General features: G+C 39.0%; 45 protein-coding genes, 2 long non-coding RNA genes and 1 other non-coding gene across 95 annotated transcripts; 23 read left to right on the top strand and 25 right to left on the bottom strand.

Moving 5' to 3' along the window:
• The first annotated feature begins 818 nt into the window (after positions 1 to 818).
• Positions 819 to 49,900, top strand: LOC141908155 (uncharacterized). The gene is made up of 30 exons (XM_074798036.1): positions 819 to 1,033; positions 2,471 to 2,552; positions 10,387 to 10,526; positions 12,610 to 12,744; positions 14,746 to 14,950; positions 16,922 to 17,055; positions 20,166 to 20,288; positions 20,457 to 20,687; positions 21,152 to 21,310; positions 23,451 to 23,639; positions 37,523 to 37,636; positions 38,115 to 38,228; positions 38,313 to 38,546; positions 38,987 to 39,296; positions 39,828 to 39,973; positions 40,070 to 40,300; positions 41,209 to 41,364; positions 41,481 to 41,709; positions 42,102 to 42,303; positions 42,442 to 43,260; positions 43,480 to 43,684; positions 43,839 to 44,026; positions 44,111 to 44,661; positions 44,747 to 44,892; positions 44,983 to 45,208; positions 45,457 to 45,583; positions 45,673 to 45,838; positions 45,920 to 46,384; positions 46,467 to 46,564; positions 46,805 to 49,900. The coding sequence occupies exons 1-30, from the start codon at positions 958 to 960 to the stop codon at positions 47,921 to 47,923; spliced, it is 7,320 nt and encodes a 2,439-aa protein (XP_074654137.1). The 5' UTR covers positions 819 to 957; the 3' UTR covers positions 47,924 to 49,900.
• Positions 49,901 to 50,600: 700 nt separating this feature from the next.
• On the bottom strand, positions 50,601 to 76,602 carry LOC141908156 (uncharacterized). 13 transcript variants are annotated; one of them, XM_074798041.1, is made up of 28 exons: positions 75,388 to 76,602; positions 74,231 to 74,346; positions 73,916 to 74,029; positions 73,431 to 73,584; positions 72,497 to 72,634; positions 71,938 to 72,161; positions 71,351 to 71,549; positions 71,117 to 71,255; positions 70,484 to 70,756; positions 69,816 to 69,913; positions 69,525 to 69,730; positions 68,959 to 69,176; positions 68,542 to 68,682; positions 68,355 to 68,459; positions 68,130 to 68,274; positions 67,507 to 67,620; positions 67,199 to 67,362; positions 66,964 to 67,122; positions 66,290 to 66,481; positions 63,628 to 63,693; positions 62,821 to 62,934; positions 62,658 to 62,741; positions 61,964 to 62,039; positions 61,451 to 61,579; positions 54,949 to 55,082; positions 54,773 to 54,808; positions 54,071 to 54,139; positions 50,601 to 52,027 (listed from the first exon to the last, which is right to left on the bottom strand). In XM_074798041.1, exons 1-28 carry the CDS (start codon positions 76,587 to 76,589, stop codon positions 51,767 to 51,769), a joined length of 5,070 nt encoding a protein of 1,689 aa, XP_074654142.1. In that variant the 5' UTR covers positions 76,590 to 76,602; the 3' UTR covers positions 50,601 to 51,766. The 13 variants fall into 13 exon arrangements, 8 of the variants coding, with proteins under 8 accessions (XP_074654142.1, XP_074654138.1, XP_074654139.1 ...); XM_074798037.1 differs by lacking the exon at positions 61,964 to 62,039 and adding an exon at positions 61,707 to 61,920; XM_074798038.1 differs by lacking the exons at positions 54,773 to 54,808; positions 61,964 to 62,039 and adding an exon at positions 61,707 to 61,920.
• Positions 76,603 to 76,909: 307 nt separating this feature from the next.
• On the bottom strand, positions 76,910 to 79,381 carry LOC141909209 (uncharacterized). Its single transcript, XM_074799595.1, has 3 exons — positions 79,261 to 79,381; positions 76,993 to 78,965; positions 76,910 to 76,922 (listed from the first exon to the last, which is right to left on the bottom strand). The coding sequence occupies exons 2-3, from the start codon at positions 78,957 to 78,959 to the stop codon at positions 76,910 to 76,912; spliced, it is 1,980 nt and encodes a 659-aa protein (XP_074655696.1). The 5' UTR covers positions 78,960 to 78,965; positions 79,261 to 79,381.
• Positions 79,382 to 79,813: 432 nt separating this feature from the next.
• Positions 79,814 to 83,548, bottom strand: LOC141908169 (splicing factor 3B subunit 4-like). The gene is made up of 10 exons (XM_074798059.1): positions 83,455 to 83,548; positions 83,132 to 83,215; positions 82,904 to 83,049; positions 82,694 to 82,822; positions 82,137 to 82,317; positions 81,705 to 81,854; positions 81,017 to 81,154; positions 80,865 to 80,924; positions 80,669 to 80,770; positions 79,814 to 80,115 (listed from the first exon to the last, which is right to left on the bottom strand). The coding sequence occupies exons 1-10, from the start codon at positions 83,486 to 83,488 to the stop codon at positions 79,916 to 79,918; spliced, it is 1,224 nt and encodes a 407-aa protein (XP_074654160.1). The 5' UTR covers positions 83,489 to 83,548; the 3' UTR covers positions 79,814 to 79,915.
• Positions 83,549 to 83,957: 409 nt separating this feature from the next.
• Positions 83,958 to 85,928, bottom strand: LOC141908166 (trafficking protein particle complex subunit 13-like). The gene is made up of 2 exons (XM_074798057.1): positions 85,563 to 85,928; positions 83,958 to 84,958 (listed from the first exon to the last, which is right to left on the bottom strand). Exons 1-2 carry the CDS (start codon positions 85,897 to 85,899, stop codon positions 84,045 to 84,047), a joined length of 1,251 nt encoding a protein of 416 aa, XP_074654158.1. The 5' UTR covers positions 85,900 to 85,928; the 3' UTR covers positions 83,958 to 84,044.
• Positions 85,929 to 86,010: 82 nt separating this feature from the next.
• LOC141908172 (prohibitin-2-like) lies at positions 86,011 to 88,297 on the top strand. The gene is made up of 7 exons (XM_074798066.1): positions 86,011 to 86,209; positions 86,307 to 86,388; positions 86,736 to 86,815; positions 86,912 to 87,036; positions 87,133 to 87,318; positions 87,642 to 87,827; positions 87,913 to 88,297. The coding sequence occupies exons 1-7, from the start codon at positions 86,077 to 86,079 to the stop codon at positions 88,021 to 88,023; spliced, it is 903 nt and encodes a 300-aa protein (XP_074654167.1). The 5' UTR covers positions 86,011 to 86,076; the 3' UTR covers positions 88,024 to 88,297.
• Positions 88,298 to 89,013: 716 nt separating this feature from the next.
• Positions 89,014 to 101,508, top strand: LOC141908159 (neuralized-like protein 4). The gene is made up of 22 exons (XM_074798047.1): positions 89,014 to 89,229; positions 89,337 to 89,703; positions 90,198 to 90,403; positions 90,848 to 90,959; positions 91,084 to 91,175; positions 91,567 to 91,822; positions 91,908 to 92,001; positions 92,532 to 92,799; positions 93,428 to 93,611; positions 94,150 to 94,477; positions 95,155 to 95,324; positions 95,412 to 95,555; positions 95,780 to 95,928; positions 96,311 to 96,523; positions 96,951 to 97,184; positions 97,270 to 97,437; positions 97,525 to 97,683; positions 98,185 to 98,554; positions 98,941 to 99,082; positions 99,595 to 99,710; positions 100,036 to 100,180; positions 100,686 to 101,508. The coding sequence occupies exons 1-22, from the start codon at positions 89,071 to 89,073 to the stop codon at positions 100,888 to 100,890; spliced, it is 4,281 nt and encodes a 1,426-aa protein (XP_074654148.1). The 5' UTR covers positions 89,014 to 89,070; the 3' UTR covers positions 100,891 to 101,508.
• Positions 101,509 to 101,883: 375 nt separating this feature from the next.
• LOC141908164 (E3 ubiquitin-protein ligase Midline-1-like) lies at positions 101,884 to 111,619 on the bottom strand. Its single transcript, XM_074798055.1, has 9 exons — positions 110,819 to 111,619; positions 110,042 to 110,137; positions 108,681 to 108,848; positions 104,672 to 104,760; positions 104,451 to 104,578; positions 104,070 to 104,224; positions 103,366 to 103,573; positions 102,681 to 102,894; positions 101,884 to 102,339 (listed from the first exon to the last, which is right to left on the bottom strand). Exons 1-9 carry the CDS (start codon positions 111,446 to 111,448, stop codon positions 102,252 to 102,254), a joined length of 1,776 nt encoding a protein of 591 aa, XP_074654156.1. The 5' UTR covers positions 111,449 to 111,619; the 3' UTR covers positions 101,884 to 102,251.
• Positions 102,715 to 106,838, top strand: LOC141908176 (uncharacterized). Of its 2 annotated transcripts, XR_012619588.1 has the most exons (4): positions 102,715 to 102,828; positions 105,570 to 105,637; positions 106,192 to 106,655; positions 106,750 to 106,838. It is a non-coding gene; the product is annotated as an uncharacterized LOC141908176 (long non-coding RNA). The 2 variants fall into 2 exon arrangements; XR_012619587.1 differs by having other exon boundaries at positions 106,192 to 106,832.
• Positions 111,620 to 112,582: 963 nt separating the features above from the next.
• On the bottom strand, positions 112,583 to 120,150 carry LOC141908165 (protein RCC2-like). The gene is made up of 11 exons (XM_074798056.1): positions 119,869 to 120,150; positions 118,992 to 119,082; positions 118,245 to 118,388; positions 117,564 to 117,695; positions 117,327 to 117,418; positions 116,985 to 117,099; positions 116,740 to 116,906; positions 115,753 to 115,933; positions 115,484 to 115,589; positions 115,076 to 115,148; positions 112,583 to 114,155 (listed from the first exon to the last, which is right to left on the bottom strand). The coding sequence occupies exons 1-11, from the start codon at positions 120,049 to 120,051 to the stop codon at positions 113,979 to 113,981; spliced, it is 1,461 nt and encodes a 486-aa protein (XP_074654157.1). The 5' UTR covers positions 120,052 to 120,150; the 3' UTR covers positions 112,583 to 113,978.
• A 367-nt stretch (positions 120,151 to 120,517) lies between these two features.
• On the top strand, positions 120,518 to 123,557 carry LOC141908167 (caspase-3-like). The gene is made up of 9 exons (XM_074798058.1): positions 120,518 to 120,718; positions 120,885 to 121,036; positions 121,186 to 121,247; positions 121,586 to 121,674; positions 121,773 to 121,943; positions 122,273 to 122,486; positions 122,576 to 122,764; positions 122,851 to 122,960; positions 123,314 to 123,557. The coding sequence occupies exons 1-9, from the start codon at positions 120,587 to 120,589 to the stop codon at positions 123,431 to 123,433; spliced, it is 1,239 nt and encodes a 412-aa protein (XP_074654159.1). The 5' UTR covers positions 120,518 to 120,586; the 3' UTR covers positions 123,434 to 123,557.
• Positions 123,558 to 123,868: 311 nt separating this feature from the next.
• LOC141908161 (protein dispatched homolog 3-like) lies at positions 123,869 to 134,510 on the bottom strand. Of its 3 annotated transcripts, none has more exons than XM_074798049.1 (17): positions 134,412 to 134,510; positions 133,527 to 134,209; positions 132,729 to 133,159; positions 132,239 to 132,335; positions 131,648 to 131,919; positions 130,898 to 131,058; positions 130,547 to 130,686; positions 129,886 to 130,070; positions 129,290 to 129,448; positions 128,170 to 128,342; positions 127,255 to 127,677; positions 127,018 to 127,177; positions 126,322 to 126,473; positions 126,095 to 126,238; positions 125,883 to 126,015; positions 125,494 to 125,660; positions 123,869 to 124,885 (listed from the first exon to the last, which is right to left on the bottom strand). In XM_074798049.1, the coding sequence occupies exons 2-17, from the start codon at positions 134,141 to 134,143 to the stop codon at positions 124,517 to 124,519; spliced, it is 3,783 nt and encodes a 1,260-aa protein (XP_074654150.1). In that variant the 5' UTR covers positions 134,144 to 134,209; positions 134,412 to 134,510; the 3' UTR covers positions 123,869 to 124,516. The 3 variants fall into 3 exon arrangements, with proteins under 3 accessions (XP_074654150.1, XP_074654151.1, XP_074654153.1); XM_074798050.1 differs by having other exon boundaries at positions 134,395 to 134,485; XM_074798052.1 differs by having other exon boundaries at positions 134,343 to 134,472.
• A 340-nt stretch (positions 134,511 to 134,850) lies between these two features.
• LOC141908173 (F-actin-capping protein subunit beta-like) lies at positions 134,851 to 140,150 on the bottom strand. The gene is made up of 8 exons (XM_074798067.1): positions 140,102 to 140,150; positions 139,747 to 139,836; positions 139,399 to 139,520; positions 138,653 to 138,766; positions 138,217 to 138,358; positions 137,709 to 137,819; positions 137,552 to 137,617; positions 134,851 to 137,179 (listed from the first exon to the last, which is right to left on the bottom strand). Exons 1-8 carry the CDS (start codon positions 140,102 to 140,104, stop codon positions 137,012 to 137,014), a joined length of 816 nt encoding a protein of 271 aa, XP_074654168.1. The 5' UTR covers positions 140,105 to 140,150; the 3' UTR covers positions 134,851 to 137,011.
• A 291-nt stretch (positions 140,151 to 140,441) lies between these two features.
• On the top strand, positions 140,442 to 143,401 carry LOC141909208 (integrin-linked kinase-associated serine/threonine phosphatase 2C-like). The gene is made up of 10 exons (XM_074799594.1): positions 140,442 to 140,558; positions 140,767 to 140,988; positions 141,099 to 141,216; positions 141,989 to 142,095; positions 142,189 to 142,282; positions 142,365 to 142,452; positions 142,538 to 142,656; positions 142,749 to 142,868; positions 142,963 to 143,047; positions 143,267 to 143,401. Exons 1-10 carry the CDS (start codon positions 140,525 to 140,527, stop codon positions 143,399 to 143,401), a joined length of 1,122 nt encoding a protein of 373 aa, XP_074655695.1. The 5' UTR covers positions 140,442 to 140,524.
• A 764-nt stretch (positions 143,402 to 144,165) lies between these two features.
• Positions 144,166 to 144,765, bottom strand: LOC141908174 (transmembrane protein 234 homolog). The gene has a single exon (XM_074798068.1). The coding sequence runs from the start codon at positions 144,674 to 144,676 to the stop codon at positions 144,227 to 144,229; it is 450 nt and encodes a 149-aa protein (XP_074654169.1). The 5' UTR covers positions 144,677 to 144,765; the 3' UTR covers positions 144,166 to 144,226.
• Positions 144,766 to 145,084: 319 nt separating this feature from the next.
• Positions 145,085 to 148,395, top strand: LOC141908162 (uncharacterized). The gene is made up of 3 exons (XM_074798053.1): positions 145,085 to 145,357; positions 145,846 to 146,514; positions 146,784 to 148,395. The coding sequence occupies exons 2-3, from the start codon at positions 145,848 to 145,850 to the stop codon at positions 148,331 to 148,333; spliced, it is 2,217 nt and encodes a 738-aa protein (XP_074654154.1). The 5' UTR covers positions 145,085 to 145,357; positions 145,846 to 145,847; the 3' UTR covers positions 148,334 to 148,395.
• Positions 148,396 to 150,103: 1,708 nt separating this feature from the next.
• Positions 150,104 to 150,622, top strand: LOC141908177 (uncharacterized). The gene is made up of 3 exons (XR_012619589.1): positions 150,104 to 150,185; positions 150,277 to 150,337; positions 150,484 to 150,622. It is a non-coding gene; the product is annotated as an uncharacterized LOC141908177 (long non-coding RNA).
• Positions 150,623 to 151,773: 1,151 nt separating this feature from the next.
• LOC141908175 (uncharacterized) lies at positions 151,774 to 156,995 on the bottom strand. Its single transcript, XM_074798069.1, has 3 exons — positions 156,809 to 156,995; positions 155,573 to 155,757; positions 151,774 to 155,073 (listed from the first exon to the last, which is right to left on the bottom strand). Exons 2-3 carry the CDS (start codon positions 155,747 to 155,749, stop codon positions 154,834 to 154,836), a joined length of 417 nt encoding a protein of 138 aa, XP_074654170.1. The 5' UTR covers positions 155,750 to 155,757; positions 156,809 to 156,995; the 3' UTR covers positions 151,774 to 154,833.
• Positions 156,996 to 157,114: 119 nt separating this feature from the next.
• On the top strand, positions 157,115 to 185,249 carry LOC141908154 (multiple epidermal growth factor-like domains protein 8). 3 transcript variants are annotated; one of them, XM_074798034.1, is made up of 38 exons: positions 157,115 to 157,189; positions 157,301 to 157,398; positions 161,753 to 161,849; positions 162,408 to 162,624; positions 163,187 to 163,350; positions 164,080 to 165,232; positions 165,619 to 165,767; positions 166,045 to 166,200; positions 166,819 to 167,002; positions 167,491 to 167,675; positions 168,059 to 168,268; positions 168,609 to 168,818; positions 169,534 to 169,779; positions 170,066 to 170,169; positions 170,598 to 170,863; positions 171,303 to 171,507; positions 171,863 to 172,089; positions 172,458 to 172,599; positions 172,937 to 173,135; positions 173,472 to 173,637; positions 174,219 to 174,403; positions 174,734 to 175,020; positions 175,366 to 175,498; positions 175,813 to 175,987; positions 176,507 to 176,694; positions 176,999 to 177,167; positions 177,247 to 177,511; positions 177,591 to 177,720; positions 177,887 to 178,082; positions 178,493 to 178,716; positions 179,179 to 179,446; positions 179,869 to 180,046; positions 180,190 to 180,382; positions 180,791 to 180,952; positions 181,040 to 181,185; positions 181,463 to 181,589; positions 182,158 to 182,377; positions 182,858 to 185,249. In XM_074798034.1, the coding sequence occupies exons 4-38, from the start codon at positions 162,468 to 162,470 to the stop codon at positions 183,868 to 183,870; spliced, it is 8,382 nt and encodes a 2,793-aa protein (XP_074654135.1). In that variant the 5' UTR covers positions 157,115 to 157,189; positions 157,301 to 157,398; positions 161,753 to 161,849; positions 162,408 to 162,467; the 3' UTR covers positions 183,871 to 185,249. The 3 variants fall into 3 exon arrangements, with proteins under 3 accessions (XP_074654135.1, XP_074654136.1, XP_074654134.1); XM_074798035.1 differs by having other exon boundaries at positions 157,136 to 157,174; XM_074798033.1 differs by lacking the exons at positions 157,115 to 157,189; positions 157,301 to 157,398 and having other exon boundaries at positions 161,702 to 161,849.
• Trnat-agu (transfer RNA threonine (anticodon AGU)) lies at positions 161,330 to 161,402 on the bottom strand. The gene has a single exon. It is a non-coding gene; the product is annotated as a tRNA-Thr (tRNA).
• Positions 185,250 to 185,759: 510 nt separating the features above from the next.
• On the bottom strand, positions 185,760 to 198,425 carry LOC141908158 (contactin-6-like). The gene is made up of 31 exons (XM_074798046.1): positions 198,311 to 198,425; positions 197,544 to 197,636; positions 196,800 to 197,081; positions 196,135 to 196,446; positions 195,544 to 195,834; positions 195,170 to 195,466; positions 194,689 to 194,842; positions 194,483 to 194,604; positions 194,281 to 194,394; positions 194,054 to 194,206; positions 193,846 to 193,961; positions 193,609 to 193,762; positions 193,166 to 193,378; positions 193,010 to 193,078; positions 192,773 to 192,902; positions 192,529 to 192,692; positions 192,144 to 192,278; positions 191,881 to 192,054; positions 191,725 to 191,795; positions 191,421 to 191,649; positions 191,049 to 191,116; positions 190,370 to 190,494; positions 189,963 to 190,075; positions 189,608 to 189,850; positions 189,123 to 189,311; positions 188,914 to 188,991; positions 188,525 to 188,722; positions 188,253 to 188,437; positions 188,082 to 188,175; positions 187,691 to 187,815; positions 185,760 to 186,463 (listed from the first exon to the last, which is right to left on the bottom strand). Exons 2-31 carry the CDS (start codon positions 197,623 to 197,625, stop codon positions 186,302 to 186,304), a joined length of 4,842 nt encoding a protein of 1,613 aa, XP_074654147.1. The 5' UTR covers positions 197,626 to 197,636; positions 198,311 to 198,425; the 3' UTR covers positions 185,760 to 186,301.
• Positions 198,426 to 198,521: 96 nt separating this feature from the next.
• Positions 198,522 to 207,249, top strand: LOC141908160 (uncharacterized). The gene is made up of 9 exons (XM_074798048.1): positions 198,522 to 199,015; positions 199,615 to 200,508; positions 200,972 to 201,164; positions 201,550 to 201,676; positions 202,041 to 202,160; positions 202,252 to 202,339; positions 202,743 to 202,851; positions 203,044 to 203,115; positions 203,597 to 207,249. Exons 1-9 carry the CDS (start codon positions 198,575 to 198,577, stop codon positions 205,495 to 205,497), a joined length of 3,945 nt encoding a protein of 1,314 aa, XP_074654149.1. The 5' UTR covers positions 198,522 to 198,574; the 3' UTR covers positions 205,498 to 207,249.
• A 2,024-nt stretch (positions 207,250 to 209,273) lies between these two features.
• Positions 209,274 to 229,136, bottom strand: LOC141908170 (neutrophil cytosol factor 2-like). 5 transcript variants are annotated; one of them, XM_074798060.1, is made up of 7 exons: positions 229,054 to 229,136; positions 211,957 to 212,139; positions 211,749 to 211,831; positions 211,419 to 211,533; positions 211,191 to 211,331; positions 210,997 to 211,110; positions 209,274 to 210,598 (listed from the first exon to the last, which is right to left on the bottom strand). In XM_074798060.1, the coding sequence occupies exons 2-7, from the start codon at positions 212,131 to 212,133 to the stop codon at positions 210,068 to 210,070; spliced, it is 1,161 nt and encodes a 386-aa protein (XP_074654161.1). In that variant the 5' UTR covers positions 212,134 to 212,139; positions 229,054 to 229,136; the 3' UTR covers positions 209,274 to 210,067. The 5 variants fall into 5 exon arrangements, with proteins under 5 accessions (XP_074654161.1, XP_074654166.1, XP_074654165.1 ...); XM_074798065.1 differs by having other exon boundaries at positions 229,060 to 229,089; XM_074798064.1 differs by lacking the exon at positions 229,054 to 229,136 and adding an exon at positions 218,127 to 218,285.
• On the top strand, positions 212,696 to 215,752 carry LOC141908163 (uncharacterized). The gene is made up of 2 exons (XM_074798054.1): positions 212,696 to 212,739; positions 213,508 to 215,752. Exon 2 carries the CDS (start codon positions 213,511 to 213,513, stop codon positions 215,698 to 215,700), a length of 2,190 nt encoding a protein of 729 aa, XP_074654155.1. The 5' UTR covers positions 212,696 to 212,739; positions 213,508 to 213,510; the 3' UTR covers positions 215,701 to 215,752.
• LOC141909207 (uncharacterized) lies at positions 225,333 to 226,070 on the top strand. The gene has a single exon (XM_074799592.1). It carries the CDS (start codon positions 225,333 to 225,335, stop codon positions 226,068 to 226,070), a length of 738 nt encoding a protein of 245 aa, XP_074655693.1.
• An 83-nt stretch (positions 229,137 to 229,219) lies between the features above and the next one.
• Positions 229,220 to 240,096, top strand: LOC141908293 (uncharacterized). Its single transcript, XM_074798277.1, has 18 exons — positions 229,220 to 229,381; positions 232,549 to 232,658; positions 232,760 to 232,865; positions 233,027 to 233,094; positions 233,325 to 233,345; positions 233,638 to 233,729; positions 233,816 to 233,869; positions 234,230 to 234,308; positions 234,389 to 234,470; positions 235,075 to 235,195; positions 235,680 to 235,762; positions 235,838 to 235,901; positions 235,984 to 236,115; positions 236,481 to 236,538; positions 237,256 to 237,370; positions 237,998 to 238,142; positions 238,531 to 238,614; positions 238,951 to 240,096. Exons 1-18 carry the CDS (start codon positions 229,224 to 229,226, stop codon positions 239,104 to 239,106), a joined length of 1,728 nt encoding a protein of 575 aa, XP_074654378.1. The 5' UTR covers positions 229,220 to 229,223; the 3' UTR covers positions 239,107 to 240,096.
• Positions 240,097 to 240,270: 174 nt separating this feature from the next.
• Positions 240,271 to 254,116, bottom strand: LOC141908088 (EEIG family member 2-like). Of its 8 annotated transcripts, none has more exons than XM_074797910.1 (9): positions 253,285 to 254,116; positions 250,953 to 251,073; positions 250,325 to 250,530; positions 248,815 to 248,972; positions 247,367 to 247,556; positions 246,782 to 246,841; positions 245,449 to 245,518; positions 244,021 to 244,126; positions 240,271 to 243,931 (listed from the first exon to the last, which is right to left on the bottom strand). In XM_074797910.1, the coding sequence occupies exons 1-9, from the start codon at positions 253,434 to 253,436 to the stop codon at positions 243,813 to 243,815; spliced, it is 1,182 nt and encodes a 393-aa protein (XP_074654011.1). In that variant the 5' UTR covers positions 253,437 to 254,116; the 3' UTR covers positions 240,271 to 243,812. The 8 variants fall into 8 exon arrangements, with proteins under 8 accessions (XP_074654011.1, XP_074654013.1, XP_074654014.1 ...); XM_074797912.1 differs by having other exon boundaries at positions 245,473 to 245,518; XM_074797913.1 differs by lacking the exon at positions 246,782 to 246,841.
• A 537-nt stretch (positions 254,117 to 254,653) lies between these two features.
• On the top strand, positions 254,654 to 268,929 carry LOC141907980 (calcium-binding mitochondrial carrier protein SCaMC-2-like). Of its 4 annotated transcripts, none has more exons than XM_074797722.1 (9): positions 254,654 to 254,874; positions 255,035 to 255,161; positions 255,264 to 255,351; positions 262,346 to 262,460; positions 263,829 to 263,987; positions 264,343 to 264,495; positions 265,165 to 265,443; positions 265,932 to 266,079; positions 266,441 to 268,929. In XM_074797722.1, the coding sequence occupies exons 1-9, from the start codon at positions 254,686 to 254,688 to the stop codon at positions 266,611 to 266,613; spliced, it is 1,431 nt and encodes a 476-aa protein (XP_074653823.1). In that variant the 5' UTR covers positions 254,654 to 254,685; the 3' UTR covers positions 266,614 to 268,929. The 4 variants fall into 4 exon arrangements, with proteins under 4 accessions (XP_074653823.1, XP_074653824.1, XP_074653822.1 ...); XM_074797723.1 differs by lacking the exon at positions 262,346 to 262,460 and adding an exon at positions 256,281 to 256,389; XM_074797725.1 differs by lacking the exons at positions 254,654 to 254,874; positions 255,035 to 255,161; positions 255,264 to 255,351 and adding an exon at positions 259,854 to 260,098.
• Positions 268,930 to 269,426: 497 nt separating this feature from the next.
• Positions 269,427 to 272,285, bottom strand: LOC141908823 (uncharacterized). The gene is made up of 3 exons (XM_074799040.1): positions 271,591 to 272,285; positions 271,000 to 271,209; positions 269,427 to 270,140 (listed from the first exon to the last, which is right to left on the bottom strand). The coding sequence occupies exons 1-3, from the start codon at positions 272,084 to 272,086 to the stop codon at positions 269,977 to 269,979; spliced, it is 870 nt and encodes a 289-aa protein (XP_074655141.1). The 5' UTR covers positions 272,087 to 272,285; the 3' UTR covers positions 269,427 to 269,976.
• A 460-nt stretch (positions 272,286 to 272,745) lies between these two features.
• LOC141908821 (steroidogenic factor 1-like) lies at positions 272,746 to 279,802 on the top strand. Of its 2 annotated transcripts, none has more exons than XM_074799038.1 (7): positions 272,746 to 272,858; positions 273,664 to 274,511; positions 275,241 to 275,420; positions 275,939 to 276,459; positions 276,807 to 276,913; positions 277,011 to 277,156; positions 277,765 to 279,802. In XM_074799038.1, the coding sequence occupies exons 2-7, from the start codon at positions 273,686 to 273,688 to the stop codon at positions 278,016 to 278,018; spliced, it is 2,034 nt and encodes a 677-aa protein (XP_074655139.1). In that variant the 5' UTR covers positions 272,746 to 272,858; positions 273,664 to 273,685; the 3' UTR covers positions 278,019 to 279,802. The 2 variants fall into 2 exon arrangements, with proteins under 2 accessions (XP_074655139.1, XP_074655140.1); XM_074799039.1 differs by lacking the exon at positions 272,746 to 272,858 and adding an exon at positions 273,535 to 273,553.
• A 1,890-nt stretch (positions 279,803 to 281,692) lies between these two features.
• LOC141908103 (nuclear receptor subfamily 5 group A member 2-like) lies at positions 281,693 to 301,428 on the top strand. Its single transcript, XM_074797941.1, has 8 exons — positions 281,693 to 282,563; positions 282,975 to 283,063; positions 293,064 to 293,156; positions 294,317 to 294,457; positions 294,761 to 295,404; positions 296,197 to 296,295; positions 296,696 to 296,849; positions 299,824 to 301,428. The coding sequence occupies exons 1-8, from the start codon at positions 281,929 to 281,931 to the stop codon at positions 300,069 to 300,071; spliced, it is 2,103 nt and encodes a 700-aa protein (XP_074654042.1). The 5' UTR covers positions 281,693 to 281,928; the 3' UTR covers positions 300,072 to 301,428.
• Positions 301,429 to 305,591: 4,163 nt separating this feature from the next.
• LOC141908111 (uncharacterized) lies at positions 305,592 to 311,068 on the bottom strand. Of its 2 annotated transcripts, none has more exons than XM_074797956.1 (2): positions 311,017 to 311,068; positions 305,592 to 306,838 (listed from the first exon to the last, which is right to left on the bottom strand). In XM_074797956.1, exon 2 carries the CDS (start codon positions 306,796 to 306,798, stop codon positions 306,256 to 306,258), a length of 543 nt encoding a protein of 180 aa, XP_074654057.1. In that variant the 5' UTR covers positions 306,799 to 306,838; positions 311,017 to 311,068; the 3' UTR covers positions 305,592 to 306,255. The 2 variants fall into 2 exon arrangements, with proteins under 2 accessions (XP_074654057.1, XP_074654055.1); XM_074797954.1 differs by lacking the exon at positions 311,017 to 311,068 and adding an exon at positions 306,931 to 307,212.
• On the top strand, positions 307,424 to 310,921 carry LOC141908105 (uncharacterized). The gene is made up of 6 exons (XM_074797942.1): positions 307,424 to 308,408; positions 309,016 to 309,127; positions 309,561 to 309,656; positions 309,740 to 309,904; positions 310,000 to 310,109; positions 310,779 to 310,921. Exons 1-6 carry the CDS (start codon positions 307,435 to 307,437, stop codon positions 310,864 to 310,866), a joined length of 1,545 nt encoding a protein of 514 aa, XP_074654043.1. The 5' UTR covers positions 307,424 to 307,434; the 3' UTR covers positions 310,867 to 310,921.
• A 38-nt stretch (positions 311,069 to 311,106) lies between the features above and the next one.
• LOC141908109 (estradiol 17-beta-dehydrogenase 8-like) lies at positions 311,107 to 313,961 on the bottom strand. Its single transcript, XM_074797952.1, has 8 exons — positions 313,859 to 313,961; positions 313,008 to 313,127; positions 312,730 to 312,917; positions 312,545 to 312,640; positions 312,390 to 312,475; positions 311,590 to 311,717; positions 311,422 to 311,496; positions 311,107 to 311,244 (listed from the first exon to the last, which is right to left on the bottom strand). The coding sequence occupies exons 1-8, from the start codon at positions 313,887 to 313,889 to the stop codon at positions 311,228 to 311,230; spliced, it is 741 nt and encodes a 246-aa protein (XP_074654053.1). The 5' UTR covers positions 313,890 to 313,961; the 3' UTR covers positions 311,107 to 311,227.
• LOC141908108 (haloacid dehalogenase-like hydrolase domain-containing protein 3) lies at positions 313,899 to 317,121 on the top strand. Its single transcript, XM_074797951.1, has 2 exons — positions 313,899 to 314,085; positions 315,380 to 317,121. The coding sequence occupies exon 2, from the start codon at positions 315,388 to 315,390 to the stop codon at positions 316,141 to 316,143; it is 756 nt and encodes a 251-aa protein (XP_074654052.1). The 5' UTR covers positions 313,899 to 314,085; positions 315,380 to 315,387; the 3' UTR covers positions 316,144 to 317,121.
• Positions 317,122 to 318,718: 1,597 nt separating this feature from the next.
• LOC141908106 (cholesterol 7-desaturase nvd-like) lies at positions 318,719 to 328,268 on the top strand. The gene is made up of 6 exons (XM_074797943.1): positions 318,719 to 319,342; positions 324,083 to 324,274; positions 325,731 to 325,909; positions 326,004 to 326,249; positions 326,406 to 326,579; positions 327,455 to 328,268. The coding sequence occupies exons 1-6, from the start codon at positions 318,880 to 318,882 to the stop codon at positions 327,620 to 327,622; spliced, it is 1,422 nt and encodes a 473-aa protein (XP_074654044.1). The 5' UTR covers positions 318,719 to 318,879; the 3' UTR covers positions 327,623 to 328,268.
• A 200-nt stretch (positions 328,269 to 328,468) lies between these two features.
• On the bottom strand, positions 328,469 to 334,203 carry LOC141908107 (divergent protein kinase domain 1A-like). Of its 6 annotated transcripts, none has more exons than XM_074797949.1 (6): positions 333,769 to 333,878; positions 333,203 to 333,413; positions 332,452 to 332,580; positions 331,941 to 332,048; positions 331,634 to 331,858; positions 328,469 to 331,181 (listed from the first exon to the last, which is right to left on the bottom strand). In XM_074797949.1, the coding sequence occupies exons 3-6, from the start codon at positions 332,563 to 332,565 to the stop codon at positions 330,480 to 330,482; spliced, it is 1,149 nt and encodes a 382-aa protein (XP_074654050.1). In that variant the 5' UTR covers positions 332,566 to 332,580; positions 333,203 to 333,413; positions 333,769 to 333,878; the 3' UTR covers positions 328,469 to 330,479. The 6 variants fall into 6 exon arrangements, with proteins under 6 accessions (XP_074654050.1, XP_074654049.1, XP_074654051.1 ...); XM_074797948.1 differs by having other exon boundaries at positions 333,203 to 333,425; positions 333,769 to 333,814; XM_074797950.1 differs by lacking the exon at positions 333,203 to 333,413 and adding an exon at positions 333,111 to 333,158 and having other exon boundaries at positions 332,452 to 332,577; positions 333,769 to 333,797.
• A 129-nt stretch (positions 334,204 to 334,332) lies between these two features.
• LOC141908110 (small ribosomal subunit protein uS7) lies at positions 334,333 to 337,469 on the top strand. Its single transcript, XM_074797953.1, has 5 exons — positions 334,333 to 334,370; positions 334,992 to 335,109; positions 335,870 to 336,079; positions 336,714 to 336,941; positions 337,330 to 337,469. The coding sequence occupies exons 2-5, from the start codon at positions 335,005 to 335,007 to the stop codon at positions 337,396 to 337,398; spliced, it is 612 nt and encodes a 203-aa protein (XP_074654054.1). The 5' UTR covers positions 334,333 to 334,370; positions 334,992 to 335,004; the 3' UTR covers positions 337,399 to 337,469.
• Positions 337,470 to 340,299: 2,830 nt separating this feature from the next.
• LOC141908853 (uncharacterized) lies at positions 340,300 to 345,057 on the bottom strand. Of its 4 annotated transcripts, none has more exons than XM_074799084.1 (9): positions 344,716 to 345,055; positions 344,186 to 344,342; positions 343,840 to 343,988; positions 343,540 to 343,725; positions 343,070 to 343,186; positions 342,856 to 342,942; positions 342,031 to 342,178; positions 341,595 to 341,670; positions 340,300 to 340,598 (listed from the first exon to the last, which is right to left on the bottom strand). In XM_074799084.1, exons 1-8 carry the CDS (start codon positions 344,851 to 344,853, stop codon positions 341,627 to 341,629), a joined length of 1,026 nt encoding a protein of 341 aa, XP_074655185.1. In that variant the 5' UTR covers positions 344,854 to 345,055; the 3' UTR covers positions 340,300 to 340,598; positions 341,595 to 341,626. The 4 variants fall into 4 exon arrangements, 3 of the variants coding, with proteins under 3 accessions (XP_074655185.1, XP_074655184.1, XP_074655183.1); XR_012619642.1 differs by having other exon boundaries at positions 340,526 to 340,598; positions 341,595 to 341,862; positions 344,716 to 345,057; XM_074799082.1 differs by lacking the exon at positions 340,300 to 340,598 and adding an exon at positions 341,773 to 341,862 and having other exon boundaries at positions 341,626 to 341,670; positions 344,716 to 345,057.
• Positions 345,058 to 345,456: 399 nt separating this feature from the next.
• LOC141909206 (plancitoxin-1-like) lies at positions 345,457 to 348,080 on the bottom strand. Its single transcript, XM_074799591.1, has 8 exons — positions 347,959 to 348,080; positions 347,636 to 347,825; positions 347,469 to 347,541; positions 347,224 to 347,388; positions 346,792 to 346,986; positions 346,580 to 346,692; positions 346,201 to 346,323; positions 345,457 to 345,615 (listed from the first exon to the last, which is right to left on the bottom strand). Exons 1-8 carry the CDS (start codon positions 348,078 to 348,080, stop codon positions 345,505 to 345,507), a joined length of 1,092 nt encoding a protein of 363 aa, XP_074655692.1. The 3' UTR covers positions 345,457 to 345,504.
• Positions 348,081 to 348,881: 801 nt separating this feature from the next.
• On the bottom strand, positions 348,882 to 351,464 carry LOC141908458 (plancitoxin-1-like). Its single transcript, XM_074798520.1, has 8 exons — positions 351,297 to 351,464; positions 350,740 to 350,932; positions 350,580 to 350,652; positions 350,341 to 350,502; positions 350,053 to 350,253; positions 349,864 to 349,970; positions 349,653 to 349,775; positions 348,882 to 349,425 (listed from the first exon to the last, which is right to left on the bottom strand). The coding sequence occupies exons 1-8, from the start codon at positions 351,422 to 351,424 to the stop codon at positions 349,249 to 349,251; spliced, it is 1,164 nt and encodes a 387-aa protein (XP_074654621.1). The 5' UTR covers positions 351,425 to 351,464; the 3' UTR covers positions 348,882 to 349,248.
• Positions 351,465 to 351,716: 252 nt separating this feature from the next.
• Positions 351,717 to 374,534, bottom strand: LOC141909120 (tumor protein 63-like). Its single transcript, XM_074799501.1, has 13 exons — positions 374,394 to 374,534; positions 367,696 to 367,817; positions 363,781 to 363,919; positions 362,406 to 362,501; positions 362,123 to 362,184; positions 361,938 to 362,016; positions 361,290 to 361,696; positions 361,091 to 361,194; positions 360,527 to 360,740; positions 356,049 to 356,289; positions 355,482 to 355,621; positions 355,292 to 355,385; positions 351,717 to 355,203 (listed from the first exon to the last, which is right to left on the bottom strand). The coding sequence occupies exons 2-13, from the start codon at positions 367,779 to 367,781 to the stop codon at positions 354,907 to 354,909; spliced, it is 1,959 nt and encodes a 652-aa protein (XP_074655602.1). The 5' UTR covers positions 367,782 to 367,817; positions 374,394 to 374,534; the 3' UTR covers positions 351,717 to 354,906.
• A 377-nt stretch (positions 374,535 to 374,911) lies between these two features.
• Positions 374,912 to 381,230, top strand: LOC141908127 (WD repeat-containing protein WRAP73-like). Its single transcript, XM_074797988.1, has 14 exons — positions 374,912 to 375,060; positions 375,355 to 375,450; positions 375,540 to 375,596; positions 376,047 to 376,163; positions 376,253 to 376,325; positions 376,402 to 376,505; positions 377,029 to 377,115; positions 377,196 to 377,330; positions 377,421 to 377,495; positions 377,759 to 377,846; positions 377,927 to 378,052; positions 378,136 to 378,219; positions 378,311 to 378,418; positions 378,761 to 381,230. Exons 1-14 carry the CDS (start codon positions 374,992 to 374,994, stop codon positions 378,877 to 378,879), a joined length of 1,338 nt encoding a protein of 445 aa, XP_074654089.1. The 5' UTR covers positions 374,912 to 374,991; the 3' UTR covers positions 378,880 to 381,230.
• Positions 381,231 to 385,169: 3,939 nt separating this feature from the next.
• LOC141908239 (tumor protein p63-regulated gene 1 protein-like) lies at positions 385,170 to 388,887 on the bottom strand. Its single transcript, XM_074798178.1, has 4 exons — positions 388,600 to 388,887; positions 388,308 to 388,399; positions 388,049 to 388,225; positions 385,170 to 386,969 (listed from the first exon to the last, which is right to left on the bottom strand). The coding sequence occupies exons 1-4, from the start codon at positions 388,846 to 388,848 to the stop codon at positions 386,624 to 386,626; spliced, it is 864 nt and encodes a 287-aa protein (XP_074654279.1). The 5' UTR covers positions 388,849 to 388,887; the 3' UTR covers positions 385,170 to 386,623.
• A 343-nt stretch (positions 388,888 to 389,230) lies between these two features.
• Positions 389,231 to 399,681, bottom strand: LOC141908197 (lisH domain-containing protein ARMC9-like). Of its 6 annotated transcripts, none has more exons than XM_074798106.1 (24): positions 398,799 to 398,973; positions 398,304 to 398,365; positions 398,073 to 398,196; positions 397,508 to 397,633; positions 397,133 to 397,297; positions 396,775 to 396,921; positions 396,597 to 396,689; positions 396,506 to 396,521; positions 396,325 to 396,416; positions 396,159 to 396,233; positions 395,806 to 395,939; positions 394,422 to 394,539; positions 394,239 to 394,337; positions 394,065 to 394,155; positions 393,856 to 393,979; positions 393,493 to 393,632; positions 393,139 to 393,290; positions 392,962 to 393,052; positions 392,341 to 392,614; positions 392,173 to 392,252; positions 391,932 to 391,994; positions 391,345 to 391,405; positions 390,002 to 390,194; positions 389,231 to 389,815 (listed from the first exon to the last, which is right to left on the bottom strand). In XM_074798106.1, exons 2-23 carry the CDS (start codon positions 398,354 to 398,356, stop codon positions 390,017 to 390,019), a joined length of 2,496 nt encoding a protein of 831 aa, XP_074654207.1. In that variant the 5' UTR covers positions 398,357 to 398,365; positions 398,799 to 398,973; the 3' UTR covers positions 389,231 to 389,815; positions 390,002 to 390,016. The 6 variants fall into 6 exon arrangements, with proteins under 6 accessions (XP_074654207.1, XP_074654208.1, XP_074654206.1 ...); XM_074798105.1 differs by lacking the exon at positions 398,799 to 398,973 and adding an exon at positions 398,689 to 398,759 and having other exon boundaries at positions 389,250 to 389,815; positions 390,022 to 390,194; XM_074798102.1 differs by lacking the exon at positions 398,799 to 398,973 and adding an exon at positions 399,645 to 399,681 and having other exon boundaries at positions 389,251 to 389,815; positions 390,022 to 390,194.
• On the top strand, positions 399,414 to 401,714 carry LOC141908198 (peptidyl-prolyl cis-trans isomerase H-like). Of its 2 annotated transcripts, XM_074798109.1 has the most exons (8): positions 399,414 to 399,459; positions 399,791 to 399,950; positions 400,145 to 400,209; positions 400,311 to 400,379; positions 400,669 to 400,711; positions 400,791 to 400,883; positions 401,326 to 401,413; positions 401,513 to 401,714. In XM_074798109.1, the coding sequence occupies exons 2-8, from the start codon at positions 399,885 to 399,887 to the stop codon at positions 401,620 to 401,622; spliced, it is 534 nt and encodes a 177-aa protein (XP_074654210.1). In that variant the 5' UTR covers positions 399,414 to 399,459; positions 399,791 to 399,884; the 3' UTR covers positions 401,623 to 401,714. The 2 variants fall into 2 exon arrangements, with proteins under 2 accessions (XP_074654210.1, XP_074654211.1); XM_074798110.1 differs by lacking the exon at positions 399,414 to 399,459 and having other exon boundaries at positions 399,611 to 399,950.
• A 499-nt stretch (positions 401,715 to 402,213) lies between these two features.
• LOC141908591 (peroxisomal targeting signal 1 receptor-like) lies at positions 402,214 to 407,721 on the bottom strand. The gene is made up of 16 exons (XM_074798688.1): positions 407,477 to 407,721; positions 406,836 to 406,931; positions 406,710 to 406,748; positions 406,300 to 406,456; positions 405,683 to 405,986; positions 405,419 to 405,566; positions 405,223 to 405,336; positions 405,026 to 405,129; positions 404,876 to 404,942; positions 404,643 to 404,786; positions 404,496 to 404,566; positions 404,226 to 404,414; positions 404,072 to 404,150; positions 403,909 to 403,995; positions 403,662 to 403,819; positions 402,214 to 403,063 (listed from the first exon to the last, which is right to left on the bottom strand). The coding sequence occupies exons 2-16, from the start codon at positions 406,929 to 406,931 to the stop codon at positions 402,853 to 402,855; spliced, it is 1,968 nt and encodes a 655-aa protein (XP_074654789.1). The 5' UTR covers positions 407,477 to 407,721; the 3' UTR covers positions 402,214 to 402,852.
• Positions 407,722 to 407,946: 225 nt separating this feature from the next.
• LOC141908199 (retinal rod rhodopsin-sensitive cGMP 3',5'-cyclic phosphodiesterase subunit delta-like) lies at positions 407,947 to 412,811 on the top strand. The gene is made up of 6 exons (XM_074798111.1): positions 407,947 to 408,077; positions 408,434 to 408,496; positions 408,566 to 408,591; positions 408,824 to 408,949; positions 409,109 to 409,214; positions 409,592 to 412,811. Exons 1-6 carry the CDS (start codon positions 408,037 to 408,039, stop codon positions 409,671 to 409,673), a joined length of 444 nt encoding a protein of 147 aa, XP_074654212.1. The 5' UTR covers positions 407,947 to 408,036; the 3' UTR covers positions 409,674 to 412,811.
• Positions 412,812 to 416,518: the final 3,707 nt, after the last annotated feature.

Below are 416,518 nucleotides of genomic sequence, written 5' to 3'. Positions count from 1 at the left end.
GCCAAATGGTCGTGTGAAATTTATTCACCAATTAAACGCCTGTCAACAGAAATGTCGTCGCTGTACTCGCATCCGTAGAACACGTGCTGTCTAATTGATGCCGTAACGATTCATGTCAACATTAACACTCAAAAGCTATGAGACCCTATACTTAAAGTCGGCTGTCTGTAAATCGGGTTCGCAAAATGCAGACCGGCGATAGATCGTTTAAGGTTCTCGAAAAACATCGATATATATTCATTATTTCTTCTGATTAAAGTGTTTGTTTCGCAATTTCAGTTTTGGTCTCAAATCATCTATTTGACATCAATATTTTGCGGCTGGTCTTGACATGGGTGCTATCAAAAAATATTATGCCCAATCCTGGATCCTATCAAATCTTTGTGATTTTTGCATGGGTTTGAATAAGACATTTCTGTTGTGTATTCCAAAATGTTTAGCCATGTTTGCGAGAATTTTTTAGGTAATGTACCATGAAAGTGCGACATACTGAAGTACCATACCGTAACTATTCTAATAAATTTTAAGTTTGGGTAACGTAGGTGGTGCGGTTGTCCGCGTGCGCTGATTGTGTAGTCCAGAATCAATGAGGATTTAAATTTTTGAACCATAAACCGGCTTATTCCGATTAAGACATTTATAAAAAGCACGAATATAATTTCAAAGCCTTAGAATATGCTATAAATCCCATTCATATTAATAGCGGGTAGATTTATCTGAACGCGCTCTGGACAGACCGCACCACACATTCAAGTTGGCGAATGAATATCAATGGGAGCAATTGCGCGCACTACTTTGACAGTAGTTAATAACTTTGTTCAGTGAGAGGAGGTGAATAGTAAACACGTCTCTTAAAACTCGGATAACTCGTCGCCTGCACGTCGACAGCGCATGTCGGCTCGGTTTAAAGTTTCCTTATGTTCGGATTAAAATTGTCGTAGTGTTTTTACCGCAGGAATGAAGCGGCATCGGTGGAATATTAGGGTATTTTGGCTGGCGTGCCTGCTATTCAGCTTGATAGCCAGTGTACGAGGTAAGATACTATACTAAAAGAGTGTATACTGTTTTCATTGATTAACAATTAAATCGACTTTAATATCAAGGAATTTGAGAATCTAATACAGTATTTATATACTCCATTAAGATGAATTAATTGTCTGTCGCCCTTGATATTTGATTTGGAGCTTTTTGGCCCCTTGGCCAATATTCAGATTTTCTCTGAAGTATACCTTCTTCTCTTCTTCACTACACATGCATACAAACTGGTTAAAATTTGACCCCGTTCTCACGGTTTCTAATAAATGACTCAAACTGCGCGCTTGCTTTTACACTGTGTAGCTTTTCAAAACAACTTTATGAAAAAAAAAATACACATTTTATGTCTTCCTACTAGAATTTGACAAACAAAATTAAGATCTTGTAAGAATTGTAACAGTTGTCAGAGAAATAGATTGCTCTAAGTGATCTTTACAATAAACACCTGCATTGAATTTCCTCATTAATTGAGTACTTAATAGCGCTCTTGTTAATTAGTGGTGATTGTTTACCCACATGCTCATACCTTTAATTAACTAATTGCGAAGATTAATTCACCAAAGGCGTTAGATCACCTATAAGCCGTGAAAATGAACTTGCTGTTAAAACCGTTTATTAATTTTAATCACTAGCGAAATGTGATAATTATGAGATCGATCCTTTTGTGATAGTGAAAAATCAGAACAGATTTATTACATGCGAATTATAGTAGCTTACAGATGAGTTGCACACTTTCCCACGCTCTTATACCGAAGAAATGAACTGAGCATGTAAAACACACATAGTTTGCTAACTCATTTCAGGTCTTTAACTTCGAGCTAACTTCGTGAAGCATTATAGATATGATAGTAAGAATGGTATCCTCTTTGCGCGTAGTCTTATCGAATTTGCGTTATATCGCTTGACTAGTCAAAAACATAGGCGTACTATAAGATATATGTTGAAAATAGACGAGTTGAGATTCATGGCACCGCTCAATTCAGACACATCATCATTCAAATTTGTAGCCATTTTAAGACAGAGCTGTGCACTTTTTGAGCGCATTGGTTAAGAATATGCATTTTCATGTCAAATCTACCAGGCCTATACAGACCATCTCCTTTAAATTACATCGGTAAGATTTATTGCTATTGCGCCGCTGAACCCACTCGCAACAAAACTATATTACTAGGTATGCTGTTACCTGTTAGATATATAGTTTACTATACTATACTATTGCGTATACAAACACTCATTACATCACCCCTGACTCATTCCTCTATATTTCTTTCCTATTTCATAAAAACAAATAATTTTTTTCTTGCGCTAGTACTCTCTCTCCTGGTAAATTACAGTTTAGCTAGCCTAACCTGCTTTCTTCAAGAAAAAAAAAAGTTCTCTATAAATCTGATCGCTGAAATTTAAAGTAGCGTTGATTGGTTTTTTCTCATTTCAGGAGTATTTCGGTCATGTAGTCCGAACCCGTGTAAGAATAATCAACAATGTGTCACCCCTGTTACCGGCAACCCTTACTGCAAGTAAGTTATTTTACAGGTTATCCAAATAAATGAATCTCGGTTAGATAAAAACAAGAAAATGGCTGTAGTGGTACGCTGAAAACCCTGCACACCCACGTGGAGAAAAGATTATAAGTTTAAAAGCCACAAATACAGAATTTAAGAAATTGAAATGAATTCTATTTATCAAGAATTAAAAGCAAAATAGACCAGGTTTTGAACTCTCGCCAGAGATGATGATGATCTGGAGAGTTCGAAATTTTGGTGTCATTTTGGTTATAGATAAATAAGATTTGCTTTTAATCTTTTAAATCCTATATAGATATATATTTAGTGGGTTTGAAAAGAGCTGTCATAAGCCAGTCCCGGCCGGGCCTTCATCGAGTTGGTTGAACCATGCCAATCTATTCCAGTATAGCGGTTGATATGATTTTTTGTTTGAAAATATTCTAAATAAGCGTTCTATAGACACAGCTTCATCGTGGCCTATATGATGATTGCTTGTTACAGCTATGCGAACGTGTACATTAATTCGTGGTGTGTGTTTAAGCATTATTGTCACACCTAAAAGTCTTTTGGGTTAATAACCCCGGCTAATTTCGTATTGTGGCTCGGTGGCTGCGTAATTGGTTTCAGACTCATGGCAATTCGGTAATCACGATTTTGTGGCGAACAAAAAAATGTATGATTATATTACAATCATATCAGGCAGCTAGCTTGTAGATGAAGAGAGTAATGTATATACATATATGTGTGTGATACGTCTGACAGCAAAAAATATTTCATTGACTAGGTCAAACGGAAATGATGATGACTTCAGGTCTTTGTCACGGATTGAATTTTCGCGATCTGCTTCAGAATAAGAAGGTAGTTTATTAAAGTTATGGAAAAAATGAAATAGACGTAATTCTCGTGACCACCCGAGTCGTTTATATAAGAATTCAAAACTCCTTCACCCCGGTAGGTAGATTCGGGTGTATTTAGTTTTGAGTGAGTTGACCTAAAAGTTTTTCATTTTGAAAATCAGGTCAATGGCGTGCTTTGAGAGAACACTTGCAGTTCGACCGCGGAGAGAGTGCCTTGCGTCTATTATACGTGTATTTTGCGCCGAATCAAAAGAATTTTCATTTTTTCGTGAAGTTTCTCTGAAAAAGAAAATCAGCGATAGTGAAAAAGCCTCCGCTGACCTAGAATGCTACACTACATATTTGTATACCTGGTATTATAGGCCTCTTCATCATATGTATAACATTGTGTAGACACTTCGGAATTCTGGCACGCAACCGACGAAGAGAAAAAATGTTCTTTAACCCGTGCCGTTTTTAGCAATAGATGTCCTGGGAATAGATCCGTTTTAACCGTTTAGTACCACAACCAGCACGAGTATTATTTCATGAAAAAAAATGCAATATTGGCACAGTGCCGGTCAGGGGGTAAGGTCTCTCGCGTGCGCAGATTACGCGCAAGTTCCCGTTGAGTTTTCGGGTTCGATTATACCGTTTCGTCTGGTTCGCTTGAAGCTTATATATTTTTTTTTTCGCGATTAAGGCAGCGCGCGTTTCCGAAAGTTTTATTCGAAAGATAACCGCAGCAGCGCGAGTATTGTTTTCTCGGCGAGCGGAAAAATATGTTCGAAAAAGATGTTCGTATTGTTGCGCGCGCGTGTTGAGTTGTCTCGCTCGTGGCGAGGCGAACTGATATATCGGTAATGGAAGAATTTTGTTCGGCATTTTTTCTGTTTTTCGAACTGCAGGTGTTACGTTTCATTCGCTTTGTGTTAATACCCCTCCCGGAATACAGATCCTGGTATATGCGTTTCACCTTCTGGTCTGCATCCACCTCTTATCATTTTTGGGTTAGAAACCGATCGGTTTTGTCGGCTATAGGTCATCTAAATGGAAACTGTAGAAGGTGCATATGTTTTGCATCTGTATATCGGAGTGAGTGTGAGTGTGTGTGTGTGTGTGTGGTGTGCGCGTGACTGATTTTTACTACTCCTAGTCATTCATGCTAATGATTCCTTTGTTTCATTGTGCGGCGCTGAAGATTTCTAGTACTTGCTCGGGCGATTTTTTCCCACCAGAAATTCGTTCCCTCGAAGAACAGATGGAGGACGACGAGCTATCAGTTTCAAATCCCGTCACCTGCGTCTTCGCTCTTAAATACATGTTCCTCTTCATCTTTTTGATTTAATCCCATTGCGGATTTAAAAAGCTCGGGTCATCGAGCCCTCCGGTCTGAAATTGGCTGTAATCCATCGGATGAATCTTCCACACGTTTTAACTACTTCAATTGAAATCTTCAAGTATGAATTTTAAAACCCTCCTGCCGTTGTTTTCTTAAGCCGGTCGTCTGTTCGGCCATATTGTCTGCACTGACCACGTAATTACCGCGATTAATCTTCAATCGGCGTCAGCTATTCATCGGCGCCCTCGACGATTTTTTAATTGCCGCTACTTGAAGCTACGGACAAAAACTCGCATCGATAATCTCGCGTTCAGGACATACGTCAGTTGAAATCGAGTCGAACAGTCGGAACCTGCGCCGATTTCGTTCTCCTCGTTGATTTCGATCAAAAGACTCGTCGTTTCGAAATCGCGTCGAAGTTTCTCATTTCACTTTATAAATACGGGCTTATTCTGGTCAGTGAACACTAGTGCGTGTGAAATGAATGAAATGAAATTTTCGCTTGTTTTTCATCGTGGTCGGTTGACGTGTGCGATAAAGCGTGTACGTCGGGTCGCGCGTCGGTTGACTGAGGCCAGTGCGGGGTCAGGTGCTCGTGTCTCCGCGGTTCATGGGAAACTTCCAATCGGGCAGGTGGTGATTTATCGTCGAACAGCTCCCGAAGTCCTGGTCGGCATTTTTAATGTCACACGCTAGAAGCTTTTCACCTGGTCTCGGGGTATCAAAATTAAAAGTCCAACGCATTAAATAGCTTTAGGTGATGGCACACGCTTTGTTGGCCCTTTTTCGATTGTGCCCGCATCGTGTGCCGTGAATAGGGCCCCGGTGGTATTTGTTTTCGATAGTCGTGGGAGAACATAGTTCATAAGGTCGTCGTACGTATAAATATATCGAAAGCTTTTCGGAGATTTAAAAAGTCAACAATAAGAGGAACCGATATATCGTATACAGGTTGAAACCGCGGTCCGGTCTCACGGTCGCGAGGACTCAGCGTGGGCCTTTCGGTTTGTCAGCGGCGCGTGCGCTCCGCATTCTTATTGAAATGATTGTCGTGGTACGACAAGATTAATGCTACATCGAGTCGAGCGGCTTTTATTTTTTTTCATAACGGCGACAATTTTGATTTTAAGTATGTTCACACGCTCGTACGCCCGCCCCGCGAGTCAATACGTTAAGACGTCGTCGTCGGCCGGCGTTCGTTCGGCTGTTCGTATCGGTGACATCTTCACAACATGTCTCTGTTATTGTAGCGTAGTACGTGTTCAGTACCGTAACGATTTCAATAATCACTGCGCACGTGGCCATCATCAGCACTTAATACATGTCAGCTTACTTACATTGTTCAGACATTGCGCGTTCTTAGAATTCTGATCAGTTACATTCGATTGAATGAGAAGAAGAGAACTAACTTGGAAGTTTTTTGACGCCTTGAAAACTAACGCATATACTGCTTAATACTGGCAATAAACGATATGATATAAACCATCATAAGGATCATTAAAAGTTATTTTGGATTTGATAATTGAATTGTTGACCGGCGACCAGTGTAGTATTGATGGCGTATACTCACGCTGAACCCCTTGAATAACACGAACTAGGTATCAATGTATGTAAATGTTATTCTAACTGTTTTTATGGTGTCAAACAAGGTGAACCTGCGTCTGACCGACGAAAGCTTCGTTAAAGAAATAGAAATAAAATTTTTTTTTCTTCAAGAGTTTATTCCCACAACTTTGATCGAACGGAAAGTATGTTCTCGCTTTTATCGTAAGTAAATCGCGCGTATACATGCGCCGCATTGTGGTGTCGTTGATATGCCAGCGGGGACGCGACGTTCGTTTAATATATTCGCGCGATTAAGACTGTAATGAAATGTCAGAAGAATTAAGCAATCACTCGAAAGCTCCGATGACAACGATTCACTATTAAACGCCGTGTTATTCTACTTTGAAATATTTGTAAAGACTTCGGTAGATTTCTTTGACCTCGTTCCTTTTGACGGCCCTGAAGAGAGCGCATTTAATTCCGTTCGAAACGTATCAATTCAGTTAGAAAAATATAATGAATCGATTCATATAGAGATAGCTAAGCTAAATGGATAATCTTCCGCGTGGATGAACCATGCCGTAATGAATACCGTTTCGTACCTGTAAATATATTTGGCGGGATGATTATGAATGGTCGCGTCGTTAGATAATTCATATTGAATATTCGTTTATGCATAGATTCAGTGTGCTTCACTCGATTGCACTTGAATTAAGAACGAAAGATGAAATCCAATACTTTCCACTTGGATTATCCTGTATGTAGATTATCGTATGAAATAGTCTCGAGATGTTTTTCGATATATATCGATGAGAATAATTGCTTTCGGTTTATCATTTACCTGGCTGGCCATTGATACAGCATTTGATGCCATAAAACTGCCATCCCAAGTACAATGGAGTGACCCTGCCAGGGATCCGTTACTCAACAATTGGAGCAATCATCTCAACCCGATTGCTCCTAGGTTAACTGGAGGATAAATACCATAGTTTTCAATGAACTTTTAATTGTCACTATGTACTGGTTACAGCTATCTACTGGTTAACTCTAGCCAACTTTTCAGCAACTGAAAGATTAGCCACTTAGCGGAAATGTGCATTGGTCAAGTTTGAAGTTGTAGATGCCGATAGATCTTCCATTGCAGAATACAATATATGACAGCAGTTGACGATTGTGGTGACCTGAGCAGATTGATCACTAATCTTCAGCCTATCACTCCCAGTTCCGTTGTCGCTTTGTATGGTGACCCGAGTCCTGCTTTACGATATCTTTCCGACTTGTCACTTCTTTACTCTCTTGGAAGTAGTAGGACGGAGACGATGCGCGCGGGCACTCAGGTTCTCCGGTGATCAACCCATGTCGCGCTAATTGAAAACATCATTTTGTGGCAGCCGTTGTTTGACGTGTTAATTACGTGTGCTTTTTAGCGGTGGTCGCGTATAGATTTATAACCGTGTCGTGGTCACGCCGGGTCCCGGTTATCTTTTATTCATCACCTCGTGTTCTATTGTTACGGAGAGATCGGTGTTTTATTTTGTTGCCGCATCAATGCGGCTTATTACCGCACTCGGCTATTATTGCGACACTTCATCGGATGCCCGCGCTTATGATATTCGGGCTACAGATGGTCGTAATTGCGTTTTAATAAGGTTTGCGCCGTTTTAATGCTTATTTTATTCATGGATTTTTCCGCGTGTTATTTTTTTGGGCATTTCTCTTCTTGTTGAAAAGTTACAGGTGCCCCCCTCGCGGTTGGTCGAACCTTCTGTTGATTCGACAAATTCTAACCACATTGCGTGTACTTCGCTCCAGTTTCTGAAGAAAACAATGAAAAATGAATAGAAGTTTTTTCTTGGAAAACGAGTATTTGTGGTTTCGACTGGAATTGTTTATATAGAAAAGTAACATAGTATGGAAATAGTAATATGCTGGAGTATTGTTGGAAACCGCAATAGTTACGCATATGAGATATGATATATACTGAAGTTGGGTTGTTAGTCATTATCACCTTCTACTCTACCGTGTATAAAAATGATGGCATCCAGCTCCACACTCTCTCTCTCTCTCTCATTCAGACCCGGAAAAAATTCGAACAACATTCCTGATCTTGATTGCGCTAATTTTCCATACTCCGCGACTACCAACTACGTTGATACAAAGTTCACCATTTGCATATAATTTGATAGTAATTTACTTTCTTCCCTTCTTGGCAATGTTTCGGAATGGCGTGTTTACGTATGGAAACAATGGCGAATGCGGTAGAACCAGCGGGGACTGAAATATATAGATAATTCGAAAGATTATTCCCAATGATGATGATACCAATGCCGATACAACCGAGGTCCAAATCAATTGCACTGTATACGAAATATAAATATTAGATGTTAAAGATAATGGATACATGATACATGATTATGAAGCATCTGACCTAGTTTGGACGATCGGTACATCCAATCAGGAGTGTCCTTAAACCTTTCTCTGTTTAGTCGTTTAGGTGTCTATTGCTAGCTATTTATGCAGGTGGGCTCTTCACGATGAAGTGGCTCTCCAGAAGTCAGACTCGTGAAATTAATCAGAAATTTCCATATTTTTAAGTGGCTAATGTATGAACGCAAAAGTTTCGATATAGTTTTCTGGTTTTTCCGTGAGGAAAATCAAATATTTCCAATACCTTGATATTAGTAGTAATGCGCATGAAACTTATATGGCCTCGCCATTTCATCCTGTTTATTGCCTTTCTTCGCAATGACGCTAATTTCGTCGACTTCCTCGAAGCTTGTTGAAGTATTTTAAAGTGCTTTATCCAAATTTGCTTAAAAAACAATCAGCTAGATGATAACGCACACATGCGTGTGTGACATGGGACGAAGTTAGCGAAGTGAAGAGCTGCTTAACTCATATATGTCGCGCTAAAGATGTCCACAGCAGATGGTAAGCGTGAGGTGGCAGAATGAAGGGTGTATCTATTGTGTATGGTGAAATTTGTCACGATAGAAAAAATTGTTTTGATAGCACTTGACTTTCTTGCGTCATAAGTGACTTAACAGACTGATTAGATTCATAAACAGGTACTGGAATTTTCTGCTCCTTTGGTCTGAATGAGGCTGACAGATATTAGTTTGCTTCCATTTGCTTCGGAGTTTCAAAAACAGTTTACGGTCATCTGATACAATTGACGATTTGGCCCGGGCCAAACTTGGTTAACTAGAGAATGTGTACACACGCAAACCACTCACTCAATATTGTCCATTGTGATATTATCTCACTCGAATCACTTATCCCGTGCTAAAGTTTGGCCTGGGCCTGGTCCGACGTTTTTGGTCGGGCCAATAAGACTCGGGCCAAAAATGCTCGCGTGTTAGCGGCTTTAGTTGTATACTTCGGATCGGTCATAAGATTTAAGATCACTTTTGGACTGTCATGATTGTGCAACAACCCGGCCCGGAGACGTGGCTCATGAAATGTCGATTGAAAGCCAGATTTCATATGCGAATCGAAACCAGAATGAAAACAGTCATGAAACTGAATCGAATAGAACTAAACAGCGATTTCATCGATGGACAGTGGTCCTAACGACATCGCTTGTTGTCACTGATGTCAATAGTTATGTTAGTAGCCGTATATTTCTCAATGAAACTGTCATGTGTTTCTAGATTATTAGTACTCATCATGCGCAATCTTCAGAATTGATAAACTATGTATCACCGATGACATCAATGGCCATCGCACATAGTTTTTAGCTGCCCACACTTTCTCTTCGACAATATTTTTCCATTCAGTTATTCGGTCAATTTAATAGTTTTTTTCTACACATCACACGCCGAGGGTAAGTGTAGTGAACAGTCATTGTCGTGACAAGCTATGATAAACGGTCATTGAGATTTTGTAATAAGCGAGTCATTTGATGACCATGAAATCATATACGACGAACTTACAAGTTCAGCTCGATGGTCATCGATCACTTAATCACTGTAAGATTAATATTTGCATTGGGCGACTACTTTTTCGTAGTATTGGCATGTCGGAATTTTCAGACGCAATTTCTGTATATTTGAAATTCGCCGTTATCGAAATCGGTGAAATATATTAAAGTTTCGATGTTCGTTTTTTGTAATTTTTTCAGTTGCGGAGAACGATTTAAAGGAGAATATTGCGAATACAACAACCCGTGCTATCAGAATCCGAGTCGGTGCATGAATGGAGGAACGTGCATCGTAGCCGTCAGTACTCAAGGTGTTCGGCCAAAGTGTACATGTCCACTCGGTAAGTGTTCAAAAAAAGTGTTTTAAGTGAAAGTGTACATGTCCATTCGATAAGTGTTCAAAAAAAGTGTTTTAAGTGAAAGTGTACATGTCCACTCAGTAAGTGTTCAAAAAGTGTTTTAAGTGAAAGTGTACATGTCCATTCGGCAAGTGTTCAAAAAAAGTTTTTTAAGTGAAAATGTACATGGCCACTCGGTAAATGTTCAAAAAAGAGTTTTAAGTTTCTGGAAATTTTTTTAAAACCAATCTTCTTTATTAGAAAAAATCAAAAGCGAATACAAACAACAGATCAACCTCGCAAAGCACCTAAGTGGCATCGTATGTGAGGGAATATCACCGGGGCATGAGGCCTGATTCACTTTGAAAAACGCAAAATAGTGGGGCAGGATAGACGCATGAAATTTGGTACACTGCTAGGATATCGCAATAGCAATCACACAATGCGGAATCCTTCCAATGTTTGTCACTAAACTGCTCCACTATGAAAACATTGAAAAATTCCGTAAAAACCTACGAAAGTTCGTGAACAACCTGTTCGCTGATTCTTGGCGCGTCGCGAGGGTGAAATTATAATCTAATTTAAAAGTACCCCTTCATGAATATAAGCATCGCCTTCAGGAAATCGTGTCATCTCGAGACGGGTTCGTAGAATATGAGGGATGTTGAAACGCCGTCGGCTTCTAATCTTTAATTCATTAATTAATGAGTAACGAATGTTTTCGTTACGCGCGGAAGTTTTGTTGCGTCTTTTTTTTTCTATTGTCGATAAAAGGATTTGATCGATAAATTGAACTATTATCCAGTGTCACGTATGATGAGGGAATTCACGTGCGCGATGCTTTGTTTGTAAAACCCCTAATTACGCGACGATCGTAAAAAACCTGTTTCTGTTTCGGGCGCCGTCTCTTAATATATCATAACACTGAAACAATCCTCTATTGATATCGTTTTCGCGATAATCGCGAAGTTTTATTCTGCTGCCCTCCATTTACGAGGTATCGTTTTAATGAAACGCGACCCCGTGTGGAGTTGACAAAATCTGTTGAATCAAACTGTATAAAGAAAAAAAGTTTTTAAAAAATCTTTCTTCCTACGCTAGCTCAACACTTTTGCTAAGTCACTTTTCGATTTCAAAATCGACCCCCCAATCACCCTACCGTTCCCCCAGCAGGTAAAGTGCGTTTGTAGGGGCCACAAATCAAAACAAATCGAGCTAGATCTACAAATTAAATAAGTAAAGTAGGGACAACCATCCCTATTCTCAAGATCTAAAGCCCAACGCACACAATGCAGGGAAACGCAGAAACATGGAATCAAACATGTTTCTTGGAAACGTTGTTCCCGAAACCATGTTTCTCATTTCTCTGAACGCAGGTGACAGGGAAACACTTGGAAACATTCTTCTGTTTCCATGCTTCCCTGCATCGTGTGCGTTGGGCTTCGGACGCGGCAAGTCACAGAAATATAACCCTACCCATACAGTTTCATCCTAACCGCCTTGAGATAGACGTATTCTCGACATCGAAATAAATGACCAGTCATATATATGTAATTTACATTAAATTTACGGGGATATTCATCACGTCCCATTTTACTGCTGTACTCGGCGAAGAAGTTGAAACGTTCGTTCGTTCGCTCGCGTGGAACATATACCGAACTTGTACAAGAATGATCTTACAATACGAAACGATCGCTTTAAAACAGCAATCGTTCTGATAAGATAATGCGCGTTTAATGCTCAGTTCCTGGTTTAACTTCGTCGGCTCGAACATGTTCTGTTTTTTGTCGACGACGACTGCAACGGGAGGAAATATGTTTAAATTTAGCGGCCGACGGCTGCCGCCGCACGGAGGAGACTCGCTCCTCGTACTAAACCTGCTAAATATATATAAACTTATATATACGAAGAAAGCGAATATTGTTAATCAACGAAATGAAAGCCGAACTTCTGTTTTGTTTTAGAAATAACAATTTTTTGTTTGCACAGTTTCGAGAAATATTTTCGTACTCAAATTCGTACTTGTTTTCGTATCATCTGAAATGTGTTTGAATTCATTTTTTTCTCTCGTTGTTTTCTTCTCAAGGTTATTACGGAGTTTTGTGCGAAAGCCAGAACGTAGCCAGCGCGTGCTTCCATAACCCTTGCAAACATGGTGGCCAGTGCAAACTGATCGGGAATCTGACGACCTACGAATGCGAGTGCATTTCCGGATATAGAGGTCAGTACCGTAGCGAAAACCGGGTGAACACGGTGAATCCAGAAAAAATCGGGGAATTTCTATTCCAGTGAAAAAGTCAGGGAATAGTCTGGGTATTTTGTTAAAAAAAAGCTATAAATCAGGGAAAAGTTGGGGAAAATCTTTTTTTAGATTGCTAGATCATGCAGAAAATCAAACAGTTTCCATCTATGTCTTACGAAATTTGATTGTGTTGATTGATCAGATTCTACGCAGATCGAGTCAGGGAAAAACAAGGTGCATGCCAGGGAATAGTCAGGGGTAATAAAAGTAGCCGCCCTGTTAAACCGATGTAGAAATTTTGAAGGGTTTCGTTCGATCAACAACTGTTGATACGTATAGCGAGACTAACGATATTACGTTTCGTTGTCGCGATTAACAATCGAAAAGTCATTACTGAAAATTGATTTACAATCGAGAGACTAAGGCTTGAATAGTTGTAGCACGTATTGTATTGTATCCGCGCTGTCCTGTTGTTTCATTACTGTATCCAGTCGCCCATTTATACTCCACAACCCGCTCTGACGCAGCCCAGTAATGGCCTAGCGTCGACTTCCTGCCGGTGCTGGGTGACATGGTTTTTACCAATCATCGTACGACAGTTTTCCATTTTATACCGGAAGCGCGCTAATTGAAGAATTGAAGTATGCAGGCGCGTGCACGCCGGCAGCAGCGCGATGCTGAGTGTATTTAGTATTTGGAGTATGATATATTGAAGAATCTATCAAGTTGGTATCGATATCAGCGTGTTGAACATCGTCAAGTCTATCTCTGTGTTCGACCATCTCTTCATGTATTGTGGGTTCCATTGCATGAACTAATCATTCTCTAGAGGCCTATGACTTTCGGTTGCAAGGGCCCACGATTCCTGTGGAGCTTCTGATCAAGGGGAGTTAGACCGGTACACCCCCTTCAAAATTTGAATATTATGTCTCCCAAAAAGTCTTGAAAAAATACTTTTGCAAATAAAATTTTAGAAAGACTAAAAATAGAAATAAATGGGCTCTAGTAAGGGCAAGAAAAATGCCTGTTCGTCCTAAATGTTCTGTTGGAGGGCCACCAAGGTTTCGCGCTTAACACTACCAAATGCTTCCTTTTCAAATCGAGTGCCCATTTGAATTTCAAGGTCCTAGATCAGCCCCTGCTGATGACAGATATTTAAGGTGTATTTTCTACAGGCGTTATTAACAGCTAAGCTGGGATTGTTTGCTCCGTTGGTCTAAACACCGAGTGAAATATTTACATTGAAAAGCGAGGTCATTAATCCCGATGATTTCCTACATATATACAGCGAAAAGCTTGAGAAATTACAGATTCCATCTTATCGTATTACTTACATGTACACCGTCGAAGCTATTGATGATATATACTTGTTTCATACTGATAAAATGTTGTTGGAAAACAATTTTTTTTTCAAAATGCTCTTTAACTATTTTACCAGAATTGTCTCGGGAAGTTTCGGATTTCTTCTCGTCTATTTATATGTCATTCCAAGACCCTTTATTAACAGCCAAAATTTGATAAGTTGCCTCGGCAGTCTAGGTACAGTCTAGGTACAGTCTAGATACAGTCTAGGCATGCTAAGGCAGAGGTGGGCTTGCCGCTTTTATGAAATAAGCTAGGTTCCGGTTGCTCAAAAGTTGGTTAGAGTTAACCAAAGGATAGTTGACATTTTCAGATTTACTATGTTACTATGGTGTTTATCTGCTGGTTATCTTTAACCAACTTTTGAGCAACTGCATCCAGATCCAGGACCCAGTTCCACAGACGTGAGTTTAGATTTGACTCAGATTTAACTCATTGAAAATGAACTGATTTTAACTCCTAGTTAACTCTAACTGTGGAACTGGATCCTGGTTTATGAGGGTTTTTCTATAAGAATCGAAGGGCTACCCGATTAACAAAATTTACATAAGTTTTTACGCCTGAGCCCTTCAAAGCTGGACCATCGCTAAAAATGTTCGTTATTCGTTTCAATTTCAGGCAAGAATTGTCAGTTGGACGATTATTGCGCGGCTAAGCCGTGTCGTAACGGTGGACGGTGTACGCCGCTGTTGAATGCGTTTCAGTGCACATGTCGCGATGGATTTACCGGCGATGATTGCACCGGCGACATTGACGAGTGCGCCGCGACTCCGGCTATTTGTCAACACGGCGGAACTTGTCACAATCAGTTCGGAAGTTACAGGTAAGCTACCCCTCCGAGTCGAGATGATCCGCTGGCCTTCCCTATGTTTTGCGGTTTGCGATGATGATATCATTTGTGGACGTGATATGAAATTTGTAGCTTTTGTACTGCCGAAGCTCGTTACAACCAACGAACTGCGGAGGGGAGGGGGGCCAGAAAATCTCTTTGTTGCAACGAATAGTTCGTTAAATCCAGTGCGATAATGTCCAGTTTGGGATGAAATTACGTTTGTAAAAGGGGATGAATTTTGTCTGAGGTCGTTATAATGAGGTACCATTATATTACACCCCCCCCCCCCCTAGACCGTGACCCAGGGCTACTTAAATCAATGTTTGACGAACTGAGGTTATGGGGTAGACGAACAAATATCTGGATTGATGTCGCGCAATAAAGTGTGCACCAAGTTCTATGAGACAAACCTCAACCCCTTAGAAATAGATTTGATAAAATTTCGGGAGACATCAATGAAATGAGTGCCAATTTCATTTCCATATGGCCATGCATCATCAAGTTGCAGCAACAATTCTTCAAAGTGTGTCTCAGCCTTGGTTTTTTTTGGGGGGGTCACTTGTTACTTAAAATCAAGGAATTCCCTTCATCGATCACTGAAGACGGTAATTATTTATCAACATATAATACATGTTTCTGTATAAATCATCGATAAGCGAATCTGTTTTAGACTGATAGTATATCGAGTCCCGTACAAACAAAAAGCATTCTTACGAGATTATCAGTTATTGGAATAATGGATGAATATAAACAGTTTGAACAGTTATTAAACCGACGGCCCTTTTGTAAATGACATATTTGTCGACTGAATTAGCCTCGTTTCTCGTGCACCGCGTCTTGTCGAATATTTGAATGTATTATCGAATCAGACCATCTGCCAGTTCGTACGATTAGATGACTTGTTGCGCGCGTGCGCGCGCCGGTGCCCTTTTTCAGCCCAGATACCCAGTGCAAAAACTACCGTTCAGTCCGAACCTGGATGTCGAATGCCGATAACTTTTTTGCGCTGAATACTTTATTAGGTCATAAGAAAAATGTAGCAGACAGTTATAAATCAGTGTTGATCACGGGCTGCGTGTGCTACAGCACGAAGGTGGCTCCAGTTAACTTCAGCTTTTGACTTTTTGACGCTGTAAAAACCATGACAATAACGTCATTAGACATTGATACCTAATCTGCATTATTTAAGGGTTTCTGCGTGCCTCGACGTGCACTACATTAACAATATTGTTGTTTCAATAACAATTAAAAATTGTGAATTTTGCTGTTTATTTTGTAATTAAATCTATGTCATAACTCTTAGTTCATTTTAATGATTATTTTTGAGAGGATGTGCACTACTATCATCAATATTTCTGGGCTAGTCAGTCAATTCAATTATCAAAATATTTTATATTCAAATCTTAATTGATCCTCAATATTATATGATTTTGCGTTATATCATTTACTGTGGACAGTATTAAGCAATATATGTGTTATTATTCGAGGGTCAGTAAACTTTCAAGTTAGTGTTCTTTTTCGTTTTTATATCTCGCTTCCTCATTTAAAAAAAATTTCGACCCACGCGAAATGGACCAATAAAGCGCATATGTGTGGCCCATTTTTGCGTTTGTTTATACAAAAACGCTATTAGGTTTTTTTTCCTGATTTTCAAAGTAATCGAGTACAAGGTTATCTACGGATAACTGCAGTTCGGTTACGCCGCTCTAAAAATTCCCATTGTCTATCATTTCGTTATCGTTATACAATTTAGCGGGTGGCTTAACAACATAAACTTGTCACGCAAATCATTATTCATTGGCGTTCCTGGTAACTGATAAAAATGATTTTTACCCGTGATAGCCTACATATCGCGCTGCTTGATCTTCGAGAATACCCATCCTTATAGGAAGATGTTATAGGCCTATTGTAAGTTCTTGAAGCTCGGGAGATGATGTTTTTTTTTGGTATGATATTTTGTAGATGCGCCTGTTTGCCAGAATACGCAGGAGATAACTGCGAACGAGAATATAAGCCCTGCGATCCTTCGCCTTGCCAGAATCGCGGAACGTGTCGCAAGACTAGTCGACTTACGTACGAATGTACCTGTCCTAGTGGTGAGTATGAGCCCATTTTGAAAATGGAAGTTTTTCCCGAAGGAATATCAGTTTTAAACAAATTTCAAAGGCTTTAACCCAAAATATTAACGAAATGATATCTATGGAATCTGTTTACCTGGGGCCAGTTGCTCAAAAGTTGGTTAAAGATAACCGGCAGATAAATACTATAGTAAATGAACTTTCAATTATCACTATATCAACTATCCACTGGTTAACTCTAACAAAACTGTTGAGCAACTGCCTCCTGACATTTTGAAAAGGTTTCTTTTTAACATCTTCGGAGATTTGAACTTCGTTCGGTTGTAAAAATTTTATCAAAGGCTTTGGTTGATGTTTGTCAAAGATAATGAGTGGATAAATACCGTAATAACGACATCAACTATCCACTCATTGACCCTAAAAAACATTTGAGCAACTGCCTCCTGACGTTATGAAAAGGTTTCTTTTTAACGTCTTCGAAGATTTGAAATTCGTTCGGTCGAAAAAAATCTCATCGAAGGCTTTGGTTGATGTTCTCGCATTATCTATCGTAAAGAGGAAATATTTCGGGGATGGGCTCCTCGTTTGTGCTCGTCGTGATGGATGTTAGACGTATTATTGATAAATTACAAGGATGAAAAAAAAACACGTCTCTTTTAGTAAAGAGAATAATAAGATGTATGTAAAGAAACATCACAAAGCTGAGCAGATGCAGCACAATTATCCATCGGGTGACGTTATTGTGCGCGACTCGTGTACGCGACTTCGCCGCCGCGAACCGCGCAGATGTAATCTGAAGTAAATTCTTGCGTCATTGCCGGCCGTCGTTTGTGAATAGATGGACATAAAAAATAACGAGCGACTTTTGTGGTCGTCGTGGCGGCTGAACGGATATTGGGTATCCGGTTCTATACAGCTGTGGTCTCCGCCTCGTAACGACGACGAGACGTGGTCTTCATCTCGCTCGCCGTAAATAGAGCAAGACGACGGTCACCCCTGCTGCTTTCCGTGTCTTCCCCAACCTCATTTCTATTCTCTTCGACTATAGCTTACCCCGGACATTTTGTGGAGCGCGAGCGAGAATAGTTATAGTTTTTTTTCGGGGAGGCTCTCTTTTCTTCGTCCACGAGATGAGATATCTATCTCTGAAATGTAGATATAAATGTTGTCTAGATCTCTATCGCGCGTCTGCACAGAAATGTTTTCATGAAGTTTTCTATTACTGCGTAGTAAGTTGTAAAAATTTTCTCCGCCTTTGTGTCGAGAGAGAACGAGAGAGAGAGAGAATGTGGTGCGTATGCGGCCCTTTCTATAATTCATGTGTTTACTCTTGACCTAAATAGAAAAGCCTCCAGTAATCTCGCCGCGCAGTTCGTACTCGTGATAGGTGAAAAAGTGAATAGAAAAAATCAACAGCGATTTTAAGTATCTCCTGGGGTTGGAATTTACCGGAAGTTTAGGTTTTTATCTGCTGCTGCTGCTGCTGCTGCGTTGCCGTTTAGATTATATGAATATCATCAAATAGACTACTAGCACTAATATATACTCTACGGGTGGCTTCCGGAAGGTGTATTAGCGTTATAAAGTACGTTTGAGGACTTATGACGGAAATTCCCAGCCCCCACCCCCAAATAATGACTTTTTTGTCCAAATTGATTCAACTACACAGGGGCGGATATAGGGGGTGGTCCCAGGGGTCCGGACCCCTGCCTTCCCGTTGAGGTTGCCTTTTTGCTAAGACAGAGGTCTTTAAAGCCTATAAATTTGACACTAATCCGCTCGGTGGACTTGTTGAAAAATTTATATAACCCTAGATGCCGGGACCTCACTACAGCCTATGATATAACTGCCGTATCTGAAAATGCCTTTTCTTCTGGACCTCGGACTTCCAATTTTCCTAGATCCGCCCCTGTTCGGTCAATAATCTATAAATTGGAACTTGGAAATGTTCATTCCTTACGTGAATAATTTACGCTGAAGTATTGCGCAAGTATTCATCAATAGGTCTTGACACACTCGTCGTCGTATATAAAATCGCTTAGTCGTTATTAGCTGAGTTATTTATTTCGCCTATAGCCACCGGTCGTCGTCGAGGCGAAAAACCGGAATTTTTACCACCGGGCCGACGACAATCGAAATAAAAGCTGTTTTCGCGAAATTACCATCAGTCACGACACGGAACGATTTCAGTTTTAGACGCGAACAATTACAGCGCCGCGACTTGTATTTGCGTCGAATGACAGTTAATATACACGTATACGTCTGAAGAAAATTACCCGTAATTATAGCCTGTTAAAGCTTTCAAATCGAGTCGAGACTCCGGATTCTTCCGAAAACCTTTTCATGTCTTTTCCGTCGTAGATAATATTTTTGCTCCTATTTGTGTCGAGACGCGAATTATTATTCGAAATCTTATTTTCGTTTTTCGAAGCCCTTTTTTCTAGTCGCGATCGAAGTTTTTTCTCGTGATCGCCGACGCGTTTGACAGACGCGGAGACTTAACCAGAGAAACAATTCGTATTTATACTAACGCGATGTGTTGTTTTTTCGGATGAGGAAAAGCCGGCGAGGAATTCTCCGCCCAGTAACTTTTCCGGTTATCTGATAAAACCCGATTCGATCTTATTGATACCGCGAAAAAGGCCTCGTTTTTATTGTTGTTGTCCTCGTTGTTACGCAATAACGAACGAAAACAATAGGATACGATCTCTCTTACTTCTCTTACCTGTTTCTCTTCTCAACACGGCGAGCGAGCCCCGAGTTCAACGGGTGCATTTTCGTCCCGGTTGGTTGTAAAACGACAGCGAAATATGAGTAATAGAACAAGAGACGTATGAAGACATTTTGATAGTATGTTTGTTATGTGTTTGTTTTGACAGTTGTAGTAGATGTATAGATATAATCCTGTAAACAGTCTCTGCAAAACTTCCACTGATAAATATGATCGGTGTAGCGTAGTCATTCGGTTGATACTTTTTCGCCCACGCACGTATGCTAACAGTTATCAACAAAATGGCGGTGTTTTGAACTGCCGTAAATTAGGGTCTATGGTCCATATTGTGAGCATTTGTGATGAGACTAGAACTTCATGATTTTAATCAATCGTCATCTCTGAATTTGTTTTGCAGGCTTCCTCGGAAATAACTGCGAGACTAACATCAATGACTGCGTGAACCATCAATGCGCCAATGGTGGCACTTGCATCGACGGCGTTCAATCTTACACCTGTAAATGTCCGCGCGCTTATACAGGTGATTATCATCGAGACTTCGTCTTAAATTGATCAGGATCCAGTTCCGCAGTTGCGAGTTATTAGTTCATTCGCCGAGTCAAGTCTGAACTTAAAACTGCGAATCCCGGTCCGGAAGTGTTAGTTTTTACTTTCGAGCTTAGCACGAGTTGATTTCTTTTTTTCGTAGGTAAATACTGTACCGTCGACGTCGATGAATGCGCGTCAACGAATCCGTGTAGAAACGGCGCCACCTGCAAGAACAAGGACGGCAGTTTCATGTGTATTTGCGTGAACGGTTGGGAAGGGCCGTTATGCGACCGTAATATCAACGACTGCTTGATGCGTCCGTGCTACAACGGCGGCACGTGTGAAGATCGAGTCGGCTATTACGTATGCCAATGCCCGACTGGTAAAACAGGTAAGATCCTAACTACCGAAACTTCGGAAGATTCTTCGGAATGTATAGACAGGGTCCCTATAGTATGAAAAAAAGGAACATGTTTTAAAAGGTGATTGAAACTGCTTTGATTTGAGAAAAACTCCTTTAAAACTTAAATAAGTACAGTCTTGTCTAGTTTATAGTTGTACAGTAAACTATGCTTTAATCAGGACAGTTGGGATTTTTTTTTGGTCAATTAAGTGGTTGCCAAATTCGAAACCAAGTTTAGGTAGTGTAAAGGATAAAAATTTTCTGACAAACCACAAAATCAATGGTTTACCAAGTTAAACAGTACCGGTTTACGAGGGGTTTACAGTGATCGGTATATGAAAGTGATATAGACGCTTCCTCGGAATTTGAAATTTTCTCCTCTAAAACATCGTTAAAACTCCTCTGAAAACTCCTTATAGAATGACATGCGTTGATCTTTTGAAACATTATAGGATTACGTTGTCATCTGAACGATACGTGTATCAGCAAACCGTGTACCCACGAGTCAGCGACCTGTAACACCTCTCCGATCACCGGTGAGCCGATATGTACGTGTCCTGATGGATATAAGGGTGTTACCTGCGAGGAAGACATCGACGAATGCCATGAAAGTAAGTACGCAATTGTATTGGGTCGCCGCTGACCTGGAAAACCGCGAAAACTTGGGGAATCAGTATAAATCCGGGAAGACGAGGAATTTGAAAAATTTTACCAAAAACCAGGAAAACGGATAATGTTGTTTACTGCGTATTTCTTTATAAATACGTGAATTTTGTGTGATCACATGGAAAGATCAGGGACAACTTAGGAGATTTGTAAATGGGCGAAAGTGCCACCCTGTTATGTAGAGGACATAAACCATGAACACATGAATGTTTTTGTCATATTAAGCACGGGCCAACTGTTCACACACTAGTGGTTAATGGGTCAGTGCCTGTTTGACACTGGCCGAATTTGGCCTGACGAAAAACATTGGACGGGCCTCTGTCAAAACAGGTTAGCATGCTAACTGGTGTTGGAAGTGACACCTCACTTGCCACAGCATCATTTTGATAGCATTTTAGTATTGATATTGATTTATATGCGAACGCGTTCTGTAATTAAGACCGGGTCGCGATTCAGGCCAGTTTGGAGCAACTCGTTCTCATAATCCCGACTATTGATATAATGGATGAACTAGATGTGGCTGCGGAACCTCGACGCAACGAGTTCCAGGGTAACGAATATTTGATCGATGAGAAATAAATACGATGTTTCTCATATTTGATCGATGAGAAATAAATACGATGTTTCTCATCGAGGTCGTAAATCGTTTCAACCGTCATTACGTAATTTCGGGTGTCGGGAGTTTTTATTCGGCGAACACCTTGCTCCCACACCTCGTTTGTGCGCTGGGAGACGACCGCGAATGTGGCTTGGAGGTTAACAGTCGTATTAACGGCGCGGATTTATTACAACCAATTAGTATATCCATCACAATTCCCAGGAAAGTGCCCGCTAATGTGCCTGGTGCCGTTATGTAACTAAATGCGCGCCATTACGTAGAATAATCGGCCGGCGTAATCACGGGGCATTTATCATAAATAGAATCCATTCTTGATATTTGTGAATCTGTTTAAACAACATTAAGCGTACAGTGGTCCCCGTACGCGATAGGGCACAATACCGACGATACCCCATTATATTGTACACGAAAAAAATTTAAGTGGACGCGACTGATTTAATTGATTAAGCGGATCGCTCGGCGGCGGCCATTGAAACGTTTAACAGTATCGCGCGCGGCCGATTGATCGGCTACAAATTGCGCGCAGGATGCGAATATTGAATTTAGTCGTCGGTTCAATAGAATAGTTAACCGAGCGAATTGTGACTGAACGACGAGTGTTTCCTGTTTGCTGTTCAGGTGCCTAAACCGCCCTGACGGTACACGACAGTACGCGCTCGGTGCATACGTATATATCGCTGCGTCGTCGTTCTATTGTGCTCTCGAGAGAGAGATCGCGCCGGAAATGTATTTCGAAACGCATTTATTTGAACTATTTTCGAGAATTTACGGCTCGATATCCGCACTTCCACAATGCATGAATTCAATTGTCGAGCTGAATAATCGTTGAAAATAGGGCCCGACATGATATAGAATCACGCGATATAAATAAAATCCGAAATGTTTCCTAAAAACCCACAGTTGATGATTAAACCATTTTTTTCTGATAGTTTCGAATTTTTGACTAAACTACATCATCGGAGGAACGAAAATAACATAATAACATAATGATGATTATTATGTGAATACTGAGATTAATAATCAGTCTACCAGTCATGTTTCCTAGTAGTTTACTGACTTAACTGCAACTACTATTTGAGACTAGTTTCTACTCTTTCTAAAAGCTCAATTATTCCCAAAAATGTCAAAATAGTCTCGAGATCTAAATTGTCTCCAGTTTCAATTAAGCTGCTATTTTAATATCAAATTACTCTCATTTTAGTGCAAACTATAAATGAGTTAGTCCGGTCTGCGTTATTTTTAATGTTTTGACTGTATGTTAATAGTCATATTCGGGAATACTGAAGTTGCTACAAAATTATGTATATACAATTCAGAAAAAAGAGACTTTTTAAAATAAAAATGAGTGTTCTAAAAAATATTTTAAGGGCTAAGAAATTGAAATATTTACATAAGATGTGTCCTTTTCACGATTATTCGCGTGTTCGTCCAGTTTTCTGATTCAATTTTTTGCCGATTGATTGCAGGTTTCCGGTCACCGTGCGAACACAGCGGTACGTGCGTCAACACGCAGGGCTCGTTCCGGTGCGATTGCCAGCGCGGGTTCACGGGACCGCGCTGCGACGTCAACATCAACGAATGCGAATCGAATCCGTGCATGAACGACGGCACTTGTCTCGACGAACGCGGACAGTTCCGCTGCGTGTGTATGCCCGGTAAGATACTACTACTCTTAAATTCCATCTATCGCAGATTCGTGAACGCACCTTTGACCCTGGCCAAATTTTAACGACAAGCTCCAGGGTCCAGTTCCACAGTTCTGAGATAAGATTTCACCCTGAGTTAACTCAAATGAACTAATTTTAACTCAGAGTTAACTCTAACTCACAACTGTGGAACTGGGTCCTGGGTAATAGTTGCTGTTGATACTGAATGTGTCCGTACTTGTTTGGCGTGGGCCAAATTTAGCTCACAGTTAGCACTGGTGCCAAATGCATCTGTACCAATTTGGCACATTGTTTCATAGCTTCATAGTAATAAGTTAGTGGCACTGTCCGATCAAGCACGGGCCAAATTTGTCTCGGGTCTGGTCCGGGCCAAAACGTCTGTGTGTGATCGTGGCTATGGTGATTGTGCAATCACAATATGTTGGCATCCATGGAGCCTGCGTACTCACCAAAAAGCATTAAAATGCATGTTTGATATTTGGGCATATATATTCAAACTCAAAACTTGGATGTTGGAATATTACAGATATTAGACGTAAAATTTACCCGCGAAGATGAATAGAATAGTTTTAAGTTTACATGTCGTCTCATGTTGACCATTCAAACAATACTCACTAAACTCACATACGCATTGATAAACAAACTGCCAATTTAGCGTTGTTTGAATACATCTCGTGATTTCCCCTCTATACAGCTGGAAACATAAAGCACCGAGTCAATAAAACGACAATCACTTCCTTCGCGCTTTTATTCGGAATAACATTCAAATTATAAACGATGAGGTAAACTTCGGAGAGTTTACATTGCGGGATACGGTATCAAACGTACAACACGTGTGTGTGTGTGGGGGGGACGTGGGTATCGCCTGCTAAGTCACAGATTCTGTCGACTTTTTTCTCGTTCAACGAATTCGAAATATCTCGGCACGAACTGAAAAAATTTAAGATCCGATCCGATAATGTGGGATTCGGTCTCTTGAACTGTGTGGCCACTGACCTGGAAAACCTGGCTTACTCGGGGAATGGGAAAAAACCTAGATTAAGATCGTTGGAAACTTGGGGAATTTGTTAAATTTTGTAGAAAAAAACCTGCCAAACTCAGGAATAATTCTATTAACCTTGAGTCTCTTGACCCCGCATTTCTTGATCACACATTTCTTCATCGGTACGTGATTGAAAAATGAGTAGAGGAATTGCAAAAATTTGTTGGAATTACTCGGGGTATTTTGTCTGGGTGTTTTACGTGGAAAAATCAGGGATAATTTGGGGATTTGTAGAATTGTGGTAAGCGATGCCACCCTGTTTAAAACACTCGTATGAAAATATTTTCGACATTGTATCACAATAAATGTGGAACGCGTAGGAGTCAGCGCTGGTAGACACAGGCGTCGTCGTCGTGACTAAAGAATCAGTTCTCGCCGTTTTAAATTTGACTTTTACCCGAAACAAATTCATTGTGTTATCTGTGCAAAAAAATTTGTGTAGGTGGCGGCTCGTATTATTGTTTATTCCCCTGATAAATCAATTTCCGATATGATATATTTCGTTCTGTTATTATTTTCGTCTGAGTCCTAATCGAATTATACTCTTTTGTACGACGCGTATAATCAGTGATTCAGAGCTTCCATCCTGCGCGAACTGTGGGAAATTTACGGACATCTTAAAAAAGAAAAAAATTTTTTTTTGTTCGTTTCGGGTACTACGAACGTTAATCGAATCTGCGCCGCGAAACAGGCCCTCGAAAACCTGTCACCATAATGTGCGGATTGCGGGATTTCTCCGTAAAAAAAACAAAATATGCGAAAAAGAATTTTAATTTTGTCGGGTGACGACTGGAAAATGATTTATTCAAAATTGTGTCGCGGCTTCGTGAATTCGGTCATTCATAAATCTGGCTCAGCGACCGACGTTAAAACCGTCAATTAGGCTTTCGCTTATACCGAAGAATCTGAACTTTTAATCGGAAATCTATCAATAGAAAAGACAATGCACGAAGTTTTAGTCACGAGAGATTTTTAAAACGCCTGCAGGAGGCATTGAACTATATAGGCAGCGTGAACCGGGGTAACCCTATAAGGTGAATGGTTGCTATCGGTAGCCGAGTGTGCCGAACTGCGCGCCCGACACAATACCCTTCTCAACATTCAACAATACAGTTACTTAAACTGCTCTACTTAAGAATTTCAAATTTATTCGAGATTAAGACGAATATTCTTATCCATAGACGTAGACGTCGCGGTTTGAAATGCATAACGTATATATGTCTATAGTCAGCTTGAGCGTCCGATGAACAAGATGAATGATAATCAATGATAAACGATGACAAAATTTATCTTTTCATGATAATGATAACCATTTCTCCGGTTTCGCTTTTCATGAAAAACTTTTGAGGTGTAAAACGGTTAAGTTTGAAAATACGAACTAACCAATATCAATTTCAACAACAAATTGAGTTAAACTTTTTCGCGAAGCTGCATCGTGACGATGAGATTTAGTTTGATATTGAAGTGTTTGAGATTCAGTTTAGAAGAATAGATTTAATAGATTCATCAATTATGGGATTTAGTGACTTCTAAAACTGAGAGGCACACATGTGAATGGACTTATTTTTCATTGTATCAATGATGATATGAATTTATGCAATATTCTATCAATCTGCTACACAATTAAGGAACTGCGCAAGCCATCGCCTGTTATACCAAATCAAATCTAGGATTTGGAAATATTTTCACCGCGAGGTCAATGTGTACATGTCTAATTATAAAATGAACTGGTGGTCAGCGAATGGTAATTGAAAGGCTGCTATCATGCGTACATATGTGATTATAATGTGGACATGTTGAGTTGAGTTGAGTTGTGTGTGTATATTATTTATGACTGTTTGTTACACGTTTGTATTCGGTATTCAGTCCAATTAACGATGAAAGTGTAATTACACGACATATCTTGTATTCATATTCTATTGAAGACATTGTCCCGTCGCAGGCCATATATTTCCGTGGTCACCGGAGCGGTAGTAATTCGCACGCAGGTGTGGCCTGTGGGGGCAGCGCATTTATGCACTTTTACCTTCAGTAAAATCAGGAAAATCGTCGCGGTTGACGAGGACTAGAATACGAAATTGAAAACATTATTCAGTATTTTGTGGGCTTTGGATTTGGCGACTTCGACGTATTGGGGGCAGTTATCTCCGCGAATGAGTGCTCTCAGATTTTTCCATTCTAGTCAGGATGTCCTCATCGGTCTGCTCGTTCGGAAGAAGAGCTAAGCCATTATGAATTGACCGGTGGACAATGGCGTCTTGTTCCGGCTTATTTACGTATTTTATCTCTTATGTAAATGAGAGACGTTGACCACCTTACGGCGTATACCGAGGGGTGTGCACCCAAAAAAGTCAAGTTGCGCCGAAATCTTATAGGATAGAAAAAAAAATATTTAACCAATACCTAAAAAAGTTTAAATTCATAAGCTTGTTTTCTATTTCCTAAAAGGAGTGGATGTTCTTTCGGGATGGCCTTTCAAATTATATGATATGCCCGTTTTTGGGGTTGCACCCCTTCCTGATCGTATAGATGCGCCCCTGAAGAATCTTCACCGCACTCTTGTTGAGTGTCTGTGTTGAAATTCGCTGCGTCGTCGTCAATGTGTTGATGAGATGACGATCATTAAGAGATAACAAAGCCGTCATCGTCGTCGCAGCGGCGCGGCTATCACCTTCATCGTTCATCATCGATGCTTCATTTACCGATTAAGCTAATTATACGAATAAAATCATTTCGCCGCCCGCGACTCGTTCATTATGAAGCGCGACGTCGAGACCGAGCGCTGCTTTAATCTCTAGAAAACTGATCGTTCCTCTCGTTTATTGTGTTATTTTCGATATATACTGATGAAACACGATCTTTTTCTAAGGCGATTAAAGGCGGGCGAAAATTTTGACAGTGATTGAAATGAGTGCGAATACGCGACGCGAACGTTGGGAACGTTGGCCACATGTGATCTCTCCGACCGAATTATTGTCGTCTCGTCAAATGGTTCATCGATGCAAACTTTAGACATCAACGTCTTCGCGCCACATGTTACGCCTGATGCAAATCAGAATTCGGTCTCTCAGGTTTCAGTTCATCTTTTTTTTCAAAAGAGATCTATCTCGCTGTCTTTTGGAGTCGGAGAGAGAAGAAAAATAACTTTTTTACCAAAGCATCGTTTAAACATTTACATGCGAACAAATGAACATTTACGAAGTCACCTTTTTAGTGATTAGCCAAATTTGACTCTGCACTGGTCCCGGCCTGTTCGAAATCGGGCAAAATCGTCTCCATGTGATCGTGGATAACTCCACTGAAAGTTGTTTAGCAATAGTTTCGCTGAAAATATTGACTATAGTCTTAAAATTTGATCGAAGAAATATAGCTGCAAAGCAGCGATAACGGGTTTTCTGCACAGCCTTGTTCTTATTCTTGTTCTTGTTCTTAGATATTGTGTCGACCAGGATCGCGAAAAATTAGAAAATTGTTGAATTAAGCGGACAGATAGTGCTCTGCAGTTCAGTTCATTGTATGATTGAATGAAAAATTACTGTACAGCTTAGTAAGGGAGGTGTTTGAGAGAGAGTGTGTCATTGCATGACGTAAGATCGGTATTTAATGGAACGATGTTTTATGTAATTGATGATGTTTAAGACTGATTGATCCGATAACGCGGCGTAGCCCGGTAATTCGATACGCGCGGCGCTCCGGCGTATCTGTCACTGTGACGTTCCGCGTCGGCCGAACAAGAAAAGTCAACGTTCGACTTTGTTTCCGTAATCGACATCAGGAAATTGTATTTTGCCGTCGCGGTGGTCGGTCGCGGCGGGACGCGCGCGTTCCGTGCAATGAAAGAGCGCATCCAATTGAGAGCCGAGCGTGAACGACGCTTTGATTCTTCGTCAGCGGTTAACAGAGTGATAGCTCAATAAACATCCATCAGCGTCGCGTCGTACGTGCTAAACGGAGTCACCTTTGGAGAGGAATGTTTTTTTTTTTCAAAAATTCTCACTACTTTCGAAAGAACAGTAATTTCATTGTCGATGTTTTCGACTGAAACTGTAAAAATCTTGTTTTTTATGCGTGTTCTGAGTCGTCCTCATTTTCCTGCATATTTAAACCTTTGAAATTTTTACTGATCATCCTGGAGCCAGTTCTACTTTAATGCATCTTTTAGGAGTTCTTTCCAGTGTATTTGATACAGAGGAAAATCCTCAGGTGAACATTTATAGTTACAAGGTATAGGTACTGAACTAATGATTATTAATGGGGTTTTCCTCTGTATCATATTTCCTTCAAGTATACTGTACCCTTTCCTATTTTCTCTGAATTTGCAGTTTATTTCCATTGTTTCAACTGCGGAGTCAAATCTTGGTCAAAGCTGTGGAACAGGAACTGTTCGATTCATAGGTTTCAGCTACGTTCTCGTTCGGGTGCATATCAGTCAGGTTTTGCCCGTGGAAATAAAAATCACAACATCCCCGGGCAGAATTCAATTCATATCAAACCTAGAATTATCGACGTTAATCTACGAGAAACCCCGAAGATATTCTACTCTTTGAACATAGCGTGTATTTGAGCTTTTATTCACTTGCCATTAAACGTCCAAACAATCGGGCGAATTTTTTCTGGCCGTTGAAACGCGGCGCTAATTGGCCGACAGCTTTATTGCTTCGTCCCCCCTTTCCCCCTCCCCGGTACAAACGGCAATTACGTAATCCTCAAAATCTCTTAACTATTGTCGTCCGGGTTCAGGTTCTCCCCCCCCCACGTAAATCTCTCTTGCTCGCCTCGGGGCTGCAAAAAAAAGATGACCAACAATTGTCGTCGTTGCAGACTCCGGCGACAAAGAATTTCCACAGTCACCTGCCACGAGCGGGTATGTTCATATACGGTCGGCCGTGCAGCGGTTCACCGGACTTACAACGATCGAAAAAAAACGTAAATTAAAAACGAAATGAAATACGACCATAATATTGATAGTTAGAAAAAAGGTTTTCGCTGCGATTTCACTGAATCATTATCTATTGTTTAAAACTGAGAGCGTACGTCACGGGGGGGGGGGGGGGGGAAAGGTAAATACAGTTGTCTAGACCGGGTGTATTCGGTAAGAATTATGCTCGGTTTTCATTTCATTATGTTTAATATGAACATCCACCGGCGCGACCGACAACAATAGAAGTTCATCAAATCTATATATTAATTATTAACACTCGGGAACATTAGGCATAACGCACAAACCAACTCGGCTTCCTTTGTTATTATATACGTCTATTGTACGCGCGCATTGTCTTGGTGAATTTCGGTTTCGGCGCGGAACCTTGCATCGATCTCTCGCGCGGGTTAGGAATCGATTCAGATGCGATGATGCTGCGTCATCCGACGGACGAGTGACATTATCTGACCTGTCAATTATCTAGCCAGTAAGTTGTGCTGGTTAAATACCTTCGGGGGGTCATTCCGTTATGATCGCATTCAGTTTGAGTAAAGATGAAAGTTTGAATCCTGTATGAATCTGTGTCCGAATGATTCTAGTTAGTTTGACAATAGGTCGGATGAGTAATGATAACTGATTGTAAGATTACCCAGTAGTACTGCTGTCAAGCTTCAATTAAATCTTAGTCGAATTAGAATTCATGACATCTTAACTTATGGCTGCTGTGTTTCACAAATACTATTTCATGATATTTTGTTTCCATAATTTGATCAGGGGCGCTGGAGCGAGGCAATATTGGGCTGACCGTAGATAGATATCCAAGCTGGGGGCCTCCCGGTTCATTCCAATCACTAAAATCCTTTCAAATGCACATTACTTAACAAGGGGTACAGGGACGGTAAATCCGAAAATAACACACACATCAATTAGCCTACTCAATATATTGTGTAGTAGAAGCCAGCCTGAGATCCGAAAAATATGGTCTTCTTAATTTATTTCGATGACCTAGAACGGGTTCAGGCAGTTCCGGCGGCCCTGAGAAAGTGCACGGTTTCGGGTCAAGTCGGCCGAGTAAGAGCTGCTTGAGGTGTTCGATGAAGTGGAGAATAACTGTCTTAATTGGATCGCGATAATAGTTTAGTTAAATATGTGTAATTGGTTTATTGGATTAGTTACTAGGTCATATAATTGTACTATGAGCTAGATGTCAGCCCTCAGGGGTCATCGGAGGTTTAACAGTTGAGGGTATGAAATCGGTAATTCCCAGGGTACCAACGATGACAGTACCCCGACGAAAGCGAATTCGAGATTTGAATATGTAAATAGATAATTTATTAGACGAAATGTAGTTTAAGTTCTCATGGCGCGGTTCGAGAAAGCGTGAGAAAATATCGGCTCACAATGACTCGAGCGCGGTGCGGTGACTTCCCTGTTTTCGCGCCCTATTGTCAATTCGTAAGCTGTCAGGACACGGGCTACAAAAATTGAATACGCCGCCGTGATTATTGAGAAAGAACCGCGATTTCTTGATTTGAACAATGATTTACTTCTTAGGGCGGATTTTTTTTTTTGAGACCCTCTCGAATAAATAAAAGTGACCTGGTCAGAATGACCAGTTCTAGAAAAAAAAGACGAATTTCCCCTTTTCATGCTCGGTTCATTTGCCTCTGAGGCATCGCTCAGAATTTTTCGTCGAATGTAAATCAATTGTGAACGCGTCGGTCTTGAACTGGTTTTTTAGCTCTTTATATTCGATCTATTGCTTTCATTGCGCGCGCGGGCGAGGGCTTTAGAAATATGTAATGAAACCTCTTTCTTGTACGCGGAGCGGAGCGGTTGTGTCTTCGTCGTCGTCTTTGTTTGTCCCGCGACTTCATCGACGAAGGTCATGTGAACCACTCGTAAAAATCGGAACGAATTCCAGGTTGTTATGAGTGAAATATGAGCCGCGGAGCTTTGAGTCGTAATTTCAATCCTTTCACTCCTTTCACCCCCCTGCCTTGATGACTTCTGTCTTCGTTTACGTTACAGATCGCCACATCGACCCCCCTGCTTAACCCCCATCCTCCCCCTGCTTAACCCCCATCCTCGTGTCAGGAGAAATCTCGACCTGAATTCAACAGATCTTAATTGGCGGAACTTGTTTATGTCGAGGAAGCTCATAGGTGAAAATGTACTGGCGAATTAGCGTCTTAGACATAGAGTCAAACCTGCTTAATCCGGATCGGCTTATTAGGATTTTGGTCTAACCAGGACATTAGTCCATTAGTTCATTAATATACAAGAAAATGACTTTTAATCTGGATTTCCCTTGACCCTTTCAGTGCGTCTACACCGCAGTGCAGTGTGTAAATCAGTGATGAATTTTGTTAGTACACTGCACTGCGGTGTAGTGATGTAATCAGTAATTAGTTTTTATCTCTATTAAAGATGGCAGCACCTGTTAAACATAGTGAAATATTAGTAAGTAACGATACATCGCGCCAGGGTGTAGACGCATTATAGTGGCATTCTTTTTATTCAAGACACTAGGGTGGAATTTTTCAAAATTTTCAAAATATGTCTAGCACTATAGGGTATTGATTAGTCAGCACTGAAAGGGTTAAATTAAATGAATATTTTTTGGTTCTAAAAGATCCGTATTATGTGGGTTCTACTGTGATTTAATCTTATTGAGTACGCTATGCGTGATCTTTATTATAGTCATTGACTATCAGTACATTTAAATAATGGAATTAAATATTGACCAGAGAAATTAAGTCTTACACGTCGTGGACCGATGCACATCGTAGATTTTGTTTTCACGCCTTTCACCTGGGGGAGACTTGTTTCGTCAAATTCCAGCTATGACTAATCGAAAATCTCGAAAGGTCTTCGGGTACCTCCACGCGCAAACTGGTTGTAGTAATAAAGTCGTATACGCCGGACATAGGGAGATCATTTAGTATAGTATGATAATAGACAAGACGAGCTTGTTGTCAGGCAATGAAACCAGGCTTTCATTATATCTGAGCTCTTTTCATACGTTTCCATATGAATATTATCAAAAATCATTGTTGAGAGATGTTTGAATACAAACAGATCCCGTTTGATTTATTCATAACTCAAACTCCGCTCTTATAGATAAAGCTATAGGTCCAGTTTCTAGGCCTATTATCTCGGCTTCCCTTCGGAGATTGTATACTTCGTTATCGACGTTTCCTTGTCCGGCTTTGAATTCGACAAATCTCGACGATTCCGAATATTTTACCGCCGTAATTAATCTAACCATCGAAGAAATGACCGATCTGGCGGTCCGGTTGTCGTCGAACTGAAATTTAGTCGCGACGACTGAAAAGAACAATGCTATCGATTTTAAAGCTAAAAGGTTCCGCCGTTGTGTCGCTAAAGAAAATCGTTTTTTTTTTCTTTTTCGCCGAAAAAGTTCCCAGCAGATCTGACAATCTTTTTTGCGGTCTCCCGGGGCTGTGTACACAAGTTGTGTAAAAATTCCGTATACAAAGCCGAAGATCAGCCATATGCCCCGCATTTCTCTACCTACGTCTTTTGGCGCGTGTTCGTTCGTCTCAGTCAGATTTTTATTGCTCGCGTTTGAAATTCGGGTGCGCGTAATTTAGTGAAATTACGTTTAATTGACCCGTGTAGTTATTGTAATTTCGTGTTAGGCTTTGTTAGATGATGTTTGATGAGATTGCGAACGTCTTCAGGGTTCATCGCTTTCAATGGATAGAGTTTCACTTTCCGTTCAGATCGACCTGACAGACCTCGGCACCGGGTTAAATTGCGGCTCGATAAGATTTAAATAACCTGAGGCAATCAGTGAAAATATATTTATAAATTTTTTTTGGTTCACAGCATTGTTTATCTATTTGAAGCCCATTTGATTTTGATACTTGCAAGAAGTGTAGGGCGTAAACTACTTAAATTTATAACGAGTAGAAAAGTCAGTGGATCCAGTTCCGCAATTGTGAGTTAAAGTGAACTCTGAGTTGAAATTAGTTTATTCTCAATGAGTTAACTCTTCAGTAAAATCTGATCTCAGGGCCCAGTTTCACAGAAAGGTTTAACTCTTAAATCAATCTAATTTCTTCATTAATTCAGTTCAACTTAATTCGATTTAGGCGTTAATCCTTTTCGTGAAACTGGGCCCAGGACTGTGCAATTGGATCCAGATTTATAACTAAATTCCTAGATAATCCAACGCGCCCGAATTGGTTCCTGTATCGATGTACTACTACGTTCAGATCCGATAGATTTGATCTGTACCGCATATAGGCGCGAATGGGCATACGATCTTTACCATTGGAAAAAAAAAATATGCGCCGATCTTCACGGTTGAAAAATTGCGCGTCATGTCCCCCCACAGAATAGTAATTGTTGATCATCTGGTGGTCGCCAGACGAGACGACAAAAAAACAAACCAGTGACAGATTGCGCGACGTACAGATGAACGACGCGCCGATGATCTGCGGTTCGTCAACGGAGAATAGTTTGCGGGATTTACGTTTTTTTTCCCCCGGTTTAACAACCGACGATGAATGTCGCTGAATGTCGCGCGACGAATGATCAAGTGTTTAAATAATGTTTCGTGACAATCTGTAACCGGCAGCGGACAATAGACGCCGAGACCTGAACTGATTGACTCTCATCCCATCCAAGCGACAACAACGTTAATCTTTCATCTACGAACAGTATATGCTCTTGCAGACCTCATTATTTTTTTGGGATCGTTTTTATTTTTCGCTCGGAAATAGTTGGGGCGTTACGGGCGTAGAATTCTAATTCGATTTATGAAAATTAGTCGTTTTCGATGCGGACTAATTTTCATTTAAAGCGTCACGGCGCTGTCGTCGTTTTTCAATTATCCGAATCGAATTAACGTAAAGTGATAATTGTTTCGCTCACGTTTCTGCGGCGCGCACGCGGCCGATTACGCGATTTAGCTATAATCCAATTCTTTTATTCATCGTTCGTTACGGCGTTCGCGCGCGGGGCTTCGCCCGGCCAGTGAATTATCGAGACGAGTCCCCGGACTCGAGGCCAGACTGTGGGAAATAAACTTCAAAATGTCGATTGAACATTTTGAAAGCATCATTTGTCGCGTCGATGAATATTTTCAACTATTGTCATATTTGTCGAGTTCAACCCCCCTCAATGTAATCCATGTACTACAGCCATGTGTAAAAATGATTCTTTTGTTTCTATTATGCATGTTTTCGTTATTTTGGTCACCTGGGTCACGTTGGTTGTTTACCGACAAAACAGGTTCCAATAGGACATGAGACCAGCATGTAGGGAGTTTTGTATTTTTTTTACAATGGTCAACTGGCTGGATATTGAATAGTGCATTATTTGTCGTGCACATTTGCCATCTGATAAGCATTGGTCAAGAACGCAGGCGTTTCTAGTTTTAATGAGGCTGTTTTGGACGAGCGAGCAAGCGTATATCAGGTGTAGAATGCACCTGCCCGGTTTGAGGCTGGTTGCACCAGATGTCGCGGATACAGCTGTTCGAAAAATAGAAATTAGCTGAAAATTAAAATTTATCAGTGTGGTGGCCACTTACCTGAAAATCAGGGAAAAGTCGGGGAATTCTCTATTCTGTAAAAAAGTCGGGGAATTTTGTGAAAAAGCTAAAAAACAGGGAAAGTCAGAGAAATTGGTTGAGATTGCTAAATCAAACAGTTTCTAGATCTCAGGTATTTGACTGTGTCAATTGATTAGATTCTTAGCAGATCAAGTCAGGGAAAAACGATGTCAAGGAATAGTCAGGCATAAACTTAGATGTCAAGGGTTAATCGGGGAAATGTTGGGGAAGATGCAAGTCAAATAAAAATGGCCTCCATTATTATGAAATCATAGATTTAACTGGTACCGAACGAGTGATTTTGCTCTTTGTTGTTATCGGTGGCTTTTCCGGGTTTATTTCATTCACCGGGCGATAATGAGAAAAAAATACCGACGACTGCGACCACGGACGACGACTGACGACTGCTGCGGCTTTTCTTTATCGAAAGTAGGTCGCGTGATGTCGAGAGAAAGGCCGAAAAAAATGTTGCGAGTCACAATTGAGGAGTTGTGTAATCTCTCCCCGAGTAACTCGCGAGGACCTTTTTAAATCCTGCGCGTCGCGTAATCGGAAATTCATTGTGTTAAACGACGACGATTTTTGATCGGACTGAATTACGAACCGAGGACCCCGCCCGTGTTTTAATCTTCAAGTATCTCGGCGCTTTTGAATAACGCTCGTGAATTTGTTTATGAAATCTGACAATAGTGGCGACAATGCGTTTCGTCGCCCGGCGCGTTACGCTTTTCTATTAAACTCGTGCTGTTTTCGGTGGGAAAACGCGTTTTTTTTTTCCTCGCCGTTGTAAATTTCGAGGCGGAGGTGTCCAGATGGTGGGCCATTATTTCGTACGTGTGTCGCTCGCTCGCGTACGGGGGAACACGGTTCGCGATCGGACGCACGACGCCGCGGTCTAACAGTCGGATCCGACGATGTGTCCATCCGCGATTCATCGGTAGACGACGAACGTTTGATCCAGGGGGGTTGGCTCCTGACACGACGGCCCCTGGGGGGGTGGCTCCTGACACGACGGCCCCTGACGTACAACAATACGACCGTAAAAACTTGTCACCATTTACAGCTGTATTGTTAGTTCGGACAATGTGTCCGTGGCTAACTGTTCAGTTTTGACGACAAAAACGTCACCGGTGTCCACTACTATACGTCCACTCTCTGACTCACCTGGGCTTTTTGAAATATAATGAGTGTCTTTCATTTCGCGGTTTGACATCTTATTTTGAGGTCAACGCGCCGATGTATTCTATAGGTTTACGGCAACACTGTAATAATAATAATAGGGACAATTTTCTCGAAATAAGTCGGATAAAATGCGTCGGCATACAGAGCATATACCGCGGGCACCAAGCGTACACTGGGCCCCCGCAGACATAACGAATCTTTCGCATATACCAATAGTCATTTATTTGCTCGAATTTATGTCAACAGTATTCCGCGTTGTAGCTTCCTCGAGTTGAAATATCATCGAACTAAGTAAACATCGCCGGCATTTTTTCGTAAGAATGAGGCTAGAAAAGGTTACTTTATTCATAACCGATAAACTATATAAATTAATGCGTGTACCTAATGTGAATGCTAAGGTCATTAATACATTCTCTGAATTAAAACTTCTTTTCCTATGCGGGTCTTTTCTTCCACTTTCATATCATATTTCATAACTGTAAATAGAACTGGGCCCAGGTTCCGGTTGCACAGTTGTGAGTTGGAGGTAAATCGTAATTCACAACCGTGGAACTTGGTCCTGATTATTTTACCTCGCATAATACTTAACCTTTTTTAATCATATTCTATACTCTGTATAAATGATGTGAGTAAATAAACTTATATAGAACTTATATAAACTTATATACTCATTTCCATGCAATTTATCGTAAAGATGTTTCCTTTGGAAATATTTATGCAAAAAAGAAATATGCATAAAAATGAAAATATTCGGCGTACGATGTTTATATAAGTGTCTGGTTGATAGCCTAACGCGATGCCTCATTTCTGCCACTGCTATCATTATTCAATCGGGCCATGTTTTAGTTTTTAGTCCGCTACGCGATACACTCCGCGATCGATCGGATCGCTTTGTCTTTTATTCCCGTATCGGATAACGATATAGCAGTGAACTTAGCGTAATTTACGTAATATGGTAAACAATGGGTAATAAGCGTGTTGATCTACGGCGCCGGTTTAATTGTCGTATTAACTTACTTAACTGATTCGTGTGTTTTGATTATGTCTGAAAGCGATAGTAGTCAGATATGTATACGCAGACGCTGTATTTTCGTTGTTGCTTCGTTTTTTTTTTTTATCTCGTTCTCGTCTATTTTCAGGATTTCAAGGCGAACGATGCGAAGAAAACATCGATGAATGCGAAAATCAGCCTTGTCAAAACGGCGGCGTCTGCGTCGATCTGATCGATAAATTCAAATGTAACTGCCCCACCGGTAAGTAGAAACGCGAGGCGGCGCCACTTACCACCTGGACATCGGGGGGAAAAGTCGGGGAATTTTGTAAAAGAGCTAAAAATCAGGAAAAAGTCGGGGACATTAGTTGAGATTGCTAGATCGCGTATAAAAACAGTTTCTGCCTATGTATTACGTATATGACTGTGTTAATTGATTGGATTCTTAGCAGATCAAGTCGGGGAAAACAGCTTACATGTCAAGAAATAGTCAGGAGAAAAGCGAATCAAATAAAGGTGGCCGCCCTGAGATGAAAAGCTTTAGATTCTTCCACTCCCTATTTCATGCACGCATTTTGATATGCGCAATACGAAATGAGATGAATCAGTCAGTTTTAAACATATGTACACCTCATTTTCTTCACTCGCGTTACTTAAAATAAATCACGATGAAAGACAATGTATTCATCTGCTTTCCGGCTGAATACAGTAATACCATATTTTTCCTATCATTGTTTTAGGATACACCGGAAAAAGGTGCGAAACAAATATCGACGATTGCGCCAGTGGACCTTGTAAAAATGGGGCTAGATGTCTCGACTACATCAACGGATTCTCCTGCGCCTGTGCGACCGGTAAGTGCTGACATCTAACCGTTGAAAAACGAACCGATTTCGAATGAAGTTTCGAAACTTTAGTACGCATCGATATTTTTGCAGGTTTTCAAGGCCACACGTGCGAGGAAAACCGCGACAACTGTCAAGGTATCGATTGTTATCACGGTCGGTGTATCGATGGTTTAGATACGTGGACGTGTCATTGCGACGCCGGATACACCGGTTCGCAATGCCAGGTCGAGATTAACGAATGCCACAGCAATCCGTGTCAACACGCCGGCACCTGCCAGAATTTGATCAACGACTATCAGTGTATCTGTCCTCCGGGTACATCCGGTAAGTATCTTAGGTTTGAAGCCGCGATCGACTGGGAATTTTTGGCCCAGACGAACTGTTTGCACTGCTGCTAAATGGGTTCGGTGCCTATAAAGCACTGGCCAAATTGGGACTGGCCCTGCGCGAAATTTAAGCACTGGTCAAACCTTTCCACGACGCGCTTACCATTTCTGAAAGTGGCTCACACAATTCGATTTTAGTAACAAGTGAGTGATTAACGTGATGAACACGCTCTCTAATCAAGCAGTCCAAGCCAGTTTGATTTGAGCCAAATTGTCTCCTTGTGATCGCGGCTTATATCTCTTATTCTCTCTCATATCTAATAATGATGATAATATAAGCAAATATATAATGAAAATAAGTAAATTTAAAAAAAAAATTGAAAATGAATTCCGATATTGTTTAGAATGTGGCATTACTGATTTTTCTTCGTATTCCAGGCAAAAACTGTGAAATAGATTACAACGAGTGCGCGAGTAACCCGTGTCGTAACGGCGCGTCGTGCGTCGATAAGATCAACGCGTATCAGTGCGTGTGTAAACTCGGTTTCACCGGTTTACTCTGCGAGGACAACATCGACGAGTGCGTGTCGTCGCCGTGTCACAACGGCGGAACGTGCATCGACCTCGAGAACGGGTACCGGTGCGAGTGTCCGCGCGGCTACTACGACAAAAACTGTTACAGCGACATCAACGAATGCGAGAGCAACCCGTGCGAGAACGGCGGGACGTGCGTCGACGGCGTCAACAGGTAGGTTGTTGCGTTCTTGGTGTCGATAGGGAACCCTAACACCAACCATTCCGCCAGCTGGCGTGACGAGCGTTCAGCCCTGCGTTGTCAAAATCTGAATAAACTATGATGGATTCTTAGGCTCCTAAATCCATACATCATCTGCACTGAATCCACCAAATATACTTAAGATTATTTTTCTACTCAGTGATTGGTATAGTTTTCATTTATAGTTGATTTGTTAAAGAAAAAATTCATTCGATTTTAATTGAACGCAGAAGAATGAGCAGCCTGGGCCGATTTCGGTTATCTGAGTTAGTCAACTATATTCGAACTAAGTGAAACAGAATGTCAGTTAGTCGGAACTATATTCTGGAAATAGTTCAGAAATAGAGCGCATTCGGTTATTGGTTCCGACCACTAGTCGACTAGATACAAAAACCTAATTTGGCCCTGCTCGCCACAGTAGCGTTGCAAGTTCCCCATTGGCCTGCTCCGTCAGAGTCGAAGAGAAATTTACCATGAAATTTACGCTGAATTTTATCTTGAAAGGTTCGATTGCCAGTGTATGAACGGCTACGAAGGTTTCCGTTGTCACATCGAGACGAACGAATGCCTGTCAAATCCCTGTCAACATGGCGGCTCTTGTAAAGATCTGTTAGGTTCATTCGAATGCGCGTGTCAACCGGGATATACCGGTAAGTTGATAACCAAAAATCCGAGATTGTCACGAATCGTTCGAAAATGTAAGTGAGAAACGGTTAGTTATCGAGGTTGTATTTGGTAAATTACAGGCGCTACTTGCGATACAAATGTCGACGATTGTAGCCCGAATCCTTGCATTCACGGAGCTTGCATCGACGAAGTTAATGGTTACAAGTGTTCGTGTGATTTGCCGTACACCGGTAAGAATTGCGACGTCGAAATGGACCCCTGCAGACCGAATCAATGCCGTAACGGTGCCCAATGCGTGCCTTCGAGAAACTACAAGGAATTCCAGTGCAGCTGCCCTCTTGGATTCACTGGTAAGTCCATTTGTCGGTCTGTCCACAAGATGATCTCACTGCATATCCGATTATCATCTTTTTTATCGCGATTCAATATTAGTTTACGCTTCATTAAACGGCTAGCGTGACATTCGTGTAGGGGGCATTTATTTCTGTTGATAGTGATTTTAGCTTGTTAATGGCTTAAATACGTGCCCTGAAGCGATACGCCTCTAGGCCTCGAGAAAAACAATCATTATAACCCTTGGGGGGTGAGAGAATGATAGTCCATACCCGTAGGCGGTGTGTTAGCCGGAGGTGAAGTTTTTAGTCTCGGAAGAAGCCGTATGCCTCTTGTTTTGTTAGGCTTATTCATTAATTGGTAATAAAGCTATCTAAAGATGCTTCAGCGTCTGCTGCAGGGTTGTAAATAAGAAAAGAGCAGTCTGCTGTCGGCGGTAAACTTACCAGAATTTAGCCCGGAGACCTATCACTTAAACAACGTCTTGAATCGGAAACTAATGGAACATAGTTTCGGGTTTTCTTGTTTGCCGTACTGAGACTAGCGAAACTTGAGCATCAATTTATTTCATCGCTGCATTCAGCTATATTACATTCCCGACACTTGAGAGCGTACTTAAAGGTCTCGTCTTGACAGTGAAAAGGTCATGGAAAATCCCGTTTCGAAACTGCAGTCGGATAGTCCACACGTGTCGTCGTGTCTGTTCCATTAATTCTTTCTAAATTATCGGTAATGATGAACATTGTTTAGTCGTAGTCTCTCATCTCCCTTAATGAAGTCATCAACGTTACAATTCATTTTACGCCACTTATTGTTTATTGTATTTTAATCAAATTGGAGTTCACTTTATTGGTTCATTTTGAAATCTGGTTCTTTCTCAGCGAATTTAATTAATGAACTCGTGTAATCTGTTTCGTATTTGAAGGTGCCTTGTGCGACGAAGATATCAACGAGTGTTCGGATGATAACGTGTGCAATAACGGCGCCACTTGTCAGAACACGAACGGTTCCTACGTCTGCCACTGCAATAACGGTTACGAGGGAAGACATTGCGAGATCAACCACGATGACTGTGATCCAGGTATGTTTGTTTTATTGGATTTGCTGTAGTTCACGAAAAAGAAGACTTATTTTATTAAAGTATTCAGTTTAAGTGGTTTTCTTGCTGTAAATCAAAATATTTTTCCTGTTTTCCAGACCCTTGTGAGAATGGGGGAACGTGCTTAGACAAGGTAGCCGACTACCACTGCGAATGCGTCCCCGGTTTCGGCGGTCATCACTGTCATTTGGACATCGAAGAATGCGCGTCACAACCGTGTAAAAACGGCGGCATCTGTACGGACTATGTGAATTCGTATACGTGCACCTGTCCAGCTGGATTCAGCGGTGTGAACTGTCAAACTAATGACGATGATTGCACGCTGAGGTAATTAAACTTAATCTTTCAACAGTTTCTGACTCGTGTACATAACCCTGTTCAGTATTACGCTTGCTCTTTTCAAGCTATTCCTGTTTATATCTATATGAAGTGACCCTGGCCAGCTGTACCCGAATTTCATGTTCCATTTAGTTCGGGGGGAGTGGTGTGAGGCTTCCGAGGGATGTTTATATGATATACCTTTTCTATAGCGGAATCTATCGCTACTTTCATTATTGATATGCCCATTTTCATATCAACTGAAATCTTGAGCATATTATTCATATCTGGCGGCAGACCTTCATGATCTTCACCAGGGTGGTCATGTGACGGTAGCGAACCTTTATGACGACGCATTTATGATGATCAACTATTTGATGCTAAATGTTCTTTAATTGTAGTTCTTGTTTATACGGAGGCTCGTGCGTCGACGGTATAAACAATTATACGTGTCAGTGCGCGCCGGGATATACGGGATCGAATTGTCAACATCATATCAATCCGTGTAGAAACAAACCGTGTCAGAACGGCGGCTCGTGCGAAGTGCACAATCAAGGATTTCGATGCCTGTGTCCGTATGGTTTCAACGGACCGCGATGCGAGGTAAGCATATTTTCACGCAGCCGATACATAATAATAAGGGATAGTAATGGAATAATAATAATGATAGTAATAATAATAATATCTGAACCAAGGCGATCGATACCAGGGTAAAACTAAATGTGCGTCTTCTTTTTGTAGAATTTCGTAGACTGGTGCGGTAAAAACCTGTGTCAAAATGGTGCCGCTTGTCGGCAAGTATCGAATCAGTTTAACTGTACGTGTCGAGGCGGCTGGACGGGAGTTCTCTGCGATATACGTCTGGTCTCGTGCTCGGCGGCCGCCAATCAGAAAGGCGTAACCGTCGCCGAGTTGTGTCAGCACGGCGGCCGATGCGAGGACGTCTACACCAATCAGACTATTCACACGTGTATATGCGCGGCCGGTTACACCGGCTCGTACTGCGAGAAAGACATCAACGAATGCGAGTCGAATCCGTGTCAAAACGGAGGCACGTGCAACAATCTGATCGGTTACTACACGTGCGATTGCGTCGAAGGTTTCCAGGGTAAGAACTGCGAGTACAACATCGACGAATGCAGCACGTCGCCGTGCGAGAACGGCGGCACGTGCCACGACATGGTGAACGACTTCCGCTGTTCGTGTCCGCACGGTACGCAGGGCTTGCTCTGCGAAATCAACGACAACGACTGTTTCGAGGGCGCGTGTTTCCATGGGGGTACGTGCATCGACATGGTCGGCGGATTCAAGTGCAGCTGCATGCCAGGCTACGTCGGCAAGCGTTGCGAGGGCGACGTGAACGAGTGTCTGTCGGACCCGTGCGGTCAGCCGGGTACGCAGGACTGCGTGCAGCTGGTCAACGATTATCGGTGCGATTGTAAGCCGGGTTACACCGGTCGCCTGTGTAATAAACGCATCGATTACTGCAAGGTGAATCCTTGTAAGAACAACGGACAATGCGTAAATGGATTGAAAGGACCAGTTTGCAACTGTGTACAGGTAAGAAACATAATTTACGATAACTATATATGAGTATAGTTGCTACTGTTTTCAAGAGCTCAACTACTCACAAAAAATCAAAATTCTCTTCTAGTCGATTCAGCAAAACTCATACCAAAATTACTTTTACTAATGTTTTTGCTCAATCTTTTGATCTAGGCTGAAACTGCTCATTAATCCTTTGGTTTAACGTTATAGTACCTGTTCGTTTATTTCTAGGGATTTTCCGGAGATCTATGCGAGTTTGCGAACAGCGACTGCGATAGCGGCCCGTGTCTGCACGGAGGGAAATGCCATCCGAAACAAAGCGGGTATACGTGTGAATGTTTGCCCGGATCTAGCGGCATGCACTGCGAGATCGATACCCATAACGATTGTGAATCGAATCCCTGCACTAACGGCGGAATATGCATCGATTTAGTCGGTAAGCGTCTTTACAATTGAAACTTAAGATATGAAATTTCTTATGTTTCTAGAAATCATATATTTCCTTCGAGTACTGTAGCCTTTCCTATGGTTTTTGCCAATATTTCTTATGTTTTTAGAATTCATTTATTTGATAATCATTCGTTTTTCAGGCGGACCTAAGTGTCGTTGTCCTCCTTTATGGAATGGAATTAAGTGCGAGTCTTACGACCCGTACTTCACCGGAGGAGTGGTCCATGAAACGACGACTACTACGAGTCCGTTCATACCGTTCGACAAGCAGAAAGAACTTTGTCGTATCAACAAATGCGATCAAAAAGCTGGAAACGGCCAATGCGATGTAAGTAACATACATATCATCTAAATTTCGCAATATCGTGAATGGGATGTTCGAATGATTCATGGTTTTATTTCGTTATTGCAGAAAGAGTGTAATACGTTCGCGTGTAACTACGACAACCAGGAATGTTCGTACGGCTTGACGCCGTTTAAGAACTGCACCGCGATCAGTCAAGGCGTCTATTGCTGGGAGCTGTTCAAGAACGGAAAATGCGACGAAGTGTGCAATACGCAGCAGTGCCTGTACGACGGTTTCGATTGCGAAAGCAAAATGCCCAAATGCAATCCGATATATGAACAGTACTGTAGTAATCACTACGGGAACGGGCACTGCGATTCCGGTTGCGATAAGGCCGAATGTGAATGGGACGGTTTGGATTGCGACACGTCGCCGCCGAAACTAGCGAGCGGAACATTAGTTATCATCGTTCTCGTCAAGCCGGACGCCTTCAAGGAAGTCTCCGTACCGTTTTTGCGTCGGTTAGGACACCTTTTCCGAGCGGTTGTAAAGATCAAGAAAGATAAACACGAACGGGATATGATTTACCCATGGCCCGAAGATGGAAATGTCAGTCGCGTAAAACGATATCTAACCGATGCGTTAACGCGCAGACGACGGGCGGCTGCTAGGAGCGGGTAAGTACTTCGAAATTTCTACAACCGAACTTTCGAGTAAAACTGAACATTTCTCTAAAATGAATTCTGATTAATGAAATTTCAGATCAAAAGTTTATCTGGAGATCGACAACCGAAAGTGCCTTTCAACGGATAGCCAGTGTTTTAACACCGCACAGTCGGCTGGCCAGTTTTTGGTCGCTTCGATGCAAAAAGGATGGGATCCTGGTCACACGATATTATCCGTGAACTGTAAGTAAAAGCCAATCTTTTCTCGTTTTCCATGCAGTTGCTCGTTCTTTCCTCATCGAGGTTCAACGTTATTCATAATTTCGATTACAGCTGAAAATGAACCGACGAAATTCAACATGAACATTCTTTACATCGTCGCCGGTGCTTCCATACTGATCATCGTCATGTTGTTGTTCGGCGTTTTGGTAACGATCAACAAACGCAAACGAGCGCACGGTACGACCTGGTTCCCGGAAGGCTTCTTCACGAACAGACGACCGAGTCACAGTCAATCGGCTTGCAGCAGCAGACACGGACCGGATGGACAAGAAATGAAGTAAGTTTGAGAGACCATTGCCGATATTTTAGAATATCATGCTTAGTAAGACCCATTTCACTAATTAGTCACTCTCCCTGTGAATATGGTTGCTTCTGTACCCGGTATTGAGTGCACTTATTTACCTGTTGGAGCTAATATTCAGTAATAACGAAAGCTCGTAATTCGATGGAATCTCCAAAGTATTACCAGTCTTCATGTTTTGCTAATTTGCGAGATCTGTAGATAGTTACGTTCATTTACTTCAGAGTGAAAAATGGCTCTCAGCAATCTCAGTTGGACAAAGTCGACGCGAATGATAATCGACCTCTTCAAGTTTTGCCACCAGGTGGCGGTAGTTGGTCAGATGTTGAACCCAGAGCGAAGCGTATAAAGGTATAAGATCGTCTGGAATTAGTATCTCCTTACAGCGATCAATTGATGATATTATGAAATTTCAATTTGTTTCTATTCTTTTCATTCAGAATGAAAGTTCCACCGATCCAGAAGATGCGGTTTTGGAGATGGATTGTGACAGAAAATGGTCGCAGCAGCACATTGACGCGGCGAACATGAGCCCACCGATAAACGTTCTTACTCCGCCCGAATTTGAAAACCAAGATTCTAAAGACGTCGATGTCCGTGGTCCAGGTATTTACATTTTCTATTAACGTTTAGTAATACTGTAATGAAAGGTATCCTGTAGTCATCGTAAACGTCTTCTGTTTTCAGATGGGTTTACGCCATTGATGTTGGCAGCTATTCGCGGTTCAGGTTTAGAAGGCATGGACGGCGATAGTACCGGATCGGGAGAAGGGGAAGATGACGGCGCTGCTGTCGTCATATCCGATCTGCTCATGCAAGGAGCCGCGCCGAACGTAAAAACAGATCGCATGGGAGAAACGCCTTTACACTTGGCCGCACGTCACGCTCGCGCCGACGCGGCTAAACGATTGCTCGACGCCGGGGCCGATCCGAACGCGCAGGATAATACCGGACGAACGCCGTTGCACACGGCCGTCGCCGGAGACGCTCAGGGCGTGTTTCAAATATTGTTGAGGAATCGAGCGACGAATCTGAACTGTCGCATGAATGACGGAACGACGCCAATGATAAGCGCCGCCCGTCTGGCCGTCGAGGGAATGGTCGAAGAGTTAATCAACGCCGATGCTGATGTAAATGCTGCTGATGAATATGGTAAGTTTGAAGAACTTATTGCGCGCATTTTCCACATAGTCCTTCAGTCAATCGAACTAACTGTATATATTTGTATTTATAGGTAAGACGGCGTTACACTGGGCGGCTGCTGTAAATAACGTCGATGCAGTACATGTGCTTGTACAACATGGTGCTAATAGAGATTCGCAAGATGCTAAGGTATGATTATTATTTGAGTATTTGAGGAATGGTGCGGGCAAATGGACTCTGGGAGGGTTTGAACCTCGAACATAATACCAGAAAACAGAAGAATGAGTGCATTGAAACTGTATTGAATATGATTTTACGCTATACAAATGAAAATTATTGATACGATCATTGTTGATATTATAGTACATAAACTTTTGCACCCGACTCACCAAAGGAAATGTTTACAATTGCTCTCGGTTTATTTTACAGGATGAAACTCCGTTGTTCTTGGCCGCTCGTGAAGGAAGCTACGAATGTGCTAAAATACTGTTGGAACATTACGCCAATCGTGATATCGCCGATCACATGGATCGTCTGCCGCGCGACGTCGCACGCGAGCGTATGCATCACGATATCGTGCAATTATTAGACGATTATCCGGCTAACAGTCCGGTGAACGGACTCGCCGGTCCATGCGGTGTCGGACGCAATTTTGTGGCGCATATGAATCAAAAACACGTCAAGCCGAAAGTTCGCAAAACGAAACACAACGCGCAAAATAAACAACGCCCGCTGTCGCCGAATAACGGACACATGCGAACGAACTGCCCGCCGACGAAAGACAATAACAAAATGCGCAAGAAAAAGACGCCGATTTTGAGCACGTTCGCTCCGGTTGTGAACGGATGTTCGCCGCACAGCGGTGATAGTTCATCGATGAACGGCCTGTCGCCGGGCAACTCGTTGGAATCTCCGTACGGTTATAGCACGGATATCGCGTACGACGGCACGTGCAACGGACATCCGATGGTATCGCAGGCCGATTTACACGTTATCGATAACATATCAGCGAGTATTTCGATGGCGCCCGATCGGTCAATGGACGATTTACTGGGACACATCGGCGCGAGTCCGTATTCGAATAACAGCCCGAACGGACGCAACGTCGTATCGCCCGGGAAGCAGAAGGGTCTTCCCTTGTCGCCGACGCACATACAAGCCATGCAACACGCGCATCACAATCGCATGCAAGTCAACTACTACAGCGACGCCGGATATATTGAAAACATTCCAAGTTCAATGATCGGGCCACATTCGCATATGACTGGGCACCACGGACATCCGAGTATGACCCACCATATGGAACAATATCCGACCCCGCCATCTCAACACGGCAGTATCGATTCTACGCCGCAACATATAAAACACCTCGGTTTACCGGAACACTATCTGACGCCGTCGCCCGATTCGCCGGATCAGTCTCCGTCGGCCTGGAATAGTTCATCTCCACATTCCCAAAATTCGGATTGGTCCGAAGGAGTTTCGAGTCCACCTCTGCCGGTCGGTCAGATGCCGCAACGGATGAACACGAAGCCAGTTTTTATCTAATCGGATATATATAAATGTTTTCTACACATTTTTACTGGCTGTGCATCCGGAATGTGTATTTGTGCCATTTTTGTGAATCATTTGTAAAATGTTTGCTAAATAGAAGAAATTTCTAAAAGATATTATTGTCGTCGATGTCGGTTAACGTCGAAAACGTAGTGATTGATGAATTCAAAAATGCATAAGATAAATGCAACTGAATTGTAAAATCGAATAATAATGGCTAAAATGATAAGATATGAATGAATATTGTTATCGATGAAATAGATCTGACTTGAATAATGTGGTCAGTAAAATGGTCAGTGCCTTTTGGTGTATCTTAATTCAGAGTGAATTCAATTGTTTAAAATGTGGCATTCTTTTAGTTCAAATGTTACACGATGTACTTTTTAGGCTGTAGCAATTGAATATTAGATATTATGCTTTGAAATGGCTAATATTAGAAAATTAATTCATACTTAGAGGCAATTTTTTCTGTGCTTGAAAATTGATTACGTCTGTGTAACTTTGACATTTTTGCATTTAGATATTATAGTTATTTCTATATTTCATTGATTTTTTAGCTGCCTAACTTTTGGTCTGCCTTTATTATATTTTTAGTAGATGTTTTATTTTATTCCGTAGCCAGGAGTGGATTCGACTTTTAAGATCCACCGCGAATTATCGAGAAAAAAAAAGCAATAGAAAGCATAAAGGTCCTGTTGAGGCGGACAAAAATGGGGCCACTAATCAATCCAGTAATTAATGATACCTTTGGTACATTCAAAATTGGCTTCTCGTACATAAACAGTTGATATTTTAAAAGCGCAGAGTAGATTTTACTTTTAAACAATGTAGAATCTTGTATTGTAATTTTGTTGCATAATTCGTAAACTTCATTTTATGAATGATGGTCATTTGATTTGATTTTTAGATATCGTATAAAAACAATCAGGTTAAAAAAGATGATAGAACATTTTCGGCTCGTTCGTAAGCCAGGAGATTATCGTTGATAATTTACGTGTAAATAGTAAGACAAAAGTGTAAATAGCTCTACATATTAAGCATATATTTTTTAAGTATAATGAGGTTGAAATGTCATCGGAGTATTAGTATTTTTGTATACTATTAAAAAACAAATCTTGAATACACTTCATATTCAATTCTCGGTGGATGAACTGTTGACTGATTTACAGATAATTACTATCAAAACTAAAGCATGTTTTCCTTTTATAGATTTATCTCTCGTCGTATTAAACTATTAATTCGTTTGCATGCCTTAGAAATACATTAGATTCGGTGATATTTTCATTCATTGTCGACTTCCAAATCTGAAAGCCGCGGATAAAACTTACATCTCTTGTTTTGCGAAGTTTTCTCAAGATTTTTTCAAATCTCGCTTTACGCCCTAAGTTCGATGGTAAAATATCATCGGAATTATAAAAGTGGTTGTGAATTTTAAATCTATGCAATAAATCCTTCCGCGAGTTACTGTGATACGCTCAGTACCGTAATTGAATCAATAAGGAGTTCTGAACGATAATCTGAATGCGCTGAGACGGCTTACCATCGGAGAATATACCATTACAATGTACTTTCATTTAATGAAAATGAATCTGATTTTTGAATCACTTTAAAACTGAATATTGCTGAACGTACATCTATGTTTCCCGAAAGATGTGAATTTTATTTTATCACCTGAATCGTCTTGTCTTCCATAATCTCTGTAATAGTGTAATAGGGTCAGGTTTTCGTGAGTTGTAGGTCATTACTTCATAAATCTACTCGGAAGTTGTTTGTTTAGTTGGAGTGAACGTGGCTCATTCTGCACACAACGGAAGTAAGATCTGCTGTTCATATGATTCTGTAGAACATATCATTACCTAAACTATAATATCTCCTTCACACACGAACAGCATTTATCCTCATTGATTAGTGTTAATTATGTAAAGTGTTTCATACCTCATCAGTTGCAGGATTGCAATAATAACAATAAAATCCAATACAATTATATTATATATATAAACAATGCGTTACTTTTAGCTAGTTTGTTTAATATAGTCGAGGAGACTGATCGATTCGACTTTTCGTTTGTTTTATCCTTATCATGGTTTCTCCGAGAAGATTCAGAATGACTGCTGAATAACACACAGGATGGACAAAAAGGTAATCTTAGGTTTCAGTTGTACAATGGCCTACATGATAGTAGACGCTCGAGTGAAGCTGCGAAACTGGACCCTGAGGTGACAGGGGTCCTGGGTTCGATTCCCAGTCTTGTTTATGTTGTTCACGAGTGGTGGCAGCACCATACGGTCCCCTAGCGGAATTTCTTGGAACTAATGTTATCTCAAAGCTACTTCAGCAATGACTTACAAATAATAGCTTAATTAATAAATTCACAATGAAATTTATATTGTACTGTCATTTAATCTAAACTATTGGATATTTTACAATAAAGGAACATATATCTATTACCAATTAGAAAAGTATTTGTTTGTGCTGAAGGGGATATCAGGGGTGTCACAAGTTCGAACCCGCTGGTCGAGGGCCGATTCTTAGTGGTCCGAATGCTGAATAAAGGCTTGTCGTTGCGATCAATCCTGAGTTACATAGTACAGACAATAAGGTGGCCTAAATTTGACAGCACATCCAAGTATCACCAAAGACAAGAAACAAATTAATTACAGAAGATTCTGCGAACAAATATCATCATTTATTCCTCAATAATTACCATATATTCTATTCATATCATACATTTAACGTATCTATATTTATATATAACCCAGGATAATAAATTATACACCACGTCTAGTATCACAACTCAATATGCACACAACATCAACAGCACGAGGGCAATGCCATGAATTGTCAACAACAGGAACTGAAAACAATCGACTGGTTCAGCAAATTCATCAAATCAAAACGCTGATAATTCAGCCGGATAATATGCGAATAACCTAGCAATCGCGTGAAATAGAAAAGATTGAAAGTGTTTCTAAAATATTTCCATAAAGATATTTTGACATAATGTCGCGGATTTCAAAGTGCACAAAACCATATATTATTCTAAGTTTTATGAACATATAACTTGAAGTGACCCATTACCAAATAAGATACGTGTTCATGTATACATAATATCATACCAGTAGTCTACGTTTCTGTAGTCGATTAGAATTACCGGTAATAGCTACAGCAATCGCAGCTAATCTAGCACACATTATTCTATTCCAATCCCAAATCCTTAAGAAAAATGCCGAAGCAATCATTTCTAGTTCAATCTATACTAGGGTAAGGGGGTCAAAGCTATATTGTATATCAGAATACAGCGTAGTCAATGTCAGGGCTTAATACGTACCAACATTCACCCCAAGTGATGATAATCTTACATTTTAATACATATTACACGAAGGTTTGTGAAGGTTTTAGCCATATTATAATGGAAATTTGTTAACGACGATTATTCGTAATACACAGTATTACACAAAACAATCCAGCCTGAATATCTGAACAAATGTAATTCGGTCACCTATATAGATCATCGGTACAGTCACAAAGAAATCGGACAGTACACGGAAAAGACGCTTAAAACATCCTCATAAATCCACTGAATCAGAATCTCTGATTCAGTGAGTATCTAAGCCACAGTAGAATATGTAATACTGGTACTTTCACAATTTCCAGGTCACTTCGAACGACTGTTACTAAACACATATCAGTCTGATGATTATAATAAATAGACGTAACAACTTTCCATGCAGTGTATCGTGATTTTAGCACCACTTTCCTATTCCATATCCTTGTTTACAGTAGCGGGGGTATATCTCGTATATACAATAATGTCTTAGATCTATTCATGATCGGTCATCACTTCGGATAGGATCTACGAGCGCCGTATTTCAGTCTGCTAGAACCACCACCGGCAGGCGGGGGAAATCCTGTCGTCATTTGCGAATTCGTATCGAATTGATCCGGATTATACATGAACGGACCTGCACCCCCCGGGCCTGGTGGATGAGCGGCTCCACTGGGCGTCTGCTGAGGTGCCTGATCAGCTGGGTTACTCGTCATCCCTGGTGCAAATTGCTGCTGTTGTTGCTGCTGTTGTTGCTGCTGCTGCTGACCCATCTGCAACAAAAATGTGGAAGATTTAATAATTCACCAAAATATGTTTTAATATTGTGTAGTAAGAAAGAGTCTCCTGCATGAAGCATAAACCAGGGACCTATGTGCTGAAAAGCTCGGTAGGAGTTAATATCCGAGGTCTTAAACTAACATTTAACTATGCTATGCTTATCATTACAGGACCTAAGGAGGGTCAGTAGGAAGAAGTCTGGAAATGGTAAAGAATGTCAAAAACTGAACTAAAAGAAATTAGACTATTGCACATTAATTAAAGAAATGTATTATAGGATGTAGAAAATACTTTCCAGATTACAACATTTGAAGAAGAGCAAAAAATCTGAGAAATCTGTTAAACACATGGAGGGAGATGCATGCAGGAATTTATCTAATGTACTTATATGGAAAATGTTATCTACAATTCATCAGAATTAACTAAAGGACGAGTGAAAATTGTGCTGAGGACAAGTGAAGTCGTGCATTCGACTAAACATGAAAGCAATGTATATGATATCTCACATTCTGTCCGTAAGCGGAGTAAGCACTCATTGAGCTCCACTGATGTTAGTTTTTCGAATACATGTTTATTTTGTGCGATATAATAGCTGTGAATTAGTACAGTACATGTATGTTAGGTATATCTCACAATTTTATGGTGCCCGATGGTAAAATACATTGTAATTATATTGTGTACACAGATGAAGATTAGTCAAGAAAATTAAGATGGCTGTCTGTATCAGGACTATTAGTAAAAGTAACAGCCATCTTTTGATTTTTGTACCGGTACACGCCATTAGTTTGTATGGCTCAGTGAGAAATATTTCACTGGACAAAAAGAAAGCTTATTAGAGTATTTTCATGGACATTTGTTGCAAATATAATATTTTCGATCCTCCGCACTAAGTCTGTAATCATTAGAATGGTCCAGAGATAATCATAATAATATTTCTTTATCTTCTTTTCACAATAAATTTCATACAATTTCATAAATACAGCAGTGGATGTTTTGTAAAAAGGGGAAAGGACAATGGGCAAGCCAGAAGGCTGTGATCGAGTGGAGGCCCACTGCCCAAAAATAAAATCAGATTTACTGCACAATTATGTTTAACCCTTTCAGTGTCTACACCGCAATGCGGTGTATAAATCGGTGATGGATTTTGCTAGTACACCGCACTGTGGTGTATTGATGTTATTAGTAATTAATTTTTATCTCTATTGAAAGATGGCAGCACATGTCAAACATAGTGAAATATTAGTAAGTAACGATACACCGTGCCGCGGTGTATACGCACTATAGTGATATTCCCGTTATTCAGCACACTAGGTTGAAATCTTTCAAAATTTTCAAACTATCTTCAGCACTATAGGGTACTATTAAGTCAGAACTGAAAGGGTTAAGGAGTATGAGGGAAAACAGGTAAGAAATGATCGGGTTTCTGGTACGCAAGCAGGTGAGATGCTAAAAAGCTGATGAGGAAAATTCACGAATATAGATAAATATCGATTACCCGTGTACATGTATATATCTCAATAAATTCAACACACAGCAAAAATAATCAAAAGTACACACAATTGAGATGTAGAAATCTCGGCCCCGGGGCAATGCAAATAGGATGAAAATAAAACATTCACAACAAAGGAAAAATGAATACTGAAGTGTGTTAGTGGCACAGCAGATGCACGGGTCAAAATATTTGTAATAATAAGATACTCCAATAAACCTGGAAAAACCGAACCAGTTCCTCAGTTGTAGATATTCAGAATCAAATCGGTAATATTCATTTTCTCGAATTCCAAACTTCAATTCGCAACTGCGGAACTGGATCCGGGCCTATGTTTTACCGAAGACGGAGGAGATACAGTGCTTATTACGACGTATCCTTACAACGAGGAATGAGGCGGTAAAACAGAGGCAGCGTTCGTTTAAAAAAAAAGGAAAACAAAAACCATTCCTGTTTTTCAAACCAGGTTTCGTCGCATCGCAGATAGACATAATGTGGTGCTTGTTTCTTTTTTTTTGTATTGTTTTTTTTTAGTCTTTTATTTTACCTGAGTAATGCTTTGTACCTCTTGAGAGACCGAGCTCATTGAGCTTGATCGTGAATGCTGGTTGGCAAACTGCAAAAGGATATTTATATACACTCCATGCAGCTAAAAACTGACACATGCGCGTGCGCACAAAACACCCGCTATTCTTTTAAAGATTTTTGAAAAAACCGCATTTACTTTTCAATTCTCGAAATTTTCAAACCTTTTCTCGCAAACGACGCAATATCAACACGTTCTTAGTAAAACGAGAAATGGGATTCATCGCGGTTCCCGGCGGAAAAGGTTTGAATATTTTGAATATCAAATTCATTCAGTGCTCGATCGAATATTGAATATTGTGCTACCTCAAAATATTAGATTGAAAACCGAAGTTAAATCAGTTTCAAAACCCCACGAACCGAAACAAACAGAACATGAACAATTTCGACTATCGACGCACAGCCAATAATAGACTGGTGCATTTTCATACTATACAATAGAAAAGCCATAGGAACACGAGGACCGACTTACTGACGATACTAAACAGTTAGTTCTGATTCCGAAATAAAACAAAATATCAACTAATCGGTTAATCATCGAATATAACTGTGATATTAATTGATTAATTAATTAGCAGGGGGCAAAAATAAATCATTACGTGAAGAAATTAATTCAAAACGGTTGTTACTGATCGGTGATTTAGAATCATAACGATGAATTTACCCAGTATGAGTTTTTCGTTTGACGAACAACGGACAACTGTTCAAAACAATCAACCGGTAATTATTACACGTACGCGAGAAAAAGCGGAATATTTATTAACGATGAACTGAAGGATTATCGGGGATTACTGACGAGGTGAAGAGTAAAATGAAACGACGGCGACGTTAGCTACGTACCTCGGGTTGAGGAGGAAGAGTCAACGAAGGCTGAGCCGCCGCGCTGGGGTCCGTCTGCTGGTTATCTTCTGCTGCACCCGGCGACGAAAGATTGACATCGGATGCTCCGCCCATGTCACCGGCACCTCCAGCTGCTATAAAATATCATTAATATTTACATTACCCGGTACTTTTTAAAATTACAATTTTTGGAACTAAAATTTGTATTTCCGAGTAGTACTTACCCTTTCCTATGGTTTTTGCCAATATTTTCTAAATTTGGATTTATCGCCAATGGTTTTTCTATACGACCCGGCCCTGCGGTATTGCATTTAGCCACCGGCGAAATCCGCCATCTTTTTTCGTCATAGCAGACCAAAAAAAAAACAGCTATGCGGGGCAGGTGGGCGGGATTCCCACCATAGGAAAGGGTAAGTACTACTCGGAAATACAAATTTTAGTTCCAAAAATTGTAATATTTCCATCGAGTACTGTACCCTTTCCTATGGTTTTTGCTAGACTAGCCTAGCACAAGGATGGTGGGAAAGGTAGATAGAAAAACCACCGCTCAAACGCAAGGTAAGAGGGAAAAAGAGAGCACTTACCCAAGCACGGAATGGAGCACTGTAGCACAGGGAAGACCGGTTGGCCACAGTGAGTCCGTCCAGCTCAGGGGCCCCCCCCAGAATTTTGCGAAATTAATACTTGCAGATATGAGCCCAAACTATGTACAAGGATACACCCCCTGTGATCCTGATAATGCTACATAAATATTCTACACTAAAGGGTCCGATCGGAAAGAACGGACACCTTGAGCCATGACAACAGGACCCAGTGAAGCTAATGAGCCTAACTGGCCTGAAACATCCCGTAAATAAAATGACGTGAATGTCGACGGTGAATTCCAAAAGGCGGCCCGACAGACTTCCTCCAACGGAGCACCCGAAAAGGCTGCGCAGGAAGTAGCCATAGACCTCACTTGATGAGAAACGACTCCCTCCGAGGAAAGATTCTCCTTCAATAAAATGTCCTTGATCATTGAAGAGACCCATCGGGCTACTGTGTCCCGCGAAATATCACCCTTTAGGTGATCCAGCAGCGGAATAAATAACCGCTCCCGTGAACCCCTCCGTGAAGCAGAGCGATCTAAATAGAAACACAACGCCCGCACAGGACATAAAGTCCTGTCCGGGATGCCCGGTTCCACTCGATGTTTTAGGGCTTCAATTCGCCATTGACGCCCAACCGAGCCTGGTCGTTGGTTCTTTGCCAAAAATTCCAAAGCAGGCCGCAGCGAAACAAATTCATTCGCTGGCCCAAAGACAATGTGACCTGGTCGGACTGAAAGCGCATGAATCTCAGAGCGACGGGCCGAGCAAGCCAAGAACAGCAAAAATACAGTCTTTTTTGACAAATTTGCAAAAGACGCTGCCGAAAGAGGTTCAAATGGAGCCTCCATTAACTTCTTCAAAATTACAGACAGATCCCATGGTGGAACTGTCCTTGTTACCCGAGGCCGGGAAATAGAAAACCCAGCAACCAGCTGGGATATCCGATGATCCCCTGCTACATTTGGCCATCCAGAAGCACGCAATGTATGAGAAATCGCGGAGCGGTAACCTTTAATAGTTATGACCTGTAAACCTTTTGCTACAAATAGGTGCAGTAAAAAATCTGCCAATTGAGCTACAGAGGGTGAGCATGGATCAATTTCCCCTGCAGCACACCAATCCGCAAAATGACTCCACTTGGCATCGTAAATGGTACTTGTTGATGGCCGCTTAGATCCTGCGATAAAGGAGGCAGCCTGTTCTGAAAAGCCTGAAGCTGACAAGGATCGCTGGACAATGGCCAGGCGAGCAGATTTAACCACTGGCTGTTTGGATGATGCCGAAAGATCCCCTGAGACAGAAGCGATGGGAAATTCGGAAGAATCCTGGGGTTGTCGCACAGTAGGTTGAGAAGTGGTAGGAACCATTTCTGAGCCGGCCAACATGGTGCTACCAGAACTATGTTGCAATTGACTGATCTCTCTATTTGATCCAGTAAGCGCGGCAGGACTGGTGTGGGCGGGAACGCATACGCATGCATCCCCGACCAGTCCAGAGAGAAGGCATCGACCCCCCACGCTTCCGCGTCTGGAAACGGGGACACAAACAGAGGACACCTCCGATTGAACCGGGTGGCAAACAGATCCAGCAGCGGATTGCCAAAAATGCCCCGAACCCGATCGGCTACTTCTTGGTGGAGAACCCATTCTGTCGCAATAGCCTGACCTCGACGAGACAGAGCATCGGCCATCACGTTCCTTTTCCCTGCTAAATGTGCCACAGTCAGGGACACGCCCTTTGTCTGACACCAAAGAAGAATTTTGGCCGACAGACCTGTGAGGGTTTCTGAGTGAGTGCCCCCTTGGTTCTGAAGGTAAGCCCTCACTGTTGAATTGTCTGTGGCTAACCAAACGTGGTGGCCCTCCACTCTCCTGTGAAAGAACTTCAGGGCCTTCCACACGGCCAGCATTTCTAGGAAATTTATGTGGTTGGTGGCCTCGTAGCGAGACCATTTCCCGGCTTTGACTCGGTTCTCCAGATGTGCCCCCCAACCTTGGTGACTGGCATCCGTGAATACACGAACTGGAGCCTCTAACGGGGCTAGTGACACCCCGAGCCGAAGATTCGTAGTGGCCGCCCACCACTGAAGATCCGGACTTAGATCGGTTGGAGGTACGGGAATCAAGGCCTCCCAGTTGCCCTTCGACTGAGACCAGAAGACCTTCCAATATTGTTGCAAGCGCCTGCTTCTGAGGCGGCCTAAGGGCACCACCAGACCCATGGAGCTGATGGAGCCTAGAAGCCGTGACCAGTAACGAGCTGTTCTCGGGGTTGTGGACACTCCCGCTACAGCTTCTTGAAGTTTGGCCACTCGAACCATAGACGGAAAGACTTTGCCGATTCGGAGATCGAAGTCCATGCCGAGATAAGTGAACTGTTGGGCCGGCGTCAACTGAGATTTTTCCCTGTTTACGCGGAACCCTAGCTGATGGACTAAGTCCAAGACTGAGGTCATTGCCTCCCGACATTCCTGAGCCGAATTCGCGACTATTAACCAGTCGTCGAGGTAAACGAACAGTCGAACACCCCTTGACTGAAGTACCTTCTGAACTGACTTGACCAACTTGGTGAAAACCCACGGGGCCGTACTGAGGCCAAATGGAAGAGACCTGAATTGGAACTGGCGGCCTTTCCACTTTATCCTGAGAAATCGCCGAGATTTTGGGTGAATTGGAACCTGAAAGTAAGCATCTTTCAGGTCCAATGAAGCCGCCCATTGACCCGGACGGAGCCCTTGAATCACGTCCTTGGGCTTGGTCATCCGGAACCTTGGAATGTCTAGGTGCCGATTGAGGGATGACAGATCTATCACTGTCCGTTGACCCCCTGTGGCCTTTGGTACCATGAATATTCGAGAAAACCAGCCGGGAGAAGTTTCGTTGCAAACTGGTTCTATCGCTCCCTTCTCTGCCAGTTCCTTGAGAGCCGGAGAGATTAAGGCCTCCTGACCTGGTTTTGGCCGCATGTCGGGAGGTGACCTCATCAGGCGCGGTCGCCTTAGGAAACGGAGACGGTAGCCCCGAGAGACGACCCGGGAGGGCCAACCGTCTCCAAAGAGGTCGGACCAGTGGGTTGCTGCCTGCTGCAGACAACCTCCCACTGGTCCCAAGAATTCATTTCGAGTTTTTCCGAAAGGAAGAGCCCCTTTTTGGAGCCTTCCCCTTGCCTCGATACGAACCGGAACTGTTACGACCGGACGAGGCTTGACACGATTGTTGAAGTTGCGCGCTAGTTCTCCAACCGGCATCCGAAGCCGCCTGAGAAAGCGCTGAAGTTTGAGATGGTCCTGTTTGCGTCCGTGCCGAACCTTGCGCCGCCGGCGTCGGACCAGAACGCTTTTTCCACGGAGTTCGGGGGTTGGACTTGGCCTGAACCTCCCGAATCTTCCTCAGCTCTGCGGAAACCGGAGCGCACCAACCGGAGAAGAGACGTGAAGACGTCCCCAATGGGGCTCTCAGCAAAGCATTGGACACCATATCCGGTAGACGAGTTTTGGCACTGGAGTCCATCACTGACTGACGGGAGGCTAACACCAGATTAGCCTGACCCCGAACCGACAACGGAATTACATGCGAAACAGACCGAGCCAAAGATTGGATAATCCGGTCCATTCCCTCCAGTTTTAGGGCAACTGACTCTGGGTCGGAGCCCGCATGAACGGCGGCGTGAGTCTCGCGAAGCTCACCCGTCAACACCTTAAGTGCCATATCTTGAAACGAACCAACCCTGGTAAGATTGTCCAGGATTGACGTCATGGCCACCAAACCGGACTTAGGCAAACGAATACCCGACTGTGCTGTAACAGTATCCGGGCTGATCAAAGTATAATCAGCATCCAGGCAGTTATGACTGTGATCCACAGCACCTGGAGTTGCGTAATACGCCGAGCGAAATGCGCCTATAGGTGGATCGGTTGAACTAAAATATTTCCCAGATTTCATACCCCGTTCTGGAGGGGGAAATGAAAAAGTTCCAGGCCGACATTCACCCCATAATTGCGTATCCAATCGAGCCCATTCTCTTGAAACCGCTGACGATTCCCGTAAAACGTTAAGATCGGAGTCCGGAGGGCGATAAGCTTCCATTGACTCACCGACCAGAGGAGCTGCTGTGGGCTTAGCGCGAGTTGCCCCGTGCTTGACAAAGAACTCACTTATCATCGCTCTAAATGGCATGTCCCCCGCTGGTTCGGATAAAACTGAACGGGACGGAGATACATTGCGAGCCAGGGAAGCCCCCATCGTCTGGGGCAACCCACAATTGCTTGCGACAGGAACGACCCCAGAAGGAATTGCCGCCTCTGGGACCGGATCCTCATTGAAATCAGACCCTACCGCAGCATCCAGGAATTCAGAGTCAGAATTCCGAAAAACTGAGTGGGCTGGCGAACTTCTAACCGGACAATCAGGAATAGGCTTACCTGTTGTAGAAGTTGCAGCGACTTGTTGCGACGAAGATAACAAGTTTAAAATTTTCTCCTCAAATACATGGAAATCCTTCTGAGTCAGGTATTTTCCAGTATCCCGACGATCATGCCGACTTCGGTGACGGTCCCTCGAACGGGATCGTGACCTACTAGAAGAATCGCTTTCATCGCTAACCGACGTCGACGAACGATGAGAAGACCGACGGCGAAACTTCCGACAATAACGATCGTAGTCCCTCTCGCGATCAAACCTTGATCTGCGAGAAGGAGATCTTGCTCGTTTATTACGCTCCCGGCGTCTAAATCTAGTGGGAGAGCGAGCTCTATCCCCGGAGCGACGATCAGAATCAGACGATGAACGTACCGGATGTTTTGTACCGGACGACGTCTGGACCGGACCGGTGGCCGAACCGGACCGAACCGGACCGATGCCCGACCCGGACCGGACCGGTACCGACCGAACCGGTGCGGGCCGTTCGCGACTACCGCGGCGCGCGCTCGGTTCCGAACATGTAGTCTGAACCGGCCGAACCGGCCGAACCGGTGAACGACCAGAGACCGGTGAATGACCGGAGACCGGTGCCGGTGAACCAGCGTTCTTCCCCGGTGAACGGAGTTGGGAAGCCGATCGTACCTGAACGACCGGCGACCGCTCCGCTTTACGATAAGAAACAGGATTAGAAACGTCGGTTGGCACATCGGCCGAAACCGACGAATCCCTGCTAACTCGACGACGATCTCTTAGTTTAAGAGCCTTATCGGCCCGAAGCCAAAGGTCCTCGGACCACACGACGCAAATATTGCAAGGATTGCTCCTTGCACATATTTGACCGGATTTGCGCCTGCACGACGCACATGAATCGTGGTTGTCCCAGGCGCCAAACAAATGCCCGCATCCCTCCCCGCCACGATGCTGACCCTTAGGAGGGGGTGGCATAATTATCCTGTTACAAATCAAAACAATTCAATTCAATTCAATCAAATTATATTTGTAAATAAAATTCTTACGGAAAAAAAGAAATCAGGGATAACCCCCAAACCGAACGGACTCACCGTTACGAGAGTGAAAACTCCCTAATATCCTAATTCCCAGATTTTTACGGCGAAAAAATCCAACGCGTTCTACTGCGAGAACGCCAAGAAAAAAGATGGCGGATTTCGCCGGTGGCTAAATGCAATACCGCAGGGCCGGGTCGTATAGAAAAACCATTGGCGATAAATCCAAATTTAGAAAATATTGGCAAAAACCATAGGAAAGGGTACAGTACTCGATGGAAATAAGTTGCTAGTCAAGGTATTTGGACTACTTTAAGCCAACTTAAGCTTTTCTCGTTGTATTATCTATTACTGTTATATTTTCATACTGATATGTGCCATATTGTTATCAAATATCTTTGCAAATAGATATTATATGAAATAAACTATACCATACATACCTAAAACTTTAGCTAAATATAACATAGATTTATAAATTTTAGATTCTTACCCGGCATGAATATATTAGGCATTGCAGGCGTAGCGGTCGAGTTCGGCATAACGTTAAACAGACTAGCAGGTGCGGCAGGTGCAGCCGTACTCGATCCTTTAAGTACATCTACGTACTGACCACGCGCACCTGAAATCAAAGGGAAACGTTCAGCAATTCTGTTCAAAAAATATTCGTCAAAATTTCACAGTATCATAGAAAACATGTTGGATATAGATGCTCCGGCGTTACGGACGGCTGTTAGATCAACACACACCTCTTACTTTTTGCCGGGCAAACCTATTACCGGAAGGTGGTGGAGCCCCGGGTGTAGGTTGGGCTGAAATGGGCGCCGCCGAGGTAGCTGTCGTATTAGCGGGGCTCGTTTTATTCATGAGATCGATGTCTTTGGGAGGCGGCGCCACGTTGGTTTCATCTTCGTCGTCGCCGTCGACGTTCGTCCACCGTTTTTTCACCGGATCCCAGATGATCTGGAAGGAAATCAGACGTGAAAAAGAAAAACTGTACGTGTACCTGCGGATTTAGGCGGTGGCGGCGGTCTGTTCGTGTGAGCGACAGGTGGCCGAGTTCCCCCATCACGTGGCACAACCTACGTAACGATAGAGCAATATTTCACGGTTTTGTATTATGTATATCGTATGATAAGTAGGCGTGAAAGGTTTACAAGCGCTATTCTACAGGGTTCTTACGGATCAGGCAATCTGAAATTCCTGATATTTCCCTGACCCTCGACCAAAAATTCTCAAATCATAAGATATCCTCAGTTAAGTCAATGAGGTTCCTTGTGCTACTCGTCACCGACAATAACAAGACACCAAAAATTCTGATTCCCAGATTTTTAAGACGAGTCAGAATTCCCGGATTTCCCCTGCAGGGAAAAATGAATCTGGAATTCCCTGAATTTACACAGATTTCCCCCGGTCTGTAAGAACCTTGATTCTAACAGCAATGAACTTCTTTAGCGCGAGGTCGAAATCAACTCAGTCTAATCTTATTTTGTGCGGGTCATGGATAATAATAATAATGTAGGAAATTGGGCAAATAACTAAACAGTGCCACGTGATAGGTTTAGATATAATCCGTTTAAGCCACCACCGATGCAAAAAAAAATATTTGTGGGAAAATCACGAACAAGCTTCATTAGAATCGATAACGATATTTCTTTCAAGGTAAAAAGCGTATTTATTATATGTAAATCTATACTTACAGTCGGATTTTTATCATCCGGAAGTTTAATTTCGTTTTTCTTCTTCGGTGCAAATCTATTGAAGAGTCCACCAAACCATCCGGCCTGAGGATAGAAATATTTGAAATTCTATTGAGTATCTTCTTTTCTCAGGAATACCGATTTCCGAATTTCGAATTCATACCTGTGAATTGGACTGGTTGCTGGCGGCAGTGATCGTCGGTGTCGGCGATTTGTTATCAATAGACTGACCACCAGGGGGTGTTTTTTCGGTAGGGCTTCCCGGCAACGATCCAGGCTGTTGGACGAAAAAAAAAGCTATGTAACCAAAAACTTAACAGATAATATGGCGAAGTTAATTCGAACGAATTTGATATCGGTTTATAATATTTTTACATTCCATCACCTAAATGTTCAAACATAACAAAATTGAGTAAAACGTTAACAGTAAATTTCTCTTTATTTACACAACAAAAAAATGCCCCTCAAATGAGAACGCATGCACACAGCTGCTACAACAATAGTTATCATATAAAGCACACATGCATGTCTATAATACTAGACTATATATATAAAGCGGCAATATTAGTGTCTTATCAATAACTCGAAACTGCGTTACAAATAACATTAGAAGGGTGAAATAAAATGTGAATAACTGTCCGAAACTTATCAAATAGCCATCCTTATCAGTCAGTGACTAGTGTATGCAGTGTTAAGCTAGTGCAGGTTTGAGCATGGACGTATAAACTAGTTTATACGTCCATGCTTTGAGTCACTGACTTATGAGGATGAAGCGTAGCATGAATTTTTAGAGAGCAGTGTATTTAATTGACCACTTTTTCATTCAATCACATAACCGCAAGCATTCCGACGACCGAAATGAGCTGCTCGCTAATTCTTGGAGAGATTTCGGTCTTGATTATCAGTGAAGTATGATGAGATTTGTAATATAAGATAGATGTTACATATTACACAGATTGTGGTAACATACTGGACTTTGGCTGTATCGTGACGAGCTGTTCGATCCGACTGATGTCTGACGCAATCTCCTCATAGCCTAACAAAAATACACAAATCATAATGCAACAATCATGAATAACATCGTAACATGCATACGTAGCATTACTTCAAAATGTTTTAAAACATACGACAAATAAGGTGCACATTGCCATGTGAAATTTTGAAAAATAAAAATACAAAAGATTTTCATAAGCAGTGCGGGAAAACGGTGTGTGTTTTCAGATTCCTCACGATTTTTCACCACGGGAAAAGCTCCATAATATCGTTTAGATAAAAACACCGAGTATATACTGTAAAACGAACTTTATTAATATCAAAAATATCAAAGTTCCTTTTTTAATGGAGAACCTCAGACATTGACATGAACCAACAAAATTCATACATAACTCGAAAGGCAAATTATTGAATATAATTACAATTACTTAACTCCGTTATATAAACAACTTAGTGAAAAAAATATAATCAAACAAAATGGCAAACAATAAAGTAAATGCATACATAATTCAAACACATCTCGTAGTTAAAATGATCTGTATTCTTTACATGTTTTTGCTGTTTTCATTCAGATTTCAGATTTTTAGTAACGTCATCGGGAGCCATAACTTCCGTGATCCAATGGACGATTCGATTCATAAGCGGAAACTGTTCGTCAAGATTGAAATCGGAATCTATCCGCGGAAGTGGTAACGGCGAGTAAAGTTCACATTCCCGGATATCGTCTTCTAAATCTGTAATTTCCCGCTCAGAGATCTGATCTTTGCGGTGACCCGTGATATCGGTAGACGTATAGCTATCATTATTGTTCTCATCAGATACATCCGGCTTTTCCTTCGAATTTTTATGAGCTTTCTCAGTATTTTCAGAATTATCTTTTATGATTTCAGCGACCTCGCGTTCATCTAACGGCTCATCTACCGGATACGTCTTCGAAGCGGCGAAATCCTTCTTGTATTTAATATCTTCGATCAACGACCGATTGCGAATCTGTAACCACGGCGACCACGCCTGTTTCTCATCCGTCTGCCGAGAGAGATTGAACCGGTTGGTATTGTTAGTCGAACCGATGAACTCGATCGCTCGCGAGATCGGTAGTTGAAACATCGGCGCAGCTTCGACATTCTCATCATCTAAAAGCCGATCGACATCTTCAGACTCTTCTAAAGGCGCATCTATAGGGAACGTGCTACCATACCGGTAATTTCCATGCTGGTTCACAGATTTGATTTTCTCAAACAACTCTAGCTGCACTTGTATTCTTTGTTTCGGCGACAAAGTTCTGTCTAAATGAGTGAGTCCATGTAAAAGTGGTTGATAAGGCTTCCGAGTTTCATCGCAACCAACTATTTCACATTCTGTCGACGCTTCCTTGTTTTCTCGGATACCCGATACACTTATACTTTCTGATAGCTCTTCTTCTTTAGAATCTGCTATCATAGCGCTTTTATTCGAAAGGTTCTCAGCATTACCAGTAATCATCTCTACATCACTGCTATTCACTGACTGTAGTACAACAGAGGATACACAAGATTGAATCAACGGACAAGTAGGCGCTCCATCCTCATCCTTTATCACATTCCCTACGTTTGGTTCAATCATATTCTCCGACTTTTCACTACTTATAATTTCAGCTTGTTCGGATTCGGTCATTAATCCTTGCTCATCTGAAGTTTTCTTACTAATATCGATGAGATGCTTGCAGCAGTCGGTCGACGCAGCAACTTTTACGGATAGATTTTTCAAACGATCGCGAATTTGTTTGACCATCGCTTTACGACACAATTCCGTCGTCTGCCCACGGCGAATAATTTTCGATTTGTTAACCTTCCTCTCGGGAAATGGAACGATTTCCGATAATCTACGAGGTTTTAGTGCAGCGATACAACATTCTTGTTTTTTTTCGGTGAGCTTGGAATCAACGGATAGTGTCTTATGACAACTACTAAAAGTAGGAGTTGTAGAGATATCGAAATTTTCAATATCACAAGGTGAAACACAATTTTCTGATCTAGAAAGAGTCAACATTGAACAGTTTTGTTGCTTATCTGTCCTGTCTGGGCGGTGTCGAGTTTTCGTGTTAACCGCGTTAGAAGCTGACGCGGCAGTAACTGCGCTACATTCCGATTTCTCACAGAATTTAGGAGCGGTAACACTCGGATACACAACATCTGGAAGTCGTTCAGAAGAATGGGAGGAACTGGGAATGGATGACTCCTAAAAGAAAGAGGTGCAGGGTGCTGTATATATATATATATATATACACACTCACACAATGGGTGCATTAAGTAAAGGGCTTGCTGAGAGGAAAAAAAGAAAAGAGTCTGAATAGATTTGTTTTTGATCAGAAATATTGATTATATGTATAACATACAATCAAATCAAAATGCCGATTAACATGATTTACACATCATTAATAGCATAATACACATGCATCAATCAGACTCGCGATGATAGAAACAAATCAGGCATGAAAATCACGATAGCAAACGATGGAACAAAAACCGGCAGGAGCCACTCTTAAAACTGTAGCAAAATATGGAAGAATCAGAAGAAATTGAAGAAATTGTAAGTAACGTGCTTAGTATTTCGCAAGAGTGACCCCTGTGTTTAAAAGCCATGCATACGCGACTACCCACCTCCTTAGCCATCTGGCGATCAAGGCTACTGCTCAACGTCGAGCCGACGCTTGATTTACGAGACAATGACAGAGGGGACGAGACACTGTTAGTTACCGTGTCCGGCGTGCTAGCGCCGCCACCGCCCGGAGACAGCTCGTGAGGCGAGCTCGATGTCGTGTTGCTGATCGACAGCGGAGGTAATTTTGAAAACTGAAACGAACGTTAGAAGAAAAGGAAGCATGCAATAAACAGTAAAGCCTTCACCTTCACACACCCCTAAACCATCAGCCATATTAATCATTCATCTATTTATATAGATATATCCAGAATATAGCAGGATAAAGTTAGCGGATTATAACTATCGAACATAATGCTTCGTAACATATCGTCATAAGAAATATCAAAAGCAAGGAATAGCTACAGTAGACTATATAATAAGTCTATAATCAACTCCAATTTGGATCATAAGAAAATAGCACCGGCTTGGCTAAACGCCGCGGGAACCGAGTCAGGGATTCATCGTAGAGAATGAAATCTTCGACCATAACATAAGAGTTCAGAGAGGAATTTGGTTCTAATATCAACCTGATAAAAGGAGCCAGTTACGAAGGATCATAGATAAATTCACGGTGGCTTCCGTTATCTCGAATAACTATCACAAAAAACGATTGTTAGAACGATTCTAGTTTTACCTGTTGTTGCGAAGCTCCGTAGTAATCGAACGAACTGGCAGCCGCTTCGGGAGATTGACTGACGGTATCTTCAGATCGATCGCTCGTAGCCGTGTAATTACTGTTCATACTACTTCCGAGATTAACGTTCTGTCCGGCGTAATCGACCTGATCGACGCTCTGAAATACCGAAGTTCAGTACGTATTATCAAAATTCTTCGACAAATAATGAGATTGATAGAAATTTGATACAAACCTGTTGCTGTTGCTGAGAATCAGTTTGATCAGTTGGTTGCGGTTGTTGGTACTGATTGTAATATTGCCCGTCGTAGTACTGACCCTGCTGCTGCTGCTGCTGCTGCTGTTGTTGTTGCCATTGTTGCTGCCAGTCTTGTTGTTGTTGTTGTTGAGCAGTAACATCTAAAACGTAATGAAATTCCAAGTAACGCATTTACAGCTGGATATAAAAATCAAGTACATTGAATTCAACGAATTTTCAGAGTAAATAAGAATGGGAAGTTTATCGAATTTGTTTGGTGGAGCTGGCTGGCTTGGATTACGAACCAGTTTGTTGTTGGTCCCCTGTAGCAGTAACTTGTTGTTGGTTGTAGTATTGAGCCCACTGCTGCTGCTGCTGCTGCTGGTCTCCACCCTCTTGATTGTAGTAACCGTAATAACCTAGATTAGATTAAAATATCAATAGCTAAATTTCGATTGAAAGATTTCTACTTTACAGGATCCCTACAGATCAGCCATTCCTGGATAAATGGAGTTTTCAAGGAGTTTTCAAGGTGAAAATTTCATATTTCAAGGTGTGTCAGTTTCATATCCTAATTACACTGTACTGTTTATCTTGGTAAACCGTTATTTCGGTGGTTTTGTAAGCAAATGTTAATCCTTTACACTAACTAAACTTTGGTTCTTATTTGGTAACCGCCTAATTGGGTAAAAAAATCCTGGTCCCAACTGTATCCATTTAGGCGTAGTTTACTGTACTATGTACAACTACAAACTAGACAAAAATTTCTAAAGGCCTATCCTCAGAATTGAAGGAGTTTTGGGCAATTTGTTCAAATCAAAGGAGTTTCAAGCACCATTAAAAGCATTTTCCGTTTTGAAAGAGTTTTTAAGGAATCAAATAATCGTAGGGACCCTGCTTTATTCGGCACAACTGTGAAAGAATGTACCTTGTTGTTGTTGTTGTGATTGGTTATGCGAGTCCTGATCAGTTTGCTGATTATCGGGCGGCAAAACATCCCCGGCTTCGCTACCGGCAGTAGTCGACGAGTAACCTGGGGTTACGACACCGGATACTGGCTGTAAACTTCCATCCTGCGTAGACGAGTAAATAATTCATGATAAAATCAATCACGATGAAAATACGACGATTTGTTTATTCGAAATGAACTTACGTCAAAGGCAGCGACGACCTGAGCCAATCGTTGCAACCAAATCGGATCTTCGTATACGGCGTATTGCATACGGTTCTGGTCGCTGTATTTCAAACGACTCGAAAGCTACAAAACGAAATTGAACGATTACGACGTGCGCGGTAAGAGGTATAAAATACTAACAACTCGCATTCGCGCGGAAGCTTACTTCGTAGAGCAATTTGACGAATATCGGATTGTACACAGATGGATTCGATGAAACGGTGTTGGCGATAACTTCGCAGTAATGTAACGCTTCCTGCGACAGACCGGCTTCGGCTAGACGCGTAGCGTAGATATACTTATATGGCTGTAATTGAAAAGAATGAGAGCAAATATACTCAAATTAGTAACCATTGATGAATAATTCAGTGTTGTGAAGATATAAAATCCCCATCTTAGAGGTATAGATTATCTAATGTTTCCATAATATCCTATGACTACAATGACTATTAGGACATAGTCGAAACAATGAATGAAGATGAAAAAACTAGGGTATACCTCGAGAAAACTTTTCGAACTCAATTCTTTCATTCTTAGTACGGAATGTTTATATCGCTCTAGTATAGATCGATTATACCGGTACCTGGAAGTGATAAAGCACATGTTGCGGATTCCCTAAAGCTACGGCGTATTCGTAGATCTCCGTACATTGTATGGCGTCGTTCGACGCGAACTCGTTGAACGGTAACACGTGACTAGAACCGATCAACACGAGCTTCGACGTCTTCTTCAAGAACGTGCCGAAACTGTGCTGAGCCATCAAATAACAGAAATGACTGGCGTGTAGACAACCACGCGACGCTGAAATATATACGAACAACTGATATTCAGCATCGGAAAACAAAGTGAACAACCGATCAAAGAATCAAACCCAGAGGGAAGCATAAGGCATCACAACTAGCAATTTTCCAATTTTTCCACCCACAGCAAAAAGAGAGCGTGCACAAAACTTTGGTTGATGCCTATTTTCTCTTAAATGTAACTCAAGTGCCTGGATATCGCATTAAAATGCACTGAAATTTCAAAATTTTCAAGATCCCTACATTGCGTTGGCTTGAGTACGGCTACTGCCCTATTTAACGATATGCCTCTCGCATTTCTTAGCGCTCCTGTCCAAATCTGCCGTGCGTCTGCTCCAGAAACTCTTACCTAACGTATCTCCTAATGAAGAAATACTTTTCTTATCCAGTTCCGGTTTCGATATGGATTGATTCGATAAAATCATCGCCAGATGCGGACGCCAGTCCCCCCATCTATCATCCGATACGCCGGTTACGGCAGACGGCTGACGACCAGACATTATCTGATACAGCGTCTGCAACGGGTCGTTCATCTTCATTGAATTATTCGCGAATCTGAAAATGTTTTCGACTTTTAGTAATATTTCACGACGGAAAGAATGAGAAAACCGTTATATTTCAATGAGAATACGACACTTACCGAGTTAAAATATTAGCGTATGTTCTAGTGTCCATTTTCGATGCAAGGAAAAGAGCGTGACCCCATAGGTGATTCTTCACGGCCGATTCTAATGCATCCTAAAACAGATAACAAAACAATACTAAGCACTTCTCAAATACGGTATTCTTGCTTGGCGCTGTGTTCCATATTTTTCAGAACCATCCGACTTTTCTTCTAATTGTGAAACTTTCAGACCTTGAGCCAAAATTCATGGATTCATGATTGATTGTTATTATATCTTCACACTGTATCATATTGTATAATTACATATCTTTGTATCAATCTATTATGCAAAATAAACTATACTATACTAACTATTCTGTCAAAATTTGACCCCAGCTGCTGCACTATACCTGATGTAATTGTATTATATAAATTTATCAGTATCGAACGATCTAAGGTTTAACTGTATGCATATCACAGGATTTCAAATTAAGGTGATACCAGCACTGCTACTGCAGCAAGCGAGTAGTTGGTTGGTTGGATGGTTAGTAGTTTGATAATATTCGAATTTGGGAGCTTTAAAAGACACAGTTCAAATATCATCGAAAATGAACCGATTTCAACTACAAGTAACGTATCATTGCGCCATCTATTATGTACCAGAATCTCATTCCAAAAATTTGCAATATTTCTCGGCGACGCACCTTTTTCCGGCCATATAAGAGTAAATGTCTGAATCGATCGGTGGCATCGTCGATCGACAGCTGACCCCGCGTCGTCGCCGGCGCAGCGTTCACCGACGCGCGGTCGTTAGTCACGACGAGATTATCCTCCTGCAGTTCGACCATACCGGACGCCTGTAGATCCTGCAGGTTCGCGTGACTCATCACGATCGGTATACCGGTACGTCGAAATTCATCGGACGACGGCATGTGTCCATCCAGCAGTAATTCAGCAATATCAGTGCCTATCACAGTCTATACCGCAAAAATAAAATATCAGTTTATTTTCATGATTTTCATCGTTTTTCTTATTTTGTTATTCTAATTATTCATTATCAATATTTTTTCTTGTTTCTCCATTTTTTATTACCACAGTATTATTTCTACTATCATCATCGCCTTAAGCACCTTTTTTTATCCATTTATTTATCTATCTTTATAACAGCTCTGAGGGCTCAGAGGTGTCCTCCTCAAATGTTAAAAGTTTCAAATTGATATGCAATTGAACATTCATATTCATACTTATATTCATATTCATATATATTTGAGAAATAAACTTCATCGATTTATCGTTAGATCTTTAATTAGAAACTCGAGATGTTTTTTTGTACTCACTCCGTTTTGTTTGATGAGTAATTCCAGATATTTCCACAATAATTCCGCCGAGCTACGATCGATCATGTTAACATTTTCGTGGTGCATTCGCGCTTGGTGGTGACAGAACGATAGCACGTCATTCTTATGAGTTTCAATACTGAAAATAAACGTATTTGTAATTCGATCAACCCTCAAAATGGTTCGTAAAGCATCAGCTCTGAAGGCGAAAACAGACACCTTTCTATTACTCACTTGACTAGAGGACCGGGGAATGTTCTAAGCGTTTCTACTTCGGACGTATCGGCGAACATGTTTTCAAGATCATGTATTTCAACCGTAGCAGGCTGTCCGTCTGCCGGCCGATTGGGCAGAACCTTTATCAGCTGACCACACGGACCAAAAAATGCTCGAACATGCGGCATGGCATACTTCACCGGCGTCATACGACCTTCTACAAATAATATTGCTTAATAATTCATCAATTATATCCGAATCCAAGGGAACCTTCAACGCTACTGCAGCGATTAGGGATCCCTCTCATGACAGCAGGGATCCACCGGGCTCAGTCTCCCAGTTCAATTTCTTCTACATTTCAATCAAAGTCAAGTGAACTTTTAACTTAAATAAATCAATAATCAATTTATTTAAACTATACCAATAACTGAGCATAATATGAATTCAATGTATATCTGGTAGGTCCTGGATTTGGGAGCCAAGGTTGATTGATAATGAACTAATTTTGACAATGTTAAGACTGAGTGCTCTACTCCCTATAAGCTGGGATAGCTTATATCGAAGTTCCCCCATTTTTTATTAATTCGAAATAATCCGACCCTTACCCGATTGTTTCGATTGTTGCCAGTTCTGTTCGCCATAGCTGTCGTAACTATGCGACCGTCCGTAACTATAACGACGCTCATCGTCACGACGATAGTAACCGTCGTATTCGTCGTGGTACGATTGCCGACTAGACGGCCTTGACCTTTGCTGCTGCTGTGGCTGCTGCTGTTGAGGCGTCTGCTGTTCGTACGATTGTTGATGTCGATAGTCGATGACCCGGGCTCTGAAAACGCGACGTTTATGCTTTAAGTTTGCGTATAAATTGAAGCATCAAGATTCTGAGATAAACTATACTATATACTAGATACTATATATGTCTTATTCTACTAATAACACTATTTGCATGCGGGTATCGTGCATAGGTTGGAATAAGCGGACCATTTTTCAAGTCAAACAGTTAACATATTATTATTGGAATATTTGAAGAAAAATTCCATTGTAGCGATGAAATTTGATAATTTCAGTATAAAGCAACAGTTCGAATCGATTTCAAAAAGTGTTTTCATTTATTACTATGTGTGGTGATACTGTAACAATGTTAACGCGGGTTACACGTACAGACTATCATCGTCATTCGGGGAAGGCGTGGCACCTCTCGAGTGCGACGGCGTGGCGCCTCTAGAATGCGACGACGAATATTGGCTACCACGATCCGACCCGACGTAATTGTGTCCGTTGCGATAGTAATCCCGATACCTGCAGCGTACATACAGAAAACAAACATATAAACGTTATATCTAAACTATACGACACTAACAGCGCATTTGTTTAGAGCAAAGCGATTAGGTTCACTGTGAAAAGCAGCATTTGTTTAGACCAGTTTGTAAAATGATTTGTCTTACAAATCTGCTTTGTTGCAGTGGTTTTGAGAAAGAAATAATAATTCATTTATCAATATGTAAGAGTGCGATAAAATTGTTCGTTTACCAATTATACCTATCCTAAATAGTTGATGAGATTCCAAAGCCTAAAGGCTGGATCAATAAAGGGGAATGCCCTGGAAAAGAAGTAAACCGACTAAACCGCCCGAGAAGCGGTTTAATGGAATTAACTAAACCAAGAGAAGTAATTGACCGCCATCTTACATTGTTGCATACTTCATGTAAACTGGGTTCTAATGGCTTCTAAACCGAGTAATCAGTTTGCTTTTGAACAAATGCGCTTTAGATAAAGCAAGATTTTGTCAAAGATGTTACTACTCCTACATATATCATCGATTTGAAAGATGAAATCACAACATTCCCGAAAGACTAAGAAAAGCAATAAGTACCGGTAGGTAGGTAATCTATCTTTGAATAAAACTTGAGCTAATGTGCGAATAAACGATACAAGTGAAGCATTTCAATTTCGACAATTGAACGAAGCAACTAAACACAAAAACAACCTCTAAAGGTTTTTTAACAAGATGCGTAAAGGAAAGGGATTCTGATGTGGACCACTTTTTTAAGGAGAGAAACTACGTAGTAACTTGCGAATGACTATTTTTTCCTACCGATCGTCGGCGTATTGCTGGCCATAATATTGCATTTCTTCATAGTAACCGCGATTATACCGATCCTGTCTCTGGTAGTTATAGTAATCCTCGTAATATCGGTCGTCGTAGTAATGAGAGTCGCGTCTGCCATAGCCATAGTAACGATCATATTCTGCAATCGAAGATATTGAATTATGAAACAAATCCCATTTACACGCTCAATTAACACGGTCGAGGTGGATACCCAGAATTTCAAGGATTTATCTGCTTAAAATCATTTATAGGATAAAACGAGAAGATCTGGTTCACAATATATGTGTAAAATGAATATGAGTCTGATTATTGCTAATCGTCCTTAGCCAAAACATTGCTCAGATATATAAACCTTTATTCAAAAACTTTACGCCTTTGGCTGAACTATTGTGGCATTTCTCTAGTATTTATAGGATGACCACCAGGTAGTAATACATTGAATGATGAACCCGCCATTAAAGAGCTCTTACCCGCTTGTCGATAATAATCCCTGTAATAATCATCATGAGCTCCTCTGGATCGAGGGCGCTCCATTTCACTCTGACTACCTCTAGACGGGGATCTCTGCTGCGTTTCTACTTCACCTAGAATCACGGAGTAAAACGATAACACTACGCCCACAGTAACATGAATTAAAAATTCCCAAGTTTTTCCCTAGTATATTTCAAGGGTGATTTTTCAATTTTCCCAAATGTAAACCGGACATCCATAAAAGTGAACCGCACATGCAACAGCGTAATTGACACGATTCCGTCAGGACAAGAAAATCCACTAGCATTACATACCCTGTCCCTGTCTAGACCTGGGTCGTTCATACTGATCACGTGAGTCGCGGTAGTCCTGTGATTGACGACTGGAGGGTCGTTCACCGTATCGATCATAATAATCTCTATCATACCACCTGTAAAACAACAGACGTTCTGATTAACGAATTGTCGGAATATTCTAATGAACTCAAGAACTTTGAGGGGGGGGCTGAATGTACGCGATCTCACTAACGGAGATTTAGCGGGGGAGGTATAGAAAGAAGGGTGAAGAGCTAAATTTATGAAATCTCATAAGTGATATTCAAATATACCTCCATAAATCTAAATTACATCCTTTCTAATATTAATCCTCGGTGCGCACTTCATAATAACTGACTATACTTATCAAATTTCATCTATATCTAAAAGTAGAAATCTACGCGTGTCTTCTAACAATGAGACTAACTGCCGCTAATAGATTTCACCAAAAAATGGACGTATATATAAGATATAGTACAGAGAACTAGAGTGTCTACACGTCAGTAGAGACTGATTACTGCTGCCATCTGTGAGTTAAAACAGCTGTCACTGACACACAATACAACGAAACACTTCTAATATTGATCCAAAACTACACGGATACCCCCGATCTAATTGAGCTCAATAATCAACATTAGATTTTATAAGGTCTAAAATCAAATAATTTTGTACCTTCAATATTGAATTGAATTCGCATAACTTTTTTCTTAACGAGTTTTAAGCATGAGAAAGTGTTAAGCAGACGTTGATCTTCACGATATAATCCCGCAATATTTAAGAAAAACAAGTACGAAAAGTTTCCTTGAGGTGATACTTTCGACGTTTTGACTTTATCCTAAGGAATTGAATACAGTATTTCTGAAGATGACTATAAGGATGGCATTTGAAACACATTCTCCCTCGGCAGGGGTTCGAACCTGATGGCATCGCCTGAGACTCAGCCACGGGACAAAACCCTACCACACTCGGGGTAGTGTGGCTGGGTTTTGTAATGTGACAAGTCTCAATGCCATTAGGTTCAAATCTCTGCCGAGGGAGGATGGTTGAAACATCATATAAATAATAGCTCAAGGAAAAATTTCAGTTTTTCTTTTATAATGTGGTATTTCGTTGTATAGTATTGTTATATCTACATGTGAATGTAAGATGGTTTTTACCTGTCTCTCGAGTCTCCGTATCGCCGATCGTAGTCATATTCCCGCGACGGAGTAGTCGGTCGCCTCGATGGATCTTCCCGACTCGGCGTACGCGGACGATCACGACCGCCGTCCTCGTAATCCCTAGACGGTGTCGTCGGTCGATATCGGTAATCGCGATCGTAATAATCGTCACGACGGTCGTCATCGTCGTATCGCGATCGGTCGTTGTATCTACGATCACGCCCTCTATAACCGCGATCATCGCGTCTGTCGTCAACGCGTCTGCTGTCCGACCTGTCGTCATCGCGTCTGCTGTCTCGTCGGTCATCACGTCTGTCGTTATCGCGTCTGTCGTCATCACGTCTGCTGTCCGACCTGTCGTCATCACGTCTGCCGTAACGTCTGTCATCATCACGGTCTTTTGGGTCTCGTGATTGATCATCACTGCGGCGTCTAGCCGGCGTGCTACTAGTCTGAGAACTACCGCCCGGCGTATCGAAACTACGCGACATCGTCAAATTATCGGGTCGCTGCTGCTGTGGCTGTGGTGTACCAGGCTGATTGGTAACAACCGCTTGTTCCTGACGACTTTCTTGATATAAAGGTGCGGAACTGCTTTCATCGGGGCCGCGAACTTGTTGAAGATTACCGATATTATCATTAGGTATACGCGAAGTCTCAGCGATGGATGTATTATTCAAACCTTGGTTGACTTGACCACCAGTATTAGATGCCAGTTGGTCTGTATTAGGAGACTTCATTGACCGAAACTCGCCTTTATAAACTGGTCTGTCTCCTACAGGTTCGTTTTGAACTGAAGGACTCGGTTCATTATGCTTATTTATAGGATCTTGTGTATTACCCTGATCAATGATCGGTGCCAAATTAGCATCCTTCAATGGTTTCGGTTGCGTAAAAGTTGGTTGCTGAGCTTGTGTAACTACTGGCTGTTGTTGTCGAGGGTTTGGAGCAGCCGTGCCGCTGTCGGCGCTCTGACCAGGAGGTGGAAAGTAGCCAGCGGTCGAGGCCGAAGACGTCGTTCCATTCTGACTAGGATTTTCGAACAGACCGGCAGTAGAACTAGTAGAAGCTGGCTGTTTTATGGGAGCTGCTAGTACGACGTTAGCGCTGACCGGGTTATCCCACAGCGTAGCCGCCGGAGATAGACTGTTACCTTCGCGGTAACGCTGTCTCATTAGAACCGATCTCGACGGCGACATCGGAGCTTGAGAATCGACATCGCTCGCCGATTGGGCAGCAGGTGCTGCGGTGATAACCGGTGCAGGTACCGACTGCTGCGGCGCGGATACATTCTGAGGATGATCGGAGCTGTGAATTAGTGGCCCCTCGTTGATACTTTCCACCGGAGTCTGTTGAAGGTTGACAGGCTGGGCTGGTGGTGAGGGAGCTACGTGTTGAGCGCTGCTCACCATATTCTGAGGCACAGAAGTAACCGGCTGAACTTGCTGAGGCTGATTGGCTGGTGGCAGTTGTTCGGGTGGTCCAGCTGGTTGTACCAGATGAGGCTGGCTAGCAGAAGTTAATGACTGCATCTGTAGAGAAACCGCTATTGGTACTTGCTGAGGAGTGGTAGTAGAGAGTGAGGCTTGATGAGGATCAAACATTGTTTGCGGCTGAGGTGTATGACTACTGGCTGGTCCTGCCTGTTGATGTTGGTCCATCTGCGGTAGCCTCACTGGAGGTGGTTGAGTCGTCGTCATTCCCGGCTGATCGGTCTCGACATTTGCGACATTCTCCGTCGAGCCTCCGAGCTTTCGATTCTGATCCGGTTCGGTCGGCGTAACCACCTTACCGACCGGTCTGAACAGACTGTTCGGATGAGGTTGTATCGGACTGTGATAGATACTCATGGCGTGCTCGTTAGGCGATATAGGTAAATCAGTCGGCGGCTGACCAGGAATGTTAATGGGCTGCGACTGCACCCCAATAGACGCAGCGTCGTTCAGAATAGTTTCCGAGCCGTGTTCTTGTAAAGCTTGCATCGCCGGTAGATTACGCGGCGGATGATTGTGATGTTGATGATGAGCAGCGTTGTCGTTGGATTTCTGCACGGGCGACATGTCACGCGCCAGCGGACTCGGACCGCGGATACTTCCCGAATACGGAGTCGAAGCCGGCGACCGATTCGTCGTCGGCATCGAATCGGAATGAACCGACGACGCGACGAAACTGTCGTGACTTTTCGTCGAATGAGACGACGGCGGTCTCGATCGACTCGGCTCCGACGCCGGAATCTGCGCCGGTTGTTGAAAATATCCGGCAGCTGGACTCGTCGGAGTGGCGCGACTAGCCGGATGCGGAGACGCGGGTAGCGACTGAGATGCCGGATCGAACAGACCGATCGGACGAGCGTTTTGTTCGACCGCGCTCGCCGGACGAGAATGGTTCTGATTCGGGGCGAACGAATCGAGCACGGCGGCGCGTTCCGAATTAAACGAATCGACCGACGTCTGCGATTGATAACGTTGACCTTGAAACGAATCTTGATGATAAGAATCGCCGTAAGACCGCGTTTGAAACGATTCGTTCACCGCGACGTTTTCCGACAATAAGCTCGTCGTCTGCGCCGGTATTTGAGCCGATTCAACCGCCGGATTAGACGGGGTAAAAGTTTGCACGTCGTCGGGTAAAGCAGACGTTCGACGACTGTTCGGCCCGGATCCGATTACGAATGACGCGCCTCCGCCGTACGAACTCTGTCGACTGTGTTCTCCGAACGCGTCCGAATTCCCCGATTCGTTGTTACCCGTCGAATCGTCGCCTAAATTTATATCTTGCATTTGGTCAGCAGTCGATGATGGCTGTGGCGGCGGAGCAGCGTTAACGATACCGGAGTCATCGTAATCATCATTTTTACCGAAGAACGCCGACGCGGTTCCTCCGTCGTCATGGTCGTACCGAGCATCGATGTGATTCGGTTGAGCCGACGACGTATAATCGACGACGCCTTGAAATCCGTCGTATTGTTGATAGTTCATCGTCGTCGACGCCGCGGCAGACGGATCGACGTTATTCGTATTACGATCGTCGCCGTAGGTTACCGCTCCCGCCTGATCGACGGCGGTATTCGCGTAATTGAAACTATCGGCGCCGCCTACCGGCTGTTGAGCGTACCACTGCTGTTGATTAATATTGCTCCAATCGTTCGCGGCTTGCTCCGGATTATTCCAACTCTGATTAAAAGATCCGGTATCTCCGTAATTTTGGTTGGATGTATCGTTATAATTCTGCCCGACAGTACTATCAGCGCTGTATCCATACTGCTGTTGAGTACTGTAATAATTATTCCAGTTTTGTTGCTGGTCGTATTGCCATTGTTGTTGCTGTTGGTGATTATTCTGTTGACCGGCGTTTGGTTGGTTTTCATCCCCCCAATTCCAACTGTTATCCCATCCATCGCCGTTCACGTTATTAGATGAATTCTGTTGTTGTTGTTGCTGCTGGCCAGGCGATGTAGCTGGTCCACCAGGTGCCGCAGCTGGTTGACTGAACTGCGTCGGGTCGAACATCTGAACTTGGCCCTTCTGATGCTGATTTTCTTGGACCTGCCATGGCGCGTTTTGGCTCATGCTGAACTGCAAATAAACAAAATATGGATTGACATACAGATACAGGCCTAGCTAGAGGGAAACAGTGAAATTTGAACATTAACAGATTTAATTGCGCTTCTCAAGCCATTTGATAGTTGTTAGATATAACCCTATCTCAACCACAATCCTTTTCATTTATGTTAGGCAAAGGGGGAGTAGGCCTACGCTATTTTGTCAATGTCACGATGAGCAAACGAATTTTTAAGAAGTCTAAGAAACTGGAAATGTTCGATTAGAATGGCCTTCGAAGTTATAAAACCGCGATTAAAACAACGCGTACATAATCTCAATGTTTAGATTATCGTCCCGGGTAGATATTCCGATTTAGAATCCAATTAAATCAAGCGTGAAATACACAACAGATGCATCTGGAAATGTTGACATATTTCTCTTCCGCATCGCTTACGTGTGATAGTTATTGATTAACTGACGAAACGAAACGTCGCGTCGAATTCACTGCTTTATTCCACGTCTCAGCTGGACTCAATGCTAGCTTTTAAATTAGATATATTCAATAGGACTTATTATGATTTTGTAATTATATTCGTAATTATTGCGATTAATTGATCTATAAATTTAGAAGGATTGTCCACAGGCTAGATTTAAACGATAACACAATCGAATACCCCCCATCTTGAACCTTAAGCGTTCGGCTTACTCAGCGGGTTCGAATCCCGAATAATGAAGCGACCTGGCGAAGTTATTTTTTCCCCACAAAAGAACAGCCAGAGTTCAGAAAATACGTCGATTACACATTCCGAAAAATTGAATACCGGTACTCCGCTCCATAAAAATACAATTCAAGTTCATTTTCTAAATATCTTTTTTCACTTTATTTACATAATTTAGACATTACACCGATTCGCATGATTACAAAACTGTACAATTAAATAAATTCGATTCAAAAAGCACCAGCGTCGATTGTTATTAGCTGCTTAATAACTTTCGCTGTAGTTTTCGTAGCTGTTATCGTAGCTACCGTCATAGCTGCCATCATACGTATTATCGTAACCTTCGGAGTAACCTTCGCTATAGTCATACCTAGGCGGAGGCGGCGGTGGAGGTCGCATACCTCTCGGAGGAGGTGGTCGCATACCTCGCGGTGGTGGACCTCGAGGCGGCATCGGCATTCGACCTAAAAATATAAAACATGTCCATTATTATCAATGCAAGAATGCCGACAATCCATAAGTAAGGAACTGCCCCAAGTTTAGGCAGTCAAGCAGGGAGAAAATAGGATCAAACTTCATTCTTGGCAGGGCTCTCAAGTAGGGATTTTTAAATTGCTGGACAGGATATTTTCCTAATGGGCCTAATTTCCTGTTTTACTTTGCTACAGGAATGTGACAATTATTTTCCAATACTTCCACCATCAAAACATGATACATTTCAACAGGAATCGGCATCAAATTAGATGACAGTACCAGAACTAATACCAAGGGTATGGGATCTGGAACACACTAACATAAGAATTTCAGATGATTTGTGACAGTCTAACACAGACGTGGCCTGGAATTTTTTTGGGAAAAGCCGGGAAAAAGGATCCTTTCACCTTTTTAAAATTACGAATTATTTGTAGCGAGATCAATTGTTGACATGGAAGTAGGAAGCGTAGGGCTGCTTGACAGCATGCAAGTTTTCTGAGAATACGGATTACAGTGATCCAGATAAGCAGGTTCATAACTTACCGAATGGTGGCGGTCCTCTTGGAGGAGGTCCTCTCCATCCCGGTGGAGGCGGAGGGAATCGCATCCCTGGAGGCGGTGGAGGTGGAGGCATTCCCATCGGCCCTGAAATATATAAATTTTGAAAATCAATATATATTTCCATTTCAAACATCTTGAAGAAATTCTATTTGAAGGTGATAACATTGAAACATCTTACCCATGTGATCTTGGCTTGAATCTCCAGATGGTGGGGGTGGTGGCCTAGGCATACCCATTCCTAGAATACAGTAATACAGTACACCAATCGTTATTGATCCGACAATATATATATATGACTTCGTAAATGATGCTAGACATACTCATACTTACCAGGAGGATGCATGCCTGGAGGCGGCATGAATGGCATATTACCTCCCATTGGAGGCATAGGAGGTGGAGGCATTGATGGGGGTGGAGGTATACCGCCGGGAGGTGGAACTGGGTGCGGCATGTGAGATCCCGGCATTCCTGTAACGAGTACATTATTACATTCATTATATTTTAAATAAGACAGAAACAAAGCGGAAATTCAAATGAAAGTCTTGACTTAGTAAACGGTGAATCAATCTACCCTCGATAGCGTGACCCTAATAAAAATAGACGCATCTAAAGAATCTGAATTGACAATCAAAAATTCATAAATCCAAAAAAACTGTGTCAATCTCAACAATTGCTTTTCCGCTCACAGCAAACTTATGTCTTAATTCCTCTGCAATTTGGTTTAACTCAATACATCATGCATGTCATTCATTTTCACTCATTAATTGCCCCCTCATTATATCATATTTTTTCACTTTTGCTCTTCACAACTATGTCATAGCCGACTGCTTGATTACGGTAGTTTGTAAACTGTTTTTATGCTGTATATTACTACACCTGAAAATCACTATCAAGACATAGGCAAAATTCTAAATGAACTACTAGATGAAGAAAATTTCTTGCATGCTGTTTTTCATTCTTCGTGTGGTATTCTATATTATCAAATACAAGGCATGGCCAATTTAAGCGCCATACTAACCTGATGGAGGGGGTGGGGGCGGTGCCATCGGCGATATCATTGAACTCATCGACATTTGATTCATCGATTGCGCAGTAGGCGGAGCATCGGCGAATAGCTGATGAGGTCGGTCGGCTTGCGACAGCGGATTCTGTTGGGCTAGCAGGCGTTCTGAAAATAGGAAAACAATCATAACAAATCAATAGTAGAGTCGGAGAATTTAACCTACTATACTGGTATACAAAAATAGAAGATTGAAAACAAAATTAATTTTTCAAAATTTTAAATCAAAAAGATATGACCATGGTCTCTATAGAGAAAGTCCAAAACGTTGTCTTTACTTTGATGAATGAACTTTTTATCTTATAATTTTGTATAATTCTATTTGGAAATCAATAACTCTTTAGTGATTCTAAAAGAAATTACTGATTATCAAGAAGAGTTAATATTTACCGGCAGCAGATCCGTGGCGTTCGCCTTTTGAATCTTTTTTAAATGCGTACGATATGGAGATAGGTCTATTACATAAATATTGTCCGTTCATAGCTTCGATTGATGCGTCGGACGCTTCAAAACTGGCGAAATTGATGAACGCGAAACCTTTTGAATTTCCTGTTTCTGGGTCTCTCATAATCTGTTAACGAAATATGGAAGAAAATAAGAAATCTATCAAATTCTTTATAACAATGATTGAATAATCGATCAAACATCCTCAGTGGAAGCTATTTTCTCAAGAGGTTCCACGAGCTGTCAGTGAAGTTCATTGAATTGTCGGCCTACAGGCAGTTGAACTACTCGTCACCAGCAGGAAAGAGACACCAAAAATTCATTTGAATTCCCTGACATTCCCTGTCAATTTTTCCAAGAAGAGTCACAAAATCACAAAATTTTCCTGTGAAAGCCTTGATGACCCAAAATTAAAATTCCCGTTTTTTTCCTAATTTTCAAGAAAAGAGTCCCAATCCCCTGAAACAAATGTGGAATTACATCCTGTAAGACATTGAACTTACTTTAGGAGTTTGTAAAATGACACCGAATGCACTGAACGTATCGTACAACAGTTTCTCATCGACTTCCGGATCAAGATTTCCGATGAATATATTCGCGCCGACGTCAAGATTTTTCTGATGAGCCGACGCCTGTAATTAGATGATTATTCATGTAGGATTATACAAAAATATGATTCTTTTGCATTTTTAACGGGATTGAAAGATGTTTACCTTATTCACCCGTACAGGCTTTCCATATAGTTTTATCATATTCATTATTTTGATCGCGTAATCTGCATCTTCTTCGCTCATGAACTCCACAAATCCATAACCTTGATGTGACTGAGTAATTCTGTCTTTTGGCATATGAACATTTACTGTGAAACAGAAAAGTGTACATTTTACGAACGGAAAAAAATATAAATTGGCAGATTCATCAAGATCTTGAAATATCCTTACCGACTGGTCCTGATTGTAAAAACAATTCCCACAAAATTGCTTCTGATACTTTATCATCAAGACCACCAACATAAACCGTGGCATCTAAGTATTAAAAATAAAAAATAAATCGGCTACTTTCTTTACTGGCGCTGCCTCTGGTAAGTGAGTCTTTTAATTGAATTGGAATTTGAGCACACCTAAACGCACTAAATTCCGACAATTCAGGTGGTGAATGATTGAATTTTTTGTTATTTTAAATGGTGGCTGTTCATATACAATTGTGTAGAGTTATGAAAGATAATTAATGCAAGGAAATCGGTTAAATTAAAAGAAAATCTTACCTTGATTACGTTCAGCGATCGGACCGGCCGCCATGTTGCAAATTCAATCCAATCGAGCAGAATTTCAAACCGAAATGACGATATTAGACAATTTTTCAAAACTTCAAAATACGCTCTGTCGAGAAAGATTTAAGCTTTTTCTCTTTGTACAGATACCCAGATGATCAATTTATCTATTTTCTAAACATAATTTTCAATCATTTTGCTACAGGCATATACGTATTAGTACAATAGAATACAACCGATTGACTAATGTATGTAGATGGCAGCATAAGACGGTTTAAAGAAGGCAATCTATGCGGGCTACGGGCTCAAATCTTGCGGGCCAGGTTCAACTAGGGTCACATAGATTATGAAGATTAGAAATAATAGATAAATTGCATGTCCGTCATCCCAATTATCATCACTATTTGTCAAGAAGATTGCTCGAGTTGTTATTAACCAGTTGACCATAGTCACTATTGTGAACAAGCCAAGAAATATAAATTTGAAACTTTCAACAGAGCCCATCAATCTTTATTTGTGATATATTATAACATACATGCTAAATACAATCAGTTTGAAATGAAGAGAAGATGCGGATATAATCTTTAATTTACTGAACCGTTTTTGTTATTCGCCGAAAAGATGAAAATCTGCGCCATGTCGTCGTGTTCGTACGTACGCTTCAGGAATGTATCGATCAATTTCAATCCGGACACAGTTTGCAAACCGGGAACGATTCCGATGAGACTGAGATTAATTTTGCGGCTCTCGTTCGCGCTGATTTTCCCGAGCTGACGACCGGATATACCGCACCACATTAACCCCGACGACGGGCTGTTCTCGAGCGCCAGTGTCAAGTCCATCGTACGTTCGCTGCAGTTCGTAACTTTATACGTAACGTTGAACGGTTTCTCGAGCGCGATCGCGTCCGGCATATACTCGATCGCCAGTCGCACGTCTCCGTAACCGGGGGCTACGCGTTGTAACGGACTAGTTTGAAGGCGGCCTTTTTCGGCCATGCTCGTTTTCCAAACGATGTCCAGTTTTCCGATGTTCGTTACGCCCTTTATGACTTTCGACTCTCCGTACAATTCCGGCTTCGGAACTAGACAATACAAATACTGTCGCGTGTCCATCGGGTTCAACATGTTTATTTTCCCGAATACGTATCGATCTTTATCCTCGTTTATGGTATGAGTGTTCAGTTCGGTCGCCGTGTACTCCAGCGACGGTTCCATCGAGACTTTCTCCAGAAATATCGGCATCGGCGTCAAATTCTGGATCTGAGCCTCGAGGTAAACTTCATCGGATTCGGCGTTATAGAATTTCGGTTTCAAGTCCAGCGGCTTCAAAACTTGGAACTTGAAAAATTTGCGAAAATACATTTTCTCGCCGGACATGGTTAAATAACTGACGGCGCATACCAGAATATGAGTGCCGAGTTCTTTAACCTCGTGTTGAATGACGTCGTCTATGCTGCAATCTGGGTTCAATTCCTGAACGACATCAGTCGTAGCCCCTGAAATGAAGAGCGAATCTATTATTATTCAAATGGCTATTTTGACATGTTTTGTAGAAAAAAATCCCTGCCATTTCCTACATCTTCTTCCATATCTATTCAAAAGGGAAAGTTTGCAGAATTTAGGGTCTAGGGTTATAGTAGTCAGTTACCTGTCTGTGGTTTAGTTTCACGATCGGATATTTTCACAAACCGCATTTCTTATATTTTCTTGGTAGGCCTATAAGCCCATCTAATTATAAAAGCTTACCACCGACGATTAGGTAACTTAACTAGGGTTTTAAGAGTAGGTCATGAGCGAAGATAAGGCAATCAATAGTAAACAAGCTACTAGGGCCCATGTCGGGACAGGCATAAATGTAGCTGGGAGATAAAAGAAAAGGTAGTTAAGAATACTTGGGAATACTTGTAGCAGGTGCCCGTGTGACCTAGTATCGAGACGTTTTTTCTCGGATTTATTGCAGAATAACGAGTGAAAACACAAATACACTATCGAAAACCCCAGCAACTGTATCCCAAGCCCATCGGCGAGTGCCTGTGATATAAGGCATTAAAAAAGCTAGTTCTTCAGAAAGCCAAATGACGGACATGACGAAGATCGCACCTGATAGGGGGAGCCTCTGCAGACTAGTTTGTAGGTCTGCTTTAACGTGGACATCTCTGCACACTTGATTGCTGTCGTTGTGAACGCTGATGTAGCTGGCGAACGTTTCGCCTAAGAATATATTGCCAAAATTCTGGGGTAAAGTCAACAGTTCGCTGAGGCCCAATTTCTGTTCGCCCTGAACAGTGGCTAAATCAGGCAACTGAACCGTATTGAACGCATCCTTGGGTAGATCATAACTATCACAGATAACATTGTGACCCAACATCAACGACGGTTTCGTCAGACGCATCACTTTCAAAGCCAGAAGCTGCTCCCTTTCCCTGCTGCCTTCCATCTTTTTCAAACCAGGAAGTGAAATTTGACAATCAAGCGAGCGACCGCTGCGCGAGCCCGGTCCGGCATCCGAACCGTGAAAGCTAGCGACCTTTTTTCGATCTGAAACCACGTGGTATAGGTACCGGCTTACTTCCGGGTTCACTTTTAACTCTGCGCAGTCGAATAGAAACTGGTAATGGAGGGTAAGAACATGATGAACGACCTCGCTGGAAGGTTAAGCAAGGGTGGCAAAGGTTTGGGTAAAGGTGTAGGGCTGCTGGCAGCCGCAGCTGGACTCGCATATGGAGCCGCACACTCGTTTTACACCGGTAAGATTTCTATCACCAGATGGCGCTGTAATGTCATGTAACTTGTAAAACCTACTGATGCAACAACAGTTACACAATTGTTGATTATTCTTTACAGTCGATGGTGGTCACCGTGCTATTATTTTCAGCAGAATCGGTGGCGTGAAAAATGATGTTTATACAGAAGGACTTCATTTCCGGTTAGTAGTTGAAAACATTCGCCCCAGCAGCCAGTCTCCTTTTCCTAGTGACAGTATGTGTCAACCAGGGCTCTCCCCAAAAAGTTTCAGTTTTTAAGCATGGACCCTGGATCCCTTATTGAGCACTTTCAGTTCTTTTGATCCTAGCTAGAACTACATTGCCAATTAACCCCCTCCCAATCTGGAGGTCACTGCGCAGCCCCTGTACGAGTTGATTGCAAATGAGCACTTTCAGTTCTTTTGATCCTAGCTAGAAGTACATTGCAAATTAACCCCCTCCCAATCTGGAGGTCACTGCGCAGCCCCTGTACGAGTTGATTGCAAATTGAAATATGTTTCATTTACAGAGTTCCGTGGTTTCATTATCCAATAATCTATGACATTCGATCGAGGCCAAGAAAAATTACCTCACCAACTGGTAGCAAAGGTAATAGGCAAACGATTGATACTTTTATATGCGTTATTTTTACAAATTAGTCAGTTAATTGTGTTGATGCAATGATTCAATGTATACATTTTTCAGATTTACAAATGGTTAATATTTCACTACGTGTGTTAGCCAGACCAGATGCAATGCAATTACCGAATATGTATCGTCAACTGGGAACGGACTATGATGACCGAGTGTTACCTTCAATTGTGAATGAGGTAATGTCATGAATTTATGAATCCTGGTCGATGTCTCATGTTGCGTAGAAAACGAATGATGGAAAAAACCAAATTCGATTTTTTTCATATTTCAAGGTTTTGAAAGCGGTCGTAGCTAAATTCAACGCTTCACAATTGATCACACAACGACAGCAGGTTTCGTTACTCATTCGTAGTGAACTGACCGAACGCGCGAAAGATTTCCGTCTAATCGTCGACGACGTTTCCATCACTGAATTGAGTTTCGGAAAAGAGTATACGGCAGCCGTCGAATCAAAGCAGGTCAGTTACAGTCCAGATCTCGTGAAATTAACCAGTGACTTTAGGTCTGATTTTGAATGTTTGAATTGAAAGCCTTTCTCCACGAAAATACAAAAATTGGGAATTTTGAAAGATATGTAAGGGATCATTCATTTATTTTCCAACCGCCCATGAGAAACCATTTAAGAATTTATGTAATTAAATGTCATCTGGACCCAGTTTTGTTGATCGGTGGAATTCGGTTTAAAGATTGAGACATATATCACATGTGGTACTTGGTCAGTACTTGTAGGCTTGCTTTGTTCGAAGCAACATAACTATATTCGTGTGTTCGTGATTATTAGGTCGCTCAACAAGAAGCTCAAAGAGCTCAATTGGTCGTCGAGATTGCCAAACAGGAGAAACAACAAAAAGTAGTGCAAGCCGAGGGTGAAGCTCAAGCTGCTAAACTGATCGGTGAAGCTATTACTGCTAATCCTGGTTACCTTAAACTACGTAAAATTCGAGCTGCGCAGAACATTGCCAGAACTGTAAGTTTATCACATCGGTTCGGTTGAAATTTCTGCCTAATCTCGTGAATCAAGTGAATAGTGAATGTTACGCATTTATTTGTAGATCGCAAACTCGCAGAACAGGGTGTATCTTAACGCCGGTACTCTTATGATGAACATTAACGAGTCGGATTTCGATAAGAATCTAGAGAAATTGCTGCCGAAGAAGAAATAGGAGATTTTTAGATAGAAATATGTATACTGTGAAGTTGGACGAGAACTACAATCGGAGGGAGTCCTTCGCGAGGACTATGTGCGATGCATTAAAACCAGTATTCTATTGAATTGTGCAGTTTTTCATCTTGTAATATTCGAAAGTTTGACCAATTAAAATCATGTTTAATTATAGGTTTTAACATGACTTGAATATCTGATTGAAAATGGATTTTCTTTTTCATTGTATTGAATGCTGGAGGTCCTAAGTTTGTTAGATATAGTAAATAAATACACCGATTTGTTTATGAATGTTGTTTTCACTATGATTGATTTATGGCTCTGGTGTGGTTCCCGTCTTCTTGACACTGGATTTTCAGAAATTCAGCAATGGTACTGGTTGCTTCGACAAGTGCAGTCAATACGAAATTTGAAATATGTTATGCACCCAGCATCATTTATCTACACTGAAGAGATGTCCTCTACAATTGTCTCATCGTAGAGTCCTTGCAACATAATCCCACAGAGAATTTTCACAATTCATCTTGAATAAAACCCAGCATCAATGACCAACCCCGGCGGTATCTCTGTACAATGGAAAAAGTAGCAACTTAACACCCTCCAGACCTTCGACATCGGCCAGGCTGGGGACCCCTGGAAGCCCGAAGGACTGTAGTCAGTAACCTGTCTGTGGTTTAGTTTCACGATCGGATATTTTCATAAACCACATAAGTTGGTATAAGCCCATTCGATCTTTACCGCCAAAAGGACAAAGCTTCAACTAAGTTTCCTTTTAACAATACTGGGGTAGGTCATCACTGGATTTATCATCCATCAGTCATGCTTCATGTTTAGGTGTCACTGGGGTCTTGAGCCCCTAAACGGTGTTTAGTGAAACTGTCCGTCATTCATTTGCAATCAAATCGCCCACCGGCCCGCGGCCGTGGTAAACACCCTACCAACTGTATCGAATACAAAGTTCAGCTATTGTAGACACCTATGTTCGTAATGGCCGTCGTTTCGATTTGTCAGTTTTTCCCAATGAAATAAATAATAATATGACGTTGTAATGTTGTTGCATCCCCGCACTGGTTCCCTCGTTCAACTTTCAAACGGCAATAAAACGGCGCAGAGAAATTTCCCGGCGCAGGAGTTCAACAATGGGGTAGTTCTGAGCAGCCAACCGCTGAAAGATAACCAATTATTCGAAGTCAGAATCGACAAAAAGGTAACATAATAGTCTGTCTGTTATACGTTGGTGTTGGTGAATTCAGTAGAAGGTAGATCATAAGATCGAGTCTAGGGTAATAAATGTATTAACTAATTGATATTTAGATTAATTCATGGAGTGGATCTATTGAAGTCGGCGTGACGACATGCGATCCGCAACATTTGAATTTCCCGACGAGCGCCACCGGATTCCGAGAAGGCACGTGGGTGATGTCGGGCAGTTCCGTGCTAAAAGACGGACACTCTCACATCGAGGAATACGGCCGAGATTTAGATCAACTCGGCGAGAACGATCGCGTCGGAGTTTTACGAACGTCGAACGGATCGTTACATTTTTTCGTGAACGGCGAAGACCAGGGCGTCGCGGCGACGAACATTCCCAGTAAAATTTACGCGGTCATCGATATGTACGGAAAATGTTCGCAGATCACGGTCGTAGATGATAACAGTCAACAGGATATGGTCGTAAACGGTTAGTATTTACGGTAATCACTTATGTTTTCCTAAGGCTGAGTTTTATATGGCCGGTTGGCTACTGACCAGGGGTCAATGAAATTTCAATTGTCACTATGTCTACTATCCACTGGATAACTCTTAACCAACTTTTATTAAGCATCTGGCCCCTGGAAAATATGCCAAACTCAGGGAATTTGACAAATTTTACCAAAAACCTGGGAAACTGTGTCTTTATCAATACGTAATTCAATTAAAATTGGATGAATTCTTAGATTTAAAGCTTAGATATTTCTCTAATTCACTCAGGGAATTTTTTTGTACTCATATTGAAAACTCGGGGATTTGTAAATGGGTGGAAGGTGGTCCCACCCTGTGTGTGGTCAGAATAATCCTAGCTAAGAAAATTTTGAAATTTGTCAGTTATTACCATGGTTTCTCGTTGTAAGTGTGGTGTTAGTCGACCAGGTTGAAGATTTACCACTCGGGCTAAAATTCGAATCTATTTTGCAGCAATAAGTAACGAACTGGCGAATGAGGCTATTTACGAAGCGTCGTGTTTACATTCGAACGAACTGCTCACGTTCCACGAGAGATGCGGCAGTTTGGTGAAATTAGGCAACAATCGTCGATCGGCCGAACGACGCCGTCCAATGGACGAATTCAACAACGGCGTCGTCATGACGAACAGGCCTCTTAACGACGATGAATTATTCGAGGTAAGGAATTTTATCTTTCCAGAGTCAGGGTGGCCACTTTACTTGGAATCAGGTAAAATTCAGGGTATTTTCTTTGCTTTGTAAAAGTCAGGGGATAGTCTGGGAATTTAGAAAAAGAAAGCTAAAAGCTCAGGGGAATTAGTTGAGATTCCTAGATTCCTTATTTAGTTTCTGTCTACATCTTATGTATTTAATTGTGCTTGGATTCTTAGCATATCAAGTTAGGGAAAGCAACATGCATGTCAGGGAAAAGTCAGTCAGGGAAAAGCAAGTCAAATGAAATTGACCACCCTATGGTTGAATTCATCTTCACTCAGACATGGAGAATAGACGATCCAATTAAAGCTAACTGTATATAAATTTTAGATATCAAAAACCAAATTATCTTGAGAAAATCAGAGAGGAATGAATTGAAAATATTTCTGTTGTGTTTTTCTCCTGTAGATAAGGTTAGTTCGATTGGTTGATAAGTGGTCGGGATCGATAGAAGTGGGAATCACTACTCATAACCCTTCGACATTAGATTTCCCGGCTACGATGACAAACATGAGATCTGGTAAGTAAAAAATCATTTCTCCCTCTCGTTCATTCTGATCTAATATCATCTCTCACTCCAATTTTTCTGATAGTCAGATCAGAAACTCATAATCATTGGGCTGATGTTTAACTCTGTATTTCAGCTGGTACAATAATGATGAGTGGTTGTGGAATATTAACTAATGGTAAAGGCACGCGTCGTGAATATGGAGAATATAATCTGGATGAACTCGTCGTAAGTTTTTCTTTATATTTTCTTCTATACAGCCAGGAGCTCACAATCTGTTAGTAGACTATTCCTTAACTCAGCAGGCTACTGGTAACTAGGTAAACAGCTCAAGTCTGAGTTAATTTTGGTAGCATTTGTTTGGAAAAACATTGTTGTGAATATGAACTCCAGTGATCTCGATATTTTTTTGGTCGCCATGCTAACACGAGTGAGGGAGAATTCACTGTTTTTATCAGGGGCCAGTTTAGCTAACAATCAGATATATACCATTGAAGTGATGAAGTTTTGATAATGTCAACTATCCACTAGTAAACTTTGACCAACTGGCTCCTGTTTGAAATGAGTTTAATAGAGTTTTGCATAACCCTGATTTTAAATCGTGTCTCGTGACGTTTAGGAAAACGATCGAATCGGATTGATGAGAAAATCGAACGGCACGTTGCACTATTACATCAACGGAATGGATCAGGGAGTGGCGGCGAGTCGTACTCCGTCCGTCGTCTGGGGCGTCGTCGATCTGTACGGAATGGCCGTGAAAGTAGAAATCATCGACCGCGCGGACGATTCATTACACCTCGAACAGCAGCAGAATATCGACCGTCGCGTTAAAAACGTGTTCCGACAATTCAGAGACATGTATCTCGACGATCCAGGTCAGCCGCATGCCGACTGTCGCTAATTTAATCGATATAGTGAATCTTCAAATTCCTATATTTTGTTTTAATTTCTTGATGATAGATGGTGCTGGCGATGCGGGCCCGTTATTGTTCGACAATAGATGTGGATCTCATTCGGCTGTCAGTAATGGTCAGAAAACGGCTTACCGACCGAAGTAAGTATTTATCAGTACATTGATTTGCATACAGATAGAAGCACATTTTTCCATAAAATCCAACAAATGCAGTAGTCAGTCATATTGGTCTAAAAAACTGGAAAATTGAAAACCTCAATCAAAATTGTGAAAAAAAATTGGAAAAAGAAAAAAATCCAGAAAATGTGTTCAAAATTCAAGAAAAATGCTTGACAAAATATTTTGGTCCTTGTCTTTGTATGCTATACACTGTTGAGCCCAGAAATTATGCAAAATCTGTGTTTAAGTTAAAGAAATTTTGGAAGAATTATGCGTTAGAGTGTGAAAAATGCTGGTATTTTGTTGTGAAAGAAATGGAAGAATGTGAAAATTTCATTCAACAATCTGACAGCAATCTCTACCCAGGCTGCAATTGAAATGAAAAGAAAACTTTCAAAAATAACTCAATAACATTGAGATATTTATAAATGATTGGCAGTACAGTTCAGTGTAATTATTCATCGCAAAGGTTTCATTTAATTATATTTATTTTTGGATTGTTTTTATTTCAGCGCAACGGATGATTTTAATAACGGTGTCGTTCTGACGAACCGACCCCTCAGAGCCGGCGAAATGTTCGAAGTTCGAATCGATAAAATCGTCGATAAGTGGGCGGGGTCGATTGAGATCGGCGTGACGACGCATTCGGCGGCCGATTTAGACTTTCCGTCGACGATGACGAACATTCGCTCGGGAACGTGGATGATGACCGGGAACGGGGTCATGCACAACGGAACGACGGTCATCGATGAATACGGACAAAATTTAGATCGATTGAAGGTAAAAAAGTGTTATTTCTCCCCTGGGAGACTGATACATAGAGTTATAGGCTTGGGTGATAATACCAAATTTGGAGCGCATTTTAACCGACTAGTTTGGATACCTGCACTATATAAATGACAATTATTATTATTACATCGATGGTTAGGCCTATATAGGGTTCTTATCAGATCGGGAAAATCAGCAAAATCTGGATTCATTTTTTTGCTGCGAGGAAATACAGGGAATTTTCCTTATCTGATAGAACCCTGGAATGATACTACTTATACTATTATGATTTGTTGAGCCTGAAATCCATATAAAATCAGCCCACGACTTTATTTACATGATACAAAGAGAACAGGGAAAACTTAATTTGATTTTGATTGAAAGCTTCGATGCACAAATGGGTTTTGAATTTGATATAAAAATGTTGATTGAAAGACGAGATTTGATTGGACTAGATAAAGTATTAATTTGTCCGTAGTATAGGTAATGGGGTATAGGTATTTCGGAGTACAGGTATTGGGGGTAGAGTATGAGAAGGCGCTATGCCTGGCTCAGATTGACACTGAATGACGAGCAGGCATTGATCGTTGGATCTTGTTAAATCTAGGAACGATTAGAAGAAATGTTATTCGGATTTCAGTGCGGAGATAGAGTCAGCGTTTGCCGGAAGGAGAACGGCACGCTGAATTTCTACGTGAACGGAATCGATCAGGGCTTAGCGGCGTCCAACGTACCGTCGAACATCTACGGCGTTATTGACCTGTACGGCCAAGCGGCGCAAGCTACGATAGTCGACCAGGGAGCGATAGCAGCTGCTGCTACGAGTAAGATATTCATTTCTCTGTAAACTAAGTTGGCGATTTTTAGAATTTAAAGGCATATGAAATAATATCGAGAATGTATAATTGCATCAAAAATGTTTGGATGAAATTTCGGTGTAATGACATCCCCCTGGTATTTCTACCTGCGATATATGCCCAAAATACACTGTGAAAAAAGATGTCTCCAATTATACCTGCAATACCTTTAAGGGGCTAAAGGGCATTTCATATTCATTGGGATGGGAATTCTTAAGAGGCCGCATTCATTGATCAGTGTATAACATCATGACTGCTAATGTAGCAAGGCTTTCAATCCCCCAAAAAGTACAGAAAATCTAAGCTTAATTTTCGTGTAATCTTATATTTTTCACATTCAATTATCAGCATTGATAGAATATTGACATCAATTCTAGTAGGGGCAGAAGATATTTTATAAGGGGTGGCTGATTTTTAGAGGGTTGTATGTAAAAATGAAAGTGGTGGCCGCCCCTCTAAAACCTGTTGTTGAGAACACTGAAGTGGTTTTATTTGATGAATTTAGTTCCGGAGTTGGATTCAGCGAGCGAACTCGGCAGTCCGGTCATCGTCGAAGCCGACGACCTCCTCTTCCACACAGTGCACGGCAAAAACGCGATCATCGTCAACAACGGACGCACGGCGCAACGACCGAACGCGCGCGGCGAGTTCAACGACGCGATCGTCATGAGCAGTCGAGCGTTACGCGATAACGAACTGTTCGAGGTGATCATCGATAAGATGGTCGATCGGTGGTCGGGCTCGATCGAAGCCGGCGTCACGATGATTCGTCCCGAAGAAATCGAATTCCCGAACACGATGACTGATATCGAATACGATACGTGGATGTTGAGGTATTTATTATCTTTATTCGCTTCTTTAATGTCTGTTATAGGTAATTAAACATGATTAGTTAGCATAATGACTTTGTAATGCTGGGCCCGTTTTCATAGGCTGGTATCAAAGTTATCCCTAGGGGTAACTTCTTAATCTGGGTAACAACCAATGTAGTAACAATGAGAAACCATGGATGTAACTGACAAATTTCAAAATTTTCCCAGGGATTATTTTGCTTCCACGTCTATGAAACCCAGTCCTGGGCACAGGTTGTCACCCAAATTGAGGATTTACCCCTAAGGATAACTTTGATACTCAGTCTATGAAACCGGACCCTGGTATATATTTGGATGAATGAATTAATGATATATTAAATGCATAAATGAATCATTAAGTGAATACGATATACGTTACTGAAATAGGTTAGGAGGGACCAGCAGAGTGAATAGAGAAAATCAGGGAATTTCAGATTTATTTTTTGCATAGCGAATTATCACTTGAAAATCAGGGGAATGTCAGGAAATTTGAATTTTGGTACCTTGTCATTCTTGCCGGTGATGAGTGGCAGCAGAAACAGCCCCCACTGACAATATCTTAAAAGTCAATCAGGAATTTTTGGTGTAGGTTCCGAAAATACACCGCGTGTGGAAATCTCGGATTCCCTGATCTAAAGGAACCCTGTTGATTGTTTCAGTGGATCTGCTATAATGAAGGATGGTTCGACCGTACATAACGGTTATTCTTGCGATTTGGATACGTTGATTACCGGATCACGAGTTGGAATGATGCGTAAATCAGACGGATCGTTACACTATTATCTCGACGGAATTGATCAGGGAATCGCTTGTAATTATATTCCACGAGGTACGTAACTGCATTTCTTAGCGTTAAGGGATGTTTTAGAAGAAGGCATCGACCCTACTTTTATAGCAATCTACGTTTGTGTTTCAGGTATTTTTGCTGTTGTTGATTTGTACGGGCAATGTGCACAGGTTTCTATCACTAATGGATCTGGTATCCAACCATTGAGTAATAGACTATTAGATGAACCAGTTTTGACCACCATCCCTCAGATAGTAACGCCCGCCAATTCAGGTTTGTACAAAAATTTATCTTTCGAATATCAGTATCTAGTAGGGGTCAAATTGTGTGAATGAATAATACATAAAAAATCCTGAAATTTTATTGTGAAAATTGCAGATTGTTAGGATGTGAAAGAACGTGAAAATTTCAGAGTTTATCAATCTTACCCCGGATCTAGTGAAATATTTGTTACCAGCAAATGATGGACTCTTGGTTTTTTTTTGTCATGAATATAGAATTGACAGTTCACAGATTTAGTCAGTGTTGTGGTAAACACGTTACGTTGAAGAACACGAGGAATGGTTGCATAGCGCAACGTACGCAGAATTTTAATTACGGCATTGTATTCAGTTGCGATCCGTTAAGAGCTGATGAAATGTTTGAGGTACGTGAATACGTGTAATTTATGATTCTCCAAATGAACTGTATAAAAAAGTTTGAATTAACTAGTATTAAGACGGTTAGAACCTATGAGTTGAATGTCCTACGAAGAGGATGGATCCCGAGGGTCTTCTGAAATTTTTGAGTGCCCCTTTATCTATAGTTTAAGACACTCAATGTCATATAGGGCACAATTTTGATGAAAAAAATCTGAAAATTGCACTTTCTGCAAAAAATGTGGAAAAGAATGTATTTCCTTGCAAAAAATGCGGAAAACGATGTATTTTGTTGATAAATTTACCCTTAAAGAATTTGGCAATACCTTTAGATCTTTGCCCTAGATGTACCCCTGCTGTGCATCACAGAATATTGCTCTTGTTTCCTAGGTACAAATAGATCGTATGTCTCAACAGTGGTCGGGCTCTTTGATGATTGGTTTGACGAGTATGGCGATATCCGACAGTACACCGATCGCTAACATACCGGCGTCTGCGATGGAAATGACAACGAAACCGATCTGGCTCGTAGCGGGAACTACCGTTCTTAAAAACGGCGTCGTCATCAACGAAAATTATGTCCCTCCATTGGAAAGATTGGATGTAATTTAAAGTCTTTTTAACTTACTTCTCTTTAAAATAGAAATTCCACGGCTTGAATATAAAAGCCTAATATTTTAGCAGATCAAGACCCAGTTCCACAGTTGTGAGTTCTAGTTAACTCTGAGTTGAAATAAGTTCATTTTCAATGAGTTAACTCAGAGTCAAATCTTAACTCAGAACCGTGGAACTGGGTCCTGAGGCTTCAGTTTCACAGTAGTAACCTAAATTTGAAATATTGATATGAACTGATTTAGACTCAAGGGCAAGTTGCACAGTCGTGCCTTAAGTCCAAAAGTGGTCTCAAATCTTAAGACTGGTCTTAAGTTGTCAGATTGGCTATAGAACTAAGTTGGTCTTATGATAATGCAACTGGCGCCTGTACGCGGTGAATGTACCGTAGCTTTATCCGACAAAATTGTTGTTTTAGGTCGGCGATAGGATCGGTGTACGGCGAACAACTAACGGTGAAATGCGCATCCACATCAATGGCGAAGATATGGGCGTGGCCGCTACTAATATACCGAAGAACGTGTTCGCGGTGATCGATTTGTACGGAATGGTCGAAGTCATCACGATAACCAGTTCATCGTCGTTAGATCAACCGATCACTTCGCAACCTCAACTCATCTATTCCGACTTGGCAGACGTAAACAACGCCGACGTAAGTCGATCGTTCGATGACCGATCGGGAAAATGAAATTCCGATTCACCGATTCGATTTACCGATTCGTTTAAAATTTTTGTAGAACGACCAAGACCAGGACACGGCGAACAGTTTACTGCTAGATTTTCATTCGAATCACGGCAAAAATATTTCGTTGAACAACCATAATTTGACGGCGCGTCGTACGGCCAGCTACAACCAGGGTATAGTGGTCAGCAATAAGCCTCTACCAAAGAATTATATATTCAAAGTAAGCGTTTTGTTTGTTTAGTTTTGATGATGAAGCTTTTCGAATGCTATGACATCGATAGCACGTTAACACTTGTTCTTTTCTCAGGTAAAAGTAGATTGTGTTTCGACCCGTTGGACTTCGTCGTTGATGCTCGGCGTTATCGCATTTCAGCCAGATAAATGTTCGTTTCCGGTTTCTGCCGTCGGCATCAAGAAACCGAGTTGGATCGTGCAGACGGATTCTGTTTTTCACTCCGGCACGAAGGTAAGACAGGGTCCCTACCGACTCCTTAAAAACTCCTTTTAAACAGAATATGCTTTTAAAGGTGCTCGAAACTCCTTTAATTTGAACAAAACGCCTGAAACTCCTTTAAAACTCTTTCAATTTTGAGAAATAGGCAATGAGAAATGTTTATAGATGTAAAAAAAACTTGGATTTTTTTTACCCAATTAGGCAGTTACCGAAAATAGAGAAACAGAGATTAGTGGTGTAAAAGATAATAATTGCTTACAATCCCGCCAAATTAATGGTTTACCGAGATAAACAGTACTGATTTAGTAGGAGTTTACTGTAATTGGGATATAAAAGTGATGCAGACACTTCTTCAAAATTTTCTCTTTTAAATTTCGTTGCTGTATATCCAGGAATGACTGATCTGGAAGGACGCAGTAACAGGCCTTTAAAATTACATTCATTCCTAGCATGGTAGCAAGTTAAACAGAATCAATTGTCAAATTCAAAACATCCTTTGCTACGATATTGCAGATGAAAACGTTGTACGGACAAAATCTCGACAGCGTAGGCGTCGGCTCAGTGGTCGGTATTCTAATAGACGACGATTCGTGTTTACATTTATACGTAAACGACGTCGATCAGGGAATCGCGGCGAAGGACCTGCCGAACGTTTGCTACGCGATCGTCGATTTATATGGACAATGCGAACAAGTGACGATCGTCGCCGGCAACGAGAGTCCCGTTCATTCTCCGTCGCCGGACTATCGCGAAAAAGCCGACATGGAGGACGGCGTCAAGGAAAAAATGATCTGTTCATCCCCAGCGGATTCTAGTAATCTCATTAAAAACTGTGATTACCAAAAACTGTGTACTAGATATAAGTCATCTTTAGGTCTTCCTGGTAAGATAAACTCCACTGCTCATTGCGGTTTCGAATTTAGTTGATTTTTCTTCCGTGTGTGAATATCTTTAGTATCTGGGAAAAATCAGGGAATTTCCTTCTCTTTTGAAATGTCAGGGGAATTTTGTGTAAATCTAAAAATCAGCAAAAGTCAGGGAAATTTGTCAAAATGAATCGCGCTTAATAATCTAACAGTTTCCATCTATGTCTTACATATTATTTTAATGTGAAAATTGATTGGGTTCTTAGAAGGTTAAGTCGGGGAAAACTAATTGAATATATCGGATAAAACTGGTTTAAAGATAAAGCTGTTAATTATGCAATCATTTTCAATCGTTTAGAAAGTCTATGAGTTGTTCATTTGATTGGGTTTGTTCTGATTGCAGACGGATATTTCAGCACTGAATCGTACAGCGTCTGTTATTGCGAATCTTGTCATAAAGTCCGAGCAGACGAGGCCTATTGTCGTCAAGGTGAACCGCCGAAAGAGTACGGAATACCGTTCGGTTGGTGCAGATTTTCACTCAGGTCAGTAAAACCAAAAAGTCATATAGTTTTTATGAATTTTTGGTAAAATGCATACGGTAAAACCTCTCTGCAAAAAAGCTTTTGAATCTGGGCAAAACGTTCACTGTGGAGAGGCTTTGCTATGGAGAGGTACGAACCTAGTTGCCAATTAGGTCATTAATTTCCCAAATGCTCAAGTCAATCAGTCCCAAACATATGCAACCATTCAATAGAATTTCTCAGTAGTTACCCACGTGTAATGATGAGTGAAAACACTATCACAGTGAAAACAAATCAATTAACAACTTTTAACCACCGCATGGGTATTGTTTGCTGTAGAGTGGTCAAATGTTCACTTGGTACCAGAAAAAAGTGTTAACTGTTTGTGGTGTAGAGAGTTGCTTATTGTAGAGAGGTTCTCTTACTTGACAATGAAGTAGAACATTTTGATTGCAATGACAAAGCATTCATTATGGCATCGATAATAGGGAAAACAGTTATATAGAATTTCAGAGTAATCTTTTTCTATTCAGGTTACCATCCAAAGCGGAGGCGCTAAATGTTTTCGACAAATGGCACATAGCCTATCATGGCACGCAAGTTGGTGCTATTAGAAAAATTTTAGATTACGGTGAATTACACATGCCAAGTAAGTCATTTCAGTCAATACTGTTTCGTAGAAAAGCCGTTTTGCCCTGGTATCAAATCAATTATAGATGTGAAGATAGGTAGTATTTTATTGAGGTTTTAGGTTCATCTGGTTAATAATTGAAATCGATGGAGTAAGATATATATAATTAATAACTGTTGTTTCTTCATAGATTTCATTCATTTACCTGATGAAATCATTTTACACTCGTAGCATGAGATCATAACCAGTTTACCTAAAAAGCACTACCTGTCGTCACGTTCATCAGTTTCGTTTTGAAATTCAAAAACATTCTAACCACGCGGCGATTGTCATCGTTTGTTAGGTGATGTGATGGGGTCGGCGATTCTGGCAGCTCAACACGATCTATTCTCAGAGAAACGTAAACCGGAAGATTGCGACGTGAAACAGATTATTTTGTCGCCTTCGATACGTTACGCGGCGTGTGATACGTACGCACCCAGACACGAGTAAGTACCGTTAACTGATTACACCAGTTGCGCGCGCGTGCATGCAATCAATTACTGCTACTGTTTTTGGTGTCGGTATAATATGTATACTGGTATATGTGGGGCATGTCAAGTCTACGTTTAAGACTACGTTTCATGAATGTTAGAAAATTTGTCTGACTTTATCTTATGCACTGAACTATTAGAACAGTACCATATCTTTCCCCTCTCCCCTCATTTACTTGCCACGTTATAGCAGGATGGCTGCTTGCCTGAAAGTCAGGGAATTTTCTTTTCTTAAAAAATTAAGGGGAAAAAGTCAGAGAATTATGTTAAAGAGCCCAAAATCAGGAAAATCTGTTGACATTGCTAGGTCTCTCGTAAATTAGACCGTTTCCATCTGTGTCTACGTATTTGACTGCGTTAATTGGTTGAATTCTTGGCTGATCAAGTCAGGGAAAACAATGTGCATGTCAGGGAATATTTGCCACCCGAAATACTTATCGTACGCATTTTCTCATTTTAGATTTCGCGATCCGAAAACGAAGAAATCATATCAAGCGAAGTTAGCATTCCAAGTTCGTATGAAACCGGGCTCATATCGCGTTAGTAGTCAATCAGTGGAGGCGAACGAACAAATCGATCCGCGAATCGGAAATCACGAAATCGAATGGTGCACGAAGGAACGCGGCGCCACCATGTTAGTTGACTTGTTAATACGCGTCGAGTGATCATTGCAGACGTTATTTTAAATTCTGAAATAACGTCCGATTACGAATTTATAAACGACATCGCGGTAAAAACCGGTTGTATTTCATCGTCTGCGGTTCAGAGTTGCGCGAAACAATTTCGACAGTTTTCGCGAAAAATTCTGCGGACAATCCGAAAATTATAGTTCATAATTAAAAGGTTTTATCATCTTGCCATGGTGATTATGTTCTACTCAGCTCTATGTGTCATTTTGTGAGATTTTCTTCTCTTCTGACTGCTGTTTTTGCTAGATGATTCGTATTGCAAAATGTTACTTTTGTCAAACATAGTAAAAACAGATTGAATACAGATGTACGTAAAACCCTTTTTAAGTAGATTTTTTTATTGCGAATGTGAATTGTCTGATAAAACTGTTAGTATATGTATGTTTAGGACTAAGGATCATCGAGACTCACAAATAAGTGACATTCCTTAAAAAGCGTATTAATTATTTTGGTTTTAGAATATTATTGAAATACTACTGCTATCAATTACCGAAGATTTATGAATCTGTTGAGATGAACCAGTAAAGCTTCCTTTAATGAAAGGAGATAGGAAGAAATATTGTGAAAACTTAACTTGTTTTATTAAATATGATTTGCCATAAGTTATTGATCTGATATTATGTTTGTCAATAAATTGATTTAAAATTTAGAAAGTTTCAATATTTCTTTGTTTTCGAGTTCGTCTGCTTTTTGATTGTTGGAGACATGATGAGAGATCAGATGTACATGTTAAGGAGATAATCGGGAATATCTGCAACAGAATCACAACTAAAACGAAATTCTTCCTTGAAAATAATATATATTACGATCATCACACAAGGATGAATTTCGTCTTTGTTTAGAATATTGTTCATTTGACTCTCTACCTAAAGTATAACCGGGGAAATCGAGATTTGGCACAGAAAAATAACTATTGTAGTAAATTGAAAAACAAATTTTATTATCAAATATTCAAATAGAAAAGTAATTACACAATATTGGATGATATATGAATGGTATATTATAGTACAGGTTGTCACGCGCGGGTCTACCATACTAAACAAACCAGGTTTATCAAGTCAATCCTTGAATGTAATAAATTCAAACAAAATGTACAGCTATCTTATTTCTTCACAGGATTCATATTCTGAATCCGCAATGAAGACATTTTGAAAAACAGTCAATGAACAAAAGTATTCAATTTTTGAGGATAATACTACGGTACATATACTGTATCATACAGATTGATATGGAATACACACAGGTATCAACAGTTTAGTTCAATTCACCATTTAAAAGTATATTTCTGACAATCTGACTAAAAACAATAAATGTGTGCTGTTTTCTTAATTTGTCTTCTAAGCAGAATCCTTGGTTTTTAAGAATATGGAACCAGATATTTGACAAGCACCGTTAGATCCAGTAGCTAGTATCATAAGCTCATACCTGAAAATGAATATGTTCAATGGTTGAGAAAGGGCATAGACTAATGCCATCACCAGTTTTGCAGTAACAGATACTAATCTAGTTGTCTAGTCCAGGGTTCCAGACACTGATCGCACTACCAGGGGTACCTTATACCATCGATTGTAGTAATTGTCACCAAAAATAAGAGTAATTTGACGCCAAAAAGTAGTTTCATTGAAAACGAACTAGAAATTATCTGGTTTTTTGAGAGTATTCTTTATTCTTAGGGAGTAATTAAGCCCTTAATGACTAGAAACTACTCTCAATTGGTAGTCGCCGTTAGGTCAGCTGATATGAAAATGATCTACAATCATAATTACCTGGTATTTGGCTCGAGACCGAACACTCGATGTTCATAAATTCCGTATTGCGACATCGGTTTACTCTTCCACACTCGCGGTGAATGTACGTTGGCTTCGCAGTATAACAGATAGAAGTTTACGCCGCTCGGAGGATTTGACGAAGAAGGTGTGTTACAATATATCTGTATAGATGACGTGTACGTACGACAAAATCTTTTCTCAATTTCAGGAACTGGAAAATAAATCATAGTTTCAACAGTTTGTGAGAATAAGCCTAGAACATTTTAAAACAGTATTTCATTTTTGATCTAGAAATAGGGATTGACCAGTTATTTATTTCATTGGTAGATTTGGTATCTCTTTTCTGATCTTGAAATAGGGATTGACCCTTCATTTATTTCATTGGTAGATTTGGTCTGATTTAGGGTGCACCTGCCGGGAGTGAAACAGGGGGTTTGATTTTGAAATCAGAAGTTGAAGTACGGATATAGTTGTGTGATCAGCGGTCTAATTTACAGAATGTTTTGTTTAAATCGAAGTACATAATTGGAAATTTCAGTTCCAGTTCATTCAATATTCCGACCAGCCTGAACCAGTAAGCGACTGATTGGGGTTAACTTTGTTGGCTGCCTAAGTAAATACATTGAGATTTTGGAAATAGAACTAAGCTATAAGGTTGAAGATCATAAACAGTATTTTTTACCAGGCACTGAAGAGTCATTCGTTTCCAGAGTTGTACAATTAACGATATTCGAGGTATCACTTTCACCAGCAGAATTTACAGCTTTCACGCAGAAATAATAAAGAGTGTTGTTGACCAAGTTCGTAATAACGAGAACCATAGCGTTTCCTTTTTCCATTGATCTGAATGATTTTCTCTCTTCCTGAGGCATCTTGAAAATGGCTAATGTCTGGAGAAAAAAACAGAACGAATGGTCATTCACGAATGTATGACGATTACATGAACGTGAAAAGCCCTAAAAGAACAATTGATTATTGAGAGAAACCCAAAACATAAATCTGAAAAACTGCTATTGTTTTTCCTTATGTTTCGGGGTTGAATCATTCCACCCATCATCAGGGTTTATTTTCAAAAAAACTCTGAAGATGGGTGGACAGTTGTTTTAGATTTATATTGTGGGATTCTCTCAATGATATTCACAGCTAGAAATTTGCAAAAGCGTCTGCCATACCAGGGTTTGAACCATGGATTATCAAGATTGATATTTTGAAAACTTTTTGCTTAAACCATAGTCAGTAACCAGACAGTGGTTTAGTTTCACGATCGGATATTTTCACAAACCACATATATGGTATAAGCCCATCTGATTATAAAAAGCTTACCACCAACGATTAGGTAACTAACTACTTAAACCATTGATGACCTATAATAAGACAATCACTCACATGGTCGCCCATACTCTTTTCATGTTCAGTGCAATAATGAACATTGTAAAAATTGACGACTTCCGCTACTTTTTCATCATTGTTGTGTATAACCAAGACCACCGTATCAAATGACCGCGAACATTTTAACACATCAATGACCGGCGTTGAAGGAGCTAAAATAAGAAATATCTATGTTTTTCTGATTTCAGACCACTACTCAATACATGTACATACATTTGTATGCCTTCGCATATGCGCAACAGTTGAGTTCAAAATGTACCCCCGGTACTTGCAAATAAACTTCTTGTGGTGTCTGGGTGAAGAAGTACCCGCAAAATTCTAAACAGTTATTAAAACTGGGTGACATAGCCCCACACAATTCTTAATATCATAGTTAACCTGTCAAATAGCTGAGATCTTTCAGTAAAACACATTCTTTCCGGAAATCAACAGATTTGGTTTTCAACTGAGCTACATCGGCAGGTAAAACAGGAAAATCTTCTCCAACTGTCGTTCCTTTCATCAGCCTATAACAAATATAAAATTTGTATGTATTACAGCGTCAGATATCATTCATTGTTTGGAACCTTTGAACTGAGAGAAAAATACATATAACTCACTGGTCGTTAACAGTTGCCGACAACTGCAGGAATCTTCCTTTATCTTCTTCTTTTAGTAATTCGTAAGCATATGATATCAGATTCTCAACCTGTAATGTTTCAAATGCAAGTGTAATCAATTCTACGAATCTGTTTGACCAAAAATTTATAAATTTACTAAATTAAAAACCAAGAATTCATTCAATCAAAAATTAAAAATGACACGACATTTCAAATTCTCACTAGAGATCATCCTCAGGTGCGACAGACTTTAGCCTCACATATGACGATGATCTCTAGAGAGAGTTCAAAAGGTCGTGTCATTTGAAATCTTGGATTAAATAAATTCTTGGTTTTCTTTTAGTTCTGTTCATGGTCGGTTTTTGCCATATCGTCTATTCTCCACGTTCGAGTGTGGTTATTCTACTAAAACCATGAATACAATATGTGGATGAATATCATTGTACAAATGTGTAACATTATTTACGGAAAAACAAACCAAACAAACAAATTAGGGAGTGGGGACGAAATGAGAAAATGAGTAATTCTGGAATCAAAAAATTAGGGTGAATTTGTGAACACAGACGAATAGCTCAACACAGGAACTTTTTATGTCAAGCGATGTTTGAATACTATGTTAACAATCACAGATGACACAAAAATAGATGCTGTAATTATTCGATCGTGGAAATAATGATGAATGCTAAGCATAAACGATCAAAGGCTAATTATATGTACTTGACAAAATTACTAATAACAACTTAGGAACAATATTCATCTGCAATAAACCAGGATAAAAACACATTGATGTTTTGAGTGAGCACAAGTGAGGTACATAAAATAGAGTGTACTAGGAAAAATTGGATACTTTATTCATTTAAGGAGCGAAAATCTATGGAAATCGAGTTACTGTTTTCAGATCGCAAAAGATGAAGATCGTGATTGCAACACTGTGTATTTTGATTATCATCGCCGCTCTTTTGTACGGTAAGTCCTCGACTTTAGCAGAAGAACAAATTCATTTTGACACCTTCTGCCAGACATACATGAATTCTGAGAGTATGTACTTGGATATTTCATTTGTGATTATGGAAGTTGGTTTTCATTATAAACCTGTTGCGTAGGTTTCAAACAGAACAGAAATCTGGAATTTCCTATAATAATAATTTAAATAATAATTTTCTGGCGGAATAAACTGAAAACAGTAGAAATATGTGAGGCTCAATGCTTGGAAAAATCAGTTTTCACGCTTTTTCAGTACTGGCTAATTAATAACCAAAATTGCTGGTGATAATTTAAACATTTAAAAACATTCCAACCCAGTGTTCTACCTTTTAGTGCATCAGCGTATAGTTAGTTACTAATATTTCAGGTAATGTTTGTCAGGTCCTGCCATTTTTCCATAGAGATAAAAACTTATAACTAATAACATCAATACACCATGATGCCGTGTACTAAACTAAGCCCATAACCGATTTATACACCGTGCTGCGGTGTACAAAAGGGTTAAGATGCATTTTCTTTTTGTGTCTTTGTTGCAGACTGTGAGTCGTATGACAGACGTCGTTCAATCGGGACACGTACTTCGATAGGGACACGTACCTCGATAGGGACACGTTCCTCAATCGGGACACGTACTGGGACGCGCAGTGGCATTAGTACGAACCGTCGTTACACCATACGATTTGACCCGAGTACTCCGACCCGCAGGTTGACTCCGACCCGCAGGTTGACTCCAACCCGCAGGTTGACTCCGACCCGCAGGTTGACTCGCAGGTTCCGGTATACTCAGACTCCGACTCGCAGGTTCCGGTATACTCGGACACGATACACCGATCGTAATCGCAGATAAAAAGATTACTTCTCAACCACAACACCGCCCTTCTAGAACGTCGACCGAATGAACAATATATAAACTGACTTCAAAAAATGTATCTAGCTTAAATTCATCCATAACCTGAAATTTGTATAAGCAGTATAAAAATATTGATCTCTTATGAAACTGGTCAGTATTACCAGAAATAGAAGGCAATCATAAATCCAAGTTCTCCTTATTCTATTGTCATTTACGTCATAACCCTGCAATGTTACTACAACAGTTAGTCCGTATGGAAAACATGAGGTTTCATTTCTATGGACAGCGATGCCGAAAACCTAAAAATTTAAACAAAAGTAGCAAATATAACGGGTAAGTTGATACGAAGTTCAGCTTTAACGGTATTCGATGCTATGAATCATTAATTCGGATCAAGAAATCTGGAAAGAAACATGGTGGAATTTTTTTTATGATCCGAATGGAGAGGAATTAAACGAATATTCTATTGTCATTTACGTCATAACCCTGCAATGTTACTACAACAGTTAGTCCGTATGGAAAACATGAGGTTTCATTTCTATGGACAGCGATGCCGAAAACCTAAAAATTTAAACGAAAGTAGCAAATATAACGGGTAAGTTGATACGAAGTTCAGCTTTAACGGTATTCGATGCTATGAATCATTAATTCGGATCAAGAAATCTGGAAAGAAACATGGTGGAATTTTTTTTATGATCCGAATGGAGAGGAATTAAACGAAGGGCAAAAATGGTGCCACGATTCCTCTTCCTCAGCCAACTGTTCATACACATAATTTAATTAACTCAACAAGGTAAAAAACACATTCCGCGCATGTCAACAAATCTTCCCACAGATATAACAAACAATACCTTTGTTCTGAATTTAATCAGGTGTAAAACATATAAATCTGAGTTAACAAATGAGGCTCGTAACAATTGATATATATTGGGGTGGATTTGATAATCTTCGCTGAGATCTAACTGAGCTCACGTCGAAAAATGAAGATCGCGTTAGTATTGCTATACGTTTTGATAGTCATCGCAGTTGTTTTACATGGTAAGCCTTTTAACTAAAACTGAACTTGCTGAATCAACACATACTTTGTAGAAAATATCCTAACTTATTGACGATTCTAGGCAGAAAAGGGAAGGGCCTTAGTATTTCAAAATCATATTTCTACAGTTATAATTTAATTTACAGTTTAATTTTTCCAGACTGTGAGTCGTATACCAGACGACGATCGTCGCAGCGTTTAATACGGACGACGGGTAGCACAACGCGTCGCTACACGGGAACAACTAGTGACCTAAGTCCGACGCGTCGTTTCAACACACGATTTACTATTCCCACTCGCCGGTATACTGGTACGCGCAGGTACCGCTATACTCCAACTCGCAGGTACAGGAGACGCTACACCGATTACAATCGCCGTTACAATCGCAGATACTTCACGACCACAGCATCACCCTTCTAGACCAGGGACTGATGGAATTAACAAACTTTAAGTATCTATTTCTAGTGTGAAACTATCCATTACCGGTACTTTGAATTTGTTATACAGCATGGAATACTGTTATCTACTGTTCTTAATATAAACTGGTATGGGTCTACCAGCAAGGCAATCTTTCAAAATCAAAGTTCTCTTTGTTTTGGTCTCCGTCTTAACTCTGCAGTTTAACTACAACCGAAAACCTCAAAAGAAGCAAAAGTAAAGGTAAGTTGAGACAACAAAGTTCAGTTTTACAGCCATATACAATGCCACGAATCATAAATTTGCAATTGGTGGAATAAGAAGATCCAACATCTGGTACAGGTTTACTGGGACTCGCAAAAATGCTGGTATACAATTCACAAGACCCAACACCAGTTAGAAGCACAGATACTTAACTACCATCACCCGGCCTTCTACCAGTGAATGACTGAATTATATACGGTATAAACCGACTTCAAACATCTATTTCTAGCGTGAATCCATTTATTACTTCGAATTTGTAAGCAGCACAGAATTATCGTTCTCTTATAAATACTGGTAACAACTACCAGAAATAGAAGGCAATCATAAATCCAAGTTCGCTTTGTCTTATTTCGGTTTTTGTCTTAACCCGGCCACAAATTGCAAATCTACATTTATGATATATCATTTCTAAGGACAGGGACGGAGAGGAACTAGCGCACATGGACAAGTTTAGTCACCTTGGTGCAGTGGATTTTATATTCGTTCTGTATGTCTTGTATGGCGTTGGTTTTACTGCGATTTTCATATTCGAGATCGGCGATGAAATAACTGCGTTTATTCTCGATTTCTCTGATCAATGAATCGCATTCTCGATTGATCTTCTGTCGACGAGTCTCAACCGACACCTGTACACGAAAAAACAGACGCATCTAACAAAAAACGTTTACTAGGCTGTCAACCTTTGCAGTACTTTTTTTATAGGTAAGATTTTTTTTTTAGGTAAGAAGTCAATATCTGGTTTACGATACAGGAACATTTTCTATCGAAAATAGAAAATATCAAAATCATCATCAATACTTTACGTATTTCTGCGTGAATCAAACAGATTAAATCAATAGACCAGGGCCCCAGTATCAACTTTAACTAATTCATTATCAATTGAGTTCACCCCTCGGTTAAAGATAATCCTAGTCTAAAACCAGGCCCAGAAGAATAAGAAATTGGGAAAACAATGTACTGTCAGGGAGGAGGGGTGGCTGTGGGGTGGCTGTCGATTTGGTAATAATAATGATATTTCTTAATTCATCTGCTATATAACAACAAACCTATACACAATTCTATAAATAAAGTATTATTAGATAATGTGTGCGTAAAAAGGGAAAGGACAATGGACAATCCAGGAGGTTGTACTCGAGTGGAGGCCCATTGCCTTAGGATGATTTACAAAAAGATGACAATGACAGTGCTGATATCAACAATAAGCAAATAAGAAAGATGAAAATAATATGATATAATGTAGTTATCACGATAATCATAATCAATAATCCATTACAATAACAATATCAATGTTATGATAAAATCAAACCTGTTAATCGTATATGATAAAATGAATAATAGATAAAGAAGCATCTTTCAAGAATTTGCTTAAGCATAGAATCAAATATCCAACTGTCCCCGATTTAAGACTACCATTATGTACATACAGTATCATACATTCATATAGAAGGCAATCTGCATTTTTCAAGAGAAACTATTGATTAAGAATAGTTACTGCGCCTATATAATTTAGGGAAAATTGCTGCATTTTTTGAAATTGTTTATTAGCTTTCCGTTGGTGAAAATTACGCCAATAACATAATCATACGAACAGGGAAGCTCGGCTGGAAGTGTTTTACGTAATTGGCAGAAGAACAAGGCGCTTATTAAGTATTATATACTGGATGAAAGCCAAGTTAATGATGCAGTGCATTATTTCCGGGTTACCTGGGAGAGTTGCTGAGTACTCGAGTATCTCAACCAATAACTTTGATTCCTGCTCATATTCTTAGATTCTGTAAAAATTTTTTACTGGTAACTGAAAATCTGATATTTTTCTTACCTGTAATTCTGTAAGTTGTTCCTGATGTCTGGATACTGCATCGGTGATTGAAATATGTACAGAATCTAATTTCTTCAGATTTTCAGTGACAACTTCCTGAAAAGACAAAGATAGTACATTCACCTTGGCAAGCTTTTTTTCCCATTCATAAAAGTGCATGTATGATAGAGATCTGATCACTTCCAAGCCGTAAAAACCAATACTTGAAAGTCTTTTTATCGCCTCTGATCTTGAAATAAAGCGAAATCAAATGTGATTTTCTTTAAATATAAAATATGCTCAGCCAATGTTTACGTGATGACAACATAGATCGGATAAAGATTATAAAAGATCAAAACATACATAGCTTTAATGACAGGTAGACTGTTATTAATATCAGTACAGAATTGATGAGCAAACCCCACAGTTGATGAAATAACAGTTTGCTCTACTGGTATACGTTTCAAAGTTTTGACTAAATTTCATAATGAGAGAAACTCAATTTTTTCATTACTCTGATAAAAAAGTTTAGTAGTCAAAAGCTGTCGAAGCTGTCAGAATTAACCGTTAAATAATGAACCGTGGTTTTTGCTCGTTATTGTCAGTCCCTTGGTCTGTGGTTTAATTTCACGATTGCATATTTTCACGAAGCCCATTCGATTATAAAAGCTTACTACCAACGACAATTAGGTAACTAACTAACGCTCATTCATACTTAGCTTGAATGAACTTGAAATTGCTGCAGAAAATTTCTAAGCCAAGCGAAATAAGAAAAATTGAAGGAAATAGATTTCTTACCTTAGTCATCAAGAACGCCTGTTCTAGCGACAATAACTGGTGATTTTCGTGCACGCGTAACTCCACGCAGACGATACACGCTAACTGCTTACAATCAGAACAATAAACTTTCCCTTTTTCTTTATGTTCGGTGCAGACGGCGTCGTTCGGTCGCGGGTGCAACGACGGTTCGATCAGCCGATGATCGGTAAACGGCGGCCGCGCCGGATGCGATATCTGCAAACAATCCGAGCAGTACGACGCGTTACAATCCTGACACGACCGTTTAGCGCGACGCGGCGTTTTACCGTCGCACATCTGACACGAGATCGTAGCGTCGCTAGCTTCGTCACGATCGTCGTCGGTCGAGCCGCCGCTGTCGTCTCGTCTTCGCGTAGACGCGTCTTCGCTCAGCGATCCGTGGTGAATTCGGTGTATGATATTTTCGAGGGTTATAACGCGCGGTAGCGTATCGACGCCGCCGGTCACGTACGAGCGATCGCGACAAACCGGACATTTCACGAAGTTCTGATTAAACAACTGACTCGTGCACTCGTGACACAGTATATGCGAACACGGCAAAATTATGGGTACTTTGTATAAATCCAAACAGATCGGACACAATAACTCGGATTTCATATCATCGGCCATTTTACCAATACTTCTTTCGCGTTTTCTCAACTCTATCGGTACTTTATTCTACTCACAGCACTGCATCCTCTAATAGAAGCTACTAGCATAAACAGTCTATCGCGTATAATCCTCATGGACTTTTCTCCGAGTTCAGCGAGTCCTTACGATAATCCTCTTTTTTAAGGCAACTTCAGCGACCTAACTATAGATATAAATTGCACACAAAATGTTTCGCAATTAAAATGTCTGAAATTTCGCCGGAATTGAAATCGGTGCATGAATGAAACTTACCATCCGTATACCTGTGCATTGAAGAAACTTTTAACGGCTAAATTCCTCACTTTTTAAAGGAAACATATGTTTCTATCGAACGAGAAGCATCGCAACTGATAATACAGTATGAGGTAGTATGATTGCTACTCTCAAGAGCTATATATAACAGAATGTAGAGAATGGTTCAGTACACGAGCTCACCGTCATAAGACCAGCTACGCAGGAGAGATGATAAACATTGTTTATCCAATAGACTTGTAGCCTCGCCAATAAATATACCATTACCATGCACCATCGTCATCCAAGAGTTTCTCCATAAAAACATTGATTGTGTAAGTAACACAGGGTGGCAACTTTTATTTTTCCCAGACTATTTCCCGACGTGTACATTGTTTTCCATGACTTGATCTGCTAAGAATCCAAACAATTTAAGTCAAATATGTAAGACATAGATGGAAACTGTTTGACTTTACACCCGATCTAGCAATCTCAACGAATTTCCCTGACTTTTAGCTTTTTCATACAAAATTCCCTGAATTTCCTTGAACATAAGAAAATTTCCCGATTTCCAGGCAAGCGACCACCCCATTACATCCTATAGACCATTTGTCCTTCGATCCTCTTAAGACAATACAAAGCATTCTTAGAATGACCCTAGAATCTGTGCCATGATCCAATCATCTTTTTGTCCAATTAAAATCGAATGCAGCATCGCGCAGTTATTGACTGCTGAGGAATTTTCTAATTAAATTCTCATTTGAAACTGTGAATATTTATCAGCCTTCAGAAATATCAGTCAAACAACCCTAACTACACTTAATCTAATTTTTACAGAATTTGGTTTTTATTCCAAAAAAAAAACATTATTTACAAGTCAATTACAGGTGATATTTATGTATATAGATATTTATGGCCAGTACAAGATTTTAAAACTATACAGGTACAAAAAAATATCATATGTATATAATATTTGCACACTTTCACCAGACGACATAACATCGAACACTTACTAATAAACAATCAAAATGCAAAAAAGTGGTTTTTTTTCTCGAAAAAACAAAAAAAAGTTTAAATATGAAACGATAAGTAAAAAGTTAAGATGCGGTAATTTCGAAGAGCACAAAAAATTAACGAATGCGCCCGTCTTAAAACGAAATGTAAGTCATGAAAGAAACTGCAAATGACATCCTGGATCATCCTCTAGCTTGAATAAATATATCCGTGTAGTAGTTTACTTTGAAAGATCTTTTTCATTAGTTAAATTAGATTAAGATTAGGCAGACAAGAATTGAATTTTGCCAACTTAATATCATCAACTCTCTGTATATATATAAGATAAAATGATAACTTACGACTCGGGATCTTATCCTAACTAAACTAAACTAACACTTTTCTCTACAATATGCGTACATATATCGCATAGAGATTTCTTATAGATAATTGCTTAGTAATATTTCTCAAAGTACTGATACTAACACCATTTTCATCCTCCCCGGCAGGAATTCGAACCGGATGGCATCGAGATTGCCACGGTGCGAAACCCTGCCACACTAGACCGAGTGTGCAGCTTAGATGATATCATTATTAGACAATCAGAATCCTGTTTTATTTTAGCCCGGGTTTTCCCATTTATAGTTCCGCCGTGAAATTTGCCTCAGCGATTATACAACAAGCAATCTGATTGGTGCCGCAAGTTTTCGTGTGGCAAAGCGGTGCGCCCAGTCAACCGTGGCTGATTATAGCCATGCCATCAGGTTTGATTCCCTGCCGAGGGAGGATGCACCATTTTGGGCAACAGAACTTCTAGGGTTAAGCCTCACATACCGTAAATGCGATTTTCGGTAAGAGCTGACGTTGTCACATTGTAATCAATCATATTCCCCCTAAAACCCTATTCCATCCATCGTAAAGAAGTGATTTATCCCAGTTTTCCCCTACAGCAACTTCCTAGTTTTAAATGCACGTTGAAATCTCGCTCGATCGTTTCTACGATCAATCAATTAATCCTCCCGATTTCGAAACACTTATATTTTCAACAATCGGCGACATTGCACGCACGACAACCTCCACGAATAAACTGAGGTAGAAATATCTGCGAATGTCCCCAGGGTATATATACCCGGTATATACATGACGTCCACGATACCCGAATTTCGACCATCGAAGTCGACGTTTTAAGTTTCCGAAGCATTGCACGCGAGCTGTGTTTGAGGTAGTGTGGAATGCTTGAATTCTCCGCGATTCTCACAGTGATTTTCACTCACTCACTCACCGACTAAGTACTCTTGAATACGGGAAGTTTCTCCAGCAATTCTTTGTCTTCGTCCGTCTCTTTGCTGACGACGAACAACGTGTGCCCGAACCCGGCGGCGATGTCTAGAATTTTCAGTCCGGTGAGAGGTTTCGCTTCCAACGGCATCGTCGATGACTTCGGTTTATGTTCGCCGTAACCCTACAAATCAAAATAAACGGCGCTTGATATCGAACATTTAGACGTTTTGTTTTTCGGTTACCGTAAAACACGGCCGAGTTGTTAACCCCAGATTTCGCCCCTGAAATAGTAACCCAGCGACCTATACCGAGTATAGTTCAGTTCATGGTAGAATAGCCACAATCAAACGTCGAGAGAAGACGATATACCCCGGTAATAAAAACCCTATATTTACAAGATTAAAAACCGATAATTTATTGAATCGAAAAATATATCAAAAGACACGACTTTCGTACTCAACCTAGAGATCCTCATCAGGTGTGAGATCGAAACGTTGTGTCTTTTAACATATATTTTTTGATTCAATAAATTATCGGTTTTTATACTTAATCTGTAAATAGTGGGTTTTCATCATATAGTTCAGTTCAGTTGATGTCGCAGGATTACTCATACGGGTCTTAAACAAATTTATATCTCACAGAAATTATAACTTCTGAAAATTAAATGTCCTAAAAAGAACAACCGAGTACACGATGAAGCCGCTTCTACTGGAATAACTAGGAGAATTTAAAAAGTTACCATAGAAGCGACAAATAAAACGCTTAACGTAGTTGTTAAAAACAGGTTGATTTTCTATTTGCAATAGCACACTCCAGTGTATTTTGATAACAGTGGCACTTATCATCGAGCATGTGCATCAGGCAATCTATGCACAGTGTTAGTATTTGACAAATCAAGTGGCAAACAATGAGAACAGGTGTTCTGTCAGAATATTGACAGACCAGTATAGAATCGAGCGAAGATCAATAGAATTCGTGACGATATAAACACGCCCCAAAAAGTATCGATGGCTACCATGGCTTAGTAAGGTAATGCGCTTAGTAAGGTAAATTGAATATGAATTATCTAATGGGGTAGAAAAGTTATTAAAATTTACGAACCAGTTCTCCGTACGTGGGACTTGGAGCCCAACTGATAATGCTGTCATCCGCATGAACTATCATTGAACGACTCCTACAAAAGCGGAAAACTTGACAAATTCAAAATCATGAAAACCAACATTGCAGGGATGTCAACCTCTGAAAAGCGCAATCAGTACCAAATTGAACATTTCATTGAAATATGAAAGAAAATGTTCATATAAATCAGTAGTCAACACTAAGGCCATCAGTAACATCTTTCATATTTCTTTACACATATTTCATATTTCAAACAAATCAGATCAGTGTTTCTCAGAATGAAAAAGTAGCAAGTACCGAAAATCAGGAACAGTTCGCAGCTCTGTCATTGAAGCAAAATTGTGGCAATCCACAAACATATTTTGCTTATCATTCAAACTGTTTACTCACCCGCAGGAAAACTTTTTGACCATCCAACCAGCGAGATCATTCACCGGTTTAGGATACATGATTGCTTCGCCTGCTGATTTAGTCTGACCCCATTGATACAAACAACCTACAATTTTCAATAGTCAGGGATTAGTCGAATAGCCGCGCATTGATTGAAACGTGATGAAAAATATCCAAATCCAAAATACAGCAGACTCCCCTTAACTCAAGTAAATCAGAGAAATCTCTAGGTTTAAAATGTATTCATTTTTCATGCGAATGGTTCATACCTAGTTCGTTGAGGCACAGATTGAACGCGGTTCCCGCCGCGATTTTGACGGCACCCATCTTCGCGCGATCGAAAAACGACAACAAACGCGGCACCATTTCGTCTTTCGGCGACGAATGACCCAGCCGACCGTAACCACCGAAACCCCACGAATACAGTCGCTTCTTCGCATCAATCGCAATCTGTTAATAACAAAGAAGAGGAATGTACAAATAAAAGAACTGATGAACTTTATAAAGTTTCACAAAAACAGACTACCTTGGTGTCTCTCTTTGTAGTAGTTTTAGTTTAATCGAAAACAAACAGAAATCATTCTGATTTTGTGAGTTTTACCATAAATTTTGGTTAAATTTTGGTCGTTGTTGAGCTCTTGAAATAGTAGTACCTACTTTCATATAAGGTCTAGGAGCATTTACTTATTGAAAGGATAGAGAAGTCAAGCTTGGTTGATCTATTCTCGGTTAAACCGTATAGTACAATGTAGTTGCTTTATCTGTGCATATACATTTATAGTGCTCCTATTTCTAACTAATGTAATCCTCTTTTTTTAACATTTGTGCCGCAAAATTCTTCCTACATAATAAAATCCACATCTCGACTTATTCCGTCCCCATTTTTTTTTCAATTTCTACCTAAAACCTTATGTGTCATCCGTCAGGTATATAAATTTGTGGAGAAAAAACTTATAACAGCGTGTATGAAGACAGACCAGTGTAGTACATGTAAAAAGTGTAGTACATATAAATCTGAGAATATAATAGGAGCCAACTGTTTGACCTCCTTCATTTACCGGTAATGACGGTGCCTAGTTTCAAGTGACTTTAATTGTAACCACATGATATATAAGAAGGCAATTTAAACATCTATAAACCAGATATTATGCAGCTTCGGCATTTTTGTTATTGATTGCTGTTAATTCGTAGGAGAAATACTCTGCGCATCATCGCGTAATCCACGCTAAAAACTCGACGTTGACTGACGTACATACCGTGTGATTAGCCCCGCATGCAACATCCGTTATCGTCACATCTTTCACCGGTGTCACGTGACCGTCGCGACTTTTCTCGATGAATATGACAACTCTTCTCGGACGCAGCTCGCTAGCGAAACCCATCCTGCTCGCCGTTACGAAATATTCACCGTTCGTATTATGCCCTTAAAGAAAGAATGGACGACTGTGAAGTGAAAAACGATTTTCATTTTAGCCAAGATTTCTCGCGAAACGGTGTTTACCTAATTGTCCGTATTCGGGCAAACCGAAAGAATACAGATTTCCTTTTACATCGAGTATCATCGAAAACTCGGCACCACAAGCGACCTTAGCAATCGGGTGTCCACTATAATCAATCTGAATTAAACAAAATGAATTACAGTGGAATTTGGTAAACGTGTCATCCGTTGAAACATCAAGTCACTTAATTAGTCTTTATTTTTATGTCCCAATTTCTAATTGCAATAACTAAAAGTAAGTCATCATTCGGATAAGTCATCAACAAAAAGACAACTAAAAACGAAATTAATCTTTTCCTCGGGTCAACTGTAAGATTCAGACGCGGATAGAACTGTGGAATTTACCTTTTTAGGTGTCAGAACTGTTTCGACGGAGTTGCTTCCGATCCCGAGTTGACCGTTTTTATTATCTCCCATTGCATAAACTTCCCCCGTATCTAAAAAAACATAAATAAGAATCGTCGATGTCATCGCGGGTTCCACAGATTTATAGGTTAAAATGTTACTCGAGAATTAAATAATTGAAAATTGTGTCTGTGTTTCCTTGATGATTAAAAGAATTAACGAGTTTTGTTCACTTACCTGTCAATAATAATGTGTGATTTCTTCCGCACGCGGCGGAGACAAATTTTACCGATTCCATCGAACTCAACAACGTTGGTTCATCGACTCTTTTGATGGTTCCGTTGCCGACTTGACCTTTTTCATTCCGTCCTGAAAGAAGTTACCGTATGCGTAACAAAGGTTTACTCACAATCTTCGAAAATTCCCGTTTGATATTCACAACTATTTAGGAAAATAGCCAAAACTCGGGTGTGGAGAATAGAAAATGAGATTGAAACCCACTATAGGCCAAAACAAACTGAAAAGGGTCATTAAAAATTTTTTTATCGAGAATTAAAATAAAAGACACAACATATCAGTATCTCTTCGGAGATCATCGTCATAAATCTTTTAAATTTGGGACTGGTACTGGTATGGGGCTGGTAAACTTGGTCGGGTACTGGTAAAATTGGTCCAAGGTTAGCAAAGTCGGAGTTAAAGATAGGAAAGGTTAGTTTGGAAATGACAAAATTGATTTCATTTTTGTCAGAGTTGAAAGTCTGAGTTGCACATGTCCGAGTAAGGCGAGGTTTACCGTAGGGTTTTCGTCATATTAAACTTTAAATTCCTAGATCAAAATTTACATAAAAGTTCAAGAGATTATTAGTACTACAACTGAATAATCTGGACGCATAATAAGATTGAATTTATTTCTTTTACCCCAAGTGTAGGCTGCTCCATTGTTAGTTATTGCGACACTGTGACAGGCCACACATCCTGATATAACCGTGTGAACTTCTAAATCTTCAATAGTCGACAATCGATGCGGCCCCAAAAGATTTGGACCGCCCCCAACTTTGAGGCCTAAGAAAATAAATTACAATGACATTTAATTAACACTTTTATGTGGAATTCACATATTTTCACATCCAGTTTTTACGTTTTTTAAAACCTTTCACCGGCGTTTCAGTCAACTGAGTATTGTGCGACAAAACCAGCAGTAAAACTGGCGCTTAAAACAGTGTTCAGTTGCCACGATAAGAAGCAAACCCATCATGGTATATCAGGGTCCTTTATACAGAAGCATTTTGCTCAAATTAAGGGAGATTCAAAGCACCTTTATTGGTGTTTCTATTTAGCGTTTTCTATTTAGTAAGGAGCTTAAGGAGTGATAGGGACCTGTATATGAAATCGAAGGACTCAAGTTCCAAATATATACGCCTAAATGAAGAGGAGCACAAGGGATACATGCATAGGCCCTCTGTGCTTCTAAATGTTAAACAGAAAGAACATTCTGCAGCACAGATTTTCTGAAAATAAAATTTCACACAAATTTGTAAATTTTCCACAGATATTTAAACTTATAAGAAAGATTTTTCAAATTTATCACATCAATCGCATCCCTGACATATATTTTTCAGTCTGAGGCTGATGCTAAAATTTTACGTTGAAATAAAATAGACGTACTGGTTTTGGCTGTGACTTTCCGTCCAATCAGATCCCAGTTAGTTCCACCAGTGAATAATACCTGCCCGTGATTGGTCGGGGCGAAGTTCACCTGCAATCAATACAACAAACAAATCATTTATTCAGATGAAGAGATTTTTGTGTAGCAAATAAATACTAGAGTGTCAAACCAAAAGAGAGATTGTTGAGTCAGGCTGAACTTCTATTTTGATGCCATAAAAATTGTTACAATAATGCTTAAATCCATAGATAACTAAAATGCATTATTTAGGGGGTATGAGTCAAATGTGCATGATGTTATCAATATTAGGGCTACACTGGTCGCTGAGCAGATTCAAGTTCAAGGCCAAGGGGGTAGCGGTATAGTCCAATTCATCATTGATCCCCACTTCCCTGCATGGTCCCCGGTATCTTATAAGCAATATCATGATATCGCGCCTGCAGGCATCTCACTACTGGTCTCCACTGCAGAGCAATTTTGTGAATTTTAGTTCATTTAGCATTTTGGAGTATTCGAGAACAAGTTTCCCCTAATTGCTTTTTTGGGGCATTTGTATCATTCTTTTTAATTAATCAAAAATATTCTTTAAATTTTTACTTCATAGCCGCATAGGCCTAGTTCGCACTGAATTTCCATGCCGAGATCTAGTCCTTAGCAATCTTAAAAGCCTTTTTTTATTATTCATAAAGGCCCCAGGCAGTGTAGCCAAGTGAAGTGGAGTGGATTTGGCCCTTTTTGGAGAAATTTGGCATTTCAAAAAATAATGTTTGTGTTTGTTCATGATATTCAGTATGAAATGAGGCGAACGTAAATAGAATTCTGACAATAGTAATTCTCTTCATCAAGTAACGTTAGACTTCATACTGTGAAGCTTACCACTTTTTTGGCGACAACTTCTGGTTGAGCTTCGCTGTTTATCAATAATTCAGGGGGAACATCTTGAATTAGAATGCAATCACCACTGTTTTGATCGGCTTCCTTGTCACCGTTTTTATTTGCTTTACCCTTTTTCGTCGGACCGTTGTCAACATCGTCGACTTTTCTTTTTACTCGTGGCATGTTCGTAGTTAATTAATCGTTACAAACGTTCGAATAAATCGTATTTTGTTAGCGATGCAGTTGGCAAATTGAGTTCATTCGGGCTTTCGCGCAATGAGTGACAATGATCGACGGAAATTGACGGAGTTTGCCGAACGATTGATTCAATTCAATTCAAATTTTATTTAAGCTAAAAATCATCCGTTTAGTCCGGACGTTCTTGGTAAACACCACCCAGGCTTGGAAGAGTAGTCTCCTACTGATCAGTTTGTCGACTAAAATACTGACACAAACTCAAAAAAAAATATTTACGGGTGTGGGTCACGAACAAAACCAGCAAATATGTCAAAATCACCAAACAACTGTATCTACTGCGGCATGCGAGTAATATAGTTCACCAGTTCACCACCAAGGATAGCGGCAGCACTTGACGGCTCATATTGAATTGATTCAGATACAAACATATGAGGCATTCTGAAGGTCGTCGAGCAGTTCAACTGTCAAACTGAAAGTGAAACCTCTTTCTGCTGGGATATTTTAATTTCGCCGTGTACTGATGGAAAAACTTCATAAAGACGTTCTTCGAAAATGTCGCCCTTATTTGACAAAAAATCTAGAGATGGATTTGCTTTGGGATATACTGCCTTCTAAATGTATATTCAGTGACAACATGATTGAAAAATTCAAGGTAGGCCTTAGCTTGTTAATACATTAGTTAATATTATAATTTTTACAATGATGTAAGATAAAATAACAGAAGTAAACACTTCATAGATATATCCACTTTTTAGAAAGTATGGGTACAATTTTCAGAGGCCTCGTCATTGATACAATTAATCTTTATCATATTATAGGGAGAAAAGACGAATGTTGATCAGGCGAGATTGATGCTGACAGAACTACCGACAAGAGGACCTAAAGCATACGAACTATTTCTACAAGCGTTAGAAGAGTCCGAACAATGTCACATACGAGATAAACTGCTTAGTACAGAAGCTGAAATAAGGTAGTCTTAATGACTATGACTTGATTTATCTAGAATTGCCTTCTATTTTTTGCTTAAAGCAATTGATTTTGATGTATAACATTGAAGAATATTGGTTAAGACTATCTAATCAAGATTTATGAACCTTCATTTTGTTTAATGGATTTTAGCGGAAAGAAGAGAGGTTCATTTGACGATCCCGATACTAGTAAACCGATACAGGCTTCTGATGGTAAGCACGCAGTGTTCAAATTGTGATCACCAGTTCACAGGTGATGAACTTCGGTTATCGGAGTTAGTCTACTATTTGCGAACTAAGTTAAATTAGTGAACTAAGTGAATTTCTGACAATCTGAATTATAGCCAGAAAATAGGATATTTTCTGGCTGTAGTTCAGATTTTCTGAAATTCAGATTGTCAGAATGCCCAATTGCACTGTTCACTATTCGCTGTGATACAGACATTGTTCCAAGATGGCCGACACTGTGAAATTCGTATGATCGCACGAGACCAACTACAAAACCTGATGTTCACTTTGAACGTGTATCTATAACCATATCTATTTTACAGAGCTTTTTAAAACCCAAGGTATTTTGCCTATTAAAGTATCTGCAACTCCTAGTGATTTACGAGAAAAGCTTTCTAGAGATAGTAAAAGTGTAAGTTCTTTTGTTAGATATCACTATCTTCAATAGTCTAAAATTGCAAAATAGTTCAGGAAGGAATCGAGTTATTTGTGAATTTCATTTCTATCTAGATGTATAAAGTAGAATCATCACCTAAAGGATATATGCTGATCATTAATAATAAAACATTCGTCAGTTCGGGGTGGGATCGGAATGGTACCGATATCGATTGCAAGAATTTGGAAACACTTTTCTCACAGCTCGGTTTCAAAATCGTGATTAAAAATAACCTAAAAGCAGTGGTAAGTTTTTATATACATATGTCTATCACTGAATCATTGATTATGTTTATAGATTCTCAGGGGGACTTATGAGACTTTTGCAAGTCTATCAAATTTTTTAGTTCCCCTTTTCCTTTTTTCAACAAAGATGATTGTTGGTGCATTTCAGTGCGTGAGTATGCTCAATATTGCCTTTAATAGTGCCCTTTCGGAACTTGAAAAGTCCTTCAAAATAAACCCCTCAGTGTGGGAGTACACCTAATAATGCCCTTTTGGACATCAAAGTGCTCTTTTGAGTTCTTCAAAATTGGCCTCTGATTCACGTGAAATTTATTTTTTAAATGTTTCAGGATATTGTGAAAGCAGTGAATGAATTTGTTTCAAAACCACAGCACAATCTCGTTGATTCGTGTGCGTTTGCTATTCTTACGCACGGATCGAAAGATGTCGTGTACGGAACTGATTTAGATACAGTCGAGTTAAATGGAATAGTCGGCTTGTTCGGAAATTGTGACGCCTTGAAAACAAAACCGAAGTTATTCATCATACAAGCGTGTCGTGGGGGTGAGTAAATGAGAACTTATAGTTAACAAAAACTGAAACAAAGTCCTTACCATTTAACGAATGGCAGTCATGTTAAATATTGATTGCAGGTATGAAGGATGGTGGTACTATAGTAAATGTACAAGCAACTGATAGTGATGGTAGCGGTGGTTTTCCTGATAGTGACCCAGATCCTCCGAGAAACAAACTAACCTCCAAATGCCAAAATGATGTTCAGATGATGTCTCAAAAATGGCCTAATTTTACAGATCTCTTGATTGGCTTCTCTACTTTGCCTGGTAGGAATTTTCTCTAGATTTCTTAACGCAGTTAACGATTAAGAATGTTTGACGGTGTATTGTGTTACTTGTTTGCATACTTGTAGGTTATGTTTCATGGCGTAATAAAGAAAAAGGAAGCTGGTATATTCAAGCATTGTGCGAGGTATTCAGCTCCCATGCTCATGATGAACACGCATTGGATTTGTTGACTAAAGTAAGATATGAACCATCGTTATATCAGGTTTTGTCTTACCGTTGTTGTCTGATACTGCGGATCATGCAAAGAACCAATTTAGACTATAACTGTTGACTCCTTGGAAAGTAATGAGTATAATGCTAAAAAAGGTTGTGATCTAATGTCAGACTCGACTATGAGTCCACTGCCAATTTCTTTAAATAATTTAATTCATCACCTACTTTATCGTCACTCAATTCTTTATGAGCAAACAATACAAAAAAGCCCAACTTTCGATTTTAAAAAGAAAGTGATTGAACTATTGGCCCATGGGCAATTGTTTCATTGCAAGAGCACGTCTTGCTAATACACTCAAACTTGTATCATTACAGGTCAATCAAAAGGTTGCTGATAGCTTCACGACGGAAACAGGTGAAAAAATGACTCCTAATCCAACTTATACGCTGCAGAAAAAGTGGTATTTCAAGCCGGACGGTTTATCCTCTGAATAGACATCAATTAATGATCAATTTCTTTCATCTGTGCTTCGATTTCTATGAGATAAAGTCTGAATTTTGAGGCTACTATTCGTACACACTGTTCATATAATCATACGCATTTAAATATACCATAATCTGTTACGAGTAATTTGTTGGAACATCCTTGAATTTATAAGGAATCGAAATTAATGCTTCCTTCAGCATACAGGCCCCTATCTAGAACGGGTATCACTCTGCAGCTTGGAACTACCCTTGAAGACTTTTTCGCCGCTTATATTAGACCAGTGATAATTTGTTTTAATGGACAGATAAACATAAGGAGCACCCAATGGATAAATGGTGATCTTTTGGGTAATGGCATAAATTAAATTCATAATCACCAAGCGATGAGCCACGAACGTGAAAATACAAGACGTAAGAAATAATTTTTAGAATGATTGAATCGTTTATTTCATACACATAACATTTCATGTAATTTGAGATTGAATCAATATCAGACAGACAGACAGTCAGTGACATTACTTGTGATCATTAAAATATATCATACACATCATCAATACTCTCTCAAAATCAACTAAAAAATCAATTCTACTTCACTTCCTTCAACATATTCAAAATTCACAATCAGAACCATCAATACATTTTCTTTTAAATGCTGTGCTAAGTGAACCACCATATTTATTCAGTATCTACATTTAAGAAAGTCCGAGACATACTTGATATAGCACGAGTGTATTCTCGGTAACTGAAAATCCGCAACACATTAAAACCCTTGTTTAAGTTTACATATACAGTACCTGGTGTAATCATATTTCAAAAAGTTGGGAGACCTTTTTTGCATTACTGCACTATCCATTATTTCAATTCATCATTAATCAGTGTCATTGTAAAATTATCATTTCTTTAAAAAAAAAAGATCAATGGTTTGTAAAACCAAATAAAGTAAAAACATCAATAAATCCAATACTAATATCATTTATCAGAGCTGAATCCATTCCATATTGAATCTAATATGAGCCGTATCACAATATCTCGATAAATCACCAATCACTTAGGACTAGAAAACATATCTTCGCGCTTGGTGGTTTTTGACGATTAACCGAACAAACTCTCCCCACTCGGTCCCGGTATAGCTACGCCGCACAACGATAATACGTATAATACCAAAACGAACGCGCCGATTACAGTCCCCGTGGCGAGAATCGAAATGACTCGCGATTTGCACGAACTCGTATAATTCGCCGGCGCGAATATGGCGAGAAACGCGATGCACACGGTCAACGTGTATAAAATCGATACGGTCGTGTTCATCGTGACGATCTGACCGAATTTCGCGAACGGTTGAATCATCGTTTGCGTCAACGGAATCGCGGCGACTACGGTCGTGATGGCGCTGCTCAGTATCGATACGCCGATGTGACTCGCGGCCGCCTTCGTTCTCCATTCGCGTAGTTTCTGTTTGCTCTGAAATTCAGGGAAAATTCATAACTACTGGTACAATTCACAAGTTGATATGGAAAGAGTAAATGTAAATATTTTCATTCTCCACTTCTATTTTAACCCGGCTGGACGACAAAATCTATATTACAGTATCACTATCCTATAGATAGTGATATTTGGATATATTTCAAAAATATTGTCACCAGTACAGGGGCCGATTAAGGGGGTGGTCTCGGGGTCCGGGGCCCTGCTTTTCTATTGAGGTAGCATCAAGGCATACATGTAGATCATTAAAACCTGCTAATTTGAGACTCATCCACTTCGAAATTGCATATTTTCGGATGTTTTTCTTAAGAAAATATCCAACAGCGAGGGTGGGACCCCACTAATAGCTTATGATGCCCAGCTTGATCTAAAAAATTTTTGACCCCTGCCTTCCAATTTTCCTAGATCTGCCCCTACAGTTCAGAAGAACCTGCTTCAAATCATTTTAGACCAAAGAATCTGCTGAGAATCCGGATTAAACATATTCTATATACCAGTACATTTCATGGACCATGAATAATATGTGGATCAGGTCGAAATGCAGATTACACTGATCCAGATTAAGAGGTGTCACGATAAATACATACCTCCATAGCGTGAAGCGGTGGATTGACACCTGCGAGTAAATACCCTTCCACTAGGTGAACACAATAATCTACCGATGATCCGACTAGTATAGATAATGACACCGCTTCAGTCGCACCCATCTCCCATCCAGACATAAAAAATATAGCCACCACTAACAAAATCATTCCTGCAAATATTACAATATCTAAGATAAGATTGTGTTAGACAAGTTTCAATCGAAGGTATTAGCGATTCTGGATTACTAACTCTCTACTGGTCTTTTTTCAATCAGCAGATTATACTGTTACGGCATAAGGCGTATACAGGTCGAAACGAACAGATTTTGCTCCACTTGAACTGCCATGTCATATTTTCCAAAGAGTAAAGAGGTAGAGATATCATTACTTACCAACAATTGTAACGAATATGATCGCTAATAATACAATGTGTCCCGTAAATATCGCGACAGCAGCCGTACATATGAATAACGACAGAATCAAACCGTAGATGGCACTGCTTACTGCGACGATTTCCTTCAATACCTGTCGAAATTGAAATTCAGTTGAAAGCATTGCGTAAGACGGACATTCCGGCGAAAAAAATCGGTTGAATTGTACTTACATCTTCCCAGAATCTAGATGTATGAAAGATGCTCTGCAGCGGAGAATCGGCAGTGAGGACGTTAGTTTTGATATGATTCAAGAATTCCTCCCATTTCAAGTACTGTTTGTAGGCTTCGAAATACGATTCACTTTTCTTTGTAGTCTGTTCGAAAAAAAAGAATATCAACACTGAAAGAGCGATGTCGAAATTATATCGAAACTGTAACATCGAACTATTCTATTTACCGATTCAAAGGCAAAAGACATCCATTGTAACATTCCGTGATTACTGAATCCCATCAGAGCTCTAACCGGTAACTGTTGGTGGTATACTCGATGGTTTTTCGGCAAGTTTTTGCATTCGTCGTATTGATTGAAGATAAAGTCCGGAATACCATCTGAAAAACAACCACATAACGATACACATGAAACAAGCCTAAACATTGTAACGCATATTATGGGGTCATTGATTTACTTCGTACGCATTAGGGGAGGGGTCGGTGCAATAGCGTACTGTAATGCTTAACCCTTTCAGTGCTGGCTAATTAATACCCTATAGTGCTGAAGATAATTTGAAAATTCTGAAAAATTCCACCCTAGAGTGTTAAATAACGGGAATATCACTATAATGCGTCCACATCACAGCGCGGTGTATCGTTAGTTACCAATATTTCACTATGTTTGACAGGTGCTGCCATCTTTCAAGAGAGATAATTAGTAATTACTAATTAAATCAATACACCACAGTGCGGTGTACTAGCAAAATCCATCACTGCTTCGTACACCGCACTGCGATGTAGACGCACTGAAAGGGTTAATGTAAATGAAAAAATGGTCGATTTTGCGTACATGCAGGGAGGGGGGTCGCTTTCAAATTTTATGCGTACGTAATAAATCAATGATCCTTATTACGAAGTTCTCATAATGAACCCGAGTGCTTACAGGTTGGAAGACATTGAGCTGTTTTCGGTTTAACGAGTTCCGTGTTGTTAGCGAACAATTTACAGATTCGACACAGATCTTTGATCACATCGCCGCTGCCAGGCATGCGCGGAAAATCTTTAAAGGCGTTTTCGAACTTCTTATCGTAGATTACGCTACCCTGAAATAACGCGAATCAATTCAAAACTAAAGAATCATATTTGCTACTGCCGTTCCATTTCGACGCGTTCAACTAACCTTCTGAGTTAGAACATGATTTGTAGACACGTTACTACGATCTATGCCTAGTATACCGAACACTACAAACACTGCTGCATCGGTTTCGAGTACTGGCGCACTCGCTTGATATTTGCATTTCTCTCCATTTTTGCCGCACGGTTTGAAATCTTTCGCCGCCGAACCGTTGTCAGGATCGTCTGCGACATTAGCAGACGCTGCTGGAGTGGACTCTGCATTCCGATGATGATCAGGTTCTATAATATTCGAGTTATTACTCGTAAATCGTTTCGATTTCTCCGATGCTTTAAGCGTCCCGTTCCGTATATCATCGATGACGTTCAGTTGGGTTTTATTTTTAGAAATCGCTTCAAGATCTTTATTAATCTCTTCGGTTTTATCACTGTTTGCAGTCTTTTTATCTTTTGTGCCTTCATTTGTAACCTGTGCATTTGTAGAGCAAAAGATATTGCTATCATTTCATATTTCGAATGGGAATTTTATACAGCAATTAAAATGGCTGATTAACTCATCTACTTTTATCTAATCATTCGGCTTACATCAACAATATACAGTCAAACCCCAATACAATGATTACCATTCGACAAATAATTTTTCTAAATTTTAATCATGCAAAACACTCAATCTTGGTTAAGTTGCTGAAGTTGCGAAGATTGTTACACTGACAACTTGAATGATTATGACTTATGCCGAATAAATTGAATCACAAATACAAATTTGGACGCAAAACTAGACAACTTATGTGTTATAACTATTTATCTGATAGTGACTTCACCAAGTTTGACTGTAGCAGGATTTTTTGTACTGAAGCCTGAACTCTAATACGAGGGTTCAACTGTACCGATAGTTAATCCAATGACAATCATATGTAATTTGTGATCAGCGGTATTGCAAAATCGGGCTTAATATACTTACCGTAAAAAGTCCGGAGCAATCGTCGCAGCGAATTGCCGAATTACTGAGGTTAGCTTTCAGATCATAGAATTGTTGTAAATTAGAGGTTGGTTTGAATAGCTGTGGTGGATGTGTAGCTACGTGTAGTTGAGGCACGAGGACACAGCAGATGATTAATATCATAGTAAATATTGCTGCAATTATACAGTTTGCATTTGGAATATCGATACTTTGAAAGGAAAGATCAAAGAAAGCAAGGAATTCTGGTATTGCAAGGATTTGTCTGTCCAGCGTATTAAGTTGAGTGCACCAATGGGTCTTGAGTAGTTCTGATTTTGAAGTTTTATCATTAACACATTAGCTGCCATCATTGCTTCTATCTAAAGGGCATATACATTGAAGAAGGGCGAGTTAAGTATCCATGCAGCTAAAACAAGGATCTTGAAAATTTTGAAACTTCAGTGCATTTTCGTATAATTTCCACCAAGGTACTTGAGGGACATTCAAGAGAAAGCTAAATTTTATGCTGCGGACAACTGTCTTATCATAAGTTGCGGGTGGAAAGAGTGCCCTGAAAAATATTGCCACACTATTTTCAAGAGGGCACAGGGTCCACCCCTGACTGTGATCGAACCTTGTTTCAATTTTCCAATTTTCGAAAAAAATTCTAGGTTTATAATAACTGATATTTCATAATCCGAAGTCATTCTAATGAGGTTCCACGTAGCAGCAATTACTTTGTTCACATCGCCAGCAAATCAGGAACTGTGTCAGAGGGCGAATAACTAACAGTGAATGAATGGTCAGATACGAGATAACTCGTAGTGGCAATGATGGCAGAAGTGGAACTACCAAGATATTGAGATGTTATGTGTTCTCTTGATGAACTACCCTCAACTGATACTGAACAGACTATACATATAACGTGCAGCCTACAAAGGAACAGGCATCCCGGTGATATCAAAGCACATCCCATTCACTACCAGTACTTATCAATCGGTTTTTTTCACATACATTTCATATAAAAGCATTGTACATTTTGACTATAACGATATATCAGCATTTTTATTGAATGCAGTGTTCTCGTACATTGTAGGAATATACGCTGACTTTTCTTTTATGCCAGAACGAGCTCACTTACCAAATATTAACCATCGTGCCTTTATCACAGGAATTGCAATGAAATAGTAAATCAACACTTGTATACGACCAGCTAGATCACATTTACTCGTACCAGCACTGCTATTACTCAATAATTCCTGTTCCAACTGTATCAACGGTTCATCGCTGTCCCATAATCCTAAAACATAGAGAAAATTTCTACATGAAGAAAATGCGCGGAGTAATGATCGGGATATGAATAACGAAATATATATGAAATAGCAGTAGACCATGTGTGTGAGTGTGCGAATTTGTGGGAGGGAATGGAGTGTGTATTTGGATACCTGTTGCTACAAGTGCTCACTTTAAATAGGCTAACCCTGCTAAATATATATTTCAATATTTCATTGTATTCATTTCATTCAATTGTATGTATTATTGACTTATACCTAACTACCAGCAAAATAAAGAATAGACTCTGCCTTATTGAAAATATCGCTCAAACTGACCAGATACCGAGCTGAGAATTGGAAAAGTTCAAAACTTCACAAAATAAATTTCAGTAAAATACAAGGCTTTGACTGGTATTGAGTAAGGTCTACTGTAATACATCATAATATCGAATCCATTGCTTACCCTCCCCTGCTGCATTCTCGATATGCAATAATGGAACGTCTGTCTCTCCATCCTCATTATCATAATCATCATCATCATCATCAGCGACTAGGGCTGAGTTCGTGCTGAGGAACTGTTGTATATCCCTGGGCAACTGTAATCCCATCGTTAGGGGATTCTTTATACAACAGGCTACCCGACCACAACTGCAAAATACCAGTTAGATAATACAATACAGGCTCTAAAAGGTTAAAACAACATCATTTTTTGCTACTAACTACATTTACTCTGACATGAATAGTCAGTTTGTACTCTGGATCGGGAGTACAGTGTATTCAATTTACAAGGCAATCAAATTTGTTTTTGCATTATGAGGTGTTGCAGGTAAAAAACTGAATTACCAGGTATGAAATTCTATAACCAGGACCAATTCATTGCTTATGCATCAGATTAATTGAAAAATACTTTTATATATCATAGGTTATTCGATAGGATTACACACTTCAGATATCAAGGATATCAGACTTTAGATGCACAGGACATTAATGAAATGAAATGGCATTCGTTGAAAGATTTTTGTTAAATTTCTATAGCTTAACAATTCTAATCGAAAGACACGTGTCAAAAATGTTAAAATCATCGATTCGACGAGAGGAGAAAATGCCAATACATTAGAGGTTACCATTTATCGAAACATCTGTTCCACATCGGTGTCATTTTACTCCAGATGTTCAAGGCAGGCGGCATTATAAGCATAACCATAATCCAACAGCAGGCGACCATTAACGCCATAAACAAACCGAAATCGTGGATCGCCGGTATCTGAAAAGAGAAAGCAGCGATATAAATCTAGCATACTTAGAATTCCAGATTCGAGGAACCTACGACAGACAATGTCATTCGAATTGCGAAATACCCAACAGGAATTTTCATCGTTTTCAAATATATAGAATCCGATTTTTCTTCATTAAGAAATACGAAATCTAGAATCGAATTCGATTTGTTCGTGAAAGTTGAAATTTTAGTAACTTACGGATGAAGCGACGTTGGCCGCGAATGCAGCAGCCGTAGTGAAGGACGTAAACAACGTAGCCTTTCCAGCCGTACACACCGTCTTTAACATACGCTCACCGTCATTCTTCATATGATTCAGTTGTCTGTATATGTTTATAAACACAAATACATCATCGACACCTGAAAGATATCTGTTGTTTGACTCATTTCATTCAACGGATAACAGATAAAAATTCCAGGATACTCACGGATCAGGGGATCCAAAATTCCCTCATAGTTCCTAGACCTTTGGGATCAAGCACAGAAATAAGCTCAGTTTTGTCTGAGACACAAGATGATGGACGGCATGCTGAGGGACAGCAAACAATTTCATTCAATGTGGTACCGCTATTGTGGCAATCGAGGATTCCACCTATGGCAGGTGAGGATCCACCAGGATCGCTAGTGCCACTGGGTTATCGCGCTTTAATTTCTTCTACATTTCAATTAAATTGGTTAGTAAATCAATTTCCAGTAAAACTATAATACTACACATATTGGGAACGTTTATCTTATATCTATGTGATGACAACACATGTTTGACAACATTTCCATTCGGAGCCTAAAAGTCCAATTGAAAGTTCATCGAAAATGAACTGATTTTCACTACATATGACTGAATGTATTGTCGTGCCATCTGGTTTATGCCGGTGCCCCATTATTTCAAGGATGATCGTAGTATGATTTATGTTAATTGATTCCTTTGTCCGACAAGCGCTTACGAACTTACCGATGCCTATAATGACGAACGCGGCGGCTCCGTTCAATATCCCCAACGACGTAATACCGAACACGACTCGATAGAAGAATATCGACATCGGGAAACTGAGCACGATCGACACGATTCCCCACCACGTGAGCCACAGCGAAAACGACGTCAACGCCAACATGATGATGACTATCGACGCGAAACTGAACTCGGCGAGGTGCATGTCGTTCCAGAACGTGTGATCGACCTCGTAGTCAAATATCTCACCGCCTCCGTACAATACCAATACTTTACTGAAACATTTCAAACGACAATGAAAAATTTACATTCGAAAATTCGGCAGACTGGAATATTTAAATTGAAGTATAGATTCAGACCAGAACACCTGATATTTCTAATTCTACTAGTTTTAACTACGAATCAGAGTTATTTTTAATGTCTAAATAATAGTTAAATTCTAATTGAACTAAAAATTATTCTGATTATGAGAGTATTTTGATATTTTTGAGAGTAGAGCTCTTAGAAAGGGTAGAAACTACTCTCGAATAGTTGTAGGTCAGGTCTGGGTAGATATGGTTTTCGATAGCGTTAGACAGTAAGAGTTGGACCTACTCGGTTGAAGCTTTCTTGAATAAATCGATATAACTTATAATGAAATCCCTGAATCTTGAGTCTTGTTCCTCTCTTCGATCACTAATACCAAGATAACCTAGAGAAAAGATGTTTTTAATCAATTCATAGCAAACGCCAGTGTTCTCCATATGCTGGAATTCTTTTAAAGGGGCTTCATTCATTGTTAAGCGTATGACATCGGGGCAGCTGAAGTAGCAAGGCTTTCAATCCCCCCCAAAAAACGAACATTTTCGTTTGACTTTGGTGTAATCTTCTATTTTCACATTAGCTCAATATATTTCACAGCAATTTATTATCAGTATTGAAAGTATATTGACATCCACTCAGGTAGTGGCTGATTTTCAAAAGGGTGGTCCTGGATCAGAGGAAAGTCTATCACATTTCCGAACAGGAAAATATCATTGCGAAATTACGCCAAGTTTTCCTATCTGGCACTGTGAGAAGAGTCGGAACAACGTCTCAAACTTACCTCTCAAAGGAGCGCCGAACACGATCTCCGTATGAATAAGATTGCCTTTACGCTCAGTGGAATTGAACTGGTCGCCGACGAAATAATAAAACGAATCGTGAGTCATCGCGAATCGTAACGCGCTCTCGACGTTGATCAGTTGACTGCCGAGACCGTCGTAGTGCAACACGCCGTTTTTATCTTTCGACGGATAGAAATACGACAGTAACGAATTCGGCGGCGAGCAGCCTTTATAGTGCCGCAAAACGGGGTCGTCGTTTTTAACCGTAGTTCCCAGTTTTAAACAGAAATCGGGAAATTGTTTGTGTTCGATGATGGCGCGTTCGATTTTGTGAATCGCCGCCAGGTGTTCGGCCGTGAATATATTTTGATTTTCGTCGCGTGCGACGTAAGCTAGCTGTAATCGCCATCTCAACTGCCTTTGAGTAAATCTGAAATAAATGACAAATAAATATTTCGTTGGTCGATCTGACAAAGGGTAGCCGCTTTTTTCTACTTGTTTTTCTTTTCCCCTGACTGTTCCCTGACAGGCACATTGTTTTCCCTGACTTGATCTGTTAAGAATTCAATCAACTAACACAAATACATAAGACATAGACGGAAACTGTTTGATTTTACACACAATCTAGCAATCTCATCAATTTACTAAGACTTTAAGGTGTTAAGGTTTTTTACAAAAATCCCTGACATTTTTAACGAAAAAAAAAAAAATTCCCTGATTTCCAGGTAGACCACCACCCTGATTATTGACTTTTGAAAATAATTTCAACAGCTAATAACATTCAGATTTAGGCCTACCTAAAAGTTCTTGCGAAAGGAAATTCATTATCCGGGTGATTCCGTACGGATAAATCGATTCCTTCTTCGATTTGCCTGTTCTTCAAAACCGACGGTCGATTTCTAAATTTCAGCGCGGAACTCGCAGCGGGATGACCAACCGGTACGTCGCTCGGGCTGTCGTCGCTATCGGCAACGCTGCGAACGTTCCTTCGTTTGCGAAATCGACTCGAATGTTGAACGGCGACGATTAACGCGTCCGCGTGTTTCATCACTTTATGATTCGGTATCGTAAACGCTTTCAGAGATTTGTCGATCGTCATTTTGGGCTCCAACGAGATCAGACTCCATAATCCGGGTCCCAGCGATAGCCCGACCCCGAACAACAACAGAAATATAGACACGAACGTGTTCGTCAAAGCGAAAATGGCCGCTTTTCGACAGAAGTTCGCACACGGTCGATTCGGAGGGACGACTGAATGATTGACGAAACGGACACCAGGTGGCCGACTATTAACTTCGCCATTCATCATTAGTTCTTCATGTTCATCCTCGAGGTCTGAATCCGATCCGATCGTAGCATCGATGTTCAGGGGACCAGCAGCGCTGTGGCCGTGTCGATTTAATCTAAACGGCATTCTTCTCACGTTAGAGATCCGACGCGAATGACGGTAGGTTTCCTCAACGTCTTCTCACTCCGTCTCCTTGAAGGAAGAATTCAGAAAAATATTATCAAATCGGGAGAACAAAAATCACAGCTTGTTGCTGCTTGGTCGGTGAAGGTTTAATTAATCTAGGCCTATCAATCAATCAACAAAATATAAATACTAGGCCTACCCTACTCCGAAATTTCGTCTATTCAATTATTAGGAAATCATTAGTTGGAAACCTTAAAATACTATCCACCATATTTTTGATCTCGATCCTTTGTTTTCATGTTCAAAGAATATTATTCTGTGGAACAGCTGACGTGAAGTCTAAATTTATCTCTTCATTTGTTTTTATACATAGTTTAGGGTGGAGCCGTTGGGTGGCAGCAGTATACGGTCTTAAGAAAAAATTGCGTCTAATCTATCATCCGGCGTTCTACCCTCACCTACCCTCATTTCAAAAATAAAGATTTATCAACTAATTAATCAGTGACCATTTCTTGCTTGCATTATTATCCAGCCTACAGATTTATTGAGACTTGTGTTTATCAATCCATAGACAATATTGTTAATTCTTGTGTATCAAAGTTAATTGGGAATCTTTGAAGTCCATCCTCATAGTATTTCATAGCCAGCTTTTCTCCACCAGGCAGTTGCTCAGCAAACAAAACAATTCAAATCATAAACTAAATCAATTAACTGTACATATGTATTATTTATTTAGTTAGACTATGATAATGACTTTAATTTTTTTACATAGACATTTTTACTATGGATGCGTTACATACAAAATTCTTCATCCATCATTATAAGTACATGTACTATAGAAATAATCATTGGACCCCAAAAAATACATCAGCATTTTCTTCCAGATAAATGGCTTTTGCAAGGTGAAAACATTTCAAGACAGTGCTCTATAAAAGGATACAAACAGACTTGCAAATTACGTTTTGATCGCATTAAATCAAGATCTAATCGAAAAACATTTAAGTAATACTTAGTAAGACAGGGGAATTTTCTAAGCAAACAATTGATTTCGTTTTCTGAGGTTCATTGTTCTGATAAGAAAATTCTCAAAGGAAAATATTCTGAAATTTCTGCAAATTAAATAGAAGCGGAACATCATTCTTATTCAAGAACGGAGTATAACAAAAGGAGTGAAAGAGATCATCGCACTATTCCGGAATGTTCCAACTGGAATGGCACCAAAACATAAATCATTCATAGCACAGTTGTCTGAAACTGGACGCCGCACGTACGTAGCTCGCTAAATTCAGGAATACTTCATCGCATATATATGTATATATCTATATAGGCAGAGAGATAAATCTAGGCTAACGGAAAATTAATTAGTTTCTCTTTCCAAGTATTTTTGGTTTGTTTGCTTCTTGTTTTTTATTCAGTACAAACAATAATTATCTGTACAACGCACATGCAGAGTAATCAATAGTGAAATAGCAAATAATCATATAATAATAATAATAATGATAATAATATAAAATACAGTCATCCCTGCGTAAGCAAGAAACAATACGAACAGCGAATGAAAAGTACTACAGAATGCTCGATGGCGGATCCAGATGGGAGCTCAAGGCCGTGTTGAGAATACAATAGCAATATTTCAGGGCACTTTTTCCAGACAATAAGACAGCAGTCTGCAGCACAAGATTTAGCTTATATTCTATCAAATGTCCCTCAAGCGTTTAGAAATTGTTGCACTGAACTTAGAAAATTTTCAAGACACTTGGCTGCTTTTGGCTGCCTGGATACTAACTTGTCCTTCTCCAGTGTATATGCCCTTTTCATTTCGTAATGCTCCTGTCAAAGTCTACGCCTGGATCCGCATCTGAGGCTTTACTTTACACATTTAGTTCACCATTAAGGAATTGTATATCGGGTATCAATTCTAAGTGAATGTACAATTTTTCATAAGTTTACTTTTGATTGCGTACGATTAGGCAGGTTTATGATTTGATAATACCACGAGTGGGAATTAACAAAAGTCTAGACTAGTCTTAATGAATGTTCGTACCGTGTCGTTGGAATACAATAAGAAGTTTACGAAATGATGTTCGTGCTAAAAAAAAGGTTAACCTACTTGGCTAAAAAAAAATTTGGCCTGGCTAAAATTCTGAGAATCTTCGCAAACTTATGGCAGATGAAAATCCCCCAGAAAATCGATATCCCCATATCGTTACTATGGAAATCAAGTCACTGCAAATCAGTAAGGCTCAAATTATTTCCATGTTATAAGTAATTAATATTTGGCTAGCCTGTTAGTTCATACAAATAACAAACTGAATACGAGAGTTGACCTTTATAATTTAATAAAATATAATCGAAATTCAACACCATCAATGTAACTATCGTAAAAACAGCCAACTCCTACTCTGACTGTTGATCATGGGTTTGGTTAAAAAAATAATTCATATATCTATATCAACTAAAATGGGACCGAGTTGATTAAGCAGAAATAGGGTAAATTAATGAACTTGACGCATTCAAAGCCGAAATGTGAAAATCACGAAACATAAAACGATTCATCAGCAGAGATTATTAAATACGGACAACTTTCTGACTTACGCCGTTACTTCACAATGGATAATAAACGCTGTCTCTAGACGCAGACTAGGGTAACTTGTTAGCAGCACAGGTGCAGTTAGAATAGGTTGTCATGGCAAAATATAAACTGAAACCCATTTCCACGATATAAACTGATTCAAAACGATAGGCCCCGGTCAAATTCGTTATCTGTCGTAGATCATTAAACGTGCGTGACGTCGTTCTTCTGTTTCTAATTGATTACTATCGTTTTACTAAATATAATAATAAATAGCACCGACGTCGTCGAGGTCGTTATTTCTTCTCTGCGCGACGAACCAAGGCGTCTTTCAGGTCGCGTTGTAAAGCGATCTGGTGTTTAACATCCCCGAGTGAATTAATCGAACGCAAGTCGTTAACTATGTCCTTTGTTTTACCGAAATAGATTTCGCCCAACGTCATTCGTATTTTGTTCTCCATGTCCTGAAACAGATCGCGAGTAAATCTTCAGACATTCTGTATCGGTTATGTTTTTTTACTGATATTTGAGGCTGGTTTCATCGATCAGTCAAGACCGACATCGCTCGAGTCACTAAAGCATTTAAAATCAGGGTTCTTACAGATCGGGGAATACAAAATTCCCTGATATCTCTCTGACCCTCGACCAATGATTCCCTGATTCGATTTCAAGATATCCTCCACAGGGGCTGCTTTTTCTCAAAGGCAAGAACAACAAGACACTGAAAATCAAAATTCCGTCTTTTCCGTCTTCAAAACCAGGATCCCTTGATTTTCCCTGATCTGTAAGAACCCCCTTAAATGCGCCCATAATGAAGTATTTGATTTCGAAATTACCTCAACCATTTTTCCAATGTTGACAATATGTGGACTCGCTTCAGAAACAATACCATCCATTTCCGCCTACAATTCGAAATAGATAACGACAATTTTTTTCAAATTAGCACATAACAGAATCAGCTTTTTCTAGAACGGAAGCTGCACGAATACACACCTGTCTAGTTAAACTTCCACCTAGACTCATTGTGCCCGATCCTGATTTATTCGTTTGCATCCATAGCATACACGTGGACGTCAGTTTATAGTGCGCTCCACGACCGCGGTTCTGGAATGTGGGAAATGTCGAATAAGATTGATAGTCAATAGAATAACCTAGTAGTTACCGATGTATGATGTGCAATACTGAACAGGATGAACACTATCACAGTAAAAACATGTTACATGCTTGCAACAGATTGGTCTTTCCAGAATTTTTAAGGGTTTTTCTAGGGAATGTTAACCTAAATTTTAAGGGTCAATCATAATTATTGACGCTATTTTGATGACAGTTCCTTTGATTATTGACTATTAAATACCGGTAACTAACAGTCAATTCATAGTCTTTAACTGCCAAGACTGGCATATGGGCATTGTTCACTACGATGGTCAAAGATTCATTTGGTACCAGAATTAGAATGAGGCAAACGCCTCGAATGCTTCCGGCCTGAAATTCACAGCTGTACCTGAACTTCAATAACATGTATACTATCCCAGCAGCCTTTGGTTTTCTGCGAGCCATCGCCGGCCTTTTTAACCAGTATAACGCCTGCAAATCCGTGATCCAAGTCCCACAGATAGACGGATGATACAGCACCTTCGAAATACCTGTAACAGGGAGATATTCCGTAAAAATTTGTGCCAACCGAAAATCATTATCATAAAAACATACCTATTTAGACTTTAATACATTAGACTCCTCTTAATTCAAATGTCTTCAAATCGAATAATCATATTATTCAAACACAAATCTTGGAACCAATGCGACGGAATGCAGATTAAATTACATTATCTAATTCAAATGTACCACATAACTCAAACACATATCACAAGTCAATTCAAGTGAGGAGAAGTCTACACTGTACAGATCTGTCTAAATTAAAAATCTATTCAAAATCTTACATCTCAGTGTATTGTTCAAATGCACTATTCGCCTCGATTTCTAAACTTCTCAGTCGATCGGAAGGCAACGCTCCGTCGTCCAAAGGTGGATCATATACATTACTCCAAGGAGACCTGCATTTAAGATCAGCTCATTTATAACGTTTCCCTTGATGCTTAATCCATAGGAAGAAAGCTCATGGAGGCAAAAAAACAGTTCTATAGTTATTTGTTAAAATTGGACTATTTCTGATAGAAACTCAGAACTGAAAGTTGGGACCTGGGTGTCACTAGTATAGTTTAGTATACAGTACTGATCTATTTTGCACATCAAATTTATATAAGTAAACTGGTATGATGCAAAATACATGTTTTAAATAAGAAATTTACCCAATGGCAGTCTACTTAAAGACAGCGGAATAGCGTATGAAAATTCGATAAAGGTTATATAATGAAAATTCTAATAAGTTAGATAATAAGGGTTCTGTGACCCTGAGAATGAACTTAAAGATATATTTATCAATAAGCTCCTACAAACTAAATAGAGAATATGGGACCAGACTAATATCAATAGGTGAACCTGCGAAGGAACTTTCGTGGTAGGCCTATATCTTAAATGTTCCTTATTTTTTATATAAATTTAGCTAGCTATTTGCTAGGGGCCTGAAAATGTTCATGTTAAATTGTTTTAAGTAATAAGCTTCTCAATAAATAGACCTGACCAGACAAATATTAACAAGGCCAGGGTCGAGTCATTGGGCAATTACCTGTAAGAATCACCATCGCGATTATAATCGCAAAGTAGGTAGTCGCGGCCGTTTGTTTTGTCTCGAGCAATTTTCAAAGGCTGATCGACTGATGATAGCAAATCTTCAACTAATGATGGCACCTAGAAATGATCATGACAACACAATTCATGATCAAAATTTGGCATATTTACTTAAGATTCTAAATTCTAATGAATTGACAAGAAAGCAATTTAACAATTCAATTGACACGATTCTTTTGTAAACAATAAGAAAATTTAAGTTGATTGTCATATTTCTAATGATACTTTTCAAATAACTGGCGAAATTTGTAAATATTAATTTCTAGGTCTTATTTTAGTAACTTACCAGATCAATTAAATCACTTAGATTCTTCTCTATTTGCTGTGGCGGAAGCCGGCGCATCAAATCTAACGCACAGTCCAGCTGTCGTTCTGTCTGTAAAGAAACAGTATCAAAACGCTGAAGAAGGTGGGTACAAAAATAAGGGGAGGGTCACAAAAATGTTTGCAAGACTACAAAAAGTCAAAATCAAGACAAATGCACTGACAGTGACAGCACCGAAACAAAATTACTGACACCGATCTAAACGTTTGATGAAGTTTGATTTTAGCCACATCTGTTCTCTTTATAATAAGAGCATAATTCAATTTGTAGTGAAACATATATATCATCGAATTAACGACCAAAATTTCATTTTTACCATGATTATTTGAAGTGCTGTCCCAACAAGGAAGTAACAATATGGCAGAGACGGGCGTTTGAGCCAATCGGGACGCCGGATTCATCCTCGCGTGCCAGGGACGAACGCGGAAGTACATGTCTAGGTTAATCATGTGCATCATATTCAGTAACTATAAACTAGGAACTTCATTATATCACCTTATGGTGATTATATTCATCCTAAGAAAATGAATATCCCACAAAAGTTATTTCAGGGACTTATAGAAAACCTAGGATTCGAGCCTGATCACCACTATCGGGTACTGGGATACGCCATCGAAGCGGAACCGGTTCACATTCAGTCATGTGACCATCGCAAAAAATTCAAAATGGTGGACGGTCCATTGAATACTTGAATTACATTATTTTAGCGAAATCTGCTTATATATATATTGCCATTTTAATGGACCTATTTGACGACCTACCTGAACCAAATGGTAAATAGATGTACAAAACCGAGAAATAAAAATTACTGATTTTAGGACATTCCCCATCAGTTGCTAGCAACTTTGTTAATAAGAATGTGAATGGTCAAAGAAGTCAAAGAATTTTCGCGCTTCACTGTCTGTCTGTCTGATTTAATGACTGTCCCTAGTTTTTGGTTCTGATTCTGACTGATATTTGTTGATTTATGTATATTTATAGGTGCTAAGAAATTGCCGGATAAATACCCACCAATTCAGACACTACAGGTCCCAAACAATGAAGGGTCAATATTTGATGATTTGCCACCAGAATCCGCGGTGGCACGAGAAGAAAAAATTGCAGCTAATATCGATGGTGCCAACGACAGAAATGAGTCGAAACGAAAATCTACTGATGATAATCACGAGATCAGTAACAAAGAAAAACGATTCAGAGTCAATGGTAAAAACAGAAAAACTTTATATAAATTGCTTTCGTATATACATGTTATTATGTTGGGATGAAATATATTGTGAAAACACTTTTTCACTGGATGTATTCTCATTTGGTAGTTTGTTACAGAGTGAAAAGTTTTTGCGCGAGTTTACAAGGTGAACGCGATGAAATGCAAGATAGCCATGTTATTATTGATGATTTCAAACCGCAGGTCATTCGATCAAATCATGATGTGTAAGTTTTACTCATCACAGCAGGGGTAGATCCAAGGGGAGGGCGCAGGGGGTGCCTACCCCCCTCCTAGAAATATCAAGTTGCCCTGAAGTTTAACAAAAAAATACTAAATTGATACCTAAAAATTTTAAATTCATAAGCTTCTCTGTATTTCCAAAATACCAGTTTTCTGATGAGATTTCTTATGGGGTGCCCTTTTAATTGAATATGCCCTATTTTGAGGGTGCACCTTCCTGAATCAGACCCTAGATAATAATAATTATAATAATAATAATAATTTATTGAGCCTAAAATCCATATAAAATATGCTCATTGGCTTTACAATATAAAAATACAATTTAAACATTAAGATAGAAAAAACAATTTACATCATTAGTTAAAAGCTTTAGTGAACAAATGGGTTTTAAGTTGCAATTTAAAAACGTCAGTAGAAGGACTAGATTTAATTGCATCTGGTAAGGAGTTCCATAGTAGTGGGGCGGAGTAAGAAAAGGTCCTGTGACCCGCAGAGACTAGATTGACACGAGGGATGACTAGAAGTGATTGACTGTTTGATCTTAACACTCTAGAGGATGCCTTGTATTGCACTTATGATTTCAAATATTGTGGGGCCTGACCATTCAAGGATTTATAAGTAAGAATCAAGATCCAATCCGCCTCTGAGTAACAAATATAAAAATTATATATATTACAAAATTTCTAGTGCTCTGATTCCTCTTTTAATACAGCAAAAATGATTTGTTACAAATTTCAATGTTTTTCTTGTTACTAGGAGTCGCCTGAGTTTTTATGCTGTGTATGACGGACATGGTGGAAAACGAGCCTCAAACTACGCTGCTAAACATTTGCATATCAACCTGACTGAGAAATTCCCAAAGGGTAATGGAGTAAATTTCAAAATCTAAAATCGAACAAATAGTGTTCATAGAAAATAATATTAACCGTATCATCTTACAATCTGATTTATTGCAGGCGATTTAACGCAATTGGAGAAAGATATGAAGAAATGTATGTTAGAAGTGTACAAAAAAACGGATGAAGAATTTCTCAAAGAAGCTGCCAAACAGTCAGTTGTAGGACTAATGATGTTCTTATTAAATTGATTCTATGATAGACAATCGTAACTTGTATACTATATGTATTTGTAGAAAACCTCAATGGAAAGATGGTTCAACTGCCACGACAGTATTACTAGTAAACGATACGCTGTATATAGCTAACATTGGTGACAGTACGGTAAGTAATCGATAGGTGGATCGCGATAAATGTTTGAAGAATCCTGTACTCGGTAGATCTAGAATGGCTTATTTCTATTGTCAAGGCTGTTTTATGTCGACAAAATGATGTTAAAGAAACGATACCTATAACACTTACTAAAGATCATAGTCCGATAGCGTACGAAGAAAGACAACGAATACAGAAAGCTGGAGGCACTGTTAAGTAAGCTTTCGGATTTTATACACGTCCATTGGCTGAAAGTTTTGGGTTTGAAAATCTCTAGATAATTTTACCCAATTCTCATACATAACCAGGGAAGGTCGCGTGAATGGAATATTAGAAGTTTCTCGTTCATTTGGTGATGGTCCCTATAAACGTTTCGGGGTTTCCTCTGTCCCAGATATCAGACGCTGTCAACTCACAGATGGAGACAGGTAAGCCTTTATTGCTAACTGTTTTCCAGGCACATCAAGGTGAAAAAGATGTTTCTATATCATAATGGATAATGTTCGTTCTGTCTATCCATAGGTATCTGATCATTGCTTGCGATGGACTTTGGAAAAGTTTCAAACCACAGGAAGCGATTCAATTTATCGACAAAATATTTGAGAAGGTATGGATCAAATTAGCCAACATAACTATTGTCTCAACTATGTTTGACTGGCACAAATTGATGTATCACAGTAGACTCTACCTTACTCTTGTTTGGCAATCCATACCTGCTACCGATTAAAGCAGAATCTACTGTATTACAAATCATTCTAGTCTAAAAGTTTACTGCATTACACTTACTCTAGTGTAATCTAGATGTAGACGTTATCGATTATTTCAGGGTGAAGATGATGAATCTCTACTGTACAGTACAGCGTGTTCACAGATTGCATTAGAATCGGTCAGACGTCTCAGCGGTGACAATGTTTCTGTTATCATCGTAGCATTTACGAAAAACGATAATAAAACCCTATGACGAAATATTGTATTCTCGAATCTTTCTCCTTGTTCTTACATCAATTCACGAGGAAACATGAGTTGTTTAATACAAACAGATCTTCCAGCAAGTCAGGGCGAACTTCAGTTTTCATAACTAGTCGACTAGTGGTCAAAACTTATAACCCTAACACTTAGTTCAGTCATAACGCATTTCACAGTGTCTTCCATGTTAGAAATAGGTTCTAAATACAGCGTCAGTGCTCAATCCCCTGTTGACCATTTCCAGGCTGTGGTTCCTTCTAACTGACATTCAATTTCACTTAGTTCCACTAAGTCCGATAACAGAAGATGGTCTAGTGGTTTGACTCAAAGGACGACGTGAACCTACTCGCGACAAACATCTGAGACCAAAATATCTGTTCATGATATTAGAAGATAATTCATATCCCGCATGTAAATATTTGGTTCATCCTGAGGTTATCCAGTCACCTGGCTGATAACAAACTTCCGGGACTAGAGTACCTTCATAATTATAGATAACTCCCAGTGTGAATATAATTGGATCAAAATCTTCAGATCAGGCTAGTTGTTCATAGTACAGTGGGGCTTCCTTACAAGAAATTTGGACATCGATTAATCAGTTTAAACAAACTTTAAATTTTGTACCATTATTAAGATAATTTATCGAGTTTTATGCTGACATATCCTGGTGTCCTCAGAATTTCACTGTTACAATTGAACTGTCACCTGCCGGACAACAGACATGAAATAAAACTATTTCTTATAATATAGACGTCATACGTATATTTTCTAAATATTTCTATACAAAATTATGAAGGATTTAATAGCAGTAAAGTTGATTCTATGAATGTCCACCACTGTTGGGACAAGGATGGTCGGGGCCGTCGACTCGACCCGCGAATGCACGCGAACCAATAACGCAGCAAAATACACCAGTAACGACCATCAACATTCCGATGAACGTCTGTTTGCTGACTTTCTCGTCGAGGATCACGTATCCGGAAATGATCGTGAAAACGAACGTCAACGCGTTCGTAATCGGCACAGCCAGCGCTAAATCAGCCGTTCGTAACGTCAGGAAAAACACAATCGATCCGGCTTGATTCATGAGGAACGGAATCATGAAGCGTCCGGTTGACACGAGAAAATTCAGTTCTGCTAAAAACTGGAAGACTCGATTCGACTTCTTCACCCTTTCGATCCCTTCTCCGCCTTGTTTTAACATCGGATTCGTAAAACCCCATAAAAATGCGGCCAGAGTCAGATATACGATTTCACCTATATATTCCATAGTTGGAGTTGCTTTTGATGTTCACCAATCAAGAACAAATTAGGCGATTATTGTCTTCGACTAAATATTTTTCAAGGGGCAACCATCTTTTTATTGCGTAAAAGTAAAACGCGGATTAGGATAAATTCAAATTCAAGTACTTTATTGTCCATAAATAGGTGAGGGACATCGGACCATAGTGTGCAAAACATTATATCTTTTCCCCCGGTAACTTATTATTGACAATGCAAAAATAAATCTAAGTTAATTTTTCGAAGCCAACAAAGAACGGAAAATTCTGGTTTGCTCTCGGTGTAGAAAACGAAGAACTCAGTTCGTTTTAGAGTCCCGGGTTTACCCCTCGACACGAAGACTGCACTAAACACGCCAATACGGCGTAATGAAAATACTGTCGGGTTGGCACTCGGTGGTAAAATACGTAGTTCTAATCGTCCTGACTCAAAATTCACATCCGACAGATCATTCGCCAATAGAATGTGAATAATTTTGCGAACCCTGGCCTTTATAAAATAAAAACACCTGGCCCCTGATTAGTTTCCCGAGACGGTGAAAATCAGAAACTATAAAATAGCATAGCAACGGCGGATCTAGTGGCGGCTGAGTACAGTATCGTTGGTAACGCGTTGCTGTGGATTGTCACCAGAGACTAACATGGGCGAACGAAGAAATACCACTCATTAGGTAAGAAGTATTTTATAATTTGATTAGTGTACTGGACCTAATTTCTCATAGTTTAAGTGAACTGTTATAGAAGCTGGTCAATTTTGAATGAGACCTAGCTACGAACTAATTACGTAATATGATGAGATATGATACATGTATCGGATCATATAGATACCACGTACGACAGAGCTGAGTCTAACTTCCGAGATCATCAACGCAATGCCAATATATCGATGTATATATTTTCCTCTGATCATAATGAGAGACTGCAGCCCGATCTATTGTCGGATTTTAATCATTATTGCAGACATTGGCAACAGCCTCAGTATATATACGTAAATGCTAATATAACCATTGGCTTAGTGTTACCATTAATAAGACGTACGCGTGTAGTTTAATCCAACCCAAGCTAATGGGTTGGCATAATTACAGAGTAAAGAGCATATCAGAACCCTTGTTATTTTGATCATTTGTTTGACGCAAATATATTTTCGATGTTTGGACAGTAATGACGCGGACAAACCACAGACAACGAAGACACCGTGTCGAAACGAAACAAGATACCTGTTTACAGTCGACTGGACTTCGACCGGAAACGAAAGAGAACGCGTTTTTGGAAGGATATCGTTCCCCGTCCGCGGATGAATTGGGATTATCTGGCGGACATCCTGTGGTGAAAACAACGAAACGTTCCAAAGAAACGAGAGGTCGTCTGAAATCGAGAACCGGATTACAAAGCGCCGGTCGCAAACAGAAACGAAGGAGTAAGCGGCGTCCACGAGTTGCCGCTCCTTCGGGAGAAAAAATGCCAGATAAGAGTGTAACTAACAAAGATATGAGTTATACGGAAACGGAGGAATCTTCGATCCAGAGCAGCAGTCGCGATGCGTCAACTAGCAGATCAAGTCCTGAGCTAACCAGCAGGTACCAAAATCAACCCGGGCTACGTCTGGATTCATCGCAGCGCGATTCGAGAAAACCTCGGCGCGGTAGTGTCACCCCTGCCACTTGCTCGGACGAGGCCGACGTTTCCGACTCCGACTGCGGCAAGCAAAGGAGACAACAAAAGAGCAAAAAACGAATGAAACGAAAGAAGAAACGCAAAACAACGCAATCGGATCGCGATGTCACAACCGATCGAAAAACCCCGATTGTGATAAGGGGTCGACCAGAAAGTAAGTTATCTTAATGGAAGAATTTCTTGAAGATAATGCCGCTAGTCTTACTGGTACGTGGTATGGCAGTATACCTAAAAACGTATGCATCGAAGAAAGCGTTGTTGAAATGCTACTAAGGCACTACAGACGATATGCATTGCAGATCAATAGGAAATCTTTTAGTTGCCGGTGATCAATATAATGTCATTTATAGAACTTAAAAGCTCATTAAACCTATGCGAACAATTTTCATTCCAATATTTCATGAAAAGTAATCTTCGTTTCAGGTTTGACGCCGCCTTCGTCGCCAGAAAATTCTAATTTTGTCAAACGAACAACGGACAACACGAATGATTTCTCGCAACTAAACGCATCACCTCGGCTTCCTCCGCTTGAGAAAAAATTCCTTGTCCACGCGCCTGATTTTCATTCGGATTTCAAAAATCACTACGATCAATACAGCTCTAGAAAAGTGAAAGCTCAAAATCTTACCACTCCGTATTGTATGTATACCCAACAAGATCCAAATAGGCGTCCATCGCGCGGAACGTATTCATCAACCGACAATCCACACGACTTCTGGCTGGAGCACCTGAGGCGAACTAGCGAAAATGCGTTTTTTCAAAAGTCGAATAGTTTGGAAATAGCCTTCAAAGACAAAGATCGTCAGGAGATTTTGCAAGCGATGCGTAAAGCATCTCGCAATCGAAGTCACGAACGTGGAGGACAGATGACAACGACGATGTTTCACGGAAAAACCTCGGCGATTGTTACCGAACAATTCTCGCATTCATCCGAACCGCGTAGAAATTCTCATCAAACCAACGCTATCATTACAGTTAGTGACTCTTGTACACAGAACATGGATTTTTCACTGAAAAGGAAACCTAACATTCTAGAAAACGAGAAAATAGAAAGTACAGAAGAAGTTGAATTAACAGCGTCGATCATCGTCACTGACCGTACAGGGAAGGTAGAAAGCCACGAGACAGACGAGAAGACTCATCACGTGGTTCAAATACCACGTGTACCAGATCTCGATGATTTCGAATTCGTGACTTTCAGCGACGAAGACGCAAAAACGACTGAAGTAAAACCGACATCCTCGCCTTCGGTAGAAATATTCGTGGACAACATGATTGAGAAATCTGTTAATAAAGTGCTGGATGAAATTCCTTCTCTCGACCTTTCGCAACTTAACAACGACGACCACCAGACGTCAAATGTGTCGTCGTGCGAAAACGTGCAGGAAAACACGGAAGATGACAAAATACCAGCTGGCCATTCTATGAAAACGATGGACTGTATTGAGGCAATGGCGGAATCATCGGAAGTTGAAAATAAGGAAGCCGTGGTCGGGAACTCCAGTGAAGAGTTGAGTCCACACGAAGTACTGTCTTCGGACATCAACGATATCTCTACTGATGCAGACGTTCAGTCCAACGAAGCGCATCTAAAATCACAGAAAATAGTAGCTAATGCTGAAGAACTGTTACTGGCTCTCGATGATTCAGTTCCAACTTGTCTCGAACTTAGTAGCAACGCGTACGAAATATTTCCAGGTTTATTCAACAAAACAACGGGAGAAACACCGGCGAAGAAGTTTACCGTCCCCGAGCCGCTTACAACTCCAACAGCAGACGAGATCGCTCTTACTACTCCACACGAAGAGAATCACCACAGTGACAGCGATATCAGCGAAAACATCGAGATATATCAAAATGAGAGCGACGAAATAACGCTCGATACCTCGATTTGTCCGACGCCGTCTGGAAAATTAGGACAGCCCAAGAAACAAGTTCGTTTTCATGGCTATAAGACTAAACGAAAACATTAAATTTATATTTGCGCATCTACATTTGTTTATATATTTATCAAAACTAAGTTCAAAACTAACTACCTGTTATTTTATAGTTGTTGAATAAACGTGAATATACGTGTAAGTTCTGATAATATTTTCATTCGTGTTATCCGTGCCAATAACGTTAGGTTGTCCTTACTTTAAGATGTTCTTGTTCCGATAAATGTTTGGCGTGGCTGACCGGTAGACGGTCAGACATGACCTCATTAAAGAATGCTAGTTATATAATGACAATTTGCGGAAATTGAGGAAGAAATGAGGGATTCATAGGCGTTATGGTGCTGTTCTTTGGAATAGAAAATCCGTTTGAACACTATGAACTTTCGGCGAATTAAAATCGAGGTACTGTCTAGGAAACGATCAAAAGCCAGCTTATATAGTGTTTATTTTATAAAAGGTCGTGCTTTTAGCGCTATTTAAAGCGGTATATTTTTTTTCAGACGTCTCTCTTGAATGGAAATATGGCACTTAAAGTTTCCGAGTGTTGTTCGTTCGCGTCTTTCCGCTTTGATAATCTTGCATGAAAAGAAGAACCAGACTGCAATTCTAAAAACCTAGTCATTTGCCGCAAATGTCATTTACTAGAGCTCGCCAAGGTGTCCTCATTAATGTTATGCGTGGAATGTGATTCAAACAAACACTGAGGGCAAATGTGTCCGGATTGTCAAGTTTATCCTTCCAGGGAAGTGTGATGAGTCACATCACACTTCCCTGATCCTTCTAATCAATTTCCGTGGCAATCATGGCGAGTTCTCCATTTTTGCAAGATCGTCTAGTTTTTCAGGATGGTGGTTCGGGACTGTACCAAAATACAACCTCGTTACAGCAAACTTCACGGGACCAGAAAATATGTTCGTTACAACCGATAGTTCGTTATCCAATATGAAATAATCTAAATTTTCTTACTTTGGACGAAATTCTATATTTGTTATATCCGATGAATCGTTGTATCCGAGCCAGTTATAACGAGGTTCCTCTTTAGATAGTTCCTCCGACCTCAAATACCTGTTGTTTCTTTAGAAGGAATTTATACCATACAGAAAACCTCGGCCAACTCGGACTTAGTCGGACCAGGGAAGTGTGATGAGATGGAATACGGACGCTATTGTGCAGCTCTTGTCGAATGTGCGTTGTAATTGCCCTAAAGCCGATAACGGTTCGTCGGCGAGCGCTTTGTTACGTAACGCGCCGATAAGCGATAACCAGCGAGATCGGGAATCTCCGTAATAATTCAGTTGTTTCCGAATATCGGTTTTTCATCCCATAATAAACTTATATAAAAATTCCTCTGTAAACTGGTTAAACTCAACACCTGATTTCCCCTCATCAATTTTAGTCGATCAACTTGTATTCACAATTGTCTTAAATTTAAGTGCCCCCTAGTCTGTCTCTTAACTGCTTCTCTTTAATCTGTTTTAGCGTGTAACTGTTTCTACGTTAATTTTCCTTTAGTTTGTATCATCTCTGATTACTTGAATTAGTCTCTTTGTCTCTGGATTGTATATATCTCTCATAATTTCTGTAGTATTCATTATTTCTGAAGATGACTATTAGGACATAGACGAAACGTTGAATAAACTACTAACATTTTTGGACTTTTTCGTTATCATTGTGCGATTCTCTCTACATCGCTTCAGACGGATATAGTGTTTTATCAATCGTGATATCGGTTCTTTCCGCTGTATTAAAATGGCAACGGTTGTCAACGAAATTATAAATGATGACGATTTTGACGAACTATTCTTTGATAGTGACGAATTGGTTCAGATCGATACGGAAATATTACGGGAATCCTCTGGATCAGGATCAACTAATTCGGCCGATTCTAGTGAGTGTTATTCCTTTTGAATCAATGTAATATCGGAATAGTTTCCACCTAATTGCAGGCACTTTATTCTTTCCTTTTCTTTTTCATATAGGTACTTCTCAGGCTCAGCTGACCAGAGACTGCGATCTGAACACGAGAAAACACACATACAGGTATTTTTTACATTTATTTTTATAATCAATACAATCCTTTTAGGTTATAAAATAATAAACGAATACAGAAAATAATATATAAACATAATATAAAAAATCCAGATAAGTACATGTTAAAATAATAATCATTATTATTATTTTCGCAGGAACACTATATATTTGGAAAAGGCTATGACTGAAGTGATTAACCATCGAGTATTTAAATTCAGTTCAAATGGAATGGCAGCAGTACATAATGGAAAATCGATCGATAAAATTTTGACTACAAATACGTCGCCGTCCAGACTTGGAATTAACCAGTGGTTTACAAAAATTCAAGATACATTATGTTCCGCCATTCACATAAGCACTGCGAAAGATTTGGATAAAATGTGGGCAAAGTTTCATGTTGTGATAGTCACAGGGACAGTTTTTTTAACGTTTTTGTTCTTACGCCATTTTTGTAATTTGACACGACACATATTACAGATATATATCGGGTACTGTTCAGTATCATCATCAAAATCAATGTTGAACAACTCCTTCACATGGCTTTTGAAATTATTTTTATCGATAGGACGACGATCCGGAGGTTTCGCATTTTTTCCACACAATCGACAAAGATCCATGACTAAAAACAAGAAAAGGTTAATTAAATGAGATTGCTGATGCTATTTAGGCAACTTGGTTTATATGGGGGACAATAATTTGTAGGCCTAATGTAAGCGTTATTAAGTAACATTATTATGTAGTAAATACACATTTTAAAGATCATACTTCATGTATATGTCTGTGTCGTAACATAGCAACATGACGTCAGAAACGAAAGCTGCGCGAGTCTGGGCCGAAATATTTGACATCTTCAATGCCCAAATAACGCTAAACCCGGAATCGGAACGAACTGGCAAAAACATATGTTTAACACATAAAAACAGACTTTAATCACAATATAAACACTTAATGTTCCGATTCCGGGTTTCGGAGATATAGAAGAATAAAAATACATACCTTTTTGGACAAATTTTACGAGAAATTGTTGAATTTCAACCGATTTTCTAAAGAAAAATATGTTTATACACAGCCACTTCCACGTGGTTCAATGAACTGCAGTGCGCATGCGTAGTATCGATCGCAGAACATTTATCGGGCTAAAACTATTGCGGGTTGTTCTGCGACCGAATCAAAGTTGATGTTGACTGGTGTTCAGCTGGTAACACACACTCGATAAGCGTAGCTTACTGCTGTTGCGGTAACCTTTGATGTACGGGCTGAATTGAATAGCCTACATCCGGCAATTAAAAGCGTCCGTATTCCATCTCATCACACTTCCCTGGTCGGACCAAGAAACGTCGTGCGTATAGAAACTGTCCTGAAGATTTTGTCCGAGTTGACCGAGGTTTCATGCAGCTTCCCAGTAGAAAATAAATCTCAGTAAATTCAAAATCAGCAGTTTTAAATACAGCGAATTTTAGTTTATTTTTCTAAAAACAATAACTTAAATTTGACTGTCATTAACAAACAATACATTCTAATCTTTAACATCGAAAATCAACAGCATCTCGAATAAGTTGCCGATTTAATTTCTGATCAAGGTACGGATAATTATTTCATCTTCTCATTAAAATATCAAACGAATTAAAATCGATTTGTAAAATCTTTCTTTCAATAATGATTGATATACATGTATATTAGATACAGGAAGGTCTTAAAATATACTTTTCTCCGTGTACAAAATGTTACAAAAAAAGACATTAAACACTTATTCAAAGCACAAAAAGGTACATCAATTTTCAGTTATTATCACAATCACACACACGAGTAGCACTTTCAAACCAAACGAATTCTTCAAAAAGCAACAGCATTCTTATCGAGAATAACGAAGTCCTTGTTTTCAGTTTTTTCTTCAGATTATAAGGTCGATCAAAAATCTTACTTTTGGTCATAAAAAAACAAGAATTACTTGTTTCTTTAATTAGACCCGTTTCTCACGTTAAAATCCTGTCGAAAAAAGAATTGCCGGTGTCTACTATTTTCAGAAGTAAATCGCGATAATTTTTTTCAGTTTGCGTTTACTGCAGTCGCCAATAACGACACGCAGTTTGTTCTCTCTTGAAATAACCTTGCGTAACTAACAGAAGACATTCGACAAAATTGTGGGTATATGAAAATAAGTCATAAACAATCAAATACAGTGTCGGATGTCAAAAAATCTTTACGATATGTCTCGACAGTGGATATTATTTCGCATTCAATATTCAAAGCAGTATATTTGATGATTTTTCTCAATTAGGTTTCGATGTGTTGCTATATAACTCGTTGTAAACTATCAAACTATAGGTGCACGCCACACATACTGAGTTGAGACAGTATATCTATAATCGAGACATGTTAAAATACTTGCATTGAACACGTTGCATATGACGATAGAAACTGTATCTGTGTTTGATACACCACCAGCACAATATAATCGCCATTTAGATTTTATGGTAAACGATCACAATTACACATAGAAAAAGAATATCGAGGCACTCGCTTACTTCATACACACACATACACAAGAATTTCAATGAATTTTCACTTAAAAGTTCAAATTTTATCAAATGTATCAACAAAAAGCTTTTGACATCGATGGTCTAGAATTTTGTGTGCAAAGTTTAATTCTATTTTTGGATTTATCTATCTTACGATTTCTGAACGCTCAAATCACCTGATTCATCGATAGGACAACACTGCGGGAAATATTGCGGTTTCAAATAAATCGGTGAAGTGCTAGGTTTTTCCAGGCAGTACGTATATAAAACGGTCAAAAGCACCCGCAAGAAAATTCGAATACCAGAACACAGAGTTCGCCAGCAAAGTTATCATACACACTCACACACAGAACGTACGTTCATAAAATACAAGTTATTTACAAAGCTAATAAATACCTTTTATATGTACAATTTACAAGACGTTCATTTTTTTTCAGTAAAAACAACGCGTTTGTATTGAATATATTGCATTGATTGATATGTTAATCGAGCACTAATCACTCGTCCGCATCCCTTTGGAAAAAGGGATTCGAAGACACAATAAGGATTGACTAGTTTCTAAATCATGTTGTCATGTTTACGTTTGGAATTATTGTTCACAATGCTCGTTGATATTTCTTTGACTGCATCTGAAAATCCTACAGTTTATAATTTCTTCTATTTTATATTTCGTTTGACATTTTCAAACTAATTGACGACCGATTTCAAAACCACTATTTCTAAAACTGATTAAGCAACAATTTATGGGATATCGCTGCGAAAATATGCCGCTCCTCGGGAACAATTTTTCGGTGGCGAACCTCTGCAAATTCATAGTAAGGCCATACGAAATAAATTACTTGATTTTTCTCATCAGAAGTTGTGAAAAATCATTAAAGAGGGAGGTTTATATTTTATATTCTGTATACAAAATACTGCAAAAGCTCTAATGAAGACTTGTGCAGGAAACGGGTGATGGAACTAGCTTTTAATAATCAATTTAAACTTATTGAACCCTGGCTACGTTTGCGAAGATTTAGACTATCAGATGCTTCAAGTGTTTAGCTACATGCTTGGCAGCAAATAGATGACTTCTGTGAATAATATTGTTAGTCTAATTCTTAAACTGGTAGTTTTACATTTTATTTCAAAATAAGATGAAAAAAAACCTGATGGCGGCTAAATTCGGAGAGGGAGCTGATGAGAATCAAGAACAATTTATTTTCATATGGCCTTAGAGACGTTGAAATGAAGAGATTTGATACCAGCCACGCTTACCGTGGTACCGTGATGCAATATTTTTCAATGATTGTCTTAAAAATGTTCAGCATGTTTAGACAGCAATAACAGAATTTTCATTAGAAACACAAAAAAGCATTAACCGAAATTTTGTATACTTTACGATAGCAGTGGGAAAAATGAGTCCACATTGTTGAAAAATGAGGCTTGTAAAACCCAGACGTGATAACGTCCAATTCGAAAAGAGAATAATTTTGTATCATAGCCAAATAAGGCAGTGTGACTTTCACACGCCATGAACTACGCATTTCGATTTTTCAGAGGTGTTTAATTTCGAAACGCATCAATAAATCTATGTTCTACGGCAGCACAGGAAACGACCGAGTTATTTGGCAAATGTCCAAACGTTACTGAAAGTCAATTGTCATACGTCACACATGGCGAAACAAACAGCAACTAATACTGATTTGACCGCTACAACGCGGCCAATAAAATAATGAAGTCTCTCGTCACTCCAGCCGTCTGCGTAAATAACTGTCTGGTTCACAAACACGACCGGTTGACACGCGCGGAATTTTGTTTGCGAGATGCCGCTGCATCATTGTTTCTATATGCCGTCTAGTCAGTTGATTACCACCAGCTCTCATCCGCCGCAACCGTGACCTTGACAAGCAAAAACAGACGTCGTCTCTCGGAGAGATAACTGCATTGTTGGTGCAAGAAGATTCTATGAAATGAGATAAAATTTCCTAAAAGGGTTCCAACCGATTAGTAAGCTTTCTCCGATAGACTATTAGCTACCCGTCCTATGAAGTGGGATGCGTCGGTGCTACGCATCCGCGACGTACATAGTCCGAAGACGAACATCTGTTGACTTTTGCTGATGACCAAATATTTCGAACCGTTAAAGGCGATCACGTGATTGTTTTCGATACTTTTCACACAGTAGGTTACGTCATTGACGATAATTCTTTCCGGTTTAGCGCCATGGAAAATTCTCTTCACAATCTACACAAACGAAACAAAATGATTATACAATATGAACTTGATACATAATACATGTACATAAATTAAATAGATCTGCCCGGTTTTTCAAAACTTGTCATTTATTTAGGTTGTATAGCAGAATTATGCGTCGTAACAAATTCAAAAGCTTATTTCATGTGATTTAGGTTCAAGCTGTGCAGTTATATAGATTTCAAGTGTTTTTCAATTATGCGCGCCCCAAATCACCCATTAGGACTCTATACGTTTCAATCTTATCTAAACTTATCAAGTCCAAATAATTTGAAATCATAAGTGACTGATAAGAGAGCGAGTAAGATTCCAGTAAGACTTCATATATAATGCTAGTATCGTGGAAAATCACTGCGGTTGACCAGAAGCGACGAAATGATGAGTCAACTTATTTTAATATCAAATTCTATTGAATGAAGTTTTCTTTGTAGTTGTAGTACAACGTACTTTGAAACCGTTCTAATTGGTGACCTATAAATATTATATTTACCTCTAATTCCGAACTGGATACGTGGAAACCATTCGAAGCTGCCGCCGTAACGCCATTCTCATAAACCAGAGCGGCCGACTTGAAAAACATACTTTTCTCTTTCAGTATGTATTCGAGCCATTTCTTCCAGGCTTGTGAAGGAGCGTTCACAGAAGTCGGTGCCATCAAACCCCACATCTCGAAATCTGCAAAATACAATGAGAAGACGAAATATTACGACGGGAATAGAGAGAAAACGATAACGTATCATTTCCTAGCCTAACCTAGAAAGTGGTTGCGCATTTTTCAAAAACGTGAATAGAGGAAATATGAAGCCCGTGGGCTAATGCGCCAACGGAAACCTTGATGTATAACAATAGCTCAATTGATTGGGACCGTCATATATCGTGAATGTCACGGGCTCTTTCGAGGCCATAGTAATGTTGTTTCTGTTATATGTAGGAGGGCAACTTCATTGTTGGCTCAGCTTCCATATAGTTCAGGGATAGATTTTTCCAATTTCTCTTGGAAAAAATATGCGTCTAGTCGTCGGGTAAATATCAACTCGTCAAAAAAATGCTTGGCATTCGATCAATCCGTACGGCTCTATTTGCGTATAATTCACCTCGCCCTGACGTCGTCTAGCTATTATTATTTCCCGCGCGCCGTATATCGACGTCACGATCACTGCTGTTGCTATTATTACCGCGCTACAACCGAGTACTGAAAGCCAGACACAATTGGCACAGTGCCAATCTTATTATCATTAAATCGATATGTTCCTGATCTGGTTTGTACTGTGATCGGTAAATTTCCGTTTCTATCTTCATGAATAACGCCTCTCCATTAAGCTGGAGATCATAAATAAATTTTCTTCGATAAAATCCGGGCGAAATTTATAGTTTTTAAAAGATAAAATTATGTAAATGACAAAATACTGGGTTACTAGGGTATGAATGTTTTTGAATAGGTTGCCACTAAACATATATTTCTCAGGTCCTACACTTGATTTCCGATAAATGAATACAGTAAAGAATACATACAAGCTAATTTCAAGTTTGAAACAGTCGTAAGATTAGATTGAAATACATTTAAACTTGCTAACTTATCGTTATAGAATTCGAGAGAAGATGGCGCACCCACGTACTACATACTACCAAACCGTCTGGTTGCAAAAAACACGCCTTAAAACCATTTACAGTTTGATAATTGAATAAATATGTAATCGAAAACTAGTTGAATCTATATTTCACTAACCTTTCTTAAAATTATCGAATTAAAAAGGCAAATCCGTAAGTAAATTCCCGATGAAATAATTCTGAGCGTATTCTATTGCGAACGTGCATATGTTTATCTTTGACTCTGTTTACGTCGGTTATATACCCTACCGCAATGGATCGTGGGTAATTTCATTGACTGTGGTGGGTTTTCGTGTGCGTGCGCAGCGGGAATTTACGTATTTCATTCAAACGGTTCACTATCGACCAATCAACGAGCGAATGGCAACCCGCCAAACAGTATTTGCGTTGAGCCGTTGCCAAGATTCATTCATTAACATGTGATGTGTCATGCAACGCTCACATCTTTCAAATTCTACCTACGATCTCATGGTGGTTTTAGTAGGTCGTGTGACTATTTGTAATTACAGTTTAAGAATTTCATCATCCTTAATTCATTTTGACTAATTTATTTTTTGAAATATGGAATTAAACCCACAGCCAAATGAATTGTATTTTCATCCTGTTTTAGTCTGTATCCGCCTATGAAGATGATGAATATAACGCACACCACCACTTAATCGGAAAGTCGCCAGACTCGTGTCACGGATACATCCTGTTCCGAACTTGGTATGAAATATTACGGTTTTCCCGCGGCGTTTTTTCCAAGTATACATTCAGATCTTTGTTATCATGTAGAAAACGTTCAAATTTTCCTTGTTCACCGTACACTGCGCGGGCTTACTTAGCCAGTTCTTATGAAAAACAAATTCAGGAAATCCAGGAAGTTAGATTTCTTTATTGATCTAGATTATATGGGTGGTCGTCATTTCTGCTAGTAGGATAACCAAACTCAAACGTGATAAACGGATAATAAGATAGAAACCCACTATGTACAAATTAAAAGAATTTTAAAATCGAGAATTCATTTATTCAAACAATCTAACATATAAAATTCACGACGTTTCGATCTCACCCTAGAGATCATCGGCAGGTGTGGGATATTGACTAAACACAGGGGTATAATTAACCTGTTCTCCTTTGTATATATACCCCTGTTAAATTCTCGATTTCAAAATTTGTACATAGTGGGCTTCGTTCTTCTCATTAACCATCATCATCGGTACCGAACCACGACCTCTTGTTCAAGTTCAAACCACGCATCTCCATACTAATGCCTTCGGTATCATTTTCAACACGCCGTGAACAATAAAAGATCATATCATGATGGAATTTGTATATAATTGGTACATTGTAACATTTGGACTAGAAACGAATGGTTTATAAGCGTTAGTGCGGTAAAAAACTAGGCCGAAATGAATTATTGTTTATGTTTTACTGGTGGAGGTAAACATCCTTGAATGAGTTATTTGCGCAGCCGGCCGTAGAAACAAAACAACAGGAAGTATATACAAAAAATGTCATTATTATACAATATGGCAACAACTACATAATATACAGTAATTTATAGTCTTTCAAAACGAAAGCTAGAGCATCCAGGCATTATCACGTTACCATCTCCCGCATTAGCTTTACCTGCAGGTGCTTGTGTGACTTATCGTGTCCGAACTGTGGACTCCCTGGACTCCGCTTTTGGAGTACAAAACGCGCCGAGATCGAGACTTTAAAACGCGTCAATGAGGACAATCGGGTACAAAGCACTTAAATAGGCAATGTGTGAGTTTCTTCGTGGTCATCTGGTATATATTTTGAATTATATTTGATTTGACGGATTTTTTTTCTGATGGAAAATAAAATTGAAGACCGATCTTCTTTTCTGAATATTATCAAAAAAGATCCTTTCTATGTGACGATAAGAAAATAGTATCTAAATTTGTAATTCAAATCTTCCCATTGTCTTTAGTTATAAGAATAAGATGACACAACTTTCCATTTATTCTAAGAAGCCTGACAAACGTTAATTGAGCAAACATAAATTCAAACCCAATTCGATAATCTTGGAATGTGTATCGACTATATAGAACGCGCGTATACCGTATATTCGATATCTGTTGTCTTTAGGAAGCGTTATAATCGGGTAAACAATAAAATGCAGATTTTAGTTCACACTTCTCTCTATTATCGATGGTTATTGCGTACATATCTATGACAGTCATATTAATGACCATGTTTACTGATAAAACACAAATGTTATGTATGAGACAAGTTCGGTATCATGGGAAATTTTTGTACTTAGCATACTTAACGAACTGCAGTGAAAAATAGTCGACAAAATCAAAAATACATAAAAAAAGATTATGTATTTTTTACAAAATGGATAATCTTGTTGATTTGAATGTACGTATAGTAAAAAGTGTACTCAAGTAGGGTACATATTGTATACTAAACAAATGACATATGTGCATTTTAAGTACTATAAAATTAGAACAATCGAATGTGTTGGTTATTGAAAATGGTTAGGATTTATTCATTCTACCAGTCCGCGCGCATATTGTAAATGCGTAAATCTGATCGATGTCTTCTTGTATTGGGATTTTTATATGATCTGGTTCAGAACACAGCTATATTTCGCATCTGTGTTTGCGGTGTCAGCTGGTGTGGTGTGCCATGTGCCCTAGTGAGTGGACTTTTCCCTCAATATAACCAGGGAAGTGATATAACTAACGGACTCTGATACGAATTGATTGACGTCAGCGTGTTCAATTCGTGACTATATTCTACACACGGAAAGCCGTCCGGTGGTAGAAACCACCAAACGACACTCTGTTGGGGGTTACCGTTCACAATGTCAAGACACGTTGTTGCCCAAAAAACTCCTATTAAGCCCGACGCACACGGCACCGAAAAAAAAACGTTTTTTCCTCGAGAAAAAACGTTTTCGATGTTTTTTGTTATGCCGTTTGCGGGGAGGCAAAACAAAAAAGCCGACCTGAAGAACGCTTTTCACGAGCAAAAAACGATTTCTGAAAAACGTGTTATCTGTTTCGGCGAAACAAATGTTTTGCCGTGTGCGTTGGGCTTAAGGGTAAATTCATTAGTCGTCATGACGCGTTGTTGTCCCAAAAAACTCCTATAAGGGTAAATTCATAGTCGGCGCATTTTGTTGACTTTATATCGATTTACACGTCTTAGTAAATTGAATTAGGAATACAAATTCGGACTCAAAAGATGTAATGACGGCTTAATCGAGTTTGACTGTAAATCGTATTGTTGGTATTCGTAACTGTAATACGTTATCCATATCCAGACGAAAAAAATTCCATATAGCGTCAAAAAATAAATATATGAACAGGACGTAAACGATTTTGAAATGGGAACTTTCTTCTATTTTTAGTAGCACATAAAGTTTGTTTACATTTAATCGGTTCAGTAAAATCTTGCACGAAGCAGTCACATGCGGATACCTTCACGATTGATCTGGAATATTGCCAGTTGGCAGGAACCAGCTGTGACATTGGAGTCAATTTCGATGTCGGTGTCGCCTAAATCAAATATGTCGGTCACGTTATCAGAGCAAAAAAGACACTCCGAAATTATGATACACAGAATCTATATATTTCTATGCTCCTGGCGGTTTTTTATGATAGGAAAAAACCTGAACAATTGCACATTCGTATTCGCACTTCTCGAAATGACTTTCTGTGAACGAAGGTCATTCACAAAACTGACAGATTCATTCTAAAGTTCTGAAAAAATTTTTCAGGCCGTACTCTGACGTTATTGCTAGTTTTGTTCATTCTGACACATCACTTACGTATCGTCCTATGATCGAGTATGCTTTGACAGTATCTGTTTCTGGTCATTCCACCTGATGATGGCTGATATAGTCAACAGCCGAAAAACGAGTTTCATTTTAGTAATTTCTTACGTATACAATTCCATTGAGGGACTTCATTCGTCTACAGTTAACACGGATTAGAGTGTTTTATTCGAATTCTTATTTTCTGACATCTTAATAATTCAGTGACTAAACTGACTAATGACGTGTCCACTGCTAATACCTTTCACTACCAGAAGGGTCAGGGAGAGAGACAGGCTGAGAGAATGTGACTAGTCACGCGTTCCCGTGTATGATTCATAAAGGAATCAAATATTCGACGACAAGTTGCTCACCGGACATGTCTTTGATTGTCATCAGATCTGATACTGAAAAGAAGGCCGACCCTGTTGCCGAAAGCAGGGATCACACATTTTTCATTTGTATCAATTTTTTGAAACATCACTCATCTTGATGTTCTTTCTAACTTAACACTAAATTTCTGTTGGTTACCTACGTATATAACGGCTGAAAGTACGGTGTTTGCGTTGTTGCTGTTGTGATACTAACAGGATTTTAACATATGGGGGCGTTATTGATATCAAAGGGAGAAGTTCGAAATATGAATGAATACGATACCATCGATCTAAGCCGAACAATAATCGAAATGTCATCCTCAGAATAATCCCAACCAACAGGTGGTGAGCTGGTTGGTAAATTTCTATTCCATAATATTTTCATTTTCATTTCATGATATAGATAGGCACAATGCGTATCAATCTTGGTAAATGTGTCTGCTGAGATGCTTTGTCAAAAAGCGTTAAAATCAGCCCTCAGTAAAATAGGCCCTGCTGGGATTTGAACCCAGGATCTCCTGTTTACTAGACAGGCGCTTTAACCGCTTAGCCACAGAGCCGCAGATATCGGCAATGCATTCAAAACCAAATATGAATCTATACTATATCGGAATAATAGATCTATTATTTCTGTTGATATGCACAATTATTTCATTACACTAACATAGGAGTAAGCATGTAAATGGGTCGTTATAAAACTCTATAAGATGCGAAAAAAGATTTGAATAGCACGGACGGTACTGACATCTTCCGGATAATTTTTAAACCAGATATGCTAAAGATCGGCCACCCGGCGGTATATAGTACGACCGATGATGCGACACGGCTCTAAACCTTCGATGGACTGTTGTCTTCTGTATTGAGATTCTCTTTGACATTTTATCCATTTTCCAATTTTTTTGTGAGACAGGAATGAAACGAAGAAGAAAAGCGAATTTAACCCGACGCTTATCGACGTCGAATTTAAACTGACTGACTCCTTGAATTGCAGTATCGACGACGACATGGTAAATCTGAAAATGTCTCCATCAATCTCTCAATTATTAATTCAATTGATCGACTTTTTTGGTTTGATTTTGAAGAAAATGAAAAATTGCTTGAAATTGAAGAAGATTCGAAGGCCTCTATTTCTTTGCTTTCTTTTGGTCCTGAATACTAAGTTCTACAATATGATTCTTACAATTCATCAATCTGCATTATGTATACGAAACCAGAAGGCCATGATGTCTTCACCCAGCCCAGTTGAGTTCTTAAAGACCAAAACAAAGTGGTTGGTCCTATCCATTCAATGGATCACCCGCACCTTGTACTGGGCCTGCAGCAACATAGCGATATACCATTCCCACTGGGTACATGGTTTTCAGTGAAGATTTAGCCCATCTTCAAACTTCGACCAAAACTCATTAAAACTGGAGGAATTTATCAAAGTATTTCAATTGCATTGAAGCGAACTTGCGAAACCATTTGATTTTCAGAAATTATATTTAGTTGTAATGTCTTTTAATCGATGAGGCACTGCCTTTGAATGATGAACAAAATATCGAATGATTTATCATTTTTTTCAGATATGTTCATAGATGCGAAATAGGTTTCACCTGTTGTGAAGCTATCTTTGCAAAATAGATATGCATCGATTACAGCAGTTTCTGTTGGTTTCATTGTTGCCAGTCGTAGCGTTTGGTTGCAATGGAAGAACGGTCATCAAGGGTTCTACCGAGGGCATCATCAGCGATGGACCGAATAAATATCCGGAATCTTCTCATTGTGAATGGTTAATTGAAGGTAGGTTGAAGCCTGAAGCGAATGAAATTAAAATTTGCCATTTCATTAAATATTGTGCGATTTGATTGTCACTACGCTATGTTGTTCAGAATATTCTAAATTTAGTCCAATTTAGAATGACCCCAGGTATTCACATTTAATGAAAAGTCCATTGTTAATAGGTCCACTCTATTTCAAAGCAGACAAATTTAAACCAAATGAAAGTATATGAAAAGAAACTTAGCTTCGATTGTCTGTCGATGAGTGTTCTAGCTGGACCAGTGATAACAGCGGATTTAGAAATGTGACCAAATTAAAACGGTCCACTCTATTTCAAAGCAGACCAATTTAAACCGAATGAGCGTAGGCTACCCGTAGGCCTATATGAAAAGTAACTTAGCTTTCATTGTCTGTCAATCAGTGTTCTAGCTGGACCAGTGATAACAGCGGATCTAGAAATGTGACCAAATTAAAACGGACTATCTAGCGATTTGAGCAACTGGCCCGCCCCAAATTATGGATTAGTTTCACGTGCAGCATTTCATTAGATTAAGCATTTATCATATATTTATTTCGTTTCCAGCACCTTTCAAGGACCAGTTTATCACTTTGGAATTCACGAGTTTCAGCACGGAATGTTCGTTTGATTTCCTGTTCGTTTATGACGGTAACTCGTATAAAAGTCGCTTATTGGGGACATTCAGTGGAAATCGCCAACCGGACACGCTATCCGCATCTTCAGGCTACGTAAGTGCCAATAAAATCATGTTATTTTCATGGTTGGTTGCTTTTTCCGACTGCTGTTTTGCACCGGGTACAACATAAATCCCACAATGAAAATAATTGAGTCAGAAAGGTTTCCTCGAGCTAGACGGCCTAGTTTAACATCTCAACAATAATCATCTTCAGGAATACTAAAGTTTTCATATTGTCGGATTTTACATTGTGGTTACAGCATGTAAAGAGTGTTTCAACAATGGTCCCCCACCCCCCAGTTGTTGATCACTGGAGACAGTTTTTCTTGAATCTCAAATACAACACCTTTTCTGTCCAAAAATGAGCATATATTCCTGTGTGGTGATAGAAAATGGAAAGAATTGTTCTTGAATTCATATCCGCCAGTGTATAGAACCTGGTTCTCAACTGTTCTGGGTTGAATTTGACTGTGAAGTCAGAATAATATGGAAAATGAACTAATCTAAACCCTGTTAATTCACATCTATAGAACACGGTCACAGTTCTCAATTTTTTATGATATTTATTTTCATTATACTAAAGTTTGCACAAAGTTTACCATGAAAACTACAATGAAAATTCAATAGTGATGATAATAAAATGGTATGTCAAGAGTAAAGGATGTAAACAAGATGCGGATGATATCGCATTAAGAACAAAGAACGAATAAAGAAATTTTGAAAACTGAATTTAAACTAACTAATTGAATTACTAATGTTACTTATGATGTTTTCTTTTCAGATGTTGATTTTCTTCTACAGCGATCGTAACTACATGCTCAACGGATTCCAGGCGATGTTCAAGGTCACCGACTGTCCGTTAGACTGTAGCGGACGCGGGGAGTGCAAGAAACACCGATGCGATTGTCACGCCGGTTATTTCGGGGAATCGTGTCAATTCAAACGCAACATCGATTGCCACAATCATTTCGGCAAGTACAGCTTCATCGAAGAGGCATGCGTCTGCGAGCGCGGCTACGCCGGAATCGATTGCGGATTGTCGTTGTTCGGTAAGGATCGTCACGCGAACGCCTGGAATACGCTGTACCCCGACGGACTAGGGATGAAACCGCGCACGGGCCACGCGAGCGCTTTCATCGAGAGCACGAACATTTTGTGGATCTTCGGCGGTTACGATTTGAATTCGTACCACAACGATTTGCAGTATTTCGATTTCGAGCGGAACGTATGGGGCAGCGTGAACGCGTCGCGGTCGCTCTGGCCGACGGCACGACACGAGCACACGATCGTCGGTTTCGGTACGGTATTCTATATGTACGGCGGCGTCCTAGCAGACGGACGTCACACGAACGAGCTTTGGGTGTTCGATACGATGATCTACGTTTGGAAACGGCTGGCGACGTCGAGTTTCATCCAACCGCTCGGAGTTGGCGGACACACGATGACGTTCGTCGACAACATGTGGCTGTACGTTTACGGCGGGCGTTTGCAAAACGGTTCGTTCTCGGCCGAGATGTATCGCATTCGCGTTCCCGACGCCAGGCATTGGGATTACATCGTGCCGAAAGGTCGCAAGAGCTCCGGGCGTAATTTGATCGGGCACTCGGCCGTGTTTCATCGCGAGTCGCGTTCGATCGTCGTTTTCGGCGGATTGACGCCGAACTATTCGCGTTTCAGCAAACGCGTGAAATCGATTTATTCGTACCACGTCGACTTCAATTACTGGTCGGAAATTCGATACGATATGAAAGGGGTGGAGCCGAAAGTTCGCACTTTCCACTCGGCGAACGTAATGGGAAATTACATGGTCATCTACGGCGGTAATTGCCACATACACAGTAATGAAGAGATCTGCTATGATAACGGTATCTACCTGTACCATCTCGGCTGTCACAAATGGGTCGACATAACCTACTTACAGATGAATTTCACAGGTATTTAGAGTTATAGCTTTCATTGTTACGTGTGCTACTATTTTGTACGTGTTAATCCAAATGAATTTCGATTTTAAGCGTTGAAAAAGCGTTCAACAATTTCATAGAAAACTCCGAATAAATGGATCTTAATCGATCTTATACGTAGTTGTCTGTAACATAGGGAGTTGGTATATTTGCCCCATCTTGGTATTTTGGTGGTTTTATTTCAGATTAAAAAGGATTCTATTCAGGGGGCAATTGTCCTAGTATCCTGTTTAAGCTAGGACGGGAAATAGTGTATTTTCAACATTTAGATTTTAACTTTATTCGGATTATCTACAAAGATAAACTAATTTCAAGTTCTTTTATTATATTGCTACTTATCTATTTCATACCATTTTCAGCCTATGGATCGAAGCCCGACGGCGGACGGTTCGGTCATTCGGCAGTCGTTGCTTACGGCAATACATTGTTGATAACCGGCGGATATCGGGGGAACGTTTTTGGCGATCTAGTGTCGTTTACCGTTCCTCCGTCTATAGCTCTACATCAGGTAAAAAAGAGAAAAGTTTCATTTTAATGACACAATATCTTTAAAAACTGATAAAATAGCCTTTCTCAAATTATCCTCCATAACGGTTCACAACCACGCCTATGTGAGCCTTATAGATTAGACCTACCAAACCAATGAGAGACTAGATAATGTCCCGCCCCTGAACTTCCTTGAACAAAAAATAATAATAAACTATATGTTCCATATAGAAAATAAATGTCTTTAAGGAATCTTCAATGAACTTGCCGTTTGTGAATGACATACGTTTTTCATTCAGAATGACATCAGAGTCGGTGAACCGGTTAACCAATGCAGTCAGTATTATGCGGGAGTGTGTTTGAACGATCCGGAATGCATGTGGTGCGATAAAATCAGGAAGTTGGATAAACGCGAGCCCGACCGGTCCGGGTGCTTACACCATACACGAATCAATGTAAGTGCCGACCTGATTCATAATCAGTGTTTTTAGCGTTATAGAGGTTGAGCTTGTGACGTCAAAGTTTGTTTAGCAACCCGTGCTGCTGACTTGGTCGTGCATAACAACAAAAGATATCGTATCTTCGAGCAGGGTCCCTACGACTCCTTGATTCCTTAAAAACTCCTTCTTACGGAAAATGCTTTTAAAGGTGCTTGAAACTCCTTTGAGTTAAATGCCAGAAACCCCTTTAAACTCTTTTTGAGAAATAGGCAATTAGAAATTACAGATAGTCTATAGTCTAAATTGGTACAATAAGGACCAGGATATGTTGGTGGTAGTTTCCTAATCTGAAGGGATAGGAATTAGCTTACAAAACCACCGAATTAATGGTTAACCGAGATGAATAGTACCGATTAAAGATGAGTCTACAATAATTCGGATATGAAAGCGAAATTTGAAATTTTCTCCTCTAAAAACTCCTTAAAAACGCGTCATATCCAGGAATGATTGATTTGTTGAGACCCTGTCTTCAAAATCATTTATTTGTGTCATGTGGAAAAAACATTGTAACGATACGTCTATATCTGTTATATCTATATCACTTGAAGAAACAATTTGTAATTTATCGTTTAGGAATGTCTGGATAGTAAACCGAAGAAATCATCGTGTCCGGGAATATGTGCCTCATTGATGACGTGTACAGCATGCACCGTTCAGGGTCAGGGTCCGAAGATCTACCCTGATTCGTTATCAGGCGTTTACTACGGTCAGAAGTGTGCTTGGTGTGTGATGGAAGCCGTATGTCGCCCGTGTCACGGTAAATCAGTAAAAAAATATGCATTGAAATCTCCCATAATGAACGCCAACCATAACGAACACGTTTTCTTTGGAACCAAAATATTCTTGATCATTTCTAAGTAAAACAGCCTCTCTACAATGAAAACCTTTCGGTGAACAGTCGATGTATGTGGTAGCAAATAGGAAATAAATGGCTTGAGTAACGAGGTGGTGTGATGCCACAAGTTCTAACCTCTCAAAAGCAAATACCTCTCCATAACAAATGCCTTTCCATAGCAAACGTATTGCCCGGAACCAAAGGTTTTCACTGTAGGCAGTTAGTGCTCTGGACCCAGTTCATCAGTTGCGAGTTAAGAGTTGACCAAAGTTAGTTCATTTTCAATGAGTTAACTCAAAAGAGTTACGGTAAATCTTAACTCAGAACTGTGGAACTGGACCCCTGAATGATTATATGAAGTTTATTTATAAAACCCAAACAAGTAGACGTGTATTTTTGACAAATTACAGAACCGACCTGCGGCGGAGCTTGTAATATGACCGAGTCGTTTAGTGGAAAGTCGAATATACCGAGTTGGTGGGGTAAACCGAGTCCGCGAGTGATGGAGCAAGAACAATGTCGTAAAGTAGGACCTCCTGCCGGTCTACTGTGGATTAAACATCGCCCGCCGATTAACCTCGATTATCCGGATGAGGTAAAACCTGAGACTTGGCATTTTAGATTTTGTTAAGTTTCGCTTGACTACGCTATAGGTCGCGCTACATTATCTAGAACGTCCGTTGAGAATTTAGTCAGTTTTGATTAAGAACAGACCGAGCGTTCGCGCTAGCTAAAAAGTCTGTTTCATTTTAGAACGAATCAATTTGAACCGACCAAAAAGACCGATCCAGGTCCGTTTGAAATTTCCTGTCAATCACAGTGATGCGTCTAGCTGGACCAGTGATAACAGCAGATTTAAAAATGTTCATTGATTTGGTCCATTCTAAATTGGGTCAATTCGAAGTACTTGCCTAAAATTAGAACGGACGGACGAGCGCCACCGAACTTGTTATTACGTTTGCGGTTGGTTTTATTTAGGTTTCGATCATCCGCGAAACGAAAAGTGAATATACGACGCATCCGAAGATCGCTGAAGAGATGGATAAGAATATTCTGCTGGTTTATAAAGGGTTTATTCATCCGATGGACGCTCCGAGCGCTGAAGGGGCGTTTCTCCAGGTCTATATGGGTATTCGTATGGGTCGTGGTCGACTATATATCAGCACTGACGCCTCTGAGGCTAATAAGGTCAGTATGATTCGCTCGATTTGAAATCCTGCGAAATATTTCGCTCTTGGAAGCATCAGACCTGACTTTGACTACTATATTCGAGAGCAGTTGCTAAAACAAGCTCAGCCATTCTAACTAATGTCAAAATGCTCTCAAAATCAGAATAATTACTCATTCATTTTCAAGTAAACTACCATTTTTGGCATCAGATAACTCTAATTTTCTTGAAAATTGCTACAATTAGAGATATCAGGTACCAGTAGTCTTATCTGAAGTATTTGAATAATGGGGAATATCTAAATTTCAAAGGCACATATTTCAAGGATTTCGCTGATCAGTTTATGTATTGCTCATTCAGGAAGAAGTAGCGAGTAGCAGTGCAAAAACCAGTAAAACCTACGTGGAGCTGCCGGCATCTCGGCAGACGCCGGGTTCTCCAATATTTCCCGATACGTCGAGACAACGAAAATATTTCATGGAACTATTGTTCTACCAACCGATGCCGCCTAAAGCTGACCAACCGGTTCAGTCAACTATGGGCGTTTCATGGACTGGTTACACAAGACATGTATGTACTTCCTTAACATTAAATAACTACTCGACCTGTTTTGTGTTGGGGCCGGTTCCACACAGTTGTGAGTTAAGTAAACTCTTTGAAAACGAGCTAATTATATACCCTCGGGAGTTAACTCTTAACGGAGTTAACTCACAACTGTGGAATTGAAGCCCGTTCTCCCAGTGGTTTCAACAAATTGATTTGTAGCTTTCTTCATTCGCTTCACTACGAGTTCATATAGACACTTATCATAATGAATTATTTCAAGCACATAAATCCTTGTTTCAAGAGATTTAAAAATAATCGATCCCCGAATCTTGGTCATGTTCTTACTATAGAGACCTGGACCCAGTTCCACAGATGTTAGTTAGAGTTAGAGTTTACTCTGAGTAAAAGTTAGTTCATTTTCGATGAAGTAACTCAGAGTTAAATCTTAATTCGGGACTGTGAAACTGGACCCTGCGTGTTACTGACGCACGTGTACCCATACCGAAAGTGGCTCATGGAGCTCTTATCTGCGTGTACTGAGAGGAGCACACGTGAATCAGAGGTTGCAATAACGATATACCGTCAACTGTCATCATCCACAATCGTGTGAGACAAAGGGTCCAGAAAAATTTTCTCCGCGTTGCAGGGGGTGGGGGCCGTAGATCCACGCCTGGAGACATGGACTCAGTTTGGTCGATTAAACACGCCTCATTCTCAATGTTCGTATGATTATTTGCAGATGATAAGCGCCGAATTTCTCGAGCCGTACAACTCTAATAACTGTTCGCGGTACAGAAACTGTTTGAAGTGTATGACCGATACGTCGTGCGGCTGGTGTTTAGCTACCGACACGTGCGTCATACGTAAGAGCACGGCGCTTACCGAAGGCGAATGCGGAACGATGAAGTCGTCCAAGTTTTTAATTCTCGACGCCGGTGAATGCCCCGATTGTTCCGAGTTGATCAGTTGTCAGTCTTGTACCGAGGTAGGCATGATATTTTCGTAGTAACAATAGTTTTATTCAAGTGCGGTAAAAATTGGCCAATTTTGCACATGGGGCAGAGGTTTTGGTAGATTCAGATCTTGTCTGTACCTATTTTAAATGAATAATCCCTTTATTGAACCCTCCAAATTTTGTGAATACAATGGTATATATGATTATTCATCTACCCTTTCATGATCACCACAATCTGTTTCTTGTTGATTTCTGAACTTTCGTCGGTTTATTGTTCGTTGTTTGTTACTTATCATATTTGATACTTTATTTACAGAACCCGAGGTGTGAATGGTTAGCGAACGATCCTCGCTGTACGAGACGTGGTAGATTTGATTCGTCGATCAGAGAACCGGCTCGATGTAACGCTTCGTGTATAATGTAAGAACGCAGTATTTCGGTCGAAATTTATATAAATGCCCGTAGTACAAAGATTTAACAAGTGAAATCTGTTACACTGATATTTAAAATAGATCTTATCCACTTGCAAAGATTTATTGAGAAAAAATCTCTTGATTCTCAGGGGACAGTTGCACAGTCATGACTTCAGTTCAAAAGTGGTCTTAAATCTTAAGACTGGTCTTAAGTTGTTCGACTGGCTATAGAACTAAGTTGGTCTTAGATTGGTCTTAAGTTTAAGCCATGACAATGCAACCGGCCCGGAGATTGAAGTAAGCCATCCGAAATGTCAATGTAACACATTAACGTTGTCGAATCTTAATATCGCAAATCTTTTATCTTCGTTTTAAACTGTGAAATAAAAAATCGGCGAAGTTCGAACGATAATTCGAAATTTTTTTCTTTCACAGGCGCAAGAATTGTTCGGCTTGCCTAGCGGGTAATACTGAATGTACGTGGTGCGATAAACTGCAGACGTGTTTTCCGTTCGCCGAATACATTCCTCGTTATATTCACGGCGAATGCGCCGAATGGGTCGACTACGAGAGCACGATTAAATGTCGCGATTGTTCGCAACACTTGAATTGCAAAACGTGTTTGTCGGATTATCAATGCGGCTGGTGCGGCGACACTAATAATCCGACGATCGGAGCGTGCATAGGCGGCGATTTTACCGGTAAGCGTGTTCGTTCATGTTTTTAGACAAATACTCCGGGAAAGTTGGGTTCGTCGAAGTCGTCAAGATAGGTCTTGAAATCGGGTGATTTGTTAAAAATGGACGGGGAGGCCACTTACGTACCTGGAAATCAGAGAATAGTCGAGGAATTTTATTTTCTTTAAGAAAGTCGGTGAATTTTTTAGAAAAGCTAAAAATCAGGGAAAAGTCTTGGAAATTTGTTGAGATTGCTCTGCCGTGTGTTAGATCGAACAGTTTCCGTCTATGTCTTGGGTATTTGACTGTGTTAATTGATTGGATTCTTAGCAGATCAAGTCAGGGAAAATAACTTACCGGTACATGTCAAGGAATAGTCAGGGAGTCCGGGTAAAAGTGACCACCCTGATCGATGTCTGTTTAAAAATACTTGACGATTTGCTCGTTTATATTTTACTTTCAGGTCCATACAATAATCAAACGTGTACGGCATACCTTCAGGAGCCGACGGCTGCCTGGTCGTATGGCGTCTGTCCGGACGTGCAGGAATGTCGATTGAATTTACACGACTGTCACCCGAACGCTACGTGTAATAATACATTCGAATCGTTTACGTGCACGTGTAACCAAGGTTTTACCGGCGACGGGCGAAAATCTTGCGAAAAAACGTGAGTCTAAATCAACATTATCATCCAATACCTTTAGAACTCTTTGAACACTTAATAAGTGTTTCCAGCGGTCCTTCCAAGTCCTTAATTGTCCTTCTTTTGGAAAAAGTTCGGACAAACATCGTCTTTGTCCTTCTTTTTGACTCTTAATCAGTAGTTTAGACGTGTGACCAGCGATGGTCTTTCGTCTTAAGTCCTTCCTTTTGATGAAATATGAAGTTTCTCAATAAATCACATAAGTTATATAATGAGAGATTCATTGTGAAATTTCATAAATGTTCTAAAAACTGTAAATGTCAGAATCTTGCCTCTCATCCCTGAACAGTTCATCAATGTAACGTTGGTATATTTTCAGTTGCTATTACGAGTGTATCAACGGCAATTGTTCGGGCGCACCGGATTACATGTGTAATTGTGAAATCGGCTGGACCGGCGAGAATTGTAGCGTAAACTGCGGCTGTTATAATCACAGTACGTGCACCAACGGCACCGGAATCTGCGACCGATGCGAACACTGGACGACCGGAAATCATTGCGAACTGTGCCAAATCGGAAGCTACGGCAATGCTACAATACCGACGGGTAGGATTTGCTTGATTCAGATCAGTGTGATCTGTTGATCTTACCGGGATTATTTAGGGTTCACCAATACATATATAACCCTTACCTGGAAATCAGGGAAAAAATCAGGGAGTTTTCTTTTCTGTCAGGGAATTTTGTTTTTAAAAAATGGAGCTAAAAGTCAGGGAAATTTGAAAATTTGATGAGATTGCTAGATTGTGTGTAAAATCAAACAGGTTCCGTCTATGTCTTACGTATTTGACTACGTTAATTGATTAGCTTCTTAGCAGATCAAATCAGGGAAAACAGCTTTTATGTCAGGGAATTGTCAGGAATAATGTAGCCACTCTGTATACGCCCTTTTATAAGTCATGTTATTTTTGTATTAGGCTGTAAAAGATGCGACTGTCATGGACACGGCGTCGAAGAGAAAGGTTTCTGCAATCAAGCTACCGGAAAATGCTTTTGTAAAGACAATACGGAGGGCGATCATTGCGAGCGATGTCAGCCGGGTTACTACGGAAATCCCAGGTTTGTTATACAATGGAGAGACTTGGGTGACTAGCAATCCCCCAAAAAATTTCACCAACATTCCTAAATTTTCCTATTTTCGATCATTTTCATATTTCTTACAAAAATGACCCAGGGAATAAATTATGATGACTAAAAGCTGGGATATCACTTCTTCTTCTATCAACTTTTCAAAATATTCCGGCAGAGAGGCCCCTAAACTATTTTGCCTCTTCAGCATTCATACCCATGGATCGTTGACGAAAGTCTATAGTATTCTCATTTCTACATATTAGCCACTCCCTTTGAAATCTCCCAATACCCGGTATATCTGATTTACCGGAATTTTTTTTTCTAGGAATGGCGGAAAATGTTATTTGAAATGTGAAGGTCGGACTCTATTGAAGGACGTTTCTACGAACGGTGCTTTAGGAACGTACGAAGGAGCTGGCGTCGTTAATCCGGGTCACGCCTATTGTCTGTGGGTACTGTCGGCGAGGGAGAACAGCTCGATTACGTTCACAATAGAAACCGACATCAAAGTCAAATGTTCTACAGTAAGTAGGAACCCTATAGAATCGGACACTTTCTGGAAGCTTGTTTAATAATTCTTTGCAAGGAGATTAAATAGTTCGATATGTGTAAAAGAACATAACCCAGATTGCTATTTTGATCACTATCATGGTTCTGCTCTGAAAACTTATGATCCCTATTTAGGATCATAAGTTTTATATCAATTTAGATTTGTTTTTAGATGCGGTATACATGTACACGTTAATCCAAAAATATTTGACAGAATTATTTAATACACCGTATGATATAGAAATGAAACCGAAACTTCTGTTATCGATTTTCAACGTGTTAGCTGAATTGTGTGGTTTATTGTTTTAAAGGATTATGTACACGTGTACGACGGTCTGCCCGACTTCATCGCCGGTGGAAAAGCAAATAACGCCGTTCAAATAGGAGCGTTCTGCGGACAAGGATTGTTGAAACCGATTTCCGTCGAAGCTAAATCCGGCTTGCTCACGGTCTATTTCGAGGCTAATATTTCTCAAGGTGAGAATTCAGTGATAAATAACATGAAGAGTTGTAAAAAGTTGAATTAATGCCTGTCGTTTGTTTCGTGACCCAGTTATTCCAGTCATGTTACTGGGTGAACTAGCTCCTTGGTTCGCTTAATTCAATATGGCATCATCGTCCACTGCTCAAAAACTGTTAGTGGAATATTCCATGTGAGTGATGCTGGGCATGATGATTTTGGCAGTTTCTTTGATTGATTGTAATACTGCATTCATTCGTCCATATATAACATAGTTAAGTGGCTACTGGGAGGGTATCCCCCTTCAGGTACAGCTCTTAGGGCTCGGGGTGTCCTCAAATATGTAAATTTTCAATCAACATGTAATTAAATTTTTGTATTCATACTCATGTTCATATTGGAAAAAATTCATTCATTCATCCATTTGCTAAAGTACCGGTACCAAGCTTTTGGTCATCTTCAAAAAAACATAGAAAATTAAGCTTTATTTTGGTGCTATCTGTCGCATTAGAAGCGTCAGTCGACTCAAGTCTCCTAAACAATCGATGCTGTTAAATCTGTATGAAGAGTTCATTGTAAAGAGTTGAATTGCTTGTAGGAAACTGGACACAGGGTTTTAATGCGTCGTATCGCGTGAACCATTGTTCGATCGGTTGCGCTAAGAATCGCGTCTGCTCGGGAAGGTCGTGCGTCTGTAAGAACGGATACGGCGGCGTCGACTGCGGCGAACAACTCTGTCCCGATAACTGTTTCAACGCTGCTGGTCACGGCTATTGTAACAAGGTAACTCATATTCGAGATGAGAAGAGCATTATTGCTTTATTTGCTATTATTGCTTTATTATTATTCGTTAAATCAATTATCATAATTTATCATCATTCATCATGTATTCAATTCATCACTATTACTTAAACCATTTTTCCCAAGGGGCCTGAACTTAGTGATTGTACAGCATTTATAGCTCTATCATCATCAATATCCTGTCTATCTCGTATTTCTGTTTACCGAGATTCAATTGATGATATTATATAGATATTATTATCATGATTCTGATAGATATTATTGTTATCACCATTATCCTTAGTTTTCATCGATAATTTCGGTCGTTTTCAGACGCTGGGATTGTGCGTCTGCAATGGAAATTACCGCGGTCCGGCGTGTAGCGAAACCGGGCCGGCGTTTGTCGAGCCGTATTACGACCCGTGGCGTATGGCCTGGCCGGATAATCTCGGTACGCCTCTCGCTCGAATGGGGCACACAATGATATCCTGCAACGGCGAGGTATTCTACATGTTCGGCGGAATATCGGTGCAGCGAGGTATACTACAAGACCTGTGGCAGTTTGATAGTCTCACGCGGTCGTGGAATGAACTACGATCGGTCGGCGCTCCTCATGCCAGGTGTGTCCTAGTTACTCAGCAAAGTTTTACCTGTACAGACCTGATAACGAATAATACAATATGGGAATAGTTATTACTCTTTCGAGAGCTCAATTACTACCAAAATCAACAAAATACTCTCAATATTGGAATGGTTTCTAGTTCAGTTTCAACTAAACTATTATTTTGATGACGAATAACTGTCATTGTGTGCTGAAAAGTGCTATAAAGAGAGCTTATTAAGGTAGTCTCATTAAAAGGAACTACTAAGGTACTAAAAGGCACTACTTAGGCAGTCTCATTAGTCTCATTGCTGCTCATTAAAAAAAAATACATGAAAATTTTAGTTCTGTTTCAATTTTGCAGATATTTCCATGCGGCTGCCTGTGTTCCAGCTCTGAAGTCGATGTTTGTTTATGGAGGACACACGACTGAGTCTATCAACTCGGCAGTCATGTGGATGTACAGTATTGATAATAATCACTGGAAAAAGAAATTGGTACGTGATAACCTTATGCGTAAATAACAATCGTTTAACCCCTTAAATGTTCTGAGAGTGTATTTATGTTGGAATATTGGGTTAAGGAGGTCTAACCTATCCACCCAATCATTTTGGTCATAATTATATATCGCTGTTATTTTGTATATCTGACATCCGATAGATGTGGCTGCTATTCATTCAAAATGAACATGGAAGGTTAACTAGTGAAAATCATTGATTTTGTGCAATTGAACGAAGCCCTGCGATAATTGAATCGAAAAAAAAATGATTAGAATGTTAAGGGGTTAATCTATGATTCGATGATTTTTCAGTCGACCGGAGTTCATCAGCCACGCGCCGGCCACACGATGACTCTCATTTCCGACACGAAAATGATCATAATCGGCGGATTCTCGACCGAGAATTACTACAACGACAAAATCCAAGTTTACGACGCGAGCACGAACTCGTGGCGGGTATTAGAAACGACCGGCGCTCAGCCAACTGGTAAGATTTTCGATTACGAAATGCTCGAACGGAAGTGACTATTCACCCTACTGCTGCCAGTTACCCAGTTACCATTTTAGATATATTGTTTAAGTGCACGGTTCCCACAGTACCAAGATTACTGGAAAAACGTTTAAGTCAATTTTTAAGAAGGCTCCATTTCCATTTGGGAAAATTGAAAAAAATCACCCATGAAATACTTGTAAAAACTTGGGAATTTTGAATTGGTGCTTTGGTGGGAACCATGTAAACAGTTACAAGCAGGGTTGAGAGGCTACCCCAGGAAATTTACAGTAGTTTCTCAACACCGCAAATGCTGTTCAAATGATAACAAATTGATCAGTTCATAAATGGCAGCCGGGTGAGCTAGACTTCATTTAAACATTTATGTAACCAGCTGCTAGATAAGTGGGTACCGGTAAATATTACCAGCCTTCAAGAAAAAAATCCTTGTGTAAAATTCTTATGGCAGGTTACGATATACATGTATCTGATACTAGTGGATTTGAATGTTTTCAGGCGTTTACGGACATACTGCGGTGTATCACGAACCTAGTAACGCCATCTACATGTACGGCGGCTACGAATACCAAATCGATAAAACGATACCGTCGGATCGTTTGTACGCGCTCGATCTCGGCAATAACCGATGGAGTATACTGTCGCCGCCCCCTCCGAAAGACAATCACTTCAATTTTAAACAAAAGGTGCGTAAGCGGATCGGGTTTTTCGCGAAACCGGCAGGGAGGGAGAGATACGGAGGTAGAAGTAGGAGAGAGAGGGAGAGAGAACTAAAAGAGAGAGATAGAGATATGAAGGGAAAAGTAGGAGAGAGAGTTAGGGAGGGAGAAATAGGAGATAGAAGGTGAGAGGAGTAGGAGAGGGAGAGGTAAAAGATAGAGGGACAGATAAGAAGTAGGAGAGAGTGACCAGGAGAGAGGTGTTAGGGAGAGAGAGGGATTTGGTCTGTTCGCAGTGATTTATATCTCATATTGCGTAATATATTTTCAGTCACCGCGATATTTCCACGCTGCTGTTACCACTGACGAGTACATGGTGATATTAGGCGGCCGATCGAAAGCTAATTTGAACACTCATTTTCCGGTTAACGAAGATTTCACGGCTGATATTCAAATCTACGTTTATGCGTGCAATGTGTATCTGGACGTCACGACACTAGGTATGAGTGAATACAATTCGAACCGAAATACGGTGAACCGTCGCGGTTTACGATGTTTTGTCTTTTCGCTCTATTTCAGTGAAGAATCACGAAAAATTCACTCCCAGAATCGGGCACGCAGCGGTTAAAACGGCGAACGGCAAGATTTTGATTTCCGGAGGATACGACGGCCGGTCGCACGGCGGACTCGTCGAGCTTACATTGCCGATTGATTTCTGTTCTTTGATGAATGATTACATGTGTTACCTCATAAACGGGTGTTCGTCGTGTTACGTCAAATTGAAAAACAAAGCTCACACTTATTGTTACAGCAATACCGATGATCAGTTCAAGCCGACAGATCTGTGAGTATTTCTGCTAAAATTATTTATACCCCGTCTTTATAAGTTACAAAAACTTATTGGAATGTAATTTTTTTCGCAGGAATTGTCACAATTCGATATTCGAAGGGTTCAAGTGTGATAAAGAACGTATTGAGCCTCGAGACTGTTCGCAGCACACGAGCTGCATGGAGTGTACAGCGCGTTACCCTATTTATCCTTCTGTTAAGAATGTGAGTTATGCAATACAGCAGAGCTTTATTGGTTTCATAGACAAGTCAATGTCTATCTGTTATTGAGTTAACCCGTGGCTTGACTAGTATATAAAACCAGTCCCAGTAGCGCCTACTTATCATAAATTTTTTTTTTTTTTAATCGAACTCAAAATACTCGTTGTAGGTTTGTAAATGGTGCAGTAATTGCGGAGGTAAATGCATCGCGTACAATCGTAGCTGCGCCGAGGCGAATAAATGTTCGAAGAAACAACAAGAGTTTCACAACTCGGAACAGTGCTACGAACAGAAGTGTCAAGCCTCGGATTGTGAGAAATGCAAAAACAAAACGTGTATGTGGCTGCGTCAGTTTAAATGGTCCGGTAAGTGAATAGTGATTATTCGGTCTCTTTCAACTAGGGTACCAACCATTGCACCAGTTCATGCAGATGCATATCGAGGTGCAAAAATTCACCAAGATACGTCCAATGATATACCGGTAGATTAATAAGCGATGATTTAAAGTTAAAATGCTGATCGTATTGACATCAGGGAAATATTTGGGAAATTCATTAATATTAACATTCAATTTTTTCCAGCAATTTCCCTTGAGAATCACCTTTATCTACCAGTCACCACTAAAATGTTGACTGTAGCATGATAGTCTCTGTTCATTTCCATTTGGAAAAATTGAAAAAGTACCCATGAAATACTTGGGAAAAACCTGGGAATTTTTAATTTATGCAACTGTGGGAACCATGTATTGATTGGAAATGATTTTCTCCCGTATCAGGTGAAGTGAATCGTACGTTTTCGAGTCGTCCGATTTACGATTGGTACTGCGATCGTTTACACTTCCGCGATATAACCATCGAGATAAACCCGACGTTTCAATCGATGCCGCCCGATCGCTGTCCGAAACGCTGTCATTTATACAAAGATTGCACGACTTGTCTCGACTCGCTGGGAGGTGAAGGTGGTTGGCAGCGTTGCGTGTGGAGTCAGACTCTGAAACAGGTAGGTATAGATTCTGATTAAATTCCGCTATCGGTTTAAGTTTCGGAGAAACCGTGCGTTAAACTGGTAACCATTGATACAACGCTATATGCGTGTTATGAATCTATAGAGAATCCCAAAACAATTATGAAAAAGTAATATCCGAAATGATTCCTTGAGCTAGTAATTCATTCAACGTTTCCACTATATTCTAATAGTCATCTTCATGTGTGTTAAACTGATGTCAAAATGTGAAGACTGGTAGTTCATTGTAGGTTAACTTGAATTTATCAAAAATAGGAATGCATGATGCACCTGATGAAGCTCCTACGCATAAGTACTGAAAGAATCCAGTTAACATACAAAGTACTATCCATCTTTACATTTACTGTTTTAAGATTCAGTTGATCTTGAAATCTGAATAATATGCTTGTGAACGGTGATTGATGCGCTTGTTTAGATAATGGCGCGTTTATATTTCAGTGTATACCGCCGGCATTCTTGCCTCTTCACTGCACTCACGGAAAATGCTATCACATCATAGTCAGCGACTCTAAGCAGTGTCCTACGAAATGCAGCGTGCACACGCAATGTTCGCATTGTATCAGCACGCCGGGCTGCGGTTGGTGCACGCTGGGCAAACTAAAGGCTTTGGACGGAATCGGCGTGTGCATGGAAGGTGGCTTCGATCAACCGAAGGTCGGAAAATGCGAATTTAACTGGATTACTCTCGGCTCTGAACCGCTTCCAGGTACTGTGTAATGAAAGATCATATAATACGATGTTGATAGCTTCAGAACATTTAAAAATTAAAAGTGCCTGTTTCACTGCAAACTGCAAACATTGGTATTGTTACCTCTATAGCCTATACCACTGACTTTGTACCAGTCCTCCCTCTTTAGGGAGATGTAACATCCTATTTCTTGGCAGTCATCTAGATATTTGATATCATCCAGATATCATCCAGATATTTGTTCCTGGGTAGAGGGAGGAAATTTGCCTGAGGATCCTAGGTTTTGAACCCATTACCTGACATCCCTAAGAGGAACACTCGAACTACTTACCCGCACCAATCTACTATATCGATATTAAAAAAGAATGAATGAGACTTTCTCGTAGTTTTTATAAAGAGATGAGATAGGAAATCTGATAGGTTACTTTTACTTTGCGCAGCATCGGTTCAGCAATGGATCAACGAAGCCGTTAGCCCGCCGACGTGGTCGTTCGCGACGTGTCCCGCGGAGAACGAGTGTTTGAACGGGCACCACACGTGTCGTAAAGAAGAACAATGCCGAGATAAACTGAACGGTTTTAGATGCGAATGTAAAAGAGGATATAAACGTTCTGATAGGTCTGTATTCGTGCGCTCTAGATTTATGACTGATCTCTGGCCCAGACTTCAACGGTCTTACAAAGACTAAACAATATCGGGGGGGGGGCCTTGTCCAGAAAACTTCCATTCACCACGGTATCACGATTTATTTCGTTTTTCAGAAATAAGGACTGCGAACCTAAGTGCTCGCAGGGCTGCGCTCCTAACGGTATTTGCGTAGAGCCGGACGTTTGTAAATGTAATTTCGGTTACGTCGGACACAATTGTTCGACGGCTTGCGACTGCAATGGTCACAGCGACTGTGAAAGCGTCCAGCGAAGAGATGTTTGTTTAGAATGTAAAAACAATACTAAAGTGAGTAAAACCGACGAGAACAGGGCGGTAGGCCTTTACCTGGAAATCTGGAAAAATTAAAGCAGTTTCCTTTTCTCGCGAGTGAGTTCCGATGCGCTCCAAATTTTGTTTTATTACCCACAGCTTGTAACTCTATTCCATGTATCAGTCATCTCTCCCTGGGGAGAAGTAACATCCGAGCAGCTACTAGGCACTCAGGAGTCAACTATCAGGCCAGGTACCCATTTACTCCTGGGTGGAGAGAGGCTATGAGGATAAGTGTCTTGCCCGAGGACACTACTGTAATATACGGGATTCGAACTCAAGACCTGGCTTCCCTAAGTCGAATGCTCTAACCACTCGCCCAAACCGCTTGCTCGTACATGTTTGTACTGAATAGTTGTTAACGTTATCGGCTTATCTTTTTAGGGTACTAAATGTGGAATATGTAAACCGCTGTACGTAGGAAACCCGGCGAAGGGTCATTGTTTGCCGTGTAAAGCGCACTGTTTCGAACACGCGGATGTGTGTATATCTCTGAAGCATTACAACGACTCACAGACGCTCAGTCTGCCACTCACGCTGGAAGGCGTAAGTAAATCGACTGATTTAGAGTCGAATACGAATCCTCGCCGAAGCCGTTAACGATCTCCTGTTTGAATATCGATATCGTTTTAGGTGACTAGATGGGTGAAAGATGGCGCCACTGAAGACTCAGTCGTTTGCGTCAATTGTAAAGATAATACGATCGGAGATCGATGTCAGAGTTGTGAAAGGGGACATTTTAGGCCTTCCGACTCTAAAACTGCAGATGCTTGTAGAAAGTAAGTTTTGTTCAACATTCATGCCGGTTTTTAGGGGGTTCTGGAGGAAACTATGTTCGTAGATTTGACAAATTCTCTCATCGGTACTTTTCGTTAGTTCTCGTTCAAAATATGCCTTTAAGCTTCACTCAAGTTAACTAACTTGATTCGAGGCCGAATTTCAGGAAAATGAAGCAAGATTTTCTGGGGACCTGTGATTTGATGAATTGAAAAAAGTTCATCCGTATGTCAGAACCCTTTTTGAAAAGGCATATTCTAAAGTCTACATGTTTTTCAGATGTGAGTGCAATGGTCACAGTAACGAATGCAACGAAAAGGACGGTTTGGATTGTCGCTGTAAGAACAACACCGAAACAAGATGCGGAACTGGTAAAGATAGCAGTATTCCCTGTCAGAAACAACAGGTTCGTCGGCTTCACATAAAACTTCCCCAGTTGAATATAAACGTATAAAACATTCACACAATATTGAAGATTGATCACGAATAATTTCAAGAAGAATGCTTCTACCCATCTTCCCATCCAGACTTGGGTTTCATGAATAACCATTGATAAAACGCTATGATGTCCGTGTTGTGATGATGATGTACAGAATCTACAATAATAACGAAAAGATAAAATTCTGAATATGTTTCCTTGAATCTAATATTCAGGAAACATTTTCGGACTTCATATTATATTATTGTGGGATTCTCTACATATTTTAAGCTTAAAATGGTTACGTTTGAATTTATGCTGGCATTGAAAATGTGAAGTAACCAATTAAAAGCAAAAATTTAAGTTTTTCGTGAAACTGGAGATCGAAATGAAGATTAGTAGAAGCATTCCACCCAAAACGTTGATTTAACAAATTTTTGTTAATAAACTTCAAATATTGCTGGTATTTCCTACACAGTTTACAAACTACGACTTATCTTGGATTTTGCCCCAGTTGAATGTCTAACTGTAAGAATTGCTCGCTGTTTCGTTTTAGTGCTCGGATTGTAAGGAATACTTTTTCGGCAAGCCGACCGACGGTCACCAGTGTTACCGACAAGTGAACGTAGATAGAGACTATTGTTTCGACCCGTTAACGCAGCGGGACTGCGGGCGTGAACCGTCTCCTCTGTCGTTACATCGTACGGTCTTCTTCGTCGTGCAGCCCAAATATCTAAACGTTGATATTCGAATCACGATCGACGTTTCTAAAGGAGGTAAAATTATTATCATTGATCAACTTATAAATCTTCTTGTTTCGATAAGGCTCTGAAGTTGGCTCTATTTCAGACTCCACTGTTTGAAATTGATTATTTCAACTCTTTTGAAGTGTATACAAACCCGGTATATGCAAAGCTGCCAACTGTTCTGGATTTTCAGTATAAGTTACTTTTCTATAATGAAAAATACTGATTGGTTTTTTTAGATGCTTAGAAAAATTTGAAAGATGTAATTGAGGGTCTTACTGTTGATTACTGATTAATTTGAACATTTTCTTTCATATTTCAACGAAATTTTACCAAAAAAATTCAATTAGTTACTGATAGCACTTTTCAGAGGTTGGCAGCCCTGTATATGCTGAAATCAATTGCCACAAGCTTATCCTAAAATATTCTTCATTTTTTCCAAGGTATCGAATAATTAATTAATTCTAATAAATAAATGATAATAAGTCAAATGATTTATCGATATTTCAGCCGTCGACGTGTTCTTCTCTCCGCACGAGGACACGTTCGTCGTACTGGTCGACGAACAATCCGGCGGCCATTGCGTCTGCATCGACCCGATGTACATCGTCGATTGGGCGCCGAGCAGCAGCAGCTGTCGTTTGACGTGCGCGCGACACAAAATGAAAGTCGTCAAGAAACGTCGCTCGAAGCGCGCGGCGCTCAACAACAGTTCGCGACCGATATTAAACATTAATAAAGCGCAGGGTTTGACGACATTCATCACCGTCGAAGACGCGAACTCGTTGCTCATCGTGAACGACGTGCAATTTCGTTTGGTTATAACTTTACCGCTGAAGGTGCATAATTTGCGTCAGTCGCGTTTTTATATCGTTTTGTTCGCGAAACAATCGATGCCCAATCAGGAATTCGAGGTATTTCTCGGCGACGATCAGTCGTTGATGACGCCGAGTTCCGAAAGCTACGGCAATTTGTTCTTTCGCCAGGATCAGCCGCATATCGACTTGTTCGTGTTTTTCTCGGTGTTCTTCAGTTGTTTCTTCCTGTTTCTCGATCTGTGCGTGTTGTTCTGGAAAATCAAACAGGGCTTCGACGAACGCCGCAATCGTCAACGCCGCGAGCAGGAAATGGAGAACATGGCCTCGCGGCCGTTCGCGCGAATACTCGTGCTCATGGACGACATGCCAACGCCGCAGAGCTCGCCGACGTTGCCGCGCAAGATTTGCCTGCCGAAAATTCCGAACGGCAGCCGCTACTCGCATAGTCTATACCACTATCATTCCCAAACGGAACACACCGATCCGACCAATCGGCAACGATCGCCGTTCCACGTGACGCCGATCGCGTTAGAGCCGACCGACGACGGGATCGCCGCCGTCGGCACGGTCATGTTACAGTTACCCGGCGGTTCGAACGTTCCCGTGCGCACGGCGCTCGGATCGGCGTTGATTACGACGCGAGTTATGTATCCGAGCGGCTCGTCGTCGAAACAACAGTTGAGACGTCGGATGATAAATACTTAATGAAATACGGTGGAGCCCGCTCAAACACGGATTAATTCTGATCGAAGTCGAATCAGTATTTCGATCTAATCCGGTTATTATTTATAGTCCATCTATTCACGAGTAGAAGTAAAATAAGATTTTTTTTGATCCGGATTACTCTGTAAACCAGATGAATTTCATCGGTCATAAAATGATCAAATCCGGATTTTGAGCGGGCTCTCTACTGTACTATTTATATGTGCTTTGACAAAATCGATCGTTGAACTATGTACAAAACCGATGAAAGGTCCGAATGAAATGCATCGATAGAAGATTATGAATCGGATATCGACAAAACCCACCTGAACTGATACATCAACTGAAAATCAAATCGAATAATTATCATGACAGCTTAACCATAATCAAAATTGACGGCGAGATCTAGGAATGCTACGATCTTAATGGCATAATGAATAGCTATTTATTTGTGACATGTATATTGTATATAGAAAGAGGGATAAGTCATTAGATGGAGTCAAGTCGATGTTTATTTGGTATTAAAGATCTGCTTTTGCTAAAATTGGGGGCTGGGGAAAAGGGGGGGTGATCTATTTAATTAGTATTCGTACCCGGTAATTTTTTCCCTATATACGTAATGCTTAAACATGCACATATACAGGGGAGGGGATGGGGGAGGGGGTACGATATTTAAGGAACTAAGTCTGCATATCTGTATTTTGATTTTGTTCTCTGAGATTTTATCCAAAAATCAAGCTTCGAAGGTAAATTTTTACGAGTGTTTTACTTCGAGTGTATACACGAGGACGTATTATTATGTTTTAGAGAGAATTTTTAAACCGAATTATGTAGTTAAATTTTACTCGATATTCTGCTCCTGGAATGTTCAATAAGACGCGAGATTTAGGGTTTATGATGAAATAAATTCATTGAATCATCGTCAGCCATGATGTATTGACGTCTGCCATGCTCAACACTTATTCGACTTAAATCATAGATATATGACCCGTTTCCAAGGGTTGGATAGAACAAAATAGGCATAGCCTGGTCTGATAATCATAGGTCGCAACTGTGGAACAGGCTCCTATGACCGGTATCAAACTAGGGAAGGGTAATTGTAATAGTGCATTGAGGTGGCTGTAAGCCTGTAGCTACGTATTGTCATTTCAGTGTTGTGATCGAGTCTATACATTGTATGTTTTGTGCATGTGTGTCCCGTACGATATATCGCAAAATATCGAAAATATCAATCCAAAAAAAATCTCCGCAAAAACAAATTTCAAACTTTTACTACGTACTATTCGGCATGTCATATAATATCATAGATGATGATTTTTGCATTTTTGCTGTAAAACAAGTTGAAAATCTACATGTATCTTTTTGTATCGTTGAGGAAATATTATGAGTAATTTATATACATAAATATATTTAAGTCTATAATGAACGGTATTGCTGTAATTTGGCTCTGTGGAATTCTACCAGTCCCGACTCATTAGAGGGAGACGAGGAGAGCTTTGGGAGTGCTTTTGATTGTCCTGGCTGAACAATGTTACTGTCATCATCATCCTTGGCTCTAATCAAGTCCTGTCCTGACAATTCCTGCACATTTTTGCATTGTTTATTACCTGCTCGAGGAACAACTCCACAGGTCCTTTTAACACAAATTCTGAACTGTGGTAACCCGATCAACGCTTAGAGGAACTTAAATCAACTTTGGAAGATGCCCAGGACCCAGTTCCACAGTTGTGAGTTAAGATTTGACTCAGAGTTAACTCTAACTGAGAACTGTGGAACTGGATCCAGATGCATGACTACTGGTACTGGTTAGTACTGTCAACGTAAGGTAGTAAAGTTCAGTTACGGTTAATTAATCCTCACATTTATTGTAAATACAAGTGATACATGCATAATAATACATTAACATAATCAGCAGATCAAGGACGGTTTTTATAACAAAGATAATGTACACAATACATTATTAATACATCAATATATGAATATCGTTAAAATCCACAGCACTCGAGAAATTTGAATACAAAATTTACAAAATAACAAACATTTGTTGAATATATAATGCATAGTGTCTGCATACAGACATAAATCTCTTAGTGACTTAAAAAACACCACAAAATAATATCAGCAGTTGGATAACTCCTTTCCCTTTCTTTAGGCTTAAGGGGTTATGGTTGTTTAGAAAGGATACAGTGGCCAGTTGCACAGTCGTGACTTAAGTCCAAAAGTGGTCTCAAATCCTAAGACTGTTAAATTGACTATAGACCAAAGTTGGTCTTAAGTCTAAGCCATGACTATGCAACCGGCCCCAGAAATTGCGATATTCAACACCCGTAAAAATATCCCCAGCCTATTTGTTCTATTTTTAAGCGAGCAACTCTGATTTTAAAGTTTTTGCTCCGTAAATTGAGTTGTAACTGCAGCAGTATGAATGAACACTTTATAGAACTGTTCTCTCCTCAAATACGATGATCGCTTCATTGTCGATCAGAATATCCATATCATCGCAATTGAAACTCGATTTTCGTTCGCGGTCCCGAGCTATTGCCGCCGCGTTTTTATTGCGCATTCTTAAATTATGCTTCTTGGTAATGGATCTCTTCTGAAACAAACAACATAAAGAGTGGATTTTAGTATCATTACAATGTGATATTGACGTCAATACCTCGAATCCACCTATCTACTGGCCCTATAATAATGATAAAGGTCTATAGCCAAGACCTATTTATATAAGGTGAATTTATCAAGACATACTCAATTCAGAGTACCCCTTCAAGTATAGCACTCGACATATTTGTTCACGGGTATACTCAATTTTTGGTGCTGAACTCTCCTTGCCACATTCAAGAGCATGGTAACCCTGAGGATAACCCCAGAAAAAAATTGCAGCCACTCGTATACACTTCAACCATATTTGTGGTAGCAAAAATCAACATAACTCATTTATCCATGAAGGATACTCAGATTTAGGACCCTTTGTTCGTCGGAATTACTACGTTTCAATAAATTCACTATTTATAGTCTAAAGGCAACCTGGGACTACAGTAACTTTCCTTATGCCAGGTATATATTTTGATAAAATATGGAATCTAAACCACTTTTCTTCTAGTACAGAGTAACAGAATGTTTAAGCACACCTCACGACAACAATTCACCAAAACCAACCACATTTCAAACAATGTTTGTTTCGATAATGTACACACATATTTGTGAACCACATTCCTTTATCTTCCAAAGAAATGGTGCATTTTTTCTTTAAATTTGATATAAATTTTGTTAAGCACAACATCACACAAGCATATACAATCACTCAGGTTTACCTGCGATGATACTGAAAGCATAAAAAAAGAATCGCACATATCACAATATAGCATTATCATTATCATTATCATTATCAGATGGCAATGTAGACACGGCCAATTGAAGCTTGAAAAGATAACTTCCACAAAGCGAAAAGTTCATTAACGACGCATGGTGTTAGATAAATCTATCTAAGATAATGTGAAAGATGAATATATGAAATATTTGTATGAAATATTTAAGAAAACTTTTATAAAGACACAATTTCTACTGCTGGTCGTCGATTCATTGAAAAATTGCTAACAGGCTACTGAAGAAGATCGCGATTAAAAAGAATAAATTCATAGAAAATTGGCACTAACTACAATATTTATACACATACCAAAAGTCCTACATTACAGATAATAGGTACCGGGTACTACTAGAGTCATAGTAATCAGTGAAAACCTATAAAATTAATCCCACAGTCTGTGTCATCATTATCTTCATAACTACTCATACATTATCTACGGTTGAATTACGGACATACCTTAGAAACCTTTGAATCGGGAGTAGACGTAGCGACCGGTGGAGAAGCGTGCGTAGATGATAATGTCGTTAAAGATGGCTCCGAATCTCTATCAGTCGGTAAATTATAACCGGGATTCGGGATTCCTAAAATGGCAGAGAATTTGATACACAGCAAATTAAAATGAGTTGACTGAAAGTTCATGACTAATTTTTTTCCCTCAACACACAGAGCATTTTTGGCAGGTTTGATGTTTCTTTTTTGCCAATTAAGGGGAGAGACCAGGGAAGAACCTTCGGCCAAGAAACTCTGTTGCTACCAGAGTTTAATCCCACGAACCTTAGATTGACGAGACCAGTGAACTGTGGCTTAAAACACTCGGCCGCTGTGCCATGTGATATGACTTCATTACCTGAGAACTGTTGCGTTGAAGTTGAAGACAAATTTGTGGACAAGCCCACATAAGACAAAGACGATGGTCCAGTATTTTCTGAAGATGGTGTTGCCTGCACAAAGATGAAAGGAGCCCCTTTAGATTTATAATCATAATATATCAGTGTCATAAGTTCAGATAAAGACTCACCATTGAAGGCTGAGAATTTTGGGAATATTTAGGTTTTACAGATTTTCTGACGTCTCCGGCAGCAGTTGAGGCAATCGATGGTGACGATGAAGATAAAGTGTCATCGAAAGACCTCTGATTATCAGTCAGACTAAAATCGTCTGTCGTGTCTGTGATATCCGCATGCATGTTCGGAGGAGGAATGACTGAAAATGACATTATGAAGTATAAAATGTAATACGGTACAAATATTACTAAATAGACCTTCCTAACTTCAGCGTTTTATTACTTACAAAACTTCATCGGTTTCGCGTGCGACTTGCGCTTCTTTCGACAACAACAAATGATTACGATAATCAAAACAATCAATATGAACAGAAGAGCAGCGGTACATCCTCCGATGAAATACGGCATGTGATGTTCAGGAATCCCGAGCACCGACAACTGCCTTCCACCTCCTGAGGGCGCGGATGTTGAAGTTGTAGCTTGTACTGCCAGGAATGAAAAAAATACTTCGTTAAAATGTAGAAAAATTCACTAGTGCGAGAGGAATTGATTGCTTAAAATGGAAATATCCAATGTGCAAAAAACCCCAGTAAAACCTTAATATTCTAGATGGTTCAAGCAATTGTGCACGGTGAGATGTTCTGTGAGATGGTGCTTTTTAAGATTATACTCTAACCTTCATTACTAGTTAACTTCAAGGTACTAGAGGTCATAGGTTGGGAGACTTTGGTAGAGGGAATGGTTGGAGGGAATACTGAAATAGACATCGTATTATCAGGGTTAAAATCAACATTCATAAGCACTAAAAAGAAATCATTTCCAAGATGCTGATAATATAACCTTTCCATAGGTAAGACTGAACAACCTTCTGACTGATAAACTTACAAGTTGTAAATGTGATTGTAACAGGTGTAACGCTCGGCCCGACCTTGGTGGCAGCTTTAACACTGACGCTGTACAACGTGCTTGGCAGCAGAGAATCCAATCTAACATCGGTGTCATTTGTAGTGACAGTGCGAAGCGTCGAGTTATGCGACGGTTCTCGTCGACGTTTCCTCGATTTTGATGGAATCGCTAAAAATGAGTAAAGTCCCCAAATGATATTCGAGCACGGTCTGAGTTACCGAAAAACTTGAGAAATAAAAATACAGTAAACCTCGCCTTACTTGGGACATACACGGTCAACTCAGACTCTCGACTAACTCAAAACAAACTTTTTCTAACTTCCTAACATATTTTCCTGTCCTTAACTCAAGACTTCGCTTACTTCTGACCAATTTTTGCCAGTCCCAGTTTGTGCGAGGTTTACTGCATTCCTTGTTCAAATGATCGCAGTTAGAAAAGAAATTTCAATATAACTTGCATCTTACCTGTTGTTCTACTCGCGATAGCGGTACTTCTAGATGAGTTAGAAACTGAAGTTCGAGTAGACGAAGTTTGTTTTTGATTACCGACGGTAGAACTGCGATCAGTAGTTGTTTCTACGGAGCCAATAGTGACGTATGTGACGATATAATGTATTATGACACCATTCTTTTCATCCGGGGTATCCCAACTTATTAGAGCAGAATACGACATCGCAGTAGCCTTCACGTTCTTAACGGGACCGGGAACTAAAATATCATAATGAAATGTACATTAAACTGAGAGTCTTCGCAAATCTGAAGATAATAACCAAATAAGTTAGTAGCTACCAGTCATGAATTAATAGCACTTATTACATACCGTGTTGTGAAGTACGGATCTCATAACGTTGCGAGAATGGACCGAAGCCGCCCGGTATTTGCCGTGTGAAAGCTCGTATTTCAATCCAATACATTGTCCATGGTTTCAGTTCACTGTAATTCGATATGAAACTTATATGAAACAATCAGAATAATGGAATATCGCTCTTGATTGAAGAGGCTCATCAAATCAATGCGACATACTTATAAGATGTTCTAACACAAGAAGCACAGCGATAACATTCATATAACGCCCTAAAGAGCAGCATTCGCATCTGTCATAATTAGGGGCAAATGGCACCACAAATTTCATCAAAATCTTTAAGAATATTTTAGAATTTTTCCGCTGCACTTTTAGTGGGTTTAATACGCACAACATCAACAACACAATTGAAAGAAACTGATTACCTTATAGTATAGTTAAGCTGATTAGTCAGGTTAATTTGCACTTGACGAGACCAGTTACAACAAGCAGCACCGTAACGTAAAATATATCCATGAATGATACTGTTACATTGATCATCAGCTACTTCCTACAGTAGGATGTATTAACACACAATAACAAACATACTTCCTTCGCATCAGCAGACGACAAAAACATGCAATTGATAAATGCTTTTCTCTCGAAATATTCTCATTCGCTTATACATATACAAGGCTTTCGAGATTATATGAGAACAATAATCATCTTTAATCCATTCAGAATTTGTTATTTTTTCAATTTCGTGATTTCAGTTCAATATGGAATTACTCAACACCAGTTATAATGGTTACTATATAACTACCGGTAATGATTCCATTGCTAGTTAAGACTAGATATATGTAGCAAAATTGTATGACTACAGAAAAGTTCTAAAACTCAAAATCATCTGGATAAATCTTATACAAGGGCAAGTTTGCTGGGGTACTACAGTATATCTATCGAAGTTAGAAGCAGAAGCAATGTATTAGATGCCTTTTTCCTTTTAAATGCACAAAAACCTTTCATGAATCTATTATATCTCTACACAAAAACAAACAAGCCATTAAGCAGAACCCCATTACCAATCAGATCATGCAACTCAGTTGTTGGATTTTTAAAGATTACCTTCCAAGTAACGAAAATAGACGATTTATTGACACCCAGTTTTATATCCTGCGGAGGCCCACTGGGTACTAAAAATAAACACACATACATTAGAAAATACAAACTGAACTTGACAATTTCAGATGAAACAGGGTGGCCACTTTTGTCTGACTTGCTTTTCCCTGACTATTCCCTGATACGCACAGTGTTTGCCCTGACTCGATAGACGGAAACTATTTATCTTAACACGCGGTCTCAACAAATTTCCATGACTTTTCCCTAATTTTTTAGCTTTTTTACAATGCTGACTATTCCCGGACTTTTACAAAGAAAGGAAAATTCCCCGACTTTTCCCTGATTTCCAGGTAAGTAGAGATGGTATAAATCACCTACCTCCTGGAAGAGTCTGGAAAATCTCGGCTGGACTCGGTGGACTCGGTCCTATCGTGTTGACACCTGTGACTGTTAGCGAATAGTACCTCCACGGCAACAAGCCGGTTAAAGTCGTACTCAACGAGGTCGATTTAACAGTTTTCACAACGCGAGTCGATGGCAGATTCATCTGTTCAACTGAGATTCTATACAGATTCACTGCACCGTGTTGATACTGCGACAAGATCGGCTGTAAATCAAAATCAAAAAGTAAATGAAAAGTGATGAAATGAATTCATCATGCAACATCACCAGAAGATCTTACCTCCCAGGAGACAAACACGGACGTGTTCGTTAAAACCGTTACATTTATATTTCGAGGACTTGCTGTGGGTGCTAAAAAAAAGAAATAATAATAATAGTAATAATAATCATAATCTTAATCATAGAATGCAGCCATTTTTACGTTACTGGTTCTTACCATCCATACTAGTTATATCACTTATCAAAGGTGTATATGAACCAAATATCGGAACCTGGCGTTCTATTGTAGCTGCTCGAACTTTAAATTCATACGGCGTATATGCCTTCAATTCTACGACTGTTAGCTCCTGATATGGAAGTTTTGGATTGGATATCTTGATGAGTTTGAATTCTGCAATCGATAATGGCACGATGATTTCAATTCTTAAATAACTATTTCAGTAGAAACATAAATCAGTTTGATGGTTGAGTAGAACTGACCAGTATAACCTTGCTGTCTGTATTGAACTTCATAATCGGTTATATCACCGTTCTTAAATTCAGGTTCTTCCCACGCCAACATCAAACTAGACTTAGTCTTTTTAATCACTTTCAAATTCCTCGGTGCAGTAGGAGCTGGAATGGAGCATTCTTTTCTTTCAATATCCATAGAACGTTAGCTTTTGAAACAAAATCTTTTGGTAATACAAGAATACAACTACTGGGTTAACTACCAGAGGGCCGGTTCCATAGTCATGGCTTAGACTTAAGACAAGCCTAAAGACCAAGTTAGTTTTATGGCCAATCTAACAAGACAAGTCTTAAGAAACCAATTTGGGACATAAGTTTGGACTATGGAACTGGGCCCAGGTTTATTAATTCTTACCGGATTCAAATGTTTTCGCTTTAAGTTTGCCAGTGAATTGACCGGTTCCAACTTCATTCTGAGCAGCGATCCAGAACAGATATTCAGTTGCAGTGTTTAGACTATCTACACTGAGCGACACGACAGAACTAGGAACGATCATTTTCACTGGATTTCCACCAATTCTATTTCAAAGTAAAAGCAAAACTCCTCGTTTAATACGGATAAATTCAATCAGAAAGACGTTCAATTCACGAACACTTACTTCGGAGAATACTGAATCACATAATTCAAAACGGAATTCTGTGGAGCTTGAGTTGCCGGAATCCAGTTTAATCTGATAGAACTTTGCGACAAGGGGGTCGGTATTTCAAGTTTTGGCGGACGCGGCAAACCTGTAGGAAAAAAATATATGCCACAACCAGACATCAATTCACTCGAACATTTGCTGAGCAAAAAGCAAGTCTTTACCAAATGTTTATTACATCAAACCATGCCTTACCTCTGACATAAACTATCTTTGTAAGTTCCTGTCGACCAAGTATATTAGTGACTTCGCATTTGTAAATACCTTTATATATAGAACATCGAAAAAACTTATTAGAAATTTGAATTATCAGTTATAAAAACCGTGAATCGGAAAGATTTTTGTAATTACCAGCGTCATTTTCTGTAGCGAATTGCACGAGTAACTGATTAAACGTCGGGAATGAAACACGCTTATCGAGCGATGGTTTTATCTCGGTGTCGTTATGAAACCACCTATAAACAGGGTCTGGAATACCGGCACCTCGACACTTCAATTCTATACTACGACCGCGACTAACGACTAATGATCCAGGCCGACCTAACGATCTTAAAACAGGAGCCACTGTAAAATGAATAACGATAACTGTGTCTAAAAGGACTCGAAACAGAATATATGAGTCTACTCTGTAATTTAGGCCGTATTCCGATCTAGGAATAGCAATACAGGATTACAAAATCTCTACCGGCCTTCCAGTAGGTTTACAGATTATGCTATTCCCGAATAGGTAGAGCGTAACAAAGGCGCCAGAAGAACATTCTGTAATCGGTAGAGTATTTAAAGAATGTACTAACCTTGAACTTTAAGAAATCCAGATTTTTCAGCACGTCCTAATGAGTTATTGGCAATACATTTGTAAACTCCAGTTTGATGGATATTTATTGAGTTGATCGTTACCACAGAGTTATTACTCGAGAATTTCATATCTTTCAATATCAGTCTAGAGCCCTGTAAAGAAAGAATGTATTCTTTATGCGGACAAAATGCAGATAAATGAACGAATCTTTAAAACGATAGGACAATATACTTACATTATAAAACCACTGAATAGAAGGTACAGGAACACCTTTAGCTTTACACAATAAAACAACGGTATCAGAAACATTGACAACATTTTCCAATGAAGTCTCCGTAAACTGCGGTTTAGCTGTAAAGAATACAAGGACATATTCATACAATTTAAACAAGATGAAGTTGATGGAAGCCATCAAGATATAACGTAACGTTTTTCGAACTTACTGTACACAGTGAGAACTGCATGCGAACTTTTCATGCCAGCCGGGTTGGAAACCTGACAGGTATACGTTCCAGCATCTCCTGCGACAGCTTTCTTTATATACAAGCCTTCCGCTACTTTCTGTATGTGTTCAGTATACGTAATAACTTGACCATCTAGAAATATTAAAAGATATGCGAATAAATCGATGGATATACCATCAGAATACGAGTAATGTATGAAATGATACCTTTCAACCAGGTGATGACCGGTCCCGGATCAGAATACGCGATACACTTTAAAACAGCCGGTTGGCTTTCATTGACGGTAACACTCGCGACAGACTGGAGGATAGCGACCGGTACTGAAATGGGATCATATCATCAATTTAGAATACCGTTCAGTAGAAACTGATACAACTCAAAGTATGATACACGTAATGACTATTTTACCAATCACATTCACTTTCGCCGGTTGACTTTTACTTGTACCGAACTTATTTGTCGCTTGGCAGACGTAAATTCCCTCGTCAACTTTATCGACAACGTTGATTAGTAATTCTTGATTTCGCATGCTACAATGAGAAACAGCAGGAATCAACATGATAATTCATTTTTTAAGTTCTGGTGAAAATATCGAGTGATAGTGATGAAATTACCTTAAATTTATACGAAAATCGGGATTGAGTTTTTGGCTATCCTTGAACCATGTAACTGTAGGGAATGGTTCACCGTCAACTTTACATTTCAGTCGTAATAACCTGCCTTTGATAACCGACACGGGAACCGGTGGCTCCAGAATCTTCGGCCCTCCTATAACGTGACGAGTATAAAATCAATGGCGATAAAAAATAGGTGATCTATCCAAATTCGATGCAAACTTAAAATATAAAATGCCACACTGAGAAAATAGAGTTTCCTTGAGTAGTATATTTGTTCTGGATTGAATATCTCATAATTTGTTATAATATCAGCATTCTTGAAGATGACTATCAATATGTAGTCGAAACATTGAATAACCTACTAGCTCAATGAAACTTTTCAGACTCTATTTTTTCATTCTTCTATTTCATATCATCATCATCACAACATGGACAGAGTGTTTCATCAATGGTTATTAATGCAAACTATCATCTTTACCAGAAACAGTAAGCCAGGCTGATCTAGACATGCGAGTGGTTGGGGCTGCTTTATCATTAAACGCGACGCACGAATACATCCCTTCGTCGGACTGTTGAACGTTCGAGAAATACAGATCACCGGTATTCAATACGGTGACGGCAAACTCTCCCGGTCGCTGAGCGAACGGATTATTCGATTTATACCAGACGACTTGAGCGGCTGGAACGCTGTACGGAGGAGAGCACTGTAACGACACGGGCTGTCCAGCAAAAACACTCGTGTTCGAAGGCTCCAATATAAATTTCGAGTAAATTACTGAAATTTTCGAAAGATACAAAATATCAACGCTATACTGTAACAAAATTGACAGACTGCTTTTTAAGGATACATACTCGCAACGGTTAGTTTTGTTCCGGATGAGGCGACCGATCCTTGCGAATTAGATCCATTACAGATATATACACCGGTGTCTTGTTCGTCGAGGGTTTTAAATCGCAACTGACCCGAGTTCGCATCAGAAGTAATGCGGTTACCGTCTGGCGTCAAAATTGAGCTATTCTTCAGCCACGTAACTTGTGGAATCGGGTATCCACTTATCGAGCACTTCAATGAAAACGGAAGATTAGCAGCGGCAGTAATCGCGTTTGGCGGCTGGCTCTTCAAGGAAGGCGCTTCGACTAACACTGAAAAATATCATAAAATCCAAAAATATCTTAACACATGAGAGTAAGTTCTTAGTTGATCCTTCAATGTTAGATATTTACACTTTGGCACACCCGATTGGCTGGCAATGCAAACAAACTCAGCTTCATTCTCAATGCTCATTTGTCAGTGGACTATGAATTTCACTATGGACGACTATGTAGGCTGATAGCTCTATTGCCAAGTACGTTTCAACTCACAGTGGCAGCGAATGTGTTAAATTTTGAAACAGAAAGTGAGTAGAGAGTGCAGAAAAGAACCGCGATTCTGAAAGAACTTACAGTTTATGATAAGCGTAGCCGCCTGACTATATTTAATAGCTCCTGTGAGTGGATTCTTAGCCGCACAACTATACTGCCCCGATGCGTTTACAAAAGAAGTTATCTGAAGTCCACTAGTCATTTGTTGGCTGCCACCTCGCCCAGTAACGCCGTATATAGCGGTCTCGATATTACCGGAGGTAAATGTTTCGTTGTCTTTGCGCCAGGTGATGACAGGGGGCGGAGCGCTGCTACCTGACGTACAAGTAAAAACAGCAGACGATCGACCATTCGATGTCATGGATACCGGATCGACGACGAAATCATCCAAATCTACACAATTTAGGAAAAACAATCGTTGATAATTTGTAATAAAATGTTCGACTTTATAGAAGTCAATGATTCATCATTCACTAGAATCGGAATAGAATCAGTGTAGATGGAAGATGAGCTGATTCATCTGACTATTATTACTAGACCCCACAAAAACGTATTAAATGTATTCAGGTAATACTAGGGATATGCTATTCGAGGACCATGACCACGATTTGAGGATTTTAGAACAAGAAGCCATTCCTTGATAGGGCGGGATCCTGGATTGCCACAGTCGATACTAGAGTTCTCTCACCTGCTGGCCATAGGTGAACTAAAGTTGGTTCTGAAATTTCAATGATAATTTTACTTACAAGGAGCAATAATCGATGCTGCTGAACTCTGCAGAGTTTCGTTACTATACTGTGTGGTGCCTGCCGTACACTGATAACTTCCGTAGTGACTCGATCGAAAAGACGCGATATACAGGGAATTATTGGCGAATATCGAGGCAGACGGAATCATCGACTGGTTCCCGAAATACCAAACATACGTTATATAGTCACTCTTTGCGGTTAATGAGTCTACAGCAACGCAATCTAATCGCAAACTGTGACCGATCATAACTGCTTGACTTAACGGTTCCTTTACGAAATCTGAAATCAAATATATACATGCTCTTTTCGTGGTTGTAAATAGTTCAGACTATTTCTGATCTTCGTGAATATCATCGAGAGAAGACCGCAATGTCGATTTTAAACAATTGTTATCGAAAAAAACAACAACATTTGTTCAAATCGATATTGTGGGTTTCTCTCAATTTTAGAGTATCTTCGCTGGATATGAGATCCATCGTCAGTATCCCGGGTCAAAGTTCGGTAGCCCAGACTAAATTTGATTTAGGCCTAAGTTTTTTAATTGAGAAAATCCAGGAAAAAATTAGAAGTGTATAAGGGATTGTTTTAGGCTATCTAAATGTTTAGTATCCCAAAAACAATTGAATACTGTCAGGACACTGGAAAATCAAGCCATAGGTGGTAGGGTGACCTAAACTGCAGTAGGACCATTCAGTGCGTATCGACTATAGCTGTTGTAATCATGTAAGAAATGTCACGTACTTAATTTTGCATCAGCTTTGTCCAATTGATAATACACGGACAGAATAACAAGAGACAACTGATAAAACGGTAACACATTCATCGTTGAATAATCTGAAAGTAAAACTGATAAACATCAACCGCTATTCGTGAAAAATGAATTGAGCAGGCAGATTTCGGATCAATCCATCCGCATCCATTTCGACTAGAATACGCTCTACCTATTCCCGAATAGTGTCATCTGTTAACCTGATAAAAGTGACTGCTAGAGATTTTGGTAGGTCTTGATTTGTCTCTAGGCCTACCGATTCGGGAATTCTCTTCTGGTAGGCCTACTGTACATCTTAGAATTAACTTAACGAAAATTGCGCATCGTTTACGTGTTGAACGCATCGCGTTCTTGGTTATCGTTCCAATTGAAAAGATGTTCCAAAATGCCAATCGATTTCCGTTTTAAATGCAAACGAAACGGAAAATAAACGTAAACGATGTTTCTTTTATTCTAAGCTGTACCGTACGTTCGTTTCTATTGTTTTGTTCGTTTCTACCATACACCTATTCCGAAATAGCATTCTGTAAAATCTTGTAGGAGCGGCCTGTAAAGAATTTGTCATCCGGAATAACTATTCATAAACCAGAATACATTCAGCCGCCTGAATAAGAATTGAGATGAAATTCGATTCTTTTCTTTCACCGCCTTTCAGTCACTTCCTTCCCTCTCGCCCCCATTGAAAAAACAATTCACTTTTAATTTTTGTCGAATGAAAACTAAAGCAAAACATACGAACCTCTTCACACAAACATAGAACGACTTCTTCATTTAAACATGATTCGAACAATTGGAAATGAATCAATACAGTTGGGAGTATTTTCTGACAGCTACCTTTATTCAATTCAATTCACTAGACCGTACAGTGCTGCCACTCTCAATAAAATGGATTAATTTATATTGAATTGATCGATACCGCCGCCATCTTTTTATTTGTGGGGAATTCCGGAATTCAAAATACGAATCTATATAAGTTCGTTGCGCCGTTTCTCTGCAGAAATCGATGGCTAAAACTAATCAAAAACGTCAGCAGTGCATCATCATTCTCGACTCGTCGGATGAAGACAGCGCCGATTCCGACAACGAAGGAAAAGATGCGCGCGTTAGAAAGAAACATGACGGAAAAACATTTCTTTCTATCTCCTCTTCGACGAAGGGAACTTCGTCTTCCCACTCTTCGTCTCCTTCGTCATTATCCTTATCAGTTGTGGACGGAGTAAAAAATGAATCCGGTTTACATAAACAAATGTCCGACTGTGACAGTAAGTCCGCGTCAAAAATTGGAAAGATGTCGTCTTTGCGACGAGATTCCGGCAGTCCTCGATCGAATTCCCCAAACTTATCGTTGATCACGACGAAAGAAACGGCTGCTGTTGACATTGCTGCTCAGACTGATGAAGTCGTTCTATCACCGCAAGAAAAAAATGAGGAGCTTTTAGTTAAGGTTTGTAGACGTATCATATTTTTATCCTCTTTCACACCAGGCAGGATATTTTATACATTATATTTTTCTGTGGATTGGAACCTGATGCATCATGAGTTTGCGGTCCTACTTATTACTAGAATGACGCAAATTTACAAAAATAAAATAAAATACGTTATTTCATGTCATCTTGGTTCATCTCAGTAACTTGTGTCATCTCTGTAATAAGTAGGACCCTGAGTTTTTCATGGATCAGTTAAACTTTTTGGAAAAATAAACATTCTCTGAATGATTCATCAAGACTGCAAATATTCTCTCAACAACCAAGGCCAGGTTTCATAGACTGAGTATCAAAGTTATCCCTAGGGGTAAATCCTCAATCTGGGTGACAACCACCATAGTTAAAATGAGAAACCATGGTTAAAACTGACAAATTTCAATAATGTTCCTAGGGACTATTTTCCGTCCATATCTATGAAACCCAGCCCAGGTGTTTCAAGCCTTGACGATCTTGAGACAGGCTTTGGTTTCCAATCCCTGCTGAGGAAGGAAGGAATTTTCTATTTCTAATCTAAATAAGATCGTTTAAATAAAAATCCAACCTTGCTTTTAAAAATCAGTTTCAGGATGAGTGTAAGAAGCATCTCACTTCTTCGGACGATAAAAAGTTCTTAGAGTTCATAAAAAATCGGCACGCGACCGCGAAATCCGAATACCTCGGTTCGAAAGACTATCGGAACCTGCTGACGAACCTGTCGGAAAAGATTTCCAACGATCCGCACAATATTTACGTTTATATTCGCGATTTAGTTCACGAATTGAAAGCGAATCGTCGCGTGCCTGAAAAAACAACGACCAAACGTAAAAACTCGTGCGATTCCGATGCATCACAGCCCCCGGCGGCGGCAGCGGCTGCGAAGAAGTTTCGCTGTAGTTCGACCGATACGGATTTTTCGCTCGATCTCAATCAGAGAATCGAAACGAAAACGCCGCGTCGACTTCAACTGCGTCTCGTACGCGTCGATCGCGTGAAAAGCTTAAACGTGAGCGCCAGCAGTAGCAGGGATTCTTCGCCGGAATCGCGAAATATTCCGTTGGTATCGCGCTGCGCGGCTGCTGAAACTGAGACGGAATCTCGCGCTCACGATGCCGAACGAAACGGTATCGACGATATAAACACGAGCAACGAGTGTTTGAAAAATGACGACGATAAAAACGTTAGCGAAAATGAAATCCAACCGAGTCTGAATTCACCGATAAATGTTCGTAGTTTTTCGCCGGATCATTGCGTAACGAAGACAGTTGATTGTCATCCGGAACCACGCGCCGGTACGTCTAAAACGTTGATGGACGGTGAAACGCTAACTGAGCCGATACAAGTCGAAACTGAGGACGATAATGAATCACAACCAGAAAATACCGGTAATGATGAAAATATCGAAGCCTCATCGGCAAGTAATTCAAAGAAGAAAGGCTCACGGCGACAAATAGAAAAATTGGAGACGTTACTTGAGGTTTGTATTAAATCATTAGCTTGATGCGAGGGTTGGACTGTGATAATTGAGGATTTTGCTTTAGTGATATGCGATGATCCATCAGGCACGCTAGTGGTGTATTTAGACAATGATGCCGGATTTCTTCTCAGATTCAATTTAGATCTATCCATATTTCTCGTGTACTATGAATTGTAGATCAAAAGTGCGCTATGAATGAACCCTTAAGATCGATCTTAATTCATCGAGAGGCACGATTTGCCTAATTTCTTGTGTGGGAAGCTAAAAATTCAGATAAAAGTTCATTACGAATGAACTAGATTTTCATTTACCGGGTAGTTCTCTTAATGATACACACACCATCTAGTGGGATAGCTGGTGGTGGCATGGGGTCCTCATTATCGTCAATCAGTTTTCCTCCATCTAGATTTACACCATGAATGCTGTGCTGGGTGGGTTGAAAACATTTGTTTATTCGTTGAAGGCTATTCACAAGAAGATAAAGAAACTTCAGGAAAAAGAGCTGTCGCTCGATGATTTAGACAAGGAGGACAATTCACACATTCTCGAACACAAACTCGCTCAACGATTTACGAAGTGTTGGACGAAACTTTGTGAAATAAAAGGCCGCGATATACACGTAGGGCGTATCAGTGATAGAAAATTCAAGTTTAATGGTGAGAGCCAAAATTTTTTAGATCTTCCATATTATAGGGTAAAATGCAGGACTCCAACAAGTAAACCAGTACTTCATTCAAATCAGCATCTGAAAGTTTGGAGCCACGTGACCACTTAACATAGAAAATCCTTTTGCCAGACTTGCCAGACTAAGAATTTTGGTTGGAAGTTCTTATAAATGAGAAAATATCGAGAAAAAAAAGACTATTTCATTGTTTTCTTAATTTTGATGTGAATTATTATTCCTGAAGATGACTATTAGGATATGAACGAAACATCGAAATACATTATAAGCTTAAGTAAACATTTCGGACACTATTTTTCATTGTGGGATCGTATATTTGTGATTTAAGTGTGACTGCCACGTTTGCTATTTTTTTTCAGGTACGAGATTCAGAGAAATAAATAAACTACTCGCGCGATTCATCAACAACACGAAATCGTTTCCCGATTACCATGACGTGAAACGCGTCATCTCGAAGTCGAATAAAAAATACAACCTCGGACTGAAGTACGTAATATAACAATCATATAGACAGGGTCCCTACGACACCTTGATTCCTTAAAAACACTCCCTCTAAACTGAAAATGCCATTAAAGTTGCTTGAAACTCCTTTAATATGAGCAAATGCCTGAAACTACTTTAAAACTCTGTCAATTTTGAGAAATAGGCTATTGGAAATGTTTGTAGTTGTACAGTAACTGGGAACGGTTGGGATCAGAATTTTTTCTTTACCCAATTAGGCTGTTACTAAAGAAACTGAATTTAGTAGACAGTAGTTTTAAGGCTACTGTAGGGACCCTATGAAATATTTTCTAATTATGAAATGGTACCGAGTTATTTATCGAAAAATTTTGATTCCAAATCTTTCCAGCGCATCAAAGATTCAGGCACTCGCTCGTGAGGCGTTCACAGATATCGGTGATCGGTTACAGAAACGAAGACAGCAGGATTTTGTGTCCGATTTCGGATGTGAACTAACCGATCAAGTCAGGTAGGTAGAACTCCTTCGTTTAGGGTTTTAAATTTTGTTTGGTTTCGACGTTAATTTCTCAAAGATATTTTATATTTTTCTGTGTATTCAGAACGGAAGCGGATCCGGCTATTTATAATTTAGAACTTCGCCGACAACTGGATCAAAATAAGAAAGCTGGAAAGATGAAACTGGATGATGTAAGATTGCCTAGTTTAAATATCATTGGAATGAATATATTGAATATGAATTATTTTTTTTCCATAAAATTGAGTTTGACCCTGTTATTTATTTATTTGATTGATAGATTTCATATGATTTGTTTTGATTTGGTGTCCTTTACAAACCCACCACACTGGCTGGCAGCATAACAGGGAGGTTCCTTCGATTTTGAAATTGGAAATCGAAGTACAGATATAGTTGCATGATCAGCAGTCGAATTTACAGAATTTTTTTGTTTAAATCGAAGTACATAATAGGAAATTTCAGTTTCAGTTAATATGAATTGGTTTTAGCGAAACGAGGCCATCTAGCTCAAATGCGTTTCAGCTCTAGGCAGACTATTGTTCAGTGTTCATTGATTTTGTTCTTAATCAATTGAAGGTCATCAACAAATTTGCCCGTAAACAGTACGAAGACGACGACGACGAAAATGATGATGATGACGAGGATGAAGAAGATACTGCTGGCGAAGAGGAATTGCCCGATGCAGGTGAGGAATATTGTTGATTTTAGCGTTTAAATTCACTGGTGTTCGTCTGTCTATAATTTCCTACCATGTATGGAAAACATTTCTTGATGAAAATGCCTGAATTTGAAGGAATCTGTCATATTCGGTAGGTGGTAAATTGTTGTCAAACATAATTGTTTTCTTTTGATTATTATGTTTATGATTATTATGTAGAGCTGGAGACAGTTTTGAATGACATTGACGAGGATAAACCGGTTGAATCAACACCAGCAGGCCGCGAAGAAGGTTCGTCAATTAATCATTGAATTTTTAGTACGTCTGCTTTCACAATCATCTCTTCAAGCTTTTCTGCCCTATTCTCTCGCCATAAAATCGGACACTGCGTTTTATTATGCTGTCAAGGAGGCCTGTATGAATTGTATATATTCATCAAGCTTTTAATCGATTGACTGCTAAATATGGGCGTAGTTTGTAGTGCTGTGCCATTTTCCGAGGCCTAGTTCAGCAGATACCAAAACATCTAACATTCTCCTGTCTTCTGATGATTCACTGCTTGATATTTTCCCCCTGGCAATAAAAGTGTGGCTACTCAGTCTACTGATAGTTCTGGATTCATCGTTTTCCCGCCATTTCAACGGGAAAACTAGTACTTTTGACAGCTACCAAGTGTCTTGTAAGGAATTTCACTAACCACGTGCTTAATGTGCTATGATTTGTTTCATTTTGTGTTTGGATAAAGAAGAGCGATTCTTGTTTTCTATTTCAGTCGATGGAACGTTTAACGCATCTGTCACCGATGCCGGTAAATGGACTAATATTCTTAGTGATTTCGCTAGAAAAACTGGTGACCGGATGGCGGCGGATGAACGTGTCGGACATTCGGAGAACCACGCGATAGAAACTCCGGACCAATCGAGCGAGTCGATCGTTCACCATCGGAGTAGCGTCGAAGATATATTTACCGACGACGTAACCGGGACAAGTGAATTGGAACACGACGATAGCGTCTGCATTATCGAATATCACGGTCCGTCGCCGCGCGAATCTCGAAAATCGAAAACTTCTGTCGTTAAAACTGAAAATCTCGGAATTAGTTCAAACGCAGAGACGACGAATGAGGTCGATGTAATTCTGTTGAGCGGTAGTCAGGAGAATAAAGAAATGATTGTTAACGATGAGTTGGTTGATAGTCAACCGAAAGCCGATGCACAGACGTATGTCGATGATAAAATCGTTGATTTGACTCAATCGGAATTGAGTCAAGCGCGTAGTCCCGAAACGACTGCCGATAAAACTCCGAGCACAAATACCGCGGATGTTGGACAGCCGGAAGGTAGCTGTCAAATAACCGAGACGCTGTCCAACTGTGAACGACCGGTTAAGAACGACGATTGTGTTATTCTAGCTCAGTGTAGTCCAAAAAAGAGACGATTAACGAGCAACGACGATTGCATTGTCGTGAAGACGTCTGCCGCGACGCGATTGAAACGTCTAAAACGTAACCACGCGTCGAGTATCGATGTAATTAGCGCGTCGTCGTTAGACGATCGCGTCATCTTAATCGACGCTCCGTCTGCTTCGAAGTCGCCGCCGCCGTCTGCCAGTCCGTTAACGATTATTGACGTCGACAATTCTCAACGTACGGATATCGGCCCGTCGCGGAAGAAAATCCGTTGCCAAAACATCGACTGTCCAGTCGAAATGCGCAGACTGTCGGTGGAGGTTTGCGATAACACGCCGAGTAAACCTACGTCGAATGATATGGCAATCATCGATCGGTTGTTGTCGAATCGAAATTCGAATTCTCGCGAAACTGTCAACAAATCGTTGAAAGATAATTCGCGTACGCCGCACAGTATTTGTAATATTCCGGAAAAAACCGTCAGCGCCGGTGATACTCTCAAAACGAGTTCAATATCTATTCGGGACACCGACGACTCGCGCTGCGTTCCAGAAATCCAAATCAACAGCGATTCGTCGCAATCACGAAGTCGAAATACAGCTGAAAATGTGCAATCATCGACGAACAATACGCGGATTATTCCCGAAATTCAAATTAGCGATGATGAAAATGATGATGATGATGATGACGATGAAGTTAAAGAGGTTTCGAAATCGGAAAATCAGGGAAATATTGTTGCGAAAGAAATAAAAAGATCTCCGCAATCGCAACCGGTAACTGTATCGAAGGGCAGCGTGAGTACTAGCACATCAATGCTACAAATACCTACGAATACTAGTCATACTAGCGCTGTACGCGTAAACGAGAACTTGTCGTCGTTTTCGCCGAGCATTTCGCCGAACATGTTAGAAATACGCGACCAGCAGCGACCGGTTATTAGCGAGTCGCCGAGTTCGTCTCGGTCGGTGACGCCGGTGACGGCGCTCCTGCGTAAAACCGGGTACAGTTATTGTCGTAATACGCGTTCAGTTTCGCCGGTCAATCGCAGTCCGGCGCCGAGACTGGTCGCCGAGTCGGTCGAACCATCGCCGCTCGGAGGTAACTTGATGCTGAACGTGTCCGAGGAATTTCGCGCGCATGCGAGGGACGTCATGTCATCGATCAATACCTCGCCGATTAAAATTCAGTCTTACAAATCGTTGTCGACCAACCAACAGATATTCAATCCACCCGATCCCGATGAAATCATAGACATATCTGACTGACCGTATTCTTACATCCGAACTTTCTAACTCCACTATTATTCGTGCTTTATTCCAGCGGAAAGACGTTGCGTTGACGGTTCCGACATTCCCCGGTAACTTCGGGGACCATGAAACATTCCTTATCATTCCTCATGACATTTTCGATCGCGCAAAGACAATTTTAAGATGAAGATTCATGGAATTTTTGTGATCAATTGGTGCTAGAAGGAATTTTAAACATACACTGTTACAATGTATTCAACCATTAATTCAATCTATTGAATTGTTATTGTATGATTTTTCTGTGCAGAGCTTGTGATTAGCGGTCGTCATCATTTATAACTTATTTCACTTTCATGTAATCAATTGTCGCCGTGTTAGGCTCGATTGAAAAGAAAACAATAATCTAGTTCATAATATTCTCATTAACCCTTTCAGTGCTGACTAAAAACCCTATAGTGCTGGAGATAATTTGAAAATTTTGAAAAATTTCACCCTAGTGTGCTGAATAACGGGAATAGCACTATAGTGTGTCTACACCCTGGCGCGGTATATCGTTAGTTACTAATATTTCACTGTTTGACAGGTGCTGCCATCTTTCAATAGAGATAATTACTAATTACACCAATACACCTCGGTGCGGTGTACTAGCAAAACCCATCACTGATTTATACACCACACTGCGGTGTAGATGTAGTGAAAGGGTTAAGGAAGCCAACTAATGGAAAATTTCGAGTTAATCTTGATGATGCCCCTGGGTCCAGTTCCACAGTTCTGAGTTAAGATTTGACTCACGAGTCAAATCATTGAAAATGAACTAACTTTAACTCAAGAGTTATCTCAAACAACTGTGGAACTGGGTCCTGATTGATAGGTTACTCCTTAGGTTTTAATGATATGTCTAGTGTTTTAGTCTTGTTTGGTTATGAGTCTGAAAACGTTTTCAAAAGTCACTACCGTATATGTTATCGAAAAAAATGAAAGAGTTAGTCGTCTCTGGCAACTTATCATTAATATTGTGTCTTGGTGAAACTGGGCCTTTGGGATTCACAAATCATTCAGTCATTATTTGATACATTGCACACTTCATAAATTTTATGTTCAAAATTGTGTTGTGTTAAGCTCATTTTGTACGTCTGACCACAATTTCTCTCAGGGAAAGATTTCATTTTAATTCGAATAATTTTGTGATAACTGCTTCGTGGAACTTTCGCCATCGTTGTATAACATCGTCACAAAAAAAAACAATTTATACTTTTATCCAGGTTAAGATATAATCGTTAGGCTAGTAAAGAACAAGAATGTAAATTGATAAACCCAGACTTAACCAAAAACCGAGCTTAATGTATTCATGGAACTGAGCCCTACATTTTTTGTGAAATTGATACTATTCATACATTACTATTGATACTATTCTTTTCGTCGTGTTTCACGTTCACAGAAAACTATGTCATGAAATGTGCAGAATTTGTGAATTCACAGCCAATTGAAGTATTGATACATGTCTGACAAAATGTTTCTATTATTATGGTGTAGAGTAGATCAGTTCATCTTTGAATATCTCAACTACGTAAATTATCGAGATTTAAGATGCGTTTCTTTGAAATGTCGTTTCCTGCCGTTCAGTACCCTGTATTTGTGGTGAAAGCGTGTTCTTATTTTTATGTTACGATGAATCGTAGACTCTAAAAATGATTTAGGGTCTATGAATGAATGGATGAGTAATATGATGATGTGAACCTATAAATCGTGTTTGTGATTAATAAATTTCTAATGAACGAACATACATATAGTATTAATAGTTTTTTTTCTTCGTGCCGTTATGGTATTTTACTGCAGTCATTAGAGGAGTTATCTAGCGTATTTGCTAATGACTACAGTGTAACCTCGATACAACGAACCTCAGGGGACCAGAAAATCTGTTTGTTATAAACGATAGTTTGTTATATTCAGTATCAAATGAATTTAATTGTCTTACTTGGAACACAATTCTATATTTGTTATATCCGATTTCGTTATAACTAGGTTCCACTGTACTATACAGAAACTATGATAAATCTTGACCAGTTTTATCTCTGCAAATCATGACGACTGAATGAATAGACATGGGAGGATTCACTAGGATTCAAAAATAGCCTCTCTGGCAAAATCATTGCAGACTGTGATCGCATTGTGTCTCCCCTAAGGATACAGGAGGATGTGGATGCAGTATCAACTTCAAGAATTGAGAATTTAAGCATAGTAGACAAATATTGGTCAAATCTGCTCACTTTGTGATAGCTATATGTCCCAAAATATACGGAGCCAGAGGGAAAGCAGTAAGGAAGAGATGCAGTATCGACTTCCAAAATTGAAAATTTAATCAAAGAAACCAATATTTGTCAAATTTCAGTTATGTCCACTCTTCCTGCTTCTATCAACATTCAGGAAAAGCGAATCGATCATTTCATAAAAATGAATTATGACCATTTTGAAATATCAAAATGGTAATAATTCATAGGCTTGTTGCCAATCATTTGAATAAATTCTTAACGTTAGTTTGCAACAAATCTCGCTTGCATCGCGAAATGAATTTAAATCATCATCACTACTACATTCGAACTGAATTAATTATCTGGATTAAGTTTTTCTATTGATAACTACTGAGTAGTTTCAACTAATTAGCCAACACTGAATTCATTATGAAAATTGCATATATATCAGTATTTTGTGGTTGTGTTGCTTAGTTGGCGCACGCAACGATCTTGGAAAAAGCTATTAACAAATTACAACGCAGCTTGTGATTCTAGTGTTAGGTATTTTGAAGTATTTTTTCATGAAAATGTGGAAGGTTATTGCGATAATGGCGTGGCTTTTCTGTGTTTCGTCGGCAAGTCTAAACGAAGCTGAACAATTCCGAGAACAAGAATATGAACTATTTTCAAATGAAGCGCGCCTTACACAATATGATCAATATTTGAAAGAAAGTATTTTCGTATGTGCAGTACAGGCCCTTATGACTGATGGTGTATCTCACTTTTCATACTCAATTGCATCAGAAAAGTGCATTCTGTACAGAAAAGCAAGTGATGACAATTTTCTGATGGCAACCATAATCAGACAGACCGCAAATCTTTTTGGGAAGTCAAGTGGTATGGATAATACTTCAGAACTATTTGGTAACTATACAATATTTTCAACACATTTTTCTAATCTAAATGTGCACGTAAATTCAATTTGCTAAATACCTTTCGGTTTGCAGTATGTTCACCAAACTACTTTGTACTCGGCGAAGGGTGTTATTTCTTCGGTGATGAATTTGTCTTGGAACAAAAGGACGCGGAGGCAACATGTCGGAACATGTCAAATGGCCGTTTACTCCAAACGGAAACTTATTCTGAATTTGAAACTATACGAAATTATATCCGAAGTCAGAACAGTAAGCAAAAAGCTTTCATATCTTAAAAAATCTGGTGGTCACACTTCGGGAAAAACTTTTGCCAAATATTTTTCCATTTGTTTTTATCTAACAGCCCCAAATACGCATGACTTCTGGACTGGTGGATACAGAATGCCAAACGGTACATTCCTCTGGCTGCCAAGTGGACAGATCATAGACCAATCATTTAAAGGTTGGGGATATAATCAACCAGATGGCCTCTTGGCAGAATCCTCTGCTGTAGTTATCATCGGTATACAACTCAAGCTCTTGGACCCAACATCCGAGCACTGGCTTACTGATGCACCGCCAAAAGCTACTCTTTCAATAACACTTAAGCGCCAAATGAGATATATTTGTGAAACACCTCGATTATAAACTCTACATGGTAATTCTTTATTAATAACTGGTAATTAGAAATGCTTACCACATCATGTTACAACAGCAGATTGTGTTTAGAAACTGCAATATCTTTGCGTCTAGTTTAATGTCAAAACCAACAAACTACAATAGACTCCGCTTAAATCGGACCTTTTGGGACCATAAGAATATGTCCGACTTCAGTGATATCCGAGTTGGATGTTATGTTTTACATACATATATGTCAACAAACTACTGAGGCGATTCGAGCGGAGTCTACTGTACTACAATCTCGCTATGTATCCGAATATAACTGATACTGCAATTATGTAAAAACTCTGTTCACAACAGTTAAATTCGTGATACAAAGGAAAAGTTCAAAAAATGGCACACGTTGATTTATGTATATATAGTATAGGTACGAGCAGTATGATTATTTCATAGATTAAATTATAATGCACATAATCTTATGCAAAATAATTATTGAGACATATCAGCAATATTGTTTTTCATCATAAAAATTGTATTTCTCAGAGCACCAATATCTGGATATCATTTCAGATTATACGATTTTAATCATGTAATAATTAACAAGTGATGTAAAACAAATCTAACATTTCTATCGTCTAAATCAAACATGCTTGCTAGCGGAATAAAAACGGTAATCAATAAATGACAGGAGACAATGTAACATGATTCAATAAAATAAAATTTCATCACAGCTAAATTTTCATTCCTAAAGTTATATCAAAAATAGGAGGTTAACACCGAATGATTGTACATTTTTTACACCTGAGGATCTTTGCATGTTCACTAGGTTTTTCTAAGGTGTACAGGAGCTCGTGGTGGTATACGGGTTGGAGGCGACAATAAATCGCTATTTGTTACGACACTCCTACTACTAATACTGCTAGAGTCACGCTTAAAGTCATTATTCCAGAACGTCGGAAGATTTGGACCATGTAAATGTTCCTTATCTATCACTTTTCGGAAGTTCATCGAACTATCATCAGGTTTTTTATTAAGTCGCGACTTATTTTCGAAGGCGGCTGCCAAACTTTCGACGCCGGAATGAACAGTCATCCGAGGTTTGTTTTTCGACGCTGACAGGTCACAGTTCTTCGAGACGGGCGCACTCTTCTGCTCATTAGAAACCGGAGAAGGCGAAGAACGCGGCCTCGGAGGAGGTGGAGGCCGTAATCGAATCGGAGGTGGAGTAATCGATCGAACTGTCTCATTAGTCCGAGGTAAAGGTTGCCTTCTCGAGAGCGGTGGAGTCAATGAACGAATGTGTGGTCCGATAAATCCAGTAATTCTATCATCTGGAGAGTGTGCTGCAATGATCTGAAAAATAATAGAAAAATCTACTCATTCAACCATTACCAGCATCAATTGAAAGTACTATCTCATCTTCAATCAAGCATAAATCATTGGCTGACATCACAGGCCCGTTCGAACGATCCCTCCGCAAAAAATTCAGTTCCGCTCATTTTTAATTTGTAAGCAAAAATCTAACACTTTCAACTATCACGACATATTCATGTATATCAAATTTGTTTATTAACTTCGACCTTTGTTATATCAGAAATTGCTCTAAGACCATATAAGAGCATCACATTTTCCAAATTTACTTGGGGAGGGCCTCTGAACCCCGTTCAAATCGAGCCAAATTAACAACGAACGCACTCCCATCTCTCATGCTATGGGCTTGCATCACCTGGCTTCTTTGCGTATTTACAAACCTTTGTTTTGTCCCGCTCGAGGTAATCGATGTCTTTAGTGCTGCTGATAATCGCTTTCGCTGGACGGAACAGACGATCGTACGAAATGCGAACGGGTTTCAAATTCTCACCACTCTGAAAAAGATAGACGAAAGCTTACTAAAACAACTCACCTTTTACATATAACTTGACATCTAAGAATTAAAAAGGCATACTTGCATAGCGGTCAACGTGTCATCGATAAACTTGTGTCGACCTTGAACTTTACAAGAACACTTTTTGGCGTCTACAAGTTGTGATTGAGCTTTTTCGTAACTACCACTAAACCAGTAACACAAACTTAAATTGTGAAGAACCTGAAGGAAATAGATAAAGAACGCATAGTATTTGAATATTGCTGTACAGTGAATTTCTTTCCTCTCATGTATAGTGATTTATTGTACCTGACAGGTGGAAACTTTTACTCTTAAACCAAATTGACCCGATTGGTAACTGATCAAGCAGAGTTCAGGCAGAAAGTTTAAAGCCATCAGCAAATCATTCTCACATTCGGATATCCTGAAAGTAAAAAAAATGTGTCCATTTGTTTTCGATATAGGGATGATCGTCCCTCCTGGTCATTTAATGATTTGATTTCAAGCTTAAATGGTTATGTCCCTTAGGATTTGATTTTGTGTGTATAGACTCAAGGCGAGTGACCGATTAAGATCTATTTCATCTTTATCAATTGAATCATTGAAATCAATCTATCAACGAAATACCCGAATACTGACCGGTTTAAAGCGTAGAAGATATTTGCTCTTTGAAGAAGTGCCACAACTGAACGGTTATCTTTACTCAAAGCTTCACTGAAATACTAGATAGAAATATAGACAATTACAGAAAAGATTTTCAACAAAATTTCAAAACAGACAACAAGCCCTTATCAAATCCATGACATGAGACAAACAATATCTACTTAAGAAGGACATAGATAGATACCTCTATTGCTTGTGACTGGTTATCTAACAGAGCACTGATACATCCCATATTATAGAGTATCTTCGATGATTTGCTGTTTATTCGTTGGAACGTTTGCAAACTCTGTTCGTAGTTTTTTTCATCGGCAAACTTCATTGCAGTTATCCACGTCGTTACTGTATCCATTGAAAGATCCATTTCCACCTATATGAGAAATATATCTCACTATTACAGAAACGACAAATTCACAGCAGCAGTTCACAGCAGTTCTCTTCTAACGACTAAATCCAATGCCGGTTAAGACCTATCTATTTCACCCGATTGTTCGTGTGATATTGAAGTACGCAAGTTAAGTCATTAAAACAGCACGTATGAGACGTGCATTAATAGAATAGAATTATGACTGTTCATGTCAACAAGTAGGTCTACAAGACAATAATATCATACCCGCGGGTCATAAAATATGCCTGATTGAAACTTCAACAAAAGATCTCAACTAAATATAGTACGATTTGTAATCGTCAAACCATTCGGTTGATAAAAAGCCAAGTTTATATATGTTGAGAAAAACTTATGTTGAAAACCGTACCTCAGGTCAAAGTGTCCGAAATCGATTGTCAAAATTTTGAGATCTCGATCATATGTACATTGTGATAGTGTTGGAATAATTGAAAAGCATTGATAAGAATGACTGACAGAATGTGATAATCATACGAATATCTATAACCCAGTTCGGCGGACATTTTGTCAGTCATGTGACAACTGTTGTCGTACATACGATTCCGTCATGACACCGTCGAAAATGTAAATAAACAAGACTGAATCGGGTTGGTACCAGTCTTTTAACCTAACAATGAGTCACTTTTTAAAAATGTGTTGAATTGTCTCAAGTGAGTAGCCTCAATATACCAATAACAATACAATATCTTAGGGCACTATCAATAATATTTTGGTAGATCTCTTGTGACAAGAGTTATGGAGGGGCTGTGTTACCTGGTGTCGAATGAGTAATCGTGAAGACTGGTTGTACTTTGAAGGTTAACCTGCTTCTATTCCAATTACAAGTTTTCCCTACTAGTATACAGTAACTTCATCAGGTAAATGAGCAGATCATCTAAGAAAAAAAATTTTCTTAACCTTCAAGTATTATTTGTCTTGTCATATGATCCCAAAAACCAGCCTGATTGAAAAACCGTCTCATATTCAGAGACGGGATACCCAATAAAATTCATGTACAACCCTGTGATCTATTGCACTTACAAATGTCCAGGCTGCCAACCTCTGAAAAGCGGTATCAGTAACAAGTTGAATTTTTTTCAGTCACATTACATTGAAAAATGAAAGAAAATGTTCCCAATTAATCAGTCATTAACAGTAAAACCCTCAGTAACATCATTCATATTTCTGTATGCATCAAACAAATCAAATCGAATCAGTATTTCTCATCATGAAATAGTAACAAATACTGAAAATCAGGAACAGTTGACATCTCTGAAATGTCATCAATAATGCAAATCTATATCAGATAATATGATATTGAAAATTGACGAAATTATTTCATTTCTTTCTCAGGCGATGGGTGTTTCTAAAGCGTACATCAACAGCGCTGTCATTCACGCCGTTGAGACCGGTAACAAACGTCTGATCGTCGAACTACGAGAATCTTACTCATCGATCGGAGCGTACGTAGACGTTACGTATCTATTCACTCACGTACTACACAGCACCAGCCGTCTGCAAGTCGAAGTCGCCGAAATCGTCGACGCCCTTTTCGCCGACAGGATGAAAGTGAAATCGTCGGTGTCGTCGAAGTATCTACGATTCGTCGTCGAGAACGGTTTCTACGTAATGATCGCCGTGCTGTTACGACACGCGGTCGAAACCGATTACATGACGTCGATGCGATCTCCGTTAGCGATATCCGTCATCTGTACGACGCTGGTACAGGACGGCGAGGAAGCTTTCTCCGTTCGCCGTATACGCGAACTCGAATGCGAATTCGAATCGAAAGGCGTACTGCAGACTTTGCTCGACCACGAACTGGCCACGAATCGGACGATTCTAGAACATTACGGTTGTAAATGTTTGTCCGAACTCGTTCTATGTATTTGGTACGAAGAATGCTCGTGGGGACGCGAAGAAATCGTTCGGCCGTATCTCGTCAAATATCCGGAATGTCGTCTGCCCGATCAGTTACAGAAAGCGTTACTGTTGAGCGGCAGATGGGGACACTCGGCCGTCGTGAAGCTGTTGATATCGTATCTACCGAATCCATCGGAGCTGCGCGCGATAACACCGATATGCGATGACATTTTAAAAATAATATACGTCTACAAATTCAGTCTGCTTAATTTGAACCCGGAATGGATCGAAGCGCGCGATGAAACTCTGTTTAATCTAGCCATCAAGAACAATTGCGTAACGTGTACCGAAGAACTACTAGAGATCGGCTGGCCGATTGATTATCATTTCGCGAGCGACCAAGGAAAAACGTCGCTGCATCTGGCAGTCCAGAAGGGTTACATCGATATGGTCAGACTACTGTCGTCTCGAGGAGCCGATATCGACGCCGTTGACAGCACAAATCGGACACCGCTGCACATCGCTGTAAAACGCGATCGTTTTGAAATCGTGAAATTTCTCCTCGCGAATGATGCGGACATTTCGCTGAAAGATTGGATGGATCAAACTGCTCTACACACAGCATGCATCTATCAAAGGCATGAGATAATCGAGCTCCTGGTTGAGCACGGAGCTGATATCAATTCAAAAGGACACCACGACCAGTCTCCGATAAGTATAGCGTGCGCGCTCGTTCCCGAAAATCTCCAACTCGTTCGATATTTCGTCGAAGCGGGCGCCGATGTCGATCAAACGTCTCAAGGCGGGATGACTCCTCTCGCCGTTGCCGCGAGGAACGGATACGCGGCAGTTACGAAGCTTCTGCTCGAGAACGGAGCAGACGCTCGTTACATCTTACCCGGTTTAAACGAATCCATACTGCTGATGGTTTGTCGTAGTTACGCTCCGCAGGTCGGCCACGAAATCGCCGGCACGTTTTACGAACGAATGGAGACGATCATTTCTTCGCTGATCGATCACGGCGCGCGTCCGAACCCGAGTTCGAAATACAACGCGTTCGTCTACGCGTGTTTGTACCCGCCGTATCTTCAACTACTGAAATCGAAACTTTCACCGGACGACATTAAACGCGGTATACCGAAAATGTCTTTAGGTTCGTTGTTGGCGAGTCCGCCGGCGTTCTTACAAAATACGTTCGTCATGGTCAGGGCAATTCGCGAAATCATCGATCTTACGGGAGGCATCGGCGATATACGTCTCGAGACTCTGGCGACAATAAAAAACTACAGCTTAGAAATCGCCGTCGTCGAAGAGTGCTGCGGATACCTTCGTTTAGAACATGAAAAGGACCGGCGTTTAGACGCGTACGTGCGCGCGATATGTAAGAAACCGTACGCTTTAGAATTCATAACTCGTCTAAGAGAGTGTAATTTACTCGGGGAAACCAGTCGTACGTTGATGAATCGAGTGTTTTGCGACTGTCCGTCGATACCGCCGGCGCTCAAGAAATCCATACGAGAATCGCTGTCTCAACCGTTAACGCTGTCTTCGCATTGTCGCATCTCGTTCCGTCGCGCGGTCGCCGTAGCGGGGAGATCTAGCGTCGTAAATGCGCTATCTCGCATTCATACGCCGGCGAAAATTATTCGTTTCATCGCATGGAGAAACATAGACCAACAATGAATATCAAGAATGTGACACTTTTTCCATTTATTAATAAGTTATTTCTATTTTTTACATCACTTTTACTTTATATATATATATATATATATATATATATATATATATATTCATTTATTTTTCATTTTCACAATGCATGACATAATCATTTGAAAAACAAAGCTGATAATTTCAATTGTTTCAATAGATTTATATACAATATTCTATCAGTAATAAATGTAATTACTATTTTTTACTGTTATATATAACTGTAAATCATGTTCATATTAAAAACAGTCAGTTGTAGACTGATCCCGTTCGAACATTTCATCTGAAGACCGGGTCAAACGATGATTCAAAGCATCATAAAAGAGCAAAGACCAGATATTCAGGATTATCATTTAAAAGTATTTTTTTTACTTTGATAACAAATAAAAATGTGTTTTTGTCTATTCTTTCGCACCATTTTCTATTGGACACATTCGGAAGCACTGGGATTTTAATATGAACTTAATTTCGCGACCCAACATCACGTATATGTAGAAATTGATGCAATTATTTGCTGTAAAAAATACACCCCCGACCTCGTCGGCCATATTGAATGAGAATGTTGTTAATAAATGTGGTAAAAATACTCGGACGAAAGTCATCACCGTAATTGGTGAATAACAGATGACAAAACAAATAGATGTTCCCAACAACATGACAGTAGCTCTTATTGTTGATGCTTGTTTTCCACTACCCTGACCAAAGTCTTTCTGTTGGAAAAGAGAAAGTACTGTTGTGCTGTTGAGAAATACAACCAAAAACATGGGAACGATTATAAGAAAGGCCCGGGCATATATGTGAGTGATGGCCGCATCATTGGATGTGACAATGCACCCATAACCCTCAACAAACAATCCATTTGGGATATTCGGCCACATTTGACTGCAAAATCCGAGTAGACACATGATGGAAGTTATAAACCGCGCCGTACGAGGGGTGCACATTAGTCGACCTTTCATCGGGAATAAAACGACCACAAAACGTTCGAACGACACTAAAACGATCAACCACGATGAAACGAGATGAGAATAATCGCCGAGAATTTCGACGGTCAGACAAGCGGCTAACGACTGATCGAAACGTATCAGCACCGAATCATTGCCGAAAACATGAACGTAGAATAAATTGATTAACATGAATAAACGTAGCGTCATACAAGCATTGTCCGAAACAGAGAGAACTATTAGATATGTGCTGTATGAATGCTTTCTTAAGTCTGGTGAAATCATGACCAGAAATGCTAAACAGTTACCGACAATTCCAAATATACAGAGAAATCCATAAATGAAGATATAAATGATAGCTCTTCGATAACTGATGCCGTAGATTTCAACCAATCCAGTGAAGAAATCTTTCGTCCACCCAGGTGGTAAGGTAGAGTTTGCTGACATCGCTGAACCGATAGTATATCGATGTTCATAATGCTGAGATATTATGAAATCTTATCATCTGAATGGTAAATATCATTGTGTACTGAGAAACTTGCCGGAAGGTTTAAGAATTATGTTTCAAGTTCGGTGTTTTCATGGTCTGGCAATTTGATTCGAAAACCGACTGGCTACATGAAATACAATCTACACTTCGTTGGTCGATTTACTTTCCTTAAGTACAATATTTTCATTCATCTTTGCGTTAACTTGGAGACATTTTATGGCTTGTGCAATAGAGGAATTTATCTTTCTTATAGGATACATCTCAGTAGAATCTACAACCAGACCTGAGGGCCCAGTTTCGCAAAAAGGTTTAAATCTTAAATCAATTTCATTTCTTCATTAATTCAGTTTATCTTACCGGGTAAATCAATTTAAGCCTTAATCCTTTGTGTGAAACTGGGCTGGGTAATTGAATTTGTCCATATGGACATCCATCTATCAATTTCTGGGTAGTCATCATAAGATGACTGAAATTTGATCCCTTTAAAATCAATCTTTCCTTCAATCTTGCCTGAAGACTTCAGCCTGCTTGGTCGAGTATTGTGAGGTTGGAGTTTCGAAGTTTTGCGCTAACTAGTGAGGTTGAGCAGTAAAGATTCGTGTCAACTACAGGGAGTTATGCAGGATTTTGGAAAAACTAGTTAGGTTGGACCTCAAAGATTTTGCACCAACTAGTGAGGTTGGACAGTGTAAATTTTGTTCAAACTAGTGAGGTTCGACAGTGTAAATTTTGTAATTTTTTATTACTAAGATCTCTCTCAGGCTGCAACACTTGTATTATAGTAAGCTTATATCATTGTCATCTGATCCATTGCATGTGATACGACTTACTTGAAAATTTGGTCATCAAGCTACGAAATTTACCAACCAAATAAGTAACAGGGACAATCCCTATTTCAAGATCAAAAAAAAATATCTAGCCCTTGGATGTTTACAGGTTTCTACAGGTCTTTTCCTCGGTTCTCATACCTTTGTTTGGCTCGCGCTTTTGGGAAATTCCTCATCATTCTCTGGGTGACTTGTACCCTAGCAGACTTTTTCTCGTGAATTCGGGCTGAAGGCTTCACGCCCCTTGCTATATTTTGAACCAAATGACGCAATTTTCGGCGGATTGTTGCTGCCGGTTGAACTTGTACTTTGGTAACTTCTTGTTTGATACCTATCCTTGGATAACTTGGATAAGAGAGGTTAGCTGCCAAGCCTTTTTATCTTGTTTAGAAATAAAACCTATTTCCTCTAACCCTTTTTTTGTTGATGAGTTTTGGGAATAGAAGAGAGGATTGAGAAAGGGAAAAAGAGAGACAGTCGCCTGATCTGATCCTCTGGATCCCTACATATTCCATTGGAAAGTCATATCTTCCCAATACTCTACAGTGGACGAGTATACATAGGAGCTGATGTCACTGAATGGAATGATTGAAAAAAATGATTGTCACAGACAGGTCCAAGAAATGCTCTAAACCGACTAATGCAAAGCATTTTTCACTTACCCATCAATTCTAAACGATGTATTAGTTAATGGTCTAGAAGACCATTGGTCTGTTAATATCTATTTCAATAGAAAATCATTTAATTTTGGAGCATTGATTCCTAACCACTGAACGGATATCACGTCCTAACATCACGTATATATAGAAATTGATACAATTATTTGTGGTTAAAAATACGACTCCGACCTCGTCGGCCATATTGAATGAGAATGTCGTTAATAAATGTGGTAAAAACACTCGGACGAAAGTCATCACCGTAATTGGTGAATAACAGATTACAAAACAAATAGATGTTCCCAACAGCATGACAGTAGCTCTTATTGTGGATGCTTGTTTTCCACTACCCTGACCAAAGTCTTTCTGTTGGAAAAGCGAAATCACCGTCGTGCAGTTAAGTACGACTACTAAAAACATTGGACAAATAATTGAACAACTTCTAGCATAGATGTATGTACTAGGGGCTGCTTCAGGTGTAACCACACATCCATAGCCAGGTACAAATACACCATTTGGTATATTCGGCCACATTTGACTGCAAAATCCGAGTAGACACATGATCGAAGTTATAAACCGCGCCGTACGAGGGGTACACATTAGTCGACCTTTCATCGGGAATAAAACGACCACAAAACGTTCGAACGACACTAAATCGATCAACCACGATGAAACGAGATGAAAATAATCGCCGAGAATTTCAACGGTCAAACAAGCGGCTAACGACTGATCGAAACGTATTAGCGCCGAAACATTGCCGAAAACATGAACGTAGAATAAATTGATTAACATGAATAATCGTAGCGTCATACAAGCATTGTCCGAAACAGAGAGAACTATTAGATATGTGCTGTATGAATGCTTTCTTAAGTCTGGCGAAATCATCACCAGAAATGCTGAACAGTTACCGACAATTCCGAAGATGCAGAGAAATCCATAGACGAAGATATAAACCAAAGCTCTTCCATAACTGATGCCGTCGATTTCAATCATTACAGTGAAGAAATCTTTTACCCATCCATCGGGCAACGTGAAATTGATCGGTGTCGGTTCCATGATGGAAGTTATACTGATAGATATGCAGTAGTGTATAAAAATGTGTAATCTAAATATGTTCGGTGGATGAAATGATCGATTTTAAGGCTTTAAATTTCAACCATCTTTGATAATTGGTTAGGAGTTAGATTCCGTTACACATCATGCTTCCTTCTTTTACCTTATCAAATGTATATTAGATCCCGTCGTAAGTGTAGTTTAGAAAAGTATAAACCTCGCTGAACGATACCAAAATCTGTAACTTGAAAGAGGAGTCGTAAAAAAGCTATGTTAACCATGGTGTCAAATCAGTAAATGTGAAGACTGATGGATAGTACCAAACTGAAGCTGCTTTGCCTCATATCTCGATAAAATCAGGTTAACCTATTAAGTACCATCAGAAATACATAAAGAGACAATGTATCATTTATGCATTTTTGGTACTATGCATCAGTCTTCACATTCACAGATGTGTCACCACGTTAACGCGGCTTTTCTACAACTCCTCTTTCAAGTGACAGATTTTGCTATCGTTCAGTGAGGTTTATCTTAAAAAGAAAAAAAAAACAATTTTTCCGAATTTCACCGATGACAGGATCTAATAAACATTCATTCAAAAAAGTAAAGGATGCAGGCAGTGCGATGTGTAACTGGATATAACTCCCAAACAATTCACAAAGATGACTGAAATTAGAAATCATTAAAATCAATCATTTCGTCCGACGAACATATTCAATTACGTTTTGAATATCACATTTTTGACTATACATCAAATCTATCACCGTAACTTCATCATGGAACCGATACCTATCAATTTCACGTTGCCCGATGGATGGATAAAAGATTTCTTCAATGTGATGATTGAAATCGATGGCATCAGTTATCGAAGAGCTATCGTTTATATCTTCATTTTTGGATTTCTTTGCATATTTGGAATTGTTGGTAACTGTTTAGCATTTCTGGTAATGATTTCCCCAGACTTAAGAAAGCATTCATACAGCACATATCTAATAGTTCTCTCTGTTTCGGACAATGCTTGTATGACGTTACGTTTATTCATGTTAATCAATTTATTCTACGTTCATGTTTTCGGCAATGTTTCGGTGCTGATACGTTTCGATCAGTCGTTAGCCACTTGTTTGACCGTCGAAATTCTTGGCGATTATTTTCATCTCGTTTCATCGTGGTTGATCGTTTTAGTGTCGTTCGAACGTTTTGTGGTCGTTTTATTCCCGATGAAAGGTCGACTAATGTGCACCCCTCGTACGGCGTGGTTTATAATTTTAATCATGTGTCTACTCGGATTTTGCAGTCAAATGTGGCCTAATATACCAAATGGTGTATTTGTACCTGGCTATGGATGTGTGGTTACACCTGAAGCAGCCCCTAGTACATACATCTATGCTGGAATTCTTTTTATTGTTTGTCCAATGTTTTTAGTAGTGATAATGAACTGCACGACAGTGATTTCACTTTTCCAACAGAAAGACTTTGGTCAGGGTAGTGGAAAACAAGCATCAACAATAAGAGCTACAGTCATGTTGTTGGGAACATCTATTTGTTTTGTAATCTGCTATTCACCAATTACAGTCATGACTTTCGTCCGAGTGTTTTTACCAGATTCAGTAAATACATTCTCATACAATATAGCCCATGAGGTCGAAACTGTTTTTTTCACCGCTAATAATTGCATCAATTTCTACATATATGTGATGTTAGGTCGCGATATCCGTGCAGTGGTTAGGACTCGATGCTCCAAAACAGGACGAGCGATTTTCATAATGAAATAGAGAAACGATCAGCTGATTCAAAAAAACATCTGTTATCTTTTATCATCTGCGCTCCATAATATCCAGATGTTTGTAATCTTTGATGTTTTGGGAAACCTACTGTGATATAAAACGCAAATTATATCCAATCAGAACATACTCATCATTTAGATAATCCACCAAATTCATCAATTCAAAAGGTGCATTATTAATCTAAACTTATATGTTGTTATAGCCATTGCTGATGAAGATCAATTTCAGTTGTGTCAATTAAGCACCACCAATTCATTTAAACAACTCACTATCCGACAAACTAATCATAACATCATAAGAGACACAAACCAAGTCACAAACATCCTCCTTGGGGAATCGCTCACCATCAATCGAAACTTTGATGGATTCAACCATAATAAGGTGAAAGCAAACTCTTGGTCACTATGTAGGAGTCAAAATAATTTCACGGAATTCCTCAAAGAGAATATCAGGATAGCGAGATTTCAATAGTACCTAAGCCGCAGGAAGATATGCTTAATCTGCGGGAACCATCATCGAAGCTTGATGAGATCATCGCCGGAGTTAGGCAGAGCATCATACAAATGCCCATCAGAATTAGCCTGGCAGGAATTAGAAAAAGCCAGAGAAAATACGATTGATTTGCTCGTGTTCAATTTCCTTATCCAGTTGGTGGAGAAGTTTCTCACCATCTCGTTCAGCTTCCTCAATAACGAAATTCCTAAGCCAACCAATCAGAGTGTGGCTTTTCCATAATTACGTCAGAGGTGCCAAAATTCTCAGAATTTCCTGTCAAAAGCACAAATATAGGTCACAGCGAGAAAGTTGTAGAAAGCAAAAGATTTTCATCAGAGTTTTAAGCATTTTTCTCAGAAAATATTGCATCAGATGATGCAAAAAATATTGCATCATCCATTTCGAGCTTCTAGTCTCACCTATGCACATCAATTTTACTTGCTTCACAATAAGTAAACAATCCCACAGATATAATCGCTATATTTACTAAATTTTATTGCACAATTTAACATACAGGGGCCAGTTGCTCAAAAGTTGGTTCAAGCTAAAAGGTGGATAAATACCAAAGTAACGATGAACTTTCAATTGTCACTATGTCAACTATTCATCAGTTAACTCTAACCATCTTTCGAGCAACGGACCCCAGCTTGGTAGATTGCCAACAATAAAGGTAAACCAAAAATAAAAGCTTTCTATTTATAGGGCTCTCCCTATGAATACTGTTGTTTGTCCATTAACTTTACTCATTCATCTCAAGAAGCTACTATGCCTCATAGTTTCAATAAACCCAAGTTACCTTAACGTCTTGGGCCCCCAGTCTTCCTGTTTACTGATTTGACATTAGGTTAACGCGGCTCCTCTATGACTCCAAAGGTTTACCTTTGAAAGAAAAAACTTTTCTAAACTAGAGACGACAGGACCAATTTTCATTAGATAGAAATGATAGAAAACGAAGTAGACAGCAATATGAGTAACAGAATCTAACGTAATTTGAAGCGTTAAAATCAATCATTTCGTCCACCGAACATATTCCATTAGGTTTAAATATCACATTTTTTAACACTACAGCATTATATCTACGTATCGGTATAACTTTCATCATGGAACAGACACCTATCAATTTCACATTACCCGTTGGATGGGCGAAAGATTTCTTCACTGGAATGGTTGAAATTTACAGCATCAGTTATCGAAGAGCTTTCGTTTATACGTTCATTTATGGATTTCTCTGCATATTCGGAATTGTCGGTAACTGTTTAGCATTTCTGGTAATGATTTCCCCAGACTTAAGAAAGCATTCATACAGCACATATCTAATAGTTCTCTCTGTTTCGGACAATGCTTGTATGACGCTACGTTTATTCATGTTAATCAATTTATTCTACGTTCATGTTTTCGGCAATGTTTCGGTACTTATACGTTTCGATCAGTCGTTAGCCGCTTGTTTGACCGTCGAAATTCTCGGCGATTATTTTCATCTCGTTTCATCGTGGTTGATCGTTTTACTGTCGTTCGAACGTTTTGTGGTCGTTTTATTCCCAATGAAAGGTCGACTAATGTGCACCCCTCATACGGCGCAGTTTATAACTTCAATCATGTGTCTACTCGGATTTTGCAGTCAAATGTGGCCGAATATCCCAAATGGTGTATTTGTACCTGGCGTTGGATGCGTGGTTACATCTGAAGCAGCTTTAATCACATATATCTATGCTAGAAGTTTGCTAATTATTTGTCCAATGTTTTTAGTAGTAATACTGAACTGCACGACAGTATTTACTCTTTTCCAACAGAAAGACTTTGGTCAGGGTAGTGGAAAACAAGCATCAACAATAAGAGCTACTGTCATGTTGTTGGGAACATCTATTTTGTCATCTGCTATTCACCAATTACAGTCATGACTTTCGTCCGAGTATTTTTACCACACTTATTAACAACATTCTCATTCAATATGGCCGACGAGGTCGGGGGTGTATTTTTTACAGCAAATAATTGCATTAATTTCTACATATACGTGATGTTAGGACGCGACATCCGTTCAGTGGTTAGGAATCAATGCTTCAGAATAGGAGGAACAATTTTCACAAAGAAATAAAGAAATAAGCAGCCAGCTGATTTAAAAAACATCCAACGTCTATCATCTGCACTTGCTATTAATTACCTGGTGTTCAGAATCTACCTTTTTTCGGGAAAGGCTAGCATGATATAAAATGCATAATCAATTCAATCGAAACATACTGATTGTGGCAAAGATCATCCAAATTCAGAATACATAAAATCATAAGGGACCTTTTACTATAAACTTAAATGTTGTTAGGCTAAAATAAAATGACACCTTGTTTCTCCTAATCGGCGGGGTCATTTAGTAAACTGCAATAAAATTGGTAATCAGATCATTTCTATAACACTACCTGATGATCTGTTATGGTTAGTTTGATCAGGGAGGTGGTTTGATCATGATTTAAAAAAAAAAAAAAATGTAAAACCATAGGTAGGCGGCAGGCCGGGTCAACTTATAAGCTAAGCAGAAATGAGAAATGATGTATCAATTCCTTAGCCTTATATCAATTGCTGACTGAGACCAAATTCAGTTTTGCACCATTAATTCATTTAACAACCCACTATCAAATATATAAATTTGAAGGATGACACGTTAAGTGGAGGAATATTTTTCATGTATTCCATAACTACTAAATTCATTGGCGTCTCTAATGGAGAGTTCTAATGGATCTGAAAGTCTTCACCCCACCGAAAAACTCGAGAACCTAAGCCTCTTGTAGATATATGGGATGAAAATAGCTCAAATGTATAAAAGTTTTGAATGAAAATCAATGGCCAATGACACGAATATACCGGTCACTTTTAGTAGGCTTATATTTCAAGTGATTAGGATGGTCGACCGAACTTCAATTATTGTAGAATCGACCAAACATCACCGATAGAAATTAGAGATGTAAGGTCCGCACACTTTTAGGAAATTCAATCCAACTATAGAGACTCGACATTCAGGAAATGATAGAAATTTGAGAACTTTATAAAGAAAATCAATCCATCTCTTCTCAAATAATCAATGGGGTTTAAATATCGCGTTGAACTTGATGGAATGTGAAACGGATATGGACACCACCCCTATCAATGATACGCTCAACGAAGGATGGACAATAGATGCCTTCACAGCATTAGTCAAAATCTCCGGCATCAGTTACCGAAGAGCTATCGTTTATATCTTCATTTATGGATTTCTCTGCATATTTGGAATTGTCGGTAACTGTTCAGCATTTCTGGTAATGATTTCCCCAGACTTAAGAAAGCATTCATACAGCACATATCTAATAGTTCTCTCTGTTTCGGACAATGCTTGTATGACGCTACGTTTATTCACGTTAATCAATTTATTCTACGTTCATGTTTTCGGCAATGTTTCGGTGCTAATACGTTTCGATCAGTCGTTAGCCGCTTGTTTGACCGTCGAAATTCTCGGCGATTATTTTCATCTCGTTTCATCGTGGTTGATCGTTTTAGTGTCGTTCGAACGTTTTGTGGTCGTTTTATTCCCGATGAAAGGTCGACTATTGTGCACCCCTTGTACGGCGCGGTTTATAACTTTAATCATGTGTCTACTCGGATTTTGCAGTCAAATGTGGCCGAATATACCATATGGCGTATTTGTACCCGGCGTTGGATGCGTGGTTACATCTGAAGCAGCTCTAATCACATATATCTATGGACGAACTATAATAGGAATTGTTCCAATGTTTTTAGTAGTAATACTGAACTGCACGACAGTACTTTCTCTTTTCCAACAGAAAGACTTTGGTCAGGGTAGTGGAAAACAAGCATCAACGATGAAAGCTACCGTCATGTTGTTGGGAACATCTATTTGTTTTGTCATCTGCTATTCGCCTCTTATATTGACGACATTCGTACGCATACTTCTACCGCATTTGTTAGTGACGTTTTCTTTCAATATGGCCCAGGAGGTCGGCGGCGTATTCTTCACGACTAACAACTGCATTAATTTCTACATCTACGTTTTCCTAGGACGCGACATCCGTTCGGTGATTCAGAAAATCTGCTTGAAAGGATGTCAGAAATTATAAATCCGTATTAGGGATCCATTGAAATTCAGGAAACATAGGCGAATACGCATCAACAAGAACTCTGTTGCCTGTACCAGCCATTATTATATAGCCTACCGGTATTCATTTCATATTGACCACAACTCTGATGATGAAACTTACTTCTTTTGATATAATTACAAGTTCATAAACATCACAGAGCTTCATTAAGCTCCTATTGCTTCTTGTGTGCGAGAATATTCAAATTGTCTATTTTTTTCCACGTTTTTCCAACGAAATTTTCAATGCTTCAAAAAAAACTGAAAATTTGTAGGTAGTCTTTTTTTCTAACTGACAATATTTTCGGGTGTTTTTCTTTAAGTATGTTTTGCAAAGCGACTAAAGAAGGTCTTTCACAAAACTTACTACCCTTGGACTTCTACTTTCTTTGACTTTGTGAATGATTTAGGCCTGAGGGTGATTCTACATAAATATATATATATTATTCCATCAACATAGTTTACAAACCACAACGAAGCCTAAGTTCCATGAACTCTAAAGTAACGTACGTTACATTCTAACACCATCAACAACAAAAATTGGCACATTTCAAACTTAACAGCATTTACATTTTTTCTTCAAATGGAATGAATAATCATCTTCTTATCAATCCATACATAGGTCTTTGGGATCCAGGAAGAAAGACACTCTAAATATTTGGATGGATACATGAAAGCTGTGGGTACTGGAGTGTGTAATGGGTAGTGTAGTGTGATCTGTGTGCATTTATGGCCAGCACACAGATCACATTGTTCAATGGGGTTTGGTCCAGGACTCGCGAGATTTTCAACAACACGGAAGTAACGTGTAATAAATGATGACTTGAATTGCATGACTACCTACCACCCCTCATTATTGTTGGAAAACTAAACGTTCGGCACTGACTAAAAATTAGTAATAACATTTTAGAAGTGGCCAGAATTTTACCTTAGGTTCTATCTCATTTTTATTTTACAATTGCGATTGGTATAATTTTTTTTTAAACGGCCGTTAAGGCTTCATGTTTCGTCTGCAATTCACTGCAAATAGTTACGCAACTATGCACATTTCAGTGTTTTTGGCAGCTGTACACTGAATCGGCACCATTTGTGACTAGCTTCACTGCGGAATTATCATTAATTAACATCGCCATATCACATCATCAACTTATATTGTGCCTTAAAACCCTAACATCCGAAATAATTGAAATGCACACACGATTTCTATCATTGAAAATTGAGAGAGTGGCCATGTTTGTGTTCGCTGCTTCGCGTATATCCCGCGCGGTGGTGCAGCCGCCGGAGTGGGGCCGATACGTCCAGAGGAAAAATTTGACATCCGGAATACAAATCTCAATTTCTAGTCACTTTAGTGTCATTAGTTTTCGGGTGTCTGTACAGGGTCCGTGTGTGTTGCGGTGTTGTGACCGCTCTGATTGAAATTGGCGTTAGTATAAGTCATAAATGACTGAGATGGGTTCTGAAAAAATAATAGGCTCTTATAAACAAATAGAATTCAACCCTAGGACATATAGCTTGCTTGCAAAACTAGCTTTGGTGGTGGTCAGTTTCGGCAGGGGTATCCACAGGGACTTGTCACGACTGATAATGGATGAGACCAATGATGGGGGTACCAGTATCCCTGCAACTGTATAATAAAATAACAAGGGTGGCAACAAATTTTCAATCTGACAATGACTTCTCCACTTCAATCGACTGTAATTCCAAAAATTCTCAACCAATTCACATGAAATAAGCTTTAATACAACCTAGAAGACTTTCTGCTTCGAACGAACCTACAACCACCACTCTCCGACAATTATCTCACAACGAAATCACCTTTTTTTACGAGAGATAGCTCAAAATGGAGGTGTACCGATTCTATGGTGGACAGCAAAATGGTCGTTTTTTTCAATTCAAACGATGATTTCTATGTGAGATCTTAGAGAAAACCCCAACAAACCATACATTTTTTAAAACTACGCGGTCATACCTGTACGCTTATCTCATTTATCTGTATAATCCACGCGATGGGTGAGCTCACAAGCTCAAAATCGAAAATGAGGATGAACACGGCGTTCAACTTGTCATCAACTGGGCGGCCATTAATCACGTGATATCGTAGAAACGGGCTTAATATTTCACGCGCATTGATTGGCTTAGAGATTTCGAAAAACATTACAAAATTTATTAAAAGTTCTGTTAATTAATAAAATATCCGTATTATGAAAATATAGTGCAACATTCGTCTGAGGGGTGGTATTATTAGCAAATATTTCCTTTTTTCAAGTCTACAGACGTAGACTTGTCGCGGTTCTATTAACATAGCCCGAACCTGCACGTCACGTGATTAATGGCCGCCAGCGCGATAGTGCGAGGTGACTTTTTCGTATATTTGTTCGATTTTGAGCTTGCGAGCTCACCCATCGCGTGGATTATACAAATAAATGAGATAAGCGTACAGGTATGACCGCGTAGTTTTAAAAAATGTATGGTTTGTTGGGGTTATCTCTAAGATTTCACATAGAAATCATCGTTTGAAGTGAAAAATACGACCATTTTGCTGTCCACCATAGAATCGGTACACCTCCAATTTGAGCTATCTCTCGTCAAAAAACGGTGATTTCGTTGTGAGATAATTGTCCTAGAGTGGTGGTTAAAGGCTCGTTGGAAGCAGAAAGTCTTCTAGGTTGTATTAAAGCTTATTTCATGTGAATCGGTTGAGAATTTTTGGAATTACAGTCGATTGAAGTGGAGAAGTCATTGTCAGATTGAAAATTTGTTGCCACCCCTGTTTTTTATATTATACAGGGATAGTGGACCTGGTCATTGATATTGGTTTTATTCATTCACTATCAATTGTGACAAGTCCCTGTGGGGGTATCAGGAGACCACCAATTTCCAACAGCTTTTTGAAGCATTTTTCATTCATGACAACCAACATGCTATTCACAAACGTAAACAGAAGGAACAGAGAAATAACTTACATTTACTAATCTTCACAGAACAAACGCCGTCAGATCATGAACAATGATTCTTTTGTCCGGCTTCTCGCCCACGCTTCAACGACCACCATAGTAGAAGCACTATTAACCGGTTCACGGACTAGCAGGTGAATCCGAGTCCGCAATTTAGCCTTACCCCATGGCGCTCCATCATGGCGGACGGTGGTGGTCAGAGTGACAGCGATGAAAACAAGTCGAAAAACTGTTTAAATTCACGCAGTCAGGTGTCGATGAACCCCGGAGAGGACCTCCACCGACATGACTCTATACAAACAACCGCCGAAACTTTCATATACGGTCCATTAACCAGGTCAGTCTTTAAAAATCAATGATTTCTGTGTCAAAAAAGTCGAAACTGTACACACACACGACACAACACAGCAGAACCACAGCGCAGCAGCAGCCGGGGAAAATCCCATTTTCTCTAGATTGAAGTTTTGATTTGGGCAGTGCTCTTCAACGCGATGATTTAGAATTTTGCATGTGAAAACGTAGATTTTACTGAAGACACCTGTGTTCAGTGTGAAACATACAAAGAGAATTGCCCTAATATCCAACAAAAATTGATCACAGTCAAAGTAAAGAAAATTAATTTTTCTGTAAGTGAAGATCCGTGGTCAAATATAAATGAAATCAATTTTCTCTGATAAAGAAATGTTTAGGGATTATTTCAAATTGAGCGCCTATTGTCAAAAAGTATTGTTTAATGGATTATTGGAAGTAGTTTTTCTGTTGTGATAGAACATCGTCCGAAAAAATTCTAAATTAAACCTCCTCAAGGCTTCATTGCAATATGTTTTCACTAGAAATTTATTCCCAACAGCTCATACGAATTACACTAAGCAAATAGTGCAACGGATTGGCTCCAGAATAGGTGGAACCACTTTAGAGACAGATTATAGAGTACGAAATAAACACAGAAATTTTAAGGGAATAGCGTTAATAAAAACGGACCATCTCGTATTGGTGCGCATGTAATTCGCCGACCCTATCCGTGATTTGAGTGGTTATTCTGCAATAACTCAGAAAAAACGCACTAAGTAAATTGATCGATAAAGCGTAGATTGTATTTCAGCCAGTCGGTTTTCGAATCAAATTGCCACAGCATGAAAACGCCGAACTTAGAAGAAAATTATTCTTAAACCCTCAGGCAAGTTTCTCAGTACACAACGATATTCACCGTTCAGACGATAAGATTTCATATCTCAGCATTATGAAAATCGAAATATTATCAGTTCAGCGATGTCAGCAAATTCTACCTTACCAGCTGAATGGACTAAAGATTACTTCACTGGAATGATTGAAATCTACGGCATCAGTTATCGAAGAGCTATCGTTTACATCTTTTCTTATGGATTTCTCTGCATATTTGGAATTGTCGGTAACTGTTTAGCATTTCTGGTAATGATTTCCCCCGACTTAAGAAAGCATTCATACAGCACATATCTAATAGTTCTCTCTGTTTCGGACAATGCTTGTATGACGCTACGTTTATTCATGTTAATCAATTTATTCTACGTTCATGTTTTCGGCAATGTTTCAGTGCTAATACGTTTGGATCAGTCGTTAGCCGCTTGTTTGACCGTCGAAATTCTCGGCGATTATTTTCATCTCGTTTCATCATGGTTGATCGTTTTAGTGTCTTTCGAACGTTTCGTGGTCGTTTTATTCCCGATGAAAGGTCGACTAATGTGCACCCCTCGTACGGCGCGGTTTATAACTTTAATCATGTGTCTACTCGGTCTTTGCAGTCAAATGTGGCCTAATATACCAAATGGTGTATTTGTACCTGGCATTGGGTGTGTGATAACTTCTGAAGCAGCCCCTCGTGCTTATATCTATAGTCGAAGTATATTTATTATTTGTCCAATGTCTTTAGTAGTTATACTGAACTGCACGACGGTGATTTTGCTTTTCCAACAGAAAGACTTTGGTCAGGGTAGTGGAAAACAAGCATCAACAATAAGAGCTACTGTCATGTTGTTGGGAACATCTATTTGTTTTGTCATCTGCTATTCACCAATTACGGTGATGACTTTCATCCGAGTGTTTTTACCACATCTATTAGAAACATTCTCATTCAATATGGCCGACGAGGTCAGCGGCGTATTTTTCACCGCAAATAATTGCATCAATTTCTACATATACGTGATGTTAGGACGCGATATTCGTTCAGTGGTTAGGGATCAATGCTGTGACATATGTGCCCCAATCGTATGGCGCGTTTTATAACTTTAAAAAAACACTGTGTATTTTTAACAGCAAATAATTGCATCTTTTTCATATGGTGTTGGTACACGATATCCGTTCAGTGGTCAGGTTTCAATGCTTCAAAATAGGACTGAATGATTTTGAGTTGTTGAGAAATAATCAGATAATCAGCTGATTTAAAAATAAATCTGACACCCCATGTTTCTGCTCTAGCTATGAAATACCCAATGTTTGGTATCTTCAATGTTTTTTTTCTAAGTCATGTGATGTAAAATGCATAATCTATCCAATCAATGCATCACTTACCACTGCAAAAATCAACCAATTTTAAAATTCAACAAATCCTAAGACATGTTATCAATTCTATCTTATACGTTGTTTAATCCATCACTGACTTATTCCTGTTTCAGTTGTACCAATTCATTAACTCTTTGCCTTCGAACACGTACTGGTATGGCCGAAATTCACCATCGCCGCCTATATAAATTCTGAATAAACTGAAATCCTGGCAAAGCGTATAACAACTCACTATCAGATATATTAACATGTTTGATAATCGATTCGTATTTCCGGTTCTGTCACCAATGCCATTACAAATATACAGTCAAGCCCGGATATACCGCCCACATCGGTACAGAACGTTTTTGGCGGTACAGAGAGTATAGTGGTATATCGGGGGGGGGGTTGACTGACTTGACTTCATGCAGTCAGGTGTCAATGAACCCCGGAGAGGACCTCTTTCGACTCGAATCTTTACTAACAAACTTTCAACATATCATCCATAAACAGTCTTTAAAAATGGCTCGCTGTCGATGTTTTACTGGTTTAACCCCTAAACCTATATACGTAATACTGAATAGATTATTAAATTTCATCATCGAAATTGTTCAGTTTTTGATTCTGATTGCCTGACCTCCCCTTTAGAAAGCGCTGAATGTGATTTTTTCTGGAGCAACAAGCAGATTTTTGTTGCTCCAATCTATATTGAGCAGTTTAATGTATGTGATGTTTAGCTGAAATTTGTCTAGTTTCAATGACGTGGGTTATTATGCTTGGCTTTTGGTGATATGTTTAATATTCACTAACTTCAATCAGGAATTTAACTTTAACCTTACGCATCATTAGGGGGCTTCATTAGCCCTTACAGCACTAGAACTTTGATACTGTCATAATCGGTATCTTCCATTCATGGCAGTGCCAATCGTAATGCATCCACCTAGCCTTCATTGCGTTCAATTCAGAATGAATCGTTCTCTATTTTCGCAGGAAGTATTACAACCATTTTGAAAAATATTCGAAGAAAAAATCTTATCTGACCACCGATGATGTGAGACGAGCCTTGAACGAGTACCATCTTTATCCGACTAAATCTCAAAGTAAGCAACGTTATATCGTCTCTTGAAATGAATCTATTTAAAAACTTGCAAACTTTTTAGAAATATCAGTAATTTCGGTTTTTCTGTATTTTCGTATGAAGTTTATGAAGCGTTGCACACATACGGCGACCAACCTGAAAATGCTGTTTTGCCGTTTTCAAAATTCTGTGTTTTGTGTGCGGCTTTAGAAGATGGATATAAGAAAAGGTATATGATGACCAAATTTCACAAATTGATTTGACAGACTTTGATGGACCGGAAAATAGTTTGTTAGATCTTCATTCAATTGATAGATCATCATTGTTAGATATTCAGCAATTGTCTCTATTAACTAATAATGTTTTTTTTTTTTTTTAAATCTTGTCCAGCGTTCCCAGTCTGGTGCCGCTGTCAAGAAAACGCACCAAGTCAAAACGTCATAAACGTAAAGTTGAAGGTAAGGGGACACGGGTTAATGGGTTTATCGGTATACCAGCTATGCCGTAAGATGGCACCACCAAGGTATCAGATGTCACCAATGTCCTCTCAATGTTGAACTGCCAAAATAAGCTGGCTGATTCTGGTGGAATTTCTCTTGTTGCAGTAGTGTCGCTCATTGGATATGCCATAATAATGCCAAGATCAAATGTCTCTTGTAATAATTTCAAATGATGTTTCTGTTTTCAGGGCTGGTGAATAATTTCCAAGGTAATGTGTAGCGTGAATGTTGAAATACCGTGAAATTTCAGTTGTAATTCTAATCGATCTTAACGATAATTGGAAATGTTACGTTCTGAAATACTGCTATAGTAGAGAGATTAGATTCTCTCTAGAGAGATATGCAAATATCAGGTAGTCGACGCGGAGTCAATATCGCGATCAATCGAAGTAGAACAATTTGTAACATATTGTCCAGGGCATGCGAGTTAACTGAATATCGAAGGATGTTACGTGGCAATTTAAACTTATCATAAATTGGACTGATTGTATTTTTGTGCAGTGTTTCTGGGTGGTGCTTGTAATCCTACAACGTGGCGGGCCGATACAGCTATACCTTATCTGAAAAAACACAATATTACATTCTACAACCCGGTACGTATCATGAATTAAGCAATTTTCTTAAGAAATCTGAACTTTGAAAGGGTATAGAGAAATTTTATGCTTATTTATTTTTACAGCAAGTTGCGAAATGGCGCCCGGAACTGATAGAAATAGAAGAACAAGCTAAAAGTGTATGTGCGCGGTATCTGAATTTGGGACCCGTTGATTGTCATTATAGCCGTGGTCACACGAGTATTTGACCACAAACAACTGCTCACATGGGTGCCAAATGGGTCCAGGCCTAATTGGCTGCACCAAAAACATCGGCCCAGGCCTGAGCCAAATTTTAGCTCGGGTGCAACTGTTCGTCGAAGTGACTCACTTCGCTTTGTTTAAGCATTGTTTAATGTCGAGTGAGTGGTTTAAGTGTATGAACGCACTCTCCTAATTGGAAACAGGCTAAATTTGCCTCAGGCCTGATCCAGGGCCGAATCGTCTCCGTGTGATCGTGGCTTATAATTGTGTCTAATTTGTTGTTGAATTCGTTACAGATTGCGCAAGTTCACTTTTTCGTAATTCATCACTTCACTAGATGTATTGCGTCATTAGTCGAGGCCGCGTACTTAGCAGGTTCGTATGACTTATCGTCGTTTCCATCTAAAGCGTTGCGTAATGATAGACGATGAAAGTAAAATGTGATTGTTTCGCAGGATCGGGAAGTCAGTTGATACTGGTGATAAAACCGTTGCCTGATCCGAGCGTGGAAATCATGGGTGAAGTCATATCAGACACGTAAGTTCGATGTTGAGAATGACGCAGAGTTTGTTCACATGTGTCATTCCAGTTGTCAATATCAGGGCAAATGTCAAACACAGGATGGCCACTGGCCTGCGAAACCCAGGGAATCAGAAAAAAATCTAGAAAAATCGGGGAGTTCGACAAATTATGCCTTGAAAACTCTGGGAATTATGCTATTGGTCATGTGTTTCCTTATCCATATGCGATTCAATGAAAAATGAATGAATTGTAACATTTTAAAAATTTCTCTGATCTTCGTGGGGAATTTTGTGTAAACACATGGAGAAATCAGGGAAAACTCAGGGCCTAGTTCCATAGTCGAAACTTAAGTCCCACAGTGGTCTTAAATCTTAAGACTGGTCTTAAGTTGTTAGATTGGCTATAGAACTAAGTTGGTCTTATACTGGTATTAAGTCCCATGACTATGCAACCGGTCCCAGGGGATTTGTAAATGGGTGGAAAGTGGCTGCAACCTGTAAGAAGGATTAGCTATGAGAGATAACACGTCGTGGCAATGATAGCCGAACATGAACTACGATTAATCTTGTGGTTGGCAGATGTTGTTGCTCAATCAGTTATGTTATGATTGTTTTGATAGAGAGTATTCATCACTGACGCGAGCTCAAGCGTTCATACAGGACCTAGTCGAACGTCGCCGGTTACCCGTATTCGATGACATTCAAGTAGCGTTACAATGCACTTCTACAGTTATTCATGAGGTATTTTTTAGCGCGATAAACTGTCATTTTCATAAGCCACATTCACACTTCATTATTGAGAACGTTGCGAATTTAGTCCATTCCAATTTAGACCAAGAATTCACTCTAGCAGGAAGTTTCTTCTAGACTGGACCACTCGATTTTAAACGAACTAATTTAGACCAACTGATGAAACTGATCCAGGTCTGCTCAAAATTTTAAAACAGATTATTTTTCTGTTTGTGAATAGAAGCATCACTTCAATTGCCTGTTAATCACAGTGCTGTGTCTAACTGATATGAAAATGTGCATTGATTTGGTCCGATTCTAAATTGGTGCATTCCATGTATGGGCTGAATGACAAAGGACTACCTAGAGATAGTGTGAACGTGGCTATACAATTTATTTGTTAGAATTCATTGAATCGCAATAAAAAGCATTGACATAGAATTTCTGTAAGATTCACATAAAAATTTTTCATCAGAAAATTGTGCTCTATTCACAGGGTAAATCAGTACCTGATTTGACATTAGCAGACGGGGCGCAACCCGTCAAATTTACACATATCAGAGTAGCCGACAAATACATGTAAGTGAATGTTTGAAAGTAACATTTAAAAAAAAACAATTCTGCATTAAGATACAATACTGGTATTCATTTCAGTAAAATCAAAGAAGCATTCAATGCAGTTGATGTTGGTCATAAAGGAAGCATTGGTCTTGATGATGTAAGTATCTGCGGTACAGGGTTTAATACTGATTGAACAGCTGTCTCTCAAACTCAAATACTCACATTCTCCTTTCTTGTAGGCGTCCTTAGCATTTAAGATGTTGACCAATTCGGAACTACATCGGACGTCTTTGCCATCGTCGAAGCATTCCCACGACGCCCAGTTCTCGCTCAGTGAATTCTGCTGTCTCGTCACCGAGTATAAATATGGGGTATGTTGACGTCAGTTTTGTGTCCAACTCCTCTGAGTACCGCTTGGGACGAACACCACAAGAATCCTCACAGCTAAACTCTAACAACTTATTCAGGGGTGGATATCCAGCCTATATTTGAATATAATCTTAAAAATTATTGCTCAATGATATGCCAGCGACAGAGCTCATTGAGACACAAACTCATTAAAAGTTTGAAAAATGACTTTTTTTCCTTGTATTTAAAGGCATTCTGGACCTCTTAGATAAGGTACTTCTAGGAGATATGTAATTCACATTTTTCTGACGAAATTCTAGAATACAGTGGATCTGCCCCTGTTTAATGAAATATTGCGAATACAGTGTGACGTGTTTTTCTTTTATAGCCACAAAGTCCCATTCAGCAGTTTAAATCGTTTTTACATTCCATCTTCCATCCTTGCAGTAAGTCGATTCTTATGTTTAAGCAATACAATAGAGCCCGTTTAGTTCGGATGACCGGACCGATGAAATTTATAGTACGATTAATGAAAAATCCAGGGGTCAGTTGCATAGTCATCATAGCCTTGGACTTAAGATCAGTCAAAGACCAACTTAGTTCTGTAGCCAATCTAACAACTTAAGACCAATCTTAAGCCGGGCGTAGGTCGGCCTTGCGACGGCTTGCGACTCACTGCGACGCGACTCACTGCGACCGCCAGCGACGATCGCGTCGCAACGACCAACCAACCTACGCTACCTTGCGACTGCCAGCGACGGGTTGCGACTGGCAGCGACGCCAGTCGCAATGAGTCGCACATGTTCTACTTTCTACGATGCGACGCGACCGTCGCAACCGATCTACGCGCTCTTGCGGCTGCGAGCAACTAGTCGCACACAGTCGCTGACAATCGTGTCGCAACCGACTTACGCCCCCACTTGTGACGCAACCTACGCCCAAGGTCGACCTACGCCCGGCTTTAAGATTTAAGACCACTTTTAGACTTAAGTCATGGCTGTGCAACCAGCCCCAGATTAACCATCAATCAAACTTAACACATGCATGTATAAATGGACTATAAATGGAGTACCGGTAAACCAATTCAAATTAAGCGGGTTTGACTAATTCCATCAACTGAGTGTGATTAAGATGTAATGTTGTATGATAATGTGTTTTGACAGAACGAAGCAGGAATGAAGAACCAGCCGATAATGTATTTAGTAGTCGCGATATATTCCTCGGCGGAAGTTGTGGCGACACAAACTGGAGAACTGAAATCGCTATACCTCTTTTACGGTGAGCGCGAATAGAAACAAGTAATACAGGGTGGCCATTTACCTGGAAATCAGGGGAAAAGTCGGCGAATTTTCTCTTCTTTATAAAAAAGTCAGGGGATAGTCGGGGAATTTTTTAACAAACGAAGTTAGAAATTTTGGTCAAGTCAGAGAAATTGGTTGAGATTGCAAGATCACGCGTAAGATCAAACAGTTTCTGTCTACGTCTTACGTATTTGACTGGAAAATAACATGTCAGGGAAAAAGCAAGTCAAATTAGAGTGGCCACCTCGGTAATTTATTAACCCTTTCAGTGCTAACTAATCAATACCCTATAGTGCTGGAGATAATTTGAAAATTTTGAAAAATTTCGCCCTAGTGTGTTGAATAACGGGAATACCACTACAGTGCGTCTACACCGTGGTGCAGGTATCGTTAGTAACTAATATTTCACTATGTTTGACAGGTGCTGCCGCCATCTTTCAATAGAGATTAAAACTAATTACTAATTATACCAATACACCGCAGTGCAGTGTATTGGCAAAATCCATCACCGATTCATACACTGCACTGCGGTGTATATGCACTGAAAGGGTTAAGGCTTTGTCAGTAAGTACGATGCTAATGCGGTAACTATGAATCTTTGTAGGAAACACGGAATATCGTATTTCAACCCGCAGACACCTTATTGGAGTGAACGATACATTCCTATCGAGGCGAACATCAAAGAGAACTGCTACTTGTTATTGTTCATTATAACTGGTGACACGCGTGCTACTGCTGCTATGTTAGAGGTATGGTTAACAGGCCCGGATTCTAACGGTAGCCTCAGAGGCATGTGCTACTGTCGTTTAAGTTTCGCGCCCTTGGCCTCGCTTGGAAATTGCGCAAAAAGCAATAAATTTTAAACAATTTTTGGGGTTTGTCATAGATTATGCCCTTATTAGTTGAGCGTAGTGCTACCCTCTACAGTTAACCTCGATCTCCCCCTGTTTAAAACGAGGCCTTGTTTCATTCCCAGCAGTTGTGGTGGGTTTTAGGGCCGCCCCAAATGATTACATCAAATCAATCAAAATAGACTAGAGGGACAATTCCCTAGTTCAATGTCGAAAGCTGATGCCTTCCAGATAACACACTTGTCGCTTGTCTAATTCTAATCAGTTTTATTCGTTTGTGTTGAAGGCTGGTTATTATATCGGTCTGGGCTGCGATGTTGTTCTGTGCATTGAGAATGTCAAAGAACATGCTACAATCGAAGGAGAAGAAGTAAGTGTTGAATAAAAAAAAGATGTTCGAATGTGATGATTATTGTTTTACCATAATATCCAGTGTCTAAACCAATAATGAAAAAACTGAAAGATCTAAAGCATAGAAAAATAGATCAGGAAAACTGAATGTTCTGTTCTCAACTAAAAACCATTCTGGAGGAATGGTTTTGTAAAGGGAACTTGGCAAGTTATTGTTGCATAGTTTTGAGGGCAAATACCTTGTAACATTCGTATTTCATTATGTACACTTGTCATATTTTGTGCATAATGATTCCTGCGCATTCTGAATTACTACCTGTGACTGAATAATTTGTAACTTATCATTGATTTTCAGTTATCTAGTCAAGCTGTTAAGGATTATAACCGAGGTCGCATGTATCTGATGGAATTGGCGAACAAGGAAGCTGTCGAAGTTTACGACGATATCAAAGATGCGGTCGCCAGCGGCGTTCAGCGTATTATCGATATACGTCGAAATCCGTCGTATTGAAATCTGAACGGATTACATTTGAATTAAATGTACAACGGTAAACGTGTTATTGTCGAATGTCTCATAACTTGGCGACCGAAATATTTCATTTCTACGAATTCAAAACGTGAATCAGGAAAAAGAAGCAAAAATACGAACTATAAGCATTTGGCATTTGTATTTGTATTTTTAGTTGACATTTTTATGACGGAATTGTTTTATTTATTTGTCTTAATTACTGTTGGAATATTTATGTACGCCGGAAAATTACACTGAAGTTGTATTGTTTTAATGTCTGTGATACTTTTATATTTGTGGAGCGTAAATTTTATCAACAACGCGTAGCAACGTAAGAAATTCTTCGAAGTCAGCCGAGCTTCGCGGCGTATCGGTTACTACGAGAATTGTCTTCTATAGATCTTAGCGAACCTGGAAATCTGATGATCCAGTTCCCTCTACATAGATCTAACTGGGTCCTAATGTCTATCGTCCCAGTATTCAATACGTATTTGTATAAGCTGCTGCTCTGTAGGAGCGTGTTGTTGTAGGTGTTGAAATTGTTCGTACGTTAAATTCACGATAGGTGCTAATTTCGAAGAAATTCAAAAATCCCTTAGTTCATATGCTTACTTGTGCCACATCACATGTGAATGAATTAGCATAAACTTGCGTAGCCGTGTTATATCTGGCCATTCTGCAATAATTAACTCATTAATTCGTAATTATATACATGTATATTAAAAATATTCCCCCAACTATGGATGGTGCACTGTACTCATTTTCAGCAATGTATTTCTCTATATATTTATCAGTAATTATATGGTACACATTTACAAAATTGATATAATACGCAACAAATGGCAGATCCCGAGACTCTAAATCATTTTTCAGTTGTCGTACGTAGCTGCAGTCGCAGAACATCTTTCGTTTCATACAGGTATTAGAAAAAGTCACTTTTTTAGCATTTGTACATATTTTTTAATTTATAGAAACAAAATCAGATTGAATAAAAAAGACTAATTATTCACAAAATTTAGCGTTTTTCTTAGTTTAAGAATGTTTCGTATCAGATCAAGCATTTATCAGCCTAATGGTAACAAATCTCAAATTTCTTGATCAGTCACCGAAGAAACTCCTGAAGCACCGAAACAACCTTTTTCTTGAGCAAAAGAATTATTGAATTGCTACAAACCATGTTACTCGTCATTACACTGGACAAGACAAGCCAAACTTTAAAGCTTGGCACTACCTAGGTGGTCTAGTGGTTAGAACATAGGGCTCTAATACTAAAAGTTCCCTGCTGGGGTTAGAGCTAGGGGTTAAGATTTTCCAGGATATCGTCAGTTTAGCACAGGATTTTCGCGTTCTTTTATGATAGTTCTGTAATGGTGCGCAGTTTCCCACTAACCTCAGACGTATCGTCAACAACAATAAACTCTAAACTGAAGTTTCTTCTCATAAGTATTCCTTATTTATTTTAAAAGCATATCATTTCAAAAATACGTACCGACTCGAAAAAAACTTATGTATGGATGATGCCATTGTTCAAGCCTGTACATTCAGAGGAAAGGAAGATTGTATTTCAATACCCAGCACCTACATATACATCTGTACGTAATGTAATCGTAATTATAGTTTTGATGACAAGAGCTTGATGAATTATTTCAGCTAAGCCTCCAAAGGTAAGCGAAGCCCCAACAGACAACCACAATATGTAGGTCTCGTTTACAAACATTATTCAAATACTTCATACATTATTTATACTTAAAGACTTTTTGTCGAGGCAAAGAATTCGATTGTAATAGCACCAGGTACATCAATTGCTTTCCTGCGATATCGTCAACGAAACACGTCTTCAGTTTTCAGTTTTATCACCGTCATTATCAAACACATGTACAAATAACATCATAACCATATTCCATATTTTGGATAAAAATTTTTTTCCTGCATTCAAACTTTAGGTTTTTCTTCATTTCTGACAAGAAGGCTTAACAAACGATCATACAACAGCAAAAAGATCATCAAATCGATTGGAAACAGTTAACACTTTCGTAACTAATGCCCATTACCAAAATTATATTCACTTTTTACAAGTCAACCATTCATCAATGCGAACAACATGGCACAGTTTTACTATATGGATTGATGACTAAAGCTCTTTTGATGTATAACTGCAATTTAAGTTTTCAAGATTAGTGGAAATACCTTCACTGCAAAACGTGGCTAAAATTGTGTTACAATATTTTCATGTACAACATTTAAACAGACTTTAAGAATTCGAAAGTGGATTAAGTCAAATTTTGTGAACGTTGGTTAATCAAAATCTGAAATTAAGTACAGAGGTACAGACAACTAAATCCATTTTACATTAAAACATCACAAAAGTAATAAATGCTTAGAATGATTTGCTTCACAAAGCTTGTATTCAGCTCCAACAATTGTTAACTATTGCGTTATGATTTTGCTGACCTTAAAGAGCGTAAAATAAAATGTCATTTTCGAGGTATTTTCAGATTTCGAGCAAAAATCTTCATTAACCCTGGTAACATAACTATCATCACTCTTCTAAATGGTTGTTTTAGTATTTGACATTTTGCATTCTTTCAGAAATCTCTTAGCAGCATTAATGATTATGCTTTAAGCCATGAATAAAACGAAGGTTATTATGAATAAGTCTATCAATATGGTAATCAGAACCAGCTGATTTATCAATAATCACAATAGTTTCAATACATATCACCGCAGAATGGATTGGGCGAAATTCTGAGCACAGCGTACAATATACCAGGCCTAGATATGTATATAACTCAGTCGAAGGTGAGCCAAGATTTTGTATATGCAGACATTGTATTGCTCTAAAGTCGAAATCAAAAGATTTAGGCAAAATGCAAGTTAGGTGAAAAATAAAATGAATGTACATATATGCAGATGTGCAGTTGTACTATAATCATTCAACATCTAGCAAGATCGGTGTGCGCTATCATTTTCAAGGCAGTTTGATATTCAAATGAAGTGCCTCAATGGGTATGGAGCCACACAGGCGGATCCAGGAATTTTGGATGAGGGGTGGGAGCTAAAAATGCGAGGTCACCATAGAAAATTTTGAAAAATGATTCATTTTCTGAGCATGGCACTAATTTCCCACAGTATGTGTAACTTTCTTGAGCCAGGTTGTGAAAATGTTATCTTGGATCCGCCCCTGAGCCAAACAGGATATTACATTAAGATCTGAGGTGCTAGATTTCTAGAATTTTGAAAGATTGAAATGGATAGTTTGTGAAACACTAATTTCATCAGTTCAATAGCCATTTAAACTACTCGTAAACAGAGTGAGAGTTTTCACTAATCAACTCTATATGTACCTTCATTTCACAAGTTATTGACTACAAATAGATGATAAACAACATAATTTAAACTTAAATCATCACAAAATATAAATAAATTTCTCTCTAAAAAAACCGACTACATCTATAAAACCTTGCATATATTCTTTTTACCGCTTGCACCAAAGCAAAAAATACAACCGCGTACTGGAAGAATTTTGTAGTATACACTAGGCCCGCTAATTTTTAGTGTAGAGCATAAATTTGATAATCCTTTTTTCGAACTAACAAAATAAAATCAACAGAACTGAAATTGATTTGCAACATAATCTTCCGTAAATTTCTAAAACGTTTTTCTGTTTTTTTTTCTCTCGTCACAACAAGAGAAGTACAACATTCATCATAAAAATATTCAAAAATAAAAACGATTCATCTTTTAAAATTTTTACATACAACACGGTACATGTATCTACGTATATAGACCTACATGAACGACATCTATTGATGAAATTGGAAACTTTACGCGGATCAACAATATTTACAGTAGGTAGTTCGGGCGCATTATCAGACTCCATATTTGCTCTGCATTAGTTAGCTCTCAGACGCGCTACGGAAATGATAAGGCACAGAGATTACGCAGTCTTTTTAAATCTAGCAGATTGGTTTTGCTGTATTGGATCATGCATTCATTGCGGCGGTAAAGTAAGAAGGTAGGCAAACTGCGTTCGTATACAAACAAGCAGTTCATCGATGAAAAATAGCCAATCTACAAAAATAACAGCTTATTTCATCTTTCGTTTTTCTGACAAATGACAAATCTAGATAAGTTGTATTCGTGCGATTTTCACACAAAGTACCCACATGTTCTTATTATTCTTTCACACTCACAAAAATATGAATCTTTAACGTCGTGAATTTGAATATAGCGGTACGTAAATAAATTTGATTTCAGTAGCACCATGTGGTCGAATATCCTTACCATTCACCAGTTCAAGGAACAACAGCCTCTACAATATTCTACAATATTTTCGAATAGATCTTTCATTCCACCGCGCAAGAGTTCACATTGGTTTTTAAAACATGTTACGAAATAAAACGTTATCACAAATAATCGAGACGAAAATATACCGCTCTTACAAATCTGGCTCCGCATGGCCAGGGGAATCATGGATGGGGTACCCGTTTCCATACCGACCCCGGGCTTAAATAAATAATCATATATTATAATAGAATTCAACTCTATGACATACGCACATATCAATTTCTAAATTTAGCATCAGAAACGAATTCATTTCATCGATAAATTGCATTCATTTTCAAATTCATTTATTTCATAAATATTGCTTGAAATGTTTGTGTATCGTCAATTCTATTTACAGCGAAATTCTACACTGCAATTGCCGACTATCGTTTTGGTTTTGCTATGACTACTGGCTGCATGTCTTGTACCATTCCCGAGTTACCCACTGCGGTAACGCCACCTTTGCCGATAAAAAGCTGTAAATCCACTCGGGATTCGGAATCTACAAAGACGAGAAAGCAGTACATTAAACGTTCGGATTTACTCGTAGGGTTTAAGCGAAAAACTTCTATGATCCGATGAAAAACTCACCCGCGACTGGCTTTTCATCTAATGTCTTGATAAGATCATCGACTAACTGTTCAGCTACTGGCCTCGTTGAATCTACGCGTTCTTTCGTGCTATCACTGTCGAGTTTCTATAAATATGAGGAAAAAACATGAATAACACATTGACCGACGCCTTGCGGCAAACCAAACGTACCTTATTTGACACAATTTATCAGGGGTGGATCCAGAGGGATAATGAGACTTTTACAAGTCCATCAAATCTTTTTTGAGTGGCATTTTCTATTTAGTCAAGAAAGCGCATATTGACTATTGCCTTTGTGGACATCAAAGTGGCCTTTTAGGATGTGATAAGTTTTTTTTAACTGGCCCTCCTTGCGGGATACACGTTATATCGCCTTTTTGGACATCTAAGTACCCTTCTGGGATGTTACGAGTCCTTCACAATTGGTCTCTGGATCCGCCTCTGGTTTCAATCTCTACCAATATTCATTTAAAAAACAAACAAACGTCTTTAATATTAGCCGATGATTAATATGTCAATATGAATAGAGTTGAGAAAGTAGGTTAACTGTTTAGATATGTCAATAATGTGACTATAGTTGAAAGTCTTGAATTACTTAAGAATCGTTGCAGTGTTTAGAAGAGTAGACGAGTGTATGTAGTTTGTAGGTATAAATAGGGTATAATATATTACATATATGGCTGACGATTATAAGCTGAAGAACCTTTAGAATTTGAAAGTTAGATTCACACTTACGTTGATCAATATGGACTGATACAAAACTTGTCTATGTGATAGAACTTGTTCATGGATAACAATAATGTTTTTATTCTTGCGCAAACAGAATGATTTTTGTTGAAATTCAAAAAAAAAAACTTTAGCACATATGAGTGTATTATGTTTCCTCAATATACTTGCAATTTAGTTAGAATTCAAATATCATTCATTGTGATTCTATGGGGGTAAGGAAAGTTAGCTATACCAACTTAGAACTTAATAGATAAAAATCAAACTTTTTTAGTGCAGTACATCTTGACTAAACTAATACTTAACTAATGGACATAAAAACTTGAAACAAACAAAGTAGATTTTCAAAACACTACGGAATACACATTGACGTCTAAATTCAAACTACCATGGAGGTAATGGGTCAGCTATATTACAAACCACGAAGCCACTGGCCAATTTTGAGTAGGTTTTTCCATTACCTCCCAACGAACAGCCAATGAAAGAATAGCAGAATTCCAGTCGAGAAACAGATCCCCGATTCCCATTTCATATTTTCGAACCTGCATCAACAATGCAGTGACTGTTTTTTTTGCATTTAACTACGTTTACACTTCTTTAAGTCTATTGGATAACAAAGGTAAGGATAGCACAGAGGAATATAATACCACGTGATGGCGCCACAGGACAACCATGCTGAAAATGGTAAAAAATTCTCCCTGCCTGATTTATGTGACTAGTACTGACCCTCCTTCTTCCACAATCAACCACTCCTGAACCGGCACTTGGACTTCTGAAAACGAAAATTCCATTACATTAAAATTTGTCAAAAATCAAACAAATTCATGAAGTAACTTTAAAGCTCTATAAAAGATGAAGTACTCGGTTAACCGTGATATGTTTGTCTTCAGCAGAACGTATACACAAATCTTCATTTTTCCAAGATATTTCTATCAAAATCGAGGTCAACAAGGTACTTATCATTCTAGACATTTGATATTTACATTTCAAGTAGCGTCAGATAAAATCGTATTGTTTTAGAACTGAAAAATCGCAATAACGTTAAACTTTGCAGGTGAAAGCAGGAATAACCTAACGAAATTATCTACAAACACCACAGGGTCCGGACGTTTTTGAACCCAGCATCCTAGGTATTATATACACCATGTTTTATATATAGAACCTAGGATACTGTGGTCAAAAACTTTTTGCGTCAGGGCCCTGCGAAAAACGCATATATGTTGTGTGATAGACACATATTCAAATTTGAATTAAAAAGAATTTGAACTAACTTAGCTGCAACTAGTTGAAAAGCAATGTACGAGTACATATACACATGCATTAGGAAATGTTTTCATATACTGGTACTCAAAACTATAGTACCAAGCAGGGGATAGGTAAATCTATGAATAATATGATTTTGATTGAGAATTTTTCTGCTGCTAGTAATTCATTCAGTTGCACGAACTGATCCGTCCCGTCTCACGCAAGGACGTGGGAAAAACATCGAATCGCTGTGAAAACTGTTGCATAACAGTGTACATGTACATACAATACATATAATAATATGGTTATAATGAGAAATAGTACGCAAATAATGTAACAGAATGGATCAAATAAAATATTTAGAAACAGGCAGAACATGCAACGTTCTTCAAGCTAATCATATGTTAATAATCATCTTCACCAGTTGGACACAAATAGGTCGGTCTCATCATATTCATGGAAAAAGTATGAAATTCATTTTTATTCGCAGAAAATTGACCCGCGCCGAGTATGTATAGCCTGTATTGGTTCACACACGAACGTTTCAAGAATAAGGTAAAAACTAAAAGAGATAAGACTTATCGGGACTCGGGAGTATTCTAAAAGAAGCTTAGAATCCTTTTAGCCTAATACGTTAAACCACTACACAAGCGTTACGGTAAAAAAGCTGTGGTTTAGAGCGGGAAATATTCGATATATCAAAACGCCGTGGATCGGTCGTTAAAGTGTGGTACGTAGCTTTACACACACGCGGTGAATTATGTGGAGATGTTTTGATTTTAAAACAAACCTCGGCAGTTGTAGCTCGTACGATACTTTGGAAGATTCTCCGATGATAGTTATAGTTCGACTGTAGTGAGCAACAATTCATACGGTTAGAGAACTCGAAATCATTTTTCATTTTTCGGCGTGGAAAATTCGCAGATGAGCAGGAACGATTATTTTATCGAGGCAGCTCGTTAATTTTATAAAAGAAAATCAACGAAAGGGAGAGAAGAATCTGCTACGGGATAAATCATCCGGAATTCAGTAGTTCTGGCTCAGATTATCGGTCGTTTTAAGGAGAAATCTTTTAAAGGAAAAATCCATTTCAAATTTAATTCCGATACAGGGCCGTATGTAGCATTTGAATTTTTGGGGGAAAGAAACCAGAACGAGGCCGGTGGATGTAACAATATTTGCAAAAAGCACCAATTCAAACATTTCTGGGGGTGGGGGGTGGCCCCCTGCTTTGTACGACCCTCCAATAGCAATAAAGCAAGTGCGCATAATGGACCAGGCTGATGCATTTTGAGCATTTATACATATACCCGATCTTTTTGGAATGGCATTTCTAATCGGTGGTGAAATATGCGCCGGATGGGGTTAGGCTGACCTTGTATGTCCAAATGGATCAGTTCCATAGCTGTTTTGTCGACTATGAACACTGGAATACCCTGATCCTCTAGATTGTTGACTGGCGTAACTAGAATTTCGCGAATGCCCGAAATCTTTTTCTCTGCGTTCGAACCTTTCTTCTTCGACGACGAATTCTTTCACTTTCGAATCTTCCTGCTCAGGCGTTTCTATAATGAAGAAATTGTGTGAGTCTATATTGCAATACGCGTCCGAAAAGAATATAATTTCAAAATCTAAAGATAACTCCCAAAGACCCTTTAGGTGCGTCTACACCATGCGGTGTATGAATCGGTGATGGACTTTGCCAGTAAACCGCACCTTGGTGTAATATTAGTAATTAGTTTTTATCTCCATTGAAAGATGGCAGCACTTGTCCAACACAGGGAAACATTAGTAAACTAACGATACAACTCACTATAGCAGTAGGCCAGTTGTACACCGCACTGGGGTGGAATTTTTTTAAATGTTCAAATTATATCCAACACCTTATATCCAACTCAGTATTTGTCAACATAGTAAAAGATCGATAGGTTACTGGTATCTTGATATGTAAATTGAGTAAATTCAACATCATATACAAAACCTTACGGTAATAAACTCGTGGCCATTTGCCAGGTATCATTTGTTATTACGTAGTACATCATTTTTATACAGTATTTTTTTCTAATCATTAAGACGAAATGGAACACGGCCAGCCATATGGTATATGCGATTCTAACCAATGGCAACTTTCCATACGTCCACATATCTGTGTAATGAAAAGATTAGTACCTATATGTTGTAAAGAACCGAGCCAGCTTGCCTCTATCACGCAGGCAACATTGACATATAATAACAGTAGTCAGTTTAAAAAGCAACGTCGTCTAGACAGTTCGATGAAATATAAATTTGTGATTAGCATATTGCGCAAACGAATCCAATACAATCCACCGAGCTTCTTTGTGCTACCTTGAGTTCCATTAAATTTATGGAATTTTTGACGCTGTTAAAATCGTTACAGTAATGTTTATATACATTGATCCATAGTGCGCATTATTTTAGGGGTTTTTTGTGAATCAATGTGCACAACATCATCGATATTGGCGTTTCCATATAACAATTACAGTTATGAATTCTGGTGTTTATTTCTCAATCAAATATATTTCATAACTTATTTTATTTTTGATAAATTTTAATACGGAACTTATTCTTGAGCGGATGTGCACTACATCAATATGTATCGGGGCTAGACTGGTTGCCAGTCAATTCAATAATCGATGTATTCAAATCCAAAACTTCCTTGATCCTTAATATTATACAATTTACATCATATCATGTACATGTATTGTCGACATTGTGTTATTTTTCAAGGCGTCCATAAACTTTCACTAATAGTTTTTTGTTTCTCGTAAACTAGATGGTTTGACATTGTTATACATTACATACCTGCATCTGGTTTTTCTTTTTCTTTTCGAGGTAAACTGCCGAATCCGCTGCTTCCTGAAGCCACGCTCGAGTTGCTTGGTTCACGGTTCGGCACCCGCCCGTGTGGCTCGCTATCGTCCTCACCGGGTAGCGGCACCTGATTGTGGTAGCTACCGGGGCTATAAACATATACACAAAATTAATGGATAAGTACAATTTCCCATTAAAAATGAAACTCTTATAAAGCCAAGAATCTCACTAAAAAAATGTTCAACATTTCAACAAATCCCAAAATATTGAAGAAAAAACAGTAGGCCAAATGAAATTCAATAGTGGATGGACAGCTCAGAATAGGAGAAAACTTGCTACTTTATGCAACTGCTTACAAAGCCATTACTAACAGCAGTCGTGTATTTTCATAAATCAATCTGCGTTTTAAATTTACTTCTGGGCTAACTCACTTCGTGGAAAATCAGAAAATTCATTTGATTCAGAGGAGTCTTAGTTCACATGGAGTTCGGACAAACCATGGACTCTCATCTCACAAACGTGACCTGTACTGGTTGTTGCCTAGCGCTGTTATAAACTGTACAAACCGATCAATTATGTCAATTAGTTCACGCTGCTGACGATTTAATATTTATGGATTGATTTAAGCAGTTGGCTTCCTATAATATACATCGCATACAATGAATCCCGCTGGCTCGCTGGTGCACGCCGTATTATCTAGTGGTTTTGTAAAAATCAGGGTTTCCAGGCAGCGATAAAAATAATGCATGCGCAGTGCATCTCCAGCTAACCAGTTAACCGATAAACAGGCTATCTCGCTCTCTCTCTCTCTCTCTCTCTCTCTCTCTCTCTCTCTCTCTCTCTCTCTCTCTCTCTCTCTCTCTCTCTCTCTCTCTCTCTCTCTCTCTCTCTCTCTCTCTCTCTCTCTCTCTCTCTCTCTCCTCTCTCTCTCTCTCTCCCTCTCTCTTCCTCTCTCTCTCTCTCTCTCTCCCTCTCTCTCCCTCTCTCTCCCTCTCTCTCCCTCTCTCTCCCTCTCTCTCCCTCTCCCTCCCTCTCCCTCCTCTCCCTCCCTCCTCTCCCTCCCTCTCCCTCCCTCTCCCTCCCTCTCCCTCCCTCTCCCTCCCTCTCCCTCCCTCTCCCTCCCTCCCCCCTCCCCCTCCCTCCCTCCCTCCCTCTCTCTCCCTCTCTCCTCCCTCTCCCTCCCTCCCTCCCTCTCCCTCCCTCTCCTCCCTCTCCCTCCCTCCCTCCCTCCCTCCCTCCCTCCCTCCCTCCCTCCCTCCCTCCCTCCCTCCCTCCCTCCCTCCCTCCCTCCCTCCCTCCCTCCCTCCCTCTCTCTCTCTCTCTCTCTGACCTGTGTTTCGATAGCAGCCAAACAAATACATGTTTCTTATCTTAAAACGCACAACAATCGATTATTATGCAACAAAGCGGTTTAAGGTTTAAACATGGACTCTCTAAAAGCAAAATCGTTTTTCGAGTCTGTGGTTTAAACTGCGTACAGTATGTATGGATAAACTCTTACGTTTTGAAACACGGGTCGCCGGTTTTCAGGTGTAAACCGATGGACACTTTTAGAGTCGAGTTGTCTTGCCGATGTTTCATACCCTTAAAGGCCGAATCATACCCTTCCAGCAGGTATAACCGGGTCGTTGAGCTTGAACCAGCAAACTCAGCTAGATTGATCTCGGCAAATCCTAACTTCTCCGATTTCTGGCCACCTTTTACTTCCTACAATACAGAGATTCATCCGATTATCACGATGAAGAAAAACCCCGCACACCCGCATCAGAATCAAGGGTTAATTTTAGCTGATGCATGGAACGCAATAATCTGCTATCTTGTATCAGTAATGCAATAAGTACCACCCACACAAAAAGAATTAATTCTAAATGACCTGAAACAACATAACATTTCAGCTACTATACTAGTTAGATATTATCAGGTAGAAATTATCATTCCATTAGGGGCGAATTTTATAGGTAAAATTCCATTGATTTTATTAGTATTCTATATTGCTTTTAGATGAAATTAGTTCATAACCTTGTAGATAAGAGACACATCAGATCAATCACGAGCAAACATAATATAATAATAAGATACAATACCTAACCTTATGGATATAAATATGCCCTACGGCGGTGGATACTTACTCTTCTAACTGATACCCGTAACATACAAGGCTGTAGAACACCCGTTGACGGGTTCGCCGTCATTTTGCATTCGAACTGAAATTTCGTTCCCCATTTCACGCAGTGATCTACCACCTCTTCTCTAAAAATACATCCAAATAAACAAAACCGATTAAAAAATGGGCTAATTCTGCTTCAGCGTCTTAATACCGAGAAAACTCCATCTGCATCCAGGCCTTCTAGATCTAATGTTTACATTTCTCGAATATTTACGGTAATAATGTTTACTCGTACGCATCTATGAAAAGAAGAAATACAAGTTCAGCTCCAAGGACGACATGATCCAGCGATATATTCATATATCTCCCTCAAGTTACTGAAGTGGAAACGATTCCAATTTATTATTTACTATCGTAGTAATTCTACATTAAGGGAAGTTGAATGAAACACAATAATTCATGAGATTCACCGATACAACTCGTAGCAATAACTTCGATTTTGATATACTACCAGGCGTAAATAATTCAGACACCGGTAGCTTTGACAAGCGAAGCAATGTCATATATACCTAATATTACTGCTCCTTGAACAACACTATCGTCCAGTCATAACAGCAGGTTTTAGAAATACGGCTAATTCTCATTTTGATAAAGGAATTTCATTTCATTTTTAATTTTCTTTCAATCATGCAAGGGAACTTTGATGTTTGTGAATTTGTGTGCAAGTTTATTTCCCGCAAAAAACATCTAGCTTTATTTTCATAAAAAAGAATACCACCACCCGGTACATAGATTATTTGCAGCGAGTTACGGCGTACTTCAAACATCATATTCCCATACATAAAGGCTTCAGCGAAGAAGAGAATACTATAGACAACGCGTGCATAACAAACTTATTTCCTGAAGTTCGTTAAGTACCAGCTAATACATCTCGTCATACATATAATATTATCGCATACAAGCGATTTTTCTTCGGCAATCGGCATGAGAAGGATTCGCTACAAAGCAGTTCAAGATAGGATTCCTGCTGCTGCTGCTATAAAGAGCTGAGCATTATTAATTCAGCTTCTTTTTATCAAACTGAAAAACTGAACCCGTTGCAGTACGTGGTAGTAATTTTCAGTACACCAGCACTAAAAAATTCCTCATATATTGACCTGATATAATTCGTCTAGGCTTGTTATAGTCTATTCAGCAGTGGCAAATATAGGCATATGGTAATTTGGTAGTAATTTATTAATTACTCAAAGCAGGGGATATTTATCATTAGTACACAGAAAATTCATAACCCCGGACCTACACGTAATAGAATCGTAATGAATTGATGTCTGAAAAAATAAAACGAGTTCCTATATATGAATAGTTATATCTGTGCAGTCACTGAGACACGGCTAAAGATTAGTAACAATTCATTACACCGACAAGCCTATCCTTTATCTGCCCATGTATGAATGAACGAAATCGGATCGATATTAGCGAGAACAGATCAGCGTCTATTATTAGACTCTTCAAAAAAATACTGTCGAACGCATTCGTCGGTTAAGCCGTATTCAAATAAATGAATTTCCCGTCGCATAGATATTGATTTTTTCTCTCGACTTTTATTCCGTTTGTTCGACGAGCAGATGTTTCATCTACATCCATGTACATGCAGTCATATGTATGTATGACTGCACATATATCTAGGCTAGGCTTATCTTCGATGTATCGTATCAAAGTTATATTAGATATCTATAGCCTAGATGCATTGATTTCTTCTATTGTTCCAAATACAATATTCATTGAAGAACGCCGATATTTTAGTAGAAATTGAAGACGTCCCACAATTCGAGTTGTCGAGCTGTTGACTAACAGCTATCATCAGGTGGGATGTTAAAAATTCGAATTGTGGGACTTCATCAATTATCTACAGTGTACATAGATTATGGTGGTTTATTCGACAACTATTATAGTAGAGGTCTTGATAAAAACCTGTTTGCATAATACAAAGCGGTGTAAGTAGCCTAGTAGCCTAGCAGAAATATATTTAAATGTGTAGTACTTTGTAGGTTAGCTTGATTTTATTAAAAATCGCGAGCTGATAGTGCATGGCAACGAATCTTAACACACACTATATTTCCACTGCATAAAGTGAATTATTCTTGAAGCTTAATAAAGACTATACAACACAATACATAGAATTCCCTAATTAGTTGTCTAATCATTGGATGTAAACTTTCACGATCTGATCAGCTTCTGGTTTGTGAAAATATCCGATCGTGAAACTAAACCACGAACAGGTTATTGACTAACAATTCCCCGATGATGATAAGGAATTACCGGTAGATTTTTAGTTTGGGAATAATTTAGCTTACCTCGGACTAAATTCCGAAAAGCTGCCTCCATCGAGTAGCCTAATTTTCGCGAATATAATTCCGCTGACGAATGTAAACGAAGACAACTCATCGAGTTCGAAGTTCACCTGGAACCGATATTTCTTCCTCTTGATCATAAACAGGGCGGACATATGTGGTTCTGAGTCGTGAGTTTCCTCCACGATTGTGATTTGAGTATGATTTTATTTTCCCGAATATCGCAGTCACCAAGCATCACAGATTTCTCCGTTTAATATCATTATGAAAAAAGCGCGCTAATTTTGACGATTTCAATCGGTTAAGACGCAGAAAGCCTTTTTCAGCAAAAATCCAATCCTTATCCTTGCTTAATCAGACTGTCAATTTCTTCCAACTGATAACTCTTCTCCACTGCAGCTAACTGGAATGTCACAGTGAATGAGTGTACAGTCACAGTAGACAGTAATGCCCGGCACTGATTACTCACTGTTGACGTTTGATACACGAGCTTAGGCAATACCAAAAAAAAGTATCAACCCGTTTGAAGTGTTTATAACTGAAGAAGCCTAGAAGCAGACGCGTGCACAGTTGTAGAGTACAGTAGTGTGTAGGCTATAGCCCCAAAAAGTCGGGAAACTACTGTCAAAAATCCAGATTCTCAAATCACTTCACAATATCTGAAACCACACATTTACAATCTATTCAAACGGGTAGCAGCATGAGAAAATGTTTTTTATGATTCTATCCTGACGTTAGCCATCTTTTTAGATGTATTTTCATTGATATCATGGTGTTTTAAATCACATTTTCCCGATTTTAAACGAAATTTCATTTCCTGGTTCCTGCTGGGGTGTTGACGTTAGATATGAAAGTGATAACTGAAAAAACGACATAATGAATGAAATTGCCGTTGGGTTAGATCCGCTTAATTTATAAATTTTCGGATACATTGGCAGTATAAAAATATTCATAATATAATGACATGTTTTTTTTATCGAATATGATTTCATCAGTACCAAAAAGTTGGTAAAGGAAAATAGCTTAAGTTTCGTCAAAATGTTTTAACGAAGCTAGACTGGTTCCCGATATAGGTTCTTTCAGAAACCCTAGTCACCGATAATGCCAATGACTGTGGTTCGAATCCCGACAAAAGATGAAAATACAGCAAGCCAATCTTGGAAATTCGACTAATACTCAGCCAAAAGAAAATCGCTTTTATCATATCTAAATTTACTTTTCTCATTTATTGCTTACCATACGAAGTAAAAAAGCGGTTTATGTAGTATTATTTGAGGATTCGAACCTACTCGCATTCAACAAGTGGTTGGGTCGCGTTGGGGTTAACTCCAAACCACTGGCGCCACTTACCTGGCCGGCCACCAGTCTAAATATAGATATGGGACAGGGCTAACAGGACAAAAAATGACTGGAGAAAATGACGTCCATAAATTGGGCGAAGCAGCCTTGCATCACATCAATCCAGAGGAAGAGACGAGACTGCAGAAACTATTCGACAAATTAGACGTGAATAAAGATGGAAGAATCGACGTGAACGATTTATCTAAAGCCTTCGAAGATATGGGAGTTCCAACATATCCAGGACAGGCACAGGTAGGTTTGCTCCGATGACATAGTTTTAACGTTGTTTTTACTACTTGAGAATCGAACCTTGCAAAATATTAATATTCCTTGGCTCACAAACGAGAATAAAGGATCAAGGAAAATATGGCAAAGCGTTTATGTAATTTTTTTAATTCGATACTTTTTTCAGAATATCGTTACGAAGTCGGATCTCAACAAAGACGGACATTTAGATTTCGGTGAATTTGTACATTACGTTCTACAGCATGAAAAACAGCTCAAACTGGTCTTTTCCAACTTGGACATTAATAAGGATGGTTAGTATCGATCGCGGAGACTCAGATACGCCAGAATTTCAGATTTCTAGCGCCGATCCTGGTCCGGTGTATTAATGCGTATCATTTTATACAATTTCTCAGGTCATCTCGACCCTCATGAGATTATGCAATCACTCAGGAAACTCGGTATTAGAATCGATTTATCTGAAGCCGAAAAATTGATGAAAAAGTAAGTGAAAACAAGTCGTTGTGTCCACGACTTTGAATCTGTTAATTCGTTGCATTGTTTATGAATAAATTGCTGCCTCAGATCGCCATGAAATTTCTTTTTAGATTATTAGCGTGAGACTGTACAATTTCACGGATAGTGCTGTTATCTATATACGGTCAACCTTGCTCATTCCGTCCCAGATTAAACCATATAGGCCCAAGTGCTAAATCCATTTAGATTGGTCCCACCAGTTTTGAGTTATGATTATTCCCTTATAAGCGCCCAGTCCAGGGGCGGATTTAGACCGTGTCGCCTGACACGGTCGGAATCTAAAAGTGCCTCATTATTTTTTTCTTCGTATCACAATTTGCCGTTGTAACTACCTGAGATACACAATAGATATTTTTCTTAAATATATAACCTATGTTTCTTGACTAAATGCCTCTCAGAGATTCTCAGAAAGCTCTAAAATGATAGTAAAATTTCCAAAATTTTGCTGATATGCCTTTCCGCCCTAAATTGAGAATTTATGCCCTTTTTATTGGTCGATATGGTCACAACATGCCCCTGGATCCGTCCCTGCAGTTATCAGTGATACTGACAGTTTAAGGAAGATAGTTAGATAAGACACTGAGAAGAGATCAGATGAAATGGATCAAAACATGTAAAAAAAATCTTATCAAAATGTAGATAGTTTTAATAGTTGCATTTACGGATTAACTGGGGTTGGCTGTATGTAATTATCAATGCTAGGTTCGTTTGGCTCATCTCATTTGGAGTATTGTTAAATATCATACTTCCATCATTGTCATCATTTTAGTGATTACTATAGTTAGGCCTATATGATAATAGATATCTGTTGATGTCGTTGCCGCGATGGCCGTCCGTTCGTCCGATGTATGTAGCGGTTACCACGGCAACGTGTACTGATTGATTGTTCGTTTCAGGATGGATAAAGATGGTAACCTGACCATCGAGTTCGACGAATGGCGCGATTTCCTTCTGTTAGCTCCCAACTCACTCAAGGATATCGTGCAGTTCTGGAAGCATTCTACAGTAAGAATTACTGTTCTAATTTAGACTGGTGCCCGCACGCCGGTTTTTTCTTATTGTGCATGGTGATCGAATTGTTTTTTATACCAATTTGACTGCGCGATCTCGAAACGCCTTTCGTATTCAACGCAGCTCTCGCTTATAGCACTGCTTTCCAAATTTGGATATTTTTGAGACCGTTCGTTAATTAATCCATCGGATTTTGAGAATGAACTCTCACCTGCAGCCATTGGTAGCAAGCAGTTTATCACTTTGCGCATGGAGGGCGTATACCATTCTAACTAAAAAAAACTTTTTGAGTAGTAAGCATGCTTGTTGGATGGAGTGGATGGGTACTACTTACACTGCTTCCGTCATCATATTTCAATCCTGCTTCAGTATTCAATGATAACTACTACAGCGATGAATTATCAATTAATAGATAATGATAATAATTAATAAACAATTATCCATCGCTCTCTCTCTCTCTTTCCATCCTACTTTATTCAGATGATTACTCTTATGCTTGAATGCTGTGCACCTAACCGTAGCCGATTTCTCGTAAATTTTGATTCACCTTCTAAAATTCTTAATTACTAATAAATGAAAAATAAAAAATCCTTTTGAAATGATCTTTAAATGGCATCTGATTGCTTATAGATAGATGAGGCTATTTTTAACTGGCATCTGATTGCTTTTAGCTCATGAACTGCAATTCTTTTAGACTCAAAAATTCATATTTGAAATACTCGCTGGCATGTAAGGTTGGTAAAGAGAGAGGGAGAGAGAGAACTTATATCCTATATATATTTACATCTACATAGTTATATAATGATATAAAATAGCGTGTATTTTCATTTTCATATTTCTTTTTAATTTTAATCTTATCTGAGCACATGTGTTTGAGTTCTTGCGCCTGTGTTGTTGAAGTATTATTTTGACGCAACTTTATCCACAAACTTTGCCGTGTGTGTGTTGTGTGGGTAGCAACTCGGATTTTAACATTACTTTCTCCTTATGCCTTTCTCTTCTAATGTGTGACTTTTCACCGTATTTTCTAAAAACGATTTTATGATTTGTTTTCTTAGTTCTGGTAATTAATTCCTACAGTTATTATAGATGAGCAGGCTTCCTAATTCATACGATTGGTAGGATAATCTATAAGTTGTCTATATTGGTTTGTTATTCATTCTTTCAATTTCCCTAAATGAACTTAAGCCGTGAACTGATTTGAACTACCGTACCCTAAATTTGCATTGTTTCAGGTCATATTTCTGTATGCGTAAATTACATTATTGAAGTTAAAGCATTGTAGTTAGAGGTATAATCTTCTTAGCCGGTATGGCTGGCCTTAAGACTTTGTAGGTGAACTTTGAATAACTCGTGGGTTTAAGTAACTGTTAAATCATACATGATAATGATATATACATTTACGTGATAATCATATGTAATGATTGTTCATTTTCCTATATAGCGCGTTTTACTAATAGAAATAAATCGGATCGCTTTTGCACGAAATACAAAAGCGAAAAAAATCGTTTAGATTCAGCCGTTAACACTTCGTATTAAACAAGATATAGGGAAATCTTTATAAGACATTTAATCTAAGGAGAGAAAAACAATTTTCGTGATAGCTAAAAGGCGGACAAAATACTGAATCAATAGTTACAAAAAGTAATTGATTTCCTTTGATAAAAGAATTTCAGAAGTATTATTTGGATATTTCCATTTTCGTTAAGTTCAAGGGCAAAAACTGCTGTGATTTGATTTAGTTCACGCTTTCTTCTTGCGAAGTATTCCGTGACTGAAATAATTCGAATTATCGTGAATCGGCTGATTGTCTTTTCCTTCATGTGTGCGTATGTGTATGTGCAGTCTGAATTCTTGTTTTGAACTAACGCGAACATTCCAACAAGTTTTGGTCATAAATGACATAGAGGATTGTCCAGTCGTTTTCAAAGGCTGTTAACCCTATGTTTATATACTGGTAGAACTGGAATAGAAATTTTAAAACTTTTATTAACAAATATTTGATCACAATAATATCATTTCACTGAATTATGAATACTCGAAATTATTCGATTTCAAAATTTAGTAATATTGTCTTGTATCGAATCTTGATCTGTGAAGTAAAAACCCGTGACGTATTCTTGAAGACGAGGTGTTTTCGCGTCGTGATATCACCATGATAGCGTTTAAGAGATCATGCGCGTCTGCTCTATCATGTGTCGTCCATGCAGCGTTACACGTGACAATATGCTGACGTTGGTTATCGATTAGATTCATTAAAAAAATTCCATAATTACCGATACTTTCAAATTGCGTCCTTAATGAAATGAAAATGCTTTATTCAACGGTTTCCTTTTTGTTGAATTGCTCGGTAACCGTTGAATTTGGTTTTTAAACCCTAATACGCCTGTGAATGGCCCATTAACTGATCGTATTAAGTGTTATGAATAATTCGAAAACGTTTTTCAGCATTAATGAGTTTTTTTAGGCTGACTCTAGGCTAGATGTGTATGACTGTTTTTTCTAGCAGCTAGGCCTTGAAGATTAGTAAAACAAGGGAGGTGAACATATTGTCTGGGTCCCTGGGAAAATTTACAAGCCATTTCGATAAGAACGGTGTATTATGATCGGAATAAAAAGTGCCACGTTCAGCTTTTGAATTCACTCATGTACTGAGTGAACTGAGGTGAACTCGCTGAATCAATAACAGCAGATCCAAATTGGAAACCGAAATCTTTATCGACGAATCCAGTATGTTTTGCCTTTCCTTTGTTTGAACTGGTGTAGAGAGCTTTATTGTCGTGTTGGAACAACGATATATTCTATTGACACGGAAATAATCGTCTATTAGAAATTACTGACTGGTGAATTTGAATTGCGCCGTACTGATTGGTCGAATGATTAACAGTCTATGTCTACCGCCTGACGTCAGTTCTGTCGTGTAATACCAGGAATTCATATACACATGCAGTACTACAGTACAGCGGTATAAAACTGACTGGTTGAGAGCCGTACTCATCAGTACAAGATACCGGCAGTATAGTCAGCATATACGGCTGTGTGTAAGGAAGTAGAACAAGAAATAGTATTTAAAAGATAAATTTTCGTACATCCTACGATTTATTCGAGGAAGTTTCCGGCGATCTTAGCTGAACGTATTATGATCGAAGACTTCGACGATTTCGAGAATGACGTCTCGAACTTCTGCGATCGATGTCGACAGATTTGGACGCGGTGTATGGGCGGCGCGTCGTACAATGACGACGACGTCGCCGCGCGGTCGGACTACTGGCGGGACGGTGTGTCGCGACCGGTGACGAAAACCGAAGCATTTATTAGGAAAGATCTCGTCGGCAAAACCGCCGAAACAGCTGTAAATAAAATGGGAAACGTAAGGCATTTAAATAGCGAAGATGTAACTACCGGTAATGATGTTTGTAGTATTCTACCGCAGTTTGTGTTCTCGAGTTTGAAAAACGTTTTACGCCAATCGTCGGAGAACGTCGATCTCAACGTATTGAAATATTGCTGTGATAAACACGGATTCTACGTCGTGAACTGTCTCTACAGTCGTATAGTATTCAGAAACTCGGACGCGCCGTTCGCGAATGATCGGTTGCGCGACGCCGATTTCGAGATTCCCGTATTGCGTCCCGGCGGCGATTCGCCGGCTAGTCCGCGACCGCGTAGGAAACGACTCGATTCCGACGGCCACGAAGGAAAGGTATGTATCGTTGGTTAGCCCACCGCGGTCCTGGTATCTCCGGTATCATCGGTTAGCCCACCGCGATCCTGGTATATTCAATGCGTTCTGAATTACAGATCATCTAATAGTATCCCTAGTAGAGCTAAGAATATGTTTAGTTCAGTAGTGAAAGGTTAGCCAACAGCATTGAATGGTATGAAGTTATACAAGAAATACATCCCTGCGATCTCTAGGATATAACCTGCAAGCATTGTATAATTGCTCGTAGGTTACATGTTTGAGTAATTATCTCTTCTCCTATCGAGATAATTACTCCCAAGGTTGTTATATCATTACTCCCAAGGTTGTTGTTATATCAATGCGTGTTCTAATGTTATGGTTTGTTAGGAATAGGTTTAATTTTGGTAAATGACATTCTGATAGAGTATTAATGATTTTATATTCAAATTGTGATTCGCATCTCATGTTGAGATCTTAAGTAACATTGTTCAGTAAATCAGGTAGTCGTAGCTTACAATGCTGGAATACGTTTGGAAAGTGATAAGTTGTAGTGATTTTAAACAGTAGGGATGGTTAATTGTAAGTCATTGCTATATGGAGACATTAACGCCTATTAACATGTGTCAACTGGCGCCCACGCCTCCCACCCACACCCTTATCTATCTATTTCTCGGTTCGATTTCAAAATTCTATGTCAATGTCAACAGGTTTTATACGATAAATCGATAAAATGAATTCATTCGAGTTGATAATCATCACGATAGGCATTGTTAGTGAATGCAGCAGACACACAGATATAGTCAGGAACAACATCAGTGTTTTTAGTAGAGATTAGTCCGTTTAGTCCGTACATACCCAGATGTGGAGAAGAAAAGAGATCGTTAAGTCAGAATCCACTGTTTACACAGTGAAATTAAGATTAAAAGATTAAAATCGAAACTCATCATGAATTGAACACCGAAGACATCATTTCGGACTCTTGAAAGTGAAGGCACCTGATTCTCGTTAAATAGGGTTTCGATATGAAACTTGTAAACTGTACATGTCCCTGGTATATAAAAGTTAATTAACCTTAAAATCATTAGAGTCATTTGTAACGTAGTGAAATGTATGATTGCATGAAGAATCCTTTTGCGTAGAAAGATTTTGTTTTCGTAGTTAGTACAGCGGTACATACTATAAATGTAGCTCCATCCAGTTTACAGATATTTCTCGTTTAAAACGATATAAGTTGACATCGTATCCATATACGTTTTTGTGTTCAGTGTCATCCACTCAATCTACAGCCGGCATGCTTCCTGTAAAACTCAATGTATACCTGACCACCACGTGTGTCATATTATATCATCAGTATTATATTCCAGTACTATATAGCAATACTCGGCTTCAAATACAGCTATATACGAGACCGAGACTCTTCGTCGTCGTCGAGTCTCGATGGAATTTTTTTCGCCGCGTCGGGCTCGCTCGCAGTACGGCTCCGTGCGAATGAATGAAAGTTCGCCGCCTATGAAATGTTTCATTTCGAATCGTATTTCCTGCCCGCTCTGTCTTCTAAATCGCTAATCCCTGTAACAAATTCGACCCTTAAGAAGCGGCAGTGTTCTCCATATGCTGGAACTTTAAGGGACTGCCGCTGCATTCAGTGTTAAGTGTGTGACATCGTAGCAGCTGAAGTAGCAAGGCTTTTGATCCCCCAAAAATTGCTGAAAATTTAAGCTTAATTTTGGTGTAATCTTCCATTTCTGTTTCGGACAGCACACGTTTTGTATGGGGTGGCTGATTTTCAGAGGGGTCGATGTGAAAATAAAAGGCGTGGCTGCCCCCCTGTAAAACCTATTATGGAGAACACTGGATGGCGCCCAATAATGAGTATGTCATAAGGAATGTTTTCTTATTGACGCTATGTCTTTGGAAATCCACTATATGGAAACAAACACTTCAAATTTATGGACGATTGAAAGGTATTTTCGATTCTAAATATAGATGGGAAATTCTGTTTATTTACTTCCTCCTTTCAATTGCTCAATTTTGACTTATGTTTTATTATCGAATCGGGGAATTCCTAAAATGTTTGTCGGGCCGGTCTAAATAAAAAGGGAGGGTTTTTTTGGCATTTTTCGATCCACTTATCGAGCAGGACTACCGGTACGAATGGAACTTTTTCTAGGCGATATAGCCGCGACGCCGCCCGTACCCGTAGAACGGAGACCGCCCGTGTAGCGATGAGGTAAAGATTTGCTGTGACGTGGTTTTTCGTTGTAGAATGGACAAGGATGGGACTTTACGGGTAGATTGGAATGAATGGCGAGAATACCTAATATACCATCCGAGTTGTGATATTCTAGATATACTCCACTATTGGCGACATGCTAACACAGTAAGCTTCCGTAGAACTATAGATTTTTAAATCCATAACCATCGATTTGAACAGTTTGTTTGACTCGGTTACACCTGAGGTTTGCGGTCCAAATCATTTTAATCGACGAAATAGATAAACCTGGGATTGACTTGGGCTCCCTAACGAACGACCATCGATCCGTTGAAGATTGTTTTCGAACTTTCGATTAGCACCAGACAAATTTCGACTTATCCAAAGTTTATTTCCCCTTTTTCTCCTTGTGTGTCATCTTTCTTATCTATCTATTCGATTTCAAATTCAGTTTATTTTCTTTCTTTTTTTTTTGCTGAATCTGTTCTCGTTTGCTTTTAAAGAAGCTAACGGTGGTAAGACGGGTGTGTCTGTCGTTTAGAGAAATGGTTCCCATCCGAACGTCCTCGGCTCTGCTTTATGCGTGTGTGTGTGTGTGTAACCCGACGATCCCTATTTTCCGTAACCCTTCGGTGTCGTTGTATTACGACGTATTTTCATAATTGATAATAACTAAATAATAAAGCGAGATTACTGTTGCATCATTTGCCGTGCGAGAACCTGCTGCGACCTTGCTACGCAATGCTGCTTTCTGTAACTTTTCCGATGCTATATATTTAACTAGATGAAACGAAGAAAACTGTTATACCGTATCATGTACAAACGATCCTATCGTCGTTCGATACGTTTTCATGTTCTTATCTTGTGTTCGGTGTATGATGTTCTAACAAATTCATTACTATTTCATTTTGACCGCACTCCTCAGTGTGTAAGTACTAGGAAACCTCGAAAAACCGATTCTCTTGAATTTTTACTTTCCGACTTTCATATCACAGTTATTCGTTGATTTGCAAATTTATTTATTTTTTTTCTTCGATATTTCGTTTCGATATTTCTATAGTTCCTAGTACGTTGTGTTGACTATTTACGAGATGTCGAAGTTTTATTCTATATGTGTAGAAGATAACGTTGATTTTACATATAATCGTAATAATATATACATACATATATATTCATAATACGGGACAAAAAACTATGTAATGTTTATGGTGTGTCCTTCCTTTCTTGATCGTACACACTTTAACTCTTTGAATTTGTCTACCCGTTTGTGCTATGTAACCGTACCCATGCTTAAAACTTAAGATTTAGCACGAATGTCTTGATAATCGAATGAATGGAAATATTTTTTCAATTCGCTTCTCATTCAAACGCTTCGTTTTTATGTGCATGATCTTTTCACTCGTTCGACGAAAACCTGTCGTACGTACATTGTACTGCGGCGATTTCGTAATAAAGTTCCGAAAAAATTTCCTGAAATGAAAACGAATGTCGTTCGCCGAAATAAAAAATCGTTAATTTGTTCGCCTTCTCTCTTAGATCATCGATATCGGTGAGAATTCCGTCGTTCCCGATGACTTCACGCAAGAGGAGATACAATCGGGAATGTGGTGGCGCTCCCTGGTGGCGGGCGGGTCGGCCGGTGCCGTGTCGCGAACGTGTACAGCTCCACTCGATCGGTTGAAAGTATTACTGCAGGTAAGACATTTACGGAATCTAAGACCCTACGACGGCTTTGGTTCATTCAGACCTGACTACGACTGTTATTTGAGAGAAGTTTGAAATTCTTTTTAAGAGCTCGATTACTCCAAAAAATGTCGAAGTTCCCTCAAAATCAGAATAATTTTTTAGTTCATTTCAATAAAACCACTATTTTTGGTGAACCCATCTCCCCTCTGACCCCAGGTAGTCTGGTCCATACATCGGAAATAACCACTTAAACTCTGGATGGAGTCCAACTTAACCAACAACTGAGGGTCCAAGTTGACAATTTCGGCTTGCATGTGGTAGGCTTATAAGAATGACTAATATTCTTAAATCACGTTTATTACAGGTTCATGCTTCCAAGAAGAATCAACTGGGTATTTACAGCGGGTTTAAATCGATGTTGAGAGAAGGCGGCGTGAAGTCGCTGTGGAGAGGCAACGGTGTCAATGTAATCAAAATTGCTCCCGAATCGGCCATGAAATTTATGGCTTACGAACAGGTACGTGTGCGACCTAGCTAGTCATCTATTCATGGGGTCAGATCTAAGGAATGAAAGCAAGCATATCCGATATTTTGCTAGCCCCCTCAAAAATCAACTTGCCCTATACAGGCAGTCCGATTGGTTGTACAATCATCTGCACAATCATCTGCAATCATCCGTTGTATCAAGTAGGAAGAAAGCATAAACACTTAAATTTGCATGAGCCTGGTGGAAAGTACGATAGCCTACTTGCTCTAATGAGAATATACTTGTCCCGGGCAATCGGACGAGTGCTTAGATCAGACCCTGATTCAGTGTTGTAAACAACTCTGTGTAAGTCAAATACATCAGAACTAGACTATAGACTAGCTTCGAGATAAACGATGTTCCAGTTGTGGGAATGCAGGGTGGCCACTGAACTGAAAAACCCGGTAAACTCAAAGAATCAGAAAAAATCAGGGAATTTGTAGATTTGCAGAAAGTGGGCACCTTTGAATCAAAGTGTGTAATTCCACAAGAACTGTGTGGAGGGATATGCGCAGTAGTCTCTGGGGAATATCCAGCTTATCGTATTAAGAGGCATTAAACGATTGACTGAGTTTTGATGAGTTACCCGACTGAACTCTGCGGAGTTGACCGTAGTTGAAGTAGGGAGCGTAAAATTATGAGTAATAATTATATTTTCAGGTGAAACGATTGTTTCGCGGCGACGACAACCGCGATTTACAGCTGTACGAACGTTTCCTGTCGGGTTCGATGGCCGGAGCGATCTCGCAGACGATCATCTATCCGATGGAGGTTCTGAAAACGCGTCTGGCGCTGCGTAAAAGCGGCGAATACACCGGCATGTTCGACTGCGCCAAGAAAATCTACAAAAAAGACGGACTACGCGTGTTTTATCGCGGGTACATACCGAATATAATCGGCATTATTCCATACGCCGGCATTGATCTTGCTATATATGAGGTAGATATAATTAATCGTCGACAGGGGTGGATACAGGGCCCTATCTCGAGGGCGGTTCCAAATTGTATAAGGCCACTCACTATTACGGGGGAGGGCACTATGTCAAATCAAAAAAGGCACTTAACGTCAAATTTGTGGTTTTCAGGGGTACTTACTACACCAAATCATGCCAAACAATGGCAGTTTTACGTCAAATCCATAGATTTAGGGGCATCTTCAAGGTGCACAGACAAAGCTCGACAGTATTCCAGAACCCTCAGAAACCCCCCACAGTGTTTTCAATAAGAGCCTGGTCCCCTTTTCAAAACAGCCTTCATTTCCGGGACTGTGACATATTATGGGACTTCAAAGGGACCTGGCTTGTTAATTTCTTATTGAAAACACTGCCCCCTGGATCCGCCCCTGATCGAAATCTGTTACGTTGTACTGTGGCAGTTTCAAATTACTCGATGATTTGAATAAATGTGTGCGGTTAATTCTCTTCGCAGACGTTGAAAAATTATTACATAGCCAAACATCCGGATAACGCCGATCCCGGGGTGATGGTTCTATTGGCGTGTGGTACGACGAGCAGTACGTGCGGTCAACTAGCTAGCTACCCGTTGGCATTAGTTAGAACTAAATTACAAGCTAAAGGTGAGAGATATGAAGTGAATTATGAGTTTGAAATATGGTGTAGAAGAAATGGAATGAAATTTAAATCAAAACTTTGGAAGCAAATCAATGATGATGATGATGATAATAGTAATATTTATGTCGGCATCAATTGAGAATTACAAAAATACGTAGAACACAGTAGAATTAGTAAATTGTTGATAGAGGCTGAACTGAACCGTAAAGGCTATACAATTAGGACGTTCTGGGACCAGTTGCTCTAAAGTAAGTTAGAAATAACCAACCAGTTACCGGTAGTTATCTTTAACCAACTTATGAGCAACTGGCCCATGGCCTCTAATAAGAATTTATTGTAAATCAGAATTTACTTTTTCTTTTTCAGTTGACAGTAAAGCTTCCTTCGTGTCATTGATTAAAACGATCGTGAAAGAAGAAGGACCTTTCGGACTATACCGCGGTTTGGCGCCCAACTTTTTGAAAGTGGCGCCGGCCGTCAGTATAAGCTACGTTATATACGAACACGTTAGGAAACTTCTGTCCAGTAACATCACATAAACCGCCATCGTCCGAACGCTGCGACACTAAATGAATCTTATTCCTTACTCCTACAGGGTCCAAAACTAGAAATGAAGTGATATATAGCGAGTACGCATAGCGCGTGGTATCGATATTTATTTTGGACAAAACGAGGATTTTAGTTTTCGTTTATTCGTACTTCATAACCGAATAAGAAAATATATGAATTTGTAAAGGGGCTGTTCGTGAAGTATGTATGCGTGCTGATTTTTCAACCCTCCTGGTATGTCCATCGGGAGAAGTGGGAGATTTATGAACGGCCCCGAAATAGACAAAATGATACCGTTGGTATTGACGATGGGTATCGAGGATGAGCGATCAATTCTGCTATCACTTATTGCGGAGAATAAGGAAGAATGATTTGATAGTTATGAAGCGGTTCAAGGTCGAAGCAGCTGATGCAAGTAATAAACGAATATAGGGCCTCTCATTAAACGTTGTTCATAATTTTCTCGAAGTAGAAAAGAAAATTGAACTGATTTTCACAGTAACTCGAGTCTAGGCTAAGAGAGAATGCCATTATCTGTTCTCATCTTCTAATAAAGTATATATACTCGTATCTACAATATACCGAAAACATGATCGCTGTCACATTAACAAACTATGTAGTAACTGACCTGGGTCCAGTTCCACAGTTCGGTGTTAAGATTTGACTTTGAGTTAACTCATTGAAAATGAACTAATTTTAACTCAGAGTTAACTCTAACTCACAACTGTGGAACTGGGTCCTGAGTATCAACTTCACTTGTTCAAGATTTGAGTCTTAAAATAATTTTTCTTTCGGATTGAAATCCTTGATTTTGAAAAGTTGATGCTTGGAATTTCTTTAGTGTAGTGGCTATAGGGGGTCTCTGTTTTAACAGTACAGTCTATTCTACTTTCGAGGTTTTTTTAAATAATTATTATCAACTGAACACGATATAATAATGAAATAGCACAGTCAGTTGTACTGAGTATATGCATATATTTATATATGAAAGTCTATTTAATTTTCCATATCTGCTTCAATAACCCGGTCAAATAAAATGTACGTACACCCAAAGTATTGTGCGTATATGAAATACAGTGATTTGTCGAGATCAACTTATTTGTGATGAAGTCTTTGAAAGGAATTCATTCCGTTTGTACTGGCTTTTTGATAATTAGGACGAGTACGTGTGTACATGTACCTCGGAAAGTTGAAGGGTTTCATTTAAAAAAAAAACGAATGTTTTAATCAGTTTATTGTGATTCATTCATTGAGTAAAAAAGGGTGTGGTTATAACAGTATGAACTGCCTGTATGTAAGGTACCGATTTAAACCGGTTATTACCAGCCTCGGCGTCTGGGTATCTCTATATATCTATTTACTGTGATACTGAGTGTTAAGTATGAATGTACTGCATCTCACACTCACTACTTAGATTTTTTCTACAAAAAAAACTTTAGTGCGCGTATTTAATCTCTAGTTGTTAACGATGGTGAATCAGATGGACGAGTGATTCTCCTACTCGTGCAGCTTTTCGTACCAAGATTTTTTTTCCTGCTTGTTGTAAACGGTAAAAAATAGATAAACTCACCAATAAACTGGCTGTTGTCAACGTATTTAATTCATTATCGTGAAATACTTGAGTGCACCTCTGTGAAATCGGTGTAATTTATAATTTATTCAATTTTCAGTTGAAAAAATTTATACGTTGTCGTGTTTTTTGTTACATGATTGGGCAACATTTCGAACACCTTGCATTCCACTCCTTCACACAAATACTTATTTTGTGTGCATATTTTTCCCATTTCAAAGTAAACATTCATGAAAAGAAGATAACCTGTGTTGTAAAGTAAAGTATGTTATTCGTCGGGCTTAGTTATGAAATAGAATGTATACTTTGAAGCTAGTTCGTTTGCTTATGTTTTACTGATGTAATCTTACCTCTGTGAATCCTGGCTTCTTTTTACAACCTACAAAACTCGCTAACATCTGATACTGTAGAACAGTCGTACATGGACACGTTGAATATAGGATTATTTTGGGTTAGACTTGGCCAGCTTCCTTCACGCATGATTGGTATTATCAGTAAAGAATCTGATCTTTTCCAACGGTGAAAATTAGCCTCGAGATCACTTATAAATAGGATCTTATAGACTGCTAGGATTCAGATCTTTTATTCGTTTCATATGCGTCATTATTCGAATGCTTCTTTCATATTTGGGTATCGCTCGCTCGAATAGAAACTATCAGCTGTGTATGATGCCATTAAATCTTGTTAAGAATTATGTTATTGAAATTAATAAACTTTTTATGAATAACTTGATAAATATGTGTCTTGTTTATTACATTGTTGAAGAGGTTTTTCTCAGATTTGGACGACTATGACTTTTGTCCCGACCGAATGCCCAATAAGGAGGCCCTTCCAGGGTCCCTGCGACTCCTTGAAAACTCTTTCTAAATGAAAAATGCTTTTAAAGGTCCTCGAATATCCTAGATTTTGAGCAAAATGCTCGATAGTCCTTGAAAACTTGAATTTTGAGAAATTGGCCATTAGAAAATTCTTAGGTTTTAGACCTAGTTAGCAGTCATAGGCCTTATTCACATCTTCCACAGTTTACCAGAGATGATTTAGGAGCAGTCTACAGTAATTGGGATATGAAAGTGATGCATACACTCCTTGAAATTTTCTGCTTAAAAAGCCCTTCAATCCTGGAATGACAGATCTGTAGGGACCCTGCCTTTACAAGGTAACCGAACCCGAGTTGGGTTCTACCAAAGTCAAAGATATGAAGACGGTAATGTTATGTTCAGTTATAACTATTTATATTCATTACAGTTGTATTCGAGTAAAACAGAGCACCAAATAGAATACACATATACAAAACAATAAAACATTTGTAAAAGTAGTGGCAAAGAAGATCTATAAGTCACATGTATATACAGTAAAATACTTGTGGAGTTCTTGAGAGAAACTATCATCTGACAATCAAGTCTAGCTGAATTCCGCAAATATTTCAGGTATAGCATATGTCATTTGTACAATAAATAATCCACCAATAGAAGCGATGACAAGAAATTACTAAAATAAGCAGCTTGAAATAATAACTACACAAGGTGTGTCTTAATGTGAGCAATTGATTATGCATAATGAATTCAATATAGTTTAAAAGTATTAAAAATATTGCACAAACAAAATATCCAGTCTCTTAAACACATGAACAATAAATAATTCGAAGGAATTTCATTTTTGTCATGATTTTTCTAGTTATTGCAGGGAAAGCTGCGTAGATAATTTTAAGCCTAAGAAAAACGTAAAACTAAATAGTGAAATAGAACCCAATTTGTGCGAAGTGTATGTCTCTGGGGGAATTTCATCATAATCGCTCGTAATAACGGTATTCGACTCGATCGCCTAAACAGGGACTGATGAAGAATAGGTAGCCATCTTTAATCAGCGAAGGAAGTTCCGACCAAAATGTGTAGTTCGGTATCAATTCGCATCCACTCGAATTATACACCGTCTTATTATACAAACAACCTACAAATGAAAATCAATCGAAAAATTCGATAAAACACCGAACAATTTCATTAAATCTGATGTCAGTACTTGGTATTGGGCTAACTCGATGAATTCTTTTCATCAAACCTTATTGAGTACGTTCAAGAGAATAATTTTACTTTGATTAAGCAGGGGCGGACCCAGAGGGCAAACTTGATTGCCTTCTTAGATTTAATAGGGCATATTATTGTAATCATAAAGAAAACTGTCTGCACTTGTATCAGCGAGCCACGCAGCGGCGACGCCCGAATTCCACCGAAAACCACCACTTTGTTTTTGAAAGCATGCCAGAAGCAATCATTTTTTTCCCAGAGTTTAAAAAAAATCATATACTTTGATAGTTGAAGGGCATTTAAAAATGTTGACTGCCTTCCGGAAGGCATGGAAGGCAACCTGGATCCGCCCCTGTTAAGACCCTTTCTTTGCCAGTTATCCCACCAGATGGCATGTGTATCAATAAGACAACTCGATCAAAATTTAGTTCATTTTAAATTAACTTTCATCTAGATTTTTAGCCTCCCACAGAAAACGGTTAGCAAATCAAGTCTCTTGATAAACTTTTGGGGTCAGTTGCTCAAAAGTTGGTTACAGTTAATCGGTGAATAACGATAGGTGAGAATGCGATTTCAATCGTCATCGGCTATGGCAATTATCCACTACTCTTGAGAGTTCACTCTTACCAACTTTGAGTAACTGACCCTCGATCTCTTAGATCTGGTTAGAAGAAAATCAGGGTATGCCCACCATTTATTCAATTTGGCCCTAGACCCTGGACTAAATCTCGAAATAAATGGCTGAATTCGTTGAAATGAAAGCCGATCCTAATTTTCGCACTTACCAACAAGAAGATAGGTCGCGGTGAGGAACGTGAGGGTGATGAGTAAAACGCTGCCTACGCTGAGTCGATTCAAACAGCCATCTAAACAAGCACATTTCGATGATAAAACCATCTCTCTGAGGTTTTTATTCGCAGCACCAATTACCGACAGTTTATTTGTATCGGAACATTGTAGTTTAATATTCGTAGTAATCTGCGAACTGCCAGAACCTATAATAAATGTATGTCGTATTCAGAAAATATGCCTGGATTCTGAAATTGCGAGGGAGGATGCGACTTTCCCTGATCTGAGAGAAACCTAAAATCACTGTGGACCTGGGCCCTTGGTGGAATTAAGTCAGTGGACCATTAGAAATAAGAAAATCAACAAAACCATTAGGCCTAGGCCGTGGATATTTAGTTGACGCAGCATTATTCCTGTTAACACTGTTTTGCAAAACTGGAGCTCTTTGAATCCCCTAGAATGTTTTTATCCGTAGCTCTAAAACAGACCCTTAACCTATCTTGTCATATAGATGTCGGCAAAATAGGGGTTTCCAAAATAATACCACATCGGAAAAATATCCACTTCCAAAACCACGATCAACCTACCGACAGTATAAACCATGGTTACCGTACTGTTGTTTGTCGCTATTGCTTTAAACACGACGGAGTCCGGGCTTCCGAGATTCAAATACTTAGAATTTTTGCGATCGTATTCGCAGACGGCGACGTTTTCGCAGACGTGTTTCGAATAACGTTCGGTAAATCCGACGCACGGTTTAAACGAGTAGAGATTCAAATCGGTACCGGTAACGTTACTGAACACGGCATCTTGTCCCGGCGCGAGCTCCGCTAAACTCGTTAAATCAATCGTACCGCTACCGTCCGCCATTTGGCAAATACAATTTCCTTTTTTTTCGCACACGATCGTGTTACCAGTCGAAGCGCCTAAAACTGACGTCGTCGCAAAAACGCTCACAAATATGAACGACCAATAAATGAGATTCGTACATCGGATTTTCCTCTCAAATGAGTTAATTAATAATGCAAACGGTATAGTAGAAAAAGTCAGCAGATCAATTTTATTCACGATTTCGTCCTCCATCCTTCTAATTGCCTGATCTGTGATCAGAGATGATCTACAAAATTAATTTAACCACTGGCACCAGCAGGACCGAGTCGACTGTTTTAATAATTTCATCCAGCAAACAGCATTGAATTTGTTTAAATGGCAACACTCACAAACTATCGAACTGAGTCCAGCTCACAAATCGTAAACGACCAGGATCAATTCGATCTGTCAATATGTGGACTGGAGCAATAAAAAGTTGAATTGAATTTAATTGTCAAAAAACCTCGATTACCACTGCTGGTATCAATTCAATTAAATTATATTTACATTAAAAGCGTTTTGGTGTTTCCCTTAAATATAGTTTGTATTGACATTTTTCATGTATTGATTGATCTAAACTAATTGGTTGACATGATCTATTGTTTTATGAGGGAGTGAAATGTAGGTGTTGAATAGATGGGATTCGAACTGTTCGCAGTCAAACCCGTACGGAAATTCGGAATCGAGATCTGCAAAATATCTGCATTTCGATACTAAATTCCATATTTGCAAAGGCTGAACTGGCCAGAATGGGCTTTTCTTTTTAAGAAAAATAGATTAAGTCGAGTGATTTTCGAGTAAATGAGCTATTTGACTACAATCTCAATGCTCTATAAAATCCCGTCGTTTCTCTTGCGCCAGAGAAAGCGGCCGCCATTTTAATTGTTCTTATCGAAAAAGGTCACGGACGTTTTTCGACTATTTATTTCCAGATTATCGTTTACAGACTCGAAACGGAGTGTCTATCGGTGATATCTCTGGACGGGTAAGCACCTAAAGGACGGACGACGTGTGTATTTTGATTTTCGGGTTAAAAATGGGCGCTTCGAGGCGTTCAGAACGGGCGAAATTCGTCAGACCGCGCCTCGAGTTCATTTTCGTTTGCGCCGCGCTTCATTCTTCACACGCGCTTCTCTTCTCTGACCTTGCGCCTCAATCGGTGGCGTTTGTTGTGGTCGTCCGAATCAAGTCAAAATATCTTCAAATACGCCCCCAATTCTTTACGAAATACCTATTAATTGCTATCGACTTTATATTATCAGTTTTCACTATCTTAAAATTCCTGATGAAATTGAAAATTGCCGATTGATTTAGCCGGCTCTTATATACATTCCTTGAAGCTGACCTTGTCCTTATGTTACTGGCCTTCCACATTCAAGGTTACATTGAACATGTAAACAAATACAAGTAGGTTAAATGTTGAGGCGACAGGAGAAAGAAAGACTTGAGCAAAAGACTCACAAAAACTTTTTAGATAATTTGATAGTTCAATTAATTAATCGTTAAATGCTGGAGGTGATTTTAACAGTTGGTCAATTTGCTTTTTGATATTTTTTCCCTTTTTGATTGAATTAAGAAACGGGTACGGTAGTGCTATAGACTAGTTTCATCAGTTAGAAAGGGGATAATATATTGATCAATAGAATTTTTTAATCACCAAATCCAACTGAAACTGTAGTAGTAAGTGTATCGTAATTCAATCAAAAGGAAAAAATATCAAAAGCAACCAAAAATTCAGAAAATCTGGATTTGTTCTGCGATTTGATTTGTTTTTCACAATTTTTTTTCAGCGGGGAACAAATGTAGAATACAATGGCTACGACATGTAACTCAGAGGTTGGTATTTCGCCGGTTCTGTTGCAGGCGATCACCCATCAACTGTCGACTCCAGGCGGTTCGGGCGGCAACGACGCCAACAAAGTCGTATTTTGCGACACCGACGGAAATATCATAATTCAGCGTAACGACCTGACGGGCGAATTTAACGCCGATGGCGGTGAATTGCAGCAGTATGTACTGCAAGAAACGGTCGCGTCGACGCACGCCGCGCGGCCGAGGGGTTCGCGGCCGGTGATTTTAAAAACGGAAACTCGCGCCGACGGTAAAATGCAGCAGTGGGAGGTCGTACCGGCCGATGAGGAAAATGCGACGACGCACGCACACGAGATGTACGTATCGGACGCGGGTCTCGACAGTAAAAAACTCGTGTTTCAAGTTCCGCGGTCGGACGTGAGTACGGGCGGCGTGTTTCATTTAGGCGGCCATTCGACTCGGTCGGTGAAACACGACGGCGGCGCCGGCGATCACGGCGCCACCGACGACGGACAGCAGATCATCATCTTCACGCACGAGGACGACGCGTCGACGCAGTCTCGTACGACTGGCGAGATCGGCGCGAACGCGGAGGTCGTGTTCGATAGCGATCCGAGTTTGAGCGAGCAGCAGACCGGCGGCTTGGGCGTCGGCGGGGGTAAACGCGCGCGGTACGAGGGCGTTGACGTTCTGCTGATTAACGACGCCGGCGAAGCGTCGTATATCGTACCGACGAGGGACAGCGGTAAAACGTCGCAGTGGTCGAATTACGTGAAACAGTTTGAAGATATGGGACCGTGTCCGATCTGTGCGGATAAAGTATCAGGTAAGGATGAACGGCTTAACGCACACCGATTTATCCTATTGCTGTTGATCGCTATGGATCCATACCACTCCTTGATTTCTTAAATACACCTAAATAGAAAATGCTTAAAAGTGCTCAAAACTCTATTTATTGGATACAAATTGCCCAAAACTTTTTAAAAACTTCAATTTTGAGAAACAGGCAATTGGAAATGTTTGTAGTTGCACTGTAAGAAACAAGTCATTACAGTTTTAACCAGGATTTTTTTCACCCAATTAGGCAGTTACTGGATGAGAAACCGAGTTTATAAGTGTATTGTATAATGATTTGCTAAAAAAAACCACAAATGGTTTAGTGAGATAAACAGTACTGATTTAGGATGAGTTTACTTAGTTGGGATATGAAAGTGATACAGATGCTTCCTCGAAATAAGAAATTTTCTCCTTTACAACTTGTATCTGATCTGTAAGCATCCTCTTTAACGTGTGCAGCAGCACCTGGAGCCGATTTCATCTTGTCTTGTAGTAAGAAGTATTTGAGAATTTGATGAATGGTGTTCTAACCGAATTCTATGTTCTAACCTAGCCAGGGAATATTTGCGAAATTCGACATTTATACTTCACATAGCATTTGCCAAGAGAGACTTTCTTCAACCATTTTTCTTGAAAATCACGTCTTATCGATTGTAGATCAAAGTCTTCGGCTTCACATTTATCGTGCCATTAAAGAAAGATATTCGTTACTTTTCAGGGTATCATTACGGTGTTTACTGTTGCGAAAGTTGTAAAGGATTTTTCAAACGAACCGTTCAGAATAAGAAAGTGTTCGCCTGTCATCGGGCCGACGATTGCGAGGTGACCGTGCACAGTAGGAAAAAGTGTCCTGCTTGTCGGTTTAGGAAATGTGTCGATGCCGGAATGAAAGTACAAGGTCAGTGAGGCACTTGCCGTATAGAAAAAAACTTTGTTCTTTGGGGATTTTTTTGCAAATGATTATAAAAATGCTGAATTTATTAAAAAGAGTTCGATGCAATTAGATAGATATCAATTGTACGTATTCGCGTTGATGAAAAGTAAATTAGGATTACAAACTCTAGCGGTTGCTTTGATTAGATTTACATATTTAGCTATTTTTGAATGGGTCGAAATTAATGCGCCATTAGGAGTTTTCCAGAATCAGTAGAGTGCAAAAACTTAAATTTTAAATGTTTTTTTACCCTTTTGCCATGTTATCCTATGGTCACCTGTTGTTTGCTATTTCAAGTACCATCAGTTATTGAGTCGTTCAAAGCTAATAATCCAGGGTATTATTTTAGGTATTAGGTTAGATTTGTCTTAAAATGGGCTTTGAAAACATTTGTCAGTCGTATGATATAGAAATGAAACTGAAACTTCTTTTTTGGATCAGTTTAGTTATGAGAACTTAAACGATCAACTTCTTTTTCATAGCAATTCGAGAAGACCGATCTCGAGGTGGTCGCAGCATTTACGACGGTTGTTCGCCCCGAATCGGCAAAGTGAAATCGGTTTCTCAAAGAACGCAGCCACCTGCCGAGAAAGAAAAACCTCATCATCGCGAAATAAACGTTCGTTTGGAAGTGCAATCCCGATCGCCGGAAGCCGGACCGAGCACGATCGGCGCCGGTGCGAATTTACCGGAGCCGTCAACTCCGAGTCGTGGCGTCGTCGCCGCCGAGTTCGCGACGACGCCGCAGACATCGTTAGCGTCGATATTGAACAATACGCGCAGCGGCAACAGCGGTTCGAGCGGTGACTTCGACCGTGTGAAACCGATCGTGCCGCAGCTCGTCAGCGACATCATGAATTTGGAATCATTACTCACCGAGGACGAGGACGACGTGCCGAACTCCGACGATAATTTCTACACCAGTCTTCTTCAACTCGCCGATCAACGTTTGTATAAGATCGTGCGCTGGGCTCGCAGTTTGCCCGATTTCGCCGTCATTTCGGTAAGTTCGGGGAAAAATTCGGGAAAGGCAAAAATTGCCAAAAAACCTAGAAAACTCACTAATATCCGCGATTCACTAATATGACCATGTATTCTTTTTATCAACACATGATTCATTAGAAATCGGTTCATTTTAACATTTCAAACCAAAAGATTCCTATATTCACCTGCAGATAAGCAATTTTGCGTTAACTTATAACATAACATTACAAAACTCAAGAGAATTTGTAAATTGGACAAATTGCCACCTTGTCTGTTTTGTGAAAATTTCTGTGGGTTTTATTGAGTCCGACAGATGATGATATTGTGATTCTAAGTGATTCACTTTTGTTGTTCGTTCCATTGCAGACGGACGATCAAATATTACTGTTACAGAACTGCTGGGCTGAATTGTTATGTTTAGATTGTTGCTGGAGGTCTTTACAAACTCCTAATGAAATCAAGCTATCATACAGGTACAGATAGATGGTTTCATTTCGCCGATTTTCGTGTAATGAACAATGAGGAATTGTAGATGGTTTCATATGTTCATTAACTCTCTATTTTCAATAGTCGGTCGATAGATTTAGAGATGGCGCGTGAACTGGGAGCTGTCGAGATTGTCAATCGCATGATGGATTTGACCGAATATCTTCACAGAATACAGTTAGATATGCACGAGTTCGCTTGTCTCAAAGTTCTCATTCTGATGTCTCCGGGTAAGTTTGAGTGCTGTTTAGTTTGCTCGCAATGATCGTAACCTGCTAACCTGCTCCAAGGTGGTCATTTTCCTGGGAATCGGGGAAAAGTCGGGGATTTTTGTAACAAAATAGCTACAAATCAGGGAAAAGTCAGGGAAATTAGTTGAGATTGCTTGGTCACACGTATAATGAAACGGTTTCTGTCTATGTCTTATCTATTTGACTGTGTTAATTGATTGGATTCTTAGCAGATCAAGTCAGTTATAACAACGTGCGTGTCAGGGGAAAAACAAGTCTTATAAAAGTGGCCCACCTGTGTTGTTTGTTGATTTATTCCCCCGGAAAATGCTCTGTTGATTTAGGGATCCAGACGATACGCGGTCCAAACTATATAGACCGTGCCCAATCCTGTGGTCGACGATTTCTGCGCTGTAGTTCCGACTAACGACTGACGTTCGGTTTCTATTAGTTGGTTAATAATCAACGAACTCTGATAACCGAAGTTCGCCCTGGTGGTCGACGCATTAAAACGATCGTTGATTTTTTATCACGCTTTTTTTTTTGTTTGTTTTCCAGCTATCGTTGATTTTTTATCACGCTTTTTTTTTTTTTTGTTTTCCGGCTAGATATGAAAGGATTGAAGGATATCGACAGCGTGCGCGACTATCAGGAGAAAGTCACCGACGCGTTGATGCTGTACACTTCCACGCACTACCCGCACCGCAGCAACAAATTCGGCGAACTGCTGCTTCGTTTGCCGGAGCTCGCGCGCACGAGCATGATGGGCAAAGAACTGTTAGCGCAGAAAGATTTGCCGGCCGAGGTGTCGTCGTTCAGTTTGCTGATGGAACTTCTCAAAACGAACACGGCCGCGTCGTGAATGAACCAAACTGCGTAACGAGGAACGGCTTTTATTCGATCGCGACTCCATTCGAGCCGACAATTGAAAATCGCGGATGAAAAAAATATGAATTAATATGGGTAATAATTTAAATCTATGACATTATATCATGTTCGCATATTTATTATCGACTGACTGCATTTCTTATGTCCTTATGAATAATGTATTTAGAAAATAGTAGTAAATGAAGTGATAAGTGGACCAATTTTAACATAATGTAAATAAGCTTGTATATACCAGATGTGTGTATATATGCGTTCAATATGTAATAGCTTTGTGAAGCCGGATATTATAATATGAATTTGTACTAGCGTAATATTGAAGTCAATGTATAATAGCTGCTCTTCTACGAGCCTAAATTAGAGTGAGAGTGAGAGGGAGAGAGAGAGAGAAAAAGGATTGAATTATTGTAATTCACGAATGTATCTACATCATCTGGGCCTACTGAATATTAACATCCTTTTGACGTACTTGATTCTATCAATCGATCATCGTCGACCCTCGATAAGTTAGAAAGATTCGAACCGAAACTTGAAAATTTGAAACTCGTTTTCAAATTCGACGTTCATTTCTTTTCTTTTTTCAAATAAAAGCATGAACTCGTATGAATGGTATTCGGTCTGGTCGTTCTAGGAGTGTTAATATATAAGGTATTTATTTTTCACCGTTTGAAAGGGATACGTAAGGGATACGTGTCTGTAGTTTTACTGTGTAATTTCAAGTCTACGAAGGACATAATACTGTAAGGCCTTTTTAACTACTTCGAGTGCTTGTTTTTGAAGGAAATAATTACGGCATAAGGGCGATTGGAAAAGAGAATCAAAAACGTTTTTCAATTACAGGTGTTTTTAAATGAATGCCAGGGAATAGGGAAAAAATTGAAATTCAGACATTAGTTCTGTAAAGAGAATTAAGGCGAAAATAACATGAAAAATTTCTTTTAACCTTGATGAAAACCTCATGATGAAAATTATTCATTATATCAAAATTGAAGGCAAAAATAGCTGGGAAAAATTTTTTAGATCATCGAAAACCACCTTGACAAAAGAAATTATTTTACTTTTTTTTTATTTGATGTTCTTGGCAGAATGCCAGGTGGCAGATCCGTACTCAAAGTAGTAAAAAAAGCCCTTATGTCTGCATACATCAGCGACGATCAATGTCAATTTTGTGAGTTTTTAAGATGATGAATTCTGTCGAGAACGATATTCAAATATATTTTTCACTTCGCTCGGCATGTTTGACGTGTCACCTGTTTTTCTGGTTGGATTCTGAATTCAGTTTATTCTGCTGCCGCAACTAGTGTGTGTATAGCTGATCCTATTTTCAGAACCCATTTTACAACAAATATTTGATTCATGCATGCGTGCGTTAAATTTTAGGCCCATTTTATCTCGTAATACCATTTTCTCCTATCTTGATATAGAGTCCATGCTTTAGTTGAAGAATATTGTACCTGTGATGTGGTTGCGCCGACTGTTCAATGGTCATCAAACTAAAATAAAACCTGCCTGCGGGTTGGAATTTATTAGTAAAAGAATTGTTGTGCTTGCTGCTATGTGAGGATTGTACTAGTTCATGTATGAACCATTTTGGCCAGTTAATTTTTTCTCTCGATTGCATTAATATCCAACCATTCCTTCCATTTTTCGAGTTTGACTTGACTTTTAAACCAAGTATTGACTTGTGAACCGATTCTATGAATTTTATGTTGAAAACACTGGGGTTGTTTGAAAACATCCCTTAATAAAACAACAATGGATTATTGACAAAACCTGAAAATAAAAAAAAAACATTTAAATGACGAATATTTTGTGTTTTGTTCATTTATTGCGATTTGAGGATTTTCTCTGCTAGCACAGAAATTAACATCGATGTGAAGTGATTTTTCGAGCGGCTCACTCAGCTGTTTACATTTGTTAATTGACCCAATTAACGTCACGCGTGGGTAATTGACACGCGCATGCGCACGACTATCGGGCACCTTGCAGCCTGAGTAGAGAGATTGCGAGGAAAATCGAACGAGCGACGAAGGATTTTTTACTGGATTTCTAGGATTTAAAAATGGGCCACTTCGGTCCGGCCCGGACGATATATTAAGTCAGAAAGATGATACAGCTGTCGGATTTCGCTGACGACAGCGATTCACTGACATTTGCTGCCGATTTGCGTCGAAATTCGAGCTCGAATTCGTCACCAGTTGAACCTTCGCAATCAATTTCACCCCGTTCTGTCGCTAAAACGGCCGTGTTCTCTTCGATTTCTGATAATTCAGGTACGTAGGTTTGTATGAAATTAGCGGTTGATGCTATTACAACATCGTTTCGATGATTCGGAGGCATTCGTAAGGAATGTTTAGGAACTGTCAATCCACAACCTGCGTCGGCCATTTTGATGACCTAATTACACTAAAATACATGAAAAAGAGTAAATTTTGCTGTTGTAATCCATATTGCCCCTCGAATCCTTGATGTCGAGGGTCTAATTAATCAAAATAAACCAGTATAACTTAACTTAATTGCTAGTGGGCATTTCTAAATATGCCATTGGATTAACAGAAAATACCCAAGCCCATGGCCATATAGTCTATTTTTAAACATGGACTCTCCAAAATTAGTAAAAATTTCTGTTGATTTAATTCCAGAAATTTGATTTATACAATATCCTCGAAACCACAACTGGAATATCACATAATTGCAACGTGGGACGTGGCTCTTTGCGGAGATTTTTTTTTGATCTCGTGATAATAGATTAAACCTTCAGTTTCTTAGGCGGATAGAAAAAAAATTGCATCTAATGAGGGCGAATTAATTATTCCATTCTTCATCGACGACCAACTCAATGAATTCCAATACTAACCAGCGGTCATTACCTAATCTGATCTTGTAGCTCGAGCCTTCTCTAATTGCAGCTGAGAAACACCTCAAGAATTTTTACTTAGGCCTATCGCTAATCTCTAAATCATGTATTCATTCTGAAAATCTCCAGTCGCTCGACGTCTTGCTTTTTCATCCGTATCTAAGTTGGAATTTGTTCGGTGCGGTGAGGAAAATGGACCGAGTCGTTTTGAATCGTAGTCCAATCGCATTTTTACGCCATGAAATATATCGATCGGGCATGCACCAAAAATGTTTGGGGACGTTGAAGATGTCCGTGATTCTTATTTTCAAATTAATCTCATAATTTTGAATATGCTGTACTAACATATGATATACTGTAACCCCACTACGAAGGTAATCTGAATAAACACCTTTGATTAATTTAAAACACTTTCAGTGGAAAACTGATAATTTGGAGAAATTAAGTCGGGCCTAAGTGATAATAAAGAGAAACTATGTCTTAAAATGAAATTGTTAATACTCGGCAACTTTGTTTCAATTTATACATTTGAGGCAGGTGTGAAGATATGGCCTGTCGTTGATTTTCTAGTTGGCCCACTTTTTATTGTATGATCATTTATCAAATTCTTGCAGTGAAAGAGGATTCTGATGCCGAGCACGAACCGGATCAAATGTCACGCGGCATCCACTCTTCGGAATTTTCGGCGTTAACTCGTCGATTCAGTTACGACTTATTTCGCCAACCGACGTTGCAACAACACCAGCAACAACAACAACAACGGATCGGTGTCGTGGACGACGTCAAAAACTGTTCGCCGCCTCCGCTGTCCGATAACCGGGACAGCGCGGCGACAACGACGACGAACAGTCTCGACTTTTGCCGCACGTTCGGCATCGATAACTTCGGCGGGTTACGCGGCGTTGCGCATTCTACCGACGAACTGAATTATCACGATCCCAAGTTCGACGCGCTCGACCACCGCGGCGGAGCGCCGGTGGCGCCCTCTCGACGGACTCTCGATTCCGGCGACGATCGTCAGGAACGGCACATGGAGCATATCGATAACAGCGCCGCCATGCGTCAACGAACTGACCTAACACCAACGTCTCAGGTGCTGATCGATATAGGATCGTCGCGGCATTGTCATCTAGATTTCGTAGCTCGTAATTTACACGGTCAGAATTATTCGCCGGCGACGTCGGTGGCGCCGCCTGGCGAGATCGGTCGCAGAACGCAGCAGCAGCAGCAGCAAGGTATACGTTTAAAACAACAACATTCGTTGTCGATATCGGAAGAAAACATTTCCAGTTCTCCGGAACCAATTGACTCAGCTGAACGTCCGAATTCAGTTAAACCGAACATACCTCCGACTACGCCCTCGAGTATCGATTTGGCGTCGCCGAACTTCGCCGCCGCCGCCATGAACGCCAAACTTATCAAATCCGAACAACGTCATGAGGATTGTTCTTCCGCGAGTGACTTTTTGCTGCACTACCCATCGGAACGTTCGGGGCAGCGTACGCCGGCGCCGTTAGATCTCGGCAAGACGTCGTCGGGAGGCGTGACTAATACTAGTAATGATCTGTTAAGTCCGGTACGGTCGGAAGCCGGTGACCATCGTCATGGAGATCAGTTGACATCGCCGATCAATCAAAATGGTCCGAAATTTCCTGACGTCTACTTGTGAGTATTACGCCTATATGGCCACTGTAATTACTGATTTTGATTATGATACGACTCGGGAGGCCATGGCGATGATGATGGCTGACCTGACAATCTGGGTGACCGAGGGGGTGTCTGACTAGGGGGTCAGACCTTGAAGGCTATGCTGAAAGATGGCAAACTTGGTATCATCTGAAAGCTTGTAAATGGAGCTTTCGAAAAATGTAAACCTTCACCCGGTCATCCCTCATATCTATTGAGTTAGGCCTATAAAGATTTTTCTAACGTGGTCCAAAATCAGTCGTCGGCTGAAATGTACTCGCTGTTCATTGTCAAATTCAAGAGATATGATTGTGAAATCTGCAGTGATATATCAATGAGCTGATGTTTTTACGAGCTGATGTTTTTACGCTTGTACTCCTTCTTTTTCAGTATGGATTCGCAGTTTACTCCGAATGAGAAGAACAGTCCAAAAAGTCCCGTATCTGCTGAAAACGAAGACCCTTCGTTATCTTCGTCTGGTAAGATTCACCCGAGTATTGAAATCGTACACATCGAGGCCTACTTGTATTTCCGTTCGGTTTTAGGATCAAAATCCTCGGCGTCAACTCGAGAATGATATTTGAACGTTGTTAAGACGATGAATTCTGACATTTCGCATTCGGAATCACGTTTACGGCTAAGCCTTAAACGTTTTAAAGGTTGGCTATCGAGTGTCGTGACTGTCTGTCGATGAATTTGTTGAATTCATCGCGATGAGTATTGAGTACATGGAAAATGACTGAAGGCATAGTTTTTGGTCCACGACTAACAGTCCGTCATTACGCACATGGTAATCAAATAGGCCAACGCTTATCTGATAAAAGAACTTAGAAATTGATAAGCAACGATTGAAGTTCATTCACTCGTAATTCACGTTGCTACCCGCGTTCTGGGTAGACGTACGAACCCGAACCCGATAGACGTTCAGTTGTAGGCATGATTGTGTTCAGCGTTTAAAGCCGTCGAAAAGTCATTGACATCATTCGTCTTTTCATGAGTACCAATATAGGTTGACTAGTCCTAGTTGACTAGTTACTAGTCCGCAAACAAATTGTGTAATGTGGGATGACTCCCCTCCCCGTATTTTGTGTTGTAAAAACTCTTTCGGGCTAATACTGTAGTTCGATTTCTTTGCGCGAATGAAACCATCCCCGTATCTTTGAAAAAACCAACGATGTGGATATTTATATAATCGTTAACCTGACGTTGCGAAATTGTTTTTTTTTTCTTTCCATCTTCAGAATTTTATTAAAAATGAAAGAAATCTTTCCAAAACACCAGAGCTGGGTTTGGTAGATGTGGATTTCGTAGATGCTAAATAATCCCTGGGAACATTTTGAAATTTGTCAGTTATGACCATGGTTTCTCATTGTTACTACGGTGGTTGTTACCCAGATTTAGGAGTTACCCCTAGGAATAACTTCGGTTTTAGATTATATATTTATCGTTTCGTCGATATCGTCGAATTTTTTATACATTCTACATCGGACTACAACCTAGGCGACCGGCCTTAATTGATTTCGCCTATATCTATAATTCTATCTATTTGTTGGCACGCTACGAATGGAGGAAATTCGATTAGACAAACAGAGATTCAACAGTTTTATTACTGTCGCAGACATGAATGACAGGGATGGTGGGAGACACGTCCATCTCTGCCAGTTGTTAAACGACTTCGCAGCTGTTTATATAGTTACTCCAACAAGAGAACACATGTGCGCGCATGATATCATAGTTGGGCCTAATCTATTCTCGGCATTAGATCAGGAATCGATTGTGTTGTACCCTTCGATTTGTCGCGAAAAAATGCAGAAAAATCGGAACAAATATCTTCCTTTTCGTAAGTAATCGCGTTTACGGGTATTATATTCAAACGATTAAAAAAATAGGTAGCCAACACCGTCTGCGGTTCGGTATTTCGATACCAGTGCCATATGCCGGAAAGTTTTTTCCTTTTTTTTCTCACGATAGTCGAATGAATTCAATCGGCTCGAAACAATGCGCGAAATCGTTTTGGTCTGCGTCTGTGGCAATGAACTCTCTTGGTAAGCCCCGCGTCGGGTCATCGCGAAAACCTTGAAAACGCACAGATGCGTCGTGAGAGAAAAAGACATAGCTTTTGATTGTTTTCAAAAAAAAGGTTTCAATTCAATTGAAGTCGTTTGTGGCTTACTACTGCATTTGAATAAACGTGAGCTTTCATCTGCGAATGCGCAAGAATAGATGGATAGCTCATTGTGGTTGCGTATAGCCTCCGGGGAATACCGTTGTTGAACTTTTCATGATCTACTTTGTGTCGTATAATCGCGTATTTGGCTCTACGTGAAATGGGAGGTTTTGTGCGTGCGTTTTTTTTGGTATGAAACAGAGGTTTTACTATCTGTAGTCACATGCCAGCTGCATTATAGCCTAGGCCTCTGAAATATTGATTCGTATATAAAGAAGTGATTTAAATATTGACACGCTTTTACATATGCACCATATAGATTCGATGCATTCATTCTATAACTGGTGTATTGATTAATGACTTATTGACTATATATATATATATATATATATATATATATATATATATATATATATATATATATATATTTATATTTATGTATATATAGATCATATATCAGGAATATTGTATTGGGATTCGTTTATAATTACATTTTTTTTAATTACATTTCTTATCGAAATCAAGAAGTGCAGAAGAATCTGTCTATTTTGAAGCTGCAGTAATCTAGCTCGCTGTAGTCTTTCAAGGAATCTATCTCGATTTACTGTTAAGAGGAATCTACCTCGCTGTACTGCTGAGAGGAATCTACCTCGCCGTACTGTTGAGAGGAATCTACCTCGTTGTACTGCTGAGAGGAATCTACCTCGCTGTACTGTTGAGAGGAAGCTATCTCGATGTACCGTTAAGAGGAATCTACCTCGCTGTACTGTTGAGAGGAATCTACCTCGCTGTACTGCTGAGAGGAATCTACCTCGCTGTACTGTTGAGAGGAATCTACCTCGCTGTACTGTTGAGAGGAAGCTATCTCAATGTACCGTTAAGAGGAATCTACCTCGCTGTACTGTTAAAGAAGAATCTACATCGCTGTACTGTTGAGAGGAATCTACCTCGCTGTACTGCTGAGAGGAAGCTATCTCGATGTACTGTTAAGAGGAATCTACCTCGCTGTACTGTTAAAGAGGAATCTACATCGCTGTACTGCTGAGAGGAATCTACCTCAATATATTGTTGAGAAGTATCTGCCACGCTGTACCAATGAGAGGAATCTACCTCACTGTATTGTTGAGAGGAATCTACCTCGCTGAACTGTTGAGAGGCATGTACCTCATTCTATAGTTGAAGAATTACCTCACTCCGGTGTCAATCCAGTTATGACTGATCCCACAGTATCTGGTCGTGTGAAATCACTATCCATTCATTTTTAAGGCACGCGTCTGGCCTTGCTTCATTGGCACTCTGTTACCTCGGGCAATATTTCAAGCTGTGATTACCGTGATGAATCCTACTCTGAATTCGTATAAAGGTTTCTACATTTTCCCCGCCCCATCTGGCCCCTGCTTCGCTTGTACATTAAATTAAGCATCCATTCTCGGAAAAATGTATTGTGTAATGTAATATATTTGTAAAACTCTACCTGAACCCTCGGCTTCTAAAAAACCAACGCTCACACTGTGTATAATAATATCTATGTGTGTTTGTATACGTGTTGGCGCTCGGCGTCGAAACCACTCACGAAAACTCAATCGAGTTTATTTATACGCGTAACATCTACGTTTTTCTATTTAAGTCGCCATTATCGGCATCCAGTTTCTCGGTACTCGGAGGAACAATCCGAGTCTAGAATCGATTGGAAACAAAAATTAATTTCAAATATTTCATAAACTGAGCCGACCGGCTATCGGCCCGCGGTTGGCTGACGAAAATTCTGTACGTACGTGCTAACCGTGGTAATAGTGAACTAAAGCTCAATGCGCATGATGCAAGGAAACATGGAAACATGGAAGCATGTAATTATATGTTTCATCTTAGAAACAATGTTTCGGGAAACATTTGTATTTCTGGTTTCTCAAAAACGCACGCGACACGGGAAACACTTTCCTTGCATCGCTTGTCAGTGTATAGCAGGATTTTTCTGCACCTTCCCCCAAACTAACACTGGGTTCGTCGCTTAACTTCGTTGGTTAGTCGGAAGAAAGGTACTTTCGGGCGAATTGCCTTCGAAAACTTTGTATAAACTTTATTCGAATATAAACAATACAGCGGTATCGTCCTTGTGAGCGCAGTTATCGCGTAACACAATGCGGGAAAAAATGCAGACAATCCGGGAAAAAAATGACTACGTTGTCACGAGAATTTACGAAAGAATAACCCAAGAAGAGGAAAAACGAATCGCAAGAAATATTATATCTACTTCGACGACCGGTGAGGAACTTGTGGGCTGAAACTTTTTCGGAAGTTCATCGGGAGAGATTAGAAATTGAAATAAGGAAAAAACGGAAATGTTTCATTTCGAGTTCGATTTATAACGAACTTCAGTTTCGCGTGGAATCGGTGCTGGAAATATGGAAGCCGGTGAAAATATCCGGACTTGTCGGTAACGCGCGCGCGCGCAAAGTTGTAATCAAATGATTAGCATTTCGTTAATTGTGCCGTAGATAATTACGATTAGTATGAGAGATGAATTAATCATTTATTTAATCACCGACTTTGATTCCAAGGAGCGAGAGAGAGGAGAGAGAGGGAGAGGAGAGAGAGAGAGGGAGAGACTGAAGCGTTGTTGTATGTGTGTGTGTTGTTGAGTGGAGGTGGGATTGTCTTATAAACAGCCAATTGACACAGTCTCCCGGTGCAGTACACAGTCAGTTGTCACACATACACTACAAATGGCCATCGTTTCAACGTTGTTCGCGGCGACTCCGATCGAAGACGGGACTTTTCCACCGAATTTTACGTTTCACTTCGACTGAAAATACCGCGTCGGACGCGACTAAAATTAAGGGACGCGCGCGGTTAAGGATTTCTACGAATCGGGGACCGGCCCGCAACGCAATGTCGACGACGATCGCGCTAGCTTTAAAATACTGATGAAACAACGGCGGCGATTGTTATAATTTTCGTCAGATGGACTTGTCGTTCGGTTGGTCACCTTTGCGTTCAATCCTGTCGTCGGGGCCGAGCGTCGTCGTCGTCAAGGACGAGCCGTGCACGTCGTCGTCGTCGCCCGCTTCATCCGTACAGATGGAAGATCAAACGTTTAGTGCTTATTACAATTGTAACCAATACTACGACTGCTATTATCAACAATCAGGTACGTTCTTATCGAGGCGACGAGGATTTCAGCTATTTGACTCGTGCCAAATCTCTTCTGCTAACTACTCGGGATATCGGTAAGATCATCTTTAAGGGGTACAGCTTTTCGCACCTGTTAATCACTTGACTGGTTTAGTTTCGGTGGTACACCGATAAAATTCATATTTGATTTTGTATCGGACGCCTGAGTGATTGGCCCACTTTACGTAAAATACTCGTAGTACACGTGGCATGAGAATGAACGCGTTTCTGAATGTTTTTTGGGGTAGAGGAGATTCGCTGTAACTTCTTAACTAGAATTAATTATCAACGTCGATGAAATGAATACAGCATTCTAGAAATTCATCAAGTGACAGTAACCCCCACCTGTCATCCCCTCCTCCCCCTCCCCCCAAATTTGCGCTCAATTTGAGGCCTATACCTGTTACGCTTATATTTATGTCTCTGTAGTTACGGAGAGTTATCTTATAGCGTCATGTATTCTTCTAAAACTTCTGGGGCCAGTTGCTCAAAGGTTGGTTAAAGATAACCAGTGGATAAATACCATATAGTAATAACGAACTTTTAATTGTCACTACGTCAATCATCCATTGATTATCTCTAACCAACGTTTGAGTAACTGGCCCCTGGGTAGATATAAAGGAGTTGTTAGAATACTTCAAAATTCGGAGTGATATACCTCCTAGAATTTGGAGTGTTCAGCTATCTATCTATATAAGGATCTTACAGAAAAATGAATTCTAAGAGACTTATTTCGTAGATTTAGTTCTTAGTTATTGATATTCAATGCGAATATATGTGGAATCTTTGAAGCATCGTGTTCAGTTGAAGGCACATCGGCGTCTAGGAGTCAGTGGGCCTTGAGAGAGCAGATGATTATTGGTTGCGTTTTTCACATGCGAGAACATATCGGAGGTTTTTCGGAAGAAACGTCGCTTGAAATATCAGTTTTTGTGGGGCGATTTTTTTCGTTTTTCCGTAAGAAAAGACGCGGCGGCGGCGTCAGGCGTGTCGAAGGCCCGTCGAAGTCAGAAACGAGTTCAACAGCTTCAATAGCTAGATTCATTTCGAGAGTTTATATCGGAGTAAATTTGGAAATCGAAAAGTAGATTTCGACAAAAAACCGTCGTGGGAATTCGCTTAGTTTAAGAGTTAATTGTTCTCCGGAGCAGATGTTAGGAAAGCCAGACAATTAGCACACCTCAGACCTTTAATTGCAGGTGTTAATGCGAAATTCACTAGCCTGTTTACAAATTGGTTCACACACTTCTCGGTTTTGATAAAAGTTCATCTTTCCTAATTGGCGAAGCCGCGACCGAGAGAAAGAGAGAGAGAGGGAGAGAGAGATCTGTATTAAGGGGTATCCCCGATTATACCTGGCCTCCGTAATCGAACATTTGATAAATAAAGCGTTGAAATTTTTTCGATTTACCACGCACGTGGTAGCGTACCCCCGATCGTAGATATCTGAAATCTGTCACAGAAAAAATGTATATGTCTTTGTTTTTTTTTTTCGCGTTAGTATTAGTTTATATCGATCAGTAAATCCACGTGTATCTATTATCGATGATTTATATACGTCATTGTATACAGCTGTCTGGGTTTTAGAAATGAACTCGGGCCGCACTCGGGCAGCACTCGGGCGCTCAGGTTATCGATTCCTCATACAGCCGTTGAACTAGCGTAGACGATGTTAATGACCTAAGCGGTAGATTCGCGAATCGTTGACCGCTTTCGTTTCGTCGAAAGGTGTAAATTTTTTTCGACCGGCTCGTCGTCGGGTGTCTCTCCGCGCGTTCGCTCGTCGACGAAAATTAGCGAGTTATGACGCTCGGTGCAATCAACGCGATTGTTGGTTAGCCTGGTGATTAGATTAGACACTTTCTCCGTTGTCATCCGGTGACGCGGTATCGCGTTGATTGTCATACTGACCGTCGCTAATCATCGGCGATTCAAAACTAGCACTTCATCGTGTAATCAGTTATTTAATGCTGTCCGATTTCAATTTATCAATTCCTCTCATTCTTGAGTGTTTGAAATTTTATATCGCGAACCTAGAAGGCCCTTCCTCACCCCCGACCTCCCTCCCTCATTCCTTCGCTCCCTTCCTCATTCCCTCCACTCCTTCACTCTCGAACTGCCTCTTTCACTCCCTACTTCCCTCCCTCGTTTCCTCACACCCAACTCCCTCACTTCCTACCTCCCTCGCCTCTTCACTCCCTCCCTCTTTCACTCACTAACTTCCTCACTCCCTCCCTCATTCTGACCTTCCCTCCCTCCCTCATTCTGACCTTCCCTCCCTACCTCGCTCACCCCTTCACTCACTCCTTCCTTCACTCCATCCTACCTCCCACCCTCCCTCGCCCTCCCTCTCCCTGTTGGATTGTTCATTCAACCTCATAACAGGACAGCCTTTGAGGTGTTGCCCGCACACTGTAAGAAGCCAACAGGACTCGAACCCACTTGGCACTCACCACCGATAGTGAAATCAACATCATCGCGCCTGCTGAGTTACCCCACGCTGCTTATATACAGTTACAATTTAAATCCTGAGTTGCATAATAAAAAAATGAAAGGATTCGGTCGAATTTAAAACGAAGGAGTGTGGAATTGTGTCCGGACGTTTTTATGTCTGGGGGAATATATAACACAAATGTATATCTCAATTTTATGACAAGGATAATGATGAGGCTCGTTATGTAGGCCTACCAGTATACATAGCTGAAACTGAAGAAATTTCTGCCAGATGAAGCGACGAATGTTAATTAATGAGATGACCTCTAAAGTCCTGTGTTGGTTTTATGGATTCCAGTTATAACCTTAGACCCCGAGACATGGCTGTAATATTTCGCAGATTTGCTCGATTTTGTCAGTGTCCCGGTATCCGTTGGGCGTCGGAATTTTTCTTAGGATACTGAAAATTGAGCTGAATTTCCATGAGAAGTTGTTAATTTCAATTCGTTCCTGTGTTTTTTTTTTATTATTAAAAAACTTCTACCAGAGGCAAACTGGGAAACCACCGAACTTTAACACGGGATACCGACAATGGTAGGTCACGTATCCCGGGAGTCTCGTATTTCACACCCTAGGACAGGGTGGCGCCACTGACCCAGAAAACCTGGAAACTCGAGGAATAAAAAAAGATGAGAATCAGGGATGTTAAGAAATTTTGTATTGTAAAATAAGAAGGGCAACTTATAACATGAAAAAAATTAGGGAAAACTAGAATAAAATCGTGGAATGTTCTTCGAAAAATGTTTATGAAAAAAAACCTGGGAAATTTTTTTCAAGTGAAAAAATGAGGAATTCAGGAAAAAATCGGGAATTTGTAAATGGGAGTTAAGTGGCCAAACTAGAACCGTCCAAATTGGGTTGCAATACCGCGCGTACCTTACGTAAAGCATTTACGGGTTCGAAAACACTCGAAAATGATGACGATATTACGTAACAAGCCACGTTTTCATTCATGTGTATGTAACGCGTCTATAATGAGAATCGAGGGAACGAATTACTATATGGATTCATTTTATTTAACGCGAGACGACCACGCGGAGTAATCAGAAAACTACATTCTACTAAAACTAGTAATCACGCTGATTGAAGCTACATCATCGTCGTTATCATCATCATCATCATCGTCGTCGTCGTCGCAATATACATTATTATTATTATAAATTGATTGTCACGAATTTCTCGGCGCGAGCCGCTGTGTGTGTAACGTCTGCTTACAGTGTCTCCACCTCGGCGTCGTCGCTTCATAACCGCGAAAACTTCGTTGAATGAATGATAGTAAAGTAGCCGCGTGCACGATGATAAGTTTAAAGCCTCTGTAAATACAAAATTTAAGAGATGTAAAACGAATTCTATTTTATCGAAGATTAACCCTTTCAGTGCTGACTTAATAGCTAATAGTGCTGGAGATATTTTGAAAATTTTGAAAAATTTCATCCCAGTGTGTTGAATAACAGGCATCAGCTATGATGCATCTACACCGCGGTGCGGTGTATCGTTAGTTACTAATATTTCACTATGTTTGACAGGTGCTGCCATCTTTTAATAGAGATAAAAACTAATTACTAATCACGTCATTACACCACAGTGCGGTGTACTAGGAAAATTCATCACCGATTTATACACTGCACAGCGGTGTAGACGCACTGAAAGGGTTAAAATCATGGCGAATTTTGTTTTGAACAGTCACTAGAGACCATCGTCACATGTGAACGAAATGAAGTTATTCAGAACGGCCACTTAACCTGGAAATCAGGGAAAAGTCAGGACATTTTGTTTTCTTTAAAAATGTCTGGGAATAGTTAGGGAATTTTGTAAAAAAAGAAAAAAGAAAAGCTAAATATCAGGGAAAAGTTGGGGAATATTGTTTTCTTTAGAAGTCAGGTAATAGTCGGGGAAATCGGTTGAGATTGCTAGATCGCGCGTAAAATCAAACAGTTTCTGTCTACGTCTTACATATTGACTGTTAATTGATTGGATTCTTGGCAGATCGAGTCAGGGAGAACAACGTACAACATCAGGAAAAAGTCGGGGGGAAGAAGCAAGTGAAATAAAAGTGGCCACTCCGTCATATACTTTGAAAGAAGAGAATCATGCGTAGGAAAGAAATTTGTTTTAATCTTTTAGCGTAAAGTGGGTTTTAAACTTAAGACAACTTGTTGAATGAATTCCTGTAGTTGGCGGTCTCTGTTTGCGGCTATCCGATTCATGCGCGGTCGATACACAATAGTAGAATAGAAACCGGCTATTGATACGCCTGGTAACTTAATTACTCGCTTTTCATCAATCGTCGTTTAAAAATTACAGTTTGAAGTCATTATCAACTGGGGTTAGAAATAAAGGGTATTTCCTTTAAATCCATTTTGGGTGGGGGCTACGTATTATCCTTTTCGACTGAGATTAAAAATGATTTTAATAAAAGGTATTAAAAGAGCTTCAGCAATCAGTGAAAAAGAGGAGGCTTTGTTTGAATATCATTTTTAATGCGCCCCACCTTGAAATTGTTTTCCATGTCTAGCGCACAATTATTTTTTTTTGCCGAATCTGGATAAACGGCGGAAAAGCCGCAGTTACGAAAAACAAAGCAAAAAATGAAGCCCCGTAAGGTCGTTTCGAAGAAATCTTGACGATGTATCAACTTTTATTTTCAGACGTTAAATTTGGTATCGAAGAATGTTGTCCTGTATGCGGCGATAAAGTATCCGGATACCATTACGGATTACTAACTTGCGAGAGTTGTAAAGGTAAGCGATAGATTGGAAGTTTGGAAAAGCAATTAGCCGCGTCCGTGCCGTTCTAATTTGACCGGTAAATCAAGAGATGGTCCATTCTGAAATTGGGAACAAAAATCGGTATTGTTCTTTTTGCTCGGTCTAAATTGGTCGGTTCTGAAATGGAATTGACCAATCAAGCGCTGGCTTTTTGTGCGCACGTTCGATACAATTTTAAAGAAAATGGAACCGACTTCATTTAGACGGTTGTTAATAGTGTAGCGCGATCGCATTTATCGCGTTTTAATTCGCGAAGTGGGCGACGTTTATGAATGTTGATCGTTTTATCCACCAGTCAACGAAATTGATACGTTCTCGGTATCGGTTGAAGATTTTATAACCGGATCGCATATGCACCCGCGCGTTGTGAAATGTCGGTAGTAAAAATACTAAATCCATTGATGTATGCGGTCGCTGTAGTCGCGGGTCGGCCCGCTTGACAGTCCGTTCGGACATTGGCAAACGAGCGCGGAAGAATACGCGATTAATTCGCGAGTCGGTCGGTCGTTAATCAAGTCGGTATTAAAGCGAGCGCGTTTCAACGTACCGGACCGCTCGAACCTGTCTCATTAATATCGACGGCGGTCCACGCGTAGATTATAACGACATCGATCTCGTTGACTGGCGATCAACTCGTTGGTTGACGTTGTTAATCCGCGATTGTCTTCGTTTATAAATTGCGAACAACTACCGACAAATAACGGGGCTTCGGTCGCGGCGGACGTTGTAGTCGTTTCGCAGTTAAAGACAACTCGCTCAACTCTGCAGATCCGTCTGCTCACTCTATCTTTAGATCCGTCTGCTTACTCTATCTCTGGATTCGTCTGCTCACTCCGTCTCTAGATCCATCTGCTCACTCTATCTCTAGATTCGTCTGCTCACTATCTCTAGATCCGTCTGCTCACTCTATCTCTAGATCCATCTGCTCACTCTATCTCTAGATCCGTCTGCTTAGATTAGAGTAACTTATGCACAAATGATTCCTTTTAATTCCGTATCTCATTTCATGCGAAAAAGTTCAAAAACGGTTTTTGTTTCATGGATTTCTTGAAAATAACCCAGAGCTTAGGACGGCTTTTGAGATTAACATATTCCGTAGTTTTAATTCAAATCCGAACGTTTTTATTTTTCAGGCTTTTTCAAACGAACTGTACAGAATAAGAAAGTGTATTCATGTGTAGATAACCGCAGTTGTCAAATAGATAAAACCCAGCGTAAACGATGTCCGTATTGTCGCTTCCAGAAATGTCTTCAAGTTGGCATGAAATTAGAAGGTAAAACAATGTATTAGTATTGTGACCCAGTAACACAGTGGTCAGTTTAATTATGGCATGATCTGATTGTCAGGGTTCTTACGGAGCAGGGAAAAGTGAGAAGTCCAGAATAATTTTTCCCTGCGTGGAAAATCAGGGAAATCTGACTTTTCTTGTCAGGAAAAGATTTTAGGGGATTCCGAGTTCTCCGATCTGTAAGAACCCTGGTATTCTGCTAATTGAACGAACCCAAATTTACACAGTCTTGCATTATTCGAAAGAATTGTTTATTATTTAATGTCATTTTTCCATCTTTTCTTGAAGCCGTTCGTGCCGACCGAATGAGAGGTGGACGCAACAAGTTCGGCCCGATGTATAAACGCGACCGCGCCATCAAACAACAGGCGCTACGGCAACAGCAACAACTACTGCAACAATATCAGCATCAGTTACAGCAAATACAACAGCAGGGTAACTCCTCGGGAAGTAACGGTAACAACGTGGAACGCGATATCAAACCCGACATAACGTTGTTGCAACAGCATCAACACTCGTTAAATACAAGCGCCGGCCAGGTGAACGGAATGGATCTGTCGCAAGACGCTTCGTCGAACAATAGTAGTGCTAATAATACGAGTAACAACCCGGCCTTATTTAACCCTGCCATGTACACGAACTCGCTACCTCAGACTAGTTTCCCGGGTTTGCTGAACCCGTTGCAGAATATACCGCAGTTGGTGCCGTCGTCGCTGCGCATCGTGCCGCCGTTGATCAGCGATCTGAAATCGCACGAACTCGACGAGAACGAAATACAGCAGAAGATCATCGCGCTCGCGCAGTACCAGCTGATGAGCACCGAGCCGCGGTCCAAACAGGAAATCGTTTTAGGAATGTGTAAATTAGCCGATCATTGTCTGTTCATGTTGGTCGAATGGGCAAGAGGGGCGCTGTTCTTCAAAGAGTTGAAAGTACGTATCAGTCCGCAATGGATTTTTTAGGGACAGATGACCCCTTTATTTCACATCCACCCCTCTGAGAATCAGCCACCCGTGTTAAAAAATCTGCCGTGCTCTCCACGACAATGATCATTTAACGCTAACAATGATAATGGGGTATCCGCAATGCTACTACTGTGGCAAGCAAGGATTCTGGTTTTGCTAGTCGTTAGCAGGTTACCGCGCTACAATTTCTTCTACATTTCAATTAAATTCCAGTCAATTTCTCTCGTTAGCAAATCAATTTTTAGTGAAATCAATACCATACACTGAGTGAGAAAGCATATCTTATATCCATACGATGACTTGTTTGATGATTTCCGAATTTCGAAGCCTAAAAATCAAGTTCAAATTTCATCGAAATTGAACTGATGACCCAGACTTTTGTGGCGCCGTCTGGTGTGTGCCGGTACCCCATTGCTCTGTAATGGCATTTTAGTGTCAACCAGGCCAACCTTCAGAATGCAGAGACTTAATTGTTGTTGGACACAATTTCAGTTCCCGAGGGGTTCAATACAGCGCTTACAATGTTTTACATATCATCCACAAAACAGTTACCATCCTACAGAAGGGTTAATTCAGTCTTGTTTTCAGCATTCTAGGTTGCATCCTCTGAACTATTCATTTTTTTTCATACGATCAATTTACAGCAGTATGTCTGTGCGCCAACAGCTGAAGTACAATCCGTATATGTACATAAGCATAGCTGAAGTAATATGACAGGTTTCCAATAAATGATTTTATTTATTTTTTTTTGGTTCACAGGTGGAAGACCAGATGAAGTTATTACAAAGTTGTTGGAGTGAACTACTGATAATAGAATATATTTCACGGCTTGTGAAATTACGCAATAGTCAAAGTCCAGTAAGTGAACGCCCTCTGTAACCGGACTACGAGCCACCTACACTCGTATCTATTCTCCGAGTTACCATTTAGATTATTCTGAGGTATATATTTCGGCTTCAGTTTAATTCCGCTAGGACCCGGCGTGACCAATGTTAGTGTATTTTGAGTGCCGCGTTAAAGATTTGACGAGATCTAACCCACAACTGTGGAATTAGCTTCGATGGTCAAACGTCGTTCATATACCTTACTGAGCGCGCTATACATTTCTATTCAGGGCAATTACATTAATTGTCCATGTTGCACTTGTCAGATCTACCAGTCTGGAAGTCTTACAAGTTCATACACGTGCGTCATTTTTCCGTTCTTCATTTTGAATAACACTTTTTCTTCACATTCGTCGTTTTTTTTACTCTTTCAGCTGCGACATGACGTCTCGCATCTCGAGTTTCTGGTGAAGATCGGCCTGCCGGACGTGAAGACGCGACTTTTAGAACTCGGTCGTAACTTCGACGAGTTAAAAGCTGACATATATGAATACACGTGCCTCAAATTTCTCATACTTTTAAATCCAGGTGAATTTTTTTGAAATTTTTTCATATATCGCGGTTATTCTAAATTTAACTCGTATGAAATGCGATCGCAGTTTTGTAGATTCTTCTTCCTTTTTCCCTCAACCTAATCATACGGACTATGATTTGAAATGTTGTTTTTCGTGCGCCTCGTGCATTAGCATTATTTTAGCCCTTGAAAATGCGATCTTATTTTTTTCAAATAATGACATTTATGAGAAAAGAGGCGAAACGCTCTAATCTGGGAACTGTATCAAATTGTGGGATGGTATGCAGGGGCGGATACAGGATTTTATAAAGGGGGGTGGCTTTTGTAGGTTTAGTAATGTACGATGGGCCCCCGCTCGTAAAATTTTTTTGAAAAATGAAGTGCTCAGAGGCTCTCAGAAGCATTCTAAAACTCCTCTCGGTGGCAAATGAAAAAAACATTTGGGCGGCCAGAAAAATAAGATAACACTCGTTCTGGGCCATTCTCACGCATGAATCAAGAAAATATTGGTGTTTAAAAATTTTTTTTGGGGGGGGGTGGCTAGCCACCTCGTGCACCCCCCCCCTGTATCCGCCCCTGGGTATGGGCTCCTAAATTGCAATTAAGGCATTTTTGAGTTGATTCCACACGAATGAAAGGTTATTCAAGGAAAATAACAAAACTTTGAATCGTATTTTTTGGTCAACTCCAATAGAAAACTGTTAGTCAAGCATACATTTTTAAGCAGCGTCCATGTTTGACACCAATGGATTTCGAATATGAATTTTTGGCGCGGCCAATTGCCCTAGAGTGCTGGGGAAAAATCAGGCCTTTCTGTCAATTCTTCTGGATCCAGTTCCACAGTTGTGAGTTAAGATTTGGCTCGGAGTTAACTCATTGAAAATGAACTGATTTTAACTCAAGAGTTAGCTCTAACTCACGACTGTGTAACCGGACCCTGGTGTCGAAGTGAAGCCTACCATTCTTCCGAGGTCTGTATTATCAAAAAGTTGGTATAAATACAGAATTTGCCAGTGTTTTGGTTATTATCACGGTCAAAATAAAATGATTTGAGCCTTTTCCTTATTTGTGTCAACGGGTGACGGAATCTGCTGAAACGAATTGGAAGCAATGGAATATTTTGATAAGCAATGTAGGCGAGGCACACTGTCATGTATCCGATGTTTTGGGGAAAAAAATGAGATGAAAACGGATAAGCGAAATTTTCTTTTAAAAGCCTAGGGAACTTTCGGTCTGTTCACGGTTTCGAAATGAAATACTCGCTCTCAGAAATCTTAACTTTTTGACGTGCGTTGAAATGTTTTTAGGGAAAGACAACTGAGATTTGATTACGGCCCTGGTTCGAGTTGACTGCGCTGAGGAAGGCGTTGCTCGGTAAAATTTCACCCGCGATATTTAGTTTCAGCTTCCTACAGCTGTATATTAATAGTGCGTGTAGAATATCATGAACGACGCGATGAGTTGATGACATTTAGAAACTTGTAACCATCTTCCCAAGATATAATCGCGATAAGTTTTCAATTGGGCTTCTCGAGATCAACAGTAAATTGGCAGACGTCTGAAATGGATATGATAACTTCAGATTGAACTGGAGTAAAATTTAGTTTCAAAGAAATTCTAAGTTTGCTAGGCTTCATCTTTATATATGTGTATATGTTGTTGAGACAGTTTTATTGCGACTATCATTCAGTAGGCCAACCGAAATCTTGTAATAACGACTTATCAAATTGACTGTCAAAGTTACTTGAAAAATTGGTACTTTCATACATCGACAACAAATGACTTATACAACATATTGTATTATTGTATGAACATTTTTTTATCTATCCATGAAATCTGAATAACCCTTGCGAAGGTGAATTCAGAACAGCTGAAAGGTTTTCCAAGTGCATGAATCGTCGTGTAGGGCCAATTTCCATACACGTTTGTTAGTGATCTCGAGAGGGTTTGCGTTACTGGATTCAGTTTGCGACATACATGAAAAATAAATCTGAAACTTTTTTTGTGCACAGAGGAACACGAGACGACGACGATGTATTATTTTGTGCATGTGTGGGTTTCCGGTGAACTCGCCGCTAATTTTTCACCAGTTTGATACCGGAGACGCGATCATGATCGTTACACCGGGGTGACATTCGCTGGATGTTCGCGTCTTTAATTTCATCGCGTTTAAGACTACAAAGGAATCGTAAGAGCCTAGATACAAGTCGCTTATCGTAAAATCAATTGACGACAACGATATTATCGACGTAAACAGTCGAGGAAAACCGTTTTGCCCGTTTCGAACAATGCGCTTTTGATATTTGCGTCCCGTGTTTTTTCGCGTCGACGTCGCCGGCTTTTTCAATAAAATCCTCGGAATAGATAGATTTCGGACGGATGATCAAATTTTTCACAGAAGTCGTCCAGATTGCAAATGCGTGTTCTCTATAAAGAAGCTCATCGATCGCGTCTCGAGGTTAACGCCGGTGGCATTTATTGATCGCGTTGCGAGGGTCATCAGACTTATACGCGTAGGTGAACACGATATTCCTAGTCATAACTATTGAACAGGACCTCTCGCACTATTCTTGGAAACTAGCGAAAATAAAAATTTGATTATTAGGGATATGTTATTAGTTATTTATACGACGAGAATTTTTTCTTTGAAAAAAGTATTGTCTGATTTAGGAGGGGGTGTGTTTTAAGTGTATCCCAGGTTTGTTTAGGAGAAGCTCTCAGTCTAAAAGTTAAGTGGTCCTATTGAGTGGGTTGAGTTCATAGATGGGTTCCACAGTGGAGACTTCAGTCCAAAAGTGACCTTAAATCTTGAACCTGGTCTTAAGTTGTTAGATTGGCTATGAAACTAGAGGGGTTAGAGTGTCCTATGGAACCCATATGATTGTAACGGAATGTGTGGAATATGTTTGGAATAGACCTATGAACTTCCGATATTTCAAATACGAGGTGAATTTTCATCGTAAATCTTTTCGTTTTTGTCTTTCGTAGATGTAATCGGATTGGAGGAGAGACAGTTCATCGAGCAGAGTCAAGAGAAAATCAACGCAGCGTTGTTAGAGTATTGTATACGTTTCTATCCCGATATGAAGGACAAATTTGGTCAGTTGTTGCTGCGGTTACCGGAAATTCGGGTGATCAGTCTACGCGTCGAGGAGTTTCTATACAGTAAACACGTGAACGGCGAAGTACTCGGGCAGACGTTACTCCTCGAGATGCTACATTCGAAACGAAAATAAAAATTCTAATATATACGTTCATACATATCGACAATCATTGGTTTAAATCGTATTCAGTAATCGAGTGAAAAATGTATGATTTTTCGATAACTGTACATACTTCTGGTCCTTCGCTTCGTCAGCCCTCGGGCATTTCATTTTGAGATCCCATTTTCCATCTACATGCTCTGATGTCCCTATTCACATGTGTACATACTCGGAAGCCTATCCGTGTGCAATTCGAGGTGTGGTCTAGGAACCATTTATCAGCAGAACAGAAGTCAGAACAGTATAGTCATGACTGATCTTAGTCGAGAGTTCCATTACTGAATTCATCATCTTGACCAGTATTCCTTTAACACAAAGCGCAAAGTTGAATTTCAGTTAGATATTGTAAACGTAAAATCATCCAATCGAGTCCAGAACCATTGTTTTTGTGTTCCTTATGTTCATGTGTTGTATTCGCCTTATGGCTTACAAAAAAAAGAGAAAATGCATATATCGGCTGGGCTATTCGAAGTTTGAAGTTTGAGATTGCGAATTCCGTACGTCAAAGCACAAACTGACCAAAAATGAAAAAAAAAGTGATTAGTTCTCTGCGTTGCACAAATCAATCCAGAAGCGTCGTGCTGGACAAGTGATGTAATTCTGAGATTGAATAGGAGTAAAGAATATCAAGTTATGTGATGATTATTTTGTTTCGTTGTCGTTTAGTGAAAACCTTCTATTTACGCAGACACTCCTCCCATCAGCGAGTCGTAGAAAATGATTTTGTTGATAATGTTGGCATTGCGCAACAAACTATATGAATGTATAGTCGAATATGTATATTTGTTCGTGTTTCGATGTTGGGGAAACGATCGGAGCTCATTTTTTTTTTCTTAAATTACCGGCAGTCAAAAAATACAATATGTTACCGACGCATATCATTGTTACGATTATCCGTGTAAATTAAAAGAACTAACTCTCTCTCATTCTCTCTCTCTGTCAAGAACTACCACTACGCGCAGTATGTAAATATTTATATGATGCGAAAAGTAGGTAGATGAACATATTGCTGAATATATCTAATATACCTCATTGAGCTGTCGACTCGACGGGCGCCCGCCCGCGATCCGAGAACCGAAATGTTCCCGTTGCTGCACACGACACAGTGCTAGAACAATGTGCTAATGTTATTTATCGCGATGGTAATCGTTCTGTTTTGTTCATCGTTTGTGTATTTACCGAGGTATTTTTTGTCTCAGCCACAATTTTCGGCGAAGTTGTTGTGGCGGGAATCGCACATTTCTTTTTTGATGTGAACTTTCCATCTGACTAACTAAAAACCCATGCATGCTTGTATGTATGTGTGTGTACACTATATTGTTTTGTATATTTCTACGAATGGATTTTTGTCATATATTTAAGTCTTAATTTATTACTATTAATGATAAAGATGATGATGATGATGATAGTGAAAATAGTTATTATTATAATAATTATTATTATTTTATAAAGATGGATGGCTGTTAGTGTACATTAAAGGTAAGCAGTAATGGTTATGTAATTTCCCGGATGGCCATGTACATGATTGTATGTTCAGATGATATATAATGTTTTGTTATGTTGTTAGTGTGTTGTTTAATGATAATTCTGAAGATATACAGTTTCATTGTGTCCTCGGCCAAGACGATAAACAACGGTCTTTTTTAACTTGCGGCGTATAACATGTACAGCTAAAGCTAAATTCGCCATCGATATCGTGATTCTCTGCAAATTATTGAAATACATTTACTCATTCAGCAGATGATATAGATGTTTAGATGAGGTTTGTTCTACAATTTGATTGTTTTTGCTATGAAATTCCACCCCTCGTTCCAGTTTTATGAAAGAGTGAAACTTCAATCTTTGATTTGCTTGCTATTCAGGTTACTTCAAATTTTCAATATCTACGGAGTTAGAAAGAACAGCATCAAGTTTAAACTGGAAGGCCCTATTAGGTATTGGTTGTAGTCTAGTACCAAGCCGTTGTTCCTATTAGGGAACCGTAACAACGACTAGTATTAGTTGTTGAAATTTTTTGGCATTTCTTCTGAATAAGAACCATAGAATAGGAATACTAATCTCAATTATCAATAGTCACTAAAGGTGGCTCAATTGCCAATTTGACTACCCGGTAGTCACCATTGGATCCATTCAAAAATCAAAAATGACTTCAGGCAGTCATTCTCTATTCATCTGTTCATCTGCTGGTGATTTAGTTTGATTTGGCTGTACACATTTAACACGTCTGCTTCGTTTCTGGTGGCCTCATTTGATTTCAATTCTTCAACTGAGTGAATAGATTTGCGTTGATATAATGACGGGTGACCAAGATTTTCCAGAAGAATTCTTTTTTGTTGAATTATAGATTGCATTCTGAATGCTCTGAAAAAAAATTTGATCATGTATAAACCGATGTAATAGGGGTAACTAGCTACCATGCGACGAATATTGTTTTTATGGCTATCGAGATTGAAATTCAAAGTTCTGTTCATCATTATTATAAGCATAGTTGGAAGTGAGTTTTCCAAGGGAGTGTTTAGTCATTTCAAGTTACTATCCAGGGGTTTCGGTCTGTAAGTTCGGTAAAATATTTAGTAATTTCGATTTGTTTTGAAGTAAAAGATGGTTGGTGTAAAATGCGGTGTCTTTTAGCAATGAAAATTTAAAAAGTTGTTCATAGGATGGAATGTGTAATACGATATGGAACATTCAGAGCGACGGAGGATAAATGGGATAGTTTAAATGTCATGTTTTTAGTCTGTGTCGTCGGTATAATCACATTACATTCTGATTGTTCTCGAAAAAAACTCAAACCGAAAACTTAGAACCCGAGACATATGATTCCGTCAAGAAATGTGAACAGCGTGACATTATTTGCCTGAGATTTGTGTTGAACTCGGTTGATTCGTCGCCATAACGCTCAGTAATTCAAAGGTTTTGTCCTTCTTTATCAATGATTTTAAAACTGCTTACAAATGGCAGACGTATGAAATCTAATCTAAGGGAGGTTTAAGTGACTTAGTACATTCATTTGAGGAGTTGTTGACATTGTTTTTTGGGGATCTATTGTACTCTTTTGACATTGTTTGGCCAGGTATATTCCATAACCTAGGTCCATCACGCCCACCTATAAGTTCTACGCAGTCGAAGTACAGGTATATACGATCAATTAGATTGATTGCTTGCGCGCCATCGAAATTGGCAACTTGTTGAAAAAAGTATTCATCAGGGATTTACGGGAAGAACTTGTTAAGATAATGAATTTGCCATCATGTTGTCATTTAATTTTAGAAAAGTCATCGATTTAAGTGGTCTACAACACGAGGCTTGGCAATCCCAACATTAATAAATGCCTTATAAATACCAACCCATGAAGTATTTTTGATGCCGCTGATTAAATTGTTTGTCAATTTCTTTGAATGAACTGAATACCGATTACGATGTATGCATTATTGAAATTGAATCAAAGTTGTTACGAGCATACTACGATTGATTAAAAGTTTTTACTCTATTTCCGCCAATTATTAGAAACTGAAGGTAAACTTATTTTTATGCTCCACGTTCACGACATGTGTACATCTAGTAAATTCTAAGACGTGAAACGTCATTATTTCACGATTATTCACTCCTTGTTGGAATTTTTCGATCTCAAAGATGATAGATATTGAACTAGATCTGAAATTCAAATCGCATTCATTCTAGACGATTTAGTAAATAAATTGAATCTAGCATCGACAACCGAATTGTCCGACAGACGGACGAACACTTTCTTAGTTGTTACGTGTGTGTTTTATATATTGGTCGTGTAGTTATGGCGTAAAAATTCGATTGATTGTTCATTTCAGTCACAAACGTTTTAAAAATCATGAATCGTGTTTTTGATATATATTATGATAACTCGTTATGATAACATGTAGTACAACTTTCACTCGGTGCCTCCAACTGTAATCATTGAACAATCTGTCTTTTTTCGCCGTCGTACAATATCTCGATTTGACTTGAGAAGTCGGCCGCGTTTCTGAACATCGTCGATTTTATCAGCCTCGACTCTAAAATTAATGATAAAATCTGTAGTAGTTCGATGTCAAGTTAGTAGGATAGATTTTGAGGTTTTATTATTGCCCTCAGCGCAGGCGGTTCGTAGCGATGATACCCAGTTTACGAAGACTGTCGGTTCTTGTAAGCAACAGTAAGTCTGTATATTTTTGTACAGAGCTTCTTCAACTCAACACGTTTGTTTGAATGATGAATGAATTAGTAGAAAAATCATGTGCCATGAAAGAATATATATGTATATGTATAAGACTGAATGAGGTTTTTGTGCAGCATAATTCTCTTCTTATCAGATTTATATGTTTATCTTCGATGAATCGAGATTCGCCGTTTCGTTTTCGTACGAAATGTTTTTGTTTTAATCGGTTTGAGAACGATTCACATCGACGGTGAGTATCCCTTTGTTAGTGTGTAGAATCCAATTTTAAAGAACATGCATATTTCGATTTTAGCCGATTTGTAGAAACATGATCATTCGTCAAATTTTACCGACTTGGGTATACTTTGCAGCATTCAGCAAGTTTTATCGCTAATCGTGTTATTTTCTTTTTAAAATTCTAAATCAAGGCAGAATCTTCTGTTATGTGAACCCTAGCTGTTATGCCTTAGCATAGGTTATTGATGTGTGTACACCATGCCAGTAAAATCAACTTAAATATTATTAATTTAATGGAAAGTCGAAGACCTGTTTGTACTACTGATAATGAGAAGGGCCTTCGGTAAATATTTTGTTTGTGTTATTATGCCTATATGAATAAAAAATACAAGGTATGTGACCTGCAATATTTTGAAATTATCTTAATTTTTGAGACTACAGAGGAAGGGATCGCGTGAGATGACGATTCGGCCGCAAAACTAACAAATTTCTGGGTCACCTCTGATATAAAATAAAGGCAAAGTTCAAAAGCATTTCAAAGTTTGAACCTGATATTATGATACCGGTTACATGATATCTGTACCCACATCAGTTGGATAAATTGAAGGAATCCATAACATGATAATGTTGCAAAACCAGGGATTTATTCTGATTTCAGTTAACGCGCAAAGCAGCTGCAACTGAGACATCTGCATCATGTTCGGAATAATAGCCATCACTTCATTGGTATATATACCCAGTCAATGGACACTGGTTGCCCTAATTGTCCATTCACTGTGTAGTTCGCGATAAGATTCAAAGCGAATAACTTAATTTTTACCTACATATTTCAAATTGATGTAATTACAGAATTCTTAAGAAATTTAATATATGCGCAGCAAACCTTGTTAACAATATAAGCGCCAAGCACTGTCCTTGAGAGACGCTGAAGTAGTTCATAGTAACAAAACAAAGTTTTGGAATATTTGATATTTCATTTATTACAACAGCCATAACAATTACATTTACGCATTGCTCAGGATTCACAAAATAATATAAAACTGAATAAGATAAAAGAAATTACCAAAACAGAAAATATCACAATATAAAAAAAACGTTTTATTCTCGTCGCCTAATTGGCAAACGATCAGATGGTTGAATCCGACCAAAATGAACTATGTACTCGCTAGGAATATCTAAGCGTATCAAATGTCGGTGTCAGGTTTGCTTCGCAGAACAAACGACAATACGAGGTGCCTACAGTACAGGTAGATCATGTATACAATTTCACGCCTTATGACTTGGCCTGAATGGAGGTTAAACGTTTATACATTACAGCCGAACTTTGATTCACAACAAACCAAACATTTTAAGCCGGGATTCATAATACTACACTTACTGGACTTATGATATCCATTACAAACATACCTCATTATTCAATAAATGCCAAGTTTCTCAGGAGATTCAATGAAATAAAACTTGAAAAACCTAGCGTTTATAAAATTCGAATAATCGATATTAAGCTGGAGGTATAATTTTTTCAGGAAGGCCAAAAGAGCCATCACCGAATGAACATACAGTAGAACTGGCTTTATTTGGATTTTTCAATCCAGATTTTCACTTAATTCGGATGAAATATGTGGGCCGTTTAAACCCGGAACCACGTAAACTATTATTTATAAGTCGAATCTTACTTAATTCGAAGATATCTAGGCAGTCCCTAGTCATCCAAATTAAGCGTGTTCTACCGTATTCACAATTTCAAATCGTTTATTGAAAACTTGCACCCGTATTCTGGCCGTTTTCAGTCACAGAATTATCGCTTTCCGCTGAATCAACCGAATTACTCGTCGACGTCGGTTGATGATTTCGCGGCGCCGAATTCGTGATCGCGTTATTATAACTTTGAGAACTGGACGACGAAGGAAGTACTAACACGGCGTTCGGCACCAGAAAAAGCAGCTCGTCTTCGTCGCTTAAATATCCGACTCTGTTCGAATAATGGCGATTGACGCCGATACGCGGCCACGTAAAATCGGCACTTCGGAAATTCGTCGCTTGCCGTAATAATTGCGCGATCTCTTCACTCTTGGTATCGGCGTATTTTTGAAACATCATATGCACGCCGGCGATAATCGACAGTTTTTGTCGTAGGCTGTAATGGCGTGCGTGGCATTTCGTGACTAGCGAACGTTTGTAACGCGTTTCTAGATGATCCAATTGTCGGTTTAATATCTGCATTTGTTTACGCGCCTTGTTGTATTTGTGTCGGGCTCGGCTGATTTTCTGCATCCAAAGCCGCGTAACTTCCATGATCTATCGCACACGATTTCTAATATATTTCTGATTAATTCTACAAAACAAAAAAAGACATAAACAAGTGCCTATTCTGTTGCCAACATAATTCTTTTCAATACACAACAGTCGAGAGGAGGATTTACTAACTTTAACTGACTCCTAAGATAGAGTAGAGAAATCAGATCAGCAAATAATGTGTGCAAAGACTTTTGAATAGAATAATCTTTTAGTTGTACCCTCTTGAATACTTCTTTTTTACATTTGTTTTGAAACAAGCAAATTTCACCCCAAAATGCGAAATAATCAAGGCATATAGCAATTATTAGGGATCGATGTGATCAAATCTTGTCTATTGTCAAAATTCAGGCCAACGACCTTGAGTTGCAGTTATTTTCACTTCTTCGGCTTACCAGGGTAGGCTTTGCGGCAGCACCATATGGTAGTCACCTGGATTTGGAGTTTCTGTATTTTGCTAACTAATGACATGAGGATACATTGCGCGGCTGACAGATTAGAGAAAATGCTTTTTCTCTAACCTGGAATAAAAGTATAAGCCATACACACCGTAGTTTGGTATAGAAAATGGAACCCGCAGGTGCTGCCACCACGAGGTAGATAGATTAACTAACCCGGAAATACCCAGTTTTCAATATGGTGGTCACTCGCCGCTCATGTGGTAAATTCGAAGCCATTTCTCTGTCTTTGACGCCCAGTAGAGCCAAGAAAGTGCAAACCAATGCGACAGCAGTGAAGCCTGAAACCCCTTCTACGAAAAAGAATGCCAATTCTCGGGATTCCACCCCGACAAAGAAAGTTAACGAGGATTTAGAATTAATCCAAAATTCTCCCTCGTCTCGTCTTACTCCACTTTCCTCGCCGAAAACCCCTGTTTACAGAAAATCAAACGCACCACTCCGCGAATCGCTCGTAGAAGATGTCGCCTCATGCACCCCCAGAAACAAGGACGTGAACCGTAAATCAAACAGTAAAACCGGTGATGTAACAGTCGATGATCGTGAGATTGAAGATCTTGTCGAGGGAACCTTAAGGGATTCAGATGATGAGGATAATTTTCATGATGAGAAGCAGAAATTAGATTCGAATACTGTCGTCGCATTTAATGAAAAAAAACTTTCTGGACTCAAGGATATTACTGAAGAAGCGGGGCAGGATGATCTCGGATATTTTTTTGACGCTAAACCGAGTAATTCCAGGCCGGCAGAGAATTTAGAAGTGTTGGAATACGTAATTGATGTAGCGCCTCATTTAAAGCCTGTAAATTCGCAAGATGATACTCCTCGAGATGTTGACTCGGATGATGATGATGATGCTGAACGGGAGTGCGTTGCAGAGGACGATGAAATTGACAATTTGGGTTTCTTCGTCGATAAAACTCCCGCCGCGAACGAAAACCCGATTCATTACACCAGCGACGAGGAGGAATCGTCCGATTCTTCGATCGTAGACGAATCGGAATCAGATTCTGAAATGAATCGAGCCGCGTCGTTACTAGATGATCTGCAGCCGTTCACGGATTCACATTCGAAAACGGTTACGGAGGAGGGAAACGTGAAAAATTCAGAACGGAAGAAGAAAAAAGCGAAAAAGTCCAGTCAAGCGTCAAAGTAAGTTAGGCACCACATTCCTGGAAGGGAGCGAATCTTTTTTATCAACTTAGTCTGTGAAAGGTTCAGTTGTATGAAACGTTATTATGACTAGTTTCTAGTTTCCAAATTTGGTCCGTGTCTAATTAGAGAGCGCGTTCACACGCAAACCATTCACTCGATACTGAACAATGCTCAAACAAAGCGAAGTGGATCATTTCTGGTGTCAGTTGTAATTCAAACGCATCATTTGTCTGGTGCTAAAATTTGGCTAAGGCTTGGTCCGACGTTATTGGCTCGGGCCTATTTGGCACCCGTGTGAACAGTTGTTCCGGGCCAAATTCGGCACGGACCATATTTGGCCCGGGCCAAAAATGCTCGTGTGATCGCGGCTTAAGAACGTATTTAAATGTCCTGGGGCCAGTTGCTCAAAAGATATTTAAAGATAACCAGTGGAATAGCAAAGTAACAATGAACTTTTAATTTTCACTGCATCAACTATCCAATGGTTAGGCTAACTCTTAGGCTAACTCTTAGGCTAACTTTTAAGCAACTGCAGCCCCAGATATTAAAGAAATGTATGTTGTATCATTTTACTATATACTTTAACTGTTTTATCATTTTCTAGATGGACATTAGCATCTTCGCTTCAGCCACGCATCAAAGCGAGCAGCTACATAGAATCCGGATCAGCGGAGTCGCGCAATATCACAAAGTTAAAATGTACAAACGATGATGAGGTAAATAAGTAGAAACCTGTATCAAAATTTTAAATTCACCGCTAAAATTAGCAAAATATCTATCTATGTTTTCGATCCCCCTTGAAGTTACGTCTGGTCGGTCCAATGCCTGCTTATGATAAGTTTTTGGTGAATTTAGAAAATGCCCAAATAGTGTGTTAAAAGCTATGCAAAAACTGTTTGTCCACATATTTAATTTTCAAAATTTTGTTGCGACAGCCCCCTACCCGCCCTTTTTGGTGTTCTTCGTTCAGCACTCGCCTTATTAGCGTTAGAAATGTTACTTCGAGGATGATCTGACCAATTTGAAAACTTGTCGACAAGTCATCGGGTTTAACTAGAAACTCGTAGAATTGGGCTGAAAAAGTCACAATTAGATCGGTCATTGGAAGCTATGAACCACGACTTTTCATTCCGATGAGTTCTTTTGTAGATTTTAAAGAAGAGTATTATCAAACCAGGATTCGATAAGTTAGATACAGTACCGCCGTATCAGGAAAGTGTGCGAAAGTTGAAAAAAGAACGAAGGGTATTTATTTACCACAAGTTAAAACGAGAATTTTAGTACGAGTACGACCGGCATTTGTAATTTATTCTCAGTTGACTTTTTAGGAGGAGCGTAGTAAGACGATGGGGCCGAAATGGTTCGACATGAAAGCGCCGGAAATGACCGACGAATTGAGAGACGACTTGAACGTCGTCAAAATGAGAAAATCCCTGAATCCGAAGCGATTTTACAAAAATAACGACACGAAAGCTTTGCCGAAGTTCTTTCAGGTTCGACGTTTGACGATCGGTTGTTTCGCAATTAAATCGTTCGGTTGATTTGGAAATTTAAATTTTGAAAGTTTTGTCGTCTTTGTCATTTTCAGATGGGCGAGGTCGTGGAGACTGCTGCTGATTTCTATCACGCCCGAATTCCTAAGAAACAGCGTAAAGCCACCGTCGTTGAGGAATTGTTGGCCGACGCTGAATTCAGAAAGTAAGTTTCTACTTCTTTAGTCTATCTTACACAATTACTCAATCAGAAATTAGCTTCATCGAGAACCACTGAATACGGGACACTGAGTTCTGTGGCGCGTCAGCAATCCGCAGAAATCGGAAATATTGAATCCCTTCGTCGAATCGAGCAGCAGTTAATAGACTTGTATTTATTGATTAGTAGATCTTTTCATCTCTATATCTTGTAAAGAGCTTCAAGATTTTTGAAATATAAAATGCTTATAAGCAGGCGCGATCTAACCTAGGTTTTTCCCTTCTGTGGAAGGGCACCTATGCTATTAGAAAATTTTCAATTTTTGGGGCTCTGAGATGCTATCTGATTCAATTTGGGGAATCAAGTCCTCTGCGTCCACCAAATATGACATTTTGACATATTAAAGAATTCATAAAAAAATAAGATGTTTACCCATTTTCAATTATTCCAACTGGCCATTTTAAATAACTTCAACCAGAACTTTAAAAAAATATAACGGTACTTATACAATCGTGAGTACCGCTCAAGCGGTAGTAGCAGTAACCTGGATCCGTCCTTGCTTTTAAGTAATGAATTATTATGAGTATTATTTTTAGACGATGTCTGGATAACTAATGGGTTTTTTGCTATCGATAAATCTTGTGTCTCACGTGTATTTTGTTGTATTCGCGACAGGTTTAACAAAAGAAAATTCATCGAGGCTCAAGAACACAATAACAAGTTCAAACGAAGAAAACAAGTGAAAAAATCGAAAAAGAAATGATCTCATTCGAATAGCATTTCGTGAAATATAAGATTCGATTTTGTATCTTACGCAACCATGTTTTGCTTTAATTTGGATCTGAAATATTTTCATCGAAGTGAAATTGACTGCATCCAGTCAGCACACGCGTTGGAAGCAATTTTTAATTACCGTGGCCAATTGCCGATTTTTGACAGGTTCTCCGCAGCAAATTTACTGCGGTATTCCCCGCTGCAGTTGCAACTGGATTGTCTTTGTGTTTCCTATGTTGGATGTAGTCGGAAGCTTTCCTTCCCTAATATCATTCAATACCGATGTTAGATTTCTGTATAAAGTGTTTATTAGAAATGTTTTGCGACAGTTTTGTTCAGATTTACAAGATTCACATAAAGACTCCACCTGAAAAGAAAGACAGTTAACCTATCAGATACATTACAACGCACGAATATTTACTGTGAAATTATTGTTTAATAGCAAAAACAGTACGACAATTGTTGAAGTAGTGAATGCTGTGAGTTGAGCAGAGTTTAAATATCAACCAAAACAAGCGATTCCTCGTTTTAACTATGTAAATACCTGTAACTTCTATGGTAGCACCAGTTATATAGCTACTTTTCTGTGATGCCAAGAACACAATAGTATCGGCCACTTCTGTTAAATATAACATAATTCACCTTGATGATCGGAACTCCGGATTAAGAAACAAACCTTGAGAAAATTCACTTCGAAAGATGCGCTTTTTACCTTCTGGTTTTCCCGTTCGGCCCATAGGAATAATAAATTTCATTTTCTCGATTACTTTATCAGGGATTGACTCGATCATCGGAGTGACGATGAAACCAGGTAAAACAGCATTACACCGTATGCCGTATCTAAAACAGAACATCAGCACGATTTAAAGAAAGTGGATATCGCGTCGACGATATAGTTAAAACTTTTGTCAACATTTTGCAACAAGCCTCGCTGATTTAGCAAGAGACTATAGAGCGCTCTATTTTCTTAAACCTGTTCTAGAATTTTGAAGTTACGTCACTCGGTGAACATGTGAGCTAGTTAGAGTACATAGTATATTTATTTTTCATAATCCATACAATGTAATATTTCGTCGGATTTTAAGTACGCTATACGGTTATGAAGGATCAAGATGTGAATAAGCCAATCGGAACAAGTTATTACATTAACCCTTTCAGTGCGTCTACACCGCAGTGCGGTGTACGAATCAGTGATGGATTTTGCTAGTACACCGCACTGCGGTGTATTGATTTAATTAGTAATTACTAATTATCTCTCTTGAAAGATGGTAGCACCTGTCAAACATAGTGAAATATTAGTAACTAATGATATACCGCACCAGGGTGTAGACGCACTATAGTGCTATTCCCATTATTCAACACACTAGGATGGAATTTTTCAGAATTTTCAAATTATATCCAGCACTATAGGGTATTAATTAGCCTGCACTGAAAGGGTTAATATGACGTTAACTAGGATATAATGACAAGTCGGCAAAATATCCATTTCCTAATCGAAACTATTAAATATACCTTGCTAGCTCCTTCGCCGCTGTTTTCGTCATTCCAATTACTCCAGCTTTAGAAGCTGCGTAATTGATCTGACCGATGTTGCCAACCTGAAAATTTTAAGACATAAGTAAGGGAGTATATATTCGAAGCACTCGTGCAATAGCGATTGTCAGTACCTTGCCAACGATGCTGGAAAGGTTAACAATTGAGCCGTGTTTGATTTTATTGTCGACCATCAGTTTGCTCGATGCCTGCATCACCCTGTACACTCCCTGGTGAAAAAAAAACAATTATTCGCCGCACACTAGAAAAAGTAAAACCACAAAATTTAATGAATTCGAATGCAATTTGAATACGGTACCTTCAGATTGACATCAATAACTTGGTCGAACAATTTTTCATCCATACGCAACATGAAGTCATCTCTAATGATACCAGCCGAATTGACGACTATATTCGGAACTCCGAGTTGTGATTGGACCTCGGATAGGAGCGATTCCACTGCTGTCGAGGATGAAACATCGGCTACAAAACTTTTATGATTTCCATCTGAAAAAATATTCCACATATAAATTTCATTTCAGTCGTAGAGGTGTGGCTGCACCAGTTGTTCTAGTATCTTTTATAGGGTGGCCTTACCATGTTTTATTTGATCTATAGTCTCCGTAGCAGCAGTTGCATTTACATCCACTACAGCTACATTTGCTCCTTCAGCCGCTAATGCACGACATGTAGCGCGACCTATTCCACTTCCACCACCTGAAATATCACACATACCGGTAACAATAAGAGCTCAGTATTTTACACTCCCTGACCTGCATAGTTAGTTCCCCTCTATCACTGTCTCAACATCAAGCCATTGTTGTTCATTGGTTTCCCTACTTGTTTGTAAACTAAATTTGTGAACTTTGTGAATAATATTTAAGTTAGATACCTAATCGTTGCCGCGGTAAGCTTTTAATCGGATGGGCATACCAACTTGTGAAAATATCCGATTGTGAAACTAAACCACACAGGTTACCTACTATACCGATTTCAATTCAACACATCGATTCCTTTCGGTTTCATTATTTAGAAATCAATTTGAACCGCTGTAACAAATTTTGGCACACCCTCTTACGTAACAAAAATAGCCTGGCACAGTGGCTTTGGAAGTGCCGCGGCAATAATTTACTGAATGGGTCCTCCTCGGTTATAAGGAGGTCTGTACTGAATGACTATTTTTTCTTTGAATGCCACGTTTTTGAAGAAATTAAGTAAATTCGCCGCGGCGATATTTACCTGTTTACAACCTGTCCAAAATCGGCATTTGGCCACAGCAATCAAAAATTGCTTCCAACGCGTCTTCTGTGTGTGGCATATACGCGTTATATACCGGTAAACGTTACGTAATTTTTTAACACCACAGTATGGTTAATTACCTGTAGTGTGTGTACGACGTTCTTACGGTGTTGTTTGGGGAACGACGGCTAGATACCTGACTGAATTACCTGTTACAAGTGCCACAGCATTCCTCAACATCTTGACACCTTCGAACCCGGAAAAGAATTGAATTCTTGGGAAAACCCAGATATCCCCCGGTTAAAGCAAGACTGAGGTCCAAGGTCGTTGCCGAAAGTTTCCGTAACTGTTAACCGCTTAAAAAGTTACGCGATAATTCATTATTACAGCGCATTTACAGTAGGCCTACCAGGACTAGGAGCTTTATTGAACTAAGGTATGCTTACCATCTCTTGTTCTTGACCATTCTAATGGTATTTTTGAATGAATGGATGAAATTTATTTGCATGAAAAATTGCTTTATAAAATTTCAAAATCCCAAATTTATGTCACTTAATGTCACTGACACTTGTCGACAACAGATAATCAGTTACCTGGTAACCTGTCTGTGATTTGGTTTCACGATCGGATATTTTCACAAACCACACTGTATAAGCCCATCCGATCATAAAGCTTACCACCTATGAGGTAACTATATGGCATAACCCACGTCAGGGCTTGTCACAATTTGGATGGAGAATGGATGATACCAGTATCCCTATATAAAAAAGATTCTTTTTTATATAGGGATAATGGTATCATCCATTCTCCATCAAATTATGACAAGCCCCTGTGCCTATACCAGAAAGATAGAGATTGAAATTACCAGACTGCCAAACTTTCCTGATTTTCAGTATTTTGTCACTGTTTTGTCCCAAAAAATACTGATATAATTTGTTTGATGCTAACGGACGATATGAAAGATGTTACTGAACATTTTCTTTCATAGATATCACAATATAATGTTAAGTTACTAGCTTGTTACTGATAGCACTATGCAGAGGTTTCAGCAGACCTGCAATGCATCATATACATACATACATTTATACATACACACTTACATATTATGGATGTTACAATATTTAGTGCAAGGAATAAAGCTTATACTGGTCCTGAGTACGTAGTAGCACACCGCACACACTGCTCATACCTGCAACCATACTGCAAAAATAAACAAACTTTAGGCCTACATGAAAAGTAATAAGAAAGAGGAAAAAAGAAGAAAAATTGATACATGCATGCATGCAGATCTCATAATTAGAAAGAAATTATGTTTTGATACTATTTGTAAATGATTTTGCTGTTCTAAAAGACTTGATTTAATTTGCTAATCTGTTCCAAAATTTCACCTGTGAACTTATTGGTTTGGATCTTGATTTGGAGATAGCAAATTCTAAAAAAGATCTTTAGAGCAAAGTGCAGAATGTCTCAAATATTCGTTCTGGAATTAAATTACTGAAGCCCGGGGAAAGGAAATCATTCAGTTGTGAAAAAACAATTGAAAGTTACGACATTGTTACTTTTAGAATTTCAAACTTTCATGACTGATATTTCTTGGATTCTTCTCCTAAAGAAAGCAAAGTTCAGGACCTGTTTAATAAGTAATTACAAAGACTAGGCCTTAGAGTTTTAGATTATCAGTTTTACAAATTATATTCAAGGAAGTAATTACTACCAATGTTTTCTTACAGGGATCAGGATGAATCACCTGAAACTGATCACATTCGACGTCACGAACACTATCCTGAAATTCCGCGACGTCGGCAGAATTTATTCGAACGCCGCCAGACTATTCGGTATACAAGTCTCCGCGGACGCCGTGCGATCGTCGTTCCGTGACGTTTGGTTAACGCAGGAGAAACTCTACCCGAATTTCGGCGTCGGGCGAGGCATGACCCCGAAACAGTGGTGGCGGGACGTAGTCAGCGCGTGCCTGCTGAAAAACGCGAGCGTCGACATCGACGAACAAAAAATGAAGGACATCGCCGATTATCTGTATCAACGTTATATGGACGAGTGTTGTTGGGATTTGTTGCCTTATTCGCGCGAAACTTTAGACAATTTACGACGTAACTATAAACATTTGCGATTCGGAGTGATCTCTAATTTCGACGAGCGGCTGTTCGATATTTTCGAAACGATGGACCTGATGAGGTATTTCGATTTCGTGATCATCTCGACGCAGGCGAACTGCTATAAACCGGATCCGGAGATCTTTCGAATGGCTCTGAGCAAGGTCGGCGTAGCCGCGCACGAAGCGTTGCATATAGGCGATCATATCGTTAAAGATTATCTGGGTGCGTTGAACGTCGGTATGAACGCTTTTTTACTGACGCAAAGAGATTTGTCTGGAGACAATCGAGTGAATACCAAACATGTATTGAAAGATATTCGAAATATCGAACAAAATATATCAGCATTAGGGCTGCATAAAAAATTTGTTTGTTCTGAATGAGCAGTTTTCTGTTTGAAAAAGTTCTTCCCTGCCCTTGAGTTCTGAATCAGGACCTGATTCCATTTTTCGAGGTTGAATTTGATAGTTCATTCTTTTCTGAATATTTTACCTCATTTATTGAACTTAAACCGTGAACTGCGGAATCAGGGCCGGCAGATCGATATTTAGGCCGTGTTAACGAGTAGCTTGCTTATCTTTGTTTGTGATTTACTGATTTTGAAATTCGAGATCTCTGTCAAATTCATATGTTTATATTGTGCAATAGTTTTTTCAACAACGACGTTTTAATCTCATGTGTTCAGAAGCTGTATGTTAGATCAAGTAAGGTCAAATATCTCTGAGGGTTTGTTTGTTTGTTTGTTTGTTTTTTGTTCAGATCTTGGTTTCCCAAGATTATCCCTTTTGGATTGTTCATTTAACCATACTGATGGAAGGCCTGGAAGTGATTTGCAAACATTTAATGAAATCTGTTAACCCGAGTCTTGATTATTGTTTGAGTAGAAATTTGCTGTTTTTCCTTTCCCCAAAAGTTATTCTGTTGCATTTTGATTGCGTGTACTTAGTCCGAAAAAAATAGTAGTAGTAAGCTAAATATCCAAAAGGTGGCGAATAGGTAGAGTAAAGTAATCATTGTACATGCCTCTGATTTACACATCATGGATTACGTTCTACGTTTGGAGGTCATGCGGTATCAATTTTACTCATTGATCAAGAGAGAAGTCAATTTTGGGACACTCGGTCATGATCTACTCTAACCCGAGGCGTCCATTCCAAGAAAATATTCTAAAACTAGTTTAATAAACTATGATCACCAAAATATCTACACTCATCGGTCGGACAATTTCGCCTGGATATTTAAACTGTTAGTATAAAAATCGTAGTTTGATTTTTGTTTTCGTTTCTTAATGTTTCCCAGTTATATTGTATAAATATATATAGTCGGTGCTTATCAAAATATGCAAACATTCGCAAAGCGTTCCTGACAATTCATGAATTAAAATTCAAATCAAGAAATACAAGTTACAGTTTAAATGGTTTTATTTTCGCTGTGGGCATAATTTCAAGCTTTGTTTTCATCCTGCGCATCCACTCTGACAAGCCGATATATATATGAGTGAGGATTGAGGGTTCCCCAATTCAAGAGAGGCATTGGAAACTGTCGACACTATAAGATAAAATCCCACTATTTACAGATTAAAAGAATTTAAAAACCAGGGCCCAGTTTCACAAAAAGGTTTATCTCTTAAATCGATTTAATTTCTTCATTAATTCAGTTTATTTTAAATCGATTTAGGTCTTAATCCTTTTTGTGAAACTGGGACCAGAATTTATTTATTAAATCTAAAATATATTAAAGACACGACGTTACGATCTCACCCTAGAGATCATCGTCAGGTGCGTCACGTCGTGTCTTTTATATATTTTAGATTTAATAAATAAATTCTGGTTTTTAAATTCTTTTAATCTGTAAATATTGGGATTTAATCTTATTATCCGTTCACCACGTTTGAGTGTGGTCATCGTTCTATGTCGACACTATGTTGTGGCCATGGGGGTCGATAAGCGGACCCGCCTTTGAAAATCCCTGCACTTCGAAGACCGATGACTTGAAGATACCGACGAAGGCGGCACAGCACTGAGGAGCCGATTCCAAGCACCTTCGCAGAAGCCGCGCCATATAGATAGTTTATTTGTGCCGCCGGCTTCGCTTCTAGACCGACATCCGTCGCTAAGGCTGCTGAGCGTCATATTATTGTCGGCGGGCCACCTTGGTAGTCTGCCTGTTATAAATTCTAGTCTTCAGAGAATTCTTCAGAGAGTTTTATTTCCTTGTTTAGGAAAAAAGATGAGGTGGTGCTAGACTAAGGTTGCGTGGGAACACTTTTCTCTCGCTGAAGCCATGCGGCGACATTGAATGGATCCCGGCCCACCCTGCGCCTCTTCCAAGAAGGCATATTCGTAAAATAATCTTGATCCTCTTTTATTCAATTTTCATGTGAATTTTGAAGTCCTTCTTGAAACATCACTATAAGTCCAATAAGAAACATAAGACATTTGTGTTGAATTCAATCTTTTAAACTGGTTCAAAACGGCTAGATCTGGTGGAATTGATCCGTATATTTTCGACAGTGTTCTTATCTTAACAAAAGTCCATGAACCGTCCGATGTCCAAAAGGCTTGATGACGCAGTCTGACCATGGAGGTGACGTTTAGTTATGACACGTCGAAATAATGTTCCCTTTTCCCGAATTTTGCATTTTCAAGCTTTTCTCGTCCGAATAACCACCTGAAACCCCTTGTAACAGAAAAAACGGAGACCTTTCTTTGCCTACTGGAGACATAAGAACATGTTATTACCGAGAATAATCAAATTAATTTAGTTACTCGATGTGGGTGGCATATACTAAACGAAGAAGTGCTAGGCGTTTTATTATTATTTCCGTTCATTTGTTTGTCTCGAATAGAACCTTACGTAGAAATTCACACCTTAACTAAAAGCTATTCTATTTAAAATAACATTGACGGCGGTACTTTTGATGCTATTTCCTGGATCTAGCGCGAACTCGTTTCTCGAACACTCGTTTATTATTATCTATCGTAGGCTGTAGGCTGTGTGCACGCGTGGTGTTTATCACATTTACTATCGGGTCGCGTCGCGTCGACTATTGGTTTCTCTCGGCATAAACAGCGCGTTGCTACAGCCTTCTGTAACATACACAGACGCAGTCAATCGCCATGTCGTCGTATCGGAAAAAGGTCTTTTCGGGGATATTCGTGTTTTCACTCGCTGCTTTAGTATCCGCAGCCATCACCGAAAGACTTTTCGATGTACCCTTAGCCGAAGTCGGACATTTCTGGTTGAAAACAAGTGCCAGTGCGGGACGTCGTTTTTTAGCTGATTGGTACACCCCGAACCCGATTATCTTCGTAGCTTCATTCGTTGCATGCCTCGCTTTTGTTTACGCTTGGCACTACGTGTTCGTGAAACCTACCAACCGAGTGAAACTGTTGACAGATCTTGGATACCGCGTTGACGACTACTCGCAGCCTCAACACGTCAACCGCAAAGATGCGGCGAATATGGCTCGTAAAATGAAACTGATAGGAGATGTGCCCCCTGTTTATCCAAACGGATGGTATGGCGTTTTAGAATCCATGTACGTCAAGAAAGCGCAAGCCAAATATGTGACAGTGATAGGTAAGTATATCGATAATTCACGATGAATGCAGCACAGATTTTCAGCAATCCAATTATATCTACACTACCTAACCAATGTTATATATATCATACGATGTTTATTATATGTATATGTTTTGCTAGAAAAATTCAAATATTTGTTTGACAAAATGCAGTTTTTGTATTTAATTTTCGCGTTGGCCGCTGCCGCTGAGATCACTAATCCTTTATATCATACTTTCAATTAATCAGATTTTGCAGACAGGTGCCGTGACCTGCTGGGGAGTTAATCAAACTTCGAAAATCCGATCCGTGCAGGGAGTTTTGAAAGAATCATTACCGTGGTCCTCTCATGATACAGGGGCTTAGTCCAAATCTCATTGTGTAACATTAATTTAAAAGGTTTGACATTTAAACAGAACTGCGATCAAAGAATATCATATTTTTATGGGTTATTGTAATAGGCCAAATCTGTTTGCCTATTGTTGACCTACGACGTGCTATGCTGCTTTTATAAGCTGAAAAAAACTCTTATGACAGAACTGGAATTTTACGTTGAAATTTTGTTTAGTGTTCTGTTTGACAAAGCCATCGCTATGGTGGGGCCCGTCAAAATGTCCATTGAAAAGTATATTTCCGTCTTTTGCGCTCAAAGACAAGCATTATAGGCCCGGCCAAAAAACTGTTCGTCTGGGGCATGAAATATCTTTCAGGGATGCTTCATAAATCCACGACAGCTCCTACACTAAATTATTTTCATAAAAAAATGTTTTTTCCTCAATGAAATCTGACAATATTTTGGAAGCAATTTCTGTTAGCACACTAAGATTGACACGCATACATATATTTTGTGTAATTGTGTGTAGAGGCTTTGAATCTTTATAAGATATTACGTTTATAACTTAGCAGGGGTGAACTCTCCTACTGAATAGATGACAGCTATTTTTAAGCATTAATTACTGTACGTAAACAGCCATGGTTTGGTGGGTTCCATTTCAATATTATCAAAGGTCGGATGAAATGACAATCGTTTCAATGCCAGACGTGATATGAAGGTTCTAAAGGGTATAGATTTCACTGATTTTGGTCACTAACTTATTCGCAATTCTGACCACCAGTTCTGATTTTGACCCGCGATAGTGTAGTTAACAATAAAATTATCTAAACTCATTGTTCCTCGTGCGTGTACGATAGCGTCACTATAAGATTTTCATTCTGGGTTTTTGAAATCTGAATTTTCAATCTAAGCAGCAATTAATTGCCTAACCACCGGTTTCAATCTCCTCGAGCCCATGGCTTCGTTTTTCATTTTCGTTATTTTTCGTTATGTTTCGTTTGAAAAGTTTCTGATAAAGTCACAATCTTTCAATTCATTGAATTTTAGCTAAGTATTCTTTTTGAAGCCTTTGAGACTTTCACCGATGGGTCATCGAGCATTTGATGTGTGTATTTACACTACTTTCCCTGTCACTTCGATCTTCAGTTAGTTTACGAGTGGTGCCTCCTTGTCCTTGATGATTCTCATTAATAGATGTAGTTTGTTGGTTTACCAGTGATTTATGGTCATTAACCAAATCTGTAGTGGGAAAAACGCACTTGACATTCAATGCTTTGGCAGGAAAATGCTTTTCTCGTGAAAATTGGTGAATCATTTTCTAAGGGACCGGAAAGAGATAGAATTTGTAAAAACTCTCAATTTCGCTATACAATACAAATAGTATAGCGTCATCGTACCTCTGCGAATGAATAAGAACCCAAATAGACCAAAACCTTACTTCAGACGGGACAAATCCAAAGCATTATTCAAAATATGATTTGAAATTTCGCTTTCGATTTTTGGCCTCAACACCTGATTTTTGTTTTTCTCACGTATTGATTTTGTTATTCGCACCGCGACCGCGTCCAGACCTGACTCATCCGCGCGATGACATAATACTCTATTTAGGGACATGTCACTTGAGCGATTTTTATTTTCTACGCCGTTTTAGGACCGCGATAATTGCGACGAGTTCATCTTCATAAAAGTCTCACGGCCGAGAGGAAACCCGTCGCTGACGACGTCGGCGGAGATTTTTCGTATACATTTTACGACCGACGAACATTTTGTCAATCATCGAATCGCCTGAATATGCAATAACAATTTCGGTTTAGCTATTCGTCGCACATTCGCCCCCGATCAAGAAACTCGTAAAAGATGTTTCGTATTTCTCGCGAATTTTGACTGCGCACGACTTTATTCGAAGAATTAAAGAGACCAGACTCGTAGTTTGCATGAGAATAGTTCATAAAATCTTCATGGAAACTTTAATGGTGACGTTATTTTTTGTTCATACTCGCTATTCTGAAGATTCTGGCGGGGACAAAATGAGAATTTTTTTTCGGGAATTGTTACCCGGCATCAATCGGGTTCGCATTGAAATTGTTATCTCAGTTTACTCTTCGGTGGTGTTTTATTGCTCTTGCTAGGTACATACACGCGGACACAGACTGCTCTTCAAGTTCGCCAAATAATAATTTTATCGCTTCTTTAATCTCGATCTTCAAATGTCGTTTCCGGGACCTTCGTATTTCGTTACTATATATAGTCAATTCAGATCGTTTCGTCCCTAAAACCCGGTCGTCGTATTAAGAATATATTTTTCTTTTCTCATTTTTTTCTATGGGGGCGAGGCGATACTTGTCCATAGAATCGCTATGACTACACCGCAATGATACAGAAATATCAAACGAATTAAGATCGAGTTATTTCTTATTTTTCTCCGCACACGTTGGTCTATACCCGATATGTGTAATGCTTGTCAAACACTTTCGACAACGTAACTTTACAAACGCATTCGCATGTATTAGGTATATTTACATAAAAGTGAATGCGCGATCAAATACTTGTTTTGTCAAATACAGTATTTCGGAGTTTTCACGTCATTTAATAGTATTCGTTCGTTCCATTCATAAGCGTAAAATCGATCTCGGAAACGATTGCGATTTTAATTGGGTCATGATTTATAAAGGAAGCGTATACCTTTTCCTCATATCCAAAACTTAGATATATATGTACATGTTTAAAAAAATTCTCGACAATTAGGCAATTTTTGATGATATTTTAAATCATCAGCGCCACTTTTGGGGGAAGGGGGGTGCATTCATATTCAATTTCTCCAGTTCTAGTTGCAAACCTCACTTTCTTTCTCTATATGGTCTTATTGAACCGTCTGCGCGGTTTTCAGACGTCGGAGGAGCTTCTTACTTGAAAACGATTCCGAAATGAAAATATTTTCTTGTTTCACATTTGGATTGCGGTTATTTACTAGATTCAGGGGGAAAAGTCTGATGTATATATATGTCTATATATGTAAGAGAAAAATAATCACATTTTCTACTCGTGGTGCACTCGACCGCGATGTATTTTCCTGTCTGTTGTGTCACAGTGGCAATCGAACCCTAGCGAGCGTGTAAGGCTATCTGTTAACTAAAAAAGAGTGACTATAATGGGATTACGTCGGCTGATTGAGAACTGTTGACTTGATGGCCGATTGTGCTTGAACTTGTTTAATATTTCCCTATTAGCGCTTTAGACCTTTTTGTGTTAGACCGCCTCCGCCGCCGCAGCCGATTTCGAGTACGCATCTTTGCATGCGTGCATGTGGTCACGTCGCAAAAATATTATTTACACAAAATGTTCGGGGGTTATGTGAAAATTATGTTTCATTCAATCGGTGCTTTCTATTGTCGGGCGAATTTTTTTCTCGCGAAACAGGTTTCTAGGCTATGGAGCGTTCTAGAAATAAGTGCGTTGTTCAGGCCATGATCGGAATTTTCTGCTCCATATGTTTCAATGATTGATGACATTTTTTTATATTTTTGTTCGTCGGAAAAATTTATTGGGTCGATTCCATCTTTTGAAAATTGAAATGACTTCAGTGAAATCAAGAACCAAGTTCTCAGATCACTTAACGCAGACGTGCTCAGTTACCTATTACACTTGTAATTTCGATACCCTTCATAAATAAATTTCATGAATGTAACAAGATTGTATGGCCTTCGAAATGTATTTTGGATTTATATTTATAAGAAAGACAATGAAAGGGATTGGTGCATAAATACGAATGGTTGCTTTTTGGTAAAATTTAGTTACCCTTCAAGGGTATGTTAAGTTGTCCTCTGTTTTCTGTCTGACTTAAGATAAGTCTGTATTTGGTACTGTTGGAAGTTTCAGGTTCGGTTGCGTTGAAGTTTTAAAATAGATAGAAAGAGCCTTGCCATCAAATATGTCTCAATATTCTTCAAAAATTGACTTAACATTTGTACCAATCCCTTCAATTATCGGTTCATATATAATCCAACTATTCTGTTTTGATACCAAAATGATATTTGTTTTGCCGAATCAGAATTAAAAAGAAAGAATTGAATTTAAAACTGTTGCTGCTCGCTTTCGAAAGCTACCATGGACTGACTCCTGATTTTCTCCGCAAACTTGTCCCCCTTCTCGTCAACTAAGATCTGGATCGGACAATTCACTTATTACCAACCTTTGGTGGACGATCTCTCACATTTTTTGCTCCCATCCTCTGAAATGCTCTAAAAATATTAATGAACCTGATCTGGATTATCTCGAAAGGCTCCTAAAAACATAACTGTTTACTGGATTACTTTATCATGGTTTTGAAATTTGAATCAGCGGAAATGGCGCTATATGAATATTATTTCATCAGCATCATCATAAAAATGCACCAAAACATCATAGAATTTTATATCTTTTTTTAGGTCAGAATTTGGCCGTTTTTCGAGGAGAAGATGGCAGGGCGCACATAATCGATGCTTACTGCGCCCATCTCGGAGCCAACCTGGCTATCGGCGGACGCGTAAAAGGGGATTGTCTCGAATGTCCATTCCACGGCTGGCAATACCGCGGCGATGATGGCAAATGTACGAAAATTCCATATGCACAAGGAAAAGGTAGATATATTTCATCTTTCAGCCCTCCCCGCAAAATTTACAAATATTGAAGCCGTTGGTCTATTTGTTGTAAGATTTATGATTATTTGAATTAAAAAAAAAACTCTTGATAGCTGTTGAATATTCCGATCAGAATTTCCCGCAGTCCATGGTCTATAAGTTCGATATACCGGTATACAAGAACATTTCAGTTATTCTCAACACATTGATAAGATCGTTCAGATAATAGTGATAAAAGCTATTATTATCACTTGGTCATCAGATCTCTTCGAATGAATATTTAACGCATGACTTTACCGAAATTCACAGTAGCAAATTCATCTACAATATTATGATCATTACGAATTTTTAGTAGTAGCTGAACAGAAACGTGGGATAACAATTCCCCCTAGCTAATTTTTTTGGCGGACCCTCCAAGGTCATGCACGTTTTCTTTTTTTGGCAGACCCTCCAAGGTCGTGAATGAATTACTTCGAACAAAACACACAATTTTCTATGAATATTTACATCGAAAAAGAATATGAATAATGAAAAGTGCACTCGATGAGAAGAACAGGGTTTTATTCCATATCCCTATTTTGGTGCATTTCTTTTTTATAAACCCCTTGAAAACAGGTTTTTGCTTAAGCCGCGCTGTCCGTTCGGCTTTACACATGAACGCGCGTCGGTATCAAGCATTGCCATTCGTACTGATCTAGGGGTTAATATGTTTGCTAGAAGATGCCGATTGCGGGTCATGTCGATTTGAACAGGCTTCAAGGAGGTATCATCATCGATCAAACTTACCGTCTGACTGTCGATTTTACCTTTCAGTTATACCGATTGTTATACGAACCACCATTCAACTGAGCAAACCCAAACAACTGGATTAGTTCCCAATTTAAAGCCCATAGCATATCATTACATTTACAACATTGGTTTTATTATTTCATCGCCCAGAATGGAAAGCTATAAAGATCAGACATTTTTATGTTTTGTCGTGTCGTGTCTGGGTTTATCGTTTCATAAATCTTCATGTCTACCAACTTTTGTCTATGATCAGTCCAGTACTACATAAGTCTGATGCGATAGCAACTAAGTCGAAAACTATATCTACAAGCAAATAACGTGTGAATCTTCATATGTTATATGCCTATAACATAATATGCCCTTTGCGACAAGTATTTTCATCAATGTTTTCATGTAACTACGCAAAACTGTTGTCCGAAAATAACATGTCCCATAAAACCAGAAAAACGAGTTTTCTACTTGTTTTCGCTATTGATTAATTCACGCCGATTGGAATAAGCCGTTTTTTGCATTTCACGAAATCTACTCAATCGTACTTGGCAATTTTCCCATTTCGTCTGCGTGTTCAAGAACTTTATCCGAAATTCGTTTGATCCACTTTCTCTAATAAACGAACGATTCATGTATTTTTTCTAATTCTGAATTTTGGTTTAACGCCTTTTTTTAGTACCTGAAATGGCTAAAGTGAAATCGTGGCCAGTAATGGAATTGAACGGTTGGATATACTTGTGGTTTCACGCTGAGGGCGCTGAACCCTATTGGACACCCCCTGAGATTCCAGAAATCACGTCTGGCCAATATACCTATCGAGGGCGTACCGAACATACAATAAACGCACATATCGAGGTTAGATAAGAATTTTCAAAAGTTTTATATTTATCTCAAAATGAAATTCACGACGTATTGCATTACGAAAGTAATTTTTCTTTCTTTTTTTAAGGATATACCCGAAAACGGCGCCGATCTGGCGCATTTAGACGCTGTGCACAGCCCGATCATACCCGCTGGATCTGATCTGAAATCTATGTACAACAGCATCTGGTCGTTCGCTAAACACGAATGGCACGCGACGTGGGGACAATATTCGGAGCCGGACAAACACGTCGGAGCTTTAGAACTCACTCACACGATGAGATTATTCGGAATCCGAATTCCGATTTTGGACGTTAAAGTCGTGGCAAAACAAGTACGTAAATCACCGAAGAAAACATAGATCATTACACTGAATCTCCAGGGATTACGCCGGTTTTATTGGTCCCTTGAGAATATTTTATTTTCCAGAGCGAGATAAAGGCGCGCAGCGATGATACCATCTCATTGATGTATATTTTGTCTCTTTCAGATCGGTCCTTCGATTGTTTATCTCGAATTCAATAGCGTATTGGGTAAGGGCGTGTTCGTGCAGTCTCTGAATCCGGTCGAACCGCTCGTGCAAAAAATGATTCATCTGTGTTATTTCGACTGGAAAATTCCGACGTTTGTTGCTAAGATATTTCTCATCGGCGAGGCTTTACAGGTTCGTGAACGCGTTCTCTAGAAAATGCTTAATCAGGCCCGTGCCATGTGGGGTTCGGGGTTAGCGAACGAACCCCCTGGAATTTCCGAAGTACCCTTCAAAGTCAGTGTCAAAAAATTCGGGTCAAGATTTTGCGAAATATGGATACAATATTAATCATGTTACTTTTTGGAAAATGAAAAGCAATCCATTCTTTAATGATTTATTCTGGTACCCGGACACTTCATATTTGACGTGACCTTTATCAATAGGAAAGTAGCCCTTTTCACGGCAAAAAGTGCCCTTTTTCTTGAGATAGAGTTGCCCCTCCAAAAAGCTCGGTACGGGCCTGTTAATGGAAGAAAAAAATACTGTTATGTTTTTGGAACTGTATTTATGATATTTCAAACGAAATTGGTTATAATTTGACCTACTATACGTAATGAATAACTTATTACTTACTAATTACTGATAGGTAGTTATCAGTGTATGTGGTATTCAACTTTTTTGGCCATCAATCAATCCTTAATAGGATTTCAAAACGCCGTGCCAAGGAACAATCGAAACCCATTTGGTCTAAAAGGTTTATTCGCTACACGAATCGGAACCGAAATTGGTACTTCGATTTACGATTTCAGAATCAAACAACCTGTTTCGGTCCCGGCAGAGGTGTGGTCGGTCTGTGAGGGGATACCAAATCAACCAACCAAATAAATCGAAGGACAATCCCTCTATTTTAAGATCATACATAAATTAGTGTCTTCTGCTATAAACTCTGACTCTGATTTTTTCATGCAGATTGATCGCGACATAAATCAAACGACAATCCCTATTTTAAGATCATACATAAATTAGTGTCTTCTGCTATAAACTCTGACTCTGATTTTTTCATGCAGATTGATCGCGACATAATGATTTGGAATAACAAGCGATACGAAGGACGACCGGTGTTCGTGAAATCCGTCGAGGATTCGCAGGTGCAGAAACACCGACGCTGGTACTCGCAATTCTATTCGGAGAACAGTCCGCGTCTGAAATTTCAGAAAGATACCTTAGAATTTTAAACGCGCGCGCAAACGCTCTCGGATGCAGGCGGACGCGCTAGATCTCTCTGTGATTGTTCATATCGGTTTCGAATGTTTTATAAATCAAAAATGCTGTTATTCTCCACGTAAAGGAAATTAAAATCTAACGTTTGCGTGACGTATCTTAAAAGAAACGTAAGAATTTATAGAATACTCTTCTGTATATTCTATCGTGTATTATGCACTAGTGTTAATAATCGTTATTTCGCAATAACAATGTAAATCCTGTGACTTTTAATCGATGTAAAAGTATGTTGAGATCTAGTTTGAAGAAATAGCTGAAATATCTGAATGCTGACCTTTCTTATTACAATGTTGTAAAATATATCACAATCTCATGACGAAGAAGGGCGTTATTAGTGGTTGTGATTTGTCATGATATTGTGAACTTTGATAGCGTCGTACATTCTTCATGTTATGATGTGATCAAAAAACTAATTCTCGGTTCCTAATAGCGTTTTGTTGCAGGGTTTCGTTGCACGTAGGAGTCCAAGCTCGAAGTTGCGTAGCACTTCAAAGTTTTGAAGACAGCAAATTCAAGTGTTATACAAAACCTATTTGAGAAGTGATGCCCTCGATGTATTGTGAATATGTAATGTTTTTTATGTGATATATGTAATATGAACACAAATATATATATGAATATATATATATATATATATATATATATATATATATATACATTTATTATACACATAATACAATCTGCAATCAAGTAGACATGATGACTGAATATATTATAATTATGTAATGAAAGATAAACTGAAAATGTGAAGTGAATAATAATCATATTATGAAGTTAAGTAAATAATGTCAGTCTCTTGATTTCATTTTTCGTTGTTTGAAAACTTAACTGTTTTGATCTGGGGGATGCTTGAACATAGGAGGGCCTTCTGCAGTGGAACCTCGTTACAGCGAACTTCACGGGGGTCAGAAATATGTTCGTTATAACCGATAGTCCGTTATATCCAGTATATAATCAAACAAATCTTCTTACTTTGGGCACAATTCTATATTTGTAATATCCGATTAAATCCGAGTTCGTTATAACGAGGTTCCACTTTTTTGAGGTTCTGCTTTTTTGAAGGGTGTGCACCAGTGTGACAGTTGGCCCGGGTCACGGCTATACAGAGTTCTTGGTTGCGCAACAAGTAACACAATGCATGGTTAATTCAATTGATATATTTGAATATTTATTGCGCCGAATGTTGCTAGAAATTGTTGTAAAAGATTCCATCTCTAATACGTATATATCAGAAGAACAACAAATATTGCATTAAATCCAGACGTAGTGTGAAGATAAAACGCACGCGTACCGGTATATTAGAAATATGAACAATAGAAACATTAACATTTCATTAAAATGTAAACGACTAGATTTAATCTCTGTGGTCCGACCAAGCTACACACTTGCTTATCAAATATTCATATCTTATATATTAAATATTCAAATTCCCTCCCAGATATACTATTACTCCTATAATGCATTCAATTACAAGCACACAGTATAAGGAATTTAAGGAAGCACCAATAACATTAGCAATAACCATAGTCACTATAACAATCACTTGCCAGGGTTGATTTGCTTGCAATCGCTTTCATATTTCAGAACAGAATGGTTTGAATTGTTTCCAAAAATATCTAATACACCAATGCTTCGATCTTTAGTAACGTAACTAACATTTAATCGTATCATTATCAATTGAAAGTCCTATGACGAGAGTTACGCACCGACAAAGCTATTTGTATCGATTGAATAATCATACTTGTATCTAGGAAATTTATATCCTAGTTCAACCATCGCCTGGCCCAAATCTCCTAACCTAGCAATCCAGTCGCCAATGTGACTGTTGCTAGTTGACTACCGGTTAAAACCCCGAACTACTACTGTTTCTACATTTATTTGATTGTCTTATGTCGATTTATTTTTAGCAGGGAGGGCTTCCACGTAAGTACGTACCATTTATCACTAGGAAACTAACAACCTTTCTACATAGAGACTAGCCAGAATTTGTAAAGACAATTCCAGAATTTTGATGACTGGTATATTAAGTATATAGTTACAATATATTTATGTCAAATACAATATATTACTGAAAACATAAGAAACTAGAATATCAAAGAAACAGTAATTCTCATCACAACAAAGAGACAAATGTACCGAGGAAATATCGGGCACCGTCATAAATAAAAACTCTACTGTAATAAAATATCTGGAGTATAAATAATATTATTTGTATATAATGAAGCCTAGATTAAATCAAACAAAATTAATCTCCGACAATGAATAGAAAAAAGAATTTTTTCTTTTATAAAATAAAGGTTTGGTGGGAAAATTTTGGCAATGGAAGCAGTGTTTGACGGACATAAATAATAAATATGCCCAAAAATAAATTACACTTATAAATAATAATAATAATAATCATCAAAGCAAAAAGGACTTTTTTACATGAATAATATGTGGTGGAAAATACAGTTAAAAATACAGAGACACGATTGAGTTTTGATAACGACACAGTTAATGAACTGTTCTCCAAATACAAACTACGTCAAATATGGACATTAAACACATCAATATTGATAGTACGACCTTGTACAAAGAAATAGAAAATAAGGTTAGATTCCGAATAGCTCTATTTGGAATGTCTGTAAAACAATAGCAAGGTTTCACGATAAGCCTTTTAATCATATGCAATCGGGCCATTCCTATTTCTAGTCGTGATGCCAAAGTGGTTCCGGTGCATCGTTTTCATTTTCCAAAGCAAACCGTTGTAGAATATTTCTATGAATTTCGATAAATCTAAATAACTAAGAATAAAATCGCGCTGAAAAGCGTTCATACGTCGGAACTGATTTGCTTCCATAGAAGACTTTTCAGTTCGTTGAGAAGCAGCGAATGTTGAAGTTGCATATCGCGCGCGTAGATATTCAACGACTTGCAACGATCGAGTAAAACTTTCAGCTCGCCGCGAACGCCGCGCGGCACGTCGGGGAACATGTAACGCTCGATGATCTGACAGACGTAAACGAGATTTGGACGCACGAGATCCGCCGAACACCGGCGAGTCGCGCGATCGCACGTCGTTTGACACTGACGCGTGTAAACGCAGTCGGCGTCCGCGTTGCAGAAATGTCGTTTCACGTACCGGTGCAGCGTCTTGCGCGGGAACGTCAACGCGAGGTTCGTCACGCGGGCTTCGTAGTTTTTCGTATAACCGATCGTATGTTCGCCGAGGTCGCACATGTAAAACGAACCGTCGGCGCCGTGCTGGTACGCTTCCAACGTGAACTCCAACAGCCCGATGCAGATTTTCACTTTTTTGTGCCACGCGATGTCGTACAAGCTGCTCCAGTACCGATTTATACCGGTAGGCGGCAGCACAGGTAGCGAGTTTTGCAGCACGTACTCGACGGCGTAAAAGTCGCCGCAGAATCCGCGCAGTTCCGACACGTAATGACTGCCCTGGAACACGAGCAATAGCAGAAACTCGTTGTTCTGAATTAGAGACCAGATCGTCTTCGCCTCCGACAACGATATCTAAAACACAAACGGTAATCATTAATGTACAAACTCAGAATTCCCTGATATTACCACATTCAATTATAAGATACCAGTAGATGGGAGGGGCAGAAGATATTCTATAAGGGGAGGCTGATTTTTGGAGGGGTTGATGTGAACATGAATGGGGTGGCTGCCCCTCTAAACCCTGTTGTAGTGAACACCGCTATCATGCGGTTCATCGTGCCAATTATCACCGGCAAGAACGAGACGTCAAAAATTAAAATTCCCGTGATTTTCAAGAAAAGATCGAGTTTTCCCAGCAGGAAAAATGAACCCGTATTTGTCTGGTCTGTATGTACCCCAAAAACTTTGAAATTTACCAATCAAATAAATCACAGGGTCAATCCCTATTTTAAGATCAAAAAAACTTTCAAGTTACGGTTTTTTGAATTTCGTTCTAACGTTTCTATTCCGAATCAGTCCAATACCTTTCCATCGGCGTTGACGTCTGCTACGTTGAGGATGCGACGAAAAATTTGTTCGTGGTCCGATGAACCGAGACGCGTGTCCAGAAAGTCTTTCAGTAACTTTTTAAACGCGCGCACGTTCATGCCCTCCTCGGGAGTCATGTATAGTCCCGAAGCCGAATGGCCGTGCCACAACTGCTCGGCCTGATGACCGAGTTTTAATATCGACGGCTTTTCGATGAATGACTACAAAATAAAAATACCATGATACAAATTTCGTCGTAAAGCTTTCAGACGCCGAGAGTGATAGATTTTTTTTGAAACTCACTATCTGTCCGGTTTTGTCGACGTGGCAATGGTGGAACTTCCATGTTTTCGATTTGCATACATGAGGACAAAGCGTTCCAGTGATGATATTACTCTCATACAATTCACACTACAAACAAGATGAAGACATTTTTAAGAAGCGATATGAGTTTGTGCCTTCTAACTAGGGTGTATCCTTAAGAGTGCCAGGGCACGCCTAGAATATCATTTGCTCATCAGTTTAACCCGGGGGTGACTAAACCCTGGTGAAGGTGTCATACTACAGTTTTCCGCATGTGCTGGGATTTTTGAGGGGCCGCCCTTATTCTTTAGTGTAACATTGAGTCTGCCAAAAGCCGAAATGGCAAGGGATTAACCATCTCTTCAATAAAAATTAAGCTTGATTTTTGCGCAATCCGCTATTCGTCAAATTAACTCGCTTCAAACCATTATTTTAACCCCCAAACAATACGTAGAACGCTATGTATTGACAAACCCCGGTGCCTGCGATTCATGGCTAGAAAGTCACTTACCAAATTCACCCTGAACTGGTCACTTTTACATGGATCCGGTCGAAACATAACGAACACAAACCATATGAGAAATGCTACGAGAGCGATACCCGGTAAATGCCGTGATTTCAGCATCACGCCGAACTGCTGCTGTAAAATACAACACAAATATTAATCACCGGTGCTTATATCAAAAACCATGCAGGATTTCTCTTGACATGACTACCAACAGCAGAACATCGACATTGACATTGGTATTGCTCCAACTCTGTGGAACTCTCTCGATGCAAATATACGGAATATAACTGAAATCAACACTTTCAAACAGAGAGTAAAACATTTGCTTTTCTGCAAAGCCTATGCTCCGTGAATTCAGCACCACTACCATACAAAGCGCTGGTGAACATTATTATTAGTGAAACAGGCGCTATATAAATGTGACATTATTATTATTATTATTATTATTGATCAGCTAGGTGAGTCCAAAATTATTCCCAACCTTTCAATATTTACAGGTACTATAAAATCAAATCAATTGTTAACTAATTTCGCTATATAATCAATTACACGATTTTCCAATGATTTTCTTCGTCAATTCATCGAATCAAAGAGTATGAAATTCATCAACTAATTCATGTCTATATAAATTCACACTTGTACAATCGATAAGATTAATTAACCTGATCGCGGAAAAGATGTATCTGTCTTTTTCCAACTTCGAAATCCAGCTACAACATTGAATAAATACTGTGACAAGGAAAACTACACAAACCTATCAATGTTAGTCTAACAGCAGTTCAGGTCACCTTTCCACTGTGTGGCGCTTAGTGTTATTAAATGATAGTGAATGGTTAGTTTAAGGTACGCAACCATGATTAGGGACACCTAAACTGCAGTCACTCCCAGATCTGTACCTAGCCGTCGTTCCCCAAACAATCTAAGGGAACCCGTAACAACAACTGGTATTCAGACTATCCCAGATCCTTTTTTTAAAACTGATAATCATGGCATGGCAGGGGCTCATATTTGAAGTTTGTGGGACAGTAGCTCAGATCATCCAGCATCCCTGGTGCTAATATAAACCAAAATAGTACCAGGGACACTGGATGATCAAAGCTGCAGTTCACCTCCAAACACAGGGGCTTGTACACAACTTCCGAAAAACAAGTGATCAGGTGGTCACGATGCTGTACTATATAGGTCATTTTTATATAGTACAGCATCGCGACCGCCTAATACGCCATTCTTGCGAGATAATCAACAACCCGGAAATAAAAAATCAAAGCCAGTCAGTTAACAAGCCCCTGAGCTCCAAACTTCAAATACAAATCTTCTTACACAAATTTATCCTTCCTTTTAATTCGAAACATAGAAATCAGCCATTTAGAGGCTCTTGGGTATGTAGAATTTATCAAGAACGACCTAAACTGCAGATTTACACAATAATCAATACGGGGACATGAAATTACTTGCAAGTTGAAGAAATTCTCAACAGATGGCGCTGTTTGTTGGGCCAGGAAAAGAGGACCTGTTTTGTTTATTTCATTGAAATACGCGCGACGTTCACATTCTCATACGTACTTTTAATTTGGAAAAGATACACCTCACGACCATTCTATAGATGCCATTTCGATAAATCGTTTCGTTTAGCAGCAATGAGACAGATTTACAGGAATTTGCAGAAAGCTCTTCGATTTTTACAACCCGGAAGCCATTTTTAATTTTACAATTTCAACTCTTCATTTTATTGACAGTCGTCAAATAACTCAAGTAGAGCTACCGTTTTGTATATGAATATGTAAATCATATTCATACTACATACACGACTTGTTAACAGAATAAATGTAATTACTAATTATTTTTTGATGTAGAGATTAAATACCTCCGTTTTCTGGATGTGTGTCCACCCCGAATTCCTCTTACTTCCGGGTTAATTCCGAGTAAGTGAAATTCGTGCATGTGTGATCTATTTCTATCGATAATAGGCCTTTAAAATATTCAAATCTGAAAATAACGAGATCTATCTGATCTAGAACTATCCAGCCGCTTATTTTTGGTTTCATGGTTTCTCGTGGAATATGCCGAATTTATGATAAATGCTGTATTTTATTGACGGTGTTTTCTAATCCAAGATGGCGGCGCCCATGTGAAATATTTTTTCGATCGTGTAATAGCTAATCTGCCTCCTTGTTTCTCTCGTCCATCTCGATTCGAGTCATTCATATCGGTATACAGTCGGCCACGCTTTGCTTTATGCTAATGAGAGACAAAATCTTTTTATATGCTGACAGAGTCTTATATGAACTGCATGGCTGGTTGGTGTACGCTTAATTTGAGCATTCTTGTTCTTGTATGAGTACTGTGTCGTCCACGATCGCGTGTATACTGACCCTGGGAGGGGGGTGCGTTCTGTGGCTGTGGAACTGACATATGAAAAACTCCTGTGAATTTTTTCAGTAACTTCATTTTCATTTGGGAATCTGTGACAGGCTTGTGATCAATCCACCGGCCTTGAATACACTTAATTATTGATTATTTTCATTCGTTCTTGTTTTCTGTAGATCTTCGAACAGTATGGCAACAATGGAAGAGGCTCCAGCTGTGGCTGAACTGCCTGAAATTAAACTTTTCAACCGATGGGCATCGGATGATGTGCAAGTCAGCGATATCAGTTTAACTGTAAGTTTGACGCATAAATGAACCTAAAAAGTTAGAAATACGATTTGATTTCATTTATCATTTGGATAGTACAGTCAACTTTGCTTAATTCGTATATATGGGGATTCATTGGCAATTTTCATACTGATACAGAGAAATACAAGCGCGCAGGTTTTTGTGAATTAACTGTAGTCTGTATGGGTTTTACGCTGATGATCTCGCCCGTACGGATTAGCTGGGTTCATTATCATCTTTGACGCGTTAATTATTTTGTCAAGATGATAACTCCAACTTATCAACCGGTTTCGATTTTACTTAATGGGTTATTGATCGATAATCTTGCAAAAATGGCGCTAAACTTTAACTGCGAGTAAATTTAGAATAACATTTTCACGGAATTATCAATAACGCGGAATTAGTAAGATCAACGCCGGTTTACAAGCCCCTGCGAGAAAATGGACCCGAAAATTCGATTACGGGTTTGACATATTTATTAATCATTGGTTTGAATTGGTAAAATCTGCACTTGACATCATCTACAAAATAGATGAAAATATGAGCAAAATAGGCTTTGAACGAAGCGGAGTTGGCTGTAACTAGTAAAAGAATAACTCATTTGCCTATGATGTTTTACCGTAATATTTGCTACTCTTGACTTATCGAATGACGATCTCATTACTCTGAGGCAAATAAAAAATTCCTTGCTGCATTTCGATTTAATCGCGTATGATTTCGTAATGATTGTTTTATAATGCATTATTGTCTTGTCGTTACGTTCTAGGATTACATCGCCATCAAGGAGAAATACTCCAAGTACGTGCCGCATTCGGCCGGTCGTTTCCAGGTGAAACGTTTCAGAAAGGCGCAATGCCCGATCGTCGAGCGTTTGGTGAACTCACTGATGATGCACGGACGAAACAACGGCAAAAAATTGATGGCGATCCGCATCGTGAAACACGCCTTCGAAATCATTCACCTTCTTACTGGCGAGGTATGTATTCAACCCTTGATTCAAATTCTATCGTATTGAAATTTCGATAAGTGGGACTTCTTCATTCGCCGTTCTGAGTTTAGAGTTAAGAATATAGTTCATTTTGGAAAGCGGGGTTAATTTGAAAAAAAATTGTGAAAATGGATAGATATCTGTTAAGCATATTTTTTTGTGGCAAAACTCATGAAAGAAATATATGCGATAATTTCTAGAAAAGTGATTTTTATGCCATATGATGTTGAGCTCAGAATTCCTGCACGAACTGAAAGTTCACTTTTAGTCTGTTCAGATTTGGTGATTGGTATCTGCTAGTTATTGTAACTTGGCGTAGAAAAATATGAACAATCCTGCTACATGTATTAGTAATTCCGGAGTTCATTGGTCGACTTCTGTTCTGATTGAACTCAAAAGTCAAGTAATAACAGCTGTGTAATTGGATCCAGCAGTTTCAGGGGATGAACAATGATAATATGTGTTCAGCTCTATGTGCTTTATCACTTGGGGAAATAGGAGTCGATTCTGAAAATATCGTGAAATTGTACCTGGAGAATATGTTAGAATCCGTTAAATTGTATGGCATATTTCTGGTAGATAAAAATATCTAAAATTTTATGATAAATGTTGTCAATTACAGAATCCGTTACAAGTGCTCGCTAACGCCATCATTAACAGCGGACCTCGTGAGGATTCTACTCGTATTGGTCGTGCCGGTACCGTCCGACGTCAAGCCGTCGACGTATCTCCGCTCAGACGTGTGAACCAGGCGATCTGGCTTCTGTGCACCGGCGCTCGCGAAGCCGCTTTCAGAAATATTAAAACGATTGCCGAATGTTTAGCTGACGAACTCATCAACGCTGCCAAGGTATGAAGTAGATTTTTTGTGAGAAAGTTCATCGAAGTTACTGAACTGTGATAGTGTTTTAGAAAGAGTCGCCAGCAAGGGATGAAACGTCACGGAGAAACTGCCAACAAAATAGGATGGAATGAATAATTATGATTGACCCCCGAAATTTTTGTTAACCTTTCCTTAAAAAAAGAAATCTGGATTAAAACATCATATTTTACACACCCCTTTGTATAGATTAACTGTTAATAATATCCGACTAGGTTAGAAGCGGAAATAAGATTGATCCAAATTAACTGAATGAACTGGGTCCAGAACTATTTTAATTGAATTTCATTTTTATCTGCGAATATGTAGTGATCAATCTGTTAGTTATAATATCTATATTGTTTTATGTATTTTGTAGGGATCGTCCAACTCTTACGCGATTAAGAAGAAAGATGAACTGGAACGTGTTGCCAAATCTAACCGATAAGCGAAACGTTGTGTAAATAAATAATATCCTGAACGAAAAAATAAACAAATGGGATAGAATGAAAAATTCAATCGTTTTAGTCAATGTTTCTTGAGTCGCTCGGTGTAAGTTGGATAATCGTTTGTATCGGATGAATGTTCATGGTCTCGATTTTTCCTTCTTCAAAGTTGGATGATTTTTCTTTGTCCCAAAAGATCCGATTGATGCGCGGTTACTGTATATGGAGGAAAGAGTATTTTACAATTGAATAGTATCCAAAAACGGAAAATAAAAAGCATTTTAAAACAACGAACGTTCTCTATAACATACTTATGGAGGGATCTCTTGACCTATTGTTCAAGTTTAGCTTGCACAAACAAAGTTTAAAACCCAGTAGTAGTAATTACTAATTCTACACCTGATGACGTTCTAGCTCCTCCCATACTCTGGGTTTCCAATGGTCCTTCTTATGGAAAAAGTTTGGAAAAACATCATCTTTGTCCTTCTTTTTAACTCAAGTCCTTCCATTCGATTAAAGTCCTTCCAAATTTGATTTTTGCGCGTACCGGTAATTTTGTCACGAATTCAACTGTTGAAGTATTTTATTACTCGGGCCTGTTAATTCAATTGTCAGTAAGATTGAATATACCGGAAAGTTTTATGGAATTATCCTGAAATGTATGACTGGTCTACATGACTAAGAATCCCTGTGAAGGCATTGCGCCCTCAATATACTGGAAGGAACTTCCCGAGTTGTCCAAAAGTCCCTCCTTTTGAGTCTAAAATTGCCGAAAAAGTCCTTCTTAGTACTTCTTTTTACCCTGGCCTTATCACTGGAAACCCTGAATGCTGTACCTGCCAAGTTGGCTTACTATGTTAACTGCATGTACAGTAAAATGATGGTAAACCAATACAGTTCCATGTTAACTTTACTAAGATTTTTAATGAAAAAATCCACAGAAAAGTTCTGTCTGGTGCTGTTGGCATCAGTATTCATGGCCTGGCGGATTTGGACATTCTCCCCCGGCAGGGATTCGAACCCTGATGTGCTGTGGCCGAGTGTTGCGATGCCATCAGGTTCGAATCCCTGCCGAATCTATTTCCCCAATTTAAAATTGATGATGTATAATAAGTAATAGCTTAGCTTAACTTCAATTACAACTAAGACCACATTTACAATGATAATTTGAGGATGATACAGATTCATACGTACAAAAGATGAAACTAGTTCCGCAAAAGTAAAATAGTTTCAGTTACAGACATTGTTAACACTATTTATAATGCTTTTACTGCTTTTGATATTTCATAACGAATTTTTAATGAAGATTTGTAAATTCTTTTTGACGATTTTACAGTTATTCAATAGCCACAAATCTATGCAATTCCGGTGACTGACTGAAATGTGACATTCATTGGCGGGCGTAAAAAATGCTTACGGTTACCTATTTCCTTTCCTGAAGTGTCCAAATCCACCAGAAAGTAAAAAGGGCTGCCTCTAGCGGCGTCTGACTATGGCACCATCGTATATGATTGACTGGTCCTGATGCTGAATAAGTAATGAACAAGGCCATAGGCTCGAACCTAGTATTGACTGATACCGACGATTCCTTAGTGTTACAGTGTTAACTACGGTTAACGGTAAGGGGGTCCCAGGTTCTGAGAATTCACACTAGGTAAAATAAAATAATTTATTGACCATTTTTACATATGTATTTATCATTATATATTATCATTATATTTATCATTATATATTTATCATAAATATGTATGAAATCGTCATTAAATTATTTTATTTGACCTAGTGTGAACTCGCTCATCATATATTTCATTAAATATGTCATATATATTTGATCACTTACTGAAAGGGGATTCAAATTTCTGTCGTAGACAAAACCTGAAAAAACAGAAAACGTCCAGTTTTACAGTATTGCTTTACAGTAGACTTAATGATATATATTTTAAAAGACTAACAGCAGCAGCAGTAGCAGTAGCAGTGTTAAGCCAGTTTCACACAACTCTATCTAACACGTAAGTTATGATTTTATAAGATAATTGTCATGAAGATTCCACTTGCAAGTTATCGGGATGCGTCTAGCTATAACCGTTACTGAAATAGATGGTTTTTTTTCAGGATTCAAAACTGCATTATCTACAATGATCAGTACGTTAAGTTATTTATCTATTCTGTTCATAATTATCTATCTATGCATTATAGATGATTCTAGTAAATTTATCAATATGTATATAATTTTAGGTGAGTTGCATAAAATCGCCGTTCCACTTTGTGGTATTTTTGTGTCTATTTGGGCCATGGCTTCAGCCGCCAACTCGCAGAACGAACGCGATGCCGAATCTGCTGCCGAGAGGCTCCGTCGAGAGTGGTGCGCGAATAGAAACTGTGGCAGTTAAAATGAACGATATGATTTGGTATCCGATATCGGGCAATGGGTTCTAAATTAACTACTCTAAGTCTCTTCATTACTGTTCTGATTATTCACGTAGTTAATTACACATGATTGTCATTTAACTGCAAAATAAAGCTCTAATCAACTTCACTTGGACTGGACTTCAACTGGATGATTTTCACATTTTCACAGTTTCAAGATGTTACCTATTATTCACAGCTATTACGAATAATGGCAATGCCAGACTAAAAATCACATTACTTTAATACTCTAATATGTAAATTTCTTCAGTTTAGTCTTAACTGAATCGTCAAACAAACTTATTCAGAAAGTCATATGTTGAATAACACAGTCCGGTAGTGTCCTCTGAGTATTTCATCTTTCGTAGCGTTGGAGAACCAGGAACTCGTATTATCTCGGTGAGTTTAAAATGGAAGATTTGCATTTTTATCCAGTACGTGAATGCCAGGTGAAATCTATTGGTCCGTGAGATATGAGGCAAGTGCAAATTACTCTGTTAGTTGGATACTGATTACTATATTGAATGGTCTAATAATTTTCGAGAATAAGATTTAATTAAAGATGTCGTAAATTAATTGATTGACTTTGAATTACAACTTTAACGAATTAAATTTTTTTTATTCTGTCACATATTTACAATTTTCTGCAATTTCAACAGTTGTCTCAGTGATTTTATATTACGATTTGTGTTATCCGTTACTGTTACATAATATTCCAATCAAAACCGATCACTTTTCTCTGTTGAAACTCTTCTTCTTTGGGAGTCGTATTCATCGTAATCGGATCTCCCGTAAGCTACAACACAGAAAAAATAACATGATCAACATCTCGATGTATTGTAATTTACCACCAGTGTAAGAACGATAATCTGTTAATCCGTTGGAAACAGAAGACTATTAGCTTTGATTTCATGCTTGTATTATCGAAATCGGATGAGAAATAACAAAATAGTAAGCGACTGAAGTTGAGTACTTAGTAAGCGTAGTTACCCCCCCCTCTTGTATCGTTTTTACCGTTTTATCACCTACAACTCTGATACGGGCCCCTGTGTAATTCAGTCAGACTTCGGTTCTCTCTACGAGCAATCTCTTTTTTGAGATGATTGCTCGTAGGTTCATTCCGGAAAGTTAATTCAGTTCTATGAAATGAATTCTCGTCTTATAAGATTCTTACGGCATCTTTCAATTTGAAACAAAGTCACCGAAATTACAGTTCTGAACACCTTTTGTTTAATCAAAAGGCCGGATTTAAAGAAAAAGAAAATGAAAGAAAAACCATCACCACGATTTTAACAACATGCAGAAAACAAGTGCAGCGATGGTAAGGCGTGTTGCGTTCCATAGTTGTGGGTTTTAATTCGATTTTCAAAAGTAATCATGATGGGCGCAGATGAAACGTTGTGGATTAATGTAAAGATCCCGTTCAATGAGCAGTATGGGCGTCCTCAAAACGACCATCCCTTTGGGCCATAGCGCCGTCCATTTCCAAATAAGGAAATCTGGTGTCAACTTCTTCATAAAATTATGCAAATTCTCCACTATGACGACAATTTATATAAGTCTATAAAACTAGTAATGTTCGTTATATACGGACTAGTATATATTATAGGTTAGCTTTAGGTTAAGATATGAAATCTAGTGGATTTCGCCCTTAAAGAGAAACGCCTTGAAAAATCCTGTGGACGCCTATGAGCAGACAAACCACTTCTTGGAAATGGCTCCTAAAAAGATAGCTGTCTAGGATATCATGCGTAATAGATTCAGATGCAGGTAGTAAATGATAATCGACTACCTCCCAACGATCCACGTTTAGCTGATAGATATTCATGTAGCTGGCTTCTCTGTAATGTTTTCGCGTCCAAAAACCCCTATTTGATAATTTAGATAGTTAAAAACCAATGATTATACATTCACGCCGCCCGCGTACAACCCACACAACCTAAACCCAGCGCACACCAACAATAGTTTACCCGGCTAGTTTTCATCCAGTGTCTTATAAGAAAACGATGACCGCTTCTTTTTGTAAGCTAAAAGCGTTACTTCTGATCCCTGACCGAAGGCTGTCGTAGAACAAAATACAGAGCTTAACAATATGGGGAATAAAATGGAAAAGCATGGAATCTTATGTAGTGTGCTTTATCATTAGGATTTTCAAGAATAGTTACACATCTCATTTACACATTCGCAATTTGCTTTTGTTCGGTAAGAATTCAATATACGAAGCGTACCTTTTTCTTTCAACCCCTTTCCATAGTTTCTATATACGAACACCATGGTGAATAGTAAAGTGATACGAACGATGAGGGCTAGGGCCGCACACGCGAACGTCACCGCTTCAATCGATTTACTCGCGCGTTCCGTTATCGTACCTGAAGACTAAAAAAACAACCAAAAGACGGTTAAAATCGAAAATAACATTTTAAATTCACCCCAGTGAAGTGCATTACTTGTTCCTTATTCCTTATTCCGTTACTTATCGAGAATTAATCTCCCAATAAGGAACAATCAACTTGTTACTTGTTCTTTATTCAGATTTTCGTCTTTACCGGTTCAATTTTCGTTACTTACTGAGAATTCATCTCCCAATAAGGAACATTACTTGTTCCTTATTGGGAGATGAAGGGGTTTCACTGGGGTTTTAAATTCCCGGTCATTATCATTAGACGCTCAATTTGATATTTTTGTCCATCCAGTTCAGGCAACAATATCTATTGATTTGTGTATCTCATTTCATTGCATGCTGTGAGTCATACATTTTATGGTAACGAAAACAACCCCTTCCGTTGAGGAAAAAATAAACCATATATCGTTGAAGTAGAATTGTAAATCATGACAAACGAAAAGAAATGACGCAGTGAAAACCCTTCTATTCAAATATATACATTCATTGGTGAAACACGAAAAAAGGAAGTATTCACAAATTCGAGGTAAACAATTCGAATTAACTTCCTCGTCTATACACTTTCATACTACACGTTGATATAAAGCACGCATAATAAGAATCAAACTACATTAGATTAAGACTGACTTTATGTGTCTGAACGGTTCCTTACGTCATAGATTTTCCAAATAATGTAAGCCGGTTCGAATACACCACTGATCAAAAACACCAACGTCATGATTTTGTTTTCAAATCGCATCTGAAACAAAAGATACGAATAAGATCGATATTTCGTGGTTTGATGAAGTTTATTGTAACGAGGACAACAGCGATGGAATTGAAGATAATGTTTGAAGCATGTACGAGTAGAGAATCTCTCGACTTACGCTAAGAAACCCCATGATCAGCCACAGTACACTCAGTGGAAACCCAACTCCTAATACTATCTGTTCTTTCAGACCAATTTCTCGACCATTTTGCAAAATAAGCAACACCATGCTAACCTACAATCATAATTTCATTGATAGGCCTATAACCAACACGGAGGTGTCCTATCTGTTTTACAGCAAGTCTGAGTGACACTTTTGATAAATAAAAAAATGTTGTTTTGCCGGGAGCATCAGGGGCGGTTCAAGAGGCCAGACTTGTCACATCCCAGCGCAATGTCCAAAAATATTAATTATACTGCCGCATAGAGGGGCTAATTTCGAAGAACTTGTCACATCCCAAAAGTATTATTTTTGTTGATATAATGAAGAAGGGCGCTAAAAAAATTCATGGACTCGTACAAGTCTCATAAGTGCCCCTGGATCCGCCCCTGAGCATGAACGAGGTTTTAAAGTCTGAACGAACTAACCTCCAATTGGAAGTCGAACTTGAGAAGTCCCGACGCGAAATACATCGTTTTGCAGATTTTTTGTAAGGTTTCGTTGGCGCCGACCGTGCGAAATATCAGATTACCACTCTTATGGTATCGTATGCTAATCACGATGCCCAGAACAATATTTACCGGTCCCAAAATCGAGGCGCATATCAAACGAGCCTACAAATAATTGAAAAGAGACGCTGAATCTGAGTTTAACAAGTTTCATCTTCTAATTTTTGAATGAGTTCAAATTCTGAACGCGTCTGTTAGTTTCGGGTGATATGAACATACCAGTTTGACTTTATCCTTAACATTATTTGACGAGGAGGCGAAGTTGGCGATGATGTATACGATGACGATGACACAAGCGATGACATAAACGATGATTTCGTACGGCCTCTCTCGCAATACTCCATGCAGGATATAGTAAGAACAAAGTGCTACAAAAGATCGTTAATCTTTAAATTCGACCACTGTTAGAATTGGTTACTGAACAAATACTACACTTTACTGATATTATACATTGGAAAACATGAAAATATTGAAAATAATTCGGAAAATACTCCATGTTTTATCAAAAACAGTTTTGATTAGCTGTTTAATATCGTAACACGCGAGACAAAGTATCGATATATACCTGTATTGATAAGTAAAATAAGGGCAAATGTGAAGTCATCTCCTGTGACCCCTTGAACTAATTTGGTAATCGTCAGACCGACAGTTCCCAGAATACTGATGAAAGAAATAACGAGAAACGCAATCTCTTCTGGTTGCAAGTCGTCCCATTCTCGAGTCTACACATGGAAATATGAGAAAAATTACCGGCAACTTTTGATGAACGTAGTTACTCATTTTTTTTCACCTTAAATCCACGGAATATATAAATCAAATTTTGAAGAAGTAGTTAGGTTAAAGCTAATAGCAAGTCAATCGTTGAAAGTCTTTCAGTTCATTTTTAAATGATTCAAACGCTATGATTAGGTTTACAAATACGTATTCTACGTAGGCCTGACTCACCGTACGGTGTAGGCCTATGTATGAATATATGCCGAACGTATTCGATGATATTTTTCATATCGTAGATCGGGGATTCAATTAACTACTAACGTCGCGACGAATATCAGAAAATATCATGTTTATCATCTCAGTTTAATACTCTGTACGTACCCTTCCAACGACCGTGTCGCGAGTAGCCGCGCGGGGCCTTAAATCTAAAACGACACTGCCCGAACTGCTCCTTTGCGACGCCTCCATAGCACTGTCACCACCGCTGTTATCATACGAAACAGGAACTACAGTTGGCATAGTATTATTGTTGCGGTTGATGATGATGCGGGCAGGTGATAGCGATGAGAAATCCCGCTCATTTTACATCTGCTTGAAACTTAACCAGTGCAGTACGATATTAAATATATACTGCGCTCTATATATTCCTATATGTATTTGATTATGCTATTACTTGTTCATATGAATCTGTGTTAGTTATCGTAATATCATGTACACTGGTGTAGACATAATCAACACTTGACGAGGGAGGACAAACGCTTATCAAATAATGGCAAGTTTGATCAGTAATATAAGTCACATGCATGCGCGTAGAAAAGGAAAAATTATGAGAAAGAGTTTTGTCCTTCGACCGGATGCCTCACCAAGCTGGATGCATAAATGTAAATGATAATAAAATACTGATAACAATTTATTTTTGGTACGGTAAAATTAACTTAGAATAAAGTTTCAGTTTCTTTTTCGCCATAGCCATTGGTTAAAAAGACTATAATCATCCAAGATCGTCAATATCAGTAGAGAAAGATACGCATTCATGATATAAGACAGATATGATAACAAATAATGTATAAATATATGATCAGTTTATTATCGTTTGAGGTAGATCAATGTATAGCCTACGAATTCTCGCGCCTGATAGCTCGAGTTTTTCTGAAACAATTTTCACGATTATCATTCGGATTTTTTGCATGCATCGACAGAACCAATCGCTGAATTGAACGCGTTCCATGCTGCCGTATTCTTGAAACAAACCGTTCCACCTCCTCTTTTGAATTGCGATTTCTAGAAAGTAAAATTCATCAATAAATATTGTCACGTTTTCATAGATCATATGATCGTTTATACAATCCAATAAAGTTATTTTTAACGCTTTTTTTCAATTACTTGGAGTACGGATCCGCCTCCCAAGAATCATCAAATTAAACAAAAAGAATCCTTTTTTTATTCCTCCGTGTTTTCATCACAGTTTTGCAATAGATTTTTTTGTCTTGTCCGTCTAGTAACTTGTAAAATTCATGGTGATCTTAATGTTCAATCTCGTGATTTGCAAAAATTTTAGTTTTTTCATCATTTCTCCCATCATTTGAAACAAATTCATAATAATTTTCACTCCTTTTTTCATTTTTTCCTGCAGCCCTTCCGACGATCTATGTGAAAAAAAAAATACTTAAATGATCGAAAAGAAGATCATTTAAATTCTTTTCCTGTCAGCTTCTTTTCTAAAAACGCGTATTATAAAAACAAATGTGTTTGCATCTTTTAATTTTTTCCCTTCGCCCTCCCATTTTTCTTGAAAAAGATCCGTGCTCCAAATGATTGAAGAAAGGCCTAATTTCCCAATGAGACTAAGTTATTTCATTTATTTACCTGTCTGTTGATATCCCCGACGCACACAGTCGAATGTTCGCCGTCAGACACCGCGTATTTCGAATGATCTTGATGGTTATCGAATCTTATGCTGTCCAACTGAACGGAGAGTATATTTTCAACCTAAAAACATTAACAACAGCAAAGATTGTACAAGAAGAATCAATTAAATAGTACAAGAAGAATCAATTAAATAGTACAAGAAGAATCAATTAAATAGTACAAGAAGAATCAATTAAATAGTACAAGAAGAATCAATTAAATAGTACAAGAAGAATCAATTAAATAGTACAAGAAGAATCAATTAAATAGTACATTCGAAGACTGATTTTGCTTGGTAAATCTTCATATTGGTCTCACACAACATTGTATGCCTTACTTTCGGTCCAGTGAGCGGACAGAAAGATGGCAAGTTACGATATTTGGGTCCGTTTTGCCACGTTTCGGTTCTCAAATCTGTCCCAAACTTATCGGCAACGAATTCGTACAGATCTGCGAAAACGAATAATATGAATATCATTACCGAGATAAATAAACGAAATAATAGTTAATTTCGCCATTCACACATCAATAAGCTGCTTGTCGGATTACCGTTACTGAACTTCGTGTGTTTTGAAAACGCTCTGAATTCGACGCCGGCAGATGAGGTCAAAGTTCTCTCCAAAATCCATGGCGCCGAATCGTTTACATGTCCATTTACCACTTGTTCGAATAATGGACTCACTTTGAACTGTGTTGGTAGACGACTGTCGTATACATTTGGTATACTCATAGCCAGAATATCGCCTACAAATCAAACGTTTCGTTCTGTTCATATTTTTTACATTTTGCTTGAAATTTTATGGATCAGCACGGCCCAGTTTCACGAAAAAGTGTAAGCCTAACACGGTTAAGTTTGAATTGTTGTCCTCATTGAAGAAATGAAGTAACCAATAGCGACTACACCAAAAATTTGAGTTAAACGCTTTTGTGAAACTGGGCCCAGGACTTAAGTTTTCATAAGCACATGTTCAATGCCCTTACCAATAGCGTCCAAATTGTCAACAGTCGCCATCGAAATACAAAGGGCTGCTTGTCCAAAATATGTACCAGAATGGGGCCATTCATATGGGGTGCTCGGTGCGTTTGGGAATCCGGGTGTATTCTGTATCATCCAAAATCCACCAAGAGGACCAAAAAGTAATACTCCTGTCAAATCAAATACATTAGATGAGTCGACCACAAAAAAAAAATAAACTGAGAATAAATGTGTTTAAAGCTGTTGGTACCTTTTTGATGTGCTAAGTTGAAAATTGTCTTCCCTCTTGGTGCCCTATCATTCATCAACAATCTTAAAACATCCTATCAATGAGAAAATTTACTTAACCATCGCCGATGAATGAGAAAAATAAAAACTACGCTGAATTAGGTAAATTTTTTCAAAGATTTCAAGTACCTTGTCTAGTTTATCTGCATCGTACATTTGTTTAAGGGTGTTAGCGATAGCGTGACCGCTTGACGCGTTGACCGATACCTCAGACAACGTAAATCTAGGGTTCCTAGCATCCATGTAATAATGCGCCAAACCAACTTCGATCAGTTTGTTGCTGTTTTCACGATCTCTCGGTAACTTGTAAACGATATACCTTAAAAATTTTCAAACACGACTTTTGAAATGTCGAGCCCAATTTTAATTCGTCGAATATACGACGTATTGATATCTTCATTATATCGTAAAGAGGATATTCAAAACAAGTTTTCGTCATCGTTATACGTTACCAGTCAACATCCTGGCCGTTTGGATCTTTACACGTAAATCTACTGCCTTTACTCCGCGTGTAATAGGCATCAGACGAATGCAGCGCCAAAGAGCAGGCGACGATCAAAAATATAGGTAGCATCTCGTATAAACGTCCGTGTCTCTGAAATTTGACTCAAACGACACTTAGGGTTTTATTTATAGCCGATGGAGACTTGATTAGAATGATAAGCACGATAGGCGATATCAGTAACCATTTATCTCGTGTCAAACTGATGGGAACACGAATAGGTGTCGACGCTTTTACCTTCAAAGTTGCCATGGGGGTCAATCATCTATAATATCAGTTCAAAAATGATAGCTTTACCAGATTGTGGACAGATTTTTGTGTAACGAAAATGTGTCTGTATAAACCGAGAGAAAAGTTCTTGAATATACGTATTTGAGCAACGTTTTGGCTATCATCAGGCGTACTGAATACAGAATGAATATGTGTCCGCGTAAGTCTTTCATTTTCTTATGTGTAATTGGAATGAATCATTTTCAAATGCAAGTCGTATATAATGATTCTATATTCTGTTGATTATGTGTGTAACCTAATAGCCAGATGAAAGCTGTCTTGGTTTATACGTGCATGGGTATTTCTATACAAAAAATCAAATATTGATGATAGATTCTTGTCAATTTCTGAATTAATCAACAAAACATTTTCTTAATGATTTACAAAAAAATTCTATTCATTGGATCTTTTCGTATTATTGATTCAACGTTTTTTTATAAAAGGGCATTCCAAGAAATATGAAAAATTTATGAAGCCAATCAATCAATTTTGATTATGTGGAGATATGTAGATTTAAAGATAGAACATGAAAATTGTGGAATTTTTTTTGGCCTACTTATCAGATCTAGGGGAAAGGTAAAATGATAGCATATGATGAATAGGTTTATAGTTACAAAACTTTATTTCGTACAAAAGATGCTTTTAAACAAAAACATTTACAAGTCATTCGTATAAGCAAAGATATAGCGCTGTTAGACAGAATGGTGAATACATATTGAAATTCAAAATAGAAGTAATCATAAAACTCGTGAAGTTCAGAATATAGTAGTTAAAGCTTAGCAAAATCTTTACTACTCTGAAATTTATTTACTTTTATTACTCTGAAATATCAAAAAAGGTTTCATTTTATCATCTTATTCTTTCTTAAAAGAGTTGTACATGTGCACATTATGTCCCTAACAACTATAGCAGTGAACAAAATGAGTGTTGAGCCTCAACTACAATGTACAAATCATTTTAATGAATACAGCTACGTATACTGCGTAGGACTATTATGAACGATCATTCTACGCCTAGGAATGAATTTCAGTGTTTCGTCAATGTGATTAGGACACTTTTCGATGGCTAAAATCAGTGACTGGAACACGCGCCATACGTTAGCATCAAATATACAAACAGTACCACCTCCTCTGTGGAATTGAGAATACTGAAAAGGCAAATAAACAGAATTAGTTTCGTATCATCCTGGAGTAATCAGACTGAATACTCCAAAGTTATCATTCTATATGATTCGTATCCGTTAGGCGATCCCATGAAACATGGAACAATCATCTGGGAAAGGTATGGGCAAAAAGTGTATAACGCAAGTTGTGAATAAGCCTGGGTAGGCCTTGGGTAGCTCTTTGAAATAATGTTCGGGCAATCCTGTAATACCTGTCGATTAATGTCTCCGATACAGACAATTGGTGACGTATCGCCTACGGCATACTTGGAATGGTCGTGAGTGCTGTTGAATACTATCGAATTGCCAAGTTTAACGGTAATGATATTTTCAACCTAGATTACAAAAAAAGTTTGTGCACATTACTTTTATGATTTACGCCTTCTAAGTATATTTTGCCATCCAGATTACTAGATTTCTTACCCGGTAACCCGACGGAGGGCAAGTTGAAGGAATACGATGTCCATGTTGCCATGTTTCAGTTCTCAGGTTAGCCTTTAACCTAGGAGCTACGAGACTACCATACAGATCTTAAAGAAAAAACGATTTAACATTAGTCTAGAAATAACGCAAGGAATAATGAAAAGAAAATGGCGATGGAATATGATATACCTTTGTTAAACTTCTTACTCTTCGAAAATGCTTGGAATGTTTTTAAGTAAGTGCCGGATGCCGTTATAATCGACGATTTATAGGTGACATTCACGGGTACTGCTTTGTTGTGAGCTATTTGCTGAAACATCGCGTTTACCTTGAACGTCTTTGGCAAATTGAAATCATAAACCGTTGGGTGACTGATAGCAAGTAGATTGGCTGAAAAAAAATGAAGGTATCTGTTGTAAATACAATAATTGCATTTCACTCCCACGTCAGTATAAATCATATACATTTACTTGTTACCTATGACATCCAGAAAAGTGGAATTCATACTAATACACAGGAAACTTTGTCCATATCTTAAATCTTTATCAGGCCATCCGTAGGTACGATTAGCCCTGTTTGGAAACCGTGGCATACTATGAACCATCCAGAATCCTCCGTCACGATTGAACAGCACAACTCCTGTTTCAAACAATGTATTAACATTTACAATCCCGTAAAGCTACGTTTGTAAATTGAGACAACTGGATTCAATTTACCTTTCTGGTGGGCATGGTACGAGTCTTTGTGTTTGTCTGGTGTTTCATCATTCATAAGAAGTCTCAAAACATCCTAAAAAAAAAACATTTGAAAAATCATAATAATTTTCAAACGAAGTTTTTGTTAGTTGTTCTCAGTGATGATTCGATTAATGTTTACGGTTTTCTGTATGAATCCATCGTGCATCTGTTTGAGCGTATTTGCCAGGGCGTGTCCGCTACTACTAGCCACGGAAACCGGGGAAAGTCGAAACGGACTCGGATTATTCGCATCCAGGTAAAAATGTGCCAAACCGGCGGCTATCAGTTTGTTTTTGTTTCCTGGCAATTTCGGTACTTTGTAGACGATAAACCTAGAACACAAAATGCGATAGTTAACCATCTTTTGAAGGCCATTGCTGTGTTTCGTATGCGAGATGAGTTCACAAGATGAGTTTGAATGTTCGTATCCTAAAAGGTGTATACGGTCTGGTAAGAATTGTGCTGTACGAAAAATGATATATTTTGATATTTGTAAAATTCTTACACGATTAAACGAAACTCAGTTTCGCGCGCTGTGACGTCATTTGTATGACGTCAGGTGCATTATATTTAACCCTCTAGTTACCATCTAATCATGGTCACCAGTATAAACTAGATCCATCGACGATACTGCTGACTGCTGACTGCTGACTGCTGACAATACACTAGAGCATGTATGAAGCGAAACTGACTTACCAACTAACATTTTTACCATTTGGATCCTTACAACTAAAACCGCCATCATCAACAGCAGCGACAGAACAGCTCAGTAATAGTACGACAAACGCTACGTAACTCGCAGCGACGAAATCATACGTCGTCATCGTAGTAAAAATTATGCGTGAATAAGACCAAAACTTGTTAAACTTGTTGATATCATGATCTACATAGATCATCAAGAGCTTTGTTCGTGGTTTCCCCGTTCACGCATAGGGGCAGCACAAAGAGAATGTTTGCTTTCAAATATCTTTATTTTTTCTCCTTTGTGAACAAAATTATTTTCTCCATCAACATACCATCTAAATGAAAGGAGAATAATGAAATTATCCTATCATCTGCGAAATCATCGTCAAAGAGAAAGAATTCATTGTTTTATATATGAATAAATTTGCTTTTATTTGAACCTGATTTTTCTACACAATAATTATGTTAGTATTTTCTAATAGTATTTCATTATCATAAACGTTCCTATACTATCACTTACATAGTATTAGTATTTTTTCCAAAAGAGTTATGTTTTAATAATTACAACAAAATTAATATACATCGTAGAAAAAATCTAGTTCGCAAAACCAATAAGGGGTTTGTTGTAAGCGAATCAAAATATGGTGTACACAAAAAAAACATTCAGCAAATCAGTAGAATGTTCAAATTAAACTCAAATAACTTTGACATAATCTGTTCACCGAGTGTTGGACTCCCCAAACTCAGCAACTATCAAATTAGTTAAACTGCTTGTCACAGCTGCTGCAGCTGGAATCGACCGATTCCCTGCAACAAAATGTTCTATTTCTTTTTTGATGAAGTCATAATTTACGTAATAGTTGAGCACATTATTTTTCGCACAATGAGCCACAATAAAAGCTGGACACTTTTTTTACTGGCCAGTCTGTATCTGACCGGATAAAACAAAAATTAAAATCACTTTGCATAATGGTGTACATTTTTAGACACTCTTAACATAATTACAATGATCCTTATACCTACGAATTTAAGGTTTTGGCAGTTGATATATGAAAACCAAATTACAAACAAGTTTTCGCCGTGAAATCTAATATAACATTAACGATTCGGGTTCGAGTATATGAGAAACTCTGCGATCTAGACCGAGTATCCAATTAAATACATACACGAAAATTCCATTTCAAATGAGATTTTATGAAATGCAGGCTATTCGCCTTCCAAAATATAAACCGCGTACGGTCCTCGACACGGAGAGGGCAAAAGAATTCAGGGAATATATAAATGCTTTGAACATCCCAGAAAAACAACGTCGTCAAAATGCAGATAACTGGAACTAAATGTATCGAAGTTTCTTATGGTATTGATATTTCTTGTCGAAGTAACGAAAATGAATTGACACCTGGACCCAGTTCCACGGTTGTGAGTTAAGATTTGACTCCGAGTTAACTCATTGAAAATGAATTGATTCTAACTCAGAGTTTTAACAATAACTCACAACTGTGGAACTGAGCCCTGATAAATTCTAGTTGATCATATCCACATTTTTCATTTATATGAATATATTTTATTACAAACAGGGAATGTCTACATTTTTGAGCAATTTATGCAACTTTTAAGTATATAGAAACATTTTTTCACTAATAACGTAACTGATCCGGATTCTATAAAAGACCCAACATGGAAGATTCTAGGCAAAGCTATCTTCAGTGGAATGGGCTTTTACAGAAAAAATAATGTTCGACATGATTGGCACTGAAGTGATCATCGTTCTTATCACAGTTGAATTTTCACAGAATCATGATCATTAAACGAAATGTCGTTTTTTTTTCTTCAAATTACGGCATCAATGCGAATTTGAGAATAATGCAGATGTATAAGTACATAGTCAAAATACACACATCGTACATGAAATGCTACAATGATATGGAATGAGAAATGCATACATTCCGAAGCATTCTCATACGACATCGAATACATCGGAAAACTGCTAAAAAAAAAAAAAAAACTTTTCTGCAACTCCATGCATTGGAATTTCAAAAATGAAAAATTTTATGAAATACAAAATAACATTCCACAAATTTCAGTGGTCATCAAAGCCATATTCATCTATTTACACAAATTACTCTGTTTTTATAATTTTCGTCAGAAAGTCTAATAGCATAAGTCAATTGTCCAGAAACAAGCACTAATGATGCGATTAGTTTCTGAACAATTTAGCCTACACAACTTAATCTATAGCTATGATAATCATGTATGTACATCAAATAATGTATCGTTTTAGTGGAACTATGCACAACTGGAAAAACAAAATGTGCACATTAATCCAGTTGAAAATCCTATTGCATAAGTGACACTAATAATATGATATCAACTCTAACTAAAACTTGAAGAAACACGTCAAAATGTTAACACGTTCAATCTCATCAGTTGGCACTTAATTCAGCCAGATATGAATAATTACACTTTAACGTTTATAGAATCACACTTTTTTGAATAACTACATGTCGTTTCATACAAAGAACAACATTTGATCCAAAGGCAATAACTAAATGCATACAAACATACACTATCAGTGTCGCTACTTTTACACAATCAAATATTTCATTAAATGTTGCTTTACGTATCATTATGACGCCAATTCTTATAATATCTCTTTCCGTGGGTAGAAGATATGAATACTCAAATCAAGCACACATTGTCGAAGAAAACTATATCTACTGGCTATTGATTATAAGATTTTCAAGTATGAAATTACAAAACAATTTTCAAATACATATTAAGTCACACACGCAGGTGCGGCAACATTCTGCTGCTCGAACCCTACCTCTTCAGACATTTGCCAGTCCATTTTCAATCAGAAATGTCCTGAACACACGTGAAATCTAGACGCACGATTAATTCTTTTTTTGTGCTTGGCTTTTTTCTTTAATCAAGCCTCAATACACGAAGGCCCAACTACATACACTATTTCCAATCCTGATTACGCAATAGATTTCGAGCTTTCGTCACATCAGAAAACGCTTCTTTTCTCATAAATGCTGGAAGAGCATGAACATATACGTAGTAAGATTCTCAAAAAACAAATACGGAACATAAAAAATGCGTTTTACAAAGAAAATATTCTCAAAGGAGAAGTTGAAAGAGCCGGCTGGCAGTTGGCTTATGTACTTGTAGTGTTGTAAGTGGAACACACTTTGGTTTGTACTGGTTGTGTACATAGTAATAACGATATCACGCAGTATGGTAGAAAATTACATCAAAATCAAGTCAAAATAATTGAAATACGTACAAAGTAATTGAAATACGTACATCATCTCGGATACTTTGAAATCATTATATTAGTAATAAAGTGTTCTACCATACAGCAAATTTGTTTTCTAGCTACTAACTATCGCGGATCGTAATCCGGTTTATCGCTGCATTTCGAAGATGTGAGAAAAGGTGGCAGTAAAATCTAAAATGCAAACTGTAACCCAAACTCATGCGTCTCGCAAAGAATAATATCACAAATCGAATTCCGAAAATGCCTTCAATTTCTTAATTACTTCAGAACAGAATGCATCGGCTATACTTAACATTATATGAAGTCGTTGTTAAATATATATAAATCAAATGTTTATTATTACAAATCGATATCGGCCGCGTCGTCTGTGTCGTTTTCATAATTTTCGTCGTTATCGCTGGTTAAGTAATTGCTCTCGTACGTCTGCGTCGCCGGTTTCAAACTAATCGAGCGCTTAAAGGTGTATCGGGTGACTTCGAACAATGCCGGCGATGGGAAACTCTGCTGCGAGTTGAGATTGGGCTGTTGCTGCTGCGCTGCCCAAGCGAACTGGTTCAATATCTGACGCTTGAACGCGCCTAACTCCTGCAACAGTTTGTTGCAGTGGCTGGTGCCGATTTTCAATTTCTGGAAATCCTGAAGTCGAAAGAAGGCGTTAGAATTATTAACATTTGCGTGAATACCTGGCTAACAAATTGTGTCGTTACCGGACGTTTATTGTTACCTCCATTGAATAGTTCTGTAGCTGATCCATCGTATAAAGGTTCTGAGCTTTGAAATTATCCAGATACGGCGACAAATTAATCTTTGAAAGCCACCTGTAAGAGAATAGATGATAGATAAATAATTATCTACCTAAAACGATATATTTACAAAATACACTGCTCTCGAAGTAGCGTTAATATGGTTCTCACCCAGCAATAGTGTTATCGTTACTCTGACTTGCCGTTACACCTAAACTCGTTTGCGGAAGTAAACCAGAACCAGATGATGACACTGATCCCGTAGATAACTGTGAGCTAAGCGATGATACAGACTGTTGGGAGCTGGATATCTGTAAATAAATCAATTGATGTTAATGCTTTACATGGCGAGGGTAGATTATTAAAATCTTAAAATATTTCAAGTTTGAATACAAATGGTACGTGCAGATATGTAAAATTATACTACTGGGCCCGGTTTTATAGGCTGGCATTACCTTTAAGCCGGGGTTTGAAAGTGCATTGAGTTAACCCCCAGGTTAAAGTTGATACCAGTCTATAAAAATAGGACCCTGGCGAATATCAGAATTATGGTATAGAGTTTTCTATTTAGTGTGAAGCCCAATCTGATTGGCCCATAGATGGGGTATTTCAGCAATCTGACCAATGACAACTGAGGACAAAATAGTGAAAGAATCAATTCAAACCGTCAGTTTTCATCAAATCCGAACAAAGGAATCAAATGGGGGATTGGCACTTGAGTTTGTGACTAATACTTACTTGTGGCGAATCGACAACATCAAGACCGGGCATTCCGACGTGTAACAGGGATGGTTTAACGTCTGTAGTCGGTGGTGACGGAGTGCTAGAAGGGGATGGTAAGCACGAGGCAGGCGCGCTCAATATTCCGTTCGAATGTAATCCACCGTTGTGCGACATCAAACTAATCGGATTCACGGCACAAGGCATGTTGGCCGCTGGAACCATCGGAATACTAAGCTGTTTCGTTCCCAATGACGGCCTAGAAAGACAATTACAAATGAAAATTCAGATAAGCTACTGAAATATTTCTGTCAATGTCCAGAATTATCCATTTTATAGACCAATGTGCATCTGTGTGATCAATTTGCGAGAAATCATATTTTGACAAGTATTACTGTCTATTGGGAAGAACGTGCCGATTTCTAAAAATTGAAACGTGAAAAATATGAAAAAAGAATCCGAAATTCCTTCAGCAAACTTGATCTGACGCCGGACGCAAATGAGGACGTACCGCAGCTGAGAACGAATTCCCGTATCGAATATAAACAAGAGCGTTTAGTACTTTATGTGAATAGAGTCCATTTTTATTTTATCAATTTTTTTTTTACATTTCGTTGTTTTTAAAAAGTTCATGAACCGTTCGCAATTCAAATATATATATATGTATAAATATAAGTATCATATACAAATTCTAGAAAAAAGTATTCATCATTTACAAATACATAAGTAAGTTCCGTCCTGGTCATTTTAAAGCCTCTATTTCGGCAGTCTGTTTCAAAACAAATGCTGAACATGGACAGGAATTAATATAAGATAATAGAAATAGAAATACTTAGTACTCTGATCCCACCGCATCATAATACATACAATGATATACCAATAAACAACAAATGTGCGTTCTTTGTAGATTCAAATTTCTGACACTTAACAATGAATATCTAGGCGGTATAAGAAATCTGCGATAAATCAGGGGTCGCTTCCATAATCATGGCTTACACTTAAAATCAGTCTCAGACCATCTTAGTTGTACAGCCGATTTCATGATTTAAGACTACTTTTGGACTGAATAAAATGGAACTGGCCCTTCCCTATCTGTAAGACTAGTTATAACCGAGGACATCTCGAGCAGTTTCAACCGACAGTGAAACAGAGGCAAAGTATTACACGGCATAGTCATAACATATCCCACTTACTAGATATACCGGTATATGAACTCACTGATATCATACCAAGCTCAATGTTCATTTCATGTTTTGTGAGTCAATACTAGTCATAATGACAGAAATATAATAAACATAATAATAAACTCTAATATACAACATACAAAACAAAAAACATTCAAATAATAATAATAATATCATTATTACAATACAACATTAGGTTTCTGACAACACAAGAAGAAAACAACTAATTTAGATGGCAAATTAGTGTCCGATGCAGTAATTATCAAGTAGCTCCAATCGCTAATCATTGATTCGAAAATGACAGGAGTGTTTTCATCATGTCACAGTAATTACATGAAAACAATGCGACACGTGATGAAAACTTTAACCATGAAAAGCAAGTAAGCCTTAGTAGATGTCTTCATTCAATGAATTATACTCACAGAGAGCACATCCGTAAATACCACATACCGCATACCACATCATACATTCAGTAAGTTAATATTTTGGCATCCATTTCTTTGTCTCTGAAACACTTTTATAACGACGTATAAAATTAAGGCTTTCTTTCAGATTTAAAATTCGAACTCGATGATAAAATTCCATTCAAATTAAAATCGCCCTCGTTGAAAAGAATTTTTGATCGAGTAGCACAGTTTGAACTATGCGCGATACATTTTGAACCATCCGTCGTATACACTACCGGTGTATATACTTTATTTACATAGAAATTATATTCTAGCTTGTTAGTTGTCTTCTCAACTGGCTGAATTCAACTTAATCTGGATCAACTCATCTAGTTTTTAAGTAATTCTCCATTAGATTGGAGGATAGATGAAGATGTACGATATAAGTACTAGTATCCAGTCTGACTTTGCCATCCAGCCCAGAGATTCTGTGCAATTCATAAGGGATGATTTTCCGGGCAGAAATCGAAATTCAAATAGACAGCATTAACACGCGGAATATGATTAAATACCGATTTGACAAATATGAGTATAAAGTTTCGAACACAGAAGGTAAAAGTGAACTAACTTGATATGAAAAATATAAAACATTCCCTTTGCCATGGATTTATTCATTTTCTTCTTATTTGTTGATAAAAAAATAAGACTAAACAAAAAAAAAAAAAACTCATTTATCTACGCTTTTATCTTATTTCAGTTTGTCTCTCAAGTGGAGAGGGCTTACTGAACGTGATAAGAAGATTCAATAAACAGAGATAACAGCTACCTGAAGAAGGGCAAAACGTTTACTTCGTAAAGAGATTCAATACTACTAGACATCTATATAAGCGAGCTAATGATTAGATAAACTACATGCAGACTATGCGAAATCAAAACTATTTTATCGAATACAGTTTGTAAAAATTTCCGTAGAACAAAATAGTGTACAATTCTTCAATTAGGACATGATTTTTTCAAAGAATTTCATTAGTATCTATTTTCACAATCAAACTACTGGTTAGTTAAAATATCGTTAAGATTTTGTGTAAAAATTCAAAATGCAAAATGTAACTGTCATGTTTTTTTTTTTTTTTTAGAAATACATGCATTTTCGTTTTAATGTGTTTATTTTTTCGTCGGCGATAATAATACTCTCTAGAAATACGTGAAGAAAAAATGCCAATAGCTCGAGCATAAATAAATGCAAAGTCGTAAAAAAAGAGAAATAGCTCACAGAATGTGAATTATGCATTCGCGTCGTACTCTACACAGAATATCTAGAAATACATTCTTAAATCCCTGAACCCGAACAATCTGAATATCAAACACAGCTAAAACACTCTATGTACAATGACGATAGTTCTATCGCTGTAGGTCTACCGGTATGCGCTTTCAGACTACTCAGTTCATTCTGATCGGTGACAATTCTTGACTCTGTAGCAGGCAGACGGCTGCTTGACTCAACCAGCAGACGGCTACTCAACGGGTAGATAGGTACTCAATCACCAAACGGGTACTCTCTGTTATGGGCAGACGGCTTTCCAACTATTGAACAACGGGCAGCAGGCGATCACAGCGACAACATTGCGTTTATTCCCGGTAATCTCGACGGAGGATACTCGACGGGCTGAGGGATGGCCGCAGAGACGGCCGCACCGATCGGGACCTTCAACGGCTGCGCGATGACCTTTTTCGATGACGACGACGATGACGACGGTTGAGGAGGAACGGCTCGATTGTGTTGTTTCGCGATTTTCGTTGTAACGACCCTGAAATAATGCACCAGATGGCTTGGTTAGAATTGTCGTAGTACTTATCTAGAATAAACGCGTTTCCACGCGTTTCAGACAAAATTATCGTAAAGATAATTAATCATGATAATAATAATCATTACAAATATATCATCAGAGATGTTTATATCTTATCAAATTCACTATCTTCTGATCCTCTGATTCGATCCAAGTACAGATGAAGTACTGATCGCTGATTTGTACATTTGTTCAATAAACAAAGATGACAAAACTTGTCTTCAAACAAATAGAATTATTTGACGCATTTATTCAATGCCAGGATTCAACCAAATGGTGCATTATTTCTGAGTATTAACACCAAATAATGATGATGATGATGATGATGATGATGATGATGATGATGATGATGATGATGATGATGATGATTATAATGAGAACGATGACAAATAACGATGAAAACGAAGATCTCAAAACGAAAATTCATCCTCAAACCAAATGTCAGACCTCTGAACAACTGTCGGGCTTGTTAAAAATATCTTGCAAATTTCACAAATCCATTACTGATCATGAGATACCAAATAGCACTGCACTTCATTTGTGTCAAATACCAAACTTTCGCTAAGCATTAACTGGACTCATACGTAACACCAATGTTAGATCACGAAATGAACAGAAAACTTTTTTTTACCTTCGTCTGATGAGAGATCTGGTAAAATCAAAACAGTTCTTTGATATACCGGTATGATTTTTCAATACAGATTGAGGGCAGGACCGGGGAAGTGGGCTTGCTTTTTTGCAACAGGCTACATTCATATCGGAAAAGAGACAGATTTGCCTTCGATAGTTTTAATTTGCGGCACTTAAAATGGGGAAGTGGGAAGGTCCTTTGAAAGGCATCGAAGTAAAAGAGCTAAAAGCAAGAAATCTAAGCTCATATAAAAGCATTTTAAGAAGAGTGCATCAATTTTCAAAACGATGCTCGAAACGTTCAAACCAGTTTTCATGGGTAAACAGCAAAGAATCGAGAACAAGAAGGAGTCTATCGAGTTTGCTCGAGTCCTAGGCACTAAACAGCACGGAGAAAGCACGAATAGAGAGAAACAGTTATACTGTTTCAACAGAATCTTCAAACTTACTGTTTCTGAATACTCTCTTGTTGCTGTTGTTGCTGCTTATACGCGGTAACGTGGTCCGCCGACACCATCGCGCTCAACTCCAGCGAATCGCGGATCCTACAGAGAATCTCGTAATTCTCGCGCCCGTGCACTTGCACGGTGAAGACTTCGTTGCTGTTCAACTTTCTACGTTTAGCCGCCGGGCCGATCGAGTATATCTCCGTTGACATCGTCACTACAATGATACGAATACACGGAGTGAAATATTGCGCAACATAACGATGCACTGAATACAGGGTAGCCACTTTTATTTGACTGCTTTTTCCGTGCTTTGTCCCCAACTTGATCTGTTAAGAATTCTATCAGTTAACAAAGTCAAATATGAAAAAAACACAGACAGAATCTGTTTGATTATATGCGCAATCTTGAATCTCATTCAATTTCTCCGACTTTCTCCTGATTAATGGTTTTTCTTTTTCTTTACCGAATTCAGACTTTTTCAAAGAAAAGAAAATTCCCCGACTTTTCCCTGATATCCAGTTAAGTGGGCACCCTCAAATTATTCGATATTCTGAATAAACTCACCATTCGTTGGTTTTGGCTTCAGGCTGGCTTCCTCGCCTTTACGGTCGCGGCCGGGGCAGGCGCAAATCCTGACCTCGAAGACGCGACGTCCGAGAACTTTCGTGCTACGGAAAAAAAACGATACAAATATTCATCAAATATCTACGAAATGAATCGGCGAAAAAAAATTAGCAAATCAGATGAAATTAGGAAAACTTACTCCGCTGTTTCTAAGGTAAAGACGACCTGGACTTGACGCCGGTTCAAACCACCGACGCACGAACTGAAGCACATAAACTGGTATAGATTGGTTACCCAGTCGCTACCAGCCTGCGGATTCTCGTGAGGAATGATGACGCTTTGACGATGGGAATACGGATCCTCCCAGTACTGAGCGCATTTATGCTCACACCTGACGAGATGTTCGGGCGCCGGATGGTTCTCATTATGTTCTCTTGTTGTGGCGTGATTCGGGCAGCGTTTCACCACTTCTTGCACGTGTTCGGGCTTCATGTAGATCGGCATCGCGCGAATAATGCAGCCCTGAGGCGGAGGCTTCGTCGTTCGGAACCGGATCGGACAAGTGGTGGCCAGACGAACGAACAGTTTGTTCAACGGATCAGAAAACTGAAACAGAAATTGAAAGAATTATGAAATGAACTTGAACGATTACTGATATTGAGGGTGACAGGTTTTTATTCCAAGTTCGAGAGTCGCAATTCGAAATTATTGAATTCACTCCTTGCTGTTTCAGGTTGGGCACTTATATTTGAATCGCTTTTTCCCAGACTTTTCCCCGATTTTGAATTTTTTTTCATTAGAAGTTCCCTGATTTCCAGTAAGTGGCCCCTCTTGTCTTTTTGCTTACCGTCCATGTAGTCGACTTAGTCTCTTTTGACTGCTGCGCCACGGACACTTCGAAACCATATTCCCCTGAGTAATTCGTACTGTAAACAAATACGATTTCATTAGAACGGATATCGATGGAATTTGGATAAACATAGACAAATATTTAAAGATTTGAGACATCTATACCTGATGTATCGTACTTACTTTGATGGTACAGATGGAGTCGGGGTACTGTTACATACTGGCGAATAAGGACCAGGCGATCGCTGAAATTTTCACAAGTCAATAATTAATATCTTAGACTGATGTCAATGTAGAATTCAGGCTGCAGTTGCTCAAAAGTTGGTTACAGCTAATTAGTTGACACAGTAACAATTAAAGGTTCATTGTTACTCTGGCATTTACCCATGGGTTATCTTTAACCAACTTTTAAGCAACTGGCCCTTTGACGGAGAGTATTGAGTTATGAATATTTTAGGAAAAGTACCTGAGTGCTTGTGTCTGGCACTGAATATGTGGGACTTGAGGTAACTGTCTGTGAGTCTGGAGACATGACGCCATTCGCTCCGCTGTTCGGGATAAACTATAAAGATAAAAGAAAACAAAACAATGAATAACCTAATCTTCATCGTTTAAATGGTATTCAGAAGATTTCAGAAGACTGCAGGTCATGATTGAAACAGTAAATCGTTGAAATCATTAGAACGAAAAGGGAAATATTTTCACGAACGCGATCGATGAATTCGAACCGTTTTTTCAACTTATACACCGACTGACGAGACGAGATAAATAACTCCGGAATTCAAAACGCAATTAACGTCTTATATTTCTTAACCAACCGCTTACAAAATAGGCAGATTTAAAATACGGGGAATTTCCTTTATGGAAACGTCCACTATGGGGTAAAATACATTATACAACATTTGTGTATTCAGTATTGTACTCGTTGAAGTTTCAGGTACAAAGGTTTATAGGTTTAGATTGAATTGCGCTGAAATTACGTACCGGCGTATGCTCTTACCAAACAACGGACAGAAATTTAATGGAACCACATATCTAGAATTCACATCAATCAATACTTATAGATTTTTAACGGCGCGGCCATATTTCTTATAAGTTCCTTCTAGTTTCAAAGGACAAATTCAGTAATAAAGCTCATACCAAGTGCACTGAACATTTTCTCGTTTTCTTTCCATTGCGGAGATCGTATCGGGTGCTCCTCGCCATGCTGAAGTCTCGAGGCACGCTCAGACTTGTACATGACGTCATCGGAAGCAAGGACCCATCCCATCCCGACCGCGAATAACAACAACTTACTCATCATCGAAATTAGTCCCTATTTCGCAATCGATCTTCGGTAGGAATTTCGAAAAAAATATTTCTATCAACTACCTGCAGATCGAATACAGTCCATTTTCCGTATCAACGACTTCACATGAAATGACTAATACTCTCATCAGGCTTATGCTGCTTTTTAAGATTCAAGTCTGGGCATGTCTAGAGAAGTGATATCCCAACACCTCCTAGTGTGTACACTTCGCAGGTAGTGCACTTTTCAATGCATCAGTCAGCATTGTGCATAAAAAGCATTGAAAAAGTACGGTACAATTTCGAGTTACGCAAGTCGAGATTCATGATTTCTTTTCCAAATCGCGCTATGAATCCGAACCCAGTCCAGCAGTAATCGGTTGACATTAATTAGTTCCGAATCAAGGATAAAGGTACAACTGTCAGGGGCGGATTTAGGGGAGGGCCACCGGACCCAGGCCCTCTATTTTTGTCGACAAAACATCTATTGCATGGTAATTATGTTTTAGAGAAAATGATCGAATCTTTTCTCAAATGTTCTTGGATATACTTACGAGGTCGGGCAGCACATCCGAACGATTATAGGCGCTACTTCCAAGAGAGAAACGTTCTACTTGTATACTCGCCGAATGGTCACTCGAATTATCATCGTACGAATATTCCACATCTTTCGCGTGAAGCTGTGACAGATCCCTATTAGAAAAAAACAAAAACAAAAAAACAAAAATTATCATTTTGACATAAATCAAAACCTGATATTTCACCGTTTTAGAAAGGGTAGTTTTTTGTTATCACCAGCTATCTGATATGATCTGACAGTTTATGATCCAATCCCTTTTTAATACTAAAAATATATCTTCTTTAGGATTTCATAATTTCATAATACGTAAACTTGCAATAGGTCAAATGATACACGATTTCTGTGCAAGATGAATGAAAATTGCTCAAATTGCTTTTTCTGGACCGAGTTGGATATTTTACCTAAACAAGCAATGTTGAGATAAAAATTCCGAAATTCCACTAGGAAAATTATAGCTTGTTCATATCGAATAAACAGTCAACATAAAACGTCTACAGTGTTTTATTTTGGGACTTGAATTATACCTATTCTCTATTCATGTCCTGATGAATAAAATTCAGTTCCCGACCCCTGGTTCATAAAAGGTCTCTCTTCGTAAACAAGACGACTTTAACAAAACGCGAGTAAAACTGGCATTTCGAGGGGGACAAAATGAATAGAAGTGTTTTTTAGCGAATGATTTACTCGATACAAATAGCAATTCTCAACGCTGGAACGCATTCAAACGATTTAGCCATATTTATCGCAAATATGATCTTACTGAATGGAATAAAAAAGCGTTCATTCAATGTTTCAATTCGCGATAGACTCATAGAATGATTCATTGCAGTGAATTGCGATGATTTATTGTACGACTTAGAATCGCTTTTAATGGTTATGTTTTCACTGGTGATGTCTGCAAGATATACCTATATTTACGTAAATGGACATTTTTTCATAATTGCAGAGTTACGGAATCCAGATGATTTAAACACAGCTTTAATTGATAAATCAAACGCACTTGAAATTGAAAAATTAAAAAAAATTTATGCAAGGAGGCCTTATATATTTGACTTGCTTATTCCCCGACTATTCTTTTACTTGATCTGCTAAGAATGCAATTAACTAAGAGTCAAATACATAAGACATTTGTAGAAGGAAACTGTTGATCAAGTAATCTCAACAAATTACCCAGATCCTTCTCTGAGATTTTTAGGTTTTTTAATTTGTTTTTACAAAATTCCCGACTTTCTTTAAAGAGAAGAAAATTCTCCGAGTTTTCCCTGATTTCCAGGTAAGCGGCCCCCCTGCAATGAAATCTAGTGGGCCCTTCTAAAATTATATCCCCGTAAGTAATTGACAGCGAATTGGAATTAGATTAGCGATATAAGACAACAAAATCTGCATTCCGTTCGAACCCGGAAAATCTGTTCCATTGATTGATCAAAAAACCTGATTGATAACATTCGAAACACCCCGATGAGTCACCGGGTCAATTTGTTTCAAAGTAGTAAACAACTTGAAAAGTGGGTGGGATTATCTCCTATGTCCTTCACACTTTACCGATCACAAATTATCATTAGGAATAATAGATTCTTCGCATTTATTATGAAAAACCGGCAGATGAGTTGTTTATGAATGCGAACCACCCGGAATAGGTTTTTCAGCCACCTCTCACAGTGCCTATATACTCACTATCACTAATCGTAGAATAAATATTGTAATCATCATGATGGAATCTATTGACTGAATTATTTTTTACTCATTGGGGAAAATGTGCATTTTATTAGGTCGATGATTAGAATGACCAAACCAAAAAAAAAACATTTTCATAAAAATTCTGACCAAAAAAAAAAATAGAAAATAAATATTCAAACAATTGGCTTGCCAAAAATTTTGAAGATTGTTATAATAATTTCAGACTACTTTACAATCTTAATCAGCTACCTATTTTTCGATTGAAAGTCAACAGGATCAAGTGACTTCATTTTCATTAAGTCGAAAAAAAGAATTGCACAAAAATATATGCATTATCGACAAACAGATATTGAATATATTGAAAAAAAAAAAAAAACAAACTCAGAGTTAGTTCCAAAAATTACGAAGATGGTTAGTAAATCCGTCAGACTATTTCACAATTTGAATCGGCTAGCCATTTTTCAATTAATTGTCAACAGGAACGAGCCACTAGATTTTCATTCAGTTGAAAAAAGAATTATGTGAAATACATGCAATATTGGCAGAAGCCGAGATCGAATGAGGGAATTGACGAAAAAACTCGCTATTTCGATTAGTAAAAAAAAAAAAAAGAATACGCTTAATTTTAGAAAGTTTTTGGTGATAAGTTCAAAAGTTTGTCTAGTAAGTGGCAGTACTGCGAATCAAAATGGCCTACCTATCGCTGAAATACACTATAGTTCCACTAGTCGCCATAGTCCTATCCAATCGGCTCGGCTGCCAAGTCAGGTCTGCCTGGGCCTATCCCGCGTTACGAGCTACCCTTAATTAGAATAAAATACCCGGGGACCGCGCGGTACAATCGCCGTAATATTCTTTCAGCGTATATAACATCGAAGACAACAGCGTGTACGTTGAATTCAATTCTAGGGGTGGCTCATGAGACGGTTCGGTTGGTTGGAGCGCTTCCAAAAAGTCGCCGCGTTGACAAATCAGGAAGTGCCACTGATATGAAACCAGTACCGTCTTCATTTGCATAACAGCTCAAATAGGTTAACGTGTTCAACGCCCGGGAAGTTTTCTTCTCGCAAAAGAATCTTCTCTTAACGAAAACAAATGAACGAACGAATAAAAGGGACCTTTTTCTCGGTAAAACGAGAATGAAAAGTTCGGTTGATCGCGTTAAATGTTAAGTGTACTGAAAACGTTTACGAGACGCGTAAAGTACATATTCTACAACCCGATGAGAGGTGTAAATTTTGAATAAATTTCCGAAATTTGTCGACTTTCATATTCTAAGCATGAACTTATTCTACAGACCGGACTACCTGATATCTCTAAGTTGTAATTTACACTAAAGATAAGAGTAATTTGACATCGAAAATAGAAGTTGAAATTGAAGAAATCATTCCAATTTTAGGGTATTTCGATATCTTTTTGAGTAGTTGAGGTCTTAAAGAGCAGAAACCACTCTCAAATAGTAGTCATAATCAGTTCTGTATTTACATACATAAATTATATCAGGGATGGACTTTACACATTTCAGATAAGACATACTTCAACAGCATTCGTTTTTCGTATACATCGCGAGCTCGAACTTATCAGCCGAAAATTTAACCGACCTCGAAAACTAATTCTCATAAATTAAATTACACTAACAGAAAACGCGATCGAATTCGACAGACACGAATTCGAATTTAAGAATTCAGACAAATTATGACGAATTCTCAGCAATCAAAACCGATTCTCGATTTGCATAGTTGGCTTCGTGAAGGTCACGTCGGCGAGCAAATAATATTAGCGCGCTCAATGTAAATTGGAATTCAAACCGCGATTTAAATTTACGTTTAAACAATACATTGTTCGTCGCGACGAAAGCTTTCAAAGGGATCGCGCAAACCGCGCTGTCCGGTAGTGGTCTTAATTGTAGGCAATATTTTTCCCGGGTAAAGAATCGAGTTCTCGGAATTCCGATCGGACCTTAACAAAGTCATTACCAATGACGAATAGGTTTCATAGAATTAAACTGCCCAGCCCAAAATTATCAATGACCAGTTTTAAACCCATATAAAGCAATAAAATGGACGGAACGAGGTAAATGCCATAAATGTAATTATTTTGACCGGGTTCAAGAAACTGTTTTTCCGGGCCCAGTTCCATAGTTTTTAAACTCAGATCTGAGATGAAACTACATCGGTAAATGCTTCAAATTTTAACACCTGTCGCAACTTACCCGTTCGATGTCACGTCTTGAAGATTGCTCCATAGGAAATCGAACGTCTCCTGCGACATCAGAGACTTGTTCGATTCCTGGGACATGGCCGTTGTTGTTATTATTGGCTCTTCTTTGATTGGCTGAAAAAATTGAGAGCAAAAATAATTGTAAATACATTTTACCGATTTGTTTTCCCGAGTGATGATTTTTCTTCCCAAAAAAATATAGAGCCGAACTTGAACTGCTAAAATGAAGCAGTCAAAGCCTTCTAGTAATCCTCGAGTGATCTAAGAATCTGCCTCTTAAAAAAGAATAACCACTTACACGACTAAGTTCATCGTCGAGATAGAACGCCGGGTCCAAATCTCTATACGGAGACGCGACCATGGAATACGGTGATCTTTCGGGGAACATATTTTTTTCCGATATTTGTACGCAACGCAAACGAATAAATCCGAAGATGAATGAGAGATATAGCACCACTAGTAGGAAGTCAGTAGATCAACTGATAAATGCCAACTGGTGTTTGACAGACTGGTGCTCTATGATTTTATATATACCCAGACAGATGAGTACACATCACTGTCCAGAATAGACATCAATTAATTAGCAACAGACACTGATTAACAATTGCCCGGTTTGCACCCACAGACTGGGGGTAACATCTCAAACAATAGCTGGTGCAATAGTCAATTGGGTTATTGTCCCTGATCGCTGACCAATCAGCCAGCTACTGTAACGGCACTGCAGGGATTATTACTTCAGGCTGTTTTAGGATCATTAGGATTTATGTTACTTAATCCGTGGTGGAATGAAGATTAAGACGTCCGAAATAGGGATTAATAAAACGTTAATCTTCAAACATTTAAAGAAGTTTAAGAGGACAAATAAGATATTTCAATTCAGAATGATATTTCCCAAGTATGGTTTAACACATTGCCGTAAGACAATACATTTCAATCAATCAAAAACAAATCAAGCAGGAAAAGCTGAAAAAAGAATAATCTCATTATGAAAATTGGTGAGTTTTCATAGGACTAGGCACCACGCTAGTTTGATCCTTGTTCCATTCCGAAATAAAATCGAACAAACTCCTAACCACAATTTCCACAAACAACCAAGAAAGCTGGAATATCATTTTTGTCGCTATATGGGCCTATATGGTAAGTTTACATAAAACTAAGTACCACGCTTAAGTTTGTCTAGGAATTATTGAATTCGAAAATAACATCAAACAAAATGTCTAACTACAATTTCCACGAACAAATGGACATAATTGTAACGTCTGACCGTTGAGAGGACACCAGGGGGGTTCGTGGGGGGCCCTTCGATTGCTTGGGAATAAACCATATCACAAAATGATTACAGGTAGATTTTAGGAGGGGGGAGATAAATTATGTAAGACCTACGCAATAATAATAACTGTTCAATCGGACAATAAAGTGCAGTCAAATGTGACCAATTAGCAAAGTAGCAACTGACTAGTGTGTAGATCTTCAGTCACTGAGCCATTACTTACATAATCTCGAGAATCAATTAACACTGAATATCAGCGGGAATCCAAATCCATTAAACTATATTTCGACTTTTGTTAATATTTCAAGATATAAATTTCGTCTAAATCCCATTTAAGATTATCATGGTTGAAACCATTTCTAAATTGTCAGATTTCATGCCAATAAAAATATCTCGCTAAGAAGATCTTTAATTACGGTAAAAAGAGAAAATATGCATCTATTTTCTTGTAAAGCTAAATCAGGAAGCCTACTCGAATGGGTTATCAAAATTACAGCTAATTGTTTGACAAATTATCAATAATTGTTTGAGATGGGACTCAAAATCAGTGATGTTCAATCAGATATCAATTAGACAGACCCATTTTCTCAAACTAACAAACCAATCAGTTCGTATTGAAGTATTGAGACAGTTTTGTATCTCTCCGAGACTGGCTGACTACCGGCTTAGAATTTTGTGTTGGGCAGTAACAGAACATCCTCTAAAGATTTTTCAACTCTAATTCAACCAGTTGTTACAGAATTCCTAACGTTTTGGCAGAATAGAAATTGTTCCGCAGAAATAACGGAATCAAGCTTTTCCTCCCATTAATCTTTATAAAGCTGGATGAATGAGCTCGTCGTTGAATCAGTCCTGATTTATGAACTAATTTTGCTAATTAACAACTTTACAGATGTCAGTCACACTCAGCAGAATCTTTGGCGTAAATGACGAAGACGATCGTAGCAAGCACTGTCCGTTTGTTTTGCATTTGGAAACTATGTTTTTACAGCAACTTGGGGAAAATAATTACAACATTGTTTAAGTACGGCCTTTTTATCTAGCAGCACAATGTAGCAGCAGCAAAAAATTAATTAGATATATTCATTAGTGAATCAATGAGTTCTCAGAGGTATGAAGATTAACAGCGACAAAAGTTTTAAGCCGAACAGGATACATAATTCTCGACAAATATGGTGTTCGAGAAGAAAGTTTGAACTAATTTCACGCCAGGAGTAGGTAAGACATGCTTTTAATTTCTGAGGTTCTCATTACAGGGCATTTTCAGGAATTTGTCCAAGTACCACAGGAATTGGACAGGTATGACAAAAGCCGTTATATGGCCGTTATACAAAGCCTACTGCTAGAAAATAGTTGCCCATTTTTCTTTCAAAAAAACACTTGAACTTTAAGATAATCAACCTGATCTCAAAACTATCTTGCTGACTTTGATGTCTTCACAGGTCCGTCACCAAACCCGGATCCGACATACATTCGAACACATATACCTACATATTAATAGGTCGGGCTATGTACACACTTCACGTTGGAAAAGCAAATTAATTCTAGATTTGAAAACAAAAGCTCGCAAAGTACACGACAAATAAATCCGAAAACAAGCAGGTCACTGTGTAATAATATATATACTCACTATAAACGGTAAGCAATCCATGATCTAGTCTCTGGTCAAAGCCCTATCAGAACATATACATCAGCAAGATATTCTACAACATTAGAATTGATGCTTTCTTTCTCTCAAATAATTTCATCACAATATCGCAAATACGTCCAACTAACTAACTCCAAGTAATGTAGAATATTATTCACTACGAATTTTGCGATCTATAGTCACCAGTGGCTTTTGCGAAAGACTACTATAACAGGTGAATGTAAGCTTGCAAATGATGAAGTCAGAGGTTATAAGTCCAATATCTCTATGTTCTAATTCATATAGAAGGATGCTCAAATTCAAACCACGCGCGCCCGAAAATTTCACTAGACATTTAAGTTTGCGGAATCAACTTTCGTTCGATAAAATGTTGCAACAGATCTATGGCAAAAACTAACTCGAATCACTAAGAATATTGTGCAGTCTATAAGAGGATGGAAATAAGGAAACTTCACTCGCGTATTTTATGCAAACGTAGCAAATTTAAAATGCGAAATTTATCTCTGAATCCCGAAAGCCTATAACTATAATGCACAATTGATAATGTTGGCATCTCTTTACTATGCATGTGGCCTGGTTTTCACAAGGGGTGCTATTATCCCAACTGTCAACCTGTAACCATGCCCGGGTCCTATTTATTTTAGAGGACAATGATAGTGGTATAATCCCGGTTGTAAAGACGGGCGGGTGCCACGGGCACGGATGACAATACCAGCTCACAAGACATCTAGGTCTATCCTCTTTTCTAATCCCGATTTCATTTATGAATTGGTAGCAGACTGTAACATTGGGTCATCAGGTCTGGCGGTAAACAACCCTTCAACACTTAAGCTGTAACCACTGGTCGAGCAAAAACAATTATTACTAATTTCAAAACTTATTCCAGTTGAAATTTTGTCAAAAACTAGGATGAAGTACGGGTAATCAATAATGTTGATGAAATACTTTTATTCAAAACTAGGAAAAGCTCGAGAAAACCTTTACAGACTTTTTGTAAACAAGATTTTGCCATATAAATGCATTCGATTCGCTGACCTGATCATTGCAATCCCATTTCAAAGTTTATCAGACCATTGATGTTTTTGATCTAAGTACATAAAATAAATACGCAAGACCCAGTTGCACTGGAATGAAGTAGGTAAGATGCTAGATTCAAGATGATACAGTTTTTGAAAGCTGAAATGGAATTCTTGTCAAAGTTGCAACCATAGAACTGGGTCCTGACGAACAATTTCAGGCGACGCCATAGAACATAATAAACTAAAACTACATACCATAGTGCCTGCCTCTGTTCCAGGTGATCAGATACTACACTAGGTGCGATAGTGAGAAACGTTTTCTAGTACTACTACAAATATTTGCGGAAGAGCCCCCAAAATGAATTCAGCAAGAAATACACGGCGGTACTGTTCACTATGCGCGTGGAAACCAATGTGCCACGTGAAGGCTATTCATAATTTCTTAAACAACCATAAATTGCGGGCTCATCACAGGGGATTCAATGGCGTGGAACGTACGGGTTAATTTTCAACACAACAATAATAAAATTCCCTTCGAAATGGTCGCTTATTATGCGACGGCATTCACACATAAATAATACAAATCAGAAATCGACAATACGAAGCCGTCCGAAACACAATATCGATTGAAGCGAACCCCCCATAAGAGCGCGTTGCGATTGGATGTCCCGTTCTATCGAAATTAATAATCTCGTAAAATAAAGACGATTCCGAACTGATGACTTATGCGGATTACGCTAAATATCTCGTATTGTTAAGAATCCGCTGAGCGTGAATCTAAACTTTAATTCCATAATATCAAAATATATGACGACAATGGCGGAAAATTGTAGCACCCCAGGGGATATGACTGTGCCTAATGAGTAAGATCCTTTCATTAAGTAAAGGGGGCCTTCTAAACATAATAACTTTACTATCCAAATGATTCTTTATTAAAAATCTAATGCCGTGTATTTGCGTTCAGCAAAAATGCACTCAAGGTTCAAGGGAACGAAAGGTTAAGCTACAAAAAAATATGACATTAGAAATAATGCTTACTCTCGCAATCAGAACTAAATACAACTAATGAAAATCAGATGCGATTCCTATTCTGATCATGAACGACTGAATTCTGTTAACCATGAAATGCGTATGATAGAGGTAGCTTAAGCAAAAAACTGTTAGTGCGTTCAAGGTAAACTAGGGGTCCAGGGACACCATGCCCACTTGGGAAGTGGTTTCAAATGCTCAACAATCTAACAATTTCAATATTCAACGCCCCCTGGTGACCATATACAGAATCCAATGACCTTGAAACTCACCAAAATCATAGAACATGTCAGCAGCTACGATTTTGTAATTGATTGTGATAACAAAATATGCCTCGTTACCAATTTAATATGGAAATACTAAGTCATTCTACTATTCAACGCCCCCTGGTGACCTCGAAACTCACCACAATCATAGAATATGTCACGAACTACAACTTTGCAATTGATCATGGTAACAAAATATGCCTAGGTACCAATATAATAAGGAAATGAAGTTATTCTACTATTCAACGCCCCCTGGTGACCATATAGAAAAACTTATGTGCTTAAAACTCGCAACAATCATAGATGATGTCATGAGCTACAACTTTCCAATTGATTGTGGTTACAAAATATGCATTGATACGAATATAATAAAGAAATGCTAAGATATTGTATTATTCAACGCCCCCTGGTACGAAATCCAATTACCTTGAAACTCACCACAATCATAGAACACGTTATGAGCTACAACTTTCTAATTGATTGTGGTAGCAAAATACGCTTAGGTATCAATATAATGTGGAAAAACTTTTTCCAACTTACGAATGAGTACTGGTGACACCAAGATGGCCGCCAATTGCGTCATAATTGGCTGATGAAAAATACCTGTCTCAGGTATAAAACATCCCTTTCCAAAGAATACCCATCACAAATTGTAATGAGAAATGGCAAACCAGTAGGAAGCTACAGGACTCAGAATTCGGGCCAAAATTAACATTTTTGGGCACTAAAAAGGTCATAGGACGGCCATCTTGAGTCCGACCGACCCAATTTTTGTTATGTTGATGGGCCCTGGGGGGATTCACATATATCCGAAAGATCAAGGTAATTGATCGAAGCGTCTTCAAAATTTCCCTCAAAAAGTTCAAAAATGTGTAAAAAGTGCTGATTTTGGTGAACAACAATGGCTGCCAGTCGGCCAACTTGATTCTGACAGGGCCAGTTTTTGGGCTGAAGATGTGTCTAGGGTAGATACATGTGTAACCCAAATATCAAGACATTACCTTGAAGCGTCTTCAAAACTTCTCAAAATAACTGGATTCCGTCTACGGACGGACGACGGACGAAAAGGGAACGCAATAGCCCGCTGGGACTAAAGTCCCAAGTGGGCTAAAAACACCTCCAATGACCAACAAGTTCAGAAATAAAGGAATTAGGCATTAGCAGCAAGCCTAAAAGAAGGGGGCTTGGTGGGTTAAAATTTCTGACAGCATTTTACTCCATTTCCAAATGGCTGCGCATGCCCCCGCCTGTACCCATGCACTGGCATCTTAGAAAACGTTTAATTCAGTATATTGAATTGAATTGTTCAAATGCTGCTGATGCTCAAAACAGATGAATCATCATCACATTTTACAGCATTTTGAGCCTAAAATTACCCGAAAAATATCAAATGCAAACATGCATTTGTCAAAGATCTTTATGGATGAAATGTCAACGTTGAATTGTGTGTAAACTTACGTATAATCAGAATTAACAGCAAGATGCTGCAAATAAATGCATGCTCTGGAAAATGATGTTTTTGATGACGAAATGTATCCTTACGCGAAGTTCCAGCTACTACACATTCATTTTCTCAGTGAATGTCAATTCGAGCTCCATTGCTCCATCAGAATCGAGTAGTTTCAGCTATCAAACCACAAATAGCCGACGATTAACGAGTTTTCACCGGGAAAACTATTGGCATTTAAAAACTACATTTACAGCGATGATTTACTATATTCAATACTTGCGTTGTGCGGTCCCATTCCCTACCGGAAGTTGCTTACTTATCCAACAATAATTTAAATTTTACCCCTTGAACTAAATAACAACTCATAAAATCTTTTGAATCGTTTCAAGACACCAATTTAGAATTATCTACAAGTTTTGGCTATTCAGATCTTAAATTTTCTACACTTTTTATCTCTAAACATTTTAGCGGCGGGTTTTCGGCTGGAGTGCGCATGCGCCCGATATAGGCAGGATAAAACACTTCCGGGTTCTGAAATTTCTCCCAAATTTGTTCCAAAATAGCAATTTCTTACATATTTAGATGATATTTTGAGCGAACACAATTATGAATTTCTCCGAATTGTTCAAACAATCGAATCATCTATGCAAGTTTTCTCCTAACGGGGATTATTTAGTGAGTATTTGTTGGTACTTTTTAGTTGTTCCAGGTTCGATTCATTCAATTTTTACCGCGAAATTCGTATCGCTGTTTGAAAAACAATCTACATGAACAATCCCACTAAATTAATGTTTAATAAATTCAATCAAATTGTTAATCGGATTTCAATATGATGCTGTACATTCAATTAGCTAATTTGATTTGTCTGCTCAGTTTTCGTGCAAATTTAGAGTCTAGAGAGATTTGGGTTTGGTTACTTTGGAAAATCTTTTCTAAATAATGTTTATAACTATATTGTTTATTTTGCAGGCCAATGCCGTTCAGTATAGATTAGTGGTTCGGGACACGAAGACCCTACAAATACTACAACTATATGCATGCTTGGACAGTATTCAACACATTGAGGTAACTAATAGATCTTTATTAGTTCTGAATTATTCAGGTTTTCAGCTAACTCTTTTCCATAACTTTTTTAAACCATTCTCTCTTTTCAGTGGTCGTCTGATTCATTATTCGTCTTATGTGGAATGTACAAACGTGGTCTAGTTCAGGTACAAAACGCATTGCTTATATGGGCACCCTATTTATAAAAATTATCTCGAAAAAAGTATTTCAATCATACTTATATCTGTTGAGCCTAAAATCCATATGAAATGTGCTCATTGGCTTTACATAGGCCAAAAGAGAACAGAAAAAAATCTAAAAACAGTTAAATCAATTATTCTTTAAATGAACATATGACTAAAGAATGTGTAGACAGTAGGCTCCGCGTTACCACTAGTTAGACCGGTCCGTACCTGGAACGAGCCAAATTTGGAACGGACCAAATCAGAATTTGTGTTCTAAATTGAGAGTTTTTAGGTTTGATTTGAAAACATTGATTGATGGAGTGGATATAATTGTGTTAGGTTTTAAGTATTCCAGAGTGCTTGTACAGAGTACGAAAGGGCTCTATGCCTGGCTGAGACTAGATTAACTGGTGGATAATTAATAATTGATAGGTTTGGTCGTTGGAGGAACCGTCGTGGACTTGTAAAATAGACGAAGGCTCGGCTGGTTTAGCCGATGTATGTTGGGCTCCAGATGGGAGGCATATTCTAACTACTGCTGACTTTCATGTAAGTCATTTTTTTTCTCAAAATTTGATAATCCCGATGAAAATCGTGTGGCCCGAAATCGTCGAAGTTTTTACTTCTAAACTTTTCAGATCCGTATGACCGTTTGGTCACTGTTGAACAAATCGGTGTCCTACATCAAATACCCTAAAGCTTGTCAGAAAGGTAACTGAATATTTCGAAATATTTTCTTACCGGTAATTTACGAAACCGTCTCTAATGGTTCAATTTGGTTTTGCAGGCGTCGATTTCAGCACCGGTGGAAAGTACATGGCCCTCGCTGAACGTCGAGACTGTAAAGATTATATCAGTATTTTTGCCTGTTCGACCTGGCAACTCGTTAAGGTACGGTTTATTCTATAATGAAATCAATACCGACTTGGGTCCAGCCTCAGTTTCTGAGTCCCCGGCTCAGTCAGGGCCAAATTCGGTTTTCGTATCTAGTCGACTAGTGGTTGGAACTGATAAGCGAATGCGCTTAATTTCTGAATTATTTCCAGACCATTGTTCTGACTACCCGGTAACTGACATTCTGTTTCACTTAGTTCGGCTATTGGTGGACTAACTCACATAACCAAAGTTGGCCCTAGAGGCAAGGCACCACAGGCGGGTATAGGGTTCCTCCCAGATAATTTGCATTTTACTACCTCCAGATACAGTACCGGTAATTTACACAGTTATGGGGATGTCAAATTAAATTTTCCACATATCCAAAATAAGGGAATCCTGATGTTTCTGAGTTTTGCCTGTCTATGCCCACCGCTCAAGCAGTGAAGGCGGTAGGCTGAATCTGCACCTGCTGCATTTGAAATTAGTATTGAGATTGGAAATGAAATCAGTAACCATGAAATCTAATGAATATTTGTAGCATTTTGAAACAGAAACCGATGATTTAAAAGGAGTCCAATGGTCGCCGGACGGCCGAGTATTAGCCGTATGGGACACTTGTCTTCAGGTAGATATAACGAGCGCCGTACCCTTACGAACGGACAATCAATAGAATTTCTCCGTAACTATATTTTGATGATTTTGTAGTATAAAGTATTGCTGTATTCAGTGGATGGACGATGTTTAGCCAGTTACAGCGCGTACGACTACGCTTTAGGTATTAAGAGTTTGGCCTGGTCACCGACGAGTCAGTTCCTCGCTTTAGGCAGCTACGATGAAAAGGTACTCGGCCTCGTCCTGCCGTGAAACGATAAATTTCAGTTCCCTTTATGTCACTTGAATCGAGCGTAACCGATTTGATCGTATATTCAGGTACGAATACTTAACCATATCACGTGGAGAACAGTAGCCGAGCAAGAACATCCGAAACAGATCGATGAATTAAAGGTACGTGGGCCTAGTTAGTAATCGTAGGACTTATACACACAAATTAAATGGTTAACTGAGATACCGTAAGCAGTAAAATTTATGAGCAGTCTAGAGTAACTTGCGAAAGTGATGCATACACTACTCGAAATTTGAAATATTCTCCTGGAAAGGCCTTGAATTCTGGAATGACTGATCTGTAGGGACCCCGTTACAGATTAAGCATTGATTAAATCGGTTCTGTTGCCAGAATCATGGACTTTTGATTCTTTTTCCATCCGCAGGTAGCTTACAACGAGGTGGAAAAACGACCAACGCCGAACATTGGAGGAATCCAGATCAATTCTAAATTGACTTCGGCCCCAAGTAAATGTAAGTAATATGAGATTTTGTGGTTTTTTTTTTTCACGAATTTCGAGTAAGAGATTTTGATTGGGTATGTTTTCACGCAGATGAAGTGATCGAGGGACCGATTCAGATACCCACCGTGAAACCGGATCTGGAAAAAGCGAACCCTAAACTCGGGGTCGGATGTGTGGCGTTCAGTAAAGATAACCGATACATGTTCACTCGAAATGGTAACTTCCGCTCTCAATTTTCCTGTAAGAACCATTTGTAATTAAGAGATCGGTGTAGTATTTTGAAATTTATTTCATTATAGACAACATGCCTCATACCCTGTGGATCTGGGATATAATAGCGCTAAATTTGGCCGTCATTCTTGTGCAGAACAGTCCAATCAAATGTAAGTGGTCCAGGTAGAATTCCATATCTCAGCAATAGCGATTTTGAACGTTAATCGAACCTGTTGTAAACGCATGTATTTTGTTTTGTAGGTGTCGAATGGGATCCGGTGAATACTCGTTTAGCTCTGTGTACCGGTACCGATAAGATTTACATGTGGTCACCGGCTGGCGCGTTGTCCGTTGAAATACCTGTTGAATGTAAGTATATGTCGTAGGATAACAAAGGCGAATTTATCACATCTAATTAAATTTGATTTTAAGTAAAATCATTTTTATCTTGTCATAATCAAATTTGATTTGGTCTAATCTTTGAATTTAACACGGCATCAAATTCAAATCGATTTGTCAAATCATTAAATCACCTCTTGATACGATTTGGAGATGGTGGACTCAAAATTTTTTTTTTTGAATAAGCTGATATGATGGTCAAAACTGAAAGAGAATCTGAAACTCATTCATTGGAAATAATAATTTAGAAATCGGGAAGTATATCCCTGTATTTGTAAGGATCATTAACTCCTTACGATCGATTCATTTCAGCTGTATTCCAAGTGACGTCGTTACGCTGGCATCCGGACGGAACGTCCCTTCTTTTAATGGGTCGCGATTCGATGTGCATCTGTTTCTTGTCCGATACGGAATCGGACGATGCTCAATAAGTCCGCAACGTAAACCAGACGGACTTACCGACTTGCAGCGTTGTACTATAGAACTGTTGATGATTTGGGCGAAAATTATGTTATCATTATATGCGAACAAAGTTACTGCTGTGTGTATTTGAGCTGGTTTCATTTATAAAGCAGTTGAAACCGTCCCGTTTATATCATTTTCTAGATTACCGGTACTGTCTACTTAAAACCTATATGTACTCAGCTTTCATATGTGTATTAAGAAAAGCATTTCCGACGTGTCTCCTATGCATTATTTTCTAGGAGACTGCATTTTGCTGATTGAATTAATTATGCTTTTATTATTGAGATCATTGTTGATTAATCTATAATTCGTGTTAGAAAAAAAGCGGGCAATACCTGTGCCGGTATACTCCTGTTTCTTGAATTGTATTCAATTTGTATTTATCGTGTGGGTACTCATTTAGAAATACATGTACGGGTAAACAGTCTCAACTCGGATAAATTGTCACTGGGGTGACTTATCGAAATGACTACTTACATTTGGCAAATTGAATCGAAAATACAAAATGGGACTAAAATGAAGTGATGCGATGACTTATCTAATGATGGTTTAACTGAGCTTGACTGTACCACGAATAATCCTAGTAACCGAGATGAACTATAGTTTTAGAAATTCAACCCAAATTGCGCCTTAGAAGCTTTAGTTGATAAGAAGAAGAGTGATGCTTCAGCATTTAACGACCAAGTGTTTAAAATGCTGGGTTTGTCAGAGGAAGAAGTAATTCTAAAGAGCCCCGGGGTCCCCGTGCCATGATGTATTTATCTTGAAATATGATCCATTATCAAGTTGAAGTTTGAATAAACTAATTACTTGAGACATTTTCATCTTTGCATTAGATTTTTTGGTAGGGTGAAAGGTGTTTTCATTCCTCATCAACCGTTATTTTTTTAACTGAAAAACTTTTATTGAAAGTGTGAATTTTTATGGATTGATCGTGACAAATAATATTGTATTTTTGGGGCGAATTCTTGGTGTGCAGTGTTATAGTGTTTATACTAGTGTGTAGTTCTCTGCAGGCAGACGTGCTATTAAACAATAGAACAGTCCTTGCAACCAAATAAATGTTCTTATTTAGTATGATTCTGATGTTTTCTGTGATTATTTCACTGGATCTGATTCTATTTGCACCTTAAATACAGTCAAACTTGACCAACTAAGAGTAAACCAAATTTAAGAGAGAACTCATTGCGTTAAGAAATACATCTACATGTATAAATCTAGTAACAGAAGTTTACCACAAAATCTTCTCTTAGAAATAGATGATGATCCGTTACATCCCAGGTGCTGTTCTGTGATTGGATCATTAGACGCCTGGTTTCAAATGATCGTATGGTCTCCATCTTTATTGAAAATTTAATAATGTACGGATTAGTAGTTTGTTTCATCTGAAAAACAGGGATTGACTAATAGCAGCTATTCATTTTCCCTCAAGAGTATAAAATGTCTGGAAATAATGTTGTGTTTTGCATTTCTGGAAAACTTTTTTAAAGACAGTAAAGGTACGTAATACAATTAGATCTACCAGTAGGTTCTCTGGATCCAGTTCCATAGATGTGAGTTAAGATTTGACTCGGAGTTAAAACATGGAAAACGAACTAATTTTGACTCAAGAGTTAACTCTGAATTAGAACTGTGACACTGGATCCGGGTTACAGATAAGTGGAAGGGTTTTTCTACCGAAGTTGAAATGTAGTTATCATTCTATACTGCAGTTGTATTGATAAAAGATGAGGTATTCTGTTCCCTTAGTCTTGATATTGATAGTTCTGATTGTTGTAAGTGATGCAGAGGTGGTAGTTAAACGTTCCAAGCCGTCTAAAATCCTGGAAAGAAATGGTAAAAAAGTGGCTAGATTCATCATTAATGCGTATTACCTTCGAGAACGATTAAACAAAAAGAATCCATTGTCATCTGATGACAAGGCGATAATTGTTGAAGCGGCTGAAGCTTTAGTTGATAAGAAGAAGAGTGATGCTTCAGCATTTAACGACCAAGTGTTTAAAATGCTTGGTTTGTTAGAGGAAGAAGTAATTCAAAAGAGCCCCGGGGTCCACGTGCCATGATGTATTTATCTTGAAATATGATCCATTATCAAGTTGAAGTTTGAATAAACTAATTACTTAAAACATTTTCATCTTTGCATTAGATTTTTTGGTAGGGTGAAAGGTGTTTTCATTCCTCATCAACCGTTATTTTTTTAACTGAAAAACTTTTATTGAAAGTGTGAATTTTTATGGATTGATCGTGACAAATAATATTGTATTTTTGGGGCGAATTCTTGGTGTGCAGTGTTATAGTGTTTATACTAGTGTGTAGTTCTCTGCAGGTAGACGTGCTATTAAACAATAGAACAGTCCTTGCAAACAAATAAATGTTCTTATTTAGTATGATTCTGATGTTTTCTGTGATTATTTCACTGGATCTGATTCTATTTGCACCTTAAATACAGTCAAACTTGACCAACTTAGAGTACACCAAATTTAAGAGAGAACTCATTGCGTTAAGAAATACATCTACATGTATAAATCTAGTAACAGAAGTTTACCACAAAATCTTCTCTTAGAAATAGATGATGATCCGTTACATCCCAGGTGCTGTTCTGTGATTGGATCATTAGACACCTGGTTTCAAATGATCGTATGGTCTCCATCTTTATTGAAAATTTAATAATGTACGGATTAGTAGTTTGTTTAATCTGAAAAACAGGGATTGACTAATAGCAGCTATTCATTTTCCCTCAAGGGTATAAAATGTCTGGAAATAATGTTGTGGTTTGCATTTCTGGAAAACTTTTTTAAAGACAGTAAAGGTATGTAATACGATTAGATCTACCAGTAGGTTCTGTGGACCCAGTTCCATAGATGTGAGTTACGATTTGACTCTGAGTTAAAACATGGAAAATGAACTTATTTTGACTCAAGAGTTAACTCTGACTTAGAACTGTGACACTGGATCCGGGTTATAGATAAGTGGAAGGGTTTTTCTACCGAAGCTGAAATGTAGTTATCATTCTATATTGCAGTTGTATTGATAAAAGATGAGGTATTCTGTTCCCTTAGTCTTGATATTGATAGTTCTGATTGTTGTAAGTGATGCAGAGGTGGTAGTTAAACGTTCCAAGCCGTCTAAAATCCTGGAAAGAAATGGTAAACAAGTGGCTAGATTCATCATTAATGCGTATTACCTTCGAGATGATTAAACAAAAAGAATCCATTGTCGTCTGATGACAAGGCGATAATTGTTGAAGCGGCTGAAGCTTTCGTTGATAAGAAGAAGAGTGATGCTTCAGCATTTAACGACCAAGTGTTTCAAATGCTGGGTTTGTCAGAGGAAGAAGTAATTCTAAAGAGCCCCGGGGTCCCCGTGCCATGATGTATTTATCTTGAAATATGATCCATTATCAAGTTGAAGTTTGAATAAACTAATTACTTGAGACATTTTCATCTTTGCATTAGATTTTTTGGTAGGGTGAAAGGTGTTTTCATTCCTCATCAACCGTTATTTTTTTAACTGAAAAACTTTTATTGAAAGTGTGAATTTTTATGGATTGATCGTGACAAATAATATTGTATTTTTGGGGCGAATTCTTGGTGTGCAGTGTTATAGTGTTTATACTAGTGTGTAGTTCTCTGCAGGCAGACGTGCTATTAAACAATAGAACAGTCCTTGCAACCAAATAAATGTTCTTATTTAGTATGATTCTGATGTTTTCTGTGATTATTTCACTGGATCTGATTCTATTTGCACCTTAAATACAGTCAAACTTGACCAACTTAGAGTACACCAAATTTAAGAGAGAACTCATTGCGTTAAGAAATACATCTACATGTATAAATCTAGTAACAGAAGTTTACCACAAAATCTTCTCTTAGAAATAGATGATGATCCGTTACATCCCAGGTGCTGTTCTGTGATTGGATCATTAGACGCCTGGTTTCAAATGATCGTAAGGTCTCCATCTTATTGAAAATTTAATAATGTACGGATTAGTAGTTTGTTTCATCTGAAAAACAGGGATTGACTAATAGCAGCTATTAATTTTCCCTCAAGAGTATAAAATGTCTGGAAATAATGTTGTGTTTTGTATTTCCAGAAAAACTTTGTTCAAGACGGTAAAGGTACGTAATACAATTAGATCTAGCAGTAGGTTCTCTGGACCCAGTTCCATAGATGTGAGTTAAGATTTGACTCGGAGTTAAAACATGGAAAACGAACTAATTTTGACTCAAGAGTTAACTCTGAATTAGAACTGTGACACTGGATCCGGGTTATAGATAAGTGGAAGGGTTTTTCTACCGAAGCTGAAATGTAGTTATCATTCTATATTGCAGTTGTATTGATAAAAGATGAGGTATTCTGTTCCCTTAGTCTTGATATTGATAGTTCTGATTGTTGTAAGTGATGCAGAGGTCATAGTTAAACGTTCCAAGCCGTCTAAAATCCTGAAAAGAAATGGTAAACAAGTGGCTAGATTCATCATTAACGCGTATTACCTTCGAGAACGATTAAACAAAAAGAATCCATTGTCGTCTGATGACAAGGTGAAAATTGTTGAAGCGGCTGAAGCTTTCGTTGAAAAGAAGAAGAGTGATGCTTCAGCATTTAATGACCAAGTGTTTCAAATGCTGGATTTGAAGTAGGCATACCCCACTAATTTCAAAGCAACTTCTGTCATAATGTATTCATCTTGAAATACATGTGTATAATTTATGATCTATTATCGAGTTAGAATAAATTCAACGTAAAAACTTGAAATATTTTCATCTTTGAATCAGATCTTTTGGTAGGGTGCTAAGTTTGTTCATTCATCAAGCCTGATCTTTTTTCACTGAAAAAGCATTTATAGAATTTTTCTTAATGGATAATGGTAGCAATTGTAGTAGTAAGAATTTGGACTGGACCGAGCGTTCACAGTCGCAAAATATCCATTCCAAATTTGTTCAGTCCAAGAAAGAGCGAACCAGGTCCATTCCAAATTCCAGAACGGACTAATTCTGTATGTGGGCAGCAATGATACCAGGTTCGTTTTAAATCGTACTCCGTAGTATGAATTCAAACGCAATATATGGTCATCAAGCTAGATTATTTTCAGATATCATATAATTTCTATATTGCCTAAAAGATAATGTATAGGCTAACTGAACTCTGTCTGATTTGGTCCGCTCCGAGTTCGGCCGGTTCCAGGTAGGGATCCATAGCAAGTCTAGTGGTAGTGTGAATGCGGCTTACGTGTGTAGTTCTCTGCAGGCAGACTTTCTATCAGACAGTAGGACAGTCCTTGCATCTAAACAAATGTTCTTATTTAGCATATTATTAATTAGCATATATGCTTATTTAGCATATGTTGATTTTGTGGTCATTTCATTCAGTCTGAGTCCATTTTGTTACATAAAGACCACTGGACCACTGGACGCATGATTCATCAAAGAAACCAGCAACTACTCATATCAATTCAGCATGAAGGCCAAAAGCTTCCAGAGACAAAGCAAAATTCTGCTCACAAAAAAATAAACCATCATTAAATGATTTTCATGATTTTATTATAAAACAATAAAGCTACAATATGAATATTGTACAACTCATGCCGAGTGATTGGAAGATGAAATTTACACATTGTCAAAACACTGATCCAAAATCTACATCGTTATCATCACACTGACCACGTGTGGTGGTCCTAAACAACACCCTTTAATACCATAACCCTTCTATTCAATTATAACTATAACAATTTCTTCTGATTAAAAAAAAAACATCGGACGATGAGAAATTATGAAATGCATTTTTTCAAGCCGCATTTATCGCAGAGGTTTGGCAAGAGAAAGCTTTATAGGATTCATAAATTATAAATATCGATACCTTTGAATATGAATTTAAAAAGAATCGAACATAAATATCATTGGAAGTACCGGTACTTTTTCAAATTTCAAACCTTTAAGTGAAATCGTCTGAGAAAATTTTGTCTACTAGGTAACAATTTTCCAAATAATTTTTATCAAAATAAGCGCAGATTGTGGTCCTGAATATAACAGAAAATCGAATGCATCCACTTCAAACTGTGGCTTATGATCTTTGAATATTCAGGCAGGTTTGACAGAGCGTATTACGGTCTATGAACAAGTATTACAGAATCGGAAGAGACCAATCGAAACCTGCCTTATATCACTTCATTTTTTCAACAATTGACAACAAGTGTATACCGCATATATATATATATATATATATATATATATATATATATATATATATATATATATATATATATATTAATTTATGATCAACTGTAAATAGAATAAATATAGAGAATAGATTTTCATAATCAAAAATCCATGTACATACATCTATACTATGTGTATGCAATATATCTATATATTTTATGCTTCCCCCTTAAAGCATTGTAATTATTGCATACTGTGAATCAACTGATTAAATAGTTCTATCGGAAGACTAAATGCTAATCAGACGCAAAAATAATTAAATAGTCCCCCTCCCCAAGCTACATAAAGAACTAAAACTACTATCTTAATATCACTTTTGAAAAGGAACAGATCCATTCAACAACATGATGATCTTTAAGGAGCGAAGAATTCATTGATTTAATTGTTTTATTATTACAGGAACTGGGTGATAAATGCTTCCAATATGACTTTCATTTTCATACACGGTGGTTAAATCTAAATTCATTGTACATTTTATCCGGTTTTACTTAATCCGAGCAGCCGTATTTTAAACAGCAGCGGACAACAAGTCAGTTGCACAGTTGTGACTTAAGTCCAAGAGTGGTCTTAAATCTTAAGACTGGTCTTAAGTTGTTAGATTTGCTATAGAACAAAGTAGGTCTTAGACTGGTCTTAAGTCTAAGCCATGACTATGCAACTGGTTCCAGATTATCATTTACAACTACGGTATGTTCATTGCTCATGTTCATTTTACAACTGACTACTGAAATAGTGATTAGAATTTGCGAAAGATCAGGCAAAATTCCAGTCATGGTCTCATGTTTCGCTTGAGTATGAGACAGAAAAGTAGTTACGAATCGAGACATATAGGAATAGAAGTGATTATGAGATACACAATCTAGTTACTGGCCAATATTTGAATTCGAACGTTTCGAATGGGTAACAAAATTGCGTAAAAAAATTAAATGAATATTTTCCCTGATTTGCGTGAGTATCTATATCAATTGGCTGAGTTTCCATTGTCTACAAATTGTTTTGTAACCATCAATGTTTATATGACCAAAAAACGGAAAACAACGTGCTAAGTAAAAAGTACTGAATATTCATTCTACCAGGGGCAGATCTAGGAAAATTGGAAGGCTGTGGTCCAGAGGAAAAGAATAGGCATTTTTCAGAAAAGCAGCCATGCTATTTGCTACTAGCGGGGCTCCACCTTTGGTGGTAAGAAATAAATCCGAAAATATGCAATTTCCAAAAGGATGAGGGTCAAGTATGTTTTTAACGATCTTTGAATTGACGCAAAGGGCAACCTAAATGGGAAGGCAGGGTCCAGACCTCTGAGAACATGCCCTAAATCCGCCCCTTTTTCGATTTCCCTGATAAGACACTGCAACATTGAAATTCATAAGACAAGTTAGATATAGAAATCATTTAGAGTTATCACACAATTAGATGTATAGATGTAGAATAAAGAGTATTTAGTTTAGCCATGATTGCCTTAACTATGATTTGCCTAACGATGGAAAAAGAACGATTAGAAGCTGACTCCGCCGCGCTCGCGTGAGTAACCCAGGAAACTCTGATTGAAAACCATCGAGCCTAGACTGGCGTACGTTTCGACCAGGATGTTGCCTTCGATGACCATTACTTGTTGTCCGGGGTTTTTGCGTTGGTACGCGGCTTTCACCGCCGATTCGAGCGACTCGAAGAAATCGTTGGCGCTGTACGTGACCGTCTCCTGAAACTCCGAGGAGTAGCTGAGCGGGTGGTGCGTTAACGTGACGTACGGAATCGTCGAGCTCCAAGGATTCCATTTCTGCCCGAACGACAGATTATTCGGGTCGCCCCAAGCCAAGCGTATTCCTCCGTGCTTTCTTTCCCTGAAATATCAAATACTCTTCCTAAAACATATTTTTACTACAATATTCACAATGAGGAACCGTAACAACAGTTATTGCGTGACTAATTCGCACTTGGTCTTACCTATGATTTCAAAATTAGTTCACTTTCAATCAACTTTGAACTGTATTTTTAGGCCCCCATATCCATACATTATCGTAGGACCAACCAAAATATACCTAAGACTCATTTTTCTACTAAGTGATTGGTATAGTTAGTTTTATCATTAATAAATGATTACAGATAAAAATTCATTCCATTTAAATAGAAATGTAGAATGAAATTGAAGACCGAGTAACTACTCGTGAGCCTTGATTGCCACAGTAGCATTTGAGCTTTCCCATTCTATTTCTTTACGTAGTTTGATGATAGAATTTAAACTTTCAGAACTTAAAGAGACATCCAAAGTCGAATGAGACGATTAGGGCACCCTATCTGACATGCTTCCAGTTATTCATGATGTTAGACTGAATCAGATGTGGATCACAATATCTGTGATAAAACGATGAGTTAAATACCACAATAAATGAATTGATCTAAAAAGTTTATCTAAAATATGAGAAACATTTCTGGTGGTTGCTTCCACCTTTCTTCAGCCTTAAATGAAAATTGTACTTATTTGGCAAGTCATATTAGACTGAAGAAGGCTGAAGCAACCACCAGAAATATTTCTAATATTTTAACCCTTTCAGTGCTGACTAATCAATACCCTATAGTGCTGGAGATAATTTGAAAATTTTGAAAAATTCCACCCTAGTGTGTTGAATAACGGGAATAGCACTATAGTGAGTCTACACCCTGGTGCGTATATCGTTATTTACTAGTATTTCACTATGTTTGACAGGTGCTACCATCTTTCAATAGAGATAAAAACGAATTACATCAATACACCGCAGTGCGGTGTACTAGCAAAATCCATCACACTGATTCATACACCGCATTGCGGTGTAGAGGCACTGAAAGGGTTAAACAAACTTTCTAAGATCAATTCACTTATCACAGGATTTTACTCATGATATTATTCTATTCCTACGTAAAATATCCGAGATTATTCACTTACGGCATGACTGACTTTTCGGGGTAAATCAATTCTCCGATGTACAAGGAATGAAGTGTATGCAGTAGAATACGTTTGTGTCGTAATATCTTCTCGGCGACAAAATCGTATTTAGCGATTATCACCGACGTGTCGGTCAAAATAACGATCTTCTCGATTTCGTTATCCCAATGGTCAATTCTAGAGAATATAAATCAAATAGTTGTAATTAAGAAGCTCCGAAATTTTTTGATTTAGGATTATATATGGGACTATCACTTACTCGGTGAGAAGCCAAGCAGCTTTGATTTCACCATCTAAATCATTTTTGATCTGATTTTTACAAGCATCGACGGCAGTTTCAAAGTAGCCTTTCTAAAAAAAAATTTAAAACAGATCGATTACGTACCCAGATTTATGACATTTTCATACGAAGCCCATCATTATCATAAAAAGGGGTCTTCCTAATTAATAAAGCTTGGATCAGACTGAAGCACCAAAAAAAGTCCAATGATCAAATAACTATTTTGGTACATACAAGCAATCTAGGAGTAACGTTACTTTTTTCGTCGTACCTTCACACAAAAGAATCCCTTGCTGACGTAGTTGCTTAACTGTTTGTCAGCGTTCTTCAAACTCGACCTGCTTCCCGTGCTGGCCTGACTTCTTTGACTGGCGCTGTGCGGTCGTCCGCCGGACCCAGCGAAACCGACAGCCGGTTCATCACCCAACGACAGCTTAGAGTTATCGAATTGCGCCCCAGTAGGTGCAGTGTCGTCGTTCAGGTCGCTCACAGTTCGTACTTTGACATCATCTAACTCCATAACTACTGCATCAATTTTTATTTTTTCATCAACCCGGAAGTAGAACGGAAGTGTCGCAAACTAAGGTATCCGTAGATAGGGCGCGGTAAGCCAATCACTCGAAAGATAAGAGCGTGGCAGGTACTAGATCCAGCGTTTAGCAGAAACCAGACTGATTTAAGCTAGTCGCGAAACATCGAAAATATCTCATTTACTCTAGATATGATTTACATTAGATCGAACCCGAAAACATTATTCTAAGAAAAACTATCCCGAGAATTCAAAATTCATAGCATTTATTAAGCTAGTCGCGAAACGTCGGAAGGATCTCATCTACCGAAATACGAACCAAAATCTAACTAATCCTTAAAATCCGAAAAACCCGAGAATTTAAAATTCATAGCATTTATTAACAGTAACTTGACAAACATTACAAATTACTATCAATCAAGTACATAAAAGTATTTCGTATAATATTTATATATAGTGAACATCTACTTTTGGGAGAAACAAATTTATCGATCACAAGTCACTAAGAATTTACATGTTTTACACATGAATATATATTGACAAGGACCTAATACATCTTAAGAATCTTAAAACATTTTGGTTAAACGTTAACTGATACACAACTTTATGCAGCAATTAATGAAGAGTATCATCTTTTTTCAATAAAATATATATAAATAAGTAACAATACCACATTTATAGTAATTTAGTTCTAGTTCTACCAAAACCAGTACAGCAATACGTGACTACGATGCATTGCTGACTTATCTGAAACTAATTTTTCGACACACAATGTGGATGGAACAAGTGAAAAGTCTAAAAGTGGGGTCTTTCCCTTTCTATACAACCTAGACAGCATATTAAATTTCCATTCGTACAAAATGGCAGAACTTGGAGGACAATGCAGATGACTAAAATCACCGAACTTTGGACGGTTTCTGCGCTGAATTTGGACGCGATCCTTGAGGGCTTCTCGAATCTAAAACAAAATTGATATGAATGCAGTTGAATTGAAAAATCGAAAGTAAAATTAAAGGATCTGAATCTTAATTTTCAAATAGACAAATGTAGAATAGTTTGCTTTACACAAATGTTCAAAATAATAAGTTTCCTCAAAAACTTCACAAATTTCTAAATGAAAAGGTAATAAATAATATGTCCTCACATATTATTATTTCCACTAACTTTGTACGTTCCTGCCCGAGCCGGATCCCGGACGTGAACGGGGCAATGAATCAGAGAACGTCGGCGGTGGAGCGATATCGGTGATTCCACCTCGACTGGTCGGACGGCCGGTAAGATCCGGTGTTCGCGGTATCTTCGGACGCGAACTGAACGCTGTAGTGTAGTCCTTATTCCTGAAATGAATCAAACAATTTCATGAGACGGCGATCATCTTAGATAGTCAAACTTGCTTCAATCAATAAACAATGTCAAGAACATCCGGGAATAAACATATGATTTTGTCCCAAAACATTACTCCACATCTCAAGACATCATAAAAACAAACTATGCATGCTGGGGAAAACTACGTTCAAAAGTTATCGACCCACTGAGACAATTTTCCAAAATCCTAACACCCTCCAAATCTACAACCGAGCCACATACAGTGGAAAGGCATGTACCAGACACGTAACTAGGTAGTTTCATCAAAAACAATGAACAGACGTTGTATATATAGCATGCAAACAGTGATATTACTCACTGTCAAGGAGAATACGCAATCCTCGGGCGTGATTTAAACGCATACTCAAAATCACTGCTGCAGAAAATCAAATTATTCACTGAATACATCTGACTTAATGCAAAAAATATCAACTATCTCTTCTTGTGTTAGATCGCATGTTTTGAAAATATGATTCCTTTAACCCTTTCGCTGCGTACACGCTTGCACCGCCCCCTACGTAAGGTATTTTCCGAAAAATTCGATTTTTTTCAAATTGTTTTTAACCCCGATTTTTCGCGTTTTTATCGAAGATTATGATGTTATTTAGTGAAAATCAGTAAAAAATCATACCAACAGCCTTTTCTGTAGGGGGGGCGTGTTGGGGGGGGGGGGTCAGGATGGGTTAAAAATTTTTTTTTTTCAGTTTTTCACCCAAGTGCCTATCTCAGTCTTTGGTGATTGATGCTACGGTGTGGATGAAAGAAATTCAATTGATATGGGATATCCTTTTCCGCTGGTAGAGGTACGTAAGTGGGGAGCCATCTCAATCCCGCGCAAATTACCATGTGCTCAACAGGCTGACAGCACCAACTACTGACGCATTTTCGCCATCTGTTGTTTAGAAAGCTAACTATCTTGTCTTACATGCGTTTCCATACTGTTTGCTGTGTACGCGTTCGAGTTATAAATCAATAGGTGCATGACGTTTCTACAACGTCATACGCACAGCAAGTGTCACTCATATGACGTTTCCAAAACGTCACACGTAGCGAAAGGGTTAACCCATGAATCCCCACATAGCTACTCTTGTCCATGTAAGAGGTTATCTTCTATTTACTTACTCAGGATTCTGCTGTTTCTCCGAATTATTCAGCTGCATGCTACCTCTTCTTCCAGTTCCATCTGAAAAAGTCAAAAACACAAATATAAGTTACATTGTACTACTGTTAACTTGGTTTGGCCACTAATCAAGTAATCAAGAGAGTTTTGATTTTACACATTGATATTATATATTTTGTATGTACAAAATCATTAAAATTTCGTTGTTGATGAAATAAAGATTACATTACATCAAACAGAAGATAGAAGAAGATGCTTCTAAGTTCTATGTAGCATAAATAGTATAGAATATAGAATACAAAGTACAGATTAAAATGTGTTAGCCATATACCAGGTATAAATGTAAAGTATCATTACTTTGATTATGTATACAATACATGTGCATTTTTTCATGTGTTGATAAATGATCCAACGTCAATAGTTTTTAGTGCCATGCCATGTTCCGACCCGCCCTAGCGGCTGATACAATGAAATTAATAGAAAACTAATTCATAGCAAAAAGAAGTAGCTACAAACTACACTACAGCAATACTGAAGCTGATTCTGCTATGGTGTTATCGGCTAATAATCGAATGATAGGAAAATCAACCTGTAGAACGCGGGATCTTCGTTGACGATCCGGGAAGACTCGCTCTTCTTTGCGAATAACGTTCTAATCGAACAACGGCGAAATAAAACAGGAGCAAACGATAATAAAACGAACCAACAAAACGAGAGAGTGAGAAACATTTGAGATTCATTCCGTTTGAAAATTTTAGCTACATTTCTTCTTCTTCAGTTTTGAATGAAATGTATTTTTGTTGTGGAGCAAAAGAAAGCTTTATACTAACCGGTTGATTTAGTTTCATCGGAAGTGTTCGGTCGACTACCGCTTCGAGTCGGGGGGCGTTCAATCGCTCGTGACGCACTCCTAAAACCGTGCGCGGGACAACAGAGTCATTTAACGCGAATAAATCTAGAATATCGGTTTAAATCTGAAAGGTGTTCGGCGTACTCACAAAGATGCGTACGGTTCCGTTTGTTTACGTATTCCAGGCGTAACCGGTCGCTGTAACGGTTCATCAGTCGACAGGTCGGCGGCGCGTCGTCTGCGAGCCGATTGCGGAGCGGCAGACGCCGGATATTGAGACGACAGTAAATTTTCGCCGCTCAGTTCGGCGTTCATCGGTTTCAACGCTTCGGCTTTATCGAGATCGGCTTCCATCGCGTCCTGATCTTCTTCATCTTCATCTTCCTCTTCGTCATCAGAGGGAGTATCGTCAGGATTCTCACCTGTGAATGAGGGTTTTAAATGAGGAATGGTCATTGATGAGTGATCAATGAGGATTTTGATCCGAGGGTTTTCAATCAGGAATGGTAAATGACGATTGGTTAAAACATGATCCAGATCCCAGATCCAGTCAAACCCGATTGATTCGGATCATTTAGTACCGGTGAAATAATTCAGTTTACTAGATTGAACATCATATTTGACAGACATTTATCTTAAAGGTGGACTGTAAATAACAAATGGATTAGATCTAAATGAAATGGGTTTGACTGTGGTACCAAGTGACGTTGTTGAGGGGCAAGCCAGAAACAAAATACACATAGGCCTATAACTTAGTTAAGTTTTTTACCCGAGTTGAGTTGTTTGATGATAAATTCCAGTTGTCTATTCATATCCGGTTGACCGTCCTTGATAAAACATCTCAATATTTCTTCCATTCCCTGCGAGTTCAGAATGCGATTCAAGCATGAATTCCTCATTTTATAAATTTCTCTATCTACCACATATTTGCTAGAGGAAAACTCACCATGGCTTTGGCGTCCTCCCTGATCGACCCGATAGCCAGTATACTATACAGCGTGCCGTTTACGTACGGCAATATCTCATGGTTTTCATGGCCAAGTAAATCGCTCAAAGTTTTTAAGATCTTCTGCGATATTTCCACACAACTTTTCTTGCCTGATTAAACGCAGAAAATACCTCGCATTATAAACGGCTGTAGTCAGTAGCCTGTCTGTGGTTTAGTTTCACGATCGGATATTTTCACAAACCACATAAGCCCATCCAATTATAAAAGCTTACCACCAACGATGTAACTTACTAATACAGCAGATGAGAATTTACTGGTAATAAAACACGATTAGATCGGAGATTTACGTACCGGACGATCGCAGACATAGATTCATAAGCAGAGCTACGGAATATTCCAGCGTATAGTCGGATAATGAATCGTTATCTTCCAACACATCGACTAACCATCGAATGATACCCTCTTCAATCATAGCTGATTGTAAGTTACGTCTGTGAAATACAAAAACAACGATTGCACAAAACCAGTCTAGATGATTTTCGTCAAGCTGCCACAAACGAAACATCGGAAATCATTATTCACAGTCTTAGGAAGGATTTTCATTGAATTAGAATATTTTATTTTGTAAACCAAATTCTATGTTGTCACAGCAGAAAATAAAGTTTTTAAAAATTAAAATAGATTTTTAAATCTTAATGTAGTTAAGGTGCTGACCTGAGACTAAGTTTTTGTAGAGCACCGAGTATGTTTTCACGAGTCAGGGAATCTTTAGTTTCCGCACGCAGATTATCCATTAGAGCCTTGAGTAGATCGGAGTTCAATGATAAGTACGAACGACCTAATGAACATAGAGAATTCAAATTTTTTCAATGACACGTTTAAGGCACTGGAAATGGCACAGTAATCTTATATGTATAAAATACCTTGATTTAAGGAGGCAAATGCATTGAATAATCTGGCAATATATTCCTTGACAATATCGCTGGGAGAAGATAACATCTCGAGCACAGCTTGCTGAAATACCAAAAACGCATGTATTCCACATAAATGATTGTACAAAATTTTTGAGCAGATTATATATCAAAATCATAACTAACCCGATGCTCCCCGACCTTCGAGCAACCGAGAAGGTCATTGGTGATGTATGCAGACAATACTCCAACCCTTATATCACTGGACGTGGCTCGCGTCAATCGCTAGATATCAAATATAGCGAAAGAAAATCTTATAGCATCAAAAACAAAGATTAAAATCGTTAAAAGTTAGCGATAAAGACCTACCCATCGCAGCGCTTGGAGTAATAAGGTGCGGTTTCTATCCGGGGCTGTAGCCAGATCTTTCTTCACTTTCTCGAAGTCTAACGGCGCGATTTGGGACGGAGTTTTCGAACGTTTGTGTCTGAAAGGAGATTGAACAGCATCTTCGGTGAGTTTGAACTGAAACTATGCGCATTGAAAAATTAGCTTTATACACATACTCAGATTTATGTATCAAAACATGCAAAAAATCTATAACAGACCACAACCAAACATTCAGATATTTATATCTACAGATACTTTACCAGTACACATAAACTATATTTAATTCAACATTCCATAATGACAAACAAGACAAATTTAACCATTAATACAAATAACAACTGTACCCATCTAAACATCTATGAAAATTCCTATAAAATTGAAAACTTGAACATAAATTTCAAAAATGTTGTTGCCTGTAGTTAAACTTCAATAAGTAGCAACATGCTAACTATCTTATGCATGCATTCCTATGTTATCATCGCCTATTTCTTCATTCAAAACTTTTAAACATATGTCCATATATATCCAAGGTCTAATAATCTAAAGTGCAAATTATGACTATTTACCAACCACTGGTACACATCGGGTAATCGTAAGATTTTCTAGGTAATTTTCTGAATCCAAGCTTAACTTATACTAGCATTTCATTAAAAAAGCTTATGAACTATAAGTAAAACATTCTTCGGCCTGTATGAACAGGTTGGGCAATTCGTAAAACATACCCCCAAAACATTTCAGAATGCAGAACCGGGAAGATGAAAAAAGAATCTTTTTGCTAATTGCTCAACCTGCACCGGGACCTGAAAGTACTAGATGACTGAGGAAATCAGGGGGGCGACTACCAATACTGAACAGAGAGAGAAAGACAGGAACAATACACCGGTTGCTACTGGTAACATGCATTCCTAAAACCGGCAGACGTACGTGCATCAGTCGACATGCTCGAATAATACCTCGAATAATAATCTTCATCGGCGCTATCTTCACTATCATCCACGTCGTCAAACATCGACAACGATAGAATATCTGCTTCAGCAGCAGCGGCAAGCATCGTCTGCCGCTGTACGCGATCGAGACACGCGGGAGCCGATTGAGCAGACGGCGCGATCGACGAGTCATCACTTTCAAACGGAAAGCGATGATAAACGAACGAAAACAAAACGAAGTGCGAAAAGAAAGAAAATGCCGCAATGAGTGAATAATTTCAGTATAATCGTTACGAGGAATGGAAAGCAGATTCTTTTGAAAAATCATCGAGATTTTCGAAGTGAGCAAATAGGTATATAGGAAAGCGAATGATTGTATCGTTTGATTGAGGAATATGAAGCGATTTTTGGACCGACAGCTTGTTATTTATACTTACTTTTGAGGAGCGATAGACTGACGTAGAGCCTCACCGGCAGTACCCGGTCGACTCAGATCCAAAGACTGCGCCATCTGAGCGTGCTGGCTCGAGAATAACCGCGAACATACCAGCTGCAAATATTCCGCAGTTATCTACAAAATAGGTGAAATCTATCAGCAAGATGCCAAGTATTTCATGCATACAATCATCACTATTTTACTACAGCCTATTTTTGATTCAACAATTTTAAACATTAATCCTTTTTATTTATAGAAAGTGCAATTTACAACTACCAGGTATTCACCAACCACACTGGTACAGAATTAGGCAGTTGAATTAACAAATTATTCAAATATTTCCATCATAAATACCGGTTTGCCTTGCACTGTGGCTTCTAACGTATCCACCAGCTCAGCCGTTATTCCGATCAAATGATGATAATCGGCCTAACGAACATAGAATTAATCTTCATAAATGCATTCGAAAACATTTTTTCGCTATTTCAGAAATCGTGAGTCGTCGTTTTTTTTCTCTTACCTGAACTTTATTGTGTTTTTTCAAATACTGCATCGTTCGTTTTTCGGCGTCTACGACTTGTTGTTGTAAAACGCGGAACTGTTGTTGGGCGTCTGCGGAATGAAATAAACAGTCACAAATCACTATCGTTTCTAACGACAAGAACGAGAAGATTTTCCCTTGAAATCTAGAAATATCTTACCTTTGTTCGTGCCATTCTATAGAAGAGCGGTTAAGGAAAGTAATAAGGATAATCTAAGCTCTATCTAAACGTCAGATTTTGTAAAGGATACATATAATTCGAATAAACGTGGCTGGTCAGTTGACTGTAGGGCTAGGGATAGAAACTTATCCAAACGAGCTTGCAGTTCCATCACCCACGAATCCTGCAACGCCAGAAATGGTATCAAGATTTTTTCATATAAATCACAAAATCAACGAAAATCCTTTCGAAAATGGAACGAAGCTTACGGTAAAGATTTCGCGGTATGTAGGATGAGTTTTCGGTTGTGGAACGAAAGGCAAAGCGTAATAAGGTAGAAATTCGGTAGTTTGACTCAACGAGGCTCCTCTGGTTTCAATATACTTTCTAAAATCATTCATGTAATCATTGGACACCTGAAAAACAAACCGACAATATCAAAACACAGCCCTCAATAATCTGCGCACGCCTCTAGAAGAACTTTTCTGGATCTAGTTCCACAGTTGTGAGTTAAAATTTAACTCAGAGTTATCTCATTGAAAATGAAGTAATTTTAACTCAGAGTTAACGTTAACTCACAACTGTGGAACTAGATCCTGAAGACTTGATTCGTAAACTTATAACAACCTCGCTTCCTTGTCTGACTGCGTACGTCGCGAAGTAGATGTTGAGGTAGAATTCTAGTTTCATCGCGACCGGATCTTCATTGCGTATTTTCTGCGGCAAACTCTTGTCCCACAACTTAAAGAAGTCCGTTCTCAGCCCGTACTGATAACACCTGATCAACTCATTCTACAATAAATCATAGATATACTGCATCAATAGCTTGATTCATAATATATCGGGTGAATTGCTCTACAAATCACTTGAGTTTTCCAGGTTTTTGGTAAAGTTTGCCAAAACTTTCCCAGATTTTTTAGTTTCACCAAGAAGTTTTCCAGGTTTCACTGGTCAGTGGCCACCCTGTAAGAAGTTAATTTCTTTAAATCATATCGTGCTTACCTGAGTAGAAAGAGATTTTTCATTTGCCTTGACTCGATTTGTAGCGGTGCTGATAGGTTTACCCCGACTAGTGCATTCTTGTTCAAATACTTGCAATGACTTTATGTAATCACCGTGCTGTAGGTACTGTATACGATAAAACACACAAATTCAAATGTTTCAGTCTTTAAGTTCAAATATTCATCTTCCGAGAAAAATGCCCTTTTTGTTTATATATTTACTCAACAAGAAACTGCTATGAATTGGAATATTTGGTTTGACCTGAGGTTCTAACTCAGGAATATAGTAATCCCCGATTAAAAACTCTACATCATCAGCGTATATGAAGTTAACAGATGATGTTATTCTGAAATACCGGTAGGTCGCGCGTATTCGGGTTGAAATGAATGCGCCAGAAGAGAAACCGGCATTTCAGAATCAGTAGAAACCAATCGAAACCTGCTTTATCCGAATTCTCACTTAAAAACATAAATTCTTGTGCATACCGAATTTGCGGGATAACAACTCAACTGATCACCTTAAGATTTTTTTTCATAGATTCAATTCTCTCAAATTTTAAACTTACCTCTTTGATTATGGAGTTCAATTCTCCTTCAAATGCTATAGTGGACAGTTTTCCAGACATGGTGGAGAACGAGGACGGAATATTAGATAAACTTGAACGTTGTACCGGACGGGAATCTGTTACTCTAAAAAAGCATTTTCAAAAACATCAATTTTAGGCACTTAACAATTCAATCGTGAAAATAGTCGGAAAGTTCAGCAATAAATACTATTTTCGGTAAATTATTCGTACTTCGGTTGCAGGAATGGTTCATCGGAATCAAATGCATCGGAATATGATGACATCACAAAATTCTGAAATGTAAAAGTCTCAATTAATTTTCTTAAACCTACGTTAATCAACAGGGGCTGATGTCAGAAAACAAAATGACGATCATCAGCAACCCTCTCATTTTTGATGACTTAAACAATATTGCCTTTGGGCCAGTTGCTCAAAGGTTGGTTAGAGTTAACCAGTGGATAGTTGACATAGTGACAATCAAAAAACCTATTACTATGGTCTATTAATCCACCAGTTATGTTTTACCATATTTTGAGCAACTGGCCCATTGTGATATCATAGTAGGCCTATGAGAAACTGGCCCCTCTGACCAATTTTATAGAAACCTTAAACTTACAACAGTTAAGTTTGAAGTGAGTCCTCATTGAAAGAATGAAGAGACAAACAGCTAGTAAACGAAAATTTTGAGTATAAATCTTTCGTAAATCTGGACCCAGGCTTAATTACCTATTGACTTCATTCCAAAGATAACTTCCGTTTAGTAATGAAATCCTGACTGAAATAGTTCACTGATGTTTTAGGAATGCGCAATCTCGTAAACACCCATATCTATTATTCAATTCACTGACTACGCGAAAATAATATTTTGGTTCTGTTTTCATGGGGGAATTTATTTCTGGAAATGATTTCTTCACGACAGCAGAGCATTGAACGAATAAACAAACCCAATAGATCTATTGTAAGCAGTGTCAATAGACAATGCATTGTAGTGACAGTACTGAGTAAGTTATCTACGTCATTCTATTCAACTGATTAAAAGCAGTTTATACTCACTCTCAGTCATTACTATAAAAGGAATTTATAGGGATTTCAAAATATATTTTTGGTTTTTGTATTCTCAGAATCAATATCAACTCACAAAAATAGTACCCTAAATTTTATAATAGTAGGGGGAAGTACTAAGATTGCTAAAAAACCTGTTTGAAAATTGATAATTTCTGAAATAAAAATACCTTTTTTTCTGATTTACAAAAAAAAACTAAACTCAATGAACACCCCACGCACATACAGACAACATTTTAGGTTTAGAATGTCAATTCTTTCGATCCTGATGTTTTAATTACCTCTACTCATCTCAGTTACAGTTGAATAAACTGTATTTGAATTGGTATACGACTTACAATTTTCAGCGTGTTTTGACACCGTTTATTACGTTTGAGGCACTTCAAATATGAACTAAACTATACCAGCTATTATGAACATAACATAGAAGTTAAAAAAAATCAGTCCAAACTTCATTTTAAGCTGTTAATTTTGGCGATAAATATCAAAAATATAGAAAAATTTTGTTACCTTGCCTCCTGTCAAACTTAATAGCCACGGGCTGAATACATATTTCAAATAATCTTTTAAATATAATTTTATTAAGTTGGAAATGATAAATCCTATCACAGCGATGAATTACTTTCCATCGAAAACCTATAGTCTTTAATTGACAGCTCAAATAAAAAAAGGAATTACATTTAATTTGTGGATTCGAACCCATCCCATATCGATTTGCGGTGTGTGGGAAATAACCTCAACCGATTCAACATGGCGGGTGATGAAGTGAAAAACGATAATCCGATCGTATTTTTCGATATTACTATCGGTGGACAGGTGAATAGATTATCTATTTATTATGCACATTGTGGTTATAATATAGACAAAATATTTCAGTGTTTCTAGTAGTGCAAGTTTCGTTTTCAGTGAGAAAATGAGGGTTTAATCGTGGAACTTATTTCCAACCGGCAGATGGCAGCACCATAAAATGTAACAAATGAAAGGGCCCTTAAAAGTGTCATTTTTTTCAGGATGTAGGTCGTATAAAATTTGAACTGTTCGCAGATATTGTACCAAAAACAGCGGAGAATATCAGGTAGAAAAAATCTGTGAAATTCAATTGCAGACTCGAATTTTTGTCCCCCGCTCAATTTTTTTGTAATTTTTTGAAGCTAAAATGTGAATTTCGTATTTCAGGCAGTTATGTACGGGTGAATATAGGAGAGATGGAGTCCCTATCGGATACAAAGGTTCTACATTTCACAGGTAATGAATGAATTAAATTCATCCAGACATTAAACAGTAACCTGCCTGGTTTTTAAGTTGATCTAGCTTTACAGATTTATTCGGATTTTTTATTTCTCGAGACCAATCCTATTTCGTCGTTCATTTGAGCTCACAGCGGTGAGGACAGCCTTTAAAGTATTGTCCGCATGCTGTAAGCAGCCAGCAGGACTCAATCCCGCACTGATGATAGTGATAGTGAATGCAACACGTCAATCCTGAGCTACTGTTTAGTTTCACGATCTGCAATTTTCACAAACCTTCTTTTCAGAATTATCAAAGATTTCATGGTGCAAGGTGGTGATTTTGTTCGTGTAAGTATTAATCCTGATTTCTCTGGTTATAAATTCTAGCTGCAATCGCGTTCTTGTAGAAACCGATTGTTTATTTCAGGGTGATGGAACTGGCGTAACGAGTATTTACGGTGGACCTTTCGCCGATGAAAATTTCAAACGGAAACACGACAGCACTGGATTGCTTTCTATGGTATGTTTTAAACCAGGGCAGGGGTGAGATCGATGGAAAAAATGCGAGAAATTTCGAAGCAAACTTCTGTGAAAAATATTGAAAATTTACTAAATTTGTCAAATTTAACTAAATTTTGCTTCCAGAACACTAAACAAGGAGGAGTCTATTTGGAACTTACCTTTAAAACTCCTTATATCCAGGAATGATTTATCTCTTGGGACCTGCTTTGATATTTTCAAAATTTGTATGTGAAAAATTAAGGTTTTTTATAGGCAGTGAAAAATGTGACAATTCCACTATGCACCTATCTCACTTCTTTCAAATTTCAATTTATCTGTATCAACTATATGTTCAGAGCATTGCAACATATCTCAATCACACGGATTAAGTAGTTTGCAGGATGGAATTGGATAACTGCTCTTCCTTAAATCGTCTCATATCGAATTTAACATCATTTCAGGCAAACAGCGGAAAAGATTCAAACGGTTGTCAGTTTTTCATCACGTGCGCGAAGTGCGAATTCCTCGATAATAAACACGTTGTTTTCGGTACGTAGTCACTCAATATTTGGAAATGGAAAAACGACCGAATTGATGCTTGCGCTCTTTAGAAGAATATCTGCTTGAGTTGATTTTCATCTTTTGTAGGTCAAGTCGTCGATGGACTATTAGTATTGCGCAAGATAGAAAACGTACCAACCGGATCGAACAATAGACCAAAATTACCAGTTATAATTAGTCAATGTGGACAAATGTGATCGGACAGTGGAATTTATGCGTTTAAGACTCTGCATTTTGCACCATTTTTACAGGATAGCTGACAGAATATTTCAATATGTATGTAAATAGAGTAAGAATAAAAACAAATTTGATAACTCGCTGGTGTTTTGTATACGATCTGTCAAATCTCGCTTGGATCGAGGCTAATCATTCGATTTTCTGGTCCCAGGAATTCATTTTGGCCATGAGCGAGATTCATGGATATGGATGGGGCAAAATAATCCTTGGGAAGATTTTCAAATTATAACCATAGATTCTCATTGTTATGACAGCAGTTGATAAAGGATCTATCCCTAAGGCAACTGGGCCCTGGTTTCACAAAATAGTTCAACTCCAACTTTTTGGTGTAATTGCCATTGGTTACTTCATGTTTTTGATAAGGCCAACAAAAACTTTTTCGTGAAACTAGGCCCAGGTGTCTTTTTTACGGATTTTATGGAAAATGGATACTAATGACCAGAATAAAGGACTGCAGAACAGGTATACACTAAACGTGGCGTAGGCCTATCTTGAGCAGGTATAAATGAGCAAAATCAGACGTTTTTCGATTCGATGCAGAAGTTTTTATTTCATACAAGTACAAATTCATTTGTAAAATCAACATCTTGCACTATACAGCTCTGTATTGCATTCTATGAATAAATTACATTGAGAAATCTGATAAAAAACTGTTTTATATTGGTTTTTCCACTGAACAAGAAATAATTACATCAGATGTAATTTTTACAAACCGCTTCTATTGGACGGTATATCGTACAACTGTCCAAAATTTCAACCATTATCATACACTTATGGAATGTTTAATCATCCTTTATTTGCTAAAAAGAACTTATCTATTACTCCCTATTGTATTGCACTAATCATTCAGTACCGGTGGTTTTCAATAAATCTCTTAATGGACACAGTAATTACGGTGAAAGTACTATATGTCGATGACAAAGAATGAGATTATAGCCTACATTTCACCAATAATTTAGCAAAAATGCTATACACAAACACATTAGCATCAAGATAGCACACTTAAAATCATTTCCTAAAATGGAAGCCCACATAAACTAAATATTTTCATACATGCCCAGTAATCTGAATTATTACAATCAACTATTGTTTTCCAGGTAATCTGAATTATTACAATCAACTATTGTTTTCCAGGTAATCTGAATTATTACAATCAACTATTGTTTGCCCGGTAATCTGAATTATTACGATCAACTATTGTTTGTTTTCATACCAAACTCTTCGTTGAGATGATTCAAATCTTTGCGGTCGCAGGCTTCATACAGTTCAGGTTTTCCCATCATCGATACAGCCAGACGCATCGTCGACCAGATACTCTCCGACATCACCTGCTGGTCATCTTTCGGACCTTTTCCTTGCAGTTGTAAATTGAGGGCTGTCAAAAAGTGTTCGACCGCTTCCCTGCAATATCAACACAGTGTGCCCACTACAAGATATCTCAACATATTTCTGGTTCTGACATCATTGCTACTACAAGTTATCTCATAGCTGATTCTTCTTATTCACTGTTAGAGGACACAGTTCATTGGCTGACGATGTTAAATCTGCTTCATTCTTAATGCTCATTGGTCAATTTTGACCAATGGTCGACTAGTGATTAGATCTATTGCTAAGAGATAACTCGTAGGCAGCAACTGGGAGCAAAAATGGTGGTAGTGAACGTGTTAAGTTTAATCCAGGCACGTGCCAAGGAGGGGTTGGGGGTAGCGGACGAACCCCTTAAAATTTTCAGTGTCCTTCAAGAGGTCAATGTAAAAGAATTTCTGTCAAGATTTTTCCAAATTTAGATACCATATTCATGGTTTAAGGAAGTTGAAAAGTAATCCATTCTCAAATGATTTATTCAGGTTCCTGGGCACTGGATCTTTCTATTTTCAATAAAAAAGTGCCCTTTTTATGGTGAAAAGTGCCTCTGAAAAAAGCTTGGTACGGGCCTGTAATCTAAAAGCTATTCCTCAAGACATGTTTAGATCAAGTCGCTGCTGGGGGCTTAGCTTACCTATGAACTCCCAAGTTGATGCAAGCTATTCCCAAATTATACCTCGAACGTATAAACCCCGGAGATATCTCTAAAGCGCGATGATACGCGCTGATCGCTTCGTCGCTGCGATTGCCATTAGCCAACGTGGCGCCGAGCTTATTCCACAATAAATAATCCTATAAGATTAGAAGAACATGATTAAAAATAAATCGAGGCAATAGCAGCATATATTGAGTGTTTGAAGGAAAGTTTTACGTCGACGTACATCCGGATGTTTTTGTAAAGCAGCATTGAAACAATCGACGGCTTTGTTATATTCTCCGGACAGATTAAACAACACACCTAATCCACACTACAAGATACAATAGATATATCATTCAAGATGGCACATACAGCTGGAAAATCTGAATCATAAATTACAATCATACCTGTACATCTGCATCTACATCATCTGGTGATTGTTGGGCCGCTTGTATGAATAAATCTTGAACATCATCGTGTAATTGACTGAATAAGAAAAGATATTTCGAATACATATTCGCGTTTTTAAGCGTTTTGATTGAAGAAGATTTCGCGCCTTACCGAGACATATATGAGGTAGTCGCCGAATCGGCTGATTTCGTTGAAGCGGGAACAAGCGCCGAATAGAGAGGGTTGTGACGGAGCCAAGATCGCAAAGATTCACAAGCCTGCACCTGCATAGATTCGTTCGTATAGCTGACAGCTATCGCCATCAATGCCGTTAAATTACCCGCATCCAATTCTAAACACCTACGAAAGATAGAAATTATCAACGTCATCAACATTATTCAGACAAAATTTGGAACGAAACATCTGAAGTTTTAAACTTACTTTTTCAGTGCGGCAATAGCCAGTGGCTCTTGCTCGTTTTCAGCTTGTGTTGTGCCCAGATACTGCCAAGCCTTAAATGAACCACATTTCAAAATAAGTTTCCATTTACATACATTTGATTCATCTGCGTCATCAAAATCCTTATACCTCCAAGTGATCTGGGTTTTGTTGAACTGCAGCTTCGAAAAGCAATACAGCATTAGGAATATCACCCTGTTTCAAACGCTCAAGACCTTCTTCAAATGCGTTGGGATGCTCTTTCAGCGGATTGTCTTCCTCAAATGCATAGTCCTATAAACAAACATGTACCAGTATTTATTTCATCGCTTCAATGACTTTGATTAGAATTTTTGAGAGCAGAAATGTATTCCGGGTACTACCTTATAAACATCGGGTTCTACAGTGTCGTAATCAGATAACCATGAATGTTTGCCCTCCTTATCCTCACTATACATAGAATATAAATCACTAGTATTACAATTAACTAATGACGATTTATTAGCTAATGCATGAAAAAATCATCTCCTTACCTGGCCATGTCTTCCCATTGTTTTTGAAGTCTTTCCCAGAAATCAGCTTGTTGTTCGGCTTGGCTTTCGAATTCTTCAGCCCATTTCTCGGCTAAAGATTTCCCCTGAAGATAATTATACGATAATCATTGCATAACCGCAGCCGCAAACAATTTTTCTTTTCAAAATGAAATCGACCACTCATAACCGATAGATACCCCATCTTCAGCTTGGGCCGTGCCATCTTCTGATTTAGGAGCGGTTGTATCGACTAATACGTCGTCTTCAAATTTCAACTCTCCGTCGCCAATTTTCTTCACGAATTTCAAGAACTACGAGCAGAAGACAATACCGGTATGAGGCGTTCATATGATTGAAACACTCTGGATATAAGAAATTACTGCGACTACTTACAGCAGTATGTGAGAATTTCGGCTGGTCAATAGTTCCCAGTAGTTCATTAGCAGTTCTCTGAAGCTCTGCGTCTGCCTCGGCATCATCTACTTGGTATTCTTGAAACCACTGGTCGTCATCAAGCACATTCTGAGGATAGTCGTGTCGCCTAGAATTTTATCAAGAAAAAAAACCCCATGCAACTTCACTTGGGCTTAAAAATTTTGTGAAAGAAATTCATCATCGGGAATTTTGGCATTGAAAATAAAATAAACGCAGACATACCAATCTTGATCGGTATTTTCTAGATATTCCTCGGCCCATTTCACTTCCTCGATCGAACCGGGCACGGGCTGCGCCCGATGCATTTCATGAGCTTGCATTCTCATTGGCCCGTACGACGGGAAGCCGCCGCGATAACCTACATTCACAGACGCGACCGGTTGATTCAATCCGGCCGGCAAATGATGCAGTTCAGATTCAATAAAACCGCCTGGAACCGGTGATGTTTGCTGTTGAGGAACGGAATCGGCATTCAGGAATTCTTCAGCCCATTTTTCAGTTTGCGCCAATTCAGCGATGGCCGGACCTATCAAAATGCAAATAGACATTCTTCATGCTAACAAAATATGAGTTAAATATCCATCATATATCCACTATCTATCCATCATAAAACCGCAAACAGATCTACTTTTCAAATAAATATATCATGATGTATCTACTTCAGGGGCGTATCCAAGGGAAGGGTGTAGGTGGTGTGCACATTGATTATGATATACCCTAAGCTATTTGGGGGGTGCACACCCTAGATCCGCCCCTGTAATTCCATTCACTACGGCGTTTGAACTATCCAGGAGAAATTATGTATTCTTCACTATGTCATGGGGAAACTAAGTGAATACCTCTCTGCGGTTCTAATCTCGATTCTGTTTCTTCGATTTGACGTATTTCTTCTAATAATCCGGCCATACGGAAGGTACGCGGCGCCGCAGCGCGGGGATCGCTGAGAAATTCTTCAACCAATTCATCTTCGGTCGCCTCTTCGAACGGCCGTGATACCTGAATGAAAATTATAACACATTCTCCAGGTAATTGATAATAATCATAATTTTTATCTTTAACTGCATTCTCTTTACAGACTCGTAATGCTTTACATATGTAAAACAGAATAAGCAATAAAATGTGTAAAACAATACCGAGCCCCATTACAACATTTCAATTATAAGTTTCATTAAAAAAGTTCTCAAAAACTAATAGAGACTCGCTCCATTAAGAAAGTTTTTTAACTATGCTCATATATGATAAAACTCACCTCTTCAACTCCCCTTGCATATCTCGTTGGGAGACCTTCCTACAATTAGATTGTATATTTTTTAAAAATGACGATTACGGATTGAATTAAGATTCACGAGTCCTATAATTGAAACGTAAAACTGACCTGTCTGAAAGATCTATCATGGGTTACGTGAGACGATAATTTCATCAGAGGATTAGCTCCACCGCATTCACCATCGACCAGCTGTCGCATCGACATCTAGAAATATCAATAGAAAATACAGTATATGCAAATATCAAACTCAAAAACAAACTTCATGCGTTAAAAAATACCACATATTTTGCTTAATATTGTCAACGATAATAATATAATATCAATTATATCATATTAAATACAAGGTTATTTTGGATTTTAATATATCGATAATTGAATTGACCTGATACCAGTCTAGCCCTGATATATCGATGATGCATATCCTCTCAAAACATTATTGTTAAAATTTGTCAAAAATTAAATAAGAGTTATGAAATATCCTTAACTACAAAATAAATGCCAAAATTCACAATTGTAATTATTTTAAAACACCAATATTGATGACGTAGTGCACATCCACTCACGCAGAACTCCTTATAAAACACATACATATCAATGTATTGTATATAAACATTATTTTAACGGTTTTTGCGGCATCAAAATTAAAAAAGTTACAATCTCATTCTGTCATTGTTCTAGGGTTTCTCCAAATTCTGTCGGTTACCGTATGAAAACCGAAAATTGTATGCTGATTGAATCCTGAAATGTACCTTTTATGATTGTCTTGAGAAATCACCTTATCAATTCAAATTCAATTTTATTTACACAAGGTCTGGGAAAGGAAATTCGACTTATTCCGGAGATGACAGTTGAACTCTTTGGAATCAGTGGTTTTTCTTAACGCAAGTCGGTCCTTTCTTCCAATGGATACTCGATTGTATCGTTCACTAAATCACGTATGCGTCATATTCTATAAAATCTGTCGAAATTACGTCGAAACTAAATTTTCATGGGCGCCGCCATCTTGAATTTCACTTCCGGGTTGCTGTCAGCGGCGCACGATCCGAAGTGTAGAAAATAGTTCAAAAATATTCAACATCATTCAGCAAAAAGCTGGAATAACTCTTCACCAAAAATATCATAGATTAAAAATCTGTTTTAGTTGAATAAATCCTGAATGATATAGAACTTATACATTAAGATATCGCTTTAAATCGCGCTACTTTTGTGTGACGGCCATGTTGGATTGTTGACACTGGACACCGAATTTGATCTGTTCTGAATTTTTGTGTTATTCGTGATTTACAGAGCCTCAATCACCGCCAGAATCATGCCTGCTAGCGCTGAAGAAATATTGAGTGGCTTTAAACTGTATCCTTTTCGAAAGAAGTGCGAATTCTTTTAAGATGGTTTATCAAATTAGTGAAACGTATATTTTTGACACACACTGTCGGTGTCATCACTGTTACTAACTACTGACACTTTTTTTGGAATTGAACATTGGAAATATTGAATGTCTGGTTTCCTTGCTAACTATTGAATCGCTTATACGCTCTTCAGTTTTTTCCCAACCTTTGACTTTGTCTGCTACATAATCTGTTCTTTATATGGTAGTTTAAATCACATGTTGTTGGCTATATTAATGTGGGGGTTACTTATTTGGGGTGAAGAAGTTTGTGACGCTTTATGGTCTACCCCATATGAAGAAACCTTAATTGTTTAATCAGTAATTGGATGAATTTAAGAGATGCAGATACTGGTAAAATTCTATGGCAGGGAAATGATGATCTGTAAGTATTGTTTTCTAACCGATATTCATCTCTCATGACCTTCTTTGACTTTGTGTATTTGTTTTTCAGGTCTAGTCCGGACAGTGAGCATGAAGGTGAATATCATCATGAGCTACAGTACACCGAAATCAGCTGTTATATTGCAATCAATCGCATAAATGAATTTTTGATAAGATTAAAATCCATGAAGCCTATAACAAATCTAAGTGTCTAAATTTCTAGACACCAAATCTTTTAAAGTCGTTAAGGGTTTTGATCTTATCATCTTATCTCCATATTTGAGGATGTCTGTTCTAGTAAAATGTGCTTTCGTTTATTTTTCTACAGCTCGCGTTCCGAAAAAGATATTAAAATGTCGAGCAATCTCACGTGAAATAAATTTCTCATCCGAACAACAAATGGACCAGTTTCGATTGGAGCAGAAAGTCATGTTTAAAGGACGTTGTTTAGAAGGTATTTACGTTGAAAGAATCGGTATTTGTCTGTCACTCACATGGCAAACTTGATGTTATTCAATAAAATCCTGCAGAGAAATGACATTCGGGCCCGAAATTAACTTTCATTTAAACTTCCTTCGCAAAACGCATTCATAAGATGATCGTTTATTTTCAGAGTGGTATTTTGATTTCGGTTTTGTTATTCCTGGCTCAACGAATACCTGGCAGTCGGTTATCGAAGCTGCTCCTGAGAATCAAATGATGCCTCCCAATGTACTCAGGTTTGTCGCGCTTCTAAATTTTAGGAGAATTTTTCTGATGCTTGTCTCAGTTTTTTAGCCGTTAACTTAGTTCAGATTAACTAAACGTCTTCAACATAACAGTATTTTCAGTTAAAAGGGAGGCAAAATACTGAATCATTGGTTACAAAATGGATCATAAATTTTGAGTTTTTGTTTGATTAGTTTGTTGGTTCATTCCTGGCGTCAAATTTGGTAGATACACATTAGATAAAATTTTAAACGTGCTACATGAGTTTTATAGATGTTTCAATGATTTTAGATTTAAAGAAATTAAATCTGCCACTATTTCATGAACGGGTATCCATTTATTAGTCTCGGTTTCAATTTGATTAAAATATCTGTCATTTATATTTCAGCGGTAACGTGGTAATCGAGACTTATTTCTACGACGGAGATCTTTTAGTCAGCACGTCGAAAGTGCGTATATTCTACGTGTAGCGTTAAACGTGGCGCACAGTGTTAAATAGACTCGAACGTTTGAACACTAGTTCTAGTATCGGAGGCGACGACGGGAAGAGAGGACGGTTGCGCGATTCTGAATTCATTCCTCGTCGCCGTAGTTTTAGATGATTTCTCGAATCGGGAGTCGACTGATACCAATCGAAACTGATCGTCTATTTTAGAATTTCTCATTTCGTTGATTGAATCGACACGCAGGAATCGCTCTGTTCTGAACCGTATCACTCTCGCTCTTCGTTGCGAGACAAACGAATCATCTTTTAGAAAAGTTCTCATTTCATCCATATTCGAACCGTTCTGTTTCCAAGTTGTTGCTATTGTTGTTTTGCCTAACAGCGCCGCCTGGGCCGACTTCGGTTGTCAGAGTTAGTCGACTATAGTCGAACATAACGAACTGAATGTCAGTTAGTCGGAACCTTGGTCAGGAAATAGTCGACCACGGATTTGAGCAAGATGGCCGCCGCAGAAATACGTTACGACCGAACTGTGCGTTCGGTTATTAGTTCCGACCACTGGTCGACTAGCTCAGAAAACCGAAAAGTTGCGCCGGGTGTACCCGTGTAGTTCCATGACCGTATTTATTGATTCTAATGCGATACATTTTCATCGAATTTCATCTTGATTTTCATACTGTGTTCATTATGTATTGTAACGTTTAATATTGTTCCGATAGATTTCTTAATTCCGTCGTCGATTAGACTAACGAAACTAAACTGACCTCTACAGATCACTTCTAGGATAGTAACGTCATTTAATCTGAAAAGACGATGATGACGAAACGAATAGGTTTATTTTTTCATATATTTTCTGATTGCCACGTGTTCTCTACACGCACCGGATGCGAAAGGTGCACCATACACGTATATCGCACCTGACGGATTAATGCTTTATCCGAAGTCTTTCTACTCCTATCATTTTATATAAAATCTAGCGCTGCCACTGAAAGTGTTTATTGCAATTCCGAGTATAAATCGACGGATATTGAACTATTTATCGTCTTGGTTATTACACAAATCAGTGTCATCATCTAAGCAACAACTAATCTTTGAAAGAAACCTAATCTTGTCGATATAGTTTTAGAGTACAAATTGTAAATAGATTTAACAAACTGATACTGTCTTGTTGTTATCTATGCTGTTGTCACTGTAGGTAGGCAATAACCAGTCTTGCTGAATTCGGTGACACCGACTGCTAAATTTATCGTATGGTTAACACGTGTGAATTTTTGTAAATTTGAAAAAAAAAATGTTTTAAACGTCTGCTTAAATCATGGCCAATTGCACGAAATGATGCGCAGTATATCAAAGAATAGTTTCGAACCTGTTTCGATTTTCAGGTGAAAAACTGAGTAAAAACATGAAAGGTTTTTGTTCGAATGATCTACGTAGTTGAAATGATGCTCATTTATTATGATCGATCTGATTGTTTACAACTAAATGATGATTTTTAATGACATCAAGAGCTTTCAGGAGTTGAGTCGAAGCCGAAGGTATTTTGATGCTTGTTCGAGATTCTTCCTATTTGTGGATTCAGGTTGGCCGCGGATCATTAATGAAACGCCTCTACCGCTGAGGTGTTGTTAATGAATAGCATTGTTTGTGTCGGGAAGAGATTTTATAATAGGAATTGATTCCGGGTGCCTATGTCATTGATAGAAACACTAATGAGAGACCGTGTACTGCAGTTGAGAGCATTAGACTGACCGTGTACTGCGTTTCTCGGCTAGTACTAAAACATTAATGACCTCTGATCTATAAGGTCAAGGTCTCGTTGAGCCCGATCTGATTAGAAAAGTGGAATAGGGGTGATGTTTCGTAAATATGTGAGATTGGTGTATGGTTAGGATTCTACAGGGGAAATAATATTATTAAGTGATGCCGTCCGTCCGTATTTTGTAATAATTATCAGATTATAATAATAATTATTATTGATTATATCGTAAAAAGAAATGGGATAGCGTTTTTTGATGATGATGAGTCATGTATATTCGGTGTAACGTTGTCGTGTGTGTGTGTAACTGTATTCTATTATGTGCGTACCGCTATGAAATGTCTTCAAGAAAAATAGATTTTATTTAATTACACATCAAATGATTGTGTCTTTTTGTTTCGACGTGCTGCAGGTGTTCGGTGTATTATACCGCGTTCCACGGCAGTGAACAATATCAACACAAATGCTTTGATGTGCATATTCGTTTTCTGTGATAAACTTTAGTGTCAATTTCCTATCGATGTGATGTAATTTATGTATTGATCACACTTTAGATATCTAGCTCACCACCACTCCCCCCTGTAGTGTCTATGCCAACTCCTCACCCTTCCCCCTTTTGATTAGCACGTATCAAATACAAGGGCCCAGTTTCGCAATATGAATTTATGATTTATCTACTACTGTTATGAAAACTAAAACCACCATGAAATATTACATTGACATCCCAACAAATGCTTTAAATTGTGTGTAGTAGGAAGAGATGTTAAATCGTGTTAACTCATTACATACGGATTCAAGTTGCGAATAGTTTTTGGAACATTTTTAAGCTGTTCGTTTGCTTTGCTGATTTTAATTCATAGAAAAAGTATGTATATATTTATTTTGCCAAATTATTTGTAATCAGTTGTCACGATGGACGTAAACTGCATGGAGTTCGGAAATAAACATATTATGTATGGCATTGGATAGTCTTTGTTTTTTGAAGACAATCAAGTATTATGGCACCTCGAGTGTCCATTGTACACAGCCATTGATTCAAAAATCTGCTGATTCGACAAGATCTTCATCGATGTAGTCTCTCTATATATTGTACATTATAACTGTTCTCTAAATGTCAAGTGCACATGCGGAGTAGTTTCTGCTGCAGAAATTCTGATATTCTTGAAGTTCGTAGAGTTTTATTTTTTCGGGGGTTTGCAGTGATTTTGTACGTAGAGACACAGCTATTTAGGCTGATTGAACAAACCCCCTCGTATCCCACATTGATCTATCGCAGAAGTCTTTTTTTTCTAGATGTAAATAAATTCAAGTGCACATATGGATTGTTCTTCTGTAAACTAAGTGTAAAAAATGACGTACATGTATTTAGAGAAATAAACGCATTCACAATATGGCTATTATTCTGAATTCTTAGTGGTTTTTGTTATCTCATTGCATTCTTTGATCAAATGTATTTGATCAATCAGGCAGTCAGTGTATTAATAGCGACTGTTTCTTTTCTCACGATATTTGATTCCCCATACGTCGGAAAGGGTCCAGGGATTTAATTAAATTCTTTGATATAGGTTCTAATAATTGGGGCGTTTAGAATATCTAAGAAAGATGCGGATGGAAAAGATGCCGACTGAATTTGATTGGTCCGCATGTAGACACATAGATAAATAACATGAGAAATCCCACAATAATTTCAGCCAAAACGAGAAACTTGAATAGAAGAGTTATATATATTTGCGCAACGTTTCGGCTAAAGACTATTAGCCATCATCAGGCGTACTGAGTACGTAGAGACACAGCTATTTAGGCTGATTGAACAAACCCCCTCGTATCCCACATTGATCTATCGCAGAAGTCTTTTTTTTCTAGATGTAAATAAATTCAAGTGCACATATTTCTTTTCCTGGAACACGTTGAAACCGAATTACTACCTCTTTACACAGATACTCTCCCTAAACTTTGGTTACGATACGTTGATGATATTCTTGCCCTTATACCTTTTGACTTTGATATTGATCAATTTCTCACATTTATTAACTCTTTTTATCCCTCCTTGAACTTCACATTTGAATTGGAAGTTGATGGGAAAATCCCTTTCCTTGATGTTTGTATACACAATTGTTTGTCTTGTCTAAAATTCTCGGTTTATAGGAAACCTACCCACTCTGGAACATACCTACATTATTTCTCCTTCACCGCTCATAACATTAAACTTAGTGTTGCCCAAAGCTTATTCCTTCGCGCATTAAGGATTTGTGACCCCCTTTTCTTGGATGATGAACTAACCCAGATCAAGACCTCTCTTAATAAATTAGCTTACCCCGACGACATTTTGAATAAAGCTCTCTTGAGAGCCCGTCGTTCACATTTCAGTCACTCTCAAGGGACCCGCGCGCGTAAACAGCCTATTATTGTACCTTTTGTTCCTTTTCTGGAAAAATCTAAAACTCCCCTCCATCTCTTAAACAAACAACTCATTTTTACTTATAACAACAAACTTAGTCGTAATCTTACTCATAACTCCCCCAAAATTGAACCCCTGAACATTGGTGTATATAAAATTCCCTGTAAAGTTTGTAACAAAATATATATCGGCGAAACCGGACGCGATTTACACAAGCGCATTCGTGAACATAAGAATGATGTAAAGAATTTTAAGCCTGAAAGCGGTGTTGCCAATCACGTATACGAAACCAGCCACAATTTTGATTTTGAAAATGCCTCCATAATTTTCCCCTGTTCAGAAAAGATTAAACGACACATTATGGAATCGGCCCTGATTATTGAAAACTTGGAAAATTGTGTTAATTTGAATAACGGTTTCTCCCCCCACAACATTTTGATCTCCAAATTTCTCGCTTCTCTTGTACCCCCGTTATACTAATTCCCTCCATTGTTTTGCCTTTATCATAGTTTGCTTGTTTCCACTCACTCACTGATTATCGCCTTTCATGTTCCTTCTCTTTGTTTTATTTGATTACCCCTTAGCTTGTCCTCCCGTTTTAATCACTTTAGCTTGTGTCTTTGTTTATTAATTACTTTAATCTACATTGCCCCTAGTTTGCCTTGCTTACTTTAGCATTGTTTTCTAGTTGTTATGTCATTACTTTAATCTATTCCCCTTTCAATATTTTAATCACTCACTCTGCTTCTATTGTTTTGGTCTTGTATAAATATCTTGTAATATTCTCCTGTACTCAGTACGCCTGATGATGGCTAATAGTCTTTAGCCGAAACGTTGCGCAAATATATATAACTCTTCTATTCAAGTTTCTCGTTTTGGCTGAACTTATTGTGGGATTTCTCTTGTTATCTTCTTACACGGATATTGTGTATCTTCTCGTCTCAACATAGATAAATACAGCGCACAGAGTATTAATTAAATGGACCTCTTTCTTTTTGCGCAGATAATTTTTTTCATAGAAAATATATTATAACGTTTATTTTTTTAGTGAATATAAATACCACGTGCCTAGTTTCAGATAGATTGGATAAGGATTTTTGGGGTATAAGCAATTTGAAGCAAAGGACCTGGGCCATATTTGTCCAGTTCGCATAGACATTTTTTTTTGTCCTACGCACTTCCAATAGTAAAAACGGCAGATTATCCGAGTATAATTTAATTCAACCCTGCCATTTGCTTCAAAAGATGTCGACATCATTAATGCCGGTACGTCACTCAAATGTTTTCCATTTTCGTCCCACCCCAAAGATGGAACTTTGAAGGCGGACAGAGATCAATTCTGCGATATATTTCATTTTTATCCTTGAGAATCTTCAAAAGGGCACTTTTGTTATTGTTGAACAAACTACATGGACTAAAAATTCGTTGGTTTTCTGATAAAACTGACGAAGCCCGTTTGTTGGTGACTCTTGTCGATAGATGGCGGATAACTCACTCAAGGGATTCCCTCGAGGAATAAATATTACATATTTTCATATAGACTGGTCCATATTTAGCCCTAATATTTATACCAGAAAGTGTATGATATATCTATCAATAAGAGAGGATCATTAGGGATTCATGGACAGAAATTTAACAAGTATTTCGCAATATTTATCAGACAGTAAAAACACCGGACTGAAAGTGTCATAGCCATTCGATAGCTATATAACTCGCTCACCAGCTCGTTTCACAGTGGAGACGTGTGTCTTGGTCGACATATCTGAACATTGATCGCTGGTTCTTTCGGCAGATCTGCTCAGCCATGGTGTCCCGTCATACATTCCGCAAACCGGGCTGTCCCGCTGCCTTGACGCACGGTTGATAGCCCTTCGAAATTGATCTAATTTCCAGGGTTTAATAGTATAAATCTGGCTTCTCACGGTTCAAATCCAAAATCGGGAAGTTGGGGGTACTCGCTTTCTTCAGGCGTTTCCAATACGGCGCTACGCGTGGTAGCTTGCCATTCTTTTTGATAGAATTTGGCTATCATATCCTTTTGTTCCTTTCTTGCCCAGACTATGAATTTGTAGGTTACCAATTACTAGGGAAGGAAAATCATTGGGCTGGCCACTTCCATGTGTAGGTTTACGAGCGCCCAAGGTGCCAAGCACTGGTGGGGGATCTGGGATCTTTGAAATGTTTAAAACCAGGAGATGCGTTTTAATGACATTCTGGGTACGGTGAGATGAAACTAATAAGTTTTTATGCAAAATTTAGTATGATTATTGGTCCAGCCATGATTACAGTGTCTCGAGTTGTCCTTCGCATGCTGGGAGAGTAAATATCAGATGGGTTCTTCCGTATACTGTCAGCATTAACTACTTGACGAATTGTGCCTATACAGTTTGCGGAGAGTTTGTTCCATTCTCAAATGGTGCTTCCTGGTCCCTAGGATGGGAAAGGGAATGTCCCAATGGCAATGCACGTCTGCCAAATGACTTCAGACATACAATCCGAGAAAGTTCTGCGATTCAGAGGGAAGCAGCTGGGGAGGTAAGAGGGTGGTACGGTAGCTTGCCATTCTTTCCTTTATATTTGGTTGGATCAATGAAGAATGACTTTCTGCAATCCTTTAATCAAAACCAAACAAATCAAAACAATTCTTACTCGATTTTAGTTTAATTATTTTATTATTCGATATTTCTAACAGGTTTTGGTTTCGAAACACCTATTA

Source organism: Tubulanus polymorphus, chromosome 7 (genome assembly GCF_964204645.1).
Source record: "Tubulanus polymorphus chromosome 7, tnTubPoly1.2, whole genome shotgun sequence".
Taxonomy (NCBI): Eukaryota; Metazoa; Nemertea; class Palaeonemertea; order Tubulaniformes; family Tubulanidae; genus Tubulanus; species Tubulanus polymorphus.
This window is presented reverse-complemented; position numbering and strand designations above follow the sequence as displayed.

Coding starts and splice junctions, on each gene's coding strand:
- LOC141908155 (XM_074798036.1), top strand. CDS start 958: ATGAAGCGGCATCGGTGGAATATTAGGGTATTTTGGCTGGCGTGCCTG. Junction 41,710..42,101: donor GACGATGATTGCACGCTGAG/GTAATTAAACTT, acceptor CTTTAATTGTAG/TTCTTGTTTATACGGAGGCT. Junction 45,584..45,672: donor CCAGAGCGAAGCGTATAAAG/GTATAAGATCGT, acceptor CTTTTCATTCAG/AATGAAAGTTCCACCGATCC.
- LOC141908156 (XM_074798037.1), bottom strand. CDS start 76,589: ATGTCGCCGTCGAGATCGGTTCTAATGAGACAGCGTTACCGCGAAGGT. Junction 74,030..74,230: donor CAGGTCTAGACAGGGACAGG/GTATGTAATGCT, acceptor CCGTGATTCTAG/GTGAAGTAGAAACGCAGCAG. Junction 66,482..66,963: donor ACGGAGCTTCGCAACAACAG/GTAAAACTAGAA, acceptor CGTTCGTTTCAG/TTTTCAAAATTACCTCCGCT.
- LOC141909209 (XM_074799595.1), bottom strand. CDS start 78,959: ATGAGCCAAAACGCGCCATGGCAGGTCCAAGAAAATCAGCATCAGAAG.
- LOC141908169 (XM_074798059.1), bottom strand. CDS start 83,488: ATGGCGGCCGGTCCGATCGCTGAACGTAATCAAG. Junction 82,318..82,693: donor TCATTTTACAAACTCCTAAA/GTAAGTTCAATG, acceptor TTTCGTTAACAG/ATTATGAGAGACCCAGAAAC. Junction 80,116..80,668: donor AAGAGGACCGCCACCATTCG/GTAAGTTATGAA, acceptor TTATATTTTTAG/GTCGAATGCCGATGCCGCCT.
- LOC141908166 (XM_074798057.1), bottom strand. CDS start 85,899: ATGGAAGGCAGCAGGGAAAGGGAGCAGCTTCTGGCTTTGAAAGTGATG. Junction 84,959..85,562: donor GCAGAGGCTCCCCCTATCAG/GTGCGATCTTCG, acceptor TCTTCATTTCAG/GGGCTACGACTGATGTCGTT.
- LOC141908172 (XM_074798066.1), top strand. CDS start 86,077: ATGGAGGGTAAGAACATGATGAACGACCTCGCTGGAAGGTTAAGCAAG. Junction 87,037..87,132: donor TACCTTCAATTGTGAATGAG/GTAATGTCATGA, acceptor TCATATTTCAAG/GTTTTGAAAGCGGTCGTAGC. Junction 87,828..87,912: donor CGCAGAACATTGCCAGAACT/GTAAGTTTATCA, acceptor ATTTATTTGTAG/ATCGCAAACTCGCAGAACAG.
- LOC141908159 (XM_074798047.1), top strand. CDS start 89,071: ATGTTGTTGCATCCCCGCACTGGTTCCCTCGTTCAACTTTCAAACGGC. Junction 97,684..98,184: donor TTTTTCACTCCGGCACGAAG/GTAAGACAGGGT, acceptor ACGATATTGCAG/ATGAAAACGTTGTACGGACA. Junction 99,711..100,035: donor CGGTGAATTACACATGCCAA/GTAAGTCATTTC, acceptor ATCGTTTGTTAG/GTGATGTGATGGGGTCGGCG.
- LOC141908164 (XM_074798055.1), bottom strand. CDS start 111,448: ATGGCCGATGATATGAAATCCGAGTTATTGTGTCCGATCTGTTTGGAT. Junction 104,225..104,450: donor AGATCTCAGCTATTTGACAG/GTTAACTATGAT, acceptor TTCTTATTTTAG/CTCCTTCAACGCCGGTCATT. Junction 102,340..102,680: donor GGTCTCGAGCCAAATACCAG/GTAATTATGATT, acceptor ATTCATTTTCAG/GTATGAGCTTATGATACTAG.
- LOC141908165 (XM_074798056.1), bottom strand. CDS start 120,051: ATGCCACGAGTAAAAAGAAAAGTCGACGATGTTGACAACGGTCCGACG. Junction 117,419..117,563: donor TCACACATTATTATTGACAG/GTAAGTGAACAA, acceptor ATGTTTTTTTAG/ATACGGGGGAAGTTTATGCA. Junction 116,907..116,984: donor GCCCGAATACGGACAATTAG/GTAAACACCGTT, acceptor TCTTTCTTTAAG/GGCATAATACGAACGGTGAA.
- LOC141908167 (XM_074798058.1), top strand. CDS start 120,587: ATGGAAAAACTTCATAAAGACGTTCTTCGAAAATGTCGCCCTTATTTG. Junction 120,719..120,884: donor ACATGATTGAAAAATTCAAG/GTAGGCCTTAGC, acceptor ATCATATTATAG/GGAGAAAAGACGAATGTTGA. Junction 121,675..121,772: donor TTTCTAGAGATAGTAAAAGT/GTAAGTTCTTTT, acceptor ATTTCTATCTAG/ATGTATAAAGTAGAATCATC.
- LOC141908161 (XM_074798049.1), bottom strand. CDS start 134,143: ATGCCGTTTAGATTAAATCGACACGGCCACAGCGCTGCTGGTCCCCTG. Junction 131,920..132,238: donor TTCAAGAAAGCTTCAACCGA/GTAGGTCCAACT, acceptor GAAATGTTTCAG/TAAAGTATTGGTATTGTACG. Junction 130,071..130,546: donor AACAGATGTTTCGATAAATG/GTAACCTCTAAT, acceptor GGTATTTTGCAG/TTGTGGTCGGGTAGCCTGTT.
- LOC141908173 (XM_074798067.1), bottom strand. Junction 137,618..137,708: donor GTGGAAGTTTAACTAGACAG/GTGTGTATTCGT, acceptor TTCGAATTGTAG/GCGGAAATGGATGGTATTGT. Junction 137,180..137,551: donor ACATTGGAAAAATGGTTGAG/GTAATTTCGAAA, acceptor GATCTGTTTCAG/GACATGGAGAACAAAATACG.
- LOC141909208 (XM_074799594.1), top strand. CDS start 140,525: ATGGACCTATTTGACGACCTACCTGAACCAAATG. Junction 142,453..142,537: donor CTAACATTGGTGACAGTACG/GTAAGTAATCGA, acceptor TCTATTGTCAAG/GCTGTTTTATGTCGACAAAA. Junction 142,657..142,748: donor AAAGCTGGAGGCACTGTTAA/GTAAGCTTTCGG, acceptor ATACATAACCAG/GGAAGGTCGCGTGAATGGAA.
- LOC141908174 (XM_074798068.1), bottom strand. CDS start 144,676: ATGGAATATATAGGTGAAATCGTATATCTGACTCTGGCCGCATTTTTA.
- LOC141908162 (XM_074798053.1), top strand. CDS start 145,848: ATGACGCGGACAAACCACAGACAACGAAGACACCGTGTCGAAACGAAA. Junction 146,515..146,783: donor GATAAGGGGTCGACCAGAAA/GTAAGTTATCTT, acceptor TCTTCGTTTCAG/GTTTGACGCCGCCTTCGTCG.
- LOC141908175 (XM_074798069.1), bottom strand. CDS start 155,749: ATGTGGGGTTTGATGGCACCGACTTCTGTGAACGCTCCTTCACAAGCC. Junction 155,074..155,572: donor TATCCAGTTCGGAATTAGAG/GTAAATATAATA, acceptor TCGTTTGTGTAG/ATTGTGAAGAGAATTTTCCA.
- LOC141908154 (XM_074798034.1), top strand. CDS start 162,468: ATGCATCGATTACAGCAGTTTCTGTTGGTTTCATTGTTGCCAGTCGTA. Junction 167,003..167,490: donor CGTATGTCGCCCGTGTCACG/GTAAATCAGTAA, acceptor GACAAATTACAG/AACCGACCTGCGGCGGAGCT. Junction 182,378..182,857: donor GATCGACGTTTCTAAAGGAG/GTAAAATTATTA, acceptor TCGATATTTCAG/CCGTCGACGTGTTCTTCTCT.
- LOC141908158 (XM_074798046.1), bottom strand. CDS start 197,625: ATGAATGTGTTACCGTTTTATCAGTTGTCTCTTGTTATTCTGTCCGTG. Junction 191,650..191,724: donor CCGTGTTTGTCTCCTGGGAG/GTAAGATCTTCT, acceptor TTTGATTTACAG/CCGATCTTGTCGCAGTATCA. Junction 188,992..189,122: donor TACAATCACATTTACAACTT/GTAAGTTTATCA, acceptor TGTCTATTTCAG/TATTCCCTCCAACCATTCCC.
- LOC141908160 (XM_074798048.1), top strand. CDS start 198,575: ATGGCTAAAACTAATCAAAAACGTCAGCAGTGCATCATCATTCTCGAC. Junction 199,016..199,614: donor ATGAGGAGCTTTTAGTTAAG/GTTTGTAGACGT, acceptor TTTAAAAATCAG/TTTCAGGATGAGTGTAAGAA. Junction 203,116..203,596: donor ACCAGCAGGCCGCGAAGAAG/GTTCGTCAATTA, acceptor TTTCTATTTCAG/TCGATGGAACGTTTAACGCA.
- LOC141908170 (XM_074798060.1), bottom strand. CDS start 212,133: ATGGATCTTTCAATGGATACAGTAACGACGTGGATAACTGCAATGAAG. Junction 211,832..211,956: donor ACCAGTCACAAGCAATAGAG/GTATCTATCTAT, acceptor ATTTCTATCTAG/TATTTCAGTGAAGCTTTGAG. Junction 211,111..211,190: donor ACACGTTGACCGCTATGCAA/GTATGCCTTTTT, acceptor TATCTTTTTCAG/AGTGGTGAGAATTTGAAACC.
- LOC141908163 (XM_074798054.1), top strand. CDS start 213,511: ATGGGTGTTTCTAAAGCGTACATCAACAGCGCTGTCATTCACGCCGTT.
- LOC141909207 (XM_074799592.1), top strand. CDS start 225,333: ATGACGCTACGTTTATTCACGTTAATCAATTTATTCTACGTTCATGTT.
- LOC141908293 (XM_074798277.1), top strand. CDS start 229,224: ATGGCGGACGGTGGTGGTCAGAGTGACAGCGATGAAAACAAGTCGAAA. Junction 232,659..232,759: donor TTATCCGACTAAATCTCAAA/GTAAGCAACGTT, acceptor TTTCGTATGAAG/TTTATGAAGCGTTGCACACA. Junction 232,866..233,026: donor GAAGATGGATATAAGAAAAG/GTATATGATGAC, acceptor AATCTTGTCCAG/CGTTCCCAGTCTGGTGCCGC.
- LOC141908088 (XM_074797910.1), bottom strand. CDS start 253,436: ATGTCCGCCCTGTTTATGATCAAGAGGAAGAAATATCGGTTCCAGGTG. Junction 246,842..247,366: donor GATCCATTTGGACATACAAG/GTCAGCCTAACC, acceptor TGCTCACTACAG/TCGAACTATAACTATCATCG. Junction 243,932..244,020: donor AGATGAAAAGCCAGTCGCGG/GTGAGTTTTTCA, acceptor TCGTCTTTGTAG/ATTCCGAATCCCGAGTGGAT.
- LOC141907980 (XM_074797721.1), top strand. CDS start 259,535: ATGATCGAAGACTTCGACGATTTCGAGAATGACGTCTCGAACTTCTGC. Junction 263,988..264,342: donor GGTTGAAAGTATTACTGCAG/GTAAGACATTTA, acceptor CGTTTATTACAG/GTTCATGCTTCCAAGAAGAA. Junction 265,444..265,931: donor TTGATCTTGCTATATATGAG/GTAGATATAATT, acceptor TTCTCTTCGCAG/ACGTTGAAAAATTATTACAT.
- LOC141908823 (XM_074799040.1), bottom strand. CDS start 272,086: ATGGAGGACGAAATCGTGAATAAAATTGATCTGCTGACTTTTTCTACT. Junction 271,210..271,590: donor AACCATGGTTTATACTGTCG/GTAGGTTGATCG, acceptor CATTTATTATAG/GTTCTGGCAGTTCGCAGATT. Junction 270,141..270,999: donor CGCGACCTATCTTCTTGTTG/GTAAGTGCGAAA, acceptor TTTCATTTGTAG/GTTGTTTGTATAATAAGACG.
- LOC141908821 (XM_074799038.1), top strand. CDS start 273,686: ATGGCTACGACATGTAACTCAGAGGTTGGTATTTCGCCGGTTCTGTTG. Junction 275,421..275,938: donor TGCCGGAATGAAAGTACAAG/GTCAGTGAGGCA, acceptor TCTTTTTCATAG/CAATTCGAGAAGACCGATCT. Junction 277,157..277,764: donor TCTCATTCTGATGTCTCCGG/GTAAGTTTGAGT, acceptor TTTTCCGGCTAG/ATATGAAAGGATTGAAGGAT.
- LOC141908103 (XM_074797941.1), top strand. CDS start 281,929: ATGGAGCATATCGATAACAGCGCCGCCATGCGTCAACGAACTGACCTA. Junction 282,564..282,974: donor AAATTTCCTGACGTCTACTT/GTGAGTATTACG, acceptor CTTCTTTTTCAG/TATGGATTCGCAGTTTACTC. Junction 296,850..299,823: donor TCTCATACTTTTAAATCCAG/GTGAATTTTTTT, acceptor TGTCTTTCGTAG/ATGTAATCGGATTGGAGGAG.
- LOC141908111 (XM_074797956.1), bottom strand. CDS start 306,798: ATGGAAGTTACGCGGCTTTGGATGCAGAAAATCAGCCGAGCCCGACAC.
- LOC141908105 (XM_074797942.1), top strand. CDS start 307,435: ATGGTGGTCACTCGCCGCTCATGTGGTAAATTCGAAGCCATTTCTCTG. Junction 308,409..309,015: donor AAGTCCAGTCAAGCGTCAAA/GTAAGTTAGGCA, acceptor ATCATTTTCTAG/ATGGACATTAGCATCTTCGC. Junction 309,905..309,999: donor CTTTGCCGAAGTTCTTTCAG/GTTCGACGTTTG, acceptor TGTCATTTTCAG/ATGGGCGAGGTCGTGGAGAC.
- LOC141908109 (XM_074797952.1), bottom strand. CDS start 313,889: ATGTTGAGGAATGCTGTGGCACTTGTAACAG. Junction 311,718..312,389: donor GCGGCGAAGGAGCTAGCAAG/GTATATTTAATA, acceptor GTTCTGTTTTAG/ATACGGCATACGGTGTAATG. Junction 311,497..311,589: donor CCGAACGGGAAAACCAGAAG/GTAAAAAGCGCA, acceptor TATATTTAACAG/AAGTGGCCGATACTATTGTG.
- LOC141908108 (XM_074797951.1), top strand. CDS start 315,388: ATGAATCACCTGAAACTGATCACATTCGACGTCACGAACACTATCCTG.
- LOC141908106 (XM_074797943.1), top strand. CDS start 318,880: ATGTCGTCGTATCGGAAAAAGGTCTTTTCGGGGATATTCGTGTTTTCA. Junction 324,275..325,730: donor TCCATATGCACAAGGAAAAG/GTAGATATATTT, acceptor GCCTTTTTTTAG/TACCTGAAATGGCTAAAGTG. Junction 326,250..326,405: donor TTAAAGTCGTGGCAAAACAA/GTACGTAAATCA, acceptor TGTCTCTTTCAG/ATCGGTCCTTCGATTGTTTA.
- LOC141908107 (XM_074797944.1), bottom strand. CDS start 334,044: ATGGTCGTGAGGTGTATCTTTTCCAAATTAAAA. Junction 332,581..334,011: donor GTATCTTTTCCAAATTAAAA/GTACGTATGAGA, acceptor TGTATTTTACAG/CAGCAGTTCGGCGTGATGCT. Junction 331,182..331,633: donor ACGTCAACGCCGATGGAAAG/GTATTGGACTGA, acceptor TTTGTGTTTTAG/ATATCGTTGTCGGAGGCGAA.
- LOC141908110 (XM_074797953.1), top strand. CDS start 335,005: ATGGCAACAATGGAAGAGGCTCCAGCTGTGGCTGAACTGCCTGAAATT. Junction 335,110..335,869: donor TCAGCGATATCAGTTTAACT/GTAAGTTTGACG, acceptor GTTACGTTCTAG/GATTACATCGCCATCAAGGA. Junction 336,080..336,713: donor TTCACCTTCTTACTGGCGAG/GTATGTATTCAA, acceptor TGTCAATTACAG/AATCCGTTACAAGTGCTCGC.
- LOC141908853 (XM_074799082.1), bottom strand. CDS start 344,853: ATGCCAACTGTAGTTCCTGTTTCGTATGATAACAGCGGTGGTGACAGT. Junction 343,726..343,839: donor TTAAGGATAAAGTCAAACTG/GTATGTTCATAT, acceptor AATTATTTGTAG/GCTCGTTTGATATGCGCCTC. Junction 343,187..343,539: donor AGTTCGACTTCCAATTGGAG/GTTAGTTCGTTC, acceptor TTATGATTGTAG/GTTAGCATGGTGTTGCTTAT.
- LOC141909206 (XM_074799591.1), bottom strand. CDS start 348,080: ATGCTACCTATATTTTTGATCGTCGCCTGCTCTTTGGCGCTGCATTCG. Junction 347,542..347,635: donor ATGCAGATAAACTAGACAAG/GTACTTGAAATC, acceptor TCTCATTGATAG/GATGTTTTAAGATTGTTGAT. Junction 347,389..347,468: donor CAACTTAGCACATCAAAAAG/GTACCAACAGCT, acceptor TTGATTTGACAG/GAGTATTACTTTTTGGTCCT.
- LOC141908458 (XM_074798520.1), bottom strand. CDS start 351,424: ATGACGACGTATGATTTCGTCGCTGCGAGTTACGTAGCGTTTGTCGTA. Junction 350,653..350,739: donor ATGGATTCATACAGAAAACC/GTAAACATTAAT, acceptor TTTTTTTTTTAG/GATGTTTTGAGACTTCTTAT. Junction 350,503..350,579: donor GTACCATGCCCACCAGAAAG/GTAAATTGAATC, acceptor TGTTTGAAACAG/GAGTTGTGCTGTTCAATCGT.
- LOC141909120 (XM_074799501.1), bottom strand. CDS start 367,781: ATGTCCCAGGAATCGAACAAGTCTCTGATGTCGCAGGAGACGTTCGAT. Junction 362,185..362,405: donor TGCCAGACACAAGCACTCAG/GTACTTTTCCTA, acceptor TGAAAATTTCAG/CGATCGCCTGGTCCTTATTC. Junction 360,741..361,090: donor GAAGCCAAAACCAACGAATG/GTGAGTTTATTC, acceptor GTATCATTGTAG/TGACGATGTCAACGGAGATA.
- LOC141908127 (XM_074797988.1), top strand. CDS start 374,992: ATGAATTTCTCCGAATTGTTCAAACAATCGAATCATCTATGCAAGTTT. Junction 375,597..376,046: donor ACAAACGTGGTCTAGTTCAG/GTACAAAACGCA, acceptor AATAATTGATAG/GTTTGGTCGTTGGAGGAACC. Junction 378,220..378,310: donor GCAGAACAGTCCAATCAAAT/GTAAGTGGTCCA, acceptor TTTGTTTTGTAG/GTGTCGAATGGGATCCGGTG.
- LOC141908239 (XM_074798178.1), bottom strand. CDS start 388,848: ATGGAGTTAGATGATGTCAAAGTACGAACTGTGAGCGACCTGAACGAC. Junction 388,226..388,307: donor GCTGCTTGGCTTCTCACCGA/GTAAGTGATAGT, acceptor TATATTCTCTAG/AATTGACCATTGGGATAACG. Junction 386,970..388,048: donor CCCGAAAAGTCAGTCATGCC/GTAAGTGAATAA, acceptor TTGATATTTCAG/GGAAAGAAAGCACGGAGGAA.
- LOC141908197 (XM_074798102.1), bottom strand. CDS start 398,356: ATGTCATCATATTCCGATGCATTTGATTCCGATGAACCATTCCTGCAA. Junction 396,690..396,774: donor CATACCGCGAAATCTTTACC/GTAAGCTTCGTT, acceptor CTGGCGTTGCAG/GATTCGTGGGTGATGGAACT. Junction 392,615..392,961: donor CATCAAACAACTCAACTCGG/GTAAAAAACTTA, acceptor CCTCATTCACAG/GTGAGAATCCTGACGATACT.
- LOC141908198 (XM_074798109.1), top strand. CDS start 399,885: ATGGCGGGTGATGAAGTGAAAAACGATAATCCGATCGTATTTTTCGAT. Junction 399,951..400,144: donor ATATTACTATCGGTGGACAG/GTGAATAGATTA, acceptor CATTTTTTTCAG/GATGTAGGTCGTATAAAATT. Junction 400,210..400,310: donor AAAACAGCGGAGAATATCAG/GTAGAAAAAATC, acceptor TTCGTATTTCAG/GCAGTTATGTACGGGTGAAT.
- LOC141908591 (XM_074798688.1), bottom strand. CDS start 406,931: ATGTCGATGCGACAGCTGGTCGATGGTGAATGCGGTGGAGCTAATCCT. Junction 406,457..406,709: donor ATGCAAGGGGAGTTGAAGAG/GTGAGTTTTATC, acceptor ATTTTCATTCAG/GTATCACGGCCGTTCGAAGA. Junction 403,064..403,661: donor ATCAACTTGGGAGTTCATAG/GTAAGCTAAGCC, acceptor TTGATATTGCAG/GGAAGCGGTCGAACACTTTT.
- LOC141908199 (XM_074798111.1), top strand. CDS start 408,037: ATGCCTGCTAGCGCTGAAGAAATATTGAGTGGCTTTAAACT. Junction 408,497..408,565: donor TGGCAGGGAAATGATGATCT/GTAAGTATTGTT, acceptor TTTGTTTTTCAG/GTCTAGTCCGGACAGTGAGC. Junction 408,950..409,108: donor TAAAGGACGTTGTTTAGAAG/GTATTTACGTTG, acceptor GTTTATTTTCAG/AGTGGTATTTTGATTTCGGT.